The sequence below is a fragment of the Micropterus salmoides genome, unplaced genomic scaffold, assembly GCF_014851395.1.
Source record: "Micropterus salmoides isolate LMB-PRFRI ecotype aquatic unplaced genomic scaffold, ASM1485139v1 Ms_hic_scaffold_17, whole genome shotgun sequence".
Taxonomy (NCBI): Eukaryota; Metazoa; Chordata; class Actinopteri; order Centrarchiformes; family Centrarchidae; genus Micropterus; species Micropterus salmoides.
Genome location: NW_024040817.1, coordinates 23,809,854 through 24,367,947, shown reverse-complemented (window position 1 = coordinate 24,367,947; position 558,094 = coordinate 23,809,854). Strand labels below are relative to the sequence as shown.

Sequence of the window (558,094 nt, the reverse complement as noted above, 5' to 3'; positions counted from 1 at the left end):
TTACAGCAAACTACGAAGATGGAGGAGAAGGTCAAAAAAGGAATTCATGGAAAATATGGTACTATTATTTGCGATAAACTATAAACAATCATCAATAGAGGCCGATAGTTCTCTCTATCACTATTAATGTGATACTAATGTTTAAAAATGCTACACACGGCTTTTCACTTGTCAGGTCTTACTTCATATATACAAACATGGATGTTGTATCCATCCAAGCTGACACAGTCATCCTGTCTAGACCTATGTCTTGTCTCTCTGATCATCCTCTACAAACCACCCTCCCACTAGGCCCACCACCACCACCACCCATCCCTTTCCCAGAGACCTGTCCCATTACTGTCACCGTCATTGCTACAGCTTGGGTCATTCCCCAGTGTGTCAGAGCTGGTGACACCAAGCCAGACCCCCCTCGCTGTGTGTTGTGACAGCACCATGCTTCCACCGCCACTGTGGATGATGTCAGGATGCCCCCTCGAGGAGGTCACCAACCTCTATCTCTCTCACTCTGTCTTTCTCCGTCCGTTACACTGACGCCACGGGATGCAGGTATGCGGAAAGAAAAGTCTGTCAAAATGTGAGGAGATGAACACTACAGGATTTTTTGGAAAAACACAAAACAGTTTGTGAGCTGATTTATGCTGTGAGCCACTGATTAAAGCCAATCAAATATCCCTCAGTTGTACTTAACTTTTTCCAGATGAAATTCACAAATGTTGATGCTTTAGTCCATATGTACCTGCCTTATCACTGGGATAATATAATAAAATAATGATTTAATGGAAAATCAAATGTGGTTTTCACTAAGATGAACATGTTATTGACGACAGCACTTGGTAAAACCCTCTTAATGTCTGAGACATTTGAGCCACACACTGACCTGTGAGTAACCCCATTTGTAAAAACATTAACATTAAAGCATAATTTCAATCCCTGTCTTTTCTATGTAGAAGGCATCCAAACTACATTTTATTTATCATGCTGTACTAACATATACTATTAGAGAAAACTAGCTCTACCCTGCAATGCTGACAATGGTGGTAATCATTGGGGATGCTGGCTTTTGGCATTTGGCCCTTTAGCATTATATCCTGTATATGTAGCGCGCCTGTGCAAATTAAAGACCCCTTTTTATAAAACAAATTGGTTAGAATCATTACCTGAAGGAGTTTTCAAAAACTCACAGTTTTAGCACTGACATTAGTTTACTCTACCCAGGTACAGCTGATAAAATCAAACAGTAACAGAGGTCATTTCAGATGACAAAATCCAAAACTATTGGCCAGAAATGAGAATTATTGCAAACTTGCTTTTCTTTACTTCTGTGTGAAATCTAAGACACAGTGTTTAAAAATGATTAAACACTTGGAGTGGTAAATCTGCCACAGTCAACATTGTAAACGGTTGTTATCTATCATTACAAAACTATCTTTTGCAGACGCAGTACCAACACTTAAATGTGATAGATTTAGAGAAAAGTTCTGTGGTGCTATAGGAGCACATGCCATTTATTGTCTTTTCTGCCACTATTGAGTAGGTCAGGATTTGCTATTCCAGAGAGCAACTGTCCCTTTTTGTATGTGGGTCTGGCAGTGATTGTGGTGTTTGAGGGAGCAGTGAGCTGCATGTAAAACAACAAATTGTTTTGTTGTCTGGTAGAGCAGAAAATGTGTCTTTTTGTGATTAAGCAGTGATTTAATAATTGGAGGACTATTAATTGGATGTTCACAATATCATTGTTGAACTTGTTAATCTAGGTTCTTCAAACTTCAATTGTTTTTTTTTCAGCTCTATGAAAACTTAATTAATTAAAGAACAATTTCATTTGAAAATCTATTATTATGTTATAAAAAAACGCCCGGATGATATTCAGAATTATCTTGTAGATAGAGTTGACGCCTTTAGCTTGCATAACAATGCAGCATAGGATGATGCCAACTGATGGGACTGCATGTACAACAAGTGGTATTGTGGGCAGATTGTGTGCTGATTGGTTGCCACTCCTTTGGGGGTTTCTTCTTCCAATCTGTGGACCACTTCACTGCAAAAAGATGTATTCATCATCATTCCACAAACATCCACCTATTAATCTCAACCTACACCTTGTTGGAGGCCAACTGCTGCCCTGCATAACAATGAGTTTAAATCATATGATGTCAGAAATGTTTGTGAAGTTACAGATAATTTGAAGTTATTACAATTTGGGTCTTTCATAGTTTTGGTCACTGCTGTTCTGGACTCTTAAGCCCTCCTTGGAAGGTATTAACATAGAAATGGACATTTAACAGAACAAAGCCAAAAGAGAAAGCCAAAAGCCTCCACTGGTGTGTGGGGGAGAGTTTAAGAGGAGGTGCATAGATTCATTATTCAGAGTGGGTTACACTTCCCGAGGATATCATTATCGTCAATGTCCAATACAAATAAACACCCGTAGATCCAAAGATGCTTCAGAACTTCATTGTCAAAGTAATCCAGTCATAGTTGCCTGTACATCCATGGGTACACTGCAAACATGAAATAGCTAATTCTGTATGCTTTTGCGTCATCTCGTTCTATAACTTTTTTCTCATCTTTTTTTGTCATTATTGTGGTTCCAAAATAGGCCTGTGTGTTGGTGTAAGCATTTTTCAAGATAAGCAGAATTTTTTTGACCTCCTCCATTTTCACATTTTCATAAAAATCTAACTTCACACTGAGCTGATAATAAAATAAACAAAAGCAGCTGTTCCCCCATGGAAAAAAGATGAGAAAAAACTCAGATATTTGCTTTAAAACACAAGGACGTTGCTCTGGACAGGATTTAAATTACAGGAGGACCAGCGAGTTCACAGGAAAACAGTAGGTAACTGCTGTAATTATCAGTGGGGTAGGGGTGAAAAATGACCTACATAGGCGCTCCAGACAGGAATAAAATCACTGACCAGCACAGGTAATGTTAAAATCACCCCACCTCCCCAAGAGAAATAAATCCTTTTACTGGTCTACAGTACAGCCACTCTAGCAGCTCTGTGAGACTGTACTTGAGCACAGTGATACTAACTACTAACATTACCATGCTAACATGATGTGTGGCAGGTAATGTTTACTCTTTCAGTTTAGCCAGAGACAAAGGACTTTGGTTTAGCGTGTTAGCATGCTAAAATTTGCAAATTAGCACCAAACACAAAGTACAGCTGTGGCTGCTGAGTATGTCATTAGTATGTCCAGGTCTTTTGTCATAAGCCAAAATACTGAAAAAATTAAAGGTATGACCTGATGATGAAAAGATGAAAAGTCAGGGTGTCACCAAAGTTATTAAAATTCATGAGGGGACCGTGGATGTCTGTATCAAATTTCATGATCCAATAGTTAGATCAAATAGAAGATATTTGACTTGACCTGCTGCTGGCACTAGATGAAAAATGTGGAGGTAGTCATTAGGAACTTAATGCAATGAAGAACATTTTGTTGTGGGGACAGCTCGGCTGATGGTGAGTGTCCTGGTTTCCTTTATTTCTCCCATTGTCTTGCTCTGCCTGCCTCCCTGTGTTCTCCTCCTCTCTCTCCCCCTCCACTCCTGAGCCCAGCCAACAACCCGCATCTGCACCTTGTCAGCAACCTCCCCAGTCTGCCACACCTGCCAGTAATCAACCTCATCTCAGCAAGTATTTCAACCCTGGTTCTCCGCTCCATTTTCGCTTGATCGTCGTTGCTCCCAACCTGGTGCCAACCTCTCAAGCTCTGGTTAAAGTGATAAAGTGTTTTCCAGCCCCCGGTTATTCCTCGTGTTAACTCTGTCTCTCTGCTTTCCCTCCCAGGTTCACTCACCCTCGTCCTCCGTTCTGTCGGCTGGGCTCACCATCCGGTTCTCTCCTCTCTGGCTTTCATCCACGGCGTCCTCCCGGCTCCCCCTGCTCCTCGCCTCACCGCCTGCGCCTCACCTGCTCCTCGGTCCTCTGTGTCCACGTACCACTGGGGTCCACCTCTCCTCCATCTCCTCTTCCCTAGCCCTCTCTGTAAACCCTCAATAAACCTCCTTCCCTCTGAGCATTGCGATTGGGTCCTTTCTGTCAAGTCTCACAACAGAACGATCAAGCCATCATGGACCCAGCACACTCCCCCTCCCCACCCCCTTCCACTGGCCCTATACCCCAAGAAGTCCTTCGCGCTGTAGCCTCTCAGGGAGCCATGCTCGACCGACACGTGGCTCATCTCCAGTCCGTGTCAGGCGTGCTTGGCTTCCTGACAGAGGAGGTGCAGCGCCTCGGTGCGCCCCTCCCTTATCCCCTCCTCGCGCAGCCCTTGTCCCCCTCTTACTCTCCGCCTCACTCCCTGGTGTTTAAGAGGCAGCCAGCAACTTTCCAGTCCGATGAGGCCAAAGTTTGTTACATTGCTGGGCTGCTCCACGACCGGGCTCTCTCCTGGTACTCGGCGGTTAGCGAGGGCCAGCCTCACGTCCTCTACTCCTACTCCTCCTTTGTGGAGGAGATGCAGAGAGTTTTCGATCGCCCGGTGCAGGGAAAGGCGGAGCCTGTGCAGCTTCTCTCCCTCCGCCAGGGCAATCGCAGTGTGGCGGAGTACTCGGTCGATTTCCGCATTCTGGCAGCCAATTCGGGCTGGAACAATGAAGCCCTCCGGTGCGTCTTCCTAGATGGCCTTAGGATCTGCTGGCCGCTGGGGACATGCCGGCGGACATAAATGCTCTGGTTAAGGCGGGCACCGATCTGGATAACCGCTTGCGGGAAAGAGCCAGGGACCGCGTCGCTTGAGGTTCTGCCGGCTCTCGCTCTGGCCTCACACCTCTGTTTTTCCATCCCACGCGCAACACTCGGCTACACCGCCGGGGCCCACGGCACAGCCGGCGCCACCTTCGCCTTCCCCTTCCCCCGCAGCTCCTCCCGAGCCCATGCAGTTGGCCTCTCCCCGGAGGAACGCGAATGGCGCCGTCTGCCTGCCTGTCCCGTGCGGCCAAAGGATTCGGCTCGTCAGTAGTTTTGGGGCTACTGGCGAGCCGAACCCCTTCACCCCACCTCCACTCCCCACTCGACGCCACCGGTGCGTGGGGAGACGTTGTTCTCTCCCTCAGGGCCCTTATTGACTCGGGCGCGGGCGAAAACTTCCTGGATATCGGGGTTGCACATCAGCTTTCTGTTCCCCAGATCCCCCTTGACACTCCTCTCCATGCTACGAGTCTCACTGGCCAGCTCCTCACCACCGTCACCCATCGCACTCAGCCGCTCCACCTCATCACCTCCGGTAACCACCATGAGTCCCTCTCCTTCCACCTTATCTCCTCCCCGTCCACACCCCTGGTCCTCGGCCTCCCCTGGCTAGCCGCTCACAACCCCAATATGGATTGGTCGCGGGGGAAGATCGGGAATTGGAGCATGAATTGGAGCATGAATTGGAGCATGAATTGTCACGCGTCCTGCCTTTTGTCTGCTCAAGCCCTCTGTAATCGTGCTTCACCTGTCCCGCCGCCCATCCCCTCTGACTTCTCCGGGGTGCCCAGTGAGTACCATGACCTTGCACTCGTCTTTAGTAAAGACCAGGCCAGACCACCCTTACGACTGCTCCACAGACCTCCTCCCGAATGCGCCCCCCCCCATCCAGTCAGGCTTTTTCTTTGTCGAAAAGAATAATAAAAGCCTCCGTCCTTGCATCGATTACCGGGGGCTCAACGCAATCACCTACGTGATTTCCTCCACCGTTTCGTTTTTGTCTGCCTCTGCGATTTCCTGATCTTCTCCCGCGATGCCGCCCAGCACACTGAACACATTCACCTGGTGCTGCAGCGGCTTCTGGCGAACAGGCTCTTCATTAAAGCCGAAAAATTGCGAGTTCCACATCCCCACCATCCAATTCCTCAGCTTCATAATTTAAAAAGGGCAGCTCCGTGCCGACCCGTCCAAGATCCAGGCAGTCGCCGATTGGCCAACCCCCACCTCCATTAAGCAGCTGCAGCGTTTCCTAGGGTTTGCAAACTTTTATCGGCGCTTCATCCGGAATTACAGCACCATCGCCGCCCCCCTCACCCGTCTCACCTCGACCTTGGTCAGAACACCCCTTCCTGGTATGGACCGATCACAAGAACCTCTCCTACATACAAACCGCCAAGAGACTAAGCTCCTGCCAAGCCCGATGGACCCTGTTCTTCAACCGGTTCCACCCTCTCCTACCGCCCCGGATCCCGCAACACCAAACCCGATGCTCTCTCTCCTCTCCACTCCACAGACACCACCTCAGATCCCCCCGACACCATCTTACCGCGCTCCTCTGAGCGTTGCGTTTGGGTCTGTTCTGTCCAGTCTCACAACACATTTTGGCTGTGCTCACTTTCACTTTTACCTCCAAATTAAAAGCTTTATATAATCTAGAAACACTCTAAATAGGTGTAATGTGAGCGTAAGTGAGGTTTTTGTAGATTATCTTCAAAATATTCTTTGGTGGCTATAATCTCCAAGGATGGCTATTTTTATGAATTCATTTGCTTTTTGGAAAGCATTCCAATCCAAAGTTTGTACCTCAGTAGGCTCCTGTTCAGCGTCCTAAAATATCCCAAGCTATTTTTTAACAGCCGCACTAAAGGCAGCTTGCAGATATTGCTGATGCTGTAAGCTCTTCAAATTTTAAAATAACCCTGTGTTATGTTTTAGTCTCTAAAAAACTGCTACCACTTGAAAAAAAATGACTTCTGCTCTGAACACAGCAAAGAAGCAGAGGTGGTTAATAAATACAGACATGATAAGTTCTGTTCTGCCGCATCTGTTACAACCAGCATACGGTATGGAAGAGCTTTGTTATCTGTCTTTATTCTAGCTTTGGTTCTCTACTTCAGAAATAATCTGCAACAGCGCACACATACACATCCATGCACACTACTTTCAAGTCCGTGAGAGCACCATGGCAATTGGAATGACATGTTCAGTGGAGTTAGGTGATTATACTGTCTGTCGTAGATGTACTAGGGTACTAATGGTGTGTGAGTAAGTGAGAGAGCTTAACCTGTACTGTGGTGCTGAAGCTGATTGGTCAAAAAGAATTGTGGTAAATTACTGAAAATGCATCTGATGCACGCATTTCTACCCAATCCAGCCTACATATCAAAGTAAAAGTACATCCATGATCTGCACTCATGATGAATTTCATAAGTAAATGATCTACATGACTCACTGCACGGGGACTATTAAATGTGTCAGTGGTTTGAGTCATGAGATTGACCTTTTCACTGTTTCTACCGAGATGGATGTAGCCTAAAAGAGAAAGCTTGAAATATCCATTAATCTAGCAAAGATGTTAAAAACTAAACCCTGATGCTCATGTGCACATGCAGCTAATATGCTACAGAATAGACAGTGTGCCATACCCGAACATTTTGGGTTCATACACTGCTCTACCGCAGATGTGAAATGACATGATGAAAAGTCTTTAAGCTTTAATTTGAGTGAATTATGGCCAGATAGCAGGCAGAATAAATTTAGCAAGGAAAAGATTTTCCTTTTTTTAGCTAAAACTTTGCAATGACTTTTAAAACTTGCTGCTCATGAACACTGCTACTCTCTTCATATCTTTTGTCAGCCTCTCCTTTTCCCCAGTCTTTTTTGTAATGACTTTTCAGCTGTGATGCTGTTTGGCTCCAAATGACTCAGCAAGATGCCATTCCTGCAATGTAGCGACATGTAGAGAACATAGCTGGGAGAACAAGTAAACAAACATCAGAGCTTTCAACACAGTTTGAAAACATCAAGCTACAAAACATTATAATAGACACGCATGTGTCAGATACTCTAAGTGGACAGCACACCTTGCGCCACTACCTTGTGCCTACAGACCATAGCATGTGTAATCACTGTTCTGTTCTTAAATGTGCAATTTGTAAGCAGTAAAACTATTCTCCAAAGAAATGAAAAGTTGGGAGCTTCACATTACATATCAGGTCAGAACTGCTGCTAAATGTGGTTAGCTAGTTAGCTCACTTAGCTGTGCAGCTAATTTCTCCAAGGACAATAAAGCCACAGCTGGTTCAGGTGGTGTCAGGAGAGGCGTCCAGTGCAGAGGAGCGAGAGGGATGTCGGGCATCAGAGAGGCAACGACAGCGTGTGTAGACAGAATATTTTAACACCTGAATAAGATCTGAATTAAGGGTTCATTTCGGCTAAACCAGAGTTGTTCACAATGATGGTTCTGGTGAGTTTTATTTTGTCTCTATCGAGTTTTAAAGAAGTGTGTTTTACAATAAGTCAACATGGCAATTATTGCTTTGAAAGAGAGAAACTTGAATGGGACTTTTGTAAGAGAGCTTGTGTAACGTAGCAAACTCCCCACCATAGTTTCAGCTACACTGGAGAGTTGAGTATAGATGTCTTTGACTCTGACGTCAGAACAGTTACTTATGTACATATAGCATTTTGCATATAGCATATAACATTTTGTGGGTGTTTTAAAGGAAAGGTATTATACTGCTTTTCCCAAAAAATTGTTTTCTGTCTTACACTGGCTCTTCATGTAGGCCTTCATTTCAGCCTCTGTCTGAAACAAACTGTAGATTAAGCCCCCCCCCCAAGCCTACTGTCTTCTGATTGGCCAAGACCGGAAGTATGTTACCAGGCCGTTGTTGTGGCTGAGTGGAAATAAAAGGTTAGCATAATTTTTATGTACAACAACTTGTATATAGTGTATTTTTTGTTATAGGTTAGATATGACCTTGTGTCCCTAGACAGTTCATATTAGCTGAATGGAGTAATAAAATAAAGATAAATGCCAAGCACCAAAGAATAACTCAAACAGTTCTTTCAACCTTGATGACAAGTGTCTAGGTGTACTCATTTTGATCCTGAGTAATACTGTCCTCTTTAGGTAGAGGTCAAGCATGTCTTCAGGCAATGCTTAACCTTTACCTAGTGTTGCTGTAGTACAACATGAGATAGGCTTTCTAAGTGAGGCTTGTCCAAGGTAAAAGTAGCAACTTTCTCCCTCTATGATGAAAAGTCTCTTACAGAATCATCGGGTTTTCTTTAACAAAAAAATTATATCTTCCGGGACAAAATATATTTCATTATTAAATCAACCTGCAGTTTCTCTTCAGTTTCAGAAACGCCCTGGATTATTTCATCTTGTTTCTTTAGCTATTAATCACTGAGGACCAGCAGCACACACTGCAGTTGTCTTAGCCAGCATGGCTTGTGGAGCGGTGCCTTGCAAATTTGGAGCACATGTTGAAAGAGATTCAGTTTTAACCATTTCATATGAATGATGATCTACACCATCATTATTGTACATAAAACGTTTGTATGGTACTTATGTACTATTTAGTAGTCCCTGCCTCCTCTGATAGAGTTGTGCTTTCAGAGTCTCCATCAGTCATGATGGCTTTCTGAGACGTCTCACCAATAATTGCTGCTGTCATCTATGATGACACTGAAGTGGTACTCTGCCCCACTCCTGTGGCACTGACATCTCTTTTGTGTTCTGCAATCCAGTTTTTTGCAATTAGATTCAGGTCAATCCATTTTTTCTTCAACTGTGTGACACTTCCTTTTTTTCTTTTTCTTGGACAAGCCACTTGTGAAAGTGCCAGACAAAACGTTTTGCTTTAGAGGACCCTCATTTAGCAGTAGCTCAATCAATCAATCAATGAGTTTATTATTTGTCCCAAGTGGGCAATTTGTGCTGCAGCAGGCATATTAGCACACAACAAATATCAAAGACAATATGACACAGACATACAATATAATACAGAAACACAGTGAACCTATGCACCAGGTTCCTTACACCGACGGAACATTGGTCATCCTAGCTTATCTGAAGCAGGCCATAAGTGACCACTACTGCTACCCAGGGCCTATAAATAGTATAATATACACCACCATTATGATGTATATAATTCTTATTCAATTCTCAACCTCATTGTCAGTGAAGCTAGTCTTCTGTGTTGCTCTTATTTGCTCATGTAGACCTCACTATCTCACTAGAGTTTTAAGGGAAAGCTTTTTCATTATGTAAAGCAATATTTTTTGCATTTGCAGAGGAATGTAAAGGACGTAAGATTTATCATTATTTAAAATATATTTTAAGATATAAATGTATCTTTGACTGAAGGTGATTTATTATTGTATTTCCATACAGTTGGAGAAATGACAAGAGATAGCATTAAAAAAGAATGAACAAAATATGAACAAAAGATACCCTTACATTTAGTCCCAAGTGTGGGTCAAGGCCCCAAACACTGGATCCTGCATTTTCCATAATGATACTCAACATGTTTTATTAGATCTTCCTTGCTCACGTCAAACTACATGCCCACAGTTTGTTACAATGGCTAAAGCCCAGAACGAGTTTACCCTGATGACATCACAATTAGAAAGCTCCCTCTAGAGCCACAGGAGACATTATAAGTCATTATATTGTCTTTTGGGTATTATTGTCTTTACACTTGTTTAAAGCACTTTGTAACTTGTTTTTGAAAAGTGCTCTACAATTAAAGATTATTATTATTATTATTATTATTATTATTATTATTATTAAGTGTTTTCACAGGCTGCATAATACTCCGTGTGATGAGTAAACTTAACTCTACCTGTAAAATCAGTAGGGTGCTCCTTTACCAACTTTGTTGTGTCCTGTTGAACATGGAAATTATAATTCAAGAAAGTAAAGTAAATTTCACTTTTGTCTGCATCACAGCTTAACACCATGTCATCAATATATAGAGAGTGGCAGCCTTTGAGTGTGTGAGAACATTGAGAAAATGTTTTAGGCACTCAATTAAACATCCGCCTGTTTACGTGTGCGACCAGAGAGTGCTCTTTGCTTTTCATACAATTATCTGTAATTACTTTGTGCTTCTTTAGCGCTGTGTGCATATACCTCACAAGTACACATGAAAGCTCAGTGCACTGAAGCTTCTTCATCCTAATAGGTGCAAACATGCATACACACATTTGTCCCAAAAGTGATTACAGAGGGTGGGAGAGGTGGAGAAAATAAGTGTCTTGTCTCTCTTCCAACTTCTTTCCGGGCAAACAATCAATGATGGCCAGCAACAATTGAGTTACAATCATTTAGTGTTTTCCAGCTCTGCTTTGATGCCTTCTACTTCCAGACATGGCTTGATGGGACAGGGGGGAGAATTGAATTAACTTTAGTCACAAGGGGAGAATGGCACCTGAGAGCTTTGGTTATTCAATAAACCACCTTTCATTCACTCGTTCTCTTCTCTTGCTTTTCCCCTTCCTTTTTTCACTCACTTTCGCTTGCATTAAATTCCTGGCTTCTTGGAGACAAGGTGAAGAGAGGCACACAGGCAATGCATAAACAAAGTCTCTAATCCACACGCCAGACATGGCGTCTTCGCCAGCTGTTTGGACGTGTTTGTTTTTGTTGACTGTAAATTGTCTTGGACTGTGAGTGTTTAAAAATTTTGAAAGGATTACATGGGTATTTTTAAGCAATTTTCCAGACTAAAAACAGCTTTGGCTCCCTTGTTTGTTGCAGCCATTGTCAAGGACGTTTGGTTCAATAATTGAATTGAATAAAGTAATTACACTCTCTTCAAATAGACAAAACCTTCTGCAGCTTAATTGAAACTCGGAGCTTGAATATAAAGGCTAAAATATGTTTGCATCCAATTTTGTTGTTGTCGTTTGTGGAAATAATAAAGTAGAAAGGGTGCCCATTTGGGATGTACTGTAAATAAATACAGATACGTTATTTTGACACAGATAATGCTCCATAAAGTCACAGTTTGAATCTTTAATGTGTTAGTGCTTAATAATGAATCCATGTGACTTACTTTAGCTTTAGTATGTGTTATTGTTTTGGTATAAATATGAAGCCTGCAAGTTCAAATGATTAATCCTCATTCTGCTGAACATCTCATTTTGGTCTGGAGATCTTTAAAGGGACGCATCACCAATTTTACATAAGCTCAGTTTACTAGGAGTACTGCTCAGTCTGTGAGAACAGGTGTAAATTGTCTTCTGTTGCTCTGGAGAGTAGCTCTTGAATTGATTTTTAGACTTCAAAACAGGAAGCCCCCGCGACCCTGTACGCAGGATAAGCGGTTGACGATGGATGGATGGATGGAGCTTGTGCATACTGGGGTTGTGGAGTTTGAAAGATGTACCCAGACATGACCCAGGCAAGGTCTGAGGAGTTTCAATATGGGATATGTATTGTAGGATCCAGGGTTTTGGAGCTCCACTCATGCCAGGGTCTAAACTGCTTAAATTCTGAGCACAATTTTTGAAAAAAATGTGTCTCTTGTTGCCCTCAAGTTGCAATACTAAATCACTGAAATCTTCCTCTTTAAAAGCTGCCCTGCAGTGGCCATCATTCAAAAGTTGAGCTTGACTCATCATGCTTGACCTTGACAAAAACAAACCCAGCTCATGGTCAGCTTGCTCGGTTATTCTGGACTTTCTGTCTGTTTCACACAGTCTTCAACATAAGATTGAGTTTTCTCAGTTTCAGTAATTCTAAGCACCTCCGGGACTCGCATTGACTAAAGTTTATGGATGGATGTAGATGGATGTGCTGGTTGAATAATGTGTTTTTCAAGCAAAATAAAGAACTAGATATAACTAGATAAAATGTGAAAACATATTAAGAATACATAACAGACATTGGGCTTATGTCTGGTGTTCCCTAAGCTATATCCATGCAATATGTTCTTTATTTTTGTTTTGGTTGTAAAGATGAGTGGTTGGGTACCTCAGTTCACTTTAGGTGTGTGCATAATAATAATCATAATAATACATTTTATTTCTATAGCGCTTTTCAGGACACTCAGAGACACTTTACAGGTAAAAGCAGAAGTTATGTACAAATGTATGCATGTGTGTATACGTACATTTGTGGGAGTGTGTACAGTATGTGTTCCTTTGTGTATGGGCCACTGCGTGTAGCTCCTTCTTGCTCGAGCTCCAGTCTGTGGAGGTAATGAAGATCAATGAGAGGAACGGCGGAGGCCGGCTGAGATCCAGGTACTGTCTCCCTGTTTCAGGCCAAAGCTCTATCGATCCCCCAGTGCTCCACTCTGCCAGCATCTGATAAAGGGCCCACGCACAAACACACACACACACACACACACACACACACACACACACACACACACACACACACACACACACACACACACACACACATAAAGTATGTACACACTCACCCAAAGACTCGTGCACTTCCAAAGAAACATGGCAAGTTGCTGGGCTTAGTCCCTAATGCTGGGGAAAGAGTTAAGCCTCCATCACCCCTTTACAGTTTTCTGCACTGTCTCAAACACCTTGAGGAAAATGTAGAGCTCACATTTCATCATTGTCAAATAATGCTGGCTGAGTATAGCTATTTTTCACTCTGCAAATTGCCTTGTGGTGGTGCTGCTTTAAAGTACACTTTGTAAGCTCCTACATCAGAATGCAGACGATGGAAGTACAAGTATATCATGCATTCAAGTGCTGTTTTTGTTGGCAATTATGAGAGACTGGATACTGTAATAATAGCAGTCAATTTTTAATGGCTGTTATATTACTTTAGAGATCAGCGGTGCCTGCAGCCTTTTCTATCTTGTAGAATCCAAAAGAAAGGTGGCACAAACACTTTCACTAATATTTATAGACTGTACCAATATTTAATAGTAAGGGAAAAGTTGCAGTGTCTGAGCTATCCAGCCTTTAAACATCATTTCTGGGCAACTCTGGGCAATTTTTCCACTTGTGTAAAAATGTATAAGATTGATGGGTTGTCCATTTGTACTCCTCTGGAGAAAAAATACTCTGTATTTCTAGCAACACTTGATGGAGCATTGCCTTCATATCAAATGATAAAGTATTAGAGATGGTTTTGATACCTTGCCTTACCCATTGATAGGTTAGCATTCATTTTTGTAGCCAACGTTTTTCTGGCTCATATGGGAGCTACATGACATTTAGATAGTGTATAGATGTAGACTGTGTGCAAATGTACTTGTCAATTACTTTAAATGATTTAGTTTTAAGAGCTCCCACATGGCCTTTGCAATAGCTATATAATGATATTCAGACTGGAACTGCCCCCATTGTAATCTTCTTCTTCAGATGTAGGGGATGGATCTCACTGTCTTTAAAAGCAGTGCCAAGTTCCAGCTCAAAATCCTCAAATGATCACATCATCCCCAAACGGCTTTGAAATTTGCCCAAGATCTATCTCAATATGTTCTAAAAGGTGCTAATTGTCTTGGCTTTCCCAGAGCTCTGCTTCCAAGCAAAATAGTTCAAGAGAGATTAGATAAGTGGACTTTCCAGACAAATAGCTCTTTTTCATGCTTTATAGTGTTTCAAGCAATTAAAAGAGTCTGTGAATGCCAGAGCCTGGCTCACTAGCGTTATTTCATTTAAATGAGCGAGCCAGAGAAGCCTTTCCCTCAAATGGGTGGTAGCTGGTCTTGGGCCAGTTTTGCATGTCTCCATCTGATGAGAAAGGTAAGGCCACGCAGGAGGCTAAGCTGTGCCAATATCTGAGCCAAATGGTAGTGTCTGAGTAGAAATTTGCTACAGACTTGCAATTAGCATTACATCACTGTTAATGCGTTGCGAACTGCACCAACTGCTCCGTGATGCCAAACATGCATTGCATTAATTGTCCTAATTAGCATTGCTATGAGGAAATAGAGCCGTCTTCTTTTCTACATGGTGATGTGCCACTTCTTATGCATATTCCTTGTGAGTATTGTCTTTTTGTATGTATGGTCATGTGCACGAGACAGAGACAGAGAGAAAGAGAGATGAATATATACAAAAAGTTCAGTAAAGCAGGCGTTCGCTCTGGGCAGATGTTAGCCTAAGCCACCCTGTGTTTGCATCTCTCTTTGACAGAGTCTATTTCTCTGTCACACCAGACATTTCACTTTTCTGCCTTCTCTTTGTGAGGGAATGAGACAAGAAACTTGAAGACTTGTAGGCATCCCCTGGCTTGAAGCAATGCACAGAGGCATCTTGTTTATTCCCCCCATCCCTCACTTCTTCTTGCCCTCTCCTGTCCATCTCTCCATCTTATCATCTCTGCTCCCATGTCTCCTCGGGCGAAGCTTACTGAGGCAGTGCTCTCGGATGGATGGATGAGAGGGTGGTGGGTGGACAGACAGGAAACACTTGTCACCCATTATGACAGAGGAGAATCACATTATATGATTCGCAAGGCATTTTTCCTGAAGGCGCCTGATATGCCCATCACACAGCTCAATCCACTTAGCGATGATGAGGGGCCACTTGTCACATTCACACCAACGTGTGAGGAGAAGAATCCCTGGGGGAAACAGTCAAACAGGCACGCTGCGGGTGTGTGAGCACATTCAACTGTTTAAATGCATGCATGCACACAAACACACACACTGACACTCTGATTCTCTACCGCTCTTCAAGGTTACGGACGAAACAATTAAATTAACCCTTAGTATGTAAATGCTAAACAAAAAAATGCAGTCTAGTCTCTTCACTTGCCTCAATTGACTTTATCTGCTCAAATAAATATTGAATTTTAACACGCTTCTGTCGCATTATCATAAAGCACTGATATACACACACAGACATCGCAAGCTCGGCTCTGGTCTCATATACTACCTCTCAGCGCGGTGATGGTGTTATGCATTTTTATGCTGGGCCGAGGCCCCTCTCTAAATAGGGGTGTCACGGGTGCGAGGTTCGGTAACCTTGTGCTTTATTGTCTCACAGCTGGAAAATGGATTTTATTCCAGGCTGAAGATGAGATAAAGCTCTGTCAGGAATACTGGCCTCCCTGCCTCTTACCCTCACCGCTGGAGGCTTATTGCAGCAGAGAGGACGAACATTCCATCTCGCTTGGTCATGTGTAGATTTTCCCTTCTGCCACTTTCATTACATTTGGAGCTTTCTTTTCTGCTTTGACTTTCATGTTCTCTAACTCTTAAATTTCCCTGCACCCTCAATTTGACCCATCTTCATTATGCTGTCATTAAACCAGTTCTGATTTCATTGCGATCATTTATCATTCTGTTGCATGGATTCATTATCGGGATCTTTTAATGCTCTTTTTCACCCCCCTCCGCCTCTGTCCTTTTCCTCAGTCTGACCCTGCAGTGAGATGGCCCCAGTGCATTGAGATTGTACTGTATTGTGAGTGTATGTCTGTGTCTGCTTGTGTGGGTGAGAGAAAGACAAAAAGATACAGATAGAAAGCAAGAGTGTGCATATTTCTCACATTCCAGCCATTTGTCCTCTACTCTTTCCCTCTCATATACAGTGGTACTCTTACCACTACTTTCTCTGTTACCCCCCCAATCCACCCCGCACTGTTCCCTTGCATCCTTTCCCAACTGAGGCTATGTCCCATGGGATCACATCTGGTGACAGGCCTCCCTACCCATAAATTGCCACTGCTGGATAAATATGTGTGCAGCTGTTAGCCAGTGCCAACACTTTACCTCTGAGTGCCCCCTGTTGCCCAGGGCTGGCTGGCCATAAATTTGTCCCAGGCTAAGAGGCACTGTGTGATGCTTTCTAGTGTATCCTCTTCTATGGTACATGCAGTGGTGGCCAGAAACAAATAGTGCCTTGGACTAAAGGTCATGCTGACACTTAAGTCCTTATTCAAAATTCTACTTTAACCTACAACTGTGGTTCACCCACACAGGTGTTTTACATGCTTCTCTGCATGATGTGTCTGCATAGCGCCTTCCAACTTCAACTTGAACAGTGGATCAGCCAGAAGTAAAAAACACCTGTTCATTCCTGCAATTAATCCTACCTTCATAATGTCCAGATTTTGTTGAAACTGTATTAAAGAGGTGTTTAATCAACTATATGATAATTTTGGAGGCTGTAGTTTGTCAACAAAATCATTATAGCCTAGCAATTTAAACACAAAAAATTGCTACCTAAAAGCACTTAGCCCTTATATAGTACCTGCTTAGTAGCTAGCTTTGCTGTAACTTGCTGCTACATCTAGTACTGTTGGTTCTCATATATCATTTCACATGCAAGCTAGAAGGGTTGAGTGAGTACTTGGCTAAAACGAGTGTCGGGTACAGATTGACTTTTTATGAGTATCATCGGAATAAAATGTGTCTATGTGGTTTTTAATGAACTGTAAATATAGGAACCTTTTTTAAAATGTTCTCTTACTATTTTAATCAGTTAAATAACTTTCTAAGAAATATAGCAACTTCACACCAATTTCACTTCTGTTTAGCCCCGCCCACATCTGTGTTAAGCCCTGCCCAACCAGCACCTTAACCTGGAAGTGGAGTTTTCCTATCCTGCTTAACCTTCTTCACCCTGGGTTCCCAGTGGCTCTTTTTAGAGAGATATATATCTGCTGACCTTCACCTCACCAAGGTTAGTGTTTGCTCTTGTATGTATGTGTTAATGTCTTCTGTTCAGCTGATGTTACATGCTACGAGGTTGCTAAAGCTTCTGGCTGGTTGTTTGCTCTGCCAATTGTTTTCCCGGGCCATGTCATGGTTTCAGCAAGCTGCTAACTTTAACGTTACATGTCATGTTGCCTGCTGCTATCTGCCTGTGTGACTTCTTGCTGTGGCTGAGCTTATTTTGCTTTGGTTTTCGTTTGGCACATCCATTGTGCTTTCATGTTTCATAATTTATTTAGAAGTGCAATATGAATATTCATGTTTGAGTGTGTACATTTCCAAGTCACCTTAGGTTGTTGTGGTTGTTTTAAGGGTGACCTATTATCTTAATGGAAACTCTGGCTTTAGGGTTTTAACAACAACACTTTTATCTGGTGCTCAGCCCATACACATTTATCTGTAATGTTAGCTTAGCATGTGCATTTTGGCACTTAGGATAAGTAGTGACATTCACAGTTTCTTCACATACTAATGCAATGTTAAGCGTTAGAGAAATATTTCAACTCAAAATAACTGGCTTATATTTGCTTCCTTTATTGTTTTTCATATCATGATGGCATCTAAACTGCAGAGCTCACCTTCTACGGTTCGCTCGGTTACTACACTCAGCTGCACTCATTACCAACCTTAAACTTACATCCATGTACTGAAGCTTATCCGTGCAACACAAGGTTCCACAGGAAGATGTGTTTAAAATGCTAAAGTACATGATTATGCTGCATAATCGTTGTGCCTTAGCCTACTGCCATATCAGGTGGACTTCTAGGTTTTGGATTCTCTGCTTTTATGTTATATGCCTGATTCAGACATGCAGAGGTAATTCTCCGGCCAGCTCAATTAAACAATGAGTTGTTAGCTTTGAGGTAGGCTAACCTCCCTGACCTCAGCAACACTCTCTGTTTTAGCATTGTAATGCTAAAATATCTGTGACTTCCAAGGAAGACAATGGCCCTGTATTTAATTGGTGTCAGCACCTCTCTCAAAGTACATCAATCATACCTGTTTTTTATTAAATAACCAACTTAATTAAAATAAAAGTGAAGTTATTTTGTGGGGAAACTGAATAACTCATTGCTTACACTAGAAGCAATGCACGTCGCAGCCCAAAACACGCACACAGTGTGTGTGTGTGAGGACTGAGAGATGTTCTATGACATAGACATAAGACATATCAAAGGCTATTATATCATAGTTACTTATGCTGTGTTTGGGTTATTCTCCCTGGTTGCAGTTATCACTGGTGGCCTGACTAAAGGGTGCATAAGTGAGTAGGGTGGTGCAATAAATCAACACACTTGCCGCAAACATAACCAGAACGCCAACATTCATCCTTTTGTCTAAAGAGAGGATGATAATTGGTTGGACAGAGCTGCAGTTTAGCGCGACCGTTTGATCTCAGAAAAACAAAGTTCTTAAATGCCCTGAGGGACCCAAGAGGTTCAAGCTAGGCTGGTTTATATTTAATATTAGCAATAAAAATATATATTGTCATGTGCCGGTCTTTCTCTCTCTCTCCCTCTCTCTCTCTCTTGCACATAAACTCAAAACAGTAGATGACATGTTCTGAACAGCCTTTGAAGTCTATAACTCTGTCCACTTTTTCTAAGGTTATTTTAAGAAGCAATGAATATCAAACAATGAATCATGTCTCACCCAGATTCACTCAAGCTCCAAACAAGGTCCGAGCACTGTCAAGTACTTGACATTATCACAAGTGGATGAGTGTAAGATGCTGTTGCGGTTAGATGCAGTCAGCTCTGATTGCCATGTCTGATTGAATACTCCTTCATACACGAAATCCACCTGAGCCCTGTGTGTCACATTACTCCTACTGAATATAACCAGGGGTCATTATCAGTCAACGAATAATGTGCACACGGGATACTTCTGGGACAAGCCACTTGTCTTTGTTGTGAACAGTGGGAAGCTGGGGCTGTAATTAAAAGAGAGTTAATTTGACTCTTCATGTGGAGTAAAGGATCTTTTCATTGCAAAGACAATATGCTTGCTTCTTGCCTGATTGATGTTGCAGGATGTGTGCTGCCGTGTATTTTGTGATGGTGTGTGACTAATATATTTTGCAGCTGTGAATGGCCTTCCTATGACACTTTCCCCCTTCTGCCTTGGTTGCCATGACACATCGCAGATGTGCTCCTTTGTTGCCTGACCTCCCTTATCTCTTTACCGTATTTTTCAGCAAGGGGCAGCTTCAATTAGGATTCTGAAAGAGATGCTACTGTATCTTGTAAAGGGGTTAGGGTTAAGCATTGTTTGCCGGTGCCTTTGTCCACTGCAGCAACATCAGAAATAATCTGTCAGTGAAATGACACCACATGCGCACACTGTTTAAACCAGGTGTTAGGCGGGGGGATGATTGGTATTAGGATTTATAAACAGTGCTTGAAAGATATTTTTCTTCAAAGAACCTAATATCATTGAAACTTGAATCCACATGAGCTGAAAGGCGAGCATGATCATGCTTGATTTGCTGCTGAGGAACAGTTAGCATCTTTGATGCAGCAGACAAGCGCCATGTGAGCAGTCTTCAAATTATTCAAAAATTGTTTCTCAGAGGGGTACAGTGAACTTTTGATTGGTGCCTATCCTCATCCTGGAGCAGCGGTGTCCCACAGCACCACTTCAGTTAGTGTGTGTGTGTGTTGGGGTGTTCTGACAGAGTGAGACTGCCGCCTGGCTCAGTGAAGCTGAGCGCCAGCGCTTGGATTCCCCTTCCTTCTGTCACCGTGCAGAGAGTCTCAGCTCTCTGTCTCAGTGCTTTTCTAGGTCAGGATGATCACGGCACTGCAGCAGTGCACACATGCACAAGTGTATCCACACAGACATGACAATGTACAGTATGAAGTGTTGATGTTTGTGCAATGCGCATGCAAATGCATTGATAAATGAATGCACAGAAAAACCTTTAAATGCATTAGACATGCACAGACAGCAATGTATTGACCCGTCCACTTTTGTTAAGCCTACGAAATGGTCCTCTAACAGAGACAAGGACAGCTCTGTTGTACTGATGCAATCATCAAGACAAGCATAAGGTGGAAAATATGGGCGTTATAATTAATGATTATCCTCTCAGCTACTTATGTTACTCATTTCATACCTTTTAAACACTTGTACTAATCACAGTAGTGCGTGACAAAGATGACTCACCAAATGGAGAGAAAGAAAATAGGAAAATAATACTGTCTGAGAGGATCTGAATGGTAACATGGAACATTGAAAATTTACATCCAAATAAAGATGATTTGCCATTAAAAATTCAATTTATGTTTGTAGAAATATTGAAAGTCACGTTTCTGTATAATGTTCCACATTTATCCAGGGCCGGACCCAGCACATTCGGTGCCCTAGTTTAAGAGCCATAATTCCCCTATACCTCATTATATCACTTAAAAAAATGCTTGGAAGGAAAAGACGAGAGAATTTCCTTTTGTTAATTGTATTCCAGGATGTCACACATAAATCAGATTAATACTGAGTCATGACCGAGCACAGCAGACGTGGTGTGCTTATTTTGCAACAGCCAGGTTGTGAAGTAAACAATGGATGCTTCAGCTGGCAGTAGGGATTCAATCAGCTGAAGGGGAAGGCATTCACACAGTCTGTAAGCAGAAGTGTTTGAAATTATTTTTTTATATTGGCAGGTGTGACTCAGGAGGTCGAGATCGCTGGTTCGATCCCCAGGCTCCTCCAGTCTGCATGTTAAAGTATCCTTGGGCAAGATACAGAACCCCAAATTGCCCCCGATGGCTGTTCCATGGATGTGTGAATGTTAGTTTCTGTTCTGAGCAGTTGGGCTCAGTGTATGAATGGGTGTAAATGGGTGAATGTGACATAGTGTAAAAGCGCTTTGAGTGATCGGAAGATCAGAAAGGCAATATACAAGTAGACACATTGTATTACATTTACTCATTTGGCAGATGCTTATATTATACAAAGTGACTTACATTTGAGGAACAACATATAAGCATCAACAAAGCTGTTTGCTGCTATTGTCTACAACTGACAATACGTACTAGTACGAGCACTAATAAATACTAGTAAGAGCTAATAGCACATGGGGTAAATACTTAGAGAAAGAAGTAAGAGTTTACAAAATGTGCAATCAAATACAGGGTAATTGTAAGGGGATAGAAGAAGAAGAGCACAGGAAGTGCATGTTAGAGGTTAGGAGTTAGATGTGTTATAATAGAAAGTGTTCTCGGAAGAGATGAGTTTTCAAGAGCTTCTTGAAGTTAGAGGGGGACGCCCCTGCTCTGATGGCATGTGGTCGTTCCACCATTGTGGTGTCACAGATGAGAACTGCCGGGACTGAGATTGCTTTGTGTGTAGGGATGGCGGAGCCAGACGCTATTCATTGGAGGAGCGTAGTGGCTGAGAAGGAACGTAAACTTGTATTATGGGGTTTAGGTAGATGGGTGCAGACCCAGGAGTAGCTCTGTATGCAACCACTAGTGACTTGTGATTTGATTCTGAGGCCATGGGTAGCCAGTAATGCCACTGAGTAATGGAGTGACATGCGTCTTTTTGGGCTGACCAGATGCGCTGCTGCGTTCTGAACCATTTTTTAGGGGTTTCACCGCACAAGCTTGAAGACCAACTACAAGGGCATTGCAATAGTCGAGGTGAGGGATAACCACGACCTGTACCAGAAGCTGGGTCGCACACTTAGTGAGGTAGGCCCTGATTTTCCATATGTTGTATAGAGCAAAGCGGCACGACCGAGAGACAGCAGAAACATAGTCTGAAAAGGACCATGCTGGTAATCAATCATGACACCCAAGTTTCTCACCACACCCTGACTGGAGTGATAGTTGAGGAGTCAATTTGTAGTTTGATATTGTGGTGGATAGATTGCTTGGCTGGAATGACCAAGAGTTCCTTCTTGGAGAGGTTTAAGTGAAGGTGGCAAGCCTTCATCCATGCGGATATTACCAAGAGACAGTGGGGTTGTCGGGCAGGAAGGATGGGTAGAGCTGCGTATCGTCTGCGTAGCAGTGGTAAGAGAAGCCATGCAAGCGAGCATTTACCATTGTTGTATAGATACTGACCATTTTTGTGAAGTACTTTTAATTACTGAACCAAATGACACTGTGCTACACTGCGTACAAATTGTAACTAGCCTATCTGCATGATCTCCCATCTTTTAGTGTCTCTCTTTCAATCATTGTACATGTAAAAGGACATTTTATGGCCAGGAAAATATCTACTTGTTGTTCTGGCAATCATCATACTGCCATGAAATTACAGCCCAGAGACAGCAAAAGGAAGATGGACCGGTACGGTAAGATTCTGGGAACATTCAAAAGAAACAAGCTGCCATTATCCCAAATTAGTAAGCAAAGTGGTCAAAGAGCTCCTGCTGATTAACAGAAATGGGCTCTTCAGCCAAACAGCCAGTGCCAGACACAAATTAACCATCAGTTCTCGAGATGCTAATTGTAAGTTCTCTGTAAACAAATTACATTATACGGTTCACTTTTCTATTTATTCCTTTTTTTTTCAAACATCGATCCAAAATTGCCTTTCCTTCAGTGACCACTGAGACTCCTTCACAAGAAAAGAGCTTTTGACAAAAGCAAGCGGGATGAATGGGAGAGAGGATAGAGTGAATTGAACCCTCACTGATACGTTGCCATGCCAGTCTTGGCACTGTGCAGAAGAACATTTTGAGCCAGCTAGATGGTATGCATATCAAATGGAGAGGAGTGCAATATCACGTAGAGATGAGCAGCCCTCAGATGAGACAACACAGTTTGCCATTGAGAGATAAACAGGAGAGAAAGAATAGGGGGGAAAAAAGCTAAACAAACAAACAAACCAAAAACACACAATAATGAGCATTCCCCTGACTGGTTTGATTGCATAACTCATCAGCTTTCACCACACTGTCTTTTTAGCACCCTCCCAGGAGTACCTGCTGTGCAAAGTTTGCAAGCAGAAGTTTGGTTGTTCTATGGGCTGTTTTCTAAAATACTGGATGTTTGAGGGAGAAAAAATAGAGCTGCACATTGTTATCTGTAGTGTCTCAATGTATTGTGACAAGAGTGCCACGAAGGGTTTATCAGACGGCATAGTGATGAAGTCATATTGGATCACAGCCGAATGGGTGAAATGTTGGACAGGGACAGTGAGAGACATGGAATTTAAATGAAGTAAATATTTTCCAGCAGTGGGATTTTCTGGCAGTATGATCATGCAATGGTTTTATTGTTTAGTATAGACACCACAGGCAATCTGATGCACTTGTTTGACTGTGAACACCGTCATGTGCTATCATTGCACTGTATGTTGTGACATCCCAGTCAAATCCATATGCTACAGACCTTTGCAAGGATCAACAACGATTATTCCCTCCCCACTGATTCCGCTGCAACAGAGTTGTACACCGAGATTTACAGAGCTATTCATCTGTCCATTTCTAATCCTCTACCCGTCAAAGAGGTACATGAGGTTACCAAGATCAGTGTATTTATGTGTGTGTGTGTGTGTGTGTGTCTGTCTGTCTTGTCCCACTGTACAAAGCCACAGAGACCTAACAATAATGTAGCAAAGTTGCTCAACATGGCGTGAAATGACTTTATTGCGTTTTTACATTAAAAGCACTGATAGAATACATTTCTAATGAAAGGACCACAGTGCCCCGGGGAGCAGGCATGGGGTCTGCCAGTCATGCGAGGTGACGTGGGAGAGTGTATTTTTGTGTATGAAATAGAGTGTGGAGAAAGAACAGAGTGACGGACTAATCAAAATGGCATGGAAACCAAATGAAACATGTCAAATATAAATATAAGACACATCAGCGCTTTCTAATGGTGCTAATCAGTGTTGTGTTCTCGAGACAAACATGCACATTTCAACAGAAGACGGATTACCTGTTAAACATGCGATAAAGGTGTGATTGTGTGCATGAACAAGGCGCAAAAAAGCTGTCTGAAGGTTAGATAGCTTGGGAAAATAAAGTGGTTTGCTATTTTTGTGATTAGACTGAATGCTAATCTGTGGAATATTAACCAAATATCTGCCTGATGTTTTATATAGAGCAATGTTTACAATTTTCTTGGCCGATTTTTTTCTTTCTTTCTAAGAACTACAACTGACAGCATACACAAGTATATCTATCTTTCTTTCTTTCTTTGGATCTCAATTAGCCTTAATGTTAGCACTGACTGTCTTTCCTAGGGTCTATTCAATTATTTGTTCACAATAAAACACTGACTATTAAATAACTTATTTTTTTCCAAAACTGCACTAGATTATATGGCCTTCTCTCACTCAAACAAATCTCAAAATAAAAAATGTGCTCCAGGTTAGGCTACTGGATTTATTTATTTTTTACTTTAAAAAAACTGAAAATGAATTGCAGTATAACATGGCTCAATGTTTCTCCCAGAATGACAGTGAAGCTAGCTGTGGTGGGGATGAGGGTTTATTAGTATTATTTTTTTTTTTTGACAGAATACATTACCCCACTTCTAACAGGTTATTTCTTATCTCACAATTTTAATTCTTTATTATCCACCTTCTTTTAATGTTTACTCACAAACTGCCACTATGCCATAATCTGCTCACCTTGCTTTTCCCTTCAGACACATACGCACACACTTACACCTGTTTCTCTCTGTTTATCTTTCCCTTTTTCTTCCTGTATCCGTCTGCTCTGTTGTCTTTATTTGTCAGCAGTATGTTTTATAAAGTTGTCCAAAAAACAGAACTCGCATTTTGGATTTTTTTCACCCACGATTCCATTTTCACGACAGCAGCTGAGCCGTGTTTGGAGGAGGCTTGTTGTTAATGATGTATCGAAACGAAATGACATTGATACTGGTGTGTTCACTGTAGCTTTATCTGGTCTGTGGTTGTAAAATATCTGAAATAGCTGTCTGCATCTTTTAATGTAATATCAGAAAACATCCCATTCTCTGGGTTTCTCTGCAAAATGCTAAAATGGTTCGCTGTTAATATAACTGTCTGCTCAAGCCTGTGTGGGGAAACATGGCTTATTTTGGCCTTTCAGGTATTACAAATTGTTTTGTTATGTTTTAGCATGTGTAAGTTTGTGTGCTTTCTGTGCTGCCAAGCCGCATGAAGTGGCAATTGAGTGGAACTATCATGTGGCACAGCGTGTGTGTAAATATAACCGGTACAGAATAGAATATGTAAGACTGATCGACCCCGGTCACTGGTCATGGCCAATTAAGCTGGAAACCGGCTGATTCTTGTCACTGGCCGATCAATTGGAGCATCTCTAGTTTTATATTTTGCAATAATAATTCTGTTATTACTGTTAATATACTGTTAGTCTGTGTTATGGTTATTTATCCTCATCTTTGCTCAAATACTTGTGATCAATGTCCCCCAGTGTGTTGGGAGGAGAAAAACCTCAAAATAGACCATAACAACTACTTTGGCCCAGCGAACATTGCTTCATGAGAATCCTTGGCTGCTCTAATGCACCTGATGCTACCCTTGAGGAAGGCAAAGTGATGATGAAAAAAGCTCATAGAATGAATGCAGCATGCTACTTTCATTTCTGTATTTCATTCTTACTGCTCACACCTGGTATTGCAATATTTTCTTCTATTCAAATGAATATGCAAGATTTTTTTTTTAATGTTGCAGTTCTTGCTAATCCAGCATTTAAAACCAAAGGCATCTAAACAATGAGACGGTTGTTGTAAGTCCATAAGGCTTTTAGATAGGTGTTAGCATTTGCTAACCACCCATTCAAATTGAACATGGTCGTGGTGGTCATCAGGTGGTGATAAAAAAAAACCAACCAAAACCCTCTAGATTACCCTGTAACAGAACAAGAATTGACAGAAGTCATCCAGTTCCTGAAAGGAAAAAAGGCTTGTGATATTGATGGAATCCTCAACGAAATGATCAAATACTCAGACCATAAAATCAGATTGGCTATACTAAAACTATTCAATACTATTCTATCAACTGGAACTTTTCCAGACATCTGGAACAAAGGTTTAATGACCCCAATTCATAAATCCGGAGATAAATATGAGCCAAATAACTACAGAGGAAAATGTGTATCCAGTAACCTAGGAAAAATATTCTGCAACACCATTAATAAACAACTTGTCAACTCTCTTGATGACCACAATATTCTGCATAAATGCCAAATTGTTTTTTTACCAAATTGCCGCACAGCGGACCATATATTTACCCTCCAGACTCTAATTGATCAAGAATTAAACATTAAGAAAAGAAAGGTATTTGATGACTTCCAAAAATCCTTTGATTCCATCTGGCACGAGGGCCTTTTCTATAGGCTACTTGAAAGTGGCATTGGAGTTAAAACATATGATTTTATTAAGAACATGTATACAAAAAGTGAATGTGCCATAAAGATTGGAAACAGTGTTCTTCTCCCAGGGCCGGGGAGTGAGGCAGGGATGCAATCTCAGTCCAGTTCTCTTCAATCTATATATCAATGAATTAGCGAACCAATTAGAGGCACCTGGCCTCACCCGAATGCCACAGGTTTGCAGCAGCACCTTAATCTCCTGCAGAGATTCTGTCAGACCTGGGCCCTGACAGTAAACACAGCAAAGACTAAGATAATGATCTTTCAGAAACAATACAGAAATCAGGTTTCACACAATTTCTCAAAGCAAGGAGAGCTTTCTATGCAATAAAAAGAAACATTAAAATTTATATTACAATTGAAATCTGGCTTAAAATTTTCCATTTTGTACCAGAACCAATAATTCTATATGGTAGTGAAATTTGGGGGCCAAAACTTAATAATGAATTTGACAAATGGGACAAAGAAATCAGAATCTTTCCATACCGAGTTCTGTAAGAACATCCTGCAGGTGCAGAGAAAACACCAAATAACCTGGGCAGAACCCCCAGACATACCATCACAAAGCCCTAACATACCAGGAGCTGAAACCAGAGAAGAGTCCTCTCAGCCAGTTGGTCCTGAGGCTCTCTGCAGTAACAAGTCCCCAACAGCCTCAGGACAGCAACACCAACTCAAGCAGACCAAACCAAATTATCAACAAGCAGAAAGAAAAATATATTGAATACTGGAAAGAAACCAACCAAAAACACAAAGTAAATTACAATGTTATCTGACCCTAAAAAAAGAATTCACACTGGCAAATTACCTGAGCACAATAAAATGTCCTAAACTAAGAAAAATGTTGACAACATACAGACTGAGTGAACACAGCCTGGCCATAGAAAAGCGTCGCCACAGACAGAGCTGGCTACCACAACAGGAGAGACTCTGCTCCCAGTGTGACAGAGGACAGGTAGAGACAGAGCTGCACTTTCTAACCTCATGCCCTAAATATAAAACACTAAGACAAAAAAACTTTGCAAACATTTCCCAAATATACCCCGAATTCGAATTTATATCGGATACACAGAAACTCCCCTATTTACTGGGAGAAATGCCCAAATGTGAAATAATTGCTGCAAAATATGTCTCCTCATGCCATGAAGTGAGGACAACCAGTGGAAAGTCAGACTGATAAATAATTGTACAAATTTTCAACTTATTATTATTTTGATTGTTTGATATTTTAGTAATTGTTTTGTTTTTACATTTTATACTGATTTATTTTTATTTTATATCTGTATTAATTCTATCTAATCTAATTCTATCTTATCTCTAATCTATTAATTTTATTTAAATTTTTAATATATTATAATAACACACACGTTACTGTTTAATTAATTAATTTTATTTTACTTTACACACATACAAACACATTCGCTTTAATTACTTGTTTAAGGAAATGTATGGGGTTGATATGTGATACTTTGGCAATATTGTTATACATTCATGCCAAAAAAGATAATTTGAATAAGCAATAAAATATAACAATAAAACATAACAATAAAAACAGTATGTCAAATGGTGTGGGAAAGTAAGATATAGCATAACAGGAAGGCTAGACTATAAAAGTGCATTTTAAGAAGAACATGAAGAGATTAAGCAATGCCAGTCTCCTCTAGGACAGCAGCATGTGAGGACCTCATGAGGGCACATGAGGAGTTAAAGGCTCAGAAATATAATAAATGTAGCTTAGGGCCCAACCATTCGAAGCTTTAAAAGTGATAATTAAAATTTAAAATCATCTCAAACTAACAGGCAGCCAGTGCAAAGAGGACAGAACAGGCTTTATCAGAACCATAAAGTCCTCATGGTGTCCGGGGCTTGTAGGCCTTACACTGACACTCTGCTTTATGATATTTATGTGCTTTATGTTCTCTGGGGCGGCTGTGGCTTAGGAAGTAGAGCGGGTTGCCCGTTAGATCATCGTTTCAATCCCCAGCTCATCCAGGCTGCATGTCGAAGTGTCCTTGGGCAAGATACTGAACCCCTAATTGCCGCTGGCTATTCCACCGGTGTATGAATGTGTGTGAATGTTAGTTTCTGTGTATGAATGTGTGTGAATAAAGTCCTCATGGTGTTCTTGGAGGCCTTCCACTGACACTCTTAGTTTCTGTTTGAGCACTTAGGCTCAGTATATGAATGTGTGTGAATGGTGAAGGTAGTGTAAAAGCGCTTTGAGTGTTCGCAAAGACTAGAAAGCCGCTATACAAATACACAGCATTTACATTTCGAGTATGAATGTTTTCATTTATCCAGGGCTGGGGCATGTGTTTAGTTCCCTGGTCTTGAATGGTGTGATTCCATCAAGGATTGAATTGCATGCGACATTGAAACTTGTTAGATGCCATCCACTGATAATAAAGGCTCTATCTCACAGGGGATAGTGTTAAAAGCTTTATTAAAATAGTAGTGAAAGGAAGAATTTAAAAACTCTAGACCACAACTGGCTAAAAGGCTGAGCTGGCCTTCTTTCCGTTGGAATAGTCAGTAATAACTTGTTAGCTGGCTTGCTATATCTGTTGTCCTTGCACTTGCTTGATGTTTGGCTGTGTTAGCAAAGATGTCAAAATCAGCCAGATTATGGTTTAGCCGCTAACTATAAATCTCTAGTTGATGTTAGCAAACTTACTAGTAACACACTTGGACATCTGTAACATTACTGTAAGTACTCTTACGTCAGTTGATGTCTAGCTTTGTTGGCTAACTTGCAACCCAAGTTTTTCAGCACATTATGCTGCTACTGGTCGAGAGCAGTGCCGTGTCAAGCTGGCAACATAATCTGGCCTCTATGGATGTAACATTAACTAATGGCAGAGGGGAAGAGACCAAAGACGATGTTGACGTAGGAAGCTAAGAAAAAGAGAGTGACCAAGCAAAAGCATCCCGGATGTCTGTGAGTGCTTTGTTAAATAACAGGCTGCAAGACAGACACCGAGCTGGCCTTGTTTTTGTTGGACTAGTAAGTAATATTGCTATATCTTGTGTTGTCACTCTTGCTTGATGTTTGGCTGTGTTAGCAAAGTTGGTGATTTGCTAGTTTTTGATGGTAATGTAATCACAACAAATGTATGTACAGCTGTCCTGCAAACTTTGAAACGACAGGGGTGCCAAATTACACAAAAAAGCACATCTTACATAATGTTGCTTTAACAGAGATCTTATATTTAATGGCCCTGTCTTGAATATATAGGACCATATAGGAAGAGAGATGACTTGCTTGAACACCTGATCCTTCTGTCACTTTTCACAACAGGAATGGTACTTTTAAAATCACAGAAAAATCCAGCAGGACTTTGTTATTACAAAAGTGACTTTTCTGGGGAAAAGTGTGGAAACTGTCATGCCGAGGTGTGTGTCAGAGAGAATTAAAAGTCAGAAAATGAATAAAAGTCCAGAAATATTGAAATTTTGCAGCCACTTGTGGAGGCTGAAATGATGACAAACCGTGAATGCCTTTTGAAAGAGTAGGGATGGGGATCATTGACAGTTTTCTTCCAGACTCTCAATTGTGCAGCATTGTGATTCAATGTCCTGGTGCAGCTTGGCTGATCATTTATACATGATGTCATCCCAGCGTGTACTATTACAGTGTGAACTGAGGGGTGAAGGTCAAAGAGCACTGAAGTAAGTTCAATAAAACCTAAACTTTTCCACCCCTGAGACAATATATAATGGCAGACAGGAGTTTAACAAACCTTATGAAGGAGTCACCCATCACTAAGATTTTAGGCACAGAGCTTTACTGAGCGTTAGTGTACTGCTGGAAGGGAGCTACGGTTACGCTGAATTACACTAGCATCCAGGAGCAGACATGGAGGCAAAGGTTAGAATCAAACACAGGGGTTTATTGAACAAAAGGCAGATTGTGCTTGAAGTGATGCAAGGGGCTGTGGTGGAGAGCCGGTAGACAGGAGGGTGAGCTGATCCTATAACAATGACTGAGGAGGTGGCAAAGGCAAACCATGATAGTTACAGGTGACAGAAGTAGCAGACCTGGGCGAGGATAGGGGGAGGTGGCACTTGACCTGTGGACCTTGCAGCTGGTCATGAAATGAGAGCAGCTGAGGTGGTAACCGGCTTGGCTACACTGGCTAACGGGCAACGCCCCTTGCTCCAAGGACAAACGGCTATGGTGGTTGAAGCGAAGGAGTCGGTTGATTAGCTGGATGGACTTGGCAGCTTCTCCGAGAACTGGTGGGAGGCTGCCGCCATCTGGAGCCCTACCGCTAGGCAGTTCCAAAGAGGCCAGGTGGTCTTGGAGCACTGACTGCCACTGAAGGAGATAATTTGGGCCCTACCTGGCGAGAGTCAATTGATGGCTACCGCAATGGGCCCCACCTGGCGAGAGTCAAATGTATAAAATGCTATATACTGTATATATTGTGTAACTCCTGGGTTTTAGATAAACGGTTCTTAGCAGCATATAAGTGTTGTCAAATTAGGCTCTGTCACTTCAAGAGGGTAACCTCTGACCCTGAACTATGATGGACTGTGATGTTTATTTTAAGAGTGGCCTCCAATTTATTTATGTAGATGCCTATCACGTTTCTAAAATTTTGATTGGCTAAGGGATGGAACAGACAGAGCAGATCAGTGTTATGGGTCAGCCTGCTGCTTCCGTTGTGTGTTTCTCTATGGAGGCAACTTGGACAAGCTGCAGAAGACAGAAAAGTCTAATTTAACTACTATACATACAGTCGGTACCCTGGCTAGTTTATAATACATTTGTCACACTGCTACAAAGTTTTGTGTAATGTACACGTACTATACGAGTCTGCAGATAGCAACAGGTTAGCATCATCACTAACAGCAAGCTAACGTCAAATGGACACTGTCCCACTGACAGTGCCTGACCTGATAAGCACCTTTGGCTTCGAGGGAGACCATCCTATGACTGTTTTTTCATTGTAATCCTTCTGAGAGGATTGCAAAACATGAACCTGGACGATGCAGTGAAATTGGACTTAACATTACTTTAAAGGGTAAACTTCACTGCCCAAAACAGGCGATCCATTGAGCAGCTTAACAAACAGGAGGAGGAAAACCGCTTCGAGCTCAGTGACAGTCGGATTGTAACATTTATTAACCATGGAAAATTTTAAACAGCACTGCAGGGCTGCAACGAGTCAGCAGAGGAAAAATCACCTGTGGTGAGTGAAATCATCTTTTATCATCCTGACTCTGTGCTGCTGTTCCGTACATGGGCCAAATTGTTGTGCTGCATCGATTGATACTAGGCAATGGATTGCGGTTGTTGTCATGATGTTCTTGTCATATAGCCGCTTTCATGCTGCTTTATTATCCGAGATTATTACGCCAATATGCTGGCTCGCTGCACTGTATGAAAGGTACAGAGCTGGGAAGGGGATATATATCGGCGGACCTTCTTTCCGTTTTGGTTCCTATTATACAGTATTATATAGTCTAATATGAAAGAAAAATATTTATGCTTCGTGATGTCTGTAATCTTGAGAAGGCTTGTTCCCAGTAAATGTTTTATGTTTTGCAGTCAGTGCACTCCTATAAAATCTGTAGTTGTTTTTTTAAGGAAAAGGTCAACTGGTGTATTTGAAGAACTGCTGCCTAACACATACAGATACATAACACATTAAAACAGGATTTTTATGGAACTCAAAATGTTTACTGAAATGGTTTTAGTCTATGGACATAAGACAATTAGTAACACTAACTGTAAAATAAGAAACCAAAGTATATCAGTCTGTGATTCCATTACTCATATTTTAACTTAGTTTTCAACTAGTCTATATATATACATACTATACTAGTGCATAATAGAATTCCTGAAATTCAGTTATGGCTTTTGGTTTTAGTGCGCCACCCCAGGTTTTTCAGTGCCCCATCTGGCCACCCCAAGGAAAATTTTCTGGGGGTGAGACACTTTGTTAACAATAATGAAATGAGATATATATATATATATATATATATATATATATATATATATATATATATATATATATATATATATATACAGTATATATAATGAATTTGTTGCGCTCTAATGCTGATGAATCTTTTATCTCTACTCCATCTTTTTATTAGCAAAGATTAATGTAGAAAACATTCCGCTTCTTATATTAAGCACTGACCATCACTGTTACTGGTTAAAATTATTACATTATATCAGCTGTAGCCAAAGCTATGTAGCTTTCTACTTTGGTGTTTGTACCCACCCAAGGTTGTTTGTAAGTGAAAACAAATATCATTCCATAACATCATTGTATGACCACAATAAGAAAGTATGTTTTATTAGGCAAAGGTTTTGTAGGCTGCTGATTCATGTAATTTAACATTTACATTTTCCAGTCTCATTTTTGGTTGACAAATAGGATATCACTAAAACTGTAGTTCTCATTTCTCAGCCAACAAAAATGTATCTAAACGGAATGTTTGAGTTAATGTAATTTTAAACGGACAACATTACAAAGTGAAACCTAATTAGCTTTTGATTTGGGATTTGAAAGGATTCGAATAATGAGTTCATTTTCAAAAAGCTGATATTGTGTTTTAAAAGCTGTAGCTTTGGCTACATGGCTGAAGCTTCCAGTGCTGTTTGTCTCCGCCGTGTTGGTTACATCTTCCCTCTACACACAACCCAATATGACACTCCAGAACTGCTGTTTGTGGCTGGTTCAGCATTACACCCAGCCTTCTAATGTGTGTGTGATCAACCCACAAAGGCTTCTGGCTCCTGCAATCGCCCCAAACAATATATCGGTTAGAATGTGTCAGAAAACCAAAGCCAACAAGCACTGATATCAACATTAAACTAATTTTGTTGAGGAAAACAATCTGTGCTAGCATCTGAGTTATGGGTCTTATAGCAGAACCTTTCTGAACATTAATTCTAAGGGCACATTTTGGTTCTCTACCCTTTTTGTTTGTAATCACCAGTGGGCACTGGGTACACATTATAAAAGCAAAAGAAAGAGGAGAATGGATGGGAAGGCAGAATAACCCCCATTTTACCTTGGTCCAGCAGAAGCCTATCATGCTTTCACATGCCCTAGTCTGACATGTGATAATGCTGTCAGCCCTCACTAAAAACCCCAATGTCAGACAAGCGCTTAATTGCCTAGCAACATGTGTAAATAGCCCATCCACTGGTACGGAACAAGGCTAATTCTAGCTGAACCCCATGGCCGGAGGGACCTAGCAACAACATCACAGGATGGCTAGACCTGCTTAATGTGTGAGCTAGTGTGGTGGAGAGTGAGACAGAAGGGGAGGGAGGCAGAGAGTGTGAGATGAGATGAGAAGAGATGAAAAAGAGACTCAGGTTATCATCATTACAAGGCTAATCATTAACATCTGCAGTACGTCATCACACGGGAACAAGGTAGGAGGACCATTTAGTTAGTGCAGGTTGGTGCTTGTGAGCGCATGCACACGGCTAAAACCAGAGAGTTATTTTTAGCAAGACTATTGAGGGCTAAGGCAAGTAAGGCAGTAGTAGGTGATATTGAGACTGCCAAAGGGCTAAACAACCAGCAAGTGCCTATCACTCAAACAGGGCAAACCATTACAGGATTGGCCAAATGGAACCAAAAATATTTTTCCTTTCTCAGTCTTCTCCATTACTGTCTCTATTAGTTTCTACTTTCTGTCGCTCTGCTGTCTTGTGTCACAGCCTGTGCTGATGGCTACTGAAAGAGACCAATATAAGAAACAAAAACAAAGCAGAAGTAGCCATGATTTGGGCTGTAAAGATTCAGGTGGTTGCACTAGAAAATCAATTTGGTATTCCTGATTGTTTGATCCCTGCAGAATTGATGACCTCTGATTCATAGAGCCTTCTTTGTTTCCCTTTATACACCAGAATGAGCATAGGTGTCATTTACGCTGGAGACGCTGGGGACATGTCCCCATCACTTTTTGAAAGTATAATTTGTTAAAAAACTACATGAAATAAAGCTTGCAGCTAAATAACAAATGAAAATGCCTCCAGAAAGGTCTATTTGCACATTAAGAAAACATGCAATGCAATTAGAATATACAAGAAACAAAGACTTGCCTTTCGACGTGGGAAGACAACACGTCGTTCGAACTACTTATTTTCAAGCATAACCTGGCCCTAAGCTTAACACGCTGGGTAGTATATTGGAAATCCTAAATTTGAAAATGAAAGCAGTCCAACAGCCACTTGTAATGTCTGCAATGCAAGAGTTTCGCAAGGCGGTAGTAAAAGAGCTGCGTTCAATACTACCAATTTGATATGGTAGCTAAACGGAATACAGTGAGTTCACTCAGGTAACTCAGGCAAAGGCTGCACCGAAGCAAGACACACTGAAGGATGCTTTTAAAAGGAGAGAGAAATTTCCTTTAGACAGCGACAAGGCCAAAAGGATTACAGAGAGGGGTTTATTTGTTGTGACTGTGAATGTGAAAGTTAAGCTATTACACCACTTCGAAGTGGAACTCTGACAATATTACTTATTTTGAGTGTTCTAGTTTTACTACTACAATGCTCCACTAAGCGGAATTGAGAAGTGCTATTTTATTTATAGAGACACAAGACATGTTTCAGTTTATTTCTTTGGTTATTTTGTTTAAAATACAAATGAAAACCAATGCTGCAATAAGTGGAATTATAAAAAGATATAAAATAATTTTAGTTTGTTCAGTTTGTTATTTTGTAAAAACAAATAAAAAAACCCATTGAGGCATTTTTTCCTTAATGCATTGCAGAGATAATCAATAGTCATGCATATATTGGATCAGGACTCAGTATCTGCAGATACTCCATATCCAAATCCATCAGGTTTGTGGGTAAAAAAAACATAATTCCTATTTATTACTACTCTAAATGTAGAGTTTAAGTGTAGGGGAGAGAAGGCGTGAGGAGCACCTATACTGCAGAAGTTGAAAAAGTTGAGGACCTGAAGAGTATTTGACCAAATCCTCACTCAAGCACAGACATCATAGCAGTGCAATAAATGTCCAAACCAAATTGACTGGTGGGCCTAAGTGAAAGTTGACCAACTCCGTGATTGACATTTTGTGTGACAATTTACTCCCCTTTTCAGTTATTGCGCTACCTGCTTTCAAAGGGCTCAGTCCAAAAAGCTCAGTGATTAATAGAAAAACTCTAGAGATGTAGAAGCTGAGGCCATGAAATCGTCTCTGAAGAAAGAGTTGAGTGCTGTCAAGCATGTGGCAACCACCACTGACTGCTGGGCTGCACGGCAACGCAACTTCCTAGGGGTCACATGCCACTGGATTAATGAAGACAGTCTCCAAAGACGCTTTGCTGCTCTGTCGTACAGACCCCCGAGGGGGTCACATACAAGTCCTGGCTGCTGCTTTGAAAGACATTCACTCAAAGTCAAATCCATGACAAGGTTTTCAAGACAACAACTGACATTGGTTCAAATTCCCTTAAAGTTTTTAGGGTGTTTGGGGAGCACACAGTATTCTCAGAACCTGAGCCAGATATTAATGATGACGATGAGGTCGACGACGTACCTGAGATTGAACCAGACGATATGGAGTTCCAAAATGCAGCTGGAATATTAAGTGACCACACCCTGGAGTACCAGCTACCACCACATCAATGATGTACTTGCCATCTATTGAATCTTGTGACTACATCAGATGAGCTGGAGAAGTGGAACAACAAGACTTTCAAAAGCCTATTTTGCTCCACATTTGCTAAGTGCACTGCATTATGGAAGGTGGGGAGGTCAGGCAGGAGAAGTGGTGGAGAATGAGTGTGATCTGCAACTCCTCCGTCCCAGCCAAACAAGATAGAATTCTTATTATTGCTGTAAAGTGGGCTGTCCATATTGTCAAGGAGAAAAGAGAGAAAGTCTGCATGTTTCACGTTTTCATTCTGCATCTCTCTGCTGGTACTGTTAGAAACTTGTGATGGAAGTCTAGTTATGTACTTGAGGTGTATTAAGGTAATGTGGGTGGTATTTACATATTTAAATGTGAATTCATTAGGTAATTAATTATTGGGTTATTTAATTATGGCCATGTGTTTGCCAGGTGAGTCACGAATAACAACGTGATTAATTTTTCAAAATGTCAGAGGGTACATCACTTTACATTGTCATTAATTAGCATAATTCTCTAACAGAGTTAAAGACCAGCTCGCCAGAGACTCTGCGAAAGTCCATCAGGTGAGATGATCTTGTGTTTAGTTGTTTCTTTATTGATCCCCATAGTGTAAATTATATTGGCACAGCAGCACAGGGGTATGTAGAAAGAAAGAACAAAATACAATAAAAGTAGTAGTAAAATATATACACACTATACACACACTGTGTACAATCCAATTCAATCAAAAAGGAGTCTGTCAGTGAAGATGGGAGACGTATGCATGATTCATAAGATCTCCATATGCAGCCATGTTTATTTACAACTGAAGTACCCATTTTGTTGTGTCACTTGTAATCACTTGATCTTTCATACACACTCTCAAACACCTACAGAATATGACCATATGTTTCTATAAAATGTCTACTAGCTTCTCAGAAATGTTTCAACATTCATTTTATACTGAATATAAATTAATCAGCAAATGAAAGAGAACTGGGGATCTGGTGACATCTTTTTTGACATTTGTTGACCTTGTTGCCAATGTGACAGTGTGCGTGTGTCTGTGTATTGGTAAATGGGAGCGTGTGCGTGTTGTGGCTTCTAAAGATTCAGTTCGCTCTCTGTCAATCTCTCTTTGCCAGTACAGTATCTCTGTGGTGGCACAGGGCATCAGTATGGTGCTGATTAGATGCTGCAGTGGAGCGTGGGACAGAGCGAGTGGACAATCACCACAGTGAGACATGATTTCACACTCTCTACCCTGATAACTGTCTAACGGCAGCTGGAAGTACAACTGGCAGAGTGGCCCTGCTCAGTAATCTCACTCCAAGCTAAAGCAAAGCAACAAAAATAAAAAATAAAAAACACACACACACATATTGACAGGCAGGAAATAGGGCATGTGTGTGATGATCTTCCACTCGGAATCATTCATTCCATCAGCAACAATATCATAACCTTAACACGAGCGCCTCTAAGTCACCTATGTTACTGTTTCATTTGTGGAATACATAGAGTTTTCCAGCATCTTTGAGGCCAAGATGTCCTTTATGAGCAAATTTTGGGTGCCGGATGGCTCTTCTCTTCCCCAAATCGCTTGCTGAGCCATGTTGGAGTGACTGTAGTAGTGGGAGGCACACTTTCACTGAAGTCTCCATCCATCATCCATGGACTTTGTCTCTCAGAAGCTAGATGGTGCAGGAGCCATCATGCTACAGCCATTTTTTTTTTAAATCATTACATTTATTAGAGCCTATCATACGCACAAAATAGACTCAAGGCTCAGTTTAACCCTAACCCAAAACACCACCGGAAGAACCATAGATACCTTCTCAATTTCAGTCACCTTCTTTCCTGCTGAAGTGTTTTTCTCGTAAAATCGTCGTCGTTTTTGCTGAAGGTGTGTAAAAACATTCTTGAAACTGTAATAGACATTTAGTTTAATTGCTAAACTACAAGTGAACGAAATTTCAATGAATTTGCACGACGACCACAGGAGTTTTATTACCCGCAAAATCTGGTTCATGGACCAAGAATGTAAAGCAGCCAACACTGTGTCAAAGACATAAAGTAGATTAGAAAGTGTGCGAAATTTCTCATGTCACATAAAGCTATAAAAGTTGTTTTGTTAGATGGAGTAATTCTCATGGGATATTAATCATTGCAGATAATGTTATTAGAAGATAGTTACTGAACTGAACCTCTAATGACAGTGAGTGAGAAAGGAAGTCTTCATTGTCTAATGTAGTTAGTATGACTCATAGGACTGAGGGTTTCTTCATTTATGCTGTAGACCACAACATTTAAGGGAGGACTCGAAGGTATGTAAAATAATGTAAACAAAAAATTAAGTGTCTTCCACATTTTTTCTGGTGTATTTAGCAAAAATGCCAAAGGTCCAAAAAAAGAAAAGACAATGTCCAGAGAAGCTAGAGCCAGGTTGTTCCTGGAGGAAAACATCAGTCAGCTGCCTTCTACACATGATCAATTAAAGAATGGACATCTGCAGTTACTTTATCATGGCGGCGACAATTCTCCAGCCCAAACTGTGAAAGCTATCCAAGAAATGCTCAACTGTACACTCGATGCCCATCAAGACATTTGGCAAAGAAAGTGCAGAAATATGAGCACCATCTCACTCGTCAGTCAGACATGGACAGCTACACAAAGGTAAGCATCACCCTATATACTGTGTTTTTTATTTCCTTCAATAACTGTAGCTGTATAGGTAACTGTTAATTGCTGGAAGTCTCTCATAATATTAATCATATAAATTGAGCACTATATTAAATCATACTTGCTGATGATTCCGGAATGTGACAGTGTTATCAACAATGCATAATAATAAAAATAATTGCCTCCATTGATTATTTTACAGATATGCTTTGAAGATTTTGTAAAATTCACAGCAGTCCTTGACATGCCTGATGTTCAAGCTGATGTAGTGATGTCTGAGGATCCCAGTCCTACTACGCCTTCCATTGAGTTCTCTCATCAAGCAAGAAGCCTTCCTTCCATCACTGATGTTGTTCCCAGCCCAGCATTAGGACCCTTTGAGCTGAACAATGGTCAGCCTCCTCATGGTGTTGATATGAATGATGACCCAAGTCGGCCTTCCACTGGAGATGTTGGACCCACTGATTTGGATTATGCGTTACACACATCAGATGTTCAATCAACATCAATTGAAAGTCCAGCAACACTGATGAAAACAACTTAGTCCAAGGTCCCAGGCACCCCTGACACACCATTATCCATTCGTTCATTACAGCGAAAGGGTTTGTTGACACCAAGGAAACTTAAGATGCAACAGAAATTAGCTTTTGTTGCAAGACAAAGAGCTGAGATGAAGCAAAATCACATGAACAAAGTGAAAAAATTAAAGGCACCAGCACTACAGGTTGTACAAGTAAAACATCTGAGACAACTTCTGAAACGAAAAAGATGCATTATTAGCAAAAAAAGACTTCAAAATTGCTGAAATTCATTCCAGATACTCCAAACTAGCCATAGTGAAGGAACTTTGTGATGTCAAAGGAAAACTAACAAGATGCTACTATTGCTGATTTGCAGGGAAAGCTCAGAGAAAAAAATTATGCTATCTGCCAGCTGCAATGTGACAATATGTGGCTACAATGATCAGCAGCGCGACTCGAAATTAAAAAAGGAGGAGAAGCAGTATCCCACAGAAATGAGGATGCTTGTTTATGAAGCAATAGTAAATAATCTTCCTACAAAAACATTCCCACTTTAATTTCTCAGTTTTCAAAGCGCACTGGTGTTATAGGAGATGTCCCACATAGGAGTACAGTGGAAATGATGTGCCGTGAACTTGGCACAATATCAGATTTTCAAGTGGCTGAGCATATGCAAGAGAACAAGGATTTGACATTAGGTTTTGATGCAACAACTCAGGAGGGTGTACACGTTAATTCAATACATGTAACTTCATCTGACAAGTGCCACATTATTGCAGTTGATCCTTCAGCTGGGGGAACTGCAGAGGATCATGAAGTGCACATTAATCAGTCTGTAGAAAATTTAGTTGAGGTACATTGTGCTTTTCACCAAGCTGAAAAAATAACGGACAACACAGTAGACTTTCCAAAGGTACGGTCAGAAATAACTGCGTTTGTTTCAAATTCTATGACAGACAGGGCAGCTGTTAACCATGCCACCCTTGAACGATAAGAGAATTCCTGGGGCAAAAAAATGTATGAATTAAATTGCCACTAGAAACTATTGCTACTGAATGTTGCAAAGCATTGAAGCAGAAGGAACCATCTAACATTGTGAAGAAGGTGCTGGGTTCAGATTGCATGGCCAATGATTTAGTTCTGGGCTTAAATAAATTCAGGTACAAAGATGCAGCTGGGGACCCAAAAGGATTTGTGCTTGCATTGTCTAATGCCAAACTGCCTCAAGGTTTGCTGCCAAGATACAGAGGAAACAGGCTCCATGTTATGTTCCTGAACTGTGAACGGCTTCATGAACACAGAGAATTCTTTATGCAGTTTCTTAATGGACAAACATTTTCATGCAACAGGCTCTGAGGTGCCCTTCAACATGATTTTCAAAGTCCTGTTGCAATGGTGGAAATTCAGGTGCTTGGTCTTTTGGGGAAAGTGCTGACTGGGCCTTGGATGTCGAGATTTTACAAGGGCACAGCCTCTGAAATCAGTCACATTGAAGGGTTGGTCATGGTAAAGGAGGTTCTAGACAGATTAGAAGTATTTCACCAAGATCCTCAACAAATTCTCTCTGTGACACATGATATGTTTGGTGCTGAGCTGTCCAGAAGTCCAGATCTTCAAGCCCTTCTGGTGGAACCTGTTGACAGAGATCTCTTTCTGTCAATGATGGAAGGATGTATAAATGCAGTCCACAATGTCCTCACAAGTCAGTACCAGAGGTACTTTAACATGGATGTAAATGATCAGCTGAGGAAGGAGACAGAAAGTGCTCGTTTACGTAACTTTGACGCAGAGCAAGTGATGGGCATGTTTTCTGCTCTAAAGGACAAGGCCCCAAATGCCACCTTGTGCTTCATCTCCTGTAAGATTTGTGCTCAGAAAAATAAAAAACTGGATTACTTGGATGGATTGACATCTGAAAAAAGAGAAAAACTGATTAAAGTTGCCATAAAAAATGCAACGAAACAGAGGCAACGGAGAAGAAAGAACTGTGCTGAAATTCAAGAGGAAGTAATGAAGAGACTTGCAGCTAAACAGAGTTTAGATATGAAACCATTCGGTAAAAACAAATGAGAATTATAATTAGTGCATTAATCTATGGCCAATTTTGTGGTTATTATTGAATAATTTATCAGTATTGCAGCAACTTGCTTCACACCAAAACCTCAGCTTATTACAGTCAGTTTATTACACAAGGTGGTCTATTAAGTACACTGTTCTATTTCCAAATAGTTTTTAATCTTTGTAACTTTGTTTTTATAAGTGCTGTCTAAATAAAGAGTGTTTTGGTTTTTTTATATATTATGGTGTACCTGACTTTTCAGAAGTAGGATATGTAGAGGATATGTCACAGCTTATCCTAAAAATTTCAGGCCAATATCTCAAAAATTTAAGTTATAGCAAAAAACATTATAATTTCTAATGATTCGGGTCACACCTTTTTTTCCCATTTTAATGGAAAACAAGGGACAAAATAAAGTAACGACTTTCGAGTTTCAAATGACTATTATTCTTGACCCCATAAACATGGTCTTGGTATCATTTTAAAGGATTTTTCAAGCTCTTTCTATCTGTACAACTAGTTTTAACATTTAACCATGTTGAAATGTTACTCTCATACCTAGTACAAGCAGTAGAATTCATGCTACGAAGTATCTTGGTATGTGCACTTCTGTATTGTATTTGTCTGACCAGTGGCGTGAGTAACCAGATAAATAAAAAACATTGTAATTCTGCAAAAGATGTTCAATGTTTTTGCTGAACCTTTTTGTGCTGGAGCGGCATTTTGTGACATTATTTAAGTTTGCAAAGTTGTCACTTTAAGCCATTTATTTATTCAACCTAAATATATGTCTAGAAGTGATTAGAGTTTACATGCATGGCCACTCTGGTGAGCTACAACATGTAAATCAAACCCACAGTGTGAAACATCCACAGCTATCAATACAGCTGCTGCAAATGCAGTGAAAATGTCGATGCAAAAATAAAGGCAAAATATGGTATTTATTTAAGGGTGATGAAATCCATAAAACTTAAATCGTTTTTTTTTTACATGTATCTGTTGCTAAGATATCACAATGCTTTGCTTGGAAGGCTACATGCAAATAACGTTGGAACAAACGCTACCAAAAATACAACACGCTGTCATGTCTGGCTTCAGACACCAGAGAGCTGCACAGGAGAACGTTGCTAAGCAGAATAAAGTACAAAAGTATAGACAGAGTAAAACAATGGCAATACAAAGCAGTCGACAAGAAATGGAAATGGAGAGTTTGAAGAGGTGTATGAGACTGACTGCGAAGGAAAGACAGAGGTGAGGAGATGGATATAAAGAGTTGAATGAAGTGGAAAGTGAGTGCAGAACAATAACTGAAGTGAAGCAAACTGAGAAGTGAGATAGAAAAGGAGGAAATTCAGTTTTATTTATATAGCGCCAGTTCATAAAAGAAGTCATCTCATTAAACTTTTCATATAGGGCAGGTCCAGACCGTATTCTTTACAGAGACCCAACAATTCCCACCATGAGCAAACACTTGGCAACAGTGGGAAGGAAAAAAAAATCTTGCCACTTAACTCCCTTTAAACTGGCAGAAACCTCAAGCAAACCTAGACTCAGGGTGGGCGGCCAACTGCCTTGTTCGTTGAGTTGGGGAGAGGTAAAATGTGTAAAATCACTGGCTGGTGAAAGACAAGACCAGCTAAAGAAAAATACACTTCCATTCTGGAAGCAGAATGATGGGAGAAGACAGTGCAAATGTACGCAAATGGCAATGAGAGATCTAGTGAGGGGTCGAGAAAGGAAGCAGAGGAGGATGAACTTAAAAAGGAAAAAAAAAAAAGCCTATCCAGATTGTTCCTGCTGATTTGGATGGGGAACAACCTTTGTACCACAATCCCTCTTCCCCAACTTTTAGCTCACTGTTGCCATGCAAGCAAAATCAACAAACAAAAAAATGATGAACAGAGTTACTTTCAACACTTTAATTAATCTGATACAGTGTCCTCAACTGTGGCTTGGCAATCCATCCATCCACAACTAATCAAAAATTTCCCCCAGAGCTCTGTGCCCGAGGAGCTGCACAGTTTAAACACACAGACACTAACTTTTTTTGTGTGAAATGGAAGCATGAACATTCAGACTGATAATCTCGAATACTCTGGCGTGCCAAGTGTGGCTCATTTTGGCTGAAAATGAATAAGTCTCATTAGTAAATTTGGAGCTGAAAACCGTGTTGAATTTTCAATTTCTGAGGGAACACAGCGTGAGTGTTAATAATTCTGATATTTATGGCTGGAGATTCAATGCCAACATTCTAAGCTATTTTGGTTGCAGTAGAGGTATTTAGCACCAAAAAAGTAAATTTTATTTTCTGTTATTCACTTCACAATTACAACCTGTTTGGTTTGTCTAGAGAAAAAAAATACTTCTCTTGTTGTTTTTTTGTGGTTGAAATATTAACAAGGGTGTTCACAGACAGATAGCATGAGAAAGACACTAAGAGATTTGGGGTTTGTACTGTCTGTCAACAAGGCCTTAGTGGAGGCCCTGGGTTCTTCATTTCGCTAGCATTATGTCCTCTCGCATCCTCTTCAAATCTATTCCAACAGGCCTAACAAGTGGTAGCGATGCATTAACACTGAATTTTGTTGCCTCAGAGACCATCAGCCGCACACAAGACAGAGCGATAGAGACACCGGAAAGCCTGAAGGATAAAAAACATAATAACGAATTCAGCCACCCCGGATCAACTAAAATATGCTATATGGCCTTTGGATCTAAGTGACTCGGCCTTCAACAACATACTTTATTTCAAACAGGGGAAAAACTGCACACCTACACTTGACAGCAGCACCACAGTGTTGTGAAGCATCCGCCATCCCATTCCTTGCCACATCCCATGCTGCACCGCCAGTCCACAACTTTCATTTTTCCCCCTCTCCTCGTTGCTTGTGTTGCTAATGGCAACGTCCCATTAACCAGCAATGATGAAGAGATGGGTCAGGGAGGATCACCGTGACCACACTTTTGCTCGCCATTAAGCCGGTTGGAAATAAAGACTATAATGTGCAGAAAGCTAGATCAAGAAACGAAAGTGGCATTTTCACAAACAAAGAATACAGTTAATTAAGGGGCAGCATTGCAAGACTGCAAATCCCACAGGCATCTGTGGATACAGAGTGGTTAGTATTTCTTTCTCTTTGTGAATAAGTGGAAGGTTGGCTGTTGTGCATAGTAAGCTTGCTCACCTTGAAGAGAATTGGGTGGTGCTGTTAATATCATTTCATGATGTGTAGCTCTGTTGTTACCGTCTCAAAGGCCTGTGCTTTATTGGTTTTCTTGTTTGTGTCTTTCACTGTGGGGGTAAAAAAAAAAGGGTAAGAGACAAGGGAGAGAAGGGCATAACTAGATTTTTAGAGATAGATGCTTTGCAATTATTTTGAGTTATGCAAACATGTGTTTGCTGCATGACTCATAGCCGTTGTGGGTGGTATTTTTCTGTAGCCCTCCAAATGCAACCCAAACAAAGTGCTCTGTCACTCGCCGCAATGGAACCCCATAGGATGACACAAAACCTTCTGCAGAGGACAAAGACTGTTAGAAGGAATAATACAAGCAAATAATCACAACAAGAGGAAGAGATTCAATACAAATGATTTATTTGCCTATTTGTTTGTCAGTTGTTACTCCTGGACTTGCTCAGTGTCACAGCCAGCTAGCAAATGAAGTATTTTGGGAGGTATAATTAACCTCAGAAAAACACAAGCCTGTGCTCCTCCTCTATCTCCACTTGCTTTAGGACAATGCGCTGCTGTTGAAGGGCATGTTCCCGTCCAACTTGATTGATGTAAACATGGTGAGGCATAAAACTAGCAATATAAAACATGCTTATGTGCACTTGTCACAGCCTGCGATTGGCTCTGCATGTGCTCTTGGCACAGCGTACTGTACAGCGCATAACGCTTATGACCATACTTTACAGCATGACTCTAAGGATATAGTGTGTATCCGGCAACCTGAATCCAAACGGTGAACTGTTCTTTGATTTATACACGTGTCAGACATAGGACTTTTGGCACCGCAGTGCATGAACAAAGGTGGAAATTATGTGAGATGTAATTTATGTGGACAGAATGGACAGCCATAAAGGGATCGCAGTGATGACTGCTCAATGTGCTTCAGCAGGCCTTCGGGGGGAGTAAGTAAAGGGACATGAGGTAACACATCTTCTACTATTGCACTTTATCTCAAACAAACAGTACACAAGACTTTTAACCGTGGGTATCTGGGGGGCTGAAGAGTGTATTGGCACCAACTGTGCCCTCACTGAGCAACACCTATTGAGAAACTTTTTGTTTTTGTATCCATTATGCAGATCTATTTTATTCACCTAATAATCGAGACATAAGGGTAGATCGCAGAAGAGTAAAGAACACAGAGCATCAGCAACTTTGGCCAGCAAGGAATTTATTTTGTTATTTTGAGTTCTCTCTGTCAGCATTCTTTTCTTTTATTGGATCCCCTAGGCTTTATATCAGTCACTTTTACACAAACACAAATACTTACACACCATGTATGTGTGTCATAGTCTCTGCTCTGCAGCTTGTCTCATCCTCTGTGGTTTCTGACTCAGGTGTGGCCAACTGGCAACATGTTGGCGCTGTGGCACCAGTGTGTGCCCTGCTATTCAGTCCCTGGTGGCTGCACTCTGGCCAGAGAGTGTGTGCAAGTAAATATGTGTGTGTTTATAATTGTTTTTACATTTTACATTAATTTATCCAGATAAGTAAGCCTACAAAGCATATATATTTAAATCTAAATATATTTATTGAAAACATCTGCAAAAAAATAGCCAAAGCTTTTTTTAATGAATATCATGCCTTTGAAATGCATTTGAAGTAATGCATTTTCCAGTTTTAATCTTGTGGTTGCATGCCCATGTTTTCTCACTTGTCTAGCCCATCTACAGGCAAACATTTGCATCATAATACTCACAAAGATGGTAGTTTCGTCTTTGGCTTTCTCCAATATTTACTCAGTCTCACTCATCTGTGCAAACATATAAACAAGGGGGGGTGGGGGGTGGGGGGTGAAATGCAAATTAAACTGAACAAGAAACAACAAAACTCAGCTATAATTCAAGATAAGATATGACCAAGGGAAGAATTGGAAATGATGTTGGTATTACTCTTCCACCCCCTCCACAGAAAGGAGCTGGTAGTGACGGATGAGCTCATACATCACACACAGCACAGTGCTGACAGCTGCCACTGTCGCAGCTCAACTCCGACCCCTCATCTTCATTCATCTGACTGCATGTGTGAACACATTCCAGGCTCAGGAGTTTGCCTCTGCTGACATGGAAACATAACCACACACTTGCACAAGCACTACGTGCTGAAACTACTAAAATGTCACATTTATCTGGCTCTGTATATTTATGGTTATATAGTACACACATGCACCGTCTTGGACACACAGAGGTATTATTCTGGGCCAAATGCCCTTATTCCCCATTTTCCCCATTTCCCAGTCCAGTAGCCCTGTGAGTGGGTTAATACTGTGCAGGGGGCTCTGAGGGACCTTCTGGCATTGGCTAATGGTGGGTATTTTTAGCGTGAAAATGCCACATTGACCCCACACAGGTAACCCCATTACTCATACCACCTCTGCACAAGTGGTCCCAGATTCACCATGTGGGTGTGTCTGAGTTGTTTTTTTGTCGGTACATCTCGATGTAACAGATGGTGATCAACTGGAGGAAAGATGTTGGGTAAGAGAGGTAGCGCTGATGCAGATGGTGATTGTTTAAATGAAACCAAAACCACTATCTGCTTCATTTTCAAATGTATTCTGTCCCAAGGAACCTTATTGGGTATCGTTAGTGACCCATGTTGTAGTAGTGTACCCTACAATTTTGAGTAGTTTTATCAAGATTATTTTAGCCACATTAGAAGCATGGATCTAGGAATGGCACTGGCTGTTACTTTGCTTGATTGGTTGCTCCATCACTTTGGTCCAGACTGAAATATCTAAAGTACTGGATGAGTCGCCGTGAAATTTTAGCACAGACATTCCTGGTCCCCAGAGGATGAATAACTTTGCCGATCCCCTTCAGTATCAGCTGATCAAAATTTTGACTTGAAATGTTGGTTCAATTATGGATTGCCACTGATTCTGGTACAGACAGTCATTGTTCCCAGTGGACTAAAGTGTGACTGACTGACTGGTGACTTTTCTTTGGCTTTTCCTCTAGCACCACCAGGTTGACATTTGTGTTTTTCAATCTGGTGCCGTAATCAGGTCAAATGTGCGAATTAGTGCAATCAGCTGGAGTGTAGTGTGGAGGTTGAATGAAAAGCTGCAGACTCTATGCACACCATGGCCCTGAGGTTGAGACCTTCTGCTCTGTTTAGTTTGTGTCTCAACCAACTGAAGCACCAGGGTGCAATAGACTTGAATTTAACTTCGTTTTCATGTTTCAGAGGCGGGCGCATCCAGACTCCACCTGGGTATTTTAAAATCAAACCAATGATTATATGCATTAAGTCTGTGATAGTGGTCCTAAGTTATTCTCGATGGAGTCAACAGAACAGATCAGTCTCTGGGGCAGTCTTTTGCTCTTTTTTCCCCTTCCTGTCCGTCCCAGCTGAGGCTCTGGATTTTACTTCACAGATGATGCATACCTCCCAGCGCTCTGGTATTATTGTTTTACTCCCTCATTTACTTTTAATGCTTCAGGCCTTAATATATCCAGCCTGTTTTCGTCTTGCTCAGATCTTATTCAGCACAGTGGCTTTGCACAGAAATAAGGACCTTATCAAAGCATAATTGACGACGTGTATCCTCAGAAACTGTGCAATAACAACAACATCATAGCTGAGCAGTAAAAAACCAGAAGTTGTTAACAGACTTGCCTGTGTAAATACAAGTTAAATTAGGTAAACAAATAGAAATGGATGATATTTAATAAGGTTAGTGAGGGACTTTGAGCCAAAGTTGAAGCTAAAGGCAAATAAAATCTGCTAAGAATCCAAATGAAGAAAACACAAATAATATAAAAAGAACAAAGTGTGTTTTTACTGCTCCTCCAGCCATCACATAGACTTGTTAATTGTTCTTTCTCCGCTCTCTTTATTCCCTATATGTTTCAGTGTTCCCCATCCACCACTTGCTGCTCCCTTTTATCCAACACATGATCTACACTTCACAGAGCAATGTTTTTATTTTTATCTGCTTCTGTACCCCTCTAACCCTATTCATAAGCAGCCGTACAGTTCAGTTTTCTTAAAAGGAATACACTGGAAGCCACATTCATGTGTACAGTATATAGTGTGGGGTTCACTAATTGACATCTACACGTGAGACAGGTTTTTAGCAACATAAACGGCAGGCTTTTTCTTGAAAACTGTTGGATGTGTTGCCATGAAACTTTGGTACAGACCTTCATGTCCTTCCGCCCACCAATGTACAATCTAAAGTGTTTTTCAATATAATTATTTGCCTTACACATGTAGCTGTGTGTGTTTTTTTGCGATGACAATGTTAAGAATGTGAAAGAGCCTTGAAGAGAACAGAGCTGAATATGAGCAGCAGTCTTGCGTTGTTAGTGTTGGATTTCAGAACAACTTGTCAGCTACATTAAGTGACAGGGGAGCAGGCAAAAGCTGTTATTGTTGTGGCTGTCTGTCAGAAATTCAGAACTGCACGCCCATCCCTCTCTCAGAGATTTATCTATTCTTCCGGATGCTTGACTTAAATCTAAACAAACACTGACTGTAGTTGCTCTCATTTCTAAATATTTTACATGGAGGATTAATTAGCAGGCATGCCTCTGATAGCAACTACAACCTTGTAGTTTTTACACATACAAGGAATTTGCTTTGATGAACAAGTGCGTAACAATAGACATAAACCTAAATAAATAGAAAAATATAAGGTGGACAAGATATGTATATATATATATATGTGTATGTGTGTGTGTGTGTGTGTATGTATATTTTATAAAATCCCCCTCTCACCCCTTGCGGGGTAGTATGTGTCATCCTCAAGCTCGGGTCTTCTACCAGAGGCCTGGGAGTTTGAGGGTTATGCGCAATATTTTAGCTGTTCCTAAGACTGCATTCTTCTGGACAGAGACCTCTGATGTTTTACCTGGAATCTGCTGTAGCCACTCTCCCAGTGTGGGGGTCACAGCCCTCAGTGCTCCGATTACCACTGGCACCACTGTTGCTCTTACTTTCCACATCTTTTCTAGTTCCTCTTTCAGCCCTCAGTATTTCTCAAGCTTCATATCTCCTGGATAAACAGTGGTTCATGCCACTGACTTTGGTACAGGTGATCAGGGTGGGGGTATCCAGACGGACCCTTAGGCAAGGTCCTTAATGCTAACAGCCTACCTCCGTGTCAGGTGCTAGGGAACCAGGACAATGTGAAGTAAAATGTGCTACTGGAACAAGAGCAGGAAATAAAATAATAAATAAAAATAATCTGTATGTCTCAGTTAATACAGTGTTGTAAAGGTACTAGAGAGATGAGTCATAGTAATAATGTCTCGTGCACACTGTGGGGTTTATTTTTTTTTATTCATTCACGTGTTGCTTCTGTGAGAGATATCACAGTTACAGTAGGTAAGACTTTTTCTGTCTCAACACAAAATGGCTGCAGCTCTGCAGAGCCTTGGTAAGGTTATTGATCAAAGCCACTGACTTATGTTCACACTGAAGCTGTTGTAAATATGCCTAATACGTCACTCTTCACAGGAGTAAGCCAACTAAATCCTGCAAGTTCACACAGTGTGGGCGTATAAGAAAGAATATGGCACGTGTATGAAAACATTTTATTATTTAGTGTGATCATAATTAACAAGATATGACATCATAACATGTTCAGTTACTGTCTTTCCAGCTTTGTTGTTTCCATCATTATTGCGCTCCACGGAGCGACCCACAGCTGAACTCTACACTGGTGAAACTGAAGTGAACTGGTGGTTCACTTAAAAGGAATAAATCTCACGAGTGTGTGAAGTTGCTGTCAGAATGAGTTTATCCCAAACTGAAGGATAACTTCACAGCTGCACAGTGGTAAATACAGACAATTATTTCTCTGAAGTGCTGTGATTTCTAGGTTTTCAAAAGCTCACCATTTGGCACTTGTTGTCTGGGAATGTTTGCTCTAGTGTCTCACCTGCTTGAGCGCATGTCCGGCCCTGGTTCTTCGCTGCGTGTTGCTCCTCTCTCTTTCTCCTGCCTTTGCTGTCTCTCTCTGTACTGTACTGTCAAAATAAAGCAGAATATCCCTAGTTAGATGAAAAGATTAATATCACTTTCACTGTGGTAAATGTAAAGCTATACCCGGCTGCCAGCGCGAAATGGTTGGCCTGGCTCTGTCCAAAGACAACAAAATCTGCCTGCCAGCACTTCTAAAGCTCACTAATTAACACATTATGTCTCCTTTGTCTGATCCGTACAAAAAGTGTAAAAATTACAAGTTGCAGTTTGGGGTTATGTGCCAAGCTATTTCTTGGACAGCAGTAGTAACTTCCTGAAGCCTTGTAATCACAGTGAGGTTGCCAGGTAACAAAGACTTAAGGAAATGAGATTTAACCTTTTTAATTAGTGATCTTTAGCGATGCTGGTTGGTGGATCTTGTCACCTTTTTGACATTGCAAGGCCAGTTATTTCCCCCAGATTCCAGTCTTTATGCCAAAATAAGCAAACCGGCTGCTGCTGTAGTCTTATATTTTACTGTTACAATGTTAGCTACAATCCAGAAGTATCACATTCACTCATAATCAAACACATCTCGCTTATATCTAACAACAAATCAACAAAATCTATGTGCCATTCACATGGACATACTTTTAAAGCTATACATGTGAAGCACAAATAGTCTGACAGCATTATTAATTAACATAAAGGGTGTTATTTACAGTATGACTTAGGGTTTCAACCACAAAATACACTTTAATTGCTAAAAGTAACAGATTGAAATACCTCTGTATAATCTGAAAAGTCTCTGTAAGTGTGAGGTATGTCAAAAGTTTGTCAGGGAGCAGTGGTAACACTTTTCAAAATTAATGTGCTCCTCACACCCTGATGATCTGCCATTCAGGCAGAACAGAATCAATAAGTGAAGAGGTCACTCTTCCTGCCACCCGACTGCATTTCATTTTCTACCTAATATACATAAGGGTTCTTAATTTTTACATTCGGACCACAACCGATTTTCAGCCACAAACATTAATCTCCCATTTCAGTGGGAAATGGTGCACACATTAGCATACAGTATAGTGAACCAGTATTACTCCAGTTTTAAATATAATACATCAGCCGTCAGGATCACCAAAAAGATGGAACTACTTGGATCACAGCTCTATTTTAAAGTTTTAAAAGAAAATCTAGTTTTCTGTCATCTGTAAGACAAATGTATTGAGCTACTTTCAAAACACAGTGAATGTGGACTTGTAGCTTTTAATGTAAGCACTTTAAAGAGAACAAAGAATGGTGAGGAGTGAATAACAAGTATCTTTCTGACCCAGGATTATATTAATTCATATTCATGCCTGCTTTTTTTTAATTTGATGGCCAACTTGACGACACGCTGTGACCTTCAACCCAACTTAAAATGTATAGCTTATGTTTTGTAATGCAACACTTGGTATTGAAACATGGTAACTTCCATATGTTATCCAGTTTTAAAGTTGCAATGTACGTAGCTGTGTGCTGAGGTCAACAATGTACATGGGGTGCTTCAGAGGAAGGAAATCAGAGGTGGTGGGGTTAGGCTGTCTGGTGAACGATAAGATGGTGCTCACAGATACGATATAAAAGTGGAAATTCTTTGATTTATATCGCTTGTGAACAGTGTAGAATTGATGATTTGACATGTGATCTGTCAAACAGACACTTACAACAAAGTAGCTTACGCTAATTCTGTCTTATTGCCCTTTAAGTGTACTCTTATAGTTTTCTTGTTGCAATGGTGCTTTAGATTTTGGCTAAACTTTTTGAACTGCCTTTAAAAAATGATGGGGCTCCAGGGTGTAGATATTTGACATGTATACCCATGTAATGAGGGATAAAAATGACCTGAACCAGTCTCTCCGCCTGACCAGGCCACATAAGTGGGCCCCAGTGTGTACCCAGCATCCCTAAGGCATAATCTCATCCCTTTGGTCTTTTCAACCAGAGCTTGTCAGAGAGATAAATGGTTGATCCATGAATAAAAATGTACACACTTTCTTAGAATGTCGGCTCTAGATTTTTCTTCTGATAGAATTTTCAGTACAGCAGATGGCACTTTAAGCAAATGACTGATCGTAACTGCTATGAATGGCAGTTTTTCACTTGTCGTAGCAATTTCCAGTATCCTTTGACTTTAGGCTCTCTTTAAATTGGCTCTTATCAAGATACAGTTGTAGGTAGTTAGACTGGTTAAGCGGAGTCATGGTGTAAATATAATTGACAGTAAAACAAATCAGTGGAAGCCCACTGATTTATTTAGTTTTACTTTAATAAGATATATCCAAAAATGTCAGAAATATATTGCCCAAGAGACTCACATACACACATAATCACACTTACACTATATTCTCCTAAATTCTTTTCAAATGTGAAGAGTTGTTGAAACTAGTTTGACATCTCTGTGTTCCCCCCCCACACACACTCACACTCACACACATATATAGTCCTCTGTCGTGGTAACATCCCCTATCTGTGTTTCTGATTAATACTAGCCCGTGGTCATCCATCAACATATGGCTGTCATTACCCCAATCGAATCCTCACTCTGAAATGCATTTAGGGGGAAAAAAAGAAAATCTCACTTTTTTTGCTCGTCGTCCCATCTGGTGGCATGGATAATTAATCACCTAAGCGATGTGTCTCCGTTCTTCATTATTTAGCCCCGGAGAAGAGGCTGACGCTCGCGTGTGTGTGTGTGGTTTGTAGCAGCAGAGAGCAAGAACGAGGCCTGGCTCACTGTTTTAGCATGTTTATGGCGGCCTGTTTGCTCGGCTCTAAACACAAACATGATCAGATTAACAAACAGTATTGCTCAGGCAATCAGCCCCCCTGTGCTACAGTGTAACAGTTTATCTAATGAGGCAACAGGTAATGTAGTGTATAGAACAGCAACAATAAATGGAAAAGAAGAGTATCCACCCCCATATGCATCTCTGTGACATCACAGGACCACTGCTTGGCAGTCCTCCTCCTCCCACCTGAGAGTGCTTAAGGCGTAGCAGCTAGCAGTGTTCCAGCATCTTTTTCCTCTCCCTGATGTTTTAGACGGTGCCAATGATCTGGAAGACTTCTTGTATCGGCCCTGTCCCCACAAAGGGACGTTCGAGTGCCCTCACCAACATCATTAATGTCACATGACAGACCTGTTCTGCAGCCCCTCAGGTACAGGCTGAAATCGGGGTGGATGATGCCATCATCTACCTGCTCACAGAGAAGCCACACAGCACTGTGAGGATCATGTTCTTTGACTTCTCCAGTGATTTTTGACATCATCCAGCCTCTCCAGCTGGCAGAGAAGCTCTCTATGATGCAGGTGGATCAGGACCTGGATTACGGACTACCTCACTGACAGGCCGCAGTATGTCAGGCTTCATGGCTGACTGTCATAAGTGGTGACAGTGGTGGCAACACTCATACCCCCTGTCACTGCTTACTGACATTGCTTTCTGTCACCATTTCTGTTCACTCTCTACACCTCTGACTTTTGCTTCGACTCATGAACGAGCCACCTACAGAAGCTCGTGGATGACTCCTCTATCGTCGGCTGTATTGCAGATGATCGGGAGAAAGGGTAAAAACTTCAAAGTTCCTAGCTCATTCATGCCATCTGCCATCAGATTCCACAACACTACAGCACCCAACATCCCACCTTCACACCGCCATTGCACCCAACATCTCCCATATCCACTGATAGACTCTATTTTGATTTGGATATAATGTGTATATATTTTATATAATTGATCCTGATTCTACTTTATTGTATGGCGTTGATTACCAATTCATCATTTATTGTATTTTGTTCTTCTTTTAACTTTGCACTTCATTCCCCTGTGCTGCTGTGCCAATTTGAATTTCCCCTATGGGGGATCAATAAAGGAGCATCTTATCTTATACTGAGGTTTTTGTTATGTTGGTCTACATGTTTAATCACAAATCTGTTTATTTTCAGTCCCCTGTAAAGGCAATAAAACAATGTGGACATTGATTGTGTTTCTGCTTTGCTCATTGTTTCATCTCTTCTTTGTTTCAGTTAGCTACAGGTTTACAACAGTAAAAATAAAAAACACACAATTTGTTTTGAATTATTCCACGTTTTGAATTAAGATTTGATCAAGTATGTAAATTTTGCACGTACATCTTCAATTAAAGTCACTAGAGTAAGGAACTTGGGAAAGATGGCTCCACACTATGTGTCCCTTTCAGACAAAAGAATATGGTTTTCAGCATGAAAACCTTGTTACACGCCCCAAACTCTGCCTCTTTGGATAGGATGTTAAAACAGCTCTGCAACCAAGTAGGCCTGACCTTACAACCTTCTTGAGCTCATCTTTATTAAATTTTTCTTTCTCTAGATGTGTCTTACCTAAAGTCATCGCACAATTAACCTATTTTCTCAGCAAGCCTTTGAATGCCTCAGTATCAAACTGAAGAGTTTTTTCCCATTTATATTCTACCACCAAGTCTCACGATTTATAAATGCTATTTCTTGTGTTTTAGTTTAACTGACCAACGTAACTATGAGCTTAGCTGAAGAAGTCAGTGTAGTCACAGATAGCTTATTCGACAAGCCAACTTGTGACCAGGAGAACAGCTCATTCTCCCAGTGTAACCTGAGCTATGGCAATTCAACTAACTTTGAAAGTAGCTAACTTTCTGGAAGAAGCCTGTCCTGTTTGAAAGCAAAGAATTCAATTCCTTCTCAAGAGGCCGATCGAATTAATAATAAAGTTTTAATTAAAATTTTTAATTACTCCGGTTTAAGGTTTCCTGTTTTCCATAAACTGTGTGGGTGCCCCTTTTAGTGAGTGTTTTATTAAAGTAATGTTTGTACTACTGTAGTTTATTTCAAACTGCATATCTATAAACTCCATAAGCAATTTAGATGTATTGGCAAACTGAACATGTGTCACTGCTACTTTGTGTTAAAAAAATGTAGAGAGAAGGCAAAGATTATAATGGAATAATAGTTAATAGACTTTAAACAAACGTATTGTAAAATATGTGCCTTAACCCAGTGATCGACTGTACTGTGTGACCCTACTTTTGCTAATATTTCAATTATTTTGTTAAAGGATGGTGTGCTGCACAGTCATCTATTTAGACTGCTGAGTTTAGGTGTGAATCAATTACTTGCTGCTTACGAGAGGAAAATTTGATTCTAAGTTCCAGAGTTTACAAATAAAGCACAATCAGTGCCTTACAGCAGTGAGGTCTTTATGCTTGTTATGTGTCTTATTTATAGCGAAAGGTATGCCCACATAGGTAGTTCTTTTGCGTGAAACAGAGAAGAAAAAAACAAACAAGGAAAATGCATTGCTCCTTTCAGATTTTTTGCCGGCAGACAAACACATTACAAATACATTATGCTTGAGCCTCTCTTCACTGTAGACCAGCTGCAACCTTAAAAGCCTCTACATGAGAAAAGCTGTGGACTACATTTTTAGTCAGCATCATAAAAATTATTGTAGGATGGTGCATGGTGCATAGATAAAGATCTTTCTAGTGGCTATCACAAACTGATACTCCATGTAGCATCCTTATAATGCTCAACAAAAAAATAAGTGGCACAGGCAACAGAGCATCATGGCACCAGCCAAAAGGCCTTACTTTCACTAATGCAGTGACACTGCAATGCTGATGCTGTCAATCATTCTTGTATTCATTGATACTGATCCAACACTGACAATCCTTAAGTTTGACAATGATGAAAGGTTTCCCAAATGAATAGTAACTCTAAATGTAATTATCTAGTTAGATTTAAATAGCGTCAATATTAACCACAATAAACACCAAAGTGTATGAAATCTTGTAACTACAATAAACTGTATATACACTATATGCACGCACTCAGTTATTTTATCACCACCAAACTTATAGATGCCTGCCTCCTTATCACCTCACTCCAGCGCCCTGTCCATACATTTAAAGAACACATAGTTATTAAACTGTGCTGATTAAAGGCGGGGATGGAAAGGGTACTAGAATAATACGGTCATGTAAAAGTATTGACACTTTAAAGAAATGTTACTCAAGTAAAAGTGGTTGTGTGAAAATGTATTAAGATAAAAGTAAAATGTTAAAATCTTCTGAGCAAACATTAGTGCATTACATTTTTAAAAGGGGGATTAAAGAAAAAGTGTTACATGATGATATATGATACTGCTGTAAAGAACACATTTAAACTAGAAATAAAATTACATTGATGTCAACGTATATATCTTTTCTGTAGACACTTGCTGCTTGTGCATATACATCTGATAACCAGAAAATAGGACAACTGAACAAAAATGACAAAATGACAAAAATGACAAAAATAAAAAGAGCTACGGGCACCATAATGGGGGCAACGGGCATTATAAAGCCACAGACCTTTAGTAACCTGACACTTCTTATATAATCAACAGTAGAATATAACATCTCCAAGGCAACCAACACAGAGATGAATAAACAATAAAAACTCCACCGCTGCTGCAGCCACACTCATCTAAGCAAAGGAGGAACTGCTCAGTTTTTACTAAACAATTAATGGAAATCTTATCGAAATCGCAACATGGCCTCATGCAATCTTCAAATCGCAGGAGCATGCAATATTTGTTAAAGGCAAAATGAGTTAAATTGTTGCTTCTTGCTAGTCAACACAGTGGTTCCTGACCCTCACCTGACTGAATGTCATTCTGTGAGTCTTGTGCACAGCAAAGTCCTCCACAATCTGCTCCAGATTCAACTACTTCTCTGCTTGTTCAGTCTCAGGGCATAATATAAACCAGTTCACTAGACCCCCTGTCCCACTGCGCTCCTCAAAGTTTTCAAAAACCTTTCAGCTGAATGAGAACTCTGCAGTCACATCAGGGACTGTCAAAAACAGCAGAAAGGCCTCACACACTTCACTGAAGGTAGAACACGGATGTCACCTGGAAGGATCCACCATGAGCATTGTAGCATTTAGTCAGACCCAGCATGCACCTGGTGGTCAGCAACATTGTGGGTGTGATTGATTCGGGGAACTTGTTCACTGGGTGATGCATTAAACCAATGAATAATTAAGGGAGATGTGAGCTGTAGCTATGCTGAGGTACAATAATGCTAACCGTAATGAGTACCCATAGTGACGTGATCCTTCATTTTATTGCAATATTGTGCATTGTCCATACTATTCATTAACTGCAAGCCCCGGCACATTTGCAACAGCACCTCTGTCACCCTCTGACTCTCTGCCAGTGACTGTAAACATTTAGAACATTACATTTTAAAGGGAGTTAGATGGGTGCAGTGTGCCACCTCTCTGAACAGGGATCTGTCTGGATCTTTGTTCCATTTTCACACAGTTTTCCTACGCTTTATCAAGACTTCTTCATATGACTTTTGTTTTTACTGTATAAAGAATGTAAAAGTACAAAGAGTACAAGTAAAAATTAAAAAAAAATGTTAAGGAGCATAAATGTAATTTGTTACTTTCACGCCTGGTCAAAGGAGATTCTACATCTTCACTCAGCTATGCGATTGCCACAGATGATCCAGTACACCTAAGTAATCTGTATGTATTTTATACAGAGACTAGCATTTTAAAATGTTCTCCATTGCTATGTCAAAGTTACAAATGCTTTAAAGCCGTCACACATTCTAAATACCTTTGAGACAATGCATAGCCAAATTATGAGGACACTGACCAAGAATCTGATTTATTCTAGGATTGGGATTGTGACTTAATGGCTTTTGCAGTTTTGTCCTTATAATTTTTATATAGATTGCTGCTTATAGACGCACAGAAACACCAGACATGGTGCTCCTGTCCAACAGTGTTCACACTTCTTATGCATTTTATGTTATCTGTGTGCTTGAAAGCTGCAGTTTAATAGTGGGTATGTAAGACAATGCAATACTGTTAATACAAAGGCCAAATTGTGTCATTTATAATACATTTCCCAACGTTAAGCTAGACAGAAGACAAATGTAAGTCATATAGAATAACTGCGTGTTGTGTTCATTGTCCATTGAAATGGAAAAAACATAAATGAAACCAAGTTTAGCCACACAGGAGTGAGAATGATCGGGTTACCAGAAAATGCATTTGCAAAAAACCTCCAACCTTCATCCTGCCTCTGCTTGCACTGGTTTCACTGTAATGATATCATAGCATGCTCCCTAATCACAACTTTATTACACCATGTCAGAGCGAAATGAGCGGGTGTAGGGTTGTGGGGGGAGGTGGAGAGAACCGTTTGAGCAACACCGCACTGCGGTCAGTACTGCAAGAACTGTGAAGGATTGTAGTTATTAGAAAGCTGTTTTGAGGGGACTTTGTTAGGTCCTATTTCAGAGTAAGTGCTTTGACTTGTTGAAAGTAATATTGGTCAAAAGTAATAATCCACAAAATCTTCTTAGCAACCCAAATTAGTTAATCACAAATTAGCTAGTAGTTACGAAGAATTTAAGATGGACTTTCAAATTTAGTAAATGGATTTATGAATAGATGGTGCAACACAGACCAGACCTCAATCCAACAGAGGTCTTTACTTGCTGAAGAACAAACAGGAGGCAGAAAGAAGTTTAAACAAGTGAGAAAAGAACATGGCTCCAGCACAGGACTGGCAGATGATACCAGGGAGGATACCAAGAGTCTGTTGATGTCAGCCATTGATTGAAAAGGATTTCAAATTAAATATTAAATATGATAACTTCATTTCATCACAAGTTCATGTTAACTTATCCAAATGCTTAGTTTGGTTTAGGCTAGGCAAATGCTTCCTGTGCTCTGAAAATCTTTAAACAATAGTATAAAATGGCTACAATTCCTGCATGCTTCATCTGATGTGGATGTACACACCTTCAAATTATAGCTGAGAGTCAGCACTTTAACTTCATAGTCACTGTTATATTTAAATCTAACATGCTGGGCTACAATGCCACAAAATGTGCCACTGTCATAAGACTTTCTGATTGCACTGTTTGAGTGAGTGATGACATATGCAAACAAAATTATAGTGCTTGGCTTGTTCAAATGTTCAGTTTGCCTTGGTATTTGTCACACCAGCCTGGGTTTTTCCTACCATCTTTGAAAATGATTTAGGTGATTTTTCATGTGGTGTCAGAAAAGCAATTTTGAGGATATAAGCAATCACCTAGTTTCTAATATGATTCCATACACACATACGCAATATAATTATGTGGGCCAGGCATCCAAAAATGGTTGGAAAGTACATTAATATGCAAAAAAGGATGATTGTTGCCAATAAATATTACATCCATGCTATTATTAGTGATGTGTCAGTCATGAACAAACATCTGAGAGCCCCCCCCCCCCCCCCCCCCCCGGAAAAAGAAAGCATTACAATGAACAAATTATACTTATACTAATTACTTTTACTAACTGAAATGTAGAGTCTGTATAGAGTTGTGTATGGTGTTAATTATTTGTTAACACCATACTATTTATTTTTCATTTGTAGGGTGTTATTTTTTAGGACAGTTATTCTTGACATACCCCGCTTTTTAGCTATCAATGTGACAGAATATTTCAGTGTAGTGCAGATGAAAAATCTTGCATATTTATTTCTTGCAACAAATAAGAATGTAACTTAGTAACATTTCTGTCACTGCCTAATTGAAGAGCCGTTTGTGAGCCGACATATGGAGGTGAAGTATGCATTTATGGTTTTGAGGGAAATGTGATTGGTGGATTGCCATGGAACTTGGTACACACATTGTCCCCATCCAGGATGAATTAAAATCACTTTGGTGATGCCTCATCTTCTCCTCCAGTACCATAATCAGATCAAAATTTCTATTTGTCCAATACCTTGGTTTATGACCAAAAATACCCACCAAACAAACAAAAAACTGTATGCTATTCCCATTGGCCTATATTTGGCAATTGGCAATATTTAATATGCAAAGTCCAGTTAGATTTTCAAAATAAAACTAGCGGTTGATGTTGTTGCATTGCAATTTGGTTAAGTTTTGGCACCGAAACTATTTGGCTAGGTTTAAGAAAAGGTTAGGGTTAAAACATTTATGTTAAGTAATGTTAATTACGTAACTTATGTAGCTTACATAACCTACGCAGCTTATGTAACGTAATTTCACTAAAAACAGTTGATGTTGACTTTTTGTTTAACACAGGAAACAAACACCGACCTCCTGGGCGAAAGTCCGATTTATGGTCCACCCGTCTACCCCAACCACCTTCTTCCTCTAACTTTTCTGTTATTTATATCCAAACCTGTCTTTCACCATTCATAAATGATGATACAGTGCGTTGAACTATGACGGGGGCTTTCCAGTGCGTTACAAACTGACACCAACGGGTCTTGACCATGCTTCCATATGTGACAACTTGAGAATGAGAATGGGTTGGAGTTGATCCATTTAATGCTTTGACTGTTTATCATATGAAGTGGACTAAATCAAACAAACCTTGCTGAGAAAATAAAATGTTCTCCTCCCTCTTTCATGTAGTAACCTATATAACATAACTAATGTGTGCCATACACATTTTGCAAACATATTACTTTAATGAGATGATTGTAACACTTTCTCTGACCTTCATAGAAAAGCAGTATCTAACAATTTTGACAGTTTGACAAGTAAGATTTAATAGTTGAGTGGTGGTGATATTATTTATATATTTGGTTCCGCAGATAAACAGTAAAACAGTAACAGCAGCTAGTCTTATTTAATCTAACCTCACTGTTGGGGTTAGTTTGTAACTATATAATTGCTGGTACGTATATGAAGGCTTATAAAATCTCTCATTGCAGCTTGTTCAATCACGTTACATCATAGTGTGTTTTTATTTATTTTTTACTTTATGTACGGCTGTATCATGCATGTTAGTTTCAGTATCTTGCTGAGTATACCCAGTGGCTTATATGCTGTTGCAAGCTTCAGATAATAAAGCAGCCTCAAACTCCTTCACCATGCAAGCCGCTCTGTCGCTCTTTGTATTTTCCAAATTCTGTCTGCCTCTCTCATTCTTGCTTTCTCCCTCTTCTCCCGGTGGGTATCGCTGCCAAGGACGTGCTTCCAAGTGCATGAAGGGTATCGGTAACGCTGGTTATAGGCAACTTTCCGAAAATAACGACTGCACAGTGAAAGTCGGCTGCATGTGCTTACACATGCATAAAAATTACAGTTCAGATCATCACGAGACAATATCCTGTCATTTGTCTTCCACGCTCGGGGTGACATAGCTGTTTGTAAAGCTGTCACAGTAATGATTCTTTATCTCTTTTGATAATGACATCTGTTCCTCTTGACGAGTTTTGTGCAAAATGCCCCGAACAAGATGTACATGGTGAAAGAGTGTGTGTGTGTGTGTGTGTGTGTGTGAGACCATGGGCTACTGAGGGATGACTTGTGGGAAGGGAAAAGATGACTAGGGATGAGGTGGGCAATATAGTGACACTAGTCTTGTGTAAAAGACATTTGTGGGAGACAATGACATGTTTCTTGTCAAGATCAAAGAATCACACAACTAAGTGCTCAACAGCTGGTACATTAACAAGTACAGAGTATTGTCAAATGCAAGTGGAACATAGTGAGTTGACATATCTCTATCTCAACATACCAGAAGCCCCAAAACATTGACCATTGCCCCCCAGACTAAATTGTCATCAGACAATAGCCATTGAGTTCCGAAATTGGACGCTGCTTATAAGGATTTATTTTGTTAGTTGTTGGCATGTTTTTAGATAAGGTTCATTTTGAAGCGCCAAACTTTGATACTGACATTAGTCAGTGCAATATGGGCCCTCTTGGATTTGTTTATTCCAGAGTTCATGTAAAAAAAGTTGCAGTATAGAAAGTAAAAATCTTTCATTCTCTTTTTATCCAAACCCATCATATTTCTCTGCAATACAGTAACACAAGCTGTAGCAGAAATAAATAAATAACAGTGTCACCATATAAGATGAAAAATATCAAGAAGCGACCTTGGCAAAGGCTGTACGTCCAGTTTTTGCAACCCAACTGAACATTTCTACCCCCTAAAAAAAAATATTCCCTCCTATTTCTGAAATTGCATCACGGCCCCGAGAAGACTGCATCCATATTTATAAGACCTTCTCCATGACAAGAGTCACTCGGAAGGTAGAGGCAGGGCCAGAAACAAGGAGAGCCTTGGACAAAGGTCAACCTGGTGTAAATCCCTTATTTCTAAATGTTCCACTACATTGCTGACACCCAAGATCGTGCCGCAAGTCCCTTATCAAAAATCTCATCAAGTCTTGTTTATCTTCAAGAACAATAACCAGTCCCATAGGGCTATATAAATATGATGAATAGCTTGACTTTTGGTAAGAAATGCCCAAATTACCATCTAAATGACACTGTAGTGGTAATTATGATGATAACAATAGCAGCTGTGATCAATGAGATAATACTTCCAATTATAAACATGACATCTCATGGAGAAATAATGGGGATCGTGTACTGCAGTTAGCTGTTATGATGTCCTTTGTGAATCAGATAATTAGAAAATGCATGGGTCAATGACAATGTAGCTGAGGACAAATCCGCATATCAGACAAAACAAAACAAGCTAACAATACATTAAACCGCAGCTATTGTTGTCATGTCGAGCCGTGAATGGTGTTTAATGACAACATGACCAAACAGCTGATTTCTGAAGGAAATCCCTCAGAAATATTTCACATGAAATTTCTCATGGCTATCTGTGTCGGTCTGCAAGAGAACGCTTTTCTTTCTCCCTCTGGAGTCTTTGGATCTCGGTGCAGCCTTGCTGCATCTTTGGCAGAGCTGTGCCCGAGGTTGCTGCTCAACAGGGGAAGTGTGATGGACTAAAGCTCATCAGTGAGCGCTGTAACCTGAGCCTGCTCACCTCTACAGAAGGGGGGGGGGGGGGGTATTCAGCAGCAGGCCAGATAACACAGGCGAGCTACTCAATAGCTTTGTCTGGCTGGCTACTATTCAGGCCTGTGAACCCTGTCCAACTCAATCTGCTGCTATTGTTACGGTGAGAATGCTACAGCTGCTTTGTGACAGGCTGCTGTGTTATATGGCTATTGTCTCTCCATCCCTCTCTCTCTCACTCCTACTCTCCCTCTCTCTTTATACCATTTCTTTTACTTATGCAGAGACCCTGTAATTCTCTTTCAGCGTGATGACTCTCTTCTCTATCTCAGCCGTCCTTCATTTCCTCATTTTCTGCTCCTCTTCTTCTCTCCCTGAGTGCTATGCCCTATTACTCTCTGTCCTCCTCGCCTCGACGTTTTTATGTCACTTTCTTGTTGTTCTCGCGTCATTCTGTTTGCAGCGTTGTCAGCCTGCTGTTTATTTTGTGTGCCAAATCATTTTGCTCTTCTTATGTTTCAGGGAGCAGGAACATTGACAGGAGACATGGAAGTTCACTTACCCAGACACGAGCAGCCTGCAGGCACAAACAGAAACCATCAGCTTCATAATATGCCCATGTCTCCTGGGTGGGGTTTAAAACCACAGCAAAGAGGGATTATCTTTTTCCATAAACACTGCAACATGGTTCACTAGTGCGGGTTGTTAGAAGTTGTGGCTCGTCAGTTTGTAGTCAGTCATCTTTAAAGATTTAAGCTGGACTTGGTCAGATTTCTATGTAAAAATAAACTTGTTTGGACAGCCTAAATCATAAAGTGGGACAGCATAAAAACAGGAGTATCCTATCCCCTCCAACTGAAACCCTGAACATTCACTATGTTGTAAAACCAAACGCAGAGAACATACAATAAGAAAACATGGATGTTATAAAAGAAGAAATGAAAGCATCAAAGACATACCATATGTCAAGCTACAACACCCGACATTCTACAGTTAAGTTTTTTATGTAAGTAACTACCATTCGAAGGAGCATAGTTATGTGTGCATCACATGGAGGTGCAATGTAACTGGGAAACGGCATCACTGAAATAAGCAGCCTAATGTCACACTAACTCCAAAACACAAATCACCATTCAAATAGACAATGTTTTGACTCCAGATGGATCTTTGTCAGTTCCAAAATGTTTAAAATGGGACATCACACCCATGTACTGTATGTATGGAACCCCTAAAGGGACATGATATGGTGTTCCCCAAAATGATACACACATCGAAGTAATAAAACTATGAAGATCCAACTGAGAATGAAATGTCGCCCATTTAAAGAGCTACATTTGCGTTTTGGAGGCAATGTGTTACTCATTTAAATGATGTGGCCTTCCAGTAGCCCTCAGGTACATGTGATGTGGTTATAATTCTGCTCCTTCAGATTGGTAGATTCTACTTTTCTACCTTGTTTGTCTTTATCTGTTATAGCTTGACATGTAGCATGTCATATGACAATAAGAACGACATTTGGTCTGTGACAATCAGTCATTTTCATTATTAATTTATCTTACATGTTTATAGATGAACTGTTATGTCCAAAAAATGGTCATTGCAGTTACAGAAATACCTTAGTGAAGCTTTGATATGTGACATAGAGAAGAATAGGAAGTTAAATTGGGAGTTTAGTTGCAGTACTTCAGAGGGTTCCGATGCAAAACAAATTCTGTGTACCACCTGAGGTTGGCACTCGCTCAAACAGGTGAGATAAACACAGACAGCGAGACGGAGTGATGCAAGCCAAGTGAGTGTGAAACTAGAAAGTAGAACATAATGCAGAGCAGAGAATTAGGTATACATTAGATACGCAGTCATAGATTTGTCCAAGTACTTCTTCTTAACCTGTCCTCCTCTTCAGCTGCTGGAATTATCATTCAGTCTCGCTATTGTCGATAATGTCCAGCCAGCATCACTCAGGCTGAAATCATCTGTTTGATATGCACTGGGAGGCCTTTTTTGCCTCATTACATTTTCTGTCTGATGTCCAGTGCTGCTCTTTAGGAGAATTCATCATGTCCCGTCCCCATCCTGTCCTGCACTCTCATCTCTCCAACGCACCCTGAAAGTAAACAACAACACTCGCCCCTCCATCTTCTCTTCCTGCATCCCTCCATCTCTTGCCTCAAAAGTCCTCTACCGGGTGCATTTATCCGGCTGATCAATTTACCGTCTGAAAGGGCCATCTGAAAATTGTGATTTGTTTTTGCTTTGCCTCGCACTCGAGCTTCTCCTAGCAGCTTCTTGTTTGTGGCAGACACACTTTTAAAAATCCCTTCCTCCTTTCTTTCTAGGCCTTAAACATAAGCTATGATCACTTTGTGGGTTTTCATTAATCATATGCTGTTTGCTGTGACTAACTGAAGACCCTGTGAACCCCATATGGCCACCATGTAATAGTCCTAATTAAGCTTGTCCTGGCATATTTAGCTTCCCTGCATTTCACTCTGCTATCCAAAGCCTTATCCAAAACCCATTTCTCTTTTTATTTCTGGCACCTACTCTTTTTTCTTTAACCCCCATTCACTCACTTTATGGCTGTGTCCCCTTTTCCTCTTCACACCGCTTACCACTGCCACCTTGGAAATGTAATTGAGGCAGTGCTTGTGAAGGGCCTGGCAGCGTATCCGCGCAGGAAGCGGGGAAGTGAGTGAGAGGAGCCGGGTGACACTCAGGTGGCCTCCGCTGGCACAGAGACTAACTGCCTCCTCGGCCATCCAAAATCCCCAACACAACTTAGGTGATTAAATTAGCAAGTTCTACAGCGTGTACTTTTGATGCATGGCGGAGTTATGCTCTTAAGGTATTTCACCACAACTTTTATTCACTGCACTATATCACGTTTATTTCCCCTGCTATTTTATCTCACCTTCATTGGAGGTTTCAGAGATGACGACATTGCATCTTTTCTATGCTCATTTGAATGCAATAATTAAAGAGAGCATAATGTAACCACATGTCTGGTCACAAGGTGGTGACTGGGCAGTGGATAAGACACAAGCCTTTGGTGTGAGAGACCCGGGTTCGAATCCACTGTGAGACACCTATGTGTCCCTGAGCAAGACACTTAACCCCTAGTTGCTGCAGAGGCATGCGACCTCTGACATATATAGCAATTGTAAGTCGCTTTGGATAAAAGCGTCGGCTAAATGTAAATGTCTCAATTAATTACCAGACTGTTTATGACTTACAATTGATTTAAGAGTCTATACATCCTGTAATTACACATGTAAATGAAAGGTTATCATATGAGATTTAGATATATGTGAAGATTTTTAAAGTCACTGTTGCCAAATCCATGTGATGAAGCGGATTCCTATATAAGCCGTTATCTAACAACAGCATTTATATTTCAGTGTCAAGGTCCGAGTGATCAATTGATCCTTGTACACTACCTAAGCAACACTTAACACATCTCATCGATGTGGAGGGAGGGACAAAGAGAGAAAGATATACAGGGAGCGGTAACAGAAAAAAAACCAACAAGACCAGAAGCAGAGAGACAGGTTCCAAGAAAAGAATATAATGATATACAGATGTGGAACTTTATTGTCATCAGCCCATTGTCTAAACTCACTATACCCTTGGCTGTCCCCAAAATTAAAGATCATTTTTAATCACTTTGATAATGGAAGCTGCTTTTTTTGTTATTGAGAGGAAGCTCTGATAGATATGAAAGTTTATGGGAGTTGACAAGGGACATTGCACTGAGGGCATTAGAACTGGCAGCTTGTCAAACAGCCCACTGGAAAAAGAGCAGCAAGTAAAGAGAGGAATACAAAGACAAGGAGAGAGAGGAGGAGAAAGAGGGCAACCTGCAGGTCACCGGACGGGACACGTTTCCACTTTGCCTTCTTCCTGCTCTTCATCCCCCACCTCCTCATATCCCTGTTGTCCATTAATTACAGTACAGGACACAAGAAGGGTGCAGAGTGCTCTCATTAAGCAACAACAAATAGCCGGGACATGAGAAACTTAATTACCTGGGGACCGGAGATTGTCCTGTTGTACTAAGGTGATTCTCTACCTCTAATCAAGATCTTTGCCCTCGCAGAAAGGAGCAGGCAAAAGGACATATGGAAATTTATGATTCCGCTCTGTGCCATTTCTGTTTATAGACATAACCTCATCTGCACAGATGACCTCTTTAAAAACACTTTACTGCACTGAATGTTTGTTTTTCCTAGTAAAAGGTTTTCTCCTAATTTGTTCCTTATGCTGACGTCACCTTGTGTTGCGTGTAATATTTTGGGATTTTTAATAAATGACGTGCCTAATGGTGTCTGCCTTATTCAATTAATGACATTCATTTCCCTCGCCTCTCCGCTTGAGTTCTGGACTGATGATGCTCCTTATTATCTCAGCAATTGTTCCACAGCCCTTAAATTCTGGTGCTCTCATTTCCATCCCTGTCCTCTCTTTTATGTCATGTATTTATCACTATAATCACAAGGTTTGCCTGTAAGCAGAATAATTGATCACACAGGGATACAGTAGGGCCTATGCAGGGATCTTAATCTGCATAGGCCCTACTGTAAAGCCATGCGGGGTGCCACAGTGATGATTATCTTAATTAAAGTCTGTGTCATTGGGAAATGTGCACAAACAAGCAGCAGCAACTGAACCTCCCATACAAAGCAACAGCCACTTCCATAACAAGCCAAGACTGCGCACATTCCCAACTCTGCTCATATGAGCCCCAGCAGCTGCAATCAGATATTCAAGTCAATAACGTGCCCTCGTAAGAAGGAAAAAAGGAGCAAAATAAGAAAATAAAATGGTAGATGCAGTATTCCAGATGGAATGTGGCCCACGCCTTTGGGCTTTGTCAATAATTGTCAATGTTTTCTAATCTCTCGCAACGACTTGGAAGGCACGTATCGGAAAGCGTTTTTGGTATGCAAATCGGGACGCTATTGTCATCCAAGATGGATGGGCTCAGGAGATGGGATGAGGGTTGTCAGAGAGAAATGGGGTGCAGTGAAATTTGTCTCACCCCTGCTCAACCCTCCCCACCCCCAAAACACACACACACTTCTCTCTGCATTCTTTAGCTTATCGTTATTGCTTTCACTTGCCTCTGCCAGCCTCCTGTTTAAATCCCCCCCCCCCCCCCCCCCCCCCCCCCAAAAAAAATGGTCCTAATATTGTCCATTTACCATCTCTTTTGTGTTGGTGTGTTACCTTCTTTCTCCCCCTCTGACTTGCTCTACGAAAAAAGGCTTTTTAATTGGCGTGCTGCACTTCTTTTTAATTGTCTGAGAGGAGGTTTATTCTGCTGTTGCTGAAAGAAAGCTCCCTTTTCTTCAAAATTTCCATTTCTTCATTACTGGCTTGTTGTAATTTACGACGTCCCGCTAATTCACACGGTAATTCAATGAACCCCAAATTAACCTGGCTGGCTAGTATTTTGCCCATTAGCTCGTTTCGCTCCCCACTCCATTGTCTCGATGATTAAGAAACATCAATGTTCATGAGCTGGATCAAACGTCGTCAGCGGAGGAGCCGGTGTCATTCGGTGTCTGGGTTCACCAGAGCACAGTTGCCGCATATTAAGGACAGGGATGACAGGTGAATTACAGCCGATTAAAATCTGGTAATCACATCTCCTGCCTGTAATATTGTCACACTATGGTGCCAGCCTCATCTTCTAGGGAAAGAGGAAAGCTTGTGGGGGCAGGGAGGTGGAAGGAGTGGGGGTCGAAGGCTATAACTCAGTATCACTGTACCACAGAGAACTGCTCCTTCAAACTGTGCTCACCTCACCTCTTAATTTACCTACATCATATTATTGTAGGGTGTCCTCCCCCCTCCATTTCCTGCCACATCAGCCTGACCTCAGGTGTAATTATGTTTTTCCAGCAGATGGTTAAGTAGCACAGCTGCCTGCACAGTCACAGGCCAGTATAATATGCACCTCATATAATTTCATAATTTGTCATGCAATCAGTGGTGGTCATTGAAAGCAGAAAACAACCAAGACCAAGACTATTAGAGTGCTTTTACATGTGCTACACAGCCACACTTGTGTCAGTGCATTGATCTTCTTTGAGAAGTTGTCAAGTGGCTCTCTTTTGACATCCAATTGTTCCACTCCCTGTCTCTCTGTAATAGTGGACATTACTCATATCACTGGTGCCACCTTGACTTGGCCATTAGACTGGCGAGAAGAGGCCAGTTTGTTTGTATTAGGCACACACTTAATACACACAATAACACATACACACACACAAGGAGTGAATAATCCACTTGTTTTATCACTTCCTGTCAGTAATCCTCAGCAACGGTTGTCTCCACAGTGCACTTTGTGTGAAACCAAGGCTCTCATCTCTCTCTCATCGAGTGTTCAAGTGAGTCAGCCCCGTGAACTCAAGGGTTACGTTAAATGCAAACATTCCTAAAGAGTAAAGTGTCGTAAATGTAGGAAAATCCCTAAAAGAGTAATTTCTTTATTTGATATTTCTCGAGATACACATCTCATCTAAAAGTCACATGTGAAGCTTTTGCAATATGCATCTCATAATGGAGTCATGACGGATACAGAGATGCTATTCATCATAGCTTATCTCATTGATAATCATCTTTTTTGAGGATGTCTGAATCCTGTGGGGATCATTTCAGTTTGACTATTTTTTAAATGTTTTTTTTTTCTCAATATACAGCAATCGTGGCTCTTACATCTTTACTACTCTAAGAAATCCTATCACTAGGAAAGGAGGGACAACCACTGCTCTTTATTCCCTTTTCAGCACATTATGTTCAGTTAAACAAGGTATCACATCCCTAGGTGGTAGAGTTGTATTTGGGAGATATAATTTCTTAAAGGTTATAATGGGTTTTCAATTTGACGCGGTCCATTTCAATTATGGGAGAATTATCTTAAGTAGCCCCATAAGACAAAATCTAAATGGAGGTCTTAAATTGGGCAAATGGGAGAGCAAGTTAAATGGTTCTTGACTTCTCACTACCATTATCCACACTCAGGCTGGCACACCACAAATATCCATCCTTGACCCCAGATCACACCCCCATCACTCTCTTCTCACATCCTTCATCACACTACTCAACACCCTGTTACTAAGAAGAACATTGTTTGCCTTGTGGGGAACCTCTACAGTGACTCTCTCTTGTTTTTCTGTGTTATTTTTTTACTAATCCAAGAGCTAACTGTGTTTGAAAGATTATTTTTGATTGCTGAAACAATGTATTGGTTGGTTTGGGGTTCAGATAGCCTACGCCTTACAAATAACCCCAACCCCTTGGCTTCTAGCTGATTTTTTGCCTGTCAGGTTTATTGATGAGAACACCTCTCCTAATAGTGTGTCTGATAGTTTAAGCAATCAGTCAGTGGTCATGGGTCAAGATAAAGTTATCGGAAGTGTGATAGATGTGCATATGACCTAAAGGGTGAAAAACCTGCTAGGGTATTAAAAAGGTAGACGTGTGGGCAGTCTGGCTCAGGAGAGCAATTTGATTACCAAGAAACACACACTGTCAACATTACATCTGTATCGAGCCTCACTGGGATGTTTGTCTCCAGGGCAGCTGTTGCTAAGCTGCATTTACTAACTTATTGTGGCTCAAATGTCTAAGAGTGCTTTTGTCTGGTGTCTGTCTCTGCTTTGTTTGTTTTTTTGGAACACTCACTGGTTCCTTTTTAAAGCAGATCAGTAAAAAATGGCTGAGACCTTTTTAACACCATGCATATACATACATCTCACTAGATGGCACTGTTCCCACTTTCCCTAGGCAAACAGTCTGGCAAGTGAATAGCATCCCTATGGTTTGAAAAAAGGCTTCCTTTTCTATCTAGCCTCCGCTGCGTGCCCAAATCTTATGTGAAAACCAACGGGAATGGGTTAGATCAAAAGTAGGTGTTGCAAATGTTTGATTGAACAAATTGTATTTACCCCAGGGGAGATTAATATAAGTAATTCTTTAGTTTTATCAGATTAAGGTGAAGGGCCTGAAGAATTAGATAAAGACACCGGTGCTTAAATTTCCATAAAAATAAAGCCAACGACAGCAATTAGAGGGCACAAATCTTGTGAAACAGTGTCAAAAACCCTATTATTTTCAAATGTATTCACTAGACTAACACTATGTTAGTGTTCTTTAGTCAAACATCTGCAATGTACTCACACAACAGCAGCTTAAAAAGGGGAGGGTGGGGGGGTGGGAGGTGGTAAAGGAGCCAAAGGGCTTAAAGAGACCAGGAGGATGGGATGACGGCGGTGGTGGTGTGCATCAGTGCTTATGTCACAAACAACCTTTTGCTTTGCCTGCCATCATGGGGACTCACTATCTGCATGACTGGAAGGCACAGAGAGAGAGAGAGAGAGAGAGTGAGAGAGAGAGAGAGAGAGCAAACAATGCATATCTCCGTGCCCTACGACGCTTTCTCCTGTTTGAGCAATACAACACACCTGCTCCACTCTTGTGGGGCACGAGAGAGATAAAGAGCAAGAGAGGAGATATTTACAAGGACATATCCAATTCCAAACATGCCAGGTGACTCCCCCCCACCATTGAGAGCATCCGTCAGCCATACTCTTGAGGGCTTTTGGAGATGTATAAGCTGGTCATGTTCACTTGAATTCATAAGCATTACAGAAATCCAATTTCCCTCTCTAGATATGTACCACTAGTGCATTGCAGAGCAAGGGGCTTAGAAACTTAAAATATTGTTTCTTGAAAAGTTGGGGAAAGTGTTGGTGGATTAGACTGATGTTGTGAGGGGTTTGCTCTCTGCCCTACTGGTTCAGTGTGGAGCAACATCTAGCACAAATCACACTTTGGCAAATGGCACAGTACATTCTCTACCTTTGCAACCTCATCACCCTATTTACAGAATTTCCCACAGTGCTTACAAACCTCTGTCTGCCAGATTCATGCATTCAAATAGGGAGATGCAGGTCACCACACACACACACACACACACACACACACACACACACACACATATAAACCCACACGCCAAACAAATTATACTAAGGCTTTGACTGAGCGACTCACATGCGGATATCATTTTTCCCACACACCGCATGTGCATATTCTCACATAATCGTATAAACCCGTCTGCAGACTAGATTGCGCGCACACACACCGTTTTTAGCCACACACATACACCTCTGCCCTCCTTTGGGATTATCATGCTTGATGCCTCTCAGACTGAATGGCTGGTTTCACACTGACAGACTGGTGATCTCTGTCTCAGTCTGCTTCTGAGAAGCAATGGAACCTCCCTCCGCCCTGCGCTCACACTCACAATCCCTCTTTTCCATTGTGTGTATGTAAATCTCTGCCTTAGCATTAGTCTATCTCAGGAAGGGAGAGACAGACCGACGCAGTGAGAGAGAGAGAGAGAGAGTGCGTATTGCTTATGTAAAAGAAGCCAAATCCAGGTCACACTGTAGATTCTTCATTAGGCACTGCTTCCCTTTTTTTTGTACATGGACTCAAACAGGTCCAATGGCAGATTCCATGTATACCAAAGACCTGCACTGCAATTAGGTAAATATAGTCAGATGTCTCATCAATGTCCATCCTAATTGATGGTTTAATAATTAGCTGATCAGTCGATCGACAGAAAATTATTCATGAACAATTTTGATTAGTTGGCACTTGTTTTAAACTAAACTTTTTGACATTTTACAGACTAAATGATCAATTGATTAATCCTTAAAAAAAACAGATTAAAGGTAGAGTAAGTGATTCTGCAGAAGTTTGAATATATATTTGAACTCAAATGCCAATCACCCTTTCCTACAGTGCTCCCTCAGAAGCTCCGCCCCCCAAATTTCAAATCTCTAAGGGTTCTCCAATGTTGTACTACAATGTGTCATACCTGATCTAATAACACCAGGAATCCACTGACTACCACTACGGCCCATTACGGCTGCACCACGGTTTTGATGCAACCATAGCCTGATGTCAAAGTCCACTGGAAGCGTCACAGTAGTGTTTGAGCAGCGGAGCATGCAGCCTGCCCCACCTTATTTACTTGTTATTAATTTGTCCTTTATGTGCTTCTACTACCTTCTTCACAGCTCTATGTGACCTTCTTCACAACTCTTCGTTCCAACTTTAGGCTGCATTTCCCACAAGGCGCATTTCAGAATCAGCGCGTTTTGCCAGCCTTATTTTGCTGACATGTTTAGATTTTGTTGATTTGGTAATCAGTGTTTGCATTTTGTGCTTTTACTATGATTAAACAGGCTATGTAGTTAAATTATGTCTTTTTAACCGTGTTTACTGTTGTTTTATGATCAGGAGTCTCCACAGGGTGTTTTATTTTGAAAATTGACTGGATTTTCTATGCCGTTCTGTGTCTCACTTCCTGCCTGGTTTGATCTGTGCTGCTATTTGCTGCTATGCGACTTGCATCAAAAATACACCTGCTACCTATTCTCAGCCGAGTGGAGCGGTGAGCCGCTTCTGGGACGCGCTGCGGCCGCGTCTGGTGGACTCATTGACTATAATGGCCGCTCCGGCAACTGCGGCGCAGCTGTAACACACCATAGCCGGAGTCAGTGGATTTTAGCCGTAACTTTCTTATCTGTTTACACTCTTCATATCTTTTCCTCTTTGGCTGTTTTTCTGCCATCTCTACTTCATCACAGTGCCTGGAGTCTGGTACGTCATTGCACGAATGTGTCGTTGTACAGAACACTTTCTCCCACTGCCCCTCACCCCATCACTCCTGTCCACAAGCGCTAACGCCACCTGTTGCAGATTGGCTGGAACAATGTTGTGGGCAAGGGCCACACCATTTTCTTTGTTTTCCATTTCCAGATGTGTAGGAAAACCGGATTTCTTTTTCAGAGCACACACAAAAAGGAGAAATAAAACACACCATGAGGAAATATTTAATGAATGTAATAAAAAAGTGTACAATCATTTCCTGTCCCTCTGGTTAATAAGGATAATAAGCCTGCGGTCCTAATCCTTATATTGCACTGTGTGGACACGTGTAACTTGCATGTGACTGTGGTAGCGTTAGTTGGGTTCAGTGATTTCCCTTTTTAACTGCTACTCTTTCAAATGCAGATGGACTCCTGAGGCTAACACGCTGCCCTTTATTTTACCTCTCAGTCCTTAACCTGACACTCTGTCACTTCTGCCCAACACCCTGTTCACAAGGATGGTCTTTCATCAGAAAAGCAGTACAGGGCTTCACAAAGTGAACACGAAAAACACAGATTGTCCATGCAGGCGTTACTCCATAGTCCATAATTGCATTTGTTGGCCTTTTTTGTCACAAGGCCATAAAATTATATTCAGATTACTCAGCGCATAGGTGACAAAATGGCAATGAGGAGCAGATGTAGTGCCACTCAGAGCTGAATGTGGACGTTTCAAAAAACCGAAAGCCAAAGCCAAGATAGTAAGCATTAATGGTGCAACACTTAAGTCTGATCAGCGATAAAACTTAAAAATGCAGGCATCATATGAAACACATATGAACATTTTAATGTAAATGGAACAATTTTACGACTCATTTCATTACGGTAGCACTAAATCAGAACAGTTCCATCAAGCATCTTCTCTTGAATTCCTCATGGGACTGCCATCTCCCTCCTCTGAGAGCAGGCATGACTTCAAGCTGTCCTCTTGGTAACTCTCCAGCACGTATTTATGTTGGTGAGATGGGGTATAACTGTGTTTATGATGCTATAAAGTCTTTTTGGCCAAAGTCCTCGCTGCCCAGCGTGTCTTTAGGTCTATCGTAAAGCTGGAATTGGCTCTGCCCTTGGAAAGGTACTGTGAGTATTAGTGTGTGTGTGTGCGTGTGTGCGTGTGTGTGCACCATCTTGTATATGCTAGGTTGAGCGTTACGGGAGCTCAGGTTCCAGCAGCTACCTTTATGGGTACAAACACAACATCATTTGGATTTGCAGATCTGCTTGCGTATCAAATCCAGTTAACAAAAACTTTCCCCTATATCAGCAACTTGTTATTATTAATTGCTTATACACCAGCATGATTAGGGTACAGTGACTATCATGTGATTAAATTGCCTAAATTCATTACTTCAAAATCATGGCATTGGCCCATAAGGTGACTGGACAACAATTGTTTTTTTACTTTCACTTAAAATATTGTCACAAACTTGTCTTTTAACGACAAAATTCAACACTAAAGTCAAAGTCAATACACTATGCAAGTTTATCTTCATGAGATAGCTTGAATTACTACTTGAATTGTTTCTGCCTCACCTCCCGTTACACAATGGAACAACTGCGAAAAAGGTTTTGCTGCTGTCAGAGAGTGTATGTGTTTCTAAGATAGCATTTCAGGTTAATGACTGCTCATAGCTCACCAGCTCCAGAGTGCACAGCGGAGTCACAGTGTCAGAGAGCATTTCATCGTGTGAAAGGGAGTGAATGCTTGGACACACGCACACACACACACACAGAGCAGTAAGAGGGGCCAATGAAATGAAAGAAAACAAGTGGCATTCCGGTAATGTCAAGCAGACAAACAAATAACTGTCAAAAGGATTAATAGACTTTTACACATCTTCCCAAGCATGAGTTGGCGGCTTTTGTTGTAAATCTGTGTGTCTATGTGCGGGCACATGCATTCACACTGATGTACACCCATGAATAGGTGGGGAACTAACAACAAGCACTATCAATCCACACTGTGTGGAGTCTCTGGATGTCTGTGTGTGTCACAGTGTTCCCATGTAATGTAAGCCAGGCTTGCCCCAAGCAGTCAGTTTCAGGTTTGTCTCATTACCAAGGTAATTCCTCCGGAGCAACAGCTCCGTAATGGCAGGAGATGGTAATGATGCTTTAATAGCCCCCCCTCTCCATTGCCCACTGGCCAGATCCTAAAACCCGATTTGTCTACTGTGCTCCCACTGAGCCAGGAAGATGAATAGAAAACTAACCATCATTATATCTGTCATAGAAATCAAATCAGAGCACCCATAATCTACTTCTCAGCTCCCTCCTTTTTGTCTCATTTTGAAACCGTCCGTTGCTCAGTCTGTACATCTCTCCCCCAGCAACCCAGCTTCCTCTTTCTTTTTCTCCGCTTGTTTGACTTTGTGGTACTTTTCCCTCACTTCTAATTCTTCTGCTTGTCTTTTGTCTCTCTGTATCAAGGCTCAGTTTTCTGATTCTATACTTCAAAAGGGCGTCAGTAGATTGGATTCTTTTTTTATTGGCATTTAGAGGTAATGAGGGATGGCGCACTGTGAGTTGAGAAAGCAGAGCCAACCTCGCGCCGCAGTGCATGGGAAGCGGGCTAGATGAGGAGCTAAGCTAAGCAGCATAGTGTGTGTCAGTAATAGTGTGAGTGTGTTTGCGTGCATGGGGATGTGTCTCAGCCTCAAAAGGCCCAGTTCATTGCTTAGAGTTGATAAGGATTTTGTTATCACTCTTTAAAGTTTCATAGAACACAATGGGAAATGTGGAAATTGATTGTGTGTTTGTGTGCGTGCGGACATGTGTGTGTCCGACACCCCTGTTATCTAAAGTGAGAAAATCGAGAAAAGGCCAAAACTCCACACTAATCTCCTCCCCATATGGTTGAGTTTCTCTCATATCCTTGATAAGATTTATAGGGATTAGTTTGTCCCCCAAAATAGTCAGAGTGTGGAAAAATGGCTGTCTGGAGGGTCCTTTAATCTCTTAGCCATCGGCACTGCTGACACGGCGGGCGATACTGAGGAAGTGAGACCATTTCTTTGTTTGATTCAGGAACATCAGTGTCCAGGAATTGTGCTTGCTTAGCCTAACAAGCTGGCAGTGAACAGGATAATGAACGGGTTTACATGTGTGAATGACGACACACACACCCACATGCGCATGGGTTAGTTATGTGGATGTTGTCTCTTGGGTGGCTGAACTATCTTTCCCCTTTTCTTTATCTCTCTCTCTCTCTCTCTGTGTCTCTTTCTCTCTCTTTCTCCCTCCGTCACTATGTTCATCTAAATAATTCAGCCTAAATCCAGGCCAGTCTTCAATCAGATGTCAGTACTTACCCTCACTGATTGGTACTCAACACATTATCATAATCATCCGTACCTTCAGACTTGCTAGTTGCCTGGGACGTTTGCTTTTTTAACTTAAAAGATGTTTTACACGTTTGTCTCATATATTTGTGGCATCACTTGTTTTAATGCTTTTCAACTCCATCAACATAAATAAAGCTATTAAGTCTGTCCTTTTCACTCCAGCCCAACACAAGTTAAACTGACCTTTAAATTCTTTACATGTCACATAACAATATTGCCAACTAGTTCTCACTCCCATGTTGTCACACATGGACGCATGGTCAAGACCCACTGGCGATTTGGGAATCCCTTTTGTGTCATAGTTCTACGCACTTGGGGAAGCACTGTAACATCTTTGTTGAATGCTAAAAGTAGACGTAGTATATAAATAACAGAAAAGTCTGAGGAAGGTGGTTCAAAATAAACAGTATTTTTGTATTTCGAAAATACTTTTTTAAAGTACCATGCAATCCCTTTGAAAACCTTTTTGTTTATCCGCCTATATTATCTATTTCTTCACCAGTACACTGACACAATCGATTAAGTGCACAGTGTTTGAGATCAGCTTTTCTCTGCCTAATGAGTCATATTCACCAACCCCTTCTAACTCCCCGATTTGTCACATATGGACTCATGGTCAAGACCCATTGGCGTCAGTTTGTAACGCACTGGGGAACCTATAGCGTCATAATTCAACACAGTGGGGGAAGCCCTGTAGCGTCAGCTTTTGACGGTAAAGGTAGGTTTATGAAATTTAACAGAACAGACTGAATAAGGAGGTGGTTGAGTTGGATAGAGGGCCAGAACCCAGACTTTGAACTAGTTCATCAACATTAAATATTTTTATTGAAATTACGCGAGTTATGTAAATTGCGTAAGTTAACTTACGTGTTAACTGGCATACATAATTATTTTAACCTAAACCATGATCTTTTCCTAACTTTAACCAAGTAGTTTTGTTGCCTAAACCTAACCAAGTACTTTTTGTGCTTAAACCTAACCAAATTGCACCGTTTCACAACTTTAATACATTGCCATTTCAAAATGGCGATGTTTCAAAACTCTAGCGTTTTTTTTCGAAAGTGTAACCGGACATTGCATATGTAATGTTGCTAACTTTACCGGACATTGCATATTTGTTGTTGCTAAGGGTTGCTAACTTCACCGCGGAACCTTAAACATCAAAAAATTACGCAAAAGGGGTACCCAGGGCATTAAAAGCTACACCAAAGGGTTGACACCAAAGGGTTGACGCCAAAGGGTTGACACCAAAGGGTTGACACCAAAGGGGAAAAGGGTTGACGCCAAAGGGTTGACCAAGCGTCAATATGTGACGTGTCCGGAGTGAGAATGTGTTGTATTCACATATCCCTGTGATCATCCAGATAAAGGTTATTTTTAAACTAACCAACAGTTTAAAGTTTGCTAATGACTTATCCTAATTTAGTTAGTTGGTGATTGGCAATGAAGGGTACATGCGTGTGCATTTTACAAGTTACACCATCTCGTGGCATTATAAAGTAATGTTAAACAACAAGCCAACATTAACTGTGAGGGCTGCTACTCGGGTCAAATAGTTAGCTAGAATATGTAAATTGGTAAGGGATTAAGCCTAGGCTACTAAAACGAATACCAAAACCGGAACTGTGAATTCTAGCAATTTATACTAAAAATGTATCTACTGAGTTCAAAAACGTGCAAAAACGTCACTAAAGGTCTACCCAGGGCGTCTTGACCAAGCTTCTGTATGTGACAAGTTGGGAGTGAGAATGTGTTGCTCTTGCAGCATAAACGAAGCAGCTAAGTGTGTAAGTTGGATACTGCAATCATAAAAAATAAAATACTATGCTATATGAGATTTTTAGAAAAGCATTACTTTATTGAATGTTCTACAGCCAAGTCTGTTCAACCTAAAATTTCAGTGCATTATGTAATCAAAAAATTATACCCAGTACACCTCAATTAACTCTGGATTTCTGGTCAATTCTGATATTAATAGTATAGTAAAATCGGATAACCGTATATTAGTAGACATTCATTTAAAAAAAGCATGTATTATTGATAAGAATCCTTTAAATTTGGTTAGTGACCAAGATATGCACTAGAGGGGCATTTGAACTTGTCAGTGCTCTCAGGTGGACAAACTGTGGAACACTGTTTATATATAACCTTAAACATACTCTGTCTATACTGCAATTCCTCTTTATCTGCTGACACTCATACGGTATGTCTGTGATAAACTTAAATTGAACAGTACTGTGGACGTTCATATACATTAACAGTCAGGCTCCGACCAAATTACTCAAGACTTTAATTTAACATGAGATTTTGTCAATGTAAGTGAAGTCTGACGTCTGAATGTTGCAGAACAGGTTATTATATACAATAACCTGTCAAACTGTAGGCCTGTCGCTAACTAATTGAGACGCTGAATATAGTAATAGTAGTACTCAGAAAGGCAGCGGGAAAGGGCTCCCTGATTTTCTGGGGGCTGAGTAATATACATACTGTATGAAACATGTGCAGTCAAGGGTCAAAGTTCATTTTTGACTGATTGAAAAAGTGCATGAAAAACGATCTCACCTCAGTGTAAATTTGGTAGCTGTTAATCATCACATGATGTGCTATGAATTTAAAGTAAAGATAGACATTGGAGAAGTGTTCAAAGGGAAAAAATGTAAATGTAAACACCCGCAGGTCTGAGCAAAATCCATCTGCTGATGAAGTTCATGTGAAATGATCAGAAGCTCTAGAAATAAATGGACCTTGAGTTGAGATTGTTTTGTGCGCACTTTCCCAGTTAATTTCTAGTCATCTTCAACACAAAAATCATTCTTCAGTGCTTGTCTGAGGAGATACATGCATCAACATAATGTCTCAGATTTATATTTTGAGACAGTGAATAGCCATTAGGTAAGTAGATTTTTGAATGAATAATTAAACTGTAATATAAATGCTATATGGTGTAGCTTTGAAGTGTCTAAGTTAAACTTCTGCATACGTATGTATACGCATACTCTTTGCAGATACGGGTAGCTTGCTAACAAGATAAAACGGCATGAACTTCACCATGGCTTTGCTGCCTGAGGCAAGGAAGGAGTAGTGATGGAATTCAAACCTTATCAGTCATCTCCATAGGGGATACAGTGCATGTAGGGTATGCAGTGCATTTAGGGTATGCAGGCAGGTCGGGTGAAGTGATTTGTCAGGTGCAACTTCTTTTGGAAACAGATGTGTTTGAGGTTGTCAGTGTGCAATCTGTTGTACAGGTCTCTGTGTGTATTTGTATACGTGTGTGTGTGTGCGCGCGCTTGGAAAGTTCAGTGTTCTGCAGGTTAACCAGAGTTGCTTGGCAGCTTTTGTCCTCTTTTAATTGGAGAAAAAGCTTTTCCAACAAGGGTCACAACTGAAGGAGAGACAGAGGTGTTTGCATTGTAAAATAACCCAGCCCTTTCAGAGGGAAGAAATGCAAGAATTGGTAAAGGCTGTTATTCGCCTACCTACTTTGGAAGTCAAAGCTTTCATAAGAAAGAAATTAAATTTAAAAAAATATCAACATCTGATATACAGCATACACTGTCTTTACCTTTTGCATATTTCTCCCTAAACAGACACTCAAGGTTCAGTTTACATGACCACTTCTTACAGGTTCACCTTTTAAATAAAGTTCTCGATGAATGTATATAAAAGCACAGAGCATTGGAGAGAGAACATCATTATTGTATGAAAAATTGATGGTGCGACTATATGTGCAACTGTATAGGTAAAAGTTAAGGTAAAACATTAATTTGCAAAACACGGCTACCATTAGTGAATTTGCAGCAATTATGCTATCAATCACTGACATAGGTCTGTGCTGGCTGAGTTGGGCAAACCCTCGATTTTAACCTGGAATATTGATTTTTCTTTGGTGGCTTACCTATAGCATCAGCACTACGCCTCCTATTTGCTCTCCGATGTCCTAAATTAAACACAATGGGGTTGCTCAGATAGCGTTAGAATCATTAGCCGCGGAATAATTACTGTGCGCAATGGGCTGCACTGGCCTTTAGCAGCTATGTAACCACCAGTTTGCTGTTCTTTTTTTGTTCACCCTTCTCCTTGATGACATATCTCCTGCCCACTGTTTGCATCTTTTTGTTTTTTCTCTTTCTTTCTTTGTGTTCTGCTTCAAATCCCAAAGTCTCAAGTTTCTCTAGGCTCCTGCATTTTCTCCCTATGTCATCCAGTCTGAGGAATTAAGTCTCTGTGTCTCTGTTATTCTCCCTCTCTCTTTCTTTGCCTTTTCCTTTCTCTGCTCCCTGCTGTCCACTTTCATTGTCTGCCTGGTACTCTATAGCTCTTTTTCGTGTTTCAGGTGTAAAAATTGGATGACATGTGGTGAGTTGTGGATTAAAGTGAATGTCAATCACCTCCTTTTTTATCCTCTCCTCTCCAGGCAATGCTCCCTGGTGGCTTTACCTACCTGCAGGGATTTTCCATTTATCTCTCTCTCTGCCTTTTGTCTTCTTTTCTCTCTTCCATAACCTTGTTAACATACACCACACCATATGCTAATTGCATTCCTCAAGTAACTGTTGCCCACACACAAGTCAATTTCTGACCCTGCTTCGGGAAACTGTTTTTTCTCCACTTCGTCCCGTTTAACTCCTCAGGATCCACATCTCATTTGCCTTTCCCTTTTCTTCTTTCACCACCTGTCTGTCTGTGGCCCTCTCTACTTCCCTCCTTCACATCCTACCTTTTTATACCTGAGACCTGTGAAAACTAGAAGACAAAAATCTCTCCTGCTTTTATGTGATAAAATCACAAAACGCTGTGGATGCAGCCAAAGCCACTAAGCTTGTGAGGGTGCGAAATAAAATACTAGGCCCTTCTTTATCTGTTTGCAGCTTGGGAAATAGACTACAGAAATTACTGATCACATAAAGTGGCCTCTAAATGGCTACCAATTTCATTAGCACCCAAGAGAAGGCAGTCATGATTCAATGGCTGGAAGGAGTGATCTTATTAAACAGGGCTGGGCCCTCTTTTTGTGAGTCAAGGTGCAGACTCAGGCAGATTTTTGTTAATAATGCGATGAGATGTGTCACTGGGGCATATCACTGTAGAAGAGGTTGACTTGTCTGTGGGTGTGTTAGGGGCTGGCATCAATCAGCTCACCTCCTTTTAAAATTAGAGTGATCACCGCCACAGTGTGCTGACATTTTTGTAATGGAGAGGAGACACCAGACAGGCTGCCTGTAAGTGGAAACTGATCTTTTGTCTTATGTTAAGGTAGAATCCCATTTGTAATATTGCTGTGTGTCTGCTGGTTTTGAAATAGGCCTGGCCTATCTGGATTGTAATACCTCTCACCCGTCTCGCCATTTTCAAATAGTTACAGCAATCTGCTCCGCCATACAATACTTGTTATGTTACATGCAGAAGCGCAACTAGCACCTCCTAGTGTTTACTTTAAGACTGCTGTCAGATGAATGTCATTGCTGTATTGGTTAATTGTGATCACATGGGTAGGGTCATTGTTCAGACCAGCCATATTGCAATTAGTTTGGGAAAATAAGGTGCTTCAGGACATCTTTGTTCAATCTTCAGCATCCACCTGTATTGAACCTTGGAGAAGTTTGATTGTGAGTTATGTTATGTATTTTGTCTTTATAGATTTTAGTAGTATTGATGCATATGTTGTTGTGTAAATTCATATTTGGTGAGATTTATAGATAATTACATAATCTTTTTGCCATGTTTAGGGCAGCCATCTGGTTAATTTCAGCATGTACATTTCTACACTGTTTTTAATTACATTAATAAGCTTTTTGTGTATTTGCTCTTAGTTTCACAGAGTTGTTGGATAACACTGTAACAATGCAAGTTGATGAAGACTAGGGATGAAACGGTATGAAAATTTCATATCACGATTATAGTGACCAAAATTATCACGGTTATCAGTATTATCACGGTATTGTAAAAATGTGCCAAAAAATATTATTGAAACCATTTCAACAAGTTTTATATTGAAAACTACAAATACAATTGCCATTTTGTTTACATAAAAAATAAAATAACAGCAAATACCTTTTGTAAACATATGAAAATCATCTAAGTGTGCATTATTAAGATTTTATATTTTATATTAAAAATTTAATACAATGACCCCGTGGACAATTACATTAAAACGAATAAGTCTTTAGAAGACAGTGATAGTAACTGCAATGAGCCCAAAAACTGACATAAATACAGAGGAGTCTGTAGCGTTTCTAGATATGCTAGTTGGTTGACTAAACAACGTAACGTGTTATCATGTGCAGCGGACGAATAGACTCTGCCGACACACGACGCACACAGCAACAGAACAACGTGTAGCGTTTTAACAAGAGCAGCAACACTGAGCGCTTCAGTTTACACGCTGTTAGCAAGTCAGACAGACAAACCAAAGCTACAAGTTAACTCACAATGCGTTCACTATAAGATTATAATAGCGCGGTTAACTGTACCTGGTTATCATGGTAATTAAAATGTGTACGGTAATAATAACCGTTGGGAATTTTACCATGGTTTAAATAATTCACAGAACATGCTAGAGTATCAATCAATTCTACTGGGTATATTTCTAGAAAAGTAATAGCTTACTATTTAAACCGGACAGACATGTGTGTGAATTATCCAGACTAACAAAGATTTGAACAAAGAACATGAAACTTAGGTGGAGGGAGCTGCTGCAGCATACGGCACTGGTATGAGCGTATTAGCAGAGTGATAGTGAGAAGTTGTACATTGGCATTCATATAATTTCACGTGGCTAGTCCACTGGTAGCCACACTGCTGATAAATGAGCCAGTGATTGTGAAGCATGATGGATGCCAGTCAATGCAAACACAACCTTAAGAGTTCTGCCTGAACCAACGCTATGCTCCATCTGTAGTATCATGATGAAGTGAGATATACTGACAAGGCTGGTGGCTTTTAACATACTGTATATAATAATCTAAGCTAAGTGACCATACACAGGTAGGAGAACAGCTATAGAACTCGTAAATGTGGTCATATGTGGGAAGAATTACATTGACCGGTGGCTGTGGCTCAGGAGATTGAGCAGTAGTCCAATTATCAGAAGGTCAGTGATTCAGTCCCCAGCTCCCCCAGTCTGCATGTTGAAGTATCCTTGGGCAAGATACTGAACCCCAAATTGCCATTGGCAGATGGCACCTTAGCCTCTGCCTCAATGTGTGAATGGGGAATGTGATGTAGTGTAAAAGCGCTTTGAGTGGTCAGAAAGACAAGAAAGGTGCTATACAAGTACAGACCATTTACCCAATCAATCTTTTCTCACAATGGATTGATATATAGTATATCTACAATTAACACAGCAATAACTGGATTAACTGGAAATAACTGGAAAGTGGAATAGTGTCCATACAGCAGATACTGTATATACGGTACACCTATCTTGGTCATGGTTACCTGTGATATATTGCTACAGTGTGGTACTTGTATGTGGAGTGACAATATGCTTCTACAATGAACTTTGCCAGTGCACAATGAGATACTTACCTGGCAATGTACCAGCTTCAAAAGTGCCCACTTATCATGGAGGTCCTTTTTCTTCTCACAGAAGGGTTCAGGTCAAACAGCCATTACCAATGCCTAAGGGCAATTCACTTCACGTTTAGCCAACGTAGCACTTTGATCTGGACTAAATCACATTAGGCATCCATTAGGGCAGTAAGTATGGGCCAGTGTATATAACAGTGAAGGGAAGTAGGGGATAATCTTCACATCAACCTGTCCAGCAGGCACATCACTCTTGCGTTTTTTCTCCTCCAGTCTGATCCAAAATAAGTTTGATAGCTGCCATTAATACATCTAGCACAGGGCAGGAAATGAGCAGTTGAACTTTGTGATACATGAAGTCGGTTTGAAGGATGGTTGAACCAAAGAGGATGCCAGCTTTGCTATTTGGACACACATCCTTAGTCGTTGCTTTGTTCGCCCTGCTTGAAACTTTTCCATCCAATGTCTGTCTGAGAAACTTTGTTCACCCAGCACTTTTATTTGTCCACGTGTTACCCACGCCAAGACAAGACGGACAAATATGACAAAAATAACAAACTTTTAGAAATGTATTTTCTATGATTGTTAAACAGAAGGGAAATGATTCAGTGTTATTGTCCGGGGATACAGCAGTGACTCAGTCTAAGTTCCACTCAGCTGCAAATAACTAAAAACATTAGATTTGCATCCATTGCTGATATTGCCTTTTAAGAGTTATGAGAATTGGAAGAACAAAGCTTTTTATTTGTGCAAATTTCAAATATCCTCTAATACCATTTGGATATGTATACCACTGGCTGGTTTAAAATCTTTTTTGTGCAGCAGATCTTGCTTTAAATAAGCTTATGAGAGATCAACCAAACAGGTAGCAAACGTTCCGCATTACACAGTTCATTTAATTAACTGGGGTGGTGGGCTATGCGGATTTTGGCTTCACAGGGAAAAAAGTTCCTTCATATGTTTGATGTCCATATTGTTTGGGTAGTTAAGATAAGGTACAAAGGTCACACTTTTCAAAGGGAGTTGAAGTAAACTTTTAAAAAGATGAAAATAGAAGGGGGGAGAAGATGGTGAGGGAGGAAGGAGTGGGAGACATAGAGTAATGTATCATGCTGGCAGAGGTCAGGCAAGAGCAGGCTATGTAATTAGCTATAGAGGAGCTTGGTAATCATGCAACTAATACAGTGTTTCAGCAGATAATTAGTCACACTACTGTACCAGGATGTCTCACAAATATGTAGATACTATTAATATAATTTCTTTGTGGTGGTAGACATATAGTTTACGCATATGTGCTGTAATCAAAGCAGTCACATATTTGTGCACACCGATGCATGTGGGACTAAGTTCAGATTATCTTTACATACATGCACATTCACAACAACAAAGCTCAAATAACCCCCACGCCCCACCCTCCTATTTTGTTTTCCTTTCATTCCATGGCTATTTCTTTCCATCAGTGGTACGTCTCCGTGCATCCTGCCGCCTCCTCAGTGCGTTCACAACAGACCCCCCCCCCCCTCCCCGCCAGAGAAGGGGCTAATGAGGGCTAATGATGGGTTAGCATGCTGCTGTTTCCCTTTCATTAACGAGTCCACACTTGCGCACTAAACACAGCTTTTCATCATCAGCAGTCTGCTTTCAGTGCCGGCTCTTTCACCCCCTCCATCTATCACCTCCTCACTCTGTCTCTTACTCTTCACCTCTTTCATCGCTCAAATGGAGTGTCTTTTCTCTGTTTCCTTCAATCTATACTTAACTTGCTCGTCCCTCGCTGGTCTTTCTCTTAACCCCCCCCCCCCCCGGGGCAACACGCCTAATCTCAAATCTCTATCGCAGATGATGAAACTTGATGACGTGCTTTTGTTGTTTTGCTTTTTGTTGCAAATTGCAAGACATAAGCTGTCATTTGCAACATAGCATTTTGTGGCAGTCTTTCTGGGTTCCCAGATCATAAGAGAAGTGTGGGTCAGTGTTGTCAAATAAGTGCTTGAAAGTAGCATTGAGAGACAATGTGGACAATCGGACAGTCTATCATAATATTAAAAATTGTCTTCTGGAAAAATAGGCTCCATTTTCCATATGTTGCTGTTGAGACATGGACACTGCATATTCAAGATTCATTTTTTACACATAAATGATTTGGGTTTTTTTTGTTTAAGTTGAATTAACCCTCATGTTGTGTAAGTTTCATGGAAATTGATTATATCCAAAATGATCCACAATAATACATATATTATCACTTAACAGTGTGTTGGATCTTACAGTAAATTTCAACAGTGATTATTATAACTGTAACAAATACTCATTGTGCTATTTATCATAAACTACTTTCAAAGTTGAACATTTGTTTTGAAACCATTTTAATTTTATAAATTAGTGGCACAAAATAACATGGGCAAAAGCGGTATTATTTTATTAGTAACGAAAGGACATAGGCCCAAACTCACATGAAATTTTTTACCATATTACAAAATTAAAAAGAAAATCTGTAACAATTATAGTATTAAAGGGGTAATATGTAGTTTTCAGCAGCCACCAGCCGTGCGGCTTTAAGATTGCAACCAGTTGTGCGCTTGTACGTGTGCTTGTTTGAACTCATGAGTGAGCATAATCCGAAACAACCAATTTCATACAGAGATCCTGCAATAAATGCAGAAACACAAGCATGCCGGTTGTTGCTTTTCACACAGACATGTTCAGACTCTGTTACTTCAACGTTCCCAGCTCAGAGGAAGATCAACACTGGCTCGGTACCTTTCATACAGCGCAGCAAACCGCATTGGCACAATCCTCCTGGAAAAAAGTAGAGTGATGGCGGCTATAGACAGCTTCACACAACTTGCTGGAAACTCAGGTAAACTCCCACAGTGTTACAGTAATATTTTTATCAGCTTGAGGTTGAACTAATCCATGCTCATTAGATGATAACAGTACATTTACTGCATTTAGCTGACGCAATAGATCGTTGTTAGCTTGCCTGCTGCTTTTCAGTAACTAACATTACTATCTGTGTACCTTTCACTGGAGGTTCAGCAATGTAAGCACAGCTAAATGTAATGGATGATAATTAAATGTTACTTGCTACACTTTATAACAACTAGACCGCAGTAAGTAACTTTACTGTAATGTTAGTGGATGAGTCTTCCTCTGTGTTGTTGCCGATTTATTGCCGTAAAACGGCAATAAATCTAAATTGAATGTTATGAAGCAAACAGTGGCAGGTCCGTGCTAATGTTGTTAGCTGGCTGACCTTCCTGCATCACTATAGGCTAGTAAACAATTCGCTCCACATTTGCTTTGTAGCATTACATACATTCATCACAACACTTTGACATAATACCGGTGGTACACGGGATAGTAATGTGGTTCGTGTTAACTGGTAAAGTAATGTGGAAAGCGATACAATTTTGCACCGGATAATGTTAGCAACTGCTCGGCGTTAGCCGGCAAGCTAACGTGTTTCTCCCCAGAGGAAAAATCTTTTGCTCAGAATAGTCTTTTCTTTAACTCTTGAGAAAACACTAAGATCTCAATATTATATCTTTTTGAGATCATTCCAATCTGAATTGTTGCTCCTAAAACCCCTTAGGTGAAAATGATGAGATGAAGAGAGATTGAGGTTTTGAGACTTGGGTAAGACAAATGGATACTGAATTGAGATTGCAATAGGAGATTGGAAGTCACAGATCTCATCATTGTATCTTTTTTGAGATTACTCCAATCTGAATTGTTGCTCCTAAAACCCCTTAGGTCAGGGGTATTCAATTAGAATTCAAAGAGGTCCAGTTAGAGAAAACGAAGCAAAGGTCTGGAACATCAAAACGACTAACTTGCGTTATCATTCAGTACCATAACATATAGTTGTATCAACATATGTTTTTAGTCAACAACGGACTGTCAAATTAAATAATATTTCTGTCAGTTTTCACATCAAACTGGAGGGATAATAAATAATAACTACTCTAATAATAAATTCTAAATTTAAGTAAACTAAAATAAAGTGCCTAATTTTTAGAAAAAATTAAATAAAAAGTGTAGCTTGAAGTGATGAAGTGTAGTCTTAACCAATTTTATAATAAACACTCAACACATCATAACAAATGAACAGCTGTAATGCCTCTTCTCTTTCATTCCCTCTTATAGATCTACCACTTTCCTACTTTCTCTTGTTCAGTGAGAAACGTGAGCTCTAGTTTGTCCTGCCAGCTAGCATTGGAGTTGTATGAGATATTCTGGTTCTGAACTGCCCGTGGGAGGAATGTACATGTAAGAATCTGTACAGTCTTATAAAAGCCATGTGAAATCTCTTTTCCCTTTCGTCTCCTCAATTCGTGTGTTTCCAAAATGTCTCTGGTGAATCTCGCGAACTCGACTCGCAAGCATTGGAATGCACAGATTTGATTGGCTGAGCAGAGTCACATGAGACGATTGGAGCACATGTGATTTGGTCTGTGAGTTTCCTGGTCCGCTAAACCAGTACAGTAAATGCTTGAAAAGCTGTGCTGGTTAAAATAGAAATGCTCCGTCATGAGGTAGTAAGTCTCAATAATAAATAGGTTGTACGTCGGGAGTCTGGAGAGGACAGCAGCCGGGTCTGGATCCAAACCGCGGTCCACCTATTAGTGACCTCTGCCTTACATGAAAAGGATGAGATGAAGAGTTCAGTTCTTAGGTGTATTCGGTCCTTGATGAATTAATCTCTAAACATCATGTCAAAGTATTGGGTGTTCCAGTTATGCTGGCTGTGACTACCTTAACAAATTGGAAAACATGACATTTGAAAGTGCATTATTTTCAATGTCAAAATGTATTTAATTTTTCTCAGTAACTTTTAACAGATAATTAACAATAAATACAATAAGGATTTGAAATTAAGAGGAGTAAAAGTACAAACCCCCATAAAAAGAAAATACCCAACCTCAACATTTGACGTAAGTAAAGTACTTGAATAAAATAACCCCTAAGTGGGGTCACTAAGACAAAACTGACAAATATCTTGGAGCTTTTTTTCTGATCCATATTCTGGAGACTGAAATTAGACTTATTTAAGATACTGTAGAGATCTCATCTTTTGATCAGAGATGAGACAGAGATGAGTTTTTTGCTCCTGAGGCCAATATGATAAAACTGAAACTAAATTCTGTCAGTCAATGGTGATTACATTTTGTGTGTTCTCATGGACATGGAGAACAGCCATAGCCAGTGTTGGACAATACATGGTGGCTGTTGCATGTGCCATACTGTGCGTGCAAGGCACATGCAGCAAGCCTGCATTAAATTCTACTAAGTTCTACATATTATCGAAACAATGTTGCAGTTGTTGGTGAGAACTGTCAAGAAGTGTTTGTGCTCAAACTGAACTCACTTTTATCCACTAATTGTAGTTTCACCCTTTCATTTCTAATGATACCACAGGTGAAGAAAGGTTAAATGAAACGTTATGAAAATGCCCTGTGAGGACATGTCAGTGCAACATATGACAGTCATTGTCATTTTTCAGAGAGAAAACATGTAAATTGGTCCAATTCGACCAGAACGCAACAGGAGGGTTAAAAAACAAATTCACCACAACTTTCCACTGTTACACAGAAATGTACCGCTGTTTTGCAGTTGGAACCAATCTGTAAAACGGGCAAAGAAAGACTGGACAGAAACAACCATGCTGTGTAAAAGCTGCTACTCCCTGGCTCTACCTTTCCATTTCATGTGCTTCTGCACCATGAGACACAGGGTTCCATAGCTATAAAAGACACATTTACAAGCTACCAAGAAAATGAATAAAACATCAAAGTCAGTACAGAAGCTGCAGCAGCTCACAGTGGCTTCTTGGCAAAGCATAGGGGAGGGACTGCACTTCATGTTTGATACATGTTACATGTTGGCACATGGAACAGACGCCTACACAGAACATATCAGGGATTTTCTGGAGCAGATGTATCCTCAGCCCAGCATTGTATATTTTAATACTTGTCTACTGTAGACCTGTCAGGTGTATGGGGCCCACTGCAGCTAATTAACACTATATTTCTAGAATAAAAAGAATGGATGTTGTTTCTGTTTGTGGATGCTGTCAGAAAAGCATGGTTACTCACTATTTTTCTGGACCTTAAATATCTGAAAATATTTTTTTCACACATTCCAAAGTACAGAAAAATCTGGTAACTTATTTCTTTGTTCTTTAGATTTCCAAAGAAAGTAGATGGTTGAGAAACCTGCTGCGAGATAATGGATTAGCTGTGGTTTTGTTTTGCTATTACACTCAAACTCTCAGTCCGAGGAACTGGGAGTGCTTCCAGGTTTTTGCACAAGATTGGTGTCTAGCAGATGCACGGATAAGACTCTGATCACCACTGAGATGCCAGTAGCAACACCACCATCCACTTTGGCTGACGGTCATTGATGATTTCAATTTTGCTGTGTGATTCCTTTACGCTCCGCACAGTGCCGGGAATAGATTTCTCGCCTGTTGCACTTGCTGTTTTTTCTTTTGGCTCAAATCGATTTGGTAAGCGAGATATAATTAGATAGCATCTCGCTTCGTTATCATTTCCCATGAGGAGCGGCTCCTACGCATGACAGCCATTCCTCTCTTTCGACTCCTGCTTTCTGCTCTTCATTCCTGCTCCTCTTTCTTCCTCATGGCCTTTCTAACTGGCTGTGCCTTTTTTTCTACCTCCCTATTCTCTGCTCCTCTTCCCCTGAGTGTGCAACTGCAACTTTTTTTTGGTTTATTCTCTTTCATTAGTACTCTAAAATTCTCTTTCTCAAACAAATGTGGCAATTAAAACTTTCTCATTAAAATTTCCCTGCCATGCTCCCTCTTCTCTTTCAAAGTACCACCCCTTCCTCATCTGTTTCTGTCTCTGTCCCAAGGGCTTCACAAGGAAGAGGTGGTTCCCTGTTGCTATTGCAGCTCCTTAATGACCTGTTTTGTCTGTGAAGCCGTGGGTCAAGGGGCTGGAGCAGCACAGTAAAAGGGTTCCCATAACACTCAACTCAGTAGCCCTTAATGCTGTATCCCTACACAATATTAACAGTACTACTTTACAACTCTAGAACATGACTTTATTTAGCATGCATTGCATTTTTTATTTTTTGCTGCAGAAATAATGCAAATAATCGTTAGTTGCAGCCCCAGCCAAAACCCTGCTCTAAGACCAGCTTAGACTTCACAGATGCACATGACTCCAAAGTTTCATGCAATAACAAAATAGTCTTGATACAATGCCATACAGTCCGCCCTTTGTAACTCTGCCATGGTGTGGCACGACAAAGAGGTTAGTTTAGATTTTTTTGTTTTTCTTTTTGTGTCAATTATAGGAGTATGCATGAATAAAAAGTGGAACAACTGCTAGTGCTCATGAACAGTAAGGGCAACCATGGCTAAAAAAACTAAAGCTAATCAAATCAAAATTAATCAACTAATTACACGCCATTTAGGGTTCTCTTCTAGAAATGAAATGCAAAAAACAACAGTCGAGATGACAACAAAAGGATGAATGAGTAATTGTATTGCCCAAAACAAAAGACATGCCAATGCAAAAACTACAAATATCTGAGTGCAAAACTAAACATGCACTGGTAGTTGTAAAACGGTGACATGCATTTCCGTAACGATTAATCCAACAAACGCAGATTTTATGTTTGCTTTTTCCTCTCAGTATATATTCTGTAAAACAGGTTGTGTGTCGAGGACAAAGCTTTAAGACTCTTCCACTACTTGCATGCTTTCAAACTAATGTATTGTCTCTTTTGAACTCCGATTTTCAGAAGACACATGAATCTCATTACAGATCATAAGTAAAAAATTCAAAAAATTATAATTAAATCAAACAAAGCAAGGAACCACCTGGGAATTCTATCTATAAATAGCATGATGTACTGTACACGGTGGTATTGTTCAACCACTGGTGAAAAGATTTGGCTAATTATCTGGGGCCAGGCCATAAAATAAAACTTTTGAAAAGTAAGTATTGTTTGTTTCTTCAAAAAGAAATCTCAACAGGAATAAAAAGAAAATGATTTAAAGAATTTCTATAAAAAAAGTCAAGTTGCTAAAGTCAAAATGTATCAAGTGATAAATTGTAATGTGTACTTTTACAGAGCTATTTGGATTGTACAAAGTGTAAAAGATTTGTACAAAATGCACAGTGGCAAGTTCAATTCCCACATACATTATGTTGAATACAGTGACTACAAAACGCAGGTTTGTTAATTGTGATAGACAAATGACGAGACTGCAAAATACTACTTAATTCAAAGTCTTAAAAGCCTCTACAAAGATCTGAAAATGATAAGTGGGGATGTGCTGCAAATGGCACAGTCGGGGGCAGAAAGAAAAAAGGCTTTGACCGTAGGAATAGGACTAAAGCAAAGAAAGATTAAACTCACCAGTGAACCACACTTCTATGACACATACACACAATACATGGATGTACAGGAGAAAGGGTGAGGTGCACAGTTTCACAAAAAGGAAATCTTAGGGGGTCCCTGTAAGCTACTAACCCCCTACAGTGTGACCTCCCTCCACTCTGGAGCTGTCCAAGGTACCTGCACATGTTGGTCAGCCAGTGCACATGTTGTGAGCGCCTTAAGGTCGCTGTCCATGGTGCTTAAAGGTCAACACTCCATCTACATACATACAGCATACCAGCAGTCCAGAAGTGATTCTCCCTAAGCATGTCTTTCAAACAATCAGGAATAAGTCATTACTGGTTTTAAGTTTTAAGTGTATCTGCAGGATAAGGGTGGTTTAAAATAGGAAAAGTACAAGTTGCACTAATTTTATATTATCAATTAAATAACCCCTTGTATTGTGAAAGGTGTCACTTGTAGTAATGAACCCACAGAAAATGATCCCCTCAGCTATATGTAGCATTTTTACTTCCTTGAACGTTTTGCATCTGCTGCAGCTTGTCTCTCATTGACCATGACTCCAGTCAGAGCAGCTGTTCTTAGCGAAAAATCTCTGTTAACCCCACTGTATGCAACCTGCCCCGCACTAAACCATCATTTTCAGGAGTTGGTGGACTAAAACAGGGCTAATATGCAAGTGGATATTACAATTAATTACTTTTATTGGTGGCCAGAAACACAACTTTTGCTAATTTAGCTCTGTACTGTTTGCTATTGCTAACACGTTTTTAAGGTGACTAGTGCAGTGGCCTTTCTCCAGGCTGTGCAGGGATGTGACACCTCCCTGCACTTTTTCTTCATAATGTGCATCTCACTTCAATTTTACCTACAGCAGTGGTTCCAATAGGTGGACCGCAGGCAAAATAAATACACAAATACATAAATAAATAAATACTTTGACATAGATCTCAGTCATGACAGCAACCGTCACTCACATAATCACTTCTTCTTAAGTGATTGTGCCCACAAAATTAATGTGCAAGATGGTTTGAGAGCTTTTACTTTGAAAAGTTCTGAAAGACATTCAATAGAGTCTGTGGCTTGCTTAACACACCTCTGGAAATAAAAGCCTCAGGAAACATGGATTCCCCAGGAATCTTCTCTACGTGGAAATGCTGGGGAAATGAAAATAAGCGTCCATAGGTTGATTGATGTGGATCAGTCGGGACGCACAAACTCCAGCACATGCTTTATTGTGAGCATGTCAAACAGTCTCTTCATAGTCAATTTGTTGAAAAGGGGGGAAAAATATGGTCCTGTAAAGTGGGAACAAACACACAACCTTCTAAATGTTCTGAGTGAGCTAATCACTACTACATCGGAACCTATAAGCCCCATCCCAGCGAGCGTATCCCGCTTTCCTTGTTACAGAGCAGCATAAGCCCCACCCGCGTGAGCAGCTCTGCAGAGTTGCATTCATTGCTTTTCTGTAGTAAAGGCTATTCTGAACGTATTGCGTGTTAAAATTGCACTAAACATGACACTGAATTCCCTTGGGTCTGTAGCGACACACCTGCCACGTTTAAAGTCGACTGGACGAACGGGTCCTGACATAATTGAAATACAAACACACACACACACAGATACCCCCTTTATTAGATAGATTAGAGAGATGATTGTCAAATGTTGGATTCTTATCTTGTTCTGCTGCCCCCCAATGGCCACAAAATTAATGCTTGTAGCTCTTAGTCGATTGGACTACACAACTTGCCGTCTTGTGATGGGAGTCTGAAGTCGTTGTGGTGTTCACACTACGTGACTGATCGTGACTGATCGTGACTGATCGGGGGTCACATACTACACGAGCTGACAACGGCTGTCTCTCCAAACCTCATTTTGTCAAGAAAACACACAGGAAATGACGCGAGCCTACACATGAAATAGCTGTTGCTTTTTATTATAAAGATTATAAAGACAAAAAATATGGGTGAAAGAATGGATTAGCACATGCAGGTAGCAGAAATTGTCTGAGCTACAGGGAGAGCTGGAGGTGAGTAAAAAGTGTTTGGCAGTGGAAATATTGCTGCCTGCTCTGCCAGCTTCCTGCTCTCATTGGCTGGATGTGGATGTCGAGTCATCCAACTCTTCCAGATATTTGGCATGCTATATATTTGGCAGACATCGGCGATGTGTCAGAAATGTTTCGGGGAGCCGTTTTGATGCGTTGTTGTGTAGTTCATACATAACGACTGGCGACCGCCGATCAACCGCTGATTTACCCCCGATCACAGCCTGACGGTCACCGAGCTCTCCAACTGGCAAATTGGGCTAAAAATCGTGTAGTGTGAACTAGGCTTTGCTGTAACATATTGTATAAATCTTTCATGCCTGCGTGCAGGCTTTTCAAAAGGAACACCAATACCTGTGCAACATTAGTTGATGTCAGTTTGAAGGAAAATTTCTTGCAGCTACACAAGAAAGCATTTTGCCAGCATTCACAACAGTGTTTTCCATCCCCAACCACACTTGTACATTGGCTTTCAGACCTTTCAGACAGCGTCATCACTTTTCTGTAGTGATTTGCTGTGTTACTGCATCTCTGTGAATTTGAGCTGGTGATGTGCTCATTTCATGTTCTGGCCTGCTCCTTTGAATTTGAAAGCTTCAGCAAAGCCTTGAAAACAGACACTGAAAATTCACTTTGATAAACACATATCTTTAGGATAGATTAAAACAGAAAGCAACAAGACCAGCACATCGGGTGTCAGAGCGCAGCTCTTTTGAACATCCTCCAGAGGGAGTCATAATAAGCTGCCACCCCGACTCCAACTTTCTGCATTTAGATTTTTTCTCCTCACACTGTTGACACAGAAAGTTGGACACATGGAGGCATGTAGGAGGAGCACAGCCATATTGGGGTATCAAAGTAGATTACCTGAAAGTAAGGATTTAGAATTGCTAAACTGAATTTTTATACAGTCTCAACATAGTGACAAGGTAGAATAACTGAAGAGACAGGAAGGAAGAGAGAACAGAGAGAGAGAGAGAGATGTTTTTCTGTTGAAGGTTTTTCTGATTTGGCTCATCCAAAATGAAGCGAAACAGATGACAGGAAGGCAGTTAGTGATGAGTTGTTTTGCCAGCCTTTTCTTTCCCTTCTCCTCCTGCATGTGCCTGCACCTTAGACTTTTGATCCCTCAGTTATATTGTCGTATTGTGCATGAATGAACACAATGTCTGAACATGTGAAGCATGCTATCTGATTGGGTGAATATGGGGCAGGGTTGCGGTTTGAGTCATCCTTTTGTGTCTCGTGAGATGCTTCACCAAAGATCATCAGCAGCCTCATTCCGCCCCTCATCCCATGTCTGCGCTTCACCTCCTTTCCAACGCATTCCATTCTTCGCTTCCACTTCCTGTTGCCTCGTTGTCTGCACCACATGCTGTGTGATGAAAGGCCAATAAGTGGAAAAAGAGGATCCTGACATGGAAATAAAGTGCTGCACATCTCCACTTATCTTCCTGCTCTCAAAGCCAGTCAAGTAAAACTTGTTTCACACTCATGTGAAGAGAAAAAAGTCTGAAATAGTGTTTGGCAAAACGGCCAATGTAGATCGCCTGAATGTAGCAGGATAGAACATTATACATTTTTAATCCATTTTAACTTGCATTCAAATGTATGTGCTATGCTATGTAGAGTATAGAAAGATTATACTGTATCAATGATGTCTGGTCCACTGTGGTAAAATTTTTGGCTGTCTGTAACATGGTGGGTGAGCAGGTAAAGATTAATAAGGATCAATGAAGCAGCCATGGATGTCTCCAAGACTCCCCACTGTGAGAGGCAATGGGTCCTCTCTCAGGACAGTTTTTTAAAATAACCCCTCTACAGCGATAATTCCCATCATAACTCTATTTGGGTCACTATACCCCTGTTTTAATCACACAGCATCTCAGAGTCGTTTGAGGATATACTGTAGCGATGCTGCTAGGGAAGTTCCTTATCAGATATCGGAAAGGTCTGACATTTTCCCTTGGTCTATATTTTCCACCAAATCAGAAAATCATTTAAAGAAATTAAATGAAAATATCTCCTATCTCACAGTCGGACCACATACAATGTCTTAATAGTTATCCATGAACCAATATCAGTGTTATGCACTTTCATTGACAGGGTGGCATTTTGCCATGACATTCAAAAAACCAATATTTGTTATAGAGAAAAAACACACAGATAAATGTTGAACTTATACTGTTAACAGGGAGTCAATTTAAAACATAGTTATATCATTGATGGGATATTTTGATATAGTGTTCAGTAAACACTCCCTTATTCAGTGTTGCCAGCAGCTTTTGAGTGTTTGCATTAATGTTATATATACCAACAAATCAATGTTATTAAATCTATTAGTTTCTTTATTCATCCCTCTCGGAGACGTAGAGAAATGCTGTGCTGTGGCCAGTGATTAGTGATGGGCAACACACCAAACACAACCCCCCTGCAAACACCACCACACACACACACACCTTATATCTATTTTTTCTCAACCCAAGTGAAAAGGTCATCCACCATGAATGATGCCAGATTCTTAATTCATGGACTTTTTATGAGTGTCATCATTAGACCAGAAAAGAATGCCAATTCTTAATAGCATCCCCAGCAGGGGTTCTGTCTTTGGGTTCCAGGTGGCGTACTATTGCTTAAATGTATGAAAAGTTCAAGTGAGTTATTGTGGGTAGTTGTGATGTAGGGTCACAACAGTGTCCCCATAAGAAGTTGGACACTGAATTCACAGGGCTGCACAACAAGTTGCCATACTGTGGTCACTGAAACGGACCAGGGAATTGCTCCACCAACTCAGAACAGTCATGCACCACCACTCACAGAATTGAGAGAGCTATCAGTCTGGCAATCCTTTCCAGTCCAGGCCTGTTGAGGTTTCCACTCCTGGTGAAGTTTCAGCCTTTAATTCTCACTCCCCTTTGGAACCCCAAGACTTTGATTTCTTGAATGATACTAATAGCGTCAAATGCATACAGTGCTAAATTTCTAGTCATGAGCTGATGATAACCCGATTGTCTTCAAACCTCAGACTTTCAATGCTTCCTTCTCAATCGATGAAAACATTTAAGGCAAAGTTTTGTCTGTCTTGCTTTGGTCTAAGAATTTGGATTCTAGCAGCATAGTACAAATGCTAATAATTATTTCTATCTTTGTTATTCGGGTGACCCAGCCAGCTCTAAACACCTCTTAGATAAACATGTAAGATGTGTGGTTTTATGTTTGATTTGGCGCCCCTACCGTTTCAAAGTGTAATTCACAGCTGTCGTAAATAAGGACAGCTGTACAGGTGCAAGCTCGCAAGCCACCAACTTTGCTAACATAACCAAACACAAGTCCAACAGAAAGAATGCCAGCTCGGCGACTGTCTTGCAGCCTTTTATTTCACAAGTTCTTGCCTCTCTCCTTTACTTCCTCCGTCAACATCCTCTTCGGTCTACTTGCCATTTGCTAATGTGGTTGCTTAAACCAGCTCACCTGGCTGTAGCATAATTTTGCTTGAAACTTAGGTGGTAAGCTGGCAAACAAAGCTAGACAGCTAACTGGAGCACTTAAAGTAATGTTACCACTGTCCAAGTAGTATCTAGTAAATTTGCTAATATCAACTTGAGATCTATAGCTAGGGGCTAAACTCTGTGAAACCTCTGGCTGATTTTGCTTGCGTCGACAACTTTGCTAACATAGCCAAAGAGACACAGCAAGCCATCTAATAAGTTATTATGGACTAGTCCAACAGAAAGGCCAGCTCGGCATCTGTCCTGCATCCTTTCAGCTCTTTTAGCTCACGCCAATGAGTAAAAGCCTGTCTGATATACTTTGTCCAGTCACTTACTCATCATTCTTCTCCAATGTCTTCTTCGGTCTCTTCACAGCTTCTGCCATGATATCCATACTAAGAACTTGGCACTAGCGTCTGCCAAACAAGAATTATATATTTTTTGCTTCTTCTCATAGTTTGCGTGCTGAGGAGATGTGTTTGTGCTGTAAACTCTAGTCAGATTGTGCCTCCTATAGCAAAGGAAAGAAATGGCACCAGCAGACCTGCATATATTTACACTCATCATCTCTGAGTTAAAATGAAATAATAAAATAAATATGACCATGAGAACAGTATTTCATTCTCTTATCCAGTGGCATAGATCACTGTATTTAATGTGTATTCCACATCACTTTCCATTTTGCACTTTCCATTCCCTTTTCCACTGTTTTCGAATAGAGCTGTATTTCTTTTCCGTGGGATAGAACACTGTTATCCCTTTGACGCCAATTGTCGCAAATTCGCATCACACCTCTTCCTATCAGACTGCAGCCGAGATAGGGCATGTATTCCCCCAGTGCCTGTTTGTGTATATTCGAAACATACCTAGGAACCTTTTGCATGAAATGGTTTCTCGTTTATGCCTGTTGTCGCTAATTTGCATCATACCTGAATTCATATCTTTTCTATATTCTATAGACAAATTAACAATCTTCACTTAATTTAACATCAGCTTGAAAGCAAATGAAAACACATTTTTTTTTATTGTAAATAAATTCAGGGATCAAGGAGTTGAAATATTGTTGGCTATTGGGCAAGAATGTGCTGGCTAGTTTAACAGCCCCTTTATTTCACAGTGAACCTGTCTATCCCTGCAGGATATTTGCTTTTAAAGCCCTTAAGAGCATTCTGACATCCTACCACACAGATTCTGCAATATTTTTTGCGCAAGGTAGGGGAAGGTGTGTTTTTATTACACTCTTCATTCACAAAATGACTGTTTTCCTTTTAATTATTTAGTGGCACTCTATTTGTGGTGTATAGATATCTTCCATCAGCTTCTGGCGACTGCAACTGCAGTACATCTCAAGTGTGTGTGATGGTGTTACTGTATTGAAGTCATGCTCCTGTTCTCAAGACCTGCTCCAACCAGCCATGAATGGCTCCAAGGCAGCCTCTCAGAGCATGAACAATGCCCGATATAGGGTGCATTAAGACGTTCCACATTTATGATCCATGAACTTCCCCACAGCAAAGTGTGTGATAAAAAAAAATGCAGGTAGCAAAAAGGCTTGTGCACAGGCTTGGCTGCCTTTCATGATCAATGTGTTTTTGTTCAATGGGAACCCTGGATGTGGGCTTAGGGTGGGCCGGTGTGGGCTGTTCAAGTGGATATTTTCAGTTCTGGGAAAATAATGAGATACATTTCATTTCAAAGTTTCTTGGTTTGTGTTGTGTGCTTGTCAGTATCAGTAGTCTTTTAAAAGAACAGCGTAGCTTACTGTCCTCATAATTTCCATTTGATGTTCAGTAGTGCTGTCAGGATGCACCAGCAGTGCTGGCTACCAGTCTTCATTCAAAGTCTACAAAATGCAAAGATCAAAGCATGTCTAATTTGAACAAATGGTTGCTTTGTTTTAACGCTATTTGTTCATGTACAGGGATCAATATAAAAGTGCACGCTGGTAGTTGTTTGTTATCCCATTGTTGATCTGGAGTCAATATTTAACCAATATCAGTGATTGCAACCTTTTGAAATGTTCAGACATCTCATTACTGGAGGCTATATAGGAGATGGAAATTACTTCAGTAACACTTTTCTCTCTATCTGGAATCATTATTTTTTACATCCCACTACACTGGTGGTTCTATTGAGTTCCATGCCTTCTACTTTTTGAGCATTATGTAGAAAATTTGATAAAATTCTGATACGTTGTGGCTATTTTACTGATACTGATTCAAATTTAAAAGCAAAAACACAGCTGAGGAAACTCTTTTGTCTCTGCTGGGGATTTTTTTTAAAGCCCCACAACTGACTTAATGGATAGACACAGGTAGGTTTTGGTTTATGCTATAAATCTGAATTCTTTGTCTGCCATTGTTTTACAAGAGTAATAGCATAGTCTTTTGTTAAGTGGAATTAGGGAAAAGTCTAAAGTGCCTTACCCAGACAGAGGGTTTCAAGGCATAGTCTGGCAGTCTTTACAAGGCACATTCACATGCACAGATTTTTCTTCTATTATCTCTGTGCTTATCTACATAATTCATGTTAGTGCTTTAGTATTGAGGGAAGGTAGTGAAAGCTCAGGGAAGAGGGCAGGTTTCCATGACAGCTTTCCAATATCTTCATCCTGGTTAATCTAGCAGCATGTTTAAGCACCTACTAGGGTGAGTTTTAGGCCTCTTAGACCTCTGTTAAATTGTTGTAGACGAAGCTGGGGAAAAAGGGGAAAGAGTTAAATCCAGTGGTGGAAAGCAATTAATTACATTTGCTCAGTTACTGTAATGAAGTGCTGCATTACCTAATAATGCTTAAAGGTGTAATAAGCTGCTATAAAAGCGTGAAGTTAGCTGTAACACTGTCAACATCTTTGAAAAGCAAAAAAGGTAGAAAAAGTTGGAATCTATTGCTGTGCTGAGTTCCGATTGTACAGATGGAGAAACCGTCTGTTCTCCTCAGAGTTAGCCACTTGGCGCTAAGCTATGCTTCGCTGACCTTGTTGCGTATTAAACTTAGCTGGCAGGCTTTGTGTCCTATGCGCTCATGCTAACTAAATTTGTTGCAGGGATCTAGCAAGCTCTTGTGACGTTGCTGTAAGATCAGCGAATTTGGTTCTACAGCCTGTGTGCTCCTTGCAGGATTGGCTGGAATACATCTGCTGCTGTTGGCAGCTGCAGTGGACAAGTCCAGGATAAAACAGCTCACACTGCCCAGTCATAACTAAAAGCTGGGTCTGTTGGCGGAGTTCTTACAGGCTGAGGTCAATAGCTCACTTTCATATCCAAAGTTCAGTTTATGTCATACAAATGAATGAAATGAATTCATCTGTAACATCTATTTATCTATTATTGGTTTTCATATAAGACTTTACATTAAAAACATACACGGCATGGGTTAATGAAATACAGTGACCTCTTACAAAAAAACAATGTCCAGTTGGGCCTCTTCACATCGTAACGCCACATTTCAGATGTCTTTGATTTGTTAGCAGTTCCACCTAAACACCTAAAAAGAGACATTTTCCCTCTGAACTTCTCAGATGGTTTTGGAATAATAATTGTAAGAGATGGGGAAAAAGGTCATTAAACAAAAACAGTACAATAGCAAAACAAACCCAATAGAAAAGTCCAATTACTAAACATTTATGTTGCCGAACCTTTTCTTTTTTTCCAACCCTATTAATCATCTCATCTCTCATCAGATTTTGTTGATAGCACTTATGTACTGAAACAACATTTTGAACTTACATACTTGCACTGGAGTATTTTTATATTTTTGGATTGGGACTTTTTTTATTATTTTCATGGATCTGAATACTTCTTTAACACTGGTTAAATCACATTAGCGTATGTGTCATCTCACTGTATGTGCAAAGAAAATAGGTCAGGAGAATAGCAGATGAACATGAATGTGAGTGAAACAAAACTTTAGTCACAACATGTTACATTAAAATAATAGTTGAGGCACAACATCAGAGCAACTCAGTGTGGTGCACGTGGGGCAGAGTAATCTGAATTTCTGATGATGACTCTGTTACTTGGGGGCAGCTGTAATGGCAAAGCTAGTCATCTGGAGACAATCGCAGCAGGGCAGAAGATCAGCAGGGAAGGTAGGGTGAGAGTGAGTGGGTGTGGTGTGGGAAAGGGTGTGTGTGGGTGTTGTCTGTGTGTGCTCGCGTGAGAGGGCTGAGGGCAGAGAGCACCTCTGCCCTCAGCCCTCTCACCTCAGTCTCAGAGTGGGTGATTAGCCTGACCAGGTGCAGGGGATGGTGACCCCTCTCCAACTGTAGTTTAAGGCACAGAGACAAGGCATCGCATTATTTAGGCAGCAATGTTTAATACACAAGTGGGTAGGATATGCTGCATTTAGGAAATTGCCTTTTTCCTAACACCAGCAAAATGTTATGTGGTTTAAGGTTCAAGAAAACTAAGGACTCTCATGCAGCATGTTTTAAATTTCTCACATCGAGTTCATGGTTGTTTCGAAATGTATTATTGCTCAAGGTAAGACTAGTGCTTTTATTGATGTTATGCTATTTGATGGACCTCAGTAGAGGCTATTGGTGAAATTAATTTGAAGAATAATTGTATGTTCCTTTGCTTCTGGAAAGGTCTGACATGCAGGATTTTGCTATTTGCTATATACTGCTAATTATCATTTTTACAATGTGTGCTATTTGAAGGACAAATAATAAAATGAACAAAGATGCCCAGCAGTTGAGTTAAACTCATTTACCAAGCTTTATTAACTACAATTGACAGTAAAAATGCATGCTTTTTGTTGTCAGACACACTATTTGTATTCATGCAACAATTTCAAATGGAGTAGTTGAAAGCCCATTCAAGAGGATCTGTAGTGATTTTACACGACAACTGGATAACAGTTTATTCATTATGAGAAATCCTACTCAGCTAGTGAAAAATGTCTTCTGTGGCTTTGGAGGAGCTTTGCAAAGTCTGAAAAACTCTGTCACAGTGTTCTCAGTTTCAGCTTCAAATGTATAAAAGAAAGTCTGCGTTACAAAGTAGGGGTGAGGAGTTCAAAAGATGTGGATGTTTATGAAGGTATTTTTGTCTTTTTAATGCAAGCAAAAAAATGTTTTGAGAGCATATTTATTGCACTGCAATCAAAAATCAAGTTTGAATTTAAAACAAACAGGCCTTTTTTTGTGTCATAAAAGTTTTAATTGCTAATATGTCCTCTTTGATTGCAAGTCAAAAGGATTTCCTTGCCAGTCAGAAAGTTTTGCAGGTTAAACCGTTTTGCATGTCTGAGAGTTTTGCCAGTCAAATAGTTTTGCCAGTCAAAAATGGTCGAAATAAGAGAGGATTTTAAGAGATTATGGTGGGTGGATCTCGGACCATCTCGGGGGGTCCGGGGGAATGCCCCCCATAAGAAAATTTTGTACATTTAATGTTAAATGCATTCATTTCGTGCAAAATTAAGAGGTTATCTATGAATAACTTTGCACTCTTGTAAACAATGTTGTGCTCTAACTACTAAACTATTTCATCATAAACCCATTTTATAGCTATAAATGGTGATGAAACAGCAACATAGGTCAACAAATTTATTTAATGTTTTTCCAGAAAATAAGTAATTTCCCTATTTTATTGTTGTTGTTTTATATTTTCTGTGACTATAATCCAATTAATCTTATTTCCATACTGCATAGACACCTTATTTTGAAAACCAGATGCTGTCACATGTGTATCCTCGCGCTAAATTCATCAAGTCCAACCCGATCCGACCATAGACCGTATATAACAAGTCCGACCCAATATGATAAATGTTGTATGTGGTTCTTGTGTCGTGTATTGCGTATCATGGGTTTGCATTGACTGCATGGCCACGCCCACACTCCCCTCGCACCCACGGTTCCGACCAGCACTTAGCTCCACTGGAGACGGAGTTGTTACGTGTACAGGCTAGATGGAGGTTAAGTATGGTAAGTTGACGTTATGTCATCTCATTTCCATTGAAATGCTTTTAAATGTTTAATGATTATCTAAATTTACTGTTGGCAAGGCCACAGAGTCTATCACTGTCTCCTTTTTTAGAATGACACGTTTAACAGTTAGCTTGCTGTCTTGGTGTGAAGCTTGACTGGCAGTGCATATGCGCACTCAGACATGACTAGCTAGGCTAAGGTTAGCTGCTCATGTTCACACATTCTATTATGATATCCAGCAAAACTCGTTGTCTGTGACGGTGGTAATTGAAGTTTATGGTCACACAGCATAAACTAGACTTTAGACCACTAATACTACATTTGAAGTATAGACTGTTATCTAGATATTTTGAGATGTTGCTGTCTTGTTACGTTTTCTCCTTTAGATGTGACATAGAAGCATTCATTACACTTGTTTATTTTCCTCCCATAGTTGCAGCGTGGATCATTGGTGACAGCTATGCATGGTGGCCAGAGAGCTGCAGAGAGCTTAGGAAGCAGCTTCACTCTCCTGGATGTCTCTTAGTCTGCAGGCTTCTCCCCTTCTTTTCCCCTCCCTGCGAAGAATTGCAGCAGTGGATGTTCTCATCAGCATGTAAGGTTAGCTTGTTAACTAGTAAATTAGCCAGCATTAAGCAATGCCAAGCTGTGCTAACGATGCTAAAATAATGGGAGTGTACGCTAGCCGCAGTTTTTAAACCACCATGCACAAGTAATCGATTTTACTTGGCAATGTACTATACCGGGGTGACAGCGGTCAGGGAGAGGAAGGATTTTCAGACATTATCAGAATCAGTGGCTGTGCCTTATGAGGACAGGTAGCTGGGCTGTAGAGCGAGTTATGTAAAGCTAGATTACTTAGAGATATTAGGTGTGTGACAGGTGCTTCTTATCTTGTGTCTATGCTCTCTGGCTGCACGTATTTCTAACCTGTCTGTCTCTCATGTAGGACGTGTGACGGCCTCTGTCAGAATACAGGATATAAAAGTTCCACCTTCCATCGTGGCTGGCTGTCTTCCCTAACAGCACCTGCACTCTGCTGCTTTGCTGAACAATTGTTTTTACTTTTACTCCACAACACCTTATCCCACAGCATATGAACACTACTGATTTAAAATGTAAAATTATGACGCTGACTTCCTAAGCATAGGTTCCATTATTATAATTACTCAGTCATACATAACAACTTTAATAATTGTAAACTTTTTAATTTTTAATTTCACATTTTCATGAATGCATGATATGATTTTAATTTGTTTAACTGTTTCTTGTATAGTATAATTCATCCATCCATTGTCAACCGCTTATCCTGCGTACAGGGTCGCGGGGGGGCTGGAGCCAATCCCAGCTGACATCGGGCGCAAGGCGGGGTACACCCTGGACAGGTCGCCATTCCATCGCAGGGCCACACATACACAAACAACCACACACTCACACCTAAGGACAATTTAGGGTCACCAATCAACCTAGTCCGCATGTCTTTGGATGGTGGGAGGAAGCCGGAGCACCCGGAGAGAACCCATGCAGACACGGGGAGAACATGCAAACTCCACACAGAAAGGCCGGGGAAACCAGGGTTTGAACCCACGACCTTCTTGCTGTGAGGCGACAATGCTAACAACTACATCACCGTGCCGCCCGTGTATAGTATAATCATTTTTGTTAAATAAAATCAGGCAAGACTAATCATTGGAAATATAGTAGTGATCTATACTTAACAAAATATGATGATTAATAGTTGTAAATTAAAGTATTGATATGGTATTTATAGGTTAACATCTCTTTTTGGCACAATGAATAGTTTTGAATCCCCCTAGGAGGTGTCATTTATTGAGACCTCTGAGAAGTCTTATAGGTATTGGACAGGTATTGTGAGGCTTTAACTGTATAGTGAGGCACAGTGTTTTTTTTTTTTTACCTCACTGAATAAGCTTCACAATACCTGTGTATTTGCCTGAAAAGACCTCAATTTGAAACATTGCAATAAATGATACTGCCTAGTAGGATTCATAATTACTCAGTGTGCAGTGCAGCGCATTCTTATTTTTTCACTCTAAGCCCTTTTATTCAGCACTATGCTCACAGGTTTGTTGGATGTACACATGTTCTTGTGTGTTTGAACTAGACTTACAGTATATCAGAATGTGAAATCTAACATTTTCAGTCAGTATTAAAGACAAAACAAGTGCAAATATATAAATAGAAATTATTGCAATGTAAACCATGTGATTTTTTATTGTTCACAAAGGTGGACATGTAGTAAACTAGTAAGCAGAGACACTGAAACTGAAAGCAGTTCACTGCATTTGGAGGTGGCCTTTAAGGCAATTGGCTACTGTACTTAAAAACATAATTTGCCCTAGTTGTGAAATAAACTCCATTTTTCAAATACAGCCCAGGACTGTCATGTCCAATGCAAGGGTTCATGGCATCATTTAAGCTACAAACCAATGCAGCCATAACACTGTTCACTGATTGGCACGAGCCTTTCACCAACACTTTGGGTCACAGACAAAAACATGATCTTTATGCAAGGGTGCTGGAGGTAAAGCCGGTGCAGGTCCTCCATCATGTTGACCAGCTTCACTTTGCTGACTTCCCCCATGCTGCTGCCGCCACAGTGGATGATGAAGACATGCGGTTCTGCACTTCTTTGCAGGGAGGGGAAAAGAAGGGGAGAAGCCAACCAGACCAAGAGATGTCCGGCAGAGTGAAGCTCTCTGCGGCTCTCTGGCCACCATGCTGGACATAGCTGTTACCAATGATCTACACTGAAACTATGGGAGGAAAATAAGAGTGCAATAAATCCTTCTATGTCACATCTTAAGGAGAAAACGTAACAAGGCAGCCTCAAAATATCTAGATAACAGTCTAAATTTTCAATGTAATATTAGCAGTCTAAAGTCTAGTTTATGCTGTGTGACCATAATCTTCAACCACCATCACAGACAACGAGTTTTGCTGGATATCATGTACAATGTGTTTAACCATGAGTAGCTAACCTTAGTCACAAATCAAGCTTCACACCAAGACAGCTAGCTAACTATTATAAATTTAATTCAAAAAAGAGACAGCGATAGACTCTGTGACCTTGCCAATGGTATATATAAAAAATCATTAAATTATGTCATACTACATTTAAAAGCATTTCAATGGAAATGAGGGAATTGTGGGCGTGGCCATGCAGTCGATGCAAACCCATGATTGGTCAGTCAAACCTACCAATAGAATCTCTTATTTCAACCATTTTTGACTCTCAAAGCTATTCGACTTGCTAAACTCTCTCACTTGTAATCAAAGAGGACAAATTAGCAATTAAAACTTTTTGTGACAGAAAAAAGGCGTGTTTGTTTTTAATGACAAACTTGATTTTTGATTGCAGTGCAATAAATATGCCCTCAAAACATTTTTTTGCTTCCATTAAAAACACACAAAAATACCTTCATAGATGTTGATCTTTACCTTAGTTTTACCAAATACTTAACATAAACAGTAGCAGAGACACAGATGTGAAAAACATTGTGCTGCTACATTGCAGTACTGGTACCTGACTGGGCAACAACAGCAGCAGCTTTAATTTAAATGAGGCAAACCTGCTGAGGGGAGGTTTTACAGTGCCAGCCTCAGTTCAAACGCTGCAAATCTGCCTGATCAGAAGGATTTCAGTAAATCGTGCCATTCAAGTGCAAATCCAGTGCACAACTGGATTTGGAGTGAGTCAATTTCCATTTGCTGATAATAACATGCAATGGTATTTTACAATGTCATAATGGTCAATATGCAATTTGGCCTGGAGTTACAAACACCCATTGAGCATAGGATTATCCAAACATTCTTATTAAGCTTTCTCCTCCTTGTATATGTTTACCTTTACCTGACATTTTTTTAGGATCAGTGTTGTCAGTAGCCTAAAGAGAACAGTTTACAGTTGTATACATGAAAATGGAAATAAAAATGAAATATTCCTCCCGGCCCAAGTGTTTGAACAGAGAAAAATATCCGAATCCAACTGTATTTCTCTAAGACTTGTTAAAGAGTAATAAGGAGCATTAGTGTGTAAATAGTACAGTGTATTATGTGCCTTCTGGTATGTTTCTTGATAGAAAACAAATAGAATAACAAATGGCCCTAGATACATTTTACTGTGAATCAATATTCTACCATAAATAAGGTAGAAAAGCAGCCAATGTGAACAGAAACATATTTATGTGGGACAGTGCCTTGTTTTTAACACAGGGTTTTGTAGGATCACTGATGTTCTCTTTTCTGAGTCTTCCGTGGAAAAGCATGTTTAACAAGTGAAAGGAGAAAACCATGGTTCATCCAAAGACTGGAATCCTCTGGGAGAGTAATTAGGCGGATTGGGTAAAACAGGATTGTGGGAATACATTTAGGAATGTCTGGGACTAATAGGAAAGGAAAGGGGAGCATGTATTTTTAAGGAACAACAGAGCAAGTCACGTAGGCTGGAAATGAATTGAAATTCATGCACTAATCCAGCCTAGAATTGAGAAACATGTGGTCAAACTGCCAGAGTGATAATCAACCATCATTAAATGAGCCATACATTATGCACAGGGTTACTTTTAAGAAACTGTTTTGACAGTTATATCAGAAATGGACTGAAAAAAAAGCCAAGTCATTTTAACCCCATTTTCCAGTAGCAGAAAAGTACCACTGCTTAATAAATGAGGGTTGTGTAATGGCAGTGAAGTATCTCCAATAGAGATGTTCATACATGTTGACAAAGAATCCAGTTACATTAATCCCTGTGAAGACAGAGTTGATGCCCCGCGCTCTATAATGAGAGAATAAGCACAGTGATGTGGCGACGTGAATGAGGGAGACGATCTATGGGCACTAACACGACATGGCTTTAAGTAGGGCGACGGGATGGGGAGAGCTGACTTTAAAGAGATCATTCTGATAAATAGACTTGATGAGGCTGGATGGGTGAGTGTTCTCTCCACGGGGTAAGCGAGCTGAGCCGTCATGGTGGTAGTTCTGCAGCTCTGATGAAGTGGAAGGGATTATGACATTAAGTTGGGTAAGCGTCTCTAATTTTGAGGGAGGTTTGGTGCTGCAGCGTTAAGTATGTGTGCTCCTTCTGATTCACAGTAGGAACAGACCAACATTTGCTGGTTTGAGAGTGACCTTTTGATTTAATGGTATCTACATCCCAATGGTGGAGGTTAATGTTTAGCCATAGCTGCAAAATCTAAAGCCCTGCACGAGAGGCTACATTACAACATTTTGATTTCGACAGTGTGCTAGTGGGGATTTTTGCTGTAGAGGGAATGTCAGGAAGTCAGAAAGAACATTAGGATTTATCCTCTGGGGATAATGAATATCCACAATGCAGTTTATAGAAATACATTGATGGGTTTGTGAGCCACCTAACAAAAGTCTAACTGAGGGGGAAACTTTGACCTGATGGTAGCGCTAAAGAAGAGGACAGGAGGTCAACCAAAATATAATGACACAGTAACCACCTCTATCATCAGTACATCGTTGTTAATGCAATTCCAAAATGATCTATATAACTGTTACAAAAACGATCCATAAGAGCCCTTTACGTTCTGCCAGCTCTCTAGTTGCTTGCTTCAAGTAGGCATCTAAAAGTAGTTAAGGAAATATTGTGGTAATGGTTAAAACACACCTATGTTGACTGCCAATGGAGATGGGATTTGCCTCCTCTAGTGTCAAAGTCAGACTTTTTTCACATCCGGTCCTCCTTCCTGATGCTGTGTTCACATACAAAATAAAGCAGTAGATATGTGTGAGTACACGATTTGAGGTCTTAGGGCGCTACAAAAATGTCACGCTATTTCTGCATTTGTGTCTAAAAGAGGACCATCATTATTAACACTACAACAAAAAACATTGCCCTTCAGGGATACATAAAGATTAATTTTAAGTGTGTGAGGCAGCATTGGATAGATATCCTTGAAAACATAGGAATTGTTTGTGTATTATTATTTGTATATTTATATTTGCTTGCCCGATTCCAGTTGGGTTTTTTTTGGAGTGGCAATGATCAGATTTATAAACCCCATAATTAATACAACAAAGTGATGAAATAATCATTAGTTTCAGACCTAAATACAAGTAAGTACGAAACCACATAAGCCCCTTTTCCACTGCATAGTACCAGCTTGCCTCGCCTCGGTTTGGCCGAGCTCTGTTTTCCATTGCTGATAGTACCCAGAGATAGTAACCCTCAATGTAGCTGGTCGTCATAGCGACACCATACACAACTGCCGTGACGTAATTTTCAATGCGACCCACACAGCTTTCTCTTGATTTAAGTTAAAACGTTTCATCATTACTCAGAATGTAAAGTCAGATATGTATGACAACCTTCCAGCTGTGTTTTCCTCTGCTGTTGTTGCTGCAGCGGCCTGTGTGACAATGGGACCAGAGGGCCCTGTGAGCGGGCAGCTGGCCGGTCTTGCCAGTTCCTCCCGTGGGTTGGTGCAGGCTTCCCCCGCCGCCACTTGCAAAGCTCCTCAACTCCGAAAACTTTCAAGCACATTTTTGTTCCTCCATCACTTTTTGTAAAACTATCAATATTTGAAATCTAACCAGCTGATTTCTCACCTCAAAACTTCTCAGAAGTGGATTTAGTGATGAAATAACGTATGAAAAGTGTAAAATATAAAACTTTCTGTCGCAATGATAGTGATGATTCTCTCTGACCAATCAGCAGTCTGCTGTGTTTTCATGTCACATTTTAGTATCCCTCAGCTTGCTTGGAACCTCGACGGAGGTAATACGAAAAAAAGTACCTGGAAGAAGGTTACAGGTACAACCTTTCCGCAAAGGAAAACCAAAAAAAGGCGAGGCGAGTCGAGGCGAATCGAGCTGGTTCCGTGCAGTGGAAAAGGGGCTATAAGGTATTAGACTCAGATGTCATGATGATAGACTAATGTCAACGTGGTAATCATGAGTTAATTGGCATTAACTCGCTTTCGTGTTTACAATGTAACCCATAGGCATTCTCTGCGGCGACAGTGATTCTAATCAGATGTCTGATGGTCAACCCGGGACATTCACACCTGGTGTGTAATTGCTTTTCAATTAGCTCCCACTGGGGCCAACACACTTTAGTGCTTTGAGGTTACAGATTTGGCGTCACACAGGAAAATGGTGGGGGGGGAGGGGCAACTTGGTTTTACAAGTTTCATGAACTGAAAACAAATGCAGCATCATGTACAGCAGCTGTGATTCAGCTGTCATGGAGAGGGCAGCGTGGGAAGAACAAAACAAGAAAGAGGGAGAGAAAAAACAGAAGTCAGTCAAAAGGTAATACAGGAAATCCACCTCTTTTTCTGTATGTGTTGTGTAATCAGTTCAAGATTTTATGAGAAAAACTGTTCATCAGCTGTCAATTGTTTCTTGGGAGGATTTATTAATTCATAATACCTTCATCAATGAGACATTCACGCAGGGATAGTAAGGACGTCTGTATTTATTAGGGATTATAGCTTTAATAAATGCTAAGAAACTCAAACACTAATGCATTAATGAAATAATTAATTATTTCATTCATTATTTCATTCATATGTGTGTTTTGCTTGGATTAAATAATGAATTATTTCATGGGAGACTTAACAGTAGAAGCCTGCAGGAGAGCTTTAGTATTTGATTTTCTTATAAATATTTCAGTTAATGCTCAGTATGTGTGTTTTGCTTGGATTATAAAAGTAAGTTAAAATCAAACTTCATAACCAAATGTGCCAAATGTGCAAACAGCTGTTTTTCAGTAGGGAGTTTGCAGAAATTTTGTCATTCAGATTTAATGACACAAATGTCAGCGGGGCAGGAGGGACAGACATTAGCAAATGCTATTACAACAAAATATACAGATGGAAAGCTGGCTGCATTTTCATTTGAAACTTCATTTGAAACTTCACTATTTAATCTTGACATTTTAAATGAATGTTACTTTCATGTAAATGAAAGTGGTTAACAACCAGCTGTAAATGTGCTTCCAATGAAATGTTTTGATGAATACCGGATCTGAGGACCATATCTGAAATAGAAAAACTCCTGCTCAAACTTTGGTTCACAGGCAGTAGAAGCACAGAGCCAAGCAGGGAAATAGAAATTGCTTCCCAATCGCAGCAGGTGTTCAATCTGGTTAAATGAAGATGTGTAGTGCAGAATAGGCACCCGGCAGTTCAATCGCCCAACACCCAGGCCTATCTCTACCTTCGATGCTCACAGAGAACTTCTCTGGGAGAGAAACTGACGATGTGAGTTTGCATCTGTGTGTGTCGGCAGGAAAGGATAAGAGGACTGAAACAACTATTCTCTCGGCGGACGTCATGTCTCCTTTCAGCGCCTTGACACTCAAAGAGGTCTTTCCTCTCTCTTTCCCCCTCGACAGTATCCGTCTCTCAAACAACACGGGTGACATGTGCAAATCCCAAAACACAGTTCCATTAAAACCTTTTGGCTGCTGACAAGGCCCCAGAAGATGGTTGACGTGCCGCATTTGGGGAGAAAAGCAGGATTTTAGTGATGTCACCCTATCGCTCTCTAAAGTGAGAAATAACACTGAGAAATTTTCTGGCTGATTCCCGCTCATGTGTGCATACTAAGGAAACCACCCCACCAGTCTCACCACCAATTGTTAACCCTTGTGAAATGATCTGTGACATCCATGGCATGCATTCATCAAAATGCAATTTGAATGTATGCAGCAAGACTGCTTCATCTCACTTTAATATTTGCATTCAGCTACTGTTAGTACAAAATAATAGAAAAGAAATCCAACACAATGAGTTCATTGTTCACACATCTGCATGCATTTGATCCTTTCGACATGCTGAATTATGTACAAATTAAAATTGATTTCTGCAATAGACATCTGTCTAAGCAACACGGGGGAAACAACAGGCGCTCATGAAAATGTTATTTGCCAAGGAAGCCTGCATTAGAATAGGGTCATGCTGCGTGATAAACAATCTAATCATTCAGAGTATTAAACAGTCAGTCAAGATCATTTTTTAGGTTGGTTCAGGAGGCTGACGCATGTTGGTAGTAAACAAGTATTCATTTTGGAAAACCATAAGCAGAGATTACACTGTACAATGTTCAGTGCATTTAAGGGATACTAAGCAATTTTAATCCAATACACTTTTTGTTACATTCAACAAATATTTCCTCACGGTTCGCTAGCTCTCCGTTTTGTGTGTGCTCTGAAAAAAAATCAGGTTTTCCGAAACAGCCCAGGGTCCATAAATGGAACACAAAGAAAGTGGCCCACAACATTGTTCCAGCCAATCAGCAACAGGTAGCGATAGCCCAAGATCTGAAAGGAATGAAAACCGATGCAGAGGCTCCATTTCTGCAGTAACATTAGCTTTTCTGTTTAACACAAACAATGGGTCAGTACTGTCTTGTCTGTTTGTTGTCATGTTAGTGATGGCTGATCCCAACTGGTTTGCTTTGTTTGTGTGTGTGTGTGTGTGTGTGTGTGGGTGTGTGGTAGTGGAGGAAGAGACAGAGTGAGGGGGTGGGTGTGTGTATGTGTGTGTGTGAACATGTGCGCTGGTGAATGGCAGCAGAGCAGAGAGAAATGGGTCAGCAAAAAGCCCTTAGTTTACCAGTAATACACAGTGTAAGTTACAGTGGCCTGCAGGGGCGGACTGGGACAAAAATTCAGCCCTGGCACTGTAGCCACACCAGCCCACATTACCACGCACGCATCCACACAAACAAACATTCACTACTTAGGCTACATTTGTGTAGAGATGGTAAAATATTATAAGCAGTAGGCCCACCATATGTAACAGTAAGGCACTTTGTGTCGAAAAGAGGTGGAGACATAAAGTCTGAAACTAGGGGTGTGATCTTGTTCTTGTGACTTGGTCACAAGAACAAGATTTGAAGATATTTAAAAACTATTTTGACGAAATATTCAATGCTGAAATATGAGTGGGGGGTGCAAGGGTCCTCCCACCGAAGATTTTGAGCATTAAGCTCTTAATTTACTGCATTGTGGAGACATCTTCTGCACCAATTTATGGTGTAAATATCTTAATTATATGAATGGCAACACAAAATTCACACGGTAGCTCCGCTTTAATCTTGAGAAGCTGCAGAGCTGCAGTCTCTTTTCATTCAACTCACACTGTAAATTTCCAGCAAAACTGAGGCGCTCTTTCTCTCTCTCGCCTGTCCTTCACCGGTCTTGTGCAGAGTTTTCCTTGCATTACTGCTGCCAACAACTGCATGCACGTCGCGGGTTCCTCGCGGGTCTATTTCAAGTAGCCGGTTATTTAAAAATGATAAAATATTCTTTATGTGGTTAATCGACAGTGATAAATTATCCGAAAGTCCCGCGAGGTGCGAACAACTCGGCACAACACCAGTGAAACTGGGGCTCTGTCTCTTCAGCAAGTGTTCCTCCACTGCCACTGCGCACATACACTCCACACTTACACATGCGCACTGACGCCCCAGGGTTAGGGTTACAATTTTGGATTAATTCACGCACTTCAAAAATATTTATTGGAAGTTTTATTCTTTTCACATGTTTATTTACAGCATTAAACATTGAAATATATATAGTAATAGGCTGTATATTAACTTATTGGGAGAAAACTGGTGGTTCTGTGTAAAATCAGACATTGAGCTCCCCCATATAGCCAAAATGGCATGATCCTTGTTTCGCTGTGAAGCTTCTACTGTGAGATTGACAGTCGAATCAGGCTCCGCCCATCGAAGCATCAAATCTTCGACTATTTGGAGTCAGCCCTATAATGCAGTAATCGGCGGCTTTTTTTGTTGCTTAAGTTACTTTCTTGGACAACGCACATTTGTTTCTCCTATATTTAAACAGTTCTGATATTCTCACACAAGCACTCATACACATCTGCTGCAAACACAGCGGCTTGCTCAAACTCTGTTTCTTTCTTCCTGTATTTGTTGGCCCTGTTGACTTTCTCCATCAGCAGTGGGCTGTTTTATAAAGTGGACGAAATCACATAGCACTCGCGATTTCCACCTGCCATTCAGTTTTTAGGCGCAGGTGCACGGAAGAGGCTTGTTAATGAGGAAGCCTATCGAAACCGAAACCAACGTTGTACCCAGTTATATCTGCTGCACCAGTGTGTTCACTGTTGCTTTAGCTGGTGTGTGCTTGTGAAATATCCACCATCTGAGTCTCTATCTCTCTGTTGAACTGTGCTATTTTGTCTATAGTCAGAATAAAACCGTATACTTGATCTTCTGCATGTAAAGTTGACTTGTTATGAACTTTATTAAGAGGATAAATAGTAAACTGAAGAGATTAAAACGGAATCTGAGTTATTTCTTTTTATGTAGGCTATAAGATATTTTCACCAGCTTTAGCTGTAGATATTGTGTCCCTATATTACAAAGCATACCATACAGCTTACAGGCACTCTGCTGGGCCTAAGGCAGGCACATTATGAAGTCCTTAACTTTATGTGTTGTGTCCTGAAGAATGGGATATTTACACATTTTATACAGCCTCATTAGGTTGACAATAAAATAAATCACATTTTATGCGGTTGCAATCATATTGAACAGATGCATAGTGCATTAATGGTTAAACATGTTTTTTTTATAAAACTATTGATGTATTCTAATACTTATATATTGCAATTAACAATAACACAAGATTGGAACTAAAATATTTGTGTTGATACACCAAATGGGTATGGTCAAAATAAAAACATTTTAAACTTGAAAAGACTCAAGAGCAAACCAAAGCTGTACAATTCTCAAGATTTTATAAATAGAAAATATTTTCAATAACATTTACTGGCTCTACATGAAAATACCCACAGACCATTCTTTTAACTGAGTACAGTGACAAAACAAAAAACTTTCTGGCAATGTTGAGAACAACAAAAGTCAAACCTAAAGTGTTGGCTGAGACATATTTGTTTATCAGATTTCATGTAAATCTCTCTTTTAGAGATGTTTTTTTAGAAATCTTACAAATAGACAAATGTGACTGAGTATGTCTTTGTCTGAGGATAATATTAATTAATTAAGATCTTAACCTGAAAACCGTGAACCAAGTCTTCTGTGTATGCTGGGGAAAGGAAAAACATGTTTATAGAATATAACATACCAGCTTCCATCGTGGTTGAAATGCAGAACTACCGAGAGAAACCTGTGGAAAAGGCAGATCATGCAGTTCACAAGTTGTACGTGTGAAAAAACCCATATGTAAAGACAACATATAAAATATTTGTTAGACCCAATTCTTCTTGTGTTGTGAGCCAACGCTGCCACCTTGTGAATAAAAAGTGGCATTAGCTTTTGTTTGCACAGAATATCCATGTACAAGTAAAACTCAGAAAATTAGCATATCACGCAAAAGTTCATTTATTTCAGTAATTCAACTTAAAAGGTGAGACTAATTATATAGACTAATTACAAGTGAAATATTTCAAGCCTTTATTTGATATAATTTCGATGATTATTGCGTACAGCTTATGAAAACCCCAAATTCAAAATCTCAGAAAATTCGAATATTACATGAAATAAATAAAAAAAAAATTTAAAAAATAGATTTTAAATACAGAAATGTCAGCCGTGTGAAGAGTATAATCATGCATATGTACTCAGTACTTGGTTTGAGCCCCTTTTGCATGAATTACTGCCTCAATGCGGCGTGGCATGGATGCTATCAGCCTGCGGCACTGCTGAGGTGTTATGGAAGACCAGGATGCTTCAATAGCGGCCTTCAGCTCTTCTGCATTGTTCGGTCTCATGTCTTTCATCTTTCTCTTGGCAATGTCCCATAGATTCTCTATGGGGTTTAGGTCAGGCGAGTTTGCAGGCCAATCAAGCACAGTAATCCCATGGTCATTGAACCAGGTTTTGGCAGTGTGGGCAGGTGCCAAGTCCTGCTGGAAAATGAAGTCAGCATCTCCATAAAGCTCGTCTGCTGAAGGAAGCATAAAGTGCTCTAAAATGTCCTGGTAGACGGCTGCACTGACTCTGGACTGCAGCACAGTGGACCAACACCAGCAGATGACATGGCTCCCCAAACCAGACTGTGGAAACTTCACACTGGACTTCAAGCATCTTGGATTGTGTGCCTCTCCATTCTTCCTCCAGACTCTGGGACCTTGGTTTCCAAATGAGATGCAAACTCTGCTCTCATCAGGAACGAGGACTTTGGACCACTGAGAAACAGACCAGTTCTTGTTTTCTTTAGTCCAGGTAAGACGCTTCTGATGTTGTTTGTTGTTCAAGAGCAGCTTGACAAGAGGAATACGACATTTGAAGCCCATGTCCAGGACCAGTCTGTGTGTGGGTGGCTCTTGATGCAGTAACTCCAGCCTCAGTCCACTCCTTGTGAAGCTCCCCCACACATTTGAATGGCCTTTTCCTGACAATCCTCTCCAGGCTACAGTCATCCCTGCTGCTTGTGCACCTTTTTCTTCCACACTTTTCCCTTCCACTTAACTTTCTATTAATGTGCCTTGATACAGCACTTTGAGAACATCCAACTTCTTTTGCAATTACCTTTTGAGGCTTTCCCTCCTTGTGGAGGGTGTCAATGATGGTTTTCTGCACAACAGTCAGGTCAGCAGTCTTCCCCATGATTGTGAATTCCACTGAACCAGACTGAGAAACCAATTAAAGGCTCAGGAACCCTTCGCAGGTGTTTTGGATTAATTAGCTGATTACAGTGTGACACTCTGAGCCTACAATACTGAACCTTTTCATAATATTCAAATTTTCTGAGATTTTGAATTTGGGGTTTTCATAAGCTGTATGCCATAATCATCGAAATTATATAAAATAAAAGCTTGAAATATCTCACTTTGCATGTAATGAGTCTATATAATATTAGTTTCACCTTTTAAATTGAATTTGCATGATATGCTAATTTTTCGAGTTTCACCTGTATACTAGTTTCTGTTAATAAGGTACACCAAGCTAAAACTGTTGCTGTCCAGTAAAACAGCCCTGCAATAAATTATATCTTCATGACGCTAGTAATATTTTTTGTAATTTGTAAAATGTCTTGTTCATGTGTTTTTACTCTTAATCTCCAAAATGGCTGTTTCAAAACAGAATTAGTTGTGACTTTCTTCAGCACAAATGTTTGTGTGATGCATTTCCATTTATAAAATTATTCAAATTCTTTGCACAATCTGGGAAATTTATCTCAACAATATTTTATTTCTGGAGGCACTGAAATCAAATTAAAACAGGCACCAACCAGCACCACTGAAGACTTGACCACTAATGATTTTTAACCACAAACCGTATAAGTTATGTTGTAGCTGGTTCCAGCGTGCCGTGTTCATGGATGTTCTGAACATGGCTCACCATCACATCTCAGTTAGAGTGGAAGAAGCTGCAGCTGTTTAATAATGGCTGGCCTCCACAGATTCAGGTCTTTCCTTTCTGTAAAGAAGAAAATGTAATTATAACAAAAGCCAAACTAAACGTAGCAACCATCAGCCCTGCCATAACATCAACCTTTACGAAGCTTATAATGCTCCTTCTCTGCTGACGTTCAGTCTGAGATGTGTTAAATAATTTGTATGTATAATGTGCCTTCTTAAGTTTCAGTGCGCTGAGCTTTCAGGACCTCCATATTAATGGGCTGCCAGATGACAAAAACAAGCAGTGAAGCCACACACTTGTGGTGTCAATGCTCATAATTAAAAATTTACCAAAAGTTTGGATACAGATAAGTTTTCATTGTCAGAGAAGCTATGACCTATGATTGTGCAGCTGCTCTTGTCACTTTTTTGCCTTACTTGGCCAAAGCCATGAGTGCTCCCTTTATAAAACTAATCAACTTACACATCTCCAAAACTCAGTGCGCATTTATAAATATAACATTATACAGCGAAACACACATAAACAGGAAGAACATGCAAACTCCACACAGAGAAGCCCATGGCTGGATTCAGACCTGCCTCACGAATTGAAATTAATTAGTAGGATGTAATACTCACTCACACACAGACAACACGTCATGCTAATTAACGTTTTTACTTCGTCAACTAACATTAGTTCGCTAGTGTGAATAAATAATTTGAGTGCACAACTCACTCAATCATCGGTGAAACGGTCAGTAAAATGTGCGTTGCCGTCTGTGTATAAAAAGGTTGCTGGAGAAAATGCGACACGTTTTCTGTCATCTGTTCTCCAACCCAAGATGTCCAAACACTGATTACAAACACTGCAAACACAAATGCCATAATGAAAATGAACAGCACACTAAACCAAGAGGAGGAAACTAAAAAATAAAATGTAGACCCTCTGTTAGCTAACTTTCTGCAATAACTATGCTAGCTAACTACACCTGGCTAACTACAACTTAGGTAACTTAGCAAACATTAACTAAACTAGAAAGACATCAGACACAGAGAGACATACCTACTGTAAGTTCTAAGTAAATTACAGGCGTGACAGCTTGAGTTTTTTTAACGAGGCATGACAGTGCGCCTGTGCAAGCTTGGAAATTGACGTATGACTTATGGAACTATACTCATTTGTCACCACCCCGTTTTAACAACTAAGCAACTTTTGCAACTTTGAGCACAAAATTAAGTTATTTGTCAAAATACTATGTGGTAATCAACATTGTAAGGAAATGACTACAGAAATGTAAAAATACACTGGAGAGGGGCTTTAAATGGGTCGTGAAATATACTTGGGCGGCCGTTAATGTACCTGAGCAGCCCGTCCAAGTAAAGCCTGTTTGGTAACACTGATATTATTATCAATATGACCGGCCCACTCCAAAACTAATGGTCCGGCCCCTCTGGCATTTGCCAGAATTGCCAGATGGCCAATCCGCCCCTGGTGGCCTGTGAAGAAAAAGACTGCAGCTTCTCAAGACTAAAGTTGAGCTCCCGTGTGTTGCTAGCCAACCGTGGAAGAAAAGGGGCAGAAAAAATAATCTTTCTGGGAGCCAGAACAGGATAGTATTTGTCTGTACAATGTTGTGACAGGTTTTATGGCCACAAAGACCTAAAAATACAAGTTTTGCTAGGACAGTGGAATCATTTGGGTTGATTCTTAGTACGAATTGCTAAAATAGGTAGCCTAATATTACAGGAGACGGTAGGTTCCTTGTTTGCTTTGCATCTGAGAGAAACGTATTGCCCTCTCGTCAGTCACTGTATTTTTGTAAAAACTGTTTCAAGTTACCGTGCTGTGGATGCTGTGTTTGTGTGCTTGCATGTCATTTGTTTGATGATGTTTGTTTACTGTTTGTTGCTGTTGAAGTTATTCATGGTAGTCCTACCGATGCATAAACTAGACTTCATGGCTTAGAGTTTGGCTTACAAAAGTATTTTGACAGGCTTGTTGTCACACTCACATTCTACAGTACTGCAAAAAACATTCCACCTTATTGAGGCTAATTGCCCTTGGTCAGCAGACTGTGGATTCTGCCATATTTCAGCAGAGTAGTACTGGTCGCCATGGCAATGCACATCCATGAATTTTGGGGGGCCGAGCTTCTGAAGGAGCACTGAAGGGGAGGAGTGTATTCGTTTGGCAGTAGAGTTTAAATATCAATAATCTCTCATCAGAATAGCTTAGCTTAATAGCTTAAGAATTAAGAAGATCCAAATAATTCATATTTTATAAAATTACTTTACATACATATAAAACAATGCAAGCATTTCATGTAAAAATACACTTATTTAAGCAGCCTAAATCACATAGACAACAGTAAAGAAATGCCGTTCATATGGGTTTGTTTAGTCACCTTTTAGTTCCCTTACCAACCACTGACTTTTAGGTCCACAAAAGAAACTCAACTCGACATCAACTGCTTTATTATAACTGCAGAAACATGTGTCAAAAAGGGGAAGGTACGTGTAAAGGAAGCCATCCATCATGACAAAAATCACCCCAGAAGCGGCATCATGCACCTCACATGCAATCCATAAACAATATGTCACAACTGTCACGTCAACAAGAAATAACAAGTGTGGTTCAGTAAATGTGGTGGTTAAAAGAAAAACAGTCACATTCACTGTGGCCAGAAGTCATTAAGCTTGTTCCTCTTCTGTGAGTCATCATAACATTAACACTAGAACCGCCAGGGTTTGTTGTATACCTATAACGGCCATAACGGGTAAATGTACCCGCTATAAAAATGCATTGATTTTGTGATTATTTCTGCTACATGTTGCTCCAACACACTTTGGGAAACATTTAGCACATTGGCTGTGCATTTCCTATAAACAGCATCCCCATATTTCAGGCATTTACAGAAAGTTTATTCTATTGTATTCATTGTCTTCCCCGTTCAGGTCGATCGCTTGGGCTGCGCATCTGTGAAGTGCACGTTCACACGCAGCGTCTCTTTTGATGTCATCCACTCGCCGCTGTTATAGATGTTATAGATGTTATAGCCTAGTTATATTCTAAACACAGCTTGAATTTAAATGCATCATACAATTTACAAAAAAGACTGACTGTTGTAGTGTTTTATAGGCAGTAATAATAAGAGCCTCATAATGTCGGCTAGTTCTTACTGTTCTGCTTGTTTATTCGGACTCCATCAGGCATCCAGAGAGTAAGTAAGTAGTAGGCTATTTATTTGAAAGAAAGGATTATTATCAATTCCAAAATTCATAGTAGATTTAAATGTATAGGCCTAATGATCACTTTTACTAAAAAATACAAAGCATTGGAAAAGTTATAGGCAGTCAAAAAGCACACGAGGGAGCCGCACGCTCACTTGAAGGGACCGCAGAACACACCTCTATCACAGCGAAAAACTAGCCTACTGCAGCATTAGTTCTGATGATCATGTAGCCTACACAAAAGCTATGAGTAGCGGCTTTTATGCATATTTACTTCATTCAGGTGGATTGCTATCAGATAATGACCCGTCAGATGCAGAATCAATCCAGGACACATCGCTCAGCCCCCACCATCAGACTCTCCTTCACTCACTGCGCTTAGCAAGTGTATTGCCTGTAGTGGGAAAGGCGTTGCCTATAGCAACATAGAATGTTTATCTAAACGTGCGTCATGAACAGCGCTAAAATGACTGTATTCTCTATAGGGGTAAATTTTACCCGCTGGTGCCCATTTTTTAAATCTGGCTTTATTTTGACATTTTTTAACAATAAGGGGTGCTACATAACACACTTTTAGGAAAAGTCAGAGACTGGGGGACTTGAATATTATATTGAAACAAAGGTAAATTTGACCCACTGGCGGTTCTAGTGTTAAAGTCTAGTGAGTATGAGTATGAGTATGATAAAAATATTGGTTGGAGTAACCAGTACATTTTCATACCCATCATGTACCCTTTGCAACTAACGATTAAAGCATTTACATGGTTTCTAGTAACGAAATTTACCCAATAGTCTAAGTTACACCTGTAAAAATGTATAGTAGTCTAGAGGCTAATACCTATTTCCAGTTTCTGCTGCCACACGGGGAAGTCACTGAAAGACAGGAGGGGCTTAGCCCCCAGGGTATGCATTACTTGCGCTTGCAAAATCTTTGCACTCACATATTTTGTTACTACACTTATGTCAACAGCCAGTCAAGAAGCAAAGATGTTAACAGGTAAAAGGCAACAAACAGTTTCTCCTCTTCTATTTCTCTTGTTGTTGAACAAAGGTTACTGCAATGTTAGCTTTTAGACACATCAAAACTGCATGGAGGGAATTCACTTAGGAGTTCTTCTGTAGACTGTGACTTGGCTACTGTATGAATTTAATAACCTGATGGTGGAAGGAATAAAAGATTTGGAGTAACAATTACTATTTGTATGGATACATGTAGTATGTATGATTGCTTTTATTTCATTATATTTTCCTATGTGCATATCTGTGGGTGTATTCTAATGTATAGCCTTGCCATTTAGGTAACATCTACATATTTATTGAATTTATCATAGCCAACAAATGCAGAAAGTTAAGTGGGTCAGATATATAGCAAATATTATAAATATCATGAAATTATTTAGTTTAGGCTTTGGCTTGGTGCCTAGACCTGCTATCAAATGTCTGTTGTTAGAACAAAACAAAACAGCCCATATTTCCTTAGACCAGTAGACCACCTACTGACCTGCAGAGCACAGCTGAGCTGCATAGGACTGCTGACCTGTAGACCACTACTGACTGCAGACTGCTACTGACCTGGAGAGTGCTACTGACTTGTTGACCACTGCTGACCTCAGAATCAGCTGCGTTGACAATCTCCTGCTTCTCTCTCTCCTAAAATATCTTCATTATCTATCTGATCAATGAATGGAAGGATATACTGGTACTGTAACCACTAAGCTTAAGCTTAAAGCAGCTGAGGGCTACGCAGAGGGTTGAAGTAGGCTAGTTGACGCGCTCACCATGGCCGCTTTGTTCGGTTCAGAAAGAATGTAACAGGAGTTCAAGTTCTGATTTTTTTCTCTGTCGTGAGAGATATGATTTATTGTTACACAAGTTCTTCAATATCCATAACTGAACAATATTCCATCTTCATCAACACCTAAAATAGGCCTAACAACATCCATGCTGCCACACAAAAAAAACGATAACTAACTAAAACTGTATTGTAGTTATGCAAAACTCAGTAAAACTAACTAAAATGAAAAAGTAAAAGTCCTTAGTTTTTGTTTATTTATTTATTTCATAGTACCTAAATAAGCCTACATTTCGAGTGGCCGGTGGAACTGACGTTGCGGGGCAGTTTTTCTGTCTCTCCGGATAGGCAGTTCAGCTGTGCGTGCAGTGATTGGCCAAGAGCTGGCACACTGTGTGCCGTCTAGCTGTCCTGCCACATTTGTTTTATCCATCAAGAGAGCCCAGGGTCAGGGCGGCGTCTGGCTGCAGCGTTGCAGGTGGCGACCGCTGTTACGAGAGCCCAAGTTAACGTTAGGGTAGCCAGGGAGACACAGGTAGGGATCGGCTGCTTAGTTGGTGGGATTTGAACATGTTTTCTATTTACTTATATACATACATGTATACAAAATAATATGAATGCAACAACTGTATAGAGTTGTGTTTTGTTTAGTTTCGGTTGCAGGTAGTGAGTCACTGTCTTGGTGGTTTTCTTTTCCTTCTTTTGTTTTGTTCTGATGGTCTGGCTTAGTGCTCATCACGTGTGTGGGATAAACTTGCCCCTTTTCCATTGAATGTGAGCTCCCCTTGCACTGGGTTAACAGATCTGCTGGTCATTATATTTTCTGCATGTCAGCTAGTGGGTGTTTTATAGGCTCATTGATATCTCAGCCAACCTGTCTCTTTGTGCTTCACATTGTTTTATTACCTAGCTTCAAGGGGGGCCTCCAAGGTGGATTTTGGATTAGGGGATAGTAGGATTAGGGTAGTTTGCTTTTAGGGTTTTCTGTATGTAGCTTAGAAATTATACTGTAGATTGCACGTGCTTTATTTATTTGTAGTATTTATTTAGACAATTTGTTTGTACTTCAAATACATATTTATTTGCTTTGTGTTAGGGCCCCTATGTACAAGCGTCAGATAGCTTAAAAAAGGGTGTCACTTTTCACAAATCTGCATTATTTCTAATGATTGTACTTGTATTTTAATGTTTTGTGAAAAAAACATTAAAAACTAATTAAAACTAAACTGATATTGAAAACAAAAAGTAAAAACAAAATAAAAATAAAAACATTTTTACACAGCTCCAAAACAATGGATAACTGTGCTGATGTTATAGTCCTGCTTGACAGCAAGACCTAACAGTGACTGCACTACACTGATTCATCATCATGTGGGCATCTCGTGATATGCAAAACTAAACAACAGACATGAACAAACAACAGAACTGATGTGCAAAGTTAAAATTATATAGATTAAAAACATCTAACTACAGAAAGGATGTACAAAGTCAAGATAATGAACAATCGCAAGAAAAATGTTTAAACAAAGACGGTAGTAATGTTTGCCAAAAAATCCCAAAACAGTTTGCATCAACCCATTTTTGACAAAAACGGAATGTCATACCTTCACAAATTTGTCGCCAGCTTAACATTTGAAGCAACACTTTGTTTGAAGCCTGCAGCAGCCTTTAGATTTCTGTACTGTACATTAGGCTAGTTCTCTAGAGGAGAAATTTGCCTTGCAAATGGTTGTGTTATTTCTTACTGATGTGCTGTCTCTAAGATTTATTTTTGCAACAAATCACTTGAGATCTTGCTGAATTCTGCTGTTGTTAACTATTTTCTAAGTTAGGTTTTACCTCCCACTTGTGCATTCTCTGGATTTGTTACATTTGTGAAAAGGACACATTATACGGTATATTATTCCTACTTATTGTCAGTTATTTGATTACTCAACATAAAGACACTGGGGCTTGCACATCGGGGTGCGGATACAGAACACTCAAGGCCAGTTAAAGTAAAGAGTTTATTTACAAAGAACTGAGGAAGTAGTAGTACAGAGTGATAGTAGGTGAGATGTGAGCAGGGGCATGCCGTCCTGGGCAGTGGCAATCAGCACTCCTAAAGATCCTCCAAGCAGGAAAAAACACACCGGATGCTGTAACTTGGAAAAGGAGAAAGACAAAAGAAAGTTAGTCTGGGTTCCGGTAGAGAACATACTAGAAACAAACTCAATGCTCAAGTAGCTAAGCAGGCCTGAAGTACTCAACCAAGTGATGGCTAGGAATAATCTGGCAATGAGTCTCAGGGAGCCCCACATCTTAAGGCCAGGCGTAGATGAGGATTGGCAACAGGTCTGTAGTCTCTCCGGGTGATCAGCTCCCTGCCAAGTGTAAGACACACCCTCACACGCCCACAGAACGCCACAGGAAAAACAGGAAGAAATCCCCAAGTGTCACAGAACCAACTGTGACAGCTTGTCTGTTTTGCTTCACTTGCAGATTTTTTTCTTTGTTGAACACCTCATCTTTACCAGAAAGCGAATTGATTTGTATGAATCTGTATGAGGCCATTCACATTTGCTGGCAACTATCGTTTTCAAAGTGTGTACAGTGTGTGAGTTAAAGTTCATGTGCACCAACTGAGTAGAACTTGCTCTTGGCGACATTACTCATTCTTATCCACAATAGGATCACTTCATCTATGGAGAACTACCCATCTATTAACAGTGTTTGTGAAAAGCCACACTTCTTAAAGAAAGAGGAGCTGTGTTGAATTAGGAGCGCTGACAATGCTCCTAATTTGCATCCAGTAAATGGGGTCTCTGTCATTCAGCCAAGAACAAAGTGCGTGGTGTAAAGACTCATCTGACCTAAACTTGGTTGCCAAGTAAGAAACACACACAAATGTGCTTGCAAAGCGCACACACAAACATGTATGCATAGACATACGCATGCCAAGATACCAGAATCATGATACTTTTAGTATTTAGACAAACTAATTTAAGACCAGAGCAGCTTACTGTAAGTTCTACTCTTTCGTCTGCTTTTGATGCCAGTAGTAAATTCACCTTAAACATCCCAAGTCTGAGAGAAATGGAAGAGAATATATCAGCAAAGTGTAATCTAGCAGTGCTCTATTCTGCACAGGCACCACTCTTTAATGGTTATTTCTGGCCTTCAGGCACTCTTGTCTGCAAAATGAAATTTGCATCTATCTTTTCAACCAATCAGGATGACCCTAATCGAGCCTTTGAGGGGTGCTCCTTGTAAAAGGGCTTCTGTGACTTTGCTCCTTGCACACATTTCCTCCACTCTGATGTGATGGCAGCAGAATCAGTTGTTTTATTTGTTAAGTTCTGAATGTCCTGCCCAGGGTTTTTCCTCAAAATTGGGTTCACCTCAGAAATTCTTTTTCATAAAAGAAGCATGTTATTAGTGTCTGATCAAGAAAACAATTACTTGAAACTATTTTTTTCAGACACAAACTACTTTTTGCAGTAGTTGTCAAACAAGTAACAAGTAACAAATAAAAAAATAGTATATTTTCTGGTGGTTGAAGTGAAGCGACTATATATTTCTGCAAAAATATACTGAGTAAAGATTCCCCCAGCAGTCCTCAGTCTGTTATCCCAGTGTCTGTTTGAATGTGATGCAGTCTTTCTCTCTCTCTCCCACATAGGAGGGGGGAAAATAAACAACAAACCAATAATACCTTCCCCCTCGCCAAATAAAAAGGCAAATAAAAATCCATCTGATGGATTGATGAGCAATAAATTTGCCTGGAGCATCTGCGAGGGGTACAAGGGTGAGTTGCCAGCTGATGACATGGCGACGCATTAAGACTGAGGCACTTGGACGATAAAACACAATCACCACGCCACAGTCACACTGCAACCATCCGCCACAAGTTTTGCTGGAGTCAATTTACTTTTTTTTTTACACCCACTGATTTCTCATCTCAGTCTTTGAAGTGGTTGGCAAAAGAGCAGGATAGAGAGGCACAAGGCATTATCAGCCTTTAATTTACCTGCAGCTCCATTCACCTGCTCAGATTGAGGGGCTAATTATAATCCTTATCTGCCAACTGCCACTTCGAAGTGCCCCCATTGACAGCTGCCCATTGATATACAAATAACTGATTGAGAAAGGGGCAGCTGATATTTTCACCTCCTTTTATCTAAATAAAATATATCACAGTATGCTGATGATATTATCCTTTTTTCTCATTCACGCATATCCAGATTAAGTGGGAGGAAATGCGGTGGCTGTCAGTGCTGGCTTTTGATAGCATTTTTTTCTGTTTACCCATGAAAACACTGAAAACATCTCCAGTAATGAGCTGTTCCTCCCTCCCAAGCATAAAGACCCCAGCTGTCGCAGTTAGCAGCACGTCCCACACTAGTGCCTGCCTACTGTATTGTGGGCTGATGTGTGGATGATAATGCCATCACGAGGATTAGTGTCTCTGCAGAGCGCAGTCTCGCTGCTGTTGTCTCACACCCATCACTTCCACTCTCTGTCTGAAGTTAAAACAAAGCCTCACTATTGAACAGATGACTCAGATCTTTATTTTCTTTGATATTAGACTTGACTCAGTGACTCTGACAGAACCAGGTCTTGCCGTGCTCGCTCGTTTTGTCTGAATTCATACATGTGCGAATACATTGCGGGTCTACATGCACACAGTTGTGGCATAGATATGTACAAAATGCACGAGTTCAATCTTGTGTTGATGCAGTGTAGGAGCACAGACTCCTTTTTGTTCCCTTTATGTTGCTTTGATTTTCTAAGAGATTATTTTCAGCATTCTTTTCTTGGATTCCGCTTCCTAGCAATATTTTACCCCAAAGGGATGGAGCATTATCAGATGACTGTCTTTTCAGTGTAGGTGCAGGGAATTGAGTTAGACGTTTCAAAGACAAAATTCTCTTTGTTACAGAAAATTCTCTTTGAGATCATAATGCAGATACACACTAAATTAGAAATGGTATTTTCATGAAACTAAGCAAGAGCAGCAATTGTATAACCAATAGAGACCTTATATTTTAAGCTCTATTCATCCAACTTCTCTCATCAACTTCCCTTCTTCCATCTGATGACTGATTAGTCTTTTTATCTAGTCCTGGCTGGTACAGCCAGAGTGGATGGCACTGTCTGGCTGTCCCTCCAATCCCCAGACTACCGCCCTGCTCGTTCCTCTGCCTTGCCATGCCTTATTAATGTCTCTTTCTCTGACACAGCTTCTCATGCACAGATAAGGCATAATTAACCTTTTTAGAAGAAGAATGCCGACCAGCCATTACCTGTTTACACTCCTGCCATAACACTCACTTCTTCTGTGTATTCTGACTCACCACCCTTCATGTGTGGTACACATTTTCTCCCTGATTTTTCTCATTTGTGACTGTGCTTTAGAAGCTATGTTAACCTTCTCCTTCCGTCTCACTCTGTCACTCTCCCAGACATTGCTCCCCTGTTTCTCTCGCGCCTGTCTATCTCAGTGGCTCTACCTCAGCATGAATGTTTTATGTATCCCACACACGTTAGCCTCATGCTGCAAGTTAGACAAAAGTGGCAGTAACGGGTTCAAAACCCACAAAGAACACAAGATGTTGGAGAGATGAGGGACACTACAATTTCCAGCCAGAGGAAAGGCATGCCAAAAGGGGCAATGGAGTAATTGCTGAAACAGCTGCTTGACCTCTAGAGGATGAATACAGAATAAAAGGTAAACTCTGAACTCGCAGTTTGACCTTGTGGCTATGGAGCTAGAGCTTTCAGTGCAAGCATGAGAGACAGGGGACAGAGATAATGCAGCACTGGACATCCTAACGATGGTTATTTTGTTCATAATGGCTGTGTATATCACTTGTGACCACCGTGGCACATTTCGCATTTCGGCAGAGCGAGTAGAGATTGAGGCGTCAGGGAAGTAATGACTTATGGGTCGGTGTGACAGGAGCTAATCTTACTAGTCTCATACAACAACATGCAAGATGATAAAATGGACGAGCAGAGGAGCCCCACACACACATGCACACACACCCCCTTATAGATATCCTAAGGACTGACCTTCAGAATGGACTCTATTAATTACGCAGATTCTTAGGCTGCTCTGTCGATTCCACTTCACACAGAGTGTTACTCCTTAATTAAAATAATAAGGCAATTAATAACAACACGGCTAAGGTCACTGCCCATACGATTGTGGGCTACTTAACATTTTTTGAGAGGCTTGGGGTGTGTGTGCATGGCTTGGGGCATGTGTGTTGATGAGGGGCTTGGGTATGCATAAAAAACCTCTGCAAATGATATGTATCGTTTCCCTTCATAGGCTCTGTCTCACTCACCAAGTAGCCACTCATCAGCCCACCGCTGCATCCACCCCCTTTCTTCAAGCATCCCATTTCGTCCCCCGTAGCTGAAAGACAGAGTGCCCTTGCAGGGTAATTATATTAGGTTTGGTGATAGGGAATCATAAAACTTAAAGCACTCTAATACCTGGAATTGGCTTTGGGTCTGGCTGTGAGTCATGCTGTTGTGTTTGATGTTGTATCAGGCCTGCATGCCTCGCCTTGCTTGGCTCTTGTAAATTTTGCCATCATGCTAAATAAATAGGCCGGCAAAACAAATAGTCTTAAATCAGCATCCTTAGGAATGTAGCATGTGCCGCCTTGGTTATTTACAGGGTTAGTCCCCGAGCGGGTGGTCAGGGTGATAATATTGAACTTTATGGCGACATAAAACCTCCTCACCTGTCTGCCACCACCTCTTCCTATTGTCCTCCTGAACTTTCCTCCCTTCTTCTCCCATCTTCCTCCCCTATGCCTCCCCCACTGGGCCAGTAGGTCATAACAGCAGAGAGAAATCCTCGCCAGCCATAGGAGTGGGATCAATAATAGCTCAAATTATCCTTCAGCTGTAATTAAAGTATACCAAAACAGCCTCGATTACACCCTACAAGGCTCCGTATCCCTCACCGTTTTCTCAGCACACCCCATGGACGCCATCCCCTGTGTCCCACACAGACCTCCTCTAACCCTCCATGTTACTAATGCCTTCGCTGGCTGCCTTCCTCCACACATATACACAGACACACCTCCAGCTAAGTGGTCCATGGCGGCCTGTGCACACCAAGGGTGATGGTTGAGTAATGACTATGGATTACTTCATTATCCCTCCCCTAACAGGCTGGCGGGGTGCTTACATGGGGCTGCCTTTAACAAGATGAGTGGAGGGAGGGCACTGACAAAGAGAGGAAACAGTCCCAGTGTTCAGGTCCCTGTTGTTCTCATGGATGTACAGCACCAAAGCTTGCCTATAGGTTCCAACACATAAAATCTCTTATTATGCCCCTCTTTCTGTATAACACATTTTCTGCTATTTCATGCCTCTCGTTGTGAATTTCATCAAAGTAGCCACACAGGCAAAGAATAATTCTTAATAAAATGTTATCGTCTGTCATAATCCCTTCCTGTTATCTATTCGAACCTTCATTGCAGGTCCAGTAGTCTGAGTGACAGAGATGTGACTTTGATCAATATCTTATCATCTGCGGGCAGACAGTAGCCGCTCAACCTTCCAATCAGGACGAAGGTGAGTGATTTGTCATTTGCTTCAAATTACTTTCTGCTTGTGGTTTCTGATTAGAGAGATAAATAATGAGGGAATCCCATTGGAAAAGCATATACATCTGTGAGGATCCCCCTCCCCCCCTTTAACCCATTATTTATATGATTGATTGCTATTTTCTAATCAAATAAATAAGATTGTCAGATCGTCTTCTTGACGATGATTCACCTCTTCATGTGAATGTGTGCTAATCTGTTGAATAATCAGTCAAGAATTAATTGACAGATACTGAGCAGCCACAGCACAAAAAGCTAAATACATACCTATATGTGTAATTACTAAAACAAACATGGCTGTGAAATACTACAAATCAAATTTTACATTCTGACCTTGGTCTGCCTTCTGGTCAATCCCCCCCCCAAGCTTTTTCTGTTGGAGACAGAAGTCTGTGTGCAGGACATAAAAGGGAAAACCATTAGAAAACCCTCAACTCAGATGAGGAAAAACTAAGGATATAAGGTGTTGTATCGTATACTAATTATAAGCTTCTTTGAAGCAAATTAGTGATTTATGGTTTGGGGCTTTATTATTTAAAATAGACCTAACTAGCTCCTTGGGACCAGGATGGCCAGGTTTTCACTAGGTTTGCCCTAGCGAAGCAGATGGAAGGTCACATTGTGCAGGGAATCCCACGCTGCTCTCTATACTGCCCTATAAATGCTTTCTCTGTCAGCATGTAGTGGTCTCCATAACCTTTCTGTGACATAACCTTTCACCCTCTGAGTATGACAGTTGCTCAGGTACCCAGATGCCATCGGCTGAATAGGGAGCTCTGCAAAACTTCTATGGATGCACAGAATACAGATACCAGGCTCTCACTTATTTGGCTTTGTGAAAATAATTGTTATAGTGTCAACATATGGATGTGTCTCCCCTGCTCCTGTATGCATGCTTGTGACCGTAAACACCCTGCATGAGGGCTACAAATTTAGACATTGTCCAATAATAATAAATAACAATAGTTGTTGTGTGTTCAGATTTCCATACATTGCTGTACTGCAAATCTGCAAAAGGCTTTGTGTAGATGCAACTGAACACAAAATAGCAATAGGAATTGTGTTCCAGAAAGGTTGATGCCTCTGACTACTACCAATGTCGTTCACACTGTTCCTTATTCAGCCATACCATTCAAAAACGAAAGACGTTTTAGCAAAGCAGAGGGTCACAAAATATGTTTACCCTGGTTTGAGGTTTATTCACTAAAGCTTTCCGTCAGGGTGAAATCACAGTTTAATGATTTCTGCTAAAAGAGAATAAATTTCAAAATGGACACCCCAGGGGACTGCTGTTGTAAATGTCACAACTCTGCAAATGAAAATACAGACTGTCTGCAATCAAGCAATCCATCACGTGCTTCCATGTAATTATTGTAAACATATGAAAAGGAAGTTGAATTGTTTGTCCTTTTTCATTTTGGCATCTGCTCTCTCCCACAGTTTTAGAATTCTTCACTCAAATGCAGTTTATCTACACAACAAAGTGTTTAATCGCTTCATTCTTGATCTTGAGGCTTTGGCATTTTCTATAGGGTATCTTTTATAGTAATAAAAGACACCTTTTTACATCAGGGGTTTTGCGAGATACTGGATAATGTGATTCATATTCTAAAGTCTAAGGAGATTTTAAATTTTCCATTCACACAGGTCTTAGCAACTTATGTAGATGTGCGGTTTGTGTTTCTGCTGTGCTATTATGGGTTCTGCGCTTCTTTGCACTTTTTTCCCTCTTTCTCTGTCATGCTGTGTTTCTGTTTGCCATCAAATCCTGAGTGAGAGTACATCCTGCTTTCAAAGCATGCAATGCATAAAGAATACAAACACTGATACATACACAAAATAATGATAATCTCCTACAAAACCAACTGTTTTATAAGGCTTATGATACTGTTTGTCTGCAGATTATCCTCTGTCTTTCTTGTACTGATGTCGCACAGTTTGAACTGTGTTTAGGGAGATATATTATTATATATAAGGAAAATCTCCTATTCCTTCAATGATCACAAAGGTCATGCCCCAAAATGCTTCATCAAAGTTCAGTGAGGATTAATAGTGGGGATTGAGTAGGCCTTGACAGGCGTTTCATTTCTTCCTGATATTAATGAAATCCCTTTTCAGTTTATGGCTGCATTAACATATCTTTATTTGGAAATACTGTGCAGAAACATGTGGTGTATTCACCTAAGTTGAACCTGGTTTGTAAAAAACTGGCTTATTCCTTGGCTGTCATCCAGTCACGCCAAGCAAACACTGGACCTACTGACTCCATCACAAATACTCCAACGTGTCTGACTTTGCTATACAGAAACTAGAGTGAACGTTTCCTTTGGCTTTCTTTAAGCACCAAAAATAAAGGGAAAAACATCTCAGCAGACCATTTCTGTCCCAGATGGTCTTTCTCACACTTGTATTCCTTATGCATCTTTATGAGTTATTTTAGGATGCATACACTCTGTGAATGGCACCTCTGTCATGAGTGCCTAGTTGATGAATCCTATGATATACATTTGCGGTTCATTTTGTCACAGAAGTAATGACTGCTTATTCAATTGTGTAGTAATAATATATTTAGCAATTATCGTCAAATGACTCCATCTAGTCATTTCAGTTAGATTTAGATTGATCACTGCTCTTGGATCACTGATGATTTTGCATGCTCTCCTCTTCAATGGTAGACTATTTGTTCTCATTGGAATTGTTATTGCCTCGTGTTTCTTAAAAGTGGCAATGCTCAGTAAGTGCAATAGATAAAATTCAGAATGCTACAAAAAGTTCAATTATATAATAATAGATGCTTTGCTACTATAAGTGTGTTTGTGTGTTTCATGGTTGATTGCTAAATTATGGTTCAGGCCAGGGGTCAGAGCTGGGTGAAGGACTGGATGTCAGCAACCTTCCTAACCCAACAGATCCCCACTGACTCACTAGCTGAAAACTGCTGAAAGAAACTTAAAAAAAAGTCTACCCGGATGCACTACTCTTACCAACTCAAGCAGCCACTTACAAGACCTAGGGCCGATTTACTAACATCCCGAATAAAGAGTACTAAATTGTGTGTGTATTCTAAAGTATTGTACATGCAATTTTAGTACCTTTTATGGGTGATTTACTAAGAATTATTGTGTAGATGACAACAGGAGCAAACACAATGGAGGTGGTAGTATTTAAATGAGGGTTTTGCGTGTTTTAATGGTTTCCGCCATGGAGAATTGGGAGGGAAAGCAGCCACTGCGTAAAAACCTTGATTTGTTTCATTCAGCGCGTCACGATGTGGAAATCGTATGTACCTGCCTATGCTGCCTGAGATTGCACTAAGTACTTGGGACAGCACACCTGAAAAACTGCTTTGGGAAACCCCAGCAGAAACAAATACAGTATGCTGGAATGAACAAGACGCGAGGAAATGCCAGCAGATCGTGTTTCATACAGCCAGAGGGAACAATCACCGACCGTCCGCACCGTGCCCGGCCGCTCCGCGATGCCCTGGCCCTGTACACCCCAACGCCCCTTTCCCTCTCCAAGACCTACAATAGGTTGTCGCCATTACGACCGGCGCGCTGTGAACAGATAGAGATCGTTCCCTCTGGCTGGATAAATTTTACGCATGATCCATGCACCACTGCAGCTGGGGCTCTCCACAGCGCACGCAACTTTCTAAATTCTTCCATCTCACGGAGAAAAGAAGTCAAGTTCATCGAATAAATAAAATAATAATAATAATTTTCTAGGCTATATATTGAGTATAGAATAATATTATCTAAAATTTTTAATTTCTCTACATTTTCTTTCATTATGGCTATGTCTCCTTCTCACAACGATAACAGCAGCCATCTCTGCGCAACAGTTGATGGTTTGCACCTTCCTTTCAAACGAATTAAATACTGAGGCTGCTGCACTCACGTGAAATTGCGTTTAGGCTTGGCAGATCACATTGTGTGTGGTAAATAAATGTATTAGCATGGTACGCTCCCAATACATTGCACAATAAACGCCCCAAATTGCATATTCATGATATGAATGACCTGCTAAATATCAACATGCTAGCATGTTAGCGTGCTGATGTTAGCATGTAGCTCAAAGCACCACTGTGCTTAAGTACAACAGCCTCAGAGTGGCACTAGCATGGGTGGAGACTTTTTGTCTTGTTCTCATGTAACCTTTTTTCATGTTAAACTGTATATTGTTCACCACCGGCATGTCTGTGTTGTATAAAAATATGTGTTGTTTTTATTTCCTCCCTTGCCAAAGTATTTGTCAAATTTTCTTAATGCACTCAATTTTATGGATAATCACTTCAGCTTGTGAACTCACACAGCAGTCACAAAACACATAAGTAAATTGGTGTGAACCTGAAGATGTGCATGTGTCATCTGACTGGAGTCTAATGTTTTTACCACCAGACGTGCTTTTGTGCTTCCAACGTCAAATTGCTCTGAAGACTCCATCCGCAATTACACAGCGACAGATGATCTGATACATCTGATTGTGCTATGCTCTATGTGAAATTAGAGGGGAATAGGAGATTAACACAGATGCAACAAGGGACTCTATTCATCTTTGGGGATTTTTGGACACATGTACAGAAAACAGCAACAACATTGCAGTGTTGCTCACAAAGGTTTTCTTTCTTTGTGAAAGCTTGGTCTTATTACCAAAACTGCATAAAACTGAATGCCATCCACTGGTAAAAACATCAGTTGGTCTTTTAAGTGTATAATTAAATCCAGAAGAAATAGTTTGTAGGGGCGGTGCGGTGATGCAGTGGTTAGCGCTGTTGCCTCACAGCAAGAAGGTTGTGTGTTCGAACCTTGGTCGTTCCGGGCCTTTCTGCGTAGAGTTTGCATGTTCTCCCCGTGTTGGGTTCTCTCCGAGTTCTCCAGCTTCCTCCCACCGTCCAAAGACATGCGGACTAGGTTGATTGGTGACCCTAAACTGTCCTTAGGTGTGAGTGTGACTGGTTGTTTGTCTATGTGTGGCCCTGCGATAGACTGGCGACCTGTCCAGGGTGTACCCCGCCTTTTGCCCGATGTCAACTGGGATTGGCTCCAGCAACCCTGTATGCAGGATAAGCGGTTGACGACGGATGGATGGAAATAATTTGTAAGTGAACAATAATTACATATCTATCTGGAGCTTTTTGGTGAGCAATTGTATTTGTTTGAAATATTTTGTGGTAAACCTGTGAAGCCCACTCTAAGCCCACTCAGCCCAAGACACGGTTCTGTAATTCACTTGTTGCCAATTTTGCTCACTCTACTTTTCCATGAATTTGAATCCTTTTGGAAGATACATTGATGTTTGAAAAGGTGGGTTTGGGGCCATCCCACAACAATGACTGTACAGCACATGACATAAGGATGCATGGCTGTTCTTAAAAAATAAGTTCTCTCTACAATATTGAGTTTGAATGTTTATGCTCACTAAACACTTTAAACTCCCCTGGTGTGCTCACTTTTTTAAGCTCTTCCTCGTCTCAGACTCCCATTCCCTTTCTTTAACCTTTTCCATGAACATGTCTAAGTATGTCTCCGTCGGTTTAATGATTTACTCTCCAGTGGCGAGGTCTCTCAAGATTGGCCCTTCTCCATGCATGACCACATGTCCACTCCATTCAACGTCCCTCTATCACAGCGACTGAAGAACTGCTGTACAAGCGCTTTGCTTTATTTTCACATAGCAATTTTACTGCCTACAAAATCACTGTAAATATATTTTCATGTTCATCGTTAGTCTTGGCTGAGCAGGGGATTGAAGTCTCCAATGCAACTGTGTCCAGTGGAGAGACTACATAGACTTCCGTTGTTGTAACATATTTCATTGGTCACTAGAGGTGATCTGTGACCCATTTGCCCTTCGTACCGTTGTCCTTAATGCTTTGTCTATGATGTGATCACAGTAAAGGTTGGGTGTTCCAGTACACATGCTCATTGTGTTTTATGATGGCATTGATCGCCTGCAAAGTGGTTCATTCTCCACAGGTGACTGATGCTCGGTCAAATAGAGTTGCCTCCCCACTAAAGTGCAGTATGAATGCAGGTGTCTGTGTATGTATATGTGTGCACAAGCAAGTGAACATGTGTGTACATGCTGTGTTTTGTGTTTGTTTGCCTGGATTTAAACATACTTCCAATAATTTCTTCTGGCCAAGGTCACTTTGGCATCAACCAGGGGATATGGTACATCTAATGCTAATGATCTCCTGTTAAGGCTCGCAGTATGCTGGATGCAACCTTCCTGTAATGTGCTGCAATGTGATGAGCTTCTTGAGAGAGTTTGTAGAGGGCAAGGGGATGCGGTGGAAATACAAAGTGTATATTACCCTGCAATCTATAGTCAGGCACTATATCTATTTAGATGGGTGCATTGAATTTACCCATTAGTTTTCCTTAGGTTTAGAATAAATATGAGCTAAATTCATGTCTGACCATGTATGGTCTCAATCCTCTCTCTTGGGGCTTGGTTTTCCTCGAACAGTCACCAATATGTGTAATAGCACATTCACACAGTATTATAGAGAAATTGTTTTCAATAAATCTGTCTTGACTTTAATTTAGCAATATTTGTGGTATTGCCCTTGATAGTTAATTGATACATCAGCCTGAATTTTACAAAGAAAATTGCCAGGATGGAAACACCATTTATGGCATGCTCCCATTTAATTACAAACATCTGCCATTTGATTCCTGTCACCTGTTGTTTGTCAACCCCACAATGAAGGCAGCGAATGGGAGATTCACACACGACTGAACACCACAAGTCCTTTCTTGCCTAATAAATAGTCTCTTTGCCATTAATTACTGCTACAGATCTTATCATTGTTCATCCTGAAAGAAGAACAAGTGCTTCCAAGATATTTATGTGATTGATGATGTTCAGTCATCAGCACTCGTAAACAGCACAAGTTAGCTCGAGTCGCATTGACTTTGAACAGACGACATAAACAGAGGTTCTAACATTATGAAGGAGGATGTGAGTGCCAACAAAAGCTGTCACAGATTGGTTTCTTTGCTAAATTGGTGCTGTGCGTATCATATTAGGCCAATCAATCAACCTCAATGATGCAGATAATTAGAACATAAATGTATCAAGGTGCAGAGATGCCCATTCGGGTGTAAAACAGCATTACGGCAGTGTTAATCCAGTTTTATTAACTCCACCTCTCCATCTCTCTTTCTGTCTTGATATTTTCCCTGTACTTTCCTGTACTCCTTCGTCCATCACTACCCAGTCCTCCTTTTAAAAGTGGAAGATAGAAATGGATTTGTTTAGATATTTTTGAATGAGAGGCGAAAGAGAGGGAAAGAGACAGTGGCAAACATACAGATCCCCTAGTCTTATTTATGATTCATTGACCCCCTGCCTAGTGCTAATGCATTATATATATCTATCTCCGACAATGAGGAAACTCCATTATTCATTGAATAACTTTTTTTAGCAAATTTTCTTTTTGTCCTATAATGCACAGGATAATCAGTCATTTTGTCCACTGAAGCTAACACAGCATTTTACAGTATGACATTAAAATACCATCCTCCTTCAAATGGAATTTGGTATTCAATAAGAAACTTATTGAACTTAAAAATACTACTAATAATATATTCTGCACGAGTTTAAATGTTGACAACTTTGGTATGAAAATTCTCAGACTTGAAATGCACTCTAAAGATCACCTACCAAGCCCATTTCTAATTTTGCAATGGCCTGAAAATTATGATCCAAAATCCGATTACTAATTGGGAGCATCATTTTGCATCATGGCCAAAAATGGTTTTCACTTACATCTCAGTCCTGCTTTCCAGCAAAATACTCACTCTGACAGACAGACACACAAACAGGCAGACACATATATACACACACATACATTCTACCTCTTCACTGCAAACGCAGGGCCAATTATGCACTTCATGATCTGTGGTCAGAGGCGCTTCTCAGACAATCACCCTAATGAGTTGGGCCTCCTCCAAATACAGAAAGCTCCTTCACTTGGTGTGTTCACTTGAGTGTGTGTGTGTGTGTGTGTGTGTGTGTGTGTGTGTGTGTGTGTGTGTGTGTGTGTGCGCGCATCTATCTGTCTGTTTGAGAAAGAAAGACCACAATACTGCATTTGAGCAAACACAGTTTGATACTAACAGTACGTGTAAGGCGTTGATTTGGCGTTGATTTGGGATGGCATCCATCATTTTCAAAAAGGATGTCATAATGGATGTATGGCCGTGAATTATATTTCCACCCATTGCATATATGCATTATCATAGGGGTTGCGCACCAACACAGACTCTTAACGTAATCTGATCAATGAGTTATCCCTACAGGGATGCACAGATGTGAGATGTAAGATTCAAGGACCTCTCTTCAGTGTAAGTGAACATCCTGTTCTGGTCTTCTTGCATTAGCACCTCCAAAGAGGGAGCGCAGAAGGACATCATTAAATAATTCGGTGTCAACTCGACCATAACTGGGTCCAAACAACCATTTTTGTGTTACACTGTTACCTCTTTAAAGACAGAGGAGACAAAAAAAAAGCTTTCAACTTGATGCTAAATCACTGCTGTAGCTCCCGAACATACTCATTCTCTTGCCACAAACTCGTTATGAATTATGCATTTATAATTCACATCTGAGTGTTAAAAACAAGAGGACTGGATGTTCATATTAAATGTGGCCAAGTTTTGAATGTTGAGATAAATGTATGTAAAAGTAATTCCTGTGAGCAAAAAGCTCAGGCTTCAAACTGCTCTGATAATTTTTTTTTTCTAAGTTCGTGCGAGCTGACATTGGCTCGGATGTCTTTATGTGGTCATCTACTCATGATCTGCTCCATGCCCAGCACGTCCACGACATACATGCACCCATCCACCCACAGGACTGCTCTTAAACTTTTTGGATGTTGTTCACTATTTCTCGCAGAAAGTGTTTTTTTCAATAGTGAAGGAAAGTTTTTTTAGTTAACTTCTTGCTAAAGTAACCACTAACTACGCTAACATTAGCTGCCATTAGCTAGTTGGCTCAGTTAGCCAGACTGGGAGCTCAGAGCCCAGAACTGAAAAAGTCTTCAACCTGGCGGACAATACCCCGGTCCTCGAGCTCCCCCGTTTAGATTTTACTCCATAAAATATGATCCAGTTTCACCACAATCAGTGAATAATCTTGTGTGTTTTTGTAAAAATCAGTGCAGGATCACAGCACTGGGTGTATTATGAGAACTGGGGCATGTGTGCACCATTTTGCTAAGGTTTCCGGGTTGAACAAATTTTTTACATTTACATTACATTTATTCATTTAGCTGACGCTTTTATCCAAAGTGACTTACAATTGCTATACATGTCAGAGGTCGCACACCTCTGGAGCAACTAGGGGTTAAGTGTCATGCTCAGGGACACAATGGTGGATGGGTCACAGTGGGGAAATGAACCCAGTTCTCTCACACCAAAGGCAGGAGTCTTATCCATTGCACCGTCACCACCCCATTTTTCCTTGAAATGGTGTGCAACAGTGCGCAGCAGGCTTTAAGATATATTTTCTCTCGTTTGTGGGCTTACCCATTCAGCAGTAACTTGTATATAAACACTGCTGTATTAAAAATGCTGTGCAAAAAAAATAAAAAATAAATCCTGTGCATTTTTCTTTACTTATCATGCAAAGCTACTCTATACTCTAAAATATAGGGGCGGTAAATAGCACAATAGGGGCCCTTTAATGTTGACTATTGTGATTAATTATGACTATTGTGATGTCAATTTCTGTCTTTACCTAGCTAGTTTGGTAAGGTCAGCCCTCTTAAAATGCCAAGTCTCACTCTGCACACTGTTTTGGCATGAAATCTACAGCAATGGGTCTGCCATGAATACTTACCATTGCTAAGCTGTGTTTGGACAATCATGATTCGGGTGAGGGGTTTCGCGAATGGTCACTTGTCATTATGCTTTCGTTTTTACGACTACATTGATATGTCTAGCCCAGGCAAATGCAACAGATAGTTAAGAGTTTGGAGAGGCATGTCTTTCTTATAGCTTTGCCAAAATGAAGAATACAACAGCAAAGTATAAGGAATGGATTAAAAAGTGTGTTTACCTGCTCTAATGTAAGATGCAGTAGTTAGCATGTGGCTGCCAGTAGATCCTAATTTTATGTCTTCTGCAAGGCTACTCACCAACACCCTGTTGGTCAAAATGTTGCAATAAACTTGCCGGGAGCTTAGGCTCCAGTGTCTGGGTAATCTTCTGGTTTGCCATGAGTACTGACAAAGTCGTGGCCATCTGCTCTGCTAAAATATTTAGTCATGTTCTGTTGCAGCATCCCTCTCCTGGGCTCTGTTACAATGTGGAAAGACAAGGGGTGATGTGGTGGCAGTTGCAAGGAAAAGGCCACTGTCGTATTTGCATCTGTGCACAATAACATGCTCACGTATCAAACTGGTGTACAGGGGAAAAATAACAGTGTAAAGTTATTTAATGCTCCCCTAAACAATCCCCCACTGAGGTCCCCTTAGGCAAGGCACTGCATCTCCAACTGCTTCATTGTGAGTGTTAGTCTTGTACCAGCCAGGTGTGAATGGGTATGACTGCATACATATAAAGTAGATTGTTGATGGGAAAAGAATTTGTGTTTTTAGCCCGCCTGGCTTTGGGGGAAAAAATATAAAAATACGCATACCAACAAATACACCAGCCACCAGATTCCTTGCAGCCAGCTGTGCATTATGAATTCAGCAAAAACCCCAATGTCATGTACTGTGTGATACCATTTCATGCTGTGTAGAAATCCATCATGTGTGATCTACAGGCCTGTTGGTGAAAAGATGGCAGGAACAAAACTGATTTAATGTACATGCAACGGTGCCCGCTGTGTTTATGCACGAGTGACGCTATCCACTGAGGCAATTGTATGTTTGTGTTTGTGTGTGACTGTAAAGTGCATCTAAAAACCAACCTGATGGTGATTTAAACTTTGTGTCATGTTTATATTCTGAAAACATCCACAGAAGAAAACCTAATCATTCCATGCTGTGAAGTCTCTATAGTAAATTAAAACCAGTATTAAATTTTGTATTAACCTCTTGGAAACAGACAAAATGAATCAGTCACTCCTCAACCAACTTTAGCGTACCAACAGTGTGGATTTGTGAATTTTATATCAAATAAATTTGGACTACTCCAAATTCTTTCTCTCTCCCTGGGAGAAAGAAAAGACGACTGAAGACACCCCAAAGGAAAAGGTGAAAGGATTGCTTTCCCTAAGTGCTGTTTCTGGGCAGTCTGATCGTAAAACTGGCCACATCTAATGCCGCAGCGAGATAACGCTCGGTGCCTGACTGTTAAAATGACAAAGGAACACTGACCAGAGATTAGCGTTCTCCTGAACAGCCTATCAAAACTCTTCTTAAGAGAGGGCAGGAAACCCTAAACTGCCCTCCCACACACGTAACCATGGCAACTGACCTCCCTCTTTGTTTAATTACCTCACATCAAAGGATATTCTTCCTTTTCACAGCCAGATGCAAATTTGAGAAACTCAAAGGACAGCCCTGAACTCCTTAGTGTAAATAAGAGTACTGTCTCCTTAAGACTCAAAAATTACCATGTTTAATTAAATCTTTTAGTTACTCAACTAGGTCTCCCCACTCCATTTTAGTAGTTATGTTACCATGTTATTGCTGTTGTTATTTGTTGTTGAAAAGAATCTAAATAAGTTCATTTTGCAGTGTTTTCAGCAAGGATCCCTGACGTTTATTCATTCTATGTTGTAACCAATGCTTTGTCACAGCACTTTCTGACACTTTAGAAATGATGATAAAGAAATGTCATCCTATACTCGATTAACTTTCCAGCTCAAATTTAAGGTTAAAAATGACTAAATTCCACAGCTACTAAGAAGATTGTTTTAGGATTAATTAGAGCTATCCTCATTTAACCCGAGCTCCCCCAAGTGGACAAAATAAGTATTACAGGCCATCATCTGAATTGCCATTTAATGTATAAATATCACTCTGAAATTTATTTTGTCCATAATCTGATGCCATTCGTGTAGCTTGCCTATATTCTCTAAGAATGTGTAATAGCCAATATATCCAGAAAGCTGCGCCGGGTCGCCCTAAGATTCGACCTGGCGCAGCAAAGGCTTGTTCGTTTTCAAGCCACACACGCGAAGTGCTGCAACCTCAGCTTTCCCTCATTGCGTTTTATTTTCTTTGGTTTTGTTTTGTTAAAAGTTATCAGTCCATTAAGTTACACTAGTTTAAATAAAGAGCGACCAAGTTCTTTTCTTTTTAAGCTTTATTCATAGAGCTAACCCCACTGAGGTCGGAACCTTCCACGTGGGCCCACCAGCAGTAACAAAGGACGACCAAACCTCTGACCAGAGCCAGGGTTGGGAAGGCCCCCACTGCGAGTTTCTTCAGTAAGCCAACAAAAGACGGACCTCTGGAGCAGTTCCCTGGCAGAGAAAGCGACTGGCCGATGGCTTTAAGCTGTCCTGACCGAGAACGCACGGAACTCCGCCAGTGTGAGGCCGTTGACCAATACCCAGGCTGGGAGACCAAAACCCTGCATTCTGTGATCAGTGATGTCCAATAGTTTGTTAATCCATTATCTTTAGTCCTTAAACTCCTAGACAAATTTAATCGAGTTAGTATCATCTAATTGCGTTCATTAGCTGCCGTATGAGTCAAATCCTCCCCACAATAGAACTCCACCTTCTCATTGTTTAGCCATTGTTTATTTCTTTGATGTATTTAACCGCATTTTTATATCACCTTAGTTAATAAACTTGACTGTAATCAAGGAATTGTGTGTGTATTGCCTATCTCCAAGTCCCTGCCAAGAGAATTTACCCCTTCGATATGAGACTGACTGATTTATTTAAGATAATTGAGCGATTATTAACTAACTGATCACTATTGAATAATTGTATAATTATTAAAACGCTACCCAGAGGTCCGGAGACTCTGGGTTAATTAAAACTCCGGTGGTGCCCCGCGAAACGAGAGATTTATGGATTCATATTTTCTGAATATTAAAATTCATAATTTGGTATTAATTCTTAAATTTATTAAAACATAGTAGACATGCAACACAACTATTAAAGAGTAAATGGAGCTGCAATAAAGGAAAATATGATATTTTCATCCTCACCTACTATAAAATCTTTATATTAATAGCTATATCACCATCATCCTGTAGATTATAATACAACTGAATATCTTCTAATACACCTGGAATACAACTATAACTTTTAATTTCATGAAAAGAAAGTAATATACAACAGTTCTTACACAATTTTCCAAAAATCTAGCAGGTGAATGTCCATCTTTTGGCCATATTTACTGTTTTATATGTTCACTTTTATTGGGAGTTTTCTTCAAAACACTATTTCTGCCCATACAACTACATTCCAAATAACATAAACCTTCCAAAAAATTTAAATATTAATAAAAACAGTGAATGTTGATCAACATTCCTATGACCAAAAGCACTCCCATGCTTTACAGGCTCACAACTTGAGAAAAGAAGAGCAGAGGAATTGTATTAAATTAGATGTCTGTGTAGCTAATACGAGTTTGTCGTTAGACGACGATAAAGACCATCTGTTCCAAAGCACTTCTTCTCTCCTTCAATTTGTCGAGAGAAACAAAACCTAACATCTCAGGAATTGTGTAATACTAAGATGGCAGCCCGCACAGAAAACAGCTGTATTTGGACTGAAAACAGCGAAAATGACAAAAGTAAGTCAGCAGTTGTATTGGTGGGTTTGTTGTTATTATTATCCGGCTATTAGCTCTGGGTTGAGTGATTTGTGTGATATGAGTTCCACAGCTGATCAGAGCTGGAGCTAAGCTTTCTTTAAAGTGCTCGGACTGTGGTGTAGGATGACATGAGAGATGTCATGTACAGTGATTATAGAGTGATTTATGTTGTGATATAAGCTCATTTAGATGTCTGGGGTTTGATGTGTGTTTGGTATGGATAAAAATGGTTGATTTGACGTTCTGGCCTAGCTTCACGGAAGTGTGTGGCATGCATAGGGTGATAAAATGCTAGGATCAGACATGGATTTCTGATTTGCATTTTGCGTGAAAATCGATCGTGCTCCCCCATACTGGGCAAGTCCATGCTTAACAGGTACTGTATGCTATCACAGCTTTGTCCTGGTGTCCTGGATCTGCCTTGTGGTGTATACTCAGGGGGTATACTTACTAGCAAAGCTTCTCACCTGATTTCTCTCAGTGTGGAAGTCATCATCACCAGTGTTGGAAGTAACGCGCTACAAAAGTAATGTAATTACAGTAATGTATTGCTTTTTGCTCATGCTGTGTAGAAATACATTGCTTTTTGCATTACTAAAAGAAAATCTGTAATATTATACCCATTACAATGTCAGTAACGTGACAAAATTAAGGGGTGTTTTTTCACAACATTTCAGCAGCAGAAAAACAAATCCATGAGTAAAAGAGTAACGTGATTTCCTGTTGCTGGAATCCCGTGGTCGAGATTGTAGGCAGGGTGCAAACTACGAGGTAGCTCGGCTCTTCTTAATGAGACTGTTGCTCCCGTGATGGATCATGCATATGGGCTATGTGTTTGTGCTTTAATGAATTACTTTCATGATTAGAGAGGCTGCTGTCAGTTCATCCTGACCGATTCCATCTGAGTGTCGGGGGATACATACATTGATGTTCTTTCTAATGATGAAAAAGGAAATCAACCTGCAAATCAGGAGTGTTGCTTTGCTTTGACAACAATCTGCTTGTGTTTTCACATTTATTACAATGCTACTATTAAAAATCTGCCATCAAATTCTCCTAAATCTCCATATTATCATTTATTGACTCATTAAATCAACGTAAGATCTCATGCCAATTGCTCAGCGCCAATTCATAACAAAGGTTATCTTATTGCACTTTTTTATACAGAGTAGGTCTAGAACATATTCTTTATAATATTATTTACCCGACAATTCCCACCATGAACAAGCACTTGGCGACTGAGGAAAGGAAAAACTCCCATTTAGGAGGTAGAGAAAAATTTAACAGTACCATGACTCAGGGTGGGACGGCTATCTGCCTCGACTGGTTGAGGGTGAGGGTGAGAGAGAGAGAGAAGGAGTGAGAGAGGGCGAGAGAGATGGGGGCCGGGGGAGAGGGACAAGAAGCCAACACAATAACTTCACAGAAATACAATAACAGTAAAAGTGGTTGTGGTACAGACAGAAAGTTTATAATGGTATTGATAATTATTGTAATTTTAATGATAATAGTAATAAGACTACTAGTAATAATTGTGGAAGCAGGTGTTGCAAATCGGAGAGGGGACAGTCCATACACTTTGAAAAAAAATTGCCTAAAGGCACGAATGCAAACGCACATGGGAGAAGTTTGCCTTCAGGGCTTTCTGCCAGAAATCCTTTCTGCCTTTCTTTTTTCCTAAATCTAAGTAGTTTTGTGGCTAAACCTGACCAAGTAGTAAGGCTTTCTGACAGAAAGCCCTGAGGGCAAACGTTTCACATGTGCAAAATGCAGTATTTTCTCAGGTGTAGGAGAATTTTTGACACAAAACTAACCACAGTAAATTGTGTGACTTTTTGTAAATTAATTAAAATACATCAACTTCTGTTAACATGTCTCCAGATATTACTGAATTGTGAACCTGTTTTATACCTACTGTACACCGTATGTGTCGAGAGCTGAATGCATAACATTTCTGCTCAAGACTGATGCTAAAGACGTAGTAAATGTGGCCCAGCATGTCTCCAACAAGAAACCTTTACCTCTATGAACTGCTTCAGGATTTAAAAGTCTTTATGTGCATTACAAAAGAAACGTGTCCTACAAGTTCACATCAACGGCAAGGATCTCCGATGTCACTTAGGCTTCTTTGTTTGTTTGCCTTGTTTAAGTGCCTGTTATGTACAGGAACCCGACATTGGCTGTGATGTGTATTGAATGGAAAAAGGTGGCAATGGGAGCAAGGCATATCCACCCGAGAGACAGCCTGGGAGATGAATGAGAGACGTACTGCTTCCCAGATTAGGTTTGTTTTCCAATCATCTTCTGGCCATATACCATATTGATTAAAACCTAATAACCTCATAAGATGCTCTCCTCCACCTTTCTCATCCTCTACCATCCCTCCCTCTTTTTTCCTCTCCTCCTGCTCCTCCCTCCTCCCCTCCTCCTCCTCTTCTTTCTCTCACTGTCCCCAAAGAGAAACGACTCGCAGGCTCTGCTCTCACTATTAAAGAAGCGCTGACAGCAAATCACTCTTCCTGACCTCAAAGTTGAGCCTTTAATTTTGATGATATCTATCAATCATGACAAGGATATCAAATAAAAAAAAAAAAGATTGGCTGGGTTATATATCCGAACCACGATTAAAAGATATTACCTTGCAACACACACATCAATCTGGGAAAGATGTCAAGCAGACAAGAGGGTTAGGGGGGAAAACAATCTGGCAACTTGACGACATTAGCTTTGATTGGTGCAACATTTGGCTGACAAAGCTTTGCATTTATTTAGGAGTAATCGCTTGCCGTAAAACTCATATTTTAAACATTGATGCCTCCTTAAAGTTTCATGAAGGTGAAGGTAACCTTGTGGCACAATGCACTCTGCTTCAGCAATTTGTTTGCATTTGTTACTCTATGAGCCTTACATGAGCCCTGAGTCAGTGTTTACCCTGTCGCCACTCTTATTTTACAGGTGGCGTTCTGCTGCTACGTGCCCTACCCATATTTCCTTCATCAAACATCACTTAAAACTTTCTCTCCTCCCATCAGCACTCTTCACACCCTCTTCTAGGCCTCCTCCATCTGCACAAAACATTCTAATATGATATCCCATTACACTTCAGGAGCCTGATGATCCTTTATTTTCAGGAGAGAGAAAAAAATCAACAGTATTGGAAGGCGTGGCAGAATGCAATCAACACCCCCCCCTCCACCATACACACATGCGGACTTACATACACAGAAGAAAATGAGCATAACCTTCCTGTAGGCTATATTTTACTGCTGATGGACCACTGTTGGTTTTATTGCCTCTAATCATGAGTGATGTTAAAATGTCTCCCTTCGCTTCCTGTTGGCGTCTTCTCTTTATGTATTTCCCTCATTGTCTCTCTCTCTCCTGTTAAGCTGTCTTGCTCTCCATCTGTATTACTCTCACTTTAATCTCCAATAAGAACACAATAGAGAAGATTATTGACAATGACTATACAGAGAACACACACATCCACTTCTGTCTTATACGTGACATTTGTGAACCTCCGCTCTATTTCTTGGGATCATTTAATTTCCTTCCCATTCTATGCCTTGGTCACAGGAAAACAAGTCTTGGTATATTAACCTTATTAGTGGTATTTGCATTCTAATTAAAGGGGAATTTACTATCCCAGCAGGGGGGATTAAGGAACAGGAGGACTACTGGGGCATGTGGCAGATGGCAACCTTTAACAAGGCTCTCGCTTTCATGTTGTAGTGATACAGTGGTTGGTTGCCTTTGTAAAAATGCCCTGCTTCGGTCCATCTATCCAAATTTCCAGAGCTATTTCTTCCAGTTAAACAGTTTCACAGAAGGGTGTCATAGCTCAACCCCTTAGGTATTACAAGGTCCCTGTTTCTCATATTATTTGCCATCAAAGTGTGCTTAATTTACAGCTACAGGAAACTTAAAATCAAGTATCAAACACTCACCCCCCATAGACTTGAAAGGTAGTTGTAAAAAGTTTGTATCTTATCAATGGAAACAACTGGCCCAACACTGATACTCAGTGTGTTCTGAACACTCTTGCTTGTAAATCGTTTCTTACACTAGTTTGCAATCACCTGCTTGATCTTCCATTAGTCATGAGGTCCGCTTTGTCATAGCTCACTCAGTGTTAATACACAGTTACGACCATTTTACATTATATAATGATATACTGTAAGTAAATGACTGTATAATAAAGGAAGGGTGTTGATGGTTGTTGAAGAAAAGTAAGAAGCATGCAGAAAAAGCATCATGTTTGAAGCAAGGAGAGATTCCTCATTCTGACCATTTCTGTGGTACATTTTAGTTTCTATCCAGCCTAAATGTCAGTTTTACGTACATTTGGCCACATATTGGCTCTTTGCCACTTTGTTTCACTGGTTCTGTCAGGCCTGTCTGGTCATTTTCAGGCTGAGTGGATCACTGTATCCGTCTCCCTGATGTCCCTTGCTTGCCTCACTGTAGAAATTTAGCTGGCTTTAAAGAGACAACATGGAGATCTGAATTGATTTGTTCATGCGAACTGTCTGATTTTCTCAGTTTCTCTTCTACTCTTCTCCTAGCTTGTCGAGTCTTGTATTCTTTTGTTGTCTCCTGTGTAGCCAGTACTCTTCTCTCATGTCTCCCTTTTTTCCTGCTCATTGGCATTTTTCCTTTTCAACAGAAAACATAAAAGATAAGGGCCGACAGAGTTACACTGCGGGCTTCCCAGGGCTACTGCTGTAGTCAGAATCACTGCAAGTGTCCATGGCTGTAGATGGCTTGCAGAGAAGCTGTTACAGAACCAGACAGGAAGCTCAGACTAAACTCTTAAGACGTCAGAGAACTCAAGTGAGGTGAGCATCAGATCAATGTGATCAATAGGAGTCAATAATTGCTTGGAATCAGTCAGCCACAAGTCAAGGACAAATGCATGACTTCACTGCAGGACACCTGATTCCATTGGAAAAGGGAAGATTTTGCTATACTGAAGCTAGAGTATGATTCATTAAAGTATAAAGAAGTTAATTACATGTAAATGTAGGCATTTAAGGCAGTGGCTTATTTATTTGACATGTCCTCTCTTTTTAGTCCTTTTATTCTACGCTCTTGGAGCCTATATTGTCCTTCACAACTGCAAGTAAAGCCCATTTCAGACCTTGTAGATTGCTAAGCCTTGTATCTGGCTGCATTCAGACCTTTGACTACTGACATTTAATGTGTACTTTATCTCTGCATTCAATTTTATTTTATTTATATGGCACAAATTCATATCTAAAGTTATCTCATTGCACTTGTGTAATATTACATAGACCCAACAATTTTCCACATGAGCAAACACTACATGTGCTCATGCATACACCATGACTCAAACATACACACACACCTGCACTTCAAAAATTGCTGGACATATTGTACTTGTCAGAGAAATCCTAGCATCGTCCTGTTGGGCACACTGTGACAACAGAATAGCACCATTATACTTTTAAAGTATTTTTCAAATTTAAATGCCATTTTATAATTTCTTTCTGTTGCTTTTATGCTTTATGTAAATCTCTTTGACTTGGCTTGTTATTGAAATGTGTTATACAAATAAACTGGCCTTGCCTTGCTTTGCCTTGCCTTGCCTTGCCTTGCCTACATCTTTAAGGTTTAAAACAAGCCAAAACCTAAATGAAAAAATTTCATTGAAAATAAACATGCTATACATTCTGTATATTTGCTATTCTTCAGTTAAACCAGTTTGAACCTACCAGAAGGAAAAAATACTAAAGCAGAAGTGTTTCTGTACAGAACTAAACTTAAATAAATAAATAAATATATCTAGCTGTTAAGGGCAAAAAATATATTTCCAAAGACAGATTGGGAAAAATGTAACTTAACATAAACGCTGATCACTTCTTACCTCATATATCACTAGTAGCAATATATTTTTCAGCACATTTGATGCAGCAGCTGTTGAATTATGTCTGTATTCATTCTGTTTACCTCTGTTCGTCTCTATGAACCAGTCAGTGATTTTGCTGCATGGAGGGTTTGTTTGTTTTTTATCTCTACCTAGCATGAGTGGGCTGCAAAACAGCCAAGTATCGTAAACTGCAGCTCAGAAAATATAACAGTGTTGCATGTGAACATGTGTTTAAATGCATTCATATGCGTGTGCACAAAATAAAACTTGACTTGAGAGTGGCCCCCACTTAGTTTGTGCAGAAAGGTCCATTCAAACTGTCACTGGATGCTTCTTAACCTAAAGACAAGTATAGAAGAGGTTACCATTCAGGCTTATTACAAATAAAGACTGTTTTGAAAGAGGGAGGATTTTAGTGAGCGCAGTGTGGTGTCAGGTGTGACTGTGCAGCAATGGCAAATTGTTTGCATGCTTCATGAGTCAGGTAGGAAGGCCGCATAGAAGGGAGGGGAGGTTGGGACCAGCTCTGATTAAAACTATGATTGACACAATATGTGTTTTTGTTGCCTAACCCTAACCACATCTAAACCATATTTTATTTGCCATAACCACAATCTTTCCCTAACCATACTAGCGGTGCAATACACATATATATGAAAGAAAGTGAGAATTTTTAAAACAGTGGCATTGGACATAATAAAATATTTGTAATTTAAGACCTTCCTTGGTTTTGCAGAATCAGCCAATATCAAAGTTCTTGTGTGGCCATAGGTTTGGGTAAATGACTGCGCTGTGCACACACTATGATACTGGAGGACACAATAAGCAATCCCACAATTTAAGCAGTATTCAGGATTTACATACATTTACCATACTCTAAAGCTGTGCTCCTAAACCTTTTTTTAAACTTTCATTCAGTCTTTCTTTTAAAAGTGTAATTTGTGTCTATGTTCTTTATTTGTCAGGCTTTCTGTCCCATTTTTCTCCACCATTGTTTTCTGTGATTGTCCTGCTCTTAACTCACCCAGATTTAAATAAGGACCTAAAAATTTATTTTACATTCTCTGCTTTCTACAATATCAAATTGTGACTTTAAGGAACAAATTTTTAAAAAGAAAGACACGAGCGACATGCACTGAACCCTCAATATTCTCGTTTGGAGCATGAAATGGCATCAAAATTGCTCTCACACAGAGCTATTTAGATAGCAAACAAATAAGCATCCCCTTTTAAAAGCGTTGTAAGGAATGTTGTGTGCTTGAGAGATGCATAATTGTAAAGAGGAAAATGTGGGAAGGGAGTAGTGTTTCCTTTCATTTGAGATCAGAAGGGGTCTTTGTTTGACTGTGTGTGTATGAGAGACAAGATGAGACGAAGAAAGCGTAATACAGGCAAAGAGAAAGGGGCTGAGAAAAAAATGTTCCCAAACCTTTTCCTCTCCAAGAACATGATTATTTTTTGAGGGTGGGGACTAAAAATGGAAGAGCTATGGAGGCACTGGGCCATGAAATTTTCATTTGCTCCTGAAGTTTTTTTTCTCTCTCCAGGTTTCATCATGCAGAATGTATCATGCTCACAAACCAAGGCAGACCGGCGGGTGTCGAGGCTTCGCATTACAATAACACCAACATCCGTACTTGCCTGCTCATCTACAAATACCTTTCAGACAAGTAGTCCAGACTGCAGTCCTCATACAAGACCTGTTATGTGACGTACCTACAAAATAAATGAATGCACCTTCTCAAACATGACCTCATTTGGACCTCATTCACCTTCTTTGTCATGGTTGTTTCTTCTTTGCAGCCATTTCTACTCTGCCCCTTTCTTTACGTCCTGTTAATAAAAATGCTCGCTTTTCAAGTTTTCCACTACGGCAGCCTTGTATGTCTTGTTACTCCTTTCCTTTCGCCATCAAAGAGGTATGACTTCTTTGTCATTACTTTTACTGTACTCTTGTCAACCTCTCTCTATGTTTTTCATTATGCTGTTTCCTTATGTGTGGACAAAGCCAGTCTCAACCCACACCACCGTTATTTTTCAACAAAATGTTTCACTCTAGTTTTGAAAAAACGCAGCCACTTAGGCCTTGTGCTTCCCTTGTTGAAAAGGATTGCGAGCTGTTTTGAAAAAAACAATATTCATACTTCTTTTCTTTGCATTTCTTTGTTCCCATAGGAGTTGGCCTTGGGGATGACTCTGTTAGCTACCTGCAAAAAATAGGTTACAGTATCTGTGATAACCAAGTGAAAATTAGACTGTAATCGGCTGTAATCTGAAGCTGAATTTTTCATAAAGCAAACACTCCACTGAAGGACACTACAGAATGGTAATGAGGATATAGAGCACTGTGTTGCTATGTGTGTATATGGAAGTGTGCATCCATCCAAACAACAGTAACATGATACATTTATTAAGAAGAAAGGAGGGTGAGTAGGGAAGCTTCTCATGTTGCAACCCACCTGCAAGTATACCTGCCAAAGAATGTCACTGTCAATTAAAAATACATATGTATGTGGTACTCATGTTTAATTTATTATTAACTTGAAAGATACCTAAGGAACTATGTCACCCTGACCAACTAAAGGTTTTGGCTCTTGTTGGGCTATCATGCTTGACTAGTCACCTGGATCTCGGCAACAGTGCCCTTGGGTTATTCTGGAGGAGAACTGAAGGGTGTGCTCCAACTACACACTTCTCAGCTTCCCTGCTGTATGACAGGGACCTAGAAGAAGACTGATTATCTGAGATTCAGAAGGTCAAATGTGGATTTTGCATTTTACTATCTTGCAGATAATGAAGGTCTCATGGGAAAGTGTTAGTCCGGTCTTCATGCATTTTGTAAATCTGGAGAAGGTAGTTTGGCAAGAGATGGCAACAATGATTGACTGAATCCTGGTCATGCTGTACCATGGTTGTAAAGAGAGAGTTGAGCAAAACAGAAAAGCACTTTTCCTTCCAACCCTACCCTCATCTATGGTCATGAACTTTTGGTAATGAGTAATCAAAAGAAGCAAACATTTTGAGAATTGTGAGAATCTCTGCTTAGCGTTGGTGATCCTTCCGAACAAGTGAATTCAGATGAGGTAGTTTGCGCACTAGTAGAAATGCTCTTTGGAATCCCCCAGTAGGAGCTCAAGAAAGTTGCTGGGGAAAAAGACATTTGTGTGGAACCTTCCTGGCACCTTGGCTGTGATCAAAATAGGTGCCTTAAAAATAGATGAGTTGGATGAATAACTTTGTAGAGCTAGAAACTGGCTAGAATGGCTACATACTAAACATCACTGGCATGAACTGTTCTGTCTTGGTCATTTCAAATCTACGATAATGTGACAATGGCAGACGTTTTGCAAACTTTTACCAAGAATACTTTAGTGTAATTGTCTGGCAAAATTAGGATGAGTCATGAAGGATGAAAACTTGGGGTAGCATAACATTTGGGGTCAAACATTTTATTTTACAACTTCACTCAGTGAAGTCTCAAGTAGTAATGGTGACTTTAGCAATTTAGGGTGTCATAAGTTAAACAAACATTTTTTTTCATTTGTACCTTGGCAGATGTGGAGAACATTAGATGAATCACATATAATTTTCCGCTCCAATTTTAAAATCTCTTCACACAGCTCAAATCACCACTAATTGAAAGATTATTTTCAAACAAACTAGAAAGCTGGAGAAAATCATTGGTGGAGTAGTAACCCACAATTAACATGATTATTAACAAGAAACTTGGTGCTTGGATATAATCATGTTTGGCACATGCAGTAGTCGATAATGTATCAGTGGAGGATGGTGCAAATGAGAGAGAACATTACATTTGTCATCAGGCAGGAGTCAAAGCAGTAAAAAACACTTTCATTAACCCAATTACCATCTGGGGCCAATATTACAATGCCGAGGTTCACTCATTAAGTCATTGCCAACATGTTTTGATTACTTACCCTGTCTCTTTTCTCTCCTTATCTTTCTCTCTCTCCTGCTTCCCCTTCTCTCTATCTCTCTGCCTCTCTAACTCTCACTCTCTCCGAGAAAATGCATCTTATTATGCAAAGGCCAAGCTGTAGAATTAGCAAGGTAATAGATGTGATCCGCTTGCTAACCTCAGCCAGCATTCATGCACAGAATATCAAAGAGGGTCTTACACACAAGTGAGCTGCATCTTGCTGCGTAGGTCCTGTCATCATTCTGTTGAGAGCATGGGTGGCGTGTGTGTGTGTGTTGAACATTTGCTGCCACGGTACAAAATTCTGAGGTCAGGGTGTGTGCAAATGTCATCTCTTACTAGAAATAGAGCATACCGGGCTTGTTTGTGGATGCGCATGTGTGTCAGTATGTTAGCCGATAACCGTACACATAAGTTATTGAATCTTCAAATATTCATAAATTAATTGTAAATAACCTTAACACTAAATCCAACTTCTAACCGCCAAAAAAGAAGTCAGGCGGGAGGATTTTCTTAATCTTTCAGTTCATTTGAGGTCATTCACTAAGTACAAGGATAGAAATGCAGAAATACACACATGTGGAGTAAGTAATATTCACAGACAGAATGAAACTCAATTGCTTTGCCTCACACTGGCTGCACTGGCAGCTGTGTGGGCTGACAGGGGCTCTTGCCCAGCTGGAATGACATTGCTCCTTTCAGTCGCATATCAAATTCAAGGCTAGATTCTGATCAGCTGAGGGCTTGTACTCAATCTGCATAAAAGGCATTTCAAGCCATCGCAATGTGACTTTCAGAGTGTGTGTATGTGTGTGTGTGTGTGTGTGTGTGTGTGTGTGTGTGTGTGTGTGCAAGTGCGTGAGTGCCTGCCGTGGTGTGTTTAATGCTGGTGAGCGCGTGGATGTGCATCTCTGTACGGCTGGAATGTTGTGTGTGTGTGTGTGTGTTTGCATGTCTCTGTGTCTGCCTGTGTGTGTACCCAAAATGCTGATTTGCACGCTTGAAGGGAGCAGATTTTCATATATTTAAGGGCAGGCACGTTGCTAAGCTATGACAGGCTGAGGGCACTGATGCATTAGAAAAGCCTGTGTAAACCATAAGCTGATGGATAGTGAGAACACACACAACTCACAGCTGTATCACACTCATCCCCTGTGTCCTGTCTTTACTTATCTTTTTTCCTTCACAATTCCTGTTTTGTCTATCTATTTTTCTATCTAGCTATCTAGTAATCTGTCTGTCTGCCTGTCAGTCTAGTCGAGTCAGTACAAGGCATCAGGCTTTTGCAAGACATTTTTGAAGTCATTCATTCATTCATTTGAAGTCTCAAAGACTAAAAAAAAACAGTTGAAAAGGGGGACAATGCTCCCCACCTCTACTCCAGCAATTTATCATGTTCAAATACCCTGTGAAAGGATTGAAAATACACACTTGGGGCCAGATTTGATAACATCCCCATTTCTGCCATGGAGAGTCGGGAGAGAAAGCAGCCACCGTGTAAAAACATTGGTTTGTTTCATTCAGGGCGTCCTGAGTATGTGGAAATGGTATGTACCTGCCCATCCTGCCTAAGATTATACTTGGGACAGCACACCTGAAAAACTGCTTTGGGAAACCCCAGCAGAAACAGCTACAGTATGCTGGAATGACCCAGACACGAGGAAATGCCAGCAGATCGTGCTTCATCCAGCAGGAGGGAACAATCACCGCCCATCCGCAGTGTGCCTGGTCGCTCCACGATCTCCTGTCCCTGTACACCCCAACGCCCCTTTCCCTCTCCAATACCTACAATGGATTGTGACGCTATTATGACCGGCGCGCTGTGAACAGTTGATGATCGTTCCCTCTGGCTGTATGAATTTAACTCATGATCCATGCACCACTGCAGCTGGGGGCTCTCCACAGCGCCACGCAACTTTCTAAATTGTTCCATCTCACGGAGAAAAGAAGTCAGGTCAAAACGAAATTTGCTTTATTGGCATGAATGTTAATACAACAGTATTGCCAAAGCTAAAGGAAAATACAAAAAAAACACAATTCAATTCATATAGTTCATCGAAGAAATAAACTAATTTTATTTCTAGGATATATATTGCATATAGAATAATATTATCTAATATTGTTAATTTCTCTACGTCTTCTTTCATTACGGCTGTGTCTCTTTCTGACAACGATAACAGCAGCCATCTCTGCGCAACACTTGGTGGTTTGCACCTTCCTTTCAAAGGTATTAAATACAGATGCTGTTGCACTCACACATGAAATTGCTTTTAGGCTTGTTAGATCACATTGCATGTAGTAAATAAATGTATTCGCATGTTACCCTCCCATTACTTTGCACAATAAAATTGAAACGCCCCAAATTGAATATTCATTAAGGCAAAAGTAGTAAACAACAAGAAAGAACAACAGGTGCTATCTTGTACTTTTGAAAGACGTCATTCTGTGTGCACACCGTTAGTATATCAGCTTACATGTTAATTTACTGGTGATATCAAGTTTGCACACGTTTATACTCTCGCAAACCTTTAGTAAATCTGGCCCCAGGTGCTCTTTTCTTATTCTCTTGAATCGTCATCTTCCTCTTCTCTTCTCCTTTGGCCTTCAGAGGAAGTTTTGAAATCAGCTGAATAATGCATGGCGCAAAAACACTGAGCTATCAGAAAGAGAGGAAGGAGTGTAAAGAGGGAGCAGCAATGGGGCTTCTCCTCCATATTCCGTTGCCATGGGCCCTTTCACCAGGCAAGACAATGTATGAGGTAATGATGGACTAAATATTACCAAAGATATGGCTTCTAGGACATGTGACAGAAGGAAAAAACTAAGAAAATAGGGAGCAGGAAATGTGGAGGCATAAAATGAAATAATAGTGGACAAAATAAGAAGGGTAGAGAATTGAAGCCTGGAGAGCGCTGAACCTATGGATTGTTATCTGCAGATTGCTGAAGGATGGAGGGGCAGACAGGAGGGGAGACTTTCTGCATGATGAAGCTTTGGACACCCATTGTTGGTTTGGAGTGAGCAAAGGAGTGATATGAGGACATGCCAGAAAGATAAAGAGAGGGAGAGAGAGAGAGAGGGCAAAATGCAGAATGTGACAAATGCCAGCTCTCAAGAGAGTACTTGGCCTTGGCGACTCCTGAGCAATGCAGAACTCTGCATGTGTTTTTTTGTTCTGTTTTACAGTTAAAGTTGCATTAAGTAGCAAAAAGTACAAGACAACAAAACAAGTACTTACAATAACAAATGAACCAATGACCAAAAAAGTGACTGAAATCTGCAGACTGTGAGGATGGTTTTCACTGGGCTCAGCTGTTCTTGCAAAGCTTTCACATTACATTACAGTCATTAACAGTAATTAGATTCAATGTTAGTATTCAAATATTGCCTGGAATCAGCTGTTCCAACAATAAATGTCAAGTTTGGACAAAAAAAAACAGAAAGAAACATCCAGAGCCTCTGCTCCATGATATCATTTTTAGCCTCCCTAGCAGTGTGGCTCTAGGGACGGAAAGGTCGGTAAATCAGTTGGTCGGTTCACCACTTTGGCCCATAGAGAAATATCTCAACAACTATTTGATGGATTGCCATTCAATGTTTTTTACAGGCATTCACAGTTCCCAGAGGATGAAGTCTACTGACTTCAGTGAACCTCTGACTTTTCCTCTTGCAATACCATGAGGTTCACATTTGTGGTTTTGAGTGAAATGTGTGAAAAACTATTGGAAGGATTGCCATGAAAAATTTAGTAAAGCCACCCATGTCCTCCTCAGGATGGTGATCCGTTAACTTTCTTTCATTTTTCCACTATTTTGGTTTATGACTTAATGCCTAATGAAATTCCTGTCCGCCTTTTCATCAACATTATACCTGTTTTGCATCTGCATGTCAACATTAGATGTTACTATATAGCTCAAAGCACATTCTCACAGAGCCTCTAGCATGGCTGTAGACTCTTAGAGTCTTATTATATTAAATCTTTAGGCTCCATCTAAAACAAACATCTCTACATGTATTTCCTGGCTGCACAGAAGACAGTTCCACTATTACAATGTAAAGCTTAATGTATGTTTTTTAATAAATTGCATATTTCATCTGAATGCAGATCTGGAAATTATGGCTTGCAAGTCTGTCAATTGCTTTTACTACACTTTTACATCTGTCAAGCTGAGGATGAAAATAGTACGCTGCTGTTATATTGTCTATATTGCTGCATTATAAACTGTCAAATTAGTGTTATTAGACTGAATAACATCCACATTCACGAGGACCACTATGTTAATCCATCAGATGGGTGGATGTTTCTGCATCATTCCGGTGTGCTGTGACACTAGAGAGGGAAACACAAATCATTTTACAGAGTAGTCTATATATGGTTGTAATGCAGTTGCAGATGAAGATATGTGTGCACTTAAGGTACTGAAGTGTCACTTAGTGAGCCAGTGATGGAGAGTATTTTGATTTTGTTCTCTTTACATGAAACAGTTTTCCCCCCAAAGCAGAGCATTGTTTCTGTCCTCCCTACCATCTTTCTGTAGCCCTGGGAAAAAACTTGGCATGACCTGCAGGCAAATGTACAGCAAAGGCCATGAAACCATCCATCTATGTCCATTCTCTCTCTCTCTCTCTCTCTCTCTTTCTCTCTCTCTTCCTAAATGTGTGACATTGAGGTCACCTTGAAGCCAGACACTTTTTAAATGTACAGCAAAATAGGTAGGCACACAATCACACAAACAGCCAGCCCTCGTTCTGTCCCTGTCCATCCCTAACCCTTCCTCTCTATCTGTAGCCTCAGATATCTTTTCCTCTCTTTCTGTCTCTGACCTCCTCTGTCCCTTTTCTCCACTTTAACATCCTCCTTGCTCATCTCTCTTCTCTCTGCCTCTGGGGCCAAACCGACAATGTCATACAGAGAACACTGAATTCTCCTAAGAGCAAAAACTACAACTACGTTAGTGTAGCTATCCCCTTAAGTGGGCTATACCCTCACATAGATAAGCAATATTTTATTACTAAATTTACTACTGCAGCTTTAACACTATTGTTGTTCCTCTTACTAATACTGCAGGGGTTAACACCAAAACTGGTGTTGGTATTAATGGAGCTGCAACCTATGAGCAAGTTTGGGCAGACAACTAAAGTCATACCCAGAAGTGACATACTTTTCTCTCTGCAACACATACCCATGAAAACCTTTGCAAGGACATGTTGTATTTGAAATATCAATTCTCTGCTCAATTTTTGTGCAGCCAGTGCCTCGTTGGTTACCGTAAGAATCGCCTCACCTCCTCCCCCGTTTCCGCCTTTTGGGGGGGATTCTAGTCTTGCTGGGGATGAAATGTGTTATTGTCACTCCCCAGTCTCCATATTTGCAGGCTTAAATGACTCAAACTGTATTCACATATCAGTAAGCAATTCTACACATGTTGGTTGACTGACCTACAGTTACTTTTACTGCCAATAGTTGTGTGCATTGCTGTGAGACACCACTGATACTTTTGTTTAATCTTGGGTGAAGAAGGAATGCCCTATCTGATACCAGTTTAGCCAGAATGAGAGAGGACCCTAGTGACTCATAGCTGCTTTTCTCTGGATGGTGTACTAGTGCCATTGTGGAACTATTACAGTTATAGTATTAGTGCTCTTTGCATATAATGTATAAACAAAACTATGATATAAATTTGCAACTGCAGATTAGTAGTTTGTTAGGTGAAATTATAGTACACTGTTTCTGCATTTAATTCTTTATCTGTTTTTTTTACTGTTGCTTCACTGTTGTTCTAACTCAGATCAAACATGCCCTATTATTGTAATAAATTGTGTAATTGACCTTATGATTAATTGGTCACTTGTGTCGCAAAGAAAAGAACTGCAAACACAGCAAGTCTTCAAAGGTCATGTGTGCACCCGTGCAAACACGCACGCACGCACACCCCAGGATCTTACAGAGAAGGACAGATGCCCTTATTCAGCATCAGTTAACAGGCGATGTGTGAAGACATTCAGAGCAGCACATTTAACATCCCCACCTTGTCTCTCACCCTATCCAGAGTTGTTTATCTTCCGCCCTTGATAAAGTGAAGGACCCATTGTCTGTGTGTGTGCACACATGCATTGTGTGCGTGTGTGTCATGAACAATCAGTTGAAACATTTCCCACAGTCCCAAACCGGATCAATTGACCTTCCACAGACATGTGAACAATGAAGACTGATGGACGGAAAGGGAAAGAGGATCAGTACTGTAGAACCATGGAAGGAACAACATGAAAAGGGAGGAAAGCAGGATAATATGCAGAAAGTAGAAGAACGGGAGAGGGATCACGGAGCGGGAAAGATGACAGGTAAGGCTGTCTAAACATGATAAGTCTGCACCAAGAGCTTAACACTTATGAGTCATCATGTGATTTATGTGATTTTAAAAGTTAAATTAATGCTGTAGAAACACCGATACACACATATTATTCTGTAATTTAGGCTGCTGTTGCTGCTCTGGAAACTTTTATCTGTGTTTAAGCTTCTTGGTCAGTTGTTGGGTTGAAGTTTAAATACTTTGGACATCGTGTAGCACTGACAGGACGTTTGACATTACCACTCTCATTAGAACCATCATTCATAAGAACCAGACTTAAACCTGCAATAACTGATTTTTTGGCTGCTTGGGGACAGCAGAAGCAAGTAGCCAACACAACGCTGACATATGATCACATGTTAAATTGATATAACAAACTATTGCTTATTTATACATCCAGCAGATACCAAGAAAATTATCATTCATTTGAAGTGGTGCTTTTGGCCACCTTGCAAAAGTAAATGTAATATTTACTATCTTTTAGGTCTGTTTGTGGTCTCTATGAACCTCTGAGGGAAAAATCTGTCTCTTTAGCTGCTAAATGCTATGTTCACCAGCTGATTGCAAGCGTTTTAGTGCTGAGCAAACAGTTTACGAGGACCCTATTAGCGACCCCATTAACATTGTCCAATTGTATCAATTGACAATGTGAAAACATCATAAAATATTGATTACAGCAGTTTTAAAGTACTAGCAGCTCTGTTAATCTGTACTTTAGCACAGCAGTTGTGTTGCTGAATGCCAATTTCATCATGCTAACATGCTCACAAAGACAGCGTTAAAATGCTCATGTTTAGCTGGTGTAATGTTTACAATGTTCACCATTGTAGTTTATTGTGGTAGCATGCTAAAATTTGCTAATTGGCACTAACCACCAAGTACAGCTGAGGCATATGGTGGTTGTTTTGCAAGTTTTGCAAGTAGGCCTGTTTGGTGCTAAAGAAAAGTATTGGACAGTTAGATGAAAAGTCAGGGACTTACCAAAGTTATTACAGTTCATCCAGAGGGGGATATGTACCAAATATCATTGAAATCCATTTTTGAGACATTTCACTCAAAACCACAAATGTGAACATTATGGTGGTGATAGAGGGGAAAGTCAGGGGATCACCAAACTCATTAGGATTCATCCTCTGGGCACCAGGGCATCTATACCAAATGTTATGGCAATACCATCCTGCATGGGAAAAAATGATAGCTCATGCCAACTCAAAGCAACTCCCACTAATCGTGTTTAGACAGCCTAGGGTAAAGGGGAAAGTGAAATCATGTAGACTTATTTTTAAAAACAGAATAAGTCAGTTACGGCAGGGAGACAAAAAGGAAACCAAGCAAGTGAAGAAGGAAGAGTAGAAATGTGAACCAAAACAAGCCAGTGCCAGGTCCCTGAAAAGAGCATTTTTCAAACAAACCCAGAGGACAGTCAGATCTCTTAGTACCATTTCTGGAATCCCTCTAAATCTTTCCCAAATCCGGTTTGTGAGTGAGCGAGTGTGTGTCAGTATCTGGAGCATGTGCAGGCAAACAGTTTATTATGTCTTTATCAGAGTTACATACCACGGTGATATATCCGATGAAGGCAGAGCTCTTCTGGTTCAAGAATTCACATTACATAAAGATAAGAGTTCTGCATTATATAAGACAATCTGGCCCATGAAATGTAATTTCCCCATACAAACATCACCACTTTTAGAGAAGAGAAGAAATTGGTTAAAGAAAAACATCTCGCGCTGTTACCAACTGACACTTCAGAGAAACACTTTTATATCAAATAATAAAAAGATTTCAAACATTGAGAAACTGGAAGTTAAGTGACCCAGGTGGCTCTTGCTGTCAAGCTGCACTGCAAAAATGAGGGACAGCTTCTTCTCATGTATAGCTTCTCTTTCTTCTTTCCTCCCAAACTAAGAATAAACGTGTCTTTGTTTTTTTTTCTTGAGTTCATTCGGATGAGTCAGGCTCAGGGGTCGTTGTCTGCCCTCTGGTTCCTGGAGTCTTGTTTTTTTTTTTTTTAGGGCCCGAGCATGAAACATGTGAGGTCCCTTCTGGAACTGAAGGAATTTTTTTTTTTTCTTCTTTTCTTTCTTTTTTCTGCAAAGTTACCTCAGTTTTGGGGCCTAAACAACGTTTCTCATGCATGGGCATGTCAAAATGGCTTGCTAGTGCCCCTTACAGAGCAATCCCCGGCCAAAGTTTCACCTACGTGTACGAAACTTCTGTGGTATGTGTATCAACAGGAAGTCAGACATTTTGGATTTAATGGTCATTTTTGCCGATTTACAGGCTCTGCACTAGGGAATTAGTCCGATCAACTTCAGATTTTCACTTTGCAGTCTAAACACATTGACAATTAAATGTTATACATGCTCACATTTGCACCAAATTTGATATGTATATATATATAACAGTCCCGCCCTGAACACATCCACATGCCAACATTCACTCAAAGCCATAGCGGCAACAGGAAATGACAGGTTTTACGCTATGATTGGCTATTCCTAGTAGGTTGGCCATTCTGTCCCAGAAAACCCTTAACATATTGATGAAGCCATGTTGTAAAACGTGTGATTTTGCAGTTAAAGGTGTGGTGATGGCGCTGTAAAGAGAACAAAAACGCTTCGCCATGACACAGGAAGTTGTTGTAACTTGACTGTAGATCTGTACCAACTTTTACAGGTTTGATAACATTCCTGCCCTGAACACATGGACATGCCAACATTCTCCAATAGTCATAGCACCACCTGCTGGCAACAGGAAGTGACCTTTAACGAAGCAGCCCCCGCGCACGTTTCACCTACATAAACAAAATTTCTGCGGCACGTGTATTATGTCACCAAAAAGATTCTTGGAGCGATGCCTTTGTTGGATCTTAGGTCCTCAGTTTTGAGGGTACCAGTCAAGTCTGTCTCATTGCACACTGTCATGTCAAGTCAGTAACAAGTCAAAGCCACAAAAAACATGACTGTAACCGTAAAACAATAAAGTAAAGAATCCTCAACAATGTCAGAATAACAAAAGGCAAATCCATTCTCCAAGAATATTTGAGTTTAAAATAATATGGATTCTTCTTTAAAGGCTGAGTATATCAGTGCAGATATGTGACATTAACGAAGGTTACGATAACCCTAGTTCTATCTCACACAGGCTCCCCCCTCTACTGGACTCTATGGGTACAGTGGGTGGAGCCAAGGGTGGGTCTGTTCCCGCCCGTGTCCAGGCTTGGGAGATTCACTCACGAAGCCAGCTGGCCAGGCTCTTGTTGGACAAGGTTTTACCGACTGCACTATCACTGAAGCAGACAAACAGCTGACCAGTGCATCGAATGGGGGCTGTGTGCTCTACATAGGACGTCCCTGTACCCTAAGAGGGGTAGGGGGGTAGAAGGCATCCAGATTTATTGTCCTGGATCTGAACATGCTCCTTATGTTCTTAAGAACGAAGGAGTGGTTTTGTCTCAATCCGGCTGCACTGTGGTCTCCATGAAGTAGCATGCAGCTGAGGTGGACCGCCAGGCACACAGCTCACTCATCTTCTTACCAGAGGTGAGAGCTAGCAGCAGGGCTTTTTGAGTGAGCAGTTTGCCGTTTGCTGAAGAAAAAAGGATGCTGAGGCAGTAGGGACTCTTACAGGGACTGTTATTTATACGTTACACATGTGAGGTAGTACTCATAGACTCCCAAATCTGTTCTTTCGATTACAAAATTCAACACCACAAAACAACTTTTTCTTTTTGTATTGAAACAAAAACCAATAAAATGACTTGAGTTTATCAAAAAAGCACAAACAAAAACACAAAGTGAAAATCCCCCCAAAGAAGAGAAAGTAAATATCAAATTCCCCTAAAACATCTAGTCTGTTAAATCTGAGTTTTTTCCTTGTTGTGGTGGTGGCCACTATTCAACTGTTTTCTACATGTATACAAATATATGCTTATTCTATACACACGCTACTGGCTGCTGCTGTACACAGTGGATGTATGCCATATTTACTGAAGTAAAGTCTCTGCGCAGTGGTAGGACTTTTACTGTTTGACTGACTACTTGACCGTACAGTATGTAATTAGCATTGCCACAACATGCTAACATCAGTGTTCACTCAGGTGTACTCATCCTTAGATGTGGTTTTGGGCCTTCAAAAACATTTTCTCTCCCTTTTCCCCTGATAATCACTGCAGCCACCACAGCTAATCTTCTGTTGTTTGTTGCCTTCTTTTATGTGTCCCCAGATGACCAAATGATGCCTCTGGATGCACCAGGAGTGTCACAAACCAGCTGGGGCTCGAAGGCATTGACTTGAGTCTCCAGATGCAAAGTGGCTGCTACACCACTACACTTGATGAATCCAATCATAAAAATGATTTATCCAATGCCCCCCCCCCCCCCCCCCCTTTTTTTTTCCATTTTGCTTTGCTTTTGTGAGGTCACTGGGCAATAGATAGGCCTAATGTCTCAATGACTGATATAAGGAAAAGGAAGCAATGAAATACCAAACTTCTAAGTCTATAAATACTATTAAGACTATTTCTTTTGTAAAATTAAGTAGAATTCTAATTTAAATGTAGAGGACAAACTGTACATCAAGCTAAAAATATCAAGAATTAAGCATTTCACATTCCTCCTTAGCTCTGCTTTATAGTGAATTTCAGGATGGAGTTGTCTCAAGTAATGTGTCACTTCCGTTCCCCCAAAAAGTCCAGAGGTGGCCAATGCACACAACAGAAGAATTTCATCCAGCAAAAGACCAATTTAAGTGATATCAAAATGAAACGTATGTCTTATTACTGGTCACGGTACATCGTACAACGTAGATTTATTTATCACAATAAAACAGGTTGTAAAGTGAAATTGAGTTTGTAACTCCCTTCTGCTATGTAGCAGACAATATACAGTAATATAAAAGCAATTATAAAAATGGTAAACAGAAATAAACTATAATCACTGGAGCAGTGCTGAAACCTCTATATCTCTTCCCAGAAGGCAGCAGGGTGAACAGGCTGTGGCTGGGTGGGTACTGTCCTTTAGTATCCTTTGGGCACTGCGTAGGCACCTCACCTCACCGATATCCCTGATGCTCTGGAGATGGGTACCAATGATCTTCTGAGCAGGTTAAATCACCTGCTGCAGAGCCCTCCGGTCCTGGGCCGTGCACATCCCATGCCAGTTAGTGATGTTTCCAGTCAGTACCCACAATGCTTCTACAATTAATTAGCACAGAATCAGGATTAAACTATCATCATTATTATTATAATGAGTCTAGTCTCACTCTTGGTGAGCAAAGTTTATCTCTGCCAGTAGTCAAAGGCAGCGATCGAATTTGGCTTCTGTCACATTCACAGTACATACTGTCTTATACACATTTAGAACAAGTTGTTTTTGGTGTGTATCCAAACCTTTAGAAGCAGCCTGTGCAAATCTTAATGGATGATGACGCCCATCAGTGGTCGGTGCTGGCCTCTCTTCCATCAAAAGCTCAATTCTTTTAAAATTTTGAAACAGACTACATAGTGTTGCTTTCACACAGTGTACGACTGTCAGTCCATGGCATCCATAAATGCACGCATTTCACTGAAATAAACAAACTGGCTATGCTTTCATATTTCACAAATGCTCACATCTATGGCACCGAACAATCCATATTTACTCTTGCAAACAGCTCACATCTTGTCTCCATCGTTTGCCATGCAAGCTACAGCTACAGGGTAATGCAGTAAGATCATGCTTCAGTGCTGCCACGTAGACTGTTCATATGTTCCAAGGACAGATGGTCATGTTTCTTTTTTGCTTCTTTCACCTTATATGTCTACAAATGTAGCATTAGCTAATAGAACCAATTCAAAGTGTACATCTTGGGTGCAAGTTACTGATCATTATTCTGTGTGAAATATATCTACAGTATGAACATTGCACTTGTAGTTTTCATCAGCCTAAGGTAAGACTGACACCTTTTATTTACATGGGTCTCTTTTAATCACAGAAAAAAAAAAGTTTTGTTACATTTTTACCCCATCACCACCACCACCAAACTGACTTGATCTTTAGCTCTTGCATTCCATCATAGCCTGAGGAGATTATCAGGGGGAACAGAATTAGACACACACTCAAATATAGATGGACAGTTTCACGCCCTCCATTGTGCACTCTGCCTGCAATTCTGTTTGTGTCATTTCAAGGTGAGACAGAAGGCAAAGAAGTCATGAACGCTGCCCTGCACCTAGCAGACAAACACCCTGAGAAGTGCACACTGCTTTGTGTGGTAGGGGAACATCATTGTTAATTATTTACACACTATGATAATAAAGTTGGACAAATACTGCAGCTGCTGTGTCAGCATCTACACTATTGACAGTATCACTTGCTGGTGAAGTCAGTCTTCCTCATGTCCATAGTTTGTTTATTGCGTTTTAATGGCTGAAGTGCATAATGACCTGCATCCCGCACCTCATTAAGGAATCTTATTGTAAAGTAGGTAACCTTGGAAACCAACAGACATCATTCTGCGCACATTTACACACGCCTCCTACACAGGGTGCTGCTGTTGCTCTCTAGGGGTGCATAGGCTGCTCAGGAGTTAACATGGTCAATATTCTGTTAGCTCATTTGTTACATCCCACATGTGTTTTGCCACGGTCTCTTTGGCTTCTCACATATTCATAATGTGTCATAATCACCATGCAAAATTCAGTACTCATGAGTCATTAAACAATATTCTAATTATTGATTTAATAATACAGTATGTAAAAATGTTTAGTGTGTACTGTACTGCATGTTTTCATTTGACTTCACTCAAAGAATAAATTCTGGTGCTGCAGAAAAATGAAAAAAATACTACATAAACAGGCAGTTTTTTCCCCTGCTGCTACATGTATCATCACTGTGCTGGGATGTGTCAAGATGACATTTAGGTCAGTCACTCAGGGTGAGACAGTCTGCTCCTTTATACCTTAGGGATATAAAATTCTACATTACTTAAGAAAATTGTGTCTCTTCTTTACTGAGCCATATTCAGTTGATAAGACAACGTAAAAACAAAATTCCCTTCAGTCGGACTGTAATCCACAAGATTTGTTGTGGTTTCGGACAGAACGCTTCTGGTTTTAAAGAGATTTATTAAGTGGAAAAGGGGGGAGTTGGACACCGGCAGACGTGGGTGCGAGGGCCGAGGAGCTGGCGGGGCTGGAGAGGTTCAGGCGAGCGGGCCGAGGGGGACAGGAGGCCGAGGTGGGAAGGTATGTGGTGGCTGGCGAACAGGCGAGGAGCGAGGGGGAGCCGGGGGAGCGCCGTGGAGGTGATGCGAGGGGAGAAGGCAGGTAGGCGAGCCCAGCTGACTGAACCGCAGACGGAGGTGAGTGGACCTGGCGAGGAAAACAGATAAATAGACGGGGTTAGTTGATGGAAGCAGGAGATGGAGAAGCGAGATATCAACAAGGACAAAAGCTTGAATATAGTGGTGGCACACACAGTCTGGAGCGACGCGATCAAGCGGGGATTAAGTGGAGAGCCGGGGTTGAAATACTGGAAGAGATGAGGCTGATTGCTGGCAGGTGTGGCGGGCAAAGGTGGAGGTTGATGAGACGCAGGTGTGGATCGTCAGCCGGGCTCAGGAGCGGAGAGAGGGAGAGCACACAGAGGGAGAGGGGAGGAGACACAGGGAGAGAGGCAAAACTCAGGGGAAAACAGAACGCGAGAAAAGGAGGAAAAAACAGGACACTCACCGTCAGCTGGGCTGCCACCGCAACAAGATTCGTGTTAATGTATTGAATCGTAACTGATTCATATGTGTTTAAACTAACATGAGGATCTATCTACAGATCCCCTCTTTCTCTAAGGCTGCATTCAATTTATTGCCCAGATTTTTTTGATTGATCAGTCACATTTTTTTTTAAATGTGACCCATATCAGACTACGTGTGAACTGGCCACGGCCTGAAAGAGACCTGCATGTGTAAAAGAATAATGCACTAATGTCACGCACACTATTGTACGGAACTAAACATGGAGGCCACAGCGGATAGCTCATGCTACTTGCTAACCTTCCGGATTTTCACGGGAGACTCACTTTTTTTTGTGCTTTTCATCGCATTCATTACAGTTTCTGGCCGGACAAGTAGCATGCACGTGATGCAGAATTGTGACGACGGTCACTCTAGAGTGATGTCATAGTCGCATGAATTCTGATCTGACTGTCCAGACTGAGGTCATATTACAAAAACCCGTATCTGATTTGGACCAGATCCGAACCAGAAAAGATCAGCTTCCATGTGACTTGGGCTGTTCACACTGTTCACAGATCACATATGAGCAAAATAAAATCTGATTTGCTTGACTTTGGCCTGCAGTCTGAAATCCATAGTCCAACTTCATACACCAACATGCTTTTTAGGCGTGTCACATTTAATTTATATGGTTTAGAAGGTTTATGAAACTGCGTCATTAAAATGCATAAACGCAGACACATTCTTGTCTAATACATGTAACGCACACAGCTCATGCTGATCAATGGTGTTATGACCAGATACAGACAGACAGGTCTACATCTTCTGGCTAAATATTTATTTACTACAGTTATTTGGTGATACAGAATGACAAAGCTGTGGACACTGACAGTGATTGTGACATTTCTTAAGTTGTGTACTATGTCACTGACATGCCTACAAATGTGTATTTGACAAAGTTCCAGTATATGATGTGGTGAGGGACCCAAAAAAACTTTTTACACCACGGCCTGTCAATGTCATGTTACACCACTGACTATATGTCATTGCCACAAATGTACCACAGCATTGTGTAAAACATGTATTTATTTCTTATACACAACCCAAAACCTCCACTAATCATACATCGTATGCCCATCTGGGAGTAATGATTGATTTCATTGCAGTGAATAAAAGGCAGAATCAGTTTCATCTCTCTATTCCTCACAGCCCCTGCATCTCTTCCTGCTGTGCTCACACTGACAATCCCATGAAGCTACGTGGTAGACAGCAGCAGGGTGTGTGTGTGTGTGTGAGTGTGTGAGTGAGTGAGTGAGTGAGTGAGTGTGAGGGGTGGGGGGTTGGATTTGCGCATTTCTTTGTGTATGTCAGTGGGAGTAATGAAGCAGAGGATGAGGCTGACATGAAGTCTATCAGAAGGTGTCAGTTTGGGTTAATCCTGATGTTATCCTGTCTGTATACACTATGCACTTCACACACACACACACACACACACACACACACACTCACTCTAAACGTATGAATGCATCAAGCTTATGATTTCAACCACACACACCAACACCTATCCCTTCACGTGCACATTCTCACATCTTATAAGTTTGATAAGAGTAATTGAGGAGGCCATTGACAATTAACACTATTTCACTATCTCCCTGAGAGCAGCTAACCTGTTACTGCTTCCACCATTACAACTACAACAGAGTTAATCATCATTCCAGTGCCATGCTAAGTTTATTTTGTTCTCTCAGGAAATGGGTCACTAAGGTCTTTAAGTGGCTCTCTGTGATACATAGAAATGTAATGTGTGTGTTTTAAATATAACATGGTTCCAGTGTCAGGAGATATAAAAAATAATATGGTAATAGTAATTAATCTCAGAAACAGCTGGTAAAAGTGCTTATTACCATGGTAATGTGTGCTTTTAGTGGCTTGTATCTGATAATTTTTCTAAGGTGTAGATCAACTCTTTTCTTGATTTCCAATATATAAATGTAATTCACTGGTTTTAAAGAGAAGGCTGGCATTATTTTATATTTTCTTACTGGCAACAAATCCCATGAAAAGACCCAATCCCACAATGTTCAGAAAGAACTAGTTTGTACATCGTCTGACCAAGTCGAAGGGCAAAACTGTTTATAGCTGCATTGAAAGAGGGGGGAAGAGCTAGCCGTTGTAGAGGGGCACGATGCGATAGCCGTTCGAATAAGGAGATAACGGTGCATTTTTTCAGACAATCTCTGCATTCAGTTGCACACATAAAGTGAAATAGTTGTGTAAAGAATGAAAAAGAGAGTTTGAGAGAGAAGTTTACTCTGTTTCTCGTTCCCTTCAGCATAACACTGACACCTGCCAACTGCTGTCAATCAAACAAGACATCAACAACACACCCCTCCAGCCAGCTGAGACCAAAAGCAACATTTCTGATACAAAACTATTAACAATACATTTAAAAGAAAGATGCATTGACATTGTTTAAGACTGCAAAAACAGATGACTAAATGTTATTTTTAGTTTGACTTGATGGAGGTTTATGGCACAAAGCAATTCAATATATCGTGCTTTGGCTGCACAGGCATACTTGTAAGTAAGATAAATTTTTTGTTGGTTTGGTCTTTTCATGGGATTTGTTGTCCATAAGAAAAATCTAGAATATCATTAGCCTCATCAAGTTCAGTCATGTTTACCCACCTCTTCCTCTGCATAACATATGTGTTATAATGTCTAGAAAAGTTCATTCTTTCTCCTCTAAAATGTATCTGCTACCAATGGCCTTTCTTGGACTCCCTTCCTCTCTGCCCCGCGGCCGTTCCCCACGTGGGTCGACATTTCCCAGCAATGCTTGATGTATATCTGCCCTTTGATGTTGTCGCTGTGTGTCCCGGAGCCTGAGGCCCAATTAAAACTAACAACCCCCGAGGCCCTCCATTCCTCCCTCGAACCCGCCCTTTGTCTCTTCCGCCTCTTTTCGTCTCACCCATTACTTTTCCTCTCTTACATACTTCCTCTTAACTCGTCCCCTCTTGGCACAGCGCACCTCTGCTCTTCCCTTTTGTCCTCATTTGTGATTGTACCCTCTCTCTTTCTAATCGCTTTCTTCTTTTGTCTGCAGTCCATCCCAAACACCAGAATGCCTGCCTTGCTTTGCAGTCGCATCTTGTTTCTCTGTTTGTCACGTGGCAACCTATCATTTATGGGCACACAGATTTCTCTTGCTCTCCCATTTGGGTAATAGTGGTGATGGAAACCCCAGAACTCCAATTTCAACATATTGCTCATTTCCTCACTTGATTCATGGTCCGCTTCATGTGGAGGCAATATCCAGACCTCATTTATCCCATTTAAAGCACATTCAGTAATTGCAACAAGCGCAGATGCTGTAGAGTCCCACAGCATATTCATTGTGATGACTTATGGATCTAATTAATCAGTTTATGTGAGTGTGATTTTATTTCCCTGCTTCTCTTGTTGATCAGCTCCCATCATCAGTTTTATGGAGAATATATAAAAAAAAACAGGATATTACATGCACGCATACTTTATAAGCACTGATAGCAAAATATAAATTATTAAAGAGTAACCTAACACTAAATCCATTTTACCTTCCTACTACTACTAATACTACTCTCGGCGTGCATCTAAGAGTAGTAGTAGGAGAAATACTTCTGCTCTGACTGCTACTACTACTTGTAAGCTTACTGTATTCATCAGTGTTATGGTGTTTGGCGTAGACAGGAGACCAGAGTTTGCTTTACCTCATGCTTCACAAGCAGGAATTGAATTGCAAGGATATTGTAGAAAAAAACAAATGAAATATGTTCTCAGTCAAGTGAGTCAAGTCATTTGGCAGTATGTTTCTGTATTTACTGTAGCAAATGAGTTCTATGTAAACACCATTTTTAGGAAACAGGGTTGCTGTGGTGGATCTGCTGAAGCCTTGCTAAGCTAAGGTAGCAGTTCAAATCAGTCAGGGTCTGAACCACCATCTGGACCTTCGGTGAAAGTGAAAAATAAAGTCAGTGTCGCTGTACTAGGTAAAAAAATAAAGATGCTTTGGGTCATGTGAGTGAAATGTTTTAAAATCAGAGTTATATAAATTCTGGATAACCATTGAACTAAAACGTCTAAAAATAGCTGAAAAGTGTCGGTGTAGAAATTCAGTCAGCCAAGTCCAATCTACTTGTATATGCATTCACAGTCAAATAAAATCATATATGTGGCATAGGGGCCAATATCAAACTATATATAATAAAAGAGACATTTTGAAGATTCTCATTTTTACTTATATTTTTTTAAATTAATGAGGATATCTTCTCTTCTCTAACATAACTTTACATTTACATTCCACTAATGTGCTAAAGTATGTGCAACAGAAAACCATGCATTTTTTTATACATAAGGGAGAGACTGAATATACCTCCCACATTTCTGACTCTGGCCAGAGGAGGGCGACTGCTGGCACTGAGCCGAGCCTCACAGAGTGGCAGGTCTTCCTCCACCAGGTCCTGACCTGCTGTCCGCCTCTCTGTTAAATAATGCATGCAGACTGGTGACCCCCCTGACTTCTCCTGACAGCCTTGATGCTGTATCTAGAAATCACTTGTACTTACAGTCTACATGGTGAGAGAAGGTCAATGTATATGGCAGCAGACATGTAAATGTGTAGATATACGTTGTTGCTGAGGTTATAGGTTGTGTGAGAGATACGAGTCTTGTGCTGAAAAGGGGTGATTCAAACACAAAGTGCTTTATACATAGTGTGTGCAGCACAGTATGTTAGCCTAGCGTCTTTCACATGGCATAGCATTGCAGTATCAGATAGAAGTGAAGCAGAGCAATTCAAGTTATAGACAGACAGAGCACCATTTTAAATATTAGCTGTCAGCTGACAAAAAAGGTTAAGCTTCAGACATTCTCAATTCCCTGTCTCTCACTCACATACATTTTCTCTATGTCGCTCCACCTTTCTCTTTCTCCACATCTCTCACTCCCTCCTCAGTGAATGGTGTGAATCAAGGTGATTACAACGTGGATAGCTCTCACCACAAAGAAGCTGTCAGACCTGAACAACTACTTCTTTTACGTGTTTTATCGTAAAGATTACCATAATCATGTAGCTGAACATAGGCCATACATCCATTTCACTTTGAAAGGATGTTAAAACATGCCTCCTCTTCAACTTAGACAGTGTAGAGTGTGTATATGTAGAACACACCTACTGAAGAGTATGGGACTTGATCCCCCATGGGAATCCTTTGTACAGTACAAAGATTTTTGTTAAAGGCTACTTTTACATTTTTGACCAATCAAAGTGTATTACATAGCAGATTGCACACCCTAAGAAATCCTTACTTTAAAGATACAGATAAAATTTGGGTTATGAAAGTCACCCAGTATGAAATCTACGCAAAGTTTGCGGCTGTGTGGTGATATGCAGACCATACAGGATTTAGATCCACTATATCACTTCAGAAATATCAGGCCACAGCACTCCAGAAGTTACTCAGCTGAAGTGTGGCTGCTCATGGGATTGTCAGCCACCCTATGGAGTGTTACGACAAAGGCTCATTCATCTTGCCCTGCTGCATTGTGGGGAAGATGCTTTGCGGGGGTGATGGATGCCTAAAAACTCAAGGGCTGTCAGAAAAGAGAGGCGACAATCTGTGCTTTCTGGGACCGTGTCACAGTGCACCTCCAGGTATGATGGCAAGAGCCGAGGGTACAGGAAGGCTTCCCGCTCAAGGGCGAGAGGGGGATGTCAGCACTGCTGGCTTCCCTCATGTCCCCTCTGTACCCTTCCCTATAAAGGATGCAACACCTCACCAGGTCTATTTAACGGCCGCGTTCAAAAAATGAGCACTGGAACACATTGCTATCCTGCGCGCGCAGTCACACACACACACACACACACACACACACACACAGAAGCTGATGCAGACACATGCAAACATCTACCTGCATGAACAAGCATGCATACACACATCGACCCACTCAGCACAGAAACACAGACCCTGTCTCACACACACACAGCATGCAGTTAGTTCCCTCCCTCTCTCTGTGTGACCCCTGATGAAGGAGTAGCGGAGTAGTTGGCAGTTCTTCATTGACATTCAGGATAGTGTGTGTGGGTGAGTGTGAAGCCATCTAACTACAGACAACCCCTACACATTCACTGGTGGCCAGATTGACTTGGTATTCCTCATGGCATCACTCCTAAACCACTTACTCACATTAGCAATGCTAATGCAGGGAGGTGCAGGGAGTTGGATTTATCATAACCCCCCCCCCCACATGCAAGTTGTAGTGCTGATGATCATCTTCCCAATCAGGTGGTAAACAACTAGACAATTATGTGGATTCTAGATGTTGGGAAGTTATTTGGTGAAGATAGGTTAGGAATGTTACAAGAATGAACATCCATCAGAATTTCATATTTTCCACAGCACTGAATAGTCACATTTCATTGTAAGTACAATATTTTATGACTTCAGTTATTGTCTTCCTACAGGAGGAATTCAAAGCCAGAGTAGTCTGAAAATACCATTAACTGCTAATGCTAGCATTCAACTCGCTAGTGTTAGCCTGGTTAGTAGTACCTTATGTTATTAAACCGTTGTCTGTCTGACTACGCCAAGACTTCAGGCAGCACGGACAGTTGGACATGCGTTTTAGTTTGGACATTATTTCAGCAAGTGGATTGCTCAAAGTATGATTGGGGGACTTACAAGCTAGCAGGAGAAAGCACAGCTACATAGGAGAAGATCAGTTTTTGACAACTGATTTTAAATGCAAATTTCACGATTGAAATTGATTCACAATTTTGGTTTGGACCGTTGAACAGTTTTGTCCTAAAGCTGCCATATTTCTCATTCATGTTTAGGTTTTCCAATGCTCATCGGTTCATCTTTATCCTCCTAGCAGAGACCCTTCTTTATAGTATTATTTTTAATCCTTCCACGTGGATAAATATGTTTTGGTCCTATCACAGCCTGATGTTACAACACAATAAATCAGAGTTTTTAATGTTTATAAAGGATGACCCCCAATTACTGTTCTGTGTGCCCAGTTGTAAGTTAGCTATAGTTTTTCTTAGTATGGGTTGTGCAACATATGGGGTCCTACTATTTTTGAATAGAATAATGTAAGTGTAAGACAGAGTGGGGTCCAATGACCCCGAGGGGTACTTCAGGTGGTTCCAGCAAAAAGTACATTTATTTTCACTATAATGCCATCCATAGCTTACACAATGACAGAATGTGTGACTATTTTCGTCATTGGTTTCATACACATCCCATCGGAGTGGGGAACCCGTGACATTATAAAATAGGGCTCTGTGGTCTAATTTGTGTCATTTTAGGGTTAAAGGTAAAAAAAAAGTTTGAGAAGCACTGCTGTAAGAAACCACTGGTAATTTAGCTCACATTAAGTGAGCAATTTTCATGAAACTTGGCAGATGAGCCCCTTTGAAAGAAGATGTGAAATGTCACAAGCAAACAGATGTCAAGGATGTGCAATTACTTTCGGGCCATCCGCACACAGGAGAGTTGAATACTGCATGCTGAAATTCAGCTAGGATAGTGAACTCTGTCATCAGATGCTGTGTGATTTCTCTAATCTCCCAATCTTTATCAAAAGTCACGGCACTGTGGAGGCTTCCCACAGTATATGGTATTATAATCGTGCCCAGCCTACAATAAGTTGATCCAGAAACTCTCACTGCATTTGAGACTGCAGAAACAGTCTCAGCATGGCCACTTTAACGAATAATTTGACAAATTATATTACAATCTAAATAATAGAAGAAATGTCCATAGTCAAATACTTGAACAAATCCAGTCCCCTAATAGTTCTTTGGTAATGATTTCTTATTCCATATTATAGTCATTTACATGGTTCAGTAATGAGGTTTTATTCAAAATGATTCTAAATTGTGACGTTCTGCATGTACTTTTCAAAGTCATCTGCGAGGCATCATTAGAAAATAACAAATAAGCCAAAAGACTTAACATAAATGGTAATTACAGAACACATGTTATGATCACAGTTGGATTATTTAATTATCCCCCACAACCGCAACTTTAGCCTGAATTTTTGCCAGGGTAGTGCCATTATCCTCACAGTGACCTGTTCTCAAGGGGATTGTATCAGAGACCGGTGTTTACCTTGTGCACCATGTATGACAAGTCCCGTGTAATATCTTAAAGAAGAAAAATGTTGTAAAATATATATATATATGTAAAAATGTTGCTCTTTCTCTCTCATGTTTCTCTCTTCCTATCCTCGCATTGAAAATCATGTAACCAGAACGTCTACCCTCATTTTCACATTCTTCCTTTTTTGTTACATTACTCCGTGGTATCTTGCTGCTTTGAAATCCTGAGGTGAAAAAAACACCTTTGATGTTCCATTGCAAAACTTCAAAGCAGAGTGCTGCTGTAATTGACCTTGAAGTAATTAGGCAGAGAATTGTTGATCTTGACATCAGTTTTTACAGTATGGAGTCCTGCTGTCTGATGCAAGTTTAGAGCCGCACACGACTGCAGTCACATGGACTCAGTCAGAAAGGGTCAGAGAGACAAATACTGTTTTATCTTTGTACACATGTTAACTCAAAGGAATACAGATACCGTATGGACATGAATATGTGTGTACTTATATACAGAATCAGTAAAGCGCGTCAGAGTTTATGTGTGTGTGTGTGTGGTGTGTGTGCACTGTGCTCTGAAAGTGCTGCTCCTATTGAAGTGGCCTCAGTGTCACTAATGAACCTTCAGGCACAGTGACAGGAATGAGGGCCAAAGATATTGTTTGTGTGTGTGGGTGGGTGGCTCATGCGTAGCCGCAAGCAGCTCAAAGATTTGTGTGTGTGTGATATCTTGTGCGGCCAGTGGGGCTGAGGAGGCTGCAAGATGGCGATAGCGCTGGCCTCTGTTGTGCTCCAGCTAATCTACTGAACTGCAAGGCACAAGGGGGGTCAAGGAGAGGCCTCGTCCTCTCAGGGAGCTCGGCCCAGCAATCTACAACACACTCGGCTTTGTGTGCTCCTCCTCGTCTTCCTCCACCAATGTAGAACAGAACTCAGGTGATATGATCCCAGGAAGCCAGACCTGTTGTTTTCCATACTTCCAGTATGCCACCTTAGATAAGGGAGTTCGTAAAAGTTAGAGTCTTATGCAGTCTGAGGGGAAATGGTGCACTATCTGTCTCTCTGTTATATATTTTTTTTCCCTGCCATATATATGTCTCTTGATTTGTGTGCAATCCAAAAGCAGAAGAGTTAAAACTGGAGGTTTGGTTTTAGCTGGATTAAGCTATTTCACTGGCAAATCCTGTGTCATTAAGGGGTAAACAATTCAAGCCCCACAATTGCTTTTAATAAAATGTGGGACTGATTAGACAAATGAAATGTACTATTTGTTCCTTTTTAAATTCAATCTTATCAGAATGCATAAGGCTTAAAACTAACATTCCATCTTCTTAAATATTGGTAATGATTATTATGTTCCTTATCCATCAAATTTCTGAACAAATAGAATTACAACCCTGAATGTCTTTATTTATCCTCAGGAATAGAAAAGTGCTCCATTCAGTCTATTTAAACACAAAACACAATGTCAATGTTTTACACAAAAGAGTATTCTTGATTCTTCCATGGCTCCCCGAAAAGAAGTGGCATCTGCCAGAGTAGTTGCAACAAAGCATTGAGGCTCAAACAACGATCATTAAGCCAAGGTTGAAATCAGTCAAGGGCCTCTTCATGTGCCCACTCCCTGCTATGTCTGCTGTGCCCCACAGGAGTAGAGTTCAGTGATTAAAATGTCTGTAATTACTCCACCGGTGTGCACACAGTTGTGTGTCTGCATGCGAGTGTGCGCTGGTGTTGGAGTGTTCAGGAATGTGTGTGCGTACACATGTAGATGTGTGTCCCCATGATAGTGTTGTTAGCAAAAGGACACCTTCAATGTAGCCCCTGCTGAGAGAGAGTTGTGTAAGTGTTCCCTGTGTGAAAAGTGTTGGATAATTTGACTCTAGGCATTGGCACCCAGAGAGGTGTGTAAGCAGTTTGTCAGTAGCCAAGTATCTGCAAAGCCTTTGTGTGTGTATGTGTGTGTGTGTGTGTGTGTGTGTGTGTGTGTGTGTGCGTGCGTGCTTGCTTGCATATGTGTTTAGTTTTCTTTATATATATATATATATATATATATATATATTCACTGGAACAAACCAAGTACCAAGTAGTAGTTGTTGTCACTTTAACACTAGATCCGCCAGGTTTTGTTGTATGGGCTACCTATAACCGCCATAGCAAAAAAAATTTACCCGCTATAAAAATGCATTGATTTTGTGATTATTTCTGCTGCATGTTGCTCCAACACACTTTTGCAAACATTCAGCACCTTGGCTGTGCATTTCCAATATAATATTTATTATGCCTTCACTGTGCAGGTCGTTTGCCTGCGCTCCGCATCTGTGAAGGGCTCGTCCACACACAGTGGCTCTTTTGATGTCATCCACTCACTGCTGTTATGGATGTTATAGCCTAGTTATATTCTAAACACAGCTTGAATTTAAATGCAGCACACAATTTAGAAAAATTACTGGTTTTATAGGCAGTAATAATACTAGCCTAATAATGTAGTCTAGTTCTTACTGTTCTGCTTGTTTTTTAGGACTCCATCAGGCATCCAGAGAGTAACATAGCTACAAAAGTTTGAAAGTCCAAACAAAAGTATTTATTCAAAAGAAAGAATTGTAATCAATTCCAAAATTCAAAGTAGATTTTTACTCAATGGAAAAATGTATAATGATCACTTTTACTAAAAAATACACAGCGATGGAAAACTATATAGCCTCCGCAGGTCAAAAAACACAAGAGGGAGCTGCAAAACACACCTCTATCACAGGGAAAAACTAGGATACTGCAGCTTTAGTTCTGATGATCATGTAGCCTACACAAAAGCTATAAGCAGCAGCTTTTCTGCATGTTTATCATGCAAGTGGATTGCTGTCAGATAATGACTTGTCAGATGCAGAACAACTCAGGACATCGCTCAGCCTCCACCGTCAGAATCTCCTTCACTCACTGCACTGAACAATTGTAATGCCTGTAGTAGAAATGGTGAATGTTTATCTAAACGCGCAAAATGAATAGTGTGAAAATAACTCTACTCTCTATGGCTGTACATTTTACCCGCTGGAACTTATCGGGATAATTGCCCATTTTTTAAATCTGGCTTTATCTGGACATTTTTTAACAAAAGAGGGTGCTACATAACACACTTTTAGGAAAAGTCAAAGAATGGGGGGCTTGAATAGTATACTGAAACAAAGTTACATACAATTGAAAAACAGCCGTGAGTAAAATTGGCCTGTTGGTGGTTCTAGTGTTAACTTGCTATTGTGTCCAAATTTGTGCCAAGTTTTCTGTCCTTTCATTTTCTCATCTTTAGCTGCCACACTGTGCGTACATCAACTTACACCCCATAGAAAAGTCAAGACCAAGCCCATCTCTGAGATGTTCTGAAGTTATGACACTGAATGTCCTTAAGACAGTTCTGTGCTGAAGTCTCCCTGAGAGCTAACAAATTGGCAAGAGGCAGACAAAGAGGCTTTGATTGAAGTGGCAGAGCTAAAGCATACACAAACACATTGTGATCGAAAGGTATTGTGTCAAAATCACTCATTTGTGTCAGGGTGCATTAAGATGATAGTCGGTGCACAGCTTGGTTCTTTTGTCTGCTAAAATTACCCATTGGCTCTGTGTGTGTTTGCACAGATGAGGCGGGCTCGGCGCAGCCTAGTTATGAACTGACTCTGTACCTGCCTATTATTTTTTTTATACACATTGCTTTTCATCATGTGGGGTATGTATGTGAGCGTGTCATGCCAAAAAACAAGAGCTGGCCAAAACGGTTCCATGTAAAGCTGAAGAGCTGTAGCTACCATGTGTTATACAATCTCTTTGTGTGATGAAACGAGATTAAAACACTGTATGTGGCTGCTGAAGTGTGGAGGAGATTGTTATTTAGGGAATTTATGTATTTCCTAAGACAAGTCTTAGACATGGTATGTCAAATTGGTATTGTAAGTGTATGCCGTTGCATATGGTTTTTTTCCTTCAATACATATGAATGCTTGCATGAAGTGTCATAAATCATCCGTGGTGTGCAGTGTTTTGTTTTCAGTGACATGACAGGGATATTTGCAATCAGATTTTTTTGGTCTTCTTTTGCCTTTTTTAACACGAATAATCAACAGTCCACTCTCCTGTTACTCAAAGACAGACTCTCCTATATATAAATAAAATAAATGATTTATCATCAGGCATGCAAGCTGACTATACATTTCTGCATGTATCTGTTTCTACAAACCCATACAGTCACTGAGAGTGACGGGTGTCCTGTTTGTGAAAGTTAAATCCTTTGTAAGATGTTTGTTCAGTTTGTTTGTTTGTCAATTTAGATCAGCACCAGCCCTGACGTGGGATTGGCTTTCTATGTTTTGGTCCTATACTCTCCTCTTAGTCTCTTTCATCCTCAGTCTCCCTGAGGATGACAGCCATTAGCTGAGTACTGCAGGTGGTGGTCCTCGGGTTAGTCCAGTGAACGGAAGGTCCACTAAGTGCGGAATATCTATTGATGGCGATGAAGAGATACAGCGGGAAGGAGGACTTCAAATTACAAAAGTTGAATTCCCATAGGTCCTTTAGATGTCACTGAAAGTCCATTGTGGGTGCCTGCTAAAAAGAAAAATATAGATGATGTAGAACTTTTTCAATGAACTTTATTGAAACAAGGAAGGAAAGTGGTGAAAAATATTTTTACAATTATAATGGTACATTATGATCTATAATAAAGGACCATCCATCCATCCATCGTCAACCGCTTACCCTGCGTACAGGGTCACGGGGGGCTGGAGCCAATGCCAGCTTACATCGGGCGAAAGGCGGGGTACACCCTGGACAGGTCTCCAGTCCATCGCAGGGCCTAATAAAGGACCATATAATAAATAATAATGAAACAATAAATAAATTAAATTATGCTTCACAGTCTTAATACGAAGGACAGTTTACAGGAAGAAAATTGACAACATCAATAATCAATCAATTATATTTAATAAAGCAGATAAAATCCATGTTATGCTACAGGACTAACCTGGGCATGTAGCACAAATAATTTAGACACTATCTGGAGAAATTAGAGACATATTCAAGACATTTTAATACATTTTCAAGGTCTTAAATTGTAGCTTTGATTTTAAGGTCAGATCAGGACACAGAAACTAGAAGAGGACGGGGGTGCGTAATAATAGGCTGGAGAGAGTGGAAATTACAGGACTTGGATGATAGGAAAGAGAGGTGAGTAAGAAATCCGTGTGGGGGGAAGAAAAGGCTGAATGCACTACTCTCTGGAAGGCTTGGCGTGCAGAGGAGGAGCAGCGTGTGTGTGCGGGCATGTGTGTAAGTTCATGTGAAGGATGCAGGTTTATGCCAAGGGGGTCATGGCCGCGGTGAGGTGGGAGCGATCAGACCCAGACACAGGAGGGATTAACATCTAACCACCTACCAGGAGAGAACCTGCAGAGATGGATATCATAGAGAAAGAGAGAGAGAGGAGAGAGAGAGAGTGTGCATCGGGTAGAAAGGGAAACAGAACGAGGGACAAGGGATGTTTTTAAAGAAGAAGGGGAAGTACAAGCCAAGATTAAGAGGGTATTGTAAAAGATAACACAATGCATAGATGAATATGTAATTACACACAACTGAGAGACAGTATGTATAAGTATGTTGTATTGGGATTTTAAGAGGGCCATCAAAGGCACAGGTACAAGACATCAAAGCCACAACATTATCCTTTATTATCCCTGTGCTGTTGTAACTTCTCCCCTGCCTTGCTGCCTCTCTTTCCACACCTCTGCTGCTTCAGCCTCCATTGAAGAAACTGACATCCCAGCAAAGATCTGCATGGGCTTCTTTCGGCACATTCATATTGTAATGAGGCTGCAGATTAGAAAAGGAAAAAAGGTGGTTTAACGCCAAGCCTGCCAGAGAGTAGTGCATTCAATCAGTGAGATTTGTGTGTTGACATCAGGAAACCTCAAAGATCGGAGTGCAGAAAATACTGAGTGGTTAAAAGTCAAAGCTATCATTTTAATTACTCTCAGTGTTTTTAGTCAACCTGTCATATCCCTCATTATCAGCCTTCATCAGTCCCCATTCCGTTTTAGTCTTCATCACAGTCTTCGTGTTGTTGTGGCAGAGAGGATGTAATGCCTGGCAAAAGGATGATTTTTCAGGACATGTGAACTTGTGGCCTGCTGGTCAGTAAACTCTCATCACCCTTCTCGTGATCAACTCATCATCGCCCCTGTTTTCCCTCTGATACGGTGTCTTTATGCACATTTGAACCTCCCCCCTGACTCTTCTTCCTCTGCCTCACTTTAATCTCATGGCTGCTTCATCTCCGCTTTTTTCCTCCCTGATTACATCGTGTCCTCGCTCTCCATCTTTCCCCCTCATCATTATTATGTCCATACTCAGCATGAGAAGGAAACAAGGGGAGGACATTTAACCAATGACCGGCAGCAATTAGAGCCATTGACCTGCTGAGTCCAACTCTGCCCTTGACCAGCTCTGACCACATTGTGAACCGCACCACCAACAAATGGGGGGAAAGTGAGTAATGATAGGATAAGATTCATTTTTTAAGACACCCCCCCCCCAACCCCCCACCTCACAGAGTGTGGATACACAGTAAAGGAAGTATACACACATACTCTAACGTGTGCAGACGCTCAGTGAAACTTGCAGAGCAACCAGCGTGCATTAGCGAGCCTGACAAAGCTCATTTGGTTTTGCTGGTGATGAAAGGAGTACACAGCCCTGTCCCACTGAGCTTTATGAAAACATTGTGACAACGCAGAGTTATCCACTTAGGAGGTGCATAGTGCCCCTCAGGGGGTGGCAGCCTTCTCTGGTGGCTCTCTTTGCTATTGAAGATGGGAGCAGTGCACTAAATGCTGCAGCCATGTCCCTCCATGTTCCTCAAGGCATGCATGGAGGACACCATGCTTTGCTGATGAAACAGTGAACTAGAGTTAGACATGGTACTGTTTGGGGTGCGTGCATTGTCAACGTGTAAGTATGCATTTACGTGTGTGTGAGTGGCAGTGCTACGTGTTTGTCTAATTAATTATATCTTCTTTTCTTCAAGCTTAAGGAGGTTCTTACCACTTTCAGAGAAAATATACTCAAGTGAACTATACCAGCGCAATAAGTTTCCTTTTCCCTTTTCTTTCTCTGCTTTGCTTAGTATGTCTTTTTTTTTTTGCTGAGAGTTAGATGCGGAGTTAGCTAGTTAGCTAACCAGTTAGCTTAGCATAGCAAAATTACATGAATGAAAACCAGCCTATACAGCGATCCTGGATCTGTCCATTTCTTTAATCCATACAAAAAACCACAGCGTTAAAATGACCAGTAATTTCCTGGAGTCTCTGCTGGTTGCCTGGCAACTTTTTCTGACCCAGAAATAGTCTTGCACATAACCCTCCACCACAAAACAACAAAATATCGTTTTCACACTTTGGTTCTTGTACGGGTTACCAAAATATATACAATGTGTTAATTAGTGAACTTCTGAGGTGATGGCAGGTGGATTTGCTACCTGTAGACCAGGGGTGGAAATTAACTTTTTGGCTCACCTGCCAAGGTGGCTGGTAGATGAAAAAATCCACCGGCCAAACATATTTTTTACCGAACAAAATAATAAAATGCCTTTTTGTGTCACAAATACATTTGTTTCCATACTTTTAATTGGGATAATAAGGTATTATGTAGAATAAAAACTTAAAGAAGAGGTGTGAAATTTGAAGCAAAATTTAATTATTGCAATTAAATGTCCTTAAGACATAACAGTACATTGTTTTCTAAACTTACAAGATGCTTATTAATCATTCAACTTAAATCTTATCACTGCTCACTCTTAATCATGCTTTATCATTCAACTTAAACCTCCCCATCAGACTTCTCACTTTCTACAATCACCCTCACAGTGTGTCAGACACTAGACTGGATCACCACCTTTATTATGTTCTGCTTCAGGCTCCTCTTCCTCTGCTTCATTTTATCGTTTTGTTGGTTTGGTTGTAACATTACAGAACATGTCTATGAGAAAAGCCGCAGGCGACATGCCGGTGTTGTGATAACGTTGCATGTAACAGTCTTTTTACACGGCGCTGGTTCTGGTTATGCCGGACCACTATGTGAAAGCACACATGGCTGCAGATAATGTTGCAAACTTTTGTTCAGGATGAATTAGCAAATGCGACATGTATACGGATATTCTTTCTGCGTTAATCTCCATATCAAAGCGGCTACACTGATTCTCCCTTCTTTCCCTCCTGACTCCTGTCCGCTAACGCATTACAAAATCTACGCCAATATAACACAAGTAACATGAAACAAACATAAACAACAACCAGTGAACCTCCCTAATCCGTTTGTTACACGATTTTGGATCCCTTGGTATATCGGGGACCAATCTAAGTGCGACACACAACAAACAAGAACTTCAGCCTTTTGCCATTTACTGTCAAATAGATATTAGATGGCGATATCATGCCAAATACATTTACCCGCCGGGTGGCGGGTGTTAATTTCCATTCCTGCTGTAGACAAAGCCAGGATAACGATTTCCTTGTTTCTAGTATTTATGCTAAGCTAAGCAAGCCTGCTTCTGATTGGAGCAACATATTTACCATGCAGACATGAGAGTGGCATCTACCTTCTCATCCAGACAAGAAACCGAAATAGCATATTTCCCCAAATGTCAAACTATTCGTTTAAGTTGCTTTTGTTTTTGTTTTATCAAAAGCACATAGGAGTCTTTGTCCCTTCCTTCCAGAGGACAGGAGAGTGAGATGTGTTCCTCAAGGTTTCTTTGCGACACTTGTGTGCCAGGAGACACAGCGGTCACAGGAGGTGCGGGGGCACAGATGGCAGCGCAGGTGTGGAGATGCCACCACATCAAGCACAGTCATCAACCCCATCTAAACACACTCTGGTGTGCGTCCATTTCCACACACATTTTGCATCCCATCAGATGACTCGCAAGCAATGTCTTTAAAATCCTTTCTTTCTGCGTCGTTTTATGCCCGACATCTGACAGGAAACTGAGCTGTCAGCAGCACTGTTCAGTGAATAATTAAATCTAAAGAGGGATCGTAGTAGCCATAGTTCTGACACATTAAACATTGATTTTGAGAGTAAATGCATCTTTTATTGTAACATGTAACAACCAACTCTGTCCTGCTTTACTTTCACTTCAGCACCCTAAATGACAGCTTTCCCAGAGCAGAGGTTTTTTTTTTTTCTCGGGCGTTCCTTTTCCAGCATTTCACTTGTTTGTCATTTGAACTGGCAAGCAGGGAGGAGTAAACAAAACAAGACAGCCTGAATGATACCCTGAATTGGTGTCACATGGGAGAAGTTAAAATGGATGTTTTGAAAGTGACAGCTCTTCTGCTTGACACTTAAATATTTTGCATTCTTCTTACATAGTACAGATGTTGTTGTTGTTTTTAACAGTGAATGCTGTACAGTGTCCCTGTTTTTGTCAAGGGTGTCTCTTGTACAAAAAAGCTTTTTTCAATCTAACCTTCTTTCCTTTTTATCCACATAAACAACTGATATGAAATTCCAATAGGTCTTCAAGTGGTAATACATAGAAGCGTTGGTCTCATTTAACATACTCCTGACCCTCCACTGAGGTAATGAGCAAATGGAGCCCTGTACAGTAATGTGTGTGTTCTGATAGCAGGAACACCATTTATAAACCACTGTACTGGATTAATTACCTAAGAGAGTGCTCTTCATGCTGAATTCCTAAGAGAACAGGGTGATTTGGTTCATAATGAGGTTTGCTCATTACGATGACAAGTCCTCACGGCTCATCAGCCTGACTTTGAGAAGGCAAACTCAAATGCCGAGTCTGCAGCCTTAATTTAAGCTTTTATCAATATCAAATTGGCAATAAAAGCCCAATGACAACTGGTCTTAGAAGTTAAACCTCTAGTTTGGGGTTGTCAAATATTAGTATTCTGCCGTCTTCAGTAATTCACTGTGTATCCATTTTCATTTGGAACTTGTTCACAATTATTTGAGAAACAAACAATATGTTGTGTAATGTGGCAATAAACCTGATACTTGACTTGATTAAAATCTATGTAAGTGCCAAGCTAATAGGTGAAGACACCTGACACCATAAATTCTCATCATAAATGTGTAATATTGCTAAGAAACTAGTAATAACAATCTTGGCAGAAAATGCTCCGTGACATTGCACACATACTTTAACACAGTACCAAATGTTCTGAAATATGCACTCTGGTGTGTCAAACACTTTGCCTAATGACTATTAAATGCCTCCTAACAGCTTGCTGGAAACAAGTCACATATTACGAGTTCATGAAAATGTATTGGACGCAACAGTGAAAAGGGACAATGTAACCACCGTGTTGTTTTCCCTTCAACACAGCCAAGTTCCCAGGCTGTGAGAATAAAGGAGAGAAAATCACCCAGTGGCCCTGATTCATAAAATGGCCTGTTACAGAACGCTGTTCACAACTTGAAGCCATTTATAACAAACAGAAACCTGTGAAACTATCCCTCTACCTTCATCAAAACTGGATTAAATGTCTGTCTGTGACTATAGGCGCCGAACACCTACAGAGAAGATTATGGTTTGGGGTACACTCAGTGTTAAGAAGATATTCTTTTTTGTACTTTGTTAGTGAGCCTCCACCAGAGTTTGTCTTTATCTTTGTACCTCTATCTTTCAACCTCCCTCATTTCTCCTTTCTGATCCAATTCTCCCTGTCACACCTGTGCTCATTGTAAAGATTTCAGTCTGTACCCTATGTACAGTAGTGCATAATTACATCTGTGTGTATAGAGGCTTTACTGTTGTGTCACATACCAAAAGCAGTAGCAGCCGCAGTAGGCATTATCCTGGGACTGTGGGAATAACGGTTGTATTTGTAACGACCAGACAGAAAAACATACACCTTATAAAGTCTTGCTGCAGAGTGGGTGTAGTCTGAAGATCTTTTTCAAAATAATAGTTCTTGTCTTTATAGCCATAGCTATTAAGCTATAAAGAATCAGAAACACAGTTAATACTGTTCTGCACTAAGTAGGTTAAAAATGCTAGTTAAAATACAATCTACTAGCTCTACAGCTGTTCAAGATATGATTGTCAATTCTTAATTACAGGAATTCAAATTCAGCCTTCCTGCTGGTTTAAATTGGTACCTTAAACTAATACCACACAAACAGTTATATGTTTTCATGTTTTTATTGAACACACTGAGTAAACAGTCACAGTGCAGGGTGGAAAACGTATGAACCCCTAAGTTAATGACTTCTCCAAAAGCTAATTGGAGACAGAACTCAGCCAACCTGAAGTCCAATCAATAAGACGAAATTGGAGGTGTTGGTTAGCGCTGCCCTGCCCCATAAACAAACCTCAATTTTAATTTTACTATTCCCGTGTCCCTTATGTGTTATGGTTAAGGCTGAGTGCAGCAACAGGAAACTTAGGTGTGGACCCAAATGCAGACTTTGCAAGGAGGATGCAGTTCAAAATAAAATTTATTTAAACAGACAAAACAGGCTTACATCCAGGCACAAGGCAAGAGTCCAAACACAGGTAAATCCAAACGAACATAATCCAAGAAACCAGGGAAAAGAGCTCAGGCAGAAACACTCAACAAACGACAAGGACACCACATAGACAAAGCTGAACTGAGGGTTTAAATGCACAGGCAAACGATCAGGGAGGGAGTGCACATGTGAGACTCATGAGGAACTAATTAGGCACGCAGACAGACACAGTGAAACAGGGCAGAGTGAAACAGGAAGGTGTTGAAACCAGACAGACCCTGAAACCAAAACGGAATCAACCAGAATAAACCAAAAACACAAGCAGACAGATCCATAGGCAAAAGTACAAAAACCAGATAGGGGTTATAAACTGAATATTGAATGAACAAGACTAAAATAAACTAACAGAACAAGAACAAAGCTAGACGAGAACACCAGACACTGATGATAACAAAATCAAACAGGAAGTAAAGCACACGACAATACTCAAGGATGGACAAGACATAAATAACTAAGGACAAGGAATGCGAGAAACAGAGGCAAATAGAAAGACACATGAAACAATGGCAAAACCAGAAACACACAGGGAAAAATACAACTCAAACACAATCCAAAACAACACTTATAACATTATGTGAACCATGCCTCGACCAAAAGAGCTCTCAGAAGACATCAGATTAAGAATTGTTAACTTGCATGAGGCTTGAAAGGGTTACAGAAGTATCTCTAAAAGTCTTGATGTCCATCAGTCCACAGTAAGACAAACTGTCTATAAATGGAAAAAGTTCAGCACTGTTGCTACTCTCCCTAGGAGTGGCCGTCCTATAAAAGATGACTGCACGAGCACAGAGCACAATGCTCAATGAGGTTAAGAAGGATCCTAGAGTGTCAGCTGAAGACTTACAGAAATATTTGGAATATGCTAACATCTCTGTTGACTACTCTACGATATGTCAAACACTAAACAAGAACGGAGTTCATGAGAGGACACCACAGAGGAAAACACTGCTGCACATCTGAAGTTTGCAAAAGGGTGCCTGGATGTTCCACTGGCAAAATATTCTGTGGATAGATGAAACCAAAGTTGAGTTGTTTGGAAGGAACACACAACCCTACGTGTGGAGGAAAAAAGGCACAGCACAACAAACATCAAAATGTCATCCCAGCTGTGAGGTATGGTGTAGGGGGCCTCATAATTTGGGGATGCTTTGCTGGGTCAGGGCCTGAAAGGGTTGCTTTCATCGATAGAAAAATTTATTCCAAAGGTTATCAAGACATTTTGCAGGAGAATGTAAGGCCATCTGTCCGCCAGTTGAAGCTCAACAGGAGACGGGTGAACAGGACAACGACCCAAAGCACAGAAGTAAATCAACAACAGAATGGCTTCAGCAGAAGAAAATACACCTTCTGGAGTGGCCCAGTTAGAATCCTGACCTCAACCTGACTGAGAGACTGTGGCATGACCTTAAGAGAGTGATTCACACCCCAAGAATATTGCTGAACTGAAACAGATTTGTTAAGAGCGAATGGTCCAAAATTCCTCCTGACCGTTGTTCAGGTCTGATCTGCAACTACAGGAAATGTTGGGTTGAGGTTATGCTGCCAAGGAGGGTCAACCGGTTATTAAATCCAAGGGTTCACATACTTTTTCCACCCTGCACCGTGACTGTTTCGACGGTGTGTTCAATTAAAACATGGAAAGATATAATTGTGTGTAGTTAATTTATGCAGACTGTCTATTGTTGTGACTTCGAGGATAAATCAGATCACATTTTGTTACCAATTTATGCAGAAATCCGGGTTCCTGCGATTGTAAATGTGAGCATGAAAGTTAATTTTCAAACTAAACAAGAGTTGTGGCCACCGGAGAGTCTGATTTATCACCTGAAAGTACTCTATATCTATGTATATGTTTCCTTTTGCTTTTCTTCTCTTGGTCTTTCTTCTATATCACCTCTGTCTTCCTCCATCTGTACCCCACACACCCCTCCCTTTTCCATCTCCCCTCCTAGCTCTATTGATTCCTTCGATTGTGGCAGTTGACTTCGATTGAGTGTTGTTTGCCATGAGATAATTGTCCCGTCATTGGCGCTGTGATGAGTGTTCCACTCCCCCTGCTTATTTATTAATGTGATGTGTCACCTGCTCCACGTTTAAAATAGAGAACCACACAGGTTAAGTCTCTCATCGATTAGCGGGGATGCGGAGTTTGTGGGGGTTGGCGGGGCCCTAGGATGGAGGAGTGCTTTAGGGTGAAAATGCTGCATTCAGAATACATATGTGTAATCAGTGGAATGGAAGACCAATTTACAGGGGAATGGGAGAGAGATCAACACCTCATGCTTGCTAGGTTATTCCAGTAATAAAAGCGTGGAATGGTTTTATTACTGTATTGACTGGAAGAATTGTGCTGCATCGAATAAGTGAGGAGACACCTGTTTCTGGGTAATGTGTTATTTTACCCACTGGTGCTAAGTGCAGTTTGGTTTTTAGTAAACCAAGACAGACTAGTTTAGAATTTAAAAAGGTTTATTGATGAATATAACACGCTTTGTCATTGATGTTTGGATTGATTATTGAGGAGAACCAAATCATTGGACAGCAACTGATTTTCATGTCGATTCTAAGTCACACATCGATGGGCTCTTTTTTTGGATAGCTATCTCTGATCCTACCAGGCTGTGCACCACAGGCTGCCACTACTACACCTACTGTAATCTCCTCATGCAGCTAAATAGAGTGGGCTGGAGCTTCAACTAGAGGAAAATGATTAAAATACAGCAGGTTGTGATAGTGGGCGGCGCGGTGGTGCAGTGGTTAGCGCTGTCCCCTCACAGCAAGAAGGTCGTGGGTTTGAACCCCGGTTGCCCCGGCCTCTCTGTCTCTTTGACCTCTACATCTTATCCTGTACACTTCAACATTGAGCTGTTATGCAAGGCATTGGAGAGAGCACTGATGGATCAGAAAACACTAGGGGTGACCCAAAGATTCCATGCTTCGATAGGAGGAGCCAGAGTCGACTGTCAAGGTAACTGTTGAATCTTAGCAGAGGCGTTATGAGACTAGTATGCCATTTTAGCTATGTGGGAGTGCTCAATGTCTGATTTTTACATAGAACTACTGGTTTTCTCCCAACAAGTTAATATACAGCCTATTATGAAATAAATAACATTTAATGCTGTAAATAAAAATTTGATGTCTGAAAAAGGTTGTTCCGAGTTATGCCTGCACCTCAGAGGACGTTTAAATCATTTATCGCCATTGATGAACCACACATACGATATACAGTACTTGGAATAGATCCGCGAGGTGCATGCAATTGTTGGTGGGAATGCACAACTCGGTACCAGACTGTTGAATGTCAGGCGAGCATGGTGAACAATAAGCCTCAGTTTAGCTGTAAATGTACAGTGTAAGTTACAGTGACTAATGAGGAGAGACAGCAGCTCTGCAGCTTCTCACGATTAAAGCGGAGCAACTATGTGAACCCCCCCCCCCCCCCCCGCACTATTCGATCTTCAGTCGACTATATGCAATCCTTAGTCAGGGACATGCAAATCCTAATGCACAACATCTTTGTTACACAGGGCTTTCCAATTAAACAGAAGTCATACCAAGTTTCCCCAGCAAAACTCGGGCTCACATCGTCAAACCCTCATTTTCTGCCTCGCCATCTCCAGTCCTCCTTTTCCCTACAAAGTAAGAGGAAGTCCTGGAGTACGCCAGCAGGAGCCTGAACAAAGCAGAGCACAATTACTCACCAACTAAAAAGGAGTGTTTAGCTGTTATGCGAGCATTGGAAAGGTAGAGAGATTACCTGGAGTAAGATCTTTTACTGTTCTTCACTCAGCCTTGATATAGGCCTTTAAAACCTAGTGCATGCTTGTTATTTCACCAGATACAGTTGTGGTTTTGGACAGAACGGACCCAAATGCAACGCTTGACAGTTTTCAAAAGGGAAAAAAGGGAAGATGAGGGTCTGGAAGTGAAAAGGGGGAAATTGGACGCCAGCAGACGTGGGCGCGGAGGACCGAGGAGCCGGAGGGGCTGGAAAGGTTCCGGCGAGGCGACCGAGGGGGAGCAGGAGGCCGAGGCAAGAGGGGACGGGGAGGCTGGTGGACAGGCCAGGAGCCGGGCTCCGGAGCGGAGAGAGGGAGAGCGCACACAGAGGGAGAGGGGTGGAGACGCAGGGAAAAAACAGAAATGCGAAATGAGGAAAAGAGAAAAAAGAAAAACAAAAAAAACAGATACACCATCTTAGGAGACAAAGTCGAGCGAGTGCTACAGCTGCCTCATAAAAGAATCTACAAAGTCCTGCTACCTGAGAGTCACCTCCCACAGCTACTGCAGATGTTCAAATGAATGCAGTTTTGCAGGTCACCTAAAACCTAAAAGAGGATGTAAGACCTGGTATATTGGCTTAGAATGGATATTTAGAACTATGTTCTAAGCAGTACAAACCTGAGAGCCGCAAGGTTGCAGGGAAGCTGCGGCAGACCATAGTGATAAAAGATGCTGGGGGTGGACTTGGGGTCTGGAGCTCCAAAGGAAATGTCTACATGTTAGTGTTTGTGGACAACTACACTCACTGGATGGATCTCCAAAGAAAAGCTATAGCAGACACAATATCAAAAATACTCAACTAGGAAATCCTCACCAAATGTGGTGTCTACCTCCTGTCTGACCACGGGACCCAGTTTGTCTCATCTTTAAGGCCACTTCTGAAAACTGGAACTTCAAACTAAGAAATTGTGTGAACTGTGGATTGAGATCAATCTTGCAGAGGAAAAGCAGTCTTTTGCTGGCCTCTCTGGTTTAAAGTTTCAAGTCTGTTTCACCTCCCAGGATAGGTGTGTCCGGGTAAAATGTGCTCTGTTGCACCTGTGACCACACCCAACAGTGATGTCACCAGGTTGTTGAGTCTGTGCTTCACTGCAGCTACTGTACAGTATGCGGAAAGTTTAAGGTCAGCAAAGACAAGCTTTTCTGAGGGCGTTCTTCTTTAGAAGTACACATGTTAAAAGAGTCTCTCCTGGTTGGAAGAAGAACAATCCTACCATGTGATACAAGAAGCGTTGAGGACACATCTCACTGTCATACTGTGAATGCTACATTTCTTCTGCACAGAATACTACGGCAGTGGACAAAGAATATTACACTCCATTCTGGTTAACCATACTCAATGCCAAACAACAGGGACAGTATAAAGTTAACATACTCTCTTATTTTAAGGGATAATTTGGAATTTCAGGCGATGTTTTTATTCACCCCTCTGAACATACACATACGAACACTTACAAAGTGGCTCTGTAACACTTAAAATGAACTTCACTAACAAATAAATTTTTATTACCAGTCTGTACTTTGGAATGGATGGCCATGAAAAGAAGAAATTATCTAAAATAGGCAACATTTCCCATCTGTTCCTCTGTCATTTGAGAAACTGTTCATGTGGCAGATCCTGCGATCAACCTTCCTTGATTAAAGTTTTAAATATCCTGATACAACAAACTCCTCTAATGTCCTTAGGCAAAGCACTGTACCTGACAGCTGTGAAGAAGTGACAGTTTCAGTTGACACTGATTAACAAATTGTTTTTTCCACTGTATGTCTGCTTTATTACTATAAATAACACACAGAAAGGATAATCCAAGGGAGACTAATTAAACGTAGAGTGGGTGTTTATCCTGAAACCATTGTCATATCAGAAGATACTCTGTCATTTGACTGCTGTCACACAGCTGTACACACCAGCATTTGTTATGATTAAGTTACATATGATCAAAACTAGCAGGTTTGACAATAGAAAGAATGCCAGCTCGGCGTCTTGCAGCCCTTTATTTCACGAAGCTCTCGCTGACACCTCGCATCTTGCTTGGTCACTCTCTTTTCTCTTCTTGGCTTCCTCCACAAACATCCTCTTTCGTCTCTCTGCCTCTGCCATTAGCTGACATTATGTTCATACAGGGCCCGGTGATGTTGCCTGTTCGCGCGGCTTTGGCACAACACTGGCACCACTCTCTGGGGGCAGCAGCATAATGTTGCTTGAAACTTGGGTGGCAAGCACTTACAGTAATGTTACAGATGTCCGACTAAAATACAAAAATATAAATCCAACACTTTTGTTTTTGCTCCCATTCATCATGAGCTGAACTCAAAGATCTAAGACTTTCTCACAAAAGGCCTATTTCTCTCAAATATTGTTCTCAAATCTGTGTCAGTGAGCACTTATCCTTTCCTGAGATAATGCATCCACCTCACAGTTGTGGCATATCAAGATGTTGATCAGACAGCATACAGGTGTGCCTTAGGCTGGCCACAATAAAAATCTATCTATTATATAATCCTTTCTCTAGGGATGGAAATTTCTTTCTGTTGGTCGTGTTGGTCCATCACTCGGTCCAGACAGAAATATGTTAACCATCTCAAAACATTTATTGGATGGCTTGCCATGCAGGTCTGTTCGGAGTCTCCAGAGGATGAAGCCTAATGACTCTCCTCTGACTTTTCCTCTAGCACCACCATGAGGCTGATATTTCTCAAGTTTCTACAGGATGAATTGTAATAACCTTTGCGATCCCTTAACTTTTTATTTAGCGCCATTACCAGGACAATTTTTAATTGGTACAGTGAACAAATTCCTGCAAAGCTAATGGCATTCTCATCAGCATGTACTTTGTGAATAGTGCTAATTAGCAAACTGTTAGCCTGCTAACGTGCTAAACTAAGATGGAGAACATGGTAAATACATTATTCCTGCCTGTTAAAATTGACATTGTGAGCATGTTAGCATGTTGACATTAGCACTGAGCTCAAAGCACTGCTGTGCCTACAGCATGGCTGTGGACTCTTACTCTTGTTTCTAGTTGCAGGGAAATGAGATTACAATGCCAGCATGGTTTAAAAATGTCTTACTATCAACATCATTTAAGATTAAATGTATGTAAACAGCATAACTCTGCGAAATCCTGAATCAAAAAACAGCACACACGAGAGATTATGAAAAACTGAAAGAAAGACAGACTCACGAGGCACTGTGCGTGTACTACTCTGTCTCTGGCAGAAATTTTATTTTATAACTACAATTTTTGGAAATGGAGAAAGGGAATGTGTAGATGCAATGTCATTTGTTCACATGGTTGAATTAACCAGATTTTCTTGTTTTGTAACGTGCCCTCCTACATACAGCAGGGGTGAAACAACCGTGTGGTAATTCTTAATGACACCTAATATTGTAACTCAAAAAATCTTAACTGCAGTTATATTAACAGTAATATTCTAAATTAAGCTGATTTCTCCAAATGTTTAAGAAATAGGTCATTATAGGACTACAGCATATGAAATAGTGCACTATTGGCAACTTTAAAGTAATTCCGGCATGCTGGTTGACTTAAAATCTCTACCATGTTTATCAGTCACAAGTGCCCAGAGAGCTTATGTGTGAGTCAATTTTAAAAGCACTCCTAATATCACACAGTGTATTAACCATGTGTAGAGTTGATGATTGCGGATGATTTAAAAAACTAAATGAAAAAGAAAATTCAAGGCTAGGAGGCTGAGAATTGTTTTATTAGACAAATGTACCTAACCACAAACCATTTTTTGGCTCACTTCAGATTTCAGCTCTTTCCAGTACACAGTAACGGAGTCATGGAGTATAAAAAGCAGTCAGGTGTGAAGAGCTGTTTAGTATCATAGCTTGAGAGAGAGAGCCTTCAAGGCAAACTTACTCCCATGTGTCCACACTTTCAGCCAAGCTGCTGCCTGTAGAATCTGAAACTTGATGGTTTTGGTGAGTCCTTGAGTACCTTAGTGTTGGTATTTTACAACAACCCTAAAAAAAAGTCTATTCAGGGGTATGACATGCATGCAGAGGAGATAAATCTGCCAAATGGAAACTGAATTACGGGACTGCAAAAAAACCTTGAGCAAGAAGTAGTTATTTTTTTCATTTTCTCCACCAGGTGTGTTCACTAGCACCATTTTCAGGTCAGCCATTTCAACTTAACTCGCTCCAGAGATTAAAGTTTAATCACAGTAGAGGTAGGAATCATAAATCATGAGTCACTTTACATCATCACCTAATCACTTTGTTGATTTGATTTATTTCGTTCAATTCTGTAGATTTCATAATCACTGACTAGTTTGTTCACTTCACATTCATACGCTCTTCCATACGTACATCAGTAAATGAACACATCACAGTTCAATTCAGAATCAGAATCAGAAGGAGCTTTATTGCCAAGTAGTGTTTTACACATATGAGGAATTTGCTGTGGTGATAAGGTGCTACACGTAGACAAACATACAGTCAACATAAATAAATGTAGAGGCAATTCAGTGTGCACATTTTGCCTTTTGGTTTCTGCATTTGGGCCCAATGCCCAGGATGAGTGCGTTACCTTGCTAGCAGTATTTGTGATACTTATAGTGATGATGTCTGCCTGGGTCAAATTGAGTTGATTATTATAACCAGTCTTTTTTTCTTTGTCTTTATTTCTAAAGCACATTTGTATATTTATTACATGAGTTTAAAGTGACTTTAAAAATACAGTGCAGCTGTTTTAAACACTTCGAATTACTGTATAAATTAAATCACTGTACTCAGTGTAACTCAAATACACTATACAGATGTACAGTACTGTATACAATATAGCTTATGGTTCAAACTGTAATTAGGATATACCGTAACCTTAAACAGTATTGTGCTGTTTAGAAATATGCTGTCATGTAAGAAAATACCCAAAATCAATGCTGTAAGCGGACTACTTGATTATTATGAGTAAATTATTTAAAGATACAATGTGTAATTCTTGGCCACATACTCCAAACAAATAGTAGGCAGCATTTCAATAAAATTCACTAAATAGCCAAGCTGTCTGTCTCATTACTTCATATTCATGTAATAAATATACAAATATCAATTAGATGGCAATCTGCATGACAAATAAAGAAAAAGAACACACATTTGGCTATTGTAATCATCAGCTTATAGTGATCAGTTTGATGTGTTTCAAGTGTATACGAACAAAAGGTCGTAGGCATGTCAACAGGAAGCCTCGATCACGTCAGACAAAATGACACAGGACTGGGAAAGGTTGAAAGCTCAATTTTTTCCTAGCACTCTCAAAGATGCCACGGTGCTAATAAGAAAGGCCATTAAAATGTAATTTGGGCCTTGTGTTCTGTTTGAGCCGTCTATACAGATGAGCCACTCATTCCCTGGCAGGGACGACATGCAAAAGTGTGTGAGCTTGTGTACGCGAATGCGTGTCTGTGTCAGTGTCTAAGCGTGAAATATTGATTGCTGATGCCCATTTATTTTTTTTGGGTTATCCTCCGCTCATTGACCTCTGTGTAATTACCTTTGGGATGTCTGGGAGTGTTATTTAAACTCATGACACTCTGATCTTGTTTACCTCCCCTCCAAGTATTTGAATTGCAATAAATGAGCTAATAATAGACCCTAAACACCATCAGAAGGTAAGACATTGAGGTTTTTTTCTCAATTTGTCATTGTCAAATCAACAGCAGTCACCTGTACTGTGTTCTATGGCCCCTTTGAGGCATTTTGCATTTCTTTTCCTCTGTCTCTGCCCACTTTCATGTATAACGTCTCATTTATCAAAAAGGAATTTATTGAGAGGCAAGGCCAGGAACTCAAGTTTGATCAGATGAAAGCTTAAAGCCAATCATCTGAGCCGCTGTTTGTAATTATGACAGTTAGGTTTTAAATTATTAATTGCTTTTCCCATAGCATTAACATGTGCCATCTCACATCAATGCCTTAATGGGTAAATCCTGAGTAAATGCAAGGAAAGCCTTCATAGAGTTTTTAAACTTGTTTACTCTTCCATTAATAATGTTGTTTTTGCAAATAGATAATGTATAAATGAAACATTTGGACAGCTCCTTATTTTTGTAAATAATCTCACAGATTTCAGGAAAATGTTGGCACTACTATACTGTCTGTATGTCTGTAGTCACATTCAGTTCAAGGCAAATGTGCATTAGAACTTGCTAGGTAAGAAAAGAAAAGACAGCTATTATGCACTCTTCTACCTCCCTGTGTGAATATTTAGTGGGAATATTTAGCCAAGACACATTTGGGATTGTTGGTTTTTGCTTGAAGTGATGTATCGCCACAATTGAGGGAGCTGTGGTAGAGAACAGGTACACAAGGTGCGCCTACATTGTGTAACAGTCCCTCTGTGAGACCACAGAGTGACTAATACATCTAGTGTATTATGCATCCTGGATACAAAGATGTGACATTTAGAGAATACGAATTGCTTTGCCTTGGTTCCCAGTCATATTTAGCTATTAAATTACACTCTTTTATCATTAACGCTGCCAGCCAATTAAAATGCAAATACCACAGACTTCATGCAAAACACTGGATAGCTACTGATTTTCAGTTTATATTTTTCAATTTAGGGCATGTATCAGTAATCTAACCTATTACCCAAACAGCTCAAAACTCTATTCATCTTTTACATCTTTTCATTGTATTTAAAGGACAAACCTGGAAGACAGAAATAACAAAGTGAATAGACTTTATTGTAGCAGACACATGGGGTCATATTTCAATCAATAATAAAGTAGAATGCAATGTGTGCTGGGAATATATACGTTGTCATTCCAACCCAAGACTGAATCAAGAGCTTTTTCTCACTGAGGGCTAGTTAATCAGTGAAATCATCTGAAGTACTGTTTGATATACAAACCTACAATTCCATTAAAGGAACACCTCACTAATTTCCAATCTAATATCTATGTATTATTAGGATAGCATATCTGGAACTTTTTTGTGTGTGTTTTAAAACAATAGTCGGTTGCCCATGTGTACACTGAAACAGATTCAGCGTGTTGTAATTATTCCTCTTGTTCATACTGACCATGAAGAAATTCCTTCCTAATGCACTTTCAATGTTAGTGATGGAAACATCCCAAAGTTTATCTGAGCAAAATATGAAACGTCAGCAGTCTGAGTTGGCTAAATACAGTGGCTATATTACAAAGTTGCTGTCTTTTTAGGGCAAAATTCCTTAGTAGTGTGACTATCACTCTACCACAGCTCAGCATATACAGTAAACACTATCCAGGGAAACCAAAGAGGGGATATCATACTAAAACTTAATTTTAATAATTTTAATTTAATTGATTAATTTGATTAACTCAGACTTATGAAGCCTTATATTACCTTCACTTAAACCTGGGAATATATTTTAGCACAGAATCAGGACTGTGGCTTCTGTCCCCCATCACGCAAATTAGAAACTCATTAGGAAGAAATCTTTTAATGGCCAGTACGAACAAGAGGATGATCAGCAAGCAAAACCAATGGTCATCATTGTCACGAAGCTAAAAAAACAAACAAACAAACAACTAGTATCCAACCAAAACAATCCCTCCAAGCCTCCCTCCGAAGCCATTCTCCCAAAACACATTTTCATGCGCAATGAGTGCACAGTTAGACAGGTAGGCCTCCCCATCATTACATTCGGACTGAGCTGGGTGGTAGTAATTGACCCTTTGGTAAGCCACGCCCTGAATACACAGCTGGCCAATCACAGTGCAGTATAGGACTCACTCTAACTGAGGTCAGACACTTTCATGGATGCGCTCCATTGACTCTAATGCAAAGAGTATTTTCTAGCTTTTTCTGGCTATATTTTTCTAAGATATGGTCAAACGCTGTTCCTAGGACATTTGTAATAGTTGCAGTCACTAGCCAGAGAGGTTGGTAGGAGAGGTATGATTTATTCTCTTTAAAAAGCCTAAAATAAATCCAGAATAATGTCGGCAGTGGATTGTTCCATAATGTGTTGTTTGTTAGCTAACGCTAGCTAAGAATTAACTTCCTACTGAATGTAAAGTAATAAAGCCCTGCTGTTCTGCTTTTTCATGATTTTAATAGTGAATAGAGGCCTACTCAGCTTTACAGGAACAGTGTTGATCCATAATATCGTTGTCTTTTGTCTCAGTTTAGCTTCTATCTTTCATTTTTTTCACGTCCGTTGGAGTCAGTTTGACAGCCTGAATACAACCTTCAAATGTATAATTCAACTGCAAAATTGTCTGCTTCTTTCTGAGATCGCTTTTTTTAGCAAATTTGACAATATTTCTCCGGGAAGTGCAGTAATAGACAGTGGCAGCGCGGACAGATTGTTGGACATAGCAACAGTAACTAAGGGGGGCGGGACTTAGCGAAGGGTCAATTGGGCACCAATTTATTTTAGATTATCTTGCCTTAACCAGTGAAAAGGGTTTGCCATTAGTGCTGTATTTTGTTTTTGCCTTTTAAAAATGTTATTATGCTTTTCTCTGCAACAAATCCCATGAAGGCCAAAACCAACACTAAAGTTATTCTACTAGCAATTATTGTCTGTGTCTATTGTTATCCAAAAACTATTAATTTTCATCTGCTCTCAAACAGGTTCAAACTTGTTTGCCTCCAGATTTGTTTTCCTTGCAATATATTGACTATTAAACAGGATTTTACGAGGCAGGAGTGCCAAACATTGGTATCTGTTAAAAGCCACATGATCCTTGACTTAGACTGGAAAACAAAGGCTCCCTCTACAGAAAATGTTTTTTAATCATTTTCAGAGCACTCAGCAGATGAGTTTTTAAAAACAGGCATTTTTCTCCCAGCAAGAACACAGCAGTACGCATACACACACAGATACACAAATACATGTACGTGCACGAAGTGCCTGTGTATGCGCTTATACATTCAGGTATATTTTGGCAATCAGCACCCTCTGTCTCAGCCACAAACAGAGTCTTGTTGGGCTTTACAGACTCACGAACTAGCTAGCTCTCAAAGAATAAAAGAAAAAAACTATAGCACACCGTCTCCAATTCAAAAGCATAAACAAGCAAATGTAGGCGCTGTATCCATTTGTAAGGAGAATTCCCATTCTTTAGAAGAAGGTATCTGGTGTGTTCTGCCGGATTAAGAACACGGAGCACATTCAAACACAGCAGAGCACGCAGAAAAGAGTGAGTGCACTGAATCTTCAGAGGGCAAGGCCACTTACAAACAGCTGCTTTGATTGCTTACAATGAAGAAAGAGCCTGCAGCCCTATCAAAGCCATGAAATACATATTATTGCAAGACTGACTCCTTGTAGAGCAGAGCAGAGCAGTTATGGTATGTTCTCACTGTCTTCTGTGATTTCTATCCCTGCTGAACATACCTGCGTATACCATATGTGCCCATATACAACTACGTGAAAGCATGAATAAATCCTAAAAGGGCAGATAGCTTGTGACAGCACCGCAGTCTCTTAGATGTATGCCGGTGCGTACACCTAGGCATGGGCCCACCTAAGCTCACATGTTTAATCATTTCATATTACACTTTTTTCAGAATTGCACCTGCGGGAACGTAACTTTTAATCTGATCTCATGTATTACTTGTTCCATTTCACAATGTGCTTCATATTTAATATTGCACGTCCTCAGGCCCACATGCCTGCATGCTGCACACACAACGAGGCGATTGGAGATGGATTTACAGATTCTCAATTTTTCTGCTCTCTAAAAGCCAGAAGTTGTATATCCCTTTCAATACTTAAAAACTTATTTAGGCTAGTACTAAAGAGCCAATTTCACTTAATTCAAAACACAAATAAAATAGCAAACAGGTACACTACTTTAATTCTTCATTTCTTCAAGGAAAAATTGTTTCAAGAGTGAACTTGAGACTAAGCGGAGAAAAGCCTCAAAGTTTCTCACAGGAGAATCAGTACATGACTCATGAGAGTTTTGGCCAGTGATATAATTTGTGCTATTAGTTTACATTCTTCTTTAAAAAAGGCAAGGATGAGCATTTTTTTTCCATAGTAATTGAGTATGTTTTATGTGCACATGCCCGCACGAGGGTTTCAGCGCTGCCACAGCACTCTCTCTTGATGGATGGTCATTTTCATTGGCTTGCTCATGCTTAATGAACCCTGCAGTTCATGTCTTAATTGAATGCTTTTTATGCTCTCATGTTCCGCACTCTCCTCCTCTCTCCCCCTGGCACCAGGCCACCCCCCCCATCCCCCACGCACGCACAAGTCTCACCATCGTCCCTCTTCTCCCTGGCCCGCTCCCCTTATGAGGCCACGGGGGCACACAAACAAACAATGACACATGCAGAAATACACACCTGCTCACCTGCACACACATAACACTGTGGGGGAGATGGGAAAAGGGAAAGGCCAGCACCAGCAATGCTGACGTTTTCTTTTATCTTGTTGCATCCTTCTCAGAGGAATGCCCTTGAAAACCATCAGTAAGTTCATGGCGATGGAGCTGCTGCTGGAAATACCAAGCTTTTTAAGGCACAGCCCTCATTAGGAAAATGAAATATATTATACAGTATTTCATTTGTATCATTTCAGAACACACACACACATCGCAAGACACAGCTAAGCTCGAGCACCTCACTGCAGTGAAACTGCTGGACTGCTTTCTTTAATTTGCTCTTGGTTGTTGTGTTTTCTCTGTCTCTCAATGAGTCACTCTGCTCACAGCATGTCAAACAGGGCTGTGCACCGTCTTTCTGTACATCAACTTTCAATATCATACATGGAGTCCTTGTCTTTTTGAGAGTGTTCGAAAGTTCAGCGTAATTTATGCTTTTTTTGACCATGAGAAATAATGTTATTCTTCATGTTAATGTTCAAAGCATTTGGTGCATGTCATTACAGCTGATTTTCACCGCTTGCTTGTGTAATTCAGAGACCCGATGATCACCGTGCTTGCCTCCATTAGGGTGGTGTGGTGGGAAGAGAGAAAATATTCAGCCATTAGCTACTTTCTTTTTAAAAAGCCAGAACAGTTGAGGACCAACAATCACGGCTGGTAAACAGCTGTGAAACTCAAAAACTGTGCAAAGCGTTGTGTCAGCGTATGAGATAAACACAAAGTTCCCCAAAACAATTTTAATCGCTGCCATGCTTTTGAGGCTGTAAATCATTCCTGCCAGCTTCCAGCGTCTCATCGGCAACTTCTCCATCTCAGTGTCTCCATCATACAAATCAGTCAATTTGTCACTAGTCAACCACACCACTGAACAAAGGCATTAGCTGTAATCATTTCAAAAAGGCACTGTTAATCCATGTATTCAATACGGGAGTCACCATTTAACATACATTAACATATAATTGAAGTGATTATTATGCAATATGTATTCAACAAAAAGTGAAAATTAGCTAAAAGCTTGTTACATGCTTACCAGCTGCGAGTGCCTCTGCAAATTACGAGAGAGAGAGAGAGAGAGAGAGAGAGAGAGACACAGACAGACAGACAAACAGAGAGAGAAAGAGAGTGAGAGAGAGAGAATGAGACCTGCCATTAAGTGAACTACAGTAGGTCCTTGAGTTTCAGAAATACTAAGGTGGAAGATAATTCGGCCAGCGCATGCATTTTACACCAACACATTGCTGCAAAGAGCCTTCATCAGGGCTTTTTTGTTACAGCCTTAAATAAGGAAACCCATTAACTCTGAAGAAAACCCATTAACACTGAAGAAGCCAAAGAATGTTTATGTGTAATGTTTAATGTAACTTCTAATGTTGCAAAATAACACAGCTTAATAGGAAACTAACTAACTTCAAATTAATCTTGCAACTTGTTTGAAAATTGCTTACAGTAATTTTTGTTGTTGCTGCAGTGAGAAATTGCCGCAGCAGGAGTCGGAACAGACCGTTCGGCTGCTGGCCTCGAAAAATTACTTGGCATTTCAGACCGACCAACAGACACTTTTATAGATTTATTCAGCCTTTTCAGAAGAAAAAGTGGTCAAAATGATGTTAATGATGTTAGAAATGCATAATCTCTAACTCAATGCCAGCTAATACTGCCCTTGGTAAGCCATCAATTTGCTGGCTAGTACCGCTTTATACAGAAATCACTTCTGCTTTTGTTGGTAGAAATGCTCAGAAATGTTATTAACATGCTCAGAAATGTTACTGACAGTGATCATGTATTTTATGCGGTGTGAAGGACTAAAGGGTCAACATACCATCCACCATGAAATCTGGTCATTTCTGATTGGCTTCACTGCGTGGTAGTGTAACATGTCATGACAGCATGAGGAAGTGAGTGACATGTGAGTCTGTAAGAAAGCTGGCTTTTCACACAGCTGCAAAAACTGGCCATGATCTGGACTGACCCCATCTTAGAACTGCTTGTTGTTGAAGAGGTGTTTTTGTTACATCAGCAGAAGCTCCTTATCCTCCAGGCTAGCATAAATGTTAAAAGGTGGTTTTAGCATCTATTTTGGTTAATCAGTCCCACCAGGATCTCTTGGAGCTTTTTTTGCACTTATTGCAGACAATTATATTTTAATTCACAGCACTTTTTTTTGGAAGAAATTATGGTGTAGTTCAAACTTTTTTGTGTTTCACTTAGCCATAAACTTTAGTGATGTTTAAAAAAAAAAAAAAGTTAGTAAGTATGCTAAGTCACTAAGTACATTCACTCAAGTTTGTACTTTTTTGTACATTTGAGGAACCTGGATTTTTCTAGTACTCCCATTTTCTGCTATTTTATAACTCTCCTCAACCACATTTCAGAGATATAATATATATTGTGCTTTTTACTTCACTGCATTTGCCTGATAGCTATAGTTACTAGTTACTTTTCAGATTAAGACTGTACATATTAAACATATAATCTTTTTATAAAATATGATACAATGTCATTTATTGAACAGTTTAATAAACTGTTCAATTAAGCTCCAACTTAACCAAATTCATCATTAAGTACTGTTTACATGTTAATGCGGTAACAATAATGTTCCATTAATAAAGTAATACTGACACCAGCCATTCTGCATCATGAATAATATTACTACTTACTTTAAGTAGATATTGTTGCTAATCTTCTACAGTTTTACTCAAGTCAAATATTGCAACATTCCTTCCACCACTGCAAGTCAGCAGGAAAAGAAAAAATAGCTAAAAAAATATCCCTAGGTTTTGTTTAAATTTGCAAGCACTTTTGTGCCTCTCTGCTTTTAGCCCTATCACTGTGAAAGGAACAGTTCAGACTGTGTTAAAATGCTTCAGTCACACCATTTCTCGTTGTTACGCAAATCTGCTGCACCTGGGCCAATATTATCAAATTGAACACCTGCCACGCTGGCATTCCAAGTTGTGAGACAACAGCCTCCTTGTTCGTATTCAAATACGAGCGTCAGTGTAATGAAATGGATATTGCCAAGATGGAAGACAATTTGTCAGGCGCTTACTCAGAAAGTACAGATTTTATTATGGAGATTGGTCTGCAACCTGATTGGCGCAATGAGGTCAGTCGGAAAGTGTCAGACATTTGTTCTGCCGGTTGCCGATGGACTCTCAGATACCAGTTAACTTTTTGCTTAAAAAAATAAAGATTTCACCGTCTTTTGAAGTCATATCAACAGCAGGTCCTGACCAGATTACATAACCCTCTTCCCATGACAGGTGGTAATGATGCATATGAGCCAAAAGACATGCAAAAGAACAGATTGAATATCACAATACATCATTGTCTGCCACACAATGAAGTCAACGGCCGTGTTAATCGACCATCAGACATTATATCTCAGGTGACACCACAGACATCACAGGCCTAAATTTAATGAAGCTTGGAGGGATGATGTATCAGCACTGGGTTCTGGTGTTATAGAACATTATAGTAATTGCCCTGTGGGGGGCACTCTAATTGAACAGCAAAATTTGTAATTTTGATACATCAAAACTTCTACATGATCTTCATAAAACATGGACATCCTCTGTGCATAAACATGCTTCATCTTTTTTTCAGAGTTTCAAAACACCTGATGAGGATGTTAAATGTAAATGTCAAAATATAAACCCATATTTCAGACACCACTGGCTCGATTATAATGTGTCACAATTTGGGATTTTGTGTTGTGTTGTGTTATTTTTTTTTTTTTGTATACCCTTCCTCTTGTGTCTGTGTTCACTTGACTTCCTGCTCTTTTGTTCTCCCGCTTGTTTGTGCCTCCCCAATTGATTTCACCTGTGTATTGTTCATCACCTCCCTCTTGTGCATTTAACTCTGCGTCTTCTAATTGATTCGTCTTTGTGTGTTGGTCAAGCGTCTCAGCCCTCCCTCTGTGTTCTGTATGGATTACCTGTCGCCTTTATCCCTAGGTTTTTATATGATTTTTTTATTCTCTTTGGATTTGTTTTCTGTATGTTTGGACTACCTACTTGTATTGGACTCGTCACCGACTTGTGGTTTTATTTAAATAAATATCATAAACTGATCCTCCTCTGCCTGTGTGTCTTGTTTTTGGGTCTGATCCCTTTTCTTCTTATGTCTACGCATGGCAAAATGTGATAAAATGTTGAACAACAGATGCCCTTTACAGTTCTTTAACATTACAAAAATTACAAAAAAAGATCAACTACACATGATAAAACCCAAATCATTTGCATATTTGGAAGACTCAAGCACTGGATACCATGATTTTTTTAAAACTTTGGTTTGATTGGTTAATTGCAATTAGTTGTCTTATTATCCATTTTGACTGTCTGTTAATCTGTCACTTTCGATCAAGCTGATTATGTAGATGGTGAGACAGATCCTTTGAGTAGTTGACAGGACATTTTAACAACCTTCAACTTTAGCATAGAAAAAAACACTAAAGAAAATTTTCCACACATTCATGGGATTATTCAGAAAAAGTGCTCGTGTTAAAAGGATTTAAAGAAAACCTGTCCTTGGCCCATTATGCACAGTCTGAATGAATGCAAAAGATGTGTTTAGCTAAGCTTTTTTCTTACTACTAGGGGCTGCCATCAGAGCTAAAATGCTCATACATTTTAGTTGTGTCTTTTATGTCAGTTTGTGTCTTCTTTCAGCACTTTCGCAGTTGTGTCCTAGTTGTAAAAAAGCATTGTAAACATTTTTTGAGGACGATAAGGCAGGATAGAGTTCTTTTAAAATGATGTGTGTACATGTGTATGTAGGGGGAATAATAGCGAGACCAGATGTGAATGGCCGCCGATGTTCCTGCTCATCATCTCGGTCAAACTCAGAGGATCCCTAGTTCAGAAAGCAAAATGACTGTGAAGAGCATCGACTGTAGTAAAAGACTGTGGTATTAACATTTTTTTCGCACTTGTCTTTTTTGTGTCCAATTTAGTAAGTCGTTTACACAAGAGTGTGTTACCGTTGCCTATAGGCATGTTGCTATGATTCGGTGATTCGTGAAATACCGCGTAATGTGTTAGTTATTGACTGGTGCTGCTAAAATTGGCTAGGTCGATGTGGCCTTCACTTGTCGTGTTGTGTGGCATATGAAACGGATCCAACTCAGGTTTTCTTGTTTTTTTAACGGATAAGACTTTGATCTGAGTCCTGAGCTCCGACTTCTGAGGTAAATGGAACGTAGAGTAATAGCTTGGCCTACTAACTGCTTGGTTAAATCAGATTGTAGGATAGTGAAAAATGGCACATCTACAATGGCAATCTAAAATGATTAAATTATTATTAAATTTCTAAAAGGAATAATAGGACATTTTGAGTTAGTCAAAGGCTAGTCTGCCTTTGTCAATAAGGAGTTATACTGCAGTGTTTCCCGCATAATCTTTACTTGGGCAGGCCACCCAGGTATATTTGGCGACCCATTTTAGCATTTTGTAGAGAAACACAGAGACAGTTGTTTTTCTACCTGTCTACCTATCTATCTATTACAAGACGCTGACACGGTGGATATTTTACAATCACTGACCAGGTAAAGCAACAGTGAACACACCAATGCAGATGTCATTCATTAGCTGGCACATTGGTTTTGTTTTGATAGACACTGTTATTAACAAGCTCCCTATGCATGGGGTGCACCTACTGCTGAAAATGGAACATCCACTCCCCTGTCGCCCCCAAAGTTGTCTGTAATTCTTTGAAAAACACTGTAATAGGTTAGTTAATAAACTTTAGTGGTGCTGGTTGGTAAAAAAACCTTTTAACCTTTGGACAGAGCCAGGCTAGTTGTTTCCTGTACTCCTTGTCTTTATGCTGTTAACTGTCTCCTGGTTGAAAGTTCATATTTAGCTTACAGACATGAGAGTAGTGTCAGCCTTCTCATCTAACTCTTGGCAAGAAAGCTAATAATACTTCCCAACACGTCAAACTGTTTTTGTTTTTTTTTTAGAGGTAACAGCCATATTAGAGTATTTTATTTGCAAGTAGACAGTGTCTATTGCATTTCCCTGAAATCTATTCTCTCAGCTGCATGTCTTAAAGGTGCTAAAAGTAACATCACTTGCTCATCTGCCAGAGGCTTTTCTTTTTAAATGACAAAAATGTTTAAGACAAATGTCAAATTTGCACCACATCTTCTGAAACTTTTATACCCAGCAACCTTTTTTTATATTCAGCAAATAATAACTTTTGACATGTGGGTGAAAAGTGATCATTTTTCATTAGCTGAAGATTATTTTATGACAAGACAGCATCACAGAAATACAGAAGAGCAGCTCTGTGCCAATGCAGAAGAATTCAAACAATTAACTGTCATGTGTTTACATTTTAATATAAGAGTGATGAGTAAGAAGTAGAACTTTGCTTGTATTTTTTGACTTAATACCCGCCATACACCTCTCCGTCTCCTCCTCCTCCTTCAATTTCTAATCAATCTCTTCACCTGAATAAAAGTTGACGTTTGAAATTTGAGGGCAGAGGGAGGAAGAGAAGCCGCACTGTTTGAGCTTCTCTAATTTCAATCAAATGAGTTGGAAGGAGCCCATCCTGCAGTTTAGCGCTGGGCCCTCTTATGGATCAATGACCTCTGAGCCTTGATAATCTCTTCAATTGATGGGTTGCCTCTTTAATCATTACTCCAGCATTAACCAATCAAACATCTCTTCAGTAAACAAACACCCCAAATAAAGACAACCCCGGAAGTTTGCTCCCAGAGGAGACACGAGTGATGTGAAGAAAGTATATAAACTGAAATCCCTTTTGGAAGAGAATATCAAATCATAAGAATGCTTAATATTTCACTGGCTTGATGAAATATGCATTGTAGCCCAGAATGGAGGAAAAATGCAATGATTTGGATGCATTATGTATGAGAAGGTCCGCTGGCGAAAATGACTGCACTGTTGAATAATCGCCATTTCACTATCACCACAGCACAATGAGATTTTGTTATTACTACGCATCACTCAATTCATTTGGAAAGTGCATACAGTTGGAATTTTGTATTTAGGGCCTAACTTTTGTGTGCATAGCATACAGATGCTCACTAATGAACTAAAGCACTGACTGGGACGTGGCCTCTGCCTCACTTGATTAATCTCATTGTGTGTTCATTCCCAAAAGAGCAGTATACAATTCATAAAAGTCTCTGATCATCATCAAAATAAAACTATAGTTGTATGAAACAAATTTTTATTAGGAAAAAATGACGGATTCTAGTGCATTTTAATAATGTCCAACAATGTCTTCAGTAGAAACACAATCACTTCAGCCGTCACACTGGCTGTCAACACATGTGGCTGTGTTTAGACAGGGTTCCCTCCCTGAAAAAAAAGAAAGAGAGAGATGTGAGTGCACATGACATTCAGTTTAATCTGTTTTACACACAAATATACAGTGTGAAGTAAATAGCCACTTCTCTTTTGTCTTTTTGAATTTCAAGTCAACTTTAAGGATCACTACATTTTACGTTGACCAGGTGGACACAGGAGACAGAACACACAAATATGCAGTAGCTACTGTCTTAGTTGATATCATTATCACTGTCAAGTGATGTTTGATGTAAAAACGAATGATGATGTCTAAATTAGAAAATAAAAGAAATATTAAATAAATGAAATGAACATTTGAAAGCCTGAGTTAAGAAGCTGTTAACTGTTAGCTATTAAAGTTTGTAGAAAACTCTCCCTAAAGAGACTAAATTGACATGTTTCGTCTGTAATAATAGTGTTGCAGTAGGACATAACATAGTAAAGGATCATTTCAAAGTGTGATTCAACTAGAAACCATTATGCCATGGTGCTGCTGTTGCTCTACCAACTGAGCACAGTTTATATCAGTATGGCCTCATTGCCAGCAAGCTCCTGAGTTGACCACTCTTAACCCCCAGTAGCAAGCAGTCACAGAAAACAAACAACTACAAGTACAAGCCACAGAAATATCACAGTAAATTTTGTTTTCCAATAACAGTTTTCTATAAATAAAATCTGTGAACATTAAAGTTTTAATGAGTACAATTAATTAATCATAGCTAAATTCAGTTATGTCCTGGACTTCTTCAAGGATTTTTAACATTTCAGCCACTCCGATAATGTCCTTTGATGTACAGTGAATAATGGTTTGTTGATAAGTAATAACTGACTTGATATACCTCAACCCACAGTGTGCTGAATGTCAGCATTCAGAGGCTAGAAACTTTATTTACACCTACAAGTTCTGAATAATGTAATTATTACAGATACTATGTTTGTCAGGAAGTGAAGGAGATTGGAGTATTTTTTTTTATTCTCCATTTAGCAAGATTTTTAAATCACAAAGCACAAATAAAGTAGATCTGGTGACATTATTATAAATAGATGTTGACATCCTACACAAATGTCTAAGACATCCTGACTCAAATACAAGTTAAGGAATGCCACACATGGTGTTCAGTTTTCCACTTCCAACATGTTGATATTTGCACACAAATCTTTTGGACAGGAATTTAAAATAGTAATTGCGTAAAAGCAGGAGGCTGGCTTTGCTAGGCACAGCCTCTCGTGTTTGCTATGGACTTGTATCCCCAGCACAGTGCTTAACTCTGAGTAGCATAAACAATGAAATGCTCGAGGCTCAAACAAACAGGCAGTGTGCAGAGAGCAGCGTATTTTGATGTAACACGTCCATCCTGGGCATGTCTTTAAGGAGAGACTGGTTTCCTAATATGCACCACTCATTGTTGTACAAGGGTGACTCCTCACTGCCTGATTTGAACTCTGCAACTCCCATAGACCCAGATAAAAGAGCTGACTGGAGTTCCTGGAGATGTCTGGACAATCCCAGTCAACTTCGAGAGTGCTTGGAAGGTGGTATTTTCCGTTTCACTTAATAAAATCTTTACTTTTGCAGCTGCTGTTTCTACAGGTTTGATTACATAGTGTGTCATTCTGTAGATTCACATGGTTAGAGGTGCTATGCAGGCACACTTAAGATGGAATACGTGATTTTGGATACAAAAGCCACATTCAAACCCAGTAGTTGTGTAAAAAGAGGGGGTAGAAAAGCAGCACATCCCAGTACCATTCACACTGCCTCTTGAAAGGCGTCAGTGTATTTATGTCTTGTAAATGTGTACATTTGACCTAAATATTTCACTGCAAATAACAGACACATTTAATAACCACGAGAGCATAGAAAACTATCAAGTGTTTTGTGCTTAAAAGCTTTGGCAAACAGCAAATTGACTTTCCACCAGAAACTTAAACACAACACTAAAACATCCGGCTGTCAGCCACCTCCCCTTTTTTTATTCTTTTTTTTTTTCAGCCACCTACCTAATAACATTCAGAGATCTGAATGAGCCCTCCTGAGCGCCAGTATTTACTTTATTTCCTAGTTTAGCCTTATTTGTATTTGCTCATTTATCATGGCTGTTTTCTTTAGAATATTTTTGTGCCTCCAAGATTAGGAAATGTATTCTTTGGAGGTATGGTGTTGGGATACATGGATATTGTACCATTTTGAAATGATCTAATTTGTTTCTTGGCTTAAGCAAAATGGAGCAAAAAGAATACACTTCAGCAGATAAAGATTAAGTTTTTTTTTTGAGCCTTAAGACATGGCAGCAAGGCAATAAATGGAGGCAGGTGTTACATTCCTAGGTGTAAAGGAACTGTTTGGCCTCGTCTCAGATGAGATCCTTGATAAACAGGCGCTTCAGAGGTCTGCGCTCAGGCTGCCTTATTATTGGTTTCACTTTCAAGGAGAATAAGACGCCACCATAAAAAGGATGCTTCAAACTGGCATTTTTGCCTCTGAGTGTCAAAGACTAGAGAGACAATTTTCTGAAGTAACAGAAGATCACCTTCAGTGTCCACAAGAAAATCTTTTACCTATCTTGAATCAAGCAGTCCAAAAATGGAGCTCAACTATACAATAACCAAGCCAGAAACTACAAAGGGCTCTGCGCCTGTCTTTGGTTTCCGAGATGAGTTGCTTCTGACTGCATCCTGCTGCTTTTTCATGCCCTTTCTTGTGTGTGTGTGTGTGTGTGTGTTTGTGTGTGTGTGTGTGTGTGTGTGCGTGCGTACGTGTGTGTGTGTGTGTGTGTGTACGTGCGATTAGGGAACTGAGATCTGCCTCAATGACATTCATGTATGCATTTGATGTCAAACAGTCTAAATATTTAAGACATCATAGGACAAAGGGAAGAAATCTGGGAGTAGTCACAAGACGCTGGATAACTGATTGATTGTCCTCACTGACTCAAGTTTGCATCATAGTGTAAGTGCTTGCATGCACTTCTGCACATGTGTCTGCAGGATTGATTAGCCGCGTGTGCATGCTTATGAGGGGATGGCTGCCGTGTGAGTATGGGCAAGTGCGTTCTCATGCGGGTGACAGAGAGAGAGATCTCATAAATATATATATCATGTCTTCTGTGTGCACACGTCACTGTGCGTGTATGGTTCCACGTCACCCTGTGTGCTCGCATCACTGTGTGCTGCTGTGTGTGTCTTAGTGTCTTCGCTCATGTCTAAACGATGAAATTCATATAAAAAAATATCAAGGCGAGGATAACATTTGGATGCTATTTGGATGACAGGAAAATCTTGGCCTGGCGGTGATATGCCTTTTATGCCGTCATTTTGATGGTCAAAAAAAAAATCCTTCTCAAATTCACTCTCTTTTCTTGTTCTCACTTCCTCACAGACAAAAATGCCACACTGTTTTTCACAAGCTCTCCTGCCAAATTCCAACTCTATCCAACAAATGCAGGCGTCTCAAGTCAACTTTCTATATTGGAGTCTAAACCAGTGATTTGTACACCAGAGGGTACTTCTGCAGTTGCCAAGGGGTACTTGGAAATCTTATTAACTCAACTAAACTAATACACTAATCTATCCACACATTTCTGTTAAGAGGGAAAATTAACAGGCAAATAAGATAACAAATTGGTGTAATGCTGATCATGACTATACCAGTAAACTGACCATCAGCCTGAGTCAGTTATTGTATAATTGTCACCACTTATTGAGAGTCTGTGTGAAAGCTAGTTAGCAAGTGGGCAGATGAGTTGCAATAGGCCACTCAGCTAACAGTAATGGATAAACAATTTTGAGATACTTAGCTAAAGGCAGTCGTGGAACTGGGGGGGGGGGGGGGGGGGGGGGTACACCAATCCAGGAATTAAAAGTAAGGAGAGGACAACTTTAATACTCAGATTTTGGAAATCTAGTCAATGAAACAAATATAATTTATTGTGCTTGAATGCATCATGGATCCAGCTACAATCCATACAGTCAATGGGAAGGCGTGACATTCAAGGGTCCCCAAAGCAACGTTTCTGTGTTTTTGTTCGCTACCCGCTACAGGTATGCTGGCAGCTGCAGTGATGTTGACAGGCATTGATTAATACTTATAAGGGCGCAGAAAATTCACTGTCAACGCACCTCATTTTTCCTGTGATTAGGCTAACGTTTCATAGTGAATAACAAATCTGTGTTGAAATCATAGAAATCCTGTTCTCAGTTAGCTCCTATATAAATACACACACACACACACAGGGAGCAGTCAGTGGTCAGCAGAGCAGAGAGGCCACGCTGGAGAAGTGAACCAGGATGAAGATAACTCCAAGATCACTCGAGTTGATGACAATTATGCTCGGTGCTGTAAGTCCAATAAAACCTACAAGTCAATTCTTAATCAATACACCTGTTAAACAAGTATCAACACATTTGGAACGCGTATATAGTTTATAAAGTATACACTGACCTTGCTGTTGGAAACGTTGCTGTTGCTGCTCTTGAAGCAACATTTAGTTATATTTAAAATATTAAATTGTAATCAAGTTCTGAATTTATTCTTCGTTGTAACTTTTTTCTTGATGACTGAAGCTAACGTCAAATAACTTACATGTAGAGATGATGTGATAAAAGGACAGAGAGTCGTTGGATTACACATCAGGTGAAATATATTTCTACATGGAACATAGCTAAGTTATGTAGCTAGTAGCAAACAAGCAATGAACTTTAGCTAGCATTACCGCATTAACGAGTTGGTGACATATACTGTGACGAATGATGTAGTTCAATGAAGGTTTTCACACAAAACAACATGCAACTTTCCTGTTTTATGACAAACTGCAACTTACTTGATGGACAAAATTATCTTTTAAATTGACAAACATCATATGTGTAATTCAGGGCACAGTTCAAACAGGTTAAAAAAATCATGCAACAGTGGAGTGAGACTGCATTAAGTTTGATTCCTGTAACCAGTTAATTTATCTATTCTAATTTTTCAAAGATGTGATGAATTGTATTATAATTAATATAAAATATAATATTACAGCATTAAATGGCAAATTTTGACTGCTCTGTGGCATTTACAAGAAATAAGAATAAGTATTGTACTCACATACTGTAATCAGTTTTAACTAGAACTGTGCAATCAGTTACATGTTGGATGTTGATATGAAAAACTGAGATGATTCATCATGAGATAGATAAGGATAACAATATGCTACTGGGTTTCCGCATACATGAAACTACAGTTATAAATACCACATCTATATTGTCAGGTGTGGCATTTCGCTCCTTTGTTGTGTGGTTGAAAATGTAAATGGATTTGTATTTTATCCCAATTTTAAGTAATAAAAATAAGCTTAATAATAATTCATGTGTGAGAGGGTGTACATATATATATATATATATATATACATATAAAACACTTTTAGTAATGAAAAAGAACGAATAAGAGTACTAACAAAGAACCGAACCGATAATAGTAGTAGTATCGATAAAACCCTAATGATACCCATCCCTTAACACATCAAGAAAATAATCAGTAGATCTGCAATCTTTGTCATTTTAAGTGTCCTTTTGTAAGATATGTAGCTCTGATGAGTAAAATCATTAAAAATTTGTTTATAAAATGATGTGATGTGAATGTAATTTTCCAATGAAATGAGTTAGTTAGCTAAAAGTTAAGGATAAATGGATGAAATATCCAGCTTCTCACTCTCCAAGTGGTAGTAGCACAAATGCAAACTTAAGCAAAGCAAACTACAGGCTACACTGACAAGCGACTGGTATGAAAAGATATTTCAGAAAATAGGCCTATTATATAAATATTGTAACAATACCCACTATTAGTAAATGGTGTTGAATAACATTAATGTTATAATCCACTCATAGCATTATGGGAACATGACAAGTGGGGTCGATGAAGAACCATTTATCTAAACCAGGCCTTCTGTACATTTTGATCAGCAAACTTAACCACGTTGGAATAATATGCATGCTGTCTTTCGATGATGCATTTACCGGTCTCTTAAGCTAAAAATACACAATTCGATGTGCATGCACAAATGTACACATGCCGTTGAGGAAAAAGAACAGGAGGGAGAAGGTGTGAGTTAAAGGTAAAGGCAAGGCAAAGGCACACGAGGCAAGCAGCCCGGGAAAAAAAGGTGGCAGAAAAGAGATGAAAGGGTCTAATGGCTGTAAAAAGCCATGTCCCTCTTTTCATTTTCTTTCTTCCCCTTGTGTTCCCAAAATGGCACTGCTGAACCATAAAATGCTGCAGCGCTCACCTCTCAACCTGCCTTGTGTCTGACACAGATCGGGTTGCGGCAGTTTGACACCGATAGTCACCCTCACCGTTTGTTGTGGAGTTCCGGTTATCAACTCCTGCCGCCGTCAGCCTCCATCCCACATGTTCAGTGGAGGCACACAAAAGGAGGCAGAGAGAGAATGGCATTTGAAATTCTGAGAAAATAGAGTGGCACAAAGAGACTGTTGATGAAAAGCGTTGCGAAATTTAAGAGGGATTGAAAAAGGTTGAACTATTTCATTTCAAAGACATTTTTTTGTTCTCTGCCTTTGATGCAACTGAAAGGAGCTTCGCATGATGATGGAAAACAGAATTGATTCCTAAAGTTCCTTTTTCATGAAACATCCTGCTGCTGCAAATAATGCTGCAATAAAACCTTCTATAAGAACACAATTGCACATTTGCCTCCCGGCCTATTTCTTTCTCCTTCATCTTTAAGCAGTAATCCATGTCATGTAAAAAGAAGTACTTTTGCCATCTTTTTGCTGATTGATCTGTGTACTTGAATGAATTCACCTAAAACCAGGTTGTGAAAGTTCATGAAACATTTTTACATTTACTGTAAATTAAAAATCCTCTGGCACAAAGGGAGAGAAAGACTTAGAGGACAGAAAAGAGTTGGAATGAGCATCAACAACCAGCGTGGCTAAATTTGGTTTGCAGAAGGTTTGGTTTGCAGCGGAAAATGGCTTTGCCAATATGTCTCTGCGAAGGAGAAAGCTACTTTTTTAATGTTGCATTTTAACAGAGGCATAAGTCACCTACGGCATAACTAGCACAACAATTAACCCAGATGTAGTATCATCATTTCTACAAATATGATACAGCATTAGCAAAAAGCCCTTCAAATTAAATCACAAAATATGTCATTTGTAACTGCCCGTAGCCACACAGGTGATCTCTGGGGGATGGGGAAATATCACTAGCCCAAAATGTCACGAAAAGCGTCTTCACGTACGCTGTGTTATTGAGCTCTTACGCTTTTAGAACTGGCGTAAATAGGCAGATGTGGCGAAGTAAGGCATTCAAGCTGTTACGGTGACAGGTCTCTGCTGGGGCCATGAGGTCCCATGTGATTATCAATGAATAACAGATATAAGAGAAAAACAACGAAGCAAAAGAAAAAATTGGTAATACAATCTAAACAAGCAAAGCGTTGGTGCTTGAACCCAACCTTTTATCATGCAGTCTGCAGTAACACTCTGCTTAAGATAAACCAACTCAGAGCATCAGATTAACAAAGAGAATGTTTTGGAATAATCTTTAAAGCACCCCCCCCCCTTCCTCTTCGCCTACAGGTGTTTTTCCCCCTTCTATCCCATCACTCTCTTCCTGTGCCTTCATCTCCTCCCCTCTGTCTTTCATGTGAAGAGGTGGGTGGAGGTGTTTCACATGACTGTGAGCTATATACTGAGTTTTGCTGTGTTCCTTGTACCTCCATGCACCACGGGGAGCATGTTTACTCATTATGTCAAGACACACTCTCCTACTAAGTATGACATCAAGGGACAATGTGATCCACGGAGCACCTGAGTGTTGCTATCCCTTACACAGGCTTTGTTTATGAAAATGTACAGCATCAATATTCCGAGTGTACATGAATACAGCAGACAAAAATCCAACCTTCTCGCAGCCGCAAAATTGAAAGCCATCCCAAAAGGATCTCCTCTTTTCCTTTCGCCTTTTTTCCCCACTCATTTACTTTTCTGTTGTTCCTCTCAATCTCTTTTGGTTCAACTAGGCAATGGTGCCATGTAAGTTTAAAGAGTTTGTTAAATATTTATAAAGGCTTTCATCGACTCAGTCAAATCTTTACTCATTTCACCACAACAAGGCATATTTCTGCCTCACTAAGAAGAGAGGGGAGGAAAAAAGAAGGCAGCGTGAAGCGCGTGTGTCCTTTGAGCAGCTATTAGACTATCTGTTTGAAGCTAACTGAGAAATGGGCCCCTCCGGCAACTGCTGCTCACCACACAAGGTGAATGAGGCCAGTGTTGGAAATCTTTTCTAAGTTTTATACCCACCTATCAGATGTATGATGCATCACAAGCAAACAAATACGGACACAACTGCACACACAAGCAACACTTAGCGTGAATAAAGACACACTGTGGACCGGCTTTTAACTCACAGTAATTACAAATTATGAATATAAATGACCACGGCTAGGGCACATTTTTTTTTAAGAGAGAGTCATAATTTAGAGAACAATCAGCATGCAGTGGTTTTGAAGGTGTAGGCTACATGCAGACACACTCACACACGCTTTGCTCTCTGGAAAATAGGCTGACTCAAAGATATGCACTTAATGTTTGTATTCAGACATGTTAATAACAATAAAACCAGTGAGGTTTTTACTGCTGTGAATAAATTGCTTTATTTTAAATGACAGAGACGCATCAATGAAGACACAAAATGAGTGTCGTGTTTGTCCTTTTGGTAGCTGATAAGGCCACAATTGGACAGTGTGAGTGGCAAAGTCAGGATTGCTGTGATCACACCGGATGCATTTCTCACCTTCACTGTCACAGCTAACAAGAGAGCGAGAAGTGTTGTACAGTATCTGTTGATATAACTCCACTACAAAAGTTACTTCCCCTTTGATTGAAAAAAAGCCCTGCCCTTAGGGTATCCAGCAATTCAGATCCCAGGCTTGTACCCCAATATAATGGCAATGTAATTTTGATTGTGGTCATCATAGCGCTGAAAAACAAAATACTGAATAGCAACATGTCATTCCAGAAACAATGGTTATGTTACTCTGGAAAATATCTTTGATAGTTTATGTTTGAACTATTTTTCCCACATAAATGGATGAAGAAATTGTGTTTTGTAATTTGGGTGATTGAACCCTTTAAACCTAGTTTTTGTTTGCTAAATTCAAAGCCTTGTACATACAGTGGGTTTATGCACTGCATCCACACTGAGCAAACAATTCTATTCTTATACATAACATATGTACTTTTATGAGGGGATTTCTTCCTCTTACATTTTGACAAGTAAACCTTGCTGTAATGCAACAGTTTAATTACAGTTTTGTTAAATCTGGAACATGGGTAGCTCATAAGCAAATTAGCATGGATGCCGTCCGGAGAAGTTCCCGCGGCACTTTCTTTCACAAGCTCTATACGCTGGATGCTTTTCTCATGGTGCACCTCACACATGTGACAGAACAGATAGCCTTCAATTTGCATCAATACAGCTGTTTATACCGACAATGTAACATCAAGTGCTTCACACTTTACGCACATAACTGCAAACCGTCTGTTATAAAGCTCTGCCATTTTGCATCATCTTGTGACGGTCATGGGACTTGTTATTAAAGACAGCCTGCCTCATTCTCAACTAGGACAGAACAGACACAACATGTGGCAGCATGAAATTCACTGTGACACCACTAGCTTGCAGTGCCAACAAAGAAAAAAGGGCGGCGGGGGGAGTAAGTGTTAGTCTAAGGGAATAAAATATGATGGAGAGAGAGGGTAAGGAGTGGGTGGAAAAGATGAGGAATGATTCCTGATTGTGCTTGTCTTATGAGGAGCATCCATCAGAAGTGACACCCGGACAAATAAAACCCATTTTTTCCCCATATTCAATTACATAGAGTGAGATGTACTTTAACACACGAATGCACACGCATACATGCAAAAAACACAAGCATAGACATGCACACACATACTCAGTCATAGAGAGACGCACATACCCTCACTTCTGATTCACATGTTCACACATTCTCTCAGAAGATTGTTTAATCTCTACTGAGGAAGATTTATTGCACAATGGTAGCACTTTTATGTGTAATACAAGCTGACAGTTTCATTAAATAAAATAAGAATCAATGGAGAACTGAGTCGCAGCTGCAGCGTGCACGCACAGACTCCCACGTAAATTACAGTTGGATGTAAATTCAGCAACAGCAGATTAGAACTGGCTCCAAACTTCGGGGGCAGAAAAAAAAAAGAGACCGTTAGCGGCCTCACCTGTTGGAAAGCAAAACAAGGACATCTGAATCCTTGAGGACAGTTGGCACGATGCGCCTGGGCTCCAAACTGCTAAAGGAAGAGAGGAGATTTAACAAGTGATTAGAAGAATATAAACAAGTGACTGAAGGATAGGGAGAGAGAGAGAAAGGTGGAGATAAAGACAGGTAAAGAATATGCCTGAGGATGACAAAGAAGGAATCAATGTTTAACTAGTATGAAAGCCAAGAAAGTGTCAGTGAGGAGTAGGTCTGAGGTATTCCTTCGCAGATAAACAGTCTCACCAGGTTGGGCAGCTTTGCCTTGGCAAACTGAATGAATAAGTAAAGAGATGAGTTCAGTGAACTGTCTGCGTGTAATATTTCAGAAGTACAATGGAATGGAGCATAAATGCATCAGTGTTTTCAGGGAAACAATTTAGACAAATTGCTTTGGAGAGTTTCCATAAAGAAAGGTAAGAAAACACCTACACTGCAATAGTACAGAAATGCCAATGGTGCTGAAAAGTCCTGTCTTGTCACGACAGTACGGGGCACTGCTGAAGTGTCTTGCTGTTATTGAAAGGTGATATTTCTTGTATGGAACCATATGAAAATTCTGTGTGGGTGGGCACTAAAAATAGTTTGTGAAACCACAGCTGGTGGCTGACATTGTTTGCACTTTATGTGATTTGAACACTCCCTAGGTCATGTATGTCATATATGTTAATTCATGTCATGAAATGAATCTTGGATGGGACTACCTATTACTGTAAGTTTTGATCGACATTTGCCCACACCACGTCCCCTTCGTATAATTTGTGACAAACACACCAGAGTGTGCAGGAGCGAAAAGTAATGTCTACTGCAAATCAGCTCTGCCATTAACTAAACTTCCATATTGTGAGAGGAGGTTAGTTTGCTAGCTGAGTGATATAAAAAACTTAACAGCATGATGGATCCTTACAAAGGGACAGATAGTTGGAAAACACTAGATAAACTTGTTGGAAAAGGGGGGAAACCCTTCTTGTGTCAACGTTTGCAAGTTTTACAGGGCTGCAACAAACTCTAATCAGGTGTGCATTACAGAAGTTGACAATGCCTTTCCAAGCAATGGCGGCTTTTAGATGCATATTTATGCTATGCTACAAACACCAGCAGTGCAATAGCGCTGAGCTTCTATTCTGCGTTGAGCTCTGCACGTTTGGAGTTGGAAAATGTTCAACTTTGGGTAAAACGCTGCACTCGTCACTGTCACTTTTTACACAGTCATCCAATCACAGTCGAGGAGCGGTGGGTGAAATACCAAAAGGCCAACTGTCACATCCTACATGTGTAAGTGCTGAACAGCAACAACAATGGAGGAGAAATTAATACTGCTGGTCTCTGAGTATCCATGTGTGTACCAGATGACATCAGTGGACTACCACGCTATCAAAATGGAAAAGAAGCCTTGCAGGAACATTTTATTCAGGTCACTTCTGCAGATATTGCATTTCATAGAAACTGAAGCATCCCATCTGAAAAAACGTTGCGCCTCCAAAGCTTTCTCAAACAGCTGCAGCTTTTCAGAACCCCCTAATCACATAAAAATTCTACAGATAGCAGCTTTAATCATTTAACTTACTGTAGAGACCCTTTGAGTGCAGAGAGGCAAGGAAGTATGGGGCTGGAGCCTTAGATCTAAGTGGCACTATTAAATGTAAATTGTGTGCCATATCAGATACGTGAACACCCATTATAAAAACCAAGAGGAGGCCTTTATAATTGTAGACATGACCAGTCACAGCAAAGAACCGTTTTTTATATTGCTATGGGAATGATCTATCCAGCCCCATAAGCAACAGGTATTAGTCATGTCCATGACTTCCAGAACTTTGCTGCCTTTGTTTTTGCCATAAATGGCTATGCTAAGCCACACGGTAATGGATGGCTTGCTGCTTTTACAGACCTGTATTAACACAACATTGTAATAAGAAAAAGTGCAAAGTTCACTTGTTAGATTTAATAATAATTGTCATTAATCAAGGATTATTATATATTATGATGGGCTATAAATTACTTTAATCATAAAGTCACATTTCCACCTCAGAGATGGACAAATTAGCTAATTAGAGCGGAGATCCAACTGACAATTGCAGTGAGGAGGTAATTTATCATGATGCAAAGCAGTGCAGTAATAATAATAACACTATTGCTGCTTTGTCATTTGCATTTCGGCTGGAGAGTAAAATGCCTTGTGATGCCAGGAACTCACTCATAGCACCATCCTCCATCTTTGAGCATTCGAAAATGCCAGAGTGTGGGCGAGGGGTTTGATCCAAAACAGAGTGCGGACTGGAGAGTGAGCTCAGAAAAAAACTAAAACCTCAACACTTGGCAAGTTATCTTAGAGCCATTAGTAATGCTCAACAAATCCTCACAAGTATATTTTGGTCACTTTGTGCTTTGGTACAGTGAAAATCGTACTAATTGTATCCTTAACTGTTGCACCGGCTTCTAGTTTGTTTTCTAGGTTGTTTTTTATTATACCTTAGAAATATTTTATGTGAAGCTCAGTGATGTCTGAAGTACCTTCTCCCAGGGATTGAGGGGTTAACATGGGGGCTGGAAAAGAGAGAGGCAGGGAGCAGATTTCCTGCTTATGAACTAATACATTGATTGGACCCATAACCAGGTCTGTGTCTCTCGTGCCCACCTCAAAACCACTGCATGGATCTCGCTCAGAGATGATTAGGCTTCTTCTGTGCTAGCTCTCTTTCCACCCCCATGAAAGCAAAGCAGAAGGGACAACTGTCCTATATTCTTTAGGGACTTTGAAGTATTTTCCTGTAGAGCAGATATCACGACACATAGAACCTTATTTTGTTGCTTAGTTACAAGATTTTCCAGCCTCCTAACTTTAAAAATTGCCTCAGCCAAATGAATTCACATAAGCAGAGTCCACACGTTCGTGATCAAACGCAAAATGGTCAAAAGCAAAACTGATCAAGGGGTCAAAAGCAAAAATGCAACACAATGTGGTGAAGAAGTAGTACTGGCGTAATGTACTGATGTTCTGAGTCAAGATCTGATCATGTTTCTTGATCTCTGTTTCACACTTTGTCTTTCTGTCTCTTTTTACCACTTTTTTTTATCACACACTGACATAACATATACACACACATAAGCACATGTGAATTCATACACACACACACACACACAGACTTGAAGAAGGGAAAAGCCACCTGCCAGAGAATAACAACAGACCTGTGTAGCCTAGCAACAGCTCGGAGACAGGCTTATTAGGTGGAAGAAGAGAGAAAATTGCAAGAGGGAAAACTTTGGCCTGTGTCTCTGCCTCTCACACACTTATACAAGCTGAAGGGCACACGGGCCCAAATGCGCATTTGGGCAAGCCTCATTCCCCCCAACCCTCCTCCTCTCACTTCCCTTTAAACGTGCCTTGTTTCTGACAACTCTACATTTGCAACAGACCATCGATCAGGCTACTAAACCAAACAATTTGGCCGCTCACTTCTTTTTCTCCGTCTGCCAAGAGTGGAACATTTTTAATTGTCAATTTGTTGCTCTGTTTTTTTTTTTTTTTTAATTTGGATGCTGTGGCACCCAACTGCCAGCCTAGGTATGCCAGCTCCCCAACACAGTAGAAGGAGTTTCACTTAATTGCTCTCTCTCTCTCTTAGAGGCAGTATCTAATATCTTGGATTTGATTACTGAGACAAAAGAGGTTTAAATCGATGCTAAGCTGGGAGAGTAAAACACTCAGAATTCAGAACATAGGCCTTGGGTTTACCTGAGTGGCCTCTGTGTTTTTAAAGCGAAACCCACATTGCCTATTCACAGCCTATTTCCTTCCATACTTGATAAAAAAGCTCTTAAGATTCTCCTTATCTGATCCCCCCCCCCCCCCCCCCCCCTTCAGCCAGCACCTCTGTGTGTGCGTGTGTGTGTGCGCGCGTGTGTGTGTGTGTGTGAGAGAGAGAGGGAGAGAGAAAGATAGACAGAAAGATTTTAAAATGTGTCAGTGTCTGAGATAGTTCTCATAACTTTTTCACACTCTCTATAAACATTTACTTGCATATCTGCATCAGCTATTTTGCTGCCAAAAATAAAACTTTTATAATGTCTCTCCATCACCATCATGCACTTTACAATCTCTCGCTATCTCCCTCTCTTACTCTGTTTCAGGTTTGCCTCCTTGCATCTCATTTCTCAGCTGACACCCAGAGACCCCCATATTGCCACTTCCACCCAGGGGGAATGTGCATTGCAGCTTCAGTAATTATCCTGCTGGATTGGAAGTGCTGAGGCCAAAGGGGCAAACCTCAGAGTGCAGTAAGCCTTGCTGTCACTGTCACCGCTGCACATGGTAAAAGAAAGTGCTACCCAAATTTAAATAGGTCATAGAGGGAAAGGGCAGAGCGAGGAGAGATTGAGAAAGAGGAAAAGATGGAGATGTAAAAAAATATGTTTTTCTGTTTTGACATGGAGAGAAGAAAATATTCTGCTAACTCCCCACTCAAGAGAAAACCCCAAATAAAGCTTAAGCACTAACAGCAGGAAAGTACATTGAAAGACGTGCTGTGTGTTTTTTTTTTATCCTTTCATGTATTGTTTTTTTTAGTGAGAGCATTTTTACAGAAAACACTGTCAGGGTTAAACTTCCAAAGCTCTCTCTAATAAACACATTTCAAATACTCCAAGTCTTCTTCCGTACTGCCAATGCAAACTTTGATTCATTCAGCAACCAGTTGTCTTTTCAAGGTTTTTGGATGAATAGTAAGAAAAATCTACCTACCAGGAGCTAAATAACGAACGCGTTACATCATGTTTGTTTAATCCATAGAAAAACTTTTTAATTTATTTTCCTACTTTATGACACAGGCAGGTTAGCTGTTTATCCCTGTTTCCACACTACATGCTAAATGAAGCTAACAACCTGCTGGCTCTAGCTACATGTCGAGCATACAGTCACGAGAGTGGTAGCAATCTTCTCATCTAACTCTCAGCAAGGAAACAAATAAATGTGTTCCGCAAAATGTCTGACTATTCCTTTAATGTTTGGCATTTCAATGTGTTCTGATTTTTCGAGAGATTATTGAGCCCCATACCCATTTTATATCTCACAGAAACAAGCTAGTTACACTTTTGTGCTGCTTGAGACTCACCATTGTTGAATGATGCAAACATGAAACCTTAATTGTAATAGCATACATTATCACAAATTTGCATTGCTTATACACCGCTTAGCTGTGCTTAGTCATGTACAGTAGATGGATCGGGCGGTATACTTTGCATACTTTGTAATTACATGTTTACACCTAGCTGCTACAAGGTTACACAGTTTTAAAAGACTAGGTTTTAATATGATTTCCCAGCACCACATATTAAATGTCAAGAAGTAGTCTTTGGGAATGATTGAGTACATATCAGAAAAATACAGTTATATCACTGAATAGCTCATTGTATCAGTTGCTCCCTGACATATGCACCCTGAAAACATGTCTGTAAGTCCCACTTTGCCTTGTTGATCTTATTACCCCTTATCTTATCATGTTTGTTAAGTAATCAGTACCAAGCACAAACGTAGTGTATGGACTTTTTTGTTTTAATTTAATATTTGATAATAATGAATCTTAAACCGATACACAGCTCGCACTTACCTAAATTAATGCTCCGGATGAATTATTTACTTCACTTAAGAAAAAAGAAAAAAACTGCAGTCATAAGAGGTTGTTGTTACTTTGTCAGTCAACATCGCGCTGGGTAACTGACAGAATCGTTTTCAAGGCTGGCCGACATCCATTACATTTGCAGGTCTTTCATACACACAGTCTGGCTTAATGATAGAGGACAGGACACACTCGCCTAAATCAATTGTTGGGGGCATAAACAGGCAGAATCTCATGCCACTCCAACCACTTGTTTATGAGATATATTGGTCACAGACAAACTAAAAAATATATGCACAGACAGCAGTTGTAATTGCCTCCTTGGAAGCAACGAAGACGTGGAAAAAGCTAGAAATGTACTTGGTCAATATACTGCAAATGTACTGTACATATGTGCCAGCTGATATAGCAAAAACATTTTACTATAGATAAATTAATAAAAGTGTGATAAGTCTTTTCCTGTGGTGCTCCAATGGTTCAGTTACAGAAAAAAATGGAAAGGGAGAGCTGTGTAGCGACAGCAGCTTTGTTGGACTGACAGCTGGGTCTGACAGATATTCAAGTGAGCCTATGATCAGTTGTGAATGGTGTGTAACTAAGCAATAATACAGTTCCACAGGGCCCCACGCCCCCCCAACCTCCCTCGTTTCCTATGTTAGGAACTGAACTCTGAGGGCCGTATGCATATAATCCACAAACCATTACACCTTGGATAGATTTAGCTATTTTAACTACTCAGTTGTAGGCGTGATCAAATTAAATATATGCATTGAATATATAAGGTGTAACAATCCAATGTAACATTAAAAAATCATGCAAAATTGCAGCGTGGTACTGAACACATCAGGTATTTGTATAATCAGTTTAAATCTCAATAATATATTCACCTGATGGGTGGGAGGGTAACCAGGTCTAACAAGCAGGTTTGGGTTGCAGGGTTGAGGGTGATGGCACACAGCAGTCACCATCACACTGGCTGCCTGGTGGGAATGAGTCACTTTTTTGGCAATGTTCTGAGCAGCAGAATTGCCGGCTGTGAAAGTATAGAAGAAGTAAAGCTGTGAGAAACAAATATGGAAGCAATTATTTTTGTACCTGCCTTAATACACTCCTTTACACTAGTTATATTAGTTAAAAACCTGATGGGTCTTTATTTTAAAAGAAAATAGTTGGCCATTGAGGATCAGTAGTTGTCAGATTTTAACTTTAACCCTTGGGATTTCCAAGCCGACTGACTGGATCAATAAATGTAGGAGATGGTATACTCAGATTTGCTCATTTGAAAACACAGTTTCACCTCCTGACTGTACACGTACACGTCTAAACTAATTTACAATCTCTGTGATGTCAAGCCAAATTTGATGACTGACGAGGTTTGAAAGCAAAGTCTGAACATTCTCCACTCACACATAATATTGGAACTGCTCAGTAAAGCCATGTTTGACTTGCAACATCTCATTTGAGATGGAGAGCAGGAGGATTTATGGAAGACATCACGTGATAATATACAGTATAACCTCTTCTACACATTTCTGTTAGACCTCTGCTTTAAAACGGACTAGATTACCTGCCTGTGTTGTTTAAATGTCACTTTATTATTTATATCATTATCGGACCTCGTCAAACTGTGCCAGAGATCTGTCAGTGTTCAGTGTTGAATTTGATAAAAGGCACCGATTAATTAATGTCACAGTAACAATACCACCAGTGTGAGATAGAGACCACAATCATTTCAAACGCAGCCTCATTTGCATCCCGTAAATATACAAAATATCACAATTAATTTGACAATGATATATCGATGTTTAAAAATACTACACACAGAGCCTTTTGAGCGCGGGGCATAAAGGGGAGGATGGCATGCTGTAGCCACCAGCTTAGTTAGTGTTGCAAAATAAATGTCCTCATCAAGTGATGATCATGATGAATTCTTTATGTGGCCCACGATGAACCATAATACCTATCCCCATGCACACACAACTCTCAACACACACACACACACACACACACACACACACACCGCACATTAGATAAAGATGCCAAGGTATAAACTTACCTTTGGCTTTGTTAATGGTAACTATCTGCTGAAAGGTACAAGGTCTGGCTTTCTCCTGAGGGGCAGCTGCTTGCTTCATGCCTGCCTTGGCAGCGCTAGCCCAGGACCTGGCATTAACATCCACGCCATCTGTACCTGCAACTGCAAAATGCACAGCAAGGGGGCAAGGATTAGAACTACCCATTTCACATGCACAACGTCTTGTCTGGCCTGTGTGTTAAGTGTGTGTTGTAGAGGGGAGGCTTTATAGAACTGTGTTATTTTTTGCTGTAAAGGAATTTTTTTTGCAGACCCCCACCCCCCAAGGTAATCCACAAAGTGCTATTGAATCAACAGAGCTATGCTATCAGAGGGTAAATTCTATCATATCAGCACTGACTGCAAACTGCTGAGGAGTGTCAGCAGTATGTATCACATATGCATTTATTGAGCAGAGCAGAGCTGCCTTCAGCTACAGTGGTGCACCAGAGGAATACAAACAGAACTACATATAACTGAATCATATAGCAAAGGTATGACCCCACTGCAAGGTGTGTAGGAGGTACTGTATACACTGTACAGGCCATACTCCCTTCCAAAGTTAACAGTATACTTGAGTTGTTGTTGACTTAATTCATATCTGTGTCCACTGTTCTGCACCAACAGCCAGTATGGAAGGCTCACCATGTAATTCACTTTGCCACAGCACAATAAACATTTTCCCACTGAGTCATCCGACTGAGGAAGTACTTCTCTGCCACGCCAATGCAGAGTCACAGTGTGTTCACACCTACACAGAGAGACGCAATGTGTGTGTTTGTATTTGGGTGGGCGGGTGCTCTTGTTGGGGATTACAAGTGGCACGGAGCACTGCCCCCTGATTGGTAAGTTCCGATTTGGCTGATTTTCTACCCACACAATTTTGGATCTAGAAGTCGGTCTCAAGTTCAGAAAAGTAAACAAAGAAGTGGAGCTAAGCCGTCTGCTAAGTGGCAGAAACAAAAGGGGTTCACTAAAGGTTTTTTGTGTAAAAGGGTAAAACTTTGTGAGCCTGACAACATTTACACTGAGCAACTTCCGAGCGACAGATTTTATGCCTGGGACATTTGCTGCCGCCTCACTCCTGGCTTTAATTAGCCGAGTATGACGGTGTTTTTAATATCAATATTAGATTCTCAGAGGGATGCTTGTGTGAGTTTGTGCATTTGTTGCTCCAGAGGGTATTAAAAATGATATGAAATCATATTAATGATAACCAGATTATTTATATCAAAGAAGGAGAGGCATACAAACAGCACAGGCAAAGACACACGCCAGATTTATTACCTCCAGGAGGCGGCTGTTCTTTGGCCTTCAGTTCCTCACAGCTGATGGTGGGAGAGTTGCCTTGGATGGCCGGGCCAAATGTTTGAAGGTCCAGCACAGATTTCTGATCTCCTGCGCAGATGGAGGAGACCGTGAGGGACACATTTTCCATCCTCCTCTGATGGGAAGTCCCACTCTTTTTGCGGTGGTTTGGTGAATGGATAATCCCTCTTTTCCCCTCTGTTTTTTTGGTCTTGGGATTACAATCACGCAACACACCCAGTGCTAAAGGTTTCTTTGGGGGCTGGAGAGCAGGGAAGTCAGCCAGTAGGTCATAAGCCTCCTGTTGCTCTGGGTCTGCTAGTGGTGCGTTGGTTTTCGAGTTTGCCTGAGGTGCTTCTGCTTTGCCTTGGACAGGAGCCTGCGCAGGGGCGGTCACGCCACCTGCCAAAGTGGCAATGGGGATGTCATGTGGGCGTAATGAAAGGGGAAGATCCCACTGGCCATGCATCTTCCCCGAGGCTGGAGGCTCCATGGAACATGGTAGAATGCCAGCTTTTATGGTACATAGTGGAGGAAAGTCCTTCTCTGTGCTGGAAGATGGGGAATCCTGCTTGCAGTTAGAGCTTAATTCATCAGATGAGTGTGGAATTTCATTTTCCTCTTCCTTGCAGTCGTTGTCATTCGCTGAGTCATCATCGCTGCTATCAGTGGCGCGACTTCGCACACCAGGCAGCGTTACAACATCATCATCATCACTAGAATTTCTGTCAGGACTGCTTCTTATATTCTGCTCATCCTCACTTTCACATGTTTCCCTAGGTAGCTCAGAAGGAAGAGGAGGATCTTCCTCATCCTGCAGATGTGGGGTGCTGTCTTCAGTGGCAGAGCAGATGCGTTCGGGTTCAACACTCTGTTGTTTATCTCCTTCATCTTTCTCCTGAGGCAGTTAACAACAGAAAATGTTGCTATCAGTTAATTTGCAGGTCATTTTGGATTTAAGAGCAATGGCTAGCTAGACTACAGTAAACCTACACAGAAAACAACTTTAGACTCCAAAGTCATCATGCTGACCAAATTTCTTTTCCTCTTTGCCTCCTCCTCATTTTCTTTCATCTTTCCTTCCATCGCAGGGCTCGGTACCCGTGCAGGCCTGGCAAAATGGGGATGTCTGCGGCCCGAGAGATAAGGGCAAGGAAGGGTGAAGTTAGGGTGGTATTGCTGCTTGGCCTCCTCATACTGTGTGCTCGGGCCCGAATCGTCATCTTTCTGCCACTGACCATCCCTACACAGGAAGAGAGACATAGGCATGTGTGGGAGTGCGGCAGGGTTAACACACCTTTTATTCGTAACAGACCATCAAAATTGCTACGACTTCAAGGTTAACGTCCTCATGCAGTCTTGTATGCAAGGTTTATTTCATAAAGAAAATGTCTGATAGCTGTGTCACATCTCCAGTACAGTTTTAGATATTTTAGAAGCAGGTGACATTTATTTTAGAATCTGATCTCTGCAGTGGCCATGTAGCATAAATGAAAGCTCACTTGTATCATGAACATACTTGAAACAGGTTTAATTAGAGGCACTCGAAATGATTTTCAGCTTTTTTGCATGCTATTTTAAGATGCAATTGTACAGTTCTTGCTAAAACTTAATCATTTGTTGGTAGTGCATAATATTCTAACCTAACTAGCTGCCTTTGGACAACATATACCTATAGGTTAACCAGTTCATTCTGCATACTGTGAGTCACCATCATTTCATTAGCACATTTGACTGGACTTTCAGTTGAACCCAACATTTTGCCTCAAAGAGTGAATCGTTGGGTCCGTGGATCCATCCCCTATGTGTGGTGCAGCACCCACTTCAAGACATGACTTTTTAATGAGGCTACTCTTTAGTCACCAGCCTGTCGACTGTCGAGCCGCGATGCGGAACAGACGGTCCGGTGAGACCCGGGACGCTTATGATAACGGAGATGTCATGGAAGCTCCGGGCGGCCGGTGAGCAGATGGTGTACATTAACATTATAGAGTGGGTGTGTGTGTGATCGTACAGCAGCACCACCTGATCACTGCAATGTTGATACCTGGGTTATAAATGGGCTTTAAGTTCTCATCCATCTGTCCATCACTTCATCCATCCATTTTACATAGGCCTATCCAAGTTAGGCAAATGTCACGAATCTTAAAATGACACTGTAGGTGTGGCTAAAAACAAAACAGCTTGTATAGAAGCTACAGGTCAAAAACTTCTGGATGTGTATGATTGTGTTTTTGAGGTTGTGGCTCCTAAACTGTAGGAACTCACTCCCTTTAGACTTAAGATCTGTTGACACTGTGGACACCTTTAAAAAGCAGCTCACTCTAACCCACCTGTTTAACGTTAGACGTTTCTGTTTATTTCTGGGGGGTTTTATGCTGTACATCTGTTGGTTGCCTTGCTTCTTTTGTGAAACACTTCTGTGCCCTTGAAAGGTGCTATACATAATGTCACTTACTGAAGTTAATACTTAGCCTACTATACATGCAGACATGATCAATTATTTGAAAGTGAAAAAACTAACATTTACAACTGCATTCCTGCAAAATACAGAGGGTAAACTCCAGCCAAATGGATACCCACAACTTCTTCCTATTAATGGCTTCCTGAACCATAAAGCATTAGTAAATACTTTTTAAACATTAATAAATCTATGTTTTACTACTTAATATCTCTTAGTTAAGAGGCATCCGCAATCATTGGAATCTTTCAATTTGTCCTAATCTAAACAGACATACTGTATTCCAGGAATAATGTAGCCTATAAAAAACCTACCATAACGCAAGGTTGACTATGAAGTTACTTTTGTAGAACCATTTTGGGACACATTCATTGACACATGACATCATTTGCTCTGTGTGTGTGTGTGTGTGTGTATTATAATAGACTTTATGTATACCCAACTCAGCCTTACCGGTTAATTGGCTTGTTGTCTGGAGCCGTGCAGTCTCTATTCTGCTGCCTCTCAGGTAAACTTCGACTTCTGCCAAGCTCCTCCTTCGCCTCCTTTGCCCTTCTCCAGATGTTTTTGCAAACACGATCAAAATTGTCATTCGGCACCTGTGGATGAATCCAGGTGGAGCGCGGAAAAGGCGCAAACGCACACGCGAACTGTTTTTGAGTTAACTGATGAATCCAGGGATCTCCTGGTAGCATCATTTTCTCTCTGTTGCTCACAAGCAAGTCGCCAGACTCGTTACAACGTTAGTTTATTTTGAACCATATCCTTTGAAAGAATGCAATACCCGGCGCGTCCCTGGCAGGCTGCCATAGCAACCTGTTTAAATTAGAGAGTGATGATTCAACGAGTGTCTCAAACATTTTTAATACCTCAACCTATTTCACGTGATGGTTTAATAGCAAGAAAAAGTTGGACGAGTTGTTACACATAACACAATATAGGCTATATAATTTATAATTTATTTATCTCTCATTATATCTGTCTGTGTAGTCCTGCATGTTTAGCCTATTACATGCAAACGTGCTGGACAGTAGTCTTCATATAGACTACTGTATGCACACAAACTCAAAACTTACTGTACTTTAGAATTTACCACTGTAAATTGTAACGTTAATTTGAATTTACCATGTGTTATAAAGGCATTCACCAGAGGACAGTGGAATCTATTTCCTGAGAAAAGGTGCAACGGTAGGCCAAGTCACAGAACAATCTGATCAGGAGGGGTAGGAGCAGCCCAGTGTTGGCAAAGTTTAATTTAATGTTGCGGGAAGACTATTTATGATCTCTATCATATATGTGTGGGGTTGAAGGCCAACGCGCATTCCATCAGCCCGACTGTTTCAACGCACGGCGCATTGCGGAAAACTAATTATACCGGTCATATGCAACAGTGGAAATGACATTCAAATTTACTGGCGAGGGTTCCAGCCTGTTAAGCATCAATTTCACGTTTAGTGAGCAGGAAGTGGACATCTATGTTAAACTACCGGCCAACCCGATGATTGGTCTTAATGGATGGAGACAATGGCCTCGTTGTGGACCCCTAAATCTTAACAAATTGGAACAAGATGGATTTGATCCTTCATATATTATTATTATTATTATTTATTATTATTATTATTATTATTATTATTATTATTATTATTATCAATCCAATAATACTATTATTAGTATAGAGGATTATTTACTTTACTAATTTAGCCTACCCAATGAGTTTACCTTAATCACTTGTGAATGGAGTAAGTTAAACCGCTTTTGAAAATGTAGGCATGTGATATCACTGGAGAGGGTACTGCGAGTGAGAGATAGAGGGAGGGTGAGAGGAAGAGGGAGAGAGAGAGAGAGAGAGAGAGAGAGAGAGAGAGAGAGACGCGCAGAAAGGAGCAGGTCTGCAGTCTGATTCTTGGCGTCGCACAGACCCGAGACGACGCTGTGGGCAAGTGCTGTGATACTGGGAATACACACGTCTTGCATATTTCTCTCTATACAGTAAGATCACTGACTGCACTCAAGCGTTGGCTGACAACTTCTAAAACGAGGCGGTTTTCTTGGATCCAGATCACCTTTGTGGCTCTCCATCATTCGTCGTTCGTTCAGCCGAATCTCGGTCCAACGAGTTTAAACGTGGATTATCGGCACCGCAAATGTTGTCCTTAAATGGAGATAAATGAAAGAGAATGACAAATAAGTGCTGCGGGACACACTGAAGGAGGGATCTCCTGCTTTTTTGATGTGTGTCTGGTAATATCAATTACATGTGTGGAGCGGACGAGGGATTTTCGTGATTTCGTACGCGTGCGGGGTAGATCAGTGACCACTTGAATCACGTCTCCCCTTTGGTTTGCCTTCCCTCCTTTTCTTCTGCTTTAGGTGTGAAATCTATCTTCTCAGACAGAGACTCTGAACCCCTCGGTGCCCGAATGACATGGTTCAGTCCAGCTGCGAGATCCGAGGCTCCTCCATGCATTGGGATTTTTCTCAGCGCCGACACCAAGTGAATCTCCCTTTTTTGACCATCTGAGAACTATCGTGCCTGCAAGACCAGAGGGGAAAAAAGCCCTGCCATGACCGCCAATTCAAACCGGAACGGAGCAACGGGACTTGCGAGGAGACCGGAATGCGCATGCAGAAAGGGGGACGGAATACGGATTTTTGCTCTAATGAAGGCGGGAGTGCAGGCGCACCATTGGAGCCGGGTGCTGTTCTTATACATGGGGCTACTGGCCGCCTCAGTAAAGGGTAAGTCCCCATCTCGACAGCTGAATACATGCAAAATGCAGCAGGCTTACCCCACTCCACCGCCCAGCCTCCCCGATCCCAGACTGAATGCAAATCAGCATCAGCAACACACATACGCATCTTCCTAAAGGCGCATTTAAGATCAACCTTGCTGTGATGTCGCTGTTCTAGCACCCAAAGTTATTAATAGAGGAGAGGTGGCTGGTTGAGTGGCTATTTTGGTGACAGCGGATCCTCAGCAATTGCAACTGAGCTTGTGTCTACCCCTGACTCTCTTCATTCCGATTCAGTTCACTTTATTTCATTAAAGGACTGTGTTGGGTGCTTTTTTGTTTTGTTTTGTTTTGTTTTGAGGGGTTGGGTGAATTAATTGAGCTGTGGGAGTATTTAAATAAGCAGATTGTGTGGATGGAGTTTTTTCAGGTAAAGAGAAACGTCAGGCATGAGGAAACCAGTTGAGGTAGTCAAGCAGGCTATGATGCTCTTCAGTTCAGAGTCCAAAGGCTGTGTGTGTGTGTGTGTGTGTGTGTGTGTGTGTGTGTGTGTGTGTGTGTGTGTGTGTGTGTGTGTAGATGGGGGTGTTCTTTCTGATTCAGTTTCCCAGCTCAGACCCCATAAGATTATCCAGTCGCTCAAGTAAACACCAACAACAGTGAACAACATTTTTTTGTACCGTTTCTCTCTCTCCTATTCTTTCTTTCTCTTCCTCTCTCTTTCTCTCTCTTTGTGTGTGTTGGCCGCGCGCGTGCATGCGTGTGTGTGGTGGTGGTGGTGGGAGGGGGGTAGGCCTAATTAACTGGCTGGGCTTTCTTTCCTTGATTAATTGCAAATGGAAATCTCGTAAACGGAGCTGGCCATTCAACAGATTATCATTACTAATAATTTACCTTAGTAACGTCTTCGCAACCTAACGTGTTTCTGAAAGGAGAGACTCAGTTACTGGCCCCCTGCTTTTTTTTGTCTTTCCTTAGCAGTGGACGCTTGTGGCATCATTTAGAGCCCAGGTTTTAAGGGAAAGAGCCGCAATGGGTTTTGCCATCCCGAGCAGGTCCTTTGGCAAAGAACACCAACCGTTTTATCACTGTCTTGGCTCCGCACCACAGAATGGACACTATTTTTAGCAAAAGCCAAGAATACTGCCACGACCACAATATGAATTTGACAGTGAGTCATGGCTCTGTGTTCGCCCACTCATGCCTTTGGTTGGACAGCATATAATCCACGAGTGAGTAAAAAGCGGCACATTTTCAGCATCACCAAAGCACAGCAGGGCCGTGTCATCCCATACTGTAGAAGTGTGGTTCGAGCTGGAGCATCACTATTTTTACAGGAACGTCACCGCTCCTGTTTTCCCACCACACAACCCCAGCTCGTCACGCACTTTTGATCAAACATGTGTCATCAACCACGCATATGGTTTCGGCGAGATGTCGGTTTTTCACAGCTCAGTCCCAAATGATACTGACAAATCTCTCTTGACTTTCCTGTGGAGTAAATCTCATTGCGGCTATATTCGTTGGAGGCTTCTTGTTTTATTTGCGTCCAGGGAGCTTTTTATTGCCCACTCTCTTACCGTTTGAGTCTACTTTTGGAGCCAATAAAGAGACTCTAACTTATTGCACACATTGACGAAGAGCAGGGAATGGTAGACTATCTATCTAGCCCCCCCCCCCCCTGTTACAACGTTTATTTTAAACGGTGACAATAAATATGTTTGTATATCACACCCCGGCGTCTAGGTGGTCTGGCGCGTCCCTCGGCGCTGCAGCCACCAGCAATTGCCCCATCCTCCCATTGAGCGGCACCAGAGCCTCACACTATGCTGAGAGGCGGAGCGGAGAGGGGAGAGTAGACCTGGGGTTCATGCCATATCTCTGCCCACATACTTTATCAAACCAAGGCAAGACTTGCCAATTAATGGTCAACAGTGGCTGATTCAGGCGTGATATTGCACGTTGGCCAAATGAAAAGGCTCATTTCCAGGAAATGCTTAATAAGCATTATAGATATGTAGGTGTATGATAGTGCTATAATACTGGCCTCATTTAACCACTAGTCTCACTTTAAACCGTTTACAGCCTCCCTTTCAACCCTATTATCGTTCCCAAGGGCCACGCAGAGAAAGAATGACAGAGGCGTGTGAAAGAGAGAGCTGTGCGCTGTCTCCCTGAGATCAAAAACCAGCGGCCCCAGCGGACTCGTTGCTCAATAAACTGTAATCAACCTCTTTCATTTAAACGTACAGAGAGAGAATGCAAAGGCCGGGAAGCGGAGGAAAGAGAAGGGACTGTGGAGGAGGCAGATTGAGGATGACGTGTCTTGTATATCTGGTGCGTGTTTCGGCTCTCCACTCCAACTCGACCGGTGTTAGATCATCCGTCAGCGGCGCATGAGACAGTCGCTCAGCATGTCCATTTACACGCAAGATCACGCTTTGTCGTCTTCTCTCCTCTCAAACGCGCTCTCCTTTCTATAAAGGCACGCGTTGTGCTCATGATGCAACTTGCAGTAATGTTATGAGGACTGGAGGGCTTGATGCCCTTTTCCGTTTTATCTTTTCTACTTCATGACATTTGCTTGTATTTGCACAGCCATGAGGCTCATGAAGTGAAAGCGAAAGTGCGCGCGTGTGTGTGCGTGTGTATTTCCAAGCAATAACGCTGGGAGAAAAAAACTTTGGTATGTTTTGAAGTTCCACAAATCAAAAAGTGACAAACTCAAACGTTAACATTTTCATTTTAAAAGCCTTCAAGGCTTCACACAAAAAGGCCGCGGACCTCTAATTGATGCAATTTCGGTTGGGAACACCTATTTGGGAACACTGCTGTTGATGATTTAGTAAGGCATTATGTGATGTATTCACTGTGGGGAGATTCAGTGAGTGTGTGTTTGACCCATGTACACTGTATGGTGACATTTTCAGCACCCTGGACAGCTAAGGGCAGCTGAACTTGCTGCTCAGCTGGTTCTCTTCAGCACCATGGACAGCTCACCCAGCCAACAGCCTCAGCAACAGCTGCTCCTCTGTGGAGGGCTAGCTGGCTCTATAAGTTGGGATTTCTCCAATGTTTTCAAGGCTTTGAACCCTCAATTAGACACAGACTTCAGACCCCTATTTGACCAGATGATATTGCAAGGTGTTGGTTATATACTGATTTAGTATCTGCTCTATCTTTCAGGCATTCTTCAATACAAATAAAAGTCAAACTGTTAGGCCTACATTGTCTCAATTACATACAGGTGCATCTCATAAAATTAGAATATCGTTAGAATGCCGCACTGATTCAGTAATTTGTGCCAAAGGAGCCCCGACCAAGTGCTGAGTGCATAAATTAACCTTTTTCAGAACTGTTTTTCAGAAGGTTGACATTTCTGTATTATACAGTCTTGATTCTAATATTGTAATATTTTGAGATATTTTTGGAATATTTCACTTTATGTGTAATGAATCTAGAATATGTGAAAGTTTCACTTTTTGAATAAAATTATAGAAATAAATAAACTTTTTCACAATATCCTAATTTCATGAGATGCACCTGTAATATGTACAGCTAAACTGATTAGTCTACTGACAGAAAAAATCCTTTTTTAAGGCAAAAATGCCAATACAAAATATGACAAGCCTATCAAATGTGAGGATTTGTTTCTCTTAGTTTCATGTGATATTAGGTTCAATAACGTTTGCCTGCAATTTGAAGATGTCAACTTGCGCTTTAGGAAACTGTGATGGACATTTTAAACTAGTTTGTCATTTTATTGGCCAAATGATTAATTAAGAAAATAATGAGCATATTGGTTGATAATAAAACTAACTGTCAGTTGCAGCCCTAGTATGCAGTTTATTATAGTGACATTCCTTGTTTTTGCTGGGAACTGCTTAGGATTGTCACTCAAAGATCCTTGTGGATCCCACAACTGAATTTATTTCATAAATGTTAGTTAAGATATGTGGAGGCTTAACTAGAGTTAGTTCAGTTGTCTTGTGATACCATGGACAAAAAAGCTCTATTGACTTCCTGTAAGTCCTATAAACTTAGCCCCAGTCCCACATGTCTTATGTTTCACATATGCGTTTTCATGACAAATACATGGGGATCTCACTTCCCTTTTGTTTCTTACCTCTCCACCTGTCTGCCTGCTACTCTCAATCTCTAATCCTCCAATACCTCCACGCTCTGTTGCTTCCTATCTCCCATCTGCTCTCTACATTCACCGTTGAGCAATAAAGGATGGAATGGGAGCTGAGAAACAGATGACATTATCTATTTACTCAAAGCAGAGAAACGTCTGGAATGCAAAGCAGACTCCCATTGCCGTGTTGTTGCCTTTCCTACTTGAGTGAAGAATAAGGAGCAGTGGAGTGGGGAAGAGAGTTCTGGTCAAGATAAAGATGGAGATCATGAAGTGGTGGCAGAGGGAGGGAAGAAAACAGCAGGACAGAATCTACTGCGATGGGAAATAAGAGGCAGAGAGGGTAGACGACTGTTGGAGTATAAAAGGGTGATAAGCTTACACCAGCTGAGAGATAATTTGGGCCCTATGTTTCTGTGCCTTTTGAGTGCCGGGTGATTTTCCTCTCTTTAGTAAATTATCTATTTGGAGGGCTCATTTTCTTATCAGGCATCAAGCAGGCTGCTATTTCAACAACTAACAGCGTGTAAGTAAGCTTGTGGGCACGTGTGCGTGTGTGTGTTTGGTCGAGTCTGTGAGTTGCCACCCCCATTCACCAGGGTGATTAGACTGAAGTGTTGACAAGCAGGTCATTAGCTAGCTCAAAAAAGGGCCACTGAGAGATAGGATGTGTATGTTTGTGTGTGTGGGGGCAGGTATTACTAATAGTGTGGAGACATTGTGAGGACTCGCCTTCCTTATAGACAAAATGCATGTTCCCATAACGTAAATCATTAAATTTTAGGCTGACTGCTTGGTTTAAGGTTAGGACAAGGCTCTTTCAGACTATGGTAAGTCTCCAGGGAATGAATGTAAGTCAATGTAATGTCCCCTAAAGTGACGGAAACATGACTGTGTGTGTGTGTAGACATGGGTCCACATGAGCACATACTCAGCATTTAGATGATGCAAATGCTTCGTCCTCACGAGCACTTTTATTCCCTCACCCACCTGCCGATGTGTCCACCATGCTCCTCTCTCTGTCTTCCCCTTGTACCTTCTCCTTCTATCCTCCTTCCATCCATACAGCCACCGCCTCCCTCCTCCCCTTCCCACCTTTTTATCCTCCATCCTCCTCTCTGGTGATTCACACTGTCATCTGTCTCCAGATGGCCAGAGCTCTGTCACTGTGCTTCGTCACACTGAGCACAGCCACACAGTGACTCACACATGCTCACTCACTAATTCATGCACACTCGCACACCTCCCCACCCCAAAAACAAATATGCGTTCATGCAGCCGTTTGCCAGTGTACACGGACACACACACACACACACACACACACACTGGACCATCAGACCTTATGAATTTATACCCAGATGCACTTCTGCAGAATCTCTTGATTAAAGTGGCACTCAATGAGATGATGAGGAACATCCATTTCATTTTCAGTACAATTCATTTTCTTCCTCTGCTATTTCATCTATTAAACCATCAACGGTGGTATTTGAGTTTGATACCAATTTCCATAGTAAAATAGTTTGCTTTCATTAAATATAACACATGCACATACAGACCGAGCTATTTACAAAAGTTCAAATCTGACACAATTGGAGAAAAACCTGGTGGAAAAACAAATGAGAAATACTTTCCTTCAAATGTGACTCTTAGGTGGTAAATTAATAAATGTGTATTTTGGCTGCTTTACTTATCCAGGGAATATAAATATAGCACTGATGCTCCATTCTGGCAGTGTGTGTGTGTCACATTCACAACACATTACTGTGGGCTCTGCTGTTAGCACTTTAGAAGCTCACCTCCAATAAAGACACTGGATGGTGGATGGAATTACGGCAAAGTGCCTTGCTCAAGGACAAGGCAATAATGATTCTTAAGAAGAAAGTGGGTTTCATTTTGCTAGTTTCCTATACCCACATATCCCAGCAGAAGACAGCAGAACAGCTCAGTCGCACTGGGCAGCTCCCAGATGTGAATATGTGCAACTACTGTAGAAACGAACATACTACACGCTCAGTCAATCTTCCCTGGATGACTACAGTTGAAACTATATAAATAAATGAAAAATCCAAAGCCATGTATGGGAGCAAAGCTATACCAAACAAAACTCAGTCTTGGTTCAGGGCCTCATCTTCTTGTTATTGTCAGACATGACGACTGTAAATCCCCACAAAGTGAAAGACAGATGTAGATTCCCTGCCTTGTATAGACACAAAGCTCTGGCAGGGGTTTCTTTAGCTTCCTGATTTACACTGTTCTTATCGGATATCAGTGATCCCAGAGATTGAAGATTAGATCCTGGGCAGGAGGTATCTTGCCATTGTCCTTGTCTTTTTTTCCCTTTCCTGTACCGCTTCTCCCCTATTCAACGTATAGGAAATCTGTCACTGGTCTTTTTCTGGAAAAGAGGCAGAGTCATCAAGTGGGGAGATTCAGTGAGTGTGTGTTTGTCTTGTATTCCTAAACTTGTATGGTTGTAGTTTAGTATCTAAAGCATATTTACTTTCACTTATATTTTTTTTTAGGATTAACATGGTGTGGCACTTGTGTATTGTAGACAGGACTGATGGAAGTTTAAGGTTTAGGTAAGGGATCAAACTTATAAAAAGTGTTGTGGGATAATGGTACTAAGGGACTGTGTTCAGTTGTGTGTGCCTATCTGTGCATTCACAAGCATTTGTTATTACTTTGTAGCCTCGGCATAAAGGGCACTACTGGTCTGGAAAAGATTACAATAATGGCAATAAAATTACAATAAAATAATAATAATTTCTAAATACAATTTTGAAAAGTGGTGTTCTAGACGTTTACATATTCACAAAAGCTTTTGTTCTCTTTTATTGGAGCGATAAGTGGCTATTATGTTTCTGTTTCTTGAAAGCAATAATGTGACATTCTGGGAAATTCACTTATTTGCTTTCTTGGCCAAAAGTTAGTTCAAAGGACTCATACCACTCTCATATCTGTGCTGTAAATATAACGCTACCGCTAGAAACCTGTTAGCATAGCTTAGCACTGAGACTGGAAATAGGGGGACAAGCTAGCCCTGCACTGTCTGAAGGTAACAAAATCAGCCTATAAGCACCTCTAAATGTTAGTAATTAACACATTATTATCTCATTAATCTGTACAAAAACATGCAGTGTATAAAGGTTGTGGTTTTATGGTGAATTTACTACAGGAGCAGTAACTTTCTGAATTCTACCTCATGGCAACAGCAGGAATATTGATCTTTTCAACTAACTACAACAAGACAGCCAATGAGCGTATTTCCCAAAATGTCTGAGTATTACTTTTAGAGAATGTTGTACCATAGGTTGTTTGTAGCTAAAATGTTGCCAGTCTAGCAAGCATCTGTTTAATGTCAGTCTAAAGAGTGTCTGCTGGGGTTAATCATCCCCAGAGTGTCCGATGTCCAAACCAGTTTAACCCAATGTCACAGCAGTTGTCAGCTGACTCATGTTACATGTCTTGCTCCCACAGAGGAAATAAATTTGTAATGAGTGGAAATGAGTGGAAAGCATCTCCTGATGTCTTTACCGCAGAAATGGAACAGACAGAATTATCTGTCAAGCAGTAAAGTAATACACTGTCATAGAAAGTCATGTTGGAAGATGGCAAACCCAACAAGACATTCTAAAATGTCAGAAAGCTGTTATCTGTATCTGGGCAATCTTTTATCTAATATTTGGGCTAAATGTATAAAGCCAGCTACTGTATTATTAATATTCAGGAACAAAGAGACACATCTTTATTGAACATCTGTCTGAAATTGTATGCTAATTAGATGCAACCTTGTACCTGAAATACATTAGGAAATATGATTTAATGCTGTTATCATCTGTATTAATTCTATTCTCACAGACACCGTTGCCAATCTGACACACTGCCAAAATCTGTTTATTGTCTCATCTTCATATCTTAAAAAAAAAAAATTCAATTTACACATGCATTGCCAATGAAAAGTTCCTAAAGTTATGCTGAAATGCAGCGTGCAGACGCAACTTCTTTCATTTAAAATATATTCTCATCCGTTTGAGCCCATTAATAAGGGCTCTGGTCTACAGCTGACACTTGAGCCTTCCTGGGATGCAGTTAGGAACTGAGTTGAAAGGTTAAAGCATACCTCAGTAAGTTGAAGTGAGGCCGATTGATCATCTGCTCTCTCAATGATAGATGGAATAGTCCTGCTGGGACGGTCATGACCTGACCTTTGGATCACTGCTTCCTGTCGGGGTTTAATATACACTGCTAAGAAGGGATCAAATGTCGATGAATGCCCACTCACTATCACGCACATAGATCAACAACATGTCCAGGATGATCATCTCATACATCTCATGCATTACACCACCGCCTGCTGATGCTACTGATTGGTTAGAGTCCAGAAAGTGTAGTTTTGACAGATTTTTGGTGTGAATAAGTGCAAATACACGGCAGAATGTGATAGGCTCTTCAGCATAGGTTCTGTCTAACATAACTCAAAGAATCCAGCTGTCAGACGGGAGCAGAATGAAAATGAGGTGATAATTGATTTTCACTGTTTCGCACATTAGTGTCTCACATAACTGTGCTTTTTTCCCACAAGGGGACTAGGGAGACAGGAAAAGAAAACTGAAATTATTTAAGGCATTTACGAATGTGTATATGAGTGTGTGCGTGCATTTGGATGTGCTATATGTGCATGCCCGTGTCGTGATGTATATATACATGCGATTAAGTGTTAAGACAGACTCAAAGCAATGACAAATAACTGGGGAAAGTGATTTGGCTTATGTGTTCTCATGTTGTCTTGTTGTCATAGGAACAACATACAGCTTCTGAGACAGGAGCAGTGAATGAGGCTCTTTGAATTGCACTTCATTCCTTTTCTCTTTATTGATTTATTTTTTTACTCATGGAATAGAAAGGGAGGCCGGGAACCTACTTACAAATGTGCAGAACCACCAAAACACATGACATGCCAAACCAAAGGGATGAATGTGCAATTACCACCACCGTGCAGGGGGAGGAAGGCCCCACTCATTCAGCAGGCACTCTGTGAGCATGAGGCTATATAATAGTTAAGTAGGAAGAGTGTTTCCAAGGTAGGAGACACCAAGGCACAGAGAGAAATACACGGAGGGCTGAGTACTAGGAAACAGGGCTGCACTCAAGTGATATTGCTCTATCACCAATACAAATGTGTGCGCACCCACAAACATAGAAACACAGGGCACACACCGACACATTTCTCCCGGCCTCACTGTGTGTTGTGTGGGAGCGCTATTTGTATCAGTGCTGAATCACTCCCCCACAAAGACAGGGGTCTTTCTGAAAAGGAAGAACATCAACCGTAACCTACCTTTCACTGTAAATGAGCTATTTTCTATTGATCAGCTTGAAGCCTTGATGCGTGGGTTGCTGAGGAGCTGTTTTGTTCATGGCAACACCAACTTACCATGGGGCTATGTAAATGTATTGATAAGAAGAGGAGCTATTAAGGGCAATAACACAATGAAGAATACACAAACCTTAGAATCTCTGTTGAATCAGTGTTTGTACTGGGTAAAATGCTTCTGTAGTTTTAGCGATGGGGCTGAAACTGTGTGAAAGTGTGTGGGTGGATTATTTTTTTTTGGGTGGGGGGGGAGTGGCTGGGTGGCAGGTCCTTTTGGCTGGCATTTTAATGCTGCTGGTTAAATATGACCCAGCTGGAGGGAACTGCCTGACTCTCCCCTTCTCCTCCTCTCTGTCTGAGAGAACACATGCTCCATTGTGCCTCTTTTGCCAGCCCAGATAACAGTCAGGAACGTGTGCATGCACTCATGCAAGTGTGCATTTCTGCATGCACGCCTTTCCTACGTGTTAGCATGCAGCCACTTTCTTTATGCTTTATTTTGGCTACATTTTTGCACATGGGTGTATTATTTTCTAACCGCACACATTTCACTCTCCAGCTATGTTGCTGTGGCATTGCGTTTTTGTGTGTTTGCAAATCTTTGTAGATTAACTATGTGTTGCCATAGTCATCAACAAATCCTCGAAAGAAATTCCAGAGACTGATATGTGAATGTCACTAGTGTTGTTAGCATGCATGTGTTCCCTGATATCCAGTTCAGTTAGTTAACAGTTGTTTTTTTCACAGATTCATGCAGCAGGATTGCAATGTTATTGAAAAGCAAACTCCATTTTTCTGCCCTCTTAAGGAAACCACATTTAACATTCAGCCCTGTGGAAACAACCAGGGTGGGGTTATCTCAAGTACCTTCCACTGCATTTGGCTTGTCTGTAATGGCAGACAGTGTCATCCTGGCCTGGACATTAGCCTAATATATGAATGCGTGCGGGCTCGCTGAGCTCACCCATTTCCATTCTAATGGCAGCCATCTAGAGGTTAATTCAGATATGATGCGGTCAAGGCGCGCATATGCGCTGACACGTCAAGAGACAAATAGTGGTGCTGAGAGGATATATGGGGCGGAAGGGTTTATCTTCCCACCAGGGAGGCAGTTAATGGCACATGCACACACACAAAACATTTGGTTGCTTGAAGTTTTCTCATGGGGTAGGTTATATGTGATATTGGATAGCTTTGTTACTCAATAAATCCCAAGGGATGCACTTATTTGGTTTGAAATTATTCCATGTTTGCTCCAATGGGATGCTCATTTTTTACAGATATAGCCCCCGACAGACTGCATGTATGAAGGTTTTATAGTTTCTCCTGAGAATAAAGAAAGAGCTGAACTCTGTATTTTAGCTATGTGATGGGGGAAACTTGGAATAGGTGGTTTATGGTCCTATCTCGATTTAATGGGCGAGCGTATGGTTGTGTGACTAAGGTTTCCTTAAATATACTGTACATTAGGGCTACAGTTGGAACAATTGCACAGTAATTGTCTGTTGAATTGATTTATCATTTCAATATTTTCTTTAGTGTTTCCTAGCTGCGTACATTTATCAACAATGTGCCATGCTTAGAAATATTGGAATTCCAAAGGACTTTTCTCAAACATCAACCAAAAGTTTCATTGTCTGCAGTTGGATTCATCATGCACAACTTAAAACGCAGGGCACCTCTGTTATTTTCTGCTAAACAGGATGGACTCTGCGTCTTTGTCTTTTGTCCAAAGGAAAACTTCAATTGTAAATGAGAAGACTAGACGGAGGCGGGAAGTGATAAAGAGATATGAGCTCAGAAAAGAGATTTGCAGTTTTGTATTGCAGGTATTGTTTGTGTTTTTTATGGCCTTGTGTGTGTGAATGTGATGTTGGGAAGATGAAATTTCCCCCTATTGAGAGTCGCTGTACCCAGTGCATCTAGGCCGAGGAGTGACATGCAGATATGTGACACTACACTCACCCAGAGTATAGGGATTACACTCATATATGTACGGACAAGTGATACCCCCATATGCAGACATGTGTGCACACTTGTCTCACTTCACACAAACAAAATTCACACACACACACACACACACATACTCACATATTGCTGAAGCATCCCTCCAAATAGACCTCTAGTATTTGCTAACAGTGCAGATTAAGCGCTATCTTGCTGTGAATGTCACACTAGGTCTCTGTGACCTCAGCACAGAAGGGCAACGATGCAGATGCAGAGAATAGGTAAAAAATCCCTGTATATGGTCTTCCTCCTCTTTCCAACTCATTTACTCCCATCGGCCGTTGCTCTTCTTCTTGTTGACATTCTGACATGTTCGTTCCCGCGCACTTTCATTCCTCCCAGTCTTTGCCTTTCTGCTGCTGTTTTTTTATTCCCCCTAGTTTGTCCCTCATCCCACCTTTGCTTCTATTCTTCATCACGTCATGTCCAAATCCATTTTCTCATGTGTCCATACATTCAGTCAGCCAGTCAGTCTACTCTGTGGCTGTCTGCCCCCTTCGCCCTCACTCTCTTGCTCTCCTTTGGTCTCTCCCTGTCTCCTTCCTCCGCTCTGAGGGGTTGCTGTCCTGCCGAAGTACAGCACAGTGACCAGCGATTTATCAAAGTGTCACAGCGCACTGCCGCAGCTCTGTATGCCCGCTACTAAACAACTGCCCTGGCAAAGCAAACAATAGCTCCTACGCACAAACACACACACACACACACTCACAAGCAGAAACTGGAGTGCTGCCCCAGCAAGGTCATACCTCTCCCTGTACATCCATTTGGTGGCGTACACACCGGAGATGGTTAGTGCCAAGCGGATGCTGCCAGTGGCACAGTGGGCTAAGCAGTGGACAACATATCTGTTGAACATGCACAGATATCAGGCGTAGTTAACATTCCAGTACAAGCCAATGCAAATAGTACCCATAGACATGCTGAAGGATACACACACCACTAAAACAAGTTAGCAATTTTCCTAATTGCTGACCCAGCGTGTTTGCTACTTTTCCATATTCATAATGGTTCACCTGAACTTACACAACTTGAGAAAACATGACCTTCTACTTTTACCGGTGGTCTAGCCGGGCTAAAAAGAGCATGGCCAGCAGTCTGTTTATGGGGTCTTTACGGTGTGTCAGTGGGGTCAACTGCAGGATGGGCATTTCTTTGCAGATTTACACTGAGGGGCTTCACAGTAGGTCACAAGCTCCCAGCAGTTAATTTCATAATGCACCCTGGGCGAGGCTTGAATAATTCAACCAAGCCCTGAGTGCATGATCTACTTAATCAAAGGCCCTGCGTTTTCAAACAGAGAGAGTTGACTTACCGTACCTCCATTTTTACCTGCAACTGCACTTGTATCATATGGCGGTAAACTATTTTGTGCGTGGTTGTCGCGGTTGATCCAAGGAAAATAGCAATCAATATGACTACACACGGCAGCAAAAAAGTTTTTACTTCGGAATGTGAAAATCAAACTTGATGATGTTGTGAAGCGGTCCTTAATGCTCACAAAAGTGCCTTCTCGAGTGAAATTTGATGTGTCTGTTCTTTGTCCAATTCAATTTTGCCCATCTATTTTTCAGCAAGGATAAAATGTTTCTGGCTGCAGCCAAAAAAGCAACCTCTCTGAAAGCACTATCTTGGTCTTTTATCCTAGATTGCGCGCGTCATTATCGATTTAAGAGTTGGTCACTTGGCACAAGTGCTCACACTTCAAAATAGCATTTGGTAGAGCTCTGGCAGACTTATTCTCTGTCATGATGTTTTATATTTTTTTTGCCCCGCTTACTTGTACTCATGAAACAGGGAGTCTGTTCTCCTACCCGGTTGATCACCTGTCCTATATCAATATATACAGCATGTACCGTCCACACATCCACTCAGATGATATGAAACACTTTATTCAGTTGCCAGACGTACTCCTCTGGTGTCTTTGTTCGGCTTTCAGTAGTGTTTTCACACTGAGGAGGGTTACAGTACACTCTGAACATATTGAAAGCTAACATGAAAGATTTGTCTGTTGAGCCTCAAGAGTCACAGAATCATGTCTTTCTGAAACTGATTAATAATAATAAATCAGTTGCCTTAACCTCCCTGGTATCATTTTGTAATTCAGCCAGCAAGCGCGAGAGGGTCACACTTCACTCTGACCCCCATCAAGCTCTGCCATCAGGCCACTGTATGAGCCATTGATTGGCATTTGTCTGATAGAGGCCTCGTAATGAAGGAGATGATGAGGAGATTATTGACCAGGCTGTGTATATGAAAATCAGGTAGGAGAGGTGGATTTGGAGGTTTTACCTGGATATTAGTATTGACCCAATGCTGATTGGAAGGGTGGATGCTCACTTGCTGGGCCTAAAGGCTTTAATGAAAAATCAGATGGAGTTAGCTCCCTCTTTGTTCTCCTGTTAAAAGATACGAGGAAACACACATTGAGATGGTCAGTTATTTTCAGCACTATACATTAGGTCTTATTTAGTCACAGATAATCTCATTTTATAGTATTATTAATTTCATTGCGTAGTTTTTCCAAAAAATTCATTGCAGACCTCCATAGCAAACAAAGAGCTGAACTCTTAATGCAACATTATACACCTAACTAAAGTGTATTCAAGTGGCCAGGGTTCAAGTCCCCCCCCCCAAAAAAAAAACATGCTTTTGCTGTTTGCTGTGCTACCTGGAACAATGATACCCTGATGTGGTATGTAGCCCCTGAATTCTTAAACAATGGGCTCAATTATTGCTGTGAAAACAAATGCAGCATTCGCTCATGTGGCTAACCATGGATTATCCATGTCCATGCTTAATATTTTTCTCTTCTCTTTTTCTCTCCATGCTTTCTTTAAAAAACAATATATTATTTATTTCAGTTGTGAGTAAGAGTGAGAGGAATGAAAATTGCCCCAGTTATTTTCTTTTCTGTTGTCTTGTCTTCACGCATGGCGCCTTATTACCTGGAAATCCCTGCTGGTTTTTCAGACACGAGGCACGTTTCAGAGTGAAAATTTGGACAGATTTTCAGCTTTAGGATTGTTCTACCATCAAAGCACACAAAGTAGCACCAACGCTGTATGTTTCACAAGCATTCAATAAGGGATACGCATTCCCCCTGGAAGGATTTAACAAATCAGCCTTCACTTTTACATGTTTCGAAGCTTGTGTTTACTCAAGAATCTTGTTTTTTTTTTTTTAATAACCTGTTTTAATGCAGCCAGGTAGTGTAGCTCATTGAGATGCACTGAGCTATCCCAGGCATTTACACAGTATGGATATAAATGAAAACACAAATCATATCTACTGCGAGTGTTGCATTGTTTGTGTTATGTGGGTTATGCAGATAACAGATGTCCTCCAATTATACTCTCCTAATTACATTTTAATCAGGCTGCATTATGATTCAGGTTTGTGGCTGAAGCAAACAAAGGGAAAATACAGATCATTTGGATAAATAGCATGTATTCTTGCATGACATTCTAATATAGTTCCTCTATGAGGACATTTTCACATTTCTGCTGTTTTAGTTCAAAAGCTACAACACATGAGACAACTTGTGAAAATGAACTTTTAGATACATTTTTTGACTGCAGCTACTATCACAGCCTAAATATGTCAAAGATCAAAAGAGTGAGCTATTCACTACAGGGTGATGTTAATCCATATATTCACACAGAGGCACTAAATTAAAACAACACAGCTACACAAAATATAAGAGCAATCACACATCCGTCCACATTAGGGATTAATTACAACTAAATCCCTAACATTGATTAGAAGTCTCGGCTGTGCTCGGATCAGTCGAAGACAAGTCATTTAGCTTAAGGATTGAAAAGACACACACATAGCTCACCCTCCACACATCCACCGCAAGCTCAGTACTGATACGTTGCAACACACATGATTGAAATTTAAGATTGAAGGCGGTTTGAGTGGCTGCGAAAATACAAGATGAGTTCAATTAATGTTGTACTCAAGTGTGCATGCCTTTGTGTGTGTTTCCTCTCCCCTCCCCTCCTGTCTGCTCATCTTCTCTCCTCCAGCGATGTCATGTATTAACGTGGGAACCTATTACTAATGTGGTGAAAGGGCCAGTGAGTGAACAAGTGTGTGATGATGGAGGTGGTAGAGGTGGGGGAAGCTGGGAGAGGGCGAGCCATTTAGCGGTGCTATATTAATGGCTTATGCTGCACGTTGTAGGTGATAATGGATGTTGCCGCATTTGGTGAAAACCGTTTGACTGTGGGTGTGTAGTTGTGTATGTGTGTGTGGGTTTGTATAATTTCCATTCTTGGATATAGAAGAGTGCCTTTTATTTGGTTTAATGGTCTTTAAAAACTTTCTACACACTGCTAGCGGCTCTAACATACCTTACAACCTTTTAATAACTGCCTATTTCTTCTTCTCTTCACAGCTCAGAACTGCAGTTACACACTACACAGTCCCAATGGGACGATAGAAAGCCCTGGCTACCCCTACGGTTATCCTAACTATGCCAACTGTACATGGGTGATTGTGGCAGCGGAGCACAACCGAATACAGCTGGTGTTTCAAGGCTTCGCCCTAGAGGAGGACTTTGACATCTTGTCTGTATATGACGGGCCACCCAGCCCGGGGAACCTGCGTACACGGTAAAGACGGCCTAATTTTTTTATGTGCAATATATGTGTTGGTTTTTATTATGTCAAGGGTTTTATTTGACTTGAGTGCTGACATAGATTTTTATAGCGTTGTCATGGAACCCATGGGAAACATAATTTTTCTAATTTGCTAGTGAATGAAGGTTAAATGTTAAAATGACAAAGTTAAGATTGTCGAACATTTAGAGGATAATTCGGGGTTTATTACAATATCGGTCATAGATATGGAAATCATGGAATCGGAATAATGACACAGAACTCAATGAGTCAACTGTCATGGTATAGCTGAGTACAGTGTCAGGACCCAAATGCAGACATTGGCGAGGAGGATGCAGTGCAGGATATTTGTTGTAAAGAAAAATATAGGTTTACACAGGAGCACAAGGCATGAGTCCAAACAAAAAAGGGTAAATCCAAAAACACAGGTAAAATCCAAAAGGGAACAATCCAATACCAAGGAAACTAAGCTCAGACAGAACACTCTCAATTGACGAGGATGCAACAAAGACAATACAGAACTGAGGGCTATACACAGGCAAACAAGCAGGGAGGGAGCGCACAGATGAAACACATCAGGTAATCAAACAACAGGAAACAAAGCTAGACAAGGACACAGGAAAACTGATTACTACAAAATAATGCAGGAAGTAAAGCACACAGGGACACACAAGGACAGAGTTACAAAAGTAAGACAGAAAACATGGAGACAGGACCAAACAGGAAACAGGACTGCACTAAACATGGAGACATAGGACTACTTCGGAATAAACAGGAAGCAAAGCAAGACACAGATACAAGGAGAGAACAGACAGGGTGCACAAACAAACTCTAACTTGAGGCAAGAACATACCACTCACAAAATACAGAACCAGATGACATGGACAAGACAGACTGACAAGTGGACAAAAATCAGAACAAATGACAAGAGTCCAGAACAGAACACATGTAACATCTAAATGGGAAACAATGAACTAGAAACCAGATCTAAGAACTTATATAAGAAAAGGAAAGAGATAGAACAGGTAATGACTAACATGCAACTAAACATAAAAAGAAACAAGGCTGCACAGAAGAAACACAAAACCATGACTTAAAACAGGAAAAGTCCCAACATTAACCACCCCAAATTGACTATTTTCGAAAGACACTTGCAAAAAGGACATAAAATGTGTATTATATTGTTGGCCTGTCAGATTGCTTTGAAGGTAAGATCACCTTATTTTTAAGGTTTCAGCTGTATACCCTGCTGTGATTTGTATCTAGATTATTTCATCTGAAAAGCAATTTTTTATTTGAAAATGATTGCAAAGACCAAAAAAAGGGAGTCGTTTTTGTAGTACTAGCATTCCATGAAAGTTAAGTGTTTGTGCAACGGTGGGGGGTAAAGGGCTAAGATCTGGGAACACTGTGATATTGCCCACAAAAGGCAGATAGAGCAGGAAATATGAGCATTCAGACAATCGGACATGTTTCAAACAGACATCCAGTTTAGCCAAGCTTATATGGAAGAGAAACTGAGGTGAATGTTATAAAAAAAAATGTAACTTTACAGACCGTCTTCCTGGTTCAACTTGGACCCATGCTTAGTTGAGCGTGAATACAATGAGGGCTTATTAGTGACATTTCAGATAACTAATAAGGTCACTTCACTCAATTTGGTTTCCATATAAAGTGGTGGCTAATCCGGCTAAACTCTTGTTTAGAACCTGTCTGTTCGTCCTTTTATTGTAGTGATGTCACTGTCTTCCCAGATCTCAGCAATTACAGCAGTGAGCACATTGTTATTATAACCAATTAAAAAGGATGGTCAATAATAAAATTACATTGAACTAAAAAAAACTGATGAAGGTATTGATGAAGGCAGTGGACTGGAAACTGGAGACTCTGTAGACACTTTGACAGAATCTACTAGTTAATCACTGGGATTCTGGGCACATTTTGTGCTTCAGAGCTACCAACAAAATGAAATGAAGCTCACTTGAGTGTGAAGCCTCAAACAAACAATTTCTGAATCAACAGTCTCATCCTCCTGTATGATCGTCAATTTAACAGCCTGTGCAAACTGAAATATTGTCTCTCTGGTCCGCAGAGTTTCATGCTCACCAAGTTAACACGTTTTCAACTATTCAGGACTTTAAGAAATAAATATTGTTAGGCTGAATTGCCATCTAAAGAGCCAGGCTCCTGTTAGTATTAGCAGTGATTATGAGATACAGCCAGAGAGCTGCTATTCACTGATGCATTTTTGTATTTCAGGATATTATTGCTTGCAGTCTGATATCTGTCAGACCTCTTGGCAGTCTCCCACTTACAGGCTAACTTAATTAGTGACAATTTCTGCATCTGATCAGTTGAAGCCACACCAAAGCCTCTATTAATTCCTGTCACCTTCTGCTATGAGCTTGGCCTTTCAAATAGTTTAAAGCATATTAAAGCATATGTTATGCAAGCCCTCTAGAGACAGATGAGAGAAATATTCTTGAGGGCTGTTTTGAGTCTCTGTCGGCCTCTCTGTTTCCCCCCGTTGATATCTCTCTCTCTTTCTTTCTCTGTCGCTCTCTCTCTTTCTCTTTCTCTCACGTCTTCTCTGCCCCCCCCCCCCCGCTCTTTCTGTGGCAGTGTTGCCTCCACTCCATCTCCCTGCAGAAAGCGAATGAAAGACAGAAGAAAATCCATTATGGATTGGTGTTGTGCTGTTCTCCTCAGCCTTTCTCCTGTTTGGATCTCTGGGCTCTGTTGTATATTGATGCTCCAACGGGATGGGGGGAAAGCGCCACTCTCTCTGTCTAAGCGCTTTGAAAAAAAGTGAGGGGAAATAAAATGAATTGAATAAAGGGGTATCCAGAAAAAAAAGAGAAAGATGGAGAAGCACAAGGAATGTTGAAGAGGTTGTAGGGAACACGGATCTCCTTTAGATTCTGCTTGTGTTGTCTTTGACCAGAATTCGTCTCTTTTCAAAGGAGGCATTTTGTAAAAGTGAGCCTTTCAGCTTTATTTATGAGTGAGCTTGGAAAGGCTGGGAATAGGCCAGAAACATCTCTCACAAGTCAACAGCAGTCTGTCAGGACATGCATGTATTTACACTCACAAACACCCCCGCCCACACCAAACACACATACTCATCAGCACATTTTCATACACACACACACACAAAGATGTACATCTGATAATTCAGCCCTCCCTTTGCTCTCATCTCCCGCTTGTGTCAAAAGTAATTTTCTTTCCATCTGTCTTGCTCCTCTTCCTCCAATATCTTTCTACTTTCCCTCATTTCCTCCTCACCTATTTTTTTTAATGTCTTATCTCTTCTGCCTGTTCTCCATTTTGTGTCCTGCGTGCTGAATTTGATCAGCCTTTCATGTATACCATGCTATACGTTGTAGAGCTTGGAATATTTCCTGTAATCTAAGGTACTCATCAAAAATTAATGTTTTGCCTCACTTCATGTTCAAATGATGACCTTTGATATCTTTTTCAAAGCAGTCACTTTCCTTCAGATGTGTTTATTGATATTGTTGATTGATTGAATTTATTAATTGCTGACACAGCAAAGCCAAGAAATCTGTTGCTCTCAGGAGAATGCTGCCTACAAAGATGTTCATCTAAATATATGTGCTTGTGTTCCAAAGTATATGTGCACCTTGGTATGTGTTTGTGAGCATGTGTACTCCTGCGGCAGTTGTTTTATGAGTCATTGTCACTCCTTAGGAAATGCATACTGTATATGAGTCAGTCTGTTGCCGCAGCACTTCATTAAACAGCTGCTCCCAACTGACACCTGAGAAAATTGAAAGGACGTTTCAATTGTTTGAAAAGGAAAGACTGAAAAATTATATGCAGTGATATGTACCATTGGAAACACAAGCTGATGTCAGTGTTTGATTGCTGTTAATCAAGCGGATCATTAATTTCCAGATGTAGTGATTAAGTGAGTAAATAAAGTCGATCTTGCGCCCTCAGTGTTGTGGAAGCTATCAGTTACTTTACACAGGGAGAGATTGAACAGCATTGAAATTAACCTCAAATTGAAATCATTTTGGTGGGTAGGCTGACTTGAGACTTTTATAGTTACATCTGTGTAAAAAATTATCCTATCCACCTGTTTGCAATATCATAAAATGACTATATTGAAGCAATATTAACATCTTTTCCTGTTTTGCAATTAAGTTTAGATGTTTGTTATGGTCACTCTTTGAATTCCTGAGTCTGGATGTAAACTAAATAAACTTATCTTGATCATTCAGACAAAAGTGCTAAGCAAATTGTAAAGAACCATATTGCTGGTTTTGCACTGAATTTTCAGCATTCATTAACTACAAATACTTGAATGAATAGTTACATACAACTTTTCCTTAGTTAGATGAGAAGATCGACATCAAGCTCATGTCTGTGCATTAAGTATGGAACAGCTTTAAGGACATGGTTAGCCTAGCTTATAGCGTAAAGACTGGAAGCAACCATAACAGCCAGGGTCTCTGCAAATTAAAAAAATGCCAGCCAACACTTTAAAAACACCAATCGCACCAATCAATGTTGTATCTCACATGTTGAATCCATACACAAACAGTAATGTAAAAATAAGAATTTGTGCCTTCGCTGTGACATGCTCAAACTATATCTTGTCAAACAACAGTCTCCATCTGTCCAGTACTTCTGTGCAGCGCCTACAGCTACAGCATGGGTTGCCAGATACAGCTGGTGAGCAGTTTTGGTATTGATCTCTGTACAGGCACATATCAAGCCTGGCAACCTCACTGTGACAGCAAAACTCAATGAAGTTGCGAAATGTGCCTGAAGTTGAAAACTCTTCTGAAATAGTTACACCACTTAACTAGCTGAAACCACTAATTTCACTTTTTATATTTCTGTTTGTGTATGGATTTAATAAACAAGAAACAACGTGTTAATTTGTGTTTTAGAACTGTTGGTAGATGGATTTTCAAACGTTGGAGAGAGCCATGCAAGCTTCTTTCCCCCTGCCTACAGTTTTTATGCTAAGCTAGGCTAAGGAAGCAATTTTCCAACTATTTCAGTACAGTATTAAAATCTTGCCATGGCTTTGTTTAATATATCTAATTTTTAACAAATTTGTCATCTTCATTTTATTCTCACACAACTGCCATATGGTAGTGCAGCAAACAACATGTAAGAAAAATTCTTCATGAATTGTCTTGTTGTCTGAGATTCACTAAACCACAACCTTGTTCGAATAAGAGACCTTGAGATTCACATCCACATCCATGTTAGTGCTTATTGTTTGGCATAGGGAATGCTTTTACAATAACATAACTTCAGAATGTGATAATTTGCTGTTTCTGGCCCTAAGCGCTGTGATAAAGGACTGTGCTGTTGAATGGACAGTTTTCAAAATGCTCCAACTGCATTGCCTCATGACAAGTGCAACTTAACTTGTTACTGTGATGGATTGCATGCTTATAGTTTCTGCAAGTTGAACACACAAAACTTTATGGAAGTTGTTAGTTGCCTGAAGGGCAAAAATAAATATAAATACTTGTGGTATCTGTAGAAAAATGGTCAGTAAAGTAGTAATAAAGTAGTAAAGTAAAGTAGTAAAGTATGGAGGAGTTGTAGTCCCTGGTATGGAATGTAAAAAAAGCAATTTAAATCCCCATCTTGTGTGTTCCCTGTCTGTTGTCAAACTTGTTAGTTGTTACATTTTAATAATGCAGTAAAATGCCCAGTGTAAGGATTACCTGGTCCTTTATTTGCAGTAAAAATATTATTATAGAACTTCCTTCTACACACCAGTAACCCTGGTGTCCTGGGTTAAACACAGCCTGTGGTATTGTAGTGCATGATTTAAAGACCTTCCCATGACTAAATCTACAGCCAACTTGACCTTAAGCAAGACACTGAACATCTACCAGCTCACTCACTGTCACTCTGTACGACAGTACACATTTCTTAGCCTACTTGTAAAAATCATCTTTTTTTTCCGTTTTGTGTCACATTTCACCTTGTAACTGCCATTTGGGGAACACTGAGTACATTTCAGCAGAGGAAAAAGCTATTGAGGTGTGTGAAGGCATCTCTCTCCACATGCCGTGCTCTCAGTGATGGAGTGATGGAACGGGGGGACTTAAGGCCTGGCAGTCTGGCAGGGGCGGGGAAGTGAGAGAGGGAGGAGGAAGCATGGAAGGGACAGATTTTCAGCCTGTGGGCTTGATAGGACCTAAATAAGGGGCACTAGTGCATGGTGCTGGGAGTGGCATTAACACTACAGTCAGCCCTCAGTGCTGTGAGGTTGGGGTGTCACAATATGAGTTTGTGTGTGGATGTGTTTGTGTGTGTGGAGGAGAAAGAGAGAGGCAGTGTATGTATGTGTGTGCACACACTACGCTTACATAGGGGGATCTAGGCTAGTGTGTAGCCCATTCCAGCAAGCTGATTCAGTGTCAACAAAATCAAGGTTTATTGGAATACAGATTAAATGAGCACCATAATCACACACAAACAGACACAGTCAGATACACAAATTTAAGTACAGAGTAAATGGCAATGGGCTGGAAAACTGGTAGCCCTGTAATTTTTCAGACACATAAGGTTTGAGAGACATTTCTGCTTTTTGGCAAGCACTTGAGAGCACAAGTGCTTGTAGAGTATATGCATGAGAGGGAAGAAATATTATGTATGTGTTTCATATCGCTTCAGTTTGTAGCAAATGTTTTGATTTCAGCTGCATGAATCGCCTATCAAAAAAAAACAGACCATGAAAAAAGACTGTAAAGGAATACTCCCAGATGTCTGATTGGCCACTTGATCCTTTAAGCAACCAAATATAGACACCAATTAAGGCTTCAATTAATCAATTAGCCAATTTTCCAAATATTTTGATCATTATTTTAGAAATTCAAGGGAAAATGCCAGGCTTTAACTGGTTACAGCTTCTGAAATGTGATGATTTGCAGAGTTTGTCTGTTTAATATAATGTAAATTGATTCTTTTTTAATTGCATTTTGGATTGTTGATTTGATAAAACAAGCAATTTGAAGATGTCACCTGGCAAATGTGAGGTTGTTTTTATAGATTAAATGATGAATTAACTCTGCAATAACTGATTTCTGTCGGCCACTTGGGGGCAGCAGAAACAAGTTGTGAATATTAAACTGACATATTCCCCTTTTAAATTGCAAGCACATTTTCATACAGTGGCTTATTTACACATCCAGCGGACATGAAGCAACATTAGCATTCATTTGGAGTGGTGTTTGTGTCCACCTAATGAATATGTCATTATTCACTCTCCGTGTAGCTCAGTTTTCCTCCCCTAAATCCTGAGTAAAAAATGTGTGGTCTTTAGCTGTTAAGTACTCCTCACTACGGGTGAAACAATTCACATTACATAATAATAAACATATTAATTTGAACCACTGTTATTATAAACATAATAAGATATGATTTATTGTCATTTGCCAGACATACCACAGTTAAAAGATTAAAAGAAACACGATACAACATTCTCACTAGGTCCCACACCATCTGCTACAATGTATAACATTAAATATAAAAATAAAATGGCGGTATAAATATAAAGTGACTACTGGATATGAGATTAGATGCACTGTAGTGCATTTAGTCATGTCATTGGTTTAGCAACCTCACAGCCTGTGGAGTAAAGCTTTTCAATAGTCTTGTTTTCCTGGTGATGCTCCTGTGCCGCTTGCCTGATGGCAGCAGTTCATAGAGTTTATGGAGCGGGTGTGAGGGGTCTTTAACAAAGTTCTCTGCCCTTTTCCGGCACCGGTCTTTGAAGAGATCCTCGACAGGAGGTATGGAGACTCCAATGATCCGTTCAGCTCCCCTCACTACCCTCTGCAGAGCCTTTTTGTCAGACACAGTACAACCACCACACCGGGTCACAATGCAGTATGTCAGAACATTTCCCACCATGCCTCTGTAGAATGCAATGACAGTGCTGGTTGGGAGTGATGCTTGTTTCAGTTTCCTCAGAAAGTACAGGCTCTTTTTTTTACAATCTCTGGTATTTTTAGACCAGGTGAGGTCATCAGAGATCTGCACTCCGAGAAACTTGATATTGTTCACTCACTCAACTGTAGAGCCACTGATGTTGAGTGGTGTGTGCTCAGGCTGTGACCTGCTGAAGTTGATGATCATCTCCTTCATTTTATCAACATTGAGCACCAGGTTGTTGTCTCTGCACCAGCCCGCTAGGTGTTCCACCTCCATCCTGTACTGTACATTGACTCCTCAATTCCACGGAGTCACTAATAATGTAGCGTTACCCGTTTTTGTGTCTATGTGATAAATTGGGACGACATTTTTAGAAATCGGTCCAGAATTGAGCGAGTGTGCTGCAGTCAGAATCCTTGCGGGCAATTGTGCCCTGTCAAAGTAGGCTATGCCCATGAAAGTGCTTGTTCTTGCCACTGACTCAGATTGTTATTACAAGTGTCTGACAACATTGTGGAAAGGATCCCAACAGAGAGAGATTTTTTTTTTTAAGAATAAGATCCTTACTAAGAAGGATTATGTTGCAGCCCTGTCTCGATGCTGCCAGCTGCAGACTGGACCAATTTCAAAACATTTTGTCCCAATTAGTCACATAGACACAAAAATATTGGAAAATGGGTCCAGGTTGAAACATACCAAAGTTTCCCTTTAATGATCACTTTAATTTAATCACCTGATTAATCAATATTGTTAAATACTGTTAAATAGTTGTAGCTATACACTAACATCATATGTGTCCATGGGTAATTTACTGCAGTATCCCTTGATAAAACTGCAGTTACACCACACTACGTAACAAAAGACAGATATTATTATACAGTACAGAATGCTAGTGTGGATCATCAAAGCTGTGTTAATTCACTCTCCTGTCTATATGCCAGCATTTGGTGTGTTAGTGTGCATCCATGAAAGAGCACAGTGTTAGTCAGGGAGTCAAGCTTGTAAAGAGTCACTGTATGCGGGTCAGAGTGAGAGTGGGTGACGTATAACGGCACTTCCTGCCTGAACACTTGCCACGGCAGTAATTCTTCTTCAGTGAAGGTATTGACCATTAATCTCTCACAGCACATACTTTGGAAAATGACTCCAGTTTGTGAACACTGTGGTGAACACGTGTTCAACGTGTTTTTGAGTGCACACTTTGCTTCTTTGTCTGTTCAACCTGAGCTACTTGTGCTTATATGTTAACAAGCTGTGTGACATCGGTGCAAATAGTACAAATCCAAAGGGGAGGAGACGTGTAGTGTGTGTGAGAGAGAAATATGGCTTCAAGGCTGCATGGTTTTATTTGTTTGTGGCGGTCATGATTGAGCATCTTACTCAACAGCATCCACACACACATGCATGCACTCTATGTAGATATGTAGATAGATCTTTTTTCATACAGACCTCGGGATATGTGAGACCAGACACACTGACACAACCACACGCACGCTCACACACACTGTGGGATTTATAGTTCCTTTGAGTCTGGGCTGTTAATGGAGAGACTGCCGCTTATCAACGCGAGCTTTAACGGCAGTCTGCTAAAAACAGGGGGAAGAGTGATAGTTTGTTTTTCATCATCTCGTGCTGGGAAAAAAAGTGAAACGATGTAGGGATTTATGACATCTGCTCACCTGTGAGACAGAATTATTAGGCCCTGTAACCCCAGATTAGAGAAATAATCAACTAGATGGCTGTGAATTTATATCCTACATCCTGTGTATCACTCATTGTGTGTATTGCTATTGACATTCTTCCATCCCGGGGCCTATCCAGAGACACTTTGGCAGCGGCATGAAATGAAATGTTTTCCTGCTGAGATAAAAGATTAAATACGCAGTGTACCCTTCAAAAAGATGTGTCATTATCAGCCTTTTGGTGCTTAGGGTCACACTCATTTGAGTCAAAGGAAAAGGACAGAATAATCACGCCCTGCTAACATTTTTTTAACAGTTTTTTTATTGAATGAAATAATCTTAATTGATATCATAGCAGTTCTGTGCAATAAATTGGTGAGAATTTTTAAAAAGTGATGTACTGATATGCTGTTTGTGGACTACCAAGGATTAATTTAGTTAGAATGTGATTAGTTATGGATAGCAGAGCAGCAGAGTTTTGTGGTTGCAGCCCATTCCAGCATGAAGATGTGAAATATTTCCTAAATTAGACTTAACCAGATCAGATGTATACACTTAATGATGAAAATATTGGGATCTACAGATGACGTAATCAAAAAATGAGCAAATTTATAGAGCCAAAGTATAAATAACTTTGGCTCCATAATTTTTTATAAATTATACATTTTTACTGTGGATAATGCTTGTATCAGTCAACACAAGGTCATCTTTGCCAGTTAGTCCTTTATACAAAAATCTAATTAGCATGAGTTGATTTGCAATATTTCTCTCGAAATGTTTGTAGTACTATTTTAAACTTGATAAGTTCATACAGCATTCATTATATAGAGCAATAGCACATGATGACAGGAACTAAGACAAAGCCAAGAATTGCATGATATAAATTGATAAACACTACCTAACAAAGGGATGGTGGGAGGCGGATGTTATGCTTTTCTCACTGCAGGGAATTAATTTTGTTGATTTGCATGTCAACTTATGCAAATCATGTCAGTCAGAATTTTCAGTACAACACCTAAGGCACAGTACAACTCACGGGCGCGCATATGCAGCGGTTTTAGCTTGTGCTGCATGTCTGGTAGACTGGAAAGCAGGCTCATCACAGATTTTTTTCACTGCTTGCATGACCTCTCTTTGTTTCCAGTCATTTTTGATTGATCAAGCTGTAATAAAGAAGCATTTATAATTTTCATAATGGTGATAAATATGATTTTTGCCTCTGAACAAATTGTAGAGCAGCAACAGTTTTGTTGAGACTGTATGTACATAAATGGGACAACATGCAATTTATCACATTTTGGTTAAGGAAGTCGGTGAAAGTCTATTTATGTACTCCACCTTTACCATTACACAAAATACTACACTCACCGGCCACTTTATTAGGTACACCTGTTCAATTGCTTGTTAACACACATATATATATATACACACCCACACACCCCCCCCCACACACACACACATTTAATAGGTACACCTGTTCAACTGACCCTTCGCTAAGCCCCGTCCCCCTTAGTTACTGTTGCTAAGTCCGACAAACTGTTGGCGCTGTCACTGTCTATTACTGCACTCTATAGTCAAATTAGTTGGAAAAGCGATCTCAGAAAGATGCAGTTTTGCAGTTACATTATACATTTGAAGGTTGTATTCAGGCTGTCAAACTGACTCAAACGGATGTGAAAAAAGCTAAAGCTAAAGCCTACCGATAATACAGTACAAGTGAGCCACCACATCCCCTGATGATTGAGACAAAAGACAACGATATGAACGATCAACACTGTTCCTGTAAAGCTAGGTAGGCCTCTATTCATTATTACAATCATCAAAAAGCAGAACAGCAGGGCTTTATTACATTCCATTGAGTTGGAAGTCCCCGCAACCCTGTACGCAGGGTAAGCGGTTGACGATGGATGGATGAGTTGGAAGTTAGCTAGCGTTAGCTAACTAACATTACATTTGGAACGATCCACAGCCGACATTTTTCTGGATTTATTTTAGGTTTTGGAAAGAGAATAAATCATACTTCTCCTATCAACCTCTCTGGGTAGCGAACGTAGCTATTACAAGTGCCCCAGGAACAGTGTTTGACCATATAATATAGCCAAAAATAGCTAGAAAATTACTCTTTTTACATTAGAGTCAATGGAGTGCATCCATGAAAGTGTCGGATTTCAGTTAGAGTGAGACCTATACTGCGTTGTGATTGGCCAGCTGTGTATTTGGTGTGTGGCTTAGCGAAGGGTCAATTGCTTGTTAACACAAATAGCTAATCAGCCAATCACATGGCAGCAACTCAATGCATTTAGGCATGTAGACGTGGTCAAGACAACTTGCTGAAGTTCAAAGCGAGCATCAGAATGGGGAAGAAAGGGGATTTAAGTGATTTTGAACGTGACATTATTGTTGGTGCCAAACGGGCTGGTCTGAGTATTTAAGAAACTCCTGATCTACTGGGATTTTCACACACAACCATCTCTAGGGTTTACAGAGAATGGTCCGAAAAAGACAAAATATCCAGTGAGCGGCAGTTGTGTGGACGAAAATGCCTTGTTGATGTCAGATGTCAGAGGAGAATGGGCAGACTGGATCAAGATGTATACAGAATACCATCTCTGAACACACAGCACGTTGAACCTTGAAGCAGATGGGCTACAGCAGCAGAAGACCACACTGGGTGCCCCTCCTGTCAGATAAGAACTGGAAACTGAGGCTACAATTTGCACAGACTCACCGAAATTGGACATTAGAAGATTGGGAAACATTGCCTGGTCTGATGAGTCTCGATTTCAGCTGCGAGATTCAGATGGTAGGGTCAGAATTTGACATAAACAACAAGAAAGCATGGATCCATCCTGCCTTATATCAACTGTTCAGGCTGGTGGAGATGGTGTAATGGTGTGGGGATATTTTCTTGGCATACTTTGGGCCCAATTGAGCATTCTTTAAACATGACAGCCTTCCTGAGTATTGTTGCTGACCATGTCCATCCCTTTATGATCACAGTGTACACATCTTCTGATGGCTACTTCCAGCAGGATGATGCACCATGTCACAAAGCTCAAATCATCTCAAACTGGTTTCTTGAACATACCAATGAGTTCACTGTACTCCAGTGGCCTCCACAGTCACCAGATCTCAATCCAATAGAGCACCTTTGGGATGTGGTAGAACGGGAGATTCGCATCATGGATGTGCAGCCGACAAATCTGCAGCAACTGTGTGATGCTATCATGTCAATATGGACCAAAGTCTCTAAGGAATATTTCCATCACCTTGTTGAAAGTATGCCACGAAGAATTAAGGCAGTTCTGAAGGCAAAAGGGGGTCCAACCCGGTATTAGCAAGGTGCACTTAATAAAGTGGCCTGTGAGTGTATAGGGCTATAATATGGACAAATAAAATCACTATTCAACTAATCATGGACAACCTGAAAACTAGCATCAATGATGATTAAATGATTCAGTGCCCACTGGTCGAAGACTATTTTACAAAACCCAGCGAGTGTTTAGTGAAAGAGTAGATAAAAGACACATTTACACCTTGGAGTAACAGTCTCTTTGTCACATTCTTGTAGATCTGTTCTCTCCATAGATAAAAATGTTAAAAAGTCATTTAACCATTGTTCTAAGCTGAAGCACTCATAATCTACAGTTCAGCAGAGAGATTCATTTATTTAACTACTTCTTTGTTTTGAAGTGATTTGTAGTTCTGGTATGATATTAAAGCTTTAAACTAAAGTCAGAGGGAATATGGTGGCGCTTCCTACACATAATGCTGCCTCTGAGGACCACCATATCCTATGCACGCTCTCAAGCACACAAGCAAATTTCATTAACATTTGAAAGAATTCATGTAAGGCACCGCAGAAAACATCCAAATTTAAGATAAGTATAACTGCCAGCAGCGATTCCAGGAGAAAAAGAAAACACATCAAGCAGAGCACACGACACACATGTAGAATGATGATGACTCGTCTACCTTTTTGTGGGGAGAACTGCTGATCTGCAGCCCACCTCCTGTTTGTGTCTTCACTGCCAAACAAAATAGGGTGAAATAAATGACACACGTCTACTAACAAAACTGCAGTAATGTCCAAGCTATTCTCACAACACTGTTAGAGACTGATGAATAGAAATCTTTCTTTGGTATTTGAACAACTTCAACTACAATTTTCACACATTTGAAAAGAACATGTTAGCATCTTCAAATGGAATGGTCAAAATTTAAGATTAGCTTCTTGAAGTCCTTTTTAAAAATATATATTTTAAATTATCTTGTATACTCCCCAATAGAGTAAAGGCTCTTATTTTTACATACAAATTTTGTAGAAGAAGAAAATACTATCAAACTCAAACTGGTGGCCGGATTTACTTGCTGACATTGACAAGGCTGTATTTGTTGGACTTGACCTAAAGAAAAAGACCTTTGTTGATTCAGCCAAAGGTTAAAGAGTTATTTGCCAAAACGTTAATCGACATTTGGACTAATGTTGGCCCTGCTGTGATTGTTTTGTATGTGATCAAAGTACCAATTTCCACAAACATTTGGTTCTTTGTGCTGCAACAGACCACTGCAGAAAAAAAGACAACAGAAAGACAGCCAACAAAAACAATATGGTGGCATAGAACCTTTGGTATTTTACCCCCTAACCACGTACCCAAAAAGAAGAAATACATTCCCTTTAGCTGTTATCTATGGAACTGTGAAGCACAGACCTTTTCCTTGTGCACCATTTGTTCCCTGGCTTAGGCAAATCCCTGGCATATTTTTTCCAGCCTGTGTTGATTTTGCTGTTTTTTTACTCAGTGTTGCTGCAGTCACGTTTTTTCCCCTTGATTTCACCCTTTCCTTTTGTTTTCTCCTATTCATCCCTGGGAGACACAGAGCATAGAAGTCTAATTAGTTATCCAAACACCTTGTGAAACGTGATAATGGATAAAGCACACATAATGTGCACACCCACACACTTGCACATGCTGTATGTTCGTGCTAGCTATGCTGTGTCAAAAGCACTTCCCTGGCATGTAATTAGACACTTGTTGCGTGTGACCAGTTGCACTTGTGCTTATTTAGTTGTTGGAAAGGCCAAAGTTAACACTCCACTACTGTCATCAATTCCATCATAAAGGATGTAAATCAGTCTCTATAAATAACATATAGTACAGAGCAGAGATGTTGAGGACTAAAATTGAATAGATTTTAAAAAAAGACACAATTAAGAGATAGAGAGCATTAATGTTGAGATCTGCAGGCAGCGAGGGCTAGATGGTCTACAGTGGACAGGAACAAGATTAATGGCATATGAGTAAATCAGTGTTTGTGAGAGCTTACAGCTTATTCTAGATCAGTACCAGTGCTGTAATTCAGCAACACACACACATCACTGCCGCACCCGCCTCCTTCTCTCTCTTTTCCCCCGCTATCTCCTTCCCCCTGCTGCCCTTTGATCATCATTGCCACAGGAATGAAAGAAGAGCGACGGGTAGAAAGTAAATAGCATTGGTTGGGCGCTCCATCGGTCACTGTGTCCCTGTTAGCCCTACCGGCTAATTAGATCTTCTGCCCAACCTTGTTGTGGAGTTTATTAGTGGCATCCCTCTGCGGAGCCAGGGAGAAACTGAAGATCACAGCGAAGAGGAGAGAGAGAGAGTTAGCGGTACAAATGATGAAATTTTGAATATAGATTCAGAGCTTCACACAATGCTTTTGAAAGAAATCCCATAAAGCCAGGAATACACTGACTCTGGCTATGGCTGCGCCACGGTTTTGATGCGTTCATAGCCCGGCATCAAACAAGGTAGTAGAAGCACAAAAATTACGAATTAATAACAAGTCAATAATGTGGGGCAGGCTGCACGCTCCACTGCTGAAATGCTTCTGAGAAGCTTCCAGTGGACTTTGACGCTGGGCTATGGACGCTGTGGCGCGGCCGTAACATGCCGTAGCCGGAATCAGTGGATTCCTGGCGTTATCCATACAATCATGATATGAACAATGAATGTGTTTGGTGAAGATCTCATTCCAAAAAAATGGACATAATTTATTACAATAAAATGCAGCTATAATAGCCTACACTTCTCTGGAAAGACTTTCCACAAGATTTTGTAGCCTGGCAGCATTGGATGCTGTAGCATTAAGATTCCCCCCTATTGGAACTTACCATGAAAAACAAGCCCATGGTCCAAAACCTTTAAACTGCTTCCCACATCACATACATTTCAAACCAGCTACCTAGTTCAACCATTAACAATAGCGACGGAAACATGACAACAAAAATACATGCTTGGATGACATTGACGTAGCTGTATGGGTTGTTGTGTGTTGAATTACAAAAAAAAAAGTCCTAGACCAGCATTTTTCTTAGATCTTCTGAAAAACATTTACTGCTCCTAGCAACCGTTGGCACAGCTTCCATGTCGAGTGAAAGTGACATGGGCAGGATGGGTGCATCACTCACTATTGACAACAAAATAACAAACAAATATTCAATCAACTTCAGTCTGACTATACGGCTAATAAAAAACATTAGGAGACAAAAGTGTCCGCATTCTTTTGGCTGTTCACAGTTAGTACAGAATTGGGCAGGGGGAGAGGATGAGTCACAGACAGAGAGAGAGCAAGATACAGTAAACAAGGAAAAGCCTCAACTGGAGAAAGATGGATTGGGTGTGTGCTATACTAAGTGGCAAATGGCTGCATTTGATTAAATAACATATCCTTTTAATCTGAGCGATTCTGGGAAAGGCAACATTGCACTTAGCCGTTACCCAAGTGTACATTAGTGTTTTGTTTGTTTGTTTTCTCACTTCCATCATGCCACATTCCGCACACCACTCTACTTACCCTCTGCCTGTTACTCTTTAAAATCTTGAAAAAATCTGCCTTGAATTTGCAAGGCTGACTCATCAACACATTATTTTTTCTTCTTTGCATGTGTGTTATATAACCTGTATATTTAGGCACAACTGGACTTTCACACTACTACTGGTGCCAGTGTTATATTCACATTAAACAACTATGACTATGACTACTACAGCTATCAATAGTAGCAAAATAATGATAATTATTCGTTTATGCAGCATCTATTTGAAAACTGTTACCACCATCTAACCAATATAAATAGATACTAAACATAAGTAAGTATGGGAGGGAAATCAGCAGTTGAAACCTTATAATACAACATATATAAGTACTAAATATCTAAAATGCAGGATAGCTATATAATGTTTTGGTCATTCTCGGATCTCTTTCACCTTGTTTCCTGTTTGTTTTCAATTGGTCTGTTATGTCCGTCCTTTTTCCTGTCCTTGATCATTTACTACATCCTTGTGTATCATAATTGCTAAATGTACTCACAAACACACACACACACACACCCACACACACACAGATAGACAGGCAGACCTGCACCCCGGTACAGGGGAGTAAACACCGACATTTCTCACGGCTCCCACTTAGCTTTGTCACTTTCCTACGGGGGAGAGTGGCACGACATTGAATTAGTTTTATTTTATCCCTAATTGTTTTCTGCCCGAGGATTATTGCAAAGCGATTTGTGCGGAGTAGGGGTAAACACAGTGGATGTGTGAACATGACCTTGTTTCATTTGTCAGCCTTGATTTATTTGCTGTAAGTGTAATTGACTTATGTCTCAACAAAGGGGGAAGAAATGAATGAACTCCTTTTTACTTCTATATTGAGGCTATATTAATGCATAAATTATAAAGATTTTCGTGGCATATATCGTGTCCAAAAATGCATATCTGTCAACAAAACGAGCAGTGTAGGACTGAAGTGTTTAAAATAATTATTTAAGCTCTATGCATGGACTTTTTGCACTTGCATTATCGGCTGAATATTCTCTATGCAATCTTAATCAGGTGGGAGTATGCAGCCCTCTGTGTTGCCTCGCAGGTATGTATAGTGTCGAGCAGATGCAGATAGCATCGGGGCAATGTAATACACTGTTAATGGAGTGCAGATAGCCTGAAGATAAACCAGCCACATCATTCACTCACTTGCTGACCGGCAGACACGGCAGTGGAAGTAAAGTTGTGTGTGCATGTGTGTGCGTAAGCCATAACTCCATACTTAACTTCAACCCTTAGGTTGAATTGGATTTAAGAAAGAGATATAATTTAAGACTATGGAGCACTAATCTATGGTAAAGCCGTTTGTACAGTGTTCCATGACTCCTCTGCTCATTCACACGCACACATCCTTTAATTTAGCTGGTGATGACTTTTGCTATTCTGCACAGCAAATGATAACTAATCAGTCCTGTTTCCACCCGTATCTTTTTATGGCCCCAAAATGAACACAGCTGATGAGTAGGGCATTCTATGAAACTTCAGACACTGTAAATGATGCACTTGTTTTCATCATTGCATTGCCCCCCCCCCCCCCCACACACTTCTATTTAGCTGTTCCTATTTTCTGTATAGAACTTCATCTGTTCAAATCTCCTCAAGTCACTGCTAATAATTTCTCCTCCCACTCCTACGGCCTTCCTCCTCTCACCTTCCCTTCCACTCTGTTTTTTTCCGTTATATTTGCCTCTCTCCCTCACTGTCTCTCTCTCTCTCTCTCTCTCTCCCCCACCCTTCCTCTAGAGACACTGGTTTGTTAATGACTTCACTGCGGTTAGTCTCTCAGTTGGCGCTGACTGCGGTTGATTATCTCACCATCAGCATTCAGCGTCAGAGACGTCTGAGAAACTCTGCTGTCCTCGCTGCTCAGCCGTGGTGTGCAAATACCTTGTGATGTCACGCACGTATCAATATTAACAAGCAACTGCATGCTACAGCCCGTCTTTCTTCACGAGACAGACAGGAGGAATTAGCCCATTCTATTCAAAATGATGTCAGCTTTAAATATTTATGAATTGTGGAATCTGAGCGAAGAGGGTGTATGAGATTTATAAGTTGTTGCTGCCTCCAGTTTGGTTCACCCTGGCTGTCGAGCTGCATGTTTTCTGGACAATGTGATGTGATGATGACCCAGCCATATTTAGCAGAAATATGTTAAAAGAAATTAAAAAAATAAAGGCATATTATAAAGTTTTACAGTTGTAGACATGTTAGAGGTTGCAGTGGCTTCTTCCTCTGCATAATATGATTACTGGTAACACATTTGCAGGCTTTCAGATTGAATAACAGGAATTTAAACTGAAATCAAGAGCTCTGAAGGCTAAACATGGAACTCTATCATGGCCAGATCACGCCCTTGGGCAAAGTGACGTGGTACATTACAGCTTACCAGACAAAAAAAGGATAAGAAGGCTGATAGAAATACAGTCTAATTGCGTGTGAAAGTCTTCCTATTAGCTGGAGGAATCAAATCATGTGTGTGGGAATGGAGTGCCATTTTAACCTCCACTAGGCATCATGGCTAGTTTCCCCCCCCCCCAATTGTAAGTAGAGCCAGTGATGAGTCATACACACACAGACACACACTTAACAGCAAGAGTTTGGATGAAAGGGTTTCCATCCTTAAAACAAGAAACTGAGTCAAAATTTGGAATACTTTCAACGTATGGAAGAGCTGGAACTGGAACCATTTGTGTGTGTGTGTGTGTGTGTGTGTGTGTGTGTGTGTGTGTGTGTGTGTGTGTGTGTGTGTGTGTGTGTGTGTGTGTGTGTGTGTGTGTGTGTGTGTGTGTGTGTGTGTTGCAAAGGTTGTCAGCGTTGCTGATAGTGTGATAGGCAGTCAGTTGGAGTTAGAGCTTACAGAGCACAACAGAGCATCAGCCCCTGTCCTTGACCACTGACAAGTTATAGCTGCACAGGGTCTCGTATAAAAAGGGCACACACACCCTCACACAAATACACATAAAAATACACACATAGCTCCCTCTGCACTTCAACTCCCTCTCCCTGTCTCTCTCTCTAACCACCCATCATTTATTGGCTAATGTCTCCCTTCTACTCAGCCATCAAAATCTTGCTGCTGTATCTATTTTTCTTTTTTCATCCCTTCCTCTTCCCTCCTTCTGGGTGGAAAATCAGCTGTATCAGCACTGTACTTACTTTCCACCGTGTGAATACACACACACACACACACACACACACACATTGACTGACTGAATAAGATTAAAGGACGAATTATCTGATTTAGTTTCTGTTTACAGCCGTAAACACACACATATATTTTAGGGGTAGATCACAAACACACACACACACACAGGGAGATGTTCAAATTAATAAAACTGCATGTGCGCGTGTGTGAGCATGAATCCCTCAATAGCTCACTCAACTCAGGCTCATGGTTGGAGGATTATACATTCCAACGTGCTCATGTGTTTCTCTCACCACCCTCCCTCAACCTGCTCTTCAACACTGCGATCTCCTCATTACAACATCTCCACTCTTTTCTCCTACAGCCACCTCTCTGCACATTTACTGTCTCCCCCCTCTCTCGTTCCAGTGGGTAGTGGTGGGATAATTGGAAGCAGAGGTTCTTCATTGAGAAGATGCTGAGGCCAGTCAGGTGGAAAGCTCTCTTAATAGACCTCTGCTGCTCTCCATGCAGACACACATGCGCTTATGCAAACACTTGCACACACAAACAGCATATACTGCTCAGTGTGGATGCAGCCATGCTCACACATATACCTATTTTTCTCTTTCTCAGAAGCACTCATTTCTTAGATTACTTAGCTTTCCATACAGTAGAAACAGGCATTGATTTACCATAACTGTGCTATTTTTCTTAACCTCTCTCTCTCTCTCTTTTCTTCTGTCCCTCACCCTCTTTTATCCTCCCTCCTTCATTTTATCACTCACTTGAGACACCTGCGCTGCAAAAATATCCTTTTGTATCGCTCAGTTGCAATCATATCTTGCATCTTTTCCTTGATAACATGCTATCCCCCAGCTGCACCTCTCAGATTGCCACGGCCCACATCACATTGCAATATTTAATCTCCCTTTGCACGTGAAGCCAGTTTCTTTATGTGTTCTGACGGTATCCATTTTGTTTTCTCTCAGCCTGGAAAAATGATTTGGGGCTGTATCTGCCTTATGCCAGATGATCATGCTTTGGATGTGGCAAGAATCCCACCATGTTGGTAGACACCCCCCCCCAACACCACCCCGCCCTTTTGGCCCTTCCATCATACCCTCTATCAACACCCTCTTCCCCGCAGTGCGCTGCTGAACCAAGATGGCTGCATTCCAACTCAATTTGCGGTCAGCGAAGGGGCTATTTGCATGAACATGTGTCCCATCGTTTAGCTGATATCCCACCGTGACAATCTTGCAGAGAGGAGTGAAATCATGCATACATTAAAGCCGTCTTCCCTTTTTGGTTCAATTCATCTTTCCCACACTGGTGTTTTGCAATTTTTCCCCACATCAAATGTGGTACTTAAGGATTAAGTGAAACACTGAAGCCTCTCTTAACACTGAGAGATAAAAGGAATGGATTTAATAGATTGTAAAGAGTTGGATACACATGCAGTGAGAGAGTGCATGTGGGAACACTGAGTGAAAATTAAAGTGGATGTTGGGAAGGCAAATTTTGCTCAAATTGAGGTGTGCAACGTCCCCCTTTATTAGAATCTTTAAATCAGGGATCTGTTGTGCACACACACACAAACATTTATGTCTATGCACAAATGAATCAACTTGTGGTGACTAGCAACAAATGGACTGTGGAAACCTGTTTTTTATTTAATATGTGCAGTGTGTATGTGACTATTGCCAGTATGTGGGTGGCAAACATGTTAAATGGATTTAATAGTGGAACCTGGTAAACCCGCTGCTGGAAGCTGGTCCTAATAAGACAAGGCTCATTACTCAAAACTATATTACTTGTTTCCAACATAATTTTAGTTGATTGCTTAGAAGTCCCTCAGAGGTTTTACTTGCCACACTACTGGTTACAGGACTTTATTAAATGTCTCCAAATATAGTGATTCTGTCTGCTCTGACCTATGCAAATTGGGATGGAACTTGGGATACAGACTACTTGAATGATAAGGGAATCAAAAAGTCTAATGTATTTCAGTAAACTCAAACTAAGTGAGACTAGTATATTTGATACCCAACAGTAATTAATGATAACTATTGATTTGTATTTATTTTATTCAAATTTAAAACACATGCATGTTATGCTATGAGCTATATGTCAATACAAACTCACTTCATGAATTTTACCTTTGTGCAACCAGAGGGCACCAAACCATTTTGCATTACCATCCCTAATTAATAACTGATCCAGCCTCAGTACTTGTTCTTCAGGCTGCCCTAATGTTAAGTAAGACTTTTGAAAAGCTTACAGTTTTGACAGTGGCTGCCAAAGTAGTTATAGTTTCACAGACAAACAGGACAAGCTACTCCTCAGTCGAAAGGCAAGAGCCCCTGATTCAGAGGTGATGAACTTAAATTACTGAGGTGACATGCTTAATTAAATGTTTAATCAGGGCTGCCAACTTTTCAATTTAGTTTGGAGTGAGATTTGGTTGTAGAGGTCGTTTCATTGTGTCATATCCCACCGCAGGGGTCGGGGTCATTACTCTTTAATCCTCAGGAATTTTGTTTTCACATGGCCACATGGATGTGTAGATGAAAAGCCAAGTGAATAATCATGGTCAGATCAGTGTGATCAAGATACTTGCCAACATCCAGACATGACAGCCTTAATTTTGACAAAACCTAACCATGTGTAAGGGAGTCTTCCCCCATAGAATCTATGTGTCAAACCAGAGACTGCAGTCCATACATTCTCTATAATTAAAAGAAATACATGTATTTCTTTTAATTATAGAGAATGTAATTCAGTTAGAAACTCCTGGACTGAATATTCAAAACTTTTGCATCTATCCCACATAATAGTGTAATCTGACATATCCAGAAAGATTTCTATGAGAATAACGTCATCATTTAATCACAGTGTTTCAAAATATCCCCGCCCTATAATCTGCTGTTCATTACTTGCTCTGCTGATATGATAGAATCCCAGACAGACAGACACAGAAACCGTTTGGGACTGGATGAGACCTGTGCGAAACGAAACTAACTGAAAACACTTCACCACAAATCCACACATATTAATATTTCTATATTGCAAACACGTACCCGATCACTCTGCCACTCACTGCGTGAGAGCGGGTTCGCTTGATTCTTGTCACAGCGTCCCTCCGGTGGCGCATCAGCTGGGTGGAGTGTAATCGCACCGAGTCGACGCTAACAGTTATAGGCTCCTTTAGTTTTTCCAGTGCGTGGCAGCTCTGCGTTTAATTTGGAGATAACCAGCCACTGCTAACCTTGCCAGCAGCCCCGTTTGATCTAACGTTACTACGCACTATGCAGTGAGTGAGATAATTGCAAACTGTGCAGTGTAACCTTAGCTAACAAGTTATTAGCTAACATTTATGGGTTAACTGCCAAAACTAGACTAGAGAGAGACTGTGGAGATTATGACCCTATACCACCATTTGACTGAACACCACAATGTTTCACATACTGTCAGCACTGAGCAGAGTTAGTTAATGTAACCAGGCCACAGCCGAGGTTAACCTTGATTTTGTAGTGTGGCTAATTAGCAGAATAAACTGTTAAGTGGCTACAGCTGGTTCAAAATTCTGCAGCACCACTGTCACAGTAGTGTTATGTTAAATTTGCTATTTGAAGTCGTATACCCTAATGAAAAAAAAACAACAACACTACAGCCATCAGGAGGTGAAGGTAAGCTTCATTCTACATTTTAGTGGAATTATTGACTACATCAATGTTTTAGTGCCAAAGGTTTAGGCTACACATTTTTTTCTTACCTGCAGAAGTTTTGACAAGTCTCAAGTTAGGTGTGGGGTTATTTTTGGACAATTCATTTTGATATTGTTTATGGTAACTGTTGTTTATCATTAACATTAGTATACTTCTGAAAAAACAATTATATCACTTTAGCATTCTATGCATAGCAGTGCTGATATTTATCATCAGTTTCAGATTAGGGCAACATTATACATTATCCCAGTGAAATGCGATTGGCCATGGTTATTAAGCAGCTCCTAATCACTTATAGAAATTATGCTTGATTAGTACTTGGAATAGCCCCCCCTCGAAGCATGACTTGAGTCGTTTAAGTCCTTTGTGGGTGAATGACGTCAAAGTTTTACACACAGTGAAAATTAAGTTAAGTATCTTAGTTTATTGTACTGTTTGTTGCAGGAAAGACAAAACTAAACACAAAATAGTACAACTTGTATGACAAGAGTTCAACATGCTAGCAAAGGCTAAAAAATATGATCTTTGGATCTTCTGTGGTGGTCTGGGGGTGACATCAAAGATCATGCATGCATAATCAATATGTGTTGATACATATCATTTTGAGCGGGTTAGGACCAATTTCATACTCTTAAGATGTTTGAGAAATACAAGTGTAGATGGAGGCTACAGGTGTAAATAGCAAACATATTTTCTGTTCCAGTCGGAATTGCAGACCAAAAAAAGTACGGGTTGGTTGTTAGAAATGGTTGTTGACATTGAGTCCTACAGTTTTATGTTTGTTGTCTGTTCAACTGTTTTTTTTCATTCCCACACTGGCTGCTGTTTTTCTAATTCGCTGCGGAGACATGATTGCAGTTACTCTGTCTTCGCTGATGGAGAGAAATCTGTTGAGGTTTTCTGTCCTGTTGAGGTCTTGGCATTTCAATAATTTGCGGATGATTCAGAGCCTCGTTATACAAAAAGTTATCCTTGAATGCCTGAGGGAACAGCTGGCTTGATGGAAGCGGGCTTCATACCTGACCTTGCAACCAACTGTGCTGTTGATTGGATCTTTTTTTTTTTTTTGTTTTTTGTCTGACCGTTATTGTCCTTCTCTCGATTTGTTCTCAGGTTAACGGGATTCCAGCTGCCTTCACCCATTGTGAGTACTGGCTCCAGGCTCACGCTGTGGCTACTGTCTGACTACGCGGTCAGTGGGCAGGGATTTAAAGCTGTCTATGAAGGTAACACAACTTTTATATTATCTTTTTTTGAGCAATAGGAAAAATTATTGATTTTTTTTCCTACAGCATAAATGTGGATGTTATTAATTTATGTTCAGTCTCAAAGTACTTGTCCATTACATTAAATTAAGTTGCTTCTGAGATTCGTGATTATTGTCATTCATGTCATTAATGCCAATAATGTCCAATACTGTGGGTCTTTCAGCAGTGTTTCATAGCTGAATGGGGGAAAAGCATCTGTCCTGCTGAGCAAAATCTCTCAAATATCCTAACAAAAGAAAGAAAACAAAGTGAGAAGGAGAGAATATGGTATATATCATAAATTATATTACGGTTAGCAGTCTGCACTGAACTAATAGTATCATCAGACGGTTAAATTTAAAGCCATTCTATTCAGCTAGGTTATCATCTCTCCCTTCCCAGGCCACGACTGGGACCTTTATCATGATGACGTGGAATGCTTTATGACCCGTGGTGGGATAATATTAATGATGGCACTCGTCAAACCCACGCAGGAGTAAAGGCGAGCTTAGGGAGGGGAAGGAAATACAAGCGAGTGACTAATTAGGCTAATTACCTGACAGGAGTTTGTCAGTCTTTTTGAGATATTGTGAATGTAGGGATGTGGCTCGATGAAGCAACATCAAGCGACTCGGGAGGCCTAAGACCACATTGCGTGACTAGATAAAACCAAAGACAAAAGAGCAAAGAGACTGTTTGTTAACTCCACTGGGAGGCAATTGGGGAGTCGTGCCTTTCATTCTCACTAGTGGAAACAAAACTGTCAGACTTGTCTAACTTCTGACCTTGGATGATGTAATTGCCTCTTGCTGCAAATATGTTTGCAGCAAGTTAAAAAAAAAAAAAAAAAAAAAATTAAAAGTTTTACTACTTGAGCTACTACTTTTCTTTTTTTTGTACTACATGCAGTCATACACTCACATCCACACACTGTACAGTTTATGGCACGAACATATATCAATAAAGCTAAGTGAATAATGTGAAGTAATGTCAATCTTAAATCTTGTGGTGATTTTGGTACCAGCGAGAATGGTAGAGGGATATCAAGCATGTTGAGCATCAGGGGAAATGAGTGCAAAGCCATAATTATCTGTCACCCACCTCTCATGACATTGGCAAGACGAACTGCAACGACTCATGTCACATGGGAAAGAGGCCCCGCTTTGCTCCCATGTGGCGCTAACCTGTAGGTTAGGCTGAATGTTAATTGGAGAGTGAGAAATACAGGAGATATGCAAAGCACAGCATCAGGTCACTGGAACTGAATGGATGGAAGACCATTCACACTTGGCCTTTATTATACAACATATGCACACGAATGTATCTTAGCACTGAATTCCTTAATCCTCAGATGAGGTGAAACCGCATCTCTTCTCTGCTTCCCCACGTTCTGTTATATTCTAATCTCCTCTTCCTTTGAACCTCTTTGGCAATGTCCTCATGGCACACGTTGGTTCTTTGACTCCTCTGTGCCACCATAATCCCACTAGGGCTCCCTGACACAAAGGCCAGAGATAATGAACCTTTACCCCATGGCTAGACCGGTTTCATCTGGTTACTAATTCAAATTAACACCAGGCTTAAAATCAGCTGGATGGTAAGAGTTAGGTAAACAAAGCAAAACATACATTTTGTGTATATTCCATGCTGGCCACAGCAACTTGTGGAAATCTTTCAAAGAAATATGCCACTCTAGACATTTTCTGTAACATTTAGCTAAGAGATAAAAGGAGATTTAAAGTTTTAATTTAAAATGTGACCAGTTAATTTCCACAATATATCTTTTTCCCTTTGTATTATTTGGCAGCCTCACAGGAGTAATGTGAAGTTTGAAATAACTTTTCGCTATTGAACTGCCCAGGTAGTCAAGAACCAACAGGAAGATGTCACAGAAGCTGACACCCTGCTTTGTACTGCTTTGTATAAAGTCTGTTTGACCAGAAGCCACTGGCATAGAGCCACAGTTCTGCTTTGATTTGATTAGTTCACAGTTAGAAATAGTGCAGGAAACACATTTGAGAACAAGCAACGACCAAAGATTGTACATCTCACTGTGGATCATCTCAGGAAGTTAGTAGTATCTGGTGTTTGTCGGTTGGTAATGATATTGTTATTATTTTATTTACTCCTTCATTATCTAGGTCAGATTATTCTTTTCTCTTTTTCCACAGTTATTTATGTAAGCAGTTTGTTACACTCCATTTGAGACAAAAAAATTCTCATAAACAAATAATTCCTTACTGCACATGTTGCCCTTTTTATAACAGTGAAATGTGCCTTACAACCACAAGACTAAATGCATAATTGTACTGTAAATAATCTAATTTTATTGACTAACACTGAAAGCACTGTGTATCGGTGTGTGTTGATAGCTCAGTGATAGCATAGCTACACTCCTTAATGGACCAAGTTATACTATAACCAGCCTGTCAAATGACGCATTTATGAAACAGAAAAAAGAAAAAAATGACGTGTTTATTTGTGTGCTTCTTCGGTATTTGCATCACTTTCCATTTTAATGCTATTTGATGGCACATGCTCTTTGCTGTCAGGTTTTGTTCCTTTTCCCCACACAAAACAGTGCAAGAGCAAGTGGAGTGTGCTATGTTTACCTTGAAGTGAAAGTAAACTTGTGAATAATGTACTGTAAAAATAAAGAATGCAGGCTGTGTGTGGGCATTACCAAGAACGCAGCTTGCTTGCATCACAGCTGTGAAAAATTGTAATTAGGGGTTTTTAACATGGACAAGTTTGAAATTTGTTTAAGTGAAGAGAAAAGATGGTCGAAATGAATCTTGCTGCGTTTGTTTTATGCTAATGTCTTGTTGATTACACAGGAAACCACTGTCCTATCTTTAGCTGTTGTTGTGCCTGCACATTACATATGATCCACTGCCTAGCCAAAGACGACAACTGTTGTTCTTGGCTTTGTAGTAATAGAGTGATTGTACTTGACTGTTGTTGGAGAGGATCAATGTACCTTTGATTATGTTTTTGTGCACGCATGTGCATGCATTTGTCTGTGTGCCTTAGTATGTCTCTGTGTAGATGTCACTGAGCATGTGTGTGTGGCTTTGACTGGATGCCCTTCCATTTTCTCAAATGGGATAAATGTCTTTTTTTCTTAGCCTGATTGGCTTTTCTCAGCATAGCTTTTGGCAGTAAAACCTCAGTATTCTACAGCCTCTCTTTATTAGGTCTGTGCTTACCATCCACCATTTTGGTGCGAGCCCATCTCGTCTATATTAGATATCTGTTCTGTTTCAGCCCACACTGCAATAAGCCTAAGTGCTGCACAGTCCATCTCCCCAACACACTGCGTAATGGCTGAGACCACTCTGGAATCTCTTCACTCATCACTATGGCAACCACCAGACTCCTTTTTCTGTCTTTCTTCTCTTTCTCTTCTCCATCTCTCTGCAAAGTCTTTATTCATGTTTAATCTTTAGCTATAGAGTAGGGGGCTAACGGAGGCAAAGGGAATTAGGAACACTTGCTGAGCTTCTGAAAGTATCTACTGGGAATAGAAGAGAACGCTTATCTCTTCATGTCTTACTGCATTCCTTGCGCTCCACCGTTGCCTGTTTTCTCTCCATCTTTTTTTCCACTGTCCTTCCTCATTTCCCTTCTCTCCTTTCTCTCGTATACGAACCTCCTTGGCTCCCATATTTTGTTGCCTCCTCCTGAATGTTATCGCTCTCTCTCTTGAATATTAGAGCACTGTGATGATTATTCTGTCATGTGTCGCCGAGTTTCTCTTCCGTCTGTGTCTTAGTTGCATATTCAGTGTGCCTCCCAACTGGGTCAGCTGAAGGAAAAAACCACAGCCAGCCCTGCTGCACGACTCAAGCAGTCTGCCTCCTCAGCATTAAGTCACTGCAGGTGTCTGAAATAGGAAAAAAAGACATGCACACAATATTTCATGAAGTAATTTAGTATACATTTTTTAAAACCAGCCTCACTTGTATTCATATATCCAACTTTATATTCATTACATACTGTATATTTAAGATCTGCATCTGAGTCTAAGGTGAATTCTAAACGAATCTGAACAATGTATTGGCAGTACTGCATTATGAAGAAGGGGTGCTGCAAAATGGAAAATGTAAATAAAATGGATATGTGAGGGGTTTGGTGTAACACTAAGTCACCATAAGCAATCACATTTTTTCTGAAAGTGAGTAAAGGAGCAGCAGAGAGAGTCCTTCCAGCAACACAGCCTTCTCCTGCATCCATCAGAGCTGATCTACAATAGTGTCTCTATCTATTCTTCCCTCAAACCCACCCCCTCCTTCCTATTAGCATGAGAGAGAGAGAGAGAGAGAGAGAGAGAGAGGAGAGAGAGAGGAGAGAGAGAGAGAGAGAGAGAGAGAGAGGGAGAGGAGAGAGAGAGAGGAGAGAGAGAGAGATAGAGAGAGAGAGAGAGAGAAGAGAGAGAGAGAGAGAGAGAGAGAGAGAGAGGAGAGAGAGAGAGAGAGAGAGAGCGAAGAGAGAGAGAGAGAGAGAGAGAGAGAGAGAGAGAGAGAGAGAGAGAGAGAGAGAGAGAGAGAGAGAGAGAGAGAGAGAGAGAGAGAGAGAGAGGAGGAGAGAGAGAGAGAGGAGAGAGAGAGAGAGAGAGAGAGAGAGAGAGAGAGAGAGAGAGAGGAGAGAGAGAGAGAGGAGAGAGAGAGAGAGAGAGAGAGAGAGAGACAAGTAGATGAGGGTGATGAGAAAGCAGTGAAGCCTGAGTAAGTCTAGTGCCTTATTGAAAAATAAGGCTTGGCCCCTTAAGTCAGGGACCTGGCTAAATGAATGTGTGATGACAGGGGCGAAAGGAGAGATAGATATAGACCAGTATCAAATCCTACAGTCCTGATATTCTATTTTCCTTAGACAGAAACTACTGCACTTTGTGGTATATTATAGCCCTGTTTGTGTCTTTAATTTAAGAGCGGGATTAAGGGGCTTTTATTACCTGCTGAGCACCTAAGAGATTTGTTCCTTGGATGTTGTCGTTGCTCACTCTGGTAAAAGTTGTTTTGATTAAGAAAGATGCACATATGATTGCATATTCAGCATAATCCATTCTTATATGGCTATAAACGACACAGTGATTAAATGTGTCTAGTAGCCACCAACATGAAGTCGTTGTCATCATCATTGTACAAGAAGAAAACAAATACACATGAAGGATATGCCTGTAATACATGTTACAAATGACCATAATATGTTGCAAGTTATCAGGCCAGCTACAAATTACTCTTTTATTGTCTTTAGTCTTTTGCACATGTGTGTGTCTCTGTTGGCTTTTAAACAAGAATATCTGTTCCACATAAAGTTTGCATGGATGCATTAGTCCATTGTGTTATGTCTCTGTAGCTGTATGGAGCTCTCGCTCTGTCAGCAAGCATTAGTTTATGGTGAGATTGGTGCTTGTAGAGGTTTAGCACACAGTTCATGTGCTGTTTATTATTGTTATGCAAAAGCAAGCACACTTTCAGCTGAAATGCAGCTACACTGAAGGTGAAGTTACTTTAATGTGGTTGAATCATAGAAACACACAATGCAATGCTATAATTGCTAGGTTAGACTAAAATAGAAAACTGGTGGAGTTTTTTGTGTATTTTTAAATGAATATACAGGGACGTTTTTACTATAGATGAAGATAAATTATTTAATTCTCTACATGTTGGAATGTGATGGAGGGGCGAGAACAGTCTACCTGGATACAAACCCAGGTCTACAGGGTACCAAACATGCAACACTGAACGCAATGCCAAAGAGCCAAGCTCGTTGGTATGGCAGTCGAAGCGCATTCTCAACTGTAGTGAGGTACACCGTCACATGGAATAATGGAGATTTTGGGACAAGTGAGGAACTAAAAGGCCAATACATTGCTACCAGGGTCCAAAATTAGCACATGTCAAATGCGAGGGGAAAAAAATACTACTATTACTTCAATAAGTTGACTGACCACGTTATGTTTTGCATTGACTCTGCACACTGGTCTCTTCGCAGTTCTTTGATTGACCCTCGCAGTCCACTGTCGCAACAGTTATCTAGCTAGTTCAGTGTTTCCGCTGATAATATCAGTGGTAGGTTACACACAACTCTACTGTGAAGAATGCAGGAAGATGCTGTAGCAACATAAGGGACTTGTTTTTTTTTCTCCAGTACATATTATGCTTAAATAGCCACATTACGACTGACTGAAGTAACAAAACTACCCCTGATGGCATGCACTTTTCTGTGACTGCGGCAGCGTGCTGGTAATTTTATCATACATCGGGGGAGACGAACGTTACCCACCGCTAACCCAATTCAGTAATGGACGAATTATTTGAAAATATATCAGCGAATAGTGACAGATAATAGTGACACCTTCGCAATGCTTGTAACAATTGACAATACATAACAATTATTAAAAAAAGAAAACCAGTAAATCTTCACATTTGTGAAGCTGGAACCAAGAAATGTTTTAACATTAAAAATAAAGGTAAAATAGTTGATAGCCCCTGTACCGTTGCCCCCCAAGCAAACCTGTCATTGAAAAGGAAACACTGGAACCCTAATTTAGGACCCTGATTGCTAGCATGGAAACCTATAACCAATTAACGCAATGGAAACTATCCTTAATTTGTAATACAAATTTGATTTAAGTTTGGAATAAATGTGATTCTTACATAGTACCTCAGCGAAACCTATGTTTCAACTAATAGACTCAACTTAAATTTAAGATAAAATGACTTATACTGACAAAGTGACATGGCACAGTTGTTGGGTTCTGCTTTGTAAAATGTAATCAAGTTTGAAAGATGTGAATTTTCTTCACAGTGCTAGTCTAACTCATCTTACACGCATGACAGTGTTAAAGACAAATCATTAGGTATCACACTTTATGTCCATTAGGTATATTTTTCCCAGCATTTTGTGGTGTTATCTTTTTTATATGTATCTTTTATACAGCTGTGACTCTATGCTACAAAACATAAATAAGGTGTACCATGCATCAGTTTTGCTGTTTTTCACAGTACAGCATTCATGGTAAATAAATTACCTGCGAGTGTGCGCTGACAGAAGGTCAAGCACCAGAGAAGGCCACGGTCTTTTTAAATGTCAACATGGTTTCAAGCTGCTGGCAGTCGCATTACGCATGGAGTTTGTTAAAATGCACTACAAATACTGTGGAATATCGTTTATAATAGAGTAAATATGTTCAGAAGGCATATCCGACAAGCTTTGATATCTTTTACAGCCGAAACTCTGCTATCTGCTGACTGTAGTTCTGTCTGGTCTAACTACCTTGACTGCTCTCTGGGCTGGGCAGGGTGTGTGTGTGTGTGTGTGTGTGTGTGTGTGTGTGTGTGCGCATGCACAAGTGTATGAAATGCACATATGCACAGCAGTCTTTCCTCAGCTGTGAAAACAAGGAGGCTGATGCCACTATGTTTGCATGCTAATCACTTTGTCTTTGTCTCTTTTTCACACAATATCTCAATATTTCTTAACTGAGGTTTGTGTTTATTACCTTCTGTTTGAAAAGCATTGAGACTTTATGGTTTTGGGACTGAAGTAAACGGTGATAATAATAACAAAATAATAATATTATTAGTGTACTTATTTCTTTTAGGTAGGCGTGGCTTATTGTTATGTTGTGCTATGATGGAAACTCAGCCTCTATGCTGAGAGTCTAAAAGAGATACATGGAAGGGGCAGGAAAGACGTATATTTCACAGCACACATCAGCATTATCAAAATTAATTCCTAATGTCACTGCCTATGTTGTGGCTGATTATTTAAAAGCCCTATGTACCTCTCAAGAAGCACTGCTTTTTGATACACAAAAACATAAGAGAAGCAAAGACATTTAGATGAACCCGACACAACTAATGTCTCTTTAACACAGTAATTCTTACTGCAGGTAGACAAAACTTTCAATATGCAACTTATTAATCAACACAAAACATGTTATTTTTTGTATTTTTCTATTCTATTTTAACATAGAAATTCCCCATCTCCCATTTTGTGGGAGAAATAAAGTCTATCGTATCGTTATATTATTAATGTATGTAACCCACTTGTCTTGTGCACTACTTGTATAACTCTGAAGCACTTTTTTGCCCTCTTGATTTAATGCAATGCTATGAGGGGGGAAAAAAAGGATATTATAAAACCAAGTCAAGGGGATGCTGTGGTCAGTCTTAACAGGGAAAGCACAGGTAGAATTAATAACATTAATGATGGCTCTGTTCCATTTGCTCTAGTAGCGCGGATAGACCATGAGCACACTGTACATACAACCCTGTAACGGGAATGCCTACAGGTGCTGTTCATATAATTAGAATATCATCAAAAAGTTGATTTATTTCAGTAATTCCATTCAAAAAGTGAAACTTGTATAATGTATACATTCATTCCACACAGACTGATATATTTCAAGTGTTCATTCCTTTTAACTTTGATGATTATAGCTGACAACTAATGAAAATCCCAAATTCAGTATCTCAGAAAATTTGAATATTGTTCAATATTGTAAAGGTTCAATATTGAAGACACCTGGTGCCACACTCTAATCAGCTAATTAACTCAAAACACCTGCAAAGGCCTTTAAATGGTCTCTCAGTCTAGTTCTGTAGGCTACACAATCATGGGGAAGACTGCTGACTTGACAGCGGTCCAAAAGACGACCATTGACACCTTGCACAAGGAGGGCAAGACACAAAAGATCATTGCTAAAGAGGCTGGCTGTTCACAGAGCTCTGTGTCCAAGCAGATTAATAGAGAGGCAAAGGGAAGGAAAAGATGTGGCAGAAAAAAGTGTACAAGCAATAGGGATAACCGCACCCTGGAGAGGATGGTGAAACAAAACCCATTCAAAAATGTGGGGGAGATTCACAAAGAGTGGACTGCAGCTGGAGTCAGTGCTTCAAGAACCACCACGCACAGACGTATGCAAGACATGGGTTTCAGCTGTCGCATTCCTTGTGTCAAGCCACTCTTGAACAAGACACAGCGTCAGAAGCGTCTCGCCTGGGCTAAAGACAAAAAGGACTGGACTGCTGCTGAGTGGTCCAAAATTATGTTCTCTGCTGAAAGTAAATTTTGTGTTTCCTTTGGAAATCAAGGTCCCAGAGTCTGGAGGAAAAGAGGAGAGGCACAGAATCCACATTGCTTGAAGTCCAGTGTAAAGTTTCCACAGTCAGTGATGGTTTGGGGTCCCATGTCATCTGCTGGTGTTGGTCCACTGTGTTTTCTGAGGTCCAAGGTCAACGCAGCCATCTACCAGGAAGTTTTAGAGCACTTCATGCTTCCTGCTGCTGACCATCTTTATGGAGATGCAGATTTCATTTTCCAACAGGACTTGGCACCTGCACACAGTGCCAAAGCTACCAGTACCTGGTTTAAGGACCATGGTATCCCTGTTCTTAATTGGCCAGCAAACTCGCCTGACCTTAACCCTATAGAAAATCTATGGGGTATTGTGAAGAGGAAGATGCGATACACCAGACCCAACAATGCAGAAGAGCTAACTGTTTAAAGTGTGACACAATCTCATTATAATATTCAGTCCAGCTCACTAACCGTTTCATTATCATCCAATACATGTAGCTGTGCTGACATTGCTGAGCCTCCGGAGACAGATTCACAGATAGTAAAGATAGTTACTGAAAAGCAGCAGGCGAGCTAACGCTGTAGCATGTCGACGAAATGCAGTAAATGTAACGTTATCATGTAACGAGTATGGATTAGTTCTGCATGCAGCTGACAAAACTATTACTGTAACTTTGCAGTGGGAGTTTACCTGAGTTTCCAGCTCTGTCTCTTGTCCCTGTCAGATAGCCACTGTAACTCTGCCTTTTTTCGGGAATATTGTGCCGATATGCGGCTCGCTGCGCTGAATGAAAGGTACGGTGCCGGTGTTGATCTGCCTCTGAGACGGGAACATCGAAGTAACAGAGCCTGAACATGTCTGAGTGAAAAGCCACAGCCTGCATGCTGGTGATCCTGCGTATATTTCTGTATGAAAGTGGTTGTGTTTCGGATTATGCTCGCTCATGAGTTCAAGCGAGCACGCGTATGAGGACACACCTGGTTGCAATCTTAGCACCGCTGGTGGCCGCTGAAAACTACATAATGCCCCTTTAATGAGACCATGGCGGCCCAACAAAGTCTAATTTGCTCTGCCATAGTTTCAAAATGAACCGAAAATATTTTTAAACATCTCATAATAACATTTTCAGACCTCTAACATTGTGTTTTGTGGGAGCTGCTGTAAGCTCGCACGTTCACACACTTTGGCATCCGATTCGAGACAACCGCTTTTCTCTTGAGGTAACTACAGTAACTTAACGTTCTATTTCTGTCACACACGTATTAAAGCCTTTATGGTAAATCCACTAAAACCGACCAGTGCAAGCTAACAGGCAGAGTTAGCGACTTTATCCTGTAATTTTTTCTCTTTACAAAGACAAATATTGCAGTATGAGAGTCTGACCTGAAGAGAGGCTGTGAAGTCTTCATGTTACACGATACGAGAACCACATACAGTATAATTTATCAAACTGGGTCAGACTTGATGAATTTAGCTCGAGGATACAGGTGACAACATCCGGTTTTCAAAATAAGGTGTCAATACAGTATGGAAATAAGATTAATTGGATTATATTCTCAGAAAATATATAATAAACATATTACACGTGTACATTAAAAGTTAAAAAAAATAACAACAACAATAAAATGTTAGGGAAATTACTTATTCTATTTTCCATTCTTTGATTTAGGGTTGCTGGAAAAACATTAAATAAATTTGTTGACTTTTGTTGCTGTTTCACCAGCTATACAATGGGTTTATGATTAAATAGTTAGAGCACAACATTGTTTACAAGAGTGCAAAATTTTTCATAGATAGCCTCTTAATTTTGCACCAAATTAATGCATTTAACTTAAAAATGTAAGTAAAATGTAAATGTCTTACGGGGGCATGCCCCCCGGACACCCCGAGAGGGTCCGAGTCCACCCACCATAGTCTCTTAAAATCTTGTTGGAAACACTGCAATCAGTTTAGTAAAAATAAAAATCAAGGTGCAAATATTGAATGGCAGAACATGAATGAGTAATGGCCAACAAATCCCCAAAGTTCATACCACCAGTCTGGCACTTTTTTAATATGGATTTCAAATGTCAACCATGTAAGAGTTCAATAAAGCCCTGAACAGAAACCTTCTGTAAGAGATTAGGGCCATGTAGATGCCTCCAGACTTGGCCACGGCCCAGTTTCTGTGTGTTCACAGTATTAAGATTTAGTTTTTATTCATTGGTGTAGTGACTCAGCGCTGTTATTTTCATGAAACCATATGGGTGAAATCCGCACCTGGACTTCCTGCAAACAAATCTGTGCATTTGCGTATCCTCAGTGTCTAACCAGGTCCAGAACATTTTGATCCTGTATTTTGCTGCTTTATACAAGGCAAAACCCAGGTCTTGTTTTTCATCAACTCCCAATAGAATTTCTTTTAGAGAATTCTGTACAACTTTGTTAGCCTTCTATTAAGCTTTCTAGAAAGCCAGTATGTGGTTTGCAGTTTCTTCCATAAACATTTTGTCACCAGTATTCTTTATTTTTCTGAGCCTTTGCTGTATGTTGTTACGGTTATCTATAAAATACAAGCTTCAGTAAAATTTGAACATGAAATGTTACTGAAGTTGCTGTAATTGATTGCAAAGTACGTCACAGGATTTTCAATTTGGCCAAAGCTAATTCAGTCGTCATTGGACACAATACCCTGTTGACTCTGGTGGGACTGTTAATTACACACCTGCCCTCACAACAGCAGAATGCCTTTTTAATTGTGTCATAGAGACTGCAGGTCCAGTGTAGTTGCTACACAAATCAAAACCTGCTCCTAGCAACGATTTGTTCCTTTTTTTGGATGCATTTGTTTTTTTGCTCCAGAGAGAATGCCTTGGTGACAGGCAAGCGGAAGAAGCCAGGAACAAGTGCTTCCTATTAGAATGAGGTTCAAGATCCTGAACTTAGTTAATGTTAAATGGAAGCCCAGCTATTATGGGCTGTAATTTTACTGAATGTATTTACTAATTTTCTTGTAAAATGTGGGCTGTCTGGCACGTCCGTGTAAGCAGAGCTTCCACTCTGGCAGATTGTAGCTGTTATTAGTGTCTGGCATGGGAATCGGCCGCCAGCATGTCTGACCGTTAAATGCTTCTGACACTTAATTAATGGCTGATTGTTGTGTGGCAGTTCTCCGTCAGCCTAATGAAGACTGTTTCGGCTCACACACACACAAATAGACACACTTGCATAAACACACACATACTCGTATGTCTGGCATGCACACTGACTTTCACAAACCGTAAATCAATATACCATTGCACCAGAAACATTCAGACGCTAAAGAAATGTTGCTGAATTTTGTGCAACTTGGGAATGGTGCAGTGGTATTTTAGGTATGTTTTTCATCTTTATTACTAAATCAGTGAATTTCTTTATATTTATTCATTATCAATTTATGATAATTATGATAAAAATAATCTGTTTATCTGTATCTCGTATTCTCTATAGACAGTTAAATGTTTTTGATTTCTGAACAATCTAAATTATTTGTGCACTCATCAGAATAGTAAATCACACACCAGATCCTTAGACTTAGGTCAAGTGTAATCATGCATTATATTGTTCTTAATTTTAAATGACTGGTTAAGAGAGTGATGTTATTGTTGAAATCTGTCAGCCGTCACTTTCCCTGATTCACATTAAGTTAATATTTTATACTGAATCCCACATCTGAGCCTTTTTTTGGGGAAATTATTTTTCTTTATTCTCTTTTCTTTATTCCTTATCTCTCTTTTTATAGAAATGACATGATCTAAAAGAGCTCTTGACAGTTCCCATTGCCCTGCAAGTTATTGTCAGGCATATGTGCACTGCACAGCACTGGAAGACACTCATTTTTTTTGGGTCTCTACCCTCTTTCCTCCTTGCCCTCTATTTATTTTCTGGGTGACTGGGCGGCAAGACAGGGTCTGGTCTGCGGTCAGGACAAGTTGTTGTTTTGCTCTGCAGATAAGGGGTGGAAAACAACACTCCCACACCATGGTTGCACACACACATGGACACATCTGCACAGAAGACATCCAAGCGCACCCGTTCACACAAGTGGACATAGTATGATGCATCTGCTGCGCAGTGGAGCATGAACACAGAGGTCATCTTCCCCTGTAAACCTGTGGCTTTGGGTGAGTTTGTTTGCAGTGCCTCAGGGCAGCTGAAGAAGTGTGTGCATATGTCAATCAATACCACCAGTTCTCTATAACTGCTTGCTTGGGCACTACTCGAGTATATATTGTATTCACTGACAATATCATCATTGTTTCGAAAAAGAGAATTCAACTTGTTTTTGCAGATAGTTTTATTCAAATTGGTGAGAGTTACTCAGTGGCTTGAAAATGCAGGGGGGGTTGCATGGCAGGGGCTGTGCACATAAATCAAATAAAGTTGTTGTTTTTTATACTGTCCTCCAAAAGCTTCTCTTGTAACAGATGGTGATGTAAATATGCCTTTTTTAGATTACTTTTCTTTCCGCCTTTTGGTAGTATGCATCTAGTAATACAAAACTGAAAAAAAGTACATATTATGTAATGTACACTATATTCAGTGCATGTAATGTACGTATAATTATATGGATTCATCATCTGGGAATACACTTTGAACATTTTGTCACTTGTCACTTTCTACCTTTTTTGTCCTCTTGTCTTATATTCTATTTATTAGCTTTATAAATATAAAACAAAAACGCTCTTGCTCAATGTCAACACTTTAATTAAGTTCAAATCAATAATTCTAATCAGTCCATGAAAATAAGTGAGCTCATATTTAAAAGAGATAATGAACATCCCCACCAGTGTTTCTCACACAGTTCCAGTGCAACCAACATGCAGTCCCTCTGGAAATGTGACCCTGTGGTATGGGGATGTTTGACCGAGTGCCTGGAGCAAGCAGCGCATGTGTTTGCTTGTGTGTATGTATTTGTGTGTTGTGCCTGTGTGAGAGTGCATATGTGTGTGACTTTGGCTGAACACATGTTGGTGGATTGCTGCAGAGGAAGCCTGTCCCACTGTGGGGATGCAACTGAGATGTGAGCAGGGTGACAATGGCCCAAAGTGACAGACAGACTGACTGGGTGGGATGTGTTGGCAGTGTTTGTGTATGCAACCATTTCCATGTTGCATAGATTTCCGTACTGCACATACAGTGGGGGAAATAAGTATATGACCCCTTGCTGATTTTGCAGGTTTGCCCACTTACAAAGAATGCAACGATCTATAATTTTAATCATATGTACATTCTAACAGTGAAAGACAGAATCCCAAAGAAAATTCCAGAAAATCACATCATATGAATTTATTAAAATTGATAACCATCTGATGAGGAAAAACAAGTATATGACCCCCTGGACAAACAGCAAGTATTCTGGCTCCTACAAGCCAGTTAGTCTTTCTTTAAGACACAGCCCCAATCCCAACCAATTATCAAATACACCTGCCTCACTCGTTACCTGTATAAAAGTGACAAAGTGACAAGGTTTGTGCACATTTCGGCAGGGATGTTGGCCCACTCCTCCCTGCAGACAGCCTCCAAATCATTCAGGTTCCGAGGTTGTCGCCTGGCAACTCGAATTTTAAGCTCCCTCCAAAGATTTTCAATTGGATTCAGATCTGGAGACTGGCTAGGCCACTCCAGAACCTTGATGTGCTTCTTCTTCAGCCACTCTTTTGTTGCTTTGGCGGTGTGCTTAGGGTCGTTGTCGTGCTGAAACACCCATCCTCGACCCATCTTCAGCTCTCTCACTGAGGGAAGGCGATGTTGGTCCAGAATTCCACGATACATGGCCCCGTCCATCCTCCCCTCAATACGATGGAGTTGTCCCGTCCCCTTGGCTGAAAAGCACCCCCAAAGCATGATGTTGCCACCACCATGCTTGACGGTGGGGATGGTGTTCTTTGGGTTGTACTCGGTGTTCTTTGCCCTCCAAACACGACGAGTTGAGTTGAGGCCAAAAAGTTCTATTTTGGTCTCATCTGACCACATCACCTTCTTCCAGGCCTCTTCTGAATCGTCCAGGTGGTGAATGGCGAACTTCATGCGGGCCTGTACAGGTTTCTTCTTGAGCAGGGGGACCTTGCGTGCGCTGCAGGATTTCAATCCATGACTGCGTAGTGTGTTACCAACCGTTTCTTTTGTAACTGTGGTCCCAGCTGCCTTCAGTTGATTCATCAGTTCCCCCCTTGTGGTTTTGGGATGATTCCTCACCGTTCGCATAATCAGGGACACCCCACGAGGCGACATCTTGTGTGGAGGCCCAGACCGAGGGAGGTTGGCGGTGGTGTGGTGCTTCTTCCATTTCCTGATAACTGCACCGACAGTTGATCTCTTCTCTCCAAGTTGCTTTCTGATTCTCTTGTAGCCCATCCCAGCCTTGTGCAGATCAACAATCTTGTCCCTGATGTCCGTAGAAAGCTCTTTGGTCTTGCCCATGGTGGTGATGTTGGATGCTGGTTGTTTGGGTGTTGACAGGCGTCTTTTATACAGGTAACGAGTGAGGCAGGTGTATTTGATAATTGGTTGGGATTGGGGCTGTGTCTTAAAGAAAGACTAACTGGCTTGTAGGAGCCAGAATACTTGCTGTTTGGTAGGGGGTCATATACTTGTTTTTCCTCATCAGATGGTTATCAGTTTTTATAAATTCATATGATGTGATTTTCTGGAATTTTCTTTGGGATTCTGTCTTTCACTGTTAGAATGTACATATGATTAAAATTGTAGATTGTTGCATTCTTTGTAAGTGGGCAAACCTGCAAAATCAGCAAGGGGTCAAATACTTATTTCCCCCACTGTATATGCATGGTTTTCTGTTGTGCAGTCAGGAAGAGCATTGAGAACATTGAGGTGTTTCTTACATGTCTGTCTTTATTTTGGCTTCTCTGAAAGGCCCTCTGCTCCCTGCTCTTTCCACACTGACAGACTGCACGCTGACAGGGTCTGCCCTCACTGCATCCTAACAAAGACAGAAGGGGAGATTGTGTGGAAGACAAGGGGGAGACACAAGAATAGAGACATCAACTGGTAGGGAGGTGCGACAGAAAGAACTCAGATGGAGATCAAAAGGTATGGAAATTGAGAAGAGGAAATATAAGAATAGAAAAATTGAAGGAAAAAGGGATACGGTGAATATGTAAGATCGAAAGACAAGGATGACTCAGAGCTGTGAGGTAATGGATGAAGCTATGAGGGAATCTTCTTGCTCCACCCTCTTGGAGATGCATCATTTTGAAAAGCAGGTCAGACGAACACAAGGAACGCCACATGGCAAATTTGCTGCACCGTTACTCATGCACAGCGCTCACCCTTCTCCACAGCCATGCATTTTTTAGTCACTGAGATCATCTCCCCAAAAAGCACCCGTAACCTGAACTTCTCTCACTTCTCCCCTGACGTAGCACTTCGTTATTGGGTTTTTACTGCATAAAATGTCACCCAAACACTTGTTTTGTTTGACTTCTCCAAAAGGTTGCTAGTGTTGTTATTCCTCCACTGTTTATGTGTGGTACCAGTCTGGCACACTAATTCTGCCGCTTTATGAAACTGTGTAATTAAGCGCCTCGGTTGGCCTCTTGTAAATGTCATCTGCTCAGCCCTCTGGATGGTAGACTTTGATGTAATTAATTCCAGCCTGAGACAACCCCCATCAGCCAGTTTGCTGTAAGTAAGGGTGATAGTTCACCTTTTGAAACTGTGCCCCCTTTTCAGTGAAGGGTATTAGGATAAATCCAGTTCTACATACGGTGTGCACAGTAACTTTAATGACTATAAGTAAGTTAGTCAACATGTTTTGTCAACTTATTAGCTTTGTCTTTGTTGGTTTGATCTTTAAATTTAGGTGTACCTATTTGACTAGTTGGACCATTTCTTTAATAAAGGAAGGAGTCTGTCTGTTTGTATTTCGAGTATGTCAGTAACCATTCATCCAATCGACTTCAAACATGGCAGGTGTGTTGGTGCAGACCCAAGGGAGCGCAGTGTCGTGTTTGGGGCAATTTGAACATGCGACATGTTCAGAATTAATAGAGAACAGTGCAGAGCAGAGTTCTGCGGCAGCGATGATGGGTAACGTTTGCGGGGGAACAGCGAAGCTGCTTGTGCTAGCGGGGATTGTGCTGTTCAGCTCTGCAACAGCGAGAGTAGGGTACGCTCACAGGAACGGGGCTTATAGGCTCCGATGCGGTAGTGAATTATTGAAACAAAGTTATCATCATCCTGTTGGTTTTATACATGTTAGAAACAAATGTGTTGAAAGGGAGTTATAAGACTTTTATGAAGTTCTAAGGAAGCGCTGAATATCTAGCAGTATCTCCACCAATGTTATGTTGTTTCAGTGTTATATATGCTGTGTAGGTGAAACCAATGTGAGATGCAAATTTGGAACAAAAAGCGCAGGGAGGCGTCACACCGGCCCCTGTGAACAGGTACTGCACTGGTAACAACAAATGTATAATCTTTTGGTTGTTTTTCTTTTGCTTATTTATGTATGAAGCCCAATAATGTCACATTCTCAGTGGAAATAGGCTACTTTGGCTTGTCTTTGATGATTGGCTAGAGGTACTCCAAATCAGATCGAAGAGGAAAAAGTCACTGAGAATGTGTAGTGGAAAGACAGAAATCCTCACTGTGTGTGTATTTTGTGTTAGAGTTTGTGTGTTCCTGCCATAGTTATGTAGCCTAGCACATGGCCTCTTTTCTTGACTTTCCAGTCACACACCGGAAATCAGCAATCCACAGGCTGCTCATATTTAGCCAGCAGCCTTTGATTTTGCTCGCTGAAATGACAACTGTCATTTGTGGATTTTATCAACTGATGCTTATTAACACGGGTATGTGAGTTGGCCAAACTACAAATTAGAATCTTTGTTGCTGTCTGCTAAACATACTATGACGTCTGGACCATTTATGTCTGAAACTTACTTCCAATCTCCCTCTTTCTGTCTTTCTCTCCCTAACAGTAAGTTTTATCCTTCTCTCCCAGCCTCTATCTCTCATCAAGGATTAGCCTTCTTTGCTTGTTAGTGTGCTAGCTCTTTTTCTCCCTCACTCCCACGGTTGTCTCTCTGTACAATCCCTGTTTTGTGTGGATTAGTGCCCGCATTGTCCTCGGATTAGGGTGTCATTGTTTCTGAGCTGGGATGAGGTAGGAACGTGCTTCTGAGTATACGAGTGTGTGTGTGTGTGTGTGTGTGTGTGTGTGTGTGTGTGTGTACAGTATGTTCGAATGTACATTTCAGACCGAGGTTTACATGTGAATATATATATATTTTTTTTTCTTTTTTACAGCTAGCACAAAGTAGAAAGCTTGGTAATGCCTGATGGAAAGCTCTGACTTATATGCTCTTTTCTTGTTTATCTAATTGGCATTTGTCTTCTTCACTGCCAAGTGTCGATGCGAGTATGCGCTAGGTGTAAGCAATACACTTGAAAAAAAGCTGGGAACTCGGAGCAAATTAGTGTCCACTTATGCTTGGGTAATTGAAGGCCAGACGGGCAGGGAAGGGAGCCCTTAAGGGTGTGAGGAAGGGGAGACTGTCATGTTTTCGTGTCATGTTCAGTAACTCATCACAGACACAGAGTGAAAGGGAGCGAGAGTATAAAACTATTAAAGGAGGTATCTGTATTGATCGCATAGTGGGGGTTCTGCGTTTACTCTGTGTGACAGAGACACTCAGTAGGTGGGAGGCAGAGGAGGGTTGCAGATACGCTGTGACTATCGACACACACAAGAAATTCCAGGCAATACCATATCAGACTTCTCATCTATTGTTTGTGACAGTATGGTATTTACTGGCTTATTTACTATCTTCTCTCGCAGGTAAATTGGTGTGACAGTTTATTGATCCAGAAAATGTTCAGCTATTGGAGTTAAAAAGTTATTCAGAAAGACATTATATAATTGTCGTATCTTTTGTGTCGGATATTTGGTAGAATCTTTTGGTTCCCCTCAATTGCTTCTTCCCAATTAGTTTGATTGGAATTAAACTTTTAACAGTGTAAAGTGTATTTACTGAAGACTCCAGCATAGGCAACTGCAATAAACCCATATTTATCATTAAGCAGCTGTGTAATCTAATTCATCATTAAGATTGCCTTGCATGCGTGTTTCCATCCATGATGAAATACCAGCGATGGTTATGAACAGTAACCAGTGCATTCTTTCTCATTGCTTTAATTGTTATCAACCAAGCGGCTCCTTCTTGGCTGCTGTGTTTAATCATTTCTCCGTTTACTAGGCTGCTCCAGTGCGCAGCAATTCATCATGCCAGACTTATCGATCAGCCAGTGCCAATTCCCTCCACTCACTCCTTTCAGACCTTATCGACTGTTGTGTATTCACTTGTTAGCCACCTAAATGTTAAAGGTCATATTTAAGGTCTAGTAAATTTGTTTTGGGAAGTTGTGACTTTAGTCAAAGCTATTAGGAGTCTTAGATTTAAAAATGTCATCAAAAAAATCTATAGCCTACTATCAACGTGCAAATTTAATTGATTTACTGTGGCTGTTAACATACACATACAGACAGGGAGCAAAACAAAGCAATAACCTGAATAAAGGAGTGGAGAAACATCAAATGCAGATGCCTCCATGCACCAGGGCGCACTGAATTGGTGAGTTTGAAAGTGACGTGAATAAAATGCTACAGCTGGTCACCAGATCTCAACCCAATATCACACCTATCGAAGATTTTGTACTAATATGTAAAAAAATCCTCTCCATCACCATCTTCATAAGACCCAATGATAGAAGATCTTGATATAAGAGATATCAGTTGACTTCGATTAGGCCCTAACAAAGTGGTGTTTTGTTAGCGCTGTAAACTGCTGTAGCAAAATCATCCCGGAGCTTTTTGTCGAGACGGCAGAAGCAGTTATATTGGTGATATATTAGAATTATTAACAAAAGGAACATGTTTCTGTTAGAAGTATCCATCCATCCATCCATCCATCGTCAACCGCTTATCCTGCGTACAGGGTTGCGGGGGGGCTGGAGCCAATCCCAGCTGGCATCAGGCGAAAGGCGGGGTACACCCTGGACAGGTCGTCAGTCCATCGCAGGGCTACACATAGACAAACAACCAGTCAAGCTCACATTCACACCTAAGGACAATTTTAGAAACACCAATTAACCTAGTCTGCATGTGTTTGGATGGTGGGAGGATGCCGGAGAGAACCCACGCGGACAACATACAAACTCCACACACCGGTGGATAGCACTGTGGCCTCACAGCAAGAAGGTCGCGGGTTCAAACCCTGGTTGCCCCGGCCTTTCTGTGTGGAGTTTGCATGTTCTTCCCGTGTCCACGTGGGTTCTCTCCAGGTGCTCCGGCTTCCTCCCACTGTCCAAAGACATGTAGGCTGGGTTAATTGGTGACCCTAAATTGTCCTTAGGTGTGAGTGTGACTGGCTGTTTGTCTACGTGTAGCCCTGCGATTGATTGACGACCTGTCCAGGGTGTACCCCGCCTTTCGCCCGATGTCAGCTGGGATTGGCTCCAGCCACCGCGACCCTGTACGCAGGATAAGCGGTTGACGATGAATGGGTATTTAGTGATGTCTGTGATCATATATATCCTTTTCTTCTGTTTATTTTGCTTTCTATCTGCTGTACTCAGGCCTCTCTTGCAAAATAGATCTTGCCCTCAATGATATTACTTGATTACATAAAGATTAAAAATAAACAAGAGAATCTTGTGGAGGAATGGTGTTCATACATCAATAAAGACTTACACAGACTTGGCAAGGTGTGCTGAAGTTTTTATGGAGGCTCTGGTTGCCTTGACATCATACTATGACACTTGATATTGGTTTTTCTTTTCATTTATCACCCATCTGTATGTTTGAAGCCGTGATTACTAACTATAGGATTGCTGTTTGTTCTGTATTGGACTGTGAATAATGCACAAAAGCACTGCATAATATCATTCCCTCAACACAATCACATGGGTAAGCTGTGTTTGTTCTACTTCTTCTTCTTCACTTATAGAGAATCAGTGTTTGCCATACTCAGTTGCATTTCCACTGTTTTGACACAGACAGCCGAGAAACAGCCAGAGCCATTTAAGGTTGATTTAGTGGAGGGAGGAGAGTCAACCGGGAGGTGTCATGGAGAAATAAACCTTCCTCCACAGACTGCTTGGAAGTTGACAAATGTCCTTACGAGTCACACTGAAACTGGGCTTTTAACTGATTTGTGTTTATCCTTGTGTTGATTTTTGTCCCTCTCTGAGCATGTCCCACTGTCTGCCTCTGTGTGTGCCTGACAAGCTCTTGCTCAAGCTCGCGGTGCAAACACACCATCACTGAAGCGTAAAGTGAAGGCACACCTGTTTGTTTTGTGTTTGTCTCTTACCCATCATTTGGCATTGCTACGTGCTCTATTTGAGGCCTTAATTCACAGTTGTTCTTCAGTGTAATGAGGCAAAGACTGGGAACAAGCTGAGGTGTAGAGTCAAAGGGAGGACTTTTAGGTGAGCCATCTTAGCTAGAGTGGGTGGGAAGCAAAATTGTCATCCGTTGTGTGAGTTAAGAGTGGAATTCTGCTTATATTTCCTTTATACTCTGTATGCATGGGAGTGTAGCTCCTGAACAATGTGTTTTGAGTGACAATGAGGTGATCACAAGGTTTATTTATGGGCTTTACTTGGATCACTTCCAAATGCTACTTGATTTTAGCTGCAGCACTGACCATTGACCATTTTTTTTTTACACATTCCCAGAATGATATGGATTTTCAGCCTAGTGTGTTTTTCTCGGATATTTGGTGGGTCTGAATAATGTATTTGATCATAATCTTTCCTTCTAGACCAATTGTATTGGGGTCTGTAACAAAATAACTGTCTTTCTTGTGATCTTTAAGTTGAAAGGAAACACAAATGATGAGGCAAACATTGATTATACAATGGTACATCCCCAGGGAACTCTACCCCTACAGTAGGTCTGGAATCAAAAGAAGAGACTAGCTTGGGGAATGCCGGGTGGGATTTGAAAGAAACAGGGAAGCAGTATTACCAGGAATATTCTTCTATCACATCAAGTCACTCTGATTCTTTTGGAGCTGAAGGGGATAAAGGAAGAAATGGAACACTATAGAGTATGTAGATAAGACGTTTGCATAATATGCATCCTATAGAAAATGCCTGAGAAGTGAAGTAAAATATAAATTAAGATGACATATCCAAATGTCAGGGGGGGAATGAAGAAGTTAAATAGTAGTAGCAGAGGGCATGTCGCATATTGCGATAATAGTGTGTTAGAAGGAAAGAATCTGTAATTCATGACTCATTCTATATAACTACAGTTCCATTGTTGGCCAAATGCAACTTAATATAGTATTACTAAATATCTAAATGTGGTTCGCTTGCAGATGATTACAGGGTTAATGAGAGAGACTGATTTAGACATGCAACAAATCTAAATGGAACCAGTCAAAACACTTATAATGACAATTTGAGTCCCTTCAAATTGGGAATCCTGTCAGAAACTATGTTAATATCAACAAATTGTTTCTTAGGGGTCTTTCATAGCTTTTGAGTCTATGATAATTTAGTTTATGTCTCTTGTTATTTTCTCATATGGCAGCAAGGGCAACTGAAGCTCGCAATCTATTAAAAATAAACTGTAATGCATTGCCAGCTGTCATGCAGGCAGATCAGGCATTTCGTCTAAATTGCAAGCATAAGAAATAAGAACAACAGGATGATTTTAACTGGTGAAGCGGAGCATACAGACTAAAGGCCATGCTGTGAGTAAGAGTTGAGCCAAAAACAGAATGGCATGGAGTAAAAAGGCTTCAGTCGTGCACAAGATACTCCATAGGACTGAAATACTTCCATTGAAACTTGGTCCATGAAGTCCTTTATTAGAATACGAGCCATTGTAGTCTTTTACATGATCTGAATGATTAATACATTTTATATTGATCATATATCAACAGCATCAAGATGTAGCGAAGATGTGCCAGTCTTTACCAGATCTTTGTAACAGAGCACTCAGCCACTCAGAGCCAATTATAGCAAGCAGACAATACTGTAGACTTCAGTTGAAGTCAGTAACTGAAATCACATTGGGTCCTCCTTTTTGTAGTCAATGTATTATTAGTTTTTTCTTATTAAAAGGAAAAAAATGTATTTGGGGAAACCAGAAATGCTCCTTTTAGTCTCAGCTGGCTGCAGGGGCGTGTCATTTGACAGAGACAGAGAGACAAACATGTGCTGGAGCCTACGTGTCACTTCCGGACAGTGTGTTAGTGGTACTGAAGATTAAGAACCACACCAGCATTTAACCAGACCCAAGAGACAGGTATGTTTATGTACATAACATAAGAACATATAGCCATATATACAGTATATACCCGTGTGTGTGTGTGTGTATGTGTGAAAAAACACACTTATACTGTTTTACTTACTTTATTTAATGAACTGTATGAAATTAATTGTTCTTTTGTAATTTATTTGTAGCTTTGGCAATATTGTTGTTTTACATTCATGCCAATAAAATAAATGGCATGAATGGGGAGAGGGAGAGAGAAAAAGAAAGAGAGAAGGTTAAATAAAGGTACTGATTAATCTTTGTAACGCTCCCTTGCTTCATCAAGCCATCGCTTGTGTGTTGTCTGCACAAGTCAGATAACTAAATTGATGGAAAACTAAAGTGAATTGAAGGAGACATGGTTAATGGAATGTCAGTCTGAATTGGCATTTGACCTGTTGACCTGACAAGGTGAGGGATGCGTCTATATGATTGTCAGAGGATTCTTTCTCTTTATATGGATGTGATGAAGGCTTTCGCTCCATGTCCTTGTCGTGTGATGTATGAAATGCCGACACAGGTTGGAACATGACTTGGATAGTTATGAGTATGATCAAGATTATTGCATATTTTGGGGGATTTCCAGGTTGACTGCATCTAAGAAAAGAGGTGCATTTGTTTTCTCATATTCCCCACAAACCTGCACGTTTACGCATGAACACTTCTCCCTCTACAAAGTCCTCTCTGGTGGGCCTTTACAGTTTCCAAGGCAACCTGCAGAGCGGGGGAAAGAGGATTTGCTAAGGGGAGGGCAAATCAAGACAGGAATGTATGTTGCAGGAAAACAAGATAGCAGGGTAGGAGACTAGCTTTTGCCCCAACAGCAGGACCTAAGGATGACGATGTAGCTCCCACTGTACATCACGCTTTGGTGTAGAACAGGATGGTTGACAGCTTCTGGGCGGATTGCCATGAAATCTGGTATCGGCATCATTTTCCCCACAGGATGGATGCTAATGTTTTAGATAGGGCTGGACCGAATACTTTGAAACTTCAAAGCTTTGTTCATAACGTTGAAATTCAAATTCTATATCAACCTTGGAATTCTGCACAGCTTTCCCCCCCATGTCTATTCATTCTGCTGTCTCTCTCTTCTGCTCTCTGTCGGCTGTGTGTGTCTGTTTGACCCGAGGATGGGGATGAGCTACTCACACACACACACACACACACACACACACACACACACACACACACACACACACACACACACACACACACACACACACACACACACACACACAAAGCACAACAGACAGGATGAAGCGGCAATGTGGCTACTTCCTGCAGGATTGTGTGGAATGTGTTTATTTGTGCTTTAGAATGTAACCACTGTGAAACAATGAAAAATAACTTTTTATAAGTCTTTCACTGCTTTGTTCTCGCTAATCCTCTGTCTGTCTGTCTGTCTGTCTGTCTGTCTGTCTGTCTGTCTGTCTGTCTGTCTGTCTCTCTCTCTCTCTCTCTCTCTCTCTCTCTCTCTCTCTCTCTCTCTCTCGACTTGTATGTTCACAAACAGCATCCAACAAATCCTTCTCATTCTGCCTCCTTAATGAAAAAAGACTAACTCCTTTAATCCGATAAATCACTTTACTAAATTTTTTTAGGGTGATGACGAAAGACATTTGAAGCTTCATTCAAAAACCTCGAGAAGCTTTGAATTGAAAGAAATGTACATTTGTTACAGCCCTAGTTTTTGGCGAAACTGACCTTTCCTTTAGGATCACTCTCAGGCGAAAGTGTTCACTTCCAGAAAAAAAAAACAGGCTCATTCTTGAAAATGAACTAGGGATGCACTGAACTGAATTTAATTTTCAAGTTGATACCAAGCACTGCTTAATACCAATGCTCTTTTCCTCCCCAAAATCAAATATGTAAACCTCACTGCATGGAACTGATTGAGATAAATTGTTGTAATGTAAGGAATTTTACACTACAACATTAATTTAGCACATTTTAATTACCTTGTTGTATAATATTTAGTAACTTGTGACATTGCTTCACTGTTTACATTAAAGGATTGTTTCCTGTAACAACTCACCTCTCACAAGCCACTGCAGCTGGTTCGCAGCAGAAACCATCTACTGCACAGAATCCAGAAGTTTTTGTACCTATTAGTCATTTTGACCCCAAAATATGTAAAAATAGCCATTAAAATTATTATCCTCAAAGTCTCTAAAATAATGTTTGGTAGACCTTTTTGTTTGTATTGATTTGTTATTTTATTGTAGATGTAGAGTAATGTCAGTGAGGAGATAAGCCTGAAGAGCCAGAGGGATTTAGAAGCTTCAAGCGGGACAGAGTCAAGGCTGTGCACATGTGTTGATCTCTCTTTCCTGTCTCTCATTTGTCTACTAGCTTTCCTTGATCCCCCCCCCTCTTAGTTTAGTCTCATATATAGTGAATGGCTACTGAAGGGCACATTATTTCATTTTGCAGACATTGTCGGCAGCCATCAATTCTGTATGAGCTCCCTTTCACACCTCAGTGCCTCCCACACAGCAACTGGCCCATTTACTGCACCTGCTGTTGTGTGCGTGGGAAATGAGGATATGTAGAGTTCATTCCAGTATGTTTTTGTGTGCATTTTTATGTGTGTATGTTTGATTTTGTGTGTACAGAGGTTCAAACCCTCATTGTCACTCCAGAATTTTGCTTGTTGTCAAGTTAGAGAAGCTTTATTCGACGCTAAGCTACAAATCAGGTAACCTTAACTGTTACCCGCACACACAGGTACACACACACCTTTACACACAAAGACACTCAAATGTGATTACCCCTCTGCAACTTTGATAAGGGTTCTCCCCTCCCTCTTCAAATCTAAGGTGGCTAGGCTAAGTGTACGTTTCCACGGCATTAAAATCTGATTTCAGATAATAAGCATTAAAGGAAATTAGCACTGCAAGTATCGGAGCTCTGTCAATTCCTGATGCACACATATGTACTTTTTCTCTTTCCTGCACACACTGTGGCATAAACACACAAAAACAAATATAAACATCAGAAGCAATGTTCCACTGCTACAGTCATAGACTTGAAACTAATTTTAATTTTTAAAATCCAGATAGGAAACAGCAAGTTATGTAAACATTAGTGTAGCCCATAACAAAGATCATCTACCTTATGATTGAGTTCTAAGTCAGTAGTCGCGTTTCACTGTTTTATTTAGCTTACTTTTAACCAGTAAAATGATTTGATTAATGCTATATAAAATAATAATAATCATAAGAGTCATCTTTATTTGAAGAGTACTTTTCATAAACTACATACGAAGTACTTTAACAAGTGTAAAAACAATAAAACACATAAAAACAAATACTTGATAAAAGTAAGAAAACACTTAAGAGACTAAAATACACTTTTAAAATAAATATATAATATATTTAGAATAAAATAGAATAAAATAAAGTCAAATAAAATCAGGAAAGGCTCTCCTATAAAAGTATGTTTTAAGAAGGGACTTAAAGGAGTTCACTGACTCAGCCGAACTGATTTCCTCGGGCAGGCTGTTCCAGAGCCTCGGGGCCCTGACAGCAAACGCTCTGTCCCCTTTAGTTTTCAGTCGAGACTCTGGAACAGACAACAGACCTCTGCCCGAGGATCTCAAGGTACGTGCTGGTGTGTATGGGACTAAAAGGTCAGAAATATAACAAGGCGAGAGGCCATGAAGAGCTTTAAAAGTGATCAATAGAATTTTAAAGTCAATTCTAAAACATACTGGGAGCCAGTGTAATGAAGCTAAAATAGGAGTAATGTGGTCATATTTCTTTGTTCTGGTTAAAAGCCTGGCAGCTGAGTTCTGGACAGTCTGGAGTCAATCAGTAGATTTTTGGGTTAAGCAAGCAAAAAGGCTTTTGCAGTAATCCAGGTGTGATGAAATATTTCAAATATTTTGTTATTTTCCAGTACAGTGAGCAGTTGTTTGGACACTATTTTTTTTTCTAAAATCTTTGCTATAAAAGGTAGTTTGGAAATTGGTCTAAAACTTTGAAGGAGGGAGAGATCTAAACCAGGTTTTTTAAAAAGTGGGTTCACACAAGCCGTTTTAAAATAGTCAGCGACGCAACTAGTAGAGAGCTGTTAAAAACAGAAATCAAATGGGGCCCAACAGAATCCATTACTTTCAGTAAAAACTTGTAGGTATTACATCAAGTGGGCTGGAGGACACTCTCATTTGTGATACTGTTTTTAAAAGCTCAGACAAGTCGATGGGATAAAACTGGTTAAAACTATCTTGTTGCTGGTGAGGGACCTCTGAGTAAGAGGCAGAGGGGGTAATAGAGGCCCTGATTGATATCACCAGATAAAAATAATTCACAATCATCATTACTTCCAGCTGAGCCACGAGGAGGGGTTGGGTTTACCAGCTGATCCACAGTCTTAAACAGAAACCTGGGATTGTGTTTATGTGTAGTAATGAGTTCAGAAAAATGTGTTCTCGCATCCTTAACCATGTTATTGTAGTTAATTAATAAATCCTTCAGACTGAGGTAATGGACTTGGAGACTAGATTGTTTCCATCTGTGCCCTGCTTTCTTGCATTTCCTGTTTAGGCTGCAAATGTTGTTATTTATCCAGGGCTGCTTACTAGCTGTAGACGTAGGCCTAACCTTTAGAGGAGCAGTAATATTTAGTGATGACAAGCAAATATGACTGAAGTGATGAGCCAGACTGTTGGTGTTGGAAAGGCGTTGGCTTTGGCTCTGAAACAATGTGCAAAACTTTTAATGGGTGTATGTAGTTAATGAGTAACTGGTGATTCACAGTTAAAAACTATACATCCACTAATTCCACAGATGAAATGCTGACACCCAGGGTAAAAACCAAGTCCAGTGTCTGACCACGGACATGTTGTTTAAAGTTAAAGGAAGCAGCCATATTTAAAAAGTCAGTTGCATGAACATTGGTTGGGGTTATCAACATGAATATTAAAATAAATCACCACAAAGAATAATTCTATCATAATTTAAAACCAGAGAAGATAAAAATTCAGGAAGTTCTGATAAAAATCCTCCAGGCGGTTTTGGGGATTGATTGATTTAAGATTGATAGCTTCAAAGGAGGCAAATTCATCAGTGTACTTGATGACATTTAATTTTGTTCCTGTGCACACTCACTAGCCAACCACCACGACCACTGACCCTGGATTTGCTGAAACAATCATATTGAGACGGACACAGTTCAGATAGCTGGCTATAGTCATTAGTTTGCAACCAGGATTCAGTTAAAAACATATAATCTAGACAATATAAAGACTTCAAATAAGAAAATCATATAAGATTCAAGTCTTACTTGAAAGTGATCTCACATTCAAGAGTGCCATTAAGAGATTCCTATGATTTTTGCACCGCACCGCATGTTGTATGTGAGCAGCTAACATTTCTGAACCCTGTTTGTTTTGGTGAAGTACGTCTCTCTTAAAAAGAGACATTCTTTGCCAAAAAATATTTAAAACCAACCAGTCTTTCTCTTTGAGTTTCTTTGAAAGCTGTCGGATGTCTTCCTTAAGGTCAGCAGTCATTTTGTTTGCTTTCTTAAGAGTATGCAGTCCTCATGTGGCAGAGTTGTCTCGGCTAGCATAGCCGCCGGAGCGTTGTGATCAGTAGCGTTGATGCAGTTTGTACAGTCGTCTAGCTTAAAATCCATGTTGGATGACTAAAATACTTAACCCACATAAAAACTTAAGTTAAACAAAAAGGATCTAAAAAAGTAACATAAGTGTGTAGATAAAAAACGGGATAAAAGTCAGGTTTTAAGATAGAGCCTCGGACAGGTAGCTACAGATGCCGACACATCCGCATAAAAGGTTAGTTTAAGTTTAGATATAGATTAAGGATGATCAATTAAAGGTTCAGTGTGTAAGAGTTAGTGGCATCCAGCAGTGAGGTTGCGAACTGCAACCAACTGTCCAGTCTACCACTGCCCGCTACTCTTTTAAAGACAGTAGGACAGCTACGGTGGCTGACACAGCACAAAAGGTGTCGTCTTCTGAGACTTCAGAGCGTAGCCAGTCAAGAAATGATTTCTTTAGGTAGAAAGAAATTATATTTACTTAATTATTTAGTAAAATATATTATTGCAACTTGGCCACTGACAGATAACATGGAAAATGTAAGCCAAGAGTATGTAACATTGTCACTGTTTCTGCACCACAGTCTATTATAAACCACACGTTAGATAAAGTTTATACAAACAGTGACAAGGGAAACACATTCATTCTCTCTGTGATTATGGACCATCGCCAAAACTGCCTGCCAACAATAATATCTGGCCCGCAGCCAGATTATGGTGCTTTGATAGTGGCAAAAAAAAATAAAAAATAATAATTTGATAGCGGTGCTGAAATAGTTCTTAATCATGACAGCAACAGTTACTCACTCACATAATCATTTCCTCTTTAGTGGTTTTGCCTTGAAAATAAAAGCACAAAAAGCTTGTTTTCTGTAATGCCGTATTTTGTTGAATTAAGAGCTTTTACTTTAAAAAATTCTGAATGACAGTAAAAGAGGTTGTAGTCTGCGTGACACACCTCTGAAAGAGCCGTCAGAAAACGTGATTCCCCTAAATGTCCTCTGCCGGGAGATACTGGGGAAATGAAAAGGCGTCCGTAGGTTGATGGATGTGGATCAAACACCAGAACATGTGAGCCTGAGAAGTAGTTGTTGTGTTCAAGAGAAAAAAAAAATGGTATTAGGTGGGATCATACACGCAACCTTTGAGGTGAGAGTCCTGTGCTTTACTAGCTGAGCTAACTGAACATCGTAGTAATAACTTCTAATATGTTGCCTTAGATTCTCTCCCACCATCAAATGATAAAAAAATTGCTCTGATGCAACTTATTTGCGACCCCTGCACTTCTTCTTCTTCTTCAAACATACGTATTCAACATAGTGATGAGCGTCTACACTGTCTGAATTCTACCAGAAGTAGAACTAAAAGAGAGTAATGATAAAACACGCTCTGTAGCTGTATGTCCGTTTTCAGCTACTATAGAAACATGAACGCGCAACATGGTGATGTCCATGGAAGGGGGGACCCGCAGTTATGTAGATAGAAATGGCTCATTCTAAGGTAATAAAAACGGTTGTTTATGTAAGGTCTTTATACACCACTGAAAATATAGTTATAGTTATATTGCATTTCTGTCAATATCTGAAATATTACACACTGGACCTTTTTTTTTAAAGCATTCACATTGTGAATATTTATTTAGTCAGTACTAGGGCTGCAGCTAACGATGACTTTAGTATTTGAAGCTTCTATAGATTCTTATAGCTTCTATAGCGGCACACTCCCCCCCCTCCCCGTGTGCACGTTCAGACCAACAACCAGACCGCTGCTTTACAAACACAAACATCACCTGAGTGCTATACAAGTTATACTAAAGGCTCGTGCAGACTAAACCACTTTCTGCGTCGGCGATGGCTGTGCCGCTCACACAACTTGCCGTCATGTGGCGGGAGTTTTGAAGTCGTTGTGGCGTTCTTACTACATGACTGATCGGTGACAGGGGGTCACACACTACACGAGCTGATAGCGGCTGTGTCCCCCGACGCTGGTCTCCAAACCACGTTTTGTCATGAAAACACACGCGAAATGTGAAACGGGAAATGAGCGATCCTGCACACAAAACAGTTGTTTGTTATTACAAAGATAACAATTATAAAGACAAAGAATATGGGTGAAAGGATGGATTAGCACACGCAGGTAGCAGGGATTGTCTGAGCTACAGAGAGAGCTGGAGGGGACAGCCAGTTAACTCATGACTGTGAGGTAGCACATGTACTAAAATTGGTACAACTCATGGCCCGAAAAGGAGAACAACAAACGCACGTGTGTACATTTTCAGCTGGGGACTGCGGCTTACTTTAGCTAGCAACTCAACAATCAATCATGATTTCAGTTAAATGCTAAAGTTACTGTTACCTTGTCTGTGGTCCGCTGTCAGAACACTGGGTGCCTTCTGATCAGATGGTGTCATGCTGTTTCGGTGGAAGGACTGTAACATTACAGAGTTGTTGTTTTCTTTAGCTTGAAATAATCCCATACTTTGGACACTTTCTTCTTTGTCCTTCACTATTTTCTCTTCTTCCTCCACTTTGCAAACAGCGGCATCATAATCACAGCGTAGGCGCGATGTGCGACAGTAATAAATGTCCGTGCGAAACAGTATGCTATATAGTTATATGGATTAAAAGAAGCATCGATGCAAAGAATTTGTCGATGTATTTTATTAATCGATTTAATTGATGAATCGTTTCAGCCCTAGTCAGTACAGATTAAAATTGAGGAAAGAATCAATTGAAATTCATTCATCACATGTGTATTGGTCAACACTGAATGACACATAGCTTTTGTTTGTTTACAAGAAAACTCCACAGGGAACCTTTCACTGACACACCAAGTTGTTTGTTTTTATGTACTCTACAATTCACAAAATACACCTACACACACTCATGCACTCACGTGGGATGCTGTCTATTTCTTGGATGAAAGGAGAGTTAATTTTTGCATTCCTCAGCCTCTCTAACCAGAAGTGATGGGAGTTGCCAGCTTTTGTCCAGCCCATGTGTAGGGAACAGAAGGCATTGATTGAATTGCTGCTTGACAAAGCAGAAACTGCTTATTGAGCTAATGCATCTACGTGTTGGGATCGATCTCGCAATGTCACTTCCAAATGCATAGCAGGAAGGGAGAGAGGAAGGGAAGAGGCACAGGGAAGGGAATGAAAAGAGGGAGGAAATCAGAAAGGAAGATGAGAAAGAGGAATGTGAGATGTACTAAAATGAATACAAAGGTAAAGACAAACATTCAGTCTGTAGTTAACTAGGTTGGATCAAAATTTGAGTCACTGTATGGTCATCTGGTCTTTCAGTGTCCTGCTTTGTTTTGCTGGAAACTAATTTAGAGCCAGGTGCTGCAGAATGTATCTCCTTCCTACTGATGACAGTGCTGTTTTTTCCATCACCAACATCCCTGCAACTGTATTCCTTAGCATTTGTCTATCTGGATCTTTATCTCCATCTCCCTTTCTCTTTCTTACTTTTCAAAATGCTTAATCATTATCCCTTACAATTCCTTCCACCCCAAGACCCATTGTTTTGTCTGTTTAAACAAAGATAGAATACAGATTGATGCACATGGAACATGCATTTCATACTGCACTTCCACAGTACATTTCAGGAATTATTTATGTGTAATACCTTTCCTGGTGTGTTACACTGTCAATCATGCATCTTCTGCAGCTGTTTCGTACATGGCAGACAGAGCGAAGTTGGATCAACTGTACTGAGACAGGTCTGTCTTGCCAACTGTGATCTCCACATGTTTTTCTCTGTATCTCACACATGTTCTGTCTTTGTCTTTAATTTTTCTCTTTCTTGACCTTTCTCTAACCTCAGCATACTGCATTACTTCTTACTTACTACAGGGACTTTGGTCCTCTTTCAGCAGGAATCTTCAAAACTTAATAGACACAATAAACCAATCTGTTCTAGAACGCTGTATCACCGTCTACCCTTTGCAGCAGCTATATCCATATATCTGTTTAAAATTTAAACACTTCCTTAGCAGAAGCCTCTCACTACAAAGTGCTAAGAAATTCATGATCTCTTTATTTTACAGCATAAGCGATATATGGAACCATTTTGAGACAAATGGGTTTTACAGTATGAAAGGGTATATTCCCTTTTCCTGCAAATGAGAAGATGACAAATTGAGGAACAGACTTGAAGACACCCAAGAAGCAAGAGCATCAATCTTATTAGGGTCAAAGGTCGTACCACAGGAGACGCCCTTCATACTATCTCCTTCTCCGCTGTCCTTTGTCCCAGTCACTAGAAATGAGAGGTTATAAAGAGAAAAGGGAACGAATAAAGGAATGTAAGCAGATGATGTGAGGGACGGATGGTGTGATGGATGGGAGGGCTCCTTGCTCTCAGTGTGTGTGTGTATGTGTCCACATGGATTGTGTGCATGTGAGCATGCCCATATCCTTCTACTGTTGGTCATTGTGTGTATCGTAGAGAGGGATGCATTGATGGACGAGGAGCATCCTTTGCCGTTTCAGCAGTGGAAGTGCTTAAAGCATCTAGGCCCCAGGGACGGGTCATGTCACACTCATTCTAGTGACTTATGGACCCGCCATGACAAACTCCCCAAGGGCTGCCAATGGGGGGGTTGGGAACAGAAGCCAGACCCCCTGGAAGAACGCACCTCGGCTCTAAAACAGAAACCACTAAGTGCTGTTAAGTTTTCTCATGAAGGCCGTGAAGCTCGTAGAATAATTCGTGAAATAATTGATGTATGGAAACGCGTGCAGGGGAGGAAATTAATGGAGAGTAATGTGGGGTCGCCTCTCAAATATTTAAAAATGGCTTTCTCATTATTTCTCTCAAGCTCCTTTTGTGTGTGTGTGTGTGTGTGTGTGTGTGTGTTTTGTTTTTTTTGTCTTTTTTCCCCCTCCATCTCCCTTTTTCATACTCTCTCTCTTGTTTAGGATTCAGCCTGCAGGCTAAATAAATGGAATAGATTGTGATGAATGAGTTTAAAGCACACAGTGCAAAAAAAGGCTGCTTAATTCTTATACACCGCTGCCTTGGTTTCCTGTTTTTGGCTATGTAGATGCTGAGGAAGGTTCGCCTGCACAAAGAGAGATATTATCATTGCATGAATTTTGTCTGCTACAAAAATCTACCACTCTCAAATCAGTTATGAAGGGGAAATAATTGTGTCGGAACAGAGCGGGGGGAAAAAACGTCATTTTCAGGTATATTGTGCATTATGAATGTTGCTGCCTCGATGCACTGTATCAAATACTGTCAATGTTTTTTGCTCTTGATGTTTATTGGTGACAGGTAAATTCATATTGTGGGAATAAAAAGAATATGGATTCTCAGACAGGTAAAAAAGAATTTGCCACTTCAGTGCTCCAGGCACAGCCCTGTTCTGGGGATTGCACTAGTAATTGCACTTTTAGACTTAATTTACTGCCCAAACTAATAACCTGGAATGGAGAGTGTGATGAGAAAATCACTTACATGTGCGCACAGACACACACTCATACAATACTACACATGCATGTCCACACTTCCACACTCTGACAGTGCTGTGCCCTCAATCAGTTCTAATCCAATGAAATCAGTCATCCTGTGCATCTTTCCCTCTCTCTTTCTCTCTGTCACTCTGTCTCACACACATACTGATACTTTTTTCCTGTCATTCTGCATACACGTCCTCTTCCTCACACATCTGTCTTCTTCAGTTTTTTCCCCACGGCCCAAAATTAGACATCCTTACAGCACACATTTTGACTGGTCATAGCAGGAAAAACACAGGTGTAATGGCTAACATTAATGATGGCTCCTTTCCATTTAGGCGTGCCAGTAATCCGTGCCAGTAAGCCAGCACGTACAGTATCAGGGCACTGGCACACCAAACAGCCAGTGTTAATGTTGTTAGTTACACCTGTGTTTGACAAGTCAAAATGTGTGCTGTGAGGAAGTTGTCTGTTTCTGTACCCCGCCCCACACTTCTTTCCTTCCATTTTATACTAGCTTTTTGTGACACAAGATGTTGACCTTACACGTTCACAACCACAGGGGTGAAACAGTTAACCTGCATGCTACCAGGGCCCCCTGTAGCCATGCTGCAGCACTGAAGCCTCAGTCCCAGTGACTATTGTGCTAATCAGACCGAGTCCTTGTGTATATGCTAATCTGGTAGTGATGAAGGGGAAGCTGTAATAACATGGCCATGGCTGGTCAAAATAAAGGCTATGGCACAGTGGAGCCTAAAAGACCCTCATCAGAGTACAGGATGAAGCCAGAAGAAGAGTACCGGCACTAACCAGGTACTTTAATGGTGGTCCATTTAGGGAAGAATCCTTGACGTCTGAGCAGGTGCTGCCTTTAACAGATGATGGAAAACACTTGCTGTGAAATTACTGATTGGGATGTAGCTTGAAGTGCAACATGCAGCTGCAGTCTTCTGCCCTAAGGGAATCATTGCAGATTTTACCATTTAAGAGCCTCTTTAGAGAAGTAGAGAAATGTTGTGGATTTGCCTGATATGTTTTAGCTGTTGGGCAACAATGCTGATACTAAACAATATGGTGTGTGTGTGTGTGTGTGTGTGTATATCTCATGTTGCGTTTATTTTGACAGAGATTGCGCTTGGGTTACGATTGAATAGTTTATTGCATAACGATTTCAGTGGGAACTGCGTTTCTCACTTAAAAAAAAAAAAAAAAGATAATTTTTACTGGGTCTGTACCAAACAAGCATGTTCCCTTACGTCTGGAGAAAATGACTTATAGGCCGGGGCATTTCTGTAGCACCACAATGTTTCATTTATAATGGGATGTTGTGACACATTTTACCATAATCCAAAACTTGCAGCTCCTGCGATTTGGATATTGCATTTAGTCATATTGCTATTTCTATAATATTTCAGCCCTACTGACACTGAATTTCTAGATTGAAGCTACATTGTGCATGTATATTTTTAGGTTGGAAATCCATGGCAAACAAGCTAGAATTGGACTGGGTTTGGCAATTAGGACATTTCTGACTTTTTAATCAAAAATTTAAAGGAGGACATAAATAAATGCAAAATGCAGATTTCATGTTTACATACTGGATGATAGAAATGTTTTCTTACATTTGATATTTATATCAATTTGTATCCTATTAGTCAAAAAAGCCTTTTCTAAATATGTGAACTGACATTGTGTTTTGGTGAGACAGCAGCACATTGCTTTTTGTTTTGGACATCTGTCATCTGCAAAGCCCTCACCACCCCAACTATGGACATAAACTGCCAAATATGAGCACAAATATTCAGAGACGGCGTTACTAAGGGCTTACGCTGTCTCAGCTTCACAGCTAAGGTAACCTTTGTCAGGGGTACACACAAGCACACACATCCGAAATCAAGAAATTAGAGGTTGTGTTTGTTGTCCGATGGGTGGACTGGGCACAAACGGTTTGCAGTCTTTTTATTTACTAGCCAGTTAATTCCACAGCTCAAGCTTTGTGGAATGCACCGTGGGTGAAATGATTGATCTGTCCTTGTTAGACCTTGCTGTAAGGAAGTTTTGGCTTACTGATCTAAAAAGGGGAAGAGAGGAAAACAAACTTTAAAAAAAAAAAACTGTTTTGTTTTTTTACTCTTTAATTAAGTCTACATGAAAGCATTTTTTTGTGACAAATATGAAATTAAAAAGATTTTTAAAAAACACTATTGCTTTATATATTCACAAGAAGACAATTCCGAGCATCTTAACATGTCATTTAGTGTTGCGCCAAGTCCTACTTAACCGTATTTATCCTAAAACAAATGAAACACATTGTGCAAACTGAAAATGAGGCTGGATTTCTTGTTAAGATAAACCAAAATAAGCTGATTGCTTTATTAATGTTATTATATTTTGTAATACATTATGAAGCTGGAGACATCCAATAGGGAGGCAAGTGTGCACTGAGTGTGATGTTGAGGTGCCAGTGAGCTGTGTTGCTGTATAGGAGCCATTCTGTCTTCTCCGGAGGTCAGCCCAGTCCCCATGGAGAGGCTGAGTTTCATCCAAAGTCCAGCACATGCTCTGACCAGCTCCCTCACTGCGTGGGAGTGTGGGAGTAGGTCTGTAAGCTGTGATAGTACATGCGTGTGTAATGCATATTTGGTCGTGGCATTTTTATTAATACTCTGAAGATTTGTTGTTTGAGATGCAGCACGATCAAAACCATCTAACCACTACACACCTAGTATAATAGCTGATGTACTTTAGGCTTAGCCATTCTACTGTATGTCATCAAGGGGGGAACTGAAACTACAATGACGTGTCTTTACTGCAACACTGAATCAAGAGGTTCAGGAGCAAGTGATTGGCTGAACTTCCTTTGAACTTGATTTGCTTAACACACAATTAAACAAGGTACTGTCAATACTGGGCTCACATAATTTGCATGCAAATACATGGTCAACATTGCATTCATGAGTGTCTGAGTGACTACGATGGTAATCTGAAGCACTTTAGAGAGGGAAAAAAAGGAAAATGTAAATGTATTTCACTGTATATAGGGTCATATTATATATCATGGTACTTTTACTGACTGTGTGGGTTTCCATAACCTCTTCTGGTTTGAGGCACTGTATCAGCACTTCTGCTACTACCCTGATCTGTCTGTGCATAGCCAGGAAAATATTTTATCAGTGTGTTTTTGAAGTAAGTCACTGCTCGGGTCAGATATGTTGTCATTAGCAGATGGCTATGTATGTGTCGTCAGATTCTTCTTGTACTTTTCCCTTACTTTCTGGCTCTTGTCAGCACTGACACAGTGCCACAGACTTTATCACAAACTGCCTTATTAACTGTCCATTATCTCCCCCTCTCTCTCCAGCTCTACCCAGCTACACGTGTGGTAATCCTGGACAGCTACTCAATGGCCACCAGCAGGGGTCTACGTTTAACATTGGGGACAAAATCCGCTACAGCTGCAGCCCGGGCTATGTGCTGGAGGGTCACACTACCCTGTCCTGCCTTGCCACTTCAGCAGGGACTGCTGCCTGGGATTTCCCCCTCCCTTACTGCAGAGGTATGTAGGGGGAACATTGGAAAACTGTCTATCATAACAGGTCTTCGGGTTAAGTCTTGAAGTCTTTTTGTCCACCAAGCAAACATTTTAATCACATCTAATTTAAGTTGCTTGATCACAAGTGCTGACAGCCAGCTCAGAGATATGCCACAGATAATTAAATTAAATTTGATAAATATTTGCTAAAATTAAATTACTTAAAATAGATAAATCAAAATAAAACATTTGGTGAAATCATAGGGAGGCTATTTTAGCATCAACTGTAAAAGAGGATAAATGACGAGTCTAGGTAATACCAAATGACAAAGAATGAGTGGACCGATTGTTCTAAAGAACATGCACATACAGTACGAAGTCCTTCCTTCAAATGGGACTCATGCGTAACTGAAACATGAAAGTCAACATGATATTTTATAAATTTACTGGCTTTAAAAATCATATTGTTGTACTGTAGATGATGACATCGATCTTGTTTTTGAAACGAAGAGCAATCAACCTTGCTTATATAATTCACCAGTTTATAAAAGCCATCCTGCAGCCCACACAGGCTCACATACAGTACATTTACACATGCCTCCACATGACCTGACAAGGTTTTCTGTTGGTATACTGATATCTTATTTACCATGACAGGACCTCATGTGTTAGCTCCCAGTCAGGTGCTTGTGCCAGTTGTCCTTCCCTCACAGTTAGCAAGCACCCCTGCGGCAGCTACACCTGCCAGTGTGTGTTGTCTGACCCAACATGACATAGTTCTTGAAAATAGTTCACTGTAGGCAAATGTGATGCAATTGTACATCATTTAGCAAGATTTTGCTTATAAAAGTGATTTTTTACAGAACTGATAACTGATGCATACCCATGTCATAAACATTAGAGTTTGCATGTATGTCCATTTGCCGTGTGTCCATGTGGCCAACGGTTTGTGTCAGTGTGCCTGCTGAGCAGAGCGCTGAGACACTGCCATCTGCAACCAGGCCGGGAGTCAGGAAGCCCACATAGGAGCACACATGGCTGGGCACCACGCGCCAGCACAGTCCTCACCCACCCAATCACATGCATGTACATGCCTGTACTCCACATCTAAACGCAAAATTATTTGTTCATTTCATAATCTGTTCTTATGTATTTATTTAAGAAACAACTGTCATCTCCCCTCCCTCTATCCTTTCTCCTTAATTCCCTAACAATTTTCTGTTCAGACCCAATCTCAGCTCTTTCATTCATCTCCATGTCCACCCAGACTAACTTCCTGAAAAAGAAAAGATTGCGCAATCACTAAAGTATGTGATTATGCCAGAAATTACACACCAACATGTTTTAGAAACTGGCAATTTCCCTTGTGATTAATTGAGGTCTCTCAGTGCCACATAAAAGTCAACTTGTACACCTGAGTGCTCCTTCATAATGCATGAGTGTATTGTTAATATCACTCCAATTATAGAACCTGCCCATATGTGTAAGAGCAGTACTCAGGCTGTACTTTGTGAGCGGGGGAGAACTTTTTGGCACTGTCACTATTCTGGACTCAGGAGAGGGCAAACGTGCCAGCACTGTGGGGCCATAGATGATAGCCAGCCATTGATGGCACAGATAATGTTTTACATTTCCTGTCTTGTGCTCATCAATTTCTTCTCTTAGCTATAATCTTAATACATGTCATTAGTATGCTTGATTTAACATCACTATGTTATTTAGTTTTAGACACACTCTCCTGACCCCAATCTGCTCACACTCTACACCATCACTCTTTTCTCCACTCTTTCTTCTCCTTTTTTGCTGCAGCATATCTCTCCAGAAAAAGGCTTACTACTGACAAATTCTGAATGTCACTTCTCATTTCTACAACATCACAAAGCTGTTTATCTTTGGTGTGAGCGCATGCTTTATTCGACCTATTACAAAAGCTCTCTGATTTTTAGTGGTATTGTGGCACATTTAGTTTTCAAAGCTAGTTTTTCTGTGTGCATGTTTGGTGTATAGAAACATGCATTTTAATACACATCTAATGTGAATGTTTTCATATTTCATGCCTTGCCCATGCTGCCCAATATCTTAGTTATCGCGACACTCAGAACCAGAAGAAGTACCATACATGTTATAGAAAACCATGACATACCAAGTGACAGCCTGAAAATATGTGCTGTTGAGCCGTGGGAAGCATCCTGACATCTACAATTGACTGAGTGGGGGAAAAAAATTAACAAGTTTTTCCACACTTCACATATTGAGATGTTCGGTTTTCCGGTTTCCTTCAGTCCATGGTATAACCATTTTCAATTTTCCATTGTCGTAGAGAACTTGCATCTGCCAGTGGCAGCCACAAAATGGAGGGAGTCAAGGTGAAAGGGGGAGTTTGGAGTCAGAGACTTCCCTTCAAGTGTGAAGAAACAGTCTTGTGTGGAATATCAATACACCTCCTCATCCTTTCTTCTGTCTGCTGTCTACTTCCTGTCACTCCCACTGCAACAATCACCTGTCACCCTCTCAGCATCTCTCTCTTTCCTCATTGTCCACCCTCCCTCTGCACTTTTCTCTCACCCATCCCTGCTTGTCACCTGCCATCCTCTTCATCCCCTTCTTCTTGCACTTCGGTTGTGGTTCCTCTCCTATTCAAGTTCACACCTCACAAGTTTCCTCTCGTCCGTACACTCCTTTGCCCTCCCTCAGGGGGGTTGCCGTCGTGACGGGTAGGATGGATGATGGACAGGGCCCGGCGCCTCTGAGCTCCTCCTCCCCTCTTGATCCACACCACACACAGCCAGCCTGCTAACGAATCCCACACCACCACGACCCAGAGGCACACATGCACCCGCATAGACACACACATAATTTCACGAACAATAATAGTGTGCAAGTGTCATTCAAAACATCTTTTGATGTGTCCCTTCTGTTCAGCAGTACATACTGTACACATACAATATTTTAATGTCTATTGCCCCGAATTTTGCACATGAATTGCAGTGCAGATATCACATGCTAAATGATTTTTCAAAGCTGTAATGAACATATCCAAAGCTGGGCAGGGGAATTATCCTGGCACCACATTAAATGCATGCTTTATTATTTAATGGTCTCCTTAAAGCAGTCTTGAGGAGGGAAGATATTCTTTGATTAACACAAATCTGAATTAATCAGAATTTAATCACTCTCCCCTACATTGCATTTGGTTGCATCACACAATCTACCGTGCTCCCTGCTGACTATAAAAGCACTGTAGGGCATTTTGAAATCCTATGACTGGTGTCTCTCTGGCCTATGGCAAAAATTGCAGACAAAGGAACAATATGCTGTAAGTCATTGCACATTTTCATTCTCCTGAATTTGAAAATCCGCAATATTGCTCATGGCAAAAAGATAATTTGCGGGCAGACTAGATAAGTGTGTGTATATGTATGTGTGTGTGTGTGTGTGTGTGTGTGTGTATATATATATATATGTATGTATATATATGTGTATATATATATATATGCGCACACAAGTTTACTGACAAAACTTCCCCATCAAAGTTGGCACTAAGTTAAGCCTATGTTACATAGTTTGGAGGACTTTTGTTGCTGAATCATTATGTATCAGTATTATCAGTCATCAGCATCTCTGTCATTGCGATATGTTCTCAAGGTGTTTTAGGAGCTTGATCAATATTGAGCTTAATCTGTATTCCAATTAGTTTGCCATTTTTTGCCATTTTATATATTTAGTCAATTCCTGTATTGGTCTATATTAGCCGCAGAAATGGATCAGACAGCAGCCAAGGACAATTGTAAGAGTGACATTTTAGAAGATGGTGACCATAAATGAAAGTCTTAAAAATGTTAACTGTGAGTGTAAAACTTTCTCCAGTCCTAAAAGTGATGGCTTCCAAGAGCTTGACAGGACAGTATGTGAGTGCTCCTCTGTAAGGAGCGCTCGTATCATCAGTGCTGTCTTTTATTTGGGCCACTATGACACTGATCCTGAATAAGTTAACAATGATCAGTTAGAATTGTAGTATGTCTGCTTATGTGTCAAACCTGACCTTTAGCTGTAGTTAGGCTGCAGTTTGTGTTTATTAACCTTTTACTAAAAAGCCTCGCCTACTGTTTCCATTTCTGTTCATCTTCAGTTATCTTGCACCTCAAGTCTGTGATGATCTTTGTTTATATTTCCCCCTTTTACTAAGCTTTCGCAACTTTGTCTCCCATGTGCTCTCTGCAGCGGATGATGGGTGTGGGGGGACACTGCGGGGCCAGAGTGGGGTGATCACCACTCCCAATTACCCAGCTGAGTATAACAACAATGCTGACTGCACCTGGACTGTGCTGGCTGAGCCAGGAGACACCATTGCTCTGGTCTTCTCTGACTTCCAGCTGGAGGATGACTACGACCTGCTAGAGGTCAGCGGCACTGAGGGCTCTTCACAGTGGTGAGTAGTCAGCCTGCAGCATTTTGTCTGGAGAACGAGCTGAGCTGGGGACAGGAAGGGCAGGGGAGTCCACTGATGCTCCACCTGCCCACAGGCACTTTTGCAGATGAAGGAATGAGCTGGTTGAAGTATTGTTGGAAGTGGATGGTTGTTGGGTAGGTCCAGTGGTACTTAGGGGGACTATGTCTAGACCTGTGGTTCTCAAACTTTTTCTGTCATGCCCCCCTTTATAAGTAAAAGAAAGTTCAAACCCCCTGACTCCAGCAAAATTGAATTTCAATTTTAACAATCATTAACAACACGGGCGTTTGAAATAAAACAAAGGATTCAAGTTAGCAAAATAGCCTTGCTTCCATCAAACCCCTTTTTTCGTTTTTGTCACCACATGAATCACATTCCTGCAACCTTAGGTCTGCTCAACATCCATGCCTCCCCTACAGTGGCACTATCCACCCCCCAGGGGGCCCATCTCCCAGTTAAAGAACCACTGGTCTAGACCATAGCAATCTGAGATGTCAATGGGGAATAACAGAGGAACAGGAGTCATCAAACATCAGTTATCAAATATCAAGTGCTACTGGTATACTTTGACATGAAAATAATAGAGTGATTTATTAGATCTTTTCAAAAGTATGTTGTTGATATGCAGTTCATAGCTTTTCCCCCTTAGGGGTGTATCATGTGGTCTGTGGTTTTAAAGTGTAATTTGAACACTCAATCTTGGTGACATACTCTCACTCATTCTCTCAATTACTCAGTCTCACACAAACACACATGCTTAGCTCTAATGATGAAGAGGTAGGATATCCTGGTGTCAGTGTGGGTCTCTCACCATCTGTGGCAGCTCCTCCTCTCTCTGACAACTCTCTCAGCTCAGGAAGTAATTAGTGAGCTCGATTACCACCGCCAGCCGTATAGTGTTGTTTAACCCACACTCATGCACCAACACACACACACATGCAGTATAGCCCATATGGGCACAGATTGACACATGCACATAAGTATTCACACTTTCAGCCAGACTTTCATATTTGTCCTGGCACTCTTAGAACTTGTACAAACAGATGCACTCTTTCACACTCACTCTGCCACTTTCTCCCTTCCTCAGTTACCACATAAGGCTAATATTAGCATGATATATGTATGTATGTGCTGAATACAGGTGGATGGATGCACCAGTTATACAGCAGAAAAAGCTACTGCACTTTTGTTGTCTGAAATAAAATATAAAAATGCTGGTTTCAGGATCATGTAAGAGACAAGCAGTTCAGATAAACAAGAGAAGACAGAGGAGACTGTCAGTTGGCAGGAAGGGACAAGGGGTAGTACTGGCTGAGCTGTTCACTACTTGAAACGAAGACACACACAGAGAAAGACAGAGGAATAGATGACTCTTGATAGAGGAAACAGGTTCAGAAAGAATATATAAAAAGCCATCTTAGAGTGAGATGGCCCCTGGAAACTTGTGTCAGTTTCAGTCATTCACTCAGTATTTAAGCAAAAACACTTCCCAAGAAGAACTTGATTGACTCTGAGCGGTCTTAAAACTGAGAATTGTGCCTTGTAGCCTGATATTAAAGTCTCTTTGAATCTCTGCTTGGCCAACTGAGAGTTGATCGCTTCCCCGACTCCCACAGACAGCAGCCTGACTGTGCTTCTTTTGCACATTTTATGATGTCATCAGCTTCTTGTCCCAGACTTTGATTTGCTCTCTGTTGTCATGTGGGGCGCCCAAATCTCCACCGAGTCTGTCATCTTTGTGGCGATTGTTGCCGGGGGGCGCCTATGGTAGTGCACCTGTGGCGTGGCTGCACTTCTTAAAGTCTTAAAGAGCAAGGGAAAACAGTGGGAAGAAAGTGACTAGAAAAGGGAGAGAAGGGCTATTGGCAAGAGATGTAGAGTGCAAGTCACAGTTGATCATGCACATTGCGAGGAAAAGGCAGCACAGGGGACAGAGGACACTGTGCAGACATGCTGGCTTGTCTCTATTGTTTAATTTTTTTTCTTCTCATGCTGGCTTGGGTTTTACCCACATAGTGTTGACATCAAAAGTGGTGGGTGTTTTCTCCAAAACAAAAAAACCTGACTAGCTTATTTTAACCACAATAAATGTGTCTGTGAGGTGTCCAAGTAGTTGTGTATCTATACTATTAGAGTTAGGAGTAAGAACAGAAAGGGGGTGACAGGGTTAAACACTAAGAATTAGCAGACACCAGAGGAGAGTAGTGGTGAGGAGGGCAGGACCTTTGGATGGAGATGATAGATGTGGAAGTGAGGAACTAGATATATGGGTAGAGGGACTGCGACTCCTCAGCTGGTGGTCAGGTGGAGTGATATGGTGGTGCTGCCTTAAAGCACACATCCTCCCTGTGAATGGCTCAGTGAGTCTTGTACTCAGTAGGCCTTGGTGATTGTGATCTCTCTTTTTCTCTCACCATATAATTGGACTTGGTATGTGATTTAAACACACTGGTTCGTACAGGGATAAGTTATGGTTGAGTTTTAAGTGCTGTTTCTCTTTGTCAGGTTTGCTATTAACTGTGAAGAAGGGTTTACAGTCCAATTCAGGACCAAAGTATTGTCTCATGAAGCTGATCGTACAATGAAGTATGCATTACTTCTCACTTCAAACCTTTATTCATTACTTTTAAGGGTCATATCTCTTATCTGAAGAACGGATATATCCTTATGGCCTGACCAAATGGCAAGAATGGAAGTTTTAGAGTGCTATTATTATTTCACAGCTATGTGTACAGTGTTGGCATCCCACCATCCCACTGGCTACTTTATTCAATCTGTGGGGAGTTCTAGGGGCAGTATTGATTGATACCTGACAGACATGTTGAGTGGTCCTATAGGAGAAGAGAGGCCAGGGATCAGGGTCAAAACCATGCTTCCTTAATTGATCCTCAACAGACCAAATGAAAGCAGGTCAAGTTTGCGTGCTCTCTGTTCTCTTGTTGTGGGTAAATGTGTTTGTGTGTGAGTGTTTTGAGAGGTAGAGAATGAACCAGAATAAACACCATCAATCACCATCAAGAACATCACCCCTTTGCATATGTGAATCTAATCTTGCTCACTTACATTCTTGTTTACCGTACCATCCAAAGCTTTGATTGGCGGCTCTGCAGAGTTAGCATTCTGAAGAGGCAGCAGGAGAAGACAGCCTTGAAAACTGACTTCAGGAGCTGAGATGTGTATGGGGATTGAATGTGGCAGTGGGAAGGGTTGGAAAAAACGGCAACTGCATTCCGCCTCCACTCGGCATTACCCTGACAGGACTTTTTCGGTGTTGCTTGCCCATGGGAACACATTACTCTGCCATTACATTGTTTGCATCCACATTGATTTTCTTCCCCATCACCATCCACTTTGAGGCAATGTAAATAACGCCTGACGCTCGCCAATTGCCAGATGCTCATTCGCCCGCTTGCTACTAAGTGGAACTCACAGCTATTTGACTTGTAATTTTCTTTGGCGCTCAATTGTTTTTCAAAGCACCATAATACATTTTCATCTAGCAGCAGTGCTCCCTTGAGCTGTAGAAAGTAACTCCCGCAGCACCTCAGATACTGTAAATAGTATAATAGTTGAAAGCACTCTCAATATTGGCCTCATGCCCTTGGTTATACAAAAAAAATGTCATTGTGTTGAAAAACTTGCTGCATCACAGTTATACAGAAAGTGTTATATCTTAATTTTACATTCTGATAACTTTTGCAAACTCTATTTCCCATGGGGGTTATTTGTTCTTCTTTTTTTTGTCATGCATCCATTGATGACAACACAAAGCTCCTTGGGTAAATGCAACTTTTTTTCTCCCTGTTAGGAGATCTGAGAGCTGAGCTCAATGAATTTTGATCCCTTTAGGTAGCCCATCCTTTCTCATCTCTCTTTTAACCCCATACCCTATGGACTTTAGACACTGACATTTAGTGAGCATATGGATTATCCCTGCAGTGCTGTTATGTGTCAGCTTTTCCCAGCCCGTGGAAGGAGCACGTCTGTGTGTTTGTGTGTGAGAGAGACAGAAAGAGATAAAGAGTTGTTGGAGGAAAGTACAGAACACTGGATATATATTGATTGGCTGTTAGGTTGACTCACCTGAGAGTAAGTGAATGATCTTCGGAACAGTTTTTTAAGTCCAGCGGCTGTTTTTTCTAGTTTCCAATGGGAGTTAGAGCAATATGAGTATGTTTCATTCTTGCGGAGATAAATGCCTGAACTTTTGTTTTTGTGTTTTCAAAGAGATTGGTTAAAGTTTTTTCATGTTGGGGCTCATGAGATTTAAGTTTGAGTTTACTGTAGCTCAGACTGAGTTATAATTTTACCTTGGATGATCCATTGCCAGATTTGTGTGCAGTGGTTTACGTATGCATACAACCATGAAAGTGTGTAGTTTTACACTTGTATGTCGTGTTTTTGTGTGCGTACCAACTGCTGTTCACCATGGTAACACACTCGCCCATACTTTCTCCTTGTTGGACTCCACAGCAGCATCCATCTTGTCATTTTATTAGAGATTAAGTTACAAAGTATGGAACCTAACTAAAGGGAAAGAATGATAAACAAGGAAAAAACATAGTGGGAGCTAAGATTCACCCCCTTGCCCCTTCATATGAACTGTTGCCATCTGGGCGACGATATTGCTTCCCTCTATTTACCAAAAATATATCAAAATCTTAATTTGTGCATCAAGAAAATAACTTTTTAAACAGGTTAAGGCACATATATAGCCAAATAGGCAGGATGCTCAGCTGGTCTGGTCTGCCTAATTTAATCGGTAGCAAGGTGCGGGGTATGGGAATTATGTGTATTAGTGTGTGTATTAGTATATTTATCAGTATGTCTGTTGGTTATCTCTGTGCCATGTGATTCAATGCCTACTTGATTGTGCTGCAAACTAATTTCCCTACAGGGACAAATAAAGAATGATTGATTGATTGATTGATTGAAGCTGTTGGCTGCCAGATGTGCTCTCCTTTTAAGTATTTCCTGTAATAAAACAGTCACAGTGAGAGTGTGTATGGAAGTGAGTGATCGTGCAACAGATCCTCTGACCATTGTTTGCCTGGCAGCACAAGAATATGTGGTTGCCCACCTGTGATCCCCATAGTCCCCTGCTTGAAAACATAATTTATTGTACGTTTGGGCACTAAGGCATTGATTTTCAGCAAGCGAATACAGATTATTTGTAGCGTATGCAGGGACGCTTTGCATAGATGTGTTCTTAAATGGATACTGTGTGATAGTGGACTGGGTGTATATTCTCGGCGTGCATGTTGAATACATTTTTTTATCCATTGCTTATACTGTGGTCTGTTGTCACAACACGAACTGGCGGAGTAAAGGAGGCGTTTTGCTTTGGAGCTTTGCTGGTAATTCACTACAACATCACTAGTCTGGTCACGTCTAGGAGGGCCTGACTCTAGCATTTCTCTGCCTGTGTCTTTTATCTCTCTCTCTCTCTCTCTCTCTCTCTCTCTCTCTCTCTCTCTCTCTCTCTCTCTCTCTCTCTCTCTCTCTCTCTCTCTCTCCGGGTGTCATAAAGCCTCTGAGTGGATAGTTTGGTCTGATTGTCTAATGAAAGTCTGTCATCTTTCATTATACATTCTATAGTCATCTACTCTAAGTGGTGCTCTCAACATAAAACCAACATATAAATCATCCAAAACTAAAGTAAACTAAGGATAATGAATAGCATGCTTTGCGTTCAGTAAAGTTTACCAGGTTCCAGAGTTTGAGACACAGCCCAAGGTTTCTGTGCAGCACATGTCAGAAGATTTGCTTTTGATTTTTGCATTCACAAACACTGGTTACTGTTGACTCATGTATTCCCCTAACTTTGCATGTCTGTTGCAATGGGGGTGATGTGCATATCTAAAAGCCCACAACTATACTTCTCTAAACTTTACAATGGAGAAGGCTCACGCAGAGATAAACATTGGCTGAGATATAAATGTCTCATGGCTGATGTGAGGGATGGTAATGAAGCCCTGACGCACGTCAAGGATCATCATGTCAAAGACAAAAAAAAAAAGCCCCCGGATCGTGCTGTGAGGGTGTTATATATATACCAGCTGCATCTATCACATCCTCATGCTGTATCTAGATCCCTGTCTGTTCCTCTCTGTCCTACACATTTTCTTTCTTTGTCTACCACCACAGTTTCTCTAGAATCATCTACCACTTTACCTTTCACTGTTCTCCGCCCTCCGCATGACTGTGTAATTCTGTTTTCTGTAGGTTTTTAAGAGGTGTTTTTGTTGCGTGAGTGTTGCTTTTCTTTAATCAAAGTCAATAAAGACAAAGACAATACATCCTTGTGCAAATGTAGACTTGTCATCCAACTTGTGAAGTGTTATGGTTAATTTGGCATGTATATAATCCACAAACTAAATCGTATTTAGAAGAAAATCTATGATTTTTGTTACTGTAAAGTCGGCAAAAAACCTGATGAACGTTAACAATCAAGTAATAAGTCAATTTAACAGTGATTCATTAACATTTCCATTAGCTATCTAACATTTTAGCTGCTTCAGTTGCACTGTGGTGTCTGGAAACAGACAGGTGAAGCATTTCTACTTGGTAACTATATTTCAACAAACTAGGGGAAAAGCCATCTTGCTACAGCCAGTGCTAGCGAGCTAGCTGTTAGTTAACTTGACCCTTTTGTTAAATAACGTTAGGCTTTTGTTGGTAAGAAAGATGTGTTAGCCGTACTTCAGACAGGATTTGGTAAAAGTTAAATTTACCAAATGGTCACGTTTCATTGCTCTGGTTGGTTGTAGGTCTATCCGATAGTGTCCAGAGGCATTTTGGTCTGTGCCCGTTGATAACACCCCTTGGAAATCAAAAATGAACTGAGAGGTTCCAGACTAATTCACATTTGTGTATTGGTGTGGTCATACCAGGCTTTAGTGAATAGTGTGTTGTGGTATTACCAGTGTGTTGGGGTTTCTGCTGGACGGACATATTGTATGTGCATACTATACTCATTTTGTAATGAATAATGCGTTGAGCCTGAGGAAAGAATCTATGTCAGATAGAACAGATAAATGTTGTGGAAAGAACTTTTGAATTTCTTGTCTGTAAAACCAAGTCTACCAATAATAATTTTCGTAATAGCTATCAATATACATGTATTTTTTCTGCAATGTCAACTTTATACATCTAAAACTATAGTTTGGCTAATCAGCCTGTGCTCGACCAGTGAATCAAGAGCTGTCTTTGCCAGTCTCTCTACTATGGCCCCTCAAAGTATGTTTGTCTGAGTCAGGATTTATTAACAGCAGCACTTGGTTGAGGACTCAATCTGCAACGTGCCATCGATCAAAACTTCAGTTATGATGAACTTTGCGCCACCCGCCAAGAAATGCACCTGGTGCCGTGCTACAGATTGGCTCACCCCAGCACACTTTGTTACTCCCTCTGTCACATTGCTCAGGCTAAGAGCTGGAGAGGAGAGGGGATTTGGAGTGCAGAGAGCAAGGTTAGCGAAAATGGGCCAAAGCTTACCCATGTATTCTATCAACCTTCCAGGCTTGCGTGCGTGTGTGTGTGTGTGTGTGTGTGTGTGTGCGCGCTTCTCTCAAGGTAAAACCTATTTCAGTTCTCTTGTCAAAATTACACCACTTCAAATGAAAAAGGGAACACCTTCTATTCTTCATTATTAAATATCAATAATTGCCATTGATCATCTGTGTTATGTTGAAAAAACAGCAGGTTCAGAACTTTACAAGCCAATATTTAACCTAACCTCTAAAGCAGCCTGGATAGCAGGGTGTAAATGGTGGGGATTGAACTGCCAACTTTCTGATTAGGGGGCAACCCGCTCTACCCCTAAGCCACAGCAGCCCCATTGTGTCTGTGTAAGCATGTCCAACCATGTGTTACATCACCCCATATCCCAGTGAGACCAGAGAACTCTCAGAGGTTAGAGGTAATGGCCCATATCACGGTGCCCTGACTGGGTGTCTCTTTAGTTGTGTTTACTAAGCACTGCACCACTGGGATCCAATCTGTCACTTTTAACAGTCCCACAGATGCACTAATGGCTTATGATTTGTACGCAGGGATATATTTGAAGTTATGCACATTGGTGCCCTGGGCCTGCAAATGGATTGGAGGCTTTTTTTAGTTACATTATTTATTTTAGCATTAAAATAGTTTTTCATCATGTCCTCATGGGAGAACTTTGACACTAAAGTATATCCATATCTCAGTAGCTACTTTACTGTAGTACATTTATGACAATTAGAAAATATATTTCTGAATAATCCTCTTATTAGTGTTTTTGCTGTTGTTTTTCTTTTGATTTATAATCCTCAAAGCTCTTAATTCTTCCCTTTAGGACACCGGGGCATGTGGTCTGTTTATCCTTTTCACTTAACAATGTTGTCTGTCTTCCTGCTTCTATTATTTGATTATTTTCAGAGAGGAGTTGTGGAACTGTTTAGAATTTAAGTCCAAGGATCTGTCACTGTCACATTTGTGTTATGCACTCATGTTTGTTATGTTGCTGCATTCCACTGCTCGCTTTGATCTCTTAATTCACTTCCTGGGTCAAGTGCTACTAACCTTAAGAAGGATGACTTGCTTCAGAGACTTTCCGTTATGGTGTGATCAAAAGTTAAAAGTGGCTGTATAGAAATAGATTTTAAGTGCCTTGCTTGGTCAACATAACTGTTTTTTTGCCAGATTTGTATACATTTAACCCTCCCTTTGTAAACCTTTAATTGATTTCCCTCAATCTTTCTTTGAGAGTGTGAAGCCACACCAGTTGATTAATCAATCACAGTAATTAACCAACATAGAGCAAAAAAGAAATGGTAGAGGAGAGGCTTAGATGGAAAGCAACATATGAAATCAATTGGCCAAAAGCACAGTGCACTCAGTGGTCTGTTGTAGAGGACACTGGGTACACCAATTAGATTTTAAAAGAAGAGCAGCGAGGACAAGTACACTCAGCCCTTTAATGCCAAGTCATTGCATTGCATCTGATTGTTTAATGCTGTGTGTTTGTTTGTGTGTGTGTGGTCATAGGTTCTTCTGCACTGTAAAAATGTCCAAGAGGTCCTTTAAAGTAGTATAATATCCTGTCTGAAACTCTGCATCTATATCCTGTGGCAGAATAAAACCCTTCAATTGACCAGAGGGCAGCATTTAACTTTTTTTGTAGGGGGGTGTTAGCTAGCAGGCTTATTTTACTGGCCGTTAAGACAATGATTACATTACATTACTTTTCTTATTTGCTAAGGTCAAATTTCTAAACCAGACAACAACGGAAAGTAAAACAAAACTAAAACAGAGACCTGATGACATGACAAGCGTTGATTAATTTTGTGATCATTGTTCTACATTCATCAGTGAAATTATCTTGTTTTTGTTTTTAAATAAAACAAACTATATAGACAGATAATAAATGAAATAACTTTTAAGGTGGATCTTTGTTTGCCGTGTGGCCATGCTGCAGTAACAGCAGAACATCTTGTCCCTGAGCATTCCCTGAGTGGACGGAGATGTCACTGTCTGATCTGGGTCACTGCTCAACCACAACACATTGCTGTTCTCTGTCTCTAACCTCTCTTTTTCACAGAACAACTTTGCAAATATAAGAACAAAGGGCAAAGCTACACAGACACCACATATGTAGCCTCTGCTGTGAAAAAACAGCCTTCTTGACAAGTAATTTAACATGAGAACATCAGCCGAGGGCATCACATAATTCCCCTTTCCAATGCAAATCGGCTTGCTTTTGTTGATTTAAGGACCATTGTGTTGATACTAGAGGAGTGATCTGCTGTTTGTAGAGAATGGTGCTTGTTTCTACCAAATCTCTGAAACAAGTAAAAGTGATCGAAATCCAAAGTAGAATCAGCTCAAACCCACTGGCAGAATGGAAGAGTCAGATTTTTTTTTTTAATATTCAAAAGCAAAGAGTTGCAGTGGGATATAGCCAGCAGTACAGGCAGGACTGAACCCTGTTTCTTTAGTCTTAATGGCTGACTCATTGCAGACTCCTGGGAACTTATAGACGATTGATGCAGCAGACACCTTTGAGGATACATCACTCACACAGTCTTCCTCTACACGCTTAGAAACCCATGGTCATTTCCCTGTGTTTTAGGGTTGGAAAGCTCACATTTGTGGCTAGCAATGAAAGAAGAAAAGAGTACACCTGCAAGGTGAAATAAAGCAAGGACGTGCTCAGTGGTTTAGAGTGTAATATGTCTTAATCTTCTTTGAGACAGCAGGACAGGTTGCGCGTGTGTGTGTGTGTGTGTGTGTGTGTGAGTTGGTACAGTCAGTATGTATTCACTTCTTATCTGGTCCTACTGTGAATGTCTTTGTGCGTGTTAAGAGTGGCGGTGAATTACCCCTCCTCTTCCCATTCAGCAGACAGAGGTGTCTTTTTTTTGTATGAGGTGACACTAGGCCAACCTGAATATATTTACAGAGCAACCTTTATGAACTCTGGTGAACGTGCCTTGACCGGCAATTACAAGCCGCACAGCAGCGTGCCTCCATAAAAACTCTTCTCAACTGCATCAATAAAAGTAGGGAGGCAAGGGGTGACAGGCAATGTCGGCCCTCACCGTAAAAAGCCTTAGCTGCACTGTGGAACATACAGTATAGAGGGACAGTCACTGTCTTGATTTAAAACTGTTTTAGGCTAGTGTGGACAATTACAGAAATTCATACTGTTAACAACTGTGTATAGTGATTTGAGCCCCTGAAGTCCTGATAGATGATATTTATAAGATAATAATTTATAGAAGTTAATATCTTGTGTGATATTAGTTATCTTTTGTGTGTTAAAAACAGATTTTCATGGGCCTCTATAGTAGTGTAACAATTACAATTATTAATTAAGTTATTACATTTTACACAAAAAATGCCACAAATCCAAACATTTAATAACTTATTACATTATAGGTAAAACATTATTTTCACATGTTTCAGCATTTCTTTGCATTATTGGAAGGCTGTTGAGATTTTTATAGTTCTGACATTATGAGTGGTTTGTTGTTACTCAGAGGTTGAGTGCAATTTTTTTTCTTTTTGAATAACCAGTTATACTCATTGCAGACAAGGGTGTTGCTTCTTCAGGGGTTAAGTCAAAGCTAAAGAGATATAGTTGTTATATGATCCATTAGACCCTCTCTGTAAGTGGGTTTTTGCTTGGTAGAGATTTTTTGAGAGTGCCAGAGACGTGTCAGCATCATATTGATCCCACAGCACTGCAATCTTTCTTAATCCCACTCTCCCCACAGACAGAATGAGACAGAAGCAAAGACAGAGAGACAGAGACTGGCAAAAAAAAAGTTTTATCTTGACAAAGCTGAAACATAATACATCTGCAGGGACAGGACAAGTACACCAAAGTACCCTTTGTTGGTACAAATTGTTGGTTTCTTGTAATTGTATTAATATAAAAAACTAGGGCTATTCTATTGACACTGACACATAAATGCAGAAGTTATTGTGCGGGCACGTACACACATACATTTACACCAAATGTGCAGATCATCCTAGTTTACTTGGAGCAAAGGCTATCAGCTTTACCCTCTACCAACATGTGCACCATATCATTGCTCCTGTCTGTCTTTTTCGACACCAAGGCTGCCTGCTTGCCACCGTTCCTGTTTTTTAATAAGATGGTCTGATTAGAGAACATTGACAAGAGAGGTGGGCGTGGGGCGAAGAGAAAAAAATAATTAAAATCGGGATTAGGCTGGTCTGGGGCTCATGCAGACAAAATTAACGGCCAGCGCTGCCCGGCTCTATCACTTGCAGATCAGTGTTACTAATATCACAGTGTTATTAGCTTCACAATCCTCCCCAACTGTGTGATAACGGAGGATTACGGTAGGTGCTGTGGCCAGTGAACCAGGAAAAAACAGTGCGATTTGTCTTAGCATGGCTAATTAGTGCGCTGTTTGCATGGATGATATGGATCAGCTGATCATTTGACAGAAGGCCAGCTTTGGAGGTTATGCTGTGGCATAAGACAAAAATACATGTATAAACATGAAGAGCTGTTGCTTCTTGTGCATATCCATAAATAAACAGAAACAGGCATTTAATTAGATTGTTTACTTGGTTAGTATGGTTGGGAAAGCAGAGTGGTCATGTCTGCAGGCCATGGTCCAGACTATGCCCTCTAGAGATGTTTGCCCTCTGTGTTTGTTCATACTGTTATGTTAATTATATATAATAATGGAGTGCTATGATCTACAGGTTTGTATGTGTTTAGGATGACAACATGTATGATATGTTTTAGGGCTGAACGATTAATTGCATTTGCGATAATATCGCGATATGATAAAACAAGATTTTCTAATCGCAAAGGTTGTGATTACACCCTTGTCACATGACGTACGAGTGTAAAGCAGTGTGCAGAAGAAGCATCAACTTGGCACGCTATGCTGTACCTTGACTTGTTGTACAATGGCCTCAGGCTTCACAGAACCTGACACTGCAGAAACTTTAGTGTCAAACAGGGTTTGAAATTAGCACCTGCCAAATGCTGTGGTGGGTGAAATTGTCGCCGTCCTCCACTTTGGCGAACAGGGAAAATACACAACAGATAAACATGTGTAGTGAGGGAAGCGTATTTTGTCTATTAGCGCACGCCCCTGCATCACACACACACAGCCAGCAGTCAGCTCAGGGAATATCTGTGATGGCGTTTCAAACTAAAGTTACCAGTCCAGAAGAGGTCCAGTCTGTCCTAAGTTACAGCCTAGTTACTGCCAGTACGCTGCTCACCAGCAGTATGGCCGGCTACTGGGGGGAACTCCGGTGTTGTCAGAAAATTACTAAGCTTGTCTATTAGATGCAAGAGGTGTCACTTGGTTTAATTTTGGTTGGCCAACTTTTGTATTGTACCTTAAACTGAGTATTTTTTTGTTTGCTTGCTAGGATACAGAAAAGGAGGTTTTTGTTGAGATGGACTCTTGTGGAGATTTGAATTGAGATAAGGACTCATTAATGGTTAGTGGTTGAACTGTGGGTTTTGTATCGAGCGCTTAGGCCTACTGTATAATACACTCTGGTGAACTTTTTTTTTTCTAGTCAATTGTAGGTAGGCCTACCTAATGTTATTATATGATATTATTAAATGCCATGACTTGACTCTAAAATGATCTAATACTGTGTTGGTAATACTATACAATCATTATACAAAGAGCTTAAATACTAATCACATATTAAATTACAATCGCGATATTGGTTAAAAAAATTGCAATTAGGTTATTTTCCAAAATTGTTAAGCCCTAGTATGTTTTAGGTCTGCATGATTAATCCAGTCACAATTGCATTCACAAGGTCATTCCGTTTTATTACATAACCACAAAAAGTGTGTGATTTAATTTAATTTTTAAAAAAGTGTGCAGTTTGTGTGTAACACTCTTGTCTCTGAGTGGAATAGACAGAGACATGCCATCTGCAGCTGAAGCACTAAGACAGAAGAAAATATAAAGAAGATAAGGAAGGTTTGTGTTTAGCTAACCATTTAACGTTAGCTGTACTGGTGCCTTATGTTGTTCAACATGTTCAACAATATTACAATTTGCAAGTAGAAATCGCAAATTGTAATATTGTCCACATTAACCGCAATATGACTTTTTCTCCAAATCGTGCAGCCCTAGTGTGTTTGACTTGCAGTTTGGTGTCAGATGTTGGATCAAGGAGGATATTTGACTTTATTGCTGTGCTGCTGTTCTCAAGTTTTTTAAAATTTATTATCTTGATTATTGCATCCACAGCATTATATCTGAATGCATTTAAAAATTAAAAGATTCGCTATTTAATAAGCAAACTTTGATGAAATTGCCGTAGTAGCTGCAATAGATACAGTGTATTGCGTGTAGGACGACGAGATATTAGTGGCCATTTTGTGGTTAAAGAACTGCTGTTGTGAAATTACTGGGTCCACATAAAGCAGTGTTGGTCCTTTTTTATGAAACTTTGTGTCCTTTTATATGGTTATCAATTTTCAGTGTAAATTAAAATGAGGTCTAAACTTAAATGCACCTTCACTGATAAGTAGTAGTATTTTATTTAAAGAATATGTTTTTGTATAACTCTTGAGAGCTGGGTTCCTTCTTTGTCATTGTGGCCCCTTTTTGTTTCAGTTGCCTTTGCTTACACACTTGATCGTGTTGGTAGAGCTTTAACTTTGAACGGTATTTTTATGTTTTGTATCAGAGGTGAAGAAAAGGCTTCTTCTTTTTTTTACCCCTTTAATGTGCTATATATAGTACCATCAGAGCAAGGCAGACACATGGTGTTGCTCAGGGATTATTCTGCCTTTCTTCCCTTGGTGTGGAAGTAATGGGGAGGGGGTGAGAGGGTTGACTATAGGCTACACCAAAGCTAATACATTTAGTTCCTCTGTAGCATCCTTCCTTTTTCACACAGAAGGCTGACATAGTCATTCTTTGGGCTTTCTCTCCTCTACGTGTCTTCTTTCCCAGTTCATTAAAGCATATACAATTCTCATCTTGGTTTTTCTTCTTTTCTCCATCTTTCATAACAGTGATTCCCCTGACAGCATACTCTTCCTCCAGGATCCTTAATTGACCTGCTGTAAGGCATTCAATTGCATTCATCCCTTCATTAATGCTTCTAAAAACTGTATAAATTGTGATCTCTGCTATTGCCATGCTGCTCTCTCTGGTTTCATGGCTACTGTCCCCTTTGTCTACCATATACAATATACAAATCTTTTTAATCTTGAAGTGTGATGTTTTGATGTAAAGGGAATTATATGTGAATGTCTTGCAGGGTTCTTTTCTCACTCCATTCATTCCATCTTTTCTTCCTTTTGCCCCTGTGCCATGTTCTTTGTTCCAACCCTTGGCCTGGATAGAGCTCAGAAAGCCCCACAGCAGATTAGCTCAGGCTTTAGCTGTGGTCCTGACATCAAAGGTGTAAGGAGAGAGGAGGGGAACAGCAGAGGAGCAGAGACACAGGACAGAAAACACTGGCACCAATATGGGATTTGTGAGAGGAGGACATGGAACAAGGCTGAGCAAGAGGTGTGGAGGATGAAGGGCCAAAGAAACAGGAGGGCATTTGAAACTGAGACACTGTTAAATGTTAGTAGAAAACAAAGGGACCGGATGGAGCGGAAGTGAATTAATGGGTACAGGGTATTCAGATCAGAGCAAGGAAAAACAGTGTTTGTCCGATCAGATTGATTTTCCTCCTCTAATAACACAAGAGACTTGGACAATTACAAGAATGTAACTGAACGTTGGTTTAGTAAACTTTTCTTTTAGCCTCTTAGTCATAGCCTAGTCCCACAGTGAACCCTAACTATTGTGTACTATAAGCAGATTCAAGCGAGAGTTGATTAATTATTGAACAATTTTACCAAGGTCTTGTGGGGAATACACAGTGGAATATAAATACTAAATGTACATTACTCCCCAAAGCCAAGCAATTGATGCTCCTTGTCAGAATTAAACTGGATTAGAGATGATGAAATATTAATGATCCCATGGGGAAATCTGATCATTATAGTTGAAAGGACATATATGATAATTTAGTGAATATAGAATACGAGATTATCTAACACAACACAGCACACTATAATTACATATTTACAGTTCAACAGATACACTATTTGCACCATATACTGTGTCACTCACTTAACCTAAGCTGAATGTGACTATACTGACTTTACTGTAATTTACTGTATATTTTTCCAAACCCACTTTGATTTGGTAGAAATAATCACTGCACACATCATCTAAAGTAAAAATGTAAACCTCTTTAATGGCAAGATAGTTTTCATTTATTTGGGTTCTAGTATGTATGGTAAGCCAGTTGGACTACGGAGGCACGACTTAAGCTTCCATTATATTTTGTCTCAGCAAGCAGCATGCGCAGAACAGTGGAAATATCACTTTCTTATGTTTCTGTATCCATTTGTTAAAGAGATTCAAATAATTGCATGTATTTATGTAGTTTGTTTTTGTGTCCCTTTAGAGAACGAATTAGATGCTTAAATCTGCCACTAAGCACCAATTGCAACCTGCTACAAAGTTTGATTTAATGTATTCCAGTCCCTTTATTGATTTCTTTACTGAAATTAAACATTAAACATTGTGTAAGGATTTGTTAAAGAAAAGGAAACTAGAAGTTCATTATATAAATTAAGCAGACTTTAACCCTTAATTATAAGCTCATGCTGTTATCATATTTGAGGCTATACTTGGCAACTCCCTGTTTCGACAGCTCCAAGTGGCAGTAAAACAACAAATTGTTTTGAACCTCAACACACAACATGGCGTCAGGAAACTGCACACAGTCTATTTTCCTGTGTAACTTTATTCCAAAGGCATGCGAGAGGAAGGGAGCCAGCGTGAGTGAGTCCCGATTTCTCATGCACAATACATAGTCATCCTTTTTTTGGCTCATTGCCTCTTAAAATCTTACTTACTGTTGCAAGCTGCCTGTCCAAAGCAACGAAAGTATCACGGCCCACTCTAAGGTTGCTCAGGTTATCTTTCACTTTTTTACTTCCTCTGGACAATGTTCAGACCTGAAATCAGCATAGCATTTAGCTAAATATGATGAACCAAGCAGGACCCAGCTTTATTTTATTTAATTTGAGTTATTTTGATTAGATTATCATTGATTTATTGTATTTGATCTTTTTGTGAAGCACTTTGTAACATTGTTAAGTACATTGCTATATAAATAAATTTTATTATTATTACTAAAGTGGGGATGTGAAAGTTAGTTTTGCATTTCTTATGTGGATTGACAATGTGGGTGTATTTATAAAGGGTTGAGAATAGACAGGTGTTCGCTACATATCTGACAAGCTTATACAGAAAATAGCATCCAGGATGCAATTTCACCAGGTTAAACATTATACTAGTTGGTTAAAACCAGGTCCCTTGTTGATTGTTAATGCTGGTATGTGCACAGGTTGGGATTGTAGCACTTGGTTCTTACTGCACTATGTCCTTTGTGATAACTGGTCATCACCTTGAACCTGTACATAGGCCATTTCAGATGTAAGACATAAAAGGGAAGACATTTCATCATTGTTGCACTGTTTTTACAAAACTTGTCCTCTATTAGTTGTCACTGTATACAGTTAGTGGATGATAGTCACTCATAGCGTTCACCTTTCCCTGAGGCAGCCCTCCCTTTGCCAACCAGGCGTGTGTTCAAGTGGGTTTGAGGCTAATTATCCAGCACACACTGCTGCTCTGTGAGCTCTGTGGCAGATCCCAAGACAGAGAAAGTGTGAAGATAAAGTCACACACACATGCATGCACTCCTGCGCACACCTACACAGAAGAGATATATTTTTAGTAGGAAGATATTTGAGTGCTCATGGGCAGGGCATTAAAGTCACACCATTTATTTAACTGTAGCTAATTGAGTCCAGTGGGATTGTTTGTTGTTATTGAGTTTTCTTCATGAGCAAGGAAAGGGTGGAGGAACAAAGACAGAACTTTACTTGCATGTATCTTATGTAATGTTGTTTACAGCCCCAGCCTGTTTTCTGTACTTTCTCTCTCCATTGCGATCCACAGGAAATATACAGTACTTATTATAGTTACACATCTATATACCTCCTCCGTCTTACTAACATTCTATTACACACAATTGTCATAATTGGATTCTAACACATTTCTGTAACACAGCTTGACATTGGGAAATTAATTTTATTGATTTTATTTTTAACCTGAGACCAAACATGAAATTCCTGCTGTTAAAATACAGTATCTGTCTTTGGTGGTACATGGTCTTCATTGGGTATCACTTCTTGGATGTCATATCATTTAGAGATGTACCATTGGTTATTTTTTAGACAGTGCAGAAACTTACGTTTTACTCAGAGTAATACCTTTTCATTACCTTTGTTCAAGCTGCCATTGTCATATTGTTTATCTATACACTTGTTTACAGACACAACATGTTCCTGACAATATTAATACAATAATTAAAAACGAAAAAGGAAACTTAAGAGTTAAACTGTATTAATATAGTGGAATGAAAAGCAAGTAATTGCAGTTCCTGTAACACAAGTGAGTTTCACTTTAAGGGACTACCATTACAATAGCATAAACTAGGGCTGGGCAAGGTAACGAGTTAACGCCTTAACACATTAATTAATTTACATTGAAATTATTTTATCTCACATTAACGCAGTTTTTTAAATTATTATTATTTTGAAAGTCCGTTGCTCACTGACTCTGAATACACCCACCCAAACAAGCAGTGGAGGGAGGCTTCAGCAGACTACGTTGGATGCAGCGTGTGGGAGAAGAAGATAAACAAAAGCAAGTGAACAAATTCCAAAGCAAATAGGATAGCTACATACTGCATGCTTATTATTAAAACTCTCAAACAGCGAGGATCAGTCTCATCCAGCACTAGTATAAACATAAATAACTATTGTATCTTGCACATTCACCCTCAAGTAAAGTTCTCCTGGCCAGTTTGTCCATTGGACTCCAACATTTTCCATGTGTCCGAAGGAAGAGAGGTAGAGAAATGCACTCGTCAAAAGCAAATATTATTAATGCCCTGGTCTTTGTTAAATTATCTTCTGGTGACTTTGACCTGTTTCACAACAGGATAGCAGAGTCAGGCAAGGCTGTACCTCAGGGCCTTGTCCCTCTTACTCAGGATAGCAGCATACAGTACTTTATCCTGTGTGGCTGTGCTACCGCAGGCTCTCTGTCAGGGAAAGACTGATGCTGATTGACAGCTAACACAAGATCTCTGTCACAGCCACTGTAATCACATTCACTATGGAAATGCTGATGCATGCTGAGTGTTTGATGCCCTGATAGCCTAGAGGTATCAAATACATGAAAGATATTTTGTACCATAATTTAGTCTCCATATAAGGGGGCTCAAGTACATGCTGTACAAAATTATTCTATGGATGTATGCTGCAGTGTTTCCATAGCTACGTTTACAATTCTACTGCATAATTTTTTCTTGACCCATGATTGTTTTCACTGTGACCACCATTTGACAGACCTTGCTGTCCTGTCCAGGACACACCATACCATAACATGCCTTCAAGTACTGATCAAGCAGCTTGAGTAAGTGGGCCGTGTTGCCTCCACGCAATGCACCCTAGCTGTAACAACTACTCTCCTTTATGTCAGAAGATTAAAGAATGCATGATTTGCCTTTGAATTCCTTTTGACTCTCAGCTCTCAGCGGTGACATGCCAGTAGACAAGTGCAGGCTGTGTAGAAATCTGCTGGTTCCTTTGCCACACAGTAATGAGTTTTAAATGATGATTCATATATAGCGCAAAAGTTTTCTCTGCATGACTCACACAGTATAAACTGGTAGATATATTTCAGAAGAATTGTGTCTTAGTTATCATGTTGCTATACATTACTGTCTTACCTCTGATTATAAAGAAGTGCATTTTGTAATTTTATTTTATTTTTGTAAGTTTGTTGAATTATACACTGAATACTGATGCTGAGTGAGTAAGATAAGTGCTTCCTGCTTGGGGCTCCAATATTAATGAGAGAGAGATTAACGTCAGCGCTGCCATTGTGCTGCCATTAGGCTACTCCTGTCCCAATTAACTGATGTTACTGCTGTCATTCTCCTTATGGCACCTTATCATTTAGAATTTCGAAGTAGAAATGAATATCAGCTATTGTGCACTTTATGTTGAGCTATTTTGAGCAAGGTAAGTAAAGTTTGTTTGTTTAGCAGATGAGTACTGTGACGACTTAAAAGCTTGTTGCTAAATTAAATAATCTAGTGATGAGAATGTAAGCTGAGTGATGTAGTGCATAGCAGGCAGACAGCTGTCACCAAACACCAGTGCAAAAAACTTCAGCTGTAACTGTGTGTGCATGTAAATGTCTGCCTCTTTGGATACGTGGTGCATGCATACATACAGTATACAGTAAGGCAATGTGTTTTTACACATAAATGGACCAGTAACAATGGATTGTGTGATAAGAAAATCAGAATATAAGAGTTAAGGACAGCTTTAAGGTCTGTTCTTATCGCTGTACAATTGTGTACTCATGCAACTTTGAATAAATATACATTTTCACTCAAGTTGAAGCATTTACAACTCAAGCAGGCATGTCTTTGCTTCACCTTGAAGGCTCCTAGAATGATTCTGCATCTGTTTGTCTGTGTTCTTATTCATGTTACATTTAAATATCAACAGCAGTATTCACCATCGCCTGCTATAGAATACATGGTTTATGCGCCTTAGGTTTCTGGGTAATTTTAGTCCAACGAAGTTTAGACATTTGTTATTTATCTCCGTGTGTGTATGTATATGTATATATATGTGTATGTATGTGTATGTATATATATGTGTATGTATGTGTATGTATATATATGTGTATGTATATATATAGGTCTTTTTTTTTTTTTTTTTCCAATGCAAAACAAGGACGTGCTTCCTGATTTATTTATTCATTCAAAAGTGTCTGGTATTTGCATTTTACACCAACATCTATTACACAAACTACTATTGAAACTAAGGGAAACTGGAAACACTAACAAAGAATTAATGAGGTATTTTTAAAAATTGTATTATTTTTCTATATCAAGTTTTGTCAGAACTATTTTGACTGTGTCTAACTGTGAGCTCTGCATGGTGGATTCTAACAGACTGTAAGTGGACTGTCTCATTGCACCCTTTGTAGGCAAGTTCTTTGATTGAAGAAAGCTGAATTTGTATACACACCAAAACCTCCTTCTCCTAATGTATGATACACAAGTGTTGCTGAGGGGCACTGAAGGTTGGTGTTGCTCCAATCTATTTTGAACCGCTGCTCTTATTACACTCTTACTGTCTTTGCTATTTCCACCCAGAGTGGCATTAAATTTTCTCTGGTCTTACAGAAGCAACAAACCCAACTTTACGCCTTCCATTGTTTTTCTCAACTCTTGCACCTCTTTACTTAACTCATTCTCCTCCATCCCTTGTTCTGCCTGGCTTGCTCAATTCCAGCTGGCAGACATGCTGCTGATTAATGTGTTCATAATAACCACAGAGACAGAGAAGGGTGATTAATACCAGTCATTTAACATAGTTAGTTTGTCTGTGTGTGTGTGTCTCTTAGCGTGTTTGTGTGCCTTCCTGGCCCAGGTTTGTGTGTGTGTGTGTGGGCCTACTCTGATGTTCATGTGATTGTGTATGCATACTGTCAAAGGAATGATTTATTTATTTCCACTCTAACGACTCTAGGGTAATTGTTGTAAAATGATGGCATGTTTACGCCGTTTTGAGTATCATTGTATCAGCGGCTAGCAGCCCGTGGATGGAGATGGAATTCAAGGTTGGACAGGCGATGCTTGATGTACTTGTCTCTTAAATGTCCACTTGGATTGACAGAGATCTCCTCTGAATTGACAGATCCTTTGGGAATCTGATGTCAGCATCCTGGACTTACTCTCTGCTTTATATCTATATATATTGGCCTACAGTATGTTATTATGAAAGAATCTCCATGGTATTGCAGTCTAGTCAGTGGCCACCCAGCCTAATGACATGGGCTATTAAGGCTTCATTAATCCACACAGTGAGGGAATGAGGATGGGGACGATGTGTCTGCCCACATACTGCAACCACTGCAATGTCCTCCATGGACCTACATTTTATATATATCCTACAGTAGGGTGTAACTTTGTCAGTGACAGCGAAAAAGCATTATGTGTCCCTCTGAGATTGGCTAAAAGCAGATGCAAACTTTTTACTAACCCCTTATGTTTACCTCTTCAGAGTTGTACCTCTAATGTGTGGTTAAGTGTTTATCTCTGAGTAGATAATTTATCTTTGAAAAGTGACAATGCAAGGCGGAATTTAAGGCTGACTTTGCACAATTTTTAGCTTTAAATCATTATAAGGTTAGTAATTACACCACTGTCCTCAGCTGAGATGCAAATGCAGTAGCTTTTGCCCATGATAAATATATATATTTTTTGTTACGAGACTGGTGAAGATGGAAAATGTGAACAAGCAAATGACATGGCTCAGACGCAGAGTCATCCACGGTCAGAGCTTTGTGTCTGAATTCTGTTCAGGCAATTACTGTTAATTCATACAGAGCTATATTTAACCAGTCAAGCACAGCAACTGACTCATTCCATACATGCACAGTAACCTTTTATGGTTGTTGTTTATGGTTGTTGTTTAGTGCTGTGTTTAGGCCTGTTTTTGTTCCACATATCTGTGCTCATTATCTAAAAGTATACGAAAGTAAAGCATTTTTATAGTTTAGCTGTACAGCACCACTCTTCATATTTACACACCATCTGAGAACACAATGACAAAGGGTAATGGCATTTGGGTATGACTAACTGTGGCTGTTACATTAAGTAACACACACATTCACACATCTATGATATATAATGTATACAGTTACATTTCCTTGTATTACTGTGTTGTCTATATAAGCTCAGGTAGTTAAATGGTACTTTCCATCATCTGTATAATAAACACACCTGCAATGAGAATAGGCAGTGGATATATCATGGCTAAGGTGGGGTGGGTTGAAAGGTCAGTGCTGACTCAGGAGGAAGCAGATGGAGAGACCTCTTTTAATTGGATGGTGGTTTTACGACAAATCGGTCATGGCCATAGGTGATGTATAAAAGATAGCTCTTCTCTTCTACCTCAAGGTGTTTCCCATCCTTTCTCTTCCTACTTTACTTGATTGATGACTTTAATATTTACCTGCGATCTTTTTCTCTCAACACCGGGCAATAAAAGAAAATAAAGCAGAAACACATGAAATAGACCTTAATGCCTTTGAAGCCGAATAAAGTTTATAACCATAAAAAAACCTATATGAGCGCATGCAATCTTCCCCGAATAGTTTTAGACATTAAAGGCTAATGGAAAACAAGATCAGGCTCCATCAGCTAGGGTGAATATCTTTGCTCTCTGCTGTATAATGGAGGAGAACTTGGCCCACTTCCACTTTGCCCACAAAACAGAGGCTTAATTCTACTCAGTGTGTTTGAAGTTTAGTGAGACACGTGAAAGAAGGATCAACAATTTCTTTGAAGAGATTGAGAGCAAAGCACACCTACAAGCCCAAATTGGGCTCAAGTGACTTGAGAGTATGTCATTTTTTGTCTAATAACATTAAGTGATAATTAATCCACAGTGATAAATGATTGTTTTGCTAAATGTCATTGAACATCTGGACTTTTGTGTCTGCACATATCCCTCATTATGCATCCCTACAATTGCGTATGCTTTTTTATGTTTTTTGATGTGACCAAATGTGTGAGAACACCTGCCTGCGTTCAGATCCAACTGTCTGCATGCGTGTGTAGCCTACTTCTTACCCTAACCAGTCTGCAGCCCCCAAATGTAGGACATAAAAGGCGCGCAATTCACTGCCATTTCATATCTCATCGTCTTTTCTTTCTTCTGATTCTTGTGTTTGAGAAAGAGAGAGACATACCAGATAATACTGAATGTGGCAACCATTTGCATTGCACATTGTCCCAAAAGTAGGCATGGAGCAGCGGAGTAAGACACAGGGAGGGATTACAGAGAGCAAAAGCAAAAGATAGAGAACAAACGCTAATCTCTAAAAAAGTAACTGTGGAAGCCAGACAAAGGGCCAGCGAACACAGGGGTGGAATAAAGGCCTTCTGTCTTTTTTTGCATCCCATACTTTTCACTTCATGCATTAGGAAGAATCTTCTGGATGGGTTCACAATAGAATGACTTTGTCAGCGACCCTCAAACTAATTAAAAGAAAACTAATATATGCAGCTCCTGAGAAACTACTGTGGGTGGACAGCAGGAGGGACAATGCGGAACAAGAGGCAATGAAAGTAGAGGTTGTGGTTGAGTTTTGGCAGCTCTTTGTGCCTGGATGACTCATTCTTATGTACTCCGGAAGCTACTCATCTCTTGCCTGTTTCTTTCTTACTGTCTTCCTCCCACCACAAAGCCATCTTTCTCCCACATTTGCCATCCTCCCGTTTTGGCAGTCTCAAAGCTTGTATCGATCCTCACAACCTCAGTCAGATAGTATTGGATCAGAAAAAAAAGATAAACCAACTAGAGTTGTATACTTTATCAAGACGTAGAGAAAGAGAGATGTACTTTAACATGGTTGGGCATTGAGTAAGCAATGCCACAAGGGACAGAGGAGTCTGGATGAGATGAAAGAGGGGAGCAAGTGGGATACCAGATGTCCATCTGGGGTTCATCCACTATGCTTTTCCAGCTTGTCTGAGTGGCTCATTACCACATGCAGGAGACAGCCAAAGAAGTGGCTTAACAATCAGGATAGGCAAATCACTTTTAATTTATAAGCTGAGACAAGCTTTGAGTTTAAATAAGCATTATACCAAAAGGGCTACACTAAAAATTAGAAAATGGTGAAGAAAGATTATAAGAAGCTATTTAAGCTTTAGACTCTGGCATCAAAACTGATTGATAATTACATTGTCCATCTGAAAGACCATCACATAAATAGATGACTGTTATGAGATCAGTTTTAGTTTTGCCTCAAGGCCAGAGTAATACACTAAGTAATAACTATAGATTAAATTTGCTCATTTTCAGGCATTGTGGCTTTGCTACATGATCAATATAGAGTAACATTAAGACTGGCTGTTTGCCTTCATGTCCTGGCTGTGTTGAATCATCATGCTTATGTAGAAGGCTTTTACTTTACAGCTTTGACACCTCACCTCTGTCCTTTAGCTCAGTTCCCCAGTGGGACATGGCCAATAAACTAGATTTGCAAAGTGGTGAGCTGAGTGGTTATTTCATATATGGCAAAATCATTGGTCAGAAATGTAGCCGTTCAATTTCATGGTATTTATTCATTTCATCCAGCTCAAAGTTAGAGTTAGTCTGTAAATAAGCTGGTGTGTGTAAAAACTGTGTTGTATGATTTTATGATTTTGAGGTATCACAATGTTGTAAATCTGATTTTACTGTAAGCAAGCGCAGTCGTAACCCGTGGCAGAAACATACATGTGCCGTGAGTAAAGACACAGTCGTGATGTGGTTGCAGTACAGCACAAACTGGAAAAGAAGCTGAAATCAAATCAACTCCTCTCATTTGGTTTAAAAGCAGCAGACAGTTTCCTAATGCGCTGGAAGAAGCCGACTTCCTTGAGGAGAAAATAGATTTTCTTCTCAAAAAGCAGAGTTGCAAGGAACAAATATACATCTCCAAGAGCAGATAATTTCTATTTTTAAGTTGTACATTTCTGGAGACACTGTAATTCCTGACCATGAATAAGGATGCACACATTGGAAAAAAAGGAATAATTTCAAGGCTGACTACATTACTACCTTACCTGGTAGTAAAATAATATGTATTTCATTTAAATTTTCTCGCATGACCTGTGTGCAGTGCATCCCTCAAATTAGAGACAACAAAAGGGACATACACTTTCCCTCTCCTGCATGATAACATCAGGGATTTAATCAACTAAAAGGGAAAGAATGTTATACATCCTACAGACTATTGTGGATAACATTATTGTTAAGAATAAGCCATCCACTCAGGCTGTGCCTTTGTTGCATTTTAAAATGTATTGATAGTCATTTTAATTTTTATATTAAAACAAAAATCTTACAATTCCGCATACATGTAAGTGTCTTTTAAAGCCATTTGGAGAGGTCACCTTGTGCCCTACAGCAATGAAAGCCGTATACATTGCTCCATGTGCTTGCTTTAGTGATTAGAATTCGTCTGAGTAGGTGATAATGTGAGCACAGTTTCTTGCCAAAAAGCGTTCAAAAACTGCACTGCACCACCTGCATAATCAGTTACTCACTCCACCCTCCTTGGTGCAAGGGGGAGCATTTAGACCCTCAAACAGGTGCAAGAACACAAAATGGACTTGACAAAAATGTCATTGCATCCATGTTGGTTGTAGCACAAAATGGAGTTTTAGTCTTATTTTTTCAGTTCAGAGAGCCTCTTCAGAGTCCATCTGAAAAGGTGCCAAAAAAAGCAGTGCTGTGGGAATTGTGGGAGTAAGGAATCACTGATACCTAACAATAGTAAAAAATAAGGAGACCATTGCAGGAGATGCAAGAGCTAAAATAGTACATGTATATTGGAGTGGGTGATTTAGAGTAAAATTGAAGTGTGTGGATGGTAGCCATTGAATCCCAAAATGATGTACCAGTACAGACATGGTGGATGGGTTTTTTTCCCCCAAGCACTTTGGTGTGGTAAAAATGTCTCCCCCTCATAAATCCTCTGCTAGTCTATTTTCTCACACTCATTCTCTTCTGATTCAAGCACAGTGTTGTGTAAGGATTAGTGTGTGGAGTCAAGTAAGATGGGGTCAAATAAAAGAATAACCATTTGAATTCCTCACAAATAGCCCTTCAAAATAAACAGATGGATCTAATGGTTGTTAAAACTTGTGTATATTTTCTCCACTTGAAGTTAATTAGCTTGTTTTATACTTTGTCGACCTTTATGTACTGTACTACCCTTTAATACGTGGGAGCCTTGGGGGTTTTTGTTTTAAAGGGAAAATTCTGACTATGCACTATTCAGTGCCTCCATTATAAAAAGTGCACAGGAGCAGATTGTATAGCAACGTACGTTTAAATGCCATTTAGTTTTATGAATGCCAGTAAGTTTCTGTTACTAATGGGCTCCTGTTAAATCATGCATGCATTTAATGACCACATGAACCTCAAAAATAATTAAAAAAATCATTTATATATGTTTTACTCGAGTGCTTTATTGTGCATTCATTATTAGCAATTTGGTAAGGACATGCTAGCTTCTGACATTAAATTCTCTTTAATTTCTGTTGAAACATGATCACATGCATATATAAATAAATACGGATGCATGCAAAACCTCCCTGATGCTCCTCTCCTAACATGCCCTTGTATCAAGGGAATACATTGTGTGTTTTGAGATTTGACAGTGTTGCCAGGTTCAATAACATGAGCATGGTTTCACCTGTCTCCTTGCATACTGCGTCATCTCAGACTCACTCTGAAAAACTAACAGCTCGTGCACACAAACCACAAGGGGGTAAAGCAACAAATAAGGAAAAGGAGGGAAAGAGAAATTGTTCATTTGTTGACTCTTCAGTTCTTAATGTTATTACAAGTGAAAAAAGCTGAATGTAGGATATGATAATTTTGGAACTTGTGTTGCACACAAATATGCTTTATATAAGGTGTTCACATTTGTGAAGCAAGCGTTTTTCATGGCGTTTGGAGCAGGCAACCAGTGCATTGGCGCCCCCAAAATTTATTCATAGGTGTGGCCAGATGGAGCCATACTTTGGTATGGTTTCTTATTTTATATTTATTATTATCTAGTCTTGCATAGCCAGACATATCTCCACACTTTGTTTAAGCACTGTGCTGTGTGAGAAAGGCCTGGCTGAATCTATAATCATTATGGTGCAGGGGAAAAAATGTTCTCACTTGTTTGTATTTCTTTAAACCAATCACACACCCAGGATGCAGTGACAGTGCCCTTGCAAAATAGTGTTGGGGGTAACTTGTTTTGCATGTGGTGAGGCAAAAATGGCAAAAGTCTAGCAAAAGAAAAGGTAAAGGTGTTTCTGTTTATACAGTTAGCGACCAGGTTAGGGTAACTTTTGGGTAACTATTTTCAGCGTGTAGGTTGCTTGGCTGGAGAGATGTTTGAGGGTGGAAAGTCGTCCAACTTTCTGCAGTATATATTTAGCAACATAAGAGCATACATTGTCAGAATGTAACATACATGTTAACAGTTGGATTTCTATTTATTTTGTGTGTTGAAATAGATTTTGAATAACAGCGGAGTTGTAGGCTGTATCATGATATGAGCTATATCAGGTCGGGGCTACACAAGCAATGCTTGTTAGTTAGATAAAATAATGTTGAAAGGTACTGTTGATTTTGGTTTCTTTGAAAGAAGTGTCAAAGCAATTTCTCTAAGGCTTCAGTTTACAATGGTTCTGTGGGTCATTGAAGCCTATACTGGCTTCTGTGCAGTTACAGAGCATAGCTTGCTGGTTGGGGAGAAATGTAACTAGTTCAACATAGTGCAGCAGATTAATTGCATATTTCAAGAGAATTGTTCAAATTGGTATAGAAGCATCAAATTTGGCACAGATACTCTCTAAGGGTCACTTTTTGGGAAAAAGGCATTGGCCACCCAAAAATTCAACATGGCGGTCATTTTTTCAAGATGGCCGCTATTTCTGTCAAATACTCATTATATCAATCGTTCAAGCAGTGATGTAGGCATAACATTTGTTTTTTTGGAAAACGGTGCTTGTCCCTCAAAAATTCAAGATGGTAATCATTTTTCAAGATGGCCGCCATTTTTCTTGAATCCTTGCATCTTTTTTTCAAATGGTGATGCTATCATAATAGCATCGCCATTTGGTACAAATATTCTTCAAGGAACATTATCATGGAAAAAGGTGTGTGCCACTCAAAAATTCAAGATGGCGACCATTTTCAAGATGGCCACCATTTCTGTCAGAGCTCAATTTAATGTGAAGGTTTTGTTTAATAGAGTGAACGTCATTACACAACCAGGGCACACTGGTAACTTCACTGCTGTGGAACTCAGCATGGGGTTCACTGTCAGCTGATCTAGTTTTACTTACACTGTAGTTATTGACTGGTAGTAATAGTATAGCTAAGTTTAGTGTCCCAAATGCTGTCTAACAGCCCCTCATCAATTAACTAGTAATAGATGTAGTTAGTTAGATAACCGCACCTGAATTGACAGGTTGTGCCAGCGTGGGAGAGCCGAGCCAAGGGTAAGCGGGGCAATACATGACTTGTTAATGTATGCTTACCTGGAAGGTGTACAGATCACACGGGACTTAAATGGCACTGGATGAGTGATCGTGCTAGGTGTAGGTGACCCGATCTTAGTTGTATCCCATACCTGAATGTATACTAATTTTAGTCTTTACTGTGAGGCAATGAGTGAGCTGATTCCATACTTCTTTGCCAGCAACAACACCAACTATGGTGTGATCTGTATTTTATAGACACAAGAGATATTGCGAATCCCAGCTCTGCTGAACTCCTACAGACACACCTTAAGAAGGGACAGACAAAAACCCAGGACTTTGCACAAGGTCTGCAAGAGAACCCAACCACTTTCTATGATCCAATCAAGAGAAATAGAGTCGACTTATTCAGCCAAGAAACCGCTGCTGTTGAGCAATCAAAGCAGAAGTTGGTGAAGGAGGATTGCCAACTATTCTCCAAACTCTATCTCCTGTCAGAGCAGAGAATGTGACCTGCAGGAGTTCTTCCAACATGAGAATCAGCCCTACCCCGCTGCACTGAGTGATGGTGGAAAACTTTATGCTTGCCAGAAATCGCAGCTGGCCTCCATCCTTGAAACCTACATCACATCCCCAGAAAAAGAACCAGACACTGAAGTCATCATCATAGATGGTTCAGCTTTGGTCCATACACTACCACCAAAAAAATCGAAGACATTTGAGGACTATGCAGCACTGGATGTTCTACGCAGTATACATGCTTATGCCATGAAGTACAAGAGCACACATGTGTTTGATGTGTACAATCCATCAAGCCTCAAAATGGAAACAAGAGCGAGGCGAGGGAGGTTGACGCCAAGTGACAAACAAGAATAAAGTTCCATCAAATTGCCGCTATTTCCTGAGACATAATGATAACAAAACTGACCTCTTCCACTTTCTGGCTGACAAGATTGCGCAAATGACTGTGCCAAACATAGTTGTTGTAACCAAGGGACCTGATGTCTTGAGTACATCTGAAACCTGTCTCGATCGTCTAGACAAATGTTTGAGAAAGCTGATAGCCGCATCTTTGTACATGCCAAACATGCCACAGTGGAGGGCAGCAAATCCATAATGATCAAAGCCAATGACACTGATATTCTTGTTATAGCACTGAGCATCTTCCCATCCCTCCAGGATCTTGGTCTCCAGCAGCTGTTCCATTTGGGCATGGTGTGAGCCTACGGTGGATTGGTGTTCATGACCTGTACCATGTTATTGGGCCGGTTAAGACCAAAGGCATTCTATTCTTTCACGCCTTTACAGGTTGTGATACTAGCCTTTCGCAACAAAGGCAAAAAGACTGCCTGGCAAACCTGGGACATTTTCCCTGAGTCCTCTCTCATCTTCAGCAAACTAAGTCAATACTCTCCTGTTCTGACTAATAGTGACATGGAGATCCTTGAGAAGTTTGTGGTCCTGCTGTATGATCGATCAAGCACAGCTGTTAGTGTAGATGAGGCTAGACTTGACATGTTTGCCCAAAAGCAGAGGCCATATTAAGCCATTCCTCCAACAAGAGCAGCTCTGCTTCAACACACTAAACGTGCTGCATACCAGGCAAGCTGCATATGGGGTCAAGCAACCCAATGTCAGCCAGAAGCAGAGAGAACAATGGGGGGTCTTCTGGACAGCAAATGCACCAGTTGCACAAAGTTGTGAACAACTAGCCAAGTGTGGCTGCAAATCAGAGTGCCGTGGAAGATGCAAATGTTTTAGATTGGGTTTCACTTGCACAGTGCAATTGCAAATGTGAATAAAAAAGTAAGTAGCCTTGCAATGGGCCGAGAGCCGATTTCCTGATTCTGGACCGTGATGCATATGTACACCTTCCTGGATATGTTGCCCCCAATACAACACTTGTTGACTGCCAAGCAGGGAGGCATTGGCTACCATTTTTAACAGTCTTTATTATGACTCGGCAGGGCACAACCTTTCAATCTCAGGTTGGACACTCTAACCACAAGGCCTTTGAGCTGGTAAAAATGTGAATATAAATTAATTAATTAATTAATTAATAAAACATTTTAAAAAATAAATAAAAAATAATAGAACTTATGTTTTTTCAATCCTTCCTTTTAACTCAGTCCCAACAGTGTACACTATTAAAACAACACCCACCTTGAAAAATTGATGTTAAATTTTTGCGATTGCCTTTTTCTAAAAGTGTGGCCGTTAGAGTATTTTTGCTAACATGCATGTGTGCATCAGTGTACATACTACCGAAATGACAGCCATCTTGGAAAAGGTCTCCATGTTGAATTTTTTATTGGCACATACCTTTTTCCAAAAGAGTGTTCCTTGAAGAGTATTTCTGCCTAATTTTATGCTTGCATCACCATTTGAACAATTGAAATAATTCATATTCGACAGGAACGGTGGCCATCTTTAAAAATGCCGACCATCTTGAAATTTTGAGGGACAAGCATCTTTTTCCATTAACATGTTCTTTAAAGAGTATTTGTATCAAATTTTATGCTTGGATCACTGTTTGAATAGCACTGAATAGCAATGGCGGCCATCTTGAAAATAGGCCGCCATATTGAATTTTTGAGTGGCCAATGCCTTTTTCCAAAATAGTGGCCCTTAGAGAGTATCTGTGCCAAATTTCATGCTTGTATACCAAAGTGAACGATTTTTTACTAATCTGCTGCACTAACATTGGAAGTGCTGTTGTCAGAATCTTTCAGTGAGCTTTGATGGTAGTGGGATATGGATTTTTGAATTGCACATACTAAATGCAGTCACAGTATGTTTCAACCTTGAGAATGATTTATTATAAAAATACTCATTATGATTTCTTTCATTCCCTTTACTTTTGTGTTGACTTACTGCTTCTCTACCTGGCTTTTCTCCGTCACACTGTGATGGTTGCTGTGTTGGTCGTGGTGTCTTTCTCTCCTTCTGTATCTACTCCAGCCTCCTGTACAAGAGAAGGATGATGTCCCTGTAATCGGCCCTAGGATATTATTGGCATTTGTTTATTGTTGTGTTTGATAGATCTACAGGGAGGGCTCAATTATAACTGCCGCTTTTAAGAGTGACCTTGGAAACTCATTTGTTTTTCTCCCGTTAACCACAGATCCAATAAAGCCTGCGGACGATTACACCCATTGAGAAGTGCACATATTGTTTTGAGATGCGTGTTTTGATTGATGGTGTATACATTTGTGTGTTTATGTATTAGGGATGCGTGTGTGTGTGACTTCAGCAGCCATCCTTGGTGATGATGGTGAAGCGTCATGTCAGCTGGGTTTGACAGAAATTGAAGAGAATGGAAAATATGGAGAGAATAGCTGCTTGTTTGACAATGTCTGTATTTGTCTTTTGCTTCATCCCAGTAAAACAAGCCATTTGTGCCTGTGTGGGTCATTTTATTGAAGGCAAACATTCAATAATCTAAGCCATTAAGCTCTGTATGGTTTCCTAATCAGCGTTGTTCCACAGTCCATTCGATAGCAGTTCAGAACTGTTGTTTTGTTCTCTTTGACTTTGCCTACATCCACCTTGACTTTTTGAACAAGAGTAATAAAGCACACTGATGCTGGGATCAATTGTGGAACAAGTGGCACTAAATTCTTTATTATTTTATGAAATGATTACAGTGTGCTGTTACAGATTGTGACTGAACCAAATGAAAGCAAAACAAAAGCCAGGTATCAATGCAAGGCATCAGTTTGAGTGGATAAAGGGTTTGGTCTTAAGTTGACCACAGTCACTCCTGAGAGCTTTACTTTGGTACAGTATATTCTAACTTTCATATAAGTTGTTAATTATTGCAATCCAAATCAACCACAGAAATGAAATGTTATACTTATCAGTACCATCCAGAATTGTTGCTGACTTGACTTAAACCTGTTCTTCACCTGACAGTCTTTCTCTACACACCACTCTGACAGTGTGATCTTTGCCATACCCCAAACTATGCTGATGTCCCTGACAGACATGACACATTATTTGATGTGAATACTATGTTCTTATAAGGAAAATCAGTTCTCACTTATTCAGCTAGAGACTTGTGCTGATGTGGTTACTATACATTTCTCTTTGGTTCAAGAAATCAAACAGCATGGCACAGTAGCCAATACGATAAGTTTTAATTTGCATGGGTATTAAAATTGGAAGAGTATATCCTCAATCAAAGCAATGTCACCCTCATATTTTCCTGTCTTTGAAAAAGAGTTCTGAGAGTGTTTGACGATTGGTTATGGATGGCAAGATCATGGCATGACCATGTGGGTTCACAATACCTTGAAAAAATTATAAAATGGGGGGAAAGAAAAGAAAAAGGCAAAGAGAGCCAAGATGAAGGCTGGTGCGTTGTTGTTCCCAAAAGGAAATTTCTTTCAATCAGTGTCCATATTATATGTTCTGTGAGGGCTGGAAATGAGTTGTGGGAAGAGGAAGAAAGGAATCCCTCAGAAGATTTAACAAGGCTTTCTGATGTGGCCAGAGGTCTGACCATGAATAATACATGAGGGCTGAGAGAGGTGGAAGAACAGACATTTTGGCTCTGTCGGACCATAGAGTTTGAAGGAAAAGTGGGCATGTTGGCTCTGATGGGTTTGCAGTTTTACTGTCTTGGCCAGTGGAGGTTTCAACCTCCTCTGCTTTGCCTTGTTTTTGCACTCAGAGCTTTAGTCCAGTGCAGCATGGTCCCTTGAGACAGAACTGCTCCAAAGGCCTCTCTTAATACTTTGGCTTAAAGTGTTGTGTAAGGTTGATGGTTTTTACTGCTTGGGTGGTTGTTATTTGAAGAAATTACTGAACAGTGTTGGGGGTTCTATGTTGTTTGGAGCAGGGGGCTCTGGTGGTTCATTCAAACCCTCAGTGTGTCTGTTCTCGGTTACATCTGAAGGTCACACAGCTCCACTGCCAGCCCTTTAATACTGCCATTCTGGACTTAAGGGTCTTCCACAAAGATTAGTTTTACCTCAGGATGTTGCGTGTCTGTATGTGAAATAGTGTGTGTGTGTGTGTGTGTGTGTGTGTGTGTGTGTGTGTGTGTGTGTGTGTGTTACAGAGAGAGAGAGATAAAGAGAGAATTTTATAGCTGCAGATTCTTTCTTTGTTTGTTACTGTGAATGGTTGCTGCTGGGGATGTCTGCATGTGTGTGCCTGCATGTACATCTGGATAGGCTGGCCTGTGCTATAATTCATATAGTCTCATTAAATGCTGAAAGTTTTGGCTTTAAAGTCACTGTGACCCCCAGTCTGCTGTACAGACCAGGACCTGCATACTGAGCAGAACTCTGATTGATCTGCCTAAGTAGCTACAATTAACAGGGACGTTCTTCGTCCGGAATTGGCCCTTTCCCTGTTGCATGCGGGCAGACACGCCTGAGCGCATATATACTCATTAGATGCCACAATGAATTCATGCGCTGAACGGAAATGTAAAGTGTTTGATCCTAATGGGGAGTTAGTCACCTTTGACACCTAAACTCCGCCCTTTAATGATTATTCATAGAGTAACTTGGCCCTTGAACAGAAAACAGATGACATGAAACGATATATATAAAGCAAAAAAAGACTCATTACACTGGGGAGGGGTTGCCGAATTGCCTGATGACGATGACCTTTGTTCAAAATCCCGAAATGCATTACCAATTTAATGAGTCACATCACATCAGTATGGAAAGTACCTCTGTACTAGTGTTACGTAAATGGATTTCGACTGGTCTTGTGTTCCTAAGACCCTCAAAAGTGATATGACAGTGAATACGACAAGTCTAAGCAACAAGGATTTGCAATTCTTACCCCAGATATCCAGAAATCTGATGTTGCCTTTAAAGTTGTGTAACCATTAAACCATTTCATGTATTTTATGAATGTTGGTGACATGCAATGTAAATGGAAGTAAAAGAGCTACATTAAAACCTAGCTGTTTTTCAGAGAGCTGTGTCAATGTGTGGTTCACAGCTTAGTCCCTTTAGTCAAGAAAACCACTGACTGCCTCCATCACCTTGCCTTGCTGCCCAAAATACATTTCTTGGACAATCATCAAAAGTCTGACTCAGACTGAGGAGCTTTGGGGCCCTGGAAATGGAAACTGATTTAGCACTGCACTCTCAAGACAATTCCGCATAAAATCTAATATGGTCAGCCAAACAGAGAGAGCACGAGAGGGTGAGGTAAAAAGGAACTAGAAGTTGCCACAACACCCTTCAGGAGACCTCAGTCAGCTTCCACTTTCTGTTGCTTCCCATGGTCACTTTCAACCTAAAACTTTAATGTTTTTAGCAAAAAAATGGGGTTGACAGTGAAATGGGAAAAGGCAGAGGTGACATTTGATCAAATTGATATTTATGGTGGCTGTTCATTTCTTATCCCATATTTATGAATTGCCGAGTCCTTGGCAAACCCATCAGTTTCTTATCCTCTGCCACTGCTTGCAGTTTGTCCCTGTGGTGTAAAGGGGGGTAACTCATCACAACCGAACAGAGCACTTTGCATTAAAATCTTGGCACTGGTGTTTGCATCTGGGTTGTGGGGATCATATACTGTAATTCATAGTGTAATATTTAGTACCCAGGACTTTGAGCTGTCTTGGGACCCAGCTTAGAGCCAGAGGTGATTCTGGCGCTCTCTGTCCTAGTAGTACCACTCCAAATGCACATGTGCCAGACACTACATGAGCCCCCTCAATGCTTCATCTTTCCCTTTCTCTTAAGTGATAAAGCATCTCCTGAGGCATGCAGGTTCACTTTATCAGTCTTGGACATGCCGTTTTAAATCAAGGCCAGTGTCGTACGACGTGGCTTCACATTTCCACCTTATTTTCATTATACCATGCAGTCTCCAGGGCACACCACAATTAAGGGAAAAAATTATGATCTGGTCAGATAAATAACTTAATTATGCCCAATATGAAAATATAAAAGAGACTGCCAATAACGTGTGTGTGTGTGTGTGTGTGTGTGTGTGTGTGTGTGTGTGTGTGTGTGTGTGTGTGTGTGTGTGTGTATAATTTATATTCAGTGAAGGAAATTCACAAACAAGAGTTAGAACTAATAATACAGTAACCTGACCTGTTGGCAATCATATTTGCTTAAAAGGCAGATTAGGTATATACTAAGACAGTTTTGGTAATACCTAAAGCTGTTTCATGAAACCTTTCATTTTATTGCTTTAACAACCCAGTGTACGGTTGGTCTGTCTCATTTAGTGAACTGAGAGGTTAACACCCCTTCATCTGGGTAGGAAATAGGGTCAACCCCAGCCGTGATCCTGACCTTGACCTTAACCTTTTCTGTCTTGAACATGACTGTTTGACTGGTGAATGCTTGCTTCAGTGGAAATCTCTTAACAAAGGGTTGAGGTCATTGGCATCACTGTCTTACAAGTGAGGGAATGACGGGCAGACCAGCTACACGCTGGAAGCAGCTTTGCGAGACAAGAGAATTATTTAAGCTTCATCAGTGACATACTTTCTTTTCTACTCTCTGCTCCATTTTCCTGATGTCTGCCCGCAGTGTGGCTAAAAAAGCCAAATCACTGACATTTTGATCTACCATCTCTCTTTTCTCATTGTCTTATTTCTCCCTTGCGCTTTGTCCTACCTGCTGCCTAAAACTCTTTCAAAAATCCTTTTCACTCTCTCTCTCCGACCCTCCAGGTGACTTCAGCTGAACTAATGGAAACTACTATACAGTGAGGCTGTGGCCCCACTGCAGCGATAGCTTACTACTACCTACAGTATAAACGAAGGGTGGTCTGTTTTCATCAAAATGAAAGCTAATCCTTTCTACATCCATAAACCTGCACGCTTTTAATTGATCTTAGGAGAGCTCTACAGTGCAGTCAGTCACGTATCCCCACCAAACACTCTCACTAAACTAAATATATCTTCCTAGTAGATCCCTGTCTTTTTTGGTTGGGGCTGTATGCTTAAAGCTGTTTTATACTTTTTCCCTGTGGCATCAGAACACAAGAATGTTTTTGCATTCAAAGAAGAGTAGTTATTAGCTTGCAAAATAAGTCTCATACATTTTTCTTCCTTTCTGTCACAGGTTTATTTAATTATTTTATCAAATTTTCAATTGCTTTCTCTTTGCTTTTTTTCTGTGCCCATGTTTTTTTTCCAGTGGTATTAATGAGAGCTGCTTGGAGGTGTTGGGGAAATGTAATTTACAGATGAGGAATTGGAATTCATGCACACGCCTGTGCAAATGTCTGCCTAAGCGTATAGGTGCACACACATAGGTGTGTGTGTACATGAGTGTGTGCGTGCTGGAAACATATTGTGTTCCCAAATGATTTGGGTTTTAACGACTGAAAAAGTGCCTGCTAAGCAACAACCCTCATTACCATACAGATCAGGAGGCATTATAACTGTTTGTGAAGTATTAATTCACTTTTGCTTTTTCAAAGCAATAAAAGGAGTGTCCTTTCCCAATGCAAATGCCAATGCGGGTCTCATTTTTTATTGTGCCACGGTTTGGTTAAGAGTCGTTAACATTACAGTTCCCCTTGAGTACCAGACCCTTTCCTTTAATAGATCATAAAGGTGAAGCATTTTAACATCTCGAAGTCATTGCCACATTAATTTTGAAACATTAGTATAATTACCATAAACAAACAAGACAATCACTCGAAAGACTGGCAGGTTCTGCCAGCCTCTGCAATATATTGTCTGCCATTGGGCTTGACTTTATTGGAAATCTGATGGATTGCATAATTGCTTTGTGGCACAAGTAAGCACAAACCTCTCTTGAAATGGCAATTGATAGAGTGAATAAGAGATGATAGAGAAACAGGCAGATTCTTTTACTAAGGAAGTGTATCAGTGCTTAGACCGATGCCTCAGATGCTAGCCTTTAGCCATAAATTTATGCTAAATTTTACTGCAGTGTGCAATCTGCTACATTCTCATTTGCATGTTAACACGCTCATGTGCTAACAGGCTTAATAATTTAAGGCACTCTTCCGTCTGTCTCTGTGTCCACAGGTTCACTGGACCCAACCTTCCCTCACCCATTATTAGCAGCAAGAATTGGCTTCGACTGCACTTTACCTCCGATGGCAACCACAAGTTGAGAGGTTTCAGCGCCCAGTACCAAGGTAAGAGAAAGAGTGGATTTGATCATTTGATATTTTCAAAGGATTTAATTTACGATAAGATCAAATTCTCAACTATCTTGTGTGTGTGGCTTAACTTTGTACAGATAAGCATAACTCCAATCATTGATGGATTTCCATGATATTTGACTTAAATAGTCTTAGTCAGCCCTGGAATAAATCCTTATATTAATGGTGACCTACTGAACTTTTCTCTGGTGCCATAATCAGAACATAGTTCTGCTTAGTCATACAGTGGCCATAGTTCATAGTTTCCCACTTTGACTCCGGAATTAATAAAAATCTAGTTACTGACAGCCCTGAAATGAAACACATGAACTCCGTAGTGGATGAACTCACACCATTCACCATTCAACATGAACAGGGAAACTATTAACATGTTATCAAGGCCAATAAAGAAAATAATTCAGCTTGCTAGACTAAAATCATTCATCTTGTTGCTAGTGAAAGCAAGTGTACATTTTCTTAAATTCTTATGACGTATTTCAAGATTTTGCCAGCTTTTAAACTGTACGGGCATGTAGCGACAGAAGAGTTGTGATTGCTTTCAGAGTGCTACACAATTGTACAAACATTCAGAAACACACACACACACACACACACACACTAAATCCTAAATCTGTCTCTCTTGTATCCATTTCCCTTCCCATTACTCTTGAAAGTTCAGGGGTCAGCTCTAAGAAGGGATGAGCAAAAAAAAGAAGATCTCACCTCCAGCCATCCACTGGGAATCTTAGAAACGATGAGATTAGAGAGAGAAGAGAGAAAAAAGAAGGAAAAAGAGAGAGGGATGAAGAATATGGAAAAGAAAATGCATTGAGCCTATGGGTTTACAGGTTCAATGATAAATATGTTTAGAAGATCAGAGAGAAACGGGGGGGACTAATACTTTAATTAGATTAAACACCGACTCTTTCATCCCGCACCAGCCATTCTCATCATGACAGTTCCCATGATTCAACAACAGCAGCATGTTGGAGTGATGACATGACTGTTGGTTGAATATGTTCTTTGGTTCTATTTATTTTATTTTCTTCTTCAGTGTCCTTCGTGTTACGTGGTGCAGGAAACAGCCCATCATCTAATAGCTCACTTGCCTTACTAGAAACATGATGATACCTTTTTTCCTGCTTTTATCACAAGGGGAACATATCTGAAAAGAGCTTCTTTATTGTGATTTTTATTCCAGGCACATCATAAACAGACGTTTTGACACATGACTCAGATTAGCTTTGAATTACAATGAAGCTGAATCGGAGCAAAGGATAAAAACACATTCGCGCAACCAAGTAAAGTTCCATTGTCAGGAACCGTCAGAGTAATTAAATAGGATGAGTGTGAAGGGGCGCGCCAACAATGCTGATCGTGTTTTTGAAATTGATGAATAAATATGCATTTTGATGAGCCTCTTTCTTTGCCATGATGGCTTTGTTTTTTTATTTTCTCTGCAATTATCATGAAACTCAATTTAAATTTCATCTTTTTTTTTCTATAGAAAGTAGGGCTGGGCACATTCACGTGTTATCGCATCAACAAATTAATTAACGCAAAAATAATTTTATCGTACCTTAACGCAGTTTTTATTATCATTATTTTGAAAGTCCATTGCTTACTGGCTCTGAATACACATACAGTCAAACCACGGGTCACTCATGGGAGGGGTGGGATGTTGATCAGCCTGCAAATCATCCACCCAAACAAGCAGTAGAGGAGGCTTTGGCAGACTACGTTGGATACAAAAGCCAGACAAGCGAACAAATGCCACAGTGAAGTGGATAGCTACACACTGCATGCTGATTAGTATTGGGGAAGATGTCGGTCTTAGGAATGTCCTTAAAATCACAACGTAGTCGCTTGCTCGGTTGCTCTGTGCTCCGGTGATCAGAAAGGGAGACAAGCACTCTGCGAGTAAACAGCAGGCGCTCTATGGAGATTAAAAAAGGAAATGGCTTCTGTGCGCTACACAGCTGTAGCCTATTTAACTTAAGTTATACTTAAATTATACATAACTTTACCTGATAGGCCTGCATCTAGTTTTGCGGCTCTGCCATGCGAATTCCCTCCTGGTGATTTCCTATTTAGTAAACAGTAATAGATTCTGGAAACTCACAAACAACGAGGATCAGTCTCTCTTCCAATGATTTGTGCTGCATGTCGCGTACAAAAAGTTCAAGACACTTCAACTTCGGCATGTGCGTGAGGCGACGCCTTCACCTCACTCTAACAGGGACACTTGCTACTGAACACAGACTGTTTCTGCTGCTCCCTGATAAAAGAAAAATGTTTCTGCTGATAGCTGTTCAGAAAAAAAACAAGAAAACAGATTCATATGGTAACCTGTTGCTCAGAAGGTGCCTGTTATGTTATGATCGTGGCTCTGGTCTCTAATCTAATTATCTTGCTTTAACAAGCTAGATAAAAGGTAATGCCCTGGCAGAGGCAAATAGCTTTGGTTTAATATTTGATTTGATTACATTAATGTTTAGATTTAGATTTACAAGAAATATTTTATTGCTACTGTGTAAAGGGAATACTGCTGGTAAAAAGCACCTTATTTGTTTTAAGTGTTTGCAACTACATGTTATTTGTCACTTTTGGTATACAGCAGTACATTTAAACTAAAAGTGCGCAATACACTAATTTAGAATTCATCATTCAATTTTGTGCATAACTACATGATTAATCACAATTAATCGCAGAAAATCATTCGATTAATCGCGCTAAAAAAAATTTAATCATTGCCCAGCACTAATAGAAATCAGTGGTTTAGCTCCTCACATACCCTACCTTCTAATAATCCTAATAATTTAATTCCCTGCGCCCTTCTATCCACAAGATTGCAAAGAAATTGTACGTTGTTGAGCTAAACTAAATTTATACCTTTTACAGTTTACCTAGATCCTTTAAAGGTGGATTTTATCATTGTCATTTTCTTATTTGGGCAGGACTTTATTTAATTGCTTTGTCAAAACTGCTGTGAACATAGACGGAGTGGGTGTATGGAACAGTATATATTATATACTGTGTCTGCTGCAGACATTTAGCCACTGTTGAAATGTGTGGGCGTCATTATTGCAACTTCTGCTGACTTATATGTCTCTCTATTTTGTTTTCCTCTACAGTGAAGAAGATGACTGAACTTAAGTCTCGGGGTGTAAAGATGTTGCCTAGCAAAGACAACCACCACAAGATATCAGTGTGTAAGTGTGTCAACAGAGTTTTGCAAATAAACTGGCCTGGAATGAAAAGTTTCACTCAACCTTTCCCTTAAAAAGATGCATTTGAAGAACAGGCACAATGTTGCAAAATGGAATGCATTCAAATTTGGCATCGTCATAGGAAAGCAAGCATAACTTTTGGCTTGAGAAAAGTTTCTATATCTAAGTATATCACTCACGGAATGGCCTCAGCTGTCCACTAGCTACCAATGCAAAGCTTTTTCTCACTGAACTGCAGACTGACACCAGTGGCTATCATGGTATAAGTCTACAGTAGGGGTGGGGGGAAAAATCGATACAGCATAGTATCGTGATATTTGCAATGGCAATACTGTATCGATACACGGATGCCAAGTATCGATATTTTATTATATAAATTGCAGATGGGAGTTTTAACTTTTTGGTACTAGAATAATGAAATCTATTGCTTTTTTAGTCCACTAGAAAACTTAACAGGACCAAACAGAGAAATGTATCTTTTTAGATAAACAGATGTTGACAAAGTTTGACTTTAGGGACCTAATTGGAAGTTGGAAAAAGGTAATAAATTGCAATATATCTCAATATATTTAAAATCGCAATAAAATCTAATCGCAACATAAATATCGTGATAATATCGTATCGTGGGGCCTCTGGTGATTCCCACCCCTAGTCTACAGTACTGTTAAGGGTTTAAGTATTGTTCTCAATCATAAGCAGCAAGTATAGCTGCTGTGGGAATTGAACTTCATATGTCCTTGCATAAATTTACTTAAACAAGTGAGTCAAGCATGCCATTTCCACAACTTCTGTGTCATTCTATTGGAGAAGATGCCAGACAGTCCTTTTCAGCTCTTAACCTGTCTCAACTCTTGTTCAAAGTCATTTAAACATTTGTTCCTCTACTCCTTGGGCAGAAAACGGGGTGAATGCTGACAGACACAAAGGACGCACAGTCTGTGCTAGAGATGCAGTTCTTGTAGCAAATGGACAGCAGTAATTGCATTGGTTCCTCTTTTCGCCATTGCAGTCTTCCTTGCCCTTGTTCTGTCTCCCGCTCTGTCTGAGCTCACTGTTCATTATCCCATTCAACTTTCTTTGAGCATCTGTAACATTAACAGCTTCACAGCCATGATTCACCCGACTGGAGTGACTACTAGAGTGACACAAGGAGATGGATGTCGAAGGGTTTAAGAACAACCTGTTCAACAAAAAATAGAGTTGCATTAATGATAATCCTGCCTCAAGGCCATTTACAATTCATTTTATCCACTTCTACTTCCCACTTTATCTTTTGCTTTTAATCTGTATGTCTCAGAAATGTCCCTTTTCTTCTTTCCTGTTATTTGCATTGCTTTAATGCATTTTATTTTCGCCTTTTTCCACTTTACATTTTCCTGTCTCCATTATTTTATTTTATTTCTCATTTTGGCTGCCTGTGACAACTAATGGAGATACAGGCACATTATGGAAAGTGTGTTTTCAAGTGAAAATCATAAAAAAAAATTCTCCCCATAAACTGTCAAAATCATTAAAACTAAGGACATCTTCTTAACTTACTATTTGGACCTCATCAAATGAATAATCTATTTAAATGTATTAATGGATCAGCTTGTAGCATTTGATACTGGTATTCTTTCTTCACATCTAAAGCAACTTTTGCCCCAGTATGCGATAAATAAAAGATCCCCTAAATGACAATACTTAAATTAAATTACCACTCCCAACCCTACCACCAAACGCCTGAATTGCTAGACTGCATTTCTGTCACTAAATAACTGTTTGCTGCTGTAATCCAATATGGATTTTTCATTGAATTCTTAACCTTAAGATGTTTGCATCAAATATAGTTTTGTTTTGGGGTATTAAGCCAAACAGTATCTCCTATGAAGATGTGAATAACCTGACATCACAGTCACACATTCCTGAGATTGTCAACATTGTCCTCCTCCTCTGTTTAGTCAACAATAACTTTAACATTATTCTTTTATGCTGCCATTTCTTTTATTGCCTCTGCTGACACCAGTAAGCCTTGTTTTAAATTAATTGCTGTCTTGCCTCACATTGGGACCCTAGCCAATGAGCAGGTGTCACCTTGCTATGGCCCTGCAGACCTTTGACCCCTCCCAGTCAGTCAGATGGGCTCCCCTGGTTGGCCAAGTTTATTTGACCCCTTTTGCCACTCTACCTTCCACTGTTTTGCACCCAGTGACATGATGGAACAGAACACCACCAGGAATGTGCACTGGGATATAATGTACTTGGTAAGAAAGGATTGTGCAGTGCAAATATAACACTGCTCGTGTGACAACAAGGAAAAGACTACAGCAGATGTTACCACACATCAACCTTTTTATCTTTAAATGTGATCTGTAAAGATGCAATAGCATTAAGTGACCATTGACCACTAGAGGGCAGAAAGCAATCAACAAACAAACTCATAACAATCAGGCTTAATATTGCTTACTTATAGGAAACATGTTTGTAAAGACTTTCACATAGACATCTAGCCAAACTTGAGCAATACAGGCAACTTATGTGGAGTCCCGCCACCTGTCAAATGGCAGTTCAGTTATTTCCTCTTGATAAAGTTGGGGTGTGGTTAGAGGACTGTCTTCATTACCATTTTCCCACTGGCCAGGTGAGTGCACTACAACTAGCTTGTGAAAATGTGTGACTCAAGAGTATGTACATTTTACTTAATGCGGCAAAATTAAACATTTTCATGATCAAATATTTAATTTAGACTTTCTTTTGTTGAACAATCTGTACTTTACTCATTTTATTTCTCTCTGTGTTTTCCTTTTAGTGTCTCAGATGGGTGTAGCACAGGGACACAACATGTGTCCAGACCCAGGGACCCCAGATCGAGGAAAAAGAAAAGGCTCAGACTTCAGGTAAAAGAAAGAGGATGATGATTTTAGCAGCAGTTAATTAAGTGGTAAGTGTAATTTGAATAGATTCCTGAACAAGAACAGGCTGATTGACACAATGTGACGAACAGACAGTAAGTTATTTATTTTTTAAAAATATTATCAGGTTTCTTACTTTTCTTTAAGACAAGTGATGACCCAACTTGGCTAAATTAGCTTTCCACCTTGACATTGAGCTATACAAGTATATAAGGTAATGTCTGCCTGTACTTTGTTGCAGCTATTGCAATCAAGAGCCTCATAATTTTTTTATGTGACTTTTGTCACAATTCATCAAATAAGTAACTTCAACCGTCAACACAAGAGTTTCAGTTTTCTAATTTAATCGTCAAGGCCTAATTAACTTGTGTAAGTGGTATGAGAGTGCTCTGACAGTTTGCTGTTAAGATTGTGCTCCTGCAGTACTTTGTTGTCAGTTCAGTTGTCTTGTGGTAAAATATCCGTGTTTTAATTAGTTCTACTTCCAACGTGTCTTGGATGTAGTCCTTTTCTAATTTAGTTTTTAGATGTCAAAAATTAACTATTATAATAAGTGGACAACCTTCATTAGTCAGGGAATTTCAGAATGTCAAAAATGTCACAGTACTGAAATTGTGCTTTTTCAGATTCAGTCCCAAAATCAAATTTTAATCAGTAGTGAGCTGGGAGGACATTTTGGAATATGGGGACACTATTGGGTGCTACATATATAAAAAAATCAGGGACTGCATCTTATAATGTGTTTCAGCATAGAGCACATTACCCAATGTCATGCTCCATAAACCCACTGCAACCAAACCAGATAGACAAATGTGTACACTAAAACAAATACCTTACCATTTGAGCCACTGCACACTAATAGGCTGCCTCTGTGAGATGGGGGTATTACCGGTGGGATTATAGAGTTTCATTTCTGTCAGAGCTGTTGTCTCTCAGTGGTCAACTGTAACACAGACAAATTGGTAACATTTGCCTCCCACAATGCAGCAGCACTTTTAGAAATCACAGCTGGTCTAACAAAATATATGCCCCCCCCAGTAAACGTTTGTTTCCTTACCCCTGCCTCATCTGCACTCCCACTGCTAAATAGAGATTTTTTACAGAAAAGGTGAATGCTGATGTGCTTTACCTGTATGCAATTTAACTGCAGGCGAGGAGCCACAGTGCATTTTTCCTGCGACGAGGGTTATGAACTTCAGGGCTCAAAGAGCATCAGTTGTCTCAGAGTGACAGACAGCTATGTAGGCTGGAGCGATGATCGGCCCATCTGCAGAGGTAAGGACTGACATGTGTGTTGTCCTTCTATGCACATGTGTAATGGAGGAAGTGCCAATGTGACCTCCATTTCCATTTTCATACTCAGGTGCCCTGATGTTAATGTGTTTGCTTGTGAGTGTGCTGTCATTTTGTGTAGGTGCCCAGTCTGTTTTCTTATTTTTCCTCTATGTTATTGTTTCAATATTCACCATTTCATTGTGACTGGCCTGACTTTCACCTTTGTCCAGCATTATTTTGCTTCCTGCTGTTTAGCCATGCTGGCATAGTACTGCCCATCAGTCATGTCTTCTTGACTTCTGACCATTGTGTGACAGGAAGGAAGAGCTGTCGGGCTTCCTGTAAGGGATTCGTGATTCTTATGTGCGCCTCTGTTTCGTTTTCAGCCTCAATGAAATGATTTAATCAGAGTAGATTTGATTCATGACTTTTTCTTTTGGTACAATAATTGGTTGAATTGATGAGTATCTAGCTTATGAAGTGTATTCATTGGAGCAGGACATTATATTTTACTTTGAGTTGGTGGTACTGTTCCCTTAGAGCTTAAAAAGTGATGCTATGTCAACGTTGTCTTCACAACTTCTGTTGCCCCCAAGTGGCCAAAAAAAATGTGGTAGGTGATTATTTGTTTCATTGATTTAACAGTACTAAATGCTTTGTCGTTACTCCAGAAGGGCTCTGTAACTACAAAGTGCGGAGTGACTTGAAACTCAAAAAGTTTGAGATAATTATACCAAACATTTCTAAGATTGAGATGTTGATCCATCACAACAGAAGGTGCATTGACAGAGTAGTTCATATGAAATTATCTTTGAGGTAAGTTGTCAGTGGCAGGATCTGTACTAACCTTGAACTATTTGTGATTTTTATTTACAATAGATTTACATATTGTTTGATTTTCATTCACATTTACCCAGTAGGAAGATCTATGTCAGGAGTTTTTGCACCAGTTTTCCCTCGGAGCTTTTGAACACTGTAATCTATGACAGATTTGTCTAATGTAATCATCTGCAGCATTTTTCCATTTTATCCCCTTTAAAATCACCTTTAGGCCATTTTTGCTACTCCACTTTATTTAATGTTCTCTCAAAAACCCAGCTTTCCACAGGCACCCACATTTTATCTTTTGTCTTACACTGATTTGATTGTACCAAAATTTAATTACAGCACTAAGAAGAGGGGGCATGAACTCAGAGGGATTATATGGGTGGGGGGGTATGATAGTGCTCTGTCTCAACTAAGTCACTGTCAGTTACCTGCATTTCAGAAAATTATACTGGTATTCATCACAAACATAGTATTGAAGGCCTTGTACTGACACTTTTGTCTTCTGTAGTTTTTTTAACTAAAACATGACAAAATATTTATTTATTTTTAATACAGGCCATAGTATCACATTCAGATTGGTTTTCTGTTTTATGTCAACCAACATTGAAGATTGACATAACATCTGCAATAATGTCACTGAAATTGTCCTTTAAGAATATCACATCAATCATCCTTACTTAACCTTTGGTACTGTGGCTTTGTTCTGCCTCAATGAAGATTAAACGTATCTGGGAATAACTGAAGATCTGTATCCTAAATTAGCATTAGTCATCATTAAATTGAACAGCACTATCATTAGCACAGGAAAAAAACTTCATATCTGGCTGCAAATTCATTTTCCTGACACGAAATTCACGGTTCCCTTTTCGTCCATTCTTTCTTCATAGTCACGCTGAGCTGCTGCAGTCATGGAGTTTTATTGCTGTCCTGCTGCATCTTCATGTCTATCATTTAACACAGGATGGAGTGTATCAAGCAAGATGATCCCCATGATAAAAAAAAAAAATAGGAGGGGATATGATAACTTCAGTGGACTTTTGCTGTATTATTTTCATTAAGGTCACCCTCACTGCCAGCACAACTCAAATTAATTACTTCATTCTCCCCTTAACTTTGCCATAGTTCATTTTACATTTTAATAGGGGTGATTTGGTGGGAGAGGGGTGGAGCATGGAGCCACTGAGTGGGGCTTGAACACCCAAAGGACCTCTTGTAGACGTTACTCATTAAAATCTGGGTAGCTGGTTCAGGCCCTTTCAAATACTTTTGGGTCATATACCCCACGTATGTACACACGTACACACTCACTTCCTTTAAAGTAGTCATTAGAAATTCTGCTTTAATTTGAAGGAGTGTTTAACAGTTCTGCCATGCAGTCACCCTCAGGCCTCAATAAAAAGTCACACTGTCCTTTAAAGCTTAGTTTGCTAACTGCTCACCTTCTCTTTTCAGTGAGAATATCCCATCTGTTTGTGTTTTGCTACTTTTTTTCCATGATAAAGTTTATTTTGAAACATTTTAACAATGGCAGAGGATCATTAAGACATTAATGGCTGAGCTACTTTGTTTTATTGTTATAATAAATCACCCTGACAACACCCTTAACAAAAAACAAAACGCCAACCAACTTCCCAATATATTTTAGACCTGTGGGAAAAACTGTGTGATTTATGCGTTTGATTGAATCTTTCATTAGTCTATTTTCCATGGTGTCACACTAAATTGGCAAGTCAAGTGTTTAGCGGGTACACAGCAGTTGATTTTGTTTAGATGGCACTTTGGTTCATAATTTGAGGATGGTTTTAAAAAAGAACAAGTTATGATTACCAAGCACTTGCCAAACAGCTTCCACTTTCAAAAGCAATGGTTGCTCACAGTTCAGTCCTGAACGCTGATGGAACCTCAAGTTAAAGAGGTGGTATTATGTTTTTTGGCTTTTTCCCTCTCCTTTATTGAGTTATATATCTTTTTTGTGCATGTACTAGGTTTGCAAAGTGAAAAAGCCCGAAGTCCACCCAAAGGGAGTTCCCATCTCCCATTGAAAACTCTGCTCTGAACTGCCTGAAAACAGCTTGTTTGTAGTCCAGTCTTTACTTCCCTTTTTTGTGATGTCACAATGAAAATACGTGTCATAATGCTCGCTGAGCGACTACTCCGACATGAAAAATATTGAGCTGCAGCACACCTCTCCTCTCCCTTCCAACCACTAGCTACCCTCCAAGCAGTCAATGGACATAAAGTTGTTACTGTGATGTAGAGACAGAGCTCAGTTAAAACTTTATGGATGAAAGATACTTTTGTTACAGATTAATAACTCTGAAACTCTTGCTCCAGTCCAAATTGCCAACCTGGTCGGCAACATGTAGCCTACAGCTGAATCGAAGCTGTTTACCGTCTTTTCGCTGACCTGCCCTTCTCTGCTTCTGATTGGCTAGTAGTCCTTAACTAGGAACTTTGCATGTGCAACTCCCAACAAAAATCATTTTGAGACAAGGTGCATCACTCCATAGCTAAAACGAAGCTTTCAACACAGGGTGAAAAGAAGAGCTGCAGCAATGTGCAGTATGACAAAAACTATGGTGTTTTTTGAAAATGAAACCATGTAAACCTGTTCTGGTACAACCCCTAAATAGGATTTTGAACCTGAAAATGAGGATAATACCACCTCTTTAAACAAATGCATTTTGAATTACACTGTTGCATTTGGCAGTTCTGCTTTTTAGGATGCCACCCATGTCGCTTGGCAAATGTTGAGTTGAGAGTTTTGAACAGAATACAGAAAACACAAATAAAATATTGGTTATGCATTATGCATCAGGAAAGAAATACAATTGCAAGTATGAGTAATGAGAAACCTTAACAGGTAGAGGCTGAAGTGGTTGAGGGATGAATCGGCACGACCAACAAACAGCATCATGACTAGATTTAACATGCAATCCAGGAGATGTTCTGACACATGCTATGTCTTTTGTGGTTTTGTAAATGAGAACCCGTGTGTTTTAAACTGTCATTGACCAAACATTTGCCTCTCTCTGTGTCTTCCCTCGTAGCACCAATGTGTGGAGGCCAGTTGAGAGGACCCAGTGGTGTCATCACATCTCCAAACTACCCGGTCCAGTATGACAACAATGCTAACTGCACTTGGGTCATCACAGCCACAGACATGTCTAAGGTAGAAGTTGTCAAACGTGATTTAAGCAACAGTGCAGTGCTGATTTAGCTTTGTTACTGTAGCAGCCTGTTTCCAGTGGTGTGTTAAGTGGTGTGTTTGGTTTCCAGCAAACTGAAGATCAGTTGACTGGTGTGTTTGCACCAGTTAGAGAGGATCCCCAGAGGGAGCTCTTCTCTGACACACATGACTCATTTTACGCTTTTGATCATTTATACAGGACATTTTGGGGGACTGCTGAAAACCGTTTGACAGAGGCTCTAGAAAAATGTGAGAGATAAAGAAAATGAAGGAGGGAGGAGGGGGTGCACTGGAACTGAGCCAGCAGAAGACAAAGAGAGTTGTTAGAAACACCTGTGGTGAGGGAGAGAAGAAAAGACTAAAAACGGACAGAAGAGTAATGGAGAGATTTTGAGAGCATGCTCAGAGGATATCATGAAAGTGTCATAGCCACTCTATTCAGACCATTGACTTTGTGTTGTGTTCAAGGCCACCCAGCTGCTTCCCTGCCAAAGATCCTTCTCGGAACTCAAACAAAATGGTTTTACAAATCTGTTGTCCTATTGCACTGCGCAGAGTGAAGGAGAGGCTACGTGAGGAGAGAGGCAAGGCTGAGGGGGTAGTCAGATACAATGCACACCCACCCAACTCCACCCTTTGCTTGCATGCTTACAAACACACACACACAGACACCCTTGGGCATACCCGGCAGGCAGCCTGCTGAAACAGACAACGGTACTTTGGGCTGTCTCTCGCTGTGTCTGGTCCAGATGAAGATGGAGTGAGGCTGTTCTTTCTGTTTAGAGATGTAATGGGCTTCTATTCCTGCCTGTGCACATAGGCCCAGCCAGAGGAGACGTTAGGTCAGGCAGGAGACTGAGGCGGAACTGGGTAGGACGTGACACAGCTCTTCTAGACCTAAATGCAACCTTGTGGCATCATGACTAATGTGGGTTCTTGTCAAGTGGTGTTCCTACATAATTTCCTGAAGGTATTGAATGCAGCTGTTTTTAGTTGACAATCTTTTTCGCGTCTATCAGTCAGTGTCAGGGACACTAGGGTGTCTGTTCTGAAACAACCAAAATGTCAGACTTGGCGTCAGAGATTGCAAACAATATAAAGTATATTTATGGTTGCTGTGCTTTTTCCCCACTTTTTTGTTTATTCCTTCCTTTTCTGTGCCTCACCTGTTGGCTGGCAGATGGGAGATGAGTTTGTGGTATGAAACTCTATTTATCGAGTGATCTGACCTATTTTGCCTACACGCCATCCATCTCTTCTCTCCACCTTGGCAATTTTCATTAGGCACTTGGTTTAACATAGGACAGAATGCAATTTGCATTTATATAAGCTTTTTCATTAGGCCTGGCTCTCTCAGTCCTCTGAAAACATTAAGAATTTGGTGGGAATCAGTGGCAGCCAATTTAAAATAGGAGACAAAGACAGTCTTTGCTTTGCTTTTTACTTATTTATATTTTAGTCTCCCATGTTACCCTGCTGTTTTGCCTTTTTTTATTTTAATCAACATTTTTCACAATCATAATGGAACCTTATTTGTTTGTCTGTATTCATTAGAGTTGCCCCTTGCTTCTTTCAGCTAGGGCACATTTAATGTTTTTCTTACCTTGAGCCACCTTTTCTCCCACTCTCCCACCTGCAGCATAGAGATGAGATGAAATGAATAGCTCTGTTTTTCCCCTCACTGTTTAAATCCAATACATAAATCTTTTGAAACCTTTATGTCACCTTTATGATGCATATATTCACCTTGTGGACAACCTCAAGTCCCTTGCCACCTCTCCTAATGCACCTAAAGTCATTGTAAGTCTGGCTAAGTAGGCCACAAAGGCATCTGCAGCCTGCTGATTTGATGAGCAAAGAGAAGGGGTCATGCAGACCGTCTGGCAGGCAATTAGATATTTGATTAGTGGGAGAGAGTTCATAATCACCAGGCTGAAAGTCTCAAAATATACACACACAGTCACATATGTATCGACAGCAACTCTGTGGCTGTACCACGCCGATAATTTACACCGGATGAATGATGACTCATGAATGATGTATCTACAAGAAAATAAATACATTGATAACAATAAATGTTTTTGCGTACAACATATCCACAGCTGTTGCATATGTGTGAATGGAACCGTGCCAGACAAATATTCAAAAGAGATTGACAGATGATAGCAGGAAGGATAAAAGGATGGAAAGCCACAGATGGGGAGAGGTCTCTCCTCTGCAGCTGGTGTCAGGAGCATTCAAGCATCTGTCATTTACGGTTGTCTCGACGATGTCCCCACTGTTGTCCAGGTGATCAAGCTGACATTTGAGGATTTTGACCTGGAGCGAGGCTATGACACCCTGACGGTGGGAGATGGCGAGGTGGTCGGAGACCAGAAGACCATCTTCCATGTGTGAGTGACTCTTTTGTCCTCTAACTGTTTGGCTTTGATCTTTTCGTCCATCTATTCTCTAAATTATTCCGGCTTTTACTCCTCGCCATTGTCTCTAGCGGTCATTTTCATTTTTGTTCCATGTAATCGTATGTTGTGTTTTGCTTTCTCTTTCCTCTTCACCTCTCGTCTTTTTGGCACACGTGCCTTTTCTCTACCTCCACTTCCCTGCAGCCAGCAGCACAACTCTGTCTTCCCTTTACCCTCCAGCCACTTTCTGTCTCTTGTACTATTTCTCTTTCATTTCATCACCACCTGATGCATGAAAAATAGATGCTGCAGCACATTGTCAATCATCACTCTTTTCGGTGTTAAAAACAAGATCACAGCCATGTGGTGCAGCATTGCGACCTGCATATTGATGTCTCCAAATGGAGTTTGCGCTAGCAGATGCTCCATAACAATTCACGGGATGTTGTTATTAATTGTGCTGGAATTTACCACCCTTATAAAGTTTTTATAGATCAATTTTAATGCATGGCTGCCTTGCCCCGGGTGGGAACAGGGAGGAGGTTTGAGGTTTGTTGATGAGAGAAGATCTTCCTCACTTTCCTCACTTTGTGTACTTGCACAACACACAAACTCTGAAAATGACCTAATCTCTTCATTGAAGGACTCCCTCTGCCCATATGGACTTCTTTATGATGTGAAAGTAGATTGAGCAATTCTGTCATTGAGATTGGATGCGCTCTTGCACACAAACAAACTAGAACAATTTAGGACCAGAGAGAGAGTATACTGCAGCTATCAGCACAGTTTAACTTGGGACTATATTTTATGTGACTCAGTGGTGCAAGGAAGCGTGTGCAGGGTGTAGGAAATAATTTTTTTCAGAACTTTAAGGTCGGAGGTATGTAACCCTGCATGCTCAGTCATAAATGTGGTGTTTAATAGGTAGTCCGTCACAACCAATCAAATCCTCCCTTTTTCTTCTCTTGAAAGGCACTGTGCACTGACAGTTTGATAATGGAAGAGAACAATTTGGTGTGAATCTGCCAAAAACATTTTTCCCACAGGGAAAATGATGTCCTTGTGTGGGAAGAACATAATTGCCAAGAGCAGGACAAACACATGGACCCTTATCCAGACACTACTTACTTCCTTACCACTCCCACCAACCTCCATGTCACTAAAATTAGAACCCTTAATCACTTACTCTGCAGCTTCACACTTTCTAATTAGAGCTGGGTGGAATTACTATTCAAACAGGATTAAATTACTTATGTGGCATTGACTGATCTTGCCTTCATTTCCCACTTTCTTGTCCCTGACTGTTTAGAATAAAACTTTTAGGTTAAAAAAAACAGCATCTTAGACTGGATTTGCCTGTAGCCATTTAAGAACACTTTTCTTTGATGGGAAAAGTCAGATAGTTTAAATATATAATCAGGTGGTGTTTTTGTTGCTTGCATTAAAGTAATTTAACAATGCAGTGGAAACAGGGCCTTTGGCTATGAGACCAATTTCACCGCAGTAAGTGCAAACACTGCTTATAATAATTGAAACAGCGGATCCACGTTTCACAATAGACACACCTTGTGTCATACTATATGTAGCACAAAGATCAAGTATATTATATGTGAAACCTATCCTCTTGTATCTTTTTGTAGCCTGTCTGGTACGACCACACCAGACCTTGTGGTTAGCACCAGTCACCAGATGTGGCTCAATTTCAAGACAGATGATACCAGTGGCTCCCTGGGCTTCAAGGTGTCCTATGAAGGTAAGGATGTTTCGCACATTGTGGTTGTCAGTCAGTGGGATGTGCTGGCTTGTAGTCTGCGTTTAAAAAAAAATTCTTTCTTTGACAACCTCACAATTCAATGCATTTTTTGGTCATATACCCTCACTGCATGAAACATGTGAATTGTGTCAGTAAGCAGCGCTGTAAATTGCTGTGGAAGTTCAGGTTAATGACTGTTCATGGGAATTTGTAGGCGTCACACAAAACTACCACGAACTGCCAATACTTGACATGGGGATTAAATTTCTGGCAGTTTTACAAGCCTGACTAGCTTTCCAGTTGACCCCCCTCCCCCCTCCTAGCCCATATGCATTTTGACTCACTGCTCAAAGCTGACATCATAGGCTGTGACAGAACACACGTTGCTTCAGTTGACTGTAAAATGATTGTCCTTTCCTGCATTCATCATCCCGAGTTCAGTTGGAAAAACTCTGGAGTCAGAGATGCTGCTTCGGTCTCATCTAAGTAGCATCATAACAAAATGGCCATATGAGCTCTTTCTGCTCCCTGGCATGCTGCATCTACAAATTACAGCTAGATAAAGCCCTTGAACAAAACACATACTGTGCCAAGGACTCAGTCTAAGCAAGCACTATTAGTGAATGACGCTCCAAATTACTGGTTCCATTGTAACTGCACAAATTCTGCTTTTAGATTAATTACTTGTGACATGTTTGATGCTTTGAAAGCTAATGATGCAGGACATTAAAGGCACTTATTATGCTCAAATAAAATTGGTCAAAAACAGTTAACAGGCCAACCATGCAGCCTCCCACAGATAGCTGATTCATGTGTCCTATCGCCTAATCCCAGTGTGTCTCATGTAGGTGCACGCATGTGTGAACTTTCCAAAATGGGAATTAACATTTGTATGTGCCTGCATGCTTGTGTTAAGGTGAGAGACAAAAAGGAGCGACGTGTGTGTGTGTGTGTGTGTGTGTGTGTGTTCTGTTTGTCTGTGTGTATGAATGCGACTATGGGGAGTTTGCCAGAGTTCTTCATCTAGATAAGTCTGCTGTTTGCCTCTCAGAAGCACAGCGAGTCTTCTTCCTTGCCCACAGATGCTTATTTTTCATCAGTAAAAATAACAGAGAAAGTGGAGCAGCATGCTGAACCAAAGTGTAATTAAAACAATGAGTTCTACTTAATGAAGGGGAAGAAACGCTTTGAACCACTTCACCTCCCAGTTTGGAGCACCCAAAATCTAATTTGCATTCTCAATTACTTGTATTTTAAGCCTGATCATCAAGTGTAATTGCAAACACAGTCATACCAGTACACACACTCCCACCTTACTCATGCATTGGAGTGTGGGCTGCACACACTCCAATGCCTGGCCTCAATCTTTCATAATCGGGTTTATTGCTAGGTACATTTTCACATACGAGGAATTGCCTTGGTATGAATTAGTGCTTACAGTACACATAACATACATAGTAATATAAATATATAAAAAGTAAGGAGATCAGAAAAACAATATATAAAAAAATATAAAAAGATACAATAATACTGGGCCTTTTTGATGATGGAGGTGATGTTCAGTTCCCACTTGAGGTCCTGGGAGATGATGGTGCCCAGGAAGCAGAAGTCCACAGTGGTGACTGGGGAGTCACACAGGATGATGGGGGAGGGTGGGGCTGGGCTCTTTCTGAAGTCTGCGACCATCTCCACTGTCTTCAGAGCACTGAGCTCCAGACTGTTCTGGCTGCACCAGGTCACCAGATGGTCGATCTCCCACCTTTAAGCGGACTCATCCCCACCAGAGATGAGCCCAATGAGGGTGGTGTCGTCCGCAAACTTCAGGAGCTTGACAGACTGGTGACTGGAGGTGCTGCTGTTTGTGTACATGGAGAAGAGCAGAGGGGAAAGAACGCAGCCCTGAGGGGAACCGGTGCTGATGGTCCTGGAGTCAGAGAGATGTTTTCCCAGCTTAACGTGCTGCTTCCTGTCCTTCAGGAAGTCAGTGATCCACCCACATCCACCTGAGTCAGGCACGTTCATCTGAGAGAGCTTGTCCTGAAGCAGGACCGGGATGATGGTGTTAAAAGCAGAGCTGAAGTCCACAAACAGGATCCTGGCATAGGTTCCTGGGGAGTCCAGGTGCTGGACGATATAGTGATGGCCATGTTTACTGCATCATCTACAGACCTGTTGGCTCTGTAGTCGAACTGCAGGGGTGGGTCTGTGATGGATTTCAGGTGGGACAACACAAGGTGCTCAAAGGACTACATAACCACAGATGTCAGGGCGATGGGTCTGTAGTCATTTAGTCCAGTGGTCCTTGGTTTTTTGGGGACAGGGATGATGGTGGAGGCTTTGAAGCAGGCCGGCACATGACATGTCTCCAGTGAGGTGTTAAAAATGTCTGTGAACACCGAAGACAGCTGATTGGCACAGTGCTTCAGGGTGGATGTGGAGACAGAATCTGGTCCAGCTGCTTTACAAGGTTTCTGCCTCCTGAACAGTCTGTTGACATCCCTCTCTAGGATGGTAAAAGAGGGGGAGGAGGTGGGGAATGAGATGGTGGACTGTGGCTGATCAGTGGTGTGACGGGGGATGGTGTCAGGTCTGTCCCATTGTCTTTCAAAGCGACAGTAAAACTGGTTCAACTCGTTGGCAAGGCGTGAGTCATTCATGGATTGGGGGGATTTAGGTTTGTAGCTGGTGATCTGTCTGAAGCCTCTCCAGACAGAAGCAGAGTCATTATTTGAGAACTGGTGTTGTAGTCTCTCTGCGTACAGCTGTTGCATCTCGCACCGCCTTGCTAAATATGTACTTTGACTCCTTAAACCTGGCCCGGTCACCACTCCTAAACGCCTCTTCCTTTTCCAACCTCAGCTGTCTGAGTTTAGCTGTGAACCAGGGTTTGTCATTGTTATAACTCACCCTCATCCGTGTTGGAATGCAGCTGTCTTCACAGAAGCTGATGTAGGACGTCACAGCCTCTGTATACTCATCCAGGCAGTTGGTAGCAGTCCTGAAAACATCCCAGTCAGTGCAGTCCAAGCATGCCTGGAGGTTCTCTACAGCTTCACTGGTCCACTGCTTTGATGTCCTCACCACAGGTTTACAGATTTTTAGTTGTTGTCTGTATGCAGGAATCAAGTGAACCATGCCGTGGTCAGAGTGTCCCAGTGGAGCTCGAGGGACAGCGTGATAGGCACTGCTTACTGTGGTGTAGCAGTAATCCAAAGTTTTCCCCTCTCTGGTTGGACACTTTATGAACTGTCTGTATTTGGGGAGTTCATGGCTGAGGTTTCCTTTGTTAAAGTTATCAAGAACAATAACTAAGGAGTCCGAGAATGTCCACTCTACCCACAGTATCTGATCGGCCAGCGTGCGCTGTGCCTCCTGCACGTTGACCTGCGGTGCGATGTAAACACCGAGCAGAAAGTAGCCAGCAAACTCACGGGGGGAGTAGAATGGCTTACAATGTATCAATAAATATTCCAGGTCATGAGAACAGTGTTGCTGAATCACTGTCACATCGTTACACCAGCCACTGTTAATGTAAAAACAGACACCTCCACCTTTTGTTTTGCCAGAGAGTTCCATGTCACGGTCCGCTCTGTAGACCTGGAAGCCAGCAGCTGCAGCGCGGAGTCCGGTATTGATCCAGACAGCCACGTCTCGATGAAGCACAGAACAGAAGATGAATAAAAGTCTCTGTTTTTCCCCACCAGTAGCCGAAGTTCGTCCATTTTATTGCACAGTGAGCGCATGTTGGAGAGAAATTTTCCTGGTGATGGCATGTGGTGTCCTCTTCGGCGTAGTCGCACCAGCGTGCCGGACCTTCTCCCCCTCCTCCGGCGTCTCACCGCATGAACCGCCTTGACCAGAATGTCCAATAATTCCACTGATGACACAAGAAAAGTCGGAATTAAATCCACTGCCGTTGTTCCCCTGATGTTTATGAGCTCTTCTCTGGTGAAAGGGCTCCGGGTATCACAGCAGAATGCAAAGTTAATAAACGTAAACAAAACAAACAGAGCACCAAAATACCATGGCTGTCCTGAGCGGCGCCATCTTCATCAAATTGAACTTTCAACTGAAATTGTAATGCTTCAAACTAAATCGGCATTGATGCATATGTGTAGGTCTAAACCCAGCCACAGGAGTACTTAGTACTGACACTGAGCATGTATATTTGAAACATGAAACATTTGGAGTTATTTACACCCATATGCAAGTGCATGCACCTACCAGACTGTAGCTAACATCGAGGACACAGGGGTCATGTCTTTTGTATTTTTTCTATAGTATAAGTGGAGGTTTTCAGAGCCTGCTCAGACTGCAGACTGAGTGTCTGGAGTTTATGGTGGTAAGTTGGATATTTCAGATTTTTGCTTAACTGCACAGTTACTTTATTGCCATATACACATAAAATGAGGTTCACATGTTGTAGATACTTCCATACTGAGGCTTTGATTTTGAAGTCTGGGTCTGTAAAGCCCATTGACACATTGTATGAAATACTGGGTTATACAAATCAATTTCATTATTTTCTTTTTGTCTTTTTAGGCTTCAGGAGCCTGCAGTGTAGTTGTTGATTAATGCGCATCTGAGTACAGTACTTGTCATGTCAAACAGTCATATGCCATTAAATCTATTCCCTTATTTATGAGAATTAAATGCTGTTTCCTTAATTCCTGCCTGCCTACTTATACAGAACATACACAGTGACACACACATTAATTTACAAACACATTAATTGGTCAACTGATTATCTGGCATGTTGAGATAACCGGCATCGGTTGATGCCTGCACTCATGAGGCCAATGAACAAAAAATGTCTGTGGACGCATCTGCAGGCAGCCTAGTCTGTGTGTCAGCAGTGAAGTGTTGTTGGCGCTGCCCCTTTAGTTGGTTTCAAGCCCTCAATCATCACCATCGTCTTTTCTCAGTGTTAACATGTTTCTCCCATTCTAAATGACAGCAAATAAAACCATTACTGGCTAGGGTTAAATATATATTATTAAACTGCATTATATATCGGCCATCAGCCACCCTGTTCTCTAAAGGTTGGTTGACCACTACATCTCTGTACATGCACACACTTCAAAGGGTGATTATTTATTGCCCCAACTTTTATAAGTTCTAATTGTAGGCACCTATAAGGCAGAGAGGCCTTACTTGAGAAAAACACTGCAGGGATTTTGAGTTTTTTCATTGAGTCTGCTGCACTGACAACACATGATTGTAACTGATGTGTGTGTACTTTTGTGCATTTGCACATGTATGTATACGTATGTATTTCTGCGTCTGTCTTGTAGCTTACATGTCCTTCTGGATCATATACATTCCCTTCATTAATTTCCCTTTAGTCATCTCTCAGGCTCAACTCAAAAGTTGCTTTTAGCATTCCCCCTTTTAAAGGTGACTTCCTCATAAGATCAATGAGTTGTCTTGTGAATGAGGCTGCCTCAGGACAGCCATACATCCAAACAGCAGTGAGCTCTAAATATGTGTTCTAAATGATGATCATCATTAGGGCTGAGTATGGATTTATACCCAGCACCACCCCTGGTGCGGTTTAAAATCGTATTAGGCCCTGCCATCATTTCCTGGATGGATGAGCTTTCTGTGTTGCCCCATCCGGATGCTGCGATAGGATGCCTCAGCATTCCCATCTGCAATCTGCAACCTCGGAAAACTAGAAAGAAGACTGAGTGAAAGAAAGAGGGATGCATAAATCTTGAGATAATGAAATTGCCGTATGTGGTTTTAAGGAAGAAGAGTGGTCATGGAGGTGTGTGTGCATGTTTGTGTGTGTCCGTGTTTGTGTGTGTTTTCACCTGAAAGTGCTCATGTCAGCTTCCAACGCATGTGAGAACATTTGTCACACAGTAAGAGGGATGCATTTGCTGGGGGAGAGAAAGAGGTTTACAACATTAGTGAGTAACACGTTGGGAGCATAAAGAGACAGTAACGAGTCCTTAACTTCTAAATTATACAAAAGGAATGCATGACGAGACGGTAGGAATATCAGGTAATTCTGCATAGTAGATGCATAGAAGCTACTATAGTCTTGTCAGCTCAAAATGAACTCTTCACTGAGTCATACATTGCTAACATCCATTCAGTTCCAGTTATCTCCATTTAGTCTTAGCTAATGCACAAGACAGGGTCAATGTCTCTGATGCACAATTTCAACAAACCAGGGCATGTGCCCTTAACAGCAAGCACTCTCAGATTGTTTTTATTGTAATAGTACCGGTTCACTCCATGCGACCCCCACATCTTGTCGAAACACAAGTTCTAATGCTTCAGTGACTAAAAACAGAAGACCTGACCAATGTGTGTGGGGGGGAGAGACTTCAAGAATATGAAACATGAAAATTGGCTTAAGTCTTAGCTGTGGGAACAAGTAACCAAATCCATTTCTAACAGCCTGATGATCTGTTTTCTCAGTAAAGTCCCTGTTTTTAACATTCCTAACAAGCTTTTTTTTAAAACTGATGTAGGCTAACTATTCCTATCTTATTCATGTCTTTAAAAAAAGCTGGATAAACAAGTCTTGGACCGATCACTGCTGCGTGATTAAATCGATACTGATCATTTCATCTAAATGTGGTTAGATAAAAATGTCAGTGGTCCTGTAATAAGTGATTGAGAGAACATCCTATGCTGCATGTGCACTTTGTTGTTTTCCACAAGATGAGAATTATATTTAAAAAACAATGTGATCCTGATCTACTCTGAGGGAAGAGGGTGGGGATGTGCTGGTGGGAAGCTCCAACATCTAAAAGATGAGAATTGGCCGCAGAACAGCATTGTATAAAATGATTAGGGAAGTCATTTTTCTAGTCTGTATGACTGTATGAACACGAACACACTAATGTTGCAGGTTGATTTCGTGTGAGATCCTGCATCTTCTTATCATTTATTACATATGCAGTTGTATCTTGTCAATATCTGCTGGAGGGTACAGCCAGTAATAACCTTGAGTTTAGATGTCTCTTTCTATCTGCCCTGCATCTCCATCAAATATTTTAGGAAAACTGAAGAAAACGTGTTTCTCATGTGCATTGATGTTCCTCTGCTTGAAATGATTATGTATTATCAATGTCAGTTTTGCATACTGAATATTGTTACCTTTTTATCGCTACCTTTTTTACCTACACAGAAATTGACCAAGGTAGTTGCGGAGATCCTGGAATTCCAGCTTATGGCAAACGTGAGGGGACAGGTTTTCGTCACGGGGACCGACTCTACTTTGAGTGTCTGCCTGCCTTTGAGCTGGTGGGGAAGAAGAACATCACCTGTCAGAAGAACAACCAGTGGTCGGCGAAGAAACCCAGCTGCGTTTGTAAGTTCTTGGATGCTGGTTATTCATATTCTACATACACCACATGCACACTCATGTGGGTGCATAAATATGTATGTTAGTGCAGATGAGCTGCATAATAAATGGACAAATAGTCCTTATTCTTTGTCTGGCAGAGGCTGTGGATTTTGGAACAATAGGAGCTCTTACTGGATAATTAACGCCATGAAAGACAAACACAAAGATTGAGAGAGTTAGAGGGTGAGGGGAAAGGGAAAAGAGAGCTGACCATGCACATAATACCCACTGTTGTATTATTGATATGATGATAGGGTGGACAAAAAGCTGCAATATCTAGATAAACGTCACTGAGCTGAATGACATGAGTCAATTTGGCCCCATAACACTGGTTTTATTTAGTTGACATTTAACCAACCAGTCATGCAGACACAAAGCAGTATGCTTGTCTTTGTCATTGAAATTGACAATGTTAATAAGATCATGTGCTTTACTAGTAGAGTATTTATTAATATCCCTTATTTATTCCAGTGAACACAGCGTTAGTGCTTTTTTCAAAATTACAATAATGGAAACAGATGCATCCTAAACCCACCAACTATTTGCTACTGATGCTACCTTGGAGAACGTACTGATGACAGGTCAGAGCACTGCTGTTTAGCCACCAGCTACAGTGGATACGATAGTTAATAGTGTCAAAGGAAAAAATGGAAGAATGAAGTTATAATCACACATTGCATGGATGCAAAGCTAAGGGCAAACCTGAGATAAAGTCATTACCATACCAGTGCAAAAGCTAGAAGGGAGAAACCCTGTCATGTCGTGGTTGAGATTAATTTCATATTAAAAAGGCAATCATGGCTGCAAGTTCTGGTAGTTCTATTCTTTACTCTAGTCATCCACACTTGTTACCAGATGGACTATTGAAAGTTCCTGTGCATATTCAAAAATCTATCTGTTGTGCATTTGTGAATGAAAGTAGTGTTTTGTGTCAGTGACTAAGACTCAAGTTATCTTACATATCCCCCCATCCCACCACCTTTCCATGTTTCTTCATTAACTTTGAACTGAAGTATGCTTAGTTGGTGTTGATGTTGAGCTTGCAATAGTTTTTAATGAAACATCCCCTGACAATCAATAGACCCCAGCACCTTGGAAGCTAGACCAATTAAGTAAGGAGAGTCCAGATGATACGTGACATAAAATTCAAAACCTATTTAAACTAGATGGTGTAGTTAAAATGTGAAGCATGACTCTGCCTTTTCCATTTCTCATTTGTCACTTGTAAATTTATTTAGAAACGGATCCTAATCGATAGTGCAAGGTTTAAATTTGACCACATCACCGTAACCACTGCATTGTTTTCAGTGCCATTTTCCTACGACTCCTTATCCAAGCATATTTCTGTTTAACCTTGCCAGACCACCACATGCACAAAGCAGAAAGTGTGGGCTGTCTTTCCAAGGAAGGCTGACCAGTAACATCAAGGCATTGTGCTGTTTTCTTCTAATCACATCCATTTGAGCAACTGGGATCAAGTGGCAGCCTTGACAGTAATCAGGGAGGGAGATGAGACCATTTTTCATTTCCATTATCAAAACATTCCTTTTAGCCTTTTTAGACATTGTTTAAAAACAATGATTATCTGGTTACATATTTACGATGATTTAAGATGTTTCAGGCTAAGGCTTTCTCTATTCCCCATTTCCTAAATAAGATATTGTTTCTAGTGGGGTTCCTCCTCTCATATAATAAATAGTGGATAAATATATAAATAAAGATAAACAATTTTGCCACAATAAGACACAAACAATTGTTCTTATATGATCTTATTGGCAACTTTCATTACTTTCGGACATGTTTCCTTTTCATTACTTTCTTGTCCAGTGAGCCTAATGTTGCTGTCGCTATATGCCTACGTGTGCTCATGCTACAAGTCAATAAACTTGTGGTTATAGTGGTGTCTTTTGAAATGACTTCCTCCTGATCTGTTAGATGTCTACGGTATGTGGGATGTGAGGTGGCTTTATACAGGTTCAATACAATTTATCACACCATAATGTATTGTAGTCAGCAAATATAAATGGAATCTGCCACCTATTTTTCAGCCACCTAAACAATACTCCTTTTATGTTTTGGGTTTTCTTTCTTTTATTCCTTCTTTTTCTCTTTTTTTTTTTTCTTTGTTTATGTCTCTATCACTCCTATAGTTTCCTGTTTCTTCAACTTTACCACTCCATCCGGGGTGCTACTGTCGCCCAACTACCCCCAGGAGTATGGCAACAATATGCACTGTGTATGGCTGATCATTACCAACCCTGAGAGCCGAATCAATCTGGCCTTCAACGACCTGAGCATGGAGAAACAGTTTGACTTCCTCTCAATCAAGGACGGGGGAAAGGTAGTGTTAAATTATAAGCTGTTGTCCTCAGATACTTTGAATAGCTCTTTGTACAACTTCATCTATTGACCTGTCAGTCATTATGCGTATCAGTAGGAGATGTGCAATTATGTGTCTGCCAGCAGCATTGGACTTGCCAGTCATTTTATCTGTCTACTTCCCAGTATGAGCTGTTTACTCTCTGACTTCTCTCCCTTTTTAGTCTGATATTTTGGTCTCATCAGAAAACTGTTTTTGTCAGGCCGAGTCTCCTATCCTGGGTACCTTTTCTGGTGACGTCCTGCCTCCTTCTATAACAACTAGTGCCCATGTGGCCCGTCTGGAGTTCCTGACTGACCACACCTACACAGACAGAGGCTTTAACATCACGTTTACAAGTAAGTATTGAATTTTACTTCAAAAGAGATAAAGGAAAGTCTTTTAAAGCTTATCACGAAAGCCCGCCCTGACCGGATGCTTTGTATTCTAGATTGTTTGTCCATGTGTGTACAGTATGTGTGTCTGTGCGTGTGTGTACATGCAATAGGCCTCATGAATCATCTGCATTATCTGTGTGCCTGTCTCCCACAGACTGCATAAACTTCCACCCATCAGCAACACATTCCATACACACTCACCCACAGTCGCATAGAGAAATGACAAAAACCCTGTCTTTATTGTCTAAATAGAGACTTGACATCTAAATAAAACCCAAACAAAGAGGCAGCATTCTTACCTGACAGATACATTGCGGCAGTGCTCATTATATTCTATTCTGGGTAGCGGCTGACTTCTGAGGAAATTCCAGATGGGTTTTATACTCTGACGCAGTACACGTTGGCTGCATGCTGGTAAACCCATTTCATGGATATACTGTACCGTGATGGTTTGGCAACCGGATTTCTGCGTTCATTGCATATGCACTATTGTGTAATGAGCCTGATCTTTGCATTCTTTCGCATCACAATATAAATATCTCCGTACAGAATGTCTAACCCTATAAAGCCACAAAGCTATTTCATAGGTAGTTAAGGTGCTGTGGGGAGGTTTGTCTCAGTAAAACTTTGCACTAAAATTAGTTGCAGTAACTTCCTGTAATGCATGCATGCATTGCTTTCATATGGTCTAGTTTGTACTTCTGACCCTGTGTTGACAACAGTGTTTTACAGGCATTCATCTGCTTGAGAGAATATCATTGATATTTGCAGTAGTTTGTCAAGTAGACAATATATATAATGTAATTAATTGTATCATGTGTGAAGCACACATGGCCATATTAGACACTAAAAATACCATTACAGTGGTGAAACATTTATTTACATATAACATTACATTGCAAACAAAAAAACCTTGTCTTCTGTCCAAAACTTGACAAATTAAACCTTTTTGATAATCGTCCAACCAACAAAACAATTTAGAAATAAAGGACATTTTACATGTGTGGCCCCTAAATTATCACATAATGAGACTATATCATATAATGAGACAAGAATATTTAGACAAATCATATATTTTTTTTAATTTATTATTTTATTTACTTCTTATTTTTATGTGTTCATCCAGTATTCTGTGGGACTAGTATGTGAAATTACAGCATATTCAGAAGACTGAACCTGTATTCTGCTCCTAATTCAAAAAAACATTTCTGCTGTGACTAAAATAATATACCTAAGTCTGCCCAGAATGCCTTTGGGCCCTGGCTCTAGCTCATTTGCAGACATGTCATCAAACCAACCCAGGTGCTTCTGTAAAGCCAGTGTGAACAACACATGGCAACTAATGCGTTAATTAGCAAGTTAGATGAATGAATAAATAACCAATGCTGCGTGGTGAATGAACGTCAAGAACAGTTAATTGAAGATGACGGTTAGTTCCCGAGAACAGTGTCATCTAACTGCAGGACTGTTTTTAGGGGGTTGTTGGGATGAGAGGACATGTTCCATCATTCACGTTAATTAAGGACATGCCAAACTGTATTGAGGGGATTTTTGGCACCTTAATAAATAAGATGATTGTGATGGATGAGGTGTGGCTCGCACTCTGTTTGGGTCCAATGGATACAGAAGGGGGATTCATCAACACCTACATGTGTCACCTACCTGCGCGTGTGTACAAGACTGAGAGCGAGCAAGTGAGTAAGTGAGAGAGATAGTGGCGCAGGTGATGTATTTGTTTACATGCCTTGTTCCGGGGATATGCCTCTTCTTGTGTGACTGCGTTTCTCCGTGGCCTTTTTAACTGGTTCCTACTTGAAGTCCCATTGGCTTGAGGATGTATGAAAACAATTTCCCCTGTTTGTTTACTCCACCTATCATTCGGCAGTGTCGTGTGGTGCTGATGATCTGCATATGGTGGGGTTTCCCACCCTCTGGAATCACTGCAGCAGGGTGAATCAATGTGACTCACTAAGTGAAACAAATTTCTTCTTGCTAAATGCTGGCATTGCTTAATGCTGACAGTAGAAAAAAAGTTTCGTCAAGAAACTTGGGTAATTATTTTCAAATCTCCGTGGAAATTTGCATCTTTGCACAGAAAACGTAATATGTGACAAGGATTAATACCAGCAGAATTAGAAGTCTGTTATTTTTCTTGTGTCTTCAACAAGTTGACACTTTGTTTATCCGCTTCTTTTAAAAGCATTTTATTAAACAAAAGTTTTATTTTATTTTTTGCTTTTATGTTATGTGACTGAGAAGTGAAATTAGTGACTTTTATTATTATTTATCTTCTCTTTAAAAAACATTTAACACTATTGCCTCACCCTTTTGTCTGCTCTTCACACTAACCCTATCTCCTCTCTTCATTTCCAATAGCATTTCGCCACAACGAGTGCCCAGACCCAGGAGTGCCTGTTAATGGGAAACGCTTTGGTGAGAGCCTTCAGCTGGGCAGTTCCATCTCATTCCTGTGCGAAGAGGGCTTCGTTAAGACCCACGGCTCGCAAACCATCTCGTGCATTCTCAAGGATGGCAACGTGGTGTGGGACAATGCAGTGCCCCGCTGTGAAGGTGAGTAAAAGAGTCGTTACCCTTTGTAACAGCCATCCTACAACAGGTTATTGGAGTGTTTTGTGTCTAACATTTTAGCTACAAAAAGTGTTTCTTTTCTTTCGTTTTTTTTATTAGGTTGAATGGGATGAAGCCTTTTGCTGGGGACGCATATAGGTGTTTGAAAAACAACATTCTCAGATTTACTGACAGTTTTTAATATTAGTCGCAAATATTAACAAAATGAGTGGGATTTATTCCATATTTCTTTATCCAATATCACAGAGTTATGTTTGAGTTGGGATAGTTAGCTGTGTAGCTCAGAAAATCCAGATCTCACCAGAGTAAATACACAGAGTATTTAAGTCATTAAGATGAAGATGTGTATATCTAGCACCTCATTAGCTTGGTACCCACTTTGTTCTTGCTTATATACAACTGTTATAAACTGATGAAATGGGAGTTTGTTTAAATGCGCACTCTATAGCTAGTAATGTAGCATCACTGCACCATAGAGTTGTAAAGAGAGTATTTCTTCTGCACACCCAAAAGTGAATAGATTGGTGTTGATGAAAGGAGAAGACCAGAAATCAATCTGACAATGGTTTTGCTGCTCCTTGTGGGTTGCATTAATTAAATGACTACAGTTGATGCAGATATAATTAATCAATATCAATAATGGCATAAATTATAATGATAGGGATCACTGAGATCTGACTAAAGGGTGGTGATTGCTGCTAATGATACAGAATCTTTGTTCTTTCAAATATCTGATGCTGCAGACATGCTGTACTTACATACAGACTGCAGAACCATCCAGTTACTCCTCTGTGATTCAACATTCAATAAACTATTTCAAGAAAACCAGAAAAGGCCTATATAGCAGGCAAAGCTAAAATAAAGCTAGTTGTTAACCAGCTGTGTAGCACATCAAGCACAGACATGGTTAAAACATGTCACTTCCACCTGTGTGCCGCAGCAGCTTTGTATTCCTTTGAGACCATCTATCATACCCCTTCGTTCGTAGAGTAATGTGTTTTATAGATGTCCTTCAGTATGCTGAGTTGGCTGATTAAATCATTCCACTTCAAAGGGAGCGAGGAGCTGGCACTTTAACTAAGCCCTCCACTGTGCCTGTGTGTTCTGGTTAAGGATAGGCAGTTAAAGAGATGCACAGCAAGGTGAGCAGTAACAAAGATGAAGCTATGGGAGAGGGGTCGATGTGCTCAAGTGCCTTTTGTACTAGCGATCAAAGATGTCCCGTTTGCTCTATTTGATGGGGATGACAGCAGTACTTTTATAGGAGGGGTTTGAAGACAGATTTTAAGACAACAGCATAGGGGAGGAAACATAATCACACACATGGATACATAATGCATGCCCTTGCACACACATGCAATAACAGGTATGCTCTTTGGAGAAATGGTTAACCTTGAAGTGAGCTGTCACGAATTTACATCAGATGGACCCTGGCAGTTAAAGAAATGGGATGAGCCCCAGCTGATGCATGAGATCATCTATTGCTATTGTCATACATCAGCCGGGATAGACATGCATAATTCAGTCTCTATCTACTCTTTCTCTTTCTCCATTTCTTCTCTCTCTCCATTAGCCCCATGTGGAGGGGATCTGAAGGCTCCCAGTGGGATCATCCTCTCCCCTGGCTGGCCAGAACTCTATAAGGAGGCCCTTAACTGTGAATGGATCATTGAGGCTCCTCCAGGCTACCCCATCAAGATCATCTTCGATAAGTGAGTCACCCGGATAGCAACTGTTGTTGTGTCAGTGTTTTTTCCCCTGTCAGAGTGAGCTTGGATTTTTCTTGCTTTAACCCTTAAACCTTCTCGCAGTTTCATCATGTGCTCACATTTATTTCTCTGCTTTCTCACTTCTTCTTGAATCTCTTCCTCTATCTTCTCTTTCTGGCAGTAATGCATTAGATCTAATGTACATCAACATACACTGCCAACTAGGCTAATGCTATGTTTTATTTAGCAAGTGCATTTGATCCTTTCATTTGATAGCCCCCTTCCTGAAGATCAACAGATTTCCTTACTATTTACACACACACACACATACGTAGACCTGAAGGTTTGTAAATGTAATGCGTATGTAAGTGGAGCTGGTCTGTCAAGGGGAACCAGAGAGTTGGGAAAGGAGGTAATTTTTCCTGATGGTTGAGAGAGAGAGAGACACATACAATCGTACGATCAAACGCTACATTAGCTCATCCTTGCAAGCCCATCTCATCCTCATCCCTGCCATAATAACACCCCATGCAAAATGAATACAACATAAATGTTTGTTGCTCTTTAATTTTTATGTAACATCAATAAAATATCACAAACCGCTTCATTTAGATGACATGGTTCTGAAACATAAGCAATTTATTCATGGCTTTGAAGATGAAGAGTCTCTGGCAACAAAGGCGGTAACACACGAGCACGCCCTCACACACGCACGTACACACACATGCTACACAGATGCAGTCGCCAAATGTCTCAGGATTTTCTAAAACTCAACATGTGCATATTGGAAATAATTAAATTAAACCCTCCTGGATTCACAGTGTTGGTTAAAAGCTAAATATTCTGAGCTGCCATAAAGATATTCGTACTATTGTCAAAGTCTTGTTTAAATTACTGCCCATCCATCAGAATAAGCTTGATTCAATCAATCTCTTTTCTGCTGTTGGCATGGAATGCAACTTATAAGATTTTAATTGAGGCCAAATGTCATAAATATTCATTTGTTTTTTTTTGAATCTCCACACTGGTTTTCAGTTTCAGTAATATAATTGCTTGATTGGTAATCTTCCTTATTAGTTCTGAATTTCACTTAGTGTTGCCCAATTGCCCAAAAGCACATTCACCAGCTTGGCAGCCGCAGGGTAAAAATGAGCTGTAGCCCAAAAATGAGCTGTAGTGTGCCATGTTTGTGGTAATTTTGTAAAACACAATTTTTTTGTGGGTGGGAAGAGTATGCTCCATGTAAATGTTTGACAGACAGGACCCTTATCATTTCAGTTAAATATTCTGATTAAGTAGGGCATATTCCGAAACAAATTAGCAAAAAATACAACTAGCATATAATATGTGACCATCGGAGGCCTTTTAGGGTCTGGGGCCCCAGTGCGGTTATTCACTTTGTCTGGTTAGTAGTCCAGCCTTACATTTGCCACGCTGTAAACCTGACTCAGCACTGGAACTAATGAGAATTACCCATGAAACTCTAGACTAGTCTACATTTTATAGACATATTATTATATGAGAACTTTTCCTTTTTTTGGAAAGCATAAAAGTTGTTAAACTAATTTCTCTGTTTTTCAGGTTCCGTACAGAGGTCAACTATGACGTCCTTGAGGTGCGCGATGGGCGTTTTCCCTCTTCACCTCTAATTGGTAGTTACCAGGGCACCCAGGTTCCCCAGTTCCTCATCAGCACCTCCAACTTCATTTTTCTCCTCTTCTCCACTGACAAGAGCCACTCTGACATCGGCTTCCGCATACGTTACGAAAGTAAGAACTTGATAACACAAAGTCAAGCCTGCACCCAAAGATACAGGATAGATACACTGCAAAGGAAGGACTCATTTACCTGTGCTTCACACACCCTAATAGAAATGAATCTATTACAATTCAGCAACCATAAGCCTTGTTCGCTGTACTAGCAAAAGCTATTCTGTCTTGGTTGTAAATACAATCTCTGGAGGCTCTCAATTTCACCATGAAGCTGTTCTTATTAGAACACCTATAATTAGAAAGAAAATGGGGTGATATTATTCTGTCAGATATCCCTGACTTACCATGCTCAAAATTCTATATACCCTGTCACCTACACACACACACACACACACACACACACACTTTTCCCACACACCAGTCTTCACTCATGCTGTAAATTCAACCCATAAGGCAAGCCTATCCTTGTTTCTACGTGTGTGGCTCACACTAGTAACCTTTGTCTGTGGTAAATCTCTGCAAAACTTCAATAATTCACTATGGCTGCTACTTAGGCAGAAACTATGCAAGGTGGAGTGGAGAAAAGTGCAGAAACTTCTCATTGGTTTATTCTTGTTGAAAAGGATGTTCTGTTGAATTATTTATCAGGATTGTGTTGAGAAAATAAACTGCCTTTTAACATTTCTTAACCTCCAATGGACCTATTGAAAACTGTATATAATCCTAATTACATTGCAAGCAAGTGGACTTCCAGTATATGTTCCTCTGTCTTTGATAATGTGTTGCTTGTCCTGATATTTTTCTCTTATTTTATTATTATTTTTTTTTGTCCCGTTCCTCTCTAGCCCTGCAGTTACAGTCGGATCACTGCGTGGACCCTGGTATCCCGGTCAACGGACAGCGACACGGCAATGACTTCTATGTGGGCGCTTTGGTGACATTTAGCTGTGACGCAGGGTACACACTTAGTGACACAGAGCCATTAGAATGTGAACCTAATTTTCAGTGGAGCCGCCCCCTGCCAAGCTGTGATGGTACGTTCCAAAATATTGACCTAGAAATTAATAGTCTCCTGCAAGATTTCCTCATATTCATAAATGGGATTAAAGCTAAAGTCATTGTTGTATGTTGTTCCAGACGAAACATGAAAAATGGTTGAGCGCTTTATAACATCACATTTCAATTGCTATGCATATCTGAGTTATTATAAAATCCATATAAGATGGTGCTGTTACTTTCAACGACTCTTATTTTAGACTTTAAAAGTTTCTTCCTCATTTCATCATCAATGTTTTATATGTACGGTGGTGAGCTTACCCTTTGATGTTTCCCTTTTTTCCTCATCTGTAAACGCTTTTATATTAAAGGACAGTATTGATTTCTGCCCACTCTTTAATGATATTGATGATACCACTCTCTCCTTTTTATGCTGTCTTGAAGGGCATCTCTTGTAAAATGAATTTATCACATTGTAAATGCGCAGACAAGTTTTGCAATTTTTGGGGGAAATTTTATTTCTGTCTTCATCCGCTTTGTTTTGCCCTTTCTGATTTCTGCCTCTCTTCTCCTTTCTCTCCTTCATCCATATCCTGCTGTTTACATTTGCCTTGTGTCGCCAGCTTTGTGTGGCGGTTATATCCAGGGGAACTTTGGCACCATCCTATCACCTGGCTTCCCAGACTTTTACCCACACAACCTGAACTGCACATGGATAATCGAGACCTCTCATGGCAAAGGTTAGCAGAGAAATTCTGTGTCAACACATGCAGCAGTCAGATTCAATTTGCCTTACAATGTCATTTCCCCCTACTGAGTGGCCTTTTTATTTTGCCGAACAAGCTTGTCTCTGTAAGACTGAGTGCTGAGAGGCTGGCCTAGGGCTACGGCGCCACGGGACGACTCTCCAGTCATGTCACCTTTGATAGAGCGCTCGCATCAAATTGACACATCCTTATTTGTGGATGCTCTCTGTGCGTGGGTGTAATGTCTTTGATAAGTAGTAGAGGAAGAAGACAGAGGATTGATGCTGTATGCATCATGAAACTGACACTCCGGTCTGTCTCCAGTGAATATAAGTTAGTTATAAGTCATATCATTTTTTAGATTTTTTCCACACTTAAGTGAAATTCCAACTTGCAGGAATATTTTTGAACATATGCAGGATGGAAATACAAGAATTGCAATGTACTTATGGGAAAGTCAAAACTAAAAAACTAAATAAATAAACAACACAACTATTTCTACATCTCTTATTCAGGTGTCCAATTCACCTTCCACACCTTCCACCTTGAGAGCCCTCATGACCATTTGTTAGTGACGGAGAACGGCAGCTTCTCTCAGCCCCTGTGGAGACTGACAGGCTCCACACTGCCTCCACCTCTCAGTGCAGGCCTTTTTGGAAACTACACAGCTCAGATCCGTTTCCTCTCTGACTTCTCTGTTTCCTACGAGGGATTCAACATCACTTTCTCAGGTAAGAATGGATTTAGTCATTCCAAATACTGAGAGATGAAAAGAGGGATAGCCGAAAAATGCCGGTCACTGTACTGATCCATGTTTATCACCTAGAGGAGACTGAAACAGAGAGGTAGGGAAAAGGAAAAGAAAAGTAAAAACATTATGCACCTCAGGTTCTTGTTGAGGCTCCAGGGTATGGATCAAAGACCTGCTGTGACCTTTTAATAAAAAGGGTCTGTTTCAATAGGTTATTGCCACAAACAGCGAAGCTTATTTAGGAGAAGGCCATCATACACAGGGAGCATAATAATTAGAAGTCCTAGAAATATATGTAATTACAGACACTTGAGTGTATAATGAAATAGTTAACATCAAGGGAATTGATTAATTGTAAATGATTAATTTAGCACAAATGGCCCTTTACCTACTGAGAGAATCATTTCACCTCACCTCCTTTTACTCTCACAGTGTCCCTTGATTTGAACCCCAAGACATAGTAAAAAGGAATGTTCTATTAAAAATCTAATAGACCCTCACTGGCAGTTTGAAATACCAAAAACCACCAACATTTTTAGCTTTACAGGAAGGATGAAGAGCTATGGCTGAACAGACGGAGGTCTTAATGTTGAGATATATTACTCGGAATGGCCCCTCAAAGGCACATGATGCTTTATTCATTTAAATAATTTGGTGTTATGTTGTTTGGATGAGATCTTGGACATTGAGGACATTCGATTAATTTAAGCATCGTTTACCTTCCTATTTATCAGTGGGTAAAAATGTCTCAAATGCCTTTCAAACCGTGCCAGAATTCCGAATCAGCTCAATTTACACTTACACATGTTTAAACTTTGTAGGACATGACTGTGATGTGACAGACCGTAACAAAGACACAGGTTACATGATATTTCCTGTATCTCTGAACATTACATACATTTACACCTTTTCTTGTTATTCTTTCTCTGTTTTTCCAGAGTATGATTTGGAGCCATGTGAGGATCCTGGAATCCCACCCTACAGTACCAGAAAAGGCCTGCAGTACGGAGTGGGCGACGCCCTCATCTTCTCCTGTTTTCCGGGTTACCGACTGGAGGGTCCGGCGAGGGTGATTTGCTTAGGGGGCAGGAGGCGGGTGTGGAGCTCCCCTCTGCCAAGGTGTGTTGGTAGGTGGTCACATGCTTTATTTTGGCTTTTGTCACTCCCCCTCTTCCCTCCTCACAATGCCACATTGCCACACTAGCCCTTTCACATACACCCACCCATTCAGAAATGTACAAAACTGTCAGTCACGTTGGAAGACAACATACTTTCCTTTCAATTCTCCTCAACATCATCACCTCTCCATCCACCCACATTTTGTCTCTTCGTTGGATAGCTTCCCAGAAACAGCCTTTTTGACTTTGTCCAAATTATGTGGAGCAGCAGCTCTAATGAGGATGGCATTAAAGAGCTGAAATATGCTAATTATTGATGTTGCTTGTTGCTAATTCCTGGGAAACAAGACTAGTCAAACTGCAAAGATTTAGGTCAGTATGTTGACTCTATAATGCACCAAATCTTAAGAGCTGCAGTAGTGTGTTGATAATGAAAATGAATTGTGTCCTAACGATCGACCTGCTCGTGTTTGTCCTTAGCATGGCTCTTTTCAGCATATCCAAAACACTCTTAAAAACATAACTGTGACACAACTGTGAACTGCTTGACCTGCTTTATGAGCGTATTTTCACAACTTGCACAGTTTTTGGTTTTTAAACTCATAAAGTAATTTAAAATAAGTTATTATGATTTTGACAGTCTAATACCAGTAATTGCTGTTTAATAAATACAAATTGCCAAAGTCACATTTATTTTCCTCACCCACAGCAATAAAATCTGGTTTGTTTCTAAATTTTTGTTTTGAGTTTTTAGGCATGTGTAAAGTAGGTCAAGCTATTTCCTTATAAAATGGTTTGCTCGTGTTCTCATTACATATTTATCTGTAGGAATAAAGATGCTAGTTTGTAGTTTCTTGGTCTTTTTTTGCCTCAAGATAAATGCAAATTTTTAAAGGTTGACAGTGATGTGACACATTTTGTTACACTTCTGGCAATCATATTCAGCCTTATTTTAAGTCCCACCGCCTCACCTCATCTTACCTCATTGCATTCATGAAGTTAAAACTCTGTAGAAAACTTTGCCCCACCTTTTTACTTTTCCACTGTTTCCCTGATGTGATTCAGAAAAGGCAATTTTCAAATGGAGTTGAAATTACTGTTAATCATATTCAGATTGCATTGCGATTATGATGATGTGCCACTCAGCATTCAGGTACAGTCATTGACCATATTCTTCTCCCCATCACCTCTCCCATCTCCCTATGCATGATAGCATGAATAAATACACTCTGAGTTTCAAGCATATAGCCATTGACATGTCCTCTGCTCTCTCCAACACCACCACCTTTTCCCTACCTTTGTCCTTCTCTTTCTCTCTGCTCCCCCTCTTTTTCTCTAGCTGAATGCGGCTCATCCGTGACTGGCATGCAAGGGGTGCTGCTCTCACCCAACTACCCCGGTTACTACGGCAACAACCACGAGTGCATCTACTCCATCCAGACGCAGCCGGGCAAAGGCATCCAGCTACGAGCACGAGACTTCAGACTGGAGGAGGATGACATGCTCAAAGTGAGGGGGTGGGGGGAGTTGCGCCCTCCCCGTGTGTGTATGCAGCCTTGTTAGTGTATCTGTGAATGCCCACCTGATCATCTCAATCCAGCTTCCTCCCACTCTCCCTCCCAGGTCTTTGATGGCAGCAGTAATAAGGCTCGTCTGCTGGGGGTGTTTACAGGCAGCGAGCTGCTAGACACAACCCTGAACTCCACCTCCAGCTCCATGTGGCTGGAGTTCATCAGCAATGCGGATAACACCAGTAAAGGCTTTGAACTGCACTTCATTAGTGAGTGACACACAAACACGCACCCACCTTTCTTTACATTTGATATTTACATTTTAGTAAAGTTTGTTTGCTTAAATCTCATTCTCCAACCCTCTTTGTTGCCTCCTACACATACAGATCACATTCGCACTTTGTTCTTCAATACCTTCCTAACCCTTTTGTCTCCATTTCCCCTCTCTGTCTCTCCAAGGTTTTGAGCTGGTGAAATGTGAGGATCCAGGTGTTCCGCAGTTTGGCTATAAGCGGGAGGACAAGGGTCATTTTGCAGGGAGCACTGTGTCGTATAGTTGTGACCCAGGCTACACCCTGAAAGGCCCCGAGGTGCTCACATGCCTGAGGGGGGAGAGGAGGGCATGGGACAGCCCCCTCCCACTGTGTGTTGGTGAGTCAAGTGCTCCTTGAAGGGGTTTGGGATCAAGTGTGTCTATGCTTTTGGCAGAATTATTAGTTTATTTGCCAATTTAATTCTGGGTTCTGCTAATTTTGTAGCTAATTTGTTTTGCATTACAAAAGTAAACAAAAGTATAGAAAGTACTCATTATGCAGAATGACCACTTTCTGAACATTATCATGTTGGATTATTATTATTATGATGCAATAACATGCAAGCAGCAGTTTAATGTTGCAGCTGGCCAAGTTGTAGCAAAATAACTTACATTTTGTTGGTAGTCAGTTGAAAAAAGTTATATGAACTAATGTTTTATATGGAATAAAAATTGCAAATGAAATCTAACTAGTAGCTAAAGTTGTCAAAGAAGTCTAGTGAAGTTTAAAGTAGCATAAAATGGAAATACTCTAATAAATGACAAGTGCTTCAAAATGTTATTCAAGTACAGGGCATTAGTGTACTTAAAGTATTTTAGAGTTTTTATAAGAGGAGTTTGTTATGTTGGAGTAACATTAGGAAATAAACTTTGCCTCTCCAACACTGACTCACATTTCTACCGGCTTCTTCTTGCAACAACTGGTGTCACCGAGAGTCACTCATAGGGATCCTCTGCATGATGTTGTCAGACACCTTGTATAAAAGTCTGAGCCTGTTGTTGGCAAAAACAAGCACTTTTTGTGGATGTAATTTTGACATGCGCAATTGCCACCACTGCAGCTGGTTCGCAGCTGCTGTCTGAAATCATCTGTTGCACAGGTACCAAAACATTTTGTACCAAGTACTAGTCATTTTGACACCAAAATATGTGAAAATAGGTTTAAAATACCAAAATTATTCTTAAAATACTTTTCTTTGCCAGTGCAGGTTTAGAAAAGTTTTGTGGTTTGTTTTAGCTCTTTAGCTAAGAGCGTTATCTCATTGAAAATGACTCTGCTCTATTTAGCTCCTCATATTCATATTGCATCATTTTTTAATTTAATTCTGCATAGACAGGTTTTTAACCCCTAGCTGTCGGAGGTGGAAAGACTTTGAAAGTCAACTGTACGGAGATCATTTCTCCATTAACGTTTAGCAGAGGCTATACTAATCTGATCTTTTTTTAATTTATTTTGAGTTCACCTTTAACTTTTTGCCAGCTGACACAAATAGTATACGTTATTATATTCAAAACTATTAAACTGACATACGTACACACACATGCTGCCTATATGGTGTCATGGTAACAAACCCAAAGCAATGTTTTGAGTCTTCTCCTGGGCAATATTTTGACAGTCTCTCAGAAGCCAGCCAGAAGCTCGGTAAGGAAAACAGGCAGGATACTGCTTTTTGACATCAGCCAAGGTGATTAGAATAATATTGCTTGGCTCCGGTTTCAACCCAAACTGACAGGTAATTTCATGTCTGGGTACAAAAAACATTCAGCATACTGTATATCTCTGAACACGTTTGTCCTCCCCATGCCCCTTTCACTGCAGATGATGGCCTAACAGCCAGAGTGAATTTGGGAGCAGATGAGGGACTGTTTGTGTTTGTAATGGTGGGATTATTTTCTAGCACCAAGGACACACTGAACACAGATGGGAAGGGTATAGCGAGGAGGGAAGGGGGGGAAATGAAATTGAGTTGAAAACAGTTGGGAGAGTTCACATCCTGAAGGTCACAGAAGAAGAACGTTGCAAGGTTTAGTTGTAAAACTGGTTGTATGCTATTGACACTTAATTTGTGCATAGTCAGTTTTGATAATTACATATAAATGTCTTTTTTTATAGCTCACCACACATTTCTACATATTAATGGATAACTGACAGTACATAGTTTTTGTATGGTGCTTCAGTAAAATGTTATATGTTTGATTTGCAAGGAGTCTCCTAGATGTTCAATGTTCCATTTCCATAAATTACAAGACACACACATATAATTTGATCATGCACATGCACGTTGTCTTGTACAGGGGGAAATTTAATCTACTTTGAGAAGAAGGTAAGACAAAAATAGAGGCACAACCTGAGTTGTTTTAGAAAGATGTATGTGGATACTGGAGGGGTAGAGTAGCTGAGGGAGATCCACTGTCATGTCAGCACTGAGCAGTAGTTTCTTAGGTCATAAGGCTGGAAGAAAGAGATGACTTTGTCTTACTGTGATAGATCACCGTCTTCTCTTTTCACCCCATGAAACACGCTTTCTTCAACAAGAAAAGCATAACAGAGGGGGGGGGACTTTGAGAGACTAAAACCTCAGCAGTGTGAAGATTGATACGTTCATTTTTGTATATTTTCCCCCTCCTTCCAAGACAGTAAAAGCAAAAATGACAGTCAAATCTTTAAGACATTTTTTGCAACTAAGCATGTAGTCTATTTACAGTATGTGCCGATGTGTGCATGTGTATTGTTTCATGTGTTTATGCTTTGACAGCAAAAATGATCAGAGGCCAGCCCTGGTGATCACTGCTGTTTAAATGCGTGAGGGAGATGGAGAGTCTGAAGGAGGGAGACACAGAGAGAAACAAAGGAAAGATTTATTTGCAAACATGAGGAAATACATGTTTATCAAAAGGAAGGTGCTTTTTTTCTGTCCAATGTGTATGGAGAAGCCACAGCTTGTCCCTGTCTGATGGTCTGTTACCCTGTATGTGTGTACACTGCAGTATTTTTATGTAGTTAGTTGCTTAGTGGCTTACTTCCTTCTTGCCAGGATGCTTCTGTTTGTGTGTGTCTGCCATTGTTGCTGTATTTCAGTACAGGGTCTACTTGCCACAGATGGATTTCACACCCATCATCCTGAGTATGATTCCTCCGTTTTCCTCCTGTTTGAAGGATATATTTTTCTCTCAGGGGAAGGAAAAGAAACAAGAACACTTTTATCCTCCTCTTGTCAGTTGAGATGGCCTCAAAATTGTGAACAAAAAACACTTGAAGTCAGATGTTGTTGGGGAACTTTTTTTTTTTCATTAACTTTTGGATAAGGGTAGGAGGTGGTAATTGAAGGGGGGGCTGAAAATTGCTTTTCAGTCACAGAGCGTTTCTGATGGCAATTCATTACTTGAGACTGAAAAAAAACTCCCCACTGTTCTTGACAAAAAGCTTTGGCCTCTAATTTTGCTTTGTAGTTCCAGTGATGTGTGTTTATGTTGTTGTTATCATGGATGTGTGTTGTATACCTCAGGGAGGGGGTGCGGTGGGGAGGCTTGTTGAAATGTGATATGATACTAGAAGCCATATTGTCTACTGCTACCACAACTACAGCATCCGTAAGCACCCTCAGTGACATTCAAGTGATTCATGAAAAGTCTTCCACTCTCTTGGTATGATCTGTTGTCTACCATGTTGCCCAGTAGATACTAATATCAGCAATATTTCCATTAAGGCAACTTTGTATCTGTTCTGTACAAACGTGCATTATATAGCTTTCCTGACTGATACCTGAACTTATACTGAAGCGTTTGCCTTATCTGTCGAAAAGTCTTTGTTAAAGGTTGCACTGAACTTGAGTCTAATATATTGAATGTTGTTGTTCAGTCAACAAGTCCATCAACTTTCAAAGGCAACAGGATGAGGTCATTGGTTGAGATGGTGGATTGCCTTTGCTGAGCCAAGGAGATACACATAGAGTATATTAAGTTGGCTGCTCTCCCTCCCATCATTCAAATTGCAAACAAGATGATAAAGCACATCACATTTGAGCATATGACTACTATGTCAATAATTAATAATGATGAGAGGAAACTGATGATGCACTTTACTGGAAGTTGGATGATGCAGCTTCTGGTATGTTAAGTATGTTAACTTTTTCTTCATTTGACTTTCAGATCATTGATGAGCTTGTACTTATTTTGCTCTTGCATGTTTTACCCTCTTTACTCCTACTCACCATTCACCCCCTTAATCTCTCTGTTTCTCTTTTCCCTCCTCTTTGTAGCGGAGTGTGGGGGTGCCATCAAGGATGAGCCTTCTGGTCGTATCCTGTCTCCGGGCTACCCAGCTCCATATGAGCACAACCTGCACTGTATGTGGACCATTGAGGCGGCCCCTGGAAGCACTATTAGGTCTGAACACACTCTTTGTTTCCTTGTTCGTGCGTTGTAGTTTTCTGATTACATTGTTCTTTTCCAAGCTTTCTTTCAATCTACCACCTTTCAATATACTTCCAATTTAGCCCCCCTTTTTGCAGTGGTATTCATCACTTTTACAGGTTGCTGTGTAATCAATCTTCAAAGAGCTGCTATTGTGCTATAGTTGAGTTACTTCTGGGTGAGGAGGAATGCCACCTCCAAGCATCTAGGTTTCAGACTACACCGAAGGAAGTTAAATTAATAAGTTATTTTATGCTTTAATACAGTACTGTGCAGGCGTGGTGAATACTGTAAAGTAAGAATGCTATACACATGCTAATAGACATGTTAATCATTTATATTTATATTAACAAAATCCTAAGTGAGTGAACAAAAGAAAAATCTAAATCAATTAAAAACTTGGTGTGACCCCTTTTTGCCTTCAGTACTACAATCATTAACATAAAAAGAAACAGCTGTGTAGGAGGAATGCAATTGGCAGCTAAAGTCAGCTAACAAAGTGAGGTTGCTGAAGACAGACTGTCAGAAGTCATACACCGTGGCAAGACTGAGCAGAGCAACAAGACACAAGGTAGTTCTACTGCATCAGCAGGTCTCTCCCTGGTAGAAATTTCAAGGCAGAGAGGTTTCCAGTTGTGTTGTCCAAGCTGAAGCACAAAGAAAGGGGCTGCAGCAGATAAAAAGACCCATCATGCTTACACCCATTCACCACTGGAAGATGTTCAGCCGTGCCATCAGCTCAGAAATGGCAAAAAACAGTGGGACCCAGGTATACCTATCACCCACCCACCCGAGTCTGGTGAGCAGTGGTCATCATGGAAGACTGGTGGCCAAAAAGCCATACCGCCGACATGGAAACAAGGTCAAGCAACTTAGCTATACACAAAAACACAGGAGCTGCAGGAAAATGGCAGCAAGTGCTGTGGATAATTAAGTCAAAATGTGCATTCATGGCATACTTTCAAGATGTTGGAAACAATCCTCAGAGATATTGGTCTATTTTGACATGATAGCATCACACAGTTGCTGCAGATTTGTCGGCTGCACATCCATGATGCGAATCTCCCGTTCCACCACATCCCAAAGGTGCTCTGTTGGATTGAGATCTGGTGACTGTGGAGGCCATTGAAGTACAGTGAACTCATTGTCATGTTCAAGAAACCAGTTTGAGATGATTTGAGCTTTGTGACCTGGTACATCATCCTGCAGGAAGTAGCCATCAGAAGATGTGTACACTGTGATCATAAAGGGATGGACATGGTCAGCAACAATACTCAGGAAGGCTGTCGCGATTAAATGATGCTCAGTTGGTACTAAGGGGCCCAAAGTGTGTCAAGAAAATATCCACCACACCACCAACACCAGCCTGAAACATTGATACAAAGGAGGATGGATCCATGCGTTTATGTTGTTTACTCCAAATTCTGAACCTACCATCTGAATGTCGCAGCTGAAATTGAGACTCTTCAGACAAAGCAACCAATCTGCTATTGTCCTATTTCGGTGAGACTGTTCAAATTGCAGCCTCAGTTTCCTGTTCTTATCTGACAGGATTGGTACCCAGTGTGGTCTTCTGCTGCTGTAGCCCGTCTGCTTCAAGGTTCAACATGTTGTGCATTCAGAGATGGTATTCTGCATACCTTGGTTGTAATGAGTGGTTATTTGAGATACTGTTACCTTTGTCATCTTAATCCAGTCTGCCCATTCTCCTCTGACCTCTGACATTAACAAGGCATTTTCGTCCACACAACTGCCGCTCACTTTGATATTTTATATTTTTTATATTATTCTCTGTAAACCCTAGAGACGGTTGTGAATGAAAATCCCAGTAGATCAGGAGTTTCTGAAATACTCGGACCAGCCCGTCTGGCACCAACAACCATGCCACGTTCAAAGTCACTTAAATCCCCTTTCTTCCCCATTCTGATGCTCGCTTTGAACTTCAGCAAGTTGTCTTGACCACGTCTACATGCCTAAATGCACTGAGTTGCTGCCATGTGATTGGCTGATTAGCTATTTGTGTTAACGAGCAATTGAACAGGTGTACCTAATAAAGTGGCTGGCGTGTGTGTGTGTGTGTGTGTGCATACTATACTTTTTAAGAAGATAAAGATGAATATTGAACTCTTAACCGTGGTGGTATTACTGTTATTCTCTATCCTACTTAGGACTGCAAGCATGTTAAGACCAGTGTCAGTCAAATATCAACATGCTTATGATAACTTCCATGTTTGACATCATTGAAATGGATGGCCACTAAGCCTGAAGAATCAAGCAAAGTGTGTTGAATGTATTCAGAATATTAACTGTGTTTAGGCATTTTCTTGAAGCAGCAATGTAAACTAATGTAATAATCTTGTAAGCCTAGGTAATTTAAGGAACAGTGCTCCACAAGGAGCATTCTGTTAAATCCAAGTACATGTGTATATGAAGGAGCATGTGGAAGAATCAGAGAACACAAAAGATGGTTTAAGTCTGAGGGCTATAATCTCTCTCTCTCCTCATAAAGTGGATTACATTTTCCAGCACATCACATGCTCGTCAGAGTGGAACATGTATGTACTATATATACTATCCTATAAAATCCTTTGTTGTGATGCTCTGTACTCTGTACTGCACATTGGAATCATAGTGCTTTTTGTATACATTCTACAAACATAGTTCAACAATTTTAGGGGACAGGAAGTACTTTCACAGTTCAATATGAACTTAATTAAAAGTTTATGTCTACAGACATCATCAGAAGATTGGTATCTATCCTAGTAATCTCTGACAGGCTTTTATCACAGCCAGTACTTGCTTGTTCCAGGCACGTTTTAAGCTTCAATTTGGACATTATTTCATTTGGATTCCAATGTGTATAAATCCAACACAATGAAAAACATGTCCTAATACTTTCACACTGCACTGTATAGTTTTTTTTGTTTTTGTTGTTGTTCACTGTACCATATCATTTTACATAATAGTTCTGTGGTTGTCTGCATGGATATGTTTGTGTGTGTGTGCTGTCTCATAGCTTGAACATCTGACATTCCTAGGTCCCTCATGATTGCTAGTTTAGGTTCATTAGTGCCTTCACTACCTCTGGGTCGATGGCATTCCTCTGCAAGGTATGCTCCATATCCATGCCTTTGATCCCACCCTCGCAATTCATTATTGCAAAGAATTTGCAATGCATTAGCCCGGGGAGTCCTTGTATATCAAATGGTGTAGTTGAAGGTAGCACAATAATCAAACTGTACTAAGTTTGTGAAAGAACAGGAGAGTTATTGATGGAAAGAGAATATAGGTGGGAGGCAGATTGTGGAATACAGATATAAAGAGATAATAACAATATAGAAGGAATAGAGGTAAGGGAGGCAGTGTGCCATTTCACAGGTGGAAAATCCAGTGGTTACTGCTGCAGAGATCATAGGAGGGATTTAGGCCACATGGTACACTAAACAATGAAGCCATACATATTCATCTAAAATTGGTATTTAGTAAGAAGCACGCCCTCTAATTTGAGAGCTCCAATGTTGTACAACATGTTTGATTGTGTAGGTCATAATACTGTATGGTGCTGTTTTGACTGTTTCACAAGGCATCAATAGGACTTACACAGTAAATAAAGAGCGGGGAGCCCATTCTAATTAGGCCCGTAGTTGAACTCTGTCTATAGTTCATTTTGGTTGTGGGGGGATGAATAATTGGCTTTGTAATCCCTCCTCTGTTGGTTTTCTGTTTCTTTTATCATGACCTTCTCTTTCACATACTTCTGTTGCACAATAAATCAGTGCGTATTAATATCCAACCTACTGATAATTTGAGGTTATTGTGAACTTCCATCAAAGATTGCATATTACAGTACAGTATAACGCAGAGAGAGGTTAGAAAAGAGTATGATTTCACTCAACACCTTTAAAGGGAGAGTTTACAGTGAAAACCAAATGTTCAATGCGAATCCAGTTACTTTGGACTGTAATGTTGAACTCCATAACCATTGATATCTCTTGAGAGCTGAATTACAAAATGTCTTCATATCCTCAGCAAATCACAATTGGGGTCTGTCACAGTGTCTTAGTAGTTGTTCACTTGTTTGCTGTCTACAAAGCAGCAGCAGGATTTGTCTCTAGATAAGATCAGAAGTACTTTCTGTTCTTTCTGGTCTGTTTTCTTTCTGTACTTGTTCTAGAATGATAAAATCTGAGTTCTAAAATAGTCTTTGGAAATAACATCATATAATGTACATTCTTTACAGATCCATATAAACCACTTTTCCAATGCAATGTATCCCACATTTGTCTTCCTCTATCACATAAATAGTGCCCCCAGTCTTAAATTAATATGCACATATATTCCACTGGGTTTGCACAGCCCAAAACAAAGTTTAATTTTTTATGTATCTCTAGTTTGTTCACTTGTGTGTGCTTCTGTTTCTTCCTGAAGCAATTTGTGTTTTGAACCACTCAAAATATGGATTCATTTCAAACAGTGAAGTTGTATTTGCTTGAGTATAGCTAATTGAATTGTGGTAGTTCTACATTTGAATTAAATTCAAGTAAGTGAAAGATTTGAGACTGGTTATGGTTAAGGATAAGGTTGAGTGCCTTCTCGTCTCTAGAATCTACACTTAGGCATAGAGTCACTTGATTCGATTAAGTTATTGGAAGACAGATTTGGGGCAGGAAATAACGTGAGGCCTGCGATGTACTGGCGACCTGTCGAGGGTGTACCCCGCCTTGCGCCTGATGTCAGCTGGGATAGGCTCCAGCCCCCCCGCGACCCTGTATGCAGGATAAGCGGTTGACGATGGATGAATGGATGAATAACATGAGGTTTGGGGAGAGATTCTGGGAAGAGTACACATCTCATCTATTTGTGCAAAGCATGGCCTGATACAATATAAAGTGGTGCACCACACTCCCTGATCTGTAACAGATGTCATCAGGACCCTGCCAACTATGCATATGCTCTGGCTCTGTCCATCCTTGTTTAACTTCTGGACAATTATTTTTTAGTACTTTGTATACTTTGAGTCAAAATCTTCAGCCATAACCCTTTTCAGTGCTCTCTTTGGGGTGTCATCCTCTTTACCCTGTTTCTCTTTACCCCCCAAAAATGTATTCCCCTTTTACCACTTTACTGGCTAGGAGACTGATCCTAATGAAGTGGAAATCTCCTGCACCCCCATCTCATATACATTGGATTGAGGTTGTGCTATAGATTCTTAAGTTAGAGAAATGGTCCAATGCATGTGTCAAGTGCTTTCTCAAGTACATCAAGGATACTAAGGTTTCAGATATTCTGATAAATTAAGTGTGGAGGGGGTAAGGTGTGGCATTTTCTTGTTGTTGTTGTGTTAATGAGTAGATGTACAACATTAATGTGCTGTTGATCATCCTCATTACTGCGTGTTGTCGTAGTTTTTCATTTTACATGTCTTTTTTCCTTGATGGAACTTTATAAAAGGCAGTTGTATTTGTTATTGATACAAAGTAAAGAAGAAAAAGTAAAAACAAAAGAAAGAAAAAGGTTGAGTAATTATTGTAAGCGAATTAATGTAAATGGATGGTGCAGGCAGAAGGATGTGTGCATGTGTGTGCACGTTCTTTAACCTCTACTTTTATCTCACAGATTTGTTTTCCTAATTTCACACCTTTTCCTGCCCAAACAAAATTGTAACGGTTTTACCTTTTATCTGTATGATAACGTGTTATACATATTTATACATCATGTGCCTTGCAGTACATGAACTGGAAAACGATTTCTGTGGTTCAGGTTTCAAGACAACCCCAATGTGTTGGTTGTACTGTCTGGTGAGGTTGGTGTCTTTTAAAACCCATGGTATGGATGTGTCTCAACCTTGAAGGATGATCCCATTTATTGGCGAGGGTTAGCTCTCAGCATGACATTGCCTTTATACATGCAATCTCAATTAGTTGTGAGAAAGCAGATAGTTGCATGTTTGTTCTATATGTAACTTCTTGCTCATTGCCTCATACCCCCCGCCCCACACACACACACACACCTACTTACTTATCATCTTCGTGCACACATACACATACTGTGAAGACTCCTCACATGACTCATGATTGCAGCTAGACTATTTTGCATTCATATGAGAGGCTCTGCACTCTCTGTTTCACTCTCTATTTCTCTCATATGAATACAAAACAATTAAGGCAGAATCAAAAAATACCTGAGAAATTTTTTTCCATCCCACTTGTCCCCATCACATCTCCTTGCGGCAATTCCTCTGACACTTGATTGAACTGTTTTATCTTGTTAAGTGGGGGACAAGTGTAAAGGAGGGCCCTTAGCAGTAAACTTCAAAACGGGGCTTCTTATGACTCCACAAAACATAAACTGCACACATAGACCCAGATTCCCTTTTTCTTGGGGAGACATACAGTAGTTCCACTTCTCTCAACCTGTCCTTTTATTCATCCTTGGTGTACCTCCCAACCCCACCCACTCCGCCTCACCCCTCTTCCCCAAGCTTTTGTGTTAATGCTTTTGTGTCAAGTTTGTCTTTAAATGGACTTTCCCCAGTGGAAGCTTCCTAGTTCCACTGCAGTGAACAAATTTGTATGACTAGCTGTGAAGTATTTTGGTCGCATTTAACAAGTGTGAACCTGCCCAGCTATGGCGCCAGTGTCTGCATCACAGAGCACAAGAAAAATTGGGAATGGCTATAAAGAAAGTTTTAATAAAGAGGATTGGTTCAAAAAATTCTGGTCTTCATGACCTCAGAGTAAAAGAAAGAAAGAGATGGATAGATTTGTCCATGTCAGTATCAACATCTTTTCTTGCTACCTTCCTGCATCACTGTTATTCTCTCGCCATCTTCTCTTTTTTACTCATCTCCTCATCCTCTTCCTTTCATGTACCTTTCTGTCTTCCTTTTACCACATTTGTCTGAAAATAGAACATAATGTCTATTGGTGCCTGACAGTCCTGAAAGCTGCATTAGAACATGGAATCTGTCAAGACATAAGCATGGATCCAACACATGACTGGTGCTTGATTCTGAGATTGCATTTCAGGCTCATTCACATCACACCAATGCACAAATGCTGTACATATGCACATTAATAGTTGATGCATAAAGGCACATACGTACACATATTAGAAGACGTGCTTTTTTTGTTTTATTCATGCTGCCAAATCCTGTGAAACACCTCAGCGTCTTCTGTCTAGGGTATGGGGAGGTGGAGCATAGGTAAAAAGGACCTAAGGGTTTCACAAAAGCATTTGCATGACAAGCATCCCACTGCCTGAGGCGCTTACATGACAGGGATGGAGGGCTTTGAACATAACCTTTGGTCGCTGGAAGTGGAAGGGCTAACCAGGATGCACCAAATGTTGTAAATAAGATAGCGCTATAGTGTATTAGGACTGGTATTGGAGTTATATAAGAAATACAGAACCTATTCACTCTTTGTCTGAGAAATGTGGAATGAGCACTGCAGAATAACACCATTTATTCATTATTACTATTATTGTTATACTACTTCTTTATTTTTTCAATATTTCATATTTTATTAATTTATTCAGCACTGCTTTTTTATCCATTAAACTTTCCTGAAAATGATTGTTCTTTTCTAGCAATGTCCACCTTCACATTTACACACAAATACATACTGGTGTCTGGCCAACTGTACATATTCTTTGTTCATTATGCTCGAGCATGAAACATGTGAGGTCCCTATTGGAACTGAAGGACTTATATTTATTTTTTCTGCAAAGTAATCTCAATTTTGGATGCCTAAACATGCTCGAAAACTCAGCACATAATTCAGGCGGCGCGAAAAATTTCATATTTTATATTGTGGTTGTGGCAAAATAGCTTGTTAGCACCACCTACAGAGCAGCCCCCGGGCAAAGTTTCACCTATGTGTACGAAATTTCTGTGGTACGTGTATCCATGTCCAGAGATACAAAAAAGCCTCTTGGAGTCATTGCCTAAACCCAACAGGAAGTCGGTCATTTTGGATTTAATGGTCATTTTTGGCGATTTAAACACTTTGTACTTTTACAAACTCCTCCTAGGGAATTAGCCCGATTGACTTCAAATTGTCACTGTGCAGTCTAAACCCACTGACGATTTAAAGTTCAAACAGTTATTACCAGTTGACCAGTTTGCCCGTGGTGTGTCGCCAAAATTGATGATTCGCCATGAAACATGACGTTGTTCTAACTTCAGTATACATGCTCACATCTGCACCACATTTTAAATGTATAATAAGAATCCTGCCCTGAACACATCCATATGCCAGTATTCACTCAAAGTCATAGCGCCACCTGCTGGCAACAGGAAATGACACAGTTTACGCTGTAATGTACTACTCTGAGCAGGTTGGACATATGAACTTCAAAACTCCCAGAAAACCCTTAACACATTGATGAGGCCACACTTCACCCTGACACAGGAAATTGTTGTAACTTGACTGTACATGCGCAGATCTGTACCAGATTTTACACGTTTAATAAGAGTCCCGCCCTGAACACATTTGCATACCGACATTCACCCATAGTTATATCGCCACCAGCTGGCAACAGGAAGTGACCTTTAACGAAGCAGTCCCCGTGGTACGTTTCACCTACATGTATGAAATTTCTCTGGCACATGTATCATGTCCAGACGTACCAAAAAGCCTCTTGGAGCAAAGCACGACACCCAACAGGAAGTCCTAGGGATTTAGTCCGACCAACTTTAGATTTTTGCTGTGCACTCACCATTGATGATTACAAGTTGTACAAATTAGAGCAAATTAAAAAAGAGTTTTTGTGGAATAGCATGTCTGTGGCGTGGGGTCCAAAATCAATGATTCGCCATAAAACAGAAAGTTGTTGTAACTTCAGTCTACATGCTCACATCTGCACCAAACTTTACGTGCTTGATGATGATCATGCCCCTAACACATATACATGCCAATTTTCAGTTATAGTCGGAGCGCCAAGTGCTATGTAGCACCACAAAGGGGACAGGGGAAGTGATGATTCACACCTTTGAGCAGCGTCCGAAGTGCGTGGCAAATTCACAGCCACACCGGCAGAGCTCCAGAATCTGCAACACAGCCGCCTCACACCTCAACGCACTACACGTGCGAGTGCCCGCCCAACGCAGCTTGCAGCTTTAATTGTCTATATATGTTCTAGTTAACACCATCTTTGCAGAAAATATATTTTATGTATTTCTGCTGATTTAATTTAACACATTACCAAAATAGATAATAAATGTGTCATCTGCAAAAGGTTTGGCACCCTGTATGCTGTATTCTACTGGTGCATTACAGGGACAGTTGCCCTGCTAAAGTGCTCCTCAGCAGTATTTGCCAAAGAAGGGTTACTTTCACACCTCCATTGTTTGGTTCAAACCACTGAGTGGTTTGACAATAATCTCTCCAAGCTTTAGACTGCTGTCCCTCTAAACAAAATATGGGTGTCTTCTCTAATTCTTGCACACTTAAAACATTGGGGTTCGATTCTCTGCTCCCCAAGAGAAAGCACAGGTGTGCCTTGTAATTGTGTGAGGCCAAGAGTACAGAGGAGAGTTAAACCGGTTCAGAATGCTCTCTCTTGTACGTGTTGTTTTTATATTTACTGCTTTGCTTTGAATGATTATTGCATGTCACAGGGTATTATATACGCTTCACTGAATATTAGCAAAAGAACTGTAAGCAGGAATGACTACAAAGACTAGGATTAGTTTTTATGCAAGTTCTTAGATGATGAATATTGGAAACATTTGATGTGCTGCTCTGCAGAGATAAGGGGGTTATAGTGTTTACTGTATGTATGTATGTCTCTATTGCTGCATCTGTTTCTCAAGCGTGGATGCTTATGTACGAGCGTGTAATGCAGCATACCCTTCAAATATACCTATCAGTGTAGATTTGCGTGAATGTGTACCAGTGTGCCTGTCTGCATCTGTTTGTTTTATGTGCACTTCTTTCACAGGCATTGCAACAGGACTTGTCAAGTAGGTTATGTACAGTATCCACACACGCAGCACATTGTTTAGTAGCCTCTGGCTGCTGCTCTCACATCAGACAGTATGGGAATGGGAGTCTGACACCAATTATGCAGAAACGGTGGGAAACTTGTTGCTAAACCCGACATATCAGTGGGTTGCTGTTTCTCCTCTGCATCATCTGTAGCTCAGGGCTCTGTGTGTGTGTTTTGGGATGAGGATACTACAAACACAAAGTACCACGATTTCCTTAAAATGACTAGGACAGAGATTATCATTCAACACACTGAATTTGAATTTGAGATTTTGCGAAAATTACTTCTGGACAGATTTAAAATGAGCCAAGCTTAAGCTTGTAGACAAAATAATAAAATGAACAGAGCTCTACAGAAGCTCTCTGAACTTAAGTGCTTTAATAAGTATTTTATTACAGTGAGTGGTATTAGCTTTGCATTAAAACTGAAATTAAAGTCAGGAATTTGCTTTGGGACAAAATGGTTTTCTGTGAATTTTCATAATGAAGTAATTTTCACAATATATATTTTATATGAGCTCTTTGAATCATAAATCAATTAATTTTAAATGCATGCAACAGAAATCATAAATTTTCAAAAGGTTGGGATACCTTTATTAGATATTTTTTTGTTAGAATTTGTCAGTGGTATATTTTTAACTGCTGCACTACCAGGGTAAGACTGGTGTTCCCTAGTGAGCTCATTTTCACCCGGTGCTGTCTTAATGCTCTGTGATATTCAAACAAGATGTAACGCATCATCCAAATAGACCATGTTAAAGCAACATTAGAGACAGTGATTTATTTTACATTTGGAGAAAAAACACTGTTGCTTTGTCTTAAGCAGGTTAGTCAAGTTCAATTCAACACAGTTTTAACCATGTTAAACTGTGTGTTTTTAAAAATGTTTCCTTTATTTTGAGCACACCTACATCACAGTGCATCCCCATATCCATGTGCTTCAGAGAAAAACAAATGAAAGTGCAAATTAAATTAGCTGACATAAATTGGCCATGTTTTTATATTTTTTTCTACGACTTTGCTTTAGGGTGAAGCTGCTGAGAATACTGTTTGTCTTTAAATAAGTCCTTTACATTAAATGGCCCATGTCAGCATTACCGCCAGTCCCTCATTTGTTCTAAAATACCACTTTCTTTCCCTTTACTCCTGCTGAGCCTGTAAAAAACACATACTTGCACATGCTCACACACAAGACTCCTAGCAATACATCATTATGAATCCACTGCATTGAGCCTGCCGCATTTCCACACAGAAACACACACGTACACAGCTACAGTGCATATCACATCCAGTGGACCACCAACTGGTTGACAGCTGTCTGCGCCAAAGTGAAGGGTAGATATTTTGACAGCATCATCTTTCTGATGTCTAGACTGAAACTATTAAATGCCGTGGCAGATGTATCTGCTTGACTGACATTGTGGAACATCCATTGAATGCTCTGGATCTGGCGTCTGTGGTTCATTTCAAAATGTTGTTTCCTTCCTTTATACCTGCCCTTAACCATGTTTTTGTCTTTCCTCTATTCATATTGTTCCCTTTAATCACATTATTATCTTGTGTGCATTGGTTTTAAATGCTAAGTAGTTTTATTAAATCCATGTAATTCCTCCTCCTCGGCTCTGACTCATCCTTTTTTTACATTTTAGAAATTGTAAATTATATTGCTAAACGCTGAGATTTTTTTCTTTTTCCCCCCTTTCTGCTTTGTTATCATGATATTTAATTTTAGTCTCCATATAATACAAACAAAATACTTAACCTTGATAGTAAACTTTTGGAAAAATGGACCATGCAGAAGACTTTTACAAATTCCATGGTCTGTGTACCACCAACATTATGTGACAGAACAACTGGAGCCTAGATTTTTCTCATGACTAAAGCTTTTAATAGAAAAGCTGTCAGATATCGACTTCAGCTACAATTACTTTCCAATAAAAGGGCTGAAGAACAAAATTAAATGCAAATAGGAGGTGGCAATAGTCAGCTTGCTTTCTGTAAGACTGAATTGTAAGGGGCAATGTGTGGGGGTTAAAGTCTTCATAAATCAGATATCGCGGTCGTGGATCTCTAAACTATCTTTTCTTTGTTTTTAACAGTCTGCATTTCCTGGTTTTCCACACGGAGGAGGTCCATGACGTGCTTCGTATCTGGGACGGGCCCCAGGATGGTGGGGTCCTGCTGAGGGAGCTGAGCGGCTCAGCGCTGCCCCCAGACGCCCACAGCACCTTCAACACTGTCAGCCTGCAGTTCACCACAGACTTCTTCACCAGCAAGCAGGGCTTCGCTCTGCAGTTCTCTGGTGAGGCGGAACGATGATACGAGGGTTGGACGGAGGGAGGTGAAGGAAATGTTAGATGAACATGGGTCAAATGGCTGGGTGGTAACTGGGTGTAGAGACACATAGGTTTAACTGTGAACCATGACATAAATACCCCTTTTTCATCTTGTAACTGAATATTTTCATGTCACTTCAATGATTGAGTATCCTCTTGCTCCTCCAGTCTCTACTGCAACCTCCTGCAATGACCCAGGCATGCCAACTAATGGGACCCGTGGCGGTGACAGCAGGGAGCCCGGGGACCATGTGGTGTTCCAATGCGATCCTGGCTACGTCCTGCAGGGGGCCAACAGGATCACCTGCACTGAGATCAACGGTCGCTTCTTCTGGCAGCCAGACCCTCCTACATGCACAGGTACTTTAAGATAGCACGCAATCATCAGTAGTGGCTAATGATGCTACATGGATTATGATCAGAACTAGCCGGAAGGTCGTGAAATACTACTGCTGAGTAATAAGAACATGTAGTATGTGCACTTTTACATATAAGACAGACTTATTTCTGACTGGATGTTCAAGTAGGAGTAAGAAGTTTAGGTATAAATAAGTATATTATGCCCTATATTCTGCCTAATGCAGTCTACTGTATCACCTCTGTCAGTGGTCTGACTTTTGCGAAACAGGTAGACATTAGAGATTCCTAACCTGATTACATAACAGACTCCTTAAGTGAATCTTAAGTGGCAAACCCGATTGCCATATTCCCTAGATGTTTCCTGAAGGCACTGCAGCAGACAGACAGATCTGATTATCCGGTTTCTCAATAACAAAGAAGAGCTCTCAGTCAGACCTCTACTCTTTTGCAGTCTTCTCTCTCTCGCACTCTCTCTCTCTGTCTGTCTGTCTGTCTGAGCACACATGAACAAACAATGTGAATTAACAATGGCAAGTAAGACATTATAATTAGCTGCCTTGTTTAATTAGTGCTTAGCTTAATTAGTTTGATAATTTTTTGGGGTGAGGGGTTGGGCAGGACAGTTCTCTGACAGTTAAGCACATGGTAAGCAGTGTCAATGAGAATTAGCTACGTCTCAATTAACCTTCTTTCACTGCGACTTCCTGCATAAAAGCCATATACCACATACAGCAGGTGACCCTAAATAATAGTTAAAACAAATGTATTTGCTACTAGTTGGTATTTCTTTTCAGAACAGCTTTTGTGTGTTGCTATGATCTTTTTATCTTTTTATCCTGTGTATTTAAATTTGTGTGAAGTGGCTTTGAAGACCATGAAAAATGCTCTATAAATGTGTTTATTATTATTATTATTATTATTATTATTATTATTAAAACCTTTGGAAATGTTATGTGTTGCCTATATGCTGTTTACTGTTACGTTCACTAATCAGTTTCTACCTATTCATAGCTCCATGTGGCGGGAACCTGACAGGTCCTAGTGGGCTGATTCTGTCTCCAGACTATCCTGAACCATACCCCCATGGAAGGGAGTGTGACTGGACAGTTGCTGTCACACAGGACTATGTCATCGCTCTTAGCTTCAACCAGTAAGTCTCAGTACCAAACTAATAGCAACATGTGTGTTTGGACTTGAATATTTATGTCATTGTTGTGTATACCTATTTTACACATAAATACACAATAAAATCACTACTAGTGTCCATGCAGGTTTTATCATATTTAACCCTATTACTTCGTATAATAAAATGATTAATTTTCTATTTTTAAATTATGCCAGTAAAGTCGGTTCTTACCTTATTAAAACTCATGTGTGGTGCAAATGTTTACAGGGAGGGTTTGTATTTATTTTTATTACGCCTCTGTAACCAGGTTCAGTTTGGAGCCCAGTTATGACTTCTTACATATCTACGATGGGCCAGACTCCCTCAGCCCCTTGCTGGGTAGTTTCTATGGCACAGACGTTCCAGACCGCATTGAGAGCAGCTCCAACATGCTCTTCTTGGCTTTCCGCAGCGATGCTTCCCTCAGCAGCAATGGATTTGTGCTGCAGTACACAGGTGGGCGCCTTTATGGTTAGAGGAATTACTCGAAAAATACACAGTATTTGGTTAATTGGTCAAAACTAGCAAACTAGCAAAAACTTCTGTGTCTGCATGTGAAAGAGCTTTTCATCGTCAGTTTTTTCATCCCCACTGTCTTAAGATTCTAAACAAAACAGTGAATTTTAAATAGTATGTGAGGCTTTATCCCCTAAACAATTCATGTTTTGAAATTCTTCCTCTGGCAGAGTGAGAGTGGATGTACCCTCCCACCCTGCTGCTTATCGACCTTGCAGATTGTTTCTTTTTAACTTTCTACTGTGTGTTGTCCAAAGCGAGTGAGATTAGTGGTGTGAAAATTGCTTCAGAGAAAGAATGGGGTGTCTGTGCTGCAGCGTCCTGATCACCACCCTCCCATTTGTGCCATGGTCTGCCTGGGCGCCGCCATTGATCTGTAACTCCTCTAGTAGCCGACTAACACAAAGAATTATGAAAATGAAAAGCCAACCGCATGTGTGCTTAAGCTCTTTTTGATCAGAGCATTGCAGCTGCACAAAAGGCTTCTCATAAATTAGAGCAAACAACATTTTGTTGTCTCACGGCTGAGCTTAGCTGACCACAGCATGCTGTTTGGGAGACCCAGATTTATTTGCTCACACGTGGTGATCTGTGCCGCACACATGGTGCCGAATGATCACAAACATCCTTGAAAGATGGCCCGTTGGTTTAAGGATAGCACAACACACTGTGTTTTCTGCATCTGTGTTTCAGACTCACAGGGGAACGCTTCACTGCCTGTATGTTTAAGCCTTTTTCCTAACAAATATACAGACGCTGAACACGCTTTAAATTAGACAGGGCATCTTCGTTAAGGGCTTTGCTTGAGAGAACAGTGTTAAATCTTCCTAAATCTCCCTGCCTCAATTAGAGCTGTTTAAGGTATCAGACGTTTAACCAATTCCAGATCGACCCTGAGCTCTTTGTTTCTCGGCTAGATGGGATTTGATCTATATAACCAATTCAGATGATTTCAGAACACTACCTGTGTATGCAATGCAGCTCTGTGAATCATTTGCAAATGGTACATAAATGGGGTGAAGCAAAGTGTTTTGGTAAGACAATGTCACAGAGCGTACCCCTTAACTCACTCCCAGCAATATTTACTGCAGTGTGTGATATTTTATGGCCAATCTGGTAGAGCAGATGGACCCAGTGTGTGGCTCAGAAAAAACTCCCTCTACCCACTTGCAATTCTCCACACTAATGAACCATAACCAAATAATACATAAATTACCTCCTCAGTTTCAGACAAACAACATGGCACAAAAGCATGTTTGGCTGCGGGTTTGGGTCTGTTTGGTGAGGAAGCAGCAAGTTGACGAGTTGGCCCAGCTAGTATTTGGTCAGCCCGCCACTGAAAATTGCATTACAAAATCTGCCTGAGGTGCCGTCAGCCTCTTACACCAGGCAGTCATCATGTCTTTCGGTTTCTGTGTCTCTGGCCATGGTCTGATTAGGCTCTCCAAGGAAATATGTGGGCAGAAACTTTCCATGCCTAAGCCACATTTGAATAACACATAGACACAGACATGGACTCATACAAACAGAAAAATACTGAATCCAATACCTTCAGCAACTCTTAGGCTCATTTTCACTTCACATCACATCACTTAAACTCCTTCGAGTATTTTCCAAAACAAATGATGGCACTTATCCATTTTCTCTCACACTTACTAATGTCCCAGGACAAGGCTTGTTAAATCGGCCGTCTTCATTGCGCTGACCTCACCACTAGCTTGTGTCCAGGGCTAGTCCACACCTAATTCCTGCTACATCCATCACGCCTTCTGCTGTCTCCTACCAGGTGTGCTGGTTTAATGGAGGAAGTGGCGAGGGAAGGTTCAGGTCTAAATCAGCCCATGAAAGAGCTCAGCCTGTCTAGAAAAGTGCCCTGGGTGACAGACAGACCACATTCCTGGCCCCAGCACTCTGTTCAGCCATGAAGGACAGCCTCTTGTCTGGTCAGCAGGTCCCCAGCTTTCAGCTTAGAAACTAGGCATTTATCCAAGGCGATACATATGCATTTTCATGTCAATAAATCATTAGATATTTAGTTAGAGATAGACATTGTTGCTATTACTACACAGTATGCTTGTTTTATAGAGTAAAGGGAATTTGTATGATGGTACACAACAGGAGGAGGTTGTTGTTCATAGTGGAAATTGAACCCTTTTCTAAATGGCAGATGGTGGAGCAAGAAAAAACTAATGCAAAAATCACCCCCAACATGTTGGCCCTTTTCATTTGAAGTTAAATAAACACAGACAAGTAGTTTCCGTGAAGTTAACATTATCATCTCTGTGGCGGGTAAGAATATGTCTCTTGTAAATTCCACTGGCATGAGAAAGAAGTAGAGGAGTCTTCTTTATTACCATCCCAAATGAACATTACAAATAGATGCTTTTAAAAGATGAGCATTGTTGAAGTGTTTCCTATTTAAAGTTTTCTAACTAGCTGATATAGTTGAGGCACTGAATTGTAAGTTAAAGTTTTCCTAACAAAAGGAAAACATTGGACTCACCTTCCATTTTGTGTGTGTGTGTGTGTGGTCAAATATTGAAGTTTTCTGTGAGACCAGAGTGGACTGTATTTAAGATTGAACTAAATTGCGTTGGGCATTCTTTCCTATGTTTATTTTAGCTGTAAAGGTGTAAAGTGTGCCAAATTGACAGGCCTCCTCTCGCATGCACATTTTCCACCAAAGAACAATGTGATGGTAGATTGAGTAAGACATCTTTCTTATGACCTTAGGAGTGGTGATTGATATGTGGTAAAATACAGTGTGTGTGTATGTGTGTGTGTATGTGTGTGTGTGCGTGTGTGTGCGAGCGAGTGAGTGTGTTTAGGGTGAGTGCGTGTTTGTGAGAGAAAGCTTGCGTATGTGCATTTTCTTCTCTAGTTGACTGCACAGTGAAGCGTTGTGTGAGAGGCGGTTGTGTGCAGTCAGCAGACCTTGGGCCAGAGCAACGCCACTCTCAATCAGCTGCCTGTCTGTCTCCATACCCATACATACCTCCAGCAGCCACAGATGAAAGGGCACCATCAAGGGCTAGAGAGAACAGTGGCAGTCAGTGAGATATATTTACTAAAAGAGGAATTCACAGATTAGCGGGAAAAAGGGAGCAAGTAACGGAAGTAAGAAATCTGAGAATATCAGTAACCTTAGGCGAGGAAAACTATTTCTATTCCAGTGTCATTGCTGCAGCTTGATGCAAAAATCCTTTCAGTGAATACCAACACGCATTCCCTTCTGTCGCTGATTTTCCACCGTGTTACCTCTCTCCACAGAGAACCCCAGGGAGTCTTGCTTCGAGCCAGGCCTGGTGCGCAATGGGACGCGGGTGGGTGCCGACCTCAAGCTGGGTTCCACTGTCACCTACCACTGCGACAGTGGCTACACACTAGAGGGAGACCCAACCCTCACTTGCATCATGGGGGGAGATGGCAAGCCAAGCTGGAACAAACCCAAACCTGTCTGCATTGGTAAACACTGACATCTGGAGACAGTTGTTAGGAACACAAACCACATCAGTGCTTATAGATGTATCACATGTAAACATGCATTTCTGATTATGTGTTTTTTGCAAAGCTGTGTCCTACAGGTATATGTGTAGAGCTGTGTGGGTTTTGCTAATGTTAATAGATGCAAGGGTGTAGCTTTAATTTAATCTGCAGTTTGAAGTGAGCTTCGTATTTGCATATCTGCTCTGCACATTCACCACAAAACCTGTGTCAACATGGCTGTTCTTTGACATTCCCACGACATGACTAACACACACTGTGCATAGTCCCCTGGAAAGCTGGTAAAAGATCCCAGACGCCACCGAATCTGGCTCTCACAGTGTGAAGCCTTCATTATATGTCAGGTGGAATGCACGCTTACACCACGCACATTTTTCACAAGCAAAACACCCATTCGCATACATGGGATCAGCACTTGGTCGAAGATACAAGCACGCACAGAGCATTTTTTAGGGGCTTTAAGCAAGAGAGAAGATTCAGGCCTCATCTCACCCAGGCTAACCCAGAGGGACACTTGGAAAACATTGCAATTTCACTGTGGCAAACACCAGGGACATCGTCCACCCAAACCTCAATCAGACAAGAAAAGTAATTTAGGAGTAATGGAACAGAGGGGATGGAAAAGCAGGAGGTAGGGGAGAGAAATGGAATCTTACACTATTAGCTTTAGACCTTCCTTCTCTGTCTGCCCTGTCTCTTCATGTCTCATTTCTGTCTCTCTCTCTAGCTCCATGTGGTGGACAGTACTCAGGTTTGGAGGGAGTGGTCTTGTCTCCTGGTTACCCTGGCAACTACAGCAGTTCACGAACCTGTCTGTACTCTGTGATGGTGCCCCAGGATTACGGTAAGCCAAGGAAGAGCACTGTATTACTGTGTTTCTAGCAGATTTTTTAATTGTGCGTTTTTGTGTGTGCCTGTGAGTGTGTACAGGTGGGTAATTATGTGTTTAATTAAGATGCAATTATTGTATACTGCACAAAATGCCCTTATCAGGCTCAAACTGAGTGCCTCACTCAATTCTGCATAGTCTTTCACTGCAGAAACTAATGACAGTAAGAAGAAAACAGCTGAGCTTTTTTTTCATACTTGCACATTCTTAATCATAAGCGTAGGAGAAAACGAGTTTGTGGAAAACTTAAAGGCACGCACACACACAATATTTTTAACCTGCAATTAAAGTGCTTTAGTTAGAGGTTTACTGAATGCATTTAATTAATTTTTTTCTAGACACAGTAAAACCACACAGTGATTGATAGTTCCCATATCCATCTGTCTCATTGCCATACACATATTTTCATGTTTCTTTGGTGGGGCAATTTAATCACTATCTTACACATTGGGCATACATTATGTCTGTCTCAGACAGACACACACACACACCAAAAATAATTGGTGTCCGGAATATTCAGAGTTCTTGGAGTTTCACTACTTTTTGGCATTTCCATCTTAAAGGTCACAGCTTGCCTCCAATATGTGATCTGATGCTGTAGGAGCAGCAAATTATTCAGAATGCAAAACAATGCAGAAGTGTGACACAGCTCAAACATGCAAATACAGAAGCAAACATGTTTTACTTACTTGCCCACAATGTCTCTCTGCTCATTTTCTGTCTGTCTTTCTCTCTTTTTGGCTCCTGCTTGCTTTTCTCTTCCCTCTGGCTCTTTAATGAGTTATCAGCATCAAACCTCTCGAAGGAAAAGCTCAAGTCCTATCATTGTTAAATTACACCAAACAGCAGCAGCTGGCATGTGTTTGGCTTTGGGGTACTTCGCCCCAGTCTTTTGAATGTCGAAGTCATGACGCCCATTCAGAGGTCCAGTGCGGCTCCAAAATGACTGGGCTCCCATCCTTCTTGGGTCCTGTCGGGATCATATTTCACTCAATGAAGTCAAAGCGAGGGAGGAAATTGATATAATTAAAGTCTACATTTGCATTTTCCTGGAAAATGACAGTGTGGCCCAAGGCAACACACTTTGTCGTGCAGAGCCAAAATTGCTCTTGCCTCCATTCTTGCCGCTTCTCATTAGGCTGATACACCAGCCCCAATGATAGGCTATTTTCTACAATGCAGTGGACAGGGTGGGTGTCAATGCAACCACTAGCTTCTCTTATCATGGTAAGAGATGAAGAGGATGTAAGAATAAAGGAAACCACGGAAGTTGAGCAGGAGGAAACAGAAGCTGAGTCACCTTGAACATGTGTAACTTAGAGAATAAGGTCCTACCATGACACCTCTCCCTCCCTCCTTCATTCTCTTCATCCTTCTCTTTAACCTGCAATATTCGCAACACATAAACTAGACATAGATTAGATGTGAAAGGGCTGAATATATTCAGGCAATATCAGTAGAAAGGGTTGTAATGGGTTGAAAGGATGAAAGCTTCATAGTGGAGCTTTAGCTGCACATTGTGCAACAGATTGGCTGTCATTGGCAAAGCCTTTCATGTACTGACAAGCCATCAAGCCCAGACAGGATTGCTGATCTAGTCGTGTAATATCATTTTTTGGTTGTGTTGTCATAACTGGCAGTATTATCCACCTCGCTTTAAAAAAGACACTTTGATTGAAAGTGCTGTTGATAATATTCTTTTGAATGTGGATGCTACAGAGTACTTTTTATGGATTTTCTGTGTCATTTCAAATGGATTTTGGAGTTTTCAGCATGACTGTGATGCAATGACTAATTTGAGCTTTCATCTAATGTCAATTTTCTGTCCATATTTGTCTTTTCTAGTGGTCTTCAGTCAGTTCGCCTTCTTCCAGACAGCTCTAAATGACATTGTGGAGGTTTATGATGGGGCAACACAGCACTCCCGAGTTCTCAGCTCCCTTTCTGGAGCACACACAGGTACTTAAACAAAAGCACACATTCAGATGTCTGCATGCATCTTCACAAGACATGACTCATACACATAGTTTCATATTCAGCACCAGCATGTAACACATCAACAAATGCGATTTGACAATTTGATCTCCTGGCCATTATTTTTGTGACATGATACTGGGCTAAATAAAATTATTGTTGTTTTAGCCTTATCTGTTTCGTAAGGATACAGTTAAATTCGGGACAAATTGCTGACACAGGCAGAGCGGCTGTGGTTGCAGGTGGGCTGCAATGAGCTGTAAACAATTCAACAGTGACAACAACAACTTAAGGAGTCACAGGAATAAGATATCAGCAGACAGGCTCAAGAAGACTTGCATGCACGTACATCTGCATTGGTATTACACTAACACACGTCAACTTTCAGGATATGCAGTTATGTAGACAAACACTGTGTGTGCCGGATTAAAACAGGGAATGTGATAGGGATTTCCTGACTCCCGTCAAGAAAAATAACTGCTTTTTTACATTAAGAAATAAAAGATAAACACCTACTCAAAGCTGCCTTAACATTACCACAACTGTCATAATATAGAGAATTATAACTTTAAAACATGGGTATTACATTAATCATTTTGTTTTTAACTTTTCTACTTGCATTTGTATTAAGTGCTTGCCAAGGTTACAGGGTGAAAAGGTTAAAAGTGAGAAGGTCAAGGATAATTGATGGATGGATGTGATGAATGCTACAACTGTGTCGATGGGCTCCAAAATAAATAAATTGACTAGGGGATTTCCGACCTTTCAAGAGGGTTCGAGTGAAAAGGTGTGTGAGTTCAGGGGAACTCTCCATCTCAGCCTGCTCTGGCCCTGTGGCTTGACAAAAGCAAAATGATTACTTTGGTTTGTGTCCAGGGCAGCCTCAGAAAATCTAGTTTACAGCTCAATAAACAGGACGCAATATTAACTGCGGACTCCTGGCGGCAGGTTCACAGAGCTCTCTAACCAGGCATGGCAGAGCAGAGCTGACACAATTTGGCAAGGAAAGGGAGAGTTTTAGCCCACACAGACAGTGCAGCTGAAGAACTTGTGTGCACAAGCATAACTAGCATGAGTTAAACATAATCCAGAAGTCATGTGGACTTGTGGATATGCGGAAGTCACGCTGTCACTGATGTGCATTGTTTTATGTGGTGTGATAAACTGATGCTCCCAAATCGACTGACATGCATATCTGCAAGCTTATTAAGCAAGGAATTCAGCAATACAGTCTAAATATACAATCTGTCATTATGTGTGTAAATATATAGTCAGGTAATGAGTATTTTAGTGGTTGGCAGGGTATTATTTGTCAAGCATGGTAAAGCACAGTAGTCAAAACATGATGCGATCATGCTGAAAGCATATTAAATTAAACTAGTCTCAGTGTAGCATTCAACAGTATGTTTTCATTACTGTCATGTCTGCTGAGGCAAATCTCTTTTTGAGAAGAAAAGACAATGATAGTGAATTATGAAGGGCAGGGGTGACAAACAGAGTAATGGCAGGAAAGGGAGAGTTGAACAAGTGAATGATAAAAGGTGGGAATTAGAAAAGAAAAAGAGACAGCATGTAGGCAGAGAGGAGAAATAACTGATTCAGTAAATCAAGGAAACTTATCTTAATGCTAATTTTTGAATTGATTTCTTAAATAAAAAGGCAATCACTTCACACTTTTGGCCTCTCATTTTGCGTGACTAGGGAATCTATTTCAATTCAACTACATTTAAGTTTGACCACTTTTAAAGCTAATATGCATTTGCAACTTTTGCTTCACTGCAAGCTTGTGGCTGAATAAAATAAACATTTTTTCATAAAATGCAAAATGAATGTTCCATAAATAAACCAGTTTGAGTTGTGGTTTAACAGCTAGAGCGTTAATCTCTGGCATTTTTCCCCTTCACTGCTTTATCTGAACCAGTCCACACCAACAACCGCCACTGACTTTTGATTATTGACTTCCAGCCAAAGTCATATCTGTCCTTGTAAGTCTTTAATATGCTAGCATAGAGGATAATTTTAAGGGCAAAGTGGTAGGATTGGAAAGTGGCCAGAGGTTTGATAAGTTACATGCTGACATATGTTTGATCTGTCTGGATGAATACCTGCCGAGCACAGCAAATTATGAAACACTGTCACCATGGTAGCACGCAGGAAGGGCTTCCTGTAATAAACTACTCAGCATGCCTTGGGGATCATACAGTGGAACTTGAACAGTCATGGTTATGACACATTAACAGACTGTGCCGTTGGAAATATCTCAGGACGTTGCACTTACAGGCACAGAACATCCATGCACATAGACTCATTGACATACACACACACGCAGACACACAGATGTTGCCTCTGGGGTTAAGCACGTATGCCTCCTACTACAGTGTGACAGCAAGCAGACACAGAGTAATGAGATCGACTGCAGAGAGCCAGTCAACTGTACACTGAGAAAAAGGCAGAGACTGAGATACTCACACTTTGTAACATGTTCTCCGTCAAGTCAACAAATGGTTTTCCACCACAGTAGATACATCATGGGGGTTTTCCTTGTGTTTAATTACACTGTAAGCTGATGAGGATAGCAGGCAATTAAATCAGTAATATCAGTGATAAAATATCCTCTGTCTAGGGATTAGATATATTGTCAGATATTTTAAATTTTGGCACAGATAAATGTCTGTATTGTAGTCTGCAATGCAATGTTTAGTTAATGTATAACGGAACCAAAAGGAAACAAAAACTGTATCTCATTATAAACCCTGAGTTGTATAATAACAAATACATCTACCTTGTTTATATTAGAGAAGACCTCACAAAATACCTCACATTTCAGTTAAAAAACTGTCATTTACAAAGACCGAAAAAAAAAAAAAATAACACAAATGAAGGCACAAAAATATTTTCAGATGCCACATACACCGAAAACGGACAATATTTGCTGTTAAGAAAACTTCAGAGTAAAATGACAAAAGCTCAGTCACCCTTGGTCTTGAGTTTTGACAGCCACTAAGCCCTGATTAGGTGTGACCTGAGAGTCCTGCCTGTACAGTGTGCTATTAAGACTCCCTTAATGTAAGCAGGAGCTTGATTGTGGAGAGCCTTACACTGCAGGTGATAAACTCAACCTTGAATTTTATTCCGTTTCACGCGCAGCCAATAAGGTAAAGCCAGGGGAGGTGGGATCTCTACAGCTGGTTCTACAGAGTTTTGCTGCACCATTTTAAACCAGCTGCAGATTCTTCAGTAATGATTTGTTAATTGTGGATGTGTACAGAGAGTTACAATAGTCCAACTGGGACAAGTTAAAGAAATGCACTGTAAATTGGGAATATTTCTAAAAACAAGAACTTGACAGTGAGCTGACATGTTGTTTAAGGCTCATATGCTGATCAAAAGTAGCTTCTAAACTCCCAGAACATGACTTGATCAACTGTAGTCAGCCGTACCTGACGGGATGCTATCATGGATCAGGATCTTCCATTTAGTTACAAGGGACTGAAGAAAATTGTTGGCTTTCCAATAAGCATAGCTGATAAGCTAGTCCTGTATGGAAGTAAAATATTAAGATAATTCTAATAGTATCAATTTGCATATTGCAAAGGGCTCAATAATCCTTTATAAAGCTTCACAGACATTATATTTTCATCACACTAGGTCATTCTGTGAAAGTCTAGCACCTAGCACTGCTCTAGTCTAAACAGCAGATTTTCCCTGAGCTCAGATATCTACACACTGTTTTTTCGCACTTTCCTTCAATGCACAGACATAGCTTCTAAATATACCCGCATACAGAGACTTGCGGTATGTCCATTTTCACACAATCATTGGCAGATTTCTTACCACTTGCATTTTTGAAGTTTCATGCTGGATCCACAGATTGAGTCCCAAAAATAATCAGTAATATTCACATTTAAATTTTATTACTAGATAGATGCAGGATGTTTTAGTTATTTAACTGCATAGGTGATAAGATGGTACTTATTTAGCTAGAAAGAGAAACCCTCCCAAATTGAACATTACAAACTGTGTGTCTTTAACTACTCCCCATCTCAGGCGAGTCGTTGCCATTAGCAACCTCCAACCAAATCCTGATCCGCTTCACTTCCAAAGGCCAATCCAGCTCTAGAGGATTCCACCTGGTCTACCAGGGTAAGTGTGTAGCACAAATGCACACAAACAAATCCTACTGCCTTGTTTCTTTTTGATTCCCTTTACAGCTGCAGTTCCCCTCCATAATAGATGACTGGTTGTGTGATTTCCAAAGGATTCACCTTCAGCCACTATTTGAGCTGTTATGTGCTTGTGCGTGTGTTGGCAGAAGGATGTGCTCTGGAGCATTAACCCTGTAGAAGTGTAGCAGTCTGTTGAAAGGTTGTGCTTGAACTCCCATGTTCTTCTATTCCCCTAAGAGGGACTTTTCTCTTGGATTGTTATTTTCCTTAAACAATGCACTGTACCAGAAATGACATTTGCTGCAGATATCCCAAGGTGATGGCAGTTTAATGAATAAATAATTCATTTTTTGTAGTTTATTGTAAGTAACCCGAAGGAACCACAAGGCAAATAGAAGCTGAATACCATAGTGACTGAATGAATGACACCTGTTGTAACTTTTGTAACAAATTACTCCATTGAATCACTATTTTGTTAGAGATTCCTAGATAATCCTACAAAAAATAGTGTCTGTTAAACTAATTATAATATTTATCAGGTAATGATAAGGCTACTCACTTCAAATCAGCAACAGTCACCTGTAATCACCATGTTTTTCTGTTTCTCTAAAGCTGTGCCACGGACCAGTGCCACCCAGTGCAGCTCAGTCCCTGAGCCCCGAAATGGCCGGCGTATGGGTAACAACTTCGCTGTTGGCGCTGTGATCCGTTTTGAGTGCAGCCCAGGTTACATGCTGGAGGGATCGAGTGCCATTGAATGTTTGACAGTGCCCAATGCCCTGGCACAGTGGAACAGCTCCATACCCAGCTGTATAGGTAAGGCATGAATACTCAAATACAGACAAGAAACAGTCTCAAACACAGGCTCCTACACTTATTTTAAACACTCACCAGTCAATGTGGGTGTGTTTTTTTTGTTTGTTTGTTTGTCTTCCTTTCTTCCTTAGTCCATGTCTTTATTTGTGTCTTTCTTTTTTCTTTTCATCTCTCCGTCTGTCTCTCCCACTTGATTCCTTGAGTGTCAAAGACTCGTTACTCTGGCACAGATGTGGGCTGCCAGCCATTGCCTGTAGCGATACAGCGAGATTTAGCCACGCAGCGCACAGGCAGCAGGCACTGCTGAGGGTCACAAATACACATGCGCTCACATGGAGCTATCCCCTTGTATATACAAAGTCACACTCTGTCACACACACACACACACACACACTACATACAGCTATAGCAGATGCTCCTATGCTGTCACCAGATGTGTAAATGTGCAGAACAAGCTGGGAGGACAGTGTTTGAAGAGGAGTGATACAGTGCGTCTCGTATAATGTGCATGTGTTTGTGTGTGAATGTGTGTGTGTTTGCACGGCCAGGTGGATCAGACACTGTGTGTAGTCACGAAGTGCATTTCCATTCTAGTTAGGATGTAATGATTTCACTTTAGTGAGTAAAAAGTGAAGATAATTTGACAAATATTTTTTTAATGAACTATATTATCATGATTTTCTTGTATTATTTGTTGTGTGATCTTCCTCCTGTTTGTAATATTGACACGTTTGTAGAAAATTCCTTAATCCCACTGGCAGAGTCAAATCTATATTTGAGGAAAAATAGATTAAAGAGGAAGATTAATATTAACATATTTTTAATAAGCATTTCAGCGTGCAAATTTATGCATGCTTATATACAAATACCCAATCATACTTTTCCCGCGTCTTTTTACATCCGGTCTGTATATGATCCATTTGGTTCACTGCTGATATGAATTTTCACCCCTGTCCTTTTTTCCTACAGTTCCGTGTGGAGGCAATCTGACCTATCGAACTGGCACCATCTTATCTCCTGGCTTTCCTGAGCCTTACCTCAACAGTCTTAACTGTGTCTGGAAGATCACTGTTCCTGAAGGATCAGGAATCCAGGTTTGTATAATAGAGTTTCTCTCTGGCATCCAGCGGACAGAATTATAATAATCAAATTGCGCAAAAATGAATTAAAATAAAAATCAGAGACATATTCAGCTTGGTTAACAACAAGTGTTAATAATATAGGAAATAACGCTCTAAAAGTAGTCCACCACTGTAGAAAGGCCGGATACTAGCTCATGGAGAACAAGTGTGACAAAGTGTTGTCTGTTAAGATCAAAGTCCTTAGTGGTTACAAGAAGTCAAAATCTGTGTTTTGGAAAGGAAAAGAGAAATTTACATTTGGCTGGTACATTACAGATGTGTAAAAAAGTCTACACAGCATCTAGATATGAAAAGTAAGCAGTGTTCTAATAATAATGCACTTCATAATACAAACTATAATAGACTAACAGGCATGCATTAATTCAGACTTTACAACAATTCACTCTCCATTAGTGAAAATTCTGAGGCTGAGCTGCAGTGACTTACCCGTTTACTTAAAAACATTTTGAGTAACTACTTTTAAAATGGTCTCTGGTCAGAATCTTAAACGAATTAACAGATTTTATTTACCTATAGCCTTTACAGCCCTGCATGGTCTTGACACGCTCCTGTGTGGTGATATCTTTTCAGCTTACCTAGGGCTAATTAACAGTGCTACCCACAGTTTATCAAGGTATAGCATTTACAGTTCTCAGGGTACAGGAGATCTGCTAAATGGTAGTCTATAGACTTTACAGAGGCTTAGAATTTAATTTAGCAGATCACTATACCAGAAACTTAAGATTGCACAACCTGAAATAAATGTGTATATAATTGCCTCTTCACTTACTTTTCTTTTCTTTCTTGGGAGTTAATTCAGTTTGCATATTCTTATTCTTTGATGCGTGTGTGATGGAACTCCATCAGGAACCTGGTCCCCATGGATCTGCCTGAAGGAAAGTTTTTAGACTTATGCTTCAGCCTCTGTGGCTAATGACCTCAGTGCCATCCCTCAGCTATTACCTCCTCTACCTCCGCTGACTGTCCTTGCAGGTCAAATACACAAGATGGCCCACAGGCACACTTAGCATGCTGCACTACACACTAATCGCAGAAGCTTGGAAGTGAAATAGACAAAGAATAAGAAGAGAGAGCTGGCTGTATGTACACCCTCACACCCTGTAGTAACTGTAGAGGATTTGGTCTGTGTCTATACTCTCTGCAGCTGAATCTTCCTCATCTCTAGTATTCCTACTCCACTTCATCTCTTTCACACCTTCACCCTCTTTCTGTCTGTCTTTCTCACTGTTGCTCCCCTTCTACCAGCTAGCAGAGACACATTAGATTGGAGTGTCACGATCCAGAATTGAACTTAAAGGAGCGAGGTGCCTTGCCGGCACATTTGCCGTAGCCCCCTAATGAAAGATCAATCTGTGATCTGCGTCGTCTCCCCGGGATTCGCTAGAGACCCTACAGCCTCTTTAATTGGCTTGTATCCGATCTATAACTATCAGAGACAGAGGAGAGGGCCGACAAATGGATGTGAGAGTGAATAGAAAGTGGGGCTTGGAAAGAATGAAGGAGAAATGGATGAATTTGAGCTAAAGACGGAGGACGGCACAGTGTAGCCCCCTTTCACTCATTCACTTGAATTGAATTGCATATTAGGTCTAAGCCTACCACTCCAATGGTCTGCATTCAAAGTTTTAAAATCCTTCATTTAGGCAACCTGGATTGTGAAAATCCAGAATGCTGTTCTTACAGTTTGTACAGGAGTAGCTTTTTTTGGTAAGCCCTTCATGGCTTTAATGATGCAGTTTTTCACACTTTATGTACTTTAAACAGTATAAAAAGAAAGACTGACGGAGCACAAATGGGAGGGCTGAAAGTGCTTGGCTTTTAGGATGTTGTTTTCATTTTGACAAGGAGTTCACTGTGTCAGGGCCAAGACAACTGCTACTCTTAAGGAGAGAGAAGTTACTCTCCAAATGGCCATACTTTTAAGTTCTTAACTGTGTCCCCTTTTCAAATACACCTTTTTATATTGTGTTTTCCACTCATTAATCTTCATTTTTTATTTCCCTGCCTTTATCTCATCCTTTTCTTCTTTTTTTCCCCTTTTCACTAATTGTGTTCATCTTACATCCCTCTTTCTCTCTTTCCCTTCCCTGTCTCAGATCCAGGTAATCAGCTTTGTCACAGAGCAGAACTGGGACTCACTGGAGGTGTTTGACGGAGGAGACAACACTGACACCATGCTTGGCAGCTTCTCAGGTATTCGCTGTACATGTGTTTTATTCCCACCTCAACTGCATTAAAAACAGACATAAAACAAAATTTAAAATCACTCATCAACATCTGCCAAAAGAATTGTCCAAGCAACGTAATAGCCTCATCAGTTGTCACAGAGCAACAGGCTGTAGTAGCTGGTGTAGTCATAGGAAATTTTCAAAATTCCGATCTGTTTGAGCTTCCACAGGTAAAATCTTGGTACATTTCTACAAAGGTTAGCCTTCTCTGTGTGGAGTTGAAGAGAACGATTGTTTACAGTATCTATTACTGTGCTACTCCCCTCATAGTGAGGATACAGCAGCAGGGAATTCTCCTTTTGTTTGTGCTTGGAACACGACCAAAAGTAAATGTTAGATGTACCCTGAAGTAAAGAGATGAAAGAGAAATGCCAGGCTCACAAATTTGAGTTATTAAACGAGCAGTTTTAGGTCATGCAGACTCTTTAGAACATCTTTTTTTGTGTGAAGTAATTTTTTTTCTTTTTAAAAGTTTTTTTGTTGTTGTTTAGATTTTTTTTATTATCTGCTGATAACATACCCACACACTGGAAGAAACAAGTGCATCTGCTCTTTGTCTTGTTAAAAGCGAGTAGATCACACTATTATGCACACGCTTCCCCAAATAGCCTAATGCCTAAATCGGCAGATGTAAAAAGAACAAGCTTTTCAGCTATTTGCCAGTAGCTTATGCAGTTAGTTATGGTCGACCTATGAAGGAGATAGCATTGCTAAACTCCACTATTAATCTTCTCCCCAAGGCACCACTGTCCCAGCTCTCCTCAACAGCACCTCCAACCAACTCTACCTCCACTTTTTCTCTGATATTAGTGTGTCTGCAGCTGGATTCAGGCTGGAATACAAAAGTAAGTGTTTATACCACTTGATATAACGTACCAACACCCTGAGTGCACCTTTTATCTTGCTGGTAGTCTTTCTCCCCAGGGTCAGATGTTTCTCCTGCACTATTATAGTCGCATTTTGCACTATACTCATTTTAAATCCTGTGTAATTATTCGATTCTTCTTTTGCTGTCCCTGTCGTCCTTTTTTTATCTATTTTTTATCCCCTCAGCGGTGTCTCTGACCAACTGTCCAGAGCCCGTGGTTCCCATGAACGGTATCAAGGTTGGGGAGCGTCTTCAGATGAATAATGTGGTGTCTTTCCAATGTGAACCTGGATATACTCTACAGGTAACATATCCTTGCTTCAGATATGGTTCTGTCATATATGACCATGAAACCACGTAGATGCTTATCCTTTTTCATGCCTTTCATCAGTGTCACTGATGTCAGTTTTCCTTTTCTTCAGTTATCCCTTCAAGCAGGAATCACATTTTGCAATAGAGCACAAAGCAAAATGTCAGAACGAAGCCGGTGCTGACTGCATGGAGTGGATCATATAGCCAGACGTTTAGTTCATTTTAGAAGTTTATTTACCGTGGTGATCTGTATGCTCTTATTATGTTAATATGATTAAATCGATGTAAACGTATTTGCAATAATATGTGGAGTGCTCTGACTTAAGCAGTAACAGACACCAGTCAGGGGATGTATACCCTTTTGCATGCAAAGTATGTATGTGCTGAGCTCAGTGTTCTGCAAAAATATTTATGTGGATTTATAGATTAAGGGAAGATTGTTATGATTCATCTCTGTCAACCACTCTGGACGCTACGATGCTTGACAATTTTCCCCTTAAGTTGCCCAAATACGTATAGTCAAAAGGCAGGATAGATATATGGATGGGTATGATCCATCTGCTGCCTGTAATTTATTAGGATGTGGTGCAATAAACTGCCTCCCTGCCTCTGTTCTTCACATCCTTCAGTGCTTCCATTGTAGTCACCTGGGCTTCAAGAGGCAGACGGTGACATCTGTGGAACACACTGAAGCAAGAGTTCACAGAAATTATATCTGAAAGTCCATCCAAGTTTGGTTCATGTCGGTCCCTTCTTTTTTACTGGTTTTGCTTTGCATTTTTTAAATAGGAATAGACAGGGCCGGCCACTCTGTAACAATCTGACTAGCATCCAGATTGTGACAGAATGGTAACTCAGCTGCTAGTTTTGCAATATAAAAATAAGTGAGCAGCAAACTTGCCCAGTCTGGGACTGTGAGCTGCACTTTGTCAGGGGTGCTGAAGTTTTATTTGTGTGGATTTGTGGTGAGATTTCTGCCTGATCACAAATGTTTCAGTTAGTTTCATTTGTTCCTGTAGTTTTTTCACCTGCTTGTCTCATCTAGTTCTGTGTCTGTAAGACCGTCTGACCGTCAGGGGACAAAGCAAAAATATTATGAATTCTAATTAAATGATGATGGTGTTGTAATATTGCGATTATTTCTGGACATGTCAGAGAACACAAATATGCGGGAGAGATTCTGAATGTGCAGAAAACTTGTTGAAACAGGAGCTATTAGGGGTTTATAACAAAAATTATAACAATAATTATTCAAAGGAATTCATTTATCATTGAGGTGAAAAGGTGCCACATGCACATTTATAGAGGTTACTACACCAAACACAAAAGAGGAGGGAAGACTAAATCATGTGTGCTGACTCAGCAGGGATTTTATTAAATGAGAAAAGTTGATCTACAGAAGAGACATGTTGAAAGGCAATACCTAAAGAATGCCAGAGAGCCTTTCTGCACTGTATTCTATTATTTTTTTTATAGTTTGAATTTTCACCTGTGGCATGAATTTAATGTTTATGTAAATAAAAACATTTCCACCATAAATTGATGCAGAAAAGGCAGAAATTAGTGCACAAAGGTTCACCAGAATGCAGGAAATGAAGTATATTTAATGCTCAAAATTTTCAAGGGGAGGTCCCCCCAGATCCCCCACTTAATAAATGTCCCCTCCGGTGTTCAAATAAAACTTATGCTATTGCATTTCTACCAAAAAATATACCCCATATAAATTCACCAGAATTAAGGAAAACAATCTCTGTTTAATACATTGTTTCTGGAGGAACATCCCCAAATACCAGGTGCGGTTTGGTCTCACCATACAGACTATGATGTCAGGAGGATGGCATAGGCTGATGACACTTATTATTGGCCGTGATTATTGACTTGGCTTTTCATAAGTTTGAATGCAGAACATTATACACATTGTGGTGGGTAATGTTAGTTATGGTTTAGCGTAGGTCTGCAGCTAACGATGATTTTAGTACAGGAAGCTTCTGCATCGTATAAGAAGTACTATTGCTCCCCATCAGACCAACAACATCAACAGACCAACAACCAGACAACTGCTTACCAACACAAACATCACCCGAGTGCTATACAAGTTATACTAAGATGCAGCTCCCTGACACCCAGTTAACTCATGACTGTGACGTTACAACTCAAACTCACGGCCCAACCAGGAGAACAACAAATGCATGTGTGTACATTTACAGCTGAGGACTGCGGCTTACTTTGGCTAGCCTTCAACTCAACAATCAATCAGGATTTCAGTTAAATGCTAAAGTTGCTGTTACCTTGTCTGTGATACGCTGGCATAACACCGGGTGCTTTCTGATCAGATGCTGTCGTGCTGTTGTGGTAATGTTAGGCGACATAAGTTTCGTTTTAAGGTGGACAGACTGTAACATTACAGAGTTGTTTTCTTTTAGTTTGAAATAATCCCATACTTTGGACACTTTCTTCTTCGTCCCTCACTGTTTTCTCTCTCTTCCTCCACTTTGCACACAGTGTCATCATAATCACATCGTGTTCACACAGCGTAAGCTCGATGTGCAACAGTAATAAATGTCCATGCGAAACAGTGTGCTATATAGTTATATGGATTAATATGGATGGATTAGGAATCAAATTAATCGATTTAATCGATGAATCGTTTCAGCCCTAGTTTAGAGTTGGGCAGATGGGATGGGGGGGGGGGGCAATATATAATTTCTCGCCTAGGGCTCCAACACTGTCACTGATAATAGACATTAGTCAAATAGCCAAGACTTTTGGTGAAGCTGATGGGTTGGTAACCACAGGACAAGAAGCAGGTTTTAAGCAAAAGGTTTGGGGCAATTATTTCAATTATGTTTCTTTCTGGATAATCAGAATAATTACATGTAAACATCCTGAGCTCCATCAAAGAGCTCCGGTTATTTTACTTAAAGCCAATTTCTATGCATCATTTCTTCTGGATAATAATAACATTGTCATTGTCTTTTGCCACTAACTTGCAGTCATGTAAATGGCCAGAATATTGCTTTCCTAAGATCATTTGCAGTAGAGGCATTATCGAGGTGAATTACCTGAATGAACCTATATGAAGTCACTAAAATTATAGTCAGTACTGAAGAATGGAATCACATTTTTATGTTAAATTACATCAGTCACACTGTTCAAACACAGATATCCAGCCTCTCCGTTACTTTGCATTACATTGCACCATATATATGGGCTGCCAACCTTCTTGTATACATAAGTACCCTATTGTTTCCTACTCTTATCTACTAGAAATGCTGTGATTATAGACTGGTGCATCTGACCTGAGTTCTTGCTGCAGGTGTAAGTAGGGTGAAGAGGTTAAGCTTGACAATGTCTGAAGTCATTATCAACCATTGCAGTAGCAGTCCTTAACCAGTGAGACATATGAAAGAGTACATTATAACAGTCCAAGGCTTTCTCTGACTATGACTAGAGACACATTTGCAGAAAAGGTCAGCTGAGTCAGTCCATTAGGTTCTAACATCGGCTTTCTTTATAGTCATTATGGTGAGTTAGCTTTGAAACTCAACTGCAGTACTTTCCAAAAAATGCTCTATAGCTTATTTTGGCAGTGTGACAGTAAATGTTCCTTAATATGCCTATGATTCTCCCTCTCTGTTGTTCTCTGTCACTTCAGATGGATTTAGTCATTTAGTCTCCACATGAAGTCATGTGGAGACAGGAAGCAGGTTCAAATAATTGGAACAACAGATGAGTGACAGTGGGGATAACATATTAATTCATCTCCTGTTCTTTGTTGCACTTTTGTCTGTGTGTTCACACTTCGGTGCATGGATGCTCCTTGCAGGGGAACTCGCATATCACCTGTATGCCTGGAACCGTCAGACGATGGAACTACCCACCTCCTCTCTGCATAGGTAAAAATAGCTTCCTTCCTAGCTTTCCTTCATTTGCTACCCTCCCTCTGTTTCATTTCTACATTTTTCAAAGTATTTACTTTGAAGAGCCTCTCAGACCCAAGGTCCTAATGTAAAGAAGTGCAACAGATTAACCTTCACTACATACTATAGGTGACAAAGATACACTTCACTGCTTCACAACTCGCACACAAAAACACGTTATATGACACACATAACCTAGCTCTTGAATCCATTATAAAATGAAAATAGGAGACATGCGTAAAAAACAAAGATTATATTTCACTAATTTGTGTTTCTGTATGAGTTTATAAGAGCTTTTGCACCTTTTAAAATGAGTTTGATAGGTCTACCTATAAGTCTGAGCGCACACACTGAATGAAACTGCATTAGGTTCCTTCCCCATTTTGCACCTCGAGTCTTCCTGCCTGTGAGAGTGCCTTGACAAATGGGTTCCACTTATTGGAACAAGCTACTATTGCCTAATTAGTTCCATCTCAGACTGTGATTGGTTGAAATTGAGGGAAGATTCATCGTGTTCACAGGCATCAGCAGTTTCCTGATTACCTCGGGCTTTTCGTGCTGCTGCTTGATAACATTTAACCCCTCACTTGTTCCTTACAGAAACACAATGGTACAGCAGCCTGATTTTCCCTGTCTGATTTCTTCCTCCTCTGACTTATGTCGGCTGTTTGTCCCATTTATTGTTTGCTTTGTTCCTTGCAGTACCTTTTGTCTTTCTTTTTCTCCTTGAGTCAGCTGATTCTTTTACCATTGTTTTCAGCATCCTTTGATCTTTCTAATTTTGGTGTCAGGCTCTTTTCATCTTTCTTGATCCCATAATTGCTTGTATTTCCATACCTTTTTCCTAGCTCTTTTGAGTGTCAGTCCTCAATTTCAGTCAATGAACATTTATCTGTCAGTGCTTTATGATCAAAGGAGAAGGATGAAGAGCAACAAATATATGGCATATATGGCACCTAGGGAAAGTTATCACTACTGGATACCTTTATGGTATTGGCCAAAACAGCCCATTATTGAGCAGAATCAAAACATCTCCAATCAAACCAGTACTTCAGTCGATATTTTTTGTAACCAGATCGCAGCAAATTACTATTTGTAAGGTTTTGCTTGCAGCCAAACACGCAAACAACACACCAAAAGAAAGAGAAGAGCACGCCTTTTTCGGATCTGGGGAAAAAATCGAATTTGAGCATTAAGCAGCCTGCAGTCTGAACGTAGCCTTTGTGACTTGTTTAAACAGACTCTTTTATCGTTTTTATAGCCTACTTGTTTTTGGGGGAGGTTTGTGACTCACCATAAAGGAAAAAGCACTCGCGGAGATCTTTCAATTCAGTTTATTGATTGAAAGTTTATAAAATAATTTTCCGTTGTTTACTTTCAACACACGTATCAAAAAAATACCTGAAATTCGTTTTCCACACCTTATTTAGTCACTAAACTACTTCACTCCTCTCTCATTCAAATATAAAAAACTCTCAAGCTGTAGTCTTTCCCCTTATAGGATAATACTACCAGTGAGGATGACCTAATTAGGATGAGGAGCGATCTGATACAATTTCCCAATATTTTTTATGTAACAATTTTTTGAAACAAGAAAAAAAATAGATCACCTTGCTTGTCCATAATAACAATAAAAATAATAATAACCTACCAGTGAACTACTATGGCTTCAACAGGTGACATTATATGAGGGGTATCGAATGAAGTATCAGTATCACTTTAAGGGTACTGGTTTTGGTACTGATATTGTAAAATTTTAAACGATACCCAATGCTAATGGCACCTCTATATCTCACATTGAAAGAAAAGAGCTCCAGAGTTCCTTAATAGTGAGATGAATTGTCCCATTTGATTGAAATAGAATTCTGTTCATTCTTTAACAGTATTTTTATCATTGCTAATAAAAACATTGTAACAACATTGATTTAATTGAAAAAGGTGACATGTGTGATGAAAGGTTTAGCGTGTATGCCTTCTAGCAATGTGAACCCACCTAAACTATAGTAAATATTATATTATAGCCTTACAGGCTTTGGAATTTAGGTTTAAAATGACTGAATGTTTCACCTCTGCTATGCTTTAAAAAACTAAACTCACTCTATGCTACACTATTTCTTTCTCATGTAAAGTCATCAAGTATTTTCTGTTAGCACTATAGTTGTTCAAGACTCCCCCTCCCACTAAACAAAGAACTGTGTTGAACCATATTTGTGATGTTATTTTAACGTGTTTGCAGATACTAATGAAGTGTTCTGTCTGCCCTCTGCCAGCTCAATGTGGTGGGATCCGGGAGGAGATGGAGGGCATGATTCTCAGTCCTGGTTTCCCTGGCAATTACCCTAGCAACAGCGACTGCACCTGGAGAATCTACCTGCCAGTTGGTTACGGTGAGCCCCATGAGAGGTTCTTACAGCGTGCCACACTTTGGCATTTCCACACTCAAGAACCTTTAATTATGTAACTTGTAGGCTCGGACTGTGGAATGACTACATTTGTAGCTGTAGATGGTTAAACTCATTTAGATTTGAGACCCTGCGCAGGGGTACTTTAGTAGTATTTCAGGAACAAAATGGTAATTCTTTTTCAACATTTTGTCTTGCTTCATGCTCCCCTAGGTGCCCACATGCAGTTCCTTAACTTCTCCACTGAGGCCAACCATGATTTCCTTGAGATACGCAATGGGCCCCTTGATACAAGTGCAGTGATTGGCCGATTCAGTGGCCAAGATATTCCCTCTTCCCTTCTCACCACTTCCCACGAGACCACAGTATATTTCCATAGTGACCATTCACAGAACAAACCGGGTTTCAGATTCGAGTACCAGGGTAAGTGACTGAACAGGATCATGTGTAAGAAAGTGTACTCTTAGTAAAAGATGCAGACGACTGGAGCATAAAATGATGATCAGCCTTAGGATTCCCTCAAACAGAAATAGACTTGGTTAATATGCTCATATAATGAGCATAATCACCAAGACCACATTTTGCTAATTGCAGAGACGAGCCAGTATCAGTATTGTGAGTTACTTTATTCTGCAAAGCTTGATCAAACTAGTAATTACTTCACTGTGACTTCAGTGAGCTTGTTGGCTGCTTCAAACCATCTTTGCTGTCACCGAAATGTGGTTCAGTGTCCCCGACTAAGGATTTACATAGTCGAATCAGAATGGTCAAATCCTGCCTATAGTAGACTGAATGAGCCGAAGCTAAACTGAGGCTTATTGTTGACCATTTTCTCACTCTCTCTCTCTCTCTCTCTCTCTCTCGCGCGCGCGCCTGCCGTTCACCGGTCGCGGTTCCTCACGGGTCTATTTCAAGTAGCGGCTGTTTAAAAATGATATAATATTCTTTGTGTGGTTCATCAACGGTGATAAATTACCTGAAAGTCCCGCGAGGTGCGGACAACTTGGCACAACACTGGTGAAGCTGTGGCTCCGTCTCTTCAGCAAATTTTCCTCCTGCCATTACACACATACACGCTACGCCTACACATGCGCACTGACGACCCAGGGTTAGGGTTACAATTTTGGATTCATTCAATCACTTTAAAAACATTTATTGGAAGTTTTTTTTTTCTTTTTACATGTTTATTTAAAGCATATTTCCCTGAACTGACACAATCACTATAAGAATGAAAGTCAAGATGAATTATGTCCTACAGAATGATAAATAATCATCTCTGGGAGTGTATCCTTTTTTTCTCCATGTTCACTTACGTACCATTAGTGTCACTTTACTGTGAGGTGTATGCATATAAAGCCATAACATTACTGAATTAGCCCTACAACTGACAGTGTCAAACTAATCAGCTCACGGAGATAGTAAATTCCTCTGATCTATAAATCTCTGTAAATAAAACTGTTGATCACTTAAAAGATTTTTTCACCATCATGTGCCAGTAAAAGGATTCACTGCATATTCACATGGCTGCAAGGAATAAATTGCCCTTGTCTGCTAATGCAACAGGCACACAAAGTTTGTATTTTGTGATTCAACAAACGAGCCGGCAAATCGAAAGGTAGCATTGTGCATTTACATAATTATGTGTACATTAGCATATAAATCAAGCATTATATTTGCAAATACCCCCCCCCCCTTTTTTGCAGTATTTGCATGAGTTATCCCCTACAAAGTGAAGCTGTGATCCATAGAAATCAATTTCTTTACTCATATTTATATCCTGGCTCTTCAAGGCTCACTGCCTGCTTTTGTAACTGAGGGGGGAAAAGTAAAAGTGATTTACCCACACCACCTCTGATGACTGCATCGTACTCCTCCGGCAACAAGTCGAACCCACCCCTGGTATTTTTTTCCCCCTGAAAACTCCTGTCTGAGGGACGAATAAAAGGAGGATTGTGTGGGAGGTTGAGCACAAGAAGGAAGAACAACAGAAAGATGAGGAAGGTGAATTAAAGCTGGAAAATAAATATAGAGGATGCTCCGCTATATTGCTCTTTATGGAGTATTCACATGTTGAGGTTGAGTGAATTGATTGCTAACTTCAGGCAGAAACAAAGAATCTTAAACAGTCACGGGGGTCTATAGGTGGCCACAGTTACTGTTAAACTAATAGACACAAGCAATAACTCCCCTGGACTACTTTGTTGCCATGAGCACAGACAAGTTTAGATAGTGTTTTAATATCACATTATGTTCTAATTTTTCTATGTTGTGTGGAGAAATTATGTTACTGCCATGATACTATGTGACAATGTATGTCTGAATAAAAATATCTAACTTTAGAAAAACTAATGTACGTGATGTTCTCTCCCTCAGCTTATGAGCTACAGGAGTGCCCAGATCCAGAGCCTTTCCGCTACGGAGTAGTGGTGGGTGCTGGCTACAATGTGGGCCAGTCTATTTCCTTTGAGTGTCTGCCTGGGTACCAGCTGATGGGACATTCCATCCTCACCTGCGAGCATGGCACCACGCGCAATTGGGATCACCCTTTTCCTCGCTGCGAAGGTAAGAGATGCAAGATATGCCTTATCAATAACCAAATAATAGGCACATTGAACACATTTTTTCACCTGAACACACAATAATCTTTAGAACAAGTGGCGACTATTCTGCTGCATGAACGTAGAACCAAAGTAATAACACGATAACTTCCTGTTTAGAACGTAATGAGCTATTACATGATTATTCGGAAGTGCGGCTATGGAGATAATCATTATCTATTATGAATAATGCAATTAAACTGAATAATCACCCCCCATTAATGAAGCAAAGTATTTTCAATGAATCAATACTGTGCTAAAGAGGAATGGAGACAAATAAAAGATGAATAAAAGAGACGCTAAATTGAAAAGAAAAATAATGGGAGCTTTCTCTTTTGCCTCGTCCTTGACCCAAATTCTCACGCTCTGGCTGTCGATTATTCAATAAGGCAGGCAAAATTACAGAGTGAGGTGATGGCCATGACACTGGAACTTTGAATGGGCGTGCAGGCAGATAAAGTGAGTGAGAGAAGGAGCAACAGGGTGAAAAGACAGAGGGAACAAGAGACAGAGTTTATTCTCTCACAGCGATTTTCTTTTGTATAGGCCTTTTCAATATTCACAAGTTGGAAGATAAAAGAATATTATCTGAGTGTTGTATTTTATGTGCTTTCATGCATATGGGTTGGTGTGTGAAGGGACATGCATAATATTATTCATAGTATATAGAGTATTCTGCATTGTACCATGTGCCTGTGTAGTTTCAGTTTATTTAGAATAAATAATTAGATAATGTAATTTCAATATAGCACCTTCCTGAACTAATGTAATATGCAGTGATAATATACAGCATTTAAAATATAAATATTCAGTAATATTTTCGTGTGTGTGTGTGTGTGTGTGTGTGTGTCTGTTTTTGCGCTCCCATTAAAATGTGTTGTGCTGTGTATTTGCCTTCTAAAATGAACAGGAGAAGGTAGCCTGATGCTTCTGACTGTGAATGTAATTGAATTGGCTTTAATGCTATGACCTGGTGCAAGGAAGTGATACAGCAGGAGATGAAGTGATTAGCGAGACGTCGTTCTTAATAGGATAAATATACCTGAATTCACACAGCACATTTTATCACTTTTTTTTGGTTTCAATTTTTTTGATTAGTCACTCGGTTGTTACCCAGTTTCCATTCACAGTGACAAAGCCATTTAGGGCAGACAAAATAACAAAGGCGAGGTTGTAACCATATTTCACAGTTGGTAGTACAGCGAACAGGTGAGACGTTATTGTGACCTTAAAACAGTTTTTTAGCGATAATTTAAGAATAATTTGGGTGAGTCCAGATTCCACACACACGGTGACTGGGACAACACAATGAGTAAACAATGACTATCACAGTATTCACCTACAGCTCAAAGAGAGGCTTTGCACTTAAAAATGCCGGGAGAAATCAAAAGCACCGCATTTTGTGTAGCTTCTCTATAAGAATTCATCTTTACATAGTAATCAAGAACATTTGTTCCTGTTTAGGCAATGCATCTATGATAATCCGTCATTAATCACTTCATCACTATTTATTCACTGGAATCATACATTATGCATCATCAATATTCATCAGTTTCATTGTAACCAAAAAATACACTTGCACACTGCCCCTTGACTGCTTACAAAAAAATACATTGCTGCTTTTGTTAGCAAAGTAGATGTATTGATCTCCTAATACATAACCATAATTATGTGGCAGCAAATGATGTTTGACCCAGTGTAGCTCAGTACCACCTGCTCTTCGGAATCTCACTGTAGTATTTACATAGATTTTCTCTGAGGGGCATAAGTACATTGATTTTTGTTACCTTGCTTCCACCTACCTGCTTGTCTTGGCACATCACGTTTTGTATATAAAAATGCTTTCCCATGTACCTTTTCTTTGTTGTTTGTTTACAGTTCTCTTTGGACCTAACCTTCACGTTCTTATCTCCTCCTTCTTCATTATCTCTTTTCCATTTACTATATTTCTATATAGCATAGTGTGCTTTTTACTGTTTAGTTTTTTTGTATTTAAAAAACAATTGACACTGTTTCAAGTTTTCTGTTCCACCTAACCCTTCAAGCAAATACACACTCTTTTACATATACGGTTTAAGTAGCTTGCTACTTGATGGCGTCAGCCAGAGGTGAAGCTCCATAGAGTGTCCAGGGTTTAATCAATCAGCCTGATCGATAGCTCATTTAACAGGTGAGCCAGCAGCAGAGGGACCAATCAACCACAAGGCTAAAGCAGGCAGCTCTATAACGTGAACACACAGCATCACCTGAGAGAAACAGAGGGATGAAACATGCAATCTCTGCTTTGGGGTTGATCGTACCCATAGGCACATCCAAGGGTGTGCCGTTAAGCGGAATACCCTGTCTGGGTTGCTTGAGATTCCTGCACAACTGCGATTACCACTCCTTCCTGATTTTCTGTGCTCCACCACAGTGACTATGGGGGTTTTTCTAAGGGTGCCAGTGGGAATGTTGAGCTTGGTAATCATTAAGTTGGTTAGAACCTCCTGAGTTCCTGAGGAATGCTTGAAATAGTTACAATTTCTATGCATGCAGATTTGAGGCCAGGCGCATGGGAGTTTGTATGTGTGTGAGTGAGTGTTACTATATCTGTCAGGCTGTGTGGGATTTTTTTTAACCTCAGGATATCAGGCACATGTGGACTTCTATCAAGGTTCTAGCAATGTCAGTTCTGACATAGACATGCTTTTAACCTTTACTGTCACTCAAACACACACACATGTGCATATCCACTTCTCATACACATACTGTACATATACACACACCTCAGAAGCAATGTCCACACTAACCCCTCGCCTCATATCCGCACTCTGTCTCTTCACCCCCAATGGAAAAGGGTTGAGGCGTTATCTTAGCAAAACACTCCATCCAAGTCCCCACTTGCTAACAGGCTTTACTGGCTAATCTTTAGCTCAGACAAGTGCCTGGGCACTAGACGAAGAGTGAAGGAGGAGAGAGACACTGAGAAGGGAAGCAGAAGAAGAGGGCGATGAAAAATCCCCTCTTTCCTCCCATTGCAGTTGAATTATGCATCTACCCTGTTGGATTCCTGGCCCACTGATATATATATACTCTGCCTCTCTTTTTCCCTTCCCCTTCCCTCCCTCAGTGCCTTGTGGTTGGAACATCACATCAGACAATGGGACCATCTTCTCCCCAGGTTACCCAGAGGAGTACCCTAGCTCAGCTGACTGTTCCTGGCTGATCACCGTTGCTCCTGGCTTCGGCATCAAGCTCAACTTCACCCTGCTTCAGGTTCATGGGCCTCATGACTTCATTACCGTCTGGTAAGAAATAACTGTATCCGCTGGCTTTGAATATGTGGAATATCCTTTAATGAAATACTATGTATATTTTCTATCTTAAAATTTCAGATAATGTTCATTTTGGTTTGTGGGTAAACTGAAATTATATTCTAACCAGTTTTCTAGTAATACCCAAACCAAAAATCTCAAGAACATCTCAACAAAATGTTGAACTCTATACTTCACGTGTCTTTGAAACATCAACCTCCATTATGCCTTCTCTTTCATTCCTCCCTCTTTAAACTCCTTGTCACTTATTTCTACTTTTCAACTTTTCGCGCCTCCAGCCTTTTCCTATATCCTCTGCTTTGGTGCTTGACAAAACTGATTCAGCATCCAATTAGCTCATCTCTAATTTCCCTGCCACCTCCTCTCTTTTCATGTCCACCATTCCCTCCTTGCTTGCCCTCTCGCTGTGACACAGACTACATTAGTCATTTAAAATCATCACAACCCTCCCTCTTTTTTCTCCTTCTGAATGCATGTTCAAGCACATGGAAACCAATACAAATGTAAATGATTATAACATTGTGAGTTATTCTTGTAGGTATTAAAAGCAGAAACTGCAAAATGAAACATGATGATTACATTATGATATTATTATATATTCCAAAGTACCAAACACTACCATGTAATTAAGGCAACCAGCCACAACAAATCAGAGCAGTATATGGTAGATGTTCCCACCTCTTCAAGTGTGTGTGCGTGTGTGTGTGTGTGTGTGTGAGAGAGAGAGTAAGCTTTGGCTGGTGGAAATGTGTCTGTTTTTTGTGTGCGTGTGTTAATGCTTGTGTCAGGACGTTTATCTTTTTGCCTGACTGAGTATCGAGGGGTAAACCTTCCTTTCATCACCTCCATGATGCACTGCTGGTCCTGCCATATGTGCGACCAAAGACAGGATTTTGCATGCATGATGGTTGCCAGTCCCAGTTGATCCCCTCTCCCTGAGACAAACTCCAAAGGTCCCAGCTCTCAGTGAGACCGGAGATCTGACTGCCAGCCAACCTGGCAACTTGACGACCACATGAAAGGTCCACATGGTGTGGGGTGACATCTAAGTTTTACGGATTGGGCCGCTTATAAAAAATTGTGTGAAGATTTTTTAGTCCATGCAGAGTTTATGTCACAAAGTTGACATAGCTAAAGTAAGCCAAAATGTCCACATTCTATCGTGTTGTTGCTCTTCTGTAAATGGCCCTCATTGTATTGATCTTTCCCAACAAGCTCATGCAGAGCCAAAATGGGGACTATCATGTTCCCCAGTTTCCAGTTACCACCGCTGTGTATCTCTCCACTGAACTACTGAGCCAAGGAAATTGGGCCCCGTAATGGTGGCTTGGCCAGAGTGCTGTCAGGCAGCAGTCCCTAGCCAGCCGTTTCCAGAGCTGCTTGTAATCTCCCATGCCCAGTCTGACAGCCAAAGACAGATGGTTTTTAAGCTGAATGGTTGTGGCAGGAATCTGGGAGTTGGCTTAATCGGCCGTGCCCACGCCAGGGGACTGCCAAGGCTGGGCCACAGCTTCCAGAGACACTCCCATTTGATGGCAGTTAGCAGGAACAGCGCAATCCAGACCTGTCATTCTATGCTTATCTGTAATTTTTACCTTATTTCAACATAATCACCCACAGCAGCACAGAGTAATTGCTTTGGGTATGATGAAGTGAGAGCAGCTTGGTTATTCTCTGCTGCTGGAAGCTGCTTGACAATAATCTGGCATGTGGCTTTGTTTGGTTTTCTCACAGATATGCGCCATAGGGCCTTGAGGTGCATTATGGTTAGAGAGGGAGTGAGCATTTGAGCAGAGGCTGCTGACAGAAAATGGTCAGGGGCTAATTGACATCAATTTACTTCAAGGTATTGTTATATTTGACCTGTGACCTATTTTCTTCCCTTTAGGGATGGCCCACAGGAGACAGCCAGAAAACTTGGAGTGTTCACTGATGGAGAGCCCAATGACCCGCCTAGTAGCACATCTAATCAGGTGCTGATACGTTTCCGTAGTAACACAGAGAAGGGTGGACTGTTCCGTATCAGCTACCAAGGTATGTAAATTACTCTCCCTACTTGATCCTTATTTCTACCAAATATTTCACACATAATTCTGTGTTTGACTCCTTTCATGTCTTTTATGCTCTCAATAAAGCTTACAGGCTGCAGTTTTGCCTGCCACCTCCCATCATTCCCAATGCAGAGATCCTGATGGCAAGCAAAGAGTTTAAAATTGGTAGGTTGAAATGCTGTCACAAAAAGGCTTATTCATTCATGTATAGACAAACAATTAGAGCTAACTAGACACTGCTGATATTTTTATACTAGATTTCGGTCCCATCCTGACATGTTTTATTGTAGCATTTTAGTGAAGCGTTAATCTCACTGCCGGTTCACCTTCTGGCCTTGACAATTTACATCGCCCCAGGTTGACTGACTGTGATATTGACTACACATCCTATAAGGTGATGGTATGGCACAACCCAGGGAGTTTTGAGGCAGGAGTATAAATTAATGATCATGACAAAATAATCAGAAAGCCAAAGGGATTTGAGGCAGGTGCTCTCATTTTCCCCTGTAGAAGACAATGGAGATTAATTCTCCTTATCTGTATATTTGCATACCTCCTTGACTCGTTATTATTCAGAGACACAAAGGCAGCAACACTGACATAGTGTTTCATCTATAGGATCCCCATTGGGGATTTATTATGGTACTTTTTTCCACTTTCTCTTTCACAGAGAAACACAATGCATCTTGATTACCTCATTGTTATATCAGTATCCTGGCTAAGGAGCACTGATTGGTATATTAAAACATTTTGATTTGTATCAATCATATGGATTGTTGCTACAATCTCTGATCTGTCATTGACTGTACCTCCCCCTCCTCTATCTCTCTCGGTTCAGGTGATATTGTGCGCTACCGATGTCTTCCAGGCTACCAGTTAAGTGGAAACAGCATCCTGACCTGCCGGTTAGGGACACACTTGGAGTTTGAGGGACCTCCACCCTCATGTGATGGTGAGTGACTGCCTAGGTCTAGAAAACTTGAAAGCGTATCCAGGGAATTGCATGCTGTTTTTTTTTTTACGAAGCCCCTGTTCACACTCACACAGTTATACATTCACAACTGAAAGCTGCCCAAATTCAAGCCCAGTCTGAGCTGAGCAGCTCCACATGAGTGGTTGGGGGTGGGGGGGGGGGTCTTGCTCAAGGGCACCTGTGTGGTGATAAGGAGGGAGGGGCAACCACAGCTTTTTCACTTTCCCCGCCCAAATTTATCCTGCCTGATCAGGGATCAAACCTGTGATAAACCTGTCATAAGCTCTCCCTTTTCTCATCTTGATACCGCTTTCCCTCCTAGCTACATTTAGTATACTTTTTTTCTCCTCCTGCTTTATCTTTTCTAATTATCTTAGATATTATCTTCCTAGAAATCAATGGAGTATAGATCTCACAGTTTCATTTAAACTATTGCTGTCTGGCAACTAAATCTAACTCAAATGTCAGAATTCCCCAGTATCTTCAACTTGTTCTCCAGAGCTCCAACTTTTTCAAGGAAAATTATTTCATCAAAAAAATAAATAACAGAAAGTCATAGTTACATATATGGTATATAGGGTAGATCCTTTTTTGTTTGTTTTATGTTTTGCGTCTATGTAACATTTTCTGAAATTGGTCCAGTATTTCACGAGTGCACTGCAGTGTTCAGCAGTGAAACAGGGCTGCAGGAAACAGAGAATAGAAGGTAAAGCGTCATCTATTAATTAGAAGGTTGGTTTGTTCCCCAGCCCCCAGTCAGCATGTTGAAGTATCCTTGAGCAAGATGCTGAACCCCAAACTCCTGTTAATTTCTGTTTCTTGTGGAAGAGGCACTTTACCCTCTGCCATCAGTTTATGAATAGGGCGAATGGGATGTAGTGTAAAAGTGTTTGGGAAGGCTAGAAAGGTGCTATATAAGTACAGACTATTTAAAGTGCTTGTATTTGCCACTGACAGGCTCAGATTGTTATTGTGTCCTCAGTGTCTGACAACACTGGAAAGGATCCCTTCAGAGAGAGACATTTTTTAAAGAGTAAGATCCTTTTCTTGAACCAGAAACAAACTATAAACTACCATATGTCATATATATATATATATATATATATATATATATATATATATATACCACTACCATATATATATAATATATATATATATATATATATATATATATATATATAAAGTAACAGACTCAATTGATTAAAACAGTAATTTTAGCTCACAAAAAATGGGAGTTACTGGTCTACCACTGCCTCAGTCAGCTTGTTAGTGTTGTTGTGTGACTTTGATGTTTTAAAGGGTTAAAAACACCAAAGTCACGCAATAACTTTAGGTTACTTGCGTAACCCCGGTTCTCAGAGTAGCATGAGTGAGATGTCTTACTATGGGATGCACCTCCCTGCGTATTCCTCAGAAGCATTTATCTCATTACGCCATTCCTGATTGGCTGGTGATCACGGTGTCTGCGTCAAAAACGAATTTGAAACGAATGCTATGAATGAGAACACAAACTAACCAACAAAGGCAGCGGTAGAGAGGTAATACTGCTGTTTTTGAGAGTCTGGTGGCTTTGACGAGAGTGATATAACTACATTTCTAGTTAAACAAAAATAATCTTACTCTTTAAAAAAGGTTTATCTCTGTAGGGATTATTTCCATAATGTTGTCAGACACTAACAATCTGAGCCTGTCAGTGGAGGGAAAAAAGCACTTTAGTGGACGTGCTTTGACAGGCGCAATTACCTGCAAGGATACATTGCAGCCCTGTCTTGCTGCTGCTGTCTGAATCCTGCTCGCTCAGTACTGGACCAAAAAAGGTTGTCCCAGTTTGTCACATAGACACAAAAACATTCAAGTGTCTTTGAGTGTCAAAGTGTCTTCTGCCCCGTTTAAAATGGTTGATTTGGTCACTGGCCACTTGGCTTGGTTAAGACCTGGTCTTGACTCGAACACGACTGAGATTCAATCACACCCAAATAGTCAGGGCAACATGATGGTGCAGAACCAAAGTTTTCCAAAGTAATCTTGTAGGTCTGTATCATCTATCTTTCCCTTGCATTTCAGCTGTTCAAATAGCAGCAAACACAGGTGACACTGTTATGTAAGTGAGGTCTTTAAAAGTCCAAAACACAACGACAGTACTGTGCACCAGCAAAGAAACAATTAACAGTTAAAGTACTGTACATGCACTCTTTGCAAAAGTAGTTACTACTTCTCTAAAGTACATTTTAAGGCACTTCAAATGAATACATTTTATTGTTCACAGAATAAGCCCCTTGAGATCCATAATCACATTTTCAAGAGGGTCCCGACAAATCATTATGTTTCACAAATATATCACAACACAGGTGAAACATCTTCCTCTGCCTAAGGTGTCCTCTGTGAGTTTATTTTCAACAGCTCTCTAGCCAATATCATTTTGCTCTAATCATAGACTAGTTTGAGTTTTTCCTTATTTCTCGATCCCTTGGGTACTATTTCTGCCTGTAGTCATGCAGCCGCAGCCACATATCAGTTTGGCAGCTCTTTCCATCTCTGTGGATGATACTTGACTCCCATGAGGCTGCTTTGGCGCTCTATGCATGCCGAGATATCCATCTCCCAGAGGAATCAATGAGTGCAGTGTTCCCAACACACTCCATCATCATAATACTGTATGTTGTATGCAATACTTTTCCTCTGGGCAAGAGACTGGGTGCATAGAGGGGTCCCTCTGTTTCTCTCTGCTATTGTAAAAGCATATATCTTTCATTCTCTTGCTATCTTTTTAAAAACTTCTAGATTCTTTTTCCTTTTGTCTTGCTTTGTCGTTTTCTGTCTCTCACTCCGTTTGTGGGTTACGTGTTGGACCAGGGAGAGAAGGTGAAATCTGATAAATGTAACAAATTTGAAATGCTAAATAGGAAAAATCATACAAGCATGAGATGAAAAGGGAGATAACAAAGGAAAACATGAAGTCTGGACATTTGTGTGTTTATTTTTCCCTCTATGAGGTCCTGCCTTTTGCCTATTAACCCTTCACTTTACCTGCAGACATCTGCGGCTGAGACATACGCAAGTGAAAGCTTCCACTGACATAGCTTTGCCTTGCTAAGCTAAACAAATTTGCGTTCTGTTTTTAAAATCTAAGTGAATGTCAATGAGAGCTGAATGCTTTAACGTGCATTTCAGGTGTGAATGTACACTTGTGTTAATTGTTAATTGTTCCCCTTATAGACATATTGTACTGGGGAAAAACAGTTCCATCATATTCCTCCTTCCTGCAAGCTGTCACTTTTCCTGCATAGACACAGACCAGTGTGACAAGGAGGAGAGCCACAAATAACAAAAGCTGAAGGAGTCAAGAGTTGAGTGAGAGGATGTTGAGAGTAGAAAAGTAAGTAAGACAACAAACTGATTCTGAAGGAAGAGGAGAATCTTGGCATGTGTAGAAGAAACAGGTAGAAAGAGAACATTTTGAGATTACTCTGAGTAAGCAGGATTATTGAGGAAAAAAAAACAAATCTGTCCAGAAAAGATGGAGGAGACACTGCTAAACGAGCAGAAGGATGGCGAATAAGTGAGAGCAGGACAGGAGTTAAAAAGCGAGACGAGAAAGGGAGACGGGGAGAGACGTAGTTGGAGGGCAGCAAAGAGACGAGGTGCGCAGCTCATTGAAATGCAGGGGACATGCCGGCTGCAGCTGCACCTATCAAATCACCACTTTTAGCTCTTGACAAGCACGACCCTGCACGTCTAGCTGCCCCCACTCACATACACAGTCAATTGCACACTCTTTACATATACTGTATAAACATACACACTGGTCTAGCATGTGTCTGGGTTACACAGCAGTGGATCTTGCCATTGTGATAGTCTTCTAGAGAGCAGCACTGAAGCCTATAACCAGTTCTGCAGTGTTGCTTCCCCCCCCCACCCATCAGAATCTTCTCTCATCCTCTGCTCTCCCTCCTCCCTCACTTGCCACTTCCCTCCCCTGACTCACTAGCGTCAGACTTCTGTTCTTACGTAACACATGTATCCTTTATTCCCCGTTTCTCTCTCTCTCTTTTTTTTGTCCTTCTCTGAGGCTGCTTCAAAACACAACAACACGGTGTAATGTATTGTCACACACTTTAACACACAGGTGTCTATCTATACCCAGATCTGTCTTGCTCAGTCTCTCTCTTTCCCTTTCTCCTAACACTGACATACATGCCAATATATAAAAGCAATCGCAATACACACATAAACACAGACACACACTCACTCTTGTTTTTTCTTTATTTAATCCAGATGATTGTTGCCAGTTATGATGGCAAATGGGTTTAGCCTCTCTCATATTTCCTGCCATTGGAGCAACCACTTGGTTTGTAGAGTATTTGATTTGCCTGCGACTTGATTAAACTGGGCCGACCCACAGCCCTTAACTACATCTGCTGTCTGCTGAGACCACAGAGAGTTCCAACATCACACACACAAAACAACAGCATCAGTACAAAGTGTTGCTTGAATTCATTAATGAAGCACAATGAGCTCTGATGATCCAAAATCCCTGTGTTTATCCCCCAGACAGATTTCTGGTTAAAACCTGCATAATCACTCATCACCTTAGTTTCCCACCTAGCTAGCTTTCTTTATCCCACTCGGTCCCTTTGCCTCCCTCACCTCTCTGTCTATCTCCTTTTTGTTCCCTAGATTCTTTTTTTGCCCTAGCCCCCTTCTTTTAGTCCCTCAGCAAGGATTACAGCTGCCCCTTTTTCCCATCTTCATTGTCATCCCTGACTTCTCAGAGTTGTTAGGTCCTGATCCACGCTAATGCTTATGTTGTAGCCCATCCCCTTCAATCAGTTTGTTATCGCTCCTCAGCTTATGCTAATTAAATACCAACATGGGTAAAGGCATCTCAACAGCACTGCAGCACTACGAGCTTATTATATTGTGGATTTGTGCATGTGTGCGTCCAGACATGCATACTGGAGTGCACAAAAGTGTGTGTATAAATGCAGATGTGTGTGGATCTGCGCTTGGGAAGCTGTAGAACAGTTTATACACAAACAGAAGGGATATCTCACATATTGCCATTGCTGCTACCAGTTTATTCCATTCCTTGTCTCATTAAAGTGAAATTTCATTTTGAGCTCTATCAGCGTTGATCTCACCTTGTGTGTTGAAACTGCCTTTTTCCAGCTGTCAGATTTGTCCCCTAATACCCTTTTGTTTACAGCCAAGCAGACTGATGCTTCATTTCAAACTGGATTAGTTTAATAAGTAGCAGCCTATAGATAAGAGCCCCTGCCAGTCTCTCTTCCTCAGCTCAAGGACTAGCTGAAAGCAGTTTTGAAGACATGTTGGAGCTTTGTGAAAGGTCACTGACAACATGCATCTCATCCTAAGAGAAGCTAGTTTAGTTTACTATATGCAAGCCACCCTGGTGGTCTAGGGGTTTGGTCCCAGCTTCTTCTCCACTGACCTAGGGTAAACAACGTTTGCAGATATTTAGAGTTTGTTTTGTGTTTATTATACAATGAAAGTTGTGGCAAACGTATTTGACAAGAACATACATCATTTTAACATGCCTTTCTGTGAGTGACAGCTTACCTGACAATATCTGAGATTTCCTGAGGCAATAAATCCCATCCAGTTGACACACCAAGCAAAACAAATGCTGAAAATTATTTGCAATGCTTTTTAACCCAGGCTGTCTGCCATAACTTTTTTCCTGCTGATTTAATAATCACTTCCCCTATGAACACACGTAGAGGAGGTAGAACAAGCCAAGGAACATACACACAAAACAGTGCATTGCTGACAGAAACAAACGGCCCATCTACATACACACTAACAGGCATATATGCACATACACACTGTCCCACAAAGGAGGCACTGCTAGAATGCGATTCCGAGCATTCAGTATTTCACCGCTGTAATGGACCTGCAAGTGCCAAGTGCTGCCTTATCCTGAGGCAGAACAGTCTCAGTATTCAAATTGCAGCACACAACAGGGGCATTTACACTCCTGGCTAAATTCTCTGCCATACTTGGTTGACAAACACTCTCAAATACAAAATTTATGCAAATAGTACCTGCTCACATGCACTTTGAAGTGTTTTTTAATCACATTTACAGCATCTTATGGTGTGTCTGCTATGATGCTAAGTAAAACCTCTGGCTGGTGTTTTACAAGTTAAATGTATGTTTTTTTTATGTAAGTTTGAAATGGTCTTTTGTTAATTCTAAAGCTCTTAACGAGCTGTTGGGTTGAATTCCAGCATGGCTTCGGTGTTAAAACAGTTTGTACTGCCAAAGCAGGCCCTTAGGATTCCTTGCAATATAGGAAACAGTGAAATGCAGGAGAAAGCAGTTAATTTCACATGTGAGAATATTTACTTTATGTATGTTTATGGTATCTGATTTAGCTACAGATAGGAAACAAGAAAAATAAATGCTGTTGAAAGAGCTTTTTCACACTCTACCTCTTTAGCACTAGGCGAGGTGAGAAGCTAAAACAACTGGAAGGGAAAACAACGATGTTGATGCTGCATTGTGTTGTCATTGCAGCATTGGCATCCTTTCATGTTGCAGATTGTTTTTTGGGGTTCCACTGTGTATGCAGATAGCTCTGGCAGATTAAGAGGTGGGTTTCACAGCTTTGAAACAAAAATGCTGCAAACAGGAGCGCTGTTGTATGTCTGATAATACAGACTGAAACCACTCGGACATGTCAAAGGATGTCTTGTAGATGTCCCACAAGAATACCAATGGCAGGGTGGAATGGTAGGAGCAGATGGATGTGGTCCACCCAGACTTGCCACAGCAATAGGACTTCCAGGCAGAAGTGAGCATTAACCGCCAAGTTAGCATCACGTATGTGTCACATACAGACAAGTAGGATAGAATATGCACATGTCAAGTCAATTATTATATATAATATATAAGCCATTTCCTGGACTGACTTAGCTAAGACAGCTTTGTTTCCTGCAACAGTATCAGGACCAGAATGACAACTTAGATATGCTTTTAGACACATTGAGAAAAAAAATCAAGTGCTTTACATGGTTGAAACAGGATTAAAACATTTCAGGACTGAGGCAAATAAAATAATACAGAAATGAAATAAAATTAAACTCCTCAAAATATAAATACATACTACTAATAAAAGAAGTCTTAGCAATAAAATGGTGTGCTAGAATTAATAAAAGGCTTTTTGAGAAGTAATATAAAAGATGTCAGTTTCAGCAAACCTCAGCTCCTCTGACAGGGTGTTCCAGAGCTGAGGGGCCCTGACTGTAAAAGCCTGGTCACCTTTAGTCTAGAGCTCAGGAACAGCCATCAGAGCCCTGCCAGAGGATCTGAGGTTGCATCCTGGCTCATAGGGGAGCAGAAATTCAGCAATACAAATGAAAGCAAAACCATGAAGTGCATTAAAAGTGATCAGTAAAATCTTGGTAACCTGTGAAGAGAGGTTAAAACAGGGCTGGTGATCTTCACTTCTACTATTTGTTAAAAGCTGGGCAGCTGCTGATCTAACCAATCCAATTTGCGCTTCAAGGTAAATGAATGCACAAAAAAAAATGAACAACCATCAGTAGTTTGTATAACTAAACGACCTTCAACAGCAATACATAAATGAATAAATAATTTAAATATTTTTTGAATCTCTGCCTTTTATTTCTCCCAACAGTGACTTGTCCCATGAATGAGGTACTGACAGCTTCCACAGGTGTCATCATGAGCCAGTCACCAGGCAGCGGTTTCCCCCATTTTGAGTCCTGCTCCTGGGTGGTCAAAGTAGAACCCGGCTACAACATCACCTTCACTATAGAACACTTCCAGACCAGCCGTCAGTTTGATGAGCTTGAGATCTTTGATGGTGAGTTACTGTTTCTTTAATGAAAGAACATACAATGGTTACATGCAGTATCATGTAATTTAGCTGAGCAACATGATTATGATGATTATTTTGACCTTTTATTTATTTAGTAGAGTTTAACATCCTGTTTCTGATCTAGGTGATACCCACTACATTTACTATTCAGTACTATATTGACGCTATAACATCTCCCACCACACTTCCTTAGCCAAATACTCAATATCACAATTAAAGGCTAAAATGAGCCAGACTGGTAAATATACCGTTCCTAACAAAGCTTTCTGCATCTACTAACAGAAAATCACACACAGGCTCCTTCATGGCGACAGAACATCTACATCTGCCTTGTACATTTGCATGCGATTAGAGGCACAGACAGCAACTCTGCCAAGCTGCTCTGAGAAAATGGCGGTTGTATACGCTAGTGTTCCTGATTAGTGCTTTTTATCTTCTGCCGAATGGAGGGGAACAGACATTTGCTAACCTTCTGGCTGCCAAGTCAATTATGGAAAGATATCTTAATAAAATGCTCAATCCTTCAAAAGCCATGACTAGGGAAAATACTCAAAATTCAGACTTTTAATAAAATTTGATCTGTAGGAAATGGGAAATTTGGATTAATTTTATTCTCGGTTCTATCCATTTACATTTACAGGAAAAATGCAATTCACATAATTCTTCAGATTTAAATGTGTAGATGATGGAACACATGGCATCATTTTGAAGATCCAATGTTAGTGGTGGTTTACATAAATGTACTGCCACTCTTATTCTTTTGCACAGTGATTAAAGTGATGATGCACAGTGATGAGACTTTTAAAAATGGATTCTTCTTACTAATTGTCTTTTTTCTCTCTCTACCCAGGCCCATCCAGACAGAGTCCTCTCCTGATTACCCTCAGTGGTAACTATTCCAGCCCACTGAGCATCAGCAGCTCCAGTAACAAAGTCTACCTGCACTGGTCCTTCGATCACACTACCAGCCACAAAGGCTTTCGCATTCGCTACTCAGGTGAGTCAAAACCAGGCAAACACTAGCCTGCTGCAGCTTTTTTTTTTTTTTTTTATAAAATGTGATGTCAGTGGTCCATTTATAATTGATTCACTAGAAGAAATTGATGTTTGAATTTGTTACTTCTGGACATTTCTTCCTTTGGTTTACTGTGTCAACAAGATCAAGATTTGGGCTGCCAACTGCAGAAAGAATATGACCCATCTCCATGACAACCTAACGGGGGTGGCAGGCATCTGCAGCGGTCCTTGCTGTGCAGCACAAGCCTGGGAATTAGTAAATGTTGTTTCTTGTATTGCTTATTATTCTTCTGTTTAGTCCTTCTCCCATGAAGGATCTGCTGGTATACGACACCTGCATAGCTCACTGTGAATTATGACAGTGTAAATATTTAAAAGGCTCCCTCCGTTCTGTATCAACACCACTCAGCCAGATTGACTAATCGTCTCTCTCCTCCTCTCAGTGGAGCTCTCGGTCTCCCCAACCGGATGTCCCCTCGTTTTTCTCCCCCTTTTTTCACTTGTTTCTTTTACTTCATTTATTTTCTTCACCATGATGGATTTTGCAAATTCAGGCTAAGTGACAGACGGACTAAGTAATGGCTGAGAACCCACAAGTTGCCATGGTCAATATGGAGTTGTCTTCTGTAGTACCTTGGTAGGGAGGAAGGAACAGATGGCACAGGAAGATTCACTGTGTTTGGCTGTGTTCTTCATCAATCCATCTTTTGACTCCATGGGCCGGTCTTCCATGACCAACTTGCAAACATCTCCTCTAGCAACTCCACATCTCAGTTGTCTGTTATTTCTCTCCATCCATAGCCTCTCTCACTGTTTCCATATCTGCTCATATAGACACATTCATCTTTTCAATCGATTCGGTCAACTTACAATCTACCTGACTGTGTTAGTCTTCCTCACTATCTTCTCATGCTTATATGTCCCTCCTTTGTCTATATCACCATCTTTCTCACAACCACCTTCTCCTGCTCTCTATTATCCATTCCAATCCAGTCACGTGCCAATGTGGATCTGATTCCTCTGAGCTGCAGGGCTGATTGCAGTGACACAAGCTGTATGCTAAAATAGACAAGAGAAGGGGGAAGAAACGAGGAACACAGAAAGAGTGACAAATGAGTTAGAAACAGATAGAAGTGAAGAATCGAACTCAAGGATTGCTCAGGAGCTGCCAGTTACAGTGACAGACAGGAGACGGACTTGCCAAGGAACGTACAGTTGCTCAGTCTTAAGTATTAAGTATGATTGGATTTAAACATTGGGTTTTTGTGGTTTCTAATACTTACCCATGTAGCCAATAAGAATTCATCTCTTGATGATTGTGGAGAGGACAAGTGTTTAAAACTTGAATGCTACAATTCATAAAATTACCTATAGTACACCTACCGTGTAACATCTAATAAGAAATAAACATCTTTCTTAGTGCACCTCAGCATCACATTCCACATAAAATCTGTTTTCTTCAACATCTCTTCGGTGCCACATAATGGTCTGTTGGCTTACTTGAAATGTCTCATATTCTCTGTCTCACTGGAGCAATTTGCGTGAGACAGCAACATTTCATAAATGCTGAAAACATACAGTAAGGGAGTTTAATCTGATTGTCTTGTGCTTAAAAATCCCACTGACTTGAAAGAGAGGCCATTTTCATTGCCACGTGTGAGTGGTTTGAGTTGGAATTTGCATTTTTATAGAACTGTAAAGTGGTCACAGTGATTAAGTGTAATGGATAATACGCTTTATTTTGTGTGTCCATGGTCCAGTTCCATCATAATCTCTCCCCACAATGAGCAACATTTTCTGTGTCACACATCCATGTACTGATGTTATGTTATTGTGAACCATGGACCTGTTGCTGGCAGCATTTGGGATGATAAACGATTATTGCAGCCACCAATTTAGCCAACAAACAAAAACAGATACTTTGTTCCTGTTATTATGTATCCATCACTTTTATGATCCTTCTCTGCTGCGGCTGAAAAACTCCTGTTTCATTTTGTAGAACATTAGTTTCCTTTTAATCAATTTTCCTTGTCTCTAGTCCGCAGTTTTTGCCTTAAAGAAATTGCAAAGAAGCGCTTCTATTAATACATATCCTACTTTAACACGCCAGGCGGAAAAGACAGATTCAAAAGAGATCCGGGGCTCTGTGCTATTGAAGGCGCATTAATCCTTCACCTCCTCAACAACAACTTGCATAATCTTGCATCATTATTGGGTTTTTATGGTTGTTGCACACAATTTTATCGGTACGCATATTTATATCTTTACCTATTTCATTATGTTTTTTCATAGCGGCCTACTGCAGCCCTCCAAACAGCCCTGTGAATGGCACAGTGCACAGTCTGACAGGCACTAAGTTGGGCAGCACCCTGCGTTTCAGCTGTGACCAGGGCTTCCGGCTTATTGGCCAGAGCAGTGCCACATGCACCCGGACTGCGCAGGGGATCTACCAATGGAACGCACCAGTGCCACTTTGCCAAGGTGAGGCCCCAATCATAGCAGCACGTCATGAGGAAGGATGAGAAGGTTGGAAGTTGTTAAGAATAACATAGATACAGAAGAAGATACAGAAATCTAATAGACTAGATTGTCTTATTTTTCTTCCGAGTGAGGATAATTTGACATTGCAAATGCAAATCAGTGTGTTATCAATGTTATCATTGTGACCGGGCCCATTCAGCATTTAGTCCCACTTTTCAAAAGTGATGAAATTAACCTTAAAACTGTGCAAAGAAAACATTGTTGAAGGAAATGTATTTTGTAAGTTGAGTCATTCTGATTTAAGCTGATTGAAAAAACTATCACTGAATCCATTTGCTTTGGATCAAAGTGTGATTTCAGCTGACAGTGTGCCATCACCAACAGCCCCTCAGCCTAAGGCATGCTTCAAGGAAGCTCACTTAACCATTCCTTGCTTTGAAGATAACACTGCATCAGATTAATGATATTTGGTTTACCTGGGCTGAATTGTTTGATATGTCAGTCTTATGGGTTATAGTCACAGTTATCTTATTGTCACTGTGCTTAGTGATGGAATCAACAGTAGCTATTACCTGCTTTCAACTAAGACTGGCACATTATAAAATTGGCACATTATAAAAGTTGGAATGTATTGTTAGTGTGTAAATAAAGTCAGCTATTCAGGCAAGATGTATCAGTTTTAATTTAAAGTGTTTTTGTCAAAAGTACTAAATGTTATTGTAGATTTTACAATGCTGTGTTTCTTTTGCTCCATCTTCATAGATTTCCAGTTTTAGTGAATTCTTCATTTGTTTGTGTTCAGATTTTCATCACAAAAGCATGAAATCTAAAGTCTCTACTTTCAGGGTCTAGGTTCCAACTGGATTTATTAACAGTATCAGGTGAAAAGTAAACTGAGAGCAGCAGGCAGCCATTCAATGTCTGGTCAAGACTGCACCAGGTGTAATCTCCACATGAATTGCATGTGCTCCCTCTAGACTTGATTGTTTACTATGGTGCAGATGGTAGCCTGAGCTAATGTTTACTGCACATCAATGCCGGCTCTGGGAGTGTGTTTGTACAGGAAGCCTATTGTGAGCTAAGCACTCTGCATACAAATATAGTTATAAAAATACTACATACTGCTACCTGTGCTTTCATTATGCCAACCATATTTTATTTGGTCTCACCTTCCTGCCGCATCTCCCTTCTAGTCATGTCCTGTGGAATGCCAGTGCCTCCGGTCAATGGTAGCATTGTGGGCCAGGACTTCTCTCTAGGAGCCAGGGCCACATACCAGTGTAATCCAGGATTTCGGCTTGCCGGGCCTGTCACTACTTCCGTGATCTGTCAGGAATCTGGGAGGTGGAGCCCCATTGAGGCTCAGCCCAGATGTGTTCGTGAGTATTTCTCAGTCAGTTTATGAAGTTGCAGTATTATGAACAGGACATACTGATAAGCATGGGCATATTTAAACTTTAAAAAACTGTCACCTACGATTGACACCTACAAACTAATTTGTAATGTTGGCAACAGCACCGAACTCAAGTAGATATTTGAGTTGATAATGTTTGTTTATCCTCTGACCTTCCAGCGGTGACCTGCCCTGACATTGGCCACTCTGCTGTGGAACATGGGAGATGGAGGCTGATCTATGGAACTCAAAACCAATATGACACTATAATGATGCTCATATGTGACCCAGGATATTATTACCGGGGTCAAAGAGTGATTCGCTGCCAGGCCAACAGCACCTGGAACTACCCAGATCCACGCCCAGTCTGCGAGAGTAAGCGTAAACTGGAGTTTCTTGAGTTAATTCTCCTAGTTTGCACTGAGAAATAGAAAACCCTTTGCCAGAAAAAAGTAATTTTTCAAGCAAAACAAATAATTGCATCCAAATTCAATCTTATCTTATCCCACTGTGATATTAAGAAAAGAACATATCTATAGAGGCACAAATCTTCTAACCAAAACAAAATGAATGAAAGCCAAACAAAACAAATTAGTATTGTTGATTACCCATATGAGTTTGTAATATATGATACTGTCTTCTCATTTCAGTCATATCCTGTGGGGACCTTGGGACTCCACCAAATGGCAACAAGATTGGAACTCTGACTGTGTATGGAGCCACTGCCATTTTCTCCTGCAACACTGGATATACCTTGGTGGGCTCTCGGGTACGAGAGTGCATGTCCAATGGGCTTTGGAGTGGAACACAGGTCCAGTGTCTAGGTGAGATCTTCAGCACCTAAAAATTATAGCGTCATAATATCCTGCAATTTTCTAAAGTTATTTACAACACCCACGTCTGACTGTGACTTTTTTTCTTTATATATGCATAGCTGGCCATTGTGGCACCCCGGAGCCCATAGTGAATGGACAGATCATTGGGGAGAATTATAACTATCGAGGCAGCGTTGTGTATCAGTGTAACCCAGGATTTCGTCTCATTGGGGTTTCGGTGCGGATCTGTGAACAGGATCACAGATGGTCAGGACGCACTCCTGTCTGTGTCCGTAAGTGCCAGTTATTAGTAAAGCTAGTAAACAAAGTTGGCAACTTTTTTCTCCATTTAATAGTGTTGCTGATCAATGTTTTTTAATAAGTGCAGACACATATTATCTAGGGATGCTCTTATCAGGTTAGTTTAGGACACTTGTGGCCAATTCAGTATGATTAGACCCATGGCGCCGGTACTGATCACCAATTAATTCTTGTTGAAAATTTTTACAGAATGTGGACAATCTTCAGGATTAAATACACAGTAAAAGCCACCTTGGCTTCATGTCTAAGTTTTACCATGACATTTTAATTATGTGGTAATTATTCCAAAATAATCCACTGTATTCCTCCCTAATACTACTCATTTTACAAGATTGTTTTAATAGAGGCCAGGGGCAAAAATAGAGACTTGCAGCTGCAGTGGGGACTGTGGATTTAGAGTTTGGATCTATTCATTACCTTAGCATTTGCCATCAGTAGGGCCTTCAGTCATTTTTTAGGGTTAAATTAATTTTATAATGCTCTGCTTTGGCTCTCTCGGTCTGTCGTCACCACTCTGTAGTCTCGCTCATTTTCTCACACAGCTTTATCTCTCTGGTTACACGTCACAAGTAATAGCCTATAAACACTGAAGGTGGCTGGGCTACAGATGGGCAGAGAGACTGGAGCTGCTCTGGTGAGTGTGTGTGTGTCGAAGAGAAGGCAGGCAGCAGAGATTACTAACACTGCAATAAACATCACTATCTTATGATATATTTCTATGAAGACAAACAAGCTCGATGTCCCAGTTCCACAACTGAAAATGCCACAGTCTACAGGATTTCAAAGTGATGGCTTTTAAATTAGTCGCTCTCTCCAAAGTCATTACACTTCAGAGATGAACATAGCATACATCTGTCTCTTCTATCTTATCACAGAAACTCTGCATCATGACTTACAGAATTATTACTGTAAAAAGTAACAGTGGCAGTAAAACAGTTTTTCACACTATGTTGGTTAAACTTTGCAATCCGAACTGTTCACAGAAAAACTACAATCCTTTACAACACTCACCTTCAGTGTTGTGTTTGTACAGCTGTGTTGTTGTTGTCACATTACCTTTTCTAATCCAGGCCATGTTTATTCAGGTGTTTGATATTAAATTAAGATTTGATTCAACTACTCTGCACCATCTGTAACAATGATTTTCTTTCTGCTTTGTCTTTCCCAGCAATCACATGTGGTCACCCTGGCAACCCTAGCTTTGGTATGACCCAAGCAACCCAGTTCAACTTAAACGATGTTGTGCGCTTTGTCTGCAATACCGGATATGTTCTGCAGGGGGCTGTAAAATCTACCTGCCAGGCCAATGGGCAGTGGAGCAACGTCCTCCCCAGGTGTAAAAGTGAGTCTCAAGTAGATGCCCAAACTGTCAGTGCATTTACGATTTTTGGAGAACCTCATGCCTACAAATGAATGGGAGGATAAATGGAAAGAACCGGCACAGATGGAAGACATGCCCGATCATGTCTACAGTTGGATCTAGTGGGCACATAATTATTTTTTAAAAAAGCAATTTCAGGAAACATAGTTATACAATTTCTCATGTGAGCGACCAAATAACTATTATGAGAGATCAGTTTATCAAATAATTTTCTCTCAGACACCTCCATATCTTGAAAATCTGTATGTGTATACATCTTTTTATATACAAATATGAGCAATGTTAAAATGCATATATGATCACAGCACAGATACATAAGCAATGTATAGGCAAGCATAGCAACTCTCACAATGCTATTTATATGTATTGTGCTTTATGAATAATTTCAGAGCTAAATAAGTCATTGACATCAGCTTTGTGCTTATCTAATGCACGGAGCAAGGAGTCAGAAAATGTTCTCATTTCCACATGCACTGCCATTATGTCTTAGGGTGTTCTCATCCATGCGTGTGGATAGCTATTAAATTACCTGTTGTATTGTGCACGGTGATATCTTCTGTGACCACAGATGACCTCAATCACAGAGAGATGGAGATGACGCGCAGAGACATCCAAATGGAGAAAGAGTTTAAACGGTGCATGTTAGGGGAAAGTGAAATGGAAAAACCAAAGAGAAACCTGAATTATTTAATTACCACGGTCTCAACCACATGGTCCATGGAGGTTCCGGATAATGTTTGATGATATTTCCTCTTAGCCTAGCTACCTCTGTTACACCCTAAGGCTCACCTGTCTGTCAGAGAAACAAACTTGGTTAATAACCGTGCAGAGACAACCAAAAACAATCACAGGATCCTTGAGCTTGTGTGAAAGACAGCAGCCTTTGGAGACCTGCGTCCTGGCTTTTGCACAGAATAAGAAGTACCCTGCTCTGCTTTGAATGAGCGAGCCAAGGACTTTTAATTTGGCAGTGTTTTGCGACAAGCGATGTATCTCAGCACCCACGTCTGTCTCTAAGTTTCCACTAACTGAGGGCTTTGTGACAGGCACAGAAAGGGCGCTCGCAAGGTCAGGCCCTGAATGTGACAAGGCAGTGACAGAAGCAGTGATGGATTGACTTATGAGTTTGTTTTAAATGAGGAGAGAAAGGATTTGGACTTTTTTTTAGACATTCATGAAGGGATGAGGAGTGTTGTTAAAAAAAAGAAGAGAGAAGTGCATTTGGCTGCTGTATGCATAAGCAGGTGAGATTTTCTCCCAGACATACGCCTTAAATCTCTCTGCTCTAGTAGTGACATCATATTAGCATTGGCCTTGTTTCCATGCAGATGCTGACTCTGAGATGCTGATGATTTTGTGTGCTCCTCTGTGTGTGTGTGTGTGTGTGTGTGTGTGTGTGGATGGCTTGGTGGGTGTGGCCATCTGTTTTGATGGCACATTACCCTTACTGTTGAAATGGAGACATAAGTAGCTTAGAGGTCTTTTTGTCAATCAGATTTATTACCTTAATTACAGCATTCGAGACACATTTGGTGAGGCGCGCTCGCCAGTCTGCCGTATACTTTGTTGAAGACTAGAGTGGAAAACTAGAAGTCTTGGGATGACATTCGCTTCATCCATCTCACCTTCGCTTAGCTAAGCTGAACCATCGGTTTTTCTTTTAGAGCGAGAGAAAGTAGTGGGCAGATAACGAAGGAAGGAAAAAAGGTGAGGGTGGGGCAGGTGCCAGTCAGACAGATGTAATGATTTCCACAGTCCAGATTTTAACTACAAGAGTCTGTAGGCGCCATCAATAATGCAGGGAGCAAGAGAGCACCATGGACCCAGTCAGTCTCCTAGCCCTCTCTAATCTCCACCAATTTGAGTCACAGCAATAGCACCAACACTGCCTTCTTTGGATGACTCGTGTGTGTTTATTTGTCTTTCAGCGATAAAAGGCAAGAGACACAGGACAGTGAAAAAAAACACACTCTGACACACCACTTACAGGGCTGTTACTTGGCAGGAGGCCAAGAGGAGGAGAGGGTGAGCGGGGTCCCCACTTCTGAGTGGAACAGAGATGAATTACCTCAGCCCTTCTTCCCCTCTCACTTTTATTCTTCTTTTCCTTTCATCCTTTCACTACCTTTCTCCCTGCCCACCAGGCCGCACACAAAAATTTACCAGGAGGTCAGTCATTTTAGATGACTGTTGGATCACTTTTGAGCCTATGTTGCCCGAGCACATTTTTTCAAAGCTGAAGTCCAAGCTTGGAAAGTCTCGTGCTGAAGCAGGTCCACTGCTTCAAATACACTTTGTAGTGTTATTATGCGGTAAGTTGTAAATGATGGCACCACAGGTCAGCACTCTACTGGAAGGAATACATTATAATAGGTATTTTGGGGGTGATTTAGCTGTGCTGGCCAACTTGGGAGCATGAAAACGAGCAAGCTTTTAGTCACATTAGCATACAATGGGCTCATTTTGGCTGTGGCAAAGGCACACACATGGGGCAAGACTGGCAAGGCAAAGTGGGGCATAATGGCTGCGTGGGTACTCCCAGACAGTGTTTTAGAAGCCATTATAGTTTTGGCATCATAGTATACATTTAGCTGTGGTTCGCAGAATAGAATAGACTGCGACTGTTACTCACTGTATTCTGACTTTGTTAAGGCTGTGTAAGGTTTTGGTTTGTGTCTTGTATCTGAGACATTTAAGATGGATTTGTGCTGGTAGCAGTCATAGCCTGACATTCTGTCATGAATTTTAATATATTCTGCACCATCAGGGCCTCTTCCTCTCTGACTCTGTACAACACCCCCCTCGCTGTCCCTCGCTCCTCACTCATCCCTCATTCTCCCCTTCCCTAACTCTCTCCATCTGGTGCTAAACTGACATGGTGCCTCTTCTCCTGTGAGCTCCCCATCCATCACCATCTCTGCTACACGGTGGCCAGCAGGAGACTGGCTCTAATGAAGCAAATGTTTATTTCCAGTCTGCCTCCTACTTCATTTGGATTGGTGTGGACGGATAGATGCTGGATGGGTCAAAGTGGTAGATGAGGAAAGAACACCCTAGTTGTAAAATGGGCATCTTCCCTGACGTGAAAGGGAGTCATATATCTATATGAAAATATATAGTATATATCTTAGAAAAAAGTTCAAACATTAAATCATCATTTTCAGCGGAAATAATTGGTTAAACTGAACCTCAAACGCTTACACGTTACATATTTTTTTCCTTTTTACCTTTACTCTCTTCCCCCCTCTGCATCCATTTCTCCAGTTGTGAATTGCACAGAGCCGGGCCACGTAGAAAACAGCATTCGGCAGGTACTGCCCAGTGGGCCGCATCGCTACAGCTTCCAGACCACTGTGTCGTACCGCTGTAACCCGGGTTACTACCTGCTGGGCACCAGCTCGATATCCTGTCAGGGGGACGGTACCTGGGACCGTTCCCTGCCCAAGTGCCTGTGTAAGTACCTCAGGGGTTGGTTGTAAGTGACGCTGCATGATTTACAATTTTATGTATATACTGAAAAGAAGTACTGTAAAACTGTGTAAACTCGCCAGGCCCACTACTCCTAATGAAAAAATCAATATTTAAAACTGATTTCCTTAAAACAGAAATCTATTGTTAGTTATTATGTTAAACATATTTTTTGCACTAAATGATTATCATTGTTGTTAAAAGATTATTATTTTTTGAGACACTAATTGATTAACCGACTAACCGTTTCATCCCTACTGGGTTTCCTTCCAGTCAGAGTAGGAAATCTTGTTATGTATTTGTAATTTAACCCGGTTCATAAAGTGATGAAGCATTCTGATGGAATTAAGTCTCTTAATCAGTGGGATATTATTTTTGATAAAATGTGGTCTTACACTGTGAAAGTAGTGCTCACAAGGCAATATATTCAGTATGTGGTGTATTTATCACTTCTTCACCATTGGCCGTAGAGCAATATCACTTGTTCACTGGTCTCATTCTCTCATCTCTCTACACTGATTGGACAGTGGTGCTGTGTGACCGCCCCAGCATGCCTCCCTATGCCCAGATCTCAGGCGACCGTCGGACAGTAGGATCAGTCATCCGCTATAGCTGCATCGGCCAGCGTACCATCATCGGCAACACAACGCGAATGTGCCAACTGGACGGCCAGTGGAGCGGCTCCCCGCCACACTGCTCTGGTACGGAAAACTACACCCAGATTGACTATCTGATAGTCGGGAATGATAAAAACTAAAAAACAGCCCCATTTTGTGAAAGCTTTCTAACTTGATTTTCAAGATCAACTTTAATTTAAAGATTTAAAGACACATTTGACACTCTAATATTTGAAACTATGTGCTGCTGTAGCCCCTCTTCTCATCCTCTTCATAGCTTCCTGCTTCTAATACTTCAGAGTAATTCAGGTGTAATATCACCACGCAGTCACACGGATGTCCTAGTAACACCAGGCCAACAAATAAAGTTTGGGTGGCAGCTGTTAGCAGGTAATGAGCGAAGTAAGTGGACCAAAGATGGCGCTGCCTGTCTGCCCTACAGGCCTCAAGGGCAAAGAGTGTGTCCTCCATAAAACTGCTTTAATCTGCTCATATTAGACTGAGGAACAGGGATGCCCACACCTCAGCTGGGTTATGAAGCACTATAAAGACATCATCCCTCACGCTCTCTCTCCCCTTACAGCGATTCGCTTCAGAGCTCGTAGTATACGTAATAAACACAAGAAAGGCCGTGGGGGTGTCCACATATGCTAATGTGCATAGGTATAAATACAAGCACATTCACAAAGATGTAACAGAAACACACAAACTAGCGCACATAAAGACTCTCAAGCCAACAATAAAATAGCATACTGACAGTTTAATGTCACAATTCACGACATTCATATATATCCCATGGATTGCAAGTGTTCTCTCAACGGACAATAAACACAACCTTTTTATAAAGATCTGCACGACTCTCTTAGCTATGCACTATTGAAGTGATGTTGACCAGTGCCTTGTAAAATGAGGAGTGAGAACAGTACACAGAAGTACAAAACGGTTTTTGATTGTTATAAATGGAGGATGTAGAATTATGAAACAAGATGCCAAATATATATCTGGTCAATGAAATGAAAAATCACATCGAATTGCACATTTTCTGAATGTTGAACAAATAGATATAGAGACCCTTTGGGAAGGTTATCACTCCTTATGGAGGATAGGGAATATTATTTTCATGTTTGACAGTCGCTCTGTGTTACTTTTCTAATCTAATCTATTTGATAGTGTGTTTTAATATGAAAACATCACTTATGTCAAGAGTACATTTCCAATTTCCAGATTTTTTTTCTTGTTCTATCTTTTCCAGGGGAGTCTGCCAGGCTGTGCGGAGATCCAGGCATTCCTGTACATGGTATCCGTCTGGGAGAAGAGTTCACAGTAGGCAGTGTGGTCCGCTTTAGCTGTGAGCCCGGCTATATGCTGAAGGGTTCGCCAGAGAGAACTTGCCTGACCAATGGGACCTGGCTCGGCACCCAACCTGAATGTCATGGTAAGGAATACATATAGGTATTGACAGTGTTTTTTTTCTTTCTACTCTGGCAAAATTAGACGGGTAGGAGGGGATGTATAATTCCATTTTTTAAACGGAAACCCATACGCACCATCTAGACAGCAGGATCACACTGCTTTTTGCCAGTGTGTTAGGAAGGAAACCCCGGCCAATTGTCAGACTTTCATATAGATCAATATGGATTTTAGCCTAGTCTCCTCATCCCTTCACCCTCAAACAGACACTGGAGAGTTCATGGGAGCTAATCTACTTGTGTTTCGTGTACTAGGAGAAAACCAACATGTCTTGTGGTGGTTGCTGTGGGAATATGAGGAGCTAAGATAATCGCTCCTGGCTATCCGGTCCTTACATAACTTAAGCAGGTGCCATGTACACATACTGTTAGTATAGTACATTCACAGTGGTACTCCACAAAGCCTGTGTGTTATTAGCTATTCTGTTTCTGATTTTTATTGACAGAATATCAAGGTTGCCCTCCCAAGTGAAGAAGTGCATAAATGTTGGGGTCTGGTAAGGTGGGGGTAAGATGAGATCAATAGGCAGATTGATGTGGCATCCCCCCGTTTGTGGTGTAGAGGGAGCTGAGCTCTAAGGTGAAGCTCCCAATTTAGCGGTCAATTTACATTCTTCCTCTCCCCTGTGGCTATGAGCTTTGGGTAGTGACCAAAAAAGTAAAACCCTTTAGGGCCAGGGTGAGCAGCTTGGATATCAAGGAAGAGCTTAGGGTAGAACAGCTGCTTGTTTGCCTTTAAAGCAGCCAGTTGAGGTTTTTTCAGGAATTGGAACTGAACCCGGGTGCTTGCCCCTATGTACTGTGGGTGTATTCTGACCACGTCCAACTGGAGACCCTGGAGCACACCCAGAAGACTATGGAGGGATTACATATCCCATCTGGCCTGGGAATGCCTTGGGATTCCTGGAGGACATTGCTGGGGAAAATCACGTACAGGCTACTGATTAAATTGCTACTAAGGCAACCTTGTCTTGAATAACTGGTGGAATTTCTTAAGGGCGGTAATAAATGAACACTATATTTGACGTTCTCTGAACACGTACAGGCCAGCTGGAGAGCTACGATGGTAACTGAAGTTGGACATATATAACACATCTACATTTCATTTCAGTAACTTGTATTTCTCTCAAGTGCTCTTTTCGTTTGTGTATCCTTTTTCATTCATGTTCTTTTTCCTTTGCCCAGATGTTTAATTACTCCCGCTGCATTCTTTTTACAAACCGTATGCATAGATTTTTATTGTAATTTCAGGGGTAATAGACACCCAAATAATTACCATCAATTGGAGTTAATTGCGGCCTTAGTCAATGTTTTACAATATGGTTACTTTGCTAATGAGTATTTATATTTCATCATTTTGATGTCTTTTCAGAGCTAGCTGATCTCAACAAATCCCATCACTGAATTGCACATATTAAGCTTTCCTTTACTCAGAGATTGTGGCTAATACTGTAGTAACAGTCCTTGATTGTATAATTAGCTACTGCCCTTGCAAATTAAATGAAAGACACATCGCAAATTTGCATGTGTTTTGTGTGTGTTTGCAAAAATGTAAAACGGTGATTGAGCAAGAGAGAATGAGAGACATTACAGAGGATGTTTTCTCTATTGATTAAACACCATAAGGCTTTTGTCCTTGTGCAGCATTGCATCCATTCTGCTGCCAACACCTGAAAAAGCTGATTCCCTGAATGTGTAGTGTGTGTGTGTGTGTGTGTGTGTGTGTGTGTGTGTGTGTGTGTGTGTGTGTGTGTGTGTGTGCATGTGCGTCCAATCGATCTGGGTATTTAGGCCCTCCACTATCCAATACAATTGCTGAGATGGCTCAAATACATTACAAACAGTGACAAAACTACAGTGTGCTCTTCTTCTTTTTCCACTGTGAAACAACATGCATGCAGCAGCAAAAGTGAAGTAGAAAGAGGCTGTTAAGGATCAGGTGGTCTTGCTTATAAACTTTAGTTTGAATCAATTACTATCAATAGTATGGATGGTATCCTTGGAGCTGCCATGTTTCTTTCATATTGGGCTTCATATCAACTTTACAGTATCAATATTTTGGGGCCGTGTCCAAGTGTTTTTACTCATCTCTCCGCAAAAATAAAATAATAAAAACCATCCATAAAATTACAGTTTTCCACCTTCCAGTTGACAAGTACTATCTGCGCATGTATTTTTCTTTCATGGTCTTTTCATGTCTCTTTTTTCTCTGCCTTTTTTCTTTCTTCCCATTAACACATGGCTCTTTTCTTCCTTCATGTTATTTCCAGAAGCTCCATCCTGTCTCCTAGGCTTGTGTTCTTAACACTCCATCACTCACACAGACACTACACCCTCTCCACACAATACCACCACCACCTCTTTCTCTTGCCTCACTCAGTCTCACTTTCTCTCTGGTGTGTGGTATGCCCACTAGCACTAGAGGTTGCCCACCTGTTCTCGGTTGGCACAGACTTCAAGGGCCAGGCCACATCTGGTCATTACGGGAGGGCAAAGCCCACAGAGCTTTGAGGGCCCAGGGCAAGCTGGAGACTTTAATGAACAGAACCATCTCTGGCAGCCAGACAGACACCAAGGGACTTTCTGAGGAAAGGGTGTGTCTATCAAAGTTACTTATGAAGAAGGTTGCAGGAGAAGATCATGAGGGTGGTGATTGGGTGGGCTGATGAAGAAAAAGAAGTAAAAGGGAATACAAACCGAGTGAAGAACACATATCGGAAACATTTCTCAGTGTAAAAGAAATGTAGCAGAATACCAACCTCTCTTTTTCTCTCTCAGTGATCTCCTGTGGTAACCCAGGAACTCCACGGAATGCCCAGATCCTGATCCACGACGGCCTAACATTTTCCAGATCCATTACTTACGCTTGCAGGGAGGGCTACTACTCTACTGGCCTGCTTACCCGACACTGCACTGTTAATGGGACCTGGACCGGCAACATGCCCGAATGCTCTGGTAATTAACAGCTCTCACAGAATAAACTAAGTGTATCTATGGATAGTGCTTATCTTTTTAGTATATTTGAATGGAAATTCTTGCTCCAGTTGAAGATACTTTTATGTTTCCTTGGCTTATACACATAGTTATCTACTTGTTGGCCTCTCGTCTTTATTTGCACTTGAACAGTAGTTCGGACATTCTGAAAGTTCTGATACCAGCAGAATACATATCCAGGCCTTGTAGAGGAGTGAAATACAATGCGAGATATTATATGTTATGCGAGAAAAGCATAAAAACATGCAAGTCATGGGAGGACATTAATCACTTGTAAAGGCACTTTTTGTTGTGATCAATGACACTGATGTGGACCCCAAGCTCAATAGGAGGAAAGTAGTTTGAGACATGGTCCACTCAAATGGCACAAGCCTGACTGACAGCCTCACAAAAGACACACAGCTACTTTACAGAGCCAAGAGACCCTGGCAAATAGAGGTCACTAAGAGAATCAGTTTCTTCTGAATGGAGAGGATAAACCTTAAGCAGCACCATTATGGATTTCAGAAAGGGTGCAGTGAAAGGGTACCTGTTGACGCACTTCTGTAGAACATCTTTAGAAATCAATAGACATGTGAATTGGAGCACGTTTGTTTGAATGATTTCTACTGATCTGATAAAAACTGTATGCTAAAACGGATTGCAAAAACTGAGCTCTCAAAAACAAGAAAAAAAGCATTAAAATGAGGGAAATATTACTTAAAGTAAGCAAAATGATCTGCCAACCGAACAAGAATATTTCACTTGCTACTTCATAAATAAACTTGAAACAAGTGAAATTCTCTAACATAAAAGCAAAAAAAAAAGTGTTTTGCCTTCAATTAAGATTATTATTCTTACTTAAATTTTAGTTTTTACAGTGTACTTGACAGAGGTGCCTGCTAGAAGAGAACATTTTGTAGCCTTGCCTTTCCATTTTACCTTACTGTAACTGAAATATACTCATAAAAAAGAATATTTGACATCTACAGTATCATGTACCAAAGCAGTGGACTGTTTGCCAGAGACATTTTAAGAATATTGTTATGCAAGAGGAGAAATGATCTCAACCCTGTAGGTCTTGTTACAGGGTGCACAGTCCTAGATAGACATTGTGGCGCCAGGCGGCACACTCTTACCAGCCCAGTGGGAAATGTAAATGCTTGCTCATTCAAGGGGAGACACTACAACTCCAAGAGGCCCAGTTTTCTTACCCCACTAGACCCTAGATGTTTGCTGCAGTGTTGCTCATATGCATTTAATAATGCCTTTTTGTCCCAAGGCAACTTAGTTTTGGGACTTTTGCCCTGGATGTTCTATCTTAGACATACAGCAGAGCAGAGCTGTGATACTGCTGTGTCACACAGTGGAATTTTAGGGAGCTACTATATGGGGATACCCATATTTTATATTTAGTCACTCTGGACCTTAAAAGCTCTAAACGGGAGACAATCTTGTTGCAATCTTGCAATCTTTCAGTAAACACATTACCGGTCACACTGTCAGTTATGGTGATTGAAGACTCTCGTTTACATTAAACGAAATGTTAAGTTTGGAATTACCTATTGTTGTTTTTCTTCTTTCCTTCAATAATGAATATTTTAACATAATAAATAAAACCAAATATATTATTTACATTTAAAATATTGTGCCCAAAAGAAGAATAATTACAATTATTAAAACTTTAATTTAGTTACCCCAGTGTTGCATGACAGGGGAGATTACCATTGTAACAATTTCTTTCCCCAAAATCCCTTTCGATTTTGTTATTCGTTTTCCAGTCCTCCTAAGTGACCCTAGATGATTATTGAACCACAACGGTGCTTGCATTTGGGCTCTTAATATATTGGGAACCATTTTTTCTTTGGGCACTCTACAGTCTACTTAGTGGTTAGAATAGGTTTAAACTATGACTTGTCCGCTGATATTCCTATGGTACCCATGCTAACCTTCTATTTCTATTTTGAAGTTTTAAGAATAGCTTTGCTAAAGCAACATGCCTGTTGATTCCAGCTTGTTAGAGACACATGTTTTTATTTAAATCTGCACAGATTTTGATTCTATGGTTAGAATTTATTTTATGATTTATATGATCGTATATTCTGTACAAAACATTACATTTCTTTGCAAACCCTCCATGCAAAATAACATCTATTTGTAAAGAGGGCTTTCTACAACCTAAAACATGAAAGACCATTCAAAAACAGGAGTAGTCCTCTCAGCCATCAGAATGTACCAAATCAAGCTTTGTGTCAGGCAATTCCAAACTTTTGAAAGATATACTTTTGAAGTATACAGTTTAAATATGGCATGCAAAAGTGGTTGTCAATAATTAATGACATGCTAACTAGAAACCATTTTGCAATGGGGTCACAGCAGCCGTGGCACTAATATCGGTGTGTGTGTGAGGAAGACCAACATCTGCCAGTACCAAAACAAATCTGAAAATCATGGTCCCTAATTTTGGCTATTGAAAAAGCTAATTTTCCGATTCATACCCCCCTGCTTCTGGAACCCTTGCTCGGACCACACCCATCTTCAAACTGTGCCTTCATTTTGATGTCTACTATACACCTGTAAAGTTTCATGACTACATGTTGCAAAAATCTGTCCACAGACAGACAGACATATAAACGCCTGGCAAAGTACTGAAAACAGTCCCTATTTTTATTCCAATTACAGTAGAGGTCTCTGGCTGGTAATTATCCGTAAAGACACATCAACTATGTTGCTTTTTAGATTGTTAAGTTTTGTTTGTGAGGTGAACTGCTTGGGTCAAGTGTGTATAACAGTTCATTAACTCTGAGGCTCCATCTGGTGTGCAATTTTAAATAGTCTGTTTACTTGCTTGTATTTCATCCCATGTGTGGGATATTAATTTCCTGCCTTACTGAGAATTACAAATAAATATAAAACAACTTAAACCATTAAGTAACATAGCTCAAACATGATGAACAACTGATTTGAATATATGAATATTTCTCTATCCTTAAATGTCTATCATTGTGCTCAGCAATGTCTGTCCTTACTGTCGAATTGTATTACCCATGTTCATGTTCTCACTTCATTATCCCATTTTGTTTCTGCAGTAATCAACTGTGGTGACCCTGGAGTGCCAGCCAATGGGGTGAGATTGGGCAGTGATTTCACCTACAACCGCACAGTCAGTTACCAGTGTACTCCTGGTTTCACCATGGATGCTGACCGGGCCTCAACTCTTATCTGCACCAAGGACCGCACCTGGAATGGCACCAAACCTCTCTGTAAAGGTAAAGTTGTGAAAAATGTGAATGACAATGCAGTGACAAGATAAATCTAGACAACCGCACAGGGCAATTGTTACAGCTATTGTTACAGAGGTGGTCATCTTACATTATACTTAAACTTGCAATACTATCATTTAACCCAATATGCAGAATCCACAAAGTCGTGCAATACCTCTTTGTCTCCTTGTAGCGATTGTGTGTGGTCCACCACTTACCATCCCTAATGGGCAGATTGTGGGTACTGACTTCACCTGGGGCTCTAGCATCAGCTACTCCTGCAACCAAGGTTACCAGCTGTCCCTGCCTACTGTGTTAACATGCCAGGGAAACGGCAACTGGAGTGGAGAGAAACCCCAGTGCTTCCGTAAGTTGCATCGTTCTGGGATGCCCAATTATATTATGTCATTGTTATCTTTCTGACATTTCATTCACCCAAGTATGTTCATCATGTATGTGACATTTCACTCCCCTTGGACTATATTGAATTAAAACACAACATGGTTATATGGGTCACCTCACAATTCCCTATTTCTCTTTGCAGCTGTGTTCTGTGGAGACCCAGGGATGCCAGCCCAGGGGAGGAGGGAGGATCGAGGATTCACCTATCTCTCCTCTGTCTCCTTTTCCTGCTACGCTCCCCTCGTCCTGGTGGGTTCTACCAGGAGATATTGTCAGTATGACGGCACCTGGAGTGGCACACAACCCTCTTGCATAGGTAAGATCCTCCGTTGACTATAAACAGTAGTCTATCATATTGAATATTTTAGTATGCAGTACTTAATGTAATAATTAAAGCAATGACACACAACCAGAGCACAAAACACTGAGTACTATGTCATTATTTTCATAAAACACACAATAGTATCTTTGTAAAAGAAGTGTCCATTTGGCTGGCGTGCATTCTGCCCCCTTGTGTTCTCCCTTATATGCCTGATTGTCTTTTGCAACCAAGAAATAATGCATGCAAAAACCCTTTGACCTAGCTAACAAGTTATATTGATTCTGCTTTTCCATTCTGATCGGTGTAATTAATTAAAACAACCCAGAACATTTATTTAATCTATTTCAGAATAACTGTAGAACAATGTAGATATAAGATGTGGAGAAACTGTATTTTTTGCCATGCAAGATCAATTTCTGACATATTTCACTAGTCAGAGCAAACATTGCACTTGTGATCCAAGCACAAACACGCAAGATCCCTTTGGGTCTCACAAATCAGGGTTCAACATTAATGGGGAGGTTTCAATTTTTACTTGCCCCTATACAAATAATTTCATTTATTAGTGTTTATCAAATAAAGTAAATTGTCAAGTTAAATCTTTATAAATAACAAAATCAATGATTCAGAGCAAGGACATAGTATGTTATAGATGCAAACCAACAAACATTCTTGCATATCGAAAAAGGTACAACAATCCGCTCTCCTTCTTGCCACTGTGATTGATACATTGTCATAACATTTGATACAATGAAATCACTTATCAATGAATCACTTTTATTTCCTATTTGTGAACAGGTTGTAATAAGGGTGCTCTAATCGATCGGTCAGAGAATGGTTTTAACTTGTTTGATTGGTGGTCTCTAAAAAGGGTCCACATTAAAATGGTGAATCTGTGGGCAAAAGCGGAGGACTTTATAAAACGATGACACAGACACTCACATTTGGCTTTCTGATGCGGTCTTATCAGTCATGCAAAGCAAAAACATGATGCTACTGACAGAGTTTTACTTTCTGTATTTTTATTAAAATATTTGTACTGTGTAAATAACACTTGCATTGTGCATGTCGCGATATTTACTTTGCAACGACTGAGTCTCTTTGTACTCCCATGTTGCTTTCAGTTCCACGTGTCGGTCAATCCAACAAAAATACCTGGTGTGGTTCTTCGTCTGTATTACTTTCTTCTTCTGCCAAATCTTCTGCGAAGTAGACCATGTGTGTTTTCTGTCATTTTAAAATGGAAGGAGATCAACTCTGTTACGCATCTAAAACGCTGCTGTGGACGGAGAAGATCGTATTCGTTATAGAACTATTTAAAAAACCGTAGTAGTGTTTACCCCGATCCTCTCTCTACTCTTCTCATGTCAACCCTCCCGTTTTCCCCGGGATTCTCCCGTATTTTCCCGTTCTCACCCAGTATACTCCCGTTTAAATGTTTCCCCATAAATCTCCCGTTTTTTTAAACTTTATAAAATCAAATAAAAACCTACTGGCCGTATTTAAAGAGTGTGCTTCTCTCTCCTCCGTTAAGCTCAGTAGGCCTATGTAAAAGATGTAGACTGTGCTTCTTGTGCAAGGATTTAATAAATGAAAAGAACCTACTGAAATAATATTAGGCCTAAACTAGTGGTAAACCACATGAAATTATAATGAAAATAGTAACTATAAGTAATATTAACAATATACTAACAGTATAATGTGGAATTAACATTGTACTGTTATTTATTTAAATTTCTCTTATTTTCAAATCTCATTGATGACAGTTATGACTCCTCTCTGGAGCCCACTATCCCTCTCTCTCTGCTCCTCTCTCTACCCCTTAAGCCTACAGAACCTGCCTGAGCTTTCCAGACCAAAAAGAGAAGAAGTTACTACTACGGCTATTTCAGATTTTATCATAGACTCATGATGCCTGTGCCCCTTTATCTCCTAAATATTTTGGCTATAGCCTTTTTTGTTGCAGTTTTTATAGTTGAAGTAAATATGCTGTTTGTTCAGTTTTAGTAGTTTATTCCACAGGAAAGCTATATTTGTTAAGCGATAAGATGTTCGCAGTAACAAGGCAATGGCTGCTATGTTTTAAGTCTCTAAGACAGAGGGAGTGGGCTTTGCTGCCCATGTTTCCTGGCACTAAAAATAAACAGTTTAATTTCATGAAACTTTATTTGTTATTTGTTAATTTTAATACTTTATACATTGTTTTTAGGACTAATTAAATAAATATACAGTATACTGTATATGCTACATGATAAATAAAAGGCTCCAAAAAGACCTGATGATCGGTATTGGCCGATACTGCTTTCAGCGATCGGTGGTCGGCCCAAAAAATCCTGATCGGAGCACCTCCAGGTTGTAACCTAAAAAATAAAAACTATGCTGCGTCCTATGTGAAGAAATTTGGATTTGTGCATGTGCTCCCGAGCCTCTTGCCTGCTGATTCTGAACTGTACACACAGTGACAACACCGCAGCATGAAATGGAATCTGCTAACATCCAAAAATAAGTGGCTTCCATCACAAAACAGACTCAAACACAAACTCCACATAAGAATAAAAAACAACAAAAAAGTTTTATGCGCTGAAGCCCGCAAGGCCAAACAAGAATCAGATCCACTTCGGGCGTAGGCACATTCAATATCGGAACGAAGAAGCAACTGTTTAGTCACTACATATATATACTCAATATCTCACTGGAAACAAATCAAAAATGAACATCAAAATACAGGGTCTAAAGGATTGAAGAAGAAGAACTCAAGCATTTGTCAGTATCAGTCATTCCTGCTGTCCTGTGTCCTCCTCCCTCCTGCTGCTGTTGTTATTCACTTGAAGAAAGGGGAAGGGCTGGTTTGTCTCAGCCAACAGCTCAGTTTACTAGAATTTACCAAATTTAAAAAAAGGTAGGTGTCAAACTAAAAGCTAAACAGTTAGACTACATACATATAGCTTTCATTTTAGCTGGTTTGTAACAATTTGCTATTGATGCGGATGAGAGACTGGACAGAGAAGATTAAAATATAGCTTTCTGAATGTTTATGCTTGTTGCTGCAGCGTGATAGTAAATTAAAATACAAAACGAGGTGTTTAATTTATTTATGTTTTTTGTACAACTTGCTCGATCGGGCGAGTGAGTGAGTTGCTAGATTTTTCCTTACCTGGTGTGGTATTTTTCTTGGCCCGGTCAATCGGGGAGTCCATTTTTTGCCTTGTAAATTCATCTGCACTTTGCAAACAAATACAACTAATATAATTTGAGTTAGAAGGGATAAATGTGGATGCTGCAGTTAGAAACAAGGAAAATCAATATAATATATACATATTCTGTAATAAAACTAAAATCAGATGGGTGATCCTGGGTCCAATTTGTATGAGTTTAGGGGGGCTTGACGTGAAAAAGTTTGAGAACCACTGATTTACAGTATGTAGCTACCACTGACATTGCTTTACATCATCTCTTTACTCCTCTTAGATGCTCTACATTCTCTGGAAAAAATTGCCTCGCTCAACTTGTTCAATAACAAGTTCATTCTTTAACTTTTTTTGCGCTAAACTACTGGCCTTGCCTTTGGAGATAGGATAATGAATGTGATAAATCTGTGCAGTTTTAGAACCTGAATGAATCTCCCTTGCTTTTCCTAACCCATTGTAGGCTGCAGAAAATTGGTGCAGTGAGTTACTAGCAACGAAGTGCAACATGTATAATTAACTAATGAGTTGATCAATATAATGCATTTGTTATGAGAAACATGATGTAACGAAACACATGCTTGTTAACTGATATGACTGAAATGTGAACTGATAATGGCACAGTTAGTTCAAGCGTAGAACAGGAAAACAAGGGACTGGACCTAGATGCAGACTTTGATGTAAAGCGGGTTGAGTTTAAGGTTGTTTTAAATAATAAAACAAAAGTTGTACAGGCAAGGGTCAAAATGTGGCTAGCAGCTCAAAAGACAAACAAATCCCAATGGTAACAGGCAAGAATCAAAATTAAAAAAGTCCAAAAAATAAGAAAATCCAACACTGAGAAAGGGCTGGATCGCTTGACACGAAGACGAGGTAGCAACAGACAAGGGGAGCACACAGACTAAATACACAAGTGAGGGGAGGATAACAAGACTCAGGGCAGACAATCAGGTAGTGAACACAAAAAGGCAGGAAGTAAAATAACCCAAGACACACAAGGAAAGACTCTTACAAAATAAAACAGGAAATAACTGAAACCCAAAAATGAGAATGTGTCATTGTGTTATAAGCTGTTGTGAGCGTGGATAGAGAGTGGATTCACAAAAAAAAGACTGTAGGTTGTGAGTGTGTGTGTGTGTATGTGTGCACGGTTGCCTGCATACAATAATTTATGGCCTTCACTCCTACAGTCAGTATTTCACACCAGATCTGTGAAAAATGTAATTCACTGTACAGTTTCTCTAAGGTGATATATTAATTTGTCGTGGGTGACACGTACATTAAGTGAGACTTGAATCAACATGAGAGGTAGTTATCATAGAATTGCTGTGTGTGTGTGTGTGTGTGTGTGTGTGTGTGTGTGTGTGTTTCAGATCCCACTCACACCACCTGTGGAGACCCTGGCACTCCTCTCTTTGGAAATCAGAACAACAGTCAAGGCTACCAGGTATGAATATGTTGTCACTCAGGAAATTAAAGGTTGCTGAATAATGTGCCATTCAGTTTGAGGACAGCAAACTTACAAGGAAACAAAAGGAATGGACACAGTCATTGATTTGTAGCCATTAACTGTACAAACCGGTTTGCAAATCAGTCAGTGTACTCCAGTTCCTTTTGTTGCTTGAATGTTTACAATGTGTGCTGCTGCTGCTTCTTCCTGTGAACTTATTTTTGACAGAACATTTCAGGGGGACAGTGTAGGTAAATTGTGAGTGTTGTTATTCGGTCCACACAGCAAAAGACTGAGTTTATAAAACTAAAAAAATGTAATGTTGAGGCCTTCCTTTAAAATGATTGATTTCATGATGGTCAAGTAGACTTTATTAGACTTGTCACCTAAGCTGAATGACTATAATTTAATCAAATATTCATTACGATAGTATCATTTCTTCCATAGCTAAAATTAGCCAATTACAAATTACTGTTTCAAATCTAAAAAATAATTAATTGAAGCAATATATTTAACATTCATTTTCACCCCCACAAAATATATAACCAATCCAAAATGATATCCCAAAGTCGTCATTAAACACAATGATTAATAATAATTTAATTCATTATGTCAGACATTTTCAATGTTCTTTCACGGGCACATACGGTAATATATTAGACATATACACACACACACACACGCGCACACACATACATACATACATACATACATACATACGAAAAAATCAGCTTGCTGTTATGTACAGCATGTATGCTCATTATCCGTTCCACATCCCTACACGTTCATGTGTATCCTCTTACAGATCAGCAGCACTGTGTTCTTCAGCTGCAGAAAGGGTTACTTACTTCAGGGCTCCATTACTCGTACTTGTCTGCCCAATCTCACTTGGAGTGGTTTTCAACCTGACTGCATTGGTAAGTACACAAACTGCTCATGTTGCAAAAATACATGTATTGTAGGAAACCTAACCTTGAGCAAAAGTTTACATTACTCAATGCCTATATTACCTATATACTTTTCCTTGACCCCACAACTCCACCATGGCTCTCTTTTTCTCACATTTTCTCTTCCACCATATTTCCTTCTTTCATATCTGTTGGTCCTCTGATCCCTCTCCCCGCTCATCTCCCCATTCCAACTTTGACCTGTTTCTCTAAAATCCCACTCTTTTCTTCTTTGGTCTCTTTAATCCTTCTCTCCCTCTCTTTCTCCAGCCCACCACTGCAGCCAGCCGGAGCTACCAGCCCAGTCTGATGTGAGAGCCATAGAACTGCCATCCCTTGGCTACACACTGATCTATACATGTCAGCCTGGCTTCTACTTGGCCGGAGGATCAGAGCACAGGACCTGCAGGTCCGATGGGAGCTGGACAGGGAAACCACCTGTCTGTGCAGGTATAACAGTTACATTACATCCATAAAGGGAACATGGAGAAATACTTGATGCAAAGACATGGACACACATTCACTCTTTCCGCTTTCGCTGTGGCTACATTTCTACAATATTACTTACCTGACAACACATAGGTCATCATCTGACCTGCTTGTCTGGGAACAGAAACACATGCATGCAGGCACAAACACGCACATAGATACATTCAACAAACCTCATAAGAATGCAGATGTGTGCACATGGCCACCCACTTTCCCAGGCAAGCGCACAAATGTATTAAACACTTAAAACACTTTACCTCATATTTATAATGTGCAGTTTCCATTAGCAGTCTTTATTAAAACCACTGGGGTCTGTACTGGCACGGGATTCACTGGGGACTCGTGTTGGGATATTGGGGATTCAGCTAATGTTGATGAATGGCTCTGTTAACACTTGCGTATTCTCAGACACATGCCAGAGTAGAATGGCCCATCCATCACACACTTACGCTGCATGGAATTACACACATGCACACACACTTTGAAACATTAACAAGGGTACAAAACTTGATTAGGCCAATGCATCCCTTTGATTAGGTTTGCAGAAGTACCTCTTATACATGGTGAGGCATTGTTAACAAGGTCTTGCAGACAAATAGACTGCCATTAAGACACCCCCAAGCACTGGACTAAATACATATAGGAAAAAAAAATGTAATTGACACACAATTATCTAGCATAGACGAATGCTAATGGGTTAAAGAGAAAGACATACTAGAGGGGGAAATCCATGTGATGGATCCATGCCAAGCAATTGCTGAAATGTAGAGGGTGATTTTTAAGGCCATGCCATTAAGAGTGAAGGAAAGAAAGAGGACTGGCCTTAGCACATACAAGATATTAACAGTGCCTGTGGGCGCAGTGATGGAAGGGCAGCTCAGAAGACTGGCAACTAATAAAGTACAAGGCTGTGGGAGTGTGTGTGCATGTGTGCTTGTTTGTGTCTTTATACATTTATCCGAGGTTATGTTTGTGCTCATAAACTAACATCAGTATACCTGTCTTTGTTTGTAGTTGCTTGTAAAGCCCTCTTCGCTCTGTTTGTCTGTGTGGGTGTATGTTTACTATTGTGGTGAAGTCCTGTGGCCCTGTGTGAGCACTAAGGCATTATTAAAGTGCTTCCCTGGAAGCAGCGAAACTATGTCTCTGACTTAGCCGTAGCCCCACAGGGACAACCGGGCTGCTCTTTGACACATTAGTCAAGTCCTGGCGCAGGCGGCCCTCACTCTGGCCACCACAGGGGTTATTAGGCGTGCAGGTAAACAGGAAGTGCCGATGGTGACATTCTCCGACTGCAATTACCTTGGAGGTGTTGTGTTAATGGAGAAAAATGGATCTTTTATTCATTCGCCGTGCCTATTTACAGGATAGACTTATAAATGACTTTTTTTTCAGTTGATTCTCTTTTGTTATGCTCCTTAGCTGATAATCGCCCAAGTGGTAAGAGCCCGGTGGGGACAGTGCAGGAGCCACCCTCTAAGTTACCAGGTAAGACATATCCTTCTGGTATTTTAAGATCCTTTAATATATTATTATATTTGTTTCAAATATTGTATTTGGTTTCTCCTTTGTCTGTGGTTCTCATTGTGAATCTGGAGATGTTTTAGTTTTATTTCTGTATAGTGCATGGGAACCCCCATCAAAATTTGTTTGTTAGTTGCTTTACTTTGATTAATTAGTATACAAATTCCAGTATGCATCAGAATGATATAACTTTTATAACTTTTGATTGACTCTCTCCACTACTAACTCAAACCCTATTTTCTGATCTGGCACATGGCACTTTGTTGTTGACAAAAACATACTTTTCTTTCCCTCTTCTATCTCCACTCGTTCAGTCCCTGGTGGTGTATTTGCTAAGAATTCTCTCTGGAGGGGATCCTATGAGTACCTGGGGAAGAAGCAGCCGGCTATGCTCAGCATCACTGCCTTTGAACCCTTTAGCAACCGGGTTAACGGGACACTCATCGACCACAGCGGTGTAGAACTCAAGCTGGCTGGTTGGTACACCAAAAACAGATGTCACAGTCAAGAGTTTCAAAAAAACTCTCACACATAGAGTACACAAACCCTCTTTGACTTCCTTCTCATAGCAGAGGCTCCCCTGTGTTGGGTTTATCCAAACAGACAAATAAATCTGTTAAATTAAAGTGAGGACAAAGAGCAAGAAATCAATGTGGTCCCTGCATGGAGATCATTCTTGCTGTTACCGAACAGCAGACCATTTAATTTTTTCCCTTGTGTCATAATCACCATGCAACTGTGATCATCAAGACACAAATTTGCATTAGTAACAGCTTGGACACTTTACTCTTCTGTACCTGGGCGCCATCAATCTTCACATTGTAGTAAAAAAAAAATTCTACAGCTACGAATTGCCTCACTCAGTGTTGCTGATTCAGATGTATAGATTATTTGCACAACAGTCCAATTACATGGCATTATTGAAAGTCACTTCACCAAAATTTTGCAAAACTTTTTTATGAATACAATTGCTAACCCTATATAACCCTTTGTTATTATTGTGTCTTACAAATAAAAAATATGTAAATGTTATTTTTTAATAACTTGTTTGTTGAAAGGATAGGTCTAGTGGTCTATCTTAATGTCAAAATATTCCATGAAAAGACCAAAACTAACAAGGAATTGATCCTACTAACGAGTGTTGCCAAAGCCTGGTATACAGTAGTGTGACGTAGATCATGGTATGGTATTATTTTGATTTGATTCCACAAACACCATTGCTAGTCCCAACAAATGCACTATTTTTTTGTGACTTGCTTTGATCTTTTCATGGTATTTGCTGACTGTAACAAAACTGAAATGTTGTATATTGCTCACAGATTTATATATATGTATAACTACACTAATAAATGACGACGATCTAGATGTTCCTGGTGTGCATTTCTGTGCTTATATAGCCACTAAAGTTATAGTTGTATTTGAGCTTAATTTAAGACGGTAGCAAGTCTTCCTGTCATTGACAACATAGAATGGCTGCAATGGTCAACACAGCATAATGGGTAAAGGAATCAGATTTAGGTTCTTTAACGTATCTGTCTCACATAATCCTTTTCTGTTGGTCAATGTTTTGTACTAAACTTTTTTTTTCTTGTAGGTACATATAAGAGGGAGGAAGCTCAGCTGCTGTTACAGGTCCACCAGATCAGAGGCCCTGTGGAAATCTTTGTCAACAAGTTCAAAATAGACAACTGGGCCTTAGATGGACATGTAAGTGCAAGTCCAGGGTCAGGTTCGATACAGAACATCCCTTTGTAACTGCAAAGATGTCACATGTCTCTCTCTCTCTCTCTCTCTCTCTCTCTCTCTCTCTCTCGCTCTCTCTCTCACACACACACACATATTGTGAAATATGCACAAACACACATACACACTAACCTTGTCACTCTGGGGAGATGGAGGGCCCACCAAGAGTTTTCTCTTTAATTAAAATGTCAGTTAAATCATTGCCTGGTAATCAGGACTCGACAGACCCCCTCCACTTCTCTCTCCCATATTATCCCCCAACCCCAGGCACCACACACTCCAGATATAATTAAAAAAGCAGGTCACATTATAAGTGTGTGTGTGTGTGTGTGTGCCACTGTGTGCAAGTCACAAGCCTCACGGTGCATGAATGTTTACATACAAGTGTGCTTTGCAAATTGGAGTATTGCTTTCATGTAACATGCTTGCATGTGCGCAGCACGTCTGAGTGTGTTTATGTTTGTGCTCTTGAGCAGAAAAACATCATATTAAATGTCAGCTATAAGAGCGCTTCTAAGCTTCCTTTGACATGATATTTCATTTTCTGCGTGCACAAGCTGCTGACACTTTGATGATACGCTCTTTTGTAAAGCCTGGATGTGACACATAAAGTGTCTGTCTTCCATTCCTCTCTTTCCCTAGGTGTCCTACATCTCTTCATCTAACTCCTTTGTGTACCAGGGATTTGTCAGAGGAAAAGGCTTTGGCCAATTTGGTCTCCAGAGACTGGGTGAGTGAGCTGTCCACTTGGTTATAGAAACCACATAGACATACAGTCTTCTGGGCGTAGACTGTTTCTCTATGTTTTTTATTTTTATTTTCCTAATTGGATTTCTATCACAGAAATCTTTCACTTAAAATATGTGGAGTGCCCTTAAGCTTAGCTGCGAGTGCTTTCACAGCGTGTCATTTGCTGTGTTGGATTCATCATTTATTTAGTTTTACAAATGTGAAAACACTTTTGGAGAATGTGGCTGTGAATCCAGCATAAAGGGGCAAACACAGTTCACAAACATGATTAATAGTCAGAAAATGACATCCACACGCGCTCACACATCCACAACACAGCTACACAAAGTCTTTCCTTCGGGAGTTTGTGGGTAGTGTGTTGATGCCTGTGGAGTCTTTGCCATTTCAAGTAACCCCACATCTTGTAGTCGTGATACAGTGAATAACATCCATCCTTTGCTGCATGTCATTCTTTGGTTCCTTCAGCAACGTCAACAATGCTGTCATAAGTATAGAAATCGTTTTTCAAAAGGCTACAGCTATCCATATATTCTACTTCATGTTAGTGACCTAGAAATCCCAGCCATGTGATCCCCCTCTCTGTGATTTTTGCTACAGTTTGGATACAGCAAATCCTTACATCCTGAGGTTTGATGCAAATATAACTGCAAAAATGTGCCAGTCTTCTGAACTATATAAGGCACACATGAAGAGAAATATAGATTATGTAAGGTTCTGTCTACCGATGTTGATATGCATTTTAATTGGTGCATTTTGGTGCACCAATTAAATTTTTTAAAAAGTATTGAAAAAGGATGTGGACTTGCTTCTTATAGAGAAATAGAAAAGTTTTGGACATCAAACATAATTTCTTCTCATTCATCTTAATGATCAATTTTAAGTTTTTCTGTGAAACCCCAAAAGTTGGACTTAATCTCACTGCTGAGTAGACACACACGATTGCAAAGTAATCTGATACACGTTAAATTAGATATGTACTAATCTGTTCTCCCAGTACTAAACTCTCCATCAGCCATCAGTGGTTGTTAATTAAAAAAAATGTAATTTTTAATGTAGCCTTGACAGCCTTAGCCTCTGTCCACGTCCCTGTGGCACACTGTGTTCAGGTTGCAATGATGTACTACATGTAGGAAAATGGGACAAACTGGTAGGTTTGTGTGGGATGTAACTAAAGTCATTTAAAATGCAGCTAATATGCTCTACATTCAGATTTTTTTTAATTTCCTGTTCCATATGACATATCAGATTTATATCATGTATTCCATGCAAACAGTTCAGCAGATAATACTAGTGCTACTGCTGTTTTCTGTTTGCTAATGCTCGTGAGGGTGACAGATTTCAAAGGGATTTAGCAACTTTTAAATAGCAAAGCCCACATTGGAGTGGCTCCATATTGGCTGCAATACAAACTGAAGAGCAAAAGTGCAGGTATTAAAAAAGATCAGATATGAGCAGGAATGTGGAATTGACAAATTTGGAATTTGTGTTAACACAGACAGATTAAGTGTGTGTTCACTGAAAGTTGTGTGAGCATAGTCAAAGTGGATGTGTAAATCTGCTGTAATGAGAGAGGTGCTTGAACAGCAGGTGCGGAACCCTCCTGCCATCACCACCACCACCCCGCCTCAGCACACTGATTGAGCAAACAGCTCTTTATTAATACCGAGGAATGGGGCTGGTGCCAGGGCATCCATGTGTATGTGTGTTTAAGTGTGTATGAGAAAAACAGATGTGAGTCTGGGTTGGACGTCTTGCAAACCATCCTCCTCAATTTGTGGAGGTTTCTTGTTTTGTTTTAACTCAGTGGTGGTGTAACTGCGAGTGCAGTTTGCCTGCGTGAGTGTGTTCTGTGTGCATCTGTTTGTGTGCTCGCACTCATGCAGCAGGGGGTTGATTGGCAAACACCACAGAACCCACTAATTGAATTCCTTCTTGTTTGTCACTTGTCCTTTATTGGAGCTTTTTTGGCATCCTGTGGTAAACAGGTGGGCTGTCACTCCTCCACTGTTGCTGTTTCAGACACACACCTCCATAAATTAGAGAATGAATCTGAAATGACTTAATAGCTGTCGGCCTTTGATGTCAGTAATTAAGAGTAATTGTCAGAATAATGGAATTTGAGGTTCCCAAGGGGGAAACATTCAAATAAAGCATAGCAATAAACTTAAAAAAGTCATTTGTCTGCTCAGTCTGTTATGTATAAACTGTGCCTCTCTGGCAACACTCTTCAGCCATTACAATTCCTTTTAGTTTGCTGTTTTTCTGTTTATCTGCCTTAACCTTTATCATGAGTTCTTGGCAGCAGGATGATTTCCCTTTTTGTTTCTTCTAATTGTGCTGTTTATGAGATTTGATTATAATGTCTGCTGCTAAAGTCAAATTGTACTAAAGCTATGCTAAAGCAAGGGCTCAATATCTTACTACTTTGTCCTTCAGAGAGTTTAGATCCCAGCAGAGACAACCCAGGCTACAACTTTGCGTCCAACAGCAGTTCAGTGGCGGCAGCCATCCTAGTGCCTTTTATAGCCATGATCATTGCAGGCTTCGCTCTGTACCTCTACAAACACAGGTAAGGTTCACAACTTTGATATATTTCACAATAGTCATCATCTGCAAGAAACATTGTACCATTAATTTGCCTCGATTGGATGCATTTTTAGTGAAGGTTTAATTCACCTCTACAAAGTTAGCTTTTTTCAGATAAGAATCTTGTTTGATTTCTCTTGAAAGATACATTTGCATTCACCCTCCAAAGTACAGTAACTTGAAATAGATTTTTTCAATCTATTAAGTCACATGTTGACCTTCAAAATCATCATCTGTGATATAAAGAGAAAACTCCCTGCCAAGAAAATTTACTGGTTTATAACACAAGAAGTAGACTGCTCGATACAGTATTCGCACACATTGTCCCTTAACAGAGTGAGTGAGTGAAAATGAATGAGGGAGTGTTCGGGCTATCTCAATTTGCACAGTGCAGAGGTGACAATTAAAAATGCTGTACCAGTACGATTCAGGATAGACAAATCCATATTACTGTTGAAAACTATCAGTCGATTGACAAAGAAATTGTTGGCTTCTTTGTGTGTTTTTATGTGTATGTACTGATGTTACTGTCTTCATTATTATTATTATTTTTTGTATAAATGTCTGTTAAATCTGTGTTTTTGTGTCTGAGGATGCCCCTGAAAATGAGATGGTGCATCTCAAGGGGTTTATCCTCCAATTAATTGTGAAATATATAAATAAGATTTTGATAGTGGGTTAATCATTCAGTTGAGCAGCAAAAATGCCAAAGATTTGCTGGTTTCAGCTTCTCAAATTTGATTTTATGCTGATGTTTTTGCTGTTTTTTTTTTGTGTTTTGTACTAAGTTTTGTAAAAAAAAAATATGAAGAGTTGTTTTTCATTATTTGCTGATATTTTATTGACTAAACAATTCATCAGTGAATCAAATAGAGTTGCAGCCCTAATCTATACTATGATACATATATATGCTGTATACTTGATAGACTGTATTGTCTACCCCTAATGGGAACTGATCTCATTGTAGAAGAAGACCCAAAGTCCCCTTCAATGGTTACGTGGGCCATGAGAACACTAATGGACGAGCTACATTCGAGAACCCTATGTATGACCGCAACATCCAACCCACTGACATAATGGCCAATGAGACAGAATTCACAGTCAGCACAGTCTGCACAGCTGTATAGCAGCTGCTTCCTCCAGAGGTAAGAGTCAAACACCGCCAGGTCATCTGGCCTTATGATGAATTAAGGACTTAGAGGCATCCTTGGATCCACATTTCTCTGAAAGTAGATGAAGTTATCACCTTGTGGCTAGCTCGAGCTAATCACACATCCAAGGCATCAAAACTGCTGAAGCAACAAGACACAGATTCTAAGAATCCAGTTTCAAACTAAACCTTTTACACCGCACCTCTAGAATTTTCTGAGGATAGAGAAATCTGTGATTGGGTTTTTTCTGCTGCATTTCCTTTGATCTGTATCTCATATTAATGAATTGTATTGTGTTTGTTTATACTTTAAAATTAATTATATTTATGAAAAATATAGAATATGTTTTGTATATTCAAAACTGATGAGAATATTACATTAATGTTATTATCTTCTCTGTGATTTCCCTCATCTGTATTTCCATGCTTTCGGTTATTGTTTATCTTTTTTTCTCTGTCAATTTCCCTCGAACTTCTTTTTTTTCTTGCTTTTCTGCATATATTTTCTTTCCACTTTTCTTTACCCTTCCCTTACGATGTATTTTTTTGTCTTTTCCCCACATATCCATCACCCCTTACATCCATGCATTCATCCTTGATTCAGTTAGGGGAGGAGAAGTTCACCACATCTTCGCCTGCCTGCCAACAGAGGACATCCATAGTTCCTTGAGTAGAGGGCAAGACAAAGATTATTTTATTTGCTGAAATACATTCAAGAGACATCTCCAGTGGCAAAGGCTCTTTCCCGCAGGAGAAAAAAAAATAAATAAATAGAAACCATGTGAAGACAACAAAGACTGTAACAAATGCCAACAACAACTTTACATGGTTTCTTAATCATTTTCCATATTTTGAGGAACAGCTTCCTCCTGAAACTGCAGCCAGCAGGAGTAACGCTGGAAGCAAAGCTGTGATGACTTTTCTCACCGCCCTCCGCCTAAACCCAAAGGGAATTTTATGGTCAACTTAAAGTCAAGAAACTGACCTGTAGCTAACAGATCTTTGTGCAAGCGAACTGTATGGCGGACAGCCCCGTGTTGGCCTCTGTGAGTCAAAGAGAGACAGTCTGGACTGTTTCGATTCACTGTAGTCTGTCTTCTCTGTTTTGTTTGTTTGTTTTTTGTTGTTTTTTTGCTCTCTTTTTATACACTGCTTGCTTTCTGTGATGAGTAATTGGGAACTGTGTTTTTCCCCCAGCCGTCTGCTCCTGAGGCTGTTAAAAGGTTTCATCGTAGGCCCTGAGTCTCTGGCTGAGGATGAATTAAAGATTCAGTTGTGAAGGCCATGTTGGAGAGACACACTATCATTATTTTTTGAGCTTGACTCAGTCCTTTTTTCCCCCTTTTTTTTGAAGCAGGGATGAAATTCTGCTTGCTGAGGCAGCTGTGTCCAGAGCAGAGGTTTAAAGGTAGTTAGGGCTGCTGAAAAAAGCACTGAGTGAACTTGTAGACAGAATTTATGTGTATATGTGAGTGAGAGAAAGTGTGTGTGTGTGTGTGTGTGTTTCTGCACACATTTGTGGTGGCTGCATCTGACCCAAAATATCCCCTGTCTGTTTTGGCCCCAATGATTCCACCAAACACACTGCAGATAATATGCTAAAACGTCTCCACATTTATTTTAAGTTAATTCTATTTTCAGAAAATATGAGGATTTTGTTTTAGGGATGTCGCTATACCTGGATGCTATGGACACCAATAAAATAAAATGCTATCCAGAACAAATACTGACAATGTACAGATCCACTGAGAAAACTAAAACTGAAGGCAATGTCAGTCTCTGGTTACAACTTTCATTTCATTTGCTTTGTTTTGTTTTTTTATTCTGTGATTCATATGCAATCACTTTACATTTTTTGTGTCTGGGAGAAACTGAAAAGAAATTGAAGATAGACAAATCCACCTCTCTAACTGATGCACCTAAATCAAAATGTTAAGCAAGAGGCAATACTCAGATGTGCTTCACACAAGTATCAGTTACCACCTTCCTGCCACTGTCGCTCTGAGGCACTTGAGGCGAAAAAGACATTGATTGGGTCTAAGTAGCGATGACAATTGTGATGCAGTATTTTTCCATGGATATGTGAATGCATTGGGACCACACCTGTTTTTTATTTTCCTCTTCATTTCCAAAATTCAGAATAAAGCTGTAGGACCAAGTCACAGAGCAACAGGTGGCACATTCTCCTCGGAGAGACTGCTAGTCTGATGTCAAACTGCCCGCTTCTGACTTTCTTTTTAATCCTGGGATCCACCATCACATGCTTCTGCAGCTTGAAGGTAGTACGTACCGTTATTTTTCTCTGAAATCAAGAATTCAGTATGAGCTTCCTAAACTTGGCCCGAGGAAAACAAAGATCAAAGTGTGGTCATGTTTGAACTCCCTCGAAATGTTCAACTAAAGGCACTTGAGTCTGAAGAATGGATGAGTCAGTGATTTGTTCCCCCTGGATTACATTCAGGTCTTTTCCTCCAAGTTAACTTCTGACAGCTCCATCCTTTTGAAAAAAAAGAGTTGTGTTGCTTTGTTTTGTCTTCACCAATCATGAAATGTGGCAGAAGGCTTTCTCGGAGCCGTGACAGCAAGGGAGTTTGCTGGCATACTGATTACACCCATGCATTCAATTGAAAGTGATAAATATCATATGGAAAAATGTTTATGCCTCTAATGCTAACACTCCTCAAATCTGTGGCAACTGGGGAGCAATATACACAAAATATTGTTTTGAAAGATTAACACAGGAGGAACCTGTCATCAGATATAACAGCAGGAGTCTACCGCGTCTGGTGAATGACGTCTTATGAGAAGAGAGAATTCAGAACATTATTGCTTTTGTGACCCTTGATAATGTGTGTGTGTGTGTGTGTGTGTGTGTGTGTGTGTGTGTGTGTTTGTGTAAATCGCTTATGAGCGTTGGCGTCGAAAGGAAAGAACGCTACCAGATTTCAAACACCCTGCTCCCAGCTGTTTTCCTCTTACCTGTGTATCCTGCGGATGCTGAGTGGGGTGAATAGTGCTTGAATTTCACTGCAGCAAATTGAGTCATTACATGCAATTTGCTTTAATTTAGCTTGCTTCATTGTCAAACCCATATCGAATCCTGAATTCATCTTACCATTTTCACTCACAGGACAGACCCTCAATTATGTAATGTTTGACTCCAAAAGAAGTAGTCTAAAACATCCACACTCTTAAATTTACCATGTACCCTTTGGCATCCTTCCTTTTAGTGTTAGACAATAGGAGGAATATTTGACTTGCATTACATTCACGTATATATATATATATATGTATGTATGTATGTATGTGTATATGTATATATATAATGTGTGTGTGTGTGTGTGTGTATGTATGTGTGTGTGTATATATATATATATATATATATATATATATATATATATATATATATATATGCCACAAAGTGGCTTTCACAATCACAGTTAGCCTCCATACCAACAGGTTTTTTAATGAAGTCTTTAAAATCAGGCCTCTGAAACCAATCACTGTATTGTTCCTTCAATCAGTTTCGCAGTGAGTCGGTAATTGCTTTTACAGTTTTATTACTTTTAAAGCTCTTGCTTATCTCGACATTACAGATAGAATATTGCCCCTTGCCTGCTCTGGTTGTGAATTGATGGAAAAGGAAACGATTGAATTACCCTGGAGATTTCACGGGGAGAGGAGCAGTTGCACTTGCATTATCTTGAAGGCATTCGTACTCAGTTCTCAGGTTTTTTTTGCAGCTGTTGCATTGTGCATTTCAGTTATTTTTATTCCGAAATTGCTCCAGATATTTCAGTAGAGTCTATAGCTTGCATTACATTCCAGTTAGTTTCTGTTAAGGCCATTTAGAAGTGGTCTTTCGCCTCCATTCATTCATCCCATGGCAACATTTAACACACTTTATTAAGAGGCACTGAGTATTAAACAAACAAATGTGATTAGCTGATGCGATAAGAGATGATGCCCCATTCTCTCCAGATGGAGCTGATTCTATTTGACTAGATTAGAGTTATTTGGACAAACATTATACAGAAGCATAAGCTCATACAACTATGATTGTTTTTACGAACAAGGGCTCAATTCAGAAATTCAGAAATGGTTTTAAAGGGCCAGACGCATACCTTTTCATACGTTTTTGTACCTCCTCCAGTCTCCAATAAGCACTTTACGTTCATTATAGTGCCTTGGTACAACCCCATGATATGATGAACCAGCTTGAGTGTCTCTGTTTTGTGTTCAGGAATTCCAAACATCATTATCTCTTTAGTAAGATTATAATGTTTTTATGTATGTTATGAAATTAGAGGTCTTTTCTCTGGCTTTCGGTCAGGGTTCTTGTTATCATTTCTGCCTGTATAGTATAACCCAGGCACCCACACAGACACAAACCTACTGAAGTAACACAATTTGCTTTTCCTAAATGAGCAATAAGCTCATTAGTACTGTTTTTATGTATGCAAAGAATAATGTCTTGGATTTTATGTGCTTGCGTACATGATTGGCTGAGTTTGTATTTTTGAGTTTGTATTAAAAAGTTACCTGTTCAGCCAAAGAAAGTTATTCAAATTCGAACAAATTAGAATCGGGCAAAAATTTAGATAAACACTTTCAGTCAGTTCTCAATGTTGCTTCATTTAGTTCCACTAGTTAGAAAGGTTTTCTAATGGCGAACATGAAATTCATTCAGAAAAAATTCATGCTGGTAATTTTGCACAAATGGTAGTTTTCACTTAATGTGCGCTACATCTATGGAAATATTTTCATTTTTAATCCATCTGGGTTAGTCCAGAAAGTGCTCAAAGAAAGTGCAGTACAGTAACATGAAAATGAAGATCAGTGAGTTCTGGATGGAAATGATTTGAAGAGAGTCTTTCTTAATAGCAGCTGACTACTTCCTAGTTCTCTTTGCATATTTTAAGACAGAAACTCTGTTCATCCCTGGGTTCATTTTCGTTATCAGCCAGACACAGCTCTGAGTTCTCTCCTGCTCACCATCTCTTCTATAATGAAACACACCACAGCTACAGTATGTTCTTTGAGTTCCCATCGAGCTCACTGAATTTTCTGACAGTCAGGGACTACACCAAAAGCTTCCCATTTCTTTCTGCAGCTAGAGCTCAGACTTTTCTGCACCGGCCACAACGCACATACATTGAAAAACCAAGCAATCCATTGGTTGTGCTGTGACATATTCTGCATCAACTATCATTTATAATCTCCCATCTTTCATTGTCACCACATAATGATGGATACGACAAAGCTGCACTTACTGCTGTGTTTTTCAGGTCCATTCCATGCAATTTGATTTCACTATTCAGCCCATTCCGGTGTGTCTAGTGGATTCAAGCATGAGGGAGAGGGAAGGGAGATGTATTTTGAAAAGCTTAGATGAATTTTATTCTGTAAACAGAGATAAGATTGGATGGCTAGTTCCATGATTTAAAATCAGATCAGTTATTACTGAAAACTACTGAATGTATTTCATTTCACTGAGTGCATCAGAATTTATCTGTCTATACTGTGTTCAATATGTTATCCCACAACGTCTCCTCTTTTTGTGTGCGGTAATGGGAAAAGAAAATATGCTGTCACAGTGTGTGATCCCTGGAATAAAAACAGAATGTCCAATTTATCTAGAGTATAATATAGCAAAAATATATAGAGAGCTGCTTTTTATCACCACAGACGTTTTATTCCTGTATGTTTGTCATGGCAACAAAGTTATTACAAGGTCCCATGATTTCTTTTTTCCCTCCACAACATTATTTGATCTCTCAACTAGCCTCTAAATGAGACTAAAACTCATGACAACCCATAGCGCTTAAGCGAGATCAACACGGCCCTTGAACGCCTCAACAAAACAACAGTAAAAGACAGTGTCAGTGTCTTGCTGTGCACCAAAAGGGTAACCTGTAAAGGAATGGACAAACATGGACTTGAGCAGACTGTGTGTAACTACAGAGAGCAACTATAGAGGGAAAGTGTCTCTAAGAAAAGAGATGTTAACGAATAAAAAAAAACTTTTTTTGTACAGAGATATATTTTTATGAAAATACATTTGTAATATAAAAGAAAAAAATGGATTGACATATGTAAATGTTTTTCTTTTTCATTATTGTAGTACAAATGCTAGTGGGGAGTATATGAAAAATCTCTATATATAAATAAATAAATAAAAATATATATATATATATATATATATATAAATATATACAAAGAAAAATAGAAACAAGGCTTTTTGTATATGTAAAAAAGATTGTACATAAAAAATTTACATACATACTGTACATATGTAAGACCCACCATGGCTTGTCTGCAATATATAAAATGTATTTTATCCGTCTGTATATGATGCTTTGCATTGTGTCTAAGCTTATTCTACTTTCTTGAACTTGAAACTTATTTTGAAGGTTTTGGAATAAAATATAAAACCTACTTTCCATCTGGGTTTTTATTGAATGAATACTTTTATTGTCTCAAGTCCGCCATCCATTAGTCATGCACAATTAGCCTCTGGGGGTAATAAGTAATGCCATTGTATATAACCAGTTTTTCTGGTGCAGCTTCTCATATCTAGGCAAAGATATCTGCTTCCACTTGTCATGTTGGAGTTTCATATTTCTCTGTACAATATACAAACATTGTAGTCTTTCTGTAAATATATGTTTGCATGTGTTTGAGGTCCGCACACTGATAGTGACGTCCTACCAGCACTCTCATATTTAATACTTGCCCGTTGACAGGTTTCTGGCACAAGTAAGACAGGAAGATTAAGAGATTAAGGTCACATTCATTATGTTGACACGAATCAATATTTTAAAGGTTTAATGGTTTACAGTGACACAATTTCTCCCAGAAATGTGTTGCTAGGAAACATCCGTTATCCAATGAAAAGCAATTAACTTTGTAAACCAGTAGTCACTGTAGCATCTCAAGCAATAGCATAACTTTTTAACAGGCCAAGTGATATGTTAAACAAAATTTGTAGTTTTTGCGAAATGTAATTTAACACTTTCCCAATTAATGTTATAAAACTAAGTGAGACTTTGTTGGTGTTTTCAGAGTCAATGAAATTGCATGCACATAATCAACAGGAAGACAAATCAGATACGATAAATGCCTCAATAACTGGCATGCAGTTTAAAGTTAATGTGGTTAGCAGGTGCAGTAAGCTGATATTACCTTGGTCTTGGTATAGTCAGATTATTAATGTGCATGTTAACATAGTGACTGAAATTAAACCAATGCGTAAGGTGCAGAAACCTTAGTAAAATTGTAATATATTAGCTTATCAATTTTAGTTTATCTTTTGGACATGCAAGAAGGCCAGTTTTTAAATGGTAATGATTGAGCTACTGAAAATGTTTTAGAAACACAGCAGGAGACATCTAAGTCCTAAATCTCAGCAGCTAACTTACTAAATAATGCACTGTGGATCTCAGCATTATAGTCATAAAGTTTTAGCTTCTGCAGTTCATAGTTTAATGTATTGTATATTGTGATGGTATAGACATAGAAGCATGCGTCCAGAACTGCATATAGTTCTCAGTTTTTACTGCAGCAAAGTTGATAATGGTAGCAGAAAATGCCCTGGGGCATTTACTACTAGGACTTCTCCTGCTGGTCCAAATAAGTGAGTGTGTGTGTGTGCTTCAGTATGTGGCTGTGTTTCACCCAAGTATTGGCAAGGTTAGAGCCTTTTCTTGATTGATTAAATCAACAGCCATACACGGGTCATTAGTCACTCCTGTTCTCGACCAGGTTTCCCATAGTGATTAATCAAACCTTGTCAAGTTGCCCTGACCTGCGAGAGTGCTCCTTCACATCAGCCAGTTAGCCCTCTGTCCTCAAGACTGGACTGAATGTTCCTGGCCTCAGTGTTTGTGTCCCAGGTCAATGCGGAGTGGCTGCTTTACTTTATCACCGACTGACGATGCAGATCAAGAAGATGCTATTGATTTCATTTCCAGGCGGATAAATCATACATGCTGCCATCTTATGAACTCGAGGCGCTCTCAATGATTGCCTCCTCATCAGATTAAAATCTGATTCTGCTCATATGCACTGTATAATGGTTCAGTCTCATCTGAGGTCATTTGTAAGATCAAGTGCTGTAGTGAGGATCCACTCTTGGGGTTCTGGATTGGGAAGGATAAGCTGCTTGTTGCTCTGGCTCACTGAATTCTCTTTACGTGCACCGTTGCTTCTGTGAATTCCTGCAAGTTCTCCAATCAGTTTGCAGTTACAGTATCATTGCTCCCAGGAGTATATGTGATAGCATGCTAATTCTGCCTAACTAAATTCGAAGTCACTCATACAATACCAGCCTGTACTCAGAAGGCAGTATAACGTCAACATCAGTTTTACAGGTTTTCGCTTACTGTGCCACCCAAATGTCTCCCTCAGGCCTTTTAATATCAAGAGAGAAGTTCTAAGGGAAAAGAATGGAAAAGAAAAGCTTTTCAGAGGTCTCAAGAGTTTCTTTGAGCGTGGAGATGCGAGACGACAATTAGCTTTGTCACTTTTATGAGTCTGACACATCACACTGACAGCCATATACTCCGCTGTCTTGCCTGAGATGACAGCTGCCTCCAATTACCCAGGTGTCCGGCAGCCATGTTCCCTTTGTTGCTTTTTCAATAAGAGGAGCTTATTACACCGCACTGAAAAACAAGACCGTACAATTTATTGCAAATATCATTTTGGGACTAAGCAAGTCCCCATCTCAATTTACTTTATATGTGAACTATTTACTGGAGAGGTTGCATGCAGTTTTTGAGAAATTATAGATTGAGTCATTACGCCTTTTAGCAGGTTGATACGGTGTTTAAACAGACAAATGTCAGTGTCTTGTTCTTGGTACAACTGCTTTTGCACTGATAATCCTGTACATATGTTATGTATATGGATAATTTCCTGCACTATAAACACATTCCTTTTTTTGGAATGAGCATAACAACACTGAATTGGGGAAAAAATATAACATGACTACAATCTGTTTTCCTATTTTTACCCTTGTTTAATTACTTTCCCTGTGTTTGTTGATAGGAAGGTCAGAAGGGGAATCTCTTTTGGATCTGTCCACTCAATTTCGTGCTATCCCTTGTTTTACTGTGTCAAGCCGGGATATTCGAGGAGACATCAAAGCAGGAGGTTTAACCTCCCAAATCCCCCCAGCGTGCTGGCCTGGACTTTGGCTAATATCAGACAAAATCCACCCTCTGCTGTCCCAGAAGACATTGGACCAAGGATGAAGGGATTGACTGATTAGAGGAAGTATATATTTGCTCTGTCAGTTGAATTTGTCAGCAGGGGGCTGGCTTACTTACTGCAGTCAGAGCACCATGTAAAGGCAATGGCGTTTAATTAGTCTCAAAACCCATGCACATAAAAACAGAGGCACATGCAAGTCATACCAAGCGCACAGAACAGTATCCGGGAGTGGAAAACCATCCTCATGAGGGAGCATTTCTGCTCCATGTGCACAAATGTGGGGCAGACAAGTGCTCAACTGCCCCCTCCCTACAAGCTTGCAGCTGCTCAACGTTTGCTCGTCATGTTGACTTTTGAGACTTTGGAGACGGGGATGAGATAGATGGGTGATAGGTGGCTGATTTCTCTGCGCGTTTGAATCGTCTGTTCGAATACTGACCATGCCACAAATAGCCCATGTTACATTTTGGTTATTACAAATTACTTATGTTATGTGAAGTGTAGAAGTGGCTGTTCCACGCTTTTGTCTTGTTTTTCTGTCGTCTTCTTGATGATTCTGCCACTCGCATATACTGTACTGTGCTCTTGTATCACGTGCACGCACCTGGTTTTTATATGTACGTATGTTTTGAGGCTAATTAAATGCCATAAAAGCCTAACTCACTGTAATTACATGTAAATATCAGAGAGCTCTGCCCTCGCTGGAATTTCTTCATGTCTAGCTCTCTAATCTGGTATTCATGTAGATGTTGAGAGCCTATAAGAATATTAAGGGACATTGAAATCAAATTAAATTTGAAGAATCCTTTTATAATATTTAATTAGTTTAGTCAACCTTTTCATTCTGATCTAAATGTATTCCATACATCTGTGTTTTCAGTCAGTATCCTGCAACGCTTTGCTGGTAAAAATGGCAATAACCGTAATCTTTGAGCCCTTTTTTATTCAGAATAATGCAGTGTTTTAATAAATAAACAAAGCAGAGGAAAAGAAAACAGACTTATAATGTGCTTGTGAAGCTTAGAATGAGAGAAATCTTCTCATTATCTTGAATAATGAATGAGTAAAAAGAAAATCCTAGCTCCTTGATAACAATCAAGAGTGAATCTCCAATTACCACCATCCTTAGCTCATAACAATAGGACAATAACTAATACAGAACTGTCAGGGCTCTGTGGCATGATGGGATAATAATAACCGAGGCTCATCAGGAGGAGATGCACAAATGTGGAAGCAGACTAGGAATCAACTTGTCCTCTATTTTTTTTACTCATCCTCTGCCTCTCCCACCCTTTGTCTCCTTCCTTTCAGACAAGCAGAATTAACCATGTGTGACTGTCGAATTGATTCATTAGCACATTTGTGTAATTCTAGGGTAATTAATGTTGAATCAGTGGGATAAGATATTGATGAGGCAGTTGAGTGAGATGTTTTTATTTTGATTATTTCACACTGAACATGTGGCAGTGACCTCTTTCAGGATCCTAGTGGCCTGAGGGTAGTCGCTCTTGCTGAGCCTCTCAGTGCTTGTCTGGTATCTCCGAGACCTTCCTTCCGAGCACAGCAGGGAGAAAAAGGCGATTATCCTGGGGCACATAGTCTTTCTGTTCTGTATGAGTAGAGACCACCATCCACTGGTGCATTGCTGAAATTTAATTTACCCTACATGTATTGTCACTGAGTCTCATAAAATGAGTTCCACAATGTTTATACCACATCTTGAAGCCAGTTATCCTGTGGCAGAAAGGTTATGTTGTGATATGGTCGTATTGTGGCTATATGTTGTGTCCACATCCATCCTCTCCTGCTTTCCTCTCAGCTATGAGCTCCCAGCAGCAGTTGTCACATCTTCTGATTGCTTCAAAGATGTCCTCCACTCTACCTGCCCAGAATGACCAGTTAGTCAGCGGGAATGGCTCTCCTCCAGATCCTCCAGTTACCTGGTGTATTCTTTCTCAGGGCAGGGCACTTTGGCAAAGCTGCAAAATGCATAAGGATTGACGACATGAAGACAGTAGCAATCAAAATTATAAAGAATGAGGGCTTTTCAAAAATGTACTTATTTATGTGACAGTGCTTTGTACACTAATTGCATTGACTGTATTTGAAGAAATACCTACAATTATATAATGGCTTGTTTACATGGGTCATGTTGATATCAAATCTGTGTGTGACTTGTCATGTGTCCCAAAGTGGCCAACCTGTTGAAACTGAAATTGCTGCACCCTTTCACTGACAAAAGACACATTTGCCTAGAGTTTGAGCACTAGGCAGAAGTCTTTTTTACTTCATGAAGGAAATGTATTTTAAACCTCTCCTTCTGAAGGAGATCAGACCTATTGTCCAGCAGGTATGTTCCACTGCTTTTCTGCATTAATATGAATGAATTAAATTCATTATTAATTCAGATGAATGGCTTTAATATCTTTTCAGCTCACCACCGCACTTGATCACTTGAAGGGTGTTGGCATAATACATGCAGTCCTCAAGCTGGAAAATATGATGGTGGTGGACCATGTACTTAGTAGTCAAAGTGATTGACTTCAGCCTGGCCGGTCAGGTGCCAGGATGGGCTCGTACATTCAGACCTGTCCATACTGGTGAGTAACTGGAAACCATATTTGATCTCTTAGTGGGTAAAATGGCTGAAAAATTGGGTATACTAATATAGGCATCCCCTCTTTGTACATCCACACTGTGAGTAGTAGTAGAAGTCGTAATACTCCAAGTGCCTGTCAATATGATGGAAATTGTCTTAATGGATAGTGAGATCGTGGTTGTTTGTCCTTTCTCAGGTCTTCAGAGTATATTGTAGAGCACTCAACTCCATGCCAGCATGAGTGAATATGATATAGTAAGTACTACTAGAAGTTTACTCTGTTAGGTTTCATGTTTTATTGAAATAACCAGCATCATCTGATTTACTTAAATTATCTGTTTATATTTTATCTATTCTTCTGTATTCAGTTGTGCACCCGTTTTTTCAATTTTTGTCACACAGTTCTTCATTTTCCACATGTTCTTTTTGACGTTCTCATGGAAAATATTATTAAAGTTTGTGAAAATTCAAATAAAAACAGTTGAAACTCACTGACAGTCTTTGACAAGGACTGACAACTTGGTTGTATCTTCAGGTACACAGTGAAGTCTCGGGGAGAACCACCAACCTGCTCGGCTTAGGACACAGAGAGACAACAACTCCAACACAAGTCACTGGAAACTCAAGGTACCACTTCACCACTGCTCTGTCTGTCCTTCATTTTATTTTTTAATTGAAATGATTTACTCCCACAAACACCTGATACCCATCGTTTGCTGAAACTTTGAACATGATCTTATGCACTCAAATCTCCAGAGGGCGTTTTGATTCCTTGCTGGAGGTGAAAAGACACATCTCACCTTTTATTGTTGCAGTTAATTCATGTTCCAGGCCCGGGTCAGTAATCCTGAGAATCCTGCAGATAAAATTGGAGAATTGATTTATCTGCCAATGTTTGTGGACATGCTAAGGGGAATGCTTCAGCTCGGTGCCACCAGATTATACCCAGTCAGGTGCTAAAGCATCAGTTCACCACATTGGCTATCTGGAAATTCTTGCAAATGCCAATGGGGCCAGACCATTTGCTTTGGGGTGGGCCAGTGAGATTGATAATAATGTCAGTATTTCCCACACATAGGCTTTACTTGGGCGGGCCACTCAGGTAGTTAATGGCCGCCAAAGTAGCGACCAATTTAAGCATTTTGCAGAGAAACACATAGAGAGAAACTATCTAGGTTATGTCAGTAAAGTTACTTTGTCAGAACAGAAAACCGTAATCCTTTCTACTTCTGCCATTTACGAGACTTACTTGTTTTTATTCATTTGTATTCCAATGTTGAGATCAGTGTGTGAGGAAACATTTTTCTGCAATCATTTTTATGCTGTGTTCATGAACTAGGATGTTGCTGGAATCAGTACAGCCAGAGACCCCTGGTCTTCTAGTACCAGTGCTGTGAGGAAGGATGCTACTGTAGGCCTAGCAGAGACAGTGAGGAGTGTGGTGGAGGTAGGAAGAAAACAGTGACACACAAAAATGTTCGGTTTGTAATTAACTCTGCAGTACAGAAAGACAGCAACAGCAGACAAACAGACAGAGAGTGTTGAAGAAATATTGTGAGCCTGGTTCAGGTGTGAAGAAGTTTCGGAGACTGAAACATACTTAACATAGCACGGTTTATTGAGCCCGGCCGAGGAGATACAGTGCCAGCATACAACATGTGAACAAGTCAAATGCCAACACCAAATCTGAAGGATAACATCTTTTGGTCCCTTTCATGTTTCTCTCTTCCCCCTAGTGCCTGTAGGTTTCTCTATTAGGTCATCTTTCACCTAGAACAAGTAATCTATCTGATGTTTAGACTCCAATGCTTCATCATATTGGAATCTATCACTATCCATGAGTTGTACTCTAGTCTGTGGAGCCAGTGAGTTCTTGTAAACATTCTTGTAAGACTCAACCTTGTGAGATTCCCAGAGAACACTGATATTTGCTAGCCTGACGCCTGAGCTACTGTCTCTAACTAATCAGTCTATTGTTGTCTCCCTGGCAAGGACAGTTACATGTGAGAAATACCTACAGTTAGAATCTCAGAAAACACAGCTAAATTACTCTAAGCTAGACCTGTCTTACTTTGCCCTTAAGAAATATTCTCAACAGAGAGCACACGGACTCTACAGCATAGTCAGATGGACAGCCATTGTTTTAACTGTATGTGTAAATTTGTCATAAACGTGTGCTCTTAAACTATTTAGCATTGTGTGGTAGTCACAGACATTAAACGTTACAAATCTGTTACATACGGTAGGACTACTGATTATTATTTCACCATCTGTACACAAATGTAGCCTAAGTAGTGAACGTGTGTTTGTTAGTGGGGATGCGTGGTAATGTGGGCTGGTGTGGCTACAGTGCCAGGGCTGAATTGTTCTCCCAGTGGTTCACCAGCCTGTGCCACATGGTCAGCATGCATGCCATCAACTCCCAGTAAGTCAATACTATTATTTCATTTTTTTGAGGTATTATGTGTATCCATTAATGTCCCATTTGCACTTTTGTAGCTGGGTGCTGAAGGTTACATAGAGGAGATTATAGATGTATATTATCTCTTACTTTATCTGAATATATATTTTGTAATCACATGGGTGATGAAGTTGGCAGGTTGATGGAATGATTCATTGTCCTGTAGTGTTAGGTCCTACTTTGAGATAATGGACATCTGTCAGAGCCAGACCCTGACTTCTGACAATTGCAAAGCTGTGTGTGGGTCAAAGCAGCAGCAGCAGCCCTCCTCCAGGACCACCCAGCCCATCCAGCAGAACCTTCCATTGCCTCCTCCTGAGAGGGACGGCCTGAGCAAGCCCCACTGCATCAACCCTCATCTCTGCACTACTACCCAGACCATGAGTTCAGTCATGTCAAGGATAAAAAGAAAATTTGGTATGAGCGAAACCTCTCATCAGTCCAAAAGGATTAAGCCTGGCAGTGCGCCACTGCCACAGTGGGCATCCTTCAAGCAGCACCCAGACCAAGCGGCAAACTCTGGGGCTCTAAAATGAAGCCATATGAAGTGTCAAAAGCTGCAATTCATTAAATGACCACTTGAGGCTGGCTCCAAAAGGGAGTCAATTTCCATAGATCACCATGTTAGCAGAAAAAACCTGTTTACAGCCTGGTTAAAAAATGGGTTTAGTGTAAAAAGCAAATTTCAGCCCTTATGACAATTATAAGGGGGGTGAATTATTATTTTTTTCACCTGGTTAATTTATGTTTAAGGTTTGTATTATTGGGGCACGGACGCTTTAAATGACACGTGGGATGCTGGCGCTGTCACTGCTAGTCTTTATGCTACTACCCGTCTCTCTGTTGTATCCCAGAAGACATTTTCGTACCAACAAAAGTCAGTGGCGGAAGACAAGATTCACAACTTTAAGTTATAATACTTCTTTTCTTGTGTCACTGAAAGCAGATTAAAGAGTTTTTTTAGGCAGGAATATAGGTTAAATTATTGGTTTATTTATCAAGATAAAGCTCAGTAAAAAATTTGCTCAGACGCTTTCGGACATGTGAGGTGCCGGGTCCTGCTATGCGACTGCCAGTATAACATTAGTGTCGACAAGTCTGATACCAAAAAGTGATTGTCTGCTAAAAACTGATATTTTAACTGGTAAAAGGGGCTGGATTAGTTGTATGACACAGAACAATACCACAGTATTGCTTATAATCATATAAATATCATGCCTGATTATGCTATAAAAACACTTCTTTGGCCATTATTGTGATTATTTGGTTACAAGAAACAAAGTTTCACAAAGACGTACCTTTGCTATAACCACCAACATAAAGTTCTGCATCTTATGACTGTTTGATCCAGATATAAACATCTGTATACTTATATTGGGTGATACAATCATTTTATGGCAGACGATCACTTTTTGGCAAGACACCGGCAAGCAACTCAGAGTAGCATATATCCTTCTTAGGATCTTGAGCTACTTAGCATCAGCTAAACTTGGCAGTGTCAAGCTAGGCGGTGTAGTTTCAGCAACCGGGCACCTCAGCTCCAGCCACGACCGGCCTCTTTGCTCATTTTTGGTTATCCGGGATTGAAATAGTTTTTCAGAAACCTAAGGGTGACGTCACTCTATGACCCAGACGAAGAGTCAAGCCTAGTCAGGACTGAAAGGCAGCAAATAACGATGTGTGGCATAGAAAGAACCTCTGATCTCAATAATGACAGAAAGAGGTCCACTGTGTGTTTAGAAGAGCAAAGGAGGAGAAGAGGTGACTATAGCTAGATGTGAACATACAATATTTCTCTGTAGCCTTACCAAAACATGAGTGTGTCTAAAATCTGACTATTGACTTCAGAACCTTACATCAGTGAGAGGAGGACAACTAAGTAGTGCCATTACCGGGTAACCCGTGACCATGACCATAGTTCCAGTTTGACTATGGACTGGTCCCGCTTTTGGTTTTTGCTGCTTCTCACACCATCAAAGCTCAGTTTTAACGGCCTTTGTCTTTTTACAGGCAGCAACACCTCAAAATATCTAGATAACAGTCTATACTTTCAATGTAATATTAGCAGCCTAAAGTCTAGTTTATGCTGTGTGACCATAATCTTCAATTACCACCATCACAGACAACGAGTTTTGCTGGATATAGTGTACAATGTGTTTAACCATGAGTAGCTAACCTTAGCCTAGCTAGTCATGTCTAAGTACACAAATGCACTGCCAGTCAAGCTTCACACCAAGACGGCTAATGTTAGCTAATTGTTATACATGTCATTCTAAAAAAGAGACAGCAATAGACTACGTGACCTTGCCAACAGTAAATATAAATAATAATTTAATCATGCCATACTACATTTAAAAGCATTTACATGGAAATGAGCGACATAATGTCAACTTACCTCCATCTAGCCTGTACACATAACAACTCTGTCTCCAGTAGATCTAAAAGCTGGTCGGAGCCATTGGAGCGAGGGAATTATGGGAGTGGCCAAGCTGTCGATGCAGACCCATACTGGTCAGTCAGACCCACCAATAGAATCTCTTATTTCAACCATTTTTGACTTTGACTTGCAAAACTCTCTCACTTGCAAAACTGTTTAACCTGCAAAACTTTCTGACAAAACTTTGACTTGCAATCAAAGAGGGAAAATTAGCAATTAAACCTTTTTGTAACACAAAAAAGGCGTGTTTGTTTTTAATTACAAACTTGATTTTTGATTGCAGTGCGATAAATATGCTCTCAAAACATTTTTTTTTTTTGCTTGCATTAAAAAGACACAAAAATATCTTCATAAAAGGTGTTGCTTGCAAATAAGTCATGCTAAAGCTGAAATCATTAGTTGATTAGTCGATCTTCAGAAAATTTATTTGCAACTACTGTGATTATTGCTTAATCATAGCAATCAGGATATTTTTCATGCAAAAATGACAAACCGTGTGACGTGTATCTTATCACAAACAACCAGTACAGACCTAAGAGGCATGCTAATAGGAATTTGTCCAACATTACAGGAAACTTTTCAGTGGGTTCATTGCTGTCACACAATGTGCAGACCCAGCAGGCTTTGCTCCTTGTGACATTTCTGACATGGCAAGGGTCTGTTCATTCAGTCAGGTAATAAGCACTCGACAGGGAGGCACCACTGCAAACTGCTACACCCAGTTTCACTACCGGAGTGAAAAATATCTCTGCAAACAAGACAGTTTCCCAAGCCAAATTTCCATGGCAACGGAGGTACTCTGCCCCTTCATTTTAATAGCGGCTATCTCATGTGGCTGATATATGTGGCAGTTTTGGAACATTTTCACATCAGGAGGATACGTTACTTGTTTCTCCTTTAGGTAGAATAGTGTAGGTTATTTCAGTGATAACAAATCTCATTATCCACGACATTCTTTGCCACAAGGGAGGTGGTAAACAATAGTTGACTCTCTACTAGTATTCATCAGACACACATGCCACACTTTGCTTAGCATAGTATTTCACTTAATACTGACATGCTACATTCACTGGTGCTTCCAAATAAAGCCTGTCAGGGAGGGTGGGAAATCCTTGTTTCTGCTATGATAATCTAAGAATCTTTCAGTGTTGAAGAAAATTGAAGTCAAACACTTTTTCAGAAAACATAACCATTGTTTAATGTTGGACATTTCTTGTAGATGCTAGGTAAGCACTATATATGCAGATGTCATGTACAGTAGACGAGGAATCATAGAGTTAATAGATCAAGAATGAAACAAAGTCATTCTAAACCAATATGCAGACTGATGCAAACAGTCTCCCAAGTTTTAAGGGATGTGAAGATTAACCTATGCTTTCTAGAAAACTGATTCAACTCTTTCTCTCTTTGCACTCTCTGTTCTGCCTTACGGTGCATGACTTGTGCGCTAACTCTAAAGACACAGGGCAAATGATGCTAGCGTTAGCAGCTAATGCTACTTCCAACTAGCTTCAACCAGTTGAAGACTGTTACTGAAGTTATGTGGTGTTCTGTGCATAGGGACATGTACCCACACTGCATTATTGAAAACACAAAATTCTGAGGGATGAAACTGAACTAGGAACTAAAATATACAATACCTAGTTAGTTGCATTTTAATGAAAAAACTCTTTAGGTAGGGTGACCATACATCCTCTTTTTCCCGGACGTCCTTTATTTGGGAGCTAAAAAAAATGCGTCCGGTTGGGAATAAATCTAAATACCCCAAATGTATGGGATTCGGCTTTTGTTTTCTACAAGCGGCATTCATTGTGTGCGTTTTTGCATTGCTTTTACCAGTACCGGCAAAATTACATTTTACTCTTTCACGTAGCAGAATTTTCCTTGCATATCAGCACTTCACGAGCTGGTACTCTTGTCTGCCCTTGTCACCAGCGTAGACAGAGTAGGGAGAAGATCAGGTGCTTTTTTTTATCCAAATGCGTGCGTGTTACTCATAATGTTATTTTCCGTGAATCAACTAATCACAGTCTGGATGGGGTGGGACATTACAAAAAAGTTTAACTCGTTGGAGGGGGGGTGTCAAACAAAGCTGCTAGCAATCTAATAGAACACATGTAGGCCCTATTAAAGTTAAATTAAATAAATAGCCCCCCCATACACATTGCCAAAATGCCTCCAATTACTTGAACCACACTACTGCGAACCTTGCACCTACGGTGGGTGTCTGTCTGCCTCCTGACCCCACTGTCCTCTTTTTTGAAAACCAAACTATGGTCACCCTACTTGAGGGACTAGCTAAAATGCTGTAACACTGTCTGTGTGTACTCTTTTTGTGGCAGAAGACACACTTTTATTATTAAACAGTAAAAATATCAAATCCTAATCGAAACTACTCCCTCCTTGTCCGTGTCCCCTCCTGGGTCAGCTCATGAACCATACATTGAGTTTTTATAAAACGATATAGCTACATCTGAAAACTTCCTTCCTCAAGCCTGTGTGTCATTTCAAGCATATTAAGATGCAGTCATTTGCCACTAGCTTTAATTACAAAATCACAGAAGGGTGTCATGTTGCCTGACTAAAGTACATTAAAAGCCTTGGAAAGCAATACTGTTGGCTCATCAGGTTTCTTTTGTTGCTGTGAAGTATATAGACTGAAAGACTGATGGTTTGCAATAACTTCACAAGGACAGTAAAAAACTGTGTGGATTAATTTTATGCCACTACAATTAAACTGTGACTTACAAGTGTTATTAAGATTATTTCTTCTTTACTCTTTACATAGTGGCTCAAATGTCATTAGTTCTTATTCCATGAGTTTTTTTTTTCTTCAGGTTTAATAGAAAACAAATGCAATTTCATAATTAGCAAACAACATAGCAAGTAACAACATATACAAAGAACAGTAATCACCCTGGCCACAAGAGACTCTGTGAGTGCACAATAAGCCAGATACAGAGAGAAAGATTGATAGAGGGTTTTAACAACCTCTCTTCTAGGATCTCAGAGGGTTGGCTTTCGTCTTTGGTCGATCCCTGCTTGTGAAGGAAATCCACATATCTTGAGGCCTTTGCTCAGCACTAATGCAACCACAGGGAGGCTGTTGAAAAAGATTCACAGCAAGTTGCGAGCAAAGTGTTGAGCCATGTGTAGAAAGACAAATAACTACATTTCTGGGGGGGAATATTTTTGCCTGCCTTTGTAACTACTCTTTTTGCAGACCTATAATGTCATTTAGTAAAAATAATGATGAAATGTGCCTTTACTTTATGGGCAGAGTTAAGGGGTGTTCACTCACACTTGTGCAGGATTTTAGTGTGTGCACCGCTGCTGCTGCTTCATCCACTCTGGGGCTGACTGGTGGCGGAGTGTGATTGAAGTGGAATGACTGATAGTTTGATTTTACAAAATACCTCAGAAGCTGAACAAAGCACCATATCCAGCGGGCGTCGCACCCTCTGGGATTGGTGTTGCCTGTTTATTCGACCAGGGCCCACAAAAACAGCTGGCTGGGAGCTTTTTCATTACAAGGAGTGTATTTGATTTCTGCGGCACACAGCAGTGTCTAAATGGAGCCACTATACTCATCGCCTCATAGCCATCACTAGGTGCTGCAAGTCTCCATAAAGCCTGTCAATTTGGGTATGAAAGACAAGAAATTAACAAGTTTCAAAATTTAAGAAAAAACCCCCTCAGATCTACCTAGTAGTCTTGTCTACAAATGTGTTTAACTTTAAACACCTCTCTGCCATAATGTAATCATATAAGGAACTAGCATCCCTCAATAACAAATTAAATCTGTCATCAACATTTAGGCACCAGTGCCAGAACAGCAAAGAGAGAAACAGTTTAAAGGCAGTGGATAAATCCAACATCTAGCACTACTGATGTGGGTTTGGCCCTGTGAGTGGACGACTGTAAACATGTTACGTGTAAATCTCATCTCATAGTAGGGGGGGACAATAAACATAAAATATCTCAAGAGTAATTTTTGAAGGGGACACAAATAATACAGCAAAAATTGTCCTTGTATAGGATAGGTGTACACAGAGAGAGGTCTTACTACTATACATAGGCTATATATTAGATATTTAACGGCAGCAGGCCAACTGATCTGTCAACATCATAATGCACAAAACCCAACAGAACAGGGTATCAGCCTAATATCGGTTCACACACAGGATTATCGCTGCAGTAAGAGATGCACAGATTACATTTTTCCTCGCTGATTCCAGTTACTGATTTTTTAAAAGGTCTGACCTGCCGATTCTAATTTTGGCCGATTATGATTTTATTTCTTTCTAAGATCTAGAACTGACAGGATATACAAACATTTTTTTAACCATTTATTGGAAAAAATAATAGTATGATCATAATGAAACATGATTATAAAATAACATGAGCATTTTCACTGGAAGGAGCTGAAAATAAACTGCACACCATTTTACTTCCACTTAATCCTCTAGTTTATTTTTGTTTAAATCACAAACTACAGTAATCTGCTCACCTTGCTTTTCCCATCAGACACGCAAGCACACACCTACACCTGTCTGTCTGTCTCTGTCTGCTCTGATGTTAGTTGTTAGCAGCAGATGAGCCGCGCGTGGAGGAGGCTTGTTACCGATAGAGACCACCGTGGTCTGAATGACATCGCCACCAACAGCAGTGTTCACTGTTGCTTAACCGCTCCCTGCTTTACAATATCCACAGCGTCACTTTCTGTGTGTTTCTCTGCAGATGTAGTGAGCGTTGCGTCTTCTTCACTCTCGTGAATAACTACAACACACCTAAGACGTGTTTTAGCCTGTGTGCGTGGCTGTGACATGAGCTTACAGTCCTGTCTGTGCACACGTGTGAAACACTGCGCAGCGTGTTTGTAACGTTCAATGTGACCGGCAGAAAATTGGATATTTGACACTGCTCGGCCCCGGTCACTGGTCAGAGCAGAGTAGGCGAAACAAACGGCATATTTCAGTCCCCAGCTGATCAATCTGCGCATCTCTAGCTGTAGAAGGTGAGTTACAATCCAATAAGCTGATAAACAAGCTGCCAAATAAGCTAGGTAATGTTATAATAACAGAGTGGGCTCATGGAAAAATAATAGGTTATCATAACTTTTTGTCATGATTAATTTATTAATGACTCAACATCATCTGTAGGCCTATTAAAGACAAAAGAATCAGTTCATCCAATGTTTAAAGTGCATAAAACAGCTCTGCCAGCCTGCTTAACATTACTGGAGTTCCATAACCAAAAATGACTTATCTATTAAGGAATAAATAAATGCTGAAATAAATAATTAAATGCAGAATTAAATAAAAATTAAATGTATTTTTGTAATAAAAAATGCTATTTCTGTATTTATTTATGCATTTCTTCATGCATTTATTTCTGTATTTCTAAATTTATTTATTTATTTCTAAAAAATGTTTATATATTTATTTCTACATTTATTTATTTCTGTATTTCCACATTTATTTATGCCTGTGCACATATGCTAATTGAGTGGGTGGTGCCAACATCAGTCTAAAGCAGGACTGGTTATAGCGATGTGATCAGATCTACTACTACTGTCTTGACTTCACTGGAGAGTGGGTTGTAGCCAATTCTGTGGTCTGGTCACTGCCACTAGGGGCGCTAAAGATAGTGGTCGGGGCAACATGGCCACTGGTCAAAACGCATTATCACAGTAATGCATTATTGCATATATTACCAGTATACTTTTTATTTAATGGTATAACATTACACTAACACATATAATTTATACTCACTTTATCCAAAGCGACTTACATTTGAGGAACAACATACAATCATTAACAGAGCATAAAATACAGCACAAGATCTACAACTGACAATACATATTAATAAAAGCAGCAATAAATGTTAGTAAGCAATAATGGCAGATATCGCATCAATGGGGTAAATACCTAGGGAAAGAAGTTAGAGTTAACAAAAAGTGCAATCAATACAACGTAATTGTAGGGGATAGAAGAAGAAGAAGAAGAGCACAGGAAGTGCATGTTAGATGTTAGGAGTTAGAGGTGTTATAAGAGGAAGTGTTCTCGAGAAATTGTTGTTAAAAGACATGGTACATGTAAAATCTAAATGTAAAAATGTTTGTTTAAAGTGTATTCCATGGAAGAATTGTAGCCCATAACAAACGTCATTATCATGCCATTATTTGGAATCTACCAATCAACTCTAACCAAAATCTACCAAATAAGCCCTGAGAGAGTTGTGATGCCAAAGTGTGCCTGCTGTGTGTTTGTGTGGAATGTGTCTCACAAAATTGAGTGAGAATTTTCTTTGAGATTTCAGCTTCCTGTTAAAAACAGAATTTCTCCTGGAAGCCATCTACTGCACTGATTTAAAACTTTATGTACCTACGAGTCATTTCAACACCAAAATATGTGAAAATGGAGCCCAGGTTTACAAATACTGAGATTATCCTTTAACCATCTGTTGCCGTGAGGAGTCTGTCAGAGCTTTCTTCGCCTTGATGATACGACCTCCACCAGGTTACTTGGTCAGTGCAGATTCAATTAACTGTGAAAGGAGTAGAAGACAAGACAATATTCACTAAAAATAAATAATCATGAACAACTTACAGTAAATACACCTACAGAAATAGCTACCCATCAAAAAACTGTGCAAAGGGGGCTCTCACAAGAAATACATTTTACACATCAACTTACATGTTTGACATCATTATCAGCCTTCTCTCGTTTTCTGGAAGCGCTTCATTCCTCATCCAGGATGACTGTAACATCTGAGCCACAAGCTGAAACGTACAGTGCTGAGTTGGTTACGACATCAAGCAGTGGCCTGGTGGACAGGGAAAAGCTGGAAGAGGTTGGAATCTAAGTGTAGTTCAGGAGAGAGAGGGAGGAGCGAACAAAGAAACACCATTTGTTGGTTTTTCACAACCAAAGTGTAACTGGGTCTTATCTGAAAGAAATGGGAATCAAGTTTACCGTTGTAAGATCTGATAATAAATACAACAGCATTGGGTTGCTGTGCTACCTCCTCAGAGACGTCTGCATCCCCTTCTCATCATAAACTCTGATGCCTCCGCTGCCAGCTGTGATGGAGAACTCTATGAAAGCTTAGGGAAAAAACACAAACTCCCATGTGAAATGCTCAAGATAATCAAAAGGGTATACCCTGAAACACACTCAGTGATACCTGACACATTTTACCTTTATCGAAAAAACTAGCTTCTGCAATTCACTTATTGCATTTGGCCATATTTAGAATAATTGTGCATTATACTGTAAGTACACCAATGAGAATGTCTTGCACACTGTAAGCTTCAATATTTACATTATGGCAGAAAGTAGGAGTAGCTGTTTTGAAACATGATTTTACACACACAAACACATAAAAGTGTGTGTGTGTGTGTGTGTGTGTGTATACATATATAAAATATTTAACTTATTAGCATTACCACAACAGACAGTTACTGCTCTCTGATGTACTGACTTCAAACCAGCGTTAACAGCCGCAGCCCTAAAAAAAATATTGAAGTGCGCATATTGGCTGCCTGGTTGTTTTTAAATTCAATATAGGGTTTGTGTTAAATATTCTAAATACAACTAAATGTTGTTTATAGAGCTGCAAAATTAATGTTTGAAAAGTCAATATAAAGTCGATATCTCACACCACAGTACTTAGTGATGTTTACAAAGAATGAAGATATCAGTCAGTTTCAGTCTTTTCCCCTGTCCTCCTCTCTCTGCAGTTATTTAAACGTTACTGCCAGCAGGTAACCTTAACTGGTAGAGAAGAGCTGCTGGTTCGTCTCAGCCAGCAGCTGAGTTTACAGCAGAGTGCCACATTTTAAGGTACAGTGGAAACTAAGCTAAACAGTTAAAGTTACAGACAGATTTCAATTTAGCTTGTTTGTAACATTTAGCTAATTGCCAAGCTAACGTTAGCTGTGCTTGTATAACACACAGAGGATTAGTTCACAACTCTCAAATGTGGGTATCTGGGTCTGAGTCGTTCATTTGTCACGTGACAGCTCATTCACTGCTCACATGGGTCCTCCTCAGTCTTTCGTTCACTCGGCAGGCTGACTTACTGCAGTGCCGCAATAACCAGCCTAGATCAAATGGACAAAATGACTCAAAAAAAGATTAGTTCATTTTCATGAACGAGATTTGAATGAACGAGTCTGTCAAAAAACTTGCCATCACTAGTCACCACTGCGGCCTCGCCCTCTGCTGGCCGCTGTGTGTGTGTGTGTGTGTGTGTGTGTGTATGTGTGCGCGCGCGCGCGCAGGGGCCGACATAGTGATGGGAAAAGTCACTCTTTTGACAGATTCGAGTCACCAAATCTCGTTCATTAAAATGAACTAATCTTTTTTTGTGTCATTTCGTTCATTTTAACTAGGTGCTAGGCTGCAGCCCTCTAGTGGGCGATTTTTTTAAAAAACAGCACAGTTCTCAAACACAGAAGGCTGTCTGGCTTGCTCTAACAAAGTATAACGCACCTCTTGATCTTTCTCTATCATGGTTCTATAAAGCCCCATGGAGCCACAGCCAAATTCAAACCATGTAAAAACCACAGAAATATGTCAATATTCAATTAAGCCACTACTCTGGCTAAATCTGTCCATTTTCACAATCTTTCCTGAGGATACTACCAGACCAGCAATGTATATAATTACATCTTTATATCTCTAAAGAGCTCATTCATACAGCAGACTAAACATCCCTATCTATGGGTAAAATCTATAAATTACATCCAACACACCAATTTACATGGAATATACTGAAGTAATAAGCTTGACACCCTTTATTAAACACACTCTTATTAAAATGTAACAAATGTAATAATAATCTCAAACACTACCGCCAGGTTGTTCACCAGAGCCCTGTTTCAGAAAGCAGGCTTAACAAACTCTGAGTTTATCCCTGAGCTCTGGGTTGATTGAGCCTGAGGGCCTGTGGAAAACTCTGAATTTTTAGTTCCAGAACAGCTGTGTTACGGTGGTGTGGCGTGGACAGAGAGGACCCAAACGCAGCGCTCAAGAAAGACAGGTTTTATTGGGGGGGAAAAAGGGGTTGAGGGACTGGAGTTGAGGGAGAGGTGGATGTTGGGGAAGCGCAGGCACGGGGAACCGAGGAGACAGAGAACAGAGAGCCGGGGGACACTGGGGGCGAGGAAGAAAGGAGGCACGGGAGAACTGGGAGGACGCCGTGGGGGGAAGCCCAAAGAGAGAGGGCAGGTGAGCGAGCCCAGCCGACTTGGCAGAGGACGAGGGTGAGTGAACCTGGGGGGAGACAAACAGAAGGACAGGGTTAGTGACACAGGGAAGAATCAAGAGCGGGAGAAATGAGAGAATTTACTGAGATTTCAGGAGTTTGAGTGAACTTGCGGCACCAGGTTAGGAGCAACGACGATCAAGCAGCGATGGAGTGGAGAACCGGGGTAGAAGTACTGTTGGAGATGAGGCTGATTGCTGGCAGGTGTGGCAGGCAGAGGAGGTGGCTGACGAGGTGCAGGTGCGGGTCGTTGGCTGGGCTCAGGAGCAGAGGGAAAAAAGGAAAAAAGGAGAAAAAAAAGCAGGACACTCACTGTCAGCCGGGCTGCCACCACAACAAGCTGATCAGTTCAATCTCAGAGTTCAATCAACTCTGAGTATGTTGAGTCTGACTGAAGCATGTGCGTGGGGATGGGAAAAAAGCCATAATCAATGGAGCTCCGATACTACGATTCACCATGGCAACGGGTAAATAAAGGCAGGGCCTTCATTTTAATCGGGTGGAGCTAGAAATATGAATGCGTACCAGCGCGGACCCTGATAGGCTCTAAAACGCAGTTTGGAGTGGAAGAAGAATCAATGCGTTAACATTATTAGGCTACTACACAGCGTTGCTCATTCATCATTTACCAGACTGGAATTTCCTTAATGAATGATAAAGTGCTACAGCCCATTACATTTTAAATAGGAAGGCTATATTTATTAAGCTGTAATCCAACGGGACTAAATGCCGGTGGCAATCGGCTACCTGATTATGACAATAAAACCTGGGGGTAGACAAACAGAAGGACAGGGTTATAGATCAAATATAAGACACAGTTTACTTGTGAACCTGTGATTTGTAAAGTCAGTCACACCCAGCAGGTTAGCCTATTAATTATTTTTTGCAGTGAAAATGTGTCTTTAGGTTCAAACTGACGTCTATTTTACATTAATAAAATCTTGCTCATTTCGTATTTTATTAATGTTGTCAAAACACAAAAACATGACAACAACTACGAATGTTCCAATCAGTGCGACTACAATATGAAAGATTACTGTTCATTGATCAGTTTTGTAGGTTAGCCTACATATTAAACAGTGATTACTGTAGTAATGTAGCCCACAGTAAGTGTTTTCAGTGCAACAGTCCACAGAGTCGCAGCGTTAAACCTAAAGACAGACATAGATTTTATTCTGGGCTGAGGAAAAATCCACCATGTGCGAAGATCTGTCCATACATCAATGACAGATTGATCATAAAAGCAGTCATGTTCAAGATCATGTTTGGGTAAAAAACTAATAGCCTATCTAACCAGGATTTTAAAGTTTTTAAAGATGTAATATGCGTTCAGATATGTGCTTTGATATCGACAGAATGAATAAGAAAATGAAATGGTCAGACAGTCGCCTCAGGCTTCGCAGGAGGGGAGGAGTTAGAGAGAAACTGACGGTTTTCCAACTTATCCGAGAAGGTTAGGTTCACAGCATCAGTTGCCGGAGTTACTGATCTAGGGATTATCTGATCTCGCTCTCTGAAACGGAAAACCCCGAGTTTCCCTCATCTCAGGCTCAACATTCTCACTAATCCCGCTTTCTGAAACGTGGCCCAGTCAAGAGCTGTGAAACAACAGCAGGGCTCTGTTGATAAATAAAAAGGAAAAGTTAGGTTGCGTTCCCTGTTGGACTGGATCAGCTGTTAGCTGTAAACAAACCACAGGGTTAACACTAACGTTGCTATGTGGCTGTGTTTTAATGTTTTAATGATCGGGTCCGTTTGTTTTGGAGAGGAGATTACCTCTGTGGTAATTGGGCTCCCGGTAGAACCCTGTCAGTGAAGTTGAGTGACCCAGAACAACTCTCATCTGCTGTTAGCTGTAAACACTAGCAGGACTAAAGTTACGGGACAGCTGTGTTAAAACTATGTCAACATCACTGCTCTGTAATAACGTTATGCTTTGTCAATTGTAATAATATTATCAAAATAGATATCAGTCGAGTAACTGTTACCTGACAACCGACTTGCCTCTCATTCCCCAGTGCTGGCAGTTACTCAGCCTGCCAAATGAAGACAGACTCCAAGGAGGGGACCCATGTGAGTAGTGAACGATTAGTTCATTCCTGCTCCACAGTAGTATGAGTCCTGAACTAATCAATTCTGCTTCTTGTGCTGCCTGCTAACCACAGCCCTGTAGCCGAGCGAGCACGTGACAAATGAACGACTCAAACCCAGAGACCCACAGTCGAGAGTCGTGAACTAATCAATTCTGTTTCCTATACTGACGGAGCCCATGCAGCTACAGTGTGACGAGTGAAGGTAATGCCGCATTCAGACCCAAACGCGGATTTTCGCCTCGCGACGCTTTCCTCGCGCGAGTACATTCGCTGCAAGTGTTCACAAGGTGATTTTAATGCGATAACGTTAATAAACAAAACTTGCCATTACTACAGCTGTATAAACCCAAAGTAAACCTTTTGCTGTGATTAAATAGCAATAAGCGGATCAAACTGATGCCGAAATAACTACAACATGATGCAGATTTGTTAAACATAGGAATTCATGCTTTGTCAGGTCTGTCAGCAAGACAGCAGGACATCAATTTCAAAAATGTTTGTTTTCTGAATGGAGTTCGGATCGATCAGGGCTATGCTATGCTAACTTGGTCACAGTAAAGTACAACGATAGCTGGGCTAAAGTTACATACACATACACATAGCTGCTGAGAAGCTCGAGTGAATATAAATAAACGTTGTAATCCTAAAAACTAAAGTAAAAAGCTAATTTAATAAAAGCAGTTTACTCCGAGCTCCTCCCTCGAGCAAATGGCATAGTTGCGAGCAAAGTCCTGTCCGACCACGGGTGTTTATTTGTACGAAAGCTGGAGCGCTGCTCCCTGCTCCTCTAGCCCAAGTTTAGCAGCTCTCAGGCAGCCAACAGATTTTCAATTGCCCGCTCTGCCTGGCCCTCTCCACACAACACTCTGAAGCTGTAGGTGGCGTACGGACAATCTCAACGTTGATAGGCAGCGTCATGCGAATTTCTCGCTTGAGTTGAAAATATTCAACTCACGCGAATTCCTTCGCGTCGCCGGCACCGCCCCCTTCGCGTCACTTCGCGCCGCCCGAAAACGCACCACTACGCGTCTTTGCATTGACTTTGTATGTAAACTCACCGCCCCGAACACTCGCATCACTTTTGGTCTGAAAGCACCATAAGAGTCCAAGACTATTCATGTATTCGTGAAAATGAACGAATTACTCAATGAGACAACCCGTTCCTCCTGAGTCACATACAAGATTAGGTCAAGTGAACGAAACGTTCTTTGAACGACACAACACTAGGCCAATACAGAGCAGCAGAGGCTGCAGCCTGAACAGTACGCTGTAGCCCCGGGCCAGTTTAAGACCACGTTTCTGTGCCAGCACTAATAACATTAGCTTTCTTATTCATCATGTTTCAAGTTAAATCAGTTTTAAATGACAGTCTCAGACATAAGGTCTGCATCAAAGCACAAGCTAGACTGGAAAACATTAGCTGTATTTATTGTTATGCTCCGGAACTTTCGGGTTTTGAGAAACTTGGAACCTGATCCTATAGAACCGGGTCTTGATCCCCATCCCTAGCTAGCAAAGCTAAAGGCATTAAGTTACGTTATGGTCCTTCTGCTGTGTTGCATTAAATGCTTTTTTCTCTCAAAAATTCAAAGATAGTTTAGCAGGTTGGATTAAGTTAAGGCTTTTTACGTGTAAAGGTTTTATTGCACTTATAGTAATGAGCATTTACCAACTGGACTTCACAGTACTTTTGCCTATAAGGGCTTTGCTCATGAATTTAATGGCACATTGGAGCTAACGTTAGCCATCAACTTTGTCACGTTCACCCTTTGGAATGCTGTGTTTTAAGACATACAGCCAGCTGCAGTGTAGGTGGACATCAATATTAAGTTGTTCTACAATGCGGCTTCTATTGAAATGCAAAACAATGATTTAATAAGTCATTTAGAGACACTTACCACAGACTTTCGACAAGGAAAATGGCGCAGTAAAAATTCCTGTTGGTTGAAGGTTGAAATCCCAGAGAAGGAGTTGGACAGGGCTTTCCGGAGTAATTCTTTCACTAAGTCTTTTAAATACAAAAAACTACACCAACAGCGGAAAAATCTTACTCTAGGTGTTGTTGTAATAACCATGGAATAATCCATGTACTTTGACACTGAATATGTTTGACTAAAGGAATCTACTGTGTAGCTGGCTTGTGTCATGTAGATGAATCACTTGCCTGTCTGCTTTGCCATGCGGCCCCCAGCTAACCAATCCTGCTTCAGAGTGATGCTGGCACCACCCACTCAATTAGCATACAGGCGCAGGGAAAAACAAATGTGGAAATGTGGAAATACAGGCACAAATAAATGTTGAAATAAATAAATTAATGCATGTAGAAATGCATAAATAAATACAGAAAAACAGAAATAAATATAGAAATACAGAAATAGCCTTTTTTTATTACAAAAATATATTTATTTCTGCATTTATTTATTTATTTATTCATTTATAGATATTTAATTTTTGGTCCCTCATACTACTGAAGGATTTGAACTGGTTTTCTCTGACCGGACTCCTGATAAGGGGAAGCAGGCAGTGGACCAAACCACTGTGAGGCAAAGGGAAGGGGGACTCAAATTGTTTCTACGCACTTTAATTGCCCTGTTTGCGTTTGTATTGTTTTAGTATTTACACAGTTATTCTAAGTATATATCATTATATTATTTAATGTTTTTTAGGGGGGGTTACACCCCTCAGATAGGGGGGGGACCCGTCCCCCACCGTATTTCTGCCTATCCCGATTAAGCTGTACTACAAAAGGTGGATCGGTGTTAACCGAGGTCTGTTACGCTGCATCTCTAAACTGCTCTGAGCAGGTTACGTGGTTAACTCGAGGTTACCCTATACATGGACTACACACCACATCTGTACTCAGTGTTAATGATGAGAAGTGGGCTATTATTACACACCACTTCATAAAATGTTTAGATTTCATCCTGATTTGTTCCACCGCAGTTGCAGCTAAAATGGCGCTATTCTTAACACAACAGCATTACGTTAATGCCCGCAAGCCCTGCAGCCTCTGATTTTAGGGAGGAGATATTAATTAGGCTGAATAATGGGACAGTTTCTGAGATGTAGCCCATCTGTAGGCTGTAATTGAATTATCCTAACTCTTTTCACAAGTTTAGATGGACTATATTCCATGTCCAAAAAGTAGGCCGATGGAGCCAGGGTGGGGGTTAATAAACCGAGAAAAATAATCCAAGATGATTGTAAATTTACAAGAACAAATATCGAAATTTCCCTGAAATTAAAGTCACAAAAAATCCAAATCACTCGGGTGTTTTCTTCTGAATACATTTCCAATTCAGGCAGTGTCTAAGATGCATGATAGTACAGTGATAAACTGTGGGCTAAACTTTGCAGCCTTGAAAAGTGAAGCAATGTGGTTCCTTGCAAAAAATTTTCATTTATGCAAGTTTCTCTCATAGATGTATGAATATAATGTCAGGGAATATTCAAGTTTTTAACTCCTAGATTTTTTTTATTAGGCTACAATGGACATATTATGCAGTTGTACCTTAACATCTTAATCATATTACAGATAAAAGAATCCATCAAATACATAATAGAGAATTAACCTACAACAAGACCACTGTGAAGATAATTACAAATTTACTCAATGCTATGCTAACAAGCAATATTGTTGGCCGCCAGCGTTGTGAAAGAACGCTGCCTGCACGGCTGAACACGGCCCTTTTATGCGAACGTGCACCAATTCCAATTAAGTTAACACCGAGTCAACTTACTAGCATCTTATTCAGCATAGTAGTACCGTTTAAGTCCATTGTAGGCAGTCAGTTTGTCTGACAGGCTCGAAATGCCTGAATCTGAAAAACATATACATGAGACTGAGACTCATAGTGAAGGACAGCAAGAAAGAAATCAGTATTTGTTAAATACAGAACAGCTAGGGCCAAGGTTGCACAGGATCATGAAAGGACTGTTGTACTACAGGAGGCAAACACATTTTTGTACATTTAAACTGGTGGTATTTTGCTACCTTATAGCTCCTTGTTCTTCTTTTATTACATTAGCTGAAATAAGCTTTAGCTACAGGGATTTCTGGAAAAATACTTTGGATCAGCTGAATTTGATTAACAATGTCTTAAATATCCCCTAATCTCCATAAATAAGTACATGTTTTATGGATGCCTTATTCATTATGTATCTTCCCTCCAACTCCAAGGGGGAGGGAGTAGAAGCTAAGCAATCCTCATCAAGAATTAACAATGGGATCATCTGATCATTTTATTGACCCTACACAAAGCTGATTACTTCCCCCCCAAACCCTGTTGCCTTTTCTGCTAAGTCCTGTATTGTGTAGAAAGCATGAGAACTGAAGTGGACATGATAGGGTCACAGGATCAGACACTTGGAGTGTAAAAAAAGCCAGTGCTATTAAATGGTCAGCTGTTTTATGTGGCAGATACTGTACATTAAAGCTATTTGTCCATCTATCCATCGTCAACCGCTTATCCTGTGTACAGGGTCGCGGGGGGCTGGAGCCTATCCCAGCTGATATCGGGCGAAAGGCGGGGTACACCCTGGACAGGTTGCCAGTCCATCGCAGGTGTGGGGACAAAATACAGCACCATTATCCTGTTTACACAAAATTACAGTCTGCTTAAAAACATTTTTAGGGATGTATATCTCTCTATCAAAGACAAATGATATGTAGTAGATATGTAGTCCTCACTATAATATGAAAATTATATATTTGCAATGATATAATATACTGCGACTCAATCAGATACAACTTACAACAAATTATGAATGGATAAAGGGGTGGTTGGGCAGATGAAGGCGGAGGAGGGTGAAGTATGGCTGGGGTTTTAGCTGAAGTAGCAAATGACTGGACAAAGATGTAGGCACTGGAAAGCTGAACACTGGAGACAAAGACGTTAGCAAAAAACACATAGGGGGCTCACTTCAGAAGCAATGGCCAAATGTCACTGCAACAGAAAATAAACCAAGCAATCTGGTGATGAGGGGCAGGAGAGCTGGGGTATTTAAGCAGGGAGTTGATGAGTTGATTGAAGTCAGGTGTGGAGATGAGCCAGTTGCCAGGGAAGTGGAGCCTGGAGTCATGCTGCGTTCCAAGCAACTCGGAACTGGGCAATTTCTGACCTCCAACTAGAAAAAGTACCATGGCATGCCACTTGAAGTCGTATTTCCTACTTGGGAACTCGGAGAAAAAATATGTAGCCCGAGTGGCAGCCGAATGATGTCACAACAATGGCAGCTTCCATGGAAGCACACATTGTAAATGGTAAACGATAAACTAAAAGGCAAAGTAAAGTATTACATTAAAATAATACATACTAGTATCAAAAAGTAAAACTTGTTCTGTATGTAAATTGATGTAGAAATATTTTGTCAGTGTTATTAGGTAGCTGGTTACAGTAAACAATCTCTGAAAGTCATCTTCTCTATCCAAAAGTTATTCAGGAAAATGTTAAAAATGCCCAGAAATGTGAAAACATTTGGAAATATTGCCTACAGCTTTTGCTGACTTTTGAGTATTACCAACTGATGTAGCTAGAAGGATATACAGTTAACGAGTATTTTATTATTTATCACTTGTTTTTAATAAAATGGCCATCCTTTTAATTAACACCAAGTGCACTGCTGAGGGTTTAACTGTGCAATAACCTGCCAAAGAAATAAGTTTATCGTGGTCACGCATGTTTCGTCATGCACCACCATGCACCTGAAACACTTTGAGGTCTGAAGTCGGATATTTCAACTTAAAAATTTCCCAGTTCCAACCAGTCTGGAACACGGCATCACAGCCAAAGCCATGACACTGGATGCACTTTTGCAATCAGCTAACTGAGTTTCTAACTTTACAGCCACCCATACAAAGATTTCATATGATGTATGAAAGTAAGCCTTTAAGATGAACATGTGTGTCACATATTTATACCAAAGACCATTGATGCAAAATTAAAGCAAGAAAAATCTATTTCTAATATATGATCAATACATGTCTGACCACACACACAGTTTTACGTTTGACTCTAATCCTACTATCTTGTAAGAGTGCAAGAATAAGCCTGCCATATGGACAAAATGAGGAATTTAATGCATTTGGGTGTAATGTAGGTACTATGGAGTATTGGCACACTGCTCTAAAAAAATTTTTTCATAAGGTGGCTGCATTTCTAAGATGGTCATCCCTACAAAAACCAAAATTGGTCCCATACTTGTAAAGTTCGCGTGGTGCATCATAAACATTGTATCATTAATAAACACTAAAAAAGCAACATTTATCATGTAATGATCAAAGATTAAAGGTCCATTTGTAATCCAGCAGACAATGTATTTGACCAATTTTGGCACCTGACACTTGAAGGTCACAGTTGCTGTCAAATATGTCGACGAGTGACAATTTTGGCTAGAATATGTAGGGTTGATTGCAAATCAAGGTCAAATGGTCAGAAAAGTCCTTTTGATCCATTTCATCATTTTATGCTTTTCCTTTACAGACTGCAAACTAAGCTTTGCTTGGTTTGGCCTCTGGGGCTTTTCTTGCAAATCAGTGTTACGGAGTTACGTGGATAATCACACTGGTTCTGAGTTTTATTCAGCAAAGTTATGCAGATAACAAAGTTACCCTGTTTTGTAAGACAGACTGCTTGGTTTCTATAGTAACAACAGCCTCCAAACTTTCAACACAGGGCATTATGTGACAAAGTTTCGTCAGCCTACTCATATAACTGTTTCAGCATTCATGTGAAATTGGTTCACTTATGTCCTGTTTAACACAAAAAACATTTAGATCAATTTATTTAGTAAGAATAATAAGAGTATTATAACAATAAATAAACATGGCACTATTTATACGTGTGTGTATGTGTGTGTGCTCTAAAGCAGTTTTCACATACATTTATCACAAATGCACTGTGCATTTGGTTTGTTAACCCCTTATGAGCCACACTGGCAGTGAAAACACATCATAAAAAACTAATTCCAGCCATCCGTCTCACTCCTCTCGCCTTCCAGCTTCCTGTGGTGCAGAGGGTTTCCCCATCCTGCTCTCTGGAGCAGCCTCACTGAGTGGAAACCATTGACATGCCCGAGGCCTGTGTCATCTCCTGTCTCCAACAGCTCTGTAGAACTCTTCCTCCACAGATGACAGATGCAAGCAACAGAGAGATGATTAGCGAATACTAGGATTTGGCATGTGGAAACTAAACAGCACTGCTCAACCAGACATCGGCCTACAACATCGGCTACCCAATGAAGGTTAAAGTCAAGGGCAACTGGACTTGGTTGAAGACCCAGTTGCCCTTGACTTTAACCTTCATTGGATAACTATGACCTGGATGACTGAGAATCTTCACAGACAGAGTTGCTACAGAAACTACAGGTTGGGAAAGCAGTGCAGCAAGCCAAAGGACTTCAAAAGACATACAAAAAGCTGCAGCAACTACAATCTGTAGTCTCTTTCAAAAAACATTTAAAAACCCACTACTTTAGGTTAGCCTATGATAACTCCAAATGGTGGGCTACAGGCGGTCTGGTTGCTGAATGCTTTCTGTGGTCGAATGTGTGTTGCATTTGTATGTGGGTGTATGTGTGTGACTTTTTAAACGTTTTTTCTCTTGTATAAACCTCGCATTTTTATGGTAATGCTTGATATTATGTATAGCATTTTGTTACCTGTGTAAAAAAAAGCTGCTATATATAGTGTATATAGTGTATAAATGTGTTTAACTTATTTACTTACAATAAAGCCTATGGAACACAATAAATACAATACATAAATCCATCCATAGTGTTGAAAAGTTACTGTTAATTGCTAATATTTAACACTAAATAACATAATATATAATAATAAATAATAATAATAATAAGAGGTAAAAACTCAGTGAGTGATAACTATTGCTCTTAAAAAGGAAAGGATAGTTTTCAGCATAGTTAAATTTATTGTTTGAGGACCAGCCAGCAATAAGAAACCCTGTAGTTAATCATTCTAGTTAATAAAAAGGCACAACATGACAAAATGTTTTTTTTATTGTATTTGTAAAAGGTCATTTAAACCAATAATCCAAACTTAAAGCTCCATTTATTAGCTTTTACCTCTCAGCCACACTTCCCTCTCAGTCATGTCATACCAGGTGATCATATGAGTGGTATACCTTTACGCCTCCCTCGTTCTATCCTCCTCCTCATTGATAAGGTATTCTGCTCTGTGTAGGTGGGTCCTCACCACTGATTTTCCATGTTGGAAGTAGTGTATTAAAAGTTCAAATTGAGATATATACCTGTCTGTGTATGTGTTTCATGTACACTGTGTTCTTTATGTTACCGTGTTGGTTGATGTTAATTCTGTGTTGGCTGACAGTTAGTAAAATGTACCTTTCTAAATGACAGCCTGTTGAAACTCTGACAATAGCTGTTTCCATAGCTGTTTGTGGCTTTTCAGCTTTTCCACCTGTTGGTCAAGACAGAAACATACCAATATATTCAACCTGAGAGTGATGACCTGGAATCTATGAAATACCTCTGTACACTGTGGTTCAGCAGTCATATTGACAGATGCTTGCTTTTTTCAACACTTTAGCACATCTCCTCTCCTGCACTACACTTCCCCAATTTTCTCTTTTAAAGTTGTGGCCATTGTCAGTCCCCCTCGTGTCTCCTTCCTTACTGTATCCTGTATTTTTTCATCCTGTCTCCTGAAGCCACAAAATGTCTGTCATATGTCTCCCTACCATTTCACCTCCCCACTACCCCCCCCCCACCCCCCATTTCACCTCTCCACTACCACCCCTTTTTCTCCTCTCAGCTCAACATCTCATCTCCGTTTCGTCTAATCCCAGCTTCTGTGTGCCACGATCTTATCATCTTTGGCCTGTAGATTAGATTTCCTACCTATTGGGATGCCATGGATGCCAGAGGGGTGCATTTAGATGAATCTCGAATCGCAGTCGCGCACACACAGACATTGAACACATGGCTGTTGCACACATACACACGCGCACACCTGTCATTTTTTATACAGACATTTCTTGCCAGGGATAAATATGTCATTCATGTATCACTATACTGCCTGGGGCCAAACTGTTAAGGTGCCTTGACACTGCTCATCATCTGGGAACCTGAAAAGGCTCTCTCACACACACACACACCTATGCTCTATTTTTTTCTCCTCCATTCCTCTTTCAAATAGTCACCCAGAACATAAGAGCATCTCAGACAGATCTGAATCAATCACAATGATGAAACCTGGTTGTAACACCTCCATCAGTGTGACCGTTGTCATCGAACAAAGCAGACATGAATGGGATTTTTCTGCATACTTTTATCTGAAGTCATGGCACAATGGACGCAAGACCAAAGCCGCAGAATCCGCATATCCTTCCGCAGTCAAAGAGACTCTGATTCCTCCCAAAAATCCCAAAATGAAACCAGTTAGGTGCATGTTTGAACAAAATGACATTCTGAAGGTGTAGCTAGATGTCAAGTTGGGTGAAGAGGAGGTGTCTGGACTCCATGTGAACCAAATGTTTCATTTCACAGTGAAGATTAATTTGCCAAGTGTGGAGCTGCTGTGCATGAGTCCATCCCAGCTGCTCTACAGAGCATCAGAGGAAAGGAGCCACGTCAGTCTCTCAGGTGATAGATTAGAAATCAAAGTTTTAATCATACACTCTGGGCTGTTGCTGGGCAACAGGCCTCCCCTCGCTGAACTTGTCTGTTGGCTGAAGAGAAGCAAAGATGAGAAGACGATGACGAGCCGAACAGAGAGACTGAGCTGAACTGTATGACATGTATAACTGAATAGGTTTCAATCAAATATTAAATGGTAGAGATAATTTTAATATACTGCATTCAATTAGCAATGAAAGCAGTAAACCATTAAAAAATATACTACTCAGCTTATTTTTCTCTGCTGTTTGAGAACCCTTAATCCGTGTGACCTCCAGCAAACTCTCTCCACAGTATTGCCTTTATTATTTTTCTTAGTGACAAAGGAAAGGATACATTTGGAGTCATCATTTTACCTTTTTGAGCAGACCGGCTAAAAAGTATTTCCTCTGTTAACAATAGAGGCCAGTGCTTTAAACAGCTCTTAGAAATTGCATTGCAGCAGCACAAGCAGAGTCCCACATTAATATGCATAGTGCTGCCAACATATTTCTGTGCATATTTCCCTCTGTCTATTTAACTAATAATGTGAGCAGCTAACTGTGCACACTTTGCACGGTCTGCACACATTTACAGTCCATCTATGCAGTTAACAGAGAAGTAGAAAGCATCTGTTAAAAACACCTATAATCAAGATAAGAGTTCTTAGAAATGAATAATAGTTGAGTAATAGTTGAGATCTTTTATAAATGATTTAGTTCTAGCAATTTGTATGTATTTTAAAATGCATTATTTGTTATTTTTCTTGTGTCCTACCTTTCGCCGTAGTGGCCCAGCTGTCCCATGATCATTTACATTATAGCAACTACCGTAAGGAAATAGATGAGGCAAAGACATGATCTTGGGGATGACTTTGAAGCAGTAACTCCTATTTCTTGCTTGATCGGTGAAAGTGTATACAGTCTCTTTTCCTGCTGCAGACCTTTCTTCTGTAATGAGAAGAGACAGCATCTGAATCAGTTCTTTTGTGTGTGCGGCTGTCCTCCCGTGGGGAGCGTATCTATGTTGCCGGGGTTCTATGTTTCCCAACTCAATATCCTCTTGATGTTATATAATAAAGAGACCTTTCAAATGGTTTTATGTCCTCTGCAATGTATTTTTCCCTAAAGTCAAATGTTCAGTGCATGTTTCCCTGGGTTTTGCTCTTTCAAACTTACGCCCTAATTTTGTAGAGGTGGAGGGTGTGTAACTGCGCGTTTGAGGCTGTGACTTCTCTAGAGCTGTGTGCAGTCACTGAAGCTGAACTAGCCATTCAGTAAATCTACCAAATTGCAGGGTTACCTGCTTGTAAACCACAATATTTCTACATGTTAAATACAGACGTTTGTGATGTGTGGGTGTGAAGGACTTTAAATTTTTGCACCTTTTGACGGAGCTGGGCTGAGTAACTAAAGATAAGTAACAAGAAATGTAATGCATTAGTTTTGCTTCTGAGTAAGTAATGTAATCACTTTTTCAAATAGTAATATGTAATCAGTAATTGATTAAAGATTGTTTTCAAGTCACTTGCCAACACTGTTGCTCACCAATCAATTGATTTGTAGATTGTATTTTAATAACACTTCTCTGAATTATTGGTAGCCAGTTTAGAGCCTTGAGAACCAGTGTAGCACGATTATATCTATTTGTTGTATTTAAGACTCACTTCACTCACCTGCTATCTACATACATACTTTTTAAACAGAAGCTTGCCTTACAACTTTTTTTGGCTTTACTGAAACCAATTTGTGTGGAGGTTATTTTTGGTCTTCTTTGTGGGTGTTTGGTTGTGAGAAAATACATAGTGCTGTGTTATCTAACAGGATTTAAAATCTGTAAATAGCATGAGCAATGTCAACCCACTTGCCAACATATTTGCTAGATTCTTCCCATACCCTATGGTTAAAGTACGGTTAACTTTATGCCATTAAATTGTTTGGTTAAGTTTAGGAGGATTGTTGCATAGTTAAATGTTAAAATAAGTCAGTTTCTTCACTTTTTCCTGCAGTATAAAATGTAATGCAGAATGGCCCAAATGACTGTTCCTAGGAGACTGAAAATAATTTACAAGAATCAACTCCTAGACATAGCCCCAGTGCAAATTTCAGAATGTTTTTGAAATCATTTTAGTGGCCTTACATGTAAGGAGATCCTTACAAAGTACTTGCCAGGAATTCATTTTCAAATAACTATTTGTTCTGGTTTGGGTGTTTGACTCACAGATAAGATTGTTCACCTTGGTTGGGGGAGAAAATAATTGCAATTTATTTACTCTAAGCTAAAAAAGTAAAATTCACTTCATTTACAACACTAAAGTTTTTATAAATAAATGTGCAGCCAACAGGATGAACACTGAACCTTCTCCTGATGGATGTAACACTTTATTCTTGATGTACCAGAGGAAAGTAGCAGCTAATTTAGCTCAATTTCCTTGTGTGATATAGTCTGTAATTTTACTCTTCACTTGCAGTAAAAATCAAGCATGCTGCGATTTGGGATGGGGTGAGCTGAGCAGCTCATTGTTTAAGCCTGTAATGTGCTCTGTGAAGGGATTTGTATGGGCACAGATGGATGTCAGAATGGCCCGGATGGAGAGTCGGCCTCTGCAGTGAAAACTTGAGCAGCTTTGCACTAACAGTGGATCACAGCATCTCTGTTGCATTCCAAATGCCCCAGACAGTCAAGAGTTCATACAAAGTGACAGTGTCTTTCAAAAATAGTTTTTGCTTTAAGTCATCATGGGGATTTCTGCATCACAAAAAGCTGAACTTGAAATGAGAGTTACGTATGTAACTACGGTTCTATGAATTCTGGATGACCGCCAGAGGCAGTGCTTAACACTGGATGTTATCTGACTCACGCACGCACAGGTCGAGTATTTAACATCAACAAAGTCGTAGGGGCGTAGCTTATATAAGCCCACGTCATCATGAAAAATGTCCCCACAAAATCTTCTCGGCAAGATTCTGAGTGACAGAGAACTCTAGCGGTCATCCGGAATTCATAGAACTGTAGTTACATACACTACCGTTCAAAAGTTTGGGGTCACCCAAACAATTTTGTGTTTTCCTGAAAAGTCACACTTATTCACCACCATACGTTGTGAAATGAATAGAAAATGGAGTCAAGACATTGACAAGGTTAGAAATAATGATTTGTATTTGAAATAAGATCTTTTTTACATCAAACTTTGCTTTCGTCAAAGAATCCTCCATTTGCAGCAATTACAGCATTGCAGACCTTTGGCATTCCAGCTGTTAATTTGTTGAGGTAATCTGGAGAAATTGCACCCCACGCTTCCAGAAGCAGCTCCCACAAGTTGGATTGGTTGGATGGGCACTTCTTGCGTACCATACGGTCAAGCTGCTCCCACAACAGCTCAATGGGGTTCAGATCTGGTGACTGCGCTGGCCACTCCATTACCGATAGAATACCAGCTGCCTGCTTCTGCTCTAAATAGTTCTTGCACAATTTGGAGGTGTGTTTAGGGTCATTGTCCTGTTGTAGGATGAAATTGGCTCCAATCAAGCGCTGTCCACTGGGTATGGCATGGCGTTGCAAAATGGAGTGATAGCCTTCCTTATTCAGAATCCCTTTTACCCTGTACAAATCTCCCACCTTACCAGCACCAAAGCAACCCCAGACCATCATATTACCTCCACCATGCTTAACAGATGGCGTCAGGCATTCTTCCAGCATCTTTTCATTTGTTCTGCGTCTCACAAACGTTCTTCTTTGTGATCCAAACACCTCAAACTTGGATTCATCCGTCCACAACACTTTTTTCCAGTCTTCCTCTGTCCAATGTCTGTGTTCTTTTGCCCATCTTAATCTTTTTCTTTTATTGGCCAGTCTCAGATATGGCTTTTTCTTTGCCACTCTGCCCTGAAGCCCAGAATCCCGCAGCCGCCTCTTCACTGTAGATGTTGACACTGGTGTTTTGCGGGTACTATTTAATGAAGATGCCAGTTGGGGACCTGTGAGGCGTCTGTTTCTCAAACTAGAGACTCTAATGTACTTATCTTCTTGCTCAGTTGTGCAACGCGGCCTCCCACTTCTTTTTCTACTCTGGTTAGAGCCTGTTTGTGCTGTCCTCTGAAGGGAGTAGTACACACCGTTGTAGGAAATCTTCAATTTCTTAGCAATGTCTCGCATGGAATAGCCTTCATTTCTAAGAACAAGAATAGACTGTCGAGTTTCAGATTAAAGTTCTGTTTTTCTGGCCATTTTGAGCGTTTAATTGACCCCACAAATGTGATGCTCCAGAAACTCAATCTGCTCAAAGGAAGGTCAGTTTTGTAGCTTCTGTAACGACCTAAACTGTTTTCAGATGTGTGAACATGATTGCACAAGGGTTTTCTAATCATCAATTAGCCTTCTGAGCCAATGAGCAAACACATTGTACCATTAGAACACTGGAGTGATAGTTGCTGGAAATGGGCCTCTATACACCTATGTAGATATTGCACCAAAAACCAGACATTTGCAGCTAGAATAGTCATTTACCACATTAGCAATGTATAGAGTGTATTTCTTCAAAGTTAAGACTAGTTTAAAGTTATCTTCATTGAAAAGTACAGTGCTTTTCCTTCAAAAATAAGGACATTTCAATGTGACCCCAAACTTTTGAACGGTAGTGTACGTAACGCTCGTTCTATTTCATTCTTCCTGACCGCCAGAGGCAGTAACACTGGATGAATACTACCAACGTCGTCACGAGGAATCCCACCTTACCGGGAATGGGCCGATGGTTCCTGCAAGACAGCTGCTGCTACTGCATGGGGGGCAGCGACATTGACCCTATAAAAACGGGCAAAGGTGCATGGTGTAGCCCAGGAGTGCAGACACTCCTGCTAGAATGGCCCCCAATGTTAAGAGGCAAAGACATGTACGTTCCCTCGATCACCTCAACAACCCACCTAGAAAGCCTTTGTTTAGACAGGGCATGCCCTTTCCTATGGCCCCCATAGCAAACAGGCTATCAGAGTGGCGAAAGCCAGCAGTCGCCTGCCTGTAATGCCTCAAGGCCCTCACTGGGCAGAGCAGTTCTGCTGAATCGGCTTCAGCAACCTGTAGGCATGAGGAGTCATAGGTTGCTAGCTGAATGACCTGATTAAAGTGGGCTGGAGCCAACCTTTTTGGGAGGAATGATGGGTTAGGCCAAAGTGCCACTCCTGTGCCATCAGAGTTCCAGCTCATACATGCTTCATTCACTGACAAGGCATGAAGCTCACTCATAGCCTGGTTATCCACTCTAATAAGAGTGGCGGAAATTGCAGCCACATAGACCCTAAGGGTGGAAGCGGAGAGCTTCTTCTCTAGCAAAGACAGCATAAAAGCGTAGTATTATTGACACAGGACTTCTCAGGAGCTACTTTATGAGCTCTACACCACTCCAAAAAAATATAGGGCATAAAGTGCCCTGGTGGAAGGTGCTCTGATGTCCCTAATGGTTTGGATCACTCCCTGGTCACACAACTCGAGGAGTGGGTCAGGCACCTCAAGGGCCATACCCATAGCTGCAGGTGCTCGGATGCCAGATGTGGCCCCCCAGCTGCGAGAGCAGGTCTCGCCTCCTGTGAAGGCACCATGGGACCCCATCTAAAAGCTTGTGCATCACCAGAAACCAGAGTCTCTCTGGCCAGTTCAGGGCCACCAACAGGAGTCTGTGGTTCCTTTCCTGCACTCTGTGTAACGTAACCGTTATCAGTGGGAATGGCGGAAAGGCATAGAGGAAGCAATCTGGCCACGGTGTGCCAGGACATCCTATCCCAACGGACTCGTTTCCTCCATCAGTGAAAAGCAAAGGGAGCAGTGGGTTGTGGACACTGAGGCAAACAGGTCCACTTCTGCTGTGCCATATTTGCACCATATCTCCTCTACTACCACCCCTGGTTGAGTCTCCACTCCCCTGCGGGAGGTGTCTGGAGGTAGAGGTAGTCTACCACAATGTTCTGTGGCACTAACAAGTACATGGACCTGAGGCTGGCCATGCGGGGCAAAGCCCATACCAGGAGTCACCGTGCCACCCACAGCGACACAGCCAACATGGTCCCCCCTTGCCAATTTACATGGTAGACAGCCAGAGGCCACTCATTGCCCTGTGCTGCCACACTGCCCCCCACCCTGTGAACAAGGCGTCAGTTACCACTACATCCGACGCGAGGGGATCAAACCCAGTTGGCTTGCATCAGTGCCAGTGCTGCCCGCATGCACGTGCTAGGGAAAGCCCAAATGGGAGAACCTTGAACTGATAGGCCATGCCTTCGAATGCAAAGCGCAGATACTGTGTGTCATGTATCGCTATCGGAAGGTGAAAATATGTGTCCTTCAGATCGAAGGACGTGAACCAACTTTGCACCGCCACGGCTTGGAGCATATCTCCCTAGCCCTGACCCCTCTGCGTCTGAGGCACAAATCGTGTTGGTGCCTGACAGCATTGATCTGGCTGCTCAATGGATTGTGAGGCCCGTGGGTAGCCACTGGGACGAGCTGGCATCTGAGGATAGACTGTTGCCATAACCCTGTGAAAGTCGCTGTCTCAGTAGGGATGTAGGTCCCTGAAGGTTAGCAAACTGCTGCCTAGTTTGGTTAGCCTGGATTCCCCGCTCCAAGGCCTGCTGTGCCCATGTGTGCCACAGTATCATAACCTCTCACAAGAAAGTAATCCGTAATGCGACACTGTGGCCTAGGACAACGAGCATCTGGTCTCAACACCTCAATGGGTAACACAATGAGGGACACAATAACTGGCTCCACAGACGGCATCTCGCCTAGGCCGTAACTGCTGCCATTCTGCATGGCAGCCAAGGCCCTGCCATCAGTTGTGTGGTGAGAAAAAGCTTTGGGGTCTGGCCAGCATTTGTGGAGCTCCTCAATGTATGGCTGGAAAGGTGGCACAGAAAAACCCGCCTCAAGTGGGAGATGCCTAAAGAATGCACTAGCTGGAGTACCTGCAGTCGGTGCATCATCCAAGCCCAAGTGTGTCAGTGCCATACGGACCACTGGCTAAATTGTGGCATGGACAACCTCTGAGCCTGCTCTGGACTAGTCCCCGTCTGCTGGGAACCAGTGTCAGAAGCACGGGTGGAAGCCTCCACTTCTCCCTGTCCAGGTCTGTCCTCGCAGAACTGGCTGCAGGAGACGCTCGTAGACAGGGTGTCGTCATCCATCTTTGTGGGGTGGGGCTCCTGGCTGGGCAGTCCACACTGGTTGCAGCCCCCCTGCCTGGCTGAAGGTTAAGGAGCAACCCCTTAATCTCAGTGAATTCTGAGGCTAGTGCGTCTACCTTGGCTGCCAAACCATCCACCTTCTTGTCTTTCTTTCTAGGCGGGGCACCTGAATGCAGGAGCAAACACAAACATGTGTCCCTAACATGGTGGGACCCTGCATATTTATGCAGGTTACTTTAGTTTTTTCTTACTACAATAACTGTTATCTTTCTCCTTGCCTTATTATTAAAGACAAATGAAAATAACTCCTCCTCTTAACAATAATAGTAAATTGTACCCATAAGTGAAATCACTTAGAGTAACAGATCAGAGTGAGTCTCTCTCTTTTCTTCTAACTCAAATTAAATAACTCTCACTTAATAATCCAAAAAAAAATTCACCCATAAATGTAGCCTTTAAGTCTACCGGGGAGCCAACGCTCTATACCAAAAGATAAGTTAAAGTTCAACTTGACATGCTTTAAGGAGCGAAAACACTCGGCACGGAACTACAATCTACTAAGAATTACCAGTAAGCGTGAAACAAACACTAACAAAAGAGTCAAGGAGACACGAAAACATGCTCCATATTCAAAAATAGCAACTTATTTTTAACAAAGGAAACACTTTGCCGACCTAACTCCAGAGTTGGAGAGACACGCGCTAGCTTGTCCGTAGTCCGTGCTGATTGCTGGCGAAAAGTCAGAAGAATGAAATAGAATACATTTTCTCTCTGCCTTTGCATGCTTTCTTCTTCTGTCCAGGGTAAAACTGTAAAACTAAAAAACTAACTGTAAAACTAAAACTGCTCCAACTCTGTCCCTGACAGAGTCCCCCCATAAACTGTGTGTCAACCCAGATACTATCTTTCGTTGTAGTAAATTTATGGGGTAATGATATGCAAGCGCGCTGGTTTAGTTTCAACTGTGAAGAGGACAAATGAAGGGGAGGGTCTTCCCCCAGAAAATTTTGAGCATTGAAGACTTAATTTCCTACATTCTGGTGAATATTTCTGCACCAATTTATGGTTAATCTTCATCTATATAAATTGAAACACAATATTCAGGCGGTAGGTGACATTTCAAAATTTTAAAATTTAATAGAATATAACGCAGTAAGGCTTTCACACATTCTGCAGCTACTGGCTTTAAATGTGTTTTCTCTTTTAGATCAACTTTTCTAATTTAATAAAATCCCTACTGAGTCAGTACACATGCTTAGCCTTCCCTTCTCTTTTGAGTCTCCGTTTGGGGAAATAACCTCTTTTAATAGGCCTACGTGGGACCTTTGCACCTCAATGATAAATTAGTTCATTTTAATTCATAAACTCCTGGGGCCATATTACAGAAACTACCTAACCGGCAGATCCTATCCTAACTGCTTGGTAACCGTGGTAATAAGGGTTAGGAATTGATTTAGGAAAAAGGCCATAAGAGATTAACAGTTCCAAAATCAATGTTCCTTTCCTAACTTGAGATAAGAAAAGTGAATTACAGAATTATCCTAACTTCGTAAAATCTTAAATAAACTCTCCTAACTTTAGGATAACTGTCAAGCTGTCCTAACTTTTACTTTTCCACCAGGTAGTATTTGCTAACTCGTTTAATCCACATGGTTGCTCTTTAATTGCTTTTACAAAATCAACAAAATGTCAACAGGCGGAACTTAATTGATTTTACCGATGTGTTTGATAACAAAACACTCGTTAGTAGAAAGGCTATAGACGATGTAACGCTAGATAATGTATCATTATGTAACATAATGTAAAGGCTAGATGTAACAAAAGGATCCTAATGCAAGTCTTTGATAGGAGGAGACTGTTAAATTCAAGAAACAGGCCTACATGAAAAACATGATGACGTTAGCCCACAGCCTTTATTATTATTATTTACAATTTTTTTCACTGTCATTATTAACTTTCCTGAGAAGAGTAGCCTACGGGTTTCTGCTGGGGTCAGTGAGGGATGCAGGATATGCTATTTTAGCCCACTCTCTCTCTTTAATTTCCCCAGTTAAGCGTTTTGTGCATTTGGATTTCACGACGGTGAACTGTCATCTGACAGTAAGTTCAATGACAGTTGTTGTTTCTGCTCCATTACCACTACCAAAAAACTACCAAAAAACACTGATTAAAAGCCGTTTAGCTCAGCGAGATGAGAAAAGTGGCATTGGTTGCTAGGTAACAGACATAAAAGTTGATAACCGATGTTGGATGAAGTATTTAGGATTTTCTAACCAGAGATAAGATAGGATGAAGTAAGATAAGATACAATTCCTCAGGTTAGTTAGGATTTGTCTGTTAGTCTCTATTCTGCTGTGTATTATGTTATTGATCCACTAGTATCAGTGTTGTAGTACTCGAGACTGGTATTGGTCTTGAGGCCAGTCTTAAGACCACTTTTTGATGGTCTTGGTCTTGTCTCGGACAGTATTTGGTCTCAGACATTATAGCCTGGGGATTTTATTCCAAGACCAGTCAAGACCGTAACTTTGGGAGTATCAAGAAATTGCTTGGTAAGCATGGAAAAGGAGTATTGAATTAATGTGCTTACGTTGATTTCAGCTCTTAGTGTTTGTATGTGGGTGTTTCAATTAGAATGTGGATCTTTCAGATCAATCTGAGAAGTACCTATGATCTTATTCCACATTTTATTGTGTGTCATGAAATGTGGGGAACTGGCCTTGACATGGTCTCACCCTCCGTTGGTCTTGGTCTCGACTTGGTCTCAGCCCCTAAAAGTCTTGTCTCGGTCTCAAACTTTGGTCTTGGTTTGGGCAGTCTTGACTACAACACTAGCTAGTATATAGCCAATCCCTTTTAGACTGTTTGACTGACACAGTTTGGAACTGCATGCTGCATGTGAAACCAAAACCCACCAAAAATGCTTCTGATCAGGCAGAAATCTCACCACAAATCCACACGTTAACGTCAGCAGCTCCGATACAGTGCAGCTCACAGTCCCAAACAGAGCAACACTGCGCTTCAGTTTTAAAATGTTTATATTGCAAAACTCTACCAGTTCCGTTACTGTCTGGACTCACAGCGCGAGGTTCACATGATTAAAGTCGGCAGTGTCGCATCAGCTGGGCGGAGTTGATTCACGCCAAGTCCAACTGAAGTACGCATGCGCCAGCGTGTATGCAGCCTGTTGCAGTTGCTCCGCCGTTCGTTGTGTTATTTCTAACTTTTTTAACTTTCTTTTTATTTCTCACGTGTGTGATTCTTGGACTATAAGTCATTTAAACTACACTCTGTCAAATCATGCTAGTTGAGAGAGTTTTGGTAAGTCACGGCACTGTTGCGAAGCGACTACATGGTCGCTTTGTTTAACCACGAGACCAGCTGATTGCGCTGAAGCTGACACCCAGGCCCACAGACATCCCCAATGAATTGTGGAGGAGGACACACCGAGGATGCAGAGGAGGCACGAAACAGCGAGGGAAGAGAGAGGGGTCCAGACAACAGAGGAACTTAGGAGAAGGAGATTTAAGCCGTGTCTCACCTCTCTCATCATGGGCAATAATAAGATGGACGAGCCCCGAGTCATAGGGAGTTCCGGGAGTGTAGTTTAATGTGCTTCACGGAGACTTGGCTACACTCGGATATTCCTGACCACAACGTCTCCATCGATGGCTTTCAGACTGCTCGTGTTACGGTTAAACAGCGTATCTGTAGCCTGGACATTGACATGCTTGCTGTGGGACTCCGGCCATATTATCTTCGACGGGAAATTTCACATGCTATCGCCGTTGCTGTGTACATTCCGCCCTCTGCCAACCCGATGTTGGCGTGTAACATCACCCACACCGCCATTGCTGAACTCCAGACTCAACACCCGAGTGCCCTCATAGTGATCTTGGGTGACTTCTACCATGTCACCATAGCCATTTGAAGAACTCATTATCTTTGCTGGCACCATTGTTGCATTTAAAGGTTTTTCCTGCAGATGAGGAATTCTGGTGTAGAGAAGCTTAGCTTCCCCTCTCCATGAAAAGCAGTTACCCAAGTAGTTTACCACACACACAATCAAATTTAACTTCTTTTGGTTTTCTTAGACTGTGTTAAGGGCTAAGATTGTTCAGGATTTCAGTGTCAAATTTTATCACTTACTCTGTGTGTTCTGAAAAGCATGCTGCATTACTATGACAACCTGTAACCATTGGCTGCTGTCACCAATTTTAGCTCTAGCAAAACTACATATTTAACATGATTTTGCAGTATGCAGTAATTTCAATGTTTATGCTTATGTTTTGATTTGTTGAAATGGTACTGATTTTTAATGCAATGAAATTTTAAAAACTTTTCCCACTTTGGGAACCACTGTGCTATACTATGTGCAAAGCTGGTGAACCAGCAAATAATGTGGAATATTTGACTTTTAACCCTGATTTTCCTAGAAGTATTGCAAAAGATGCTGGATAAATCAAGTTAGACCTGTCATGCACCCTATTTTGTACACACATCCCTCACATCGACAGAAAACTGACAGGATGGGAAAAGGGCAATAGATGAAAGTGCAGATGCAGCAGCCGGAATTGACATACTCATTTCTTCTCCCCCAGTCTGTTTGATTACAGTAGTGTCAGGGTTGAGCCTTCTTAATTGTATTCAAAATCGGCATGTCTCCTTTTGATGATGCGAAGGTGTTAGAATCAATCACAGGGCACCCTGCTCTTGCTCTGCCGTACAAAAACACAAGCACGCAAATGGAGAAATGTGCAAACCTACACACATGAATGTTATTCGTTATGCTTTTCTCATACTGCCTCACACTCACACATGTAATCACACACACACACACACACACACACACACACACACACACAAATCCACAGCTTTCCCCATCTCATCCTTTACATGATGTGAGCAAAAAGCATTTATCCACTGTGAGAACCCACCCTCCTTCTTATACCTCGCCATTTTCTATCACACACATACACAACCAGTGAGCCACAGTGCAAATGAAGCTGTGTTAATGTGTTTCACATTCTGTGTGTGTGTGTGTGTGTGTGTGTGTGTGTGTGTGTGTGTGTGTGTGTGTGTGTGTGAGAGAGAGAGAGAGAGAGTGTTTGAGTGAGTCATGTGTCAAATGTGAAGTGTTCTGTTGCAAAAAAAATTTTAATGAAGGTGGCCCAGCCAGCAGTAAAGAGGATTCAGTGCAGGGTGGAGGTGCAGATTCAATTAGCTTTGTGGGAGCCATGAAATGGTGATAATACAGGCTGGTAATGTCAACAAGCATCAAATCTTTCTTCTGCTTTTTTTCAGAGAGCTCCCCTCTCCCACCCGCTTTCTTTTTCTCTTCACCCTGCATGCTATGTCCTTCACATATCGTGATGGTTAGGGTCACTGAGGCCATAAATCGCTGGTAGCGGGACGCACAGGCAACGCCATTTATCAATGTAATTAGCGTTCGGCATACGGCCCTGCTGCTACGGACATGGCTGCTTGTTTTCTGACAGGCTATCTACTAGTCTCTCATCCTCTCCTCTCCTCTCTTTTTTTTCTTTCCCTCTCGTTAGTCTCCACAAAAGGGACCTGTGTTCACACATGTCACAACCTTCATCTGCTTTGTACAATTGCCTCTACAGTAAAAACTTCATTGTTTGCATGTGTGGACAAATGAGAGAAAGAGGATTTCTAGACTCTAATGGGTGCGTGTGTCTGTGTGTGTGGCTGTCGGAGCAAAGAGGGGCATTGGGGTATTGTGACATTTGTTCATTTGTCATTTCAGTTGAGTGGTGCAGTAATTACTGTGACTGGGGGCTCACTCTCGTGTTTGGTGCTCGGCCGGAGAGCAAAGAGCGCTGTCAACGGGAAAACACAGTGGGAGAGTATGGGAAAATGCGAGGTCCCTGGAGGAATCGCTTTGTTCTGTCCCTCACTGATGACACTCCCACTGTGCGAACAGCTTGAGTTGTTGCCAAATTCATTTTTCAGTCATTTTTTAGAATATATTTAGGTGAAATACGATCTGCAGTTCTACAATTTGGTAAGCATTAGACATGCTTATTCTCAGATGCCCACACAAATCCAAATCGACAGGGCACACACAGAAACATGCATAGAATTCCAGAAAGATGGAAATCAAGAAAGACAAAAAGGAAACACAAAGCTACAGAGGATTTGAGCACAGAGGCATGGGAATACAGAATGAAATCTTCCCATGGACTTCTTTCACAAAGCTTCTTTTATAAGGTTGCATAATGACACAATACTTGTTCTCTCATTCATCCATGTACTCCCGAGTCCTCATCCATTACGTATCCCTTCTTCTAAGAAGGTGCTTGTTAATTGCATTTGGTTTTGGCTGAAGAGGTTAAGAGTGTTCCAGCTCTCTACAGTGAATATATGTGGCTTCTTGACTCCAAGTCACGCTGGAGTGTGCATTCAGAATACCAGAATGCCAAGTCCATTAAAGTGAGAAGGGTTCATTTGTCACAGTTTCCAATGGTGTTGCTGTAATGACCAGGTATATGATGAATGGCCTGACCTTTTCCTCCCCCTTATAATCAAGTGTTCCTGGTAGATTCCATGTTTATTTTGTGGATGTCTTGGATGCCGACACCGTCCAGTATACAGTACTGAGTATTGAGAAATGATATGGATATGGAGATATTTCGTTATCACAGTAACACATGCAGTCACCAGCATCTTTAATTTATATCCAATGTGTCTCTGTCTTTTTATGAGTTGGTACTTAGCAGCAGTAAAAAGGCATAGCAGATCTGTAAAGTTTTGGATTTCTCCGTCTGCTGTAAGTAATGTTACCGCTGCTCCAACCCAGAGCACTGCTGCACAGATTCTGGCTCCAAATGACATCACCAGTGCAAGATTGCAGCACCCATATCCGGAATATTTTGGCTTCATTTTTATACAGTGGGTAGAAGTGAATATGTGTCATCCATCCTTATATACAGTCTATATCGGTGGGACTTAGCAACCGTAACAAGGCAAACCAGGTCTGTTGAGCTTTGGATTTCTGTGTAAGTGATGTGCATGGGGCTCTAATAAGAGAGCTCACTGTTAAGAAGCAAAGTAGGTCCACCTCAACCAACTGCAACAACTTTGCTTACACATTAATGCGTCAATACAAACAAACCAATAATGTTACAATCACAGGGGTCATTCTGAATAGTTTTACTTTCGAAACATTATAGGCTGATTTACTAACACCCCGACTAAAGAGTACTAAATTGCGTGTGTATTCTAAAATATTGCACGTGTCATTGTAGTACCTGTTATGAGAGATTAACTAAGAATTATTGCATAGATAACAACAGGAGCAAACACAATGGAGGTGGCAGTATTTAAAGAGGGTTTAGCGTGTTTTAATGGTTTCCGCCATGGAGAGTCGGGAGGGAAATTAGCTACTGCATAAAAACCTTGATTTGTTTCATTCAGTGCATCCCGAGTATGTGGAAATCGTGTTTTCCTGCCCATCCTGCCTGAGATTGCATTAAGTACTTGGGACAGCACACCTGAAAAACTGCTTTGGGAAACCCCAGCAGAAACAGCTACAGTATACTGGAATGACCCAGACGTGAGGACAGGGTGCAAACTACGGTGGAGCCAGGAGGAATAAGACATAAGCTCAACTAAAAACATTATTTGTGAAATTTTGGGGGGTCTCCAATTATATTTCTGTATCATCATGGATCATGTGTTTGCCAGCCAGCCACTGCATCCTCCCCTCCACGACCACCAGCCTCCCTCGGTCCTCTTGCCTAAGCGCCTTCCGCTCCTCCAGCTCCTCGGTCCCCCGCGTCCACGTCTGCCATTCCCCTTCTCTCCTCCCGTCCCTCCTCTTCCCCCTTTCCCCTCAATAAACCTCTTTTGAAACCTTCAGCGTTGCATTTCGGTCCGTTCTGTCCCCAATCGTCACAGAACGATCGAGCCATTATGGACCCAGCACGCTCCCCTTCCCCTCCCGCCTCCACCGACCACACTCCATTGGAAGTCATCTGCGCCGTCGCCTCCCAGGGGGCGGTTCTCGATCAGCACATGGCCCCTCTCCAGTCGGTGTCCGGTCGGTATAAGGTATACAGTTAAATATAAAAAATGTATTCCACAGAATGAATTTAGCTTATTTAACTTATTTTCTTTGCTACTTGTGTCACATAGCAATATACATATTACCCAGCAATCATCACTGTATATGTGGGCTGACAATCTTAAGTTTCTATTTGATCATGTGACAAGACTCCAGAAACCGGGTGAAACGCAAAATTTGCTAAGTAGACTAGCAGAGCACACGGGCAAGCTAGATTTCATGCTATTCACACATAAAAGTTGTTTCAAGAAGAGATAGGAGAGAAAAGAACAGGAGGAGAGGGTCACAAAGCTCCCAAATAAGATTGTTTTGGATTACTGAGGACATTGTCAAGGATTTCGCTCAATGCAAGGCTCGTCGGACGCCTTTCAAATAGGTGAGTAACTTTACAAGTGCTGTTATCATTTCGCGGACAGGTTGCCACTGAGTAGGCGTACCTGTTTAATTGTGTGGATGTGCGTGTGGGTATTAAACTGTGTGTGTGCGCCGTAGCTGGTCTGTTTTCAGGACATGGGATTGTGTTATAAGTAGGCCACTTTTCTTTCTTATTCACCATAACGTCTTGCCTGTCGAAGAGGAATGTGGTTGTCGTGATTCGGGAGGTTACTGTACTGAAATTGCCCGAAAAAGTCTGCGTCATTTCAGCACTGTGCACACCTCCTGCACTCAGCTGTTTCTAGTGACGTTTCAGGATTTTGACAATGACAGCACTGGCCATGCTCCTTACAACTTTCTCTTTGACTTCTGTACTTATAATAGTCTAGACACAATCCGACTCTGAAATCCATCAAATGATGGTACTTTGCTTTAGACTGCTGCGTCCAGGTGCACGCAACACAGCTGCAGCAGCAGCGTGTGTGCTGGAGAGAGATGCACAAAAAGAGAACTGTTGAATTTAATATGTTACTATGGAAAGAAATTGATTTAAGGATCTTTAAATTAGGTATTTACTGCATCTTATCAGTTGTTAAGCCATGTAAAACTAGGAAACAAGGCACACAAATTTTCCAGCATAGGGTTACCTTCTACACACAAACGCAGTGTGTGTGCATGTGCTTCGTAACTGTGTAGCCCAAGGGCCCATCATAACAGCCTGCACTGGGGCCTGTTGTCGCTACCTTACGCCGCTGCTTACGTGTTAATTTGCTGGTAATATCAAGTTTGCTTACTCACGCAAACCTTTAGTTAATCTGGCCCTATATATGTAGTAAGTACTTTTATAATAATACATTTACATAAAGCTCATGATTTAGAAAGTTCATGATTTACGTTTTCACACAGTATTTTTACTTTTGCGCAAACTGCTGAAGAATACATTTGCATAATGCCATCATGCTGTGTCTGTAAGCTGCAGAAAAATGATTGTTGAAGCAAGCTGTTAGTTTTTTTTCTTCTTTTTTGTCAGTGCATTCAGGAGATATGATTTTCACATCAGGAGCCACCAACAGCAAAGACGAGGAAATGCTTTAATTAAGCTGTTGGTCATATGTTCTGTGCATGCTGTGACCTCCACACAAATCATTCTCCACCTCCCCATCGCTCCATCACCAACCCGTCATGGATGACTTACAGTCGTGGTTGAGGCAATCAATGCACATTATGGAGTATGTTATGCTGTCATTACAGGGGTGGGGAAGAGCTGTCATGGAAAAGAAGGTAAAATATATAATAATACTTTGGAGATAAAAAGTAAGTTGGAAGCCAGTAATATCTTGTAGAAAAACACACAGGTGTTAAGGCAAACATAAAGGTACTATGCTACTGGTCTGCCCTGCAGACACAGTGCTATGCCATGTTCCTCTCTAATTCTGACATTCCCAATGATTGAGCCGAAAGCAAAACACACCGAGGATTATGCCCCGTGTTCAATCGTAAACGGGCAGAAAACCAAGGAATCAGCATGTGTGCAGCCTGACTGGGAAGTTCACCATCATCCTGGGAATAAAAGTACCTGGCAACAGCACAAAAATGAATGATATCAAAGAAATGCACGAGAACGGGGTGTCTGTCTATGTGATAAGGCTCTGCTGGAGACAGTGGAAATCAAAAGGACATAATGGAGTCGCTCCTTCTCTTTGCTTTGAAATGTATGTAATCTCTCAGATGCTGACACTGTGCTGAGGTTCATGTCTGTCCAACCTGTTCTGTTTATTGCATTTGTTTAATCTTAAATATATAGACACAGCATGTACAGACGCATGCACACAGTGGTAGGGGGTAAGTAAAGTGGCAGGAAAAAGCACTGACAGGCTCGGGTATGATAGGGAGAGAAGAGGGAGGAGAACTAAAAATGGAAGAGACAAAAATAGGACAATGGAATATATACACAAAGCTTAGATTTTCTTCCCTTCATAGAGACAAAAAGAGCTGACTCAAAATCTATTTTCCAGGCGTTCCATGCACAGAGAGGAAAAACCATTTGCATTTAATTTCAATAATATCTTGAAAGCTTTTCCCATTCTAAGTTATGCCTAGGCACTCATAAATAATTAAATCATTACACTAATGACTTCAAATACTTCAAATAGCATTCATCTTTCTTGTACCCGCTTTACGAATAATTGGAATGAAGCACAAATATTTTTTATTAGATTTCTTTTTTTATTAATGTCAGTATTTGGCACAGCTGAAGGGAACTTCAAGAGGAGAGTTGCTAAAATATCCACTAACATCGAAACAGACCTGTTAAAACTACAAAAGATGCTCATTATTGTGGGCAGGGGCCAAGAAACATGACAAATGTCATTTACTCCAGCTCTGTAAAGTACTGTGATGAGAATAGCTAACTAGCATGGATCCATTTTCAGACATTGTACCGCTCCTTCACACATCAACTTTCTCCCAAACACACACATGAACACATATCCTTACTTTCTAAAAGTAATGAACCTTGGAAGACATGCCAGGTCAGTAAGTCATCATGGGAAACATGACTCCAACAAATGTAGTGATTAGAGGCTGACATGTCTTTGAGAATCCTTTGAGTCTCGGGATTCTTGTGGGATTCCCACAAGATGGTAGTCAATTTCACTGTTCATCACAGAACTGGGACAGGGGAAAAAAGTAGGGTGGCAGGACGGGAATCATAGATTAGTTTTTATATATAAATATGCAGTTCAGATTTGAACAAACACTTTTTATTGGGATGGGACAGGAGTGAAAATCCACTCCTGTGTCACCCTATTGATATGTTCATGACAAATATGAATCAGTTACATAATCAAACAAATAGCATTGTCACCTCATCTGGCCACTTTTACCATTTTTATTTTTTCTATCTAAGCACATGTGCAGACTGGATTACTGCAAAGATTGAGTTGGTGTCCATTCATGTGTGTGTTGTAGCAATGCTAGTGGTGTGGCTCTTTGGTTCAGACTGCAGTATCTTAACAACTATTGGGTAGAATGAAATTTGTACATCCACAGTCCCCAGAAGATGAACCTACTGACTTTGATGATCTTCCACGAGCACTAACAACATATTTTAGTTTTTTGGCAACAAATTTTCAGTTGGTCTAATATTTTTACTAGGGCTGACCCCAAATTGTCGAAGATTTGATGCTTTGATGGGTGGGGCCTGATTCGACTGTCAATGTCACAGTCGAAGCTTCGCAGCGAAACGAGAATCATGCCATTTTGCCGATAGGGTTGCTCAACGTCTGATTTTACATAGAACTACAAGTTAATATACAGCCTATTACGATATACATTTCAACATTTAATGCTGTAAATAAACATGTAAAAAGAATAAAACTTTCAATAAATGTTTTTAAAGTGTGTAAATAAATCCAAAATTGTAACCCTAACCCTGGGTCATCAGTGCGCATGTGTAGGCGTAGCGGGACTTTCGGATAATTTATCACCGTTGATGAACCACACAAAGAATATTTTATCGTTTTTAAATAGCCGGCTACTTGAAATAGACCCGTGAGGAACCGCGACGGCAGCATGGCATGCTTGCAAAACTCTGCACAAGGTGAATGACAGGTGAGAGAGAGAGAGAGAGAGAAAATGGTCTTCAAAAAGCCTTAGTTTAGCTGGAAATTTACAGTGTAAGTTGAATGAATAGAGACTGCAGCTCTGCAGCTTCTCAAGATTAAAACGGAGCTACCGTATGTAACCCCCTCCTCCCCCCCCACCGGTTCGCAATCACCGCGCACTAAAACACACATAGGCAGGACTTGACGATTCTGATTCGACTATGTAAATCCTTAGTCGGGGACAGCCCTAATTGTTACCCTGCACACACTAATGACGGTCCCAACAGCCTCAACAGTTGAGGCTTTGTGTTAAATACTAATTGGCAAATGTTATCATGCTAAAATGCTAAACTAAGATGTTAAACACTATAAACATTAGACCTGCTAAAGATCAGCATGTTAGCAAAGTCACTGTAAGCAGTCACACTAACATTAGTATTTAGCTCATAGCACTGCTGTCCCTAAGTAGCCTCTAGCCTGACTGCTACATGGCTGTAGACGCATAGCCTTGTTTAAACATCCCAAAAGTTTTCCTTTGTTATGTATTTTGCTACTGCTGGGAAAGAAATTCAGTTATCTCTTGTGGTGTCTAGCCATACCTATCACCTCTCCATCCTCCTGTAACCTTTTTTTTCTTCTTCTGCCAAAGCAGGCAGAGGTTTGGATATAGCACTGACTTGCCACAGGGCATTAACCGCACACGCTGACCTCTGCTACCCATGCTCCATAGATTGCTGTGCCAAGCCCTTGCCACCCCACACAGAGACACCCCTCAAGGGGGAGAGAGGGTCTAGCACTCTGGCACTCTTAGCCTGGCAAGCCAACGCTGGCACATAGGGAGAGTGGAGAGTCGGAGGCCTGGACAGACCTAGGTCCACCATTTTGCCCATCTGCTGTTTCAAAGCCCATAATAGCAGACTAGCATATAAATGTGTGTCCTGTGTGCTTTGCATTCACCTGCTTGCTGTTTACAAAGCCTGATTTACAGATAATGAAATGGGGAGCAAAACTGTAGAAGCTGAGAAAACACAAGCCCATTGGCAGATTTTTCAATATGAGAACAACGGTGGCCTTTATGAAACAGCAGATATTATTTGATCAGTGTCATTGATTAGTCAGTGATGGTTCCCTCATGATTGCAGCTAAAAAATATCCTATATGCAAACTATTTTGATGTTTTTTATTTTTGAAGTGCTTTTGAGGAAAAGCATTCCTTATTTGAATTCAGACCATATATCTGAATGTTCTAAATGGAAATAGCAAATTTGATCTATTGCAAGGGTGTGGCACTTAAGTTAACAAAACAAAATCTTGTCCTTTTTGTGTGTAAGAATATTGTATGGGGTGTATCTGGCAGTGTAAGAAAAATTGGGAGAAAAGTATGCAAATAGTTTATTATGCATGTCTAATGTGATTTACTTGTTGTGGGAAGAGCTAATTCATTGTGTACAGAGAGCAGGTACAATTGAGAAAGTCCTTTAAAAGGAGATTAAGAAAGAGATGTCACGTATGGCAAAGTAGAACTTGTCTTACATTGACTGCGATGATTCTCACATATGCTAACGACCATGTGACCTTAACGGCCAACATGACTGTAATGATTTTTCTGCGACATCAGGGTGTGAATGAACTGATGACTTCTCTGGGGTTAAGGTGGTAAAACGTCCATGTGCTTTAGTCTTCTACCTACAGATATCCTCTGACCTGGATGACTGAGAAGCTTCACACAGGTAAGAAAAGTATGTATCTCATAACCCACATCCCAAAAAGCATTTACATGATAGTTAACACATGCAGTGTGCAACAACATCCAGCCAACTCAAACAATGCTAAACCATGCATGAAATCTATATCTGCTATTTGAAAACTTAAGTCATGTCTCTGTGGTAATGGCAATGACTTTGGACTCTCACCAGTGAGTCTCAGCTCTCAGCGAGATGTGTCGCAGCATTTGGCAAAATAATGGACTGGGCAAGGGGGAAAATAAAACAAAGTAGAATTTGCATTACATGAGTTGTACATTAAATATTCATGTGGTGAAGTTTTATAGACCCAGAGCATAGCAGCTTGAAAGGGATTTGTTGAAGGGTGAGACAAGGGGAAGGGAAGAGGGTTTACATGCACTAGCTTCCCTCCCATGTAATGCATTTTCATAAAAATCTATTATGGTGTCTTATTATCTTCCAAAGGTACATTTGATGCATAAATGAGCATTTAAAACATGAAGTGCCAGGGTTCAATTGCCCTTGTCCTATTGGTGATGGTGGGGAATTACTTACTGTATAAGCTCAGCTGCCCCCATACACACACACACACACACACACGCAGGCTGCAGACATTTACACACTGGTCACTGAAGTAAAGGCTGACATAGGAATAAAACGCTTCATGTTTGAGAACGCTTAAATGTAACAATGACTCAATGGGCTTTCAAATAGCTGTTAACCTGCTGGCATACCATAAAATGCTTTTGCAGAAAATGTCTTTGGTGCCTTTTAAATGCAGCCAGTGGGAACATCACAGCACACCATAAAACTGTGAGATACTTGCTGAATCATTAGACCATCTATTAGTTTAATTAATGTATTGTAATGCCACCATTGTGAGAATTGGTGTCTGCAATTCAGATTACAATCCATTAAACAAATGTCTGCACAACTTCTGACTTACAGTTTAGGAAAGACTTTGTGGGGAACCTATGAAATAAAATCAAATAGGAGTGAGTAAGCGACTTCAATTTTACAAACCAATAAATGTACATAGAAAACTGCCTCAAGGAATGAAAAGAATATTGAGGATAACAAAAATAAAGCCTAAGGACTGATCCTCATTGTAAATAAGCTATGTACAGAATATATGATAGAGACATAACACCTGGCAACAACAGTGTTAAATATGCTAGAAGCCTGAAATTCTGAAAAACTGCAGTTCTGCATGTTGCTTTGCTCTGAATAGCAATAGCGTTTTCACATTAAGTTTCACATTAATTATATTGCTAAATAGAAAATGTGTCATAACTTGACTAATCTCTTCCCTTTAATCATTAGCGGAGTTATACTAGCAGTATGAAGGCCCATATTTAGGGAATAAATTCCTCTTGTAACAGGAAATAAAAGTAATACAACTGAACTAAAAAGAGCACATGACTAGCACATTTAAAACAAAAGCTAACTAACTGACTGTCAGGTAGTCCACTGGATATTTTGATATAATTCTCACCCATGAGCATTAGGGACCTTGCAGTTGTTCACTGTAAAATCCCTTTAATGCAGCTAATGTTTTCTCCAATAATCATTATCTAATAGGCCCCAATAAGTTTTTTTGTGCTTGTATGAAAGTGTCCATAGTGTGTGTAAATGTGGTTGTGTATGTGTGCGTAATGCCTCGTCCTTCAGTAGCAGGTGTGTTTTAACAAGCTAATCAAACTGTGTCCACCTGTTTTTAATTTGAGTGAGACGTTTCTGAAAGACCTGTGGGCAGCTGGTAAAGGCCGAGGATTACACTCAGCAACAGTAGAACACATGGCTATGCCACAGCGGACACACGCCGCCTCACACACACAGATGTGCACAAGTGCAGGCGCACACACCGTACATTCGTTCTGCATTACGCTGCAATCGAGCAGGTTCAGGGGAAATGTAACGAGTTGAGATGTTGCTTTGGGAATGCTTATTACGTTTCTGTCAATAAGTGGCTTTCCACCCAATATTTTGGTCCAAGATATGAATTGAATTAGGGGGGCTGAATGGAGAATGCGAATCTGATCAAATTCCTTTATTATAACAAAAGACTTTTTTTTTTTTAAAGTTTGCTTGAAGAAGGCTTTTGGCAGTTGCATTGAAATTTTATACATTTGGTGAATTGTTGTTCATATTGCAATGTTCACCATGACCTTGTCATTCACTTTGTGCAGTTAGATGTACTTAAGTTCCAGTCATCATAACTGTGTTGGTTTTTTGTGCTATTCACATTTTTAAAAATTAAAATACAGCCATCAACAACTGACGGGGGGGTTCCATCACACAGCACAATGCCACAGATGTTGCAAGCTTTAAGAGGGGGGGATTGACTGACTGCAGTAATGTAAACCAGAGCTGTTGCTCGTGAATTGAATGTTCATTTCTCTACCATAAGCCATCTCCAAAGGTGTTTCAGAGAATTTGGCAGTACATCCAACCGGCCTCATAACCGCAGACCACGTGTAACCACACCAGACCAGGACCTCCACATCCACCATCTTCACCTCCAAGATTGTCCGAGACCAGTTACCCGGACAGCTGCTGCAACAAACGGTTTGCATAACCAAAGAATTTCTGCACAAACTGTCAGGGAAGATCATCTCAACCTGACTGCAACTTCACTCAGCCATTGAGGAGTGGACCGACATTCCACAGGCCACAATCAACAACCTGATCAACTCTATGCCACAGATGTGTTGCACTATGTGAGGCAAATAGTGTCACATCAGATACTGACTGGTTCTATCTCACACAGGCTCTGCCCTCTACTGGACTCTATGGTTACTACCTCCTCCAATCATACCCACGCACTAGCCCACTGAAATTTTATCGTGCATGTAGCCGACTAATAGGACGTCGCTACCAATACGTGCATGACGTATAAATAGCAGTGTCCCTACTGCCTCAGCATCCTTTTTTCTTCAGCAAACGGCAGCAACTGCTCACTGAATTCACCACCTCCACGGATGGAGTCGCCACTTCTAGAAAATTATCTTTGCACCTGGGCGAGGTGACACATGTCCTGCCCGGACGAGTCCAGGCCCCCCTGCCAGCCGACCTGCGGCTGGGGAAGGGAGCGACTGGCTAAGTGACCGTTATGGAGGGAGAGAGGCCTGCTGACGCTGCCACAATCCTCCGTCTGGTGTTCAAGACGCCATTGTTTTTAGCTGTTCTTACCGTGGAAACAGGGCAATGCAGCAGTCTTACTGTAGCATTCCCAGTGTGCCCACGAGGACTTGCATAGGTGCGTTGCTAACTCACCGGTGGTGAAAGCCTGTTACATAAACAGACAAGCTGCCCTGCCGACATCTCTTTCGCCGAGTGGTCACAGCACAGCTAGGCTAGTCCGCTATAGCCGGAGAGAGACAGGGAAGCTGTGAGCTTGAGGCTGACGTCAACACTGGGTGACGTGTCAACCACAGTCACACCGGCTGTGGTGTGTTCAAGGCCCGGTCGGCCTTTTTCGATTGCATCCCTTGGAAAAAGTCTAAGCTTTATTACTTATTTAAAAAATAAATTAAAAGAAGAAGGGTGACAGAGGGACAGAGGCTGATGCACACCACCAGACCTCCTCCCTCCGTTATGTGTCCAGCATGCATTTATTTGTGTTTCATGTGCTGCTGTGTACACACTGAAAATGCTGTGAATGTTCAACTGATTAAATACAGTACATTCCTAAAGAGCATTCTCCTCCCCTCTGAACCCCCTTCAGCTTCGGCTCGATGCGTAACACGCATCAGTCTCCACATAACTGTACGTTCACCGATGCTAAGCTAATGATCCGACCTACGGCCCACACTGCTCTCCTTGCTAAGTTCGAGAGAGACGGTGGGAGGGCCCGGGTCTTTGCTGCGCTATTCAAACCACTGGGACAAAAGCCCATGTCCCACATCGCTCTCCTGGTACCGTCCGAGCAAGACGGTAGTAGGACCTGGGCTTCCTCCTTGCTAGCCGGCTGTCCGGCCCACGCAACGGGTCGCTCTACATCGCCTGGCAGCCGAATGAAGGGCTGCTGCCCTGGCGGTCACACAATGCAGCAATGTGAGCTAACTCTGTGTTCCCAGGGCACTCACGACAGTATCCACGGGAACACTGCTAGCTCACTGACAGTGTGTGTGTGTGTCCCTAAAACACAACAGCCTGGGGTTGCGATCAATTGGGAAGAGAGCTCCCCCCAGCCGCCGCAGCAAACGGAGTATCTGGGGATTGTGCTCAACTACAACACTTGGTGGTCCACAGGCTGCAGCAGGGGACAGCTGCGGCAGCGCTGTCAATTGATGCTGCTGTTGGGCTCTGGGCTTGCTGCACATGTGACGGCTACAATATTGATTTGCAAGCCTGCATCTAGACCTCAAGAGGCAAAGGTGATGCGTGGTAACACACCCCCCCCCCCCTTCAACTCTAGTGCAGGAGGACCTGCGAATCTGGGGGTCTCTCACTGGATGGGCAGGGACCTGTCTGTGGTGTTGTGGCCGAGGGGGCCACACACCACACATCCACAATCCACTCCAAGCTGTGTTTCTAGTTTGGTGGTGCATTTCCTCCAGCGCATACATCAACAGACAGGGCGAAGTTCAATCCACGGCTCTGTTGGCGATGGCAGGGAACCTATAGACGTGGGCATCAGAACACTTGCTGTCTTTGAAAGCCCTTCACGTCCCAGGCTTGGAGAACGGCGGTGGCTGACCTCATGTTGAGGGCTGGCCCCCAACCGAGTGGGTGGAGACTGAACAACAATGTGGTTCAGCAGATCTGAGCTCGCTTCGGGAGAGCGGAGGTGGATCTGTTTGCCAACACCCGCTGCGGTTCTCAATTCAGCCACAGGACAGCCCACCCTTGGGGATGGACACGTTAGACACGCGCCATTGCCAGAAGGGCTGCTGTTTGCGTTCCCCCCCACCCCATCTCATCCCTCCAGTTAGGTGAGGCGGGAACGGTCGTTCGTCATTCTGGTAGAAGTGACGCAGCCTACAGTGACAGAGCCCTGGCCTGTACCTATGGTCTGGGGGGCTCTGTCTCAAGGGTGAGGCTTCATATGCACAATGCTGGTGTTGGACCAGCCTCTCTAGGTTTTTCTCCTTAAATTGTGGAGAGGCAGACTCAGGCTGGTCTAGCCGCTGAGGTCGCACAGACCATCCAAGCTGCGGGCAGTCTCCACCACGTCTTGCTGTAATGCTAAGTGGTTGGGCTTTCAGCGTTGATGCATTGAGAGGGAGACCTACCTGTTCGGTGGGAACCGTTTTCTCTTTCCTGTAAGGTCTGATGGAGAATGGGCTGTCGCGCTGCAGCTATCTCTCCTTTCACAGGGGGTTTGGTGACAGAACAGTCTTCACCCACTTCCTCATGATGCGCGTTCTGCAGGGTGTGAGAAGACAGCGACTGGTGTCGTGTCTCTCAGCGCCTCAGTAGGACTTGCTGCTTGTGTTGGTGGCTCTAATAGCTGCACCTTATGAGCACCTGGAGCAGTCCTGCTATCTCTTGAACAGCCCTGTGCCTTGCTCTCACCTCTGCTAAGAAGGTGAGTGAGCTGTGTGCCTGTCGGTTCACCCCAGCTGCATGCTGGTTCTTGGTGTCCACAGTGCAGCCAGATTGAGACAACACACCTCCTTTGCTCTTAAGAACATAAGGAGCATGTTCTGCTCCACCTGTGCTTATAGAACTAGGGTTACCATATCATAACCTTTGTTTCCCCCCCGGGACTGGACCCGGCCAGTACAGTGAAACTGCACATTTCCTTTTATTGTGGCCAGCCTAAAGGACACCTGTGCAATACCCATGCTGTCTGATCAACATCTTGATATGCCACACCTGTGAGGTGGATGGATTATCCGGCAAAGGAGAAATGCTCACTAATACAGATTTTGACAGATTTGTGAACAATATTTGAGAGAAATTGGTCTTTTGTGTACATAGAGAAAGTCTTAGATCTTTGAGTTCAGAATGAATGAATGGGGGCAAAAACAAAAGTGTTGCGTTTATAATTTTGTTCAGTGTAACATTTGTTTTACATTACAAACGCAAACTTTTCTCAAAATGTTGCATAGGCTGCATTAAGTCATGTCTGTGCAATTGTGCATGTGTATGTACAATGCATTTGATTGCTTGCAGGAGAAACCACAGATATGCTCATCAAATGTGCCCAACACTTAATTATGTGCCTCTGCTGTGCCAGGCCATCTCTTCCTCTTGTCTGCAGTATTGATTCATTCATTTCTTTTGCGTTTGTTCCTCTATTCTTCCTGCCCTCCTCCTTGCCCAACCCATTCTTATTATTTTAATGATGACAGACTTATGCATTGGCCAGGCGCATGTAGAGTAATTATGGGGAAATGAACCTGCGGGATGCACGGGCCATTGACCAGCATATTGACTTTGACTGCCACCACAAGCAATTAAACTTAAGCTGCTCAGCGTCTATAGAAGCCCCCACCTTTCTTTATTACCCCCCCCCCACACACACACACACACACAAACACACTCAAACTAGATGCAAGGTCACCAGAGAACAGTTAGTCAGCATGTTTTTCCGGAGCTCCAAACAGAATTGTGTGTTCAAAGAAAAACAAAACATCCATTGTATGCAAAACTGAGCTTATTCTCCCCTCTCTTCTCACTGCACAATCCTTTACCATGCATGACACAGGGCAGAGGCTGACATGATCTTCAAGTGTTAACGTCCAGAAACTCAGCCACTATTTTGACATGCCTTTATCAAACACTTCTGCCCCATGGCCGGCAGCGAGGTACCGACAACAGGGATATAATTCATCTTTTGAGCCATCTCTGACTCACAAGAGTGCTCATCCAGTGGGATGGGTGTTGAAAGCTGTGAGTATGCAGCTATGGTTGTTCTCTTGAATCAGTTTTAGGAGGAGTGTTAGTGAGAAGTAAGTCGACCCAAAGCTGGAGGCATTGAAAGCTGAGAAAAAGAGGGTTATAAAAAGGTCATACAACACTCACAAGTGTGGAAGGGCTCAAAAAATGAGTTGTGTGGTCTTTTCGGCAACTCTATAAAATGTACTTCTGATGGAGAAAGTCAACAGAGCAGACACATACAAGGAGAGAGGAACAGAAAGAGGTGGGGCAAGCAGGTGCGTTTGAGACCCAGGTGTAGGTGTGTGAGTGTGGGGAAAAGAGTAGTGAGTAAACACTAAAGTAAGGTGGAGAATGAAGTAGAATTAAAATGGTGCGCAAACAACAGAATGCAAAGTGTGTGTACAAATGTCAGTGATACATACTTGTAGACCTGTTTCACCAGAATCCTCTTAAATTTGCATGTGAATGTCAACATAGATACATTCCCATTCTCAGCACTTCAATCTGTTTACCTCTTTTCAGCTCTCTAACTGGCAATCAAGAAGATGCTTGTGCCACATTGAGCTCCCCTCCTCTCACTGAATGGTAGGAAACACATTGCTTGTGTTTAGTGGACACACACATCGTCCATTCATGTCCTCTGTGAAATTCTCTCTGCTTGGTTTGGATGAAAGACATAAAATACAGTAATAGCCCTTATTGTAATTTGTGTGTTTGCAATTATCAGATGTACCAGATGACAGGGAGTTTTACAAAATTAACAGCTCAAAATCAAAGTTCCTGTTCTATTTTCTTTTTTGATCCGTCCAATTGGGCATCAGGACGACATGGCGTTTTTACTAATATCTACACATTATGTGTTCTTACCATGTTTGTGTGTGTGAGTTAAGCTTGAGTGCGAACATTTCTACATTGGTACATGTGTTTCTGCAAGCAGTAACACAGTGGCACTGGGAATATGTGTGAGTGCAGAGTTGCATATTTTCAGCAGCATGTCCTCCAGCCGTTTCTATCCCTCTCCCCTTCTGAGAGTGATTCAGAGCAGTGGATTAGTGTTGGGTTGACTGTCAAACAAACAGGCCTACTGCTAGACTGGCGCTGTGGCTGTAACAGACCTCTTTAGTGTCCTGGGGACTGTGAGCGTATATTGACTGAACAATTGTGGGCCAAGGTTTGGCTGCTGCGATTATGTCTAAGGGGAGAGGATTTTAGGCTTTCACAGCAACCGTGGGTCAGCTGTGATGCTAGGCTTGCCACTCAACAAGAATTAGTGCAGGAGGACCTGCGAATCTGGGGGTCTCTCACTGGATGGGGAGGGACCTGTTTTTATGCATATTTCTAAGAATTCAAGGTCAATTACTACACAAACAGTAGTCACAAACAGTTAACAAATGTCCAAGGAACCCCATTACTGTCATTTTCAGAGGTCACACATCTATACATCATGAGAATGTGAAATGTCAATGAAGATGATTTAGAGGTGTTTATGAAGGTTCTCGTCATTCAGATTATGGGAATATCAAGCACTGAGCTTTATAAGTTAAATTGCTCAGATTGTACTCGACATTTATTACTCTGGCAAGAAAGGTATTGACCTGGGCAAGAAGCACAAGCCTCCTACAAATTCTAAAAGATAACATCAGCATGCTAAGACATTCACAATGACATGTTAAGGAGGTTTCAAGTTAAACACACTCACCATCTTAGTTCATCATGTTGGCATGCTAACATTTGCTAATTAGTAATACCCACTAAGTACAGTTGATGCTGATGGGAATGCCATTAGTTATGTAGGTATTTGGTCATAAACCAAAGTCTGGACAAAGTGAAAATTTGACACGATGCTAGATAATAATCCTAGCTAATCAGTCCAGCACTGCATGATAGCAAATGTGGGCCTACAATTTTTTAACCTTCATTATAAATTGGAGCAGAGAGCAGCACACTCTGAAATCAAAAAGGATCAGCAAGGGGGGCACATATCATCATTTATCAGAATTAGACCATTTCAGGATTGAGATTCTCTCACAGCATGCAGATAAATTAGAACAGACTGAAACCATTGCTGCAGATCGTGAGCATTCCTCATGTGTCTTTAACTTCATTTCCTGCTCTGTGTATTTGGTTATGTTTTTCCTTGCATCATTAAACTACACTTGCTTTGCTCCATAGTTTGTTAGTGGGTCCTACCCTTTGTTATCGTGCTACCCCCACTACCACTGTTGTGATACTTACGTTGTTTGGTGGATCAAAGCTGGCTGACTTTTAACTGTGGTAGAAAGCCATTCTGCGAAACAAACCAGCCTCAGAGCAAAGTCCATTTAGAACATCAAACCTGTAAATAGCATTCCTACTGACCAATGTTGCTTCAGTTGTCATTAAGTGACCTTAGTACCGAATTGTTGTCACAAAATGACATGTTATGAATAGAACGACATTGCGTTTTTCAGGATTAACAAACCCAAAGACAGCCTGTCTGAGTTCAGTTTGCTTTATGATACAGACCCCTGGAAATCCCTGTAGCTGTTGTTGCTGACTGATAGAGCACAGGTCTTCAAGATTGTTGCAAGTCTTGCTGTCTTGTAATCACTATTAGTAAATAAAGAATGTCCTGACAATCTTAAAAAAATAAATTCACCTAATTCACTAATGACAAACATTCATCTTAGCAAGTCTTACATAATATGCACAGTAGAAGCAGTAATAAATACATGTACAACAAAGTCGATGACGTATTGCTGCCATTGCCTTTTGGCATTTTTCTGGGTGTTTCTCTCTGGTTGCAGCCTACAAGAGCCAACATTTTAATATAGCTAATATAATATCTATTTCTGGGACTAAGGTAGCATGTCAGAGAATAATCACATTTGAAGAGTAATTAAAGTTGAGGCCTGGGCTAAAACCACTTTTAATTGATTACCCTGGATTCTCTCTGAAATAGGTTAAATACTCTCCTAAAATGAGTTCCATTAGTCTCTCGCTCACTATTTATATTCTCTTGCTCCTCTCTTATTATCCAGCCAAGATGGTTGTGATTAAATTGCCCTATACCGTACCTCCCTCGTCCCTGCATCTCTCCTCTCCCTTTAGCTCACCCCCTCGCTCTCTTTCGGTCCCCTGCTTGATATCCCCCATTGATCAGACACCCAGTGTAGTTTGCAACATCACCCCCGCCTTTTATGTACTTCTCTAATGATAATACAGTTGCTGTAATGTATTGGCTGGCTGCATCCATGTCTGCAATACAAGGCCCAGCAACCTGTACAGATGGCTAAACGACCATGGACCCTCACTAATCTGTGCTCACCATGGTAACGCCTGATCTGTTTATTGACTCCTTTCCCAACCAGCCTTTGAGATATTGGGCTTCTTTTTTTCTTGGAAATGGATCATGTTTTGTCAGAGCTTCTCTCTACACCAAGGCCTAACTTCAAGCAAGTCCAACAATCCAATAAAAGCCAATACTGTGAATGTCAACTGACCCTATAGGTATCCGTTTCCAATTTGCCATTGGCAGCACTTCTGGGAAAAATTTCTTTCGCCCCCCACCCCCCCCACCCCACCATACCTGGCACTGTTACAAGTGTGAAATTCCCATTCATCATAATAACCGGTGTTGAGTGTTCATTTATCAAGCCCTGAATGCCAGTGCTTTGCTGTGGCAAGTTCAGCCAAGGGGATTTACCTTCTAAAGACTGTTATAAAACCGTGTAGTTATGAGACAAATTAGACGACAAAGGAGGGCCAAGATGGCCAACACCCCCACCACCACCTCCCCTGTGGGAATTTTGTACGCCTTAAACAGTATTCCTAACAAGCAAGGTTCTTTTTTTCTGCAGTTGATTACAATTCACTCCTAGCAGCTAATCTCTTCAAAGAGGACAGGGCTGTGAGAAAAGTTCACAAATCATCAGGTTTCATATCTCTGACTCCATTTATTGTATCTCAAATTGGTTTTGCTCCTCAAAAGACATTTCATAGATCTTTTGGTTGATATTTTGGTTGATATATGAAGTTCATCATCTGTATTCACTGTATAACTTGTCATCTCCGCCAATAGACAGTCTCTCTCTGCGTCTCTCTCATTCATTCTTTCTCACTTCAGACCTTGCGACTGGGGTAATATATTAATGTGATGAGTTTCTGGTGGGACACCTTCACTAGAAGACTAATGTGTAATGCATTCCTGTTTGAGCTTTATGCAAGCCAACATGAATTTGCCCAAAACGTGATTAATTCAACCTCTGCATCCCACAAGGTACCATTTTGATGAATTAACAAATCGGGTGTGAATGTCTCCAATTTAATCACACTGAGAGATGAAATGCCGGACTGGTGGGGCAGGCTGGGTGAGTGTATCCACAGTCATCTTTTTCCATCCATATCCCAGCTAAGATGAGAAACAAGCGATGAGTCGACACTCACTTTGGCTTGATAGAAATCCAAATGGTGGAGGTCTGGAGAAGATCGGAAGGAAGTCGAAATGGTTCAGACATTTGCTCCGACAGTTGTAATCTGTTTCCTGTCTGAACTCTGTGCCTTGTTTGTGCCAACTGGAACTGCATGATTTTGTAATCAATCTGCTCCTTTACAAGCAGAATGGGAAAATCAAAGTGTGAAGGGAAACCATACATATATTATCACAAGTTACAATGGTTCAAAAAGTGTATGTATGTGATTTAGAGAGATGGAATGAAAAATGTGTTCATCTATTAATTATGATGCTTGTGACTATTTGGAACTTGATGTAGGTATAGGTTCATAAGACCACCAATTTGTAAATAAATTGAGATCATTAGATGATGAAGAAGAACATGTGTAAAAGGAAATGGAAAAAGAACAGGAAAGATGGTTGGAAGTGAAAGATTAAGGGAAAAGTAGAAGTGAAAGGACAGAATTGGAAGAGGACAAAGAACAAGAAGTTATAAGAATCATTTTAGATATTTCACGTTTGCTGTGACTTTATCAAAAGTGTCGTAACCAGTGTTTGACACCTTGCAACCTAAACAAAATTTGCTGAGAGGAGGAAACGCTGAATCAGCACTCAGTGTTTGACTCTGAATAATTGATTGCTGCTGATAATTCTGAGGGTCAAGCCACTTTTAAAAACTTTGATGAGTTTTTAATTTAGTGGTTTGAATTTGCCCACATAAGGGCTAAGATGGCTAAGAGGAGTTGGGGAAAAGACCTGCTGGCAAGTCTCTTGATTCACCTTGTAAAAAGAAATGCTTCTCATAATCCCCTGATACTCCCCAAAGTAAAGTCAGGTTGTTTTCTTTATTTAGCTACCTCTCTTGTGTCTTATTCCATCTGTCTGACTGAGCATGTAAAAAAAAAAAACAATCTGTATGTAGATCAGAATCAGTACTGGATAGTGAGGGGACACAGATGGGTAGTGAGACAAACACTTGCTCGAAGCCAAAACATCCCTGATCTTCCTCCACTTCACTCACAGTTTCTCTCTAACAAGCTACTTGTAACTTAATGTGATGTGTGTACAATAGCTACTGCCCAAAGAGTTAGCAGGACTACAGACACCCCAATTAGTTTGGAAGTGTGTGTGCTCACAGCTGTATCACTGGTAATCTATGTGCAACCTCTTAAAACTAATCCCTCTGGATTTCTTCAGAAATGTATGTGCTCATATATCTAATGCATTTGGGAAATTTCACACACACGTGTTTGTCAGAGCATGATACATTGTAGGGGTGTCATTCTGTGGAATTTTCTTTTCTTTTCTATCCCCGGTATCAGAGCAGATTACTATTATTAACATCCATACAGAGCTGTTTTAACTATGAATATTTTCTATCTGTTTCTCTAAAGTAATCTATATGGCTGGGTCTATAAGATCCTGCTTTCTTTTTCTTAGATGTCTGTGGTTGGAATTAAAGGAGACTGCTTTGCTGGCTGCTCGCTCTAGATACTTCTCCTAATGCTTGGCTATCTCTCCGCACACGATGGGTATTTTTAGTGTCCGTTATCTCTTTATGAAACATGAGGCGCACTGCAGAGGCTTATGTTACACACCTCGGATGCTTTGGCTTAGGATAATGCAGGCATGTAGACGGGGTGTGGAGGTGCGGGTGTGTGGTGTGTGTGTGTGTGTGTGGGTGGGGGGCTGTGGGGTTGGGTCTACTCTAAGAGTAGAGAAATAGAATTATTGACTTCTCAGCTGGAGAGCTTTTGGCTGAGTCAAATCCAGCACCCCCCTTTCCCCCCACCCCATTATAAACTGTTTCCACAGCTGTGAAAGATGGGCGAAGGGTGGATTGGGAATGTGGCAGGGGTAATGTTGAGAGGGGGAGAGCAGTTGAGAGGGAGGGAAAGAGGGACAGATGGGTTGAATCTTTGCAGAAGAAAGCTCTCAGGGCGGACTCAACTGTCACCTGTAGTCTGCCAAGCTGGATCTCATAGCTTTAGTTCATCAAGTCAAAGTTTTTCACATTTAATGAGAAGTGAGGCTTCACAGCAAACTTAGATGTGCAGCACAAATTGTTACTGTCCTAAATATATTATATACTGTATGTGTGTTCCTGTTGTTACTGCCCTTTTATAACACAGTAAACAAGAAATATTCCTGCTGTGGCTGAATGCCAACACTCTGCTGTGAAGATAAAGTGCCGAAAATCTCTCCATAAATGAGATGCTGGTAAATGTACCACAGTACTATTTAAAGCTGTTATATCAGAAAGTGGCATGTAAGGATGCAAGAGCAGCTTATTTTTCTTTCTCAACCCTCATCTTCATGAACAAACAATCCTGTGGTGCCTTTCAGAATAACTGATTCACTTGTTAACCCCATCCTTTAATCAGTACGCCAAGGCCTGACCTCGTGTCTCTTGCACAGTCTGGGCTGATCTCTAAACTGACATTTTTACCCAAGATTTTAGAAGTTGTCTCATCCTAATTACAGTCTGTTGTGAGTCAAAGTAACATCTTTGAGGAATTTAAATCTGTTTTTTAGAGCACAGAGTCTTCCCTCCACAGAGGGACCAACAACCTTCTTTTAGCAGCAGATGTGTGTGCTGCATTTTGATTATGTTAGATGTCAGTGTAGGCTTTGAAACCCAAACCATTTTGTTAGATTGGTCTCAAGGTTAAACTGCAATTGTTCCCAACTGAACATTTTCCATCACGATAGGCAACACAACTTTTATGTGTGGTGTGTGGGGTTCAGTCAATTAATCTGAAAGTGATAGCATGTTTCAGTAGTGAAAGAAGTTGTATAGTCAGTCCACCATTTTGGTCCAGACTACAATTTGATAGATTTCTGTGAAATTTTGTCCAGAGATTCATGGTTTCAAGAGGATAAATTCTGGTCACCGTGGCGATCCTCTGACTGGGCTCCAATGTGAGGTTAAAATTGGCAAATGATTGCATGGTGACATGCTAAACTAAATTAGTAAATGTTATATCTGCTAAACATCCGAATGTTAGCATTGTCATTGTGAACACAATAGCATGCTGTATACCCTCAAGGTGCATCCCAATTCTCTTAATTGCATCCACATTTCCCTCACTTGCATCTTTGCACAGAGAGACGCAAGGAAACCATGCAAGGAGAGAAGACGTCCTGATCACGGCTGGATCAGTTGTCAGTCAGCTTTAACAGCTGTAGAGACTTTTGATGGAGTTT

The 558,094-nt window shown here is 40.6% G+C and overlaps 2 protein-coding genes and 4 long non-coding RNA genes across 8 annotated transcripts; 2 read left to right on the top strand and 4 right to left on the bottom strand.

Annotated features, from left to right (window-relative positions):
- The first annotated feature begins 104,778 nt into the window (after positions 1-104,778).
- Positions 104,779-106,331, top strand: LOC119907627. Of its 2 annotated transcripts, none has more exons than XR_005445126.1 (3): positions 104,779-104,997; positions 105,434-105,595; positions 105,950-106,331. It is a non-coding gene; the product is annotated as an uncharacterized LOC119907627 (long non-coding RNA). The 2 variants fall into 2 exon arrangements; XR_005445125.1 differs by having other exon boundaries at positions 105,434-105,600.
- A 97,847-nt stretch (positions 106,332-204,178) lies between these two features.
- On the bottom strand, positions 204,179-206,315 carry LOC119906738. The gene is made up of 3 exons (XR_005445018.1): positions 206,114-206,315; positions 204,487-204,501; positions 204,179-204,337 (listed from the first exon to the last, which is right to left on the bottom strand). It is a non-coding gene; the product is annotated as an uncharacterized LOC119906738 (long non-coding RNA).
- A 4,336-nt stretch (positions 206,316-210,651) lies between these two features.
- LOC119906739 lies at positions 210,652-233,309 on the bottom strand. Of its 2 annotated transcripts, none has more exons than XM_038724076.1 (6): positions 232,994-233,309; positions 231,073-231,322; positions 230,059-230,977; positions 228,754-228,894; positions 227,585-227,730; positions 210,652-210,793 (listed from the first exon to the last, which is right to left on the bottom strand). In XM_038724076.1, the coding sequence occupies exons 1-6, from the start codon at positions 233,236-233,238 to the stop codon at positions 210,776-210,778; spliced, it is 1,719 nt and encodes a 572-aa protein (XP_038580004.1). In that variant the 5' UTR covers positions 233,239-233,309; the 3' UTR covers positions 210,652-210,775. The 2 variants fall into 2 exon arrangements, with proteins under 2 accessions (XP_038580004.1, XP_038580005.1); XM_038724077.1 differs by having other exon boundaries at positions 231,112-231,322.
- Positions 233,310-234,455: 1,146 nt separating this feature from the next.
- csmd2 (CUB and Sushi multiple domains 2) lies at positions 234,456-486,235 on the top strand. The gene is made up of 72 exons (XM_038725504.1): positions 234,456-235,279; positions 251,194-251,410; positions 275,871-275,983; positions 313,806-314,000; positions 318,198-318,405; positions 356,144-356,256; positions 359,397-359,474; positions 362,281-362,368; positions 363,534-363,658; positions 367,537-367,658; positions 369,966-370,069; positions 371,719-371,831; positions 378,979-379,161; positions 381,348-381,538; positions 381,780-381,915; positions 384,331-384,525; positions 386,117-386,255; positions 387,834-388,021; positions 388,810-388,998; positions 389,584-389,700; positions 390,222-390,437; positions 391,396-391,584; positions 392,915-393,084; positions 393,199-393,355; positions 393,546-393,737; positions 397,659-397,785; positions 409,904-410,106; positions 410,309-410,500; positions 411,512-411,650; positions 411,934-412,121; positions 415,452-415,646; positions 416,413-416,529; positions 418,420-418,533; positions 422,596-422,691; positions 423,327-423,530; positions 424,500-424,624; positions 426,769-426,865; positions 427,641-427,745; positions 427,954-428,072; positions 431,907-431,976; positions 434,271-434,387; positions 434,616-434,825; positions 436,776-436,964; positions 440,109-440,286; positions 442,202-442,347; positions 442,449-442,529; positions 443,203-443,316; positions 451,001-451,189; positions 452,055-452,201; positions 454,514-454,702; positions 455,896-456,081; positions 456,276-456,470; positions 456,746-456,919; positions 457,030-457,203; positions 458,400-458,573; positions 461,877-462,065; positions 462,608-462,781; positions 463,950-464,132; positions 466,945-467,121; positions 470,229-470,408; positions 470,596-470,769; positions 470,947-471,120; positions 475,685-475,758; positions 476,567-476,678; positions 476,979-477,158; positions 478,620-478,685; positions 479,036-479,197; positions 480,316-480,428; positions 481,107-481,194; positions 483,651-483,783; positions 484,768-484,945; positions 485,555-486,235. The coding sequence occupies exons 1-71, from the start codon at positions 235,105-235,107 to the stop codon at positions 484,925-484,927; spliced, it is 10,806 nt and encodes a 3,601-aa protein (XP_038581432.1). The 5' UTR covers positions 234,456-235,104; the 3' UTR covers positions 484,928-484,945; positions 485,555-486,235.
- A 9,349-nt stretch (positions 486,236-495,584) lies between these two features.
- Positions 495,585-497,338, bottom strand: LOC119907828. Its single transcript, XR_005445141.1, has 2 exons — positions 497,258-497,338; positions 495,585-496,145 (listed from the first exon to the last, which is right to left on the bottom strand). It is a non-coding gene; the product is annotated as an uncharacterized LOC119907828 (long non-coding RNA).
- A 13,360-nt stretch (positions 497,339-510,698) lies between these two features.
- On the bottom strand, positions 510,699-511,092 carry LOC119907905. Its single transcript, XR_005445152.1, has 2 exons — positions 511,055-511,092; positions 510,699-510,944 (listed from the first exon to the last, which is right to left on the bottom strand). It is a non-coding gene; the product is annotated as an uncharacterized LOC119907905 (long non-coding RNA).
- Between the last annotated feature and the right edge of the window lie 47,002 nt (positions 511,093-558,094).

Coding starts and splice junctions, on each gene's coding strand:
- LOC119906739 (XM_038724076.1), bottom strand. CDS start 233,238: ATGATGCTACCAGGAGATCCCTGGATTCATCAGTTAACTCAAAAACAG. Junction 230,978..231,072: donor AGTCTAAAGTTGTTTTCTGT/GTAGGTTTACTG, acceptor TAACTGCCTCAG/GAGAAAGATGAAGGAGATAA. Junction 227,731..228,753: donor TACCATTAACAAAGCCAAAG/GTAAGTTTATAC, acceptor ATACTTTCACAG/CCGGCAATTCTGCTGCTCAG.
- csmd2 (XM_038725504.1), top strand. CDS start 235,105: ATGACCGCCAATTCAAACCGGAACGGAGCAACGGGACTTGCGAGGAGA. Junction 451,190..452,054: donor TGAGCTTGAGATCTTTGATG/GTGAGTTACTGT, acceptor CTCTCTACCCAG/GCCCATCCAGACAGAGTCCT. Junction 480,429..481,106: donor ACTGGGCCTTAGATGGACAT/GTAAGTGCAAGT, acceptor CTCTTTCCCTAG/GTGTCCTACATCTCTTCATC.